At 42.5% G+C, this 469,634-nt stretch overlaps 18 protein-coding genes, 1 non-coding gene and 1 pseudogene across 29 annotated transcripts; 11 read left to right on the forward strand and 9 right to left on the reverse strand.

The window, feature by feature from the left end:
• The first annotated feature begins 1,175 nt into the window (after positions 1–1,175).
• LOC115134226 (zinc finger protein 710) lies at positions 1,176–8,114 on the forward strand. 2 transcript variants are annotated; one of them, XM_029667983.2, is made up of 5 exons: positions 1,176–1,278; positions 3,233–4,717; positions 5,594–5,785; positions 5,874–6,048; positions 6,473–8,114. In XM_029667983.2, exons 1-5 carry the CDS (start codon positions 1,234–1,236, stop codon positions 6,637–6,639), a joined length of 2,064 nt encoding a protein of 687 aa, XP_029523843.2. In that variant the 5' UTR covers positions 1,176–1,233; the 3' UTR covers positions 6,640–8,114. The 2 variants fall into 2 exon arrangements, with proteins under 2 accessions (XP_029523843.2, XP_029523844.2); XM_029667984.2 differs by having other exon boundaries at positions 6,476–8,114.
• A 52-nt stretch (positions 8,115–8,166) lies between these two features.
• LOC115134227 (isocitrate dehydrogenase (NADP(+)) 2) lies at positions 8,167–17,729 on the reverse strand. The gene is made up of 11 exons (XM_065022540.1): positions 17,545–17,729; positions 13,263–13,354; positions 11,942–12,107; positions 11,661–11,821; positions 11,436–11,579; positions 10,941–11,077; positions 9,713–9,864; positions 9,483–9,599; positions 9,080–9,176; positions 8,721–8,813; positions 8,167–8,528 (listed from the first exon to the last, which is right to left on the reverse strand). The coding sequence occupies exons 1-11, from the start codon at positions 17,657–17,659 to the stop codon at positions 8,444–8,446; spliced, it is 1,359 nt and encodes a 452-aa protein (XP_064878612.1). The 5' UTR covers positions 17,660–17,729; the 3' UTR covers positions 8,167–8,443.
• Positions 17,730–23,372: 5,643 nt separating this feature from the next.
• On the forward strand, positions 23,373–36,383 carry LOC115134228 (retinol dehydrogenase 12-like; annotated as a pseudogene).
• A 623-nt stretch (positions 36,384–37,006) lies between these two features.
• On the reverse strand, positions 37,007–38,662 carry ankrd34c (ankyrin repeat domain 34C). Its single transcript, XM_029667986.2, has one exon. It carries the CDS (start codon positions 38,602–38,604, stop codon positions 37,045–37,047), a length of 1,560 nt encoding a protein of 519 aa, XP_029523846.1. The 5' UTR covers positions 38,605–38,662; the 3' UTR covers positions 37,007–37,044.
• Positions 38,663–133,162: 94,500 nt separating this feature from the next.
• On the forward strand, positions 133,163–167,327 carry rasgrf1 (Ras protein specific guanine nucleotide releasing factor 1). Its single transcript, XM_029667987.2, has 27 exons — positions 133,163–133,749; positions 138,621–138,727; positions 139,530–139,677; positions 140,547–140,642; positions 140,738–140,991; positions 141,423–141,502; positions 141,632–141,825; positions 142,259–142,368; positions 142,514–142,632; positions 143,117–143,277; positions 143,563–143,626; positions 143,859–144,001; positions 144,337–144,419; positions 144,527–144,775; positions 146,058–146,428; positions 146,572–146,691; positions 160,256–160,432; positions 160,606–160,712; positions 160,838–160,950; positions 162,982–163,042; positions 163,217–163,320; positions 165,634–165,718; positions 165,848–166,045; positions 166,302–166,381; positions 166,507–166,624; positions 166,716–166,784; positions 166,956–167,327. The coding sequence occupies exons 1-27, from the start codon at positions 133,474–133,476 to the stop codon at positions 167,046–167,048; spliced, it is 3,780 nt and encodes a 1,259-aa protein (XP_029523847.1). The 5' UTR covers positions 133,163–133,473; the 3' UTR covers positions 167,049–167,327.
• Positions 167,328–169,400: 2,073 nt separating this feature from the next.
• ctsh (cathepsin H) lies at positions 169,401–172,694 on the forward strand. Its single transcript, XM_029667989.2, has 12 exons — positions 169,401–169,538; positions 169,730–169,761; positions 170,151–170,256; positions 170,474–170,544; positions 170,629–170,733; positions 170,864–170,950; positions 171,165–171,220; positions 171,333–171,414; positions 171,510–171,578; positions 171,662–171,768; positions 172,010–172,135; positions 172,240–172,694. Exons 1-12 carry the CDS (start codon positions 169,469–169,471, stop codon positions 172,313–172,315), a joined length of 987 nt encoding a protein of 328 aa, XP_029523849.1. The 5' UTR covers positions 169,401–169,468; the 3' UTR covers positions 172,316–172,694.
• A 947-nt stretch (positions 172,695–173,641) lies between these two features.
• blm (BLM RecQ like helicase) lies at positions 173,642–214,397 on the forward strand. Of its 3 annotated transcripts, XM_029667991.2 has the most exons (22): positions 173,642–173,963; positions 196,566–196,626; positions 196,717–197,380; positions 199,101–199,236; positions 204,538–204,647; positions 204,760–204,892; positions 205,010–205,728; positions 205,862–206,038; positions 206,213–206,331; positions 206,433–206,546; positions 206,643–206,741; positions 206,829–206,977; positions 207,099–207,205; positions 207,305–207,465; positions 207,571–207,766; positions 207,951–208,141; positions 208,312–208,456; positions 208,552–208,751; positions 208,909–209,104; positions 209,255–209,377; positions 209,500–209,716; positions 213,469–214,397. In XM_029667991.2, exons 1-22 carry the CDS (start codon positions 173,866–173,868, stop codon positions 213,677–213,679), a joined length of 4,326 nt encoding a protein of 1,441 aa, XP_029523851.2. In that variant the 5' UTR covers positions 173,642–173,865; the 3' UTR covers positions 213,680–214,397. The 3 variants fall into 3 exon arrangements, with proteins under 3 accessions (XP_029523851.2, XP_029523850.2, XP_029523852.2); XM_029667990.2 differs by having other exon boundaries at positions 196,566–197,380; XM_029667992.2 differs by lacking the exons at positions 173,642–173,963; positions 196,566–196,626; positions 196,717–197,380; positions 199,101–199,236 and adding exons at positions 201,685–202,878; positions 203,007–203,134.
• A 307-nt stretch (positions 214,398–214,704) lies between these two features.
• LOC115134233 (FERM domain-containing protein 5) lies at positions 214,705–334,121 on the reverse strand. The gene is made up of 14 exons (XM_029667993.2): positions 333,808–334,121; positions 242,444–242,548; positions 241,094–241,136; positions 237,587–237,665; positions 234,477–234,574; positions 233,356–233,479; positions 227,642–227,729; positions 227,304–227,392; positions 226,326–226,389; positions 226,003–226,094; positions 225,303–225,377; positions 223,981–224,049; positions 223,787–223,893; positions 214,705–219,728 (listed from the first exon to the last, which is right to left on the reverse strand). The coding sequence occupies exons 1-14, from the start codon at positions 333,907–333,909 to the stop codon at positions 219,145–219,147; spliced, it is 1,719 nt and encodes a 572-aa protein (XP_029523853.1). The 5' UTR covers positions 333,910–334,121; the 3' UTR covers positions 214,705–219,144.
• Positions 334,122–335,158: 1,037 nt separating this feature from the next.
• trnah-gug (transfer RNA histidin (anticodon GUG)) lies at positions 335,159–335,230 on the reverse strand. Its single transcript has one exon. It is a non-coding gene; the product is annotated as a tRNA-His (tRNA).
• Positions 335,231–335,821: 591 nt separating this feature from the next.
• malt3 (MALT paracaspase 3) lies at positions 335,822–349,151 on the reverse strand. Its single transcript, XM_029667998.2, has 15 exons — positions 349,037–349,151; positions 348,086–348,175; positions 347,837–347,961; positions 347,588–347,726; positions 347,279–347,454; positions 346,975–347,071; positions 346,211–346,252; positions 344,485–344,688; positions 342,667–342,844; positions 342,458–342,532; positions 342,241–342,368; positions 338,876–339,025; positions 337,883–338,037; positions 336,729–336,851; positions 335,822–336,576 (listed from the first exon to the last, which is right to left on the reverse strand). Exons 2-15 carry the CDS (start codon positions 348,102–348,104, stop codon positions 336,244–336,246), a joined length of 1,944 nt encoding a protein of 647 aa, XP_029523858.2. The 5' UTR covers positions 348,105–348,175; positions 349,037–349,151; the 3' UTR covers positions 335,822–336,243.
• A 937-nt stretch (positions 349,152–350,088) lies between these two features.
• alpk3a (alpha-kinase 3a) lies at positions 350,089–372,415 on the forward strand. Its single transcript, XM_029667999.2, has 14 exons — positions 350,089–350,163; positions 350,523–350,802; positions 351,711–351,832; positions 354,335–354,452; positions 354,607–356,011; positions 363,597–366,030; positions 366,278–366,425; positions 367,051–367,178; positions 367,270–367,305; positions 367,426–367,700; positions 368,154–368,242; positions 368,434–368,651; positions 368,743–368,791; positions 368,952–372,415. Exons 2-14 carry the CDS (start codon positions 350,663–350,665, stop codon positions 369,319–369,321), a joined length of 5,532 nt encoding a protein of 1,843 aa, XP_029523859.2. The 5' UTR covers positions 350,089–350,163; positions 350,523–350,662; the 3' UTR covers positions 369,322–372,415.
• Positions 371,985–381,239, reverse strand: slc28a1 (solute carrier family 28 member 1). Of its 2 annotated transcripts, none has more exons than XM_065022543.1 (18): positions 381,131–381,239; positions 380,793–380,863; positions 380,629–380,705; positions 379,966–380,057; positions 379,505–379,694; positions 379,258–379,399; positions 378,837–378,950; positions 378,367–378,441; positions 378,190–378,270; positions 377,970–378,050; positions 375,518–375,643; positions 375,270–375,400; positions 374,976–375,144; positions 374,446–374,643; positions 373,099–373,180; positions 372,893–372,991; positions 372,631–372,736; positions 371,985–372,528 (listed from the first exon to the last, which is right to left on the reverse strand). In XM_065022543.1, the coding sequence occupies exons 1-18, from the start codon at positions 381,132–381,134 to the stop codon at positions 372,417–372,419; spliced, it is 1,950 nt and encodes a 649-aa protein (XP_064878615.1). In that variant the 5' UTR covers positions 381,135–381,239; the 3' UTR covers positions 371,985–372,416. The 2 variants fall into 2 exon arrangements, with proteins under 2 accessions (XP_064878615.1, XP_029523860.2); XM_029668000.2 differs by having other exon boundaries at positions 380,793–380,866; positions 381,131–381,238.
• Positions 381,240–383,863: 2,624 nt separating this feature from the next.
• LOC135573385 (sodium/nucleoside cotransporter 2-like) lies at positions 383,864–391,070 on the reverse strand (the record flags this gene model as incomplete). Its single annotated transcript, XM_065022544.1, has 9 exons — positions 383,864–386,506; positions 386,635–386,765; positions 386,883–387,008; positions 389,315–389,395; positions 389,534–389,614; positions 389,711–389,785; positions 390,187–390,300; positions 390,609–390,750; positions 390,856–391,070. Coding segments are annotated over 9 exons (1,164 nt in total), but the record flags the coding sequence as incomplete, so codon positions are not given.
• Positions 391,071–407,051: 15,981 nt separating this feature from the next.
• On the forward strand, positions 407,052–414,441 carry znf592 (zinc finger protein 592). 4 transcript variants are annotated; one of them, XM_029668001.2, is made up of 10 exons: positions 407,052–407,329; positions 407,824–407,909; positions 408,002–410,309; positions 410,424–410,602; positions 410,697–410,870; positions 410,989–411,148; positions 411,253–411,525; positions 411,712–411,824; positions 412,116–412,272; positions 412,380–414,441. In XM_029668001.2, the coding sequence occupies exons 3-10, from the start codon at positions 408,021–408,023 to the stop codon at positions 412,857–412,859; spliced, it is 3,825 nt and encodes a 1,274-aa protein (XP_029523861.2). In that variant the 5' UTR covers positions 407,052–407,329; positions 407,824–407,909; positions 408,002–408,020; the 3' UTR covers positions 412,860–414,441. The 4 variants fall into 4 exon arrangements, with proteins under 4 accessions (XP_029523861.2, XP_029523863.2, XP_029523864.2 ...); XM_029668003.2 differs by having other exon boundaries at positions 412,116–412,254; XM_029668004.2 differs by having other exon boundaries at positions 411,253–411,357.
• Positions 414,442–416,963: 2,522 nt separating this feature from the next.
• On the forward strand, positions 416,964–427,638 carry kti12 (KTI12 chromatin associated homolog). 2 transcript variants are annotated; one of them, XM_029668005.2, is made up of 13 exons: positions 416,964–417,055; positions 418,122–418,235; positions 418,358–418,488; positions 420,792–420,841; positions 422,333–422,437; positions 424,629–424,680; positions 424,795–424,847; positions 424,998–425,053; positions 425,305–425,384; positions 426,163–426,322; positions 426,422–426,484; positions 426,709–426,777; positions 427,428–427,638. In XM_029668005.2, the coding sequence occupies exons 3-13, from the start codon at positions 418,424–418,426 to the stop codon at positions 427,569–427,571; spliced, it is 897 nt and encodes a 298-aa protein (XP_029523865.1). In that variant the 5' UTR covers positions 416,964–417,055; positions 418,122–418,235; positions 418,358–418,423; the 3' UTR covers positions 427,572–427,638. The 2 variants fall into 2 exon arrangements, with proteins under 2 accessions (XP_029523865.1, XP_029523867.1); XM_029668007.2 differs by lacking the exons at positions 416,964–417,055; positions 418,122–418,235; positions 418,358–418,488; positions 420,792–420,841; positions 422,333–422,437 and adding an exon at positions 422,455–422,867.
• A 2,135-nt stretch (positions 427,639–429,773) lies between these two features.
• Positions 429,774–430,914, reverse strand: LOC115134240 (cholesterol 25-hydroxylase-like protein 1, member 1). Its single transcript, XM_029668009.1, has one exon. It carries the CDS (start codon positions 430,795–430,797, stop codon positions 429,892–429,894), a length of 906 nt encoding a protein of 301 aa, XP_029523869.1. The 5' UTR covers positions 430,798–430,914; the 3' UTR covers positions 429,774–429,891.
• Positions 430,915–431,124: 210 nt separating this feature from the next.
• Positions 431,125–441,356, reverse strand: si:dkey-24l11.2 (uncharacterized protein LOC100034462 homolog). Its single transcript, XM_029668008.2, has 12 exons — positions 441,220–441,356; positions 438,786–439,475; positions 438,563–438,622; positions 438,403–438,455; positions 434,973–435,117; positions 434,401–434,771; positions 433,984–434,212; positions 433,743–433,857; positions 433,517–433,637; positions 433,316–433,427; positions 433,111–433,223; positions 431,125–432,980 (listed from the first exon to the last, which is right to left on the reverse strand). The coding sequence occupies exons 1-12, from the start codon at positions 441,247–441,249 to the stop codon at positions 432,911–432,913; spliced, it is 2,109 nt and encodes a 702-aa protein (XP_029523868.2). The 5' UTR covers positions 441,250–441,356; the 3' UTR covers positions 431,125–432,910.
• A 1,068-nt stretch (positions 441,357–442,424) lies between these two features.
• ch25hl1.2 (cholesterol 25-hydroxylase like 1, tandem duplicate 2) lies at positions 442,425–443,268 on the forward strand. The gene is given in 4 exon segments (XM_065022152.1): positions 442,425–442,635; positions 442,638–442,792; positions 442,794–442,894; positions 442,896–443,268. Coding segments are annotated over 4 exon segments (840 nt in total).
• A 1,775-nt stretch (positions 443,269–445,043) lies between these two features.
• Positions 445,044–448,414, forward strand: LOC135573386 (uncharacterized). 3 transcript variants are annotated; one of them, XM_065022548.1, is made up of 10 exons: positions 445,044–445,787; positions 445,875–446,051; positions 446,142–446,203; positions 446,286–446,372; positions 446,460–446,501; positions 446,570–446,743; positions 446,822–447,502; positions 447,572–447,687; positions 447,784–447,895; positions 447,990–448,414. In XM_065022548.1, exons 1-7 carry the CDS (start codon positions 445,724–445,726, stop codon positions 446,855–446,857), a joined length of 642 nt encoding a protein of 213 aa, XP_064878620.1. In that variant the 5' UTR covers positions 445,044–445,723; the 3' UTR covers positions 446,858–447,502; positions 447,572–447,687; positions 447,784–447,895; positions 447,990–448,414. The 3 variants fall into 3 exon arrangements, with proteins under 3 accessions (XP_064878620.1, XP_064878618.1, XP_064878619.1); XM_065022546.1 differs by having other exon boundaries at positions 446,822–446,857; positions 446,956–447,687; XM_065022547.1 differs by lacking the exon at positions 447,572–447,687.
• An 8,505-nt stretch (positions 448,415–456,919) lies between these two features.
• LOC115134748 (tetraspanin-3) lies at positions 456,920–461,555 on the forward strand. Its single transcript, XM_029668943.2, has 7 exons — positions 456,920–457,137; positions 457,924–458,115; positions 458,791–458,865; positions 459,148–459,249; positions 459,358–459,510; positions 459,604–459,687; positions 460,632–461,555. The coding sequence occupies exons 1-7, from the start codon at positions 457,075–457,077 to the stop codon at positions 460,722–460,724; spliced, it is 762 nt and encodes a 253-aa protein (XP_029524803.1). The 5' UTR covers positions 456,920–457,074; the 3' UTR covers positions 460,725–461,555.
• The last annotated feature ends 8,079 nt before the right edge of the window (positions 461,556–469,634 follow it).

Genomic DNA, 469,634 nt, shown 5'->3' on the forward strand with positions numbered 1-469,634 from the left:
TCCCTCCCCCTTCTCTTTCTTTCACTGCATTTTCTTTCAGCCCTCCCTCTCTCTATCTCTCTTCCCCATCCCCACCCCCTCTCGAACACTCCCCCTCCCTCCTCTATTTTCTTTTCTCTTTCATTCTTTCTTTCTCTTTCTTTTACCACATCCTTTCTTATGCTTTGCTCTCCCTCCCCCAGTCTCTCCTATCCCTTCTTCCTCCTTTTTTGCTGCATTCTGTTCTTCCCTCCCCCTCCCCCATCCCTCTTTCCTCTCTCTCTTTTTCTTTCTGTCTCTCTAACCCCCTTCCTCCCTCCTCTCTGTCTCACTCCCTCTCCCTCTTTCTTCCTTATTCTCTCTCCCCCATGTCTGTCTCACTCCCTCCCTCTCTTTCCTGACTGCTTTTCTCTCCTTTCTCCTCTTTCGTTTGTCACTCATTTTTCTACTGACTGTCAGACATGGTACACTTAAAACTGTCTCACTTTTAATATATTTAATTTAAGAAATAAAGCCAACAAACTACATGTTCTCTAGAAAGTAAATATTTTTGCATATCTCAGTCACTATTTTTGTGACAGTTAGCCACTGACAGACACACCTACACCCATACTGTGTCTGTGTGTGTGTCTGTGCGCGCACACACACAGAGGAGCAACTGATTAGATGTTATAATTGTTTGTGTGTTGGAGTATGCTTGCAAAAGGAAATGCAAAGTATGAGTGTGATAAGAGAAGCTAGGGTTTCTGTGTGCCTTAAAGACAAATGTGTGTTGAAGGGTCATGCTGAATTGTGTGTGGTGAGAAAGAGAGAGAAAATGTGTGTGCTGTATGTATGTGTGTTTGTCGGTGTGTGTGTGTGTATGTGTGTGTGTGTATGTGTGAGTGAGTGAGGGGGGAAAGAGAGAGAGAATGAAAAAGGAGAGGGGGAGAGAGAAAGAGAAGTGAGATGTAGGAAGGAAGGGGTAGGGAGGGAGAGAGAGAAAGAAAGAAAGAAATGGGGTGATTGTGTGTGTGTGTGTGTGTGTGTGTGTGTGTGTGTGTGTGTGTGTGTGTGTGTGTGTGTGTGTGTGTGTGTGTGTGTGTGTGGAGGGGGCAGGGGAGGGGGCAGGGGAGGCGGCAGGGGAGGAGGGGCCGGCACAGTCAGTTCTGATAACAGCAACAGTAGGAGGAGGATGAGTCGTGGGACCGCCCCACTCTCCCACAGATATAAATAGGAGCTGGATTTTTTTACTCCACTCAGTTCTCGTGAAGGATGAGATCCCTGAAACACCTCAAACATCACACCAGGAACAATGTGGTGAGTTGTTAGCCTATCCTCTGAGACCGTGATTACAATACTAGTTCAGATAGTGGGGTTGTTTTAAAGGTGGTTACACTGTGTATGTCTAAGTCAAAGGAGATTACTTTTCTACATAGAGTACTGCAGCAATAACATATTTTACAGATAAGACTAGACTACTAACTATTCTCTGTCTCTCACACATTTGCTAGGCTATTGTTAATAATTTGGTTCTCATTGTTTGACATTTTGTCTTAAACCTTACATACAACTTAAAATGAATAACTATGGATTCTTGCAATTACTATCTTGCCTTTCTGTTTCTCTGTTATTTGTCTTTCATTTCTCCTGCCTTTCATTTTGTCGTGTTTTTCTCCTTCCTTCCCCCTCTCTACCTCCCCTCCTTTCTCTCTTTCTCTCACTCACTCACTCTGTCTCTATCTGTCTCTTTCACTCCCCCCACACCCCTCCCTCTCCTTTTCCTTTCTCTCCCTCTTCCCTTCTCTCTCACATGCTCACTCAATCTCTCCCTTCACCTCCCTCCTCTTCCCTCCCTCCCTTCTCTTTCTTTATCTTTCAGCCCCTCCATCTCATTTCTCTCCCTCCCTCCCTCCCGCCACTCCTCCCCCGCCCACATCTCCCTCTCTCTTCCTCCCTCTCCTTCTTTCTCTCTCACACACAGAGACACACACACAAACACAGAGAGAGAGAGAGAGAGATAGATACACACCTCACTCACTCTGTTCCTCTCTCACAAACACACAGTTTGTCCTTGTCTGACTACTTTAAAAGCAGTAATTATAAATGACGTGGTTATCAGGGCATCCAGGTCTACTCAACTCTTTCCTTCTCTCTCTCTCCATCTCTCTCTCTCTCTCTCTCTCTCTCTTGTGCGCTCTCTCTCTCTCCTTTTTCCCATCTCTCCATCCTCTGTCTCTTTCTTCAGTATTGTATTATGAAAGGTAGCAGCTCATGATGTGTGGTATTGTATGACCTAGACTAAGGTGTAGGCCTATAAAGAGACAGGTTTTTCTCATTCATTTTCCCTTCACTTCACCAGGTTTGTAGGAAACAACTGAAAGTATCGGGGTGTCTAGTGACTTGTCATGTATCATAGAGCTGAGGCTTGGTCATGCCAGCATTCCGCTTTCTTCTAGTTTTACCTTTTCAAACATCTAGAGGGCAAACGCAATCATTTGTAGTGTGTCATGCTGCATTTCAGTTTAAACCACAACATTACTCTTATGTATAAGTCTTGAATATCGAAAGATTTGAGAGTTCTCCTCTCAATCATATTTCTGTCATGGTTATAACTGAGTCTGTCAGGTGTGCAAGGCAGACAGCTAGGCTTGCTCCTCATGAATGGGACTGGTAGATAGCCCCAACCTTCAACCCAGTGATGATGAATCCAGCATGTTCAGCCTGGCCAGGGCCACTCTGGACTCCACAGGAAGCTCTGTGGACAGGCCACGGAAGTCCACTTCCTGGTTGGACCTGCATCCCATTTCTGTTCCTTATTATTTTAAAGGATGTCAAGGAAGGAAGCGGGGCTCAGGCACAGACCGGCCTTATCTCCTCCATCTAATGTGCTCTACTGGATTCAGAGCCAAGAAGCCCGGTGTTGTCAGAATGCGGCTGACTGTCTCTAGCAGGCTAACACTGTCTGGAAAACATTCTTGTAACAGTGGAGTTGTAGGGAAGGAGGGTTGCATAACAAACAAATGTCAGACCACTTCAGGGATCTTAAGGGCTATCCTTAATCATTATTCCCACCACACACACCTACCATTGATTTCTTAGGAATCCATATCACTTAGAGAGATCTGTTGGTCAGTCCTTGTAGTTCAGCAATATGTGTAAGCAATGTGTCTTATGTTATAAAGCAATCTCACAATGCTGAATACATGTCCTTGTGTGATGTGGGCTGCTGCTGTGTGCTGACCTGATCAGTGCTGTGTGTGTGTTCTGTCAGGAGGAGGAGAGTGGCCGTCTGGTGCGGTGCTACCCCAAGGTGATGGAAGGCCAGGTGGATGCAGGAACACAGACAGATCCCGTGGTGGTGCTGTCTCTAGCCCAGGCTGCTGTCCTGGGCCTCATCTCCCAGAATGAGATCTTTGGAGCCACCATCGCCCCCAATGGATTCTACATGGGCGAGCCCAGGGAGTATGGCAGGACCCCTCCTCCTCCAGAGGGCATGGAGTATGAGTACGCTGACCAGCTGATTGGGGCCAACGGGGACTACCTGGCTGAGCCTGTAGGGGAGTCGGAGCCCCACAGGAATGAGAGGAGGCGCCCCGGGCCCAGAGGGAGAACCAGGGGGCCCAGGAATGAAGGAGGAGCACCAGGGGAGCATCACAAAGTCCCCAGCATACAGACTCAGGTCAAAGGGGAGAGGGGAGAGTCTGAAACCCCTCCGTCCTGCATCCATATGGCAAAGAGCCCTAGCAGCCCAGGCAAGATGGAGGAGCCAGCCACTCACAGAGGGCCTCTGAAGGTGGAGCAGAGCTGTGGTAACTGTGCTGTGTGTGTGAAAGAGACGTCCAGTCAGACCAAGACAGACACTCGGCCAGAGGAGAGGAGAGGGAGAGGAGGAGAGGGGCAAGAAGAGGAGTTAGCTGAGGAGGACGGAGTGTTGAACCTCAAGACTGGAGGAGATAGGGGAGACAGTCCCAATCCCATCATGAACCACTACTTTGAGTCCAGCGAGGTGGCCTATGAGTCTGCTGACGTGGCCGTGGGGGACTATGACGAGAGCAGCCAGGGCATGCTGTGGGCTGCAGACGCCGAGGGGATAGCCAGGCGCATGCAGATCGACCGGCTGGACATCAACGTCCAGATAGATGAGTCCTACTGCGTGGATGTGGGAGAAGGCCTGAAGAGATGGAAGTGCCGCATGTGTGAGAAGTCTTATACCTCCAAGTACAACCTGGTCACCCACATCCTGGGCCACAACGGCATCAAGCCCCACGAGTGCCTGCACTGTGGCAAGCTGTTCAAGCAGCCCAGCCACCTCCAGACCCACCTGCTCACCCACCAGGGCACCCGGCCACACAAGTGCACCGTGTGTAAGAAGGCCTTCACCCAGACCAGCCACCTGAAGAGGCACATGCTGCAGCACTCCGACATCAAGCCTTACAGTTGCCGCTTCTGTGGGCGAGGCTTCGCCTACCCCAGTGAGCTCCGGTCCCACGAGAACAAGCATGAGAACGGCCACTGCCACTTGTGTTCCCAGTGTGGTATGGAGTTCCCCACCCACGCCCACCTGAAGCGCCACCAGACCAGCCACCAGGGCCCCACCACTTACCAGTGTACCGAGTGCAACAAGTCCTTTGCCTACCGCAGCCAGCTGCAGAACCACCTCATGAAGCACCAGAACGTAAGGCCCTACGTCTGCCCCGAGTGTGGCATGGAGTTTGTCCAGATCCATCACCTCAAGCAGCATGCCCTCACTCATAAGGTACTAATACCGCAAGCCTTTGCTGACCAGGTACTGAAACTCCACTGACTTTTGATGGTCCATATATTCCACTATGCTCTAGGTCATCAAGTAGTCTGCTTCTAATTAATCACATACCCCTTGATTAATGTGATAAACACTAAGATAAGGGCAGTAGTGTGTTGCTCAATATTCCCATAAATTCAGACTTTAAGAGGCAGAAGCAAATGGGGTTAGGTGAACTCAGAGGTATATATCAAAATATCTAAAGGCTGTTATTCCTATTGCCCCAACCAGTTGCAGTGTAAACATAACCTTCAAAGTGCTTGGTTCATTGTATTTGGCCTGACCTCTTCCTGTATGTGCTTTGTGCTGTGAGGTGTGTCATACCAACTCATACCTTTTTTATGCTCTGATCTCTACCATGATTCATCCTAGACCTAGAGCCTCGCGCTTAGTAATTATGGTGTCACATTAACAAAGTATTTACTCAAATATTGCCTTACAAATACTGTTACGAATAATTACACTTATTTTTAGTGTTCATCAAAATCTAGGCGTATCCAAACATTCATGTTAATGTTTTAATGCACTTTCCAATACTAAACATGCACCTTTCCATATTGTGAGAGCATCACAGGCTCAGAGCCAACACTTGGTGGAGCTAATGTGTATACATCAAGTTGCGGCCATTAAGCAAGGATTTCACGTCTACCGTACAGCAATTACACATCCTGCTCTGACCTATGATTTCTCTGTGTTTGTGTGTGTATGCTTCTCTATAATAACAACCAATATTTATGTTAATTTCAATGTCTCTGTGAAACCATAGCTTGCTGTTCATCAACAAGAAAATGATCTAATTAATTAAATTGCCAAACCTCGTTATTTTCCCAGGGTATGAAAGAATTCAAATGTGAGGTGTGTGCCCGGGAGTTCACCCTCTCTGCTAACCTCAAGAGACACATGCTGATCCACGCCAGCATCAGGCCCTTCCAGTGTCACGTCTGCTTCAAGACCTTCATCCAGAAACAGACCCTCAAAACACACATGATCGTCCACCTGCCTGTCAAACCTTTCAAGTGCAAGGTAAGAGGAGTAGGTCTCAATAGACAGCATGGGTTGAGTTCCACAGTTCCAAGAGGGTTGAGAATATTGTTATTCTATTGTGTTCCAGGTGTGTGGCAAATCTTTCAACAGAATGTACAACCTCCTGGGCCACATGCACCTCCACGCTGGCAGCAAGCCCTTCAAGTGTCCTTACTGCTCCAGCAAGTTCAACCTGAAGGGCAATCTGAGCCGACACATGAAGGTCAAACACGGCGTCCTGGATGCTTCACCAGACGGACGAGGTGACTAACATCAGTACCATCCATCAGTTTGTACCTTATGACGGTTATGCACCTGATGGCAGTTATGATTTGGTCATGAATTAATGCAAAATACCATATAAAAAATAAAAAAAATGGTTTACATAATGTTAATTTCTCAGATACACTTGAAATTTCAATGGGCGTCATGTTGAGTTGTCAGTCAGTCTGTCCTTAATGCCTAATGCACTTTGACTCAGCATGTACTGTAATCTACTGGCCAAGTGTTATGGTGCTTTTCTGCCGCTCTTCTCCCTCTGTGTTTTGTAAATATAGAAGTTCTTGTATTAGACATTCCTGTCTATCAGTGGAGAGTGATAGGGAGGCTGTCCTCTGAGGCTGGGAGTTGCTGTGTGTGTGAGAGAGGACAAGATGGGCTCATGAGTGTGTCTGTGCATTTCCTCAGAAGCCCCCCCTGACATAGAGAACCAGGAGGACTACAATGAAGAGAACCTTGAATTCAGCGAACGAGAGAACCTGGCCAGTATCAACACACCAGACATCGCTAAACTGTCTGAATTGGATTATTATAGCAGCTACACCAAGGGTGCAGGGCGCTACAACACAGCATGAATGATGACAAAAGACCCCATATTGAGTAGAAGTGTAAACTAAAAGGGAGGTAGTGCCACTCGCAGTTTAAAGTGGTGGAATCTGCCCATTCATATGCACTGGAATCTCGGTTTTCTTGCTCTGATATTCATTGGGAGTGAGAGACAGGTCATTTGGGATTGTACATTTCTCATCGGCATCTTGTTTTGTATTGAAACGTGACTTCACCTCTAGGTGCCACAACATTGTGATTGATGTGTTCACGTGAAAAAGGTCATATCTGAAAATCAATCATCTAACCTCCTGGGAGAGTCCTACTCAACATACATCCCCAGGGGTGGCCTAACTCTGTAAGCACACTTTTTAGGGAAACAAATATGCGCTAGTGAAATGCACTTACTCAGACAATCCCCAGCAAGTGTGCGGATAAGTCAGAATACAGCTGAGTATTATTGCTTTTACTAACATGTCTAGAAATGCATACAGGCCTGTCAAGTGTCCTCTGTTCATGTCCCTTACCAAAGCTGATACCGTTCAACAGTTCATGTGAACCAACCATTTTTTTTTTTACTTCCCGGGTTAACATTTTATACTGTGAGTAGTTTCAACTACAGTTCTAGGATTTTAATTTCATTGTTATATTTGCAATGTGCAGAAATAAATCGTTCACCTAGTGTCAGACTCCGCTAATATTGCTCATGCCATCAATTTATAGCCCCATGTGACCAGCTTGATTTGAAGTTCTTGCATTGTCACTTTTGTCCCCAGTCAAATAATTGTATTGATGCAGACCACATCTCATCTTAGTGTGCTAAAAGCAAAATAAATTATATTGCCCCTCCAATGTAGTCACCATTTACCAAATAATCTGACCAATTCTGGGCCATATTGCTAAACACAATAGCAGTCTAGTGACACCCTTTCTCTGCGTTGTAGAGCTTGATTTCATGTTGCCCAATAGACTTTGGGCTTTATCCTCCAAAGTATATTTAAAAAGATGACCATGAAGACACTAGCGCAGTTTCATTTTTCATGATACGTCACAATTTATGCCCCATGCAAGCCTTTATGGGACAGATCTCAAAAGCAAATGCAGCTCCTGCATACGCATGGTGGTTTTGGTTCAGGGCGGAGTCTCAACAGGAACGGTCCTAAAACTTTGGACAGAAATGAAGTGCCCTGGAGTGTGCTATCCATCATGCTGCACACTGGTCTAAAGTGATGAATGACAACTCCCAACATGACAGGGCCACAGACCCAGCTGAAAATTTGGGAAATTCACTATTTTATTCCCTGCTTAATTTTACAGACATCACCTGCATCACCTTAATAAACAAAATGCAAATTTGAGAGAACTATTTAGAGGGGGAAAAAAAATATCTGGAACTTGAATGGCTTTCTGTGTTACACATTGGTGTGGAAATATCCTGTTGCTAGAACTATGTAAAATGTGTGCCAGACAATACTGTAAAATAATAAATTTATTTACCTTTAAACTCAGTGTGCTCCTTTTATCATAGAATATTAAAATGAGGCAGAACACAAGCATAGGATCAAACAAGATGTATTAGCAAATATTCTTGACGTGGCCTTCATGTTGCTTTGAAGGCATAATACAGTATCAGAATATAGTACTTCATTACAAAAATAGAACCCTGGAAATAGGGACAGGAGTGCTAGATGGAACAGATCAACAGTACAATCTGACACACTAAATATTACTTCTTTCTTCAGACAATATGCATGTGGCTATCTGACCGAAGTTAACAATTAGGTACAAAAACAGGACAATGTCACTTTCAGGCTAGCTGCACTCTTCAGTCCTTCACTTGCCCAGGGCTCTGTCCAGGTTATTCTTGATGGCGTCCAGGAAGTCCTCAGTGTTGACGTAGTGTTCATTCAGCTTGCATCTGCAACGAAAGAACACAAGTTACTCAGTCAAGGCCCTGTCCCTGAGAGAGTCATGCACACTTCAATAACAGGTCAAAATCAAATGATTTTCTCCCCCCTGATTAGAATACAAAAACATGACAATGATCCATGCATTAATTAACATGTTAGTCAGATCAATAATTTAGTAAATGCAATAGTAATGAGCTAACTTGGAAAGGCCGTGAATGCAGCCAGCGAGGTCCTTAGTCATAACGCCACTCTCAACGGTCTCCACACACACCCGCTCCAGAGTCAGAGCGAACCTGCAGGTCAAACAGACAAGATTTCAGTAATAGTCACAACAGCTGACCTGTGAATCTAAAACACTGCCATTTGGCCTGGCAAACACTAATGGAATAGGACAGTGGGACTTTTACAGCACAACTGCTTGTTGTATGATAATTAATTCCCTTCATGGTACAGTATATGAAGACTTAAGTTAAGGCCAAATGTGATCATTAAATGATCATATCTAGTGACAATCAGTTAAAAATAATAATTTAAAAGACTAGCTCAATTAATTTCTTACTTGATCAGGTCAGGGTTGCCATCAAGTTTACCCCGGTGCTCAAGCCCTCTGGTCCAAGCAAAGATGCTGGCAATGGGGTTGGTGCTTGTTGGGTTCCCTAAAGGTGGACAAAGGTCACAGTTTAACCATGGAAATCCCGATACTTTACTGATAATGTAAAAGCAGGTACAAAATAGGGCTACAACAATCCCATGGTGATGGATCATTTCTTTCAGCCTATGAAGTCATTTTGGCAGCATATTTCCCACCACAAGACGGCACTGTTCATACACAAATCAACCAGGCAGACATTAAAACAGAGAGACACTAATTTGACTCCTCCCATAACACTGTTGCATGCGCCATGATTTATGCTTCAATATGGACCTAGGGTTGTAACGGAGGCTGTTAGTACTAGACTGACTAACCTTTTGGTGCTCGCGGTAGTGCCTGGTCACTGTGCCATGGGCTGCCTCTGCCTCAATGGTCTTGCCATCGGGACACACCAGCACTGACGTCATCAGACCCAGAGAGCCGAAACCTGTGGAGAACCCATTCAGTATGTCAGTCACCCATAGTCAAACCTGTTACAAGGACTATTTTCATCCAAACTCATTTCATTTGAAGTGAGGTGTACATTTCCTAATCCCTCACCCTGAGCCAGGATGTCAGACTGTACGTCTCCATCGTAGTTCTTGCAGGCCCACACGAAGGCACCATCAGACTTCAGCACCTGGGCAACCATGTCATCAATGAGCCTGTGCTCGTACCAGATCTTCAGCTTGTCAAACTCTGGTTTGTAATTCCTATGGACACAAACAATATGGTAGTGAGTGCAGCAGGGGTGTGAAAGTTTATACGACATTGGGATCAATAACATTTAGAAAAATCCCTAACTGAAAAATAAAAAAAACATTTTTATTATAGTCACAGTGCAGTTATCACAAAACTACCACTAACAGACCCCAATATATATATATATATTTTTTTACAAATACCTTAGGCAACAATGCTGTAACGTTAGGAGATATGAATCTTACGAATTATTTGACACGGATATAAAGTGAAGTGACAGGAGCAAAGTCCTGTATGGCAATATTTTGAGACGTTAAGAGGTGATGAAATGCAAACTTTGTGATGCGGAACTGAGCTACAGTTGCAGTACAGGTGCAGTGCTGAAAGGGACAACCCAACCAGTTCCTGGTAGCAGTGCGACAAGAGACAGCGAGAAAATCACAGCGCGGATTACAGAAATTATTGCAGTTGATATGCAGCCATTGTCAATGGTAGAGGATGTCGACTTCAATACTCTTAACGGCATATCTAAAACAAGACTACAAATGCCATGTCTAAAAACCGTGATGGCCCTGATGGAGAAATTGTACAATGATTGCTCTGCAAATACAAGTAGGATTTTCACTCGTTACCACTGCCAAAGTTAAAACTCTCCATTGTAAAAAGTCTCCCTTTTTGGCCTTAATTTAAAGGCTAGGCATAAGGTTAGCAGTGTAGTTGAGGTTAGGATTAAAATCACGTTAAGAAGAGAAATAGATTGGCTTTATGACTTTGGTACCTAGTGACGACCAGTATGTAGGTAGTCAGGACTGCGGTAGAGTGAAGTGCATTGCCCCCCCAGTGGTCATACACAGAACCATATCTGAATTGTGAATTCGCTTCATTTTATGAAATAACAAGGTTAAAAACTATTTTTTTTAAAGTGCAGTATAAACGTTAAGAGAAATGGTACATTTCTCACAAACCTAGAGTGCAGTGCATTACACAATATAAACTATGCGAGGAACCCCATGAACCAGGAAGAAACAACCAATATTTTACTCCATAACCGGTTAAGGCTAAAGAAGTCATAAAAAGAAATACTAACGCCTGGTAGATTTCCTCAAAGATGTCCTTGAATCTACCATCGTAGGCTTTGAGAATGGTGTTCTTGGTACTCAGGTAGAGGGGCCACTTCTTGCCAATGGCGTACTGAAAGCAGCTGTGCGCAAAGCCTGAAATAGACTGTGGTAGAATAGAAAGAGAACATGGGTCACCCCAAGTGTAGGTCATAAGCAGCAGTACAGAGGTTAACATCCTTCTGGCTATTAACCCCCCGATTAGTCCGCACTTCACACTTCTATTTCCACTAGACAAGTTGAAAGTCTACCACATGACCTCTGATATTGTCAAATCAAACACTCCTCCTCTTGATGGTAAACAAACATGGTAAGGCAGGTTTGCAGCAGGTGAACTCACTCCATGCACTACCACTTGAATCTCATAGGAAAAAAAACCTAGGACAAAATAATGTCAGTATTTATTTATTTATTTTATAAAGAAATAAAGTAATCTTAAGAAGTGAATGACGTGCTGAACTCGCCTCATCTGTGTTGTACATGCCCATTCCACAGCCACCTCCAGGAAACTTGTAGACCTCCCACTCCTGGCCTTTGCTCCCATCAGTAGGGGAGAAGACCATCTTGAACGTGCCTGGCTGGCTGATAACAAAGTCTGTAGCTCTGTACTGTAAAAACAATGGATAGGTTACAATCACATATACTGAAGACAAAAATAATACAATTTCTTTCATTTAGAAGGAACTTACCTGGTCACCAAAGGCATGTCTGCCAATGGTGATGGGCTGTGTCCAACCTGGAACAAGCCTGGGAATGTTCTTGCAGATGATTGGCTCACGGAAGACTGTGCCACCTAGGATGTTCCTGATGGTTCCGTTGGGGCTCTTCCACATCTTCTTCAGTTTGAACTCTGATGGAAAACCAGTTCTCATATAACAGCAATATGGCAACATATAAACCATCAACCGTAGGTTTCCATGAGTGAAAAATAAATAAATTGGAGAAGGGATGCTAAATGCTATTCAAATACCTTCTACTCTTTGTTCATCGGGAGTGATTGTGGCACATTTAACAGCGACATGGTACTTCTGGGTGGCGATGGCAGAGTCGATGGTGACCTGGTCATCAGTCTGATCACGGTATGGCAGACCCAGGTCGTAGTACTTCAGCTCCACATCCACGTTGGAGAGGATAAGCTGGAGGAGTAGAACACATTGACAGAGGAATCAGAACTCAAACTATGTCCAGCTGCAGGCTGTCACAGACAAAGAAAGTTGACCTTCCGTATAAACAGAAAGGAAGAAGCAAAGCGAAAGGATATACAGCGCCCATAATCTGTCCAGGTGAGAGTCCGAGGTTTGTGAAAAAGTGCTGAATTATGTGAGGCATATCTGATAAAATATAAGTTTTGTAATGTTTAGGCTGTTACAAATGTACGGATCCAAGTGGATGCACGTTGCATTCCGGCAACTGAGAAAAACAACTTAGTTGTGCCAGTCACGCATATCTGGCCTCATTGCTAGAATGGTCCCATCGGACATGGAAGAAATTTATTTCCATTGTTGGAGCAGTCACTTGACCATCTTGTCAATATAATAGATCTTTGGTATAATCTATTCAGAGGACAAGAGGATTCCAGACATTGTCTCAACAGTGAGCTATGATTGATGGTATGGATGTGCTTTAATCAATGTCCACAACACAGTCCAAGCACATAAGGATCAAAATAACAGTAAGATTGTCAATTCAATACTGACATGAAATCTTTAAAAAACACAATGAATGCCATTTAGATACCACTCATTGTTTTTTATTTATTTAACTAGGCAAGTCAGTTAAGAACAAATTCTTACTTACAATGAGTGCCTACCAAAAGGCATCCTGCGGGGGCTTGGATAAAAATACAAAATATAGGACAAAAACACACATCACGACAAGAGACACCGCAACACTACATAAAGAGAGACCTAAGACAACATAGCATGGAAGCAACATAAAAACACAGCATGGTAGATATAAGAATTGTATCCTCGTTCATGTGGTGTGATCCCATATTGTTTTACGTGGAACAATACGCATTAAACATGTTTAGTCAGAAAACGGGTCATGTTTTTCTTCCATTAATATTTATGTTCAGACTAATCCAACACACCATCTGCTATCTCCAGGAGGCGAGCAGCCAATGCAAGAGAGAAACCTTACAACAACAACAAAAAACACAGCATACAGGCAATCTCCCAGCACTCAGACACATAAACACTCTAGACTAGTCAGAGAGCAATCCTCCCCCGAGTCTGACAGACACCACCGTGTCATCCCTCTACCCTCCTCCAATGGTCCCAGTTCAGCACCTTCTCTTTGATGAACTCCCAGATGATCCTGGTCATCTCATCTCCGTCCATTTCCACCACAGGCTGGGACACCTTGATACGTTTGTCCCCATCTGTCCAAAATAGAAGAGCGCATTAATGGAAACTGGCAGCCTTTGTCCCAATCTTGACCTACACCTAGTAGTGATGAGCACCAATGTTGGCCTAGTTTAAATACAAAAACTGCACAGCAACCAGTCGGTCATTCTAGCTCATTACCATACACACACAAAATGTATTATTATAATATATATTTTATATGATAACGTCATTTGACTGCAACATGCCCACCCAAAAACCAATGACAACCAATATTACAATATGCACTGGAATATTTTCTTTGAAAGTCTGAATATTCTAAAAGTCTCAGAAAAGATTTCATGAACAGACTCACGCTGCTTGGGAGGGTTCTAGAAACAGTTGGTTCTCAATTAGGAGAGTTGTGAGATCAAAGTTACCTCATCCTACAAGACACTGCACTGTCATTTGCACTTCATGGTTTCATATCTCCATGAACAGTTAGATATTCAGCTCTCTTAATGCCCATAACTAAAGAATGTTGACAGCAAGACATTTCTATTTTCCTTCATCTGTAGCTGCAATGCATCATGCCCTCTGATTCACCCAGACAAGTAGTCCAATTATCTATTAGAAAACAAGGCTCTGCTCCCACACGACTCTGCCTTTTAAAAAGGCCCTGGCAGAAGGCAGGCCCTCCTCGCCCACTCTTCCAGATAGACCATGTAGTGGAAAGGGGGAGGTGCAGGGAATCAAGTGACTTTCTGATGTTCCTGCCAAGTCTGTTTCTACTGCTCCCCAGGACATCCAAGAAGTGTAAAGAAACAAAATGGCGGTATTCAGTAGAATGATCAAATAAGACCGCCACATGGACCTATGCTGTACGACAACCTTTATATTAAGTATACACAACATGTGACCTTTAGTGCAACTATGCACCTCTCAAAACAGCCTACCGGTACTCCAGGAGCTTTGTTGGACATTCACAAACCCTCTCAACAAGGAGTAAAATAAGGCCCATAACTTCGCTTACTCATCTCTGCCGCAAGTCTTCATTTAGGTCTCCATTCCTTGGCCATGACCCAATAAAGATGTTCGACAGTAGTCGGATACAGTAAAAGGGAGATTGGGTTATCTAGTTTACTGCATGCAATCAAAGGAAGACTCATTCAGTCATACAGGACTTAATCCTTTGAGAGTCAATAGTTGACTTTGGTTGACGTGCCATCACAACTGGCAATAATTAGACCATCCTTCACTTTTGAATACTGTAGAGAACATTTAGCAGAAATCAGATGTATTTTGAGCAAAAATGTTGCCAGGTGTAAAAAGCTTACGGACACTGGGGTGAACTCTGAATGAAAGATTCATCACCCCCCCTCCAAACATTTGTAAAAAAAAAAAGAAGCTAAATCTGCAATACTCTTGTAATGTAAGATGTGCAAGGAAAAGTTGAGAACATGATCCGCAATGACAACTTGCCAGAGAAGAAGCAGGTGAGATGAAATTGTTTACCCAGAATGTGTACTCGTGCAGGAGCGATGACTACTATACTGAACAAAAATATAAAAAAGAAATTGTAAAGTGTTGGTCATGTTTCATGAGCTGAATAAAAGATCCAATATTTTCCATAGGCAAAAAAAGCTTCTCATTTTGCACACAAATTTCTTTACATCCCTGTTAGTGACCATTTCTCCTTCGCCAAGATAATCCATCCACATGACAGGTGTGGCATATCAAGAAGCGGATTAAACAGCTTAATCATTACACAGGTCCTGGGTCAATAAAAGGCCACTAAAATGTGTAGTTGTCACGTCTCAAGTTGAGGGAGTGTGCAATTGGAACGCTGACTGCAGGAATGGCCACCAGAGCTGTTGAAAGATGTTCATTTCTCTACCATAAGCCACCTCCGTTTTAGATAATTTGACAGTATGTCCACCAGCCTCACAACCGTAGACAACGTAGACCTCCACATCCAGTTTTTAAGCTTTCACAAAACATGTTTATACATTAGTCATTAACGTATGCAAAATATCAGTAGGAGGCCAACAGGGACACATGAGCAAACAGTCACTTGCAACTGGAGGGCTTATCTGAAAGATAGCTTGTCTTGTGTGATACAGGCCTTTCATATCCATATGACATACACCTATTCGAGTAGTCAAGGACAATGCAAACCAAAATATCTACATGCGCTTAACTCTTGAAGGTCAGATCATGCTATGCTATGCAGGCTATGCTTATTCTGCTAACTAAAATCTCAGTCAGTCAAGTGTGTTTAAGGTTATTTTTTTAAACATACATAAGGTCTAGGCTACATTTCAGGTCAGCCATTTAAAACAGAACTTGGCTACTCTTCAAGAAGCATGAGATGAGCAAATTAAAGTAGTAATTTGTTTCTGCATACGCATTGAACGAAGTGTGTTTGTGTATGGTACAAACAGACGACCAAAATATTTGTTGGTTATAATGTGGATTTATATATATATATAAAATACGTTCAATGCGTATGCAGAAACAAATTACTACTTTAATTTGCTCATCTCATGCTTCTTGAAGAGTAGCCAAGTTCTGTTTTAAGTATGTTATACCAAATAAAATGACAAAAGTAGACCACTAAATTTACCATACCCATTCATGCCTGTATTTAAAAATTATTCCACTCAGCAAAATTTAAAGCTCCAGCTACACACAATAAAATGCTCCTGGCAGACAAAGTCCATCTTGTGACTGTAATAATAAAAACTGAACAGATTGCCAATACCTTTATGAACATGTCAATTGAATCAAAGCAATACAAACTCAGACGAATTATGTTTTTGGTTAAGAAAAGGTCAAATGTCACACCAAAACCATCCACCATAGTTTGAAAGTTTCCATCCATGATCATTGTAATACTTTAACATAAGCGTTGCCTGTGATTGCTTTAAATCAGACAGATCTTTTTACATCTGTCCTTACAACCACAGCAAGGGTATGACTGGATGGATAGTGGGTTGTTTTAACAGGACCAAGGCCTTTAATCTATCCAGAGCCCCTTCGTTGGAGTCAATCCTCACAAAACCCCATTCTAGACAAACATCACTGGCAGCAAGCTAGGTCTCTTCTTCCAACACATAAATATCAGGATTAGGATTCAGAGACAACGGAGTGTAAAGCCTACATGTGTGCAGATTAGAAGGGGGAACAAGCTACCCTTCAACTGACCTGCTACTTTATACCGTGCTTCAAAGTCAAAGAATAGAAGTGGCAGGGCATTACAGCTAGCTACTAACAAAATAATACTATCTTAAATACCATCCATATTTTGGACTTTCTATATTTGAGAGTAAATCTGGAAGGTTATAGGGCATCTGTAAAGTTATTAGGGAGGTCAAGATAAAAAATGTTTTTATCAGTGCCCGTCAAACACATTTCTTGATAGACTCCAAAGTTGCGACATGGTTCAGTTATGCTGCTGGTTGGACGTAACACTTGGCAACCATTTCTCTGTTGCAGAGCCCTGTCCCACAATAGGTTAACCTTGGTAAAGGTTTCTTAGCCCCAAAAAAGTGGCTAGAGCCAAACAATGGAGGTGTAAACATTGACAGTTATTAAAAATAATTGTATTAATGTATATTATACCGTATTTCATACTGACACTATACATTTTTCCCACACCTAAACTAAATTAATTCACAAACGTTGCTCGCATGGTAAATGGTAATGGTCAGATTTGATATTTCAATATTAATATGCTAATATCGAGAACTTCATTTAGCCTAATTCGTTGTGATGCACTCTACTTTAGGCCAAAGGTGAAATGCATTTTTAATTTTATAGACAACAAAGCGACAGACAAATATCCCTCGACCCTCTTCCCCTCTTTACCGGTTTCTAGGTCAGGCAGATGACTCGCCTTGTAAACAAGTCAATTTTATGCACTGACAGCTAACGTTAGCCATTAACCGAGCAAATGTTGTACTATGTGCATTCGTGGAATAAATTGGCTAATTGAAGAATGTTTCATATTAGTAGTAACAGTTACTTACCCATCAACCAAAATAAACAAACATCTAAAACTGGCCAAATGGGGCGCAAGAGACAGCTACCATAGCGAGCTAAAGTAACGGCGAGAAAGCTACACTGGACAGGCTAATGTTACTTTGCCGGGCTTTGCGGTGTGCCTTATAAAAGTACTTTCTGTATGATTCTGTAAAATATCATGTAACTATGACAAATGGCCACTATTTGGCTCAAAACTCACAATTCCTCTGTTGCAAACTCTGGGAGGTTGCAGCTGGCGCGAGCACAGCGGGGTTTTTGGAGAGAGTGGTCGCCGACCTAGAGAGAGAGCGGAGGACCTTCAAGTATCCAGCCATGATTTGCCCAAATTACTTGCAGCTAATAACCGTGAAACTCCGAGCAAAGAAGGGCCGAAATGAACCCCCGCTCACTGCAATATAGTCAGCACCTCCCCACCCACGCTTGTGACGTTACGTCACACAGTCAAAGACAATAGAGGAGGGAGGGACTTCTAACTAACCGTCCCAATCCGCATTGGGTATTTATGATTTTCATTCTGCGCCAACCCAATCTGAGAGGAGAGGTATAGTCTGGGAGACTGGGTTGTCTGCACAGCCATCCGTTCTGCTGTCTAGACTCTAGACAAGAGACAGTTATTAGCTTTCAGTTTTATTCATGACCGCGGGAAGTAGGGGTGCACCCTCTGAAAAATCTGACGAGATTTTTATTTTATTTTAAATACAATAAAAATAAAAATAGTTTTTTTTTTAAATCACAAATTGTGCACTGGGCCTTTACCAGTGCTGTATTAGCCTTTGATATAAAAAGTACACTGAAAGCATTACAATCCCGATTAAAATGCTATAGCTCCATTTGTAAATTTTGGCTCTAGGACCATGCAAAGCATTGCTCGGAGAGACGATGCTAAGCCTTTTCTGTCTCTTTTAGAAAGCAGATGGCAGACTGCCAGTTGCTTTACCAGTCAGCTGTTAAGGCAGTGCCCTGATTGCTTTGAATTTGAATTTGTAAACAATGTGCCCTCACATTTTTGGGGTGCACTGAATACATTTTAGGTCTTGTGAAAGGAAACTTGTACACTGAGGCTGTACTCTTACAGTTTTTGACAGTTGCCAATAGGGTTGAGTGGCTATTTGAGCCTAATGCAGGCCTACCAATGAAACCAATAGAGCGTATCCCATGACATTTTCACATGTAGATAGCTTTTGATTTCTATGATATAGCCTACAGTAGCCTATATGTGTTCAATGCAGGCCTACATTGCATTAGAGTTTTAAAAATGTTTTTACATTATTAAAGGCTGACATTAGTTCATTATTTTTTACTTGGTCTGTAACACCATGGGCCAAATAGCTGACTGTAAAGTGCATTGTATTATGTTGTATGATGCAAGAAACCACTTTATAAATAAAATGTATTATTATTACTACCACACAGAGAATTAGACAATGTAGGCTACCCCTCTGGCTGTTGGCTAATTTGCATATTCAAGCCTGTCTCAAAATACAACACTGCCCCTTTAATGAAGACATTAGCTTTTTACTTCACTCCTTTCAAAGACAGCTTGAAAGCAGCCTACATGTTTTGCGCTCTTGTAGGAAGCAGTAACTCCCCATTGCTGACCTATACTTATCTATAACTGGGCTAATAATGTTCTAATTAGCAAAGGATATCAACAAATGTTCACACTTGTGGCTCTGATCTGAAAAGCGCATCATTCACTCTTGGGTGATTGAAAGACCCCCCCTGGGCTACCTACCAATAGAAATCTACACTGTTGCGCTCTGGCTCTGTCTACAACAAAATTACAGATTCAATAATGCAAAACTGGATTTGTTTTGGTTTGTTGCATTGAAAAGGGGCTGATACACTGTAATGTTGATTCGATCACAGAAAAACGTTGATCTATATAGTGAAAACTAATGGGGTGAACTCAGTGAAGTTCAGTCTCTTGCATCTCTATGTGGCCTGGTGTGGCAATGCTGGAGGAGCTGTGCAGCTTACATCTTGAACACACCAATAGGGTTATTATGCAAAATGATACACAACATCATCTGGATAAGTGTGCAACAAAAGTTCAACATTTACCTTCTGCTACCATTTCTGTCAAGCCGTCTACACATACCCTACAGTTTGATGCATTCATTCGCTCCCGTGTGGTGCAGCGGTCTAAGGCTCAGTGCTAGAGGTGTCACTACAGACCCTGGTTCAATCCTGGGCTGTATCACAACTGGTCGTGATCGGGAGTCCCATAGTGCGACGCACTTTTGGCTCAGCGTTGTCCGGGTTAGGGGAGAGTTTGGCCGGGGTAGGCCGTCATTGTAAATAAGAATTTGTTCTTAACTGACTTGCCTAATTAAATAAAGGTAAAAAAAAAGAAATTCCAATGTACACAGAAGGCACTGCAACTGCCTCAACAATGCAATGCTGCAAGGCAAACGCAGCGTTCCATTGGAAAAGAATGTACTTCTGGTGTATAAAAACACTGTTGGTGTGATCGAGGCGTTAGAGAGAACATTGCTTGTTAACGTTGTTGTAGTCTGATAGCCAAGGGTGCATTTAATTGGGAGGTGGGGATCCCTCCTTTTCGGTGACCGTTCAAAACCAAAAGCTATTTTTTCGCTATTAAAATATAGGTTGTGATAGCTGTAAGCCTAATTGTTACTTTCATTTATTCACCCAGTAGACTGGTGCAAGTTTGGTTTCATGTCGGCCTATTGGTATGAATATAAACAACTTAACAACTTGCTATTTAGAGCATTTCCCCAAAAGACATGTCTTGTTTTTGGCTTCAAAGATAAAAAGCAATTGTAGACTATAACAAATGTGCATTGTCATGCAATGACATAATGATAATTGAGATAATGCAAATAATTAATGATTACCTAGTTGGGCTAATTTTTGTAACTTCTTGCTTTAGGCCTACATCATTATCCTCTGCCTGCATCCCTACCTGTAGCCTACCTGCCTCTTTCATCTCTTACTCTTTCAGTCTTGCTTGTCCATCTTCCTGAATTAAAATGAGATATTCTAACAGATAAATATTGATGGAAAAACTTAATGAAATATTACTAAGTTATTTAGCTATAGTGTGGATGTAGGGCTGTTATTTTGTATATAATGAGCAAACAGATGCTGCATAGGCAACACAATGATTTCAGATAGAGACAAACTGTTTTTCGGGGCAGCCTCCTCATAGGCTACTATTTTGCAATATGAATATTCTCTGAGTAGTCTTGCTGACGATACAACATGTTTCACACAAGGATGGCTTCATATAGCCTATAGCAGGGGGTCTGCAACCTTTTTTATATGAGTGACAATTTACAATTGATCCTGCAGTTTAAAAAAATCTGCGTGCCAGTTATGACTTTCATATAAGCATTGTAGGCTACTCAACTGTCCCCAGAAAATGTCTAACTGCCCACAAACTGAACAGCTTAATTCTAGCTGGCTACTAGACAGAGACACGGTCCATTCAGCAACACCACACAGAGCTCAACTAGGCCTTAATGTGTAGATTGTTTTTCATTCCTTGGTCGGTTTGTTTGTCTTTATGCATCCTTGTTGATTGTGGCCTTAAGCGATTCCTTTGAAGTATTCCTTTTATTTCAATGCACGTGTAGGATTTATCTGGCATAGTTGGCATTCGCAGTCAGCTGTTTTATGTTCCGGATACTTTCACTTCGATGTGGGTATTTGAAGTTGGCCTTGATAGTGTGCATTATGCATCTATTTCATGTTGCACTGTATGCACTGTTCCACAAGTAGCCTAAATAAGTCAATGTAGCCTATGTATGAGGTTGAGTAGTACATTGTACACACCATTCTACAGACCTGTAAACCTAATAAACCTAATATTGGGGTGATAATGTCTGGGCGACATTTTTATCCTCCCTCCCCAGTCAGCGAAAAAAAAACTCAGCATGCCACACCCAAACTACTTCCCGCAGCTATGATGATATACACAGAATGAGACGCAGCCATGATTCATTTGAATATAACATTTTAGGTAGGCATAATTGACTCTCAGCAGCAGTTAGAGAAAAGACATTCTATGCTGGTTGTCCAAATTCACAGCGTAGTTAATATATTCTATGGTTTGATAGGCCCAGATGGGTTGTGTATGGACTGGGACATGGAGCCAACACAATCCTCTCACACTCCGTCTCCTCTGCGAAGGGCTCTAATATTAGCTGTGGAGGGTTACCATACTGGGAGAAAGAATGGGAAGTGCAGTCATGTGAGAGTCAAAGCTTGGAGGTGAGCCAGTCCCTCAGTTAAGACCAGGAAGGTCACCTCCCAAGTTCATAAAGTCAGAGGAGGGAAGGCATTAAAGGACAAAGACACTCAGAGGACATTTTAATCAAATGTGTTTGAACACGTTTTACACACATGCCACAAATTAACTACTTATGTTCCTCCCCATTTTTTAGGGTGATTCTTCCGTTTATATGACATTAGTAATTCTTTGGAACTCAGAACACAAATATATGCATTTGTTATCTTTTTTTCCTAGATAACCACAAGCCTGTCTATCCTCTAGATCCCTGGACAATATGTTATCAAATGTATTTTCACTCCTACAGTGATCTAGATGAAAGGTCTATCAGAGGAGAGACAGTGCTATGACATATGACTTGAGTGAGAATCTACTCTTTTGACCCTAGAATGGATTTTTTCTTCCAGGCAGTCTGGAATGCGGTTCAACCTATTAGTAACATATCAAATATTACCCAACAAACTGAAAAGGCCCTAAGATACAAATGTTATGTACATATCTTTAGGGCACCTTCCATTCTGGATGTCACACACAGTAGTCTATCGTCTTGTGACAGATTGCCAGTCCATGCAAGATTAGGTTCTGGTTTCAGAGAACACAATGTCCAGTTTACTCACATCTCTTTAGTACACCTTACCCTAGTGATGATCTAAATCTGGCATAACATACTGTATCTATCATGACACAAGGTAAGACCCAGAAGCAGACACAGGAGGCAGATGGTTGGAGTCTTACAATATTTATTCATCCAATAGGGTAAGGCAAGAGAATGGTCATGGACAGGCAAAAGGCTCAAAACCAGTTCAGAATCCAAAAGGTACCGAAGGGCAGGATAGTAGTCCAGAGTCAGACGGGTCAAATCCAGGAAGACTAGCAAAAACAAAAAAAAACAAAAGGCATATGGGGACACCACGCTGGTTGACTTGACTCACATACAAGACAAACTGGCACAGAGAGACAGGAAACACAGGGATAAATACACTGGGTAAAATAAGCAACACCTGGAGGGGGAGGAGACAATCACAGGAACAGGTGAAACAGATCAGGGTGTGACAGTATCACTTAGAAACCAGTGAGAGAGACCAAATCTGGACATTTTACACATATAGGATTCGTTTCGCCATATCAAAGAGGTATAAGTCACACAATAGGCATTATATAATTCATTGCATTTATTTTTAAATTTGATTTATTTTACCAGGTAAGTTGACTGAGAACACGTTCTCATTCACAGCAACGACCTGTGGAATAGTTACAGGGGAGGGGGGAGTGAATCAACAAATAGTAAACTGGGGATGATTAGGTGGCCATGATGGTACAGTATGAAGACCAGATTGGGAATTTAGCCAGGACACCGGGGTTAACACCCCGACTCAGAGAGTCAGGACACCCGTTTAACGTCCCATCTGAAAGACAGCACACTACACAGGGCAATGTCCCCAATCACTGACATTGGCATTGCCTAAATGTGGCCCAAGAAAGATGTTATCTTCTCAGTGGTGTTTTGATCAATCACGTTTATGGGTTTGATTGACTTCCTGCACTGATTGTCGGCCTATGAACAATAATTTGACACTGCTTGTTCTATCAGCTTCACCTGATGGAATAATATTAATGATTTTGTTTATTGTAAGTGGACGTGGAGCGACCTCTGTTGGAGGAATATTGTAGATGAAACAATGGGCAACCCAGCATATGATTGGTCCAATGGATGGACCAATAGGATTCCCCGTTGTGTAACACGTTGTTTCTTTGACCTTCCAGTACTTCCTGATTCCACATTACGTCACATTGATAAACAGTTTTATTTCGACCAAGTTGATATGTATGAGATTGATATATATGAGTTGAATTAACTAGAGGTTCTCCTGGTTCTTTTCGCTGAATAGCAATATTGAAGAGAGGTTACTTCTACAGTCAGTAGCAGTTAAAGAACTGATAACATGCAGAACTACGGTAAAGCAATTAAGACTTTTTTTGGACAATATCCGACGGGGATCGCTCTTATCACAGTCACAGGTAAAAAAAAAAAACATTATTGTTTTAATTATCACAGGTCCTTTATGAAATGTAACAACAACGTAAGTAGTGTAGCAAAGTCGTTCCACCTAATTTTAACATTCTGTCAAAAAGCACATGTTCAACATTATAAAAACCTATTTTACCTGTCTCAAGAGGTTTATATATATTATATATATATATATATATATATATATTGACGATTTCATATTTAAATAAGCCATAAATCAGCTTGTGACAGGGGGAAATGAAGCTTGTTGTGTGCAACAGGGAGAGGCAATTGAATGCAAGTTTCACAAAACATTTGTTATTGTTAAAACATTTGTAGCCTGTCTATCTATAGGTAACAACAGGGTTATGCTCGAACTGCTCAGTTTTCCACAACAAAACACCAGAAAATGGCCAAAAAGAGTTAAAACAGTTAACCTGCTTTTAGTTTCACCATTTTAAAACAATGAATATAACATACTTTGAAAATGCAATATTGGTCCAAAATGTATAAATGTAAAGGAATGCAAAGGCACTCTTTTCATGGAACTGTAAGGACTGACGCTGGAGAAGAGAAGCAGGTACGGGGAGTCAACATTTAATTGGAAAGGACATGAAAACAGGACAGAAACAGCGTCAGTGTAATACACAATTAACAATTACTGCAGAAGTGGGGAACGGAGCTGGAGAACAGACACATACAGGGGAGGTAATAAACAGGTGATCAAATGTATTTATATAGCCCTTCTTAGATCAGCTCAAAGTGTCTTAGATATCTCAAAGTGCTGTACAGAAACCCAGATTGAGTCTAGGTGAGTCCAATGAATCGCTGATGCGCATGACGAAGGAAGGCAGGTTTGCGTAATCATGGTGGCAGTAGTGCATAATGCAGGGCAGTCTGGCACCCTCTTTCCCTATTGCGATGTCATCATATCGTATTCTGTCTTGCCCTATTCTGATGTTATCACATCAGATTCCACAGAAATAAGAATGTCAGAATCTGTCTGGCACTATTGTAATGTAATCAAATCAGATTCTGACTGGCCCTATTCTGATGTCATCAAATCAGATTTCTGTCTCACCTTATTCTGATGTCATCCCATCAGAATCCATCTGGCCTTGTTGTGATGTCATCACATCAGAGGATTTAACTTAGAGGTCCTATGAAACTGGGTTTAAAATTCTACCCCTAGAAATGATGTCTAGCGTTATTGTGTTGTGATGTCATCACATCATATTCCCTCTGGCCCTGTGATGTCAACGTTTCGTCTGACTAGATGCTGGATGTATTTTGTTCACCTGGTGTGCTAAGAGGGCGGATGTTGCATCTTTAGAATGGGACTTCTGAAACCTAACATCAAGATCACCAATTATGTCAGATTGAGCTTTTAAAGCTTAATTTCATATGAAAAATGAATTTAAAATCTTGGATTAAAATTTGATATGCTACCTATTTCTTTGAATAATTGTTTGACCAAATTAATCGGATTTACTTGTAAAGTTACTAAATGATGATTAATCATAAAAATGTATTACTTTAACTATCGAAAAGCTACTTTAAAATACTTATAAATCATTTACAAATAAATTATAAAGTGTACCTCAATGTAAGGTGTTACCATAATATTGTGACAGGAGTGGGGCTCTTTGCTCTGCGTAAATGGCTGGCTGGAGGGGTGTGTACAAGCAAAGCCCGGCTGGACGGGAAGACCGTCCTTATCACCGGAGCCAACACTGGGATTGGGAAAGAGACTGCAGTTGACATGGCTAGCAGGGGTGAGCAACAAGTATTCAACTTTTTCTCTGTTCATTGTAGTTGGGCAGTTGATTTGATGAGCTCACAGTGTAATGTCTGTTCTGTGTTTGGCCACAGGGGCGAGGGTTATTCTGGCCTGCAGGGACATGACAAGAGCCAATCAAGCTGCAGAGGGCATCAGGAGGAGGAGTGGCAATGGGAATGTGATTGTCAAAAAGTTGGACTTGGCATCCCTACAGTCTGTACGACAACTAGCCAAAGAGATCCTGGAAAGTGAAGAGAGACTGGACATCCTTATTAATAATGCAGGTAGAGGGACACTTTTCAGCTAGCACATAACGTTATGAGCACCATATGTTTATTATATCTTGGTGAGAGCGTGGTTGTCCTATAGTTATTTTGCATACAACCTTCCCACAACTTTCTGGGAATGGTGCAGAATAGTTGCTTAAACCTCTACAGGATTGGTGGGTCCCCTGTGGGATGGTCGAGCTAACGATTATTTCTGTTGGAAGGATTTAATAATTTCCAATTATGTCTACTTATGATAAGGTAAAAGGTTCATGTTTCTCTCTCCATATGATATGGTAAATACAGTGGGGCAAAAAAATATTTAGTCAGCCACCAATTGTGCAAGTTCTCCCACTTAAAAAGATGAGAGGCCTGTAATTTTCATCATAGGTACACTTCAACTATGACAGACAAAATTAGAAAAGAAAATCCAGAAAATCACATTGTAGGATTTTTAATGAATTTATTTGCAAATTATGGTGGAAAATAAGTATTTGGTCAATAACAAAAGTTTATCTCAATACTTTGTTATATACCCTTTGTTGGCAATGACGGAGGTCAAACGTTTTCTGTAAGTCTTCACAAGGTTTTCACACACTGTTGCTGGTATTTTGGCCCATTCCTCCATGCAGATCTCCTCTAGAGCAGTGATGTTTTGGGGCTGTTGCTGGGCAACACAGACTTTCAACTCCCTCCAAAGATTTTCTATGGGGTTGAGATCTGGAGACTGGCTAGGCCACTCCAGGACCTTGAAATGCTTCTTACGAAGCCACTCCTTCGTTGCCCGGGCGGTGTGTTTGTGATCATTGTCATGCTGAAAGACCTAGCCACGGTTCATCTTCAATGCCCTTGCTGATGGAAGGAGGTTTTCACTCAAAATCTCACGATACATGGCCCCATTCATTCTTTCCTTTACACGGATCAGTCGTCCCGGTCCCTTTGCAGAAAAACAGCCCCAAAGCATGACGTTTCAACCCCCATGCTTCACAGTAGGTATGGTGTTCTTTGGATGCAACTCAGCATTCTTTGTCCTCCAAACATGACGAGTTGAGTTTTTACCAAAAAGTTCTGTTTTGGTTTCATCTGACATTCTCCCAATCTTCTTCTGCATCATCCAAATGCTCTCTAGCAAACTTCAGACGGGCCTGGACATGTACTGGCTTAAGCAGGGGGCCACGTCTGGCACTGTAGGATTTGAGTCCCTAGCGGCGTAGTGTGTTACTGATGGTAGGCTTTGTTACTTTGGTCCCAGCTCTCTGCAGGTCATTCACTAGGTCCCCCGTGTGGTTCTGGGATTTTTGCTCACCGTTCTTGTGATCATTTTGACCCCATGGGGTGAGATCTTGCGTGGAGCCCCAGATCGAGGGAGATTATCAGTGGTCTTGTATGTCTTCCATTTCCTAATAATTGCTCCCACAGTTGATTTCTTCAAACCAAGCTGCTTACCTATTGCAGATTCAGTCTTCCCAGCCTGGTGCAGGTCTACAATTTTGTTTCTGGTGTCCTTTGACAGCTCTTTGGCCTTGGCCATAGTGGAGTTTGGAGTGTGACTGTTTGAGGTTGTGGACAGGTGTCTTTTATACTGATAACAAGTTCAAACAGGTGCCATTCATACAGGTAACGAGTGGAGGACAGAGGAGCTTCTTAAAGACGAAGTTACAGGTCTGTGAGAGCCAGAAATCTTGCTTGTTTGTAGGTGACCAAATACTTATTTTCCACCATAATTTGCAAATAAATTCATTAAAAATCCTACAATGTGATTTTCTGGATTTTCTTTTCTCATTTTGTCTGTCATAGTTGAAGTGTACATATGATGACAATTACAGGCCTCTCTCATCTTTTTAAGTGGGAGAACTTGCACAATTGGTGGCTGACTAAATACACTACATTTAAATGGTATTAATATTAATTTGGATATATTTCCATTAATTCCCATATATTCCTGTTAATTCCCACTGAAAGTTTCCACCTCTGAATATTCCCCAGAATGTGCAACCCTAGTCCCCAGCAAAGCACCATCACACCTCCTCCTCCATGCTTCACGGTGGGACCCACACATGCGCATTCATCCGTTCACCTACTCTGCGTCTCACAAAGTCACGCCGGTTGGATCCAAAAATCTCAAATTTGGACTCATCAGACCAAAGGACAGATTTCCACCGGTCTAATGTTCATTGCCTGTGTTTCTTGGCCCAAGCAAGTCTCTTCTTCTTATTGGTGTCCATTAGTAGTGGTTTCTTTGCAGTAATTCGACCATGAAGGCCTGATTTACTAAGTCTCCTCTGAACAGTTGATGTTGAGATGTGTGCGATACTTGAACTCTGTGAAGCATTTATTTGGGCTGCAATTTGAGGTGCAGTTAACTCTAATGAACTTGTCCTCTGCAGCAGAAGTAACTCTGGGTCTTCCTTTCCTGTGGTGGTCCTCATGAGAGCCAGTTTCTTCATAGCGCTCGATGGATATGCGACTGCACTTGAAGAAACTTTCCCAAAGTTCTTTACATTTTCCAGATTGACGGACCTTCATGTCTTAAAGTAATCTTTGGTTATTTGAGTTGTTCTTTCCATAATATGGACTTGGTCTTTTAACAAATAGGGCTATCTTCTGTATACCTACCTTGTCACAACACAACTGATTGGCATAAACGCATTTAGAAGGAAAAATTATCCACAAATGAACTTTTTACAAGGCACACCTGTTAATTGAAATGCTTTCCAAGCAACTACCTAATGAAGCTGGTTGAGAGAATGCCAAGAGTGTGCAAAGCTGTCATCAAGGCAAAGGGTGGCTACTTTGAAGAATCTCAAATATAAAATATATTTTGATTTGTTTAAAACTTGTTATGGCTTTAATCCCGATATCGGGATAAGTGTCATCAACAACCGCTGAATAGCATAGTGCTACATTCAATAAATATTACTACAAATATTTATATTCATGAAATCACAAGTGCAATATTGGAAAACACAGTTTAGCCTTTTGTTAATCCACCTGTCCTGTCAGATTTTGAAATTATGCTTTTCAGCGAAAGCAATCCAAGCGTTTGTGTAAATTTAAGTACACTTAGCATCAGGAAGCTTGGTCACGAAAATCAGAAAAGCAATCAAATTAATCGTTTACCTTTGATGATGTTCGGATGTTTTCACTCACGAGACTCCCAGTTACACAACAAATGTTCTGTTTGTTCCATAAAGATGATTTTTATATCCAAAATACCTCCGTTTGTTTGTCGCGTTATGTTCAGAAATCCACAGGAAAGAGCGGTCACGACAGCGCAGACGAAAATTCCAAATAGTTTCCATAATGTCCACAGAAACATGTCAAATGTTTTTTATAATCAATCCTCAGGTTGTTTTTAAAATATATAATCGATAATATATCAACCGCAAATGTCTTTCACAGTAGGAGAGGGGAGGACAATGGCTGTCCAAATTCTGTTGCGCAAGCAAAACTCATGTGACCACTTGACGCGATGTTATCGTTCTGGCTCATTTTTCAAAATAAAAGCCTGAAACTATGCCTAAAGACTGTTGACACCTTGAGGAAGCGATAGGAAAAGGAATCTGGTTCATATCCCTTTAAATCCAGCAAAGGGAGGCTATGGAACATGGAGTTTTCAAAATAGAAGCCACTTCCTATTTTGATTTTCCGCAGTGTTTTGCCTGCAATATCAGTTCAGTTATACTCACAGACAATATTTTGACAGTTTTGGAAACTTTATAGTGTTTTCTATCCAATACTAATAATACTATGCATATATTAGCAACTGAGACTGAGGAGCTGGCCATTTACAATGGGCACCTTTTCATCCAAGCTACTCAATACTGCCCCTGCAGCCATAAAAAGTTAACACTCTTCTGGTTGCTACATGATTCCAAGTATTTGATTTAATAGTTTTGATGTCTTCACTATTATTCTACAATGTAGAAAATATTAAAAAAAACGCTTGAATGAGTACGTGTGTCCAAACTTTTCATGGTACTGTATATTCAACGAATTTTCAACCAACAGGTTTCTGTGCCAAATCACCACACAACAATAAACAAAACATACCGACATGTTTTGCATTTTCAACACCACAATAAATAGACTGTCAATCTCGACAGAAAACACATCCCTCCCTACCTTGTAGGCTTACCCAGTATAAAATGCACTTGTTGCAGATTAAATTCTGCATAAATACATAGCACACATAAAAATACCTTCTGAGGTTAAATTCCCATGTGCCGAATAAAACATTAAGTTCAATGGGTTTCCATTTTCAACTATGGACATACTGATGGTTTTGTCACAAAAAATGTTGCGTAGGTACAGGTATAGCGAATGTGCCCACTATGGTATTGGCATGTGAGCTCTAGCCAACAGTGCAGGTATAGCTTACTACATGATGAGATTATTTTGGACAATAGTATGCGATTATTATTATTATTTGTCAAATGGCAAGCATCGATCATCATGTCACCAGAATAAGACCCTCGATATTTATTGGAAGGAGCATCGACCTCATCACTGTGCATTTTTACACCGCCCTGTGAAATTCATCATAATTTATTTAATCTGTAGCCTAATAAACTGCATGCTTTCCCAGGATGTGGAGAAATGTTTTATCAAACACGTAGGCTACTTTACTCCCATATAAAGGTTGGATGGAAACCTGGTTAATGTCAAGGATGCTGGAATTATATTTTGGATGATGCCCATGCCTACAGGATAATTTTTTGAAGTAGCCAATCAGATTAAAACATTGTGCCACATATAAAAAGTAATATATTAAACGTGTTAGCTTCTAGGTGCGTGAGGAATAGCCACTCGGATTGGGGAGGAGGCAGAGCATGTGTTAAGCTTTCCTGAATAACTGGGCCTGCCGGTAGCGTATGTGTTCACATTATTATAGGATGACTTGGGAGCATGATGATTAAAAACAGACAGTGTGTTCAGTATCAAAAGTAGAAATACAGCCAGACTGGCCTACTACTGTGCCTTTCTGTGTCTTTCTATTGACTGTTGAGAGTACTGATCCAAATCAAATGAAACATTAAAATCCCTGGGCTTTTGCGCCGTTATTTTATTTACAAAGGACATTTTCACCTGCAGCCTAGAGTAGTCTAGAATGTTGTACTCACTTGATAATAATAATGCAATTATTCAGCTAGGCTAGTCTAGGTAGGATCATTGTATTGTCCATTAACAAGATCATGAGAGGAGATTTTGTTTTATCTGTGTGTGTCATGTCTTCACTGTTCATTCATGCGCAATGATGCACCTGGCCTCTACACTGCCTATCCGCTCTTCCTATTTGTTCTGGTTGATTCATATAAAATGTTGATGCAGCTTTGAATGTTTTTATATGCGGTAGGATTGCTAGTTAGCCTATTGCAGATCTGGACAAACAATCCCCTTACCACTGTTGTCACTATGAATGGTGGATCGAGGGCAGGATAGAAGGTTAGACTGGTAGACTATACTGACCTGTGGAATAGTAAAGTTAGCACCCAGAACAGCGTAGAGCATACAGGAAATACCAAAACACCTTGATATAAGGGAGGAGCATGTGAGCAGATAAGGAAATTTGGCTAGGATGGAAGAAATTATATAGTAAAACCTGCAACTAGTGGATGTAAACCACGGGAAAAATTGCACAGCCCTCCCATGTGCACAATAAAGAAAACACGCAACCCTCCCCAAAGCAACAAATACAAGTTTAACAACCCTCTCCTATTTTGGACCACCCCTCCCCCAGTAAATTACGATCTGTCCCTTAGCAAGCGTGGTAAAGTTGCACTATTCAGCTGTGCTCATTGGCAATAGGGTCATACGGGACTGACATTCTGCACTGGCTTATTTATAGTAAAGTAGGAGGAGTGTCATGATGCTGTGCTGTTGATGAGAAGATTGTAAACATTAGATATAAATTCCTTCTGTGCCCATAGAAGAGGAAGCAATGTGAATTATATTGTGCTTACTAAATTAAGTTAAGTGAGCAATCCATTCAGACCAGCCTTACTGATTGAACCTATGTTATCAACTACATTTCAGGGAGTAGACTAACTTTTCTTCTCTATGTCTGTTGATAGGTATCATGAGCTGTCCAAAATGGCAGACTGAAGATGGCTTTGAGATGCAGTTTGGTACCAACCACTTAGGCCACTTTTTATTGACAAATTGCCTTTTGAATCTCCTTAAGAAATCAGTCCCAAGCCGTATTGTCAACGTCTCCAGTTTAGCTCATGAAAAAGGTATAATTTTGTGTTGGTCATTTACCATATAAAATAATGATTCAGTGTTTATAGGATTTATGATTGATTGCCCAAACAAAATCCATGATTTAGCCTGTAATTATTTTCATGTACATGTACCTTCAGAAATATTCAAACCCCTTGACTTATTCCACATTTTGTTGTGTTACAGCCTGAATTCAAAATGGATTAAATAGATTTTTCTCACCCATTTACAAACACAATACCCCAAATTACAAATTGAAAACATGTTTTAAGTTTAGCAAATGTATTGAAAATGAAATAGAGAAAAATCTAATTTACAAAAGTATTCACACCCCTGAGTCAATACCTTGTAGAAGCGATTACAGCTGTGAGTCTTTCTGGGTAAGTCTCTAAGAGCTTTTCACTCCAGGATTGTGAAACATTTGCCCATTATTCTTTTCAAAATTCTTCAAGCTTTTTTATTATTTTTAATTTTACCCCCTTTTTCTCCCCAATTTCGTGGTATCCAATTGTTAGTAGCTACTATCTTGTCTCATCGCTACAACTCCCGTACGGGCTCGGGAGAGACGAAGGTTGAAAGTCATGCGTCCTCACAACCCAACCAAGCCGCACTGCTTCTTAACACAGCGCGCATTCAACCCGGAAGCCAGCCGCACGGAGGAGACACCATGCACCTGGCAACCTTGGTTAGCGTGCACTGCGCCCGGCCCGCCACAGGAGTCGGTGGTGTGCGATGAGACAAGGATATCCCTACCGGCCAAACCCTCCCTAACCCGGACGACGCTATGCCAATTGTGCGTCTTACCATAGATTTTTAAGCAGATTTAATAAAAACTGTAACTTGGCCACTCAGAAACATTCACTGTCTTCTCGGTAAGCAACTCCAGTGTAGATTTGGCCTTGTGTGTTAGGTTATTGTCCTGCTGCAAGGTGAATTCATCTCCCAGTGTCTAGTGGAAAACAGACTGAACCAGGTTTTCCTCCAGCATTTTGCCTGTGCTTAGCTCCATTCCGTTACATTTTTATCCTGAAAACCTCCCCAGTCCTTAATGATTACAATCATGTCCATAACATGATGCAGCCACCACTATGCTTGAAAATATAGAGAGTGGTACTCAGTACTCAGTAATGGGTTGTATTGGATTTACTCCTGAACTTATTTAGGCTTGCCATAACAAAGGGGTTGAATACTTATTGACTCATTTCAGCCTTTTCTTTTTAATTAATTTGTAATAATTTTGAAAAACATATTTCCACTTTGACATTATGGGGTATTTTGTGTAGACCAGTGACACCAAATCTAAATGTAAACCATTTTAAATTCAGGCTGTAACACAACAACATTTGTAAAAAGTCAAGTGGTATGAATACTTCCTGAAGGCACTGTACCTTTCATTGCTTAGTGTTAGACCATGTTTTGACATTATATCCATATGTGACTTGCTATGTTCCACTTTGAATAATTATACTTTTTTTCAACAGGCAAGATCTATTTTGACGACATAAACTTAGATGAAGATTACAGTCCATGGAAAAGCTACCGGCAAAGTAAGCTAGCTAATGTGCTCTTTACTAGGGAGCTGGCAACACGACTACAAGGTGATTCAACTCCGCTGCACATCATCTTTTCATTTTACAGCATGCATTTGGAAGTATGTTCGTAACACTGTTTGGCATAACAAAGGCACGAAGTGCATGGTGTGTTGCATCTCTCTTCAATAGAGCCTCTGCAGACTCACTGCATTGAATTAGGCTGATAGATGACATGACCTGTGTTTGTGTGTGTTTCTCTGTGACTGTAGGAACTGGAGTAACTACATACAGCCTCCATCCTGGAGTCATCCGGACTGAGCTTGGTCGGCACTTCTGGCCTACCATGCCCCTGTGGAAAAGAGCCATCTACAAGCCTCTTAGTTTTTGGCTCAAGTCCCCTAGAGAGGGAGCCCAGACCACCATCCACTGTGCGTAGAAGAAAGCCTGGCAGATGTCAGTGGACTCTACTACAGGTCAGATGCCATTAGAGCTTGTTTTTTTCACAGTGGGTGTTACATTGCATGCTTACAGAATATGGATCTAGATAAGATTAATACTAGGATATGTTCGATGTGTGTCATTAACTTTGTGTGTGTGTTTGGAATCTTTTTTTTCTGTCCTGGCTACAGTGACTGCGCCCCAAAAACTGTGGCCCCTCAGGGCCAGGATGATGCAGCTGCCAAGAAACTGTGGGACCTGAGTGCCTCCATGGTTGGTCTGGCATGATGGACCTGGTTACCACTAGGACTGGCCTAGCCTTTAGAATGTTGACATACAGTTGAAGTCAGAGGTTTACATACACTTAGGTTGGAGTCATTAAAACCTGTTTCTCAACCACTCCACAAATTTCTTATTAACAAACTATAGTTTTGGCAAGTCGGTTAGGACATCTACTTTGTGCATGACACAAGTAATTTTTCCAACAATTGTTTACAGACAGATTATTTCACTTATAATTCACTGTATCACAATTTCAGTGGGTCAGAAGTTTACATACACTAAGTTGACTGTGCCTTTAAACAGCTTGGAAAATTCCAGAAAATTATGTCATGGCTTTAGAAGCTTCTGACAGGCAAATTGACATAATTTGAGTCAATTGGAGGTGTACCTGTGGATGTATTTCAAGGCCTACCTTCAAACTCAGTGCCACTTTGCTTGACATCATGGGAAAATCAAAAGAAATCAGCCAAGACCTCAGAAAATAAATTGTAGACCTCCACAAGTCTGGTTCATCCTTGGGAGCAATTTCCAAACTCCTGAAGGTACCACGTTCATCTGTACAAACAATAGTATGCAAGTATAAACACCATGGCACCATGCAGCCGTCATACCGCTCAAGAAGGAGACTCGTTCTGTCTTCTAGAGATGAATTTACTTTGGTGAGAAAAGTGCAAATCAATCCCAGAACAGCAGCAAAGGACCTTGTGAAGATGCTGGAGGAAACAGGTACAAAAATATCTATATCCACAGTAAAACGAGTCCTATATCGACATAACCTGAAAGGCCTCTCAGCAAGTAAGGAGCCACTGCTCCAAAACCGACATAAAAAGACCAGACTACGGTTTGCAACTGCACATGGGGACAAAGATCATACTTTTTGTAGAAATGTCCTCTTTTCTGATGAAACAAAAATAGAACTGTTTGGCTATAATGACCATTGCTATGTTTGGAGTATAAAGGAGGAGGCTTGCAAGCCGACGAACACTATCCCAACCGCGAAGCATGGGTGTGGCATCATCATGTTGTGGGGGTGCTTTGCTGCAGGAGGGACTGGTGCACTTCACAAAATAGATGGCATCATGAGGGAGAAAAATTAGGTGGATTTATTGAAGCAACAACTCAAGACATCAGTCAGGAAGTTTAAGCTTGGTCGCAAATGGGTCTTCCAAATGGACAATGACCCCAGGAATACTTCCAAAGTTGTGGCAAAATGGCTTAAGGACAACAAGGTATTGGAGTGGCCACCACAAAGCCCTGACCTCAATCCTATAGAAAATGTGTGGGCAGAACTGAAAAAGTGTGTGCGAGCAAGGAGGCCTACAAACCTGACTCAGTTACTCCAGCACTGTCAGGAGGAATGGGCCAAAATTCACCCATCTTATTGTGGGAAGTTTGTGGAAGGCTACCCAAAACGTTTGACTCAAGTTAAACCATTTAAAGGCAATGCTACCAAATACTAATTGAGTGTATGTAAACTTCTGACCCACTGGGAATGTGATTAAAGCTGAAATTAAAGCTGAAATAAATCATTCTCTCTACTATTATTCTGACATGTCACATTCTTAAAATAAAGTGGTGATCCTAACTGACAGGGAATTTTTACTAGGATTAAATGTCAGGAATTGTGAAAAACTGAGTTTAAATGTATTTGGCTAAGGTGTATGTAAACCGACTTCAGCTGTATTACCATCTGATGATGATGAATTGTGAAATGAATCCAAACCTCATTGCATTCAGTAAGAAACTGTTGAATAACATTTGTTTTAGAGACATTTATTTAGAATACACAGCAAACTACATACAAAAATACTATGCATCGAAATATGTTAACGTGAGCCTTTTACACAGAATGAATGTCTCATAGTTAAGTTACATGGAAGCTGTATGAACTTTTTCTTTGCCATAAGTGTAAATTCTATTCTAGGGGAACAAGGTTCACTAAGTCTGTATTTACGTACGTTTGTAGTATACACATATTATGTTGTCTTGTCATGGAACTGATGTATGAAAATACATGTGCTATATCTACAAAACATTTAGAGAAACAACATACATTTTTCTCTTGGGTAATTTAAAACCTACCATAATAAAGTGCTGATTTACGTAATCTCTAAATTGTATTTAGCTAAGGCATATAAGTCATACATGGTTTGTTTATACTCTTGAGCCTTTCATATTGGGCATTAAACCAACGGCACTAAAACAAAACATCTTGTGGTTGCATTATGAACGATAAATTACTTTTTGATCCACCCTCTTTTCCGATAATTTGTCTGGAAGGCACTGTGTACAAGTTTGCTACAAAACAATCAACCTCAATTTAATACTAAAGCTACAACATACCCCCCCCATCTGCATGTTGCACTAATAACAACATTCTATACAACCAGATGACTTGTTGGCTACACATGTACCTCCTACTGTATGTGTTTTTAGGATTGCACATCTAAAGGATTTGAGGTGCCGACAAGGATTATTTTTCATATTCTTATGGTCAAATAATTTGTATGATTTTCAAATACTTTTTTTTTATATCTCTCAGCCAACCCTGTTCCTGGAGAGCTACCGTCCTTTTTGCTCTAACTCTAATTTAACGCACCTGATTCTAATAATTAGCTGGTTGATACACAGAATCAGTTTAGCGAAATCCTACAGGAGGGTAGCTCTTCAGGAACACGGTTAGAGGAGCCATGCTTTAGATGTTGCTAGTGTCTAACCTGTAACGTTTAATAGGTGGTGCTAATATTCTAAGAGCATCCATAACATTTACAACTTTATACTGGTAAGCAAGTTATATCCATGTTCCACTGGTTTTCTAAGAGGAAAAGTTGAAATTCCAATCTACAAAATTTCCTTTAGAAATGTTAGCCTTATTTTATGTTAACATTGCTACATCTACAAACAATGAGTCCACTACAGCTCCTCAAAAGCAGAGAGCTGCTTCATTTGCTCCACTTGCATAGAGTGCCTCCTTACAAGTTTTTTTTTTGACTTGAGCTGGCCTCTCTTTGGTGAGTTTGGTGCTACTGGAGCTATTGATATAAAACCTGAGGCAAGAGGGGATGAGGGCTTGCTGCTGGCTCCGATGTCTGGGATAGGAGGGTTGGGGTTGACGTTCAGTGGGGGTAGATGGCCAGGCCGGGTATGGGAAATGTAGTCCAGCAGCAGAGTCCCCGAGCCTCGCCTCTCCAAGAGGCCTGGTGCGCGGCGACGTGCTGTGCTAGGTGATGACGTGCTGGCATTGCTGTCTAGGGACTCCCTGGAGCTGGTCAGCATGGCTAATGGAGATGTGTTGAGTTTCCTCCTCTCTAGAGGAACCTTAGGAGAGTCCAGCATGCCAGAGTCTGAGTACAGCTGGGAGTCTGAGTCATAGTGGTCAGTGCCCAGCCGTCTCCTGTAGACCGGGTCTCTCAAGCTAGCTGGCACACTGTTGCTGCTACTGTCCTGGTCTGCAGGGACGGTGCTACGCCGGGCCAGGGGCTGGTGCTGACACAGAGACCTCTCATAGGCCGATTTGGAAGTTAGAGGGACAGACAATGAGGATGACATTTGTGGGAACAACACATCCTTGCCATCCACACTGTTTTGTCGAGACATAGTCGATCTCTTGGACAGAGCAAGTCCATTGACGCCTGTGACAACCTCCTCAGAGGTGGCTCTCTTACTCTCCTCGTGGGCTGCAGCCAGGACGGAGGGAGCGATCAGCCCCCACGGCTCTGACTGCAGACGCTTCAGCTGGGGTAAACGAGCACGCTTGGGGTTGGCTGGTCGCCGTGTGGGAGAGGTTGGCCCATTGGGAAGCTTTGCTGCTGTGCTGGATGATGATTTCAACTTTGTCTGGAAACTGAAGATAGTGTTGTGCTGCTCGGCTGAGTTAGGTGAGGGGGAGGTGTTGAGCTCAATGTCAGAGGGAGTGGTGCAGAATGCAGGGGAGCACCTATCCTCTAGCTCTGGGGAAGGGGGGACATTAAGGTACTGCTTGGTGGTTTTGGTGCCAGAGGGTGACTTGTCTGTGGTGATAATGATTACTTCTTTGCCCTTGGCCTTACATGCATCTAGGAGAACCTTTAGGGTCTCCTTATCATCAACATTGACTGCATAGACCAAAGCAGAAGCCCCGCTCCTGTCTTCCAGACTTGGGTCAGCCCCATTGGTCAACAGGTGGGACACCACCTCATGTCCCGCCCTCTGGCTACAGGCGTGCATCAGGGCTGTCCGGCCTGCTTTGTCCTGGATGTTAGGGTCAGCCTTATTATCCAGCAGGTACTTGACCAGCTTTGCCTTGCTGACACTCTGCGGGTCGCTGTGTTTGGACATGCAGGCCACCATGAGCGGTGTCTCTCCTCGCTCGTTGCTCTCATTAATATAGGCACCCCCCTCAAGCAGGAGCCTGGTGAGCCGCAGGCGTCTGAGCCATACCGCTTTCAGAAGCGAATTCCCGTCTGTCCGCAGCTCCAGTATGTCTGCCATCATCTCCAAGACAACCACAGATAGCGCCCTCCCTCAGTGGTGAAAGGCAGTCACAACCTGCAGCCCTTCAAACAAAGTATTGATTTATTTCATTATATTTTGTTAAATCTATAGGTCTGCTCAATGATTCATCTAGTATTATCACACATGGAGTCATCACAATGGATCATTTCCAAGCCTCTCAAGACTACCACCAGGAGGCAGTCTGTGTTCAGTAAAAATCACTTTTGAAGACATGGACAGGTATGTCAATTATGGACGAAACTTTATACCTATTTAGGTGGCGTTATTGTCAAAACATGAAACTGATTGTAGCAATGAAAAAAATATAACTTCGTGAATCGGAGCCTAACCTTTATATATACCCTGATGAAGACGGCTTGGCTGTCAGGAACGTTGGTTATACAATTATTGCATCTGAGCTCCTAAAGTGTGCGACTTTCCTTTTCTTTTTCTAGGGGCCTAATCTTGTCACGTGTATCTTCTGTATGCTTCGATCTCCCTGTGTAAAACAAGTTAGATGGAAGAATGTGCGTTATAGGCTTATAGGCTAAACGTTCTGTATTTAAATCAAGCCATTTATTTTGTATGTATTGCTTGCTAGATGGAGATGGACAACCTTAGCCTAGTATTTTAACTTTTTTTGTTGTTGCTCTGTAATTGACCAATTAATCCCAGATCCAAGACTATAAATGAATTAGTTCGAGCTTTCGATAATAAAATACCAAAAATATAGAACATGACATATGGAGATAATCATATGGTTGTAGAAGAAAACAGCCTCACCATGAGCGTTAACATCCTGTGCATAGCATAAGAGTGCCTACAGCAAAAACATCTACTTTGCTATTTTTTCTTACAAGACTCGATGACAAGTAAGATCTGTCTTGGTGTAGGCTACCTAATGTGCATCATCGAGTGAATAAGTATTACCATCATCCTCGCGCGATCGCGTAGAATAGTCTATAGCGCGTCGCTGTCCATGGTCCTCATTGTGGATAACTTGTTAGACGCGCGTCTGGTAGAAAACGTTTTAACTACACAATTCATAATATGTTGCACAATGTAAGCTACATTTGTTTATACACTTGTAATATACTATGATCCCTGTGTCATTAAAATAAAGTATTAGCAACAGAAGTCGCCTAAAAAGGACTTCAATTTAAGGTGTTGGCTATATGCTCCTAACGTTTCATATTCTCATTAGCTAAACTATCTTAAATGATCGAATCATAGTAGGCTTCTCAAAAAGTGTGAGGTCTATACAATGTTAGTATGAAATTACATGAGTGGTATATTAATGTTGATTATGTATGTTTTTAGCAAGAAAAAATCTGCATTCATCCACATGGTTTTATACAAAATATCAAGAAGGTTTTATACAAAATAGAAGGTTTAACTGTCATTCAACCATGTATCTTACCTGATCCAGGCTTGTCATATTCAAAGGTGCACCCAATGTTTTGTCATTACCTATCCTGAAACATAATGAAAATAAAAGTTTTCAAATGGTTCTTCGTTATAGTCCCTGAATTTAATCGGAGGTTCTCAAATACTGTCCTAGTTTAGGTTAAGAGCTTTTGCACCATAGCGCATCATGTTGGTCGCTTTTGTTATGGAAACGCAATAGATCAGTCCAATAGGCGGCATTCCTTTCACTGCGCAAGAATCACAACCTCAAGCTACTGGAGGTATAAATAACTTTGTTTTGCCTGGTGAATGAAACGTGCATTTTCTTGACGTCAGAGTCGACAAAAATAAAGATTGCTTCTGGTCACATTTTTCATGTCTACAGCACACAAACAAACCAGTTCTACCTTCCAATAAAATGGAATGTTCACAGTTTCATAACATATTTATAATTACATTTTTTAATGGCTTAGGCTATATTCCACTCCCACCAGATAGGAAGAATCAAGATTCAGTGTATATATATAAAGGTCATCAAAGTATAATTTAATATTTTTGTACACTGGACGTTTATAGCCTACAGTTTAAAATGATCATTCACATGAACATGACAGATGTTGCTCCAGAGAGGTGGCGGTCACCTGTCTCTGTCCTACTTTTCTTTATATTCTCAGGTGCCCCGAAAACGTCTTTGTACACTTACAACTACAGTGCATTTAAACACTGTTTCAAGAACATGTCTTAGCTATACCTTTCCAAATGGACAGAAGTAGAAATCGTGTGCTGATGTTGGGTACACACACAAATGAGGGTTCCACAAGGGTTCTTTGGGAAGGGTGTTGGTTCTATGTGGAACCATACTGATCCAAAGGTCCCTTTGATCACCTCAATGGTTCTTTGCAGTTCAATAAAGGGTTCTCTCCTCTTTTAGTGATAATTCAAATGTAGGGGCAGTGGCTCATTCAAACATTTGGGGGTGTGGTTTGTTCACAGCTCTTTTTTTGTGTAACCATGCAGTGATTGTTATTCCAGTTTTTCAAATGTTGTTATCTGTTATATGACTATGGTCAGTGATGGTGTCTTGTGTAAGTCTCACGAATGGCCTTGTGTCAATTGTGAACCATTGACTGATTCTGTAGTTCTCAATTCTCTCCTCAGGGACCCCCAGCCATTCCAGACGTAGAAAACCTGATTCAACTTGTTAATAAACACAATCATAAAACCTATGGAATTTTAACAAAATAATATGGCTATTAAAAACCCTGTATGGTTCTTCAAAGAAGCTTTTGAGATAAATGTTCTTTATAGTTCCATTCACCATAAAGGGTTCTATATAGCCCCAAAAAGTTTGTAACCATAGCGTAACCCTTTTTTGGTGCTATATACACTATATAACAAAAGTATGTGGACACTTGCTTGTCAAACATCTCCTTCAAAAATCATGGGCATTCATATGGAGTTGGTCCCCCCCTTTGCTGCCATAACAGCCTCCACTTTTCCACGAGATGTTGGAATTTTGCTGTGGGGACTCGCTTCCATTCAGCCACGAGCATTCGTGAGGTCGGGGACTGATGTTGGGAAATTAGGCCCACAGTCATCGTTCCAATTCATCCCAAAAGTATGCAATGGGGTTGAGGTAAGGGCTCTGTGCAGGCCAGTCAAGTTCTTCCACATCGATCTTGACAAACCAATTCTGTATGGACCTCGCTTTGTGCACGGGGGCATTGTCATGCTGAAACAAAAAATATAGCACCACCTAAAATAGTTCCTCTGGTTATAAGCCAAATAACCCTTATTTGGCACTATATCTCAGCCTCCAGTATTTATTCTGCAGTAGTTTGTGTCGGGGGGCTAGGGTCAGTTTGTTATATCTGGAGTACTTCTCCTGTCCTATTCGGTGTCCTGTGTGAATCAAAGTGTGCATTCTCTAATTCTCTCCTTCTCTCTTTCTTTCTCTCTCTCGGAGGACCTGAGCCCTAGGACCATGCCCCAGGACTACCTGACATGATGACTCCTTGCTGTCCCCAGTCCACCTGGCCATGCTGCTGCTCCAGTTTCAACTGTTCTGCCTTATTATTATTTGACCATGCTGGTCATTTATGAACATTTTAACATCTTGGCCATGTTCTGTTATAATCTCCACCCGGCACAGCCAGAAGAGGACTGGCCACCCCACATATGCTCTCTCTAATTCTCTCTTTCTTTCTCTCTCTCGGAGGACCTGAGCTCTAGGACCGTGCCCCAGGACTACCTGACATGATGACTCCTTGCTGTCCCCAGTCCACCTGACTGTGCTGCTGCTCCAGTTTCAACTGTTCTGCCTTATTATTCGACCATGCTGGTCATTTATGAACATTTGAACATTTTGGCCATGTTCTGTTATAATCTCCACCCGGCACAGCCAGAAGAGGACTGGCCATCCCACATAGCCTGGTTCCTCTCTAGGTTCCTTCCTAGGTTTTGGCCTTTCTAGGGAGTTTTTCCTAGCCACCGTGCTTCTACACCTGCATTGCTTGCTGTTTTTGGGTTTTAGGCTGGGTTTCTGTACAGCACTTTGAGATATCAGCTGATGTACGAAGGGCTATATAAATAAATGTGATTTGATATATAACCATTTGTTTTAGTGTGTAGCCTAATCATATGAGGGTGCCCGTATGCCCAAGACATCAAAATGGTCAATTGGTTGCCCTCCTGAACTCGAGAACAAATGCACTGGATATTTCTTGGATGTATTCTATTGCAAGATCTTGAAAACAGGACATGTTTACAGCACAATTAAAGAGGCCAAAACTTGTTCCAGCCATACCACCAAATAGGGACATTTCTATTTTTAGGTTGCTATGAGACAGCAGAGAGCGATGAAGATCTCAGCTTTGCAAGGAACAGGTAATCAGAACAATAACATTGCACCAAGAAACAGGAGGGCTCTTCAGTCATTTAACCAAATGTATTTGTTGATGATGTTTTCCATTTGCACAAAGAATCCCAAAGCCCATTGATCATTAGCCCGTATGACCCCAGCAGCTCTCCTCAAAGGAGATGGACTAATCACTTTAATACCCACCCAAACACTACTCTGCTGTTGCAGGGCTTCAATAGTCAAGGACGCCAGTGACACCCCCCCAACTAGTGATTGTTTGGCAGACTCCTGTGAAATGTTGTTATTTACCAGGAAGGCACAAGGGAGAGGTGGTTTATGGAACAGCAGGGAGTCCCCTACTTCCATGTTTTGTGTTCATCCCAGGAACTAACAGAGAGTCATTATGACTGTCTGGCTTTTCTGTAAAGGAACATTTCACATAGTTTTTGGTACATACACCACTTAAACAGAGAGAGGTAATTCAAGGGAAGGGCATTGTCTCGATGTAGGTCTCTGAGAAGTAAACATTTGGTAAAATATAATGGATTGCACCCCTGTGTTGTCAAGCAACAAGAAATGATAAGGTGTTATCTCAGTTTACTTGAGCAAGTGGCCTGGGATATGATATTGTGCAACATACTGTATTTCAATTATAAATTGTTGTTATATTTACAATTATTGAATGGATTGCAGTTACACGGAATGCTTCAGTTTGATTAAGAATAGGCATATGACATGCCATGATGGTAGATGCTGAAATCACAGGAGGCTGCTGAGGGGAGAACGGATGGAAACCATGTGTTTGATGTACGTATTTGATTCCATTCAACTGATTCCGCTCTAGTCATTACTGCAAGTCCACTCTACCGAATGAAGGTGCCACTAACCTCCTGTGGCTGAAATAAGACAGTCTGTATCATTGTGAGGCTAGTCCAGGGGTAGACAACCCTGGTCCGGGAGTGCCGAAGACCAGGTGCGTTGATTTTAAGCAATCACTGAACTGATCAATTAGCTAATTTGGTCAGGTGTGGTGCCTAGTTTGAACAAATCATGTAGTACCTGGTGCCACTCCAGGAACGGGGTCGCCAACCCCTGGGCTAGTCTATCCACACTGGTGCCACTCCAGGAACGGGGTTGCCAACCCCTGGGCTAGTCTATCCACACTGGTGCCACTCCAGGAACGGGGTTGCCAACCCCTGGGCTAGTCTATCCACACTGGTGCCACTCCAGGAACGGGGTTGCCAACCCCTGGGCTAGTCTATCCACACTGGTGCCAGTCCAGGAACGGGGTTGCCAACCCCTGGGCTAGTCTATCCACACTGGTGCCACTCCAGGAACGGGGTTGCCAACCCCTGGGCTAGTCTATCCACACTGATGCCACTCCAGGAACGGGGTTGCCAACCCCTGGGCTAGTCTATCCACACTGGTGCCACTCCAGGAAGGGAGATTATGAAGTGGGGATCAGAACACAGGGCAAAGCCATATTCCCCAAGCTTACCGGTCGATGCACGTTCATTAACATGGGAACTACAGGGACATAAGCAGTCTCCATATGATCTTTGCCCCAACGCTGCTGTCGTCAGCAGAATATTAAAGGGGAAATAAATAATAAAAGCAGAGAGAATAAGCGCTGTGCCCCATGGGAGCAGTTTCCATTTTCAGATATTTTACACCGCACCTGCTGCTCTACCTCCTTCTAAATATAACCTTTTTTTCTCTCGTCTCTGACACTGTGTGATGCTTCACGGTGGGCTAAAATAATAGGGGGTCTATTAATGGATGATATCTTTGAAAAGTTCAAGCTGGATATAAATGGAACAGCATTTTTCAAAATGAAGACATTTGAGAGTTTATTTTGTTTTAATTAGACAAGACAAAACATGCAGTATGAAATCCCAAGAGATATGGAGGGTCCCTCAAGATGCTGTCTTATGGAGTGGAATCTCATCTAATGCTAGGAGACAGTGAGGCTTATCCCAAAGTCAAAATGTACAGGTTAGATCTCTCTACTAGTTTAGCTTGGTCTTTTTCATAATAAACCAAGATCAACATGAGTGAAACTGAGTGAGACCGTTGAAATTGTAATTCTGCTCAGATGCCATCTATTGACATAGATACAGATCTTTCTATTTAAGTAAATGTGCTGATCTGCCTCTAAACAGAGGGGGGCTTGATACAGGAGATTGGTGGCTCCTTCATTGGGGAGAATGGGCTCATGGTAATGACTGGAGCGGAATCAGTGTAATTGTGTCAAATATATCAACCACATGGTTTCCAGGTGTTTGATGCCATTTAATTAGCTATTTTCTGGACATTATTATGTGCCGTTCTCCCCTCAGCAGCCTCCTATGGGCTTGAAAGGTTTACAGAACGTCTTTTGAAGAAGGAGCTGTTTATATGCAACTCATTATAAACTCAGCAAAAAAAGAAACGTCCTCTCACTGTCAACTGCGTTTATTTTCAGCAAACGTAACGTGTAAATATTTGTCTTAACTTAACAACATTCAACAACTGAGACTTAAACTGAAGAAGTTACACAGACATGTGACTAACAGTCTGTCCCTGAATAAAGGGGGGGGGGTCAGTAACAGTAACAAAAGTAACAGTCAGTGTCTGGTGTGGCCACCAGCTGCATTAACTATTGCAGTGCATCTCCTCCTCATAGACTGCACCAGATTTGTCAGTTCTTGCTGTGAGATGTTACCCCACTCTTCGACCAAGGCACCTGCAAGTTCCCGGACATTTCTGGGGGGGAATGGACCTAACCCTCACCCTCCAATCCAACAGGTCCCAGACGTGCTCAATGGGATTGACGAGCAGTATGGCTAGTGGCATTGTCATGCTGGAGGGTCATGTCAGGATGAGCCTGCAGGAAGGGTACCACATGAGGGAGGAGGATGTCTTTCCTGTAACACACAGCGTTGAGATTGCCTTCAATGACAACAAGCTCAGTTCGATGATGCTGTGACACACCGCCCAAGACCATGATGGACCCTCCACCTCCAAATCGATCCCGCTCCAGAGTACAGGCCTCGGTGTAACGCTCATTCCTTCGACGATAAACGCGAATCCGACCATCACCCCTGGTGAGACAAAACCATGACAGTGAAGAGCACTTTTTGTCAGTCCTGTCTGGTCCAGCGACGGTGGATTTGTGCCCATAGGCGACGTCGTTGCCGGTGATGTCTGGTGAGGAACTGCCTTACAACAGGCCTATAAGCCCTCAGTCCAGCCTCTCTCACCCTATTGCGGACAGTCTGAGCACTGACGGAGGGATTGTACATTCCTGATGTAACTCGGGAAGTTATTTTTGCTATCCTGTATCTGTCCCGCAGGTGTGATGTTCGGATGTACCGATCCTGTGCAGGTGTTGTTACACATGGTCTGCCACTGCGTAAACGATCAGCTGTCCGTCCTGTCTCCCTGTAGTGCTGTCTTAGGCGTCTCACAGTACGGATATTGCAATTTATTGCCCTGGCCACATCTGCAGTCCTCAGGCCTCCTTGCAGCATGCCTAAGGCACGTTCACGCAGATGGGCATCTTTCTTTTGGTGTTTTTCAGAGTCAGTAGAAAAGCCTCTTTAGTGTCCTAAGTGTTCATAACTGTGACCTTAATTGCCTACTGTCTGTAAGCTTTTAGTGTCTTAATGACCGTCCCACAGGTGCATCTTCATTAATTGTTTATGGTCATTGAACAAGCATGGGAAACAGTTTTTAAGCCCTTTACAATGAAGATCTGTGAAGTTATTTGGATTTTTACGAATTATCTTTGAAAGACAGGGTCCTGTAAAAGGGACGTTTTTCTTATTTTGCTGAGTTTAGTATATGGCAAGCTGCCAGGTTGTTTACAAACACTACAAGAACAAAATCATCCACATGCATTGATCACATTTTTACTAATACCGTAGACCTTTCTTCTAATAATGTATCCGTACCCATTGGATGCAGTGATCACAATATAGTGGCTATATCCAGGAAAGCCAAAGTTCCAAAAGCTGGGCCTTAAATAGTGTATAAGAGATCATACAAAATATTTTGCTGTGACTCTTATTTGGATGATGTTACAAATATTTGTTGATCTGGTTTGATTTAATAAGGATCATTCAGACACTGCACTTCATGAATTTATGAAATCGCTTATTCCAATGATTTATAAACATGCACCTGTTAAGAAACTCACTGTTAGAACTGTTATAAGGCTCCATGGATTGATGAGGAATTGAAAAACAGTATGGTTGAAAGAGATGGGCAAACGGATTGGCTAATATTTCTGGCTGCACATCTGACTGGCTGATTTACTGCAAATTAAGAAATGATGTGGCTAAACTCAACAAAAATAAGAAACTGTATTATGAAGCCAAGACCAATGATATCTTTGGAGTACTTTAAGTAAAATTATGGGCAGAAAGACATTCAACTCCATCTTTCATCGAATCAGTTGGGTTATTCATCACAAAACCATTTTATGTTGCCAATTATTTTAATCATTACTTCATTGGCAAAGTGGGCAAACGTAGGCAGGAAATGGCAACAATGAACAGTGAGCCATCGTATTCAAGCATTAAAAAAATATGAAAGAAAATAATTGTCTTTGTGAGACACAGAGTAGGTGAATGGAAGATCTCCGCATGTGTGGTTCCCAAGCATGGAGGAGGAGGTGTGATGGTGTGGGGGTGCTTTGCTGGTGACACTAGCTGTTATTTATTTAGATTTCAAGGCACACTTAACCAGCATGTCTACCACAGCATTCTGCAGCGAAATGCCATCTGGTTTGCGCTTAGTGGGACTATCATTTTGTTTTTCAACAGGACAATGACCCAATACACCTCCAGGCTGTGTAAGGGCTATTTGACCAAGATGGAGTGCTGCTTCAAATGACCTGGCCTCCACAATCACCTGACCTCAACCCAATTGAGATGGTTTGGGAGGAATTGGACAACAGAGTGAAGGAAAAGCAGCCAACAAGTGCTCAGCATATGTGGGAACACCTTCAAGACGGTTGGAAAAGCATTCCTGATGAAACTGGTTGAGAGAATGCCAAGAGTGTGCAAAGCTGTCATCAAGGCAAAGGGTGGCTATTTGAATCTCAAAATTAAAATATATTTAGATTTGTTTAACACTTTTTGGTTACTACATGATTCCATATGTGTTATTTCATAGTTTTGATGTCTTTACTATTATTCTACAATGTCGAAAATAGTAAAATACAGAAAAACCCTTGAATGAGTAGGTGTGTCCAAACTTTTGAGTGGTACTGTAGATTCAATGGTTGTAAAGATTCGGAGAGGTCTGTCTGTAATAAAGAGATATTCTGCTTTTTTTGACACCACACCACAAAGCAAGTCATTTACATTTACATTTACATTTAAGTCATTTAGCAGACGCTCTTATCCAGAGCAACTTACAAATTGGTGCATTCACCTTATGACATCCAGTGGAACAGTAGTGCATCTAAATCTTTTAAGGGGGGGTGAAAGGGATTACTTTATCCTATCCTAGGTATTCCTTAAAGAGGTGGGGTTTCAGGTGTCTCCGGAAGGTGGTGATTGACTCCGCTGTCCTGGCGTCGTGAGGGAGTTTGTTCCACCATTGGGGGGCCAGAGCAGCGAACAGTTTTGACTGGGCTGAGCGGGAACTGTACTTCCTCAGTGGTAGGGAGGCGAGCAGGCCAGAGGTGGATGAACGCAGTGCCCTTGTTTGGGTGTAGGGCCTGATCAGAGCCTGGAGGTACTGAGGTGCCGTTCCCCTCACAGCTCCGTAGGCAAGCACCATGGTCTTGTAGCGGATGCGAGCTTCAACTGGAAGCCAGTGGAGAGAGCGGAGGAGTGGGGTGACGTGCGAGAACTTGGGAAGGTTGAACACCAGACGGGCTGCAGCGTTCTGGATGAGTTGTAGGGGTTTAATGGCACAGGCAGGGAGCCCAGCCAACAGCGAGTTGCAGTAATCCAGACGGGAGATGACAAGTGCCTGGATTAGGACCTGCGCCGCTTCCTGTGTGAGGCAGGGTCGTACTCTGCGGATGTTGTAGAGCATGAACCTACAGGAACGGGCCACCGCCTTGATGTTAGTTGAGAACGACAGGGTGTTGTCCAGGATCACGCCAAGGTTCTTAGCGCTCTGGGAGGAGGACACAATGGAGTTGTCAACCGTGATGGCGAGATCATGGAACGGGCAGTCCTTCCCCGGGAGGAAGAGCAGCTCCGTCTTGCCGAGGTTCAGCTTGAGGTGGTGATCCGTCATCCACACTGATATGTCTGCCAGACATGCAGAGATGCGATTCGCCACCTGGTCATCAGAAGGGGGAAAGGAGAAGATTAATTGTGTGTCGTCTGCATAGCAATGATAGGAGAGACCATGTGAGGTTATGACAGAGCCAAGTGACTTGGTGTATAGCGAGAATAGGAGAGGGCCTAGAACAGAGTCCTGGGGGACACCAGTGGTGAGAGCTCGTGGTGTGGAGACGGATTCTCGCCACGCCACCTGGTAGGAGCGACCTGTCAGGTAGGACGCAATCCAAGCGTGGGCCGCGCCGGAGATGCCCAACTCGGAGAGGGTGGAGAGGAGGATCTGATGGTTCACAGTATCGAAGGCAGCCGATAGGTCTAGAAGGATGAGAGCAGAGGAGAGAGAGTTAGCTTTAGCAGTGCGGAGCGCCTCCGTGATACAGAGAAGAGCAGTCTCAGTTGAATGACTAGTCTTGAAACCTGACTGATTTGGATCAAGAAGGTCATTCTGAGAGAGATAGCGGGAGAGCTGGCCAAGGACGGCACGTTCAAGAGTTTTGGAGAGAAAAGAAAGAAGGGATACTGGTCTGTAGTTGTTGACATCGGAGGGATCGAGTGTAGGTTTTTTCAGAAGGGGTGCAACTCTCGCTCTCTTGAAGACGGAAGGGACGTAGCCAGCGGTCAGGGATGAGTTGATGAGCGAGGTGAGGTAAGGGAGAAGGTCTCCGGAAATGGTCTGGAGAAGAGAGGAGGGGATAGGGTCAAGCGGGCAGGTTGTTGGGCGGCCGGCCGTCACAAGACGCGAGATTTCATCTGGAGAGAGAGGGGAGAAAGAGGTCAGAGCACAGGGTAGGGCAGTGTGAGCAGAGCCAGCGGTGTCGTTTGACTTAGCAAACGAGGATCGGATGTCGTCGACCTTCTTTTCAAAATGGTTGACGAAGTCATCTGCAGAGAGGGAGGAGGGGGGAGGGGGAGGAGGATTCAGGAGGGAGGAGAAGGTGGCAAAGAGCTTCCTAGGGTTAGAGGCAGATGCTTGGAATTTAGAGTGGTAGAAAGTGGCTTTAGCAGCAGAGAGAGAAGAGGAAAATGTAGAGAGGAGGGAGTGAAAGGATGCCAGGTCCGCAGGGAGGCGAGTTTTCCTCCATTTTCGCTCGGCTGCCCGGAGCCCTGTTCTGTGAGCTCGCAATGAGTCGTCGAGCCGGAGGGGAGGACCGAGCCGGCCTGGAGGATAGGGGACATAGAGAGTCAAAGGATGCAGAAAGGGAGGAGAGGAGGGTTGAGGAGGCAGAATCAGGAGATAGGTTGGAGAAGGTTTGAGCAGAGGGAAGAGATGATAGGATGGAAGAGGAGAGAGTAGCGGGGGAGAGAGAGCGAAGGTTGGGACGGCGCGATACCATCCGAGTAGGGGCAGTGTGGGAAGTGTTGGATGAGAGCGAGAGGGAAAAGGATACAAGGTAGTGGTCGGAGACTTGGAGGGGAGTTGCAATGAGGTTAGTGGAAGAACAGCATCTAGTAAAGATGAGGTCGAGCGTATTTCCTGCCTTGTGAGTAGGGGGGGAAGGTGAGAGGGTGAGGTCAAAAGAGGAGAGGAGTGGAAAGAAGGAGGCAGAGAGGAATGAGTCAAAGGTAGACGTGGGGAGGAAGTCCTTCAGTCTCTAGTTTTATCTTACCTTGATTATTGTCCAGTCGTATGGTCAAGTGCTGCGAAGAAAGAAATAGTTCAGCTGCAGCTGGCTCAGAACAGAGCAGCACGTCTTCCTCTTTATTGTAATCAGAAGACTAATATTAATACTATGCACGCCAGTCTCTCTTGGTTGAGAGTCTTGTTTTTAAGAAACATTAATGTGTTGGAAATTCCAAATTGTTTGCATAGTCAACTTACACACAGCACTGACTCAAACACTTACCCCACAAGACATGCCACCAGGGGTCTTTTCACAGTCCCTAGTTCCAGAACAAATTCAAGGAAGAAATTCAAGCAAGTGAACAGCAAACCTGGTTTCAAAAAATAAATAAAGCAACACCTCACACCAAAACTCCTTTCCCCCATGTGACCTACTTGTTGTGTGTATGTACTGAAATGTATGTGAACTGATAGATGCACACACACACACACACACACACACACTACAGTCTTTTTTTTGTCTGTAATATATTTTTGGTTATGTGTTGGACCCCAGTAAGACTCGCTGTACCATTGGTGTCGGCTAATGGAGATCCTAATAAATCACATCAAACTTATCAATAGAGCCTACTATTTTGTTTCTCTTGATGCATTCTCTCTAATACTGGTCTTTCTCTAGACCTCGCCAGCATTTATGAATGTATTTTCCCGTAATAGGTAGAGATATCCCATATTTTATGTGCTGTTGCAGAGATGGATGTTCGTTGTGGCTCTGAGCCAGTTGTCTCTTTAAAAAGTGAGTCTGACATTCTCATGGCATTTGGTGTCTCAGCGATTGTATCAACTGAATGTGTGGGTTGTGACAGCAATAAACTGGCACGAACTCTGCTGCTTGGTCCTGGCTCTACATATCCCCGGTTTTGGGAAACATTTCCTGTATCATTTACAAATCTGTTATCCTCTGCTTATGTTATTGGGATATAAACAGAGGATAATATTGGGATTTCTGCTTCCATTTATTACATTTACATCATTTACATTTAAGTCATTTAGCAGACGCTCTTATCCAGAGCGACTTACAAATTGGTGCATTCACCTTATGACCTATTAGATGATGTATCTTGAAGTGTGAGCCATTTACAGTCATCTTCCCTATTGTATTTTGACATTGATATGTGCTGTGCTGTACTGTCACACCGGAAGCCTAGAAATGGTTACACTCTTCCCTCACTCTGCCGTTGTCCTCTCACAGCGCAGGCCAACACTTGCCCTGCTCCTGGCTAGCAGTAATTTTGTAAGAAGAGCATTATTCAAGAGCATTATACAAGCAATAATTTAGCTGGGTTGTTATTGTGTGTGTCGGCTGTATCCTAGGAGATTGGTGAATATCTAATAAGGAGTTTGTTACTCATTTTGCAGAGTGGGTGCTTTGATGTCCTCTGTGTTGAATTTTCAGTTTCTCTTCAATATCCCTCTTCAGCAGCAGGCCTGAAGGTTTAACATCGGCTGCTTGTTAACAGTAAATTCCACCTATCGGGAGGTGCTGTTGAGCCTTTAATTGAATATTGGAATGGATAACCTCTCACTGGCCTGCATTAATCAAACCGTCATATGCTAAAACTAGGACCAATACCATAGATTACAACGATACCAGGCAGCAATGGCCAACAATACTGTCCAGCAAAACCATCCTCCATAAGGCATAGAGTTTTTTGGTATTCTACCCTCAGATTGTTATGCTGTGTCTTTATGGTTGAACCACATTGTTTCTGTTTCTCTTGGCATCAGATTCTCAGATTCTCTGCTGTAGCACAATTAACTGCAGTTTCATTCCCCTGTTCACACTACCAAATCACTGCCTTTCAACCTGTCTGCACCCTGTTGAGTGGAATAGCCCTTGGACTCTGAGGATTTTCCTCTCATGCTTTTCAACCGCTGGTTCCTTTATTCACATCAAAACAGGATCTAGTTGCACTGCATGAAGAGAACCAGAGATCATGTTAAATTCTAAATACTGTGTATGGATACTCTTGAATAACTTCATTAGTATACTGTTACAGACAGTTCAATTATTAAACTTGATGAATAAGGTGAGATCTAGGTATTCATGGTAAAACATACAGTTTATTTAATTGATTGATAAATTTTCTGTAACATGATCTCACAATGAGTATAATATTTAGGCATGCTAGTGAGTGGTTAGGGTAAGGTCAGGGCTAGGGTTAACTTAAGTAAGGGCAACGTTAGGAAACAAAAACACACCCAAAACACGCCTGAATTCATACTGTTGCCAGCGTCACCAAACTACCACAAAATCACCACCAAACAATCATTATATTGTTAAGTATCTCGCAATAGAACAGGTAGATATTTGGAATGAAAGATAACACATGAAAGCATTATACAGCACTTATTTCCAATGTGGCCCTCAACGGTAACCACAGACAAGACTAATAAAAACAAATATGAAATAAACAAATAAATTATATTACATTATAATACATTTAATTGAAATAAATACACACTGGGAACTAGAATTAACATGAATCTTTTTGGGATGGAGAGACAAATGGTTGGTTAAAGGGGGCTCTATCACAACCCTTAGGAAATACCTGAATTATGTATTGCATCTTTCTTTGTATATAATTATTTTGCTATTTAGTTTTTTATTGTTTTGTATTGGGGGGAACCCATTCAAAGGCATTGATAATGGCATAGCATTGAAAGCTAAAACAAAGCACAAATTACTACGGGTAAAATGCAGATTGGAGCAGATGTCTTACGTTGGTGTTGATTTAGAAGCTTTCTGGTGGGAGGAGATCATTTCTTCCAAAATTACACAATTGATTCTGTTCCAACTTCTGCCCTCAGTACCCTTTATGCAGATGTTTTGGAAAGAATATATATTGAGTTTCTCATGGTATTGCCTATAATCTCAAGGTCTAAAATACAGATTTGAAACATTACTGACATTAAGCAAATCAATCATAGCACTGTAGTTTTATGTTGCTTGGCATGATCAAAGCGGTTGATCAGTGCAGTTGAGGAGCTGTGTCTGTCTGAAGCGTTAGAACGTGTGTGTGTCCGTGTGTTTTTCTGACAGCTAGTCAGAGAGCTAATCTCTGCCTGCTGTTCACACCCCTGGGACCGTGACGTCTTCAACACCATGAGGCACTCTGACCAAAATACACCTCCTCTGCAGATAAGTGGGAAATTACAGTATTTTTTCTAATTCAGTTGTTGCTGGTGATGTCGGGTCGATCAGTCACGTCTGTCCTTGTGAATGTCAGGGCTCGTCTGCAGAATAGGACAAGACAGAACCAGGCACAGGGGGGCTCTGCAGAGTGAACCCTCTGGAGGTATCGGCAACAGACAATAGATCCAAAGACCAACCCGGCAGTACCTGAATGTCATTGTAGTTTAGGACTGAGGAAACCTGTAGTGTAGTACATTACATCACAAACTAAACCTCATTTGATATCAACCCGGGTGCCATCTTCTACTGCTCATACATGTTTTAAGATTCTTCAGGTAGTATATAATCAGTCTTTATTCCTGTTCAGACAATTGTGGACCATTGAATGGGTCTTTTGTGGTGTGAGATGATTGTTCATTGGGTTCCAGAGATAAGAGGGTGTGGAAGTGGAGTGGAGGAAAGCAGCGTACTGCAGCTGTGTCTAATCAGCTGTGTTAGGGGGTGGGATGCGCTGGCAGGTACCAGAGGGGAATGAAAAGTCAGTAATTATTGCTCTGTGCTGTAAGAAAGAGGCCGTGGGGCCATACAATGAAAGCCACCAAACTGCATAGGCCTACAACTCCTGTAGGAGGATCCCCATCTCACACGCAGCTTGTAGTTTGCCCTCATTCAATAGAAGGGATTGTCATGCCAAAGGAGGGGACTATGACAACTGAAACATTTCTGAATGAATGGTATGAAATGACCAATCAATCAGCCCCCTCACTCCTCCCACTGAGAAACCATGAAATGATTTTACAGAGCCAAACCTGGGGTGATGCCCAGTACTGGGAAATGGGAATTCTGTCAAATTGTCTTTGTGGTTTAGGTTGTTATTGAAAACATAGCATGGCACCTCTTTTAATCTGAGGGATTGGAGCAAATTGATTGGTTGAGCTGTTTGTGTCCTGCTGTGCCCCCAGCAGACATAAACTTGCCTGTCAGAGATTGCTCTCTCTGTTTGAAAATGAAAACTCCCAGTTTTGATCCATCTAAGTTTAACTGTGGTAAATTAAAAAATGGGAGATTTATCCACCACCAAGGCCATTGATTACTGACTTGTTTGACAAGAGACCAGCATACTAATTGAATCATAGTTAATTTCATAAAATGGAAGGAATAATCAGACTTCCAGGTTTGCCACGAATTCACCTTGTGACAAGGGGAGTTAAATCTCTGTGAGCGTTGACTTGAGCTAGGAGCACGTCTACCTGGCTGAGTAGATAGAGATAATAACAGGTTCTCCTCCCAGTATTCTACACCCCAGAGGAAGAACAGTACCATTAAGGAGACACTATGTGGATGGCACTGCTAAAATCATAGAGTTGTCACTTTATTTGGTGTATTATTTTATTGGGAGAACCATAAATGCACAAAAGTATTCGGTAGTATTCCATTCATTTAAACTCTTCTAGCATTTATATTGCAATTTGTTCATGGCACATTCAAATCCTATTTTTACGTCATAAACTCTTTTATATGTATCACTAGAACAGGGCTCTCTCATATGGGCTCTCTTTCATCTGCACAAATGACCACATGCAAAGACAATCCCCTATTGGATCACAGGAACATCATCACACATATTGTGTTCGCTCATTTATAATGGAAAGCTTTCTAAAGAGGTGGGGACATGCCGGGTAAACACAGCCCAGGAATATTTTGTGTGGCACGATTGTTGTGTATGTATCACAAAGAGATGAGTCACCATCATTGCCATAATGTCCCTTGTGATGCCCCTTCTAAATATGGGCTTTGAAAAACATCTCTATAGCTAAATAAGCTTCACCATCTCACTTATACGATTGTGGGATTTCGATTCATAGACTTTTGTTTGAACTCAAGGGATTGTGTCATGCATGATGATGTGTGACGTGTGTTGGTGCAGATGTAGGATGGTGATTCCTTGGCTGAAGGAAATGGAACCACCAACAGTCATCTATAAAAAACAACAAAGCTTTATTTTGTCATTTTATTAGACCTGAGATCAACACATTCCTGAGATCAACACAGTCAAATATAAAATACGTATTTTGGGCATTATACTGTAAAAAGATTGTTATTATTTTATTATAAAGGGCTCTCTTTTGATCCAGGAAATGTTTCCTAGATTCGTTTATTTATGCTAGCTTGGTTGTTAGTGTCTTTGATGTGCTCAGCGTTACGATCCCTGATGAAGTGTGCTCTATTGAATAGGATTTATGCTCTGGAGAAGGATGCTGATTTCATTAGCACTAATCAAAGGTTTTACCATGCAAGAGCTGGTCCAAGTGCTCCTTGATTCAATGATGGCAAAACATGATCTGTGGTGGTTGTACAACTAGAAATTAGTACAGGAGGTTTGTGACTTCCTTCTATAATAGTACGATTATGAAGGAGGTATTGAATATGGCTAAGAAGGCACATTTATCGTTTACCAATGATTTTAGTTTAGTTAGCCACCTGTTACCTTAACTCCCCTCAATGTAATTTTATGTCTGCAGATTTGATTGAGCCTCAGGGTCTGATGCTACACACACATACACACTCACAAGCCCCTTCTCCATGCCCCCATCAGCTCTTCATGGTTATTTGGCTGAACTTGGTGCTTTGACACTGATGTAGGTGCATGGTTGAAACTTTTGACAGCTACTGTACTGACAATTCAATGATCATCAAATCCATCTGAAACAGTTTCACGTTACTGCAGTTTGTCTGTTTATCACCCACTCCAGACCAAGCACACCCCAGAATTCTCTGTGATAGACAGAGACCCAAGGGGGAGAGGGTTTGTTTTGTGAACAAACCTTTACTCACCTGGGTAGGATCACTGTCAAATCAATAGGTTGTACATGTATGGTAAAGTCCTCACATTAAGGCATTGCGTCATTACTTGTCAATCATCATGGATTATATTCATGATTATCTTCATGATGATGGCCTTGGTGTCATAGCTGATTTGTACTCAGCAGTAAGGATAACGCTTCTGTACCAGGCGGGCGGGATGATGCGTCTGTGCCTGTTTCAGTGTTTCAGTGCCCCCCTCGTGGCAGCCCAGATGGAGGGGATGTGTCCTGGTTGTGTCCTAAATAAATAAACTGTCCATGATGAGCTCCGGTTCTCCTGCTGCTCCTCCTGATGTTGGGGATTTTACTGCTCTTTTAAAGCCCAGTTGCTTCGTGGGAAAGTGTCCTGTTTTAGCTACATAGGAGAAGCAGCAGGTTACTGTTTCCAATAACTTCTGTCAACGGCTGATGCCTCACTCATTGGAATATTCAGATTCACAGTTCTAATGTTCAACCATTCTTCCAGTTGCTTACCATATTTGGCAATGTCTATCGACCAGTGATGCTTTGTCCTTGCCATTGTAAAGAAAGATTACTGTGTGATTCCCCAAATCAGGACAACACACTAGAGAGCAGCTCCAATGGTGGACTGTTGATTTTTCAAGTGTCATAGAATGAGGTCATATTTAAAAAAGGAATTTGGAATTGCTGAACCTGCAGAAAATGTGCAGATGGCTGGTTTAGCCTTTATGTTAGTTCTCACTACAGTATGTCACCTCCTTTGAACTTCTACATGATTTCTCTTTCCAATGTTTTTCATCTCAGTTGAATGGCGCCTTGTTGTTGGTTTAGTATATCGTACACTATGGCTGGCCCAATGATGTATTGAGATTTCCTTATTTGTAATTTAAACATAACAAAGAAAAATTATCATTGAATACTGATTTATTGGTTATGTTTTTTGGTGTTATTGTTAAGTTTGTATACTGGTGAACGTTTGTGGTCTAGTCAGGCTCAATTGTTGTTGTGCGTCCAACCTGCACATCTAGTGTGTAGGAAAGCTCATTGAGGCACAGGGACAGGATTTATAAATAGACCAAAGGAAGGAAGGTGCCACCACTGACCCTTGAGATGTAGCTTTAGAGGGACAGAGTTGAAAAGGCAGACGTTTATCCTGAAGAAACTAATGAAGCTCTGTCTGTCAGCCTTGAAAGTGAGTTAGCTAAGAGCAGCATCATTAGAGACAGCCCGCTCTCTGATCATCTGGGTGGCCAACCAGGAAACAACCATTACACAACCACACCTGTGATGTCACTACAATCACCGGACAAACAGTAGGCTCGAGGAAGAGCTGCAGACAAAATGGAAAAGCAAACCAGGACTTTGGTTCATTGTCATGGTGATTTATCTTTCTGTGTATGATTAACAGCTGAACATAATCACCCTTCTCACCAGTTAAACCATCTTTGGCTGGACAATTGTGTTTTGTTCTGAAGCTCTTAGTCTTTGTTGTTTACAGACAAAATCCTACAGATAACAATATCCATCAACGTTTCAGATGAGACAGTTGATAGACATGTAGGCTATGACGGTACATGTTACCTTACAAATATCTCTCAGACATGCAGACAGCACAAACCTCCCATGTAGTCTTTCATATCACCAGCAGTACTACTTACTGTATGTTCATTGATGACACCTTGTCTCAGCTCATTCTTGCTGCAATGTTCACTATTTTGTCTATATGTTCATGTTACTGTCTACATGTTCCCTTCTCTGCACAAAAAAATATACGATATGCCAAGTCTCAGTTCATTTTCCTTTCAAAATAAAATGTAGAAGTAGTCCTCTGAGCTGAAGAGTGTCTGCAACCCCAGGCATAACCAGAAGTGAATGATGACACATACTGCCTTGTTCATTGCACCTCTAACATCTTACAGAGGAGCTGTTTACTGAGATCATGATGCTAATTTCAATTACATGGACGTCATCTAAGCATTCTTGATGAAACCCATCAGACTTGTTTCATTGAAGAAGATGCGTCAGTTCCTTAATACAAGATGAAAATAATTGCGATCATCAGCACTGTCTATATTTATAGCCAGTTAATGTGAAGGGGCAAGAGAGAGGGAGGTGATCCAACCCTCCATCCATCCTCATGTTTACACTCCTCCCACAGAGCTACTCAACACCTCTGATCTGCAATTTACAAAATGACCTCAGACTTCATACATTTTCATCTCAAAACTTAGTAGTCAGGGAGAGTTTGTTTGCAACCTCATGTATCCTCTTCAACCCACACTGCAGTGCGTAACATGGAACAGCAACACAAGACATGGCATAAAATATTCCTATCCCCTGTTCAAAATGTCCCATAATTGTAGGATCCAGCAGCCTTAAGACGTAAGATAAGGATCATATATACGAATTGCTCTGACTTGTCTGACATTCTGATACAATCTATATGGGAACATGTGGTACTGTACTGACATTCTGATACAATCTATATGGGAACATGTGGTACTGTACTGACATTCTGATACAATCTATATGGGAACATGTGGTACTGTACTGACATTCTGATACAATCTATATGGGAACATGCGATACTGTAAAAAGCTTGACATTTTTAAGCTGACAGATGATTACCATTTCAATGGGGATAACAGCATGCTTAGAATACAGTAATTGTACTGCAGGGTTTATTGAATTTGACTCAAAGCAATTTCTCCTGTTTCGAATTACAGTGATGGTCAACCAAGATAATCAAATAACCTGTTATTATCCTATTTCCCTAAAAACTGTATAATATCTTCCCAGATCAGTATCATTAGCATGACAAGCCATTGGACTTAGAGGTGCCATGCATATAGGTTATTTTGTTATGATAATGTCAGATTCTTGTTGTTCTTGAAGCTCAGTTACGTATTACTTCAAATGGTCATGGAGTGTTGACATCTATCAGGCACACTGCTGTTAGAATCTACCGTAGGTTGGAGCTGATCTGTACATTTGACATCTATCAGGCACACTGCTGTTAGAATCTACCGTAGGTTGGAGCTGATCTGTACATTTGACATCTATCAGGCACACTGCTGTTAGAATCTACCGTAGGTTGGAGCTGATCTGTACATTTGACATCTATCAGGCACACTGCTGTTAGAATCTACCGTAGGTTGGAGTTTATCTGTACATTTGACATCTATCAGGCACACTGCTGTTTAGAATTTGACCGTCAGGTTGGAGTTGCTCTGTACATTTGACATCTATCAGGCACACTGCTGTTAGAATCTACCGTAGGTTGGAGCTGATCTGTACATTTGACATCTATCAGGCACACTGCTGTTAGAATCTACCGTAGGTTGGAGCTGATCTGTACATTTGACATCTATCAGGCACACTGCTGTTAGAATCTACCGTAGGTTGGAGCTGATCTGTACATTTGACATCTATCAGGCACACTGCTGTTAGAATCTACCGTAGGTTGGAGCTGATCTGTACATTTGACATCTATCAGGCACACTGCTGTTAGAATCTACCATTTGTCAGGCACACTGCTGTTAGTTGGAGCTGATCTGTACATTTGACATCTATCAGGCACACTGCTGTTAGAATCTACCGTAGGTTGGAGTTTATCTGTACATTTGACATCTATCAGGCACACTGCTGTTAGAATCTACCGTAGGTTGGAGCTGATCTGTACATTTGACATCTATCAGGCACACTGCTGTTAGAATCTACCGTAGGTTGGAGTTTATCTGTACATTTGACATCTATCAGGCACACTGCTGTTAGAATCTACCGTAGGTTGGAGCTGATCTGTACATTTGACATCTATCAGGCACACTGCTGTTAGAATCTACCGTAGGTTGGAGCTGACCTGTACATTTGACATCTATCAGGCACACTGCTGTTAGAATCTACCGTAGGTTGGAGTTTATCTGTACACCATTTCATTTAAAATCTGTTGTCCCCGCTCTACTTTACTACCTCTGCCTTTTATATAAATTCCACCTTTTTAAATATTCCCCTCCCTACTCTGATTCTTAAATAGTGGGAAAGGTTCATTGATTTGTGCTTTGGGGTAAAAGGTCTTGTCTATAAAATGCAGGGAGGATGCACTTTGGTTACTGAAGTACTGGGCCCGTTTATAAAATAAATATTTCAAATACTGAGCTAAATTGTATGCAACATTTTTTGGGGGGAAATTATTTCATTTTATACTATTACAATTGTGCAGAGAAAGTAAGAATATAATATGTAAATAAGAATATAATATGTTTCTAAACATTTCTACATTAAACCATCTGTCCTCAGTGGCGGCTCTGGCGCAGACCCCACTCCACCATAGTCTTGGCTCACTTAAGTGGCGCCTTTGGAGCGGTGACCCTCGCTGCCGCCCTCGGACTGGGGACCCTTGCAGTGGGCCCCGAATAGACGGGAGACTCCAGCAGCGTCTGACAGGCGGGAGACTCCGGCAGTGCCGGAGACCAAACACGCTGGGCCGGCACAATACGCCAGGCTGGATGCCCACTCTCGCATGGCACTTGTCGGGGGCTGGGATATAGCACACCGGGTTAAGAACGCGCACTGGAGACACCGTGCGCTTGACCACATAACACGGTGCCTGACCAGTACGACGCCCGCCACGGTAAGCACGGGGAGTTGGCTCAGGTCTCCAACCTGATTCTGCCACAGTCCCTGTGTGTCCCCCCTCTCGTGCCTGTTGCGCTGCCTTACCTCAAATCGCCGCCGCTCAGCTCTTCCTTGGGGCGGCGATATTCCCCAGCCTGTGCCTAGGATCCCTTGCCTTCCAGTATCTCCTCCCAAGTCCAGGAGTCCAGAACACTCTGCTCCAGGTTACCACGCTGCTTGGTCCTTTTTTGGTGGGTGGTTCTGTAACGATTCTCCTCCTTTTCCTGAATCCTGAATGAATCGGGAATAATGATGAGTAAGAAAGTTACACCGGGTCAAAAATCATACCCCCAAGACATGCTAACCTCCCATGCTATTGGTAATGACCCTCTGAAGGACCCCCTTTCTCACTCATCATTATTCACGATTCATTCAGGATTATCCGTCATCATTGTAGCATCCATGTAACGATTCGTAGGAAATATCGGACCAATGCGCAGCGTGGTAAATGTCCATGTTGTTTATTATAACCGGAACACTGAAACAAAAACAAAAGTAGAAAAAACGCAACAGTTCTGTCATGTACTCACACAAAACAGAAAACAATCACCCACAACTCAAAATGGGAAAACAGGCTACCGAAGTATGGTTCTCAATCAGAGGCAACAATTACCAGCTGCCTCTGATTGGCAACCATACCAGGCCAAACACATAGAGATAGAAAACATAGAACACAAAACATAGAATGCCAACCCCAACTCACGCCCTGACCAAACTAAAATAGAGACATGAAAAAGGAACTAAGATCAGGATGTTATAATCCACATTCATGTAGAAGTGTTTAGAAACATATTATTTATAATAAAATGACACTATAAATGACACTATACATTATTTACCATTCATTTTCTATTGGGCACAACATAATATGAAACACTAACAAGGTATTGTAAGGTATTGAAAACAGGGCTGCCGATAATTATGACCCCTATCTTTATGATTTTTATTATTACTTAAATCAGTGTTTGTTTTATTTATTTTATACAGTCTTTTTTGCTCATCTTTATCAAGGGTGCCAATCATTTTGGACTTGACTGTATATACTACAACTTCCTATGTATCTATGCATTTAATGATGGATGAATGGCAAGATAGTATACAGGCACTCTATGGGAAGAAGATATATGCCTGTCTTGCTTGAAAGAGAAAACATTTGATGTGAAAAGGTTTATACAGAGATGAACCTGTCCCTTTCCCTCGCCACCTGCCTTGTTTAGCTTATCTGGTTTGGGACAGATTAACATAAGGAGCTAGGAAGTTTAGCGAGGAAATCAGCGTGGCAGAACATCTCTCATTAGCATGTGTGCTTTGCCAGGCTTCCTGTCTGCGTGGAAAAATAGAAGCATGAAGATGTCACCAGCAGACTGCTCATGATCCGATTCTGAGTGCTTGTCAGCACCCTTTGCAGTACAGAGAGGGAACATACACACTGTCATAAAAACAGCTGGAGACGAGAGACCGACCGCACTCAAAGAAATTGTAATTAGAGGAGAGAAAACAAGCCCTGGAATGAAGATTTATGACAGTTACATGGTAATTGTGTAAGCACCATGTAGTGTAATTATTTTATTCATCAATTGAGGACCCTTTATTTTGTGTGTTCTCCTGAAATATAATGAAGTAAAGAAAGCATGCGTTCCTTCCGTTATTTTCCTCCTCTCTACACTGGGAGTGCTGGCCTCTTGTCATTTGTGTGATTGAGTCTGATGTCAGAGCTTGAGGTAATTAGAGCCACCAGTGACCCAATTATGTGACAAATCATAGTAACTGTTAGCTAGGCACCACAAAACCTTTGATAGAGCCAGCCCCAACAAATCACATCAAATCAAGCTTTATTTATACAGCACATTTCAGAAATGGTGCTTTACCGAAGAAATAAAAATAAAAAACAATGAAAATAAAAACTGGAATATTTACTACACAACAAACATAAGAGGATAAAAAACTAAATAATAACAAGAACTGAATGACTAAAAAGCACCCTAAAAAGGTATTTTAAGATCTCTTTTCAATATGTCCACAGTTTCGGCCCCCCTCAGTTTCTCTGGCAGGCTATTCCTGAGGCTGGGGGCATAATAACAAAAAGAAAGGCTGCCTCTCCATGCCTCTTGGTCCTAGGCTTTGGGATAGCTAAATGACCAGTGCCAGAGGACCTGAGGGACTTAATGGGTACATCACTTAAAATCATGTCTGACATGTATTGGGGTGCACAATTGTGGATTAGAAGAATCTTCAAATGTATTCTAAAACTTACATGCAGCCAGTGCAGAGACCTGAAAACCGGTGTAGTGTGTGCTCTCCTTCTGGTCATGCTCAGTACTCATGTTGCAACACTCTGTATGTTTTACAGTTGACCAATGGCTTTCTTGGGTAGATCAGACAGGAAAGCATTAGAGTAGTCAAGCTTATTTGTAATAAAAGCATGGCTGAGTCTCTCTGTATCAGCCTGAAAGTGAGATGGCCGCACCTTGGCAATGTTCCTCATGTGGTAAAAGATATTTTGGTCACATTTCTAATGTGTGATTCAGAATTGACTTCAGAATCTAAAATAACACCTAGGTTTTTACCTGGTGTTTTATCTGTATTGCCCGTGAATTAAAATGTGCGGCCAGATTCTCTTTCTGTGCTTTGGCTCCAACAATAAATATCTCGGTCTTGCTTTGATTTAGCTGGAGAAAGTTGGGAGCCATCCAAGTATTTAAGTAAATCACTAATACACCAATATTAATAATTTATCCATTGACCTAAAATCCTCCGGTGACATAAGTAAAGTTGTGTATCGTCTGCAAAGCAATGAAAATAAATGCTGTGCTTTCTGATAACGCTGCCAAGTGGTAACATATATCAACTGAACAGTACTGGACCCAAAATCAAACCTTGTGGAATGCCACATGTGATATGCATTTTCTCTGAGTTAAGCTCACCAAGAGTGACAAACTCTTGACTGGTTAATTACACTGCTCAAAAAAATAAAGGGAACACTTAAACAACACAATGTAACTCCAAGTCAATCACACTTCTGTGAAATCAAACTGTCCACTTAGGAAGCAACACTGATTGACAATAAATTTCACATGCTGTTGTGCAAATGGAATAGACAACAGGTGGAAATTATAGGCAATTAGCAAGACACTCCCAATAAAGGAGTGGTTCTGAAGGTGGTAACCACAGACCACTTCTCAGTTCCTATGCTTCCTGGCTGATGTTATGGTCACTTTTGAATGCTGGCGGTGCTTTCACTCTAGTGGTAGCATGAGACGGAGTCTACAACCCACACAAGTGGCTCAGGTAGTGCAGCTCATCCAGGATGGCACATCAATGCGAGCTGTGGCAAGAAGGTTTGCTGTGTCTGTCAGCGTAGTGTCCAGAGTATGGAGGTGCTACCAGGAGACAGGCCAGTACATCAGGAGACGTGGAGGAGGCCGTAGGAGGGCAACAACCCGGCAGCAGGAGGAGCACTACCAGAGCCCTGCAAAATGACCTCCAGCAGGCCACAAATGTGCATGTGTCTGCTCAAACGGTCAGAAACAGACTCCATGAGGGTGGTATGAGGGCCTGACGTCCACAGGTGGGGGTTGTGCTTACAGCCCAACACCGTGCAGGAGGTTTGGTATTTGCCAGAGAACAACAAGATTGGCAAATTCGCCACTGGCGCCCTGTGCTCTTCACAGATGAAAGCAGGTTCACACTGAGCACGTGACAGACGTCTGGAGACGCCGCGGAGAACGTTCTGCTGCCTGCAACATCCTCCAGCATGACCGGTTTGGCGGTGGGTCAGTCATGGTGTGGGGTGGCATTTCTTTGGGGGGCCGCACAGCCCTCCATTTGCTCGCCAGAGGTAGCCTGACTGCCATTAGGTACCGAGATGAGATCCTCAGACCCCTTGTGAGACCATATGCTGATGCGGTTGGCCCTGGGTTCCTCCTAATGCAAGACAATGCTAGACCTCATGTGGCTGTCAGCAGTTCCTGCAAGAAGAAGGCATTGATGCTATGGACTGGCCCGCCCGTTCCCCAGACCTGAATCCAGTTGAGCACGTCTGGGACATCATGTCTCGCTCCATCCACCAACGCCACGTTGCACCACAGACTGTCCAGGAGTTGGCGGATGCTTTAGTCCAGGTCTGGGAGGAGATCCCTCAGGAGACCATCCACCACCTCATCAGGAGCATGCCCATGTGTTGTAGGGAGGTCATACAGGCACGTGGAGGCCACACACACTACTGAGCCTCATTTTGACTTGTTTTAAGGACATTACATCAAAGTTGGATCAGCCTGTAGTGTGGTTTTCCACTTTAATTTTGAGTGTCACTCCAAATCCAGACCTCCATGGGTTGATAAATTTTGTGTGATTTTGTTGTCAGCACATTCAACTATGTAAAGAAAAAAGTATTTAATAAGAATATTTCATTCATTCAGATCTAGGATGTGTTATTTTAGTGTTCCCTTTATTTTAAACCAGTAAATACAGTTGGCACTTAAAAAATAATGTAGCTGTTTGATAACCAATTTATCCAGAGTTTTGCTTAAGAATGAAAGGTTGGAGATTGGCCAAAAATTGCTATGAGCTGAAGAATCTAGATTACTTACAGTTTCCTCACTCAACCAAGGGACTCACCATTTGAATGTAGCATTTTTCAACTTTACTGGAGCTATGGCATCAATGGTTGCCCTTCATTTGCTATTAAAGTTATCAACTAAATCATTACAAGAGGAAGCAGAATAGGTGATGGAGTATTGTTCTGTAAAATCTGTAGCAACTTCAGAGGTAAGATGGTGTGTCACGTTCTGACCTTTATTTCCTGTGTTTTTGTATTTAGTATGGTCAGGGTGTGAGTTGGGTGGGCAGTCTATGTTTGTTTTTCTATGATTTGAGTATTTCTATGTTTCGGCCTAGTATGGTTCTCAATCAGAGGCAGGTGTCATTAGTTGTCTCTGATTGAGAATCATACTTAGGTAGCCTGGGTTTCACTGTGTGTTTGTGGGTGACTGTCCTTGTTTACTGTCCTTGTTACTGTCCTTGTTACTTTGCACCAGTATTAGGCTGTTTCGGTTTTCGTGTTACGTTTATTGTTTTTGATTCGTGTGTACTTTGTTTCATTAAACATGGATCGCAATAGCCACGCCGCATTTTGGTCTGACTCTCTTTCACCTAAGGAAAACCGTGACATGGTGTTTCTTAATAATGTGTTCAGTATTACCCTGTGCTATGGGCAACCAGGTAGTAACAAATACGCAGTGGTGATCAGATAAAGCAATATCAACAATAGATGATATGTCAATAGAAAGCCCCTTGGTAATAACCAGGTCCAGAGTATGGCTGCAGTTATGGGTGGGCCCAATAACATGTTGGATAAAGTCCATAGAGCTCAAAAGATTCATACATTTGGGGTGAATTTCTTTGTCAACATGAATATTAAAATCACCCAACACAATGATTGTATCATAGTTCTCAAGGACAATAGACAATATTTCAGAGAAATCATAAAGAAAGTGGGGCAGTGCTTTGGTGGCCAGGGTTATGGCTATATGTATATGTAATGGGTAATATGTAATAGGCTATATGTTAAAGGGCAACTCCGCCACTTTTCAACCTCATATTCATTATCTCCAGCACCAAACCAGTGTCTACGTATGTGAAAACAGCATGTTTCTATGATCTGTGGTTACAAAATATAATAAAGGCCCTAAAAATGCTTCTCTGTGACATCACAAGTTAGGATAAAAGTACAAATAAACAGTGATTTTCTAAATCTGCAACAAGTTTCTAGCCAGAGGGGGGGTATTTTGTTGCTCCCCACATCATCACGAATCTCATAGTGTTTAAAAATCACATTTAACTTTTGATGATCTCATCAAGAGATGGTGGAGCGATCTTTTGACGGGGTGCGGGATTTTTTTTTTCATATATATTTTAATCTCACTTTCTATCTTCAAACTAATTATACCTTCCGGGCAACCCGCCGCACCCAATGTGGTGCGGCGGGTTGTAACTGGAACCTCCATCAAGAAGCTAGCCAGAAAACTAGCTACTAGTCACTGTTAGCCACTGCTAGCGATCTTCACCTTTAGCTCGGACACCAGCCAGCTTTAGCTCGGACAATTACCTGCCAGTCTGCACAGCGCGATATCAACCCAGAGCATATCGGACTGCTTTCTCTACCACATAACCGGATTCCTGCCGCAAGCTCTGGACCATTACACCGGATCATCGCAGCTAGCTAGCTGCAACAGAGTGGCTATTGTGTTCTAAAGCCTCATTTCCCGAAGCAAGCACCAGTTAGCCTTGAGCTAGCCTCGAGCTAGGCCGATGGAGTATACCAGCTAATTGTTGGGCTACAATACCTCTTTTGCCAATTGGCCTGGACCCTTTATTGTCGACACGGAGCCCCGCCGAACCATCACGACTGGTCTGCCGACGTAATCGTCCAATGTGGTTTCAACAGGCTTTTCAGTTGCGATGCTGCCGAAGACCCATCTGCTAGCCCCGACCCACTAGCTTTCTGAACGCCGTGTCTCCCGCTCGCCTAGCGTAGTAGCGACCACCGAACAGCTCCCTGACACACCTATTGTTGCTCATTGAACCCTATGATCACTCGGCTAACACAGCTGATGCCTGCTGGACTGTTCGTTAACACTTGTACCTCATTTTGTTTATCTGTTGCCCCCAGCCTCGAACTCAGGTCCTGTGTGTACCTAACTGACCCTCTCTGCCCATTCATCACCATTTACCTGTTGTTGTCTTAGCCCTCCTGACCAATCACCAGTGATTGCTTTATGCCTCTCTCTAATGTCAATATGGCTTGTCTACTGCTGTTTCGCTTAGTTCTTATTGTTTTGTTTCACTGTAGAGCCCCCAGTCTTGTTCAACATGACTTAGATAGCTCTTTTGTCCCACCCTCCACGCATGAAATGATCTCACCTGGCCTCCAGAGATGCAACCTCTCTCATTGTCACTCAATGCCTAGGTTTACCTCCAATGTACTCACATCCTACCATACCCTTGTCTGTACATTATGCCCTGAAACTATTCTACCACGCCCAGAAATCTGCTCCTTTTATTCTCTGTTCCCAAAGCACAAGACGACCAGTTCTTATAGCCTTTAGCCGTACCCTTATCCTACTCCTCCTCTGTTCCTCTGGTGATGTAGAAGTTAACCTAGGCCCTGTAGCCCCCAGTACTACACCTATTCCCCAGGCGCTCTCATTTGTTGACTTCTGTAACCGCAAAAACCTTGGTTTTGTGCATGTTAACATCAGAAGCCTCCTTCCTAAGTTTGTTTTATTCACTGCTTTAGCACACTCCGCCAACTCTTATGTCCTAGCCTTGTCTGAATCCTGGCTTAGGAAGGCCTCCAAAAAGTCTGAAATTACCATCCCCAACTACAACATTTTCAGTCAAGATAGAACTGCCAAAGGAGGCGGAGTTGCAATCTACTGCAGAGATAGCCTGCAGAGTTCTATCTTACTATCCAGGTCTGTGCCCAAACAGTTCGAGCTTCTACTTTTAAAAATCCAGCTTTCCAGAAATAAGTCTCTCACTGTTGCCGCTTGTTATACACCCCCCTCAGCCCCAGCTTTGCCCTGGACACCATATGTGAATTGATTGCCCCATCTATCTTCAGACATCGTACTGTTAGGTGACCTAAACTGGGATATGCTTAACACCCCGGCCGTCCTACAATAGAGTGCACACACTGTATATAGATTTTTCTATTGTGTTATTGACTGTACGTTTGTTTATCCCATTTGATTTTTTGAGGGGGGGATTTTGATTTGTGTTGTTGTTTTTGTAGCACTGCTTTGCTTTTTCTTGGCCAGGTTGCAGTTGTAAATGAGAACTTGTTCTCAACTGGCCTACCTGGTTAAATAAGGGTGAAATAAAAAATTAAAAAATCTGGTCTACATTTTTTACGTTATATTTTTTTCTGCAAGTCGTAGAGAAGTGCCCTTTTCTCATGTGTACACATTAGTTTGGTGCTGGAGATAATGAATATGAGGTTGAAAAGTAAAAAGTAAAAAGAAGAGCTGTCCTTTAATAGATATTTTGGTAAGTTGACAGAGTCCCTCCCAAACTACATCTTGTGGCTAGTGAAGCCAATAGCCCCTGAACCAGGTCTGGGTTCTAATAGTACTTTACACTGACTGGTTGACTAAGTCAGCCGCTTGAGTGCCAGATGAGCAGGGTTTTCACTTTTATGACTATTCCACTATTCCAGGCAAGTTCAATCAAGTGCAGCCTTTGTATCTGAAAGAAATCAAGTAGTATTTTAACCCAGGTCTGTTCCTTCACATGATGCACCTGTTCTGGGATCACTTCAGTGGAGTCAGTGAATCTGTGTCTCAGCCAGAGGCCCTGTAATGTGGTGGTTGGTATTAGGATGCATGTTAAGGGTCTGAGCAGCCTGCTGCTAGGTGTGGCGTGCTGTGTGAAGGAGTGGGCGCCCTGGCTGCTGAACGCTTAGCATGGGAGCAGATGGTGGTGGGGTGCTCCAAACACCAGTGGGTGGTCTGCTCTTAGCTAATATGGATAGAGAGGTGTTTCACCCATTCGATTTAAGGTGCTTGTTCTCTCTCTGTTCTCTTTCATACTTAAACGTGAGAAGTTTATTTCACATCCTTGAACTTCCTTGATTTGAATCATGTTATCATCAGTGTTTTGTATTATAATTGCTACATATGTAGGATCTTCATTTTGTTCATGTTGTTGAAGGGAATTTCCTGAACAGCAGGAAATGTAAATTTGTTGTAAAATTAAAGGTTTAAAAAAGCTTCTAAAGTTAGTAATTTCCACTTAAACATTTCAGATTTTATTTGCCCTAACTAAAAATGTATCAACCACTAAAAAAAATGTCCATTAAAATTATAATCCACACAATAATTCACATTTCCTATTGCTGCAGGATTATTTTCCTGCTGTGAGAAACTGGTCAAATTAAGATCATACACTTGTAATTATAGCTATTTTAGACTGGGTGCAGATTATTTCACTCCAAGATGCAAACTGCATCAACAGAGGAGGGGATTGTGGCTGATTATGTCAACACAAATCAATGGAAATGTCAACTGAAATACTTGGGGCTGCATTTTACAAATTTGTCTCATCCAAAAATGTGTGTGATATGATACCAAGCTGTGTGTCCTTATAGTTTCTTCAAGAGACATCCACTCACCCATCTTCCTTTTTCCTTTATCTTTTCACTGTGTCGTCATGGTGATGGGTTTTCATCCTTGCATCTCTAATTAAAGAGAGAATGGTGTGGCTGTCTGGCCTATCAGATTACATTCCAAAATCCACCACATGATATCACAGCCTCCTCAGAATTGAGCAACTTGGCCTCCTACGATTTGGTATGTAAATCTGTTTTCCTCCATTTAGTATGATACATTACGTTATGTTACGTTACATTATGAATCAAATAGTGGTCATACAATAAGATATGAATTAGAGGATGTATAGTATCATACGTCTTATCTGATGGTACAATAGCATACAAATTGGATTATACATTTAAGGTACATCTTGGATTAAGTATAGTATTACATGTCTTGTATTATACGTCTTTCTCTCATACCAGGTTGCTTGTTGCGTTGTAACGACAAGGTTAGAATGATTTACGTAAAAGGTTAAGAGAAGTAAAACGACAAAGGTTAGGTGAATTGGGTTAAGGTTAGAATAAGGATTAGGGGATGGGTTAGCTACAGTACAATGCTACAGTTGTCCCCGATGCAACTCGAACACGCAACTTTCAAATTGCTAGTCTGTCGCGGCAAACGCCACATCCTCCCCGACCAACCTCTCTCAATCGTTTCAGTATTAAGAAACCTTCTGTTGTTAGTAACCATATCAAACTAGAGGAGGCTGGTGGGAGGAGCTATAGGAACACAGGCTCATTGTAATGGTTGGAATGGAATAATGAAACGGAGTCAAACGTGGTTTCCTTATGTTCGATGTGTTCGATACCGTTCCATTTACTCCATTTCAGCCACTATAATGAGCCCGTCCTCCTATAGCTCCTCCCACCAGCCTCCTATGTATCAAACATAACATATCTTACTTATTGGAGGTGCAAAGATTTACGTAAAATACCAAACGTCTGTCCAGTGAGTCTAGTCTGAATGTAGACACCCCTCACTGTCTCACTAAATCTCTCATCATTTGGTCCATGGACAGATCCATATAGTGGAATCGGCATCCTATAGACTAAATAGACTGGAGGAGTTATAATTTCATCTATCCAACAACAACTCTTTACTCTAACAATACTTTACATATAGCAGTCCTAAAAAATATACTCTGTTGTAATTGGATGACTATATATCAGATGTTCTTAATCACCTCATCTGGTAAAGGATATTACCATATTCATTCAGGGAGACTTACATAAAGATCACCATGCTCTCCCCTGGATAAGTATCAACCCTGAAAGACTGTGATAGACATCTGTTAGGGCAATCATAACAGAGTGCACATGTTTGTTTTCATAAATACCCTTTCTCCACAGGTGCAACAATTCAATTGCAATATGTGCAGCAAAATCAAACTCTAAATTAGGAGACTGTCACCTCGTGATATGGTTCCCATGGTTACCAGGGGAGAAATAAGAAAGGAAGTACCGACAGTTCCAATTAAAGCATGTCTTTTTCACATCATGCTTTTTATTGCGTAGGCCTGTGTGAGCAGGTGCTTTGTAAAACAGTATAAGACTGTTGCGTAATGAGGTTTTCAATAATGTTGGAGTACAGGTGTGAATATTACAGAACTCCCTTTCATGACCATTTTCCATGGTATTTTGAGGGTCTGTGCATTTGTTTTTCTATGAAATATCTTGTCAGTAGCCTGTAATATAACCACAAGATAAAACCTTGCAGTTGAAAAGGAGTTCACCCTTCTTTAGTGAAGACAACCGTGTGTTTTTTTTAAATCAGTGGGCTATGTAACACCTTCTGCATGTGTCCTGATGTATGGCTTATGTCATTTAATTCTAATACCTGGCCCTACCTGGGCCCTCAAGGGAAGAAATCACACAAGGGCACAGGTAAATAGCCCTTCGCTTGACACTTGACAACGCTTGAAGTAATGTGTATTTCTAAAAAGCTGTCCACCTAGTGGCATTGACTGACCTTGTGTGTTTCAGATGCTTGATAATTATGTTACATATTGCTAATCTAAGATGAAAAAACCTGAACCAGCAGTTGCACTTGACCCCCCCCCCCCCCCCCTCCCACTTTCTAGCTCTGACTCCACCAAGCTACTTTATTAAGGATTGTTGGTTGTCCCACGTAGCTATCTTAAGATGAACCCACTAACTGTAAGTCGCTCTGCATAAGAGTGTTTGCTAAGTGACAAAGATTGTAATGTAATGACTGCATTCATTATCTTTAAGAGGATACTTGTTGTCGTAAGTGTATTATTATTATATGTACTGCCCGTGTATCACTTTGTACTGTACCTGTTTGACTCCCATTGAAAATAAAAGGGAAATCCATATAGGTTGTGGAACAATACCCTCTTGTGTTTACAGACGTAGCTGCAGTCTAGTACTGGACAAAACCGCTCTTTGTTCTTATCTGTCACACTAAATCTAAATAGAAAATTCATATGTTTTTGGAAAGTGTTGTACGAACATTTGTTTAATATCAAAAGTGTGTATGTTCAGCCATTGGCCAATTCAACTTGTTTGCATGATACTGACAAATTGATGCTGTAACTAGTATAGCTACACGCGATTTGGGGTGGCAGTTGCCTAGTAGTTAGAGCATTGGGCCAGTAAGCAAAAGATTACTAGATTGAATCCCTGATCTGACAAGGTACAAATATGTCACTCTGCCCCTGAACAAGGCAGTTAACCCACTGTTCCTAGGCTGTCATTTTAAGTAAGAATGCGTTTTTAACTGACTTGCCTAGTTAAATAAAGGTTAAATAAAAAAATTCAGAGATTAAAATATAAAATGTGTAATTGAATGTAGTATCAAATTACAGTACATTTTGATTCACACAGTTCATATATTTACACAGAGATTAAGGAGTAAACAAACACAGCAATTAGGTTTTTATTGTCATCATTTTCAGCAGGATATCTGTCATGTTTACCTGAAAACTACATAGCATCTTGTCATCTTTTATTAATTTGTTTCGACATCATGACGCTCATGCATCATTGAAATATTACATCAACCTTGACACCATGATTTGAAGGGTGCTTTGGGTTTTCGAGAAAACCCTTTCATGTGTGCCCGGGGGCCTTTATGTATGCCAAACCTGATTGTCTGCGCTGCTGCTCTGAAATAATGCCTGCCACCACAGTCTCAGGAATGCTCTCTCTCTCACAGGACCCATCTCCAGTTCAGTCTCCCCGGTGTGTGGCAGGTAATCTATTCATGCAGTGAACTTTGAATTAGAGGCCCATGTTGTCTCCAACTCTAGGTCCTGCCTGGATCCAACAGGCTGAATCCAGCCTTCTGGATTACATTACAATATACAACAGATGCACAATCTGGTTTCCGAATGAGCAAATTAGCCACCTTCACTCACGTTTATCATGTTTATGATTATGTATCAGCAATGATTATGTGATCATATAAGACAATATACAATAACAATCCACGTCCTCCAGACACATAAAAGGTTCAGATTAGTAAAGGTGGCTAATGTGCTCATTCAGATACCAGATTGTGCATATATTTAATTTTTATCCTAGCTAATCTTCAACTTTCATGAGTCTGGAGGACTTGGATTGTTATTGACTTTGTAAAGCATAGTGATAGAAGACTTACCTCTACATAGAATGAAGTTGCTGTAAATGCTAGTATGAGTCTCCACGTTTTTTCAAACAAGAGAAAAGAAGGGATACACAAAATACATCCATTCAGAGAATTGCTTCCAGGATTGTTTTTCTGAAAAAATTATTATGAGTTTTCTGAGAAAAATAAGCAAACAAGTGTTATGAATAGGTTAAAGCACGTTGAAACTGGAGTAGACATAACTTCAGTTGCCCAGATGACCCGGTTAGAGATACAGGTAGTGTAGTAAAGCTGCTGCTGGACAGGAGAGTTTTCCGTTGTCGTGCCATATTGTGTCCAGCTCTCTCTCTATCATTGGCGGAAAGTGTCAGACACATGCCCTTATCAGTTCTCCGTCCAACGGATACAGAATAGATAGCTGGGCTGGAAAAGTGATAAGGAGATGTGGTCGACAACATTACAGTCTAACAACAAAGGAGAAAGATACTGTACTGAGAACACATCCAATATGCAACCCAAAACACATCTTAACCTCTTTGGATATCTCACACACTCAGTTTTACCACTCTTTGTCTTCACATCACCTTCACAGTGGTGGCCATTCAGGTCAGGTCCAGGACATCCAGCCAGCTCTGACAAACAGCTGGAAAGTAGTTGTGGAGAGAGTGAAGCCGTCGTTCATGAGAGTTTCACCATTGACAATTCTCCAGAAGGCAATAATCTATATTAGTATTCAGTCTGTTTGAGGAAACTCTTTGTGGTCTTGACCAGTCATGGACGTATCCACTAAGTACTCATCCACATCCCAAAGGCAGAGCAACTTTAGGAAACACCACAGTGAAGAGTTTTATTTCACCATGACCCCACCTAACTCCTGGTGCTATGCTCTCTCCTATTGGCTCTCAGTCAGGCCTCAATATATCTCCACAGTCACTGATCTCTGTTTGTCTGTCACTGGGAGATTGGCCAATGGGGTAAAAGGGGCTTGGCCAGGTCCCAGGAATGGCTTGAGATGATTCCCACAGGTGTGGCTCAGCTGTGCATTCCAGTACACACTACCTGTCAACTCTCCCTCCCCTCCGCTTCACTAGACAGCAAACTGATTGTGTAAGGGCTTACCTGTTTGAACATGGATGTTGCAAAATGATTTAATATGTAGGAAAATGTGCATTGACAGTTGGCTAAATAGGATATCATGACCATTCTATCATTACCAGGGTTCAATGTGGAATACATCAGACAAGATATGACTTCCTCGGGTTGGTGGACACAAACAAACATAATTGTGAATGTACGTACAATGAGTGTACAAAACATTGGGAACACGTGCTCTTTCCATGACATAGACTGGCCAGGTGAATCCAGGTGAAAGCAATGATCCCTTATTGATGTCACTTGTTAAATCCACTTCAATCAGTGTAGGGTGTAGTTAAATAATAATTTTAAAGCCTTGAGACAGTTGAGACATGGATTGTGTATGTGTGCCATTCAGAGCGTGAATGGGCAAAAGAAAATATTTAAGTGCCTTTGAAATGGGAATGGTAGTAGGTGCCAGGTGCACCGGTTTGAGTATGTCAAGAACTGCAACGCTGCTGGGTTTTTAATGCTCAACAATTTCTTGTGTGTATCAAAAATGGCCCACCACCCAAAGAACATCCAGCCAACTTGACACAACATAGGAGTTTACATGGACCAGCATCCCTGTGGATGCTTTCAGCACCTTGTTTTTTATTTTACCTTTATTTAACTAGGCAAGTCAGTTAAGAACATATTCTTATTTTCAATGAAGGCATAGGAACAGTGGGTTAACTGCCTTGTTTAGGGGCAGAATGGCAGATTTTTTACCTTGTCAGCTCAGGGATTCTTACAACCTTTTGATTACTAGTCCAAAGCTCTAACCACTAGGCGACCTGCTGTCTGTTGCCAGTTAGTCTTGTTTTGTCAGGTCTTACTAGCATGTTTCCCGATCATCCTGTTCTCATGTTTTCTAGTCTTCCCGGTTCTGACCTTTCTGCCTGTCCTGAACCCGCGTCTCTGTTCGACACGTTCCTTCATGGATTATCGGACGTGGTTAAAGACGAGCTCGCAGCCCGGTAGCTTCCTATGGACCTCGACTCTCTCATAGCTTTGACCATATGGATCGATGGGCGGCAGCGAGAACATAGGAGGTCTGTTCCCGATCACACTCGCTTGTCTACGGCTCCTATCATGCCTCTGAGGAATCCCGGAATGCGATGTCACCTGAGTTCCCTCGGGAATCACAGAGGGCTGTCGACTCGCCTTCTCCGGAGCCCATGCAACTGGGCAGGGCTAGATTGCCTGAACGCTTACGCATATTGAGCACCAAGAGCTGTCTGTATTGTGGAACTACAGGACATGACATATCTACCTGTCCATTAAAAGACCAGACTCATCAGTAGGTACGAGTATGCTGGTGAGACGTATGGCGAGTTTCCAATCCTCCATTACTCATATCCCTCTCCATGCCATCCTGTTGTGGGGTGATCAGTCCAAATCTCTCCGGGTGCTCATTGACTCTGGGGGCGATGAGAGTATTATGGACGCTACCCTTGTGTCAGAGCTGGGAAACTCCACACAACCTCTTTCCATTCCCATGGACATCAGAGCTCCGGATGGGCGCTCTATTGGCAGAGTCACTCACAATACGGTTCCTATTAACCTGCGAGTGTCATGTAATCACAGTAAGTCGATGCAGTTCCTGCTCATTAAATCTCTGTGGTTTTGGGGTTTTCGTGGCTTCAGAGGCACCCCCTGATCGACTGGGCTACTGGTTCTATCCTGGGTTGAAGCCCGTTCTGCTTCATGCATTGTCTGAAGTTGTGGAGAAGAAGGACAAAACTCTGCACCTGTGTATTGACTATCGGGGCCTGAATGACATCACGGTTAAAAAACGTTACCCTCTAACACTTTCGAGCCTCTCCAGGGGGCGAAGATCTTCTCGAAGTTGGACCTTCGGAACGCCTACCATCTCATTCAGATACGGGAAGGAGATGAATGGAAGACAGCCTTTAACACGGCTCGCGGGCAATATGAGTACAATGTTATGCCATTCAGACTGACCAATGCACTCGCAATGTTCAACGATGTGCTCGGTGACATGTTGAACTGGTTCGTGTTTGTTTACCTTGACGACATCCTTGATTTTACCCGTTCAGCTCAAGAGCACGTCCTCTATGTCTGACAGGTCCTTTAGCTTCTCCTTCTCCACACCATCTCCTTCCTAGGATACGTCATCGCTGCAGGAAATATTCAGATGGATTCTGACAAGGTGGGAGCGGCGGTGGATTGGCCTCAACCCACATCCAGAGTGCAGCTGCAATGTTTCCTGGGGTCTGCTCATTTCTATCAGAGTGCACCTGGCTTCCCTCAGCACTCACCTCTCCCAAGGTTCCGTTCACGTGGTCTCCAGCAACTGAGCGGGCGTTCTCGAAACCTCAAGCATCGATTCACTCCAGCTCCCATCTTTTTACCCCTTTTTCATGGTATTCAATTGGTAGTTACAGTTGTCTCATCGCTACAACTCCTGTAATGACTAGGGAGAGGGGAAGGTCGAGAGCCATGCATCCTCCGAAACACGACCCAACCAAGCCACGCTGCTTCTTGACACAATGCCCTCTTAACCCAGAAGCCAGTCACACCAATGTTTCGGAGGAAACACTGTACACCTGAGGACCGTGTCAGCATGCATTGCGCCCGGGCCCGCTACAGAAGTCGCTAAATCACAATGGGACAAGGACATCCCTGCCGGTTAAACTCTCTTTCTAACCTGGACGACGCTGGGCCAATTGTGCTCCGCCCCATGGGTCTCCCGGTTGAGGCCGGCTGTGACAGAGCCTGGACTCAAACCAGGATTTCTAGTGACACAGCTAGCAACTGCGATGCAGTGCCTTAGACCACTGCGCCACTTAGGAGGCCTAGCTCCCGTCTTAATCCATCTGGTCCCGTCCCGTCAGATCGTGGTGTAGGTTGACACCTCGGACGTCGGAGTGGGGGCCGTCCTGTCCCAGTGTTCTGCCCAGAACCAAAAGCTGCATCCCTGAGCTTTCCTTTCCCATCATCTTAACCCTGCTAAGAGGAACTATGACGTGGGAAATTGAGAACTACTCACGGGCAAGATGGCGTCGGAGAAGTGGAGGCACTGGTTAGAGGGGGCGGAACATCCATTCTTAGTGTGGACTGACCATAAGAACCTGGAATATCTCCATACTGCTAAGCGCCTCAACTGAAGGCAGGCTCGATGGGCCCTGTTATTCACTCGGTTCAATTTTACTATCTCCTACCGCCCTCTGGGTTCAAGAATGCCTGATGCACACTCACGCCTGTATAGCCCCAATGCTACACATCTGACTCCGAGACCATCCTCCCTATCTCCTGTCTAGCGGCTACAGTCATCTGGGGTATAGAGAGCCTGGTGCATAGAATAAGACTCCACAAAAAGCTCCGACTGTCCTCCCTCAACCACTCCCTGTTCCTCACCGCCCTGGTCTCATATATCCCTGGACTCGGTCACTGGTCTCCCTCCGTCAGATGGCAACACTGCTAGAATAGGGTTTCCAAGGACGCCTATTTCATTCCCCTTCTCAAGTCACCCTCTGCCAAGGAGACGAATCAGCTCATGGTGCAGCACGTCATCTGGATCCATGGAATTCCGGTCTACATGGTCTCCAATCACAGTCCTCAGTTCTCGTTGCGGTTCTGGAAGGCGTTCTGCACTCTCATTGGGTTATCAGCCAGCCTGTCCTCTGGCTTTCATCCCCAGTCTAACGGCCAGTTGGAGCGAGCCAATCAGGACCTGGAGACGGCTCTTCATTGCCTCGTCTCCGCCAACCCCACCACCTGGAACCAGCAACTTGTGTGGGTGGAATATTCTCGCAACACGCTTCCCTGCTCGGCCACTGGTCTCTCGCTCTTCGAGTGTTCCTTGGGATATCAGCCCCCACTCTTCCCTGAACAAGAGGAAGAAGTCTGCATTCCCTCTGCCCAGTTGTTCATCCTCCACTTTCACCGTAGCCCGGTCTGCTCTTCTCAAGACCGCCACCGGACCCCTGCTGCCCGCTATCGTCTCAGACAGAGGGTATGGCTTTCCACTCAGGATCTGCCCGTCCGGGTGGAATCCCCAAAACTTTCCCCCCGCTTTGTTGGCACTTTCCCCATCTCTAAAAACCTTATCCCCACTGCTGTTCGTCTTCACCCTCTGTGTGCATCCGTATACATTCCACTTTTCACGTGTCTAGGATTAAACCTCTGTCTCACAGCCGTTTGTCTCTTGTTCCCATTATCCCCTGTGAATTTACACCTGCATTTTCTGTTTGTCTTTTGCCAGTTCAACTTTTTTTGTCAGGTCTTACCAGCATGATTCCCATTTCCACTGTTCTGAAGTTTTAGTTTTCTAGTCTTCCCGGTTCTGACCTTTCTGCCTGTCTTGACCCTGAGCCTGCCTGCCTGTCATCCTGTGCCTGCCTGTCATCCTGTGCCTGCCTGCCTGCCATCCTATGCCTGCCTGTCATCCTGTGCCTGCCTGCCTGTCATCCTATGCCTGCCTGCCTGCCACCCTGTACCTGCCTGACTGGTTGCCTGACTGCCTTTTGCCTGCCCCTTTGTTATATAAAATATTCTGGAAATCAAACTATCCTCCTGTGTCTGCATCTGGGTCATATCCTGAGTCGTGATAACCATTCATTTCTATTGGGCACGAAATAATCTGAAATACAACCAAAACAAACAGCAAATGCATCCAACAAATCTGTAGAGTTGCAAGCTTGATATAGTCATTTGTGCTAGGAATATGGGACAAAATACTTTTACTACTTTAATAAACATATGTGAATTTTCCTTATTCTTTTGGTCCCCTAAAATGGGGGGATATTCAAAAAGTGCTGTAATTTCTAAATGGTTCACCCGATATGGATGAAAATGCCTTCAAATGAAAGCCGACAGTCTGCACTTTAACCTCCGCAGTATCATTTAAAACTTAAAGTGCTGGAGTACAGAGGCAAAACAATAAATGTGTTACTGTCCCAATACTTTTGGAGATCACTGTAACTACATTGTTTTGGAATAGTTGTATAAAACATGATGGAAACTCTTTAATAACATATTGAAACTAGCTAAGGGTGTGCCAGAGCCACTCTGACCCCTTCTGCCTTGTCTGGCGATTTGTCCCCTGATATCTAGTGAAGCTTTAGCCTGCCATTGTCAGAGGAAGGACAGCAGCCGTCTCTGTATGCTTTGTTGCTGGTTATCTTAGCTGAGTTCCTCCCCTCTGTGTGAAAATCCTCAGCTAAATCAACATGGCTGGCTCACTCTTTATCCAGTACCGGATTTCTTCTCCACACCAGCCGCCAGCGGCACTCACACGGATGAGGGGAGATCTGCTAAAGCATCTCCTCTGCAGTACAGCGCTCTCCACTGGGATTAGCCAGGCTGCATTCCCACCGTCAGCACCACTGAATTCTCAGTCCACACACTGAACACAGGGGTTAGGGGGTCTACACACACACACGCACACACACACACACACAGACACACACAGAGATAGGGGTTCTGCTACCTTATCCACTCCTATCTATTGATTATAGTCTCCTTTTTCCTTTTATCTAGAAACAGAGCATTATTGTTTTAATTTGTATGTCTGATAAGGGTAGTGCAATGTAAGGGGTCACGGCGTTGTATGACTCCCTGATCGCTGTAACTCATTATCAAACGCATCTAGCTACAGTCATGAGCACATCAGATAGAGAACCCTTCATGTAGCCTTAAAGGGAAATTCTGTCACTTTTCAACCTCATATTCATTACCTCCGGCACCATACCAGTGTCTACATATGTGGAAATTGCGCGAGTCTGTGGTCTGTGGTTAAAAAGATAGGAAGAAATGTCCAAATAAAATGTTTCTCTGTTACATCACACGGTAGGATTAAATGTAAGAAAAACTGGGATTTTCAAAACCTGCAAGAAGGGTATTTTCTTGCTCCCCATGTCAGCTCGAATCTCATAGTGTTTGTAAATCACTGTTTTGAAAATGTCTTAACTTTTGATGATGTCATCGTGTAGAACTTTTGAACTTTTGATTTTTCTCTACAAAACAGTAAAAATGCGCGGTTTTCACACATCATGACACTGTTATTGTGCTGGAGATAATGAAAATGAGGTTGAAAAGTGGTGGAATTTCCCTTTAACTAGTGGCTGAGGAACAACTTTGCCTTCGATTAACATCCCTTCATTTCAGACAATTTAGAAAGGTAGTGGTAAATTTAAGCAATAAGGCCCAAGGGGATGTGGTTTATGGCCAATATACGGCCAACATATGGCCAAAATACAATGGCTACGGACTGTTCTTAGGCACGACGTAACACAGAATGCTAGGACACAGCCCTTAGCTGTGGTGTATTGGCCATATATCACAAACCCCTGAGGTGCCTTATTGCTATTATAAACTGGTTACCAACGTAATTAGTAAAAAAAAAAGTTTTGTCATACCCGTGGTATATGGTCTGATTTACCACGGTTTTCAGCCAATCAGCATTCAGACCTCGAACCAGCTAGTTTATAAAAAGTAATACAACACAGAGGAATACTTTGGATTGGATTCCTTTTAATGTTCATGTTTATGTGTTACATACAGCTACTTAAAGTCCACTTAGACATGGGAATGTGCAGTATGTCCTCATTTTAGTTATAAACTAGAATAATTATATGGTTTGATTAGATCATGAAAATATCACTGCCGTTTCACTCACCACTTACCCTTCCTCTTCACGCATGCCAAAGCACTAAGGGTTCAATTGTATGCGCAGGGGTCAGTGCACACCTTATCAGAGTAGGGTCAGTGCACACCTTTCCAGAGTATAGAAAAAGCCTGTGAGCAATGATTCTTTACATTCCACTGAGTGCAGCATTTCAGGGTAACAATTAGAATTTCTACCCCCAACACAAGACAACTGCTTTGGAGAGATGCAGTGATGCAGTATATGCTGCAGAGGTCTGATAAAAAGTCAAACCACTGTCATGTTGTGAATTACTGCCAATCAATGATTGTAAATATTTGTTGACATGCCTATTTAAAGGTGTATAGTTTTCAATGAATAATGCCTCACACATATTATATGTAATTCCTCTTCTACATGCCTTTTAAGTTACCTGTGGACATTACCTGTGGACATTTTAAGTTACCTGGGAGAGTCCCCAGAGGTAACTATCTGCTCCACTGCCTTATCCAGAGGACTATTATGACCTCTCCACAATCAATAGCCTTTTCCCCTGAGCTGTGCTCTGCTGTCTGGTAACACCCAGCCAGCCAGCCAGCCAGCCAGCCAGGCCTCCAGAGAAAAATCCCCAGGGAAAGGGCCTGAAACAACCAACACACAGACCCCACTACAGACCCCTCTGGCTCCCAGGCACTTTCTCTAATTGTTGAATAAATGAGATGATAAATGAGATGATTGTCTTTAGATAGGGTGGATTTTCAGTCCACTCTTTTGTCTGCAAACGAAGAGGCGCTCATTCAAGTGAAGGCTTGATTAGGCTTTCCTGGGGAGTCCAGGTAATTCTCTCTAATGATGCCCTGAGAGAGAGAGAGAACTATTTGAAGAAGAATGCAGCCGAGAGAGAGAGCTTTTTTTAGGTTAAAGTAGTCTAAATGATCTGCCAATGATCTAAGATAACTTGTCTTGGTAAGACGTCTTATTAACCCTCATACTACCAACATATTTTACATACAGTACATGGACTGCCAGCTGGAGTCATTTTGACCCTAAGAAGAAACTATTGGAAAAAGCAACAATCACACCAAAATATAAAATATATTCATTCTTATCAAAACATTGTTAGACATGTATAATAATGTTATTTGCATATTCTGTAAAGTGAAAATATAAATGTTTTCCTTAGATAATGTGCAACTTTTTTCCAAAGGACAATCCACATTAGCACTAAAACCCTGATTTTCCATCATTTGATTTAGTTTTTAGAATTTTGAACTAAATATACATTTAGGCATTTATGTTGGAAACCGGCATTTAAAGGGGTGGTACACCAAAATTTGAAATATACTTAATTGTATTGACAAACGGTTATTCATCCATTGATCCTGAGAGACAATGACCAAAAATATGGCCTAGTTTTCTTTATTTACTTAACCCACAGCCAGCATTAGCATCACTGCTACTGAAACAAGGGGAGTGGTAGGGCCTATGGTGGCATGCTTCAAAAAGCATGCCCAAATCCTCAACGTCACTTCAAACCAAATGTTATATCAACCTAAATACCATAACAAGTTATACCTATAGAATATTGGGGGATATTATAGGAATTTCATGTATTAATATAACATTTCCTGTAGAATAAGTATTTTAGGGAGAATATACACCAATAGAGAAGTACGTAGCAGAGGGTCGCTGGTTTCTGCATTACAGTTCTACCAAGTATTCATACAACTGACAGACTTGTATGAGCATTTTTGACTGCAACTAAGCGTATACAGTACGTAATGTAATTAAGATTTTGTACAGTTCTAACCATAGGTGGGTACATAAGGTGCTCCATATCTGCAGGTAATCTGTCTATCTGGTTAAAATCACTGATTCAGGTCCCCATCCACCCTCTGAGGATATGTATAAATTACTATTATGTCTCCAGATGAACCTGGATTCAAAGAAAGGATTTTTAATATTTGCTGTAGAATAACTACTTTTTGGAGAACACAAACCAATACAGCTATGTGTAGATTCAGAGCGAATCTGAGGTCAGATTTTGGCAGATTTTGAAATGGAAAAAAAAGAAGGCAATTTGGGTTTTGTACACAGACATACAATACGTTGTGAAGAAAAGTATAATCTTGTGCGAGTACATGCAGATAATCTGTGTATCGGATACAAGTCCCCCTCCACCTTCTGGAGGTATTGATAACTTGTTATTATTTCTCCAGAGAAACCAGGATTCAAGTAAAGGTTCTATCTATCGAATTACTATAGTCGGAATTAGGTGTTTTTGGCTGGGGTCAAAATGACCCCAAATGACTTTATTGATACAGAATCACTAAACAATTATTTAGATTTATTAAGAACAAGTTGATTGACAAAGTCATGGAAAATTGGAATAATTGAATAAACCACCTTTGGGCTAGGATTCTTTTTAATTACAAAATGAGCCCAGTTGGTAGTACGAGGGCTAAGATCAAATATCTTGAAATAAGATCATTTATCTTACCCCACTTGTATCAAGCATTTTTTTCTTAAAATAAGTAAGAATTTACCTTAGTAAGACGTCAAGTCAATGTATTCTAATGGCAAGAGATACACTATCTAGGTAGATCAAAACATTTTGCAGTGTGACTGACTGGCTGGGGTATGGTGCTGGAGGCTGTGGGGATTGTCCAACTGGTTAAACAATTGAAACATCTACATTACGTCTATAGCAGTAAATAATCAAAAGTCAAACAATACTGGCCTGAAGTTGCTGCTGGCACTTTGATGGTGTCTTGGAGACAGCAATATAAGTTCACATTTCACCTTTTACTGATTACCAAATTTACAGCATAATGAAGGAAACATATCAAAGATGCTGACCAAGCAAAAGTAAGGGTATAGCAGTGTCATGTCAACATTTTTTTAGGAAAGAACACAATTGCTTTAAAGGACTAGGTCAATTGTAACACTAGATAAAATCGAATAAATATTCTGTCTTTATGATTTTCCCAGTGTATCCCCCTCAATAGTTGAACCTACTCAGCTGTGCAGCAAGTATCTTCCAGTAGAGGGCATCATGGATGGTTTCTATTTATAGCAATTGACTATTATTTCAAAAGGGAATTAGAGGCTTCTTAAGGATGTCTTGGCCTGTTTTCTTGAGAAAGGGCCCATTTTCCCCTTCCCTGCAAGAGTCTGAGGCAATCATTCATCAATTTGGAATGTTTGCCAATCAACATACAAACAATCAACAACATGCAAATAAGTGTATTGTACTATATATACAGAATGTAGCTATAATATATCATGTAAGTGTTTGGTTTGCTAGTTAGCTTAAAGCCAGTGTGAAAATGTTACCGTGTAAAAGCTTGTATGAGTCTGTGAGGACCTTTGGTGTGGTATTGTTCAATCTAAACTATATTGCCATGACTCTGATATTGTGTCACAGGCTTTTTACTTATTTCTTTATGTGGCTCATAAGGCACTTCTGGCCGTTTGAATCATTTATGGGCCTTTGAATCAGGCATCTAACTTTCATTGATTGACAAAATAATGACACATATGCACATATGCATCTAACATATCACACTGCTCTTTAAGACTTTTTCCTAAACCATTTTTGGCAGCACTGATATGCACTCAGTTGCTATGGACACAGATCATGTGTTTTCTTTCTCTTTTTTTCATTTTTTTTTTAAAAACAGTGGCCATGACAACAAAGTGTCTTTTAAAGAAAACCTACAATGATATGCATTTTAAGAGGCTACGAGAAGATGAGAAAAAAAACCTTATCAATTATGACAGTTTGATTCAATGGTGCTTTTATCCATTTTCCATCATGTGGCCTATATACTGTTCGCTCCCATTCTAAGAAGTAGAATGCATGACATTGATGAAAACAATCTATATGTGTAGTTAATGATAAAATATGTGAATTTGATCCAATTTGATACAGCAAGGAAAATAATCCTGCATCAACAGGAAATGTTAATTATTATGTGTGTTATAATTAATGGACAGTTTTGCAGGGGTTACCTTTTTTAAGGGAAAATCTAGTCTGAGATTTCAAAGTGTAAATTACACTATAAGTTTTACATTTCCTGCATTGCAGGAAAGTTCTCCTGCAAAGAGGTGATCAAATTAAGATCCTACATCTGTATAATGGCCCAATCAAAGAAAAGTGACATGGTAATGGCACAGACCATACAAACGCTCCACACCGCGTGGCCGCGGCCACTCTAATCTGGTGGTCCCAGCGCGCACGACCCACGTGGAGTTCCAGGTCTCCGGTAGCCTCTGGAACTGCCGATCTGCGGCCAACAAGGCAGAGTTCATCTCAGCCTATGCCTCCCTCCAGTCCCTCGACTTCTTGGCACTGACGGAAACATGGATCACCACAGATAACACTGCTACTCCTACTGCTCTCTCTTCGTCCGCCCACGTGTTCTCGTACACCCCGAGAGCTTCTGGTCAGCGGGGTGGTGGCACCGGGATCCTCATCTCCCCCAAGTGGTCATTCTCTCTTTCTCCCCTTACCCATCTGTCTATCGCCTCCTTTGAATTCCATGCTGTCACAGTTACCAGCCCTTTCAAGCTTAACATCCTTATCATTTATCGCCCTCCAGGTTCCCTCGGAGAGTTCATCAATGAGCTTGATGCCTTGATAAGCTCCTTTCCTGAGGATGGCTCACCTCTCACAGTTCTGGGCGACTTTAACCTCCCCACGTCTACCTTTGACTCATTCCTCTCTGCCTCCTTCTTTCCACTCCTCTCCTCTTTTGACCTCACCCTCTCACCTTCCCCCTCTACTCACAAGGCAGGCAATACGCTCGACCTCATCTTTACTAGATGCTGTTCTTCCACTAACCTCACTGCAACTCCCCTCCAAGTCTCCGACCACTACCTTGTATCCTTTTCCCTCTTGCTCTCATCCAACACTTCCCACACTGCCCCTACTCGGATGGTATCGCGCCGTCCCAATCTTCGCTCTCTCTCCCCGCTACTCTCTCCTCTTCCATCCTATCATCTCTTCCTCTGCTCAAACCTTCTCCAACCTATCTCCTGATTCTGCCTCCTCAACCCTCCTCTCCTCCCTTTCTGCATCCCTTGATTCTCTATGTCCCCTATCCTCCAGGCCGGCTCGGTCCTCCCCTCCTGCTCCGTGGCTCGACGACTCATTGCGAGCTCACAGAACAGGGCTCCGGGCAGCCGAGCGGAAATGGAGGAAAACTCGCCTCCCTGCGGACCTGGCATCCTTTCACTCCCTCCTCTCTACATTTTCCTCTTCTGTCTCTGCTGCTAAAGCCACTTTCTACCACTCTAAAGTCCAAGCATCTGCCTCTAACCCTAGGAAGCTCTTTGCCACCTTCTCCTCCCTCCTGAATCCTCCTCCCCCTCCCCCCTCCTCCCTCTCTGCAGATGACTTCGTCAACCATTTTGAAAAGAAGGTCGACGACATCCGATCCTCGTTTGCTAAGTCAAACGACACCGCTGGTTCTGCTCACACTGCCCTACCCTGTGCTCTGACCTCTTTCTCCCTCTCTCTCCAGATGAAATCTCGCGTCTTGTGACGGCCGGCCGCCCAACAACCTGCCCGCTTGACCCTATTCCCTCCTCTCTTCTCCAGACCATTTCCGGAGACCTTCTCCCTTACCTCACCTCGCTCATCAACTCATCCCTGACCGCTGGCTACGTCCCTTCTGTCTTCAAGAGAGCGAGAGTTGCACCCCTTCTGAAAAAACCTACACTCGATCCCTCCGATGTCAACAACTACAGACCAGTATCCCTTCTTTCTTTTCTCTCCAAAACTCTTGAACGTGCCGTCCTTGGCCAGCTCTCCCGCTATCTCTCTCAGAATGACCTTCTTGATCCAAATCAGTCTGGTTTCAAGACTAGTCATTCAACTGAGACTGCTCTTCTCTGTATCACGGAGGCCCTCCGCACTGCTAAAGCTAACTCTCTCTCCTCTGCTCTCATCCTTCTAGACCTATCGGCTGCCTTCGATACTGTGAACCATCAGATCCTCCTCTCCACCCTCTCCGAGTTGGGCATCTCCGGCGCGGCCCACGCTTGGATTGCGTCCTACCTGACAGGTCGCTCCTACCAGGTGGCGTGGCGAGAATCTGTCTCCTCACCACGCGCTCTCACCACTGGCGTCCCCCAGGGCTCTGTTCTAGGCCCTCTCCTATTCTCGCTATACACCAAGCCACTTGGCTCTGTCATAACCTCACATGGTCTCTCCTATCATTGCTATGCAGACGACACACAATTCATCTTCTCCTTTCCCCCTTCTGATGACCAGGTGGCGAATCGCATCTCTGCATGTCTGGCAGACATATCAGTGTGGATGACGGATCACCACCTCAAGCTGAACCTCGGCAAGACGGAGCTGCTCTTCCTCCCGGGGAAGGACTGCCCGTTCCATGATCTCGCCATCACGGTTGACAACTCCATTGTGTCCTCCTCCCAGAGCGCTAAGAACCTTGGCGTGATCCTGGACAACACCCTGTCGTTCTCAACTAACATCATGGCGGTGGCCCGTTCTTGTAGGTTCATGCTCTACAACATCCGCAGAGTACGACCCTGCCTCACACAGGAAGCAGCGCAGGTCCTAATCCAGGCACTTGTCATCTCCCGTCTGGATTACTGCAACTCGCTGTTGGCTGGGCTCCCTGCCTGTGCCATTAAACCCCTACAACTCATCCAGAACTCCGCAGCCCGTCTGGTGTTCAACCTTCCCAAGTTCTCTCACGTCACCCCGCTCCTCCGCTCTCTCCACTGGCTTCCAGTTGAAGCTCGCATCCGCTACAAGACCATGGTGCTTGCCTACGGAGCTGTGAGGGGAACAGCACCTCAGTACCTCCAGGCTCTGATCAGGCCCTACACCCAAACAAGGGCACTGCGTTCATCCACCTCTGGCCTGCTCGCCTCCCTACCACTGAGGAAGTACAGTTCCCGCGCAGCCCAGTCAAAACTGTTCGCTGCTCTGGCCCCCCAATGGTGGAACAAACTCCCTCACGACGCCAGGACAGCGGAGTCAATCACCACCTTCCGGAGACACCTGAAACCCCACCTCTTTCAGGAATACCTAGGATAGGATAAAGTAATCCTTCTCACCCCCCTTAAAAGATTTAGATGCACTATTGTAAAGTGGCTGTTCCACTGGATGTCTTAAGGTGAACGCACCAATTTGTAAGTCGCTCTGGATAAGAGCGTCTGCTAAATGACTTAAATGTAAATGTAAATGTAATAATGGCGCTCATTACCACTATTTACTATAACTGTACTGTGTCTGTCAATCCCATGCAAATAATTTCCATTAGGATTACATTCATTTATTATCGATTCCATTTTGCCAGTGAATTATACTGTATTACCCACAATGCAACATTAGTCCCCCTTCATGTATGGTGTATAACACGTGCACTGTGTTTAATTGCTTAAGAGAGTGAGTAGAATGTGGTTTGGGTGTGAAGGTAAAATAAATAGGCTTTAAAGATTTATGGAGTACATTTCAGTGGCTATTATCCTCCATTCAGTGACAGAGTAAACACTATTTTACACATTGGATGCATACAGTGAAGAATGCTCTGTTTATTACTATCCATTAGTTCTTCTCTCATTGCATATGTGTCATTATTATGTCAATGAAAGGCCCATAAATGTATCACCAACACTGTATTCCAGACCCCAAATTACCCAAATATCAAGAAAAGGGGAGTATGTGCTCTATGGCCCCACATGTATTAGATGAAAAGGAGAATGTCACAGGTACACAGACAGAGTGGACAGAGAGTGCCAGCATACAGTAGTTCCTTATATTCTTGGTCACACACCATCAACTTCAAATGACTCATGATGACACAAGCCTCAGGGGGGTGTCCACTGATAACTGTGTTTGGATGGAGGGGAGAGGAGGGGGGCCACTGATACTTAGGGCTCTCCCAGGTTAATATCATAGTTACCACAAATACACCGTGTGTCTCTTTGACCCCTTCTGGACAAGGTAGTACAGTGGCGCTGATATACCAGAGGTTATAATGAGTCACAATTGCTGCCAGCAGTTATAAGTGGTGTCCATTGAATTCACAGTGAAGTAGTCTGTAGAGCATCACGGGGGGTCGTCTCTCCATAATGTGTAGGACATGTACCTCCTACACCATTCATGTTACTGAATGGACACATTAGCATGATGATGACGTGCACAGTTGAATAGTGACATTGACACCAGAGGAGGCTGGTGGGAGGAGCTATAGGAGGATGGGATCATTGTAATGGCTGGAATGGAAGAAATGGAATGTATCAAACACATGATACATATGGAAACCACGTTTCAGTCCTTTCCATTTACTCCATTCCAGCCATTACAATAAGCCCACCCCCCTATAGCTCCACCAACCAGCCTCCTCTGATTGACACGTGTAATTCTAAACATTACATGATTTCACAACTGGAAAAATGTGGATTTCTTTTCATTTAAGTGTTTTTCCTGTGACTGTGAATATGAATTTCAACCATCTTTTCTTTTGGAAAGCTTTGCTCCTCTTCTGTATCCACTAGATGGCAACCTGATGTAAACCATGGCTGAGACTTCTGGCTGTGTGGTCATAAGGCTCATTATTAACGCATATGATGAGGCTGCACTTCCTATAAAACGCAGCTGACTTGGCCAGCAACATGACAGACTGCCACAAATGGAGGTTTCCTGGAGGGGTTTGCAAACACTGTGTGATCTGAGACCCTTTGCTGGAGCTAAGACCACATCAGACTCTGATTAAATTGATTTTAAAACATCCTACTGTATGTGGACTTCATAAACATTATTTGCAGGACATGTTTGCATGTCTTACTATAGCTTTCATTTAGTATTCTTTTGTTGGCTGCTTTGCTGTTCTTTATACTCAGTTCAAGAAAAAAGGTTTTCACCTTGGATTGCAGGTGCTTGGAGAAGATTCACAGCAACCTATAGCCCAAGAAATCATTCTTCAAAGACTTACTCGTATTTTTTCAGTCATGAACAGCTTGCCTTCTCAAAGCCTTACATTATCTACTTTCCTAGTGGTATTGTTACTCTAACACAAGGACAGGAAAGCTGGAAAAAAGGCATTGCATTTCCAAGTAACTCTGCAGTAAAAAGGAGAGAAAGAGGGTGTTAAAGATCACAACCTCAAATATCAGCTCTGCACAATGTTGCCAAGTCTTGTTGCTATGGAGATTGCATCCTACTGCAGGTGTGAGTAATGACAGAGGAAGTCAACTGTGCTTCCCCACTCTGTGTGTCTCTCTTATCACTCTCTTAACTCTCTCTCTCTGTTATCCAAAAAACAAGTCTTAAATTAGGGCTTATCAAAAGCTGCAAAAGACAGGAAATTCAAATAAGCACCACAAGCCCTAACTTTACCTATGCACTAAAAAGATTTTCCAGCACACAGGTTTGTGTTTCTCTTACCCAAGCAACCCAAGAAAAAGACTGTCCTAGTGAAGAGCTATGCAGCAGAGCTAGGCTGACGGCACCGCTCTTGTGGGATGAAGATGACGGAGGTTTGAGCATTATCATAGTGTGACATGATGATGGTCAGGTCCATTTCTAACTATTCACTACACATGTTATTTTACATACAAGTATGGCAATTGTGTCTGAGATGAAGATAAAGATGAAGAGGAGGCTGCTTCCAGATGTCTACCATCCTCAACCTCTAAGCTCAACAAGCTGATTCCGCTCAACCAGTGAACAGAGCCAGCTTCTCCAAAGGCTACAATAACAGACTCCTGGACTGTGCAAATGTAACACAGACTGAAATAAATAGATGCAAGCTCCCAAATACCGCCCAGATAAGTCCAGTGAACCGGGGTGGCTTTTTTTTGTGTCAATGCTGTTTGAAGATACCCTAGCTGAAAAGCCAAGGATCTGACCCGGCAATGACTGCAGCCACGAACTGCATTCATCAAATTAACTAACACTGAGCCCTCTATTTACTGTAAGTGTTTTTGAAATGTGAAAACCAGGTTGAAACCTGCAGTAAGGGATGTAAATACTATGTTTATTTACATGATGAAAATAAATGTAGCCAGGGATCGTATTGGAAATGGGATTGATGGCCCTTTCTCTCTCTCTGAATTAGATGTATGCCAAACAATTGCATAGCTAACATCCCAACCACTGTCTGCAATCTGCTCTGGTACATGGCGGCATGTCTGTCTAATTTTGGCCTGCAGTGAGTCACTTTGCATTAAGGAATATTGGCTTCAGCCACTTGTGTCACTCATTCTGGAAACATGCAGAGTCCCAGAGGTTGCTATTCATTTTCCATCCTCTATTTTCTTCAGATGCTTTTGCAGTAAAAGCATCCCTTTTAGAAAGCGTTGGTTCTGACTGTACCCTAACACCAGTGGAGGCTGCTGAGGGGAGTACGACTCATAATAATGTTTGGAACGGCACAAATGGAATGGCATTAAACACATGGAAACCATGTGTTTGATGTATTTGATACTATTCCACTCCAGCCATGGCTCCTGGGTGGTGCAGTGGTCTAAGACACTGCATCTCAATGCAAGAGGCATCACTGCAGTACCTGATTCGAATCCAGGCTGCATCTCATCTGACAGTGATTGGGAGTCCCATAGGGTGGCGCACAATTGGCCCACCATTGCCTGTGTTTGGCTGGGGTAGGCCGTCATTGTAAATAAGAATTTGTTCTTAACTGACTTGCCTAGTTAAATAAAGGTAAAAAAAATTGTAACATTTTTCAGAGTTGTATGCTCATATTTACAAATGTACGTGATGTTATGAATGCAGCATTTATATAGGAAGTGTCAGGGTGTGTCAGGAAGGGGGAGCCATTTTTGAATGCATGCAGAGAAATGTTTGGGACTAGGAAACTGTTGATAGTTTTATGCTGTGTTAATAACCAAGTGGAAAGGTAGTAATTACCAGTTGTGAAGTCGTACATTACATTTTTTATTGAACCTTTATTTAACTAAGCAAGTGAGTTAAGAAAAATTCTTATTTACAATGGCAGTCTACACCAGCCCAACGCCGATGACGCTGGGCCAATTGTGCCTCGCCCTATGGGACTCCCAATCAAGGCCAGTTGTGATACAGTCTAGATTCGAACCAGGTTGTGTGTAGGGACGCCTCTAGCACTGAGATGCAATGTCTTAGACCACCACGCCACTTGGATGCCCCAAATACCAGTTGGATGCATTCACGTGCTTTGAACTTGTTGAGAAACACAGATTGGGTAATGCCAACATATAAGGGCACAAAGCGAGACACAAATGCAGTCACAGGAGGCAGATGGTTGAGCTCCGATATTTATCTTACCAAAAGGAGTAGGCAAAAGGCAGGTCGGGGACAGGTGAGAGTTCATAAACCAGGTCAGAGTCCAAACAGTACCAGGCGATAGGCAGGCGAGAGGTCAGGACAGGCAGGGGTTCAGTGAACAGGTCCGACTCCAAACAGTACAAGGGGATTGACAGGCTCGAGGTCAGAACAGGCGAGCGGATACGGCATGGTCAGTGGTCAGGCGGGCGGATACGGCGTCAGGACAGGCAAGGCAAGGGTAAAACCAGGAGGGCTAGGAAAAAACAGACTGGGAAAAATAAGAGCTAGGAGAAACGCTGGTTGACTTGGCAAAACAAGACGAACTGGCACAGAGAGACAGGAAACAGGGATAAATACACCGGGGACTAATTGGGAAAACAGGAGACACCTGGAGGTGGGTGGAGACAATCACAAAGACATGTGAAAAAGATCAGGGTGTGTCACAACAAGCTGTGCCAACCATAAACTAAAAGTACAGCTACCATGCTTGTAAACAAACCATAGTTTTGAAAACAATTGTTGTGAAAATTCATACACAGGGACACTCGAAGTCAATCTTAAATTAATCATCCTTTATTTGTCAGTGCGCTGGAGAGGTTTCAACCAACTCAATGCACCATAGTACACCTGTCAATCAGGAGCTCTCCCTGGGCAGACCCAGCAGTTGTCTTATATACAGCTATACACAGACAAGTTATATTTGCATGATTTAACATAATTCATTAATCATTACCATTTTGTTTCATTCATGTGACCGACCAATACTGGTTCATAACATGTGACAGACCAACACCTCACGAGGCTTCTTCTCTCTAAGCTGAGACCTTGAAACTGAAATATCTTTAGTTCGTTCTCAAAACAAGGACTGGGCGTACTGCCAAATTACAGCTACTGATAGTGAGGATTTGTAGTCAGCCATTTACATGAACACATAAATTGATTTATTGGTTTATAGAACAGCACATGAATAGAACACAGAAATTAGTTATAGCACAATCACCAGTTGGAGGGGCATTAAAATGGATTTTTCCCAGGTTGGAAGGCTATTTCTAAGACCTACTTATATATTTTAAATGTTTTACTCTGTGGACTAAATTTATTTGGAATATTATACTGATGTATAATATTACACATAATTGTTCTTCCTCATGATACCATCTATTTTGTGAAGTGCACCAGTCCCTCCTGCAGCAAAGCACCCCCACAACATGATGCTGCCACCCCCGTGCTTCAGGGTTGGGATGGTGTTTTTCGGGTTGCAAGCCTCCCCCTTGTTTTACTGTGGATATAGATACTTTTCAACCTGTTTCCTCCAGCATCTTCACAAGGTCCTTTGCTGTTGTTCTGGGATTGATTTGCACTATTCGCACCAAAGTACGTTAAACTCTAGAAGACAGAACATGTCTCCTTCCTGAGTGGTATGATGGTTGCGTGGTCCCATGGTGTTTATACTTGCATACTATTGTTTGTACAGATGAGCGTGGTACTTTCAGGTGTTTCAGACTTGTGGAGGTCTACATTTTTTTGACTTGATTTACCCATGATGTCAAGCAAAGAGGCACTGAGTTTGAAGGTAGGCCTTGAAATACATCCACAGGTACACCTCCAATTGACTCAAATTATGTCAATTAGCCTATCAGAAGCTTCTAAAGCCATGACATAATTTTCTGGAATTTTCCAAGCTGTTTAAAAGCACAGTCAACTTAGTGTATGTAAACTTCTGACCCACTAGAATTGTGATACAGTGAATTATAAGTGAAATAATCTGTCTGTAAACAATTGTTGGAAAAATGTCTTGTGTCATGCACAAAGTAGATAACCGAATTCCAAAAACTATAGTTTGTTAACAAGAAATTTCTAGAGTGGTTGAAAAACGAGTTTTAATGACTCCAACCTAAGTATGTGTAAACTTCCGACTTCAACTGTATTAGCAATCATTTCTAAAAACCTGTTTTTGCTTTGTCATTATAGGGTATTAAGTGTAGATTCATGAGGGAAAAAACTAGTTAACACATTTTAGAATAAAGTTCTAACATAGCTAGATGTGATAAAGTCATGGGGTCTGAATATTTTCCGAAGTCACTCTATGTTAGATTCACGTCTCCAACTCAACCAAAAATAAAAGTTGAGATTAAACTAATGGTTCAGATGTAACTATCCAAGCAGCAGATACATATCCTTTACATGTTCATATTTGGTTGTGTTGTCATCCAAACAATTCAGTATTACTTTGTAATACAGTGAATAGCACTATTATTGCACACAGAGTAAGTCCATGTAACTAATGCCTTGAATCTCACAAGGGGAAAGCATGGAAAAGTCAAGGACAATCTGGGAATCGAAAAGCAACAAAGCGGTTATCCTGGCACTTTTTGGTGAACAGGGGTGGGATGTGGCTAGAGCAATGTAACAACTCACAAATTCATAGACAGACAATCAATGGCTATATATCATTCATTTAAAAGTTTTTTAAAAATGAATAGATATACCAATCCCAGACTGCCCCTTTAAATGAAAAACAATTCATTTTTTCCGATGACCTGTCCAATTCCATCAGTTTTGGAGCAGTTGTTATGCACTGCAGGCGGCTGCTGTTTGGGTTTCCTGTGGCTTTGAGCCTAACCAAGGCAGACTGAGAAAGGCTTATTAAAAATGCCTGCACGGCACCGCAGATCCATTCTCAAGGCCACGACCAGGGAAAATGCATCGAGCCACAAATAGATCTAAATCAGGTATTCCCAAACTGGGGTGCAATGCCGTCGGCGGTACGCAAAATAAAAATGTGATTCACATTTTTAAAATAATAATAATAATAATTGTTTTTTTAGTTTTTTTTACAAATCTTCACATTTTCAAATTTGGGTGAGGTTTCTTTCTCACCTGAGTAGCCTCGTTTCACTGCGAAAAATAAAATGTAACCATCTAGCAGAGGTGTGGACTCGAGTCACATAACTTGGACCCGAGTCAGACTCGAGTCACAAATATGATGACTTGCAACTCGACTTTGACTTCAACGCCAATGACTCGTGACTTGACTTGGACTTGAGCCTTATGACTCAACCTGACTTGATACCCTCCCCAAGCCCAAATATTAAAAATGATGCTATTAAAAAATTTGTGCAGCGCATCAACTCTTCATTTAACAGATTACAGTTTGAAGCTGACAGCAGCCAATCAAATTGTGCCAGCTGAGAAAAAGTTGTGCGTGGCATTGCAGAGGAAGGTCGGTGGGTGAATTCAGATGGAGCCCTTGGAAAGACGAAACCCAAAATTATTATTTCCGGATATAAAGACGACACTGTATCAACAAAAAACAGATTGCAACTTGAAAAACATGCGGGAAGAAAATTACAGACGGAGGCGCAACAATTTCCAACTTTGTTCAACATTTGAAGCTGCACAAAGAATGGTAAGTCGTGGCTAATATAGCCGACAGCTATATATTTTATTACTTTACTAGTGTGTCATTTAGGCTAACGTAACGTTAAATCAATGAGCCTCCACACAGTCAGTCAGTGCGGGAACGTGATCATTGCACCCAAGATGGTAGCCTAAATCCTGCTTGATGTTACTGCTGTTCCTAAAAACATTGACATGGAATGGTCTGCCTACCCATGTGAGAGACGCAGACTCGGTCTCAACCTTTAAGTCTTTACTGAAGACTCATCTCTTCAGTGGGTCATATGATTGAGTGCAGTTTGGCCCAGGAGTGTGAAGGTGAATGGAAAGGCTCTGGAGCAACGAACCGCCCTTGCTGTCTCTGCCTGGCCGGTTCCCCTCTCTCCACTGGGATTCTCTGCCTCTAACCCTATTACAGGGGCTGAGTCACTGGCTTACTGGTGCTCTTTCATGCCGTCCCTAGGAGGGGTGCGTTACTTGAGTGGGTTGAGTCACTGATGTGATCTTCCTGTCTGGGTTGGCGCCCCCCCTTGGGTTGTGCCGTGGCGGAGATCTTTGTGGGCTATACTCTGCCTTGTCTCACGATGGTAAGTTGGTGGTTGAAGATATCCCTCTAGTGGTGTGGGGGCTGTGCTTTGGCAAAGTGGGTGGGGTTATATCCTTCCTGTCCAGGGGTATCATCGGATGGGGCCACAGTGTCTCCTGACCCCTCCTGTCTCAGCCTCCAGTATTTATGCTGCAGTAGTTTATGTGTCGGGGGGCTAGGGTCAGTTTATTATATCTGGAGTACTTCTCCTGTCTTATCCGGTGTCCTGTGTGAATTTAAATATGCTCTCTCTAATTCTCTCTTTCTCTCTTTGTCTCGGGGGACCTGAGCCCTCGGACCATGCCTCAGGACTACCTGGCATGATGACTCCTTGCTGTCCCCAGTCCACCTGGCCGTGCTGCTGCTCCAGTTTCAACTGTTCTGCCTGCGGCTATGGAATCCTGACCTGTTCACCGGACGTGCTACCTGTCCCAGACCTGCTGTTTTCAACTCTCTAGAGACAGCAGGAGTGGTAGAGATACTCTTAATGATCGGCTATGAAAAGCCAATTGACATTTACTTGCTGCAACGTCGACAACTACTGCTGTGATTATTATTATTTGACCATGCTGGTCATTTATGAACATTTGAACATCTTGGCCATGTTCTGTTATAATCTCCACCCGGCACAGCCAGAAGAGGACTGGCCACCCCTCGTAGCCTGGTTCCTCTCTAGGTTTCTTCCTAGGTTTTGGCCTTTCTAGGGAGTTTTTCCTAGCCACCGTGCTTCTACACCTACATTGCTTGCTGTTTGGGGTTTTAGGCTGGGTTTCTGTACAGCACTTTGAGATATCAGCTGATGTACGAAGGGCTATATAAATAAATATAGCCTACTGCAACCACACACACAGAGGGAGAGAGAGAGAGAGTGTGTGTGTTAAGGTTGGGCGATTGTGTACACGCCTACATCGCCCAATTGCGCTCCAGAGCGATCCTAAATAGTCAATCACTTTTGGGGGGGAGCAATAAATGTATAAATATTTTTAAAAGCATTCATTATTTGCGTAAATGTAATATACTATCTATTACTCTTGTTAAAAATATCAAATGGTATTAGATTTGGTGAAGAGCACATTATGACTTGTTTAGGACTCGAAAGGACTGGAGAATTGATTCTTGACGGTCTTGACTTGAGACTTGACTCTGACTTGTCTGTCTTGACTTTGGACTTGACTTGGGACTTGAGTGTTAAGACTTCAGACTTACTTGTGACTTGTAAAACAATGACTTAGTCCCACCTCTACCATCTAGTGTTCAGCGAAATAACAACACAATGTCAAATACAGGTAGCCTAGTCAAATAATTAACATCCAATCACTTTAACTGTTACTCTCTCGCAGGAATTCCACTAACGGTCCATATGTAGCCAAAGGTGTCCCCAGTACGCGTGCTTAGCCCGGTGCGCTACATCCCAGCTCCCCGCATCTGTCGGGCTAGGGTGAGGATCCAGCCAGGGCAGATGGTGCCAGCCCTGCTCTCAAGATCTCCAGTACGCCTTCACGGTCCGGTCTATCCGGTGCCACCTCCACGCACCAGCCCTCCGGTGGCAGCCCCCCGCACCAGGCTGTCTCTCCGTCTCATCCCTACAGGTGCTCCCGCCTGTCCAGCGCTGCCAGAGCCATCCTACTGCCCAGCGCTGTCATGGTCTCCCGTCTGTCCGGAGCTTCCAGAGCCGTCTGTCAGCCAGGACCTGCCAGAGCCGTCAGTCAGCCAGGACCTGCCAGAGCCATCAGTCAGCCAGGACCTGCCAGAGCCGTCAGTCAGCTAGGAGCTGCCAGAGCCGCCAGTCAGCCAGGAGCTGCCAGAGCTGTCAGCCAGCCAGGAGCTGCCAGAGCCGTCAGCCAGGACCTGCCAGAGCCATCAGCCAGCCAGGAGCCGCCAGAGCCACCAGTCAGCCAGGAGCCGCAAGAGCCGTCAGCCAGCCAGGAGCTGTCAGAGCCGTCAGCCAGCCAGGAGCTGCCAGAGCCGTCAGCCAGGACCTGCCAGAGCCATCAGCCAGCCAGGAGGCGCCAGAGCCACTAGTCAGCCAGGAGCCGCCAGAGCTGTCAGCCAGCCAGGAGCTGTCAGAGCCGTCAGACAGCCAGCTCTGGCAGGTCCTGGCTGACTGACGGCTCTGGCAGCTCCGGACAGACGGGAGACCATGACAGCGCTGGGCAGCCTCCCGCACCAGGCAGTCTCTCCGTCTCATCCCTACAGGTGCTCCCGCCTGTCCAGCGCTGCCAGAGCCATCCTACTGCCCAGCGCTGTCATGGTCTCCCGTCTGTCCAGATCTGCCAGAGCCGTCAGTCAGCCAGGACCTGCCAGAGCCGTCAGTCAGCCAGGAGCTGCCAGAGCCGCCAGTCAGCCAGGAGCTGCCAGAGCCGCCAGTCAGCCAGGAGCTGCCAGAGCTGTCAGCCAGCCAGGAGCCGCCAGAGCCGTCAGCCAGCCAGGAGCTGTCAGAGCCGTCAGCCAGCCAGGTGCTGCCAGAGCCGTCAGCCAGCCAGGTGCTGCCAGAGCCGTCAGCCAGCCAGGAGCTGCCAGAGCAGTCTGTCAACCAGGACCTGCCAGAGCCGTCAGCCAGCCAGGAGCTGCCAGAGCCGTCAGCCAGTCAGGAGCTGCCAGAGCCGTCAGCCAGCCAGGAGCTGCCAGAGCAGTCTGTCAACCAGGACCTGCCAGAGCCGTCAGCCAGCCAGGAGCTGCCAGAGCCGTCAGCCAGTCAGGAGCTGCCAGAGCCGTGAGCCAGGACCTGCCAGAGCCGTCAGCCAGCCAGGAGCTGCCAGAGCCGTCAGCCAGCCAGGAGCTGCCAGAGCCGTCAGCCAGCCAGGAGCTGCCAGAGCCGTCAGCCAGCCAGGAGCTGCCAGAGCAGTCAGCCAGCCAGGAGCTGCCAGAGCAGTCAGCCAGCCAGGAGCTGCCAGAACCGTCAGCCAGCTAGGAGCTGCCAGAGTCGTCAGCCAGCCAGGAGCTGCTAGAGCCGCCTGTCACGCCGGCGATGCCAGAGTCTCCCTCCTGTCCGGAGCTTCCAGAGTCGCTCCTCAGTCCAGAGGCGCCTTTCCGTCCAGTGGCGCTCTCTACGATGATCTTCAGTCCGGGGCCCGCTCCTGAGGCGCCACCTAAGTGGGCCAAGACTGAGGTAGAGCGGGATCCATGTCCCGCACCCGAGCCACCACCGTGAAAGAGGCCCACCCGGACCCTCCCCTTTAGATTAGGTTTTTGCGGCCGGACTCCGCACCTTTGTGGGGGGGTACTGTCACGCCCTGACCTGAGTATTCTTTGTTTTCTTTATATATTTTGGTTAGGTCAGGGTGTGACATGGGTGATGTATGTGTTTTTGTACTGTCTAGGGGTTTTGTAGGTTTATGGGGTTGTTTACCATCTAGGTGTTTATGTATGTCTATAGTTGCCTAGTTTGGTTCTCAATTAGAGGCAGCTGTTTATCGTTGTCTCTGATTGGGAACCATATTTAGGCAGCCATCTTCTTTGGGTATTTCGTGGGTTATTGTCTATGTTATGTGGCATGTTAGCACTCAGTTTCTATAGCGGTCACGTTCGTCTGGTCTGGTCTGGTTTGTTTGTTTATTTGTTTGTTTGTTTGTTTGTTTTAGTGTACTTCGTGTTTTTTTCATCAATCATTAAATCATGCATTCACACCACGCTTCGCTTTGGTCTCAATACGATCGTGACATTCGCATACAAGCCAGTGAATTCTATGCACACAGCTCCTGGTATACTGTATATCCGTTATGTTTATGGGGGGTCAATTAAGGAAGGCATCCTCTTCTGCAAACCATTGGAAACCAGAACAACAGGAGAGGATATTTTACTGGACAGCTTTGTGACATCAAATGGACTTTGGTGGTCAAGATGTGTTGGTATCTGTACTGATGGTACAAAAGCCATGACAGGGAGACATAGTGGAGTGATAAAAGCGTGTGCAAGCAGTTGCTCCCGATGCCACTTGGGTACACTGCAGCATCCACCAAAAGGCTCTTGCTGCCAAGTGAATGCCTGACAGCTTGAAAGACGTTTTGGACAACACAGTGAAAATGGTTAACTTTGTTTTCTGCACTATGCAATGATATGGGCAGCGATCATGTAACGCTTTTGGAAGTGTGCTGGTTATCAAGAGGCAAAGTATTGACACGTTTTTTAAAATTGAGAAACGAGCTTAAAGTTTTCTTTGCTGACCATAATTTTCACTTGTCTGACCGCTTGCATGATGACGGGTTTCTCACATGACTGGCTTATCTGAGTGATATTATGTCTTGCCTGAATGATTGGAATCTAGGATTACAAGGATTCTCTGCTACTATATTCAATGTGTGGGACAAAAATGAGGCTATGATTAAGAAGTTGGAGCTCTTCTCTGTCTGCATTAACAAGGACAACACACAGGTCGTTCCATCATTGTATGATTTTTTGTGTGCAAATGAACTCAAGTTTACGGACAATGTCAAATGTGATATAGCGAAGCACCTGAGTGAGTTGGGTGCGCAATGACGCAGGTACTTTCCCGAAACGGATGACACAAACAACTGGATTCGTTATCCTATTAATGCCCTGCCTCCAGTCTACATACCGATATCTGAACAAGAGAGCCTTATTGAAATTGTAACAAGTGATTCTGTGAAAATTGAATTGAATCAGAAGCCACTGCCAGATTTCTGGATTGGGCTGCGCTCAGAGTAACCTGCCTTGGCAAATCGCGCTGTTAAGACACTGATGCCCTTTGCAACCATGTACCTATGTGAGAGTGGATTCTCGGCCCTTAATAGCATGAAAACTAAATATAGGTACAGACTGTGTATGGAAAATGATTTAAGACTGAGATTCTCCAATACACCCCAACATTGCAGTTATGTGCATCCTTTCAAGCACACCCTTCTCATTAACCTGTGGTGAGTTATTCACAATTTTCAATGAACAAATAAAGTTTTATATTGTAAGATGGCTAAATAAAGAGCAAAATGATTGATTATTATTATATTATTATTTGAGCCCTGGTCCTATAAGAGCTCTTTGTCATGTCCTACGAGCCGGGTTGTGACAAAAACTCACACAAATGTTTATGTTTAATAAATGTATTGTATAGTGTGTGTGTAGCAGGCTTACAATGATGGCAAAAAAACAACATTTGAGAGTGCGCTGACCCTGGTGCTAGAGGGGGTATGCAGCTAGAGGTTGAATGTTTGAAGGGGTACGGGACTATAAAAAGTTTGGGAACCACTGATCTAAATGTTCAAAGTGCAGACATCCACTGCACTATATTGTTTCCTGAAGGGAGAAGAATTCAACATTACTGAGAGCTGACATTTTCGTAGTTCATTGCTCCATTTCAATATAAGCATGAAAGCAGGCCTGATGTGTTTTTCTTGTGTAATGGACCCAAATTGTGAAGTGTCATACTTTACACATCGTTGTGTACATCCTGATATAGGAATAATAAAACACAGGGGAAGGATAAGCGAATTGAAATGTTATACAATGGTATGACAATCAGCTTCCTAGATACCTCAGAAACAACCTGAATGTAAACTTGTTGAATTGAACATCCAATGATCTCGAGCCCATTCCCAGTAATCAGGCTAAAATTGCATGAACTTGATGAACATATATGAATCAGTAGGGGAAAGGGAATGACTGAGGGAGAAGCAATTTCAACTTAGTGAATTTTGGTGGCACAAGGTCCTCAGTGTTGCAACTGGCCGCTAAATCACTATGGCTGGCTGTAACCATGACTCGTCATTTAGGAACAATAGATCCGACATGGAAAATATCCCCAGGATTTATGGTGTGGCACACAAAAGCTGTAAAATGAACAGCATTTGCTCTACAGCCGATCTAAATGTCACACAGACAAGTAAGAAGAGCAATGACTTGGGGAGGCTCATGTTGGGGGGGATTGTTGATGTTCTGCATCAGCTGAGATAATAGCATTTTTATTGAGAGTGGTCGTCAACAGCGCCGTAACCTTGCCTGGGCCTGGCAGGCTCTGAGCTGTAGTGTAAGTGATGGGTCTCTGCCAGGATCTGACCATTAAGACTCATTAGTCCCCATTGATAGCCCTGATGCACTGATAGGTACTCTGAAAAGAAGCGGCTAAGGAAAAGGTCAGCGTATGGATCTTGATTTGACCTCACTAACCCATCCCTGATTGGCAGCATCTGTCATCCATAGATTTAATTTAGCGGTGATTGAGTGCTGGAGAGGACAGACGGGTAAAAACCCCTGGAGGCTGTCTCATTGCCCTGCTGGCTCTTCCAGATGGAATCTGTGTCTGCCCACCTTAATAGCACATTGTCCTCTGTTCTCACTTCATCTATGCTGCAAATACAGGGGGTGTGCAGTGTGGTGCCAAGACAACAACCTCTCCCTCAATGTGGGCAAGACAAAGGGGCTTATCATGCATTACAGAAAACGGAGGGCCGAACACACCCCTATTCATATTGACGGGGCTGTAGTGGACCGGGTCGAGAGCTTAAAGTTTCTCAGTGTCCACATTGCTAAGGACCTATCATGGTCCAAACACATCAACACAGGAGGCTGAAAAGATTTGTCATGGGCCCTCAAATCCTCAAAAAGTTCAACAGCTGCACCATTGAGAGCATTTTGAGCTGCATTATCGCTTGGTTTGGCAACTCCTCGGTACCCTGCCGCCCCATGGGCTTGATGGTTTTTGCGACTGCACATGAAACTTTCAAAGTTCTTTACATTTTCCAGTTTGACTGACTTCATGTCTTAACGTAATTATGGTCTATCGTTGCTTATTTGAGCTGGTCTTGCCATAATATGGACTTGGTCTTTTACCAAATAGGGCTATCTTCTGTATACCATCCCTACCTTGTCACAACACAATTGATTGGCTCAAATGCATTAAGAAGGAAAGAAATTTCACAAATTAACTTTTAACAAGACACACCTGTTAATTGAAATGCATTCCAGGTGACTACAGTACCTCATGAAGCTGGTTGAGAGAATGCCAAGAGTGTGCAAAGCTGTCATCGAGGCAAAGGGGGGCTACTTTGAAGAATCTCAAACATAAAATACTGCTTACTACATGATTCTATATGTGTTATTTCATAGTGTTGATATCCTTACTATTATTCTACAATGTCAAAAAAATGTAAAAATAAAGAAAAACCCTCGAATGAGTAGGTTTTGACTGGTACTGTACCTCAATTTCCTCGAATCCCTGCACATCGACTTGGTACTGGTACCCCATGTACAGTTGAAGTCGGAAGTTTACATACACTTAGGTTGGAGTCATTAAAACTCGTTTTTCAACCACCCATGGTAACTTTAACATAGTTACTTCAGAAAATATTCAGACCCCATTACTTTTTTCACATTTAGTTATGTTTGAGCGTTATTCTAAAATGCATTAACTCGTTTTTTCCCTCATGAATCTACACACAATACCCTAAAATGACAAAGCAAAAACAGGTTTTGGAAATTATTGCTAATACAGTTGAAGTCGGAAGTACATACACTTAGGTTGGAGTCATTAAAATTGGTTTTTAAACCACTCCACACATTTCTTGTTAACAAACTATAGTTTTTGGAATTCGGTTAGGACATCTACTTTGTGCATGACACAAGACATTTTTCCAACAATTGTTTACATACAGATTATTTCACTTATAATTCACTGTATCACAATTCCAGTGGGTCAGAGGTTTACATACACTAAATTGACTGTGCCTTTAAACAGCTTGGAAAATTCCAGAGAATGATGTCATGGCTTTAGATGCTTCTGATAGTCTAATTGACATAATTTGAGTCAATTGGAGGTGTACCTGTGGATGTATTTCAAGGCCTACCTTCAAACTCAGTGCCTCTTTGCTTGACATCATGGGATAATCTAAATAAATCAGCCAATACTTTTTTTTAGACATCCACAAGTCTGGTTCATCCTTGGGAGCAATTACCAAACACCTGAAAGTACCACGTTCATCTGTACAAACAATAGTCCGCAAGTATAAACACCATTGGACCATGCAGCCGTCATACTGCTCAGAAAGGATACGCGTTCTGTCTCCTAGAGATTAACGTACTTTGGTGAGAAAAGTGTGAATCAATCCCAGAACAACAGCAAAGGACCTTGTGACGATACTGGAGGAAACCGGTACAAAAGTATCTATATCCACAGTAAAACTATTCCTATATCGACATAACCTGAAAGGCCGCTCAGCAAGGAAGAAGCCACTGCTCCAAAACCTCCATAAAGAAGACAGACTACAGTTTGCAACTGCACATGGGGACAAAGATCATACTTTTTGGAGAAATGTCCTCTGGTCTGATGAATCAAAAATATAACTGTTTGGCCATAATGACCATCATTATGTTTGGAGGAAAAAGGGGGAGGCTTGCAAACCGAAGAACACCATCCCAACCGTGAAGTACGGGGGTGACAGCAACATGTTGCGGGGGTGCTTTGCTGCAGGAGGGACTGGTGCACTTCACAAAATAGATTGCATCATGAGGAAAGAATATTATGTGAATATATTGAACCAACAACTCAAGACATCAGTCAGGAAGTTAAATCTTGGTCGCAAATGGGTCTTCCAAATGGACAATGACCCTAAGCATACTTCCAAAGTTGTGGTAAAATGGCTTAAGGACAACAAAGTCAAGGTATTGGAGTGGCCATCACAAAGCCCTGACCTCAATCCTATAGAAAATATGTGGGCAGAAGTGAAAAAGAGTGTGCAAGCAAGGAGGCCTTACAAACCTGACTCAGTTACACCAGCTCTGTCAGGAGGAATGGGCCACAATTCACCCAACTTATTGTGGGAAGCTTGTGGATGGCTACCTGAAACATTTGACCCAAGTTAAGCAATTTAAAGGCAATGCTACCAAATACTAATTGGGTGTATGTAAACTTCTGACCCACTGGGAATGTGATGAAAGAAATAAAAGCTTAAATAAATCCTTCTCGTTACTATTATTCTGACATTTCACATTCTTAAAATAAAGTGGTGATCCTAGCTGACCTAAGACAGGGAATTTTTACTTGGATTAAATGTCAGGAATTGTGACATAAATGTATTTGGCTAAGGTGTATGTAAACTTCCGACTTCAACTGTATATAGCAATCTATCATTGCTCATTGTGTATGTATTCCTTGTGCTATTTGGCAAGGTGTGATAAATTCCTAGCTATCGCACTTAAAACCAGCCAGCTGTTGTAGTTCAAATGAAGGAAAATTAATACCTAGCACACTTCAAATGTTCAGTTACAGTATAAGCACAGTGACAACCAACACCTGCCTTTAAAGAGCCCAACTCTCAACTGTGGAACCCCATCAACACATCACAAAATTGTTTGTGTTCATGATACTCTTGAATAGATAAAGGAAGACCAGGGACCATTTGTTCTTGAGGGATTGCATGTTCTTAAGTCGCTGATCAATATCTCATTTTACATTTCTGAGATGTCTTGGCACTTCAGTGAACAAATTTGCACGGTGGTAGATGGCTATTTTAATGTCCCTGGCCATTGTATGTTACATTATTCAGCTATGGGATGCACTGAACAAATTTTTTGTTGATCTGCTGGTGAATCCAATGCCAATTTTCTAGGGAATATGGGAGGAGAAGACTTCCATGTACAATGGAACATGTCCAACTATCACACATTCCCAGGATGGAGGAGAGCAACATCAAGCATTCCATCTCCTCCCACTCCACTCCTCTCCAGCCATCCTCCAGAGCAGATAGAAGACATAAACAGGGATGTAGAGGATGCAGGGAGGAGGATGGACCTGGTTATATAATGGAGGGATGTGTTTGCATGTCCCCTCTGAGTTCACATTAGCTGATGGAGGAGGGAAGCTTGAAAACACCCTGCCTTTCCTTACTTGGGCTCTGCCACACTGCATTAATGTATCCATTCACAGTCACTGATAATTGGCTTACTTTGAGGTGTTTGTATCTATCTACTCTAGAATTGTGCATCATAAAACTACAGTGTGCAACATGTAGACTGCTTTGTCCAATCCTCAGCCTATTAAAGGTACAGAAGCAGAGAGAGTTAGAATGCAGTGTAATCAAATTGAAAATGAACAGAATACAGTACATAGCAAAACTGCTACTTGAGGATGGATTATTTCATGCATCAGAAATTGTTCTACATTTGGTCCCCGAATCATGTTGCATATTCTCATTGATAAACCATTGCAGACAATGTTAAATATCTAGAATAAGAATAAAGTATTTATACAGTAATCAGTTTAAAATTGTTTGCATGATTGCAATGTGTATTTTATCGCTGGATAAGATACATTTATGCTAAATTACTGTACAAAATAACTGGTGTTTCCTTGTGCACCATTGACAATTTAATGTGTTTGTTCTTAACTTTAGCAAACATGGAAGAGGATAAGTGTTCAGGATATCAGATCCTTAAAATTGAACTGTTTAGGCAAAATAAGACATCACATAAAAGAGGCGATGACAATCCTTCCAAATAGCAAACATATTTCCCTAGAAGCTTGCAGCACACAGTGTACTGCATGTCTGGGACGTTGGTTTGAAGGTTTTCTTTCCCACTGTGTGTCGTGCCATCCCAAATAACACACTGTTTCAGCTGCGGGATGAATGAGACAAATAGTAGAGAATCAAAGGACCTTGACAGCTTAGAAGGAAGGAGCTTTTAATGTTGCATTTCTAGTTAAACTACTTTTGTCTACTTGAGGCTATACATGTAAAATAGAGTTTGAAAGACTTTTGTAAGCACATTAATGGATATACAGATATATGTGCTTATGATTCTATGATACAAAATGCCAGCATGATTATAGAACAAACATACATATTACTATAATTTCATAACACATCAAAAAGTTACAGTACATTTTGCATTTACCCAATAACTCATATCACTGAGGATTTTTGCAGTAGAAACCTTGCAGACTGAACAGTTAAGTGGACTGTGTGGCATGTGTGAAATTCAATTACAGACCCGCTGTGGAGGCACTCTGTGCAACACTGGCTGATTGGAGGAATCACCAGCCAGGTGGCGACCCTGCAGGCAGTATCTAGCACACAACACAATGCCCTGTGCCACGGCCAAGAGCTGGGGCTCTGCCACCTCCCAGCCCACCAAGAAACTCACCACTCCACACTGAAACACTAGGACATGGACATGGTCACTAGTCACAGACATGCAGTCTCCACAGATGGCTCTAGCTGCCTTTCTGCACTCAGGTCACTGGGAAGGGAAAGTACATTGTTGGGCACTTTCCTCTATAATTCATGCCCTGCTCCTGAAATAGCACGTTCTGATAGCGCTCACGATTTCATCGCCACACACTTACAAAGTAGAACCACTGCACATGCAGAAAAACCAGTGTAGGATTGTGTTTGTGGTTAGAAAAACACACAAGTACCGAACATTATGGTGACATATAGAGTATCCTTAATATCCAGATGTAGGATCTTAATTTGATCACCCTGTTGCAAGATAACTGTTTTATTCCAAAGGGTAGGTTAAACAGAGCAAGTGAAATGTGGCCATACTTTATCACTCATATATCATCAATGATGCTATTTAGGCCTATACAGATGTAGGATCTTAATTTGATTATTCTTTTTTTGCTGAGAAATTTCCTGTACAGCAGGAAACACAAACTTGTAGTATATTTGAGGTTTTAAAAGGCCTCTGAAGTCCCTTACAAAAATTCATCAATCGCTACAAAAATGTCCATCAATTAGAATCCACATAATAATTCACATTTCCTGTGGCTGCAGGGTTATTTTCATGCTGCAGCAAACTGACTCAAATTAACATCCTACATCTGTAATGTAATCCTTTGGAGTTTGAGCTGGTAAAGTGTTTGTTTATGATATTGAATTCATGGTCACCTCCAAATTAATAAAAAATGTAGATGAGCAAAAAAGACTGTATAAAATAAATGATAGAAATACTGAGATATATTGTATGCTCAAATTTTGTAAAATATAATTTCATACCATTACAATTGCTCAGAGAAATGTATTTTGTTTAACAAGTAATCGTTTTTTTTTTAATTAGGCACCCCTAAAGCTTCTCATAAATAAAATCAAAATGTAATTCCCATTAACATTCCACTTTTTTAAATGAATCCTAATTTAAGGAACTGCATTGTGGCCTTCCTTGGCTTCCTGTTTCACTGTGGTATAACAATGAGGTAACATGCATGTAAAATCCCTTTGTCATCCGTCACAATGTGAAAAGGCAAAGAACACACAAATTAAATAGACAAATTGTTGTTTACCTTCATAAATCAGACAATGGGTACAAAACAATAGCTGTGGTGGGTTTGGCATTGAAAGAAGGATGCATATGCAGAAAATAACCTCCTACCTACTGTAAAATATGCTGGTGGGCCTTTGATGTTATGGGGCTGCTTTGTTTCCACTGGTCCTGCGGCCCTTGTTAAGGTCAACGGCATTATGAACATTTCCAAGTACCAGGAGATTTTAACCAAAAGCCTGGTTGCCTCCGCCAGGAGGTGGATCTTCCAGTGGATCATCCAGGAAGAAAAGAAACCCAAGCACACATCAAAATCTTTTTACAAATGAATAAAAAATGCAAATGTCTTGAGTCAATAAGTATTCAACCCCTTCATTATGGCAAGCCTAAATAAGTTGAGGAGTAAAAAAATTTTCTAAACAAGTCATATAATAAGTTGCATGGACCTACTCTGTGTGTAATAATAGTGTTTACCATGATTTTTTAATGACTACCTCATCTCTGTACCCCACACATATTGTACAATTATCTGGAAGGTCCATCAGTCGAGCAGTGAATTTCAAATCAAATCTAATTGTATTTATCACATGCGCCGAATACAACTGGTGTAGACTTTACAGTGAACTGCTTGCTTACAAACCTTTCCCAATGATGCAGTTTAAAAACTAATAATACAAAATGTAATGGTAACTAGCACAAGGAATAAAATAAAATATACAAGAATGGAGCTACAGTATATACAGGGAGTACCAGTACTAGATCAATGTGCAGAGGTACGAGGTACTTGAGGCAGATATGTACTGTACATGAAGGCAGGGTATTATCAGATTATCAGTGTAAAAGTGTGTGTGTGAGTGTGCGTGTGTGTGTATGTTTGTTTCTGTTGTGTCGGTATGCGTGTGTGTGTATGTATTGTTTGAATGTGTGAGGGATTTGTGTGGGAGTAACCGTGTAGTGTGTGTGAGTGAGCGTGTGGTATATAAAGTCTAGTGAGTGTGCATAGGGTCAGTACAAGATAGAGTCATTAATTGGCTATTTAGCAGTCTGGCTATGTTGGTCCGAGAACTGATGCTCTGGTACCATTTGCTGGATGGTAGCAGGGTGAACAGTCTATGGCTTAGGTGGCTGGAATCTTTTGCAATTGTTCGGGCCTTCCTCTGACACTGCCTGATATAGAGGTCCTAGATGGCAGGAAGCTTGGCCCCAGTGATGTACTGGGCTGTCCGCACCACCCTTTATAGCGCTTTACAGTCAAGGGCGGTGCAATTGCCATACCAAGCTGTGATACAGCCAGTCAAGATGCTCTCGATGGTACAGCTATAGAACTTTTTGAGGATCTGAGGGCCCATTCCAAATCTTTTCAGAACTTAAAGCTCTTGACCCGCTCCACAACAGCCCTGTCGATGTGGATGGGGGCGTGCTCTACCCTCTTTCTCCTATAGTCCACGATCAGCTCCTTGGTCTTACTGAAGTTGAAGGAGAGGTTGTTGTCGTAGCACCACACTGCTAAGTTTCTGACCTCCTCCCTATAGGCTGATTCATCGCCATCGGTGATCAGGCCTACCACTGTCGTGTCATCAGCAAACTTGATGATGGTGTTGGAGTCGTGCGCGGCCACGCAGTCGTGGGTGGAAAGGGAGTATGGGAGAGGATTAAGCACAGACCCCTGAGGGGCCCCCGTGTTGAGGGTCAGGGGAGGTGTTGTTGCCTACCCTCACCACCAGGGGCTGACCTGTCAGGAAGTCCAGGATCCAGTTGCAGAGGGATGGGTTCAGTCCCAGGGTACCTAGCTTGGTGATGAGCTTGGAGGGGACTATGGTGTTGATGGCTGAGATGTAGTCTATGAATAGCATTCTCACGTAGTTATTTCCCCTCTTGTCCAGGTGGGAGAGGGCAGTCTGAAGTTCGACTTAAATTGCTTCATCTGTGGATCTGTTGGGGCGGTATACAAATTGAATTGGGTCTAGGGTATCTGGGATGATGGTATTGATGTGTGTCATGCCCAGCCTTTCAAAGCACTTCATTATTACCGATGTGAGTGCTACAGGGCAATAGTCATTTGGGCAGGTTACTTTGGAGCACTTGGGAACAGGGACAATGGTGGTCAGCTTGAAACATGTTGGGATTACAGACTGGGTCAAGGAGAGATTGAAAATGTCTGTGAAGACATCTGCCAGCTGGTCTGCGTATACTTTTAGAACGCGCCGTGGTATTCCCTCTGGCCTTTTGATTGTAAACATGTTTAAACATTTTACTCAAATCAGTCATGGAGAACGAGATCACACAGTCATTCGGAAAAGCAGGGGCTTTTACGAAAGGCACAGTGTTATATTCCTTGAAGCGACCATAAAAAGCATTTAGCTCCTTTGGGAGTTCTGCGTCGCGGGCATCTCATGGCTACATTTCCCTTTGTAATCCGTTATCGTCTGCAAACCCTGCCACATATGACAAGTGTCATAGCTGGTGCAATATGATTCCACCTTCCTCCTATTGCATGTTTGATATCTTGTCAGAGGTAGTAGAGGAATTCAACCCAGCACGTATGCTGCCTGTAATGCATTGTTTTTGATTTGGATATGTTCTTATAGTCACTGTGGGGACAACATTGTCTTATGCACTTATTGATGAAGCCTGTGACTGTTGTGGTAAACTCCTCAATGTTATCTGATGAATCCCAGAAAATATCTCAGGCTGTACTAGCAAAACAGTCTTGTAGCCACGTGTCTGCGTCATCCACCCACTTTCGTATTGAGCGCATCACTGGTACCTCCTGTTTGAGCTTTTGTTTGTAAACAGGAAGCAGGAGAATGCAGTCATGGTCAGATTTGTCAAAGGGCGGAAGAAAGAGGGCGTTTTTGTGGATAGAATAAAAGTGGTCTAGAGTTTTAGCGCCCCTAGTGGCGCAGGAGATGTGTTGGTAGAAGTGAGGTAGGAAGGTTTTAAGTCACCCTGCGTTAAAGTTTCCGCCCACCAGAAACTCTGCTTCTGGGTGAGCGGTTTCTTGTTTGTGTATGGCCCCATACAGTTCGTTGAGTGCCAGAGTGATGAGGCCCATGGTAACTTTTATTAAAACAGTTACAGAGTTTAATGGCTGTGATAGGAGAAAACTGAGGATGGATCAACAACATTGTAATTACTCCACAATACTAACCACATTTTTTTCTACCTTTATTGAACTAGGCAATTGCCAGAGTAATTGACAGAGTGAAAAGAAGGAACCCTGTACAGAATACAAATATGACAAAATATGCATCCTGTTTGCAACAAAATATTCATCCTGTTTATAATACTGCAAAAAATGTGGCAAAGCAGTAACCTTTTTACCTGAACACAAAGTGTTGTGTTTGGGGAAAGTCCAATACAATACATTACTGAGTACCACTCCATATTTTCAAGCATAGTGTTGGCTGCATCATGTTATGGGTATGCTTGTAATCGTTAAGGACGGGGGGGGGGGGGGGGGTTCTTCAGGACAAAAACGGAAATGAACTAATCACAGGCAAAATCCTAGAGGAAAACCAGTTTCAGTCTGCTTTCCACCAGACACTGCGGTATGAATTCACCTATAAGCAGGACAATAACCTAAAACATAAGGACAAATCTACGCTGGAGTTTCTTACCAAGAAGACAGTGATTGTTCTTGAGTAGCCGAGTTACAGTCTTGGCTTAAATCTACTTGAAAATCTATGACAATACCTTAAAATAGTTGTCTAGCAATTATCAACAACTAATTTGACAGAGCTTGGAAATTGTTTAAACAATACTGGACAAATGTTGCACAATCCAGGTGTGGAAAGCTTTTCGAGACTTACCCAGAAAGATTCACAGCTGTAATCGCTGCCAAAGGTGCTTCTACAAAGGATTGACTCAATGGTGTGAATACTTAGATGTATATTTAATCCATTTTGAATTCAGGTTGTAGCCTAGTGGGGAGACAGGTAGCCTAGTGATTAGAGCATTGGGCCAGTAACTGAAAGGTTGCTAGAGCTGACAAGGTAAAAATATGTTGTTCTGCCTCTGAACAAGGCAGTTAACCCACTGTTCCTAGGCCATCATTGTAAATAAGAATTTGTTCTTAATAACTGACTTTTTAGTTAAATAAAGGTAAAAACAACTCAATGTGGAATAAGTCAAGGGGTATGAGTACTTTCTGGAGGCACTGTAGCTTAGTAGCTTCTTTGTTTAATAAAGTATTTTTTGCTTATCTTTATAAAGGGTGCCAATAATTTTGAAGGTGACTATATATATTATGTATTGGGTGAATTGAACAACCTCGTGACTCTGCCTGTCTCTCCCATTGTCAGAGATGGCTAAGGGACAGTACAGTAAGTCCCAGTGGCTGATGTAGGATTGAAGTGGAACTAAATCAGAGGTATTTTTGTTTGCAGAGGGCTCACCCAGGCAGACATGAATTCTGCATTTTGTTCCCAGAGCAAGACTCGGCCCCTTCAGGAAATACTGTACTACAGTGGATGTACAGTGACTAGTGGTAACAGTAAAATAACGTACAATTATTATGAAATCCAAACAGTTTTTTCTTACTGTGCCATGGTCATTGGTACTGTAACAGGCAAGAGTAACAACAAAATCAGGCCAGCATTCTCTGGGTCTCCACACTCCCTCACCCATCAACATCACTTCTGACTGGCAGGCCAACTAATATGTCCTGACAGAAGAGAATCAGCCTCAGTTGAGAGGGAGCAGCCGTGGGAGCAATGCCTGCCTACCACATTGTGTTTGGTCATCAGCAAGAATGAGCAGACTTCAATTATACAAGATTCAAAATACCATCTCTTACTTTACTATACCATCACCCAACCGTTCCGCTTTTCTTAAGCTGATGATACACTAGCAATGTTTTGAGGCAATAGTGACGAGCAATGTTGCCAGCAATGGTTGCTGCCAGGGCCATAGCCAGGGTCTGAGTTTTAGTGAGGTCTGGGGAGGTGTTAAGAAAATGGAAGCTAATTTACTGCATTTCTATTCAATTTAAAAACTCTCAAATGCTATTTGGAGAACAGCAACAAAAAAAGCAGCCATTATCACATTGGTTGCTGTAGCTTCCTATACCTCAGTCGATCTACAAAAACATAGACTATTAGCTACAGTGCCTTGCGAAAGTATTCGGCCCCCTTGAACTTTGCGACCTTTTGCCACATTTCAGGCTTCAAACATAAAGATATAAAACTGCATTTTTTGTGAAGAATCAACAACAAGTGGGACACAATCATGAAGTGGAACGACATTTATTGGATATTTCAAACTTTTTTAACTAATCAAATTTGCACACAATTTCTGGAAGCTGAAAATGTCCCAGTTGGCCTACATACTCACCAGACATGTCACCCATTGAGCATGTTTGGGATGCTCTGGATCAACATTTACGACAGTGTGTCCCAGTTCCAGCCTATATCCACTAACTTCGCACAGCTATTGAGGGGTGGGACAACATCCCACAGGCAACAATCAACTCTATCAACTGTACACAGTCAGTTAGGAAAGCTAAGGCTAGCTTTTTCAAACAGAAATTTGCATCCTGTAGCACTAATTCCAAAAGGTTTTGGGACACTGTAAAAGTCCATTGAGAATAAGAGCACCTCCTCCCAGCTGCCCACTGCACTGAGGCTAGGAAACACTGTCACCACCGATAAATCTACGATTATTGAGAATTTCAATAAGCATTTTTCTAAGGCTGGCCATGCTTTCCACCTGGCTACCCCTACCCCGGCCAACAGCTCTGCATCCCCTGCAGCAACCTGCCCAAGCCCCACACTTCTCCTTCACCCAAATCCAGACAGCTGATGTTTTGAAAGAGCTGCACAATATGAATCCCTACAAATCAGCTGGGCTAGACAATCTGGTCCCTCTCTTTCTAAAATGATCTGCCAAAATAGTTGCAACCCCTATTACTAGCCTGTTCAACCTCTCTTCCTATCGTCTGACATCCCCAAAGATTGGAATGCTGCCGCGGTCATCCCCCTCTTCAAAGGGGGAGACACTCTAGACCCAAACTGCTATAGACCTATGTCCATCCTGCCCTGCCTTTCTAAAATCTTCGAAAGCCAAGTTAACCTGTTAGTGATCCCTTCGCACGCCAATCCATTTAGCTGGATCGATTTGACAACTTTCAGTGAAATTGCAGAGCGCCAAATTCAAACTACAGAAATATCCATATTCAAGATAACCGAAAATATAAGTGAAAATCAAAATAAAGCTCAACTTCTTGTTAATCCAGCCGCAGTGTCAGATTTCAAAAAGGCTTTACGTCAAAAGCAGACCATGCGATTATCTGAGGACAGCACTCCACATACAAACACATGAAAATCATTTTCAACCAGGCAGGTGGCGACACAAAAGTCAGAAATAACGATATAATAAATGCCTTACCTTTGAAGATCATCTTCTGTTGGCACTCCACAATGTCCCAGAAACATCACAAATGGTCATTTTGTTTGATAATGTCCTTCTTTATATCCCACAAATGTCCATTTATTTGGTGCGTTTGATTCAGAAATACACTGGTTCCAACTCGCCCAACATGACTACAAAGTATCTAATAAGTTATCTGTAAACTTGGTCAAAACATTTCAAACAACGTTCCTAATCCAACCTAAGGTATCCTAAAACGTAAATAATCGATAAAATTTAAGACGGAATATACTGTTTTCAATACCGGATAAAAACAATGTGAAGCGCGCTCCAGTTCACGCGCAACAAACAGTAGAGTCCACTTGGAGTGACACTTCCAAAGAACAGCCCAACTTCTTCATTTCTCAAAAGAAAAACATCAACCAATTTCTAAAGACTGTTGACATCTAGTGGAAGCCATAGGAACTGCAACCAGGTTCCTATTAAATAGGGCTTTCAATAGAAAAATGGGAAATATTATGACCTCAATATTTTTTTCCCTGGATGGTTTGTCCTCGGGGTTTCGGCTACCAAATCAGTTATGTTATACTCACAGACATTATTTTAACAGTTTTAGAAACTTTAGAGTGTTTTCTATCAAAATCGACAAATTATATGCATATCCTAGCTTCTGGGCCTGAGTAACAGGCAGTTTACTTTGGGCACGCTTTCATCCGGACGAAAATAGTAGTAAAACTAAATGCCTGCTCTTCAACTGATTGCTGGCCGCACCCACCCGCCCAACTAGCATCACTACTCTGGACGGTTCTGACTTAGAATATGTGGACAACTACAAATACCTAGGTGTCTGGTTAGACTGTAAACTCTCCTTCCAGACTCACATTAAGCATCTCCAATCCAAAAGTAAATCTAGAATCGGCTTCCTACATCGCAACAAAGCCTCCTTCACTCATCCTTCCAAACATACCCTCGTAAAACTGACTATCCTACCGATCCTTGATTTCGGCAATGTAATTTACAAAATAGCCTCCAACACTCTACTCAGCAAACTGGATATAGTCTATCACTGTGCCATTCGTTTTGTCACCAGGGCCCCATATACTACCCACCACTGTGACATGGCCCTCCTTGGCTGGCCCTAGCTACATATTCGTCGCCAAACCCACTGGCTCCAGGTCAAATCAAATCATTTATTTATATAGCCCTTCGTACATCAGCTGATATCTCAAAGTGCTGTACAGAAACCCAGCCTAAAACCCCAAACAGCAAGCAATGCAGGTGTAGAAGCACGGTGGCTAGGAAAAACTCCCTAGAAAGGCCAAAACCTAGGAAGAAACCTAGAGAGGAACCAGGCTATGTGGGGTGGCCAGTCCTCTTCTGGCTGTGCCGGGTGGAGATTATAACAGAACATGGCCAAGATGTTCAAATGTTCATAAATGACCAGCATGGTCGAATAATAATAAGGCAGAACAGTTGAAACTGGAGCAGCAGCATGGCCAGGTGGACTGGGGACAGCAAGGAGTCATCATGTCAGGTAGTCCTGGGGCATGGTCCTAGGGCTCAGGTCCTCCGAGAGAGAGAAAGAAAGAAAGAAAGAGAGAAGGAGAGAATTAGAGAACGCACACTTAGATTCACACAGGACACCGAATAGGACAGGAGAAGTACTCCAGATATAACAAACTGACCCCAGCCCCCCGACACATAAACTACTGCAGCATAAATACTGGAGGCTGAGACAGGAGGGGTCAGGAGACACTGTGGCCCCATCCGAGGACACCCCCGGACAGGGCCAAACAGGAAGGATATAACCCCACCCACTTTGCCAAAGCACAGCCCCCACACCACTAGAGGGATATCTTCAACCACCAACTTACCATCCTGAGACAAGGCTGAGTATAGCCCACGAAGATCTCCGCCACGGCACAACCCAAGGGGGCGCCAACCCAGACAGGATGACCACAACAGTGAATCAACCCACTCAGGTGACGCACCCCCTCCAGGGACGGCATGAGAGAGCCCCAGTAAGCCAGTGACTCAGCCCCTGTAATAGGGTTAGAGGCAGAGAATCCCAGTGGAAAGAGGGGAACCGGCCAGGCAGAGACAGCAAGGGCGGTTCGTTGCTCCAGAGCCTTTCCGTTCACCTTCCCACTCCTGGGCCAGACTACACTCAATCATATGACCCACTGAAGAGATGAGTCTTCAGTAAAGACTTAAAGGTTGAGACCAAGTTTGCATCTCTGACATGGGTAGGCAGACCGTTCCATAAAAATGGAGCTCTATAGGAGAAAGCCCTGCCTCCAGCTGTTTGCTTAGAAATTCTAGGGACAATTAGGAGGCCTGCATCTTGTGACCGTAGCGTACGTGTAGGTATGTACGGCAGGACCAAATCAGAGAGATAGGTAGGAGCAAGCCCATGTAATGCTTTGTAGGTTAGCAGTAAAACCTTGAAATCAGCCCTTGCTTTGACAGGAAGCCAGTGTAGAGCCAGTGTAATTTTTTGGTTCTAGTCAGGATTCTAGCAGCCGTATTTAGCACTAACTGAAGTTTATTTAGTGCTTTATCCGGGTAGCCGGAAAATAGAGCATTGCAGTAGTCTAACCTAGAAGTGACAAAAGCATGGATTAATTTTAATTTTTGGACAGAAAGTTTCTGATTTTTGCAATGTTACATAGATGGAAAAAAGTTGTCCTCAAAATGGTCTTGATATGTTCTTCAAAAGAGAGCTCAGGGTCCAGAGTAACGCCGAGGTCCTTCACAGTTTTATTTGAGACGACTGTACAACCATTAAGATTAATTGTCAGATTCAACAGAAGATCTCTTTGTTTCTTGGGACCTAGAACAAGCATCTCTGTTTTGTCCGAGTTTAATAGTAGAAAGTTTGCAGCCATCCACTTCCTTATGTCTGAAACACATGCTTCTAGCGAGGGCAATTTTGGGGCTTCACCATGTTTCATTGAAATGTACAGCTGTGTGTCATCCGCATAGCAGTGAAAGTTTACATTATGTTTTCGAATAACATCCCCAAGAGGTAAAATATATAGTGAAAACAATAGTGGTCCTAAAACGGAACCTTGAGGAACACCGAAATTTACAGTTGATTTGTCAGAGGACAAACCATTCACAGAGACAAACTGATATCTTTCCGACAGATAAGATCTAAACCAGGCCAGAACATGTCCGTGTAGACCAATTTGGGTTTCCAATCTCTCCAAAAGAATGTGGTGATCGATGGTATCAAAAGCAGCACTAAGGTCTAGGAGCACGAGGACAGATGCAGAGCCTCGGTCCGATGCCATTAAAATGTCATTTACCACCTTCACAAGTGCCGTCTCAGTGCTATGATGGGGTCTAAAACCAGACTGAAGCATTTTGTATACATTGTTTGTCTTCAGGAAGGCAGTGAGTTGCTGCGCAACAGCCTTCTCTAAAATTTTTGAGAGGAATGGAAGATTCGATATAGGCCGATAGTTTTTTATATTTTCTGGGTCAAGGTTTGGCTTTTTCAAGAGAGGCTTTATTACTGCCACTTTTAGTGAGTTTGGTACACATCCAGTGGATAGAGAGCCGTTTATTATGTTCAACATAGGAGGGCCAAGCACAGGAAGCAGCTCTTTCAGCAGTTTAGTTGGAATAGGGTCCAGTATGCAGCTTGAAGGTTTAGAGGCCATGATTATTTTCATCATTGTGTCAAGAGATATAGTACTAAAACACTTGAGCGTCTCTCTTGATCCTAGGTCCTGGCAGAGTTGTGCAGACTCAAGACAACTGAGGTTTGGAGGAATACGCAGGTTTAAAGAAGAGTCCGTAATTTGCTTTCTAATAATCATAATCTTTTCCTCAAAGAAGTTCATGAATTTATCACTGCTAAAGTGAAAGTCATCCTCTCTTGGGGAATGCTGCTTTTTAGTTAGCTTTGCGACAGTATCAAAAAGGAATTTCGGATTGTTCTTATTTTCCTCAATTAAGTTAGAAAAATAGGATGATCGAGCAGCAGTAAGGGCTCTTCGGTACTGCACGGTACCGTCCTTCCAAGCTAGTCGGATGACTTCCAGTTTGGTGTGGCGCCATTTCCGTTCCAATTTTCTGGAAGCTTGCTTCAGAGCTCGGGTATTTTCTGTGTACCAGGGAGCTAGTTTCTTATGAGAATTTTGTTTTGTTTTTAGGGGTGCAACTGCATCTAGGGTATTGCGCAAGGTTAAATTGAGATCCTCAGTTAGGTGGTTAACTGATTTTTGTCCTCTGGCGTCCTTGGGTAGGCAGAGGGAGTCTGGAAGGGCATCAAGGAATCTTTGTGTTGTCTGTGAATTTATAGCACGACTTTTGATGTTCCTTGGTTGGGGTCTGAGCAGATTATTTGTTGCAATTGCAAACGTAATAAAATGGTGGTCCGATAATCCAGGATTATGAGGAAAAACATTAAGATCCACAACATTTATTCCATGGGACAAAACTAGGTCCAGCGTATGACTGCGACAGTGAGTGGGTCCAGAGACATGTTGGACAAAACCCACTGAGTCGATGATGGCTCGAAAGCCTTTTGGAGTGGGTCTGTGGACTTTTCCATGTGAATATTAAAGTCACCAAAGATTAGAATATTATCTGCTATGACTACAAGGTCCGATAGGAATTCAGGGAACTCAGTGAGAAACGCTGTATATGGCCCAGGAGGCCTGTAAACAGTAGCTATAAAAAGTGATTGAGTAGGCTGCATAGATTTCATGACTAGAAGCTCAAAAGACGAAAACGTCATTTTTTTTTTGTAAATTGAAATTTGCTATCGTAAATGTTAGCAACACCTCCGCCTTTGCGGGATGCACGGGGGATATGGTCACTAGTGTAGCCAGGAGGTGAGGCCTCATTTAAAACAGTAAATTCATCAGGCTTAAGCCATGTTTCAGTCAGGCCAATCACATCAAGATTATGATCAGTGATTAGTTCATTGACTATAATTGCCTTTGAAGTAAGGGATCTAACATTAAGTAGCCCTATTTTGAGATGTGAGGTATCATGATCTCTTTCAGTAATGACAGGAATGGAGGTGGTCTTTATCCTAGTGAGATTGCTAAGGCGAACACCGCCATGTTTAGTTTTGCCCAACCTAGGTCGAGGCACAGACACGGTCTCAATGGTGATAGCTGAGCTGACTACACTGACTGTGCTAGTGGCAGACTCCACTATGCTGGCAGGCTGGCTAACAGCCTGCTGCCTGGCCTGCACCCTATTTCATTGTGGAGCTAGAGGAGTTAGAGCCCTGTCTATGTTGGTAGATAAGATGAGAGCACCCCTCCAGCTAGGACCCCTCAGCAGGTCAGGCTTGATCCTGTTTGTGGGTGAGTCCCAGAAAGAGGGCCAATTATCTACAAATTCTATCTTTTGGGAGGGGCAGAAAACAGCGATTGAGTTGTGAGACTCTGCTGTAGAGCTCATCACTCCCCCTAACTGGGAGGGGGCCAGAGGCAATTACTCGATGCCGACACATCTTTCTAGCTGATATGCACGCAGAAGCTATGTTGCGCTTGGTGATCTCTGACTGTTTCATCCTAACATCGTTGGTGCCGACGTGGATAACAATATCTCTATACTCTCTACACTCGCCAGTTTTAGCTTTAGCCAGCACCATCTTCAGATTAGCCTTAACGTCGGTAGCCCTGCCCCCGGGTAAACAGTGTATGATCGCTGGATGATTCGCTTTAAGTCTAATACTGCGGGTAATGGAGTCGCCAATGACTAGAGTTTTCAATTTGTCAGAGCTAATGGTGGGAAGCTTCGGCGTCTCAGACCCCGTAACGGGAGGAGTAGAGACCAGAGAAGACTCGGCCTCTGACACCGACCCGCTGCTTAATGGGGAAAACCGGTTGAAAGTTTCTGTCGGCTGAATGAGCGACACCGGTTGAGCGTTCCTACAGCATTTCCTTCCAGAAACCGTGAGAAAGTTGTCCGGCTGCGGGGACTGTGCCAGGGGATTTATACTACTATCTGTACTTACTGGTGGCACAGACGCTGTTTCATCCTTTCCTACACTGAAATTACCCTTGCCTAACGATTGCGTCTGAAGCTGGGCTTGCAGCACAGCTATCCTCGCCGTAAGGCGAGTACAGCGGCTGCAATTAGAAGGCATCATGTTAATGTTACTACTTAGCTTCGGCTGTTGGAGGTCCTGACGAATCGTGTCCAGATAAAGCGTCCGGAGTGAAAAAGTTGAGGAAAAAATAAATAAATATATGAACGGTGATTAAAAAGTGAAAACCGTAAAGTTGTCAGGTAGCAAAATAGGTTGGCAACAAAATGCACAGCAACTCGAAAACAAGCCTGCAAGTTGTGACCGGAAATGACGATCAAATTCATCTATAGGTCTTTGCTAGGTAAAGCCCCGCCTTTTCTCAGCTCACTGGTCACCATAGCAACAACCACCCGTAGCATGCGCTCCAGCATGGTCATCCCCAAAGTCAACACTTCCTTTGGCCGCCTCTCCTTCCAGTTCTCTGCTGCCAATGACTGGAACGAATTGCAAAAATCACTGAAGCTGGAGACATATCTCCCTCTCTAACTTTAAGCATCAGCTGTCAGAGAAGCTCACAGATCACTGTACCTGTACACAGCCAATCTGTAAATAGCACACCCAACTACCTCATCCCCATATTGTTATTTATCTTCTTGCTCTTTTGCACCCCAGTATCTCTACTTGCACATTATCTTCTGCACATCTATCACTCCAGTGTTTAATGCTAAATTGTAATTATTTAGCCTTTATGGCCTATTTATGGCCTTACCTCCCTACTCTTCTACATTTGCACACACTGTACATAGATTTTTCTATTGTGTTTTTGACTGTACGTTTGTTTATTCCATGAGTAATTCCGTGTTGTTGTATGTCTCGCACTGCTTTGCTTTATCTTGGCCAGGTCGCAGTTGTAAATGAGAACTTGTTCTCAACTGGCCTACCTGGTTAAATAAAGGTAAAATAAAAAAAGGTGAAGGAGATGTGCATGACGCAATTTGTGGTCACAACAGATACTGACTGGTTTTCTGATCCACCCCCCTACCTTTTTTAAGGTATCTATGGCCAACAGATGCATATCTGTATCGCAAGTCATGTGAAATCCATAGATTAGGTTCTAATGGTATGATGTGGTAGTTGGTACGGTAGCTGTTATGCTGGACAGTATGATGTGGTAGCTGGTATGGTAGCTGGTAGGCTGGACGGTATGATGTGGTAGTTGGTATGGTAGCTGGTATGCCATATGGTATTGTATGGTAGCTGTTATGCTGGACAGTACGATGTGGTAGTTGGTATGGTAGCTGGTATGCTGGATGGTACATTGTGCTGGACGGTATGGTATGCTGGACGGTATAGTATGCTGGATGGTATGGTATGCTGGACGATATAGTATGCTGGACGGTATAGTATGCTGGACGGTATAGTATGCTGGATGGTATAGTATGCTGGACAGTATAGTATGCTGGATGGTATGGTATGCTGGACGATATAGTATGCTGGACGGTATAGTATGCTGGACGGTATAGTATGCTGGATGGTATAGTATGCTGGACAGTATAGTATGCTGGATGGTATGGTATGCTGGACGATATACTATGCTGGACGGTATAGTATGCTGGACGGTATAGTATGCTGGACGATATAGTATGCTGGACGGTATAGTATGCTGGACGGTATAGTATGCTGGACAGTATAGTATGCTGGATGGTATGGTATGCTGGACGATATAGTATGCTGGACAGTATAGTATGCTGGATGGTATAGAATGCTGGACAGTATAGTATGCTGGATGGTATGGTATGCTGGACGATATAGTATGCTGGATGGTATGGTATGCTGGACGGTATAGTATGCTGGACGGTATAGTATGCTGGATGGTATGGTATGCTGGATGGTATAGTATGCTGGACGGTATAGTATGCTGGACGGTAATGTATGCTGGATGGTATAGTATGCTGAATGGTATAGTATATGCTGGATGGTATGGTATGCTGGATGGTATAGTATGCTGGATGGTATAGTATGCTGGACGGTATAGTATGCTGGATGGTGGCAGAAACTTATTTAGAAATCTAAAGACCCAACCTAGATTCAAGCCAATGTCTTAAATAGCTGAACTTGTTAATACTCCAACCTCTTGAAAGTGACAAACTGACACGTTTTCGTTATAGCCCGAAATAACTTTATCGAAAGAGTGCCTTTTATTTGACAGCCTGCACTTGTGTGTATGAGGTAGTTGTGACATTTTTAGATATTACTGCACGGTCGGAACTAGAAGCACAAGCATTTTGCTACACTCGCATTAACATCTGCTATCCATGTGTATGTGACCAATAAAATTTGATTTGATTTAATGAATTGATTTAAATTGACAAATTTCCTTATATGAACTGTAAGTATAGAGTATTTAAAACTGTTATGTTAATATTTTTTGTTGAGTGTACATACGGTGTTCAGTTTGTCATGTTTAACTGACAAAAATATCCACGCTGGGGTGCATGCTAAACGATAAGCATGCTAATTAAAGCGCATATATAGTCAATGGGTCAAACTGGCTAAATTTGCTAGCTAGACACAGATCGCTTGCTACGGTGCCTTCAGAAAGTATTGACAAACCGAGCAGGCTGTTTCTCTAAAAAAGAAAGAGCAATTAGGGAATATCGTTTGAGCGGATTATGGTGAGTTAGAAGCCTGCTGGATTATGCACAATTAGGAGTAGCGCTGTCTCGTTACAGCCTGAATTTAAAATTGAGTCACTGATCTAAACACAATACCCCATAATGTCAAAGTGTAATTGTTTCTAGTATAATTAAAAATTAAAAGCTGAAGTTCCGAATGAACCGGTGATAGTAGTTGGAGAACCCAATGAAACGTTGGAATTCCTTAAGGGTGGTGGGTTTGGGCCATTTACTGGCAGCGGTGACTTTGTTCTCATCCATGCTGACCCCTCCAGGTGTCAGTACGAAACCGGGGAAGTTTACATGGAAGGAGCTCTTTTCAGTCTTCACATAAAGGTTATGGTCATGGAGCCGTTGAAGAACCTTTTGCACATGCTGTATGTGTTCCTTCAGGGAGTAAATCAGGATGTCATCAATGTAGACGGGGAGAAAGCGGTTGATCATGTAAGTCAATAGTACAGTCTCCTGGGCAATGTGGTGGCAGAGTGGAGGCCTTGGTTTTGCTGAAAACATTGCTGTCCTGGGCGTATACAGATGGTATGCTGGGTGGCACTGCTGAGGCAGAGTCCTCAATGGTGGTGGCTCTGCAGAGAAGGCTGAGACAACTGGAGAAGTAGGTAGAAGACCAGGACAGAATTTCACCTTGTCGTCACGAGATGGCAGGGTCGTGACGACAAAGCCAGGGGTGTCCAGGGATGAGTTGCTCTTTGGGGGATGAGAGTTCCATGAGTTGAATGGTTTCGGTGCGGAAGACTCTAATCTGGAGGGTGACGCTCTGTGTCAGGTGCGTGATGAAGCCCGTGCCCAATGGCTGCCCGTCCAGGGTGTTAATCCTTAATGGAGGGTTGACAGGTGTTAGATCAATGTCAAGCTCTTGTACTAGCTGGTGATCGATAAAATTACCTGCTGCTCCCGAATCTATCAAGCCCTCTATGTACTTAGTAACCCCCTTCACGGTTATCAATACTGGGATGGAGAATTTCATCTGGGGGATATTTAGAAATAAGGACATGCCTACCTGCATGGCAGCGAGGCGACCCTTCTCATCTCTCCGTGGGGGGCGAACAGGGCAATGGCTAAGTAGATGATCTTTCCCTCCACGGTATAGGCAACGTTTTTGACGTTGGATACACAGGAGAGGAGCATGGCCCAACTGCATGTGCTCTGAAAGACTCGGACGGGATCATGGAAGGAGATTGTTTGGTGTTCCTGGGTGGCACCAAACAATCGGCGATGAGGTGGTCGATGGAGATGGACAGACGAATGTATGGATTTAAATCCTGAAGGTCACCTCTACAGGCCAGCTCCGCCTAAAGTTCCCTGTTGAGCCCTCATCGGTCGACGGTAAGTAAAGCAGCCTCACTACATCCACTCCCTGCAGCCATGGTGTGGAACTCGAGGGCATACTCAGCAGCTGAATTGCGTCCTTGTTGAAGTTCTATGAGGAGGTCTTCTATAGGACAACCGGAGGGAGAGTGCCCGAATAACTCTGATGAGGATGTGGAAATGGGTCTCAGATCCGAGTTCTGTGCTGTTGGCAGTCCATATGGCGGTGGCCCAATCCAGGGCTTTTCCTGGGAGAAGAGACAGCTAAATCCACCCTGCTCGTCATTGGCAAAGATAGTTGGGCTGTGCTTAATGTATTTGCTGCATTGCATCAGAAATCCCTGACATTTCCCAGGCGAACTGTTATATTTTCCAGGCATGGGTTTGAACAAAGGTGGGCTATGGGTTACGATACCTGGCATTGGAGGAGTAGCAATAGGCTGGGGTATGTGGGACGCTAGCGTCCCATCTGGCCAAAATCCAGTAAAATTGCAGAGCGCCAAATTCAAAAATACAGGAATACACATAACAAGCATTCATAAAATATACAAGTGTTATACATCGGTTTAAAGATTAACTTCTTGTTAATCCAGCCGTTGTGTCAGATTTCAAAAAGGCTTTACGGCGAAAGCATACCATGTGATTATCTGAGGACAGCGCTCCGTGTAAAAAAGTATACAAACATTTACCAGCCGAGTAGAGGAGTCACTAAAGTCAGAAATAAGCGATATAATTAATCACTTACCTTTGATGATCTACATATGGTTGCACTCACAAGACTCCCAGTTACACAGTAAATGTTTGTTTTGTTCGATAATGTCCCTCTTTATGTCCCAAAAACTCTGTTTTGTTAGAGCGTTTTGTTCAGTAATCCAATGGCTCCAAGGCGGTCACAGCAGGCAGAATAGATACTAAAAGTACCGGTAAAGTTCATCGAAACATGTCAAACGATTATAATTAATCCTCAGGTTGTTTATTGTCTTTATAATCAATAATATTTCAACTGGACAATACCGTTATCAGTAGAAAGGAAAAATAATGAGGGCGCCGAATCAGGTCTGCAAAGGTCCTCTGTCCTCTGACCAAAAATGCTGTTTACTCGTCGTTTTTCAAAATAAAAGCACGAAACCATGTCTAAAGACTGTTAACATCTAGTGGAAGCCATAGGGACTGCAATCTGATTCCTAACCCGTTGGATTCTCTATAGGCATTGAGTTCCACTTCCTGGATGGATTTTTCTCAGGTTTTCACCTGCCAAGTCAGTTCTGTTATACTCACAGACATTATTTTAACAGGTTTGGAAACTTTAGTGTGTTTTCTATCCAAATCTACCAATTATATGAATATCCTAGCTTCTGGGCCTGAGTAACAGGCAGTTTACTTTGGGCACGCTTTTCATCTGGAGGTGAAAATACTGCCCCCTACCCAAAAGAGGATAAACTCCTCTTGCTGGGTTAGGTGCTGCTGTAGCTCCGCTGAATCCATTCCATTTTTTGGGGTTGAGGTATTCTGTAATGAATACTCAGGGAGAAAATGGTGTAGATTTACACACAGAGCGTGGCAGATGTTTATTAAGCCTTCACAGAAGGCAGGAATCGTGGTCGCAGGCAATGGTCAAACATAGGTAGGCAGTCAAAACCAAACAATAACTCCATACAACCATACAAACAGAAAGAACTGAACTAAATAGGGAGCTGATGAGACCAGGTGAGAAACAAACACAATTGAAAATCAATTAACAAAATGAAAGACAGGGCTACGTTCCAGAACATAAAGAAACAGGGCTACGTTCAAGAACACAAAGGAAAAGGACACAAGGTTTACTAAGAAAAGAAAAGCAGAACCTTACAGCTTTGCCTAACTCAGTTGTCGGAGAGGAAGGAAATTGCTCAAAGATTTTATCATCAGGTCAATGGGGATTTTAAAACACTTACAGAGTTGAATGGTTGCGATATGAGAAAACAGGATGGATCAACAACATTGTAGTTACTCCACAATAATAACATAAATGACAGAGTTTAAAGAAGGAAGCATATACAGAATAAAAATATTCTAAAACATGCATCCTGTTTGCAACAAGGCATTTAAGTAATACTGCAAAAAATGTGGTAAAGAAATGTGTTTTTTGTCCTGAATACAAAGCATTATGTTTATGGCAAATTCAACACAACACATCACTGAGTACCACTCTTCATATTTACAAGCATGCTCTGGCTATGCTTGTCATCGGAAAGGAAGGGAGTTTCTTAGGATAATAAGAAACGGAATGCAGCTATAAGCACAGGCAAAATTCTAGCGGAAAATATTGTTCAGTCTGCTTTCGAACAGACACTGGGAGACAAATTCACATTTAAGCAGGACAATAACCTGAAACACAACTGGAGTTGCTTACCGAGACAACATCGAATGATCCTGAGTGGCCTAGTTACAGTTTTGACATAAATCGACTTGAAAATCTATGGCAAGACATGAAAATGGATGTCTAGCAATGATCAGCAATCAACTTGACAGAACTTGAAGAATTTAAAAAAGAATAATGGACAAATATTGTCCAATCCAGGTGTGCAAACTCTTAGAGACTTTCCCAAAAAGACTCAGCTGTAATCGCCGCCAAAGGTTCTTCCACAAAGTGCTGACTCTTTGGTGTGAATACTTAATTAGATATTTCTATATTTCATTTTCAATAAATGTGGAAACAATAAAATAAAATAAATATTAACTTTATCATTATGGGGTATTGTGTGTAGATGGGCAAAAAAATAAATATTTAATACATTTTGAATTCTGGTTGTAACACAACATAATGTGGAATATGTCAAGGGGTATGAATACTTTCTGAAGACACTGTATCTACACTTACAGATCCTGTGTGGCTCAGTTGGTAGAGAACGATGCTTGCAACGCCAGAGTTATGGGTTTGATTCTTACAGGGGACTAGTATGCAATCACTATAGTAATTCGCTCTGGATATGAGCGTCTGCTAAATTAATTAAGAAAATGTGTTTTTGTTTTTGAAAGTTTGAGGTTTTTGTGTGTTTAACTAGCTGGTTAGCTAGCTTAAATGTATAGTTCACCCAAATTGATAAATTACACGTTGGTTTCCTTACCCTGTAAGCAGTCTATGGACAAGGTATGAGAGCAATTCATGTTTTGGTTTAGTTTCCCTGGTACTGTTTCCAGATACTAAAGTTCTAGCATTTGTGGCACATTCTGTTGCCAGCAACATTGATCGGCAATATTGCCTCAGAAAATGACCAGTGTATCATCAGTTTAGTCTGCAGAACAGCACACAATACTACAGCTACATGATCACACATGTAGCATGATCCAGGTTAGTTAAAAGCGTTATTTACCACTTTTGTGTATTCTGGCATCTGTCACTGTGAGGGTTGTTTGGTTACAGCTGATTGGTCAGTCAACACCAGTCAAAACCAATCCAAATGACAACTGTGTGGATCGTTACTTTACATTGGTCTTACTGTACTGTCTAGCCTCCAGAAATCATGGGCTAATGTGCTGGCATCGTTGGACTCCCAGTGTGAGCTCTGACAGAGACAGAAGACGAAATTCAGACAGATTATGATGCCACATTATCACTGCAATGCAGCTTGCTAAATACCATTTCGTCCTCTGCACCTTAACCAAGCTCTATACCTTCCATTCTCTCTCCAGATTCTTCATAGGAAAATCACGTTTCAGTGATTTGAATGTTAATTTGAATGTTTTGCTTACTCAGTTTCAATAAGAGCCTGGGAGTGCTGTCACCCCAGCCACCCTAAGTATGAATATGATGAAGCAGACAATGAGCATGAGGAGGGGCATGGTAAAACCAAGCAGGCTGTTTCTAAAAAAAGAATGAGTAATTAGTGAATATCGTTGTAGAGGAGTATGGTGAATTAGAAGCCTGCTGGATCATGTAATTAAGAGTAGCCCTGTCTCATCCACAGCACTGAGAGGGGGGTTCTGTAGAGATACTGCAAGAGCAGCATCCCTTGGATCTCAGTGTGAGAAATATAGGAACCACAATGGCCATGCCTTCATCTTGACTACTTTAACGCTTGTGGAAAACATGATAAATATATACTTCACAAAAATATTAAGATTGTGTATGATCATGACAATAATATGTTTGCCTTTAAATCAATGTGTGCATTTACAATTCTAAATGTTAATTGAGGGTTAAATCAGACTTTAAAGAGGCAGCTAGCAAGCTGATCATCCTTTTATTATATTGACAGACGAGCACATGTGCCATCTCCCCTCAGTAGGAAGTGTGTATGTGGGAGTAGGTTATAGACAGTGTGTTGGTGTATGGGGGAGGGGGGTCTCTTCTGCCTGAGAGCAGCAGTTTAGTAGGACCCGATTGGAGCTCCAGACATGGCTTTTCTCTGCTATGAATCTGTTGAAGGGGGCAGTAGAGAGGCATCTCTAAACGGACAAGTGGTGCACATGCTGAGGGCTCAAAGCTCAATGATTCACTGTGTTGTGTATGTTTCATGGAGCCAGAATACACCCACTGAGCTTGGTTTCACCTGGCCCTGAGCTTGGTTTCATCTGGCCCTGAGCTTGGTTTCACCTGGCCCTGAGCTTGGTTTCACCTGGCCCTGAGCTTGGTTTCACCTGGCCCTGAGCTTGGTTTCACCTGGCCCTGAGCTTGGTTTCACCTGGCCCTGAGCTTGGTTTCACCTGGCCCTGAGCTTGGCTCCAGGAGAGCATACTAACAATGCACCCAATGTTATCAGCTTCTCACATGTGCGTCTATGCAAATGTTTAAAAAAGGGTCCGTAAAGATTGGTTGATGATAGGCGCCTTAAGCTTACGTTGGCTCAATTTATGGCAAAGGGAGTCATCTGCTCTTATTTCTTCAAATCTACTTTATTTTGTATTTTTACATTGTACGGTTTATATAACCATTCGATGAATATGACTTTGGATTAATATCAGTCCCCATAAATAACTAATTGAAAGAATAGAGGAAAAGGTCTGCTTAAATAGCTGCCTTAGAGAAGAGAGGGATTTATAATAGAATGGATCTGCGAGAAAGCAAATAACAACAGATATGAAGTCATAAATAAAGTATTTAAATGACTGACAGCACCACATTAAAGGCTGGCCTTTGAAACAAATTGGGTGCTCAGAGAGGCATATTGCCAGTGTGCTACAACATGTTTTGTAGCTCAGCTATATAACCACTGTGACAAAGAACTAGCACAAGCCACAGGACATTATGCCAATGACTCCAACAAGCTCAGATAATGGGTTCCCTGATAATAATGAAAACGGTGAGCTATGGAATACCATTATGAATTGTTGTAAACAGAGTAGTGTACATAAATGAATGAGCAATGCTCAGATTTTATCGTCATGCCAATCTATCTGATACTGGACTGCAGTTTTTTTTGTGCCTCCCTTTTTATGGAGCAATGAAAACAGGCTAAATTTGATCCCTTGTGCAATAATGAACTTTAAAGTATCCATCCAACACCTACCATGTTCTGCAATGGGGAGCAGAGGGTACAAGTATTTCCTGTTCACTGGTTTGAAACATACCCAAATATTTCTCATTCTATTACAGTATATCACTGGTGTTGATTTCCAACACCTTAATGAACTTTAAAAGTCCTATACTTGAGTAATGCCAATGGAATAAAGGTTAGGTCCCACAGTAAAGGATTTAAATAGCTAAAGTAATCCAATAATTAAATAGAGTCATTGTGATGTTGCTCTTTTTATCATCTGGTGCTGACTTCGAATAATATCATTATTCAGCAACATATTACATTTTATTATGTTTATGAGGCAGTATCATATTTATTGTGTTTGAAAATGTTGTCATCAAGCCTCTTATGGAGTGGCTGTGAAGAATCTGCTGCCCTGGGACTAATCAAAGCAATGAATTATAATACAAGAGAAGACAGCTACCAAAGGGCAATGAAGGCTGTTTAAACTACTGTATAGGTTAAAGAGATGCAAGGACCTCCTCATGGGTGTGCCACGGTTGTGAACAGCCTATTATGTTTGCAATAAGTCAGTGATGGTTCGTGAGCGGCAGAGAGAGAGCGAGAGCGAGAGAGAGAGAGAGAGAGAGAGAGAGAGAGAGAGAGGGGTGAAGTAGAATGCAGCAGGAATGTGTATGACGCAGACAGAACAGGGCAAAGCAAACAGCCCTCAGTGATAGTCTCTGCCACCCTGGTACGTGTGGACCTGGCTGGCTGGCTGAGGAGAGCCGTGTTAGGGAAAGATGGACGAGAGTCTATTAGCATAATCTTAATACAGATTCTGAAGGAGGCCCCGGTTTTAGTGTATAAGACAGGAACTCTGCTCCATCCAGCTCTTTGCATTATGTGTGAAGTGAAGAGAACGGATTTCCTTTTATTCTGCTAGAATAATCACTTTGATCTGCAACAAATGAAGTGCCAGATTTGTGCCAATGCTAAAATTCTATACAGTAGGCTAAAGCCAGTTCCATTTACATGTAATATTCTAAATATAAAAGTTGTTGATTGCCACTGTTATTGTGCTATGGTAAATTTGTTGAAACAATCAGTTTAGTGTTATTTTAAAAATAGTGCTGATTACTGTGGTGTTATGATAGCGACTTTGAAAACATTCAACTCTAACCCCAGAGGGGTAAAATGGGACAGCACTCTCCAACCCTCTGCCTTCTGTCACTGGACCATCATTTACTGCAACCAAACCTTTGTTAGGTAGGCTGAGAGTGCAATAGCACTGACAGCAACAAAACAGCACCTTTTTTGCAAGGAAATAAAAGTCACTGAGAATTGCTCAGGTGGGTCCACTTGAATAGGTTGCCAAGCATGGGCTAAAGAAATTCAAGATTTATGTCCAATCGACATTGTCATTAACCAAATTGGTTACATTAATGTAATGGCAAGGCAAACCATGTATTTATGTATGTCAGTGAATAAGACTGACCTTTACAAGTGTGTATTCAAGACGGACAACTGCTCTATGAATTTTTAAACAATTAAAATGGTCTATAGTAGGCATTTTTGTGAATCACATGGACTTAAGACCTACCCTTATATAGCCAACAACCTGCCTACTAGTCTATCCCATGGGTAATGAACTTTCACTATCTGACTGCCCTGTGAAATGCATGCTTTTCGTTCTCTGAGTAACAAGGAGTTACAATTCCATCTCATTAGATTCAAAAAGTAGTGTTAATTCACGAATAATACAACATCCATGTTTGGTTAATGAGAGTATTAAGGAGGACTAAAGTATGTCTTGCATGAAAACAACTGCTCACGCGACGGCTTCACTTTCACTTGTTTTGAATTCGCTGTCCAAGGTTCTGAAATGTGTTTTCCCGAAGATACGTCACGTGACTTCGCTGTCTCGCTCAGCTCACTGTTTTCGGGAGATTTCACGTGAGAATACGACAAAACCACCTCGCGCACGCTATAATTATCTTCCTTTGCCTGTCTCCGTTTAAATTCATACTCGGTCTGTTTTTTCTTTATTTGTGTGTAGAAATGTGGGAATTGAAGCCCTAAAATATCCTAAACGAATTTAGGATGATACATCCGTGTTCTTTGTTTTGTTTCTCTCTTTTTGTACTTCATGCCAACATGATAAATGCAGGGGCAGAGCGGACTACTGCTTGTCCGCAATCAGAAAGTCCACGTCTGTCTGTGTACCGGGTTTAAGAGGATGTAAGGAACAAGTAGCTTTTTTAACCAAAGTATCCTTATAAAAATGCAGAAGGGAATACGACTGAATGATGGTCATGTCACCTACCTGGGTCTTTTGGCAAAGAAGGATGGTACGAGGCGAGGTTGCTTGAGCAAAAGGAGCTCAGACAACACAAAATGGCACACAAAGTGGTTCGCTTTATTACAAAATATGCTGTTTTATTTTGAGAGCGAGTCCAGCTCTCGACCTGCGGGATTATACCTGTTGGAGGGATGTGTGTGTGACAGAGCGCCGTCACCTAAACCATCACAATCATCCAAAGAGTGTTTAGAAAAGCAGGTAGGAATAACACACATACAAGTTCACAACGTTGTTTCATTTGTCTTTTTTTTACGACTGTAAAGTTATAGGTTGTCATTAAATAAACATGAATGATGCACGAGTTACCGGCGTGCAGATATCCTCATGAGGTTGAAAGCAGGTTATCATGTGAATCAGACGGTTCAGCGTTCAGAGTACATGTAGCATATATATCTTGGGGGGATAAGTACCCCCCCTCCCATTATTTATGCTATTTATCCTATCCCTCTTTATCCACAGCAAGTATTACATTACAGTCCAGTTAAATTATAACCTACAGTTGGTCTCTATCATATTCAATAAAGAACTGTTTGCTCACCGTGCGTGTGTTATGTAATCTATGCATCGGATTAATGATTCCATTATAAACACCTAATTGAATGCCGAGCTGCCTCGCGGTTTTCTGCATTGTTTTTATTGTATTTTATTAACAAGTAGTCATTCGGTTTTGCTGCATTGTGCCTATATAGGGTTGATTGTTTTAGACAAAAAAACAGGCAATTTATTGGCAACAATGTATTTCTACATGGTCTACAGGCCTACATGTTTAAACAAAACATGTGGTTGACATGGAACTATTATTGTCAAACCAATGTAATGTTATCTCACAGTGAAGTTTGGTGACACTGTTTTCTTTTTTCAACAAAATTGCGCTAAAGGTATTGCGTACCACAGTCGCCATCTTGCGGATATTTGACGTAATATCACAGTTTGACGTATTGATATAACACTTGCACTGTTTTTATTAATAGCATCCTACCTCGGCAACTGAGTCTGCAGCAAATATTGTTTAGTAACAAGACCGTACGCCAAAACAACGGGCATGGGGTCTTCGTCACTATTGTTTTTATGTTTTGGTACACTGTATTTTGCTCTCAGAGAAATGGGATGAGTTATTCCTTCACATTGGGATCAGAGGATGAGGCTGTTCAAATCTGGAAGAAAAAATAAAACATAATCGTTTGTCTTGATTGGCTTCTACTGTGGGCCTATGATGCTGCAACCTGGTCTCAGATCATTTCGTATTATTCTTTATGTAAATCCGAGACACTTTAATGTTAGGGAGTTAGGTTAAAGGGTTAAGGTTAGTGTTAAATTTCGGCGTTAGGATAAAGGGTTAGGGTTAGCTAACATGCTAAGTAGTTGCAAAGTAGCTAAAAAATATATTTCCTCTCCAGTACTTTTAACTAATGAAACATATGATTTACAATTCTGCAGAAGCCTAAACCTGTAGAAGTAGATGCCATAAGATCCTACTTCCTTACTTCAATAAGATGGTTAACTGATACTTATCTTATTATATGGCTCATCTTGTTTAACATTCCTTCCAAAAAACAGTCATGATAAACAGAATAATTAATGGTGCTGCAATCTTAGTGTTCTCTATTACTGAAAAGGAACGTTAATATTGTGCACATGAAGAATGATGTAATGATTGTGGAATGTTTTGTGTGTAGGATCATTGGATTGAGGCTCTATCTGCTAGTAGTTCTGTTTACTTCTGTTCCGTTCTGCTCTGTCTGCAGTCCCTATCCATGACTGTATAGGCTGCAGTCCAAAGTGAGTCCAGGCCTTTCCTGTGAACAGCTGTCCCTGTGCTGACAAAGCAATATGTGGCATATTGGCTAATATTTTGCTCTCCCAGTTCCCCTCATTAGAGAATGAAAACTCCTTATATCATGAACGTGCAAATTGTTTTAGAGGAATTTGTCAGGAATCTTTTGATCCATCCTTTTCAACATGATCATTGGATGGCTTACTACAACGAAACACAAGGTTATAATGTTGTTTTGATAGTCTGTGAGTCTGTATTTGTGAAGGAATGATCCCTTCTCATCTGTCTTACTCCATAGCTGCCAGAGTCAACAGGCTCTGTTCACAACTCAATACAATGTTACATAGCTCAGAATATATTTGTCACACCCCATTGCATCCTAATAACATCTCCAAGCCAACATACATTACTTCTCATTGTAATTGTTTATTCAAAAACATGAACACCACCGTTTTCTCACATTAGTGAGTATTCATTGGCCAGTCAATGTGAGCGATGAGCAATAAATAATAAATGATATGTAATTTCATTAATATAGAAGAATGAGCAGTGTATGTATGCCTTGTGAGTATGCATAACCATAGACCATGCACCTTGTTTGCAAGTTCATCCTGAATGATAAGAAATAGGATGGCACAGAGACAGTCAACCGCCTAAATCTGTGACAATGGATTTGAGATGTAGACTTTTAAAGTTCAATCGAGTTTAAGGCTTAACTGAATGAACAACGGAGACAAAATACAATATGAAAGTTGATTAAAATAGGTTAGGGGAGTGGACTCGTCTCAGAGGGAAGATCCTTTGATGCCAAGTAGTCCTAAACTAAATATTATCTTCAATAGTCATGTACTATTCATATAACCATATTTATCTCACCCTCATTTCTGCCCTCACACATTGGCAGCTTTAATCGAAATTTGACTGTGAAGTAAAATTCAATGATGCAGGTCGTTGTGAAGTTTGACAGCTTAAGGGGCCACCATATTGATGAAAGCTCAGAAAGACGGGTGCCTGTGCTTTCTAAAGAGAGTGTTAATGCCCCAGGTAGAATGACAGGTCAGTAGACATTTTTGCCTTTCTTCTATTTGCATCAAAATCAGGAGTTTGAATGACCTTTGATCTGTTAACTCATTACAATTCTGGATTTGAGGGTTTATTCCCACATTCAATTCATCCCCAAATGTCGTTATCTAACGATGATAAGGTATTTTAGCCCATGGTTCATATGGCAACCCTATTTGCAGGGAACTGCAGAGAGTATCTGTGTGTTGTCGCGCCTCCACTCCCTTCCACTATTAACACAATCAAGCGCTATCTGTTGTAAATGTGTTCCTTGCACTACCTCAGAGGGGTCAGGGCCCATTGGGGAACAGCTGCATTTTACAGCATTCGGCAACCAGTGATGGCTGATATATTTCTGTTCTGTTTTTTCTTAACTATCTAAAAAAATGTTAGCTGACATAGGCTATTTGAGTGATTGTCAGTGTCTAACATAAAAAGAGGAAAACTGCTGATGCATAACCACATTTTGAAATTACACCTTGAGTATTCTACTATTCTAACACTCAACAATAAGTTCAGACCCTGATTGACTTCCTAGAAAAACATTGAAGGTGCTTTTACACCTGCATTGTTTGCTGTTTGGGGTTTTAGGCTGGGTTTCTGTACAGCACTTTGAGATATCAGCTGATGTACGAAGGGCTATATAAATAAATGTGTTTTGATTTGATTTGATTTTGAAAGTGTGTGTGTTGTGATTCAGCTGTAAACATAAAGCATGAAGCAGGCTGTGTCTTAAACAGGCTGTGTGTTAAACAAGGATGTGTTAAACAAGGCTGTGTGTTAAACAAGGCTGTGTGTTAAACAAGCCTCTCTGCTTTTAGAGAGAGGATGAAGGAAATCTACAACAACAACAAGCATGCATCCCTGAAAAAAATAGATCCGATTATCTTTGAAGGAAGGATGAATACCATTCAGTTATGAATAGTGATGAGGTGCAGGTTGATGGGTTCCTGTTGGCCAAAGATTAGGCTGAGCATTCGCTCAACATGGCTGCTGCCAAAGTACACACTACGAGTCACATTTTTAACCTTGAGTGTGATTCCAATGTGTGAGATGTGATAATGCAGGCTGTTCTTTTGCCAAGCAGCGCTGATCTTTTCCTATCTTGCCGTGCCAATCATTGTGTGTTTTGGTGTATTTGGTGTATAATTTCAAAAGAAAAGTGCACTGAGATTCTTATTTGAGGATAGAAAAGTTAGGATATGTTGAATCACAACACACACACTTTCAATGTTTTTTTTTAGGAAGTCAATCAGGGTCTGAACTTATTGTTGAGTGTTAGAATAGTAGAATACTCAAGGTGTCATTTCAAAATGTGGTTATGCATCAGCAGTTTTCCTCTTTTTATGTTAGACACTGACAATCACTCAATTAGCCTATGTCAGCTAACATTTTAATGATTTAAATGTACAGCATTTAAGAAATGTACTATATGTACAAAACAGGGTCTGGCAAGGTCTGAAATGAACTTTTAATCCACCAGATAATGTGGATGGTCTATGATCGTTAAGTGACTGTGATGCTTCGTACACAGACCTATTGGTGCTGGGGAATTCAGCGTAGAGAAGGCCAGCTTAGTTAAAATGGAGTGAGACAAGTAGTGCTAAGAGCCTATCCATTCGCACAGAGTGGAGTTGCTAGGTAACAGGTAGTGCACAGTTATGTAATTGGCAATGCCTCCAGCTTACATGTCTTATGGCTTTTCCTCCTGGGATCCGGAGCCATCCAGGCAGCCAGGCGGTCAGACAGCCGGTCAGGCGGTAACGCGGTCAGGCGGTTAGGCGGCCAGGCAGCCAGACAGTCAGGAGAGGCTTTCTACTAAAATCCCCATTGATCGAGCTGGTTGGTGAGGATGTGGGTTTCCTTTCCCCACCCTCATCTGTGCAATGTGCTCCCCTAATGTCAGCAATGGGAAAGGGTACACACAAGCTTAGATTGTGAGAGGGTTCATGGTTTCAATGATGTGTGTCTGTAGCACACTGATGTTTTTGGCCAGAAATACTCTTCATAATCTTCTGTTAAAATATTATTTTTGTGTAACTATGTTTGTGTTGTAGCTGCTATACTGTGCATTGTCTGACCTTTTCGTTGCATTTTGTGGTTATAATATGATAGCTCATTTAGAGTTCTATGGATTGAGGAAATACTTTTTCTCATACATTAAAAAACAAAAGAATCCAAATGCCGCTCTACCCATGCAATGTAGTAATGTGTTTTTTTCTGTGTGTTTCAGTACTACTTCACTGTAAATTTCACCCATGAAAACCAGAAAGCCCTGGAGTTGCGTACAGAGGATGTCAAGGACGGTGATGAATGGGTGGCTGCAATAACACATGCCAGGTACCAGGCCTCTACTGCAACCTGTCTACCCAGTCAACACCTACATTAACACACACATGTGATATTATTGATGTCTACTGTGTGGATGGGTGTAATCTCTTAGATAAGGCATGATGTATGGTTTGAAATGTACAACTTGACTCTGTTGAGATGTGATAGAACTGTCATGCAGCATTAAGGCAATGTTTTTGATTAACATTTCTGGGGGGAAATGCTGTATGGGGAACTTGAGAAGGATTTTTAAACATTTGTGTCACCTGAGGTAATAGTTTGTATGCAGCTCATGTTGAACCGTATTCCTGATATACTCTGGTTTCAGGTGTTGTTATTGAACTGTTAGTAGTAAATTGGTATTGTGTCATTTCAGTTGAATGAAACAGGGTGACTGGTGATGTAGCTTACTGTATAATAATCATTGTGAAATAATAAGTGCCGTTGTGATGATTGGTGGTCTATTGTGACTGTGGATTTGGGCACTGCTCTGAGGATATTCTTATCAATATGGCCCTGCTGTATTTTGGTTGGTTATCTGCTGAGACATGTGCAGCAATGTACTGTAGCTACACTTCACTGAGCACAAAGTATATGAATATTTACGCCACTGCATTATGAGGCTGTTCATAGACCTGAGGTCTGTATGGGTACACATGTGTATGTAGGGCAGGGGTAGAGTGGTGGATGTATACAGTCTGCATGGGGGAGCATACAGTCTTGAGTGTGTCTATCTGTACCTCTGAAAGCATGGAAACATGCCTGTGGAGAGTTGCTGCAGTGTGTGTGAGTGTGTGTTTCCTGTCCACAGTTACAGGAACCTGGCCACGGAGCACGAGACGCTCATGCAGAAGTATCTCCATCTAATTCAGATCGTGGAGACAGAGAAAACGGTTGCTAAGCAACTTCGACAACAGATAGAGGACGGGGAAATAGAGATTGAACGGCTAAAATCAGAGGTAATATTCATTATGATTCCTTCTGCCTCAGTGGGGGATTGTTATGTTTATTTTTTACTTAACAGGAAAGCGGTTGGAGCGTGTGTGGGATCTAGCGCAACTACAGTACAGTGAAATATCTCTCAGGAGCACCGCTCAAGATTTCTAGGATTTTGTCATCTGAGTGAACTAAAATGGATAATGACTGTACTAGTTGTTTCTTTATGTCTATATTATTGAATAATACGAGAGAGAGAGAGAGAGAGAGAGAGAGAGAGAGAGATTGGGAAAGATTGAGAGGGCCGCTCTGTCACAAAGAGATGTGTGCAGACCCACCACTTTACATCTCCACTCATAAGCAATCCCTCCAATAGAGCTATGTTCCCTGCTGTATTCTTCAGATCAAATAGTCATGTTACTTTAATGTGCAAATGTGGGGCTTGAAATGAAATGGTGTGCTGAATATGCATGAACAAGGCTTTATTATACAGAGTGCCCCCTCCCCCCCACCAAAAAAACATAACAATAAACTCTTTCAGCCTATACAAAGTAAATGGGGACACTTACCTTCAGACAGTTCTGAGTAGCTCCCAGCTCTTTTGTGCAGCACATTTATGGCTTTTCTATGTACAGCAGCACAGTATCACACAGTGTGAGTCTGCATTTCTAACCAATGGAAATGAGTGCTGATGTAAAGATATCAGCCAAGTGAACAGAGTTAGTATTGCCACCACCACTACCACATGTCAGAGCTGGCAGCTTTGACAGCCTCTAATTGCATTTGACACAGTCACTTTGTTAATATGCTGTCAAATGAGGAGGAAACTTGGAGAGCAGGTTGTGAGTGATGATGACTGGTGGATCTTGTCTGTGGCTGTCCTCTCTGGCAGATTTCCGGCCTGCACAAAGACAATGGGAAGATCCAGTCGAGTCCAACAGCCGACCCCAGTGAAGATGATGACTCTGAACTCAAGAAAATAAAAAAAGTACATATTTACACAAAAGATGTTCTACTCTATTTTCAGTGTATTTTCCAATGATGCAGGAAAGAAACTCACCTTTGATTCCCGTGGTCCGCTAGGTGCAGAGTTTCCTACGAGGCTGGATGTGCAGGAGGAAGTGGAAGACCATCATCCAGGACTACATCCGGTCTCCCCACGCCGAGAGCATGAGGAAGAGGAACCAGGTGGTGTTCAGCATGCTGGACTCTGAGGCTGAGTACGTCCAGCAGCTCCACATCCTGGTCAACAATTTCCTCCGACCGCTCCGTATGGCCGCCAGCTCCAAGAAACCACCCATCACCCACGACGACGTCAGCAGCATCTTCCTCAACAGGTGTGCAGCTGTAGATGATCACGCCAAGCTAACCACTCACACTGCTGTCTCTCACCTCTCTCAGGGAGACAGTGATATGACTGTCTCAATGCTGTAGGATTTTATGTTCATGCATTAAAACTATGGTCGATAATGAAAACATAATAACCCTGAGATGTAATGGCATTATGCTGTGTCAAAGCCTCATTCTAAGATGTTTCTTTTGTATTTTATTTAACCTTTATTTATATAGGTAAGTCAATTAAGAACAGATTCTTATTTGCAATGACGACCTGTCAAGAGGCAAGTGCAGCGGTATAAAATCTTAACACACTTGCACATACAGGCATATTCACTGTTGCATGTTTGAATCCTTTTCACCTAACTATGGCTAGTGTATATTTTTCTCAGAATGGACACTTAACATCTTGTTAATTTCCCCTTTACTTTAGTGAGACCATCATGTTTCTGCATCAAATATTCTACCAAGGGTTGAAAGCAAGAATAGCAAGCTGGCCAACATTAGTTTTGGGTAAGCTGACTAAAGTGCTTTTTTCAGGGTCATTTAATGGATGGATGAATATGATAATGCTATGTCCCAATTGACCTCATACATCATCTATCGATCTCTCATTCACTTGTTGGTCCTCTCTATTCACAGCTGACCTGTTTGACATCCTGCTGCCAATGTTGAACATCTACCAGGAGTTTGTGAGGAACCACCAATACAGTCTGCAGATCCTGGCACACTGTAAACAGAACCGAGACTTTGACAAGCTGCTGAAGCAGTATGAGGCCAAGCCAGACTGTGAGGAGAGGACTCTGGAGACCTTCCTCACCTACCCCATGTTCCAGGTAGGCATACAGTACTGTACATTCCACTGTCTTCTCATTGACTGTCCAGTCCCCGTCTCTCAGCTCAAACAGCTCTCTCTCTCTTCAGACAAAGGCTCCTCCATTGATCACCAACAACAGAGCAGATATTTGTCTCACATGAATATCCCTGTTGTTTTTTTCATAAACACATAAACTGGTTGTTTGTGAAGCTCAGGGCATAATGGCTATTTTCTGGCAAGGCATGCAGTTTCCGTGCAGTCTGCTCCACTGGGGTCTACTTTGGACTCTGCTGTGTTGGTAATACATTTCTGCTGATGACTGTGAATGTACATAGAAGTCCCTACTGATCTGCTGCAATGAGTTTGATTGTGTTTGTGTCTGTGTCAGTGTGTGTGTCTTGTATGCAAGTGTGTGTGACTCACCTGCCCCTATTAATTTTCTGTCACTCCAGATTCCCCGCTACATTCTTACTCTCCATGAGCTCCTGGCCCACACACCACATGAGCATGTGGAGAGGACAAGTCTGGACTACGCCAAGTCAAAGCTGGAGGAGCTGTCCAGGTATACCTGCGCTACCACCTTATAGCGCCAAAGCAGCAAACAGGACACCTCAGTTTACCATGCTTACTGTACAGAATGCATACACACTGACAAAGTGAATACAATGACATTCCAAATGTGAAAAGACCAACCTCTCTGCCCCTAGAATCATGCATGATGAGGTGAGTGAGACAGAGAACATCAGGAAGAACCTGGCCATTGAGCGCATGATTGTAGAGGGCTGCGAGATCCTCCTTGACACCAGCCAGACGTTTGTCAGACAAGGTAAGCTCTGAGAGAAGATACACAAAGGAACCCAAGATCCCACATAAAGACAGAATCATAGAGGTGGATTTTCTACCTCGCAACTGTTTGACTGCCTTTGTGTTATCACAACTTCAAACCTCCATAGGCCTACCTGAGCCTCCATAAGGAAAGACTTAACCAGCGGCTTGGGCGATATAATCCTGTCTGCCTTTATAGCATGTACTGACTCTTTCATTTCCAAGGGTAATCAGGCTGTTGGGAGGCAATCCGACAGTGAGTCAGGGACTGTAAATGTCATACATCCCCAACGGACTTTGATGGACATATAAAGAAGAGGAAAATCATATAGAGATATGGTTTAACCTTACAGTATGTATATATCCCCCAAAGTCATTGAACAGGTGAAGGAGGCCTCTCCCAGTCTTGCAGTACAGTTCATCTGTGAGCCCTCATCACTAACTGGACAACCCTGCTGTATGTCTCTCCTCCTTCTGCCATACAGGCTCTCTCATCCAGGTGCCAATGAGTGAGAAGGGAAAGATCACCCGTGGGCGACTGGGCTCTCTGACTCTGAAGAAGGAAGGGGAGAGGCAGTGCTTCCTCTTCTCCAAGCATGTCATCATCTGCACCAGGGGCTCTGGAGGGAAGCTGCACCTCACCAAGGTGGGCCTGCCCTGGGCTGCTGAGCCTACTATACAATCTCTTAAGATGCATCCTGGACCAAAACCAATTACAATACATAGATGGTCCTATGATATTGAAGTCAACACATCCTCTTAAGGAGTCCCTTATTACTTGGGTGAAGATTTACTCTCTTTATTGACCTGTAGGTCTATATGTGTTGCTACATAATAATGTAAGTCATATTGTTATTGATTATTCAGTAATGGAGGGGATTCTTGAAATGTGGTTGTGAGTGTGCTAATGCATATTGTATGTTGTTCTCAGAATGGCGTGGTCTCTCTTATTGACTGCACTCTTCTGGAAGACCCCGAGGGGACAGATGATGAGTGTAAGCACCGCACTGTTTCATTCCTACCTCACTGAAATATGGAGCACATATGCTTACTGTATGTAGAGTGTAACATATGATAAGTTTAGTATTACCCTTTTATGAAGTATACTAGCTATAGCCTCCCTGCAAGTGTCATCTGTTCATCATCATTTACAAGCACAATAAACCTCTCATTATGCCATGGTAATGACCCATTTCTTCTATTCACCTCTGTTTGTTTTGCCCAAAGCCAAACCAGACAAGGGTGTACAGGACATGGAGCACCTGGACTTTAAAATCGTGGTGGAGCCTAAAGAAGGCCAGTCATTCACAGTGATCCTGGTGGCCTCCTCGCGGCAGGAGAAATCTGCCTGGACCAGTGACATCAGCCAGGCACGTCTGCTCTGCTCTGCTCTGCTTTACTCTGCATGCATCACGTCTGTCTGTCTCCAGCAGGGAGACATGGGGCCTGGATGTCTGTCTGTTTCCAGCAGGGAGACATGGGGCCTGGATGTCTGTCTGTCTCCAACAGGGAGACATGGGGCCTGGATGTCTGTCTGTCTCCAACAGGGAGACATGGGGCCTGGATGTCTGTCTGTTTCCAGCAGGGAGACATGGGGCCTGGATGTCTGTCTGTCTCCAACAGGGAGACATGGGGCCTGGATGTCTGTCTGCAGAGTGGCTGTACTCACACCTCTCCCTTAACCTTCCCTTCTTCTCCCTTACAGTGCATAGACAACATCCGCTGCAATGGGCTTATGATGAATGCATTTGAGGAGAACTCTAAAGTCACCGTGCCACAGATGATCAAGTAAGCCCCATTCACAACTATAGCCAAACAGTCAATGGGATTATCATTGTGCCTTTATTTGTGTGTTGTAGTGTTTTCATGTGTTTGTGGGTTTTTTCTGTGAGCAGGTCTGACGCCAGCCTGTACTGCGATGACGTGGACATCCGTTTCAGTAAGATGATGAACTCATGTAAGGTGCTGCAGATCCGCTATGCCAGTGTGGAAAGACTTCTAGAGAGATTGACCGACCTGCGCTTCCTCTCGATCGACTTCCTCAACACCTTCCTGCATTCCTACCGCGTGTTCACCAGCGCCGATGTGGTGCTGGACAAGCTCATCACTATCTACAAAAAGCCCATCAGTGCCATCCCAGCCCGGTAAGGCCATAAAATAGCTGCTACTGCTTTACCATTTAGCCTAGACTTTGACCAACACAGTCAGAGAAATCTCTAAATCTATCTCATGCCCAGTGCTGTTTAAAGATGATACATTGTCAGTGTTTTTGCATGGCCATGGCCCCTACACAGTAAAGAGGGCTGTAGTTAGGGCTAGTGAAGATAACATCCCCTGACAGGCCCAGCAGCCTCTGGCCTCCTCTGGCTGCCTCTCTCTCCTCTAGCCCACCACTGATCTCCTCACAGCTCTTTTTCCACAGCCCACAGTATTACTTCTTTACCGTGTGTGTTTGTGGGTGGGTGTGTTTGTGTGTCTGCGTGCCTGCATGTGTGTGTGATGGAAGGTGAGGTGAGGAGAGCTGGGTAGAGGTCATGTCTGTGTGTGTGATGGAAGGTGAGGTGAGGAGAGCTGGGTAGAGGTCATGCCTGTGTGTGTGATGGAAGGTGAGGTGAGGAGAGCTGGGTAGAGGTCATGTCTGTGTGTGTCAGTGTGGTTGGTGTGTGTTCTGTGTGAGAAGGCAGTAATTGGGCCCAGCCTCTTCTTCTGCCTGCCTAAGAGCGTCTCAGCAGGGCTTTGTCGCTGTCACCTTAGCAACTGGCCTCTCTGCTGCAGGACCCCACCCTCTCTGTTCTGCAGAGGATCTATAACATTAAATATTTATGGTGCATGTTGTCGACCAGAGCAGAGCAGACCCTCTCTCCGGCCCGGGAGAGTGAGCCTAGCTCCCAGGCTCAGATCAGGGGGAGCTCCCTCCCCATGCCCACACCATGCAGCATGTTTTCATGTGGAGCCTGTCATGTCTCTGTGAGCCACCGCCACTCTGATGCTTGTGTCAGCAGCATGGCTATTTGCTCTGTCACTCGCTGTGCTATTTATGGGAACCCGTGAGGTCGCAAGGAGGGTGGCAGTGAGTGGGAGAGGTTTTCAGCAACAAAAAGACAAGCACGACTGCAGAAGCACCATTCTGCTGTTGACAATGTATTGAATTATTTACATTTTAGTAGACACTTATCCAGAGCGACTTACAGTAGTGAGTGCAAACATTTTCATTCGTACTGGTCCCCCGTGGGAATCGAACACACAAGCCTGGCGCTGCAAGTGCCATGCTCTACCAACTGAGCCACACAGGACTATCAATACAAGACAAAAAGACATGGATAATTCTGATCTCCTTGTTATTTGCAACACACTGAAGTGCTAAAGTACATAGCTACAGTACATCCTTCTGACTATAATAAAATGTTTTGTTTTTTACTGCTGCAGATCCCTGGAGTTGTTCTTCGCCAGCAGTCAGAACAATAAACTCCTATATGGGGAGCCTCCCAAATCCCCCAGGGCCAGCCGTAAGTTTTCCTCCCCCCCTCCCCTGGCCATCACCAAGACATCGTCCCCCAGCCGCCGCCGTAAACTCTCCCTCAACATCCCCATCATCACTGGGGGCAAGGCTCTGGACCTGGCCGCCCTTAGCTGCTCCTCCAACGGCTATGCAAGCATGTACTCCTCCATGTCCCCCTTCAGCAAGACCACCATGGACATCAATAAGCTTTATGTCACCAGCCCCATCACCAGTAAGATCCCTGACGAGGGAGAGGGCAAGACAGACAAGGCAGAGGAGACCATTGTGTCTAAACAAGGTAATCCAGCTAAGGAGCAGTGGGGGGGATGGGGTGTTATGTCCTTATTGGTGCTTCTTAAAAGGAATATAGCTCAGGATTTGAATCATGACGTGTCTAGAAAGTGGTATGTACTGACCTGTTTTGCACTTGGTGTACTGTAGATATTTCAGTTCCGGAGGAAAGTGACATTGACCAAAACCAGAGCGATGACGCAGACCCAGAAACGTCTCCTATCAAGTCGCCAACCACCCCCAAAAACTTGAAATGCAAAAACTCTTCAGGTACATTGTGTCCTAGACTGCACAGTGGTGTCATTATCACTCAGTGCCATAATACCAGAGCACCTGGATCACATGCTGGCATGCCACCTGCGTCCTCCCCTCAGCCAAAATGCCATATTTATCAAGAACTCAAATATGCTCTCCTGTTTTACATGGGAAACAGAGTCAGAATTAAGAAATCAAAGCACCCATTTTCATTGTTACTTTTATATGCATTTTCCCTATTTATGTTATATCATCTATCTCTGTCTTTATTAGAAATAGTCAAACATGATAGAGATAAAGTATTTTCTACGCCTATTCAATTGTCAATGTGCATACACTCAAAGAATGCTAAACTTTGTGTTCAATGAACTCCGCCACACAAGATAAAATTCATGCAGACTGTAATTTCGTGGCGAGAATAAGAACATGCTGGGATAGCCAGCTCTAGGAATGAGTAGGTGTTGGGGATACTTGTGTCATAGCAACTACAGCATGAGTGTGTTTCCCAGCCTGCCGCCCCCGGTAACGAGATTGTTTTAGTACAAAACAGTCAGTGAAGAAGGCTTTTGTTGTCTGTCCCTGCTCCAGGCACGTACACAGATCAAATCAAATCAAATGTTTTACTTGTTACATGCGCCGAATACAACAAGTGTAGACCTTATGGTGAAATGTTTACTTACAAGCCCTTAACTAACAATGCAGAGTAGGAAAATATTTGCTAAATAAACTAAAGTTTAAAAAAGTAACACAATAAAATAACAACAACGAGGCCGGTACCGAGTCAATGTGCCGGGGTATGGGTTAGTCGAAGTAATTGAGGTCATATGTACGTGTAGGTAGGGCTAAAGGGACCATGCATAGATAATAAACAGAGAACAGCAGCAGCGTAAAAAAGGGGGTCAATGTAAATAGTCCGGTGGCCATTTGATGAACTGTTCAGCAGTCTTATGCCTTGGGAGTAGAAGCTTTAAAGGAGCCTTTTGGTCCTAGACTTAGCGCTCCGGTACCGTTTGCCATGCGGAAGCAGAGAGAACAGTCTATGACTTGGGTGGCTGGAGTCTTGGACAATTTTTAGTGCCTTTCTCTGACAACGCCTTACCAGGCGTTAGAGGTCTTGGATGGCAGGAAGCTTAGCCACAGTGATGTACTGGGCCGTATGCACTACCCTCTGTAACGCCTCGCAGGCGGATGCCGAGCAGTTGCCATACCAGGCAGTGATGTAACCAGTAAGGATGCTCTCAATTGTGCAGCTGTAGAACCTTTTGAGGATCTGAGGACCCATGGCAAATATTTTCATTCTCCTGAGGGGGATTTAGGTGTTGTCGTGCCCTCTTCACGACTGTCTTGATGTGTTTGGACCATGATAGTTTGTTGGTGATGTGGACACCAAGGAACTTAAAGCCCTCAACCTGCTCGAAGCCCTCAATTTGAGGGAGAGGTTGTTGTCCTGGCATCACACTGACAGGACTCTGACCTCCTCCCTATAGGCTGTCTCATCGTTGTTGGTGACCAGGCCTACCATTGTTGTGTCGTCGGCAAACTTAATGGCGGTGTTGGAGTCATGCTTGGCCACGCAGTCGGGGGTAGACAGGGAGTACAGGAGGGGACTAAGCATGCACCTCTGAGGGGCCCCCGTGTTGAGGATCAGCGTGGCAGATGTGTTGTTGCCTACCCTCACCACCTGGGGGCAGCCTGTCAGGAAGTCCAGGATCCAGTTGCAGAGGGAGGTGTTTAGTCCCAGGGTCCTTAGCTGAGTGATGAGCTTTGAGGGCACTATGTTGATGAACGTATTATAGTCAATGAACAGCAGTCTCATGTTCCTTTTGTTCAGGTGGGAAAGGGCAGTGTGGAGTGCAATACAGATTGCGTCATCTGTGGATCTGTTGGGGCTGTATGAGAATTGGAGTGGGTCTAGGGTTTCTGGGATGATGGTGTTGATGTGAGACATGACCAGCCTTTCAAAGCACTTCATGGCTACATATGTGAGTGCTATGGTTTGGTAGTCATTTATGCAGGTTACCTTGGCGTTCTTGGGCACAGGGACTATGGTGGTCTGCTTGGAACATATAGGTATTATAGACTCGGTCAGGGAGAGGTTGAAAATGTCAGTGAAGACACTTTCCAGTTGGTCAGCTCATGCTCTGAGCACACATCCTGGTAATCCGTCAGGCCCTGCGGCCTTGTGAATGTTGACCTGTTTAAAGTTCTTACTCACATTGGCGACAGAGAGCTTGATCACACAGTCGTCCGGAACAACTTGTGCTCTCATGCATGCTTCAGTGTTTCTTGCATAGAAGTGATTTAGCTTGACTGGTAGGCTTGTGTCACTGGGCAGCTCGGCTTCCCTTTGTAATCTGTAAGAGTTTGCAAGCCCTGCCATATCCGACAAGCGTCTGAGCCGGTGTAGTAAGATTCAATCTTCGTCCTGTATTAACGCTTTGCCTGTTACATGGTTCGTCAGAGGGCATAGTGAGATTTCTTATAAGCGTCTAGCCTTTAGCTCAGTGCAGATGTTGCCTGTAATCCATGGCTTCTGGTACGTATGAATACTGTGGGGACAATGTCATTGATATATTTATTAATGAAGCCGATTACTCATGTGGTATACTCCTCAATGCCATCGGATGAATCCCGGAATATATTCCAGTCTGTGCTAGCAAAGCGGTCATGTAGCTTAGTATCTGCGTCATCTGACCACTTCCATATTGAGCGAGTCACTGGTACTTCCTGCTCTAGTTTTTGCTTGTAAGCAGGAATCAGGAGGATAGAGTTATGGTCAGATTTGCTAAATGCAGGGCGAGGGAGAGCTTTGTACAGGTCTGTGTGTGTGGAGTAAAACTGGTCTAGAGTTTTTTTCCCCTCTGGTTGCACATGTGACATGCTGATAGATATTAGGTAAAACAGATTTAAGTTTCCTACATGAAAGTCCCCCGGCCACAGGGGAGCGGCACTTCTGCATTGGTTTGTAGTGGGAAATAGACAGCTGCAAAAATATAGATGAAAACTCTCTCGTTAAAAAGTGAGGTTTACAGCTTATCATGAGGTACTCTACCTCAGGCGAGCAAAACCTTGAGGCTTCCTTAATATTAGAGATCGCGCAGCAGCTGTTATTGACAAATAGACACAGACCACCACCCCTCGTCTTCCGGAGGTAGCTGTTCTGTCTTGCCCATGCACTGAAAACCCAGCCAACTGTATATTATCCATGTCGTCGTTCAGCAACGACTCTGTGAAACATAAGATATCAGTTTTTAATGTCCCTTTGGTAGGATAGTCTCGAATGGAGCTTATCTAGTTAATTTTCCAATGATTGCACGTTAGCCAATAGGACGGATGGTAGAGGCGGGTTACCCACTCGCTGACAAATTCTCAAGGCACCCAGATCTGCGGCTCCTGTATCAGGGTCTGCTCTTCATGTGAATGACTGGGATTTGGTTCTGGGAGCCGCAGTAAATCCTTTGCATCTGACTCAAAAAAGGTGAGTAATCACTGTTCTGATATCCAGAAGCTCTTTTTGGTCATAAGACAGTGCCAGAAACATTATGTAAAAAATAAGTTACAAACATGAAAAAACAATATTAGCACAATTGGTATGGAGCCCATAAAACTTCAGCCATCCCCTCCGGTCTAAGTCTACCTGTGCAGAGCACATGCCCCTTCCATTCGCCAAAGTGCTTTTTTGGGTTGTGGTATAATTCCCCCACAAAAGTTTTTGTATACCTTTGTTGTTCAGAACCCACTGCCCTCAAGTCGTCAAGTTCGCCACCACTCACACCGTCCGTTGGTTGAGTCTTGAACCAGAATCTGTCTTTACAGGACATGTTGAATATGACAATTCTCTTTCAAGCCCAGGAAGCCATTCACCAACTTTTCCAGTTTAATGTCAAAATACAGTCAGTACTTACCAACTGTAGTTTCACTGAGCAGCTATTGCTGCTATTCTGGCATGCACTTGAAAAAAAAAGTTGAAGTTACAGGCAATCGAAAAATGGCCTTGTCTGGAAATGTAGATTAAGTACTCTACCCTGCACCGTAGATACTGCTGCCCTAGGTCCATAGTCATTGAACACTGATGTTTACATACCGTTTCACCCACATCATATGTACACTGAATTTTTTTTATTTTTAACTTACAGTTAAGGAAATCAGTCGATTGGAATTAATTGGTCTCACGATCACACAGGTGAAGAAGCCGGATGTGGAGGTCCACACACATTGTATTTGTGTATTGTTGTTACGTATACACAGGGAGTCACGAAGCAGTTGCCAAACGTTTAAAAATCAACATTACAAAAATACAAAACAGGAGAAGCATACTGAACATTACCAAAACTGCCTAAAGACTCTATGAAGGGAGAGTAATCAGAGTGCTGATGAAGTCCATGTGTGCAATGTAGGTTGCCAGGACCGGTGGTTAGTAGACTGGCGACATCGACCGCCAGAGAGAGCAGGTGACAGTACCCCCGAGAGCACTCCTCAGGACCATACCCTTCCCAGTCCACCAAGTACTGGAGCCGACCCCCACGACGTCAGGAGTCCAGAAGGGACATAACAGTATAGGCGGGTGTCCCCTCGATGTACAGGGGAGGGAGGGGTGTCATTAGAGATGGCAGCAGCCAAGAACCACCAGCCTGAGGGAAACATGAAAGGAGGGTGAGATCTGGTAGTTGGTGGGGAGTTCTAAATGATAGGTTACCTCAATGACCCTCCGGAGGACCTTGATGGGCCCCACAAACTGGGGTCTCAGCTTCCACCAGGGCAGGTAGAGCGGGAAGTTTCCGGTTGAGAGCAAGATGCGATCACCAGGATGGAACACGGGAGCCTCACTGGTCCTGATGCCAGAACCATTCATCCACTGAAGGGGCCTCTGTCTGGCTTGGAGTCCACAGTGTCAGGGTCAACTGACATCCCAGGATGCACTGGAAGGGAGTCAGCCCGGTGGAGGAGTGACAAAGTGAGTTCTGGGCATATTCCGCCCAGGGATGTAACCGGACCCACTCCACCTGCCGGTCCTGGCAGTGTCTCCTTAGGAACCTCCCTAGCTCCTTGTTGGTCTTCTCCACCTGCCCGTTAGACTGAGGCCGATACCCAGGCTGACCGCGGCCCCCCAGCTTCTCCATAAAAACTTTCCAGACACGCGACATGAATTGGTTGGAAATTTTGTCCTCCGGAAAGTCATAGTGCCGGAAACTCTGTGGAAAGTTTTTATGCCGTGGGGAACTTTATCGACCAGGCCCTCGCCTCCTCCCTGAACCTAACTTCATACCCACTCGCCTTTCCTTTCCAGGTCCTGGATATGCATCCATTGGGATCCGGCATAATTACGCACGCCACAGCACCACAGCAGGTCCGGTTACTTCCCTGGGCGGAATATGCCCAGAACTCACGTTGTCACTCCTCCACCGGGCTGACTCCCTTCCAGTGCATCCTGGGATGTCAGGTGCCCCACGACACCGGAGTCCACTAGAGCTGTAGAAACAACCCTTGAGGGACAGCCAGCAAAATGGGAACCAGAAAGGGTTTGGCGGAGAATGATAATTGAATACTCACGCCTACCCTGGGAGACAGAAGGTCATGGGGCTGTTCTAGTGGACCCCAGCCTGGAAAGTGCCGGACACCACTGAAGCTGGTGCCCCCTCCTAGCCGCAATGGGAACAGAGCATCAGCTGTCTCCGGTGACGCCACTCTGCTGCGGAGATGTGTCGCCCGTACCTCCATGGGTTCATGTACAGGTGCAGTGATCTGTGAGCTGATCTGACAGCTGGTGCTTAAAGCTAGTGAGGGAGATGTGAGTCTCCAGCTTCAGAGATTTTTGCAATTTGTTCCAGTCATGCAGAGAACAGGCAGCAGAGAACTGGAAGGAAAGACGACCAAAGGAGGAATTGGCTTTGGGGGTGACCAGTGAGATATACCTGCTGGAGCGCGTGCTACGAGTGGGTGCTGCTATGGTGACCAGTGAGCTGAGATAATGCGGGGCTTTACCAAGCAGAGACTTGTAGATAACCTGTAGCCAGTGGGTTTGGCGACGAGTATGAAGCGAGGGCCAACCAACGAGAGCATACAGGTCGCAATGGTGGGTAGTGTATGGGGCTTTGGTGACAAAACGGATGGCACTGTGATAGATTGCATCCAGTTTGTTGAGTAGAGTGTTGGAGGCTAATTTATAGATGACATCACCAAAGTCGAGGATCGGTAGGATGGTCAGTTTTACGAGGGTATGTTTGGCAGCATGAGTGAAAAATGCTTTGTTGCAATATAGGAAGACGATTCTAGATTTAATTTTTGATTGGAGATGCTGAATGTGAGTTTGGAAGGAGAGTTTACAGTCTAACCAGACACCCAGGTATTTGTAGTTGTCCACGTATTCTATGTCAGAGCCGTCCAGAGTAGTGATGCTGGACAGGCTAGCAGGTGCGGGCAGTGATCGATTGAATAGCATGCATTTAGTTTTGCTTGCGTTTAGGAGCAGTTGGAGGCCACGGAAGGAGAGTTGTATGGCATTGAAGCTCATCTGGAGGTTAGTTAACACAGTGTCCAAAGGCCCAGAAGTATACAGAATGGTGTCGTCTACGTAGAGGTGGATCAGAGAATCACCAGCAGCAAGAGCAACATCATTGATGTATACAGAAAAGAGAGTCGGCCCAAGAATTGAACCCTGTGGCACACCCATAGAGACTGTCAGAGGTCTGGACAACAGGCCCTCCGATTTGACACACTGAACTCTATCAGAGAAGTAGTTGGTAAACCAGGCGAGGAAATCATTTGAGAAACCAAGGCTGTCGAGTCTGCCAATAAGAATGTTGTGATTGACAGAGTCGAAAGCCTTGGCCAGGTCGATGAATACTGCTGCACAGTAATGTCTCTTATTGATGGTGGTTATGATGTTGTTTAGAACCTTGAGCGTGGCTGAGGTGCACCCATGACCAGCTCTGAAACCAGATTGCATAGCGGAGAAGGTACGATGTGATTCAAAATGGTCAGTAATCTGTTTGTTAACTTGGCTTTCGAAGACCTTAGAGATGCAGGGCAGGATAGATATTGGTCTGTAGCAGTTTGGGTCTAGAGTGTCACCCCCTTTGGATGACCGCGGCAGCTTTCCAATCTTTGGGAATCTCAGACGATACGAAAGAGAGGTTGAACAGGCTAATGATAGGGGTTGCAACAATTTCGGCAGATAATTTTAGAAAGAGAGGGTCCAGATTGTCTAGCCCGGCTGATTTGTAGGGGTCCAGATTTTGCAGCTCTTTCAGAACATCAGCTATCTGGATTTGGGTAAAGGAGAAATGGTGGGGGCTTTGGCGGGTTGCTGTGGAGGGTGCCGGGCAGTTGACCGGGGTAGGGGTAGCCATGTGGAAAGCATGGCCAGCCGTTAGGAAATGCTTATTGAAATTCTCAATTATAGTGGATTTATCGGTGGTGACAGTGTTTCCTAGCTTCAGTGCAGTGAGCAGCTGGGAGGACGTGCTCTTATTCTCCATGGACTTTACAGTGTCTCAGAACTTTTTTGAGTTAGTTCTGCAGGATACAAATTTCTGTTTGAAAAAGCTTGCCTTAGCTTTTCTAACTGCCTGTGTATATTGGTTCCTAACTTCCCTGAAAAGTTGCATATGACGGGGGCTATTCAATGCTAATGCAGAACACCACATGATATTTTTGTGCTGGTCAAGGGCAGACAGGTCTGGAGTGAACCAAGGACTATATCTATTCCTAGTTCTACATTTTTTGAGAGGGGCATGCTTATTTAAGATGGTGAGGAAGGCAATTTTAAAGAATAGCCAGGCATCATCTACTGACGGGATGAGGTCAACGTCATTCCAGGATACCCCGGCCAGGTCGATTAGAAATGCCTGCTCGCAGAAGTGTTTCAGGGAGCCTTTGACAGTGATGAGGGGTGGTCGTTTCCTCACAGACCCATTACGGATGCAGGCAATGAGGCAGTGATCGCTGAGATCTTCATTGAAAACAGCAGAGGTGTATTTGGAGGGCGAGTTAGTTAGGATGACATCTATGAGGGTGCCCGTGTCTACTGATTTGGGGTTGTACCTGGTAGGTTCCTTGACCATTTGTGTGAGATTGAGGGCATCAAGCTTAGATTGTAGGATGGCCGGGGTGTTAAGCATGTCCCAGTTTAGGTCACCTAGTAGCACGAGCTCAGAAGAAAGATGGGGGGCATTCGATTCACATATGGTATCGAGGGCACAGCTGGGGGCAGAGGGAGGTCTATAGCAAGCGGCAACAGTGAGAGACTTGTTTCTGGAAAGGTGCATTTTTAGAAGTAGCAGCTCAAATTGTTTGGGTACAGACTTAGATAGCCTGCAGAGTTCTCTATTACTATCTTTGCAGTAGATTGCAACACCCCGCCCCCTTTGGCAGTTCTATCTTGGCAGAAAACGTTATAGTTAGTGATGGAGATTTCAAGGTTTTTGGATGTTTTCCTAAGCCAGGATTCAGACATGGCTAAGACATCTGGGTTGGCAGAGTGTGCTAAAGCAGTGAGTAAAACAAACTTAGGGAGTAGGCTTCTAATGTTAACATGCACGAAACCAAGGCTTTTACGGTTACAGAAGTCAGCAAATGAGAACACCTGGGGAGTGGAGCTAGGCACTGCAGGACCTGGATTCACCTCTACATCACCAGAGGAACAGAGGAGAAGTAGGATAAGGGTACGGCTAAAGGCTATACGAACTGGCCGTCTAGGACGTTCGGAACAGAGAGTAAAAGGAGCAAGTTTCTGGGCACGATAGCATAGATTCAAGGCATAGTGTACAGACAAAGGTAAGGCAGGATGTGAGTAAACCTAGGTATTGAGTAATGATGAGAGAGATATAGTCTCTAGAGATGTTTAAACCAGGTGATGTCATCGCATATGTAGGAGGTGGAACAACATGGTTGGTTAAGGCATATTGAGCAGGGCTAGAGGCTCTACAGTGAAATAAGACAGTAATCACTAACCAGGACAGTAATGGACGAGGCATATTGATATTAGAGAGAAGCATGCGTAGCCAAGTGAACATATGGGTCCAGTGAGTGGTTGGGCTGACTGGGGACACGGCGATTCAGACAGTTAGCAGGCCGATGCTAACAAGCTAATAGTTAGTAGGCCGGGGCTAAACAAGCTAGCAGTTAGCAGGCCGGGTTAGCAAGCAAGCAGTTAGCAGGGGCTAGCAGTTACAGACCGGGCAGGCAAGCTAGCAATTAGCAGGCCGGGGCCGGCAAGCTAGCAGTTAGTAGACAGGGGCAAGCTAGTAGTTAGCAGGCCGGGTTAGCAACCAAGCAGTTAGCAGGGGCTAGCAGTTAGCAGGGGCTAGCAGTTAGCATACCGGGTTAGCAAGCAAGCAGTTAGCAGGGGCTAGCAGTTAGCAGACCGGGTAGGCAAGCTAGCAGTTAGCAGACCGGGGCCGGCAAGCTAGCAGTTAGTAGACCGGGGCAAGCTAGCAGTTAGCAGGCCGGGGCCGGCAAGCTAGCAGTTAGTAGACCGGGGCAAGCTAGCAGTTAGCAGGCCGGGGCCGGCAAGCTAGCAGTTAGTAGACCGGGGCAAGCTAGTAGTTAGCAGGCCGGGTTAGCAACCAAGCAGTTAGCAGGGGCTAGCAGTTAGCATACCGGGTTAGGAAGCAAGCAGCAGGGGCTAGCAGTTAGCAGACTGGGTAGGCAAGCTAGCAGTTAGCAGACCGGGGCCGGCAAGCTAGCAATTAGCAGACCGGGCTAGCAAGTTATCCTTTGGGGGATGTCGCGATGGGGGTAAGTCTGTTTTTGCCTCTTCGTGCGGTGACGTCGATAGACCAGTCGTGGAATTAGTAGGGTATCCAAGTAGCTCTAGGTAGCTAGCAGGCCTATCTGGTTAGCAGAATGGGCCTTCAGTGGGCGTCGCGCCTGAGGGGCCTGTTGGAGTCCTCGGGCAGATTATGTCGGTATTCCAGTCGTAGGGGATCTGCGGGGTCCCCGTACCGACTGTAGAAGGGGTCCGGATATTGTAGCCCAGGAGTATGCTTCTGCGGTAGCACAGGAGCCCTGACCGGGCTAGCTTCAAGCTAATTGGTGCTTGCTCTGGGATGGAAACGCTAGCCAGGAGTAGTCATCCGGGATTGCGGTTAGATAGTTGGGAAGATCCCGATGAAAATGTTCAGTTTGCGGTAGGAATCCGGGGATAAAAATAATAGGTCCGTTATGCTCTGGTTCGTCACGATGTTCCAACTGGCGAGAGCTTTCCGAGCTGAAGGTTAGCTGATGACCGCTGGCAATGGTTTGCTGACTGATAGCTGGTAGTTGGCTGGCTTGCTTCAGTTGAGGGATTCCAGATCCGAAGTAAATATAAATACTTTAGGAAAAAAAGCAGATCCACGCCACATTGGGTGAGGCGGGTTGCAGAGGAGTATTTAGAAGTTGAGGTTTAGCAAAATATTTGAAAAGATATGCGAAGAAAAAGATGTAAAACGATATATACAAGGGACACGACAGGGCAAAGACGTCTGACTGCTACGCCATCTTGGATTGATGATTGATAGTTGAAGACCGCCATGAACTTATCATAGGAACCCAGCTCCTCCTCTTCCCTCTCCCAGACGACCGTAGCCCACACCCGTCCGGTCAGCAGGGAAATGACCATGGCAACCTTGGACGTCATGTGGTGGGGATTACGTCTGATAAGCAAAATACAGGGAGCACTGGAGTAGGACGCCACAGCATTTCAATGGAGTAATGTCATACTTCTCCAGAAGGGACAGTCAGGTGTCGCTGACCATTGTGACGACCTGTGGTAGGGGGCCCTCCGTCAGAGACGGAGAACCTCGCTAATGGTGTCGAGGCGATGGAGAACACTGAGGACCTCCATCATGGTCGTACCCAGTAGAGCCAGCTGGTCGTGATGTTGGTGGAGTAGATGACCCTGTTCCTCAGGAAGATGGTGTAATCTTCTACAATTTCCATAATTTCTGAGGCAGTATACTGTCACGTATACACAGGGAGTCAGGTGCAGAATGTGAGTTTAACAACAACAACAAATAAAAGTTATACAAAACAGGATGAGCGTGACCAAAACCAATACTGCCTGATGACTGTGGCTTACTGAGGGCTGTATGAAGGGAGAGTAATCAGGGTGGTGATAAAGACCAGGCGTGCTTAACGATGGGGAGCAGGTGTGTGCAATGATGGTTGCCAGGTGTGCACAATATGGGTTGGCAGGACCAGAGGTTTGTAAACCAGAAACGTTGAGCCCCAGGGGGAGGGAGCAGGAATGACAATTGTTTGGTATTACTGCACTGTTGGAGTGAGAAACATAAGCATATGCAAAACATGCGTACAAGTCCAATAAAATTTGATATAGGGTATGTTTTTATAGTTATTGTATATTTCAGTTATTGATATTTTCTTTATTTAGTGTATTTTAATTCCATTACTAATATTGCAGGAGGTGCAGAAGACGTGAATGCGCACTTGTTCAAAAACAATACTTATTTCCAGGCAAGGCATTTTTTTTGGTTGCATGTAACTTTTTATTTAGACTTTTTTGGGGAGTACGTACATACCATCCGGAACGGCAGTAATGGCTCAGTGAATCTCCATTCTTTGGTAAGTATCGAATGTGACATTATTACGCTTGAAAAGCTGGTAAATGGATAATTGACTGGCTACTTCCTGGGCTTAAATGAGAATGCCATACTCAAGCTCTCCTTTGTAAACCCCAGATTCTGGTTCAGTTGCATCTGATATGCCCCGTATGTAGCTCACGCACATCCGGTTGCACCTTTTTCCCCAATCTACCCTGTACTGAGATTGCTCCTTACGAAAAAGATTGCAGTCAAATTGAAGTTTAACTGTCGTACAATGCAGTATAACTGCACTTATTCTGCAATTACTGTGTCCAAAATATCACAGTTGACTGCAGTTACTGCACTTTTACTGCAGTTTCAAAACTGCAATATTTTTTAAAGGGGTGCTGGGTATCCAAATATGCATAGCTTGAGAGATTCGCTCACCGATTGAGTGTGTGTAGCTAGCTACCTAGTTTAAATATCAACAGTACTGCCACAGCAGCATTACATTTGATAACACTTGATTTAGCCTACATCATAAGCAATATTTGGTCTGGTTGGCTGATACGGGCAGCAGAGAGAGGCAAAAAGACAGAGGTAAATCACAATCAGTAAAGGTTATCGAGCTATTTACATTAATCATCAACATCAATGATCAGCTGATAGCCCACCCTCTTCCATATGTCAATTATGTCTGTAGGAGGCACTGTAACTCAATAGTGTGCAATTGCAGCCTGCAATTCGGGGGGGTTCCTGCCTGTGGGCTTTCAGAGCGTCCCTACATGCGCCCCCCTCGAAGCATCCCATTTGTTCCTTCATGAACCCCACCCCTCGTGCACCCTGTTGGTTCCTGCATAAATCAAGCTCCCACCTGCCCTTACCTTTGATAACAGAACTATGGAAAATAGTACCTGACAGGCAGGGGCAAAGGACACGGTCTACCGGTTTACCGTTAGCTAGCTACAATTGTCGCCCCCGGCCCTTCTGTGGGGTTTATCGCAGATGGCATTAATGCACGATAACGGATGCCATCTGCTGTACTGGAGTACCCCGCCTACCACCTGTCCTTACAAAAAAAATGGATCAATAGAACTATAAAGAGGGGTTCCTGCAGATGCAGGAATGCCCACATGCAGGAACGACCCAAGCTGCATGCCGCAATTGCACCCTTCTCCTGTAACTAGCTTGCTTACAATTTGTGATGAGTGAGTGTGTTGGTGCAGAAATAAATAGGCCTATACCCTATGTTCAATATTTTTTAAATGTTGCTACAGAGCACCTGCCCCTTGCAGGTGCACGGCGCTGCCAAACTCTTAGGACAAAATGTGTACCAAGTCAAAGGTTGAACAGAAACCTGACATCATTTACATTAACAGTACTCAGATCAGGTTTATATAACTTATCATAAAGCTCAACTGATTTGATTTGTTCATTAGTTCATTAATCACACAGTAATGTCTGTATATTGTCAGTCAGTGTGCAGACAGTGTGATGAGAAACCAGTCAATTTCTCCATTATGCTGATATTGGTGGCTATATATAGCTACACCCATCTTGAATATCATAGCCTCATGTAAGGTCTCTATGCTCTACGGTCTACGGGGATAGAATGTGGTGCTCTTGGGTTGCTGCCCTCTACTGGAGACAAAATAAATTAACAAATCTGTCCTGTTACACAATATGAATTACACAGCCAAAATAGATCATGCGTTTTGGGGTAAGATCCATGAAGTTGCTAAGCGTCGTCAACAACCTCTTAAATCTCAGTGAGCAGGTTATAGTTGCATCTATTTCCCTCCGGCTCCTATTGAAGTAGTAGTAAGAGACCAATTAAGACCATTCATTTGATGCAGCTGACACTTTAATGGATATTTTTTTGTGGCTGTCCTAGTGCAGTCATAATGTCAGCAGTTCTGTTTTATGGTCTCTCCATTTTATACCTACATTACTTTATTGTAAAGGTATCACACTGCATCAATCAAGTTCACAAAAATGAATCTCATGGCATTTTACAGCCAGTATAACTGTCTCCATATTGTATCTCCCTGTAGAATTCTCCCTGTTTTCCTACAATAATGGCACGGTGATGTCATCGTGCCGCCCTGAGATGGACAACAACAATCGCAGTGCCCTCTCTGCAGCCTCCGCCTTCGCCATTGCCACGGCAGGAGCCAATGAGGGCACGCCCACCAAGGAGAAGTACCGCCGCATGTCCCTGGCTAGCACAGGTACACAGCGTATTAAACATCAGTTTTGTCCACAATGGAACAATTTGTGTACAACACATTTTCAAAAGCATGAGCTCTTCAATGTCGTTTTTGTTCTCAAGAGAAAAAAATCTATATGTCATTAAAAATGTAGGTGTGATATTTACATGGCATATTTGATCCATTTTCCCCAGGGTTCCCAACAGACCAGAGGAATGGGGACAAAGAGTTTGTAATCCGAAGGGCTGCAACCAACAGAGTCCTGAATGTTCTGAGGCACTGGGTGTCAAAACACTCTCAGGTAAGTCTTCCAGATACATAGTCATTACTTCTAAGGTCAAATAGTGTCCAGGTTTCCAATCAGTTAACTCGTGCGTGCGTGCGTGCGTGCGTGCGTGCGTGTGTGCGTGTGTGGTGACCTCCAAGGACTTTGAGAGTAATACTGAGCTGAAGCTGAAGGTGATAGCCTTCCTGGAGGAAGTGATGCATGACCCGGAGCTGCTGACACAGGAGAGGAAAGCAGCCGCCAACATCATCAGGTACCTACCGGCACTACCGCCGCCTCAGCTTACGAGGCGAAATCTGGACCCTTACATATCAGCTGGGCTAGACAGTCTGGACCCTCTCTTTCTAAAATTATCTGCCGAAATTGTTGCAACCCCTATTACTAGCCTGTTCAACCTCTCTTTCGTATCATCTGAGATTCCCAAAGAATGGAAAGCTGCCGCGGTCATCCCCCTAATCAAAGGGGGAGGCACTCTAGACCCAAACTGCTACAGACATATCTATTCTACCCTGCCTTTCTAAGGTCTTTGAAAGCCAAGTTAACAAACAGATTACTGACCATTTCGAATCTCACCGTACCTTCTCCGCTATGCAATCTGGTTTCAGAGCTGGTCATGGGTGCACGTCAGCCACGCTCAAGGTCCTAAACGATATCATAACCGCCATCGATAAGAGACATAACTGTGCAGCCGTATTCATCGACCTGGCTAAGGCTTTCGACTCTGTCAATCACCAAATTCTTATTGGCTAATTCAACAGCCTGGGTTTCTTAAATGATTGCCTCGCTTGGTTCACCAACTACTTCTCCAGTAGAGTTCAGTATGTCAAATCGGAGGGCCTGTTGTCCGGACCTCTGGCAGTCTCTATGGGTGTGCCACAGGGTTCAATTCTCGGGCCGACTCTTCTCTGTATACATCAATCATGTCGCTCTCGCTCCTGGTGATTCTTTGATCCACCTCTACGCAGACGACACCATTCTGTATACCTCTGGCCCTTCGTTGGACACTGCTAACTAACCTCCAGATGAGCTTCAATGCCATACAACTCTCTTTCCGTGGCCTCCAACTGCTCTTAAATGCAACTAAAATTAAATGCATGATCTTCAACCAATCGCTGCCCGCACCTGTCCGCCCGTCCAGCATCACTACTCTGGACGGTTCTGACAACTACAAATACCTAGGTGTCTGGCTAGACTGTAAACTCTCCTTCCAGGCTCACATTAAGCATCTCCAATCCAAAATCAAATGTAGAATCGGCTTCCTATTTCGCAACAAAGCATCCTTCACTCATGCTGCCAAACATACCCTCGTAAAATTGACCATCCTACCGATTATCGACTTCGGCGACATCATTTACAAAATAGCTTCCAACACTCTACTCAACAAATTGGATGCAGTCTATCACAGTGCCATCCGTTTTGTCACCAAAGCCCAATATACTACCCACCACTGCGACCTGTATGCTCTCGTTGGCTGGTCCTCGCTTCATACTCGTTGCCAAGCCCACTGGCTCCAGGTCATCTACAAGTCTCTGCTAGGTAAAGCCCCGCCTTATCTCAGCTCACTGGTCACCATAGCAGCACCCACCCGTAGCACGCGCTCCAACAGGTATATCTCACTGGTCACCCCCAAAGCCAATTCTTCCTTTGGCCGCCTCTCCTTCCAGTTCTCTGCTGCCAATGACTGGAACGAACTGCAAAAATCTCTGAAGCTAGAGACTCTTACCTCCCTCACTAGATTTAAGCACCAGCTGTCAGAGAAGCTCACAGATCACTGCATCTGTCCATAGCTCATCTGTAAATAGCTCATCCAATCTACCTCATCCCCATACTGTATTTATTTATCTTGCTCCTTTGCACCCCAGTATCTCAACTTGCACATTCATCTTCTGCACATCCTACCATTCCAGTGTTTAATTGCTATATTGTAATTACTTTGCCACCATGGCCTATTTATTGCCTTACCTCCCTTATCTTACCTCATTTGCACATGCTGTATATAGATTTTTGTACTGTATTATTGATTGTATGTTTGTTTATTCCATGTGTAACTCTGTTGTATGTGTCAAACTGCTTTGCTTTATCTTGGCCAGGTCGCAGTTGCAAATGAGAACTTGTTCTCAACTAGCCTACCTGGTTAAAGGTGAAATAAAAAATAAAATTAGTATGGACACACTCTGTTATTATTGAATACATGGCTCTCGCTTCTATAGGGCTTCTATGTACAGAGTAAAGCGAAACACGTACATTATAAATACATACTTGACTCTGTTGTATGGTCTATTAGGACCCTGACACAGGAGGACCCAGGTGACAATCAGATCAGCCTGGAGGAGGTGACACAGCTGGTAAGTGGGATGACTGCACGTGTAAATGGCAGTTGAGTCAAAGGAGGACAATCTTTCCTTGACATACATTATGTATGTTAAGTATGTGTCTCAGGATTTTTTTAATATAGTGAAGTAGTTTTCTTACCTCATGTCTTGGGAATGGTTACCGGTGATGCTCTGTGTGTGTGCTAGGCGTCAGTAGGAAAGGCAGAAGCGTTTGAGAGCCATTCTGCCCTGGAGATAGCAGAGCAGCTCACCCTACTGGACCACCTGGTCTTTAAGGTCATCCCATATGAGTGAGTGACACTGAGTGACACAGTTGTGAATACACACACACACACACACACACATAACAGTGCATTCGGAAAGTATTCAGTGTTACAGCCTTATTCTAAAATAGATTAAATTGTTTTTTGTCTTCAGTCTACAGATAATACCCCATAATGACAAAGCAAATCAAATCAAATCAAATGTATTTTTATAGCCCTTCGTACATCAGCTGATATCTCAAAGTGCTGTACAGAAACCCAGCTTAAAACCCCAAACAGCAAACAATGCAGGTGTAAAAGCACGGTGGCTAGGAAAAACTCCCTAGAAAGGCCAAAACCTAGGAAGAAACCTAGAGAGGAACCAGGCTATGTGGGGTGGCCAGTCCTCTTCTGGCTGTGCCGGGTAGAGATTATAACAGAACATGACCAAATACAGGTTTTTAGAAAATTTAGCAAATTATTGAAATATTACATTTACATAAATATTCAGACCCTTTACTCAGTACTTTGTTGAAGCACCTTTGGTAGTGATTACAGCCTCTGGGTCTTCTTGGGTATGACGCTACAAGCTTGGCACACCTGTATTTGGGGAGTTTCTTCTCTGCAGAGTTTCTTCTCTGCAGATCCTCTAAAGCTATGTCAGGTTGGATGGGGAGCATCACTGCACAGTTATTTTCAGGTCTCTCCAGAGATGTTCGATCAGGTTCAAGACCGGGCTATGGCTGTGCCAATTAAGGACATTCAGAGACTTGTCCCGAAGCCACTCCAGCATTGTCTTGGCTGTGTGTGCTTGGGGTTGTTGTCCTGTTCGAAGGTGACCCTTGCCCCAGTCCTGAGCGCTCTGGAGCAGGTTTTCATCAAGGATCTCTCTGTACTTTGCTCTGTTCATCTTTCCCTCGATCCTGACCGGTCTCCCATTCCCTGCTGCTGAAAAACATCCCCACAGCATGATGCCGCCACCACCATGCTTTACCATGCCAGGTTTCCTCTAGATGTGACGCTTGACATTCAGGCCAAAGAGTTCAATCTTGGTGGCTTCCTGAGTGGCGCAGTGGTCTAAGGCACTGCATCACAGTGCTAGCTGTGCCGCTAGAGATTCCCGGGTTCGAGTCCAGGCTCTGTCGCAGCCGGGAGACCCATGGGGCAGTGCACAATTGGCCCAGCGTCGTCCGGGTTAGGGGAGGGTTTGGCCGGCTGTCCTTGTCCAATCGTGCAGGCCGGGCGCAGTGCACGCTGACAGGGTTGCCAGGTGTACGGTGTTTCCTCTGACACATTGGTGCAGCTGGCTTCCGGGTTAAGTGGGTGTTGTGTCAAGAAGCAGTGCGGTTGTGTTTTGGAGGACGAACGGCTCTCGACCTTCGCCTCTCCCGAGTCCGTACGGGAGTTGCAGCCATGAGACAAGACTGTAACTACCAATTGGATACCAAAGAATTGGGGAGGAAAAAGAGCTAAAAAATAAATAAAAAATCTTATTTCTCATGGTCTGAGAGTCTTTAGGTGCTTTTTGGCAACACTCGTGTGCCTTTTACTGGCTTCCATCTGGCCATTCTACCATAAAGGCCTGATTTGTGGAGTGCTGCAGAGATTGGATGTCCTTCTGGAAGGTCCTCCCATCTCCATAGAGGGACTCTGGAGCTATGTCAGAGTGACCATCGGGTTCTTGATCACCTCCCTGACAAAGGCCCTTCTCCCCTGATTGCTCCGTTTTGACCTGGGAGACAGCTCTCAGTCTTGGTGGTACCAAACTTCTTACATTTAAGAATGATGGAGACCACTGTGTTCTTGGGGACCTTCAATGCTGCAGAATTGTTTTGGAACCATTCCCCAGATCTTTGCCTCTGCACAATCCTGTATCGGAGCTCTACGGGCAATTCCTTTGAACTCATGGCTTAGTTTTTGCTCTGACATGCACTGTCAGCTGTGGGACCTTTTTATATAGACAGATGTGTGCCTTTCCAAATAATGTCCAATCAATTGAATTTACAAGAGGTGGACTCCAATCAAGTTGTAGAAACATCTCAAACAATGGAAACAGGATGCACTGGATCTCAATTTCGAGTCTCATAGCAAAGGGTCTGAATACTTTAGTAAATAAGTTATGTTTTTTTATTTGTAATAAGTGGTTTGCTTTGTCATTATGAGGTATTGTGTGTCTTGATGAGGAACATATTTTATTTAATTACATTTAGAATAAGGTTGTAACGTAACAAAAAGTCAAGGGCTCTGCATACTTTCCGAATGCACTGTACAATATGGGCCACATAGTGATTTTTAAACAACTATGCTGTATTAATGAGAATAAATTGTTTTTCTACTTGATCTTCCAATATTGTTTTACAGAGAGTTCTTTGGTCAAGGCTGGATGAAGAATGACAAGAATGAAAGGACACCATATATCATGAAAACAACAAAGCATTTCAATGATGTATGCAGCCAACAACTCCCATCTCCCAACATAGTACCACTGTACATTTTCACTTTTCATTACAGTGTGTGGCTTTGGTTGTTATGCATTAGGAACATGGCTATTCCTTGTCGGTCTTGCCTCTGTTAGATCAGTAACCTGATTGCCACTGAGATCCTGCGTTGTGACGATGTGACCACACGGGTGGCGGTGATGGAGAAGTGGGTGGCGGTGGCGGACATCTGCCGCTGTCTCCATAACTACAACGCTGTACTGGAGATCACCTCCTCCCTCAACCGCAGCTCTGTGTTCCGTCTCAAGAAGACCTGGCTCAAAGTGTCCAAGCAGGTGGCCACATTTCCCACTACACACACCCAGCTCACTGAGGGCTCATAGCCTGGTCCTAGTAATATTATCACACATTTTATCATTGCACTAGGACCTCAATACACTATTATAAACAGCTTGTTATGACACCTCAGACCTCCATGAATCGTTATTGCTTATTACAGATTACACATCACTTCAACTATGTTGATTATACTGTACCTGGGTGTTTTCCAAAATAATATTCTTTTAAACAGTATTTTATTTTATCCCTCAGACTAAAACCGTAATTGACAAGCTGCAGAAGTTGGTTTCGTCAGAGGGGAGGTTCAAAAACCTAAGAGAGGCTTTAAAGAAGTGAGTGTTTCTGCTGGTTGTTCTAATAACTACAAAAGCCAATGTGTAGACGATGATGCTGGCCATTCAGGCAGTGGATCGATCAAAGTATTGTCAAATTGGTGACATCCTACTCTTCCTTCTAGCTGTGACCCTCCCTGTGTACCATACCTGGGGATGTACCTCACTGATCTGGCTTTCATTGAGGAGGGGACGCCCAATTACACTGAGGACAAATTAGTCAACTTCTCAAAGATGAGGATGGTCAGCGGTCTCTGCTATGTGTAATGTTACAGAGATATTAATGTATTCTATGGCTTTGTATACATGGCTTCTGTTCTCTCTCTCTCTACAGATTTCCCATATCATCAGAGAAATTAGACAATTCCAGCAAACAGCATACAAGATTGATCATCAGCCAATGGTAAACTTTTAAAGCTCTTTCATGCTAATTTGTTTTATATTGTACATATAGAGAAACAAAAGAAAATGGCAATGGCCATGAGGGAACTCCTGAGTGTTCTTATTTGTCACATCGTATAGATTATCATAGTTGTAGCCAACCTGCTGAAACTGTATATTTGTCCTGGTCTAGGCAGCACAGTATTTGCTGGACAACAGCTCTGTTCTGGATGAAGAAAGCCTGTATGAAGCCTCTCTCAGAATTGAGCCTAAAGTCAACAACTGAAGAGGATGACAGTTTCCCAAAGTCTCTGTTGAAGAACTATGTCGTAGACATAAACAATAACTGGTGTTAAGTCATGTTTAACATGTTTGCTCTGATACGTGTATTGTTTTTAGAAGTCTTATGTACAAATGTTAATTTAATCGTCACGTTGTTGAAATATTTCATTTTCCTCTGCAACAAGGACCATTTCACTGGGCTTACTAGGGTGATAACTAAAGTCACAATGATCTTGTATAATGGTATGTCCTTTGTAACTAATTAAACTGATTGACATCTTTTCATACTGTGGACTTTGCACTTCCTGTAAGCACACATGCTGCCAGGATCATATTGTACATAGGAAAGATTGTTCTCTCTACTCAAATAGATATGTGTTTATCTGCAACTGATGTAGCATTGTAAAAATCAAACCAGGTAAAACATTCACATTTTCTTACCCCAAATTGATGTGGCCGCTAAACCAATGAGTGTTCCTTGAATTGTTCTATCAATTCCGCCTCAACTCTGCTTTGTTTATTTGTTTCCGCTTCTTTTATCTATCAACATTTGAGTCATCCTGTCACAGTTGTGACCGAGATGTGAAAGCCACTAGCACCACAGAGCTTTGTCTTGTCATCATGAATGATTCTTACAAGAAACACCTGCTCTTAGAAGTGACTGATTTGCAGCACAGTACTGACTCTGCTCTGAAATAACTCATAAGGGCATGTTCACACCACAAGCTTTAAACTAGGAACCAGCAAAGTCTGGTTTGTTTTGAAAACAATTTTAAGTCCTGTGTGAATACAACCTACTGTAACCTAGAAGATGATGAATAATATTTGTAGCTTTATTTCATTACTGTTGCATGTTTCACTGTAACAGGCAGTTAAATCAAATTTCATGCTATATATTTTCAAAAGTAATTCAAGTCAAGTAGCCATGATTTCATTTTTGTTTTGCAGAATAAGCTCTATTAATCCATGTAATTTGAAGGGACAGTAATAAGCCAGTGTACGTTATATCTCCAATACAAGTGTACTTCCAGTTTGACAATGATTAGTTTGTGGTGACATCTTGTTTCACTATGACTCACTGGGCACAGTCGTCAATTCAATGTATATTCCACATTGGTTCAACAGAATTTCATTGAAACTAAATGGAAACAATGTGGATTCAACCAGTATGTACCCAGTGGGGAGTTTGGGGAGGATTATGTTAACCATTTTGCTGCTATTCTTGGAGCATGCCATTGTATATGTAGCTGTTTCCCTTTTTTTAAACCACATGTTCGTTTGCTTTCAATTTAATCTAAACGGTGCACACATTTTAAAGAAAAATAAAACAAAACCCTTAAATTGTAGTATTTTTAGGCTTTGATATTTGTGTACAGTGCAAGGTTGTTCCGCTATTATACTGTATAATTCAAAGACAATCTATGTCCTTTTGCTGTTCCAGTGATTGTGGAACGTGACCGTATATCACTCTGTTATTGCATTGTTAAGAGTATGATACAAGTAAGTGAATGAGTTACTCTGCCTGCAGCATTCAAAGGGTATTTTTGTAGTATAAGGGAAGGGGACACATTGACACAGGGAAGTATTTTGTACTTTGTTGTTAATTCACCTGCTGAAATGTATTCTGTACAGTTTGTATATGCAGCCCTGCATATTTCTTAATGTGGAACAGTGTCAAGTACAAGCATTGTATCCCAAGCTTTAACACAAAATGCTACAACAATTGTGATTTTGAAACCATGACTTAGAGGTAGAAGACAACTTCAAAGTGTTTTGCATATACTGTAATCCTGTCTATAATCATTCTCTTAGCAGGAATATGGTAATGTAGTGCTTATTCTGTGAATATTTGTATGTATTTTTACCATGTACAGTCTAGAAACATTAAAAGCTCATGTGGCAGGCATGCAACACTGTATCAGACAACATTAAAACAATATATATACTTATATATACTGTATACACTTATACGTGCACATACTCTTATAAATGAAATATTAACAAACGTTTTGCTGTTAGCAATACCCAGTGGTATGAGAATTATCTTTCAACCCTTATGTTTATTTCCACGGCTTGAGAAATATTTCCAGTTTTATAAAAATACAAAAAATATGTATGTTTCCTGATTACCTCTTGCTAATAAATCTATTCTATCTCAGGGGCATTGTTGTCTCAAGTGTGTTTGTGGAGAAAACAATTATATTTTTCTCTCTGCCACCTCTATCACACACAAACACACACACACTGCAGCAACTTTACTTGAATTTTTATTTATGTATAATAAAAGTTCAGCGTATATTTCGTCACCTTTTGCACTGTCACGGGGAAGTCGGGAAGTGATCAAACCTCGTGACTTTCGGTTAGTTCATTCACTGCTCTCACTGTTTGTTGCAGGAAGACAACAGCTTTACCAAACTTTGAAGTATGAAGATCTTGGTTTTGTTGATATTTGCCGTATCTTCTGTTACTTCTTTATATCCGTTTTCCGAGGAGGGTAAGTTGCAATTGAATCTGTTTTAGGCTATGTTGAATCGAAATTATACCTAATTTGCGCTTTCAAATGAATAATGTCAATTGATTTATCAACATCACATTTGTGACCAGAACGACTGATAGAATAATGGCTTTTAGCCTATTGATCTTTACAATCTCAAATCAAATGTCCCTTGTCTGTTTTCTTTACAGGCGAATATCACTTTAAGTTATGGATGTCACAGGTAAGTTCGATTTGGCACGAAACCAGGTACTTTCCTACAATACAAGGAAGTTGTTTTCTGTTTTTTCTTCTTCATATCTGTCTGCAAAAAGTATAATTTGAAAATAATAAATATTGGATAATATTTTCATCATACTAAGCCCTATAGATAGAATACATTTTATTTTAAACTGCAATAGTGTGTATGGAATTACTGATAAGCTAGGCAACTAGACAGATAGAAGAGTGTCTTATCATTGTAAATAAGAATTTGTTCTTAACTGACTTGCCTAGTTAAATAAAGGTTAAATACAAAATATCTAATGCATTTTGAAATGCACTGTATCTACATAAAAAAAATGGTAAAATCACAGTGACCTGAATTGAGATGTTACTGTGTCATCCATGTAGTACAACAAGGTGTATGAGATGGAGGAGTACTACCACAGACTTCAGATCTTCATTGAGAACAAGAGGAGGATTGACTATCACAATGAAGGAAATCACAAGTTCACAAGTATGAATAACTGCATGACGCTTGTTTTTTTTCAGATGTTAGAAGTGTCCACATCCTTTGAGTATGATCAGTGGAGGCTGCATAATAATAGCTAGAACGGAATGGTATAAAACACATAGAAGCCGTTACCACGAGCCCATTCTCCCCAATTAAGGTGCCACCAACCTCCTGTGTGGCATATTCATTCTGTCTTCTGACATGTGACCTTTTTACCTAGTGGGACTGAATCAGTTCTCTGACCTGACGTTTGCTGAATTCAGAAAATCTTTCCTCTTGACTGAGCCCCAGGTATTTATATTCCTGTTATGTATACTTCTCTTGATTTTTTTTACTTGAAAAACACATTTAAATCTTTCCTTCTGTCATTCTTAGAACTGTTCTGCCACTAAAGGGAGTCATGTGAGCAGCAATGGACCATATCCAGAGTCGGTCGACTGGAGAAAGAAGGGGCACTATGTCACAGCGGTGAAGAACCAGGTATCCTAACACATACAGTATAGGATGCACTTTCTAATGATATAAATCATGCATTATCTGGCAAGGTAAAGATGCCTATGTGGAAGACCACTGTATGTGCTGAAGGTAGATTTTGATTTGTGGTGTTCAGGGGCCCTGTGGTAGCTGCTGGACCTTTTCCACTACAGGCTGTTTGGAGTCAGTCACAGCAATCGCAACAGGGAAACTCCTACAACTGGTGAGATACTTATCTACTTCTCTATTCTAAAAAATTAAGTGGGAAGGAAAGTTGGCCTCCTTTTGCTGAGGCAATTCAATACCATTTTTACAATTGTGTTTAAGGCTAGTAGTCGCAATACATTTAGGAATTGATTTCAATTCTTGTCCTATTTCTGATCTTGAATGATGAAAAGTATATTTTATCCAACTGCTGCTGCCTTTATATTGTTCAGTCAGAGCAGCAACTAGTGGACTGTGCTCAGGCCTTCAACAACCACGGCTGTAATGGGTGAGTGTCACCACTCGAAAACACGTTTCTTTGTAATATATATTCCCCCCTATTTTTGGTCTTACTGGACACTTAGATTCTTACTGAGGCTCTGAAAAAATGTATCTTTTAGCGGGCTCCCCAGTCAAGCATTTGAGTACATCAAGTATAACAAGGGAATCATGACAGAGGAGGACTATCCATACACTGCACATGTATGTAAACAGCCATTCCATCTTTATAACTACAGTACTAGCACTTCAAACGGTGACGATATATTAACATCATTCATGTTGGAATCATTTTGAAGGATGACACTTGCAAGTTCAAGACTGAGTTGGCTGCTGCTTTTGTTAAGGATGTAGTCAACATAACAAAGGTAAGTAAATGCAAATTACTCTGGATTATCTGGTGCATTGACTACCCAGGCAGTCAGCTAATTGTGTATTTATTACATTGCAGTATGATGAAATGGGTATGCTGGATGCAGTGGCCAGATTCAACCCTGTCAGCCTTGCCTATGAGGTGACCTCTGATTTCATGCATTATGATGGTGGTGTGTACACCAGGTGAGAATGACTCTGCTATTTTGTTAAACCTAGAATATGGACAATATCTGTGCTTTAAGAGCTATGTTGCATATTTTCCAATAAGCACAGTTAAAAACAGGACTCACAGCTGTAGCCTGCCTACCATACAACCAGCATCAGAAAGCAATACAAATAAATATGTAGATTGTGCATGACTTCTTCTTTCTATAAAATAGGAATCATGGCCTTGCATTCTGCATCTTCACTTCTCTTATTGTAGCATGGAGTGTCACAACACCACAGACACAGTGAATCATGCAGTGCTGGCTGTGGGGTATGGTGAGGAGAAGGGCACACCCTACTGGATAGTGAAGAACTCCTGGGGAAGCAGCTGGGGAATGAAAGGGTAAGACTTCAATGACACAAGTAGAATAACATTGTGAACAGTATGGGCCCAATGTTATGTAACAGAACAGTGTTATGATACAGTATGTTGTGCTGTTTTCACAGCTATTTCTTCATTGAGCGTGGGAAAAACATGTGTGGACTGGCTGGCTGCTCATCTTATCCCCTTCCTGTGCTGTGAATGTTGAATTCTGCACGCCATGGGGGCAAGATTAGAAAAAAGGGACATGGAGCCAAAGATTCCATTATCAGTTAAACTTTTAAATCAATGATATGGTTTGATTTTTATGTTTGCTCACCACCTCAGGGAGTCTGATTATATACTGGGAGAAACACTCCCCACTGCACATCTACTGTTTTGAATCAGGATTAGATTATTGTGCTGACATGAAGATTGTTATGATTTTAATCATGTGATTTTTTTTTTTTTTTTTTAACTGATTTCATGTTTGTGAATAAAGTTTCTTGATTTCTCTGTCACAATTTGATGAGCGACACATTTCGAATTCAGATAAGACTGTGTGATGATGCCGTTTATATAGTCCAGAGTAAAAAAATAACCGGGTAGTTTGGCTTCTGGATGCTGATTTCCTAAAAGCCGTGGTATCTCAGACCATATACCACGGGTATGCAAAAACATTTATTTGTACATTGGTACCCAGTTTATAATGGCAATAAGGCACCTCTGGGGTTTGTGGTATATGGTTAATATACCACAGCTAAGGGCTGTGTCCAGGCACTCTACATTGCGTTGTGCATATGAACAGCCCTTAGCTGTGGTATATTGGCAATATACCACACTCCCCCAGGCCTTATTGACAGTGCTTGAACTGAAATAAGTGCTGATACTGATTTTGGGTAATGGTACTGTTTACATTTAGGTGCAGGAGCCCCACAATACATGAGCTAACATTCTATAAGAGGAACAGGAGTTAGAAAATGCAAGGTGCCGGTACTCAGCTTCAGTGACCTGCCCAAGTCAAGCACTGCTTAAATATATGGGTATGATGCAAAACTACTTGTTTACTGTTCTAATTACATTGTTAATTAGGTTATAATAGCAGTAAGGCACTTTGGGGGTTTGTGGTATATGGTTAAAATACTATGGCTAAGGGGCTATAACCAGGGACTCCGCATTGCGTCATGCGTAAGAACAATAAATCAAATGTATTTATAAAGCCCTTTTTACATCAGCCAATGTCACAAAGTGCTATACAGAGACCCAGCCTAAAACCACAAACTACAAGCAATGCAGATTAGAAGCACGATGGCTAGTAAAAACTCCCTAGAAAGGCCAGAACATAGGAAGAAACCTAGAGAGGAACCAGGGTCTGAGGTGTGGCCAGTCCTCTTCTGTCTGTATTGGCCATATACCACACACACTCGGGCCTTATTGCTTAAATACTGTATATTCCTTTCTGCATGTAGCCAGATAGCTTTTCTATCTTTGACTACATTTCCCAGGATAACCAGACACGTGACAGGAAATCCGTTTCTGAACCAATGGAAAGCATTTAGTCAAAACGGCGCTAAAGCACGTTAACAGACTGACTCTTTGCCTTTGGTTGCTGAATTTATTTATTTGTGTCAATTAGCTATAGCTAGGTAGACAACGTTTTATTTTATAGACCACGACAATAATACATCCACAGACTGCACAAGTGGTGTTTCGCGAAATAACAAGACTAGCCAGTAATTATGAATGCTAATGTTGAGACGCTAGCCTAGCTGATGATGTCCAGTCTTCCTCAAAATAATTTGAAGGAACAACTCGAGAGACATAGCAATGCTGCTCAGAGAAAACTGTCGTTGTCTAAACCCAAACCAGGGTAAGTATCTTGTTTGTCCAGCTGGAGTTGTATGACGTTAGCTAGCTAGCTACCTGTTAACTCTGGTCCTGGGAGATCCGGGCGGCCTTCTTCAACGCTCTGTTGGACCGATTTGGTTCTATGACCGGCTTCATTCGTTGCTCACAAAAAAAAAAATGTATGTACGTTATAATGCTGATGGACTATCCTATTTATGCTCAAGCTGTCGTTTTTTATTTTAGTTTTATTTCACCTTTATTTTAGTTTTATTTCACCTTTATTTAACCAGGTAAGCTAGTTGAGAACAAGTTCTCATTTGCAACTGCGACCTGGCCAAGATAAAGCATAGCAGTTCGACACACAACAACACAGAGTTACACATGGAATGAACAAAACATACAGTCAATAATATAGTAGAAAAAAAGAAAACAAAGTCTATATACAGTTAGTGCAAATTAGGTCAAATAAGGGAGTTAAGGCAATACATAGGCCATGGTGGTGAAGTAATTACTATATGACAAATAAACACTGGAATGGTGGATGTGCAAGTAGAGATACTGTGGTGCAAAAGGAGCAAAATAAATACCGTATGGGGATGAGGTGGATAGATGGGCTATGAACAGGTGCAGTGATCTGTGAGCTGCTCTGACAGCTGGTTCTTAAAGCTAGTGAGGGAGATGGGAATCTCCAGCTTCAGTGATTTTTGCAGTTCGTTCCAGTGAGTGGCAGCAGAGAACTGGAAGGAAAGGAGACCAAAGGAGGAATTGGCTTTGGGGGTGACCAGTGAGATATACCTGCTGGAGCGTGTGCTACGAGTAGGTGCTGCTATGGTGACCAGCTGAGATAGGGTGGGGCTTTATCTAGCAGAGACTTGTAGATAACCTGTAGCCAGTGGGTTTGGCGACGAGTATGAAGCGAGTGCCAGCCAACGAGAGAGTACAGGTCGCAGTGGTGAGTAGTGTATGGGGCTTTGGTGGCAAAATGGATGGCACTGTGATAGACTACATCCAGTTTGCTGAGTAGAGTGTTGGAGGCTATTTTATAGATGACATTACCCAAGTCAAGGATTGGTAGGATGGTCAGTTTTACGAGGGTATGTTTGGCAGCATGAGTGAAGAAGGCTTTGTTGCGAAATAGGAAGCCGATTCTAGATTTAATTTTTTATTGGAGATGCTTAATGTGAGTCTGGAAGGAGAGTTTACAGTCTAGCCAGACACCTAGGTATTTGTAGTTATCCACGTATTCTAAGTCAGAGCCGTCCAGAGTAGTGATGCTGGATGGGCGGGCAGGTGCGGGCAATGATCGGTTGAATAGCATGCATTTAGTTTTATTTGCGTTTAAGAGCATTTGGAGGCCACGGAAGGAGAGTTGTATGGAATTGAAGCTCGTCTGGAGGTTAGTTAACACAGTGTCCAAAGAAGGGCCAGAAGTAAATCAAATCAAATCAAAATTTGTCACATACACATGGTTAGCAGATGTTAATGAGAGTGTAGCGAAATGCTTGTGCTTCTAGTTCCAACAATGCAGTAATAACCAACAAGTAATCTAACTAACAATTCCAAAACTACTGTCTTATACACAGTGTAAGGGGATAAAGAATATGTACATAAAGATATATGAATGAGTGATGGTACAGAGCAGCATAGGCAAGATACAGTAGATGGTATCGAGTACAGTATATACATATGAGATGAGTATGTAAACAAAGTGGCATAGTTAAAGTGGCTAGTGATACATGTATTACATAAGGATGCAGTAGATGATATAGAGTACAGTATATACGTATGCATATGAGATGAATAATGTAGGGTAACATTATATTAGGTAGCATTGTTTAAAGTGGCTAGTGATATATTTACATCATTTCCCATCAATTCCCATTATTAAAGTGGCTGGAGTTGAGTCAGTGTCAGTGTGTTGGCAGCAGCCACTCAATGTTAGTGGTGGCTGTTTAACAGTCTGATGGCCTTGAGATAGAAGCTGTTTTTCAGTCTCTCGGTCCCAGCTTTGATGCACCTGTACTGACCTCGCCTTCTGGATGATAGCGGGGTGAACAGGCAGTGGCTCGGTGGTTGTTGTCCTTGATGATCTTTATGGCCTTCCTGTAACATAGGGTGGTGTAGGTGTCCTGGAGGGCAGGTAGTTTGCCCCCGGTGATGCGTTGAGCAGACCTCACTACCCTCTGGAGAGCCTTACGGTTGTGGGCGGAGCAGTTGCCGTACCAGGCGGTGATACAGCCCGCCAGGATGCTCTCGATTGTGCATCTGTAGAAGTTTGTGAGTGCTTTTGGTGACAAGCCGAATTTCTTCAGCCTCCTGAGGTTGAAGAGGCGCTGCTGCGCCTTCTTCACGATGCTGTCTGTGTGAGTGGACCAATTCAGTTTGTCTGTGATGTGTATGCCGAGGAACTTAACTTGCTACCCTCTCCACTACTGTTCCATCGATGTGGATAGGGGGGTGTTCCCTCTGCTGTTTCCTGAAGTCCACAATCATCTCCTTAGTTTTGTTGACGTTGAGTGTGAGGTTATTTTCCTGACACCACACTCCGAGGGCCCTCACCTCCTCCCTGTAGGCCGTCTCGTCGTTGTTGGTAATCAAGCCTACCACTGTTGTGTCGTCCGCAAACTTGTTGATTGAGTTGGAGGCGTGCGTGGCCACGCAGTCGTGGGTGAACAGGGAGTACAGGAGAGGGCTCAGAACGCACCCTTGTGGGGTCCCGGTGTTGAGGATCAGCGGGGTGGAGATGTTGCCTACCCTCACTACCTGCGGGCGGCCCGTCAGGAAGTCCAGTACCCAGTTGCACAGGGCGGGGTCGAGACCCAGGGTCTCGAGCTTGATGACGAGCTTGGAGGGTACTATGGTGTTGAATGCCGAGCTGTAGTCGATGAACAGCATTCTCACATAGGTATTCCTCTTGTCCAGATGGGTTAGGGCAGTGTGCAGTGTGGTTGAGATTGCATCGTCTGTGGACCTATTTGGGCGGTAAGCAAATTGGAGTGGGTCTAGGGTGTCAGGTAGGGTGGAGGTGATATGGTCCTTGACTAGTCTCTCAAAGCACTTCATGATGACGGAAGTGAGTGCTGCGGGGCGCTAGTCGTTTAGCTCAGTTACCTTAGCTTTCTTGGGAACAGGAACAATGGTGGCCCTCTTGAAGCATGTGGGAACAGCAGACTGGTATAGGGATTGATTGAATATGTCCGTAAACACACCGGCCAGCTGGTCTGCGCATGCTCTGAGGGCGCGGCTGGGGATGCCGTCTGGGCCTGCAGCCTTGCGAGGGTTAACACGTTTAAATGTCTTACTCACCTCGGCTGCAGTGAAGGAGAGTCCGCATGTTTTCGTTGCAGGCCGTGTCAGTGGCACTGTATTGTCCTCAAAGCGGGCAAAAAAGTTATTTAGTCTGCCTGGGAGCAAGACATCCTGGTCCGTGACTGGGCTGGTTTTCTTCTTGTAGTCCGTGATTGACTGTAGACCCTGCCACATACCTCTTGTGTCTGAGCCGTTGAATTGAGATTCTACTTTGTGTCTGTACTGACGCTTATCTTGTTTGATAGCCTTGCGGAGGGAATAGCTGCACTGTTTGTATTCGGTCATGTTACCAGTCACCTTGCCCTGATTAAAAGCAGTGGTTCGCGCTTTCAGTTTCACGCGAATGCTGCCATCAATCCACGGTTTCTGGTTAGGGAATGTTTTAATCGTTGCTATGGGAACGACATCTTCAACGCACGTTCTAATGAACTCGCACACCGAATCAGCGTATTCGTCAATGTTGTTATCTGACGCAATACGAAACATATCCCAGTCCACGTGATGGAAGCAGTCTTGGAGTGTGGAGTCAGATTGGTCGGACCAGCTTTGAACAGACCTCAGCGCGGGAGCTTCTTGTTTTAGTTTCTGTCTGTAGGCAGGGATCAACAAAATGGAGTCGTGGTCAGCTTTTCCGAATGGAGGGCAGGGCAGGGCCTTATATGCGTCGCGGAAGTTAGAGTAACAATGATCCAAGGTTTTTCCACCCGTAGTTGCGCAATCGATATGCTGATAAAATTTAGGGAGTCTTGTTTTCAGATTAGCCTTGTTAAAATCCCCAGCTACAATGAATGCAGCCTCCGGATAAATGGATTCCAGTTTGCAAAGAGTCAAATAAAGTTCGTTCAGAGCCATCGATGTGTCTGCTTGGGGGGGGTATATACGGCTGTGATTATAATCGAAGAGAATTGTCTTGGTAGATAATGTGGTCGACATTTGATTGTGAGGAAATCAGGTGAACAGAAGGATTTGAGTTCCTGTAAGTTTCTTTCATCACACCATGTCTCGTTAGCCATAAGGCATACGCCCCCGCCCCTCTTCTTACCAGAAAGATGTTTGTTTCTGTCGGCGCGATGCGTGGAGAAACCCGCTGGCTGCACCGCCTCCGATAGCGTCTCTCCAGTGAGCCATGTTTCCGTGAAGAAAAAAACGTTACAGTCTCTGATGTCCCTCTGGAATTCTAACCTTGCTCGGATTTCATCAACCTTGTTGTCAAGAGACTGTACATTGGCGAGAAGAATGCTAGGGAGTGGTGCACGATGTGCCCGTCTCCGGAGTCTGACCAGAAGACTGCCTCGTTTCCCTCTTTTACGGAGTCGTTTTTTTGGGTCGCCGCATGGGATCCATTCCGTTGTCCTGGTTGAAAGGCAGAACACCGGGACCGCGTCGCGAAAATCATATTCTTGGTCGTACTGATGGTGAGTTGACGCTGATCTTATATTCAGTAGTTCTTCTCGACTGTATGTAATGAAACCTAAGATGACCTGGGGTACTAATGTAAGAAATAACACGTAAAAAAACAAAAAACTGCATTGTTTCCTAGGAACGCGAAGCGAGGCGGCCATCTCTGTCGGCGCCGGAAGTTACTGATGAATTGAGTATAGTATACAGAATGGTGTCGTCTGCGTAGAGGTGGATCAGAGACTCACCAGCAGCAAGAGCGACATCATTTTTGTATACAGAAAAGAGAGTCGGCCCGAGAATTGAACCCTGCGGCACACCCATAGAGACTGCCAGAGGTCCGGACAACAGGCCCTCGATTTGACACACTGAACTCTATCAGAGAAGTAGTTGGTGAACCAGGCGAGGCAATCATTTGAGAAACCAAGGCTGTTGAGTCTGCCAATAAGAATGTGGTGATTGACAGAGTCGAAGGCCTTGGCCAGGTCAATGAATACAGCTGCACAGTAATGTCTCTTATCGATTGCGGTTCTGATATCGTTAAGGACCTTGAGCGTGGCTGAGGTGCATCCATGACCAGCTCGGAAACCAGATTGCATAGCGGAGAAGGTACGATGTGATTCAAAATGGTCCGTAATCTGTTTGTTAACTTGGCTTTCGAAGACCTTAGAGATGCAGGGTAGGATAGATATAGGTCTGTAGCAGTTTGGGTCTAGAGTGTCTCCCCCTTTGAAGAGGGGGATGACTGCGGCAGCTTTCCATTCTTTGGGAATCTCAGATGATACGAAAGAGAGGTTGAACAGGCTAGTAATAGGGGTTGTAACAATTTTGACAGATAATTTTAGATCGAGGGTCCAGATTGTCTAGCCTGGCTGATTTGTAGGGGTCCAGATTTTGCAGCACTTTCAGAACTTCAGCTATCTGGATATGGGTGTAGGAGAAATGGTCTCCACCATTGCTGTGGAGGGTGCCGGGCAGTTGACCGGGGTAGGGGGAGCTAGGTGGAAAGCATGGCCAACCGTAGAAAAATGCTTATTGAAATTCTCAATTATAGTGGATTTGTCGGTTGCAACAGTGTTTCCTAGCCTCAGAGCAGTGGGTAGCTGGGAGGAGGTGCTCTTATTCTCCATGGACTTTACAGTGTCCCAGAACTTTTTTGAGTTTGTACTGCAGGATGCAAATTTCTGTTTAAAAAAGCTAGCCTTCGCTTTCCTAACTGCCTGTGTATATTGGTTCCTAACTTCCCTGAGAAGTTTCATATCACGGTGGCTATTCGATGCTAATGCAGAACGCCACAGGATGTTTTTGTGCTGGTGAAGGGCAGACCGGTGTGGAGTGAACCAAGGGCTATATCTATTCCTGGTTCTACATTTTTTGAATGGGGCATTCCTATTTAAGATGGTGAGGAAGGCACTTTTAAAGAATAACCAGGCATCCTCTACTGTCGGGATGAGGTCAACGTCATTCCAGGATGCCCCGGCCAGGTCGATTAGAAAGGCCTGCTCGCAGAAGTGTTTTAGGGAGCCTTTGACAGTGATGAGGGGTGGTCGTTTGCTCGCAGACCCATTACGAATGCAGGCAATGAGGCAGTGATCGTTGAGATCTTGGTTGAAAACAGCAGAGGTGTATTTGGAGGGTGAGTTAGTTAGGATGATATCTATGAGGGGGCCCGTGTTTACAGATTTGGGGTTATATCTGGTAGGTTCATTGATAAATTGTGTGAGATTGAGGGCATCAAGCTTAGATTGTAGGATGGCCGGGGTGTTAAGCATGTCCCAGTTTAGGTCACCTAGCATCACGAGCTCAGGAGATAGATGGGGGGCAATCAAATCACATATGGTGTCGAGGGCACAGTTGGGGGCAGAGGGTGGTCTGTAGCAAGTGGCAACGGTGAGAGACTTGTTTCTGGAAAGGTTAATTTTTAGAAGTAGAAACTCATATATATATATTATATGACAATTGAAACAATACTGAATGAACAATGAACACTTTTTTTATTTTAACTTAATATAATACATATGGGCTTTGGGATGGGTGTTCTTAAGGTGATTCCACAGTGTGGTATTTTTTTAATTTAGCCGTTTCTGACCCCATGCTTTCATCTATATCACAAATAAGACACCTTGCTTTCCCTGGTGCCAATTCCATGTAATAGTCCCACACTGGTGCTCTGCTTTTCTCTGCCATCTGTAAAACACACACACAGCTCTGAAGTGACAATGATACTGAAGGGTCTGCTTAGGAGACAAATACTCTCAACTGTTTGAATAAAAATAGAGTTTAAGTTACCTGTGATGAATGTTGAAAACAAAAACTGTAATTTCTATATGCAGGAAATCCTATTTTAATAATGGGCGTGGTAAGAAGACTACCAAAGTGCGAGTCATAATTCCCATGACACCAAGCAAATTCTGAGAGGCGGTTCCTTCATTAATTTATTCCATAGGATATTTTTTAGATTCACTTAAAATAAGGTCTGTGTTTCGTGTAGGCTTACACCACCTTGCCAATTTTATAACTGTGTAGATATCCATAGGACAAGGTAACTCTGATCAATATTGGCTAAATATAAGCGAAGATCTTTTTTTTTGTAGAGTGGATTTATGAAAATATTTTGACAAAAGTGACCTTATCCTAGTGAGATTTACACGGGTCTCAAAACGCAGAGGTGGTTTAAGCCTGCACGAAACACAGACCTTACTTGAAGTAGATTCACATTCTCTATGGAAGACATGAACGGTAAAATAATGAAGGAACCCCTTTCAAGTTCAGCCGCAAGTTATTACAGGAATTATAACGCGTTGACTATTTCTCTCTAAACCATATACCTTTGACTATTACGAGCCTGCTGCTGCTGCCACCCCTCAGTCAGACTGCTCTATCAAATATCAAATCATAGACTTAACTATAATAAACACACAGAAATACGAGCCTTAGGTCAAATCCGGAAACTATCACTTCGAAAACAAAACGTTTATTCCGTTCTGTATTTTATCTAATGGGTGGCATCCATGAGTCTAAATATTCCTGTTACATTGCACAACCTTCAAGGCAGGGTAGCCTAGTGGTTAGTGTTGGACTAGTAACCGGAAGGTTGCAAGTTCAAACCCCCGAGCTGACAAGGTACAAATCTGTCGTTCTGCCCCTGAACAGGCAGTTAACCCACTGTTCCTAGGCCGTCATTGAAAATAAGAATTTGTTCTTAACTGACTTGCCTGGTTAAATAAAGGTTTAAAAAAAATGTTATGTCATAATTACGTAAAATTCTGGCAAATTAGTTCGCAAAGAGCCAGGTGGCCCAAACTGTTGCATATACCCCGACTCTGCGTGCAATGAACGCAAGATAAGTGACAATTTCACTTGGTTAATATTGCCTGCTAACCTGGATTTCTTTTAGCTAAATATGCAGGTTTAAAAATATATACTTGTGTATTGATTTTAAGAAAGGCATTGATGTTTATGGTTAAGTACACATTGGATCAACGACAGTCGTTGGTTGATTGTTTTTTATAAGATTAATTTAATGCTAGCTAGCAACTTACCTTGGCTTATTGCATTCGTGCAACAGTCAGTCTCCTCGTGAGGCAGGTGGTTAGAGCGTTGGACTAGTTAACTGTAAGGTTGCAGGATTGGATCCCCCGAGCTGACAAGGTAAAAATCTGTCGTTCTGCCTCGTTCCTATGCCATCATTAAAAATAAGAATGTTTTCTTAACTGACTTGCCTAGTTAAATAAAGATTTAATAAAGGTGTAAAAAAAAAAAAAAAAATCTGCAAAATCGGCGCCCAAAAATACAGATTTCCGATTGTTATGAAAACTTGAAATCGGCCCTAATTAATTGGCCATCCCGATTAATCGGTCGACCTCTACTGCTAGCTAGTGGCTTCGGAATGGATTCGATGGGCCTCGTAAGCCAACAGTCCGTTGTGCTCTAGACAGCTATTATTCAGGGAACGTTAGCTGCGAAGGTCGAAGGTGAGAGGGTTCAGAGCTTGCGATAGGAATCCAGGGATATGGAGAGAAAAATAGGTCCGGTATGCTCTGGTTGAATCGCGTTGTACAAACTGGCGAGAGCTTTTCCGAGCTAGGGGTTTGCTGATGACCGTTAGCTGGCTAGTTTATGTTGGAGAGATTCCAGTAATAGAGAAAAATACTTTAGAGAAAAAGCAGGTCCACACCACATTGGGTGAGGCGGGTTGCAGGAGAGTATTTTGAAGTAAGGGTTTAGAAAAATGTAAAAAGATATGCGAAGAAAAATATATATACATGGGACATGACAAGACGAAGGACAAATACGTCTGACTGCTACGCCATCTTGCGTTAACTAGTTGTATATGTGGACATTAACGAGTTTCCTATTCCGACCAGTACGTGAACACGGAAATATTTCCAAAAAACTATTTTGTACGGTCAAATGAACTCTGGTCCATGGGCATGCGTCGGTTCTAACGTTAGACTGCCTAAATATTTCTAACTAAGAGCAGTTTATTTGGGACAAGTCATTTACCTAAACCTCAACTAAATCTTGTAACGAATAATGTGGAAATGGAGCAAGTTGAGGAGACTAAATTGCTTGGTGTAACCCTGGATGGTAAGCTGTCGTGGTCAAACCTTATTGATACAACGGTAGCTAAGACATGGAGAGGTCTATCAATAGTAAGGCGCTGCTTTCTTGAAATCGCTATCAACAAAACAAGTACTACAGGCCCTAGTTTTGTCTCACCTGGACTACTGTCCAGTCATGTGTCAAGTGCCACAAAGAGGGACAAATTACATTTGGCCAATAACAGAGCAGCTCGACTGGCCCATAAATGTACAAGGAGAGCCAACATTTAATTAAATGCATGTAGAGGGAAGATTGACTGCATCACTTTGTGCGAGGTATTGATTGACATGTTGAAATCACAGAGCTGTCTTAGTTTTAAGGGACTAGCGCACAGCTCAGACACACATACATACCCCAAAAGACACACCACCAGAAGTCACTTCACACCCCTTAAATACAGAACAGACTAAGGGAAACGCACAGTATGTTATATTTTTTGTGTGCATCTAAATGATTTTATATCGATTCCCTTGGTCATTTCATGTTCATGTGTATCTGAGTTATTGCCTTTAACCTCTTCCTCCTACCCTCTACTTTTTTGAACATTCTGTTAAAAATCGCGCAACATTTCAGCGCCCTGCTACTCATGCCAGGAATATAGTATATGCATTTGCTTAGTCTGTGTGGATAGAAAACACTCAGACGTTTATAAAACTGGTTAAATCACTGCTGTGGCTTTACCAGAACGGCATTTACATCGAAAAGCACAGGAAAAACTGATCACTGAAAATGGGAAAATATATCCATGCGCTACTTGAACCCATTGATAAAGGTGAACCACAATTAATTGACTGAGGTTGCAGTACCTACAGCTTCCACACGGTGTCTAGAGTCTTGTCATTTCCCTTTGAGTTTTTTCTTGGTCAAACACATGCAAGGCACCGTATTCCTTCAGGTCTAGGACCGGATATTTTTGTTGAGTTTCTAGCCGGACATTTTTCCAGACGGACAGCTAATGATCTTTACATCGCCTCCTGATGAATTTTATCGCTTATTAACGTTTACTAATACCTAAAGTTGCATTACAAACGTATTTCGAAGTGTTTTGTGAAAGTTTATCGTCGACTTTTTGAATTTTAAAAAATGACGTTACGTTTTGAAAACGCTGTTTTTTTCGTTTATCACACAGTCTACATATAACGATATCTTGGCTTTATATGGACCGATTTAATCGAAATAAAGACCCAATAGTGTTTATGGGACATCTAGGAGTGCCAACAAAGAAGATGGTGAAAGGTAAGGACTGTTTTCTATTTTATGGTGCGGTTTGTGTAACGCCGAAATGCTAATTATTTTGTTTACGTCCGCTGCGTGGCTTTTGTGTTGTAGTGTATTGGTGCATGCTATCAGATAATAGCTTCTCATGCTTTCGCCGAAAAGCATTTTAAAAATCTGACTTGTTGCCTGGATTCACAACGAGTGTAGCTTTAATTCGATACCCTGCATGTGTATTTTAATGAACGTTTGAGTTTTAACTAATACTATTAGCATTTAGCGTAGCGCATTTGCATTTCCAGAGCTCTAGTTGGGACGCAAGCGTCTCAGGTAGAAGCAAGAGGTTAAAGCAGGCAGAAATCCAGCCAGTGTGACATAGTGCTGTGATAGTCGCTCTCACGACACTGGAAGTTAATAGGAATACGACTTTTAGATTGCGAAAACATCTATCATACATGTCAGATTTCAGTACTGGCCGATGTCATAACTCAGAAGGATGTCTTCTCTCGAATGAGCCATTGATCATATTTTTGCTATATTTCTACCTCAATAAATGTAATTTAACAGAGGGTCTAGCTCGTTTTTCCTATTTGTCTGCCTCTTTAGTCTAGGGTGCATTGCATGGTGCCGTTGCCAGATATATTATAGAAAGGAGAATCCAATGAATGAAGGAACGACTCTCCACCCAGCAGACTGTCAACCAATCGCATTCACGTTGTCATGCTGCGTCACGCGGTTGCTTAGCTAATCGTCAGGCAATGCAAATAGTCTGGGTAGACATTTAATTAGCTGTTCAGGAGTCTTATGGCTTGGGGGTAGAAGTTGTTAAGAAGCATTTTGGACCTTGACTTGGCGCTCCAATGTCGCTTGCCGTGCAGTAGCAGAGAGAACAGTCTAGGACTAGGGTGGCTGGAATCTTTGACCATTTTTAGGGCCTTCATCTGACACCCCCAGGTATAGAGGTCCTGGGTGGCAGGAAGCTTGGCCCCAGTGATGTACTGGGCCCTATGCACTACCCTCTGTAGTGCCTTGCGATCGGAGGCCGAGCAGTTGCCATACCAGGCAGTGATGCAATCAGTCAGAATGCTCTCGATGGTGCAGCTGTAGAACTTTTTGAGGATCTGAGGACCCATGCCCAAAAATATTTTCATTATCCTGATAGGGAATAGGCTTTGTCATAGCCCCTTCACGATTGTCGGGTGTGTTTGGACAATGATAATTTGTTAATGATTTGGATGCCAAGGAACTTGAAGCCCTCAACCTGCTCCACTACATCCCCGTCGCTGAGAATGAGTGCGTGCTCGGTTCTCCTTTTCCTCTAGTCCACAATCATCTCCTTTGTCTTGATCACGTTGAGGGAGAGGTTGTTGTCCTGGCACCACCTGGCCAGGTCTCTGACCTCCTCCCTATAGGCTGTCTCATCGCTGTCAGTGATCAGGCCTACTACTGTTGTGTCATTTGAAAACTTAATGATGGTGTTTGAGTCGTGCTTGGCCATGCAGTCATGAGTGAACAGGGAGTACAGGAGGGGACTGAGACTGCACCCCTGGGGGCCCCTGTTTTGAGGATCAGCGTGACGGATGTGTTGTTACCTACCCTCTCCACCTGGGGGTGGCTTGTCAGGAAGTCCAGGATCTAGTTGCAGAGGGAGGTATTTAGTCCCAGGGTCCTTAGCTTAGTGATGAGCTTTGAGGGCACTATGGTGTTCGAATACAACAGATGTAGGTAGACCTTACAGTGAAATGCTTACTTATATTTGCAAATAAATTCATTAAAAATCCTACAAAGTGATTTTCTGGATGTTTTTTTAAAATCTTGTCTGTCATAGTTGAAGTGTACCTATGATGACAATTACAGGCCTCTCTCATCTTTTTAAGTGGGAGAACTTGCACAATTGGTGGCTGACTAAATACTTTTTTGCCCCACTGTATATGATAAACAGAGAGTAGCAGTAGTGTAAAAAGAGGGGTTGGTGGGTGGTGGGACACAATGCAAGATAGCCCGGTTAGCCAATGTGCAGGAGCACTGGTTGGTCGGGCCAATTGAGGTAGTATATATATCAAATCAAATGTATTTATATAGCCCTTCTTACATCGGCTGATATCTCAAAAGTGCTTGTACAGAAACCCAGCCCAAAACCCCAAACAGCAAGCAATACAGGTGTAGAAGCACGGTGGCTAGGAGAAACTCCATAGAAAGGCCAAAACCAAGGAAGAAACCTAGAAAGGAACCAGGCTATGATGGGTGGCCAGTCCTCTTCTGGCTGTGCCGGGTGGAGATTATAACAGAACATGGCCAAGATGTTCAAATGTTCATAAATGACCAGCATGGTCAAATGATAATAATCACAGTAGTTATCGAGGGTGCAACAACTCAGCACCTCAAGAGTAAATGTCAGTTGGCTTTTCATAGCCGATCATTGAGAGTATCTCTACCGCTCCTGCTGTATCTAGAGAGTTGAAAACAGCAGGTCTGGGACAGGTAGCACGTCCGGTGAACAGGTCAGGGTTCCATAGCCGCAGGTAGAACAGTTGAAACTGGAGCAGCCCGCATATCCAGGTTGACTGGGGACAGCAAGGAGTCATCATGCCACGTAGTCCTGAGGCATGGTCCTAGGGCTCAGGTCCTCCAAGAGAGAGAAAGAGAGAATTAGAGAGAGCATACTTAAATTCACACAGGACACCGGATAAGACAGGAGAAGTCCTCCAGATATAACAGACTGACCCTAGCCCCCCGACACATAAACTACTGCAGCATAAATACTGGAGGCTGAGGCAGGAGGGGTCAGGAGACACTGTGGCCCCATCTGATGAGACCCCCGGACAGGGCCAAACAGGCAGGATATAACCCCACCCACTTTGCCAAAGCACAGCCCCCACACCACAAGAGTGATATCTTCAACCATCCTGAGACAACGCCGAGTATAGCCCACAAAGATCTCCTCCACGGCACAACCCAAGGGGGGCGCCAACCCAGACAGGAAGATCACGTCAGTGACTCAACCCACTCAAGTGACGCACCCCTCCTAGGAATGGTATGAAAGAGCCCTAGTAAGCCAGTGACTCAGCCCCTGTAATAGGGTTAGAGGCAGAGAATCCCAGTGGAGAGAGGAACCGGCCAGGCAGAGACGGCAAGGGCGGTTCGTTGCTCCAGAGCCTTTCCGACTACACTCAATCATATGACCCACTGAAGAGATGAGTCTTCAGTAAAGCCTTAAAGGTTGAGACCGAGTCTGCGTCTCTCACATGGGTAGGCAGACCATTCCATAAAAATGGAGCTCTATAGGAGAAACCCTGCCTCCAGCTGATTGCTTAGACATTTTAGGGACAATTAGGAGGCCTGCGTCTTGTGACAGTAGCGTATGTGTAGGTATGTACGGCAGGACCAAATCGGATAGATCGGTATGAGCAAGCCCATGTAATGCTTTGTAGGTTAGCAGTAAAACCTTGAAATCAGCCCTTGCCTTAACAGGAAGCCAGTGTAGGGAGGCTAGCACTGGAGAAATATGATCATTTTTTGCTTCTAGTCAGGATTGTAGCAGCCGTATTTAGCACTAATTGAAGTTTATTTAGTGCTTTATCCAGGTAGCCGGAAAGTAGAGCATTGCAGTAGCCTAGAAGTAACAAAAGCATGTACATGAATGTATAGTTAAAGTGACTATGCATATAAGAGTAGCAGCAGTGTAAAAGAGTGGTTTGGGGCACACAATTGCTGTTCAGGAGTTTTCTTTTTTATTTATTTAGCTAGCTAGGCAAGTCCGTTAACTTCTTGCGGCGAGCCATCCCGGATCCGGGATCGTGAATACAGCCTCAAGCTCATTACCATAACGCAACGTTAACTATTCATGAAAATCGCAAATGAAATGAAATCAATATGCTAGCTCTCAAGCTTAGCCTTTTGTTAACAACACTGTCATCTCAGATTTTCAAAAATATGCTTCTCAACCATAGCAAAACTAGCATTTGTGTAACAGTATTGATAGCTAGCATTAGCATTTTGCGTTAGCATTCAGCAGGCAACATTTTCACAAAAACCAGAAAACCATTCAAATAAAATCATTTACCTTTGAAGAACTTCGGATGTTTTCAATGAGGAGTCTCAGTTAGATAGCAAATGTTCAGTTTTCCTGAAAGATTATTTGTTTAGGAGAAATCGCTCCATTTTGTTCGTCACGTTTAGCTACTAAAAAAACCTGTATCCAGGATTGTGTAAATCTATCCGCAAGCTCTTTAGCATAACACACCGTTAACTATTCATGAAAATCGCAAATGAAATGAAATCAATATGCTAGCTCTCAAGCTTAGCCTTTTGTTAACAACACTGTCATCTCAGATTTGCAAAAATATGCTTCTCAACCATAGCAAAACTAGCATTTAGCGTTAGCATTTAGCGTTAGCATTAGCAGGAAACATTTTCACAAAAACCAGAAAAACATTCAAATAAATCATTTACCTTTGAAGAACTTCGGATGTTTTCCATGAGGAGACTCTGTTAGATAGCAAATGTTCCGTTTTCCTGAAAGATTATTTGTGCAGGAGAAATCGGTCCGTTTTCTGCGTCATGTTTGGCTATCAAAGAAAAACAAAAATTCAGTTATAAAAACGCCAAACTTTTTCCAAAATAACTCCATAATATCGACTGAAACATGGCAAACGTTGTTTAGAATCAATCCTCAAGGTGTTTTTCTACATATCTCTTCAAAGATATATCGTTCGTGGAAGTGTGCTTCTCCCTCTGAATCGCATGTGAAAATGATTGCAGCTGAGAATTACGCACAAATTTAGACAAAGGACACTGGGCGGACCCCTGGCAAATGTAGTCTCTTATGGCCAATCTTCCAATGATATGCCTACAAATACATCACAATGCTGCAGACATCTTGGACGAACGGCAGAGAGCATAAGCTCGTTCACGGCACATTCACAGCCATATAAGGAGACGATAGAAAAACAGAGCTTCAAAAATTCTGCTCATTTCCTGTTTGAGGTTTCATCTTGGTTTCGTCTGTAGCATGAGTTCCGTGGCACTCACAGATAATATCTTTGCAGTTTTGAAAACGTCAGTGTTTTCTTTCCAAAGCTGCCAATTATATGCATAGTCGAGCATCTTTTCGTGACAAAATATTGTGCTTAAAACGGGAACGTTTTTTTATCCAATAATGAAATAGCGCCCCCATAGCTTCAACTGGTTAAGAACAAATTCTTATTTTCAATGACTGCCTAGGAACAGTGGGTTATCTGCCTGTTCAGGGGCAGAACGACAGATTTATACCATGTCAGCTCGGGGATTTGAACCTGCAACCTTTCGGTTACTAGTCCAACACTCTAAACACTAGGCTACCCTGCCGCCTTATGGCTTGGGGGTAAAAATTGTTGAAGCCTTTTTGTCCTAGACTTGGCACTACGGTACTGCTTGCCATGCGGTAGTAGAGAGAACAGTCTATGACTGGGGTCTTTCACAATTTTTAGGGCCATCCTCTGACACCGCCTGGTGTAGAGGTCCTGGATGGCAGGCAGCTTTGCCCCAGTGATGTACTGGGCCGTACGCACTACCGTCTGAAGTGCCTTGCTGTCAGAGGCCGAGCAATTGCCATACCAGGCAGTATTACAACCTGTCAGGATGTTGCAGCTGTAGAACATTTTGAGGATCTCAGGACCCATTCCAAATCCTTTTAGTTTCCTGAGGGGGAATAGGCTTTGTCGTGCCCTCTTCACAACTGTCTTGGTATGTTTGGACCATTCTAGTTTGTTGGTGTTGTGGACACCAAGGAACTTGAAGCTCTCAACCTGCTCCACTACAGCCCCGTCGATGAGAATGGGGGCGTGCTCGGTGCTCCTTTTCCTGTAGTCCACAATCATCTCCTTAGTATTGGTTACATTGAGGGATAGGTTGTTATTCTGGCACCACCCGGCCAGGTCTCTGACCTCCTATAGGCTGTCTCGTCGTTGTCGGTGATCAGGCCTACCACTGTTGTGTCATCTGCAAACTTAATGATGGTGTTGGAGTGAACAGGGAGTACAGGAGGGGACTGAGCACGCACCCCTAGGGAGCTCCAGTGTTGAGGATCAGCGTGGCAGATGTGTTGCTACCTACCCTCACCACCTAAGGGCGGCCTGTCAGGAAGTCCAGGATCCAGTTGCAGAGGGAGGTGTTAAGTCCCAGGTTCCTTAGCTTAGTGATGAGCTTTGAGGGTACTATGGTGTTGAATGCTGAGCTGAAGTCAATGAACAGCATTCTCACATAGGTGTTCCTTTTGTCCAGGTGGGAAAGGGCAATAGAGATTGCATCATCTGTGGATCTGTTTGAGCGGTATGCAAATTGGAGTGGGTCTAGGGTTTCTGGGATAATGGTATTGATGTGAGCCATGACCAGCCTTTCAAAGTACTTCATGGCTACGGACATGAGTGCTACTGGTCTGTAGTCATTTAGGCAGGTTGCATTTGTGTTCTTTGGCACAGGGACTATGGTGGTCTGCTTGAAACATGTTGGTATTACAGACTCAATCAGAGACATGTTGAAAATGTCAGTGAAGACACCTGCCAGTTGGTCAGGACATGCCCGGAGCACACGACCTGGTAATCCGTCTGGCCCTGCAGCCTTGTGTATGTTGACCTGTTTAAAGGTCTTACTCACGTCGGCTACGGAGAGCGTGACCACACAGTCGACCGGAACAGCTGATGCTCTCATGCATGTCTCAGTGTTGCTTGCCTCGAAGCGAGCATAGAAGTGATTTAGCTCATCTGATAGGCTCGTGTTGCTGGGCGGCTTGCGGCTGTGCTTCCCTTTGTAGTCTGTAATAGTTTGCAAGCCCTGCCACATCCGACGAGCGTCGGCGCCGGTGTGGTATGATTCAATCTTAGCCCTGTATTGACGCTTCTGGTTGGGTTATATACGTACAGTCACTGAGGGGACGACGTTCCTCAATGCACTTATTGATAAAGCCAATGACTGATGTGGTGTATTCCTCAATGTCATCGGAAGAATCCCGGAACATGTTCCAGTCTGTGATAGCAAAACAGTCCTGTAGTTTAGCATCTGCTTCATCTGACCACTTTTTTATAGACCTAGTCACTCACTGGTGCTTCCTGCTTTAATTTTTGCTTGTAAGCAGGAATCAGGAGGATGGAGTTGTGGTCGGATTTACCAAATGGGGGGCGAGGGAGAGCTTTGTACATGTCTTTGTGTGGAGTACAGGTGATTTTAGAATGTTGATAGAGATTTGATTTAAGTTTAGAACTGATTAAAGTCTCCGGCCACTAGGAGCGCCGCCTCTGGGTGAATGGTTTGCTTATTTCCTTATACAGCTGACTGAGTGCGGTCTTATTGCCAGCATCTGTTTGTGGTGGTAAATAAACAACCACAAAGTATATCTGAGAACTCTCTAGGCAAGTAGTGTGGCCTGCAATTTATCACAATATACTCTACTTCAGGTGAGCGAAATCTAGAGACTTCGTGCACCAGCTGTTGTTTACAAATATGCACAGACCCCCCCATCTTACTGGAGTGTGCTGTTCTATCCTGCCGGTGTAGCGTATATCCCGCTAGCTGAATATCCATGTTGTCATTCAGCCACGATTCCGTGAAACATAGGATATTACAGTTTTTGATGTCCCTTTGGTAGGATATTCGGGATTGTACCTCGTCTAATTTATTGTCCAATGATTGCACGTTGGCAAGTAATATTGACGGTAGCGGCAGCTTTCCTACTCGCCTTCTGCGGGTCCGGACTAGGCATCCAGCTCTTCGTCCTCTACCTGCGTCGCTTCCTCTTGCGAATAACTGGGATGTCGGCACTGCCGGGTGTTTGGAGATTATCCTGTGAGTCCTGCTTGTTGTTGAAAAAATCTTAATCTAATCCGAGGTGAGTGATCGCTGTCCTGATATCCAGATGCTCTTTTCTGGCATAAAATATGGTTGCAGAAATATTATGTACAAAATCATTTACAAATAAGGGCCTCCCCGGGTGGCGCAGGTTGGATGGCGCGGTGTTAAGAAGCAGTGCGGCTTGGTTGGGTTGTGTATCGGAGGACGCATGACTTTCAACCTTTGTCTCTCCCTAGCCCATACGGGAGTTGTAGCGATGAGACAAGATAGAAGCTACTAAAAACAATTGGATACCACGAAATTGGGGAGAAAAATGGCCATTTTTTAATAAAAAAAATCAATAAATAAAAAACATTTAATTTTTTTTTTTTTTTACAAATATCGCGAAAAATCCCCACATAATATCACAATTGGTTGGGCGCCCGTAAAACTGCTGCCATTCCTTCCGGCACAATTTTATATCAACATCTGTGGATCTTTTGGTCAGCGCATGTAGGAGTACACGTCCTGGTAATCCGTCTGGCCCTGCGACCTGTTTAAAGGTCTTACTCACATCGGCTACGGAGAGCGTGATCACACAGTCGTCTGGAACAGCTGATGCTTTCATACACGTTTCAGTGTTACTTGCCTGAAAGAAAATTATGTTTATATGTCGAAAAGTGGCTATTTTTCTCGAAAGTACATAATCTCACGATTCCAAAGCTATACGATATTACAGATAGCACGTTATCTCACATCTCTGAAAAGATTTTTACAGCTAACTTTACATGCTGATATTGTCAGTGGTATTATTTTGTGTAGCTTCTTTTGCTTGCTAGCTTGCCTGCCAGCGCATAGAGAGCATTGCATTGTGGATTTTGTAGTCGACTTGAGCTGCAACAGATTTCCACAAAGATTTTCAATGTCGCTACTGTACTGTCTGGCTTATGCCGGATTAAGTGATATGACATGCTATTCTATAAAATCATTTCTCCGTAATTAATATTACCTGAGAGTCGGGCACCACAAAATAATATTTATAGAGCTGTTATCTTCCGAATAAACTCTTAAAGACCTAGTAATATTTTACATCAATAGCAGTCAATATTAATCTTCATCTTAATTCAGTCTAATCTGAAAGTTGTAAATTCTTAGTTATCTGCACGAACCCTGGCTAACACGTTGAATCAGCAGTACAAAATTGGGTTCAATTATTTATTTACTAAATACCTAACTAATCACACAGAATTACACAATTAAATCATAACTTGATTACAAATTACGTCATAAAGGAAAACGTCCCTAGCGGGCGGAACAGATATGAACGCTTGTTACACAAAAGAAAAGGGGCTGGGTTTTGGTGAAAGAGCAGGAAGACTGAGGAACAAAGGGCGAAGCTGTGCTATCGTAAATACAGTATCTTATGCATTCTAAATTACCGCCCATTTGGAAAAGGGAAATGCAATAAATATTTACACTGAGCTGCGCTTCGGTAGGTTGGTGGTAGATGAATATGTTGTAGTAACGTTGTTGTGTGGTAGACTGGATACTCTGTCTGTTCCTTCCTAACCCTCGTTTGCAGCTGCTGTTGCTAACTCAACGGCTAGGAGGTATCACTTCTGTAGTGAATAAGAGTTCAACGTTCATACCATTCGCAACCTAAGCTCACGCTGATGTTGGCTTAGTTCTGTAGTTATTATCTGAACCATTCTGACATCGGACCGTCGTCCTCACGTCCTCGGAACAGGAGGTTATATTGTCGTCAAGGCTTTATATAGGAAGGGGAAGGAGGGCGTGTTTGAAAAGTTGTATAGCCCATGTCCCTTCACAGGGGCGGGCCACTGATTGAGCATAGCCCTAATTTATGAAACCCCAAATATCACATTTTCGAAGCTAAAATGACATTTCATCCCATCACGAATAATTTCATATTCAAACATTTAAATTGAACAACAATTCCATGTGAATCTGATAACTCTGATGTGTAGACTTTCCACTGTAGAGGTTGTACTGTAGAGAATGTCTCAGATGACAACCGATCTGACATCATATTCATCAATTGGTCGGATTACCAGAATATACACTGCTCAAAAAAATAAAGGGAACACTAAAATAACACATCCTAGATCTGAATGAATGAAATATTCTTATTAAATACTTATTTCTTTACATAGTTGAATGTGCTGACAACAAAATCACACTAATTATCTCAATGGAAATCAAATGTATCAACCCATGGAGGTCTTGATTTGGAGTCACACTCAAAATTAAAGTGGAAAACCACACTACAGGCTGATCCAACTTTGATGTAATATCCTTAAAACCAGTGAAAATGAGATTCAGTAGTGTGTGTGGCCTCCACGTGCCTGTATGACCTCCCTACAACGCCTGGGCATGCTCCTGATGAGGTGGTGGATGGTCTCCTGAGGGATCTCCTCCCAGACCTGGACTAAAGCATCCGCCAACTCCTGGACAGTCTGTGGTGCAACTGATGAGGTGGATGGAGCGAGACATGATGTCCCAGATGTGCTCAATTGGATTCAGGTCTGGGGAACGGGCAGGCCAGTCCATAGCATCAATGCCTTCCTCTTGCAGGAACTGCTGACACACTCCAGCCACATGAGGGTCTAGCATTGTCTTGCATTAGGAGGAACCCAGGAGGAACCCAGGGCCAACCGCACCAGCATATGGTCTCACAAGGGGTCTGAGGATCTCATCTCAGTACCTAATGGCAGTCAGGCTACCTCTGGCGAGCACGTGGTGGGCTGTGCGGCCCCCCCAAAGAAATGCCACCCCACACCATGACTGACCCACCGCCAAACCGGTCATGCTGGAGGATGTTGCAGGCAGCAGAACGTTATCCACGGCGTCTCCAGACTGTCACGTCTGTCACATGTGCTCAGTGTGAACCTGCTTTCATCTGTGAAGAGCACAGGGCGTCAGTGGCCAATTTGCCAATCTTGGTGTTCTCTGGCAAATGCCAAACATCCTGCACGGTGTTGGGCTGTAAGCACAACCCCCATCTGTGGATGTCAGGCCCTCATACCACCCTCATGGAGTGTGTTTCTGACTGTTTGAGCAGACACATGCACATTTGTGGCCTGCTGGAGGTCATTTTGCAGGGCTCTGGAAGTGCTCCTCCTGCTCCTCCTTGCACAAAGGCGGAGGTAGCAGTCCTTCTGCTGTGTTGTTTTCCTCCTACGGCCTCCTCCACGTCTCCTGATGTACTGGCCTGTCTCCTGGTAGCGCCTCCTCTATGCTCTGGACACTACGCTGACAGACACCGCAAACCTTCTTGCCACAGCTCGCATTGATGTGCCATCCTGGATGAGCTGCACTACCCGAGCCACTTGTGTGGGTTGTAGACTCCGTCTCATGCTACCACTAGAGTGAAAGCACCGCCAGCATTCAAAAGTGACCAAAACATCAGCCAGGAAACATAGGAACTGAGAAGTGGTTTGTGGTCACCACCTGCAGAACAACTCCTTTATTGGGGGTGTCTTGCTAATTGCCTATAATTTCCACCTGCTGTCTATTCCATTTGCACAACAGCATGTGCAATTTATTGTCAATCAGTGTTGCTTCCTAAGTGGACAGTTTGATTTCACAGTTGTGTGATTGACTTGGAGTTACATTGTGTTGTTTAAGTGTTCCCTTCATTTTTCTGAGCAGTGTAGTTAATTTCCCCCCACCTTCTGATGTTCCCAGAATCTCTATGTTAACCAAGGGTTTTGCAAATGTAACATCAGTAGGGTAGAGAGAGGAAAAAAGAGGTAAAGAGGTATTTATGACTGTCATAAACCTACCCCCAGGCCAACATCATGACACTACCAACCTTATTATAGTGCCAAAATTAAACATTTGTTCACAAAAAATATTGTTCTCGCATATTAGTGTTATTTAACACTGTAAATTAAAGGAATGAGATGTTTGGTGTGGAGTTTCTTTAATATTGTTGTATTATTGATATTGTATTGTTGATATGTTATGGTAGATTAGTGTGTTATGTACTGTTTTATTTTATGTATCTGCGTAATTGTGATTGGACCCCAGGAAGAGTAGCTGCTGCCTTGGCATAAAATACAAAAGAAAAATTGGACCAGAGCTAGCTAGAAGTCGGTAGCCAGCAGAGATCTATGCACAATATACTGACTAAAGTAGGTAGCTTTCCAGATAAGGATTTTCTGGATTAGATCGTCTGCTAAATTACTAAAATGTAAGAATTTTGTGGACATTGGAGCTACAAGTTTTCCTTGTAAAAAGTTAGCTATAATGACTTCACTTTTCTTTGCAGGACATTTTGTTTCAAAAAGAAGTCCACATCGGGTATCACCAAGGTGGAAGTTCACACTAAGGTAAACAGCTCAAATGGTTTAACAAACAGGAGTGTCAATGTTCCTCATGATAATGCAGTAATTAAACCTCCTTTGACGTTTTCAACCAAGCCCGAAAGACCTCTCGCCAAAATCAACTTCTCCTCAGTCAATCCCAAAAGCAAGTATGAAGCCATCAGTCCTGTATTAACCCCCTTTTCGGGAAGGAAACCCATCCCAGCTGTGTCTGCTGCAAAGATCTCCCCTGCTTTGACCAAATCTGATAGCTTGATCACAGGTAGCAATGGCAGCAAACCCACAGGACTTGATAGCTCTTTTGGTATTCCCCTGGACGGATGGGATGATTTTGATGACTTTGAAACCCCTGTCAAGGGCAAAAGTACTCTACCAAGCCCAGGGATCTCAGGTAGGTGTGCCAAGGTGACACCTGTTTCCAGTGTTGAACAATTGGATACTAACCCACACAGATCAGACAAATATGTCCCTCTACGAGCGCTGAATACAAAGACCAACAGCCGTCATAGAAATAAGTGTAGTCTTGATGGGACAGAACAATGTACTCTCACAATGGAGGACTCACAAGATGCTTCGGAGTCTGCCAGTACTGCTCCAAGAGACAATCCCATCCAGGATCCAGCAGAATGGGACCACTGGGAGGTGGAGGATTCTCCCATTAAAATGGTTAGAAGACGACCTTCTGCTTATCAAGCCAAGTCTGTGCTGAGTGACAGTGAAGATGAGAACATCACTGCACCCGGTCCAGTTGAAAAGATAGGTGAGTAGTACTCTTAAAATATAGCCTTGCTCAGGTCCAATTATCAGTGTCTCAGGTCCAAGTATTTTCCCTTTACACATTTATTGTAAGCTGGAGGTCACCTACTTAAAGGAAAACTACATCCCAAAACTGTTTCATGAGTGTATTGTTGATTTAGTCCCACAATGTTTTGCATATCAGCAATCACTTTTTCAAGATGTATATCTTTCAACATACAGAAATTAGAGGTCGACCGATTAATCGGATTGGCCGAATAATTAAGGCCAATTTCAAGTTTTCATATAATTCGGAAATTGGTATTTTTGGACGCCGATTTTAAATTATTATTATTTTTATTTTTTTACACCTTTATTTAATCTTTATTTAACTAGGCAAGTCAGTTAAGAACCCATTCTTATTTTCAATGACTGCCTAGGAACGGTGGGTTAACTGCCTTGTTCAGGGGCAGAACGACAGATTTTCACCTTGTCAGCTCGGGGGATTCAATCTTACAGTCAACTAGCCCAACGCAATAACGACCTGCCTCTCATTGCACTCCACAAGGAGACTGCCTGTTACGCAAATGCAGTAAGCCAAGGTAAGTTCCTAGCTAGCATTAAACTTATGAAAAACAATCAATCATAATCACTAGTTAACTACACATGGTTCATGATATTACTAGATATTATCTAGCGTGTCCTGCGTTGCATATAATCTGACTGAGTATACAAGTATCTAAGTATCTGACTGGGCGGTGGTAGGCAGAAGCAGGCGCGTAAACATATATTCAAACAGCACTTTCGGGTGTTTTGCCATCAGCTCTTCCTTGTGCATCAAGCATTGCGCTGTTTATGATTTCAAGCCTATCAACTCCCGAGATAAGGCTGGTGTAACCGAAGTGAAATGGCTAGCTAGTTAGTGCGCGCTAATAGCATTTCAAACGTCACTCACTCACTTGCTCTGCATGGGTAACGCTGCTTCGAGGGTTGCTGTTGTCGTTGTGTTCCTGGTTCGAGCCCAGGGAGGAGTGAGGAGAGGGACGGAAGCTATACTGTTACACTGGCAATACTAAAGTGCCTATAAGAAATCCAATAGTCAAAGGTTAATGAAATACAAATGGTATAGAGGGAAATAGTCCTATAATTCCAATAATAACTACAACCTGAAACTTCTTACCTGGGAATATTGAAGACTCATGTTAAAAGGAACCACCAGCTTTCATATGTTTTCATGTTCTGAGCAAGTAACTTAAATGTTAGCTTTCTTACAAATCATGCACTTTTACTTTCTTCTCCAACACTTTGTTTTTGCATTATTTAAACCAAATTGAACATATTTCATTATTTATTTGAGGCTAAATTCAATTTGATGTATTATATTAAGTTAAAATAAGTGTTCATTTAGTATTGTTGTAATTGTCATTATTACAAATAAAAATACATTTTAATCAGTATCTGTATCGGCGTTGAAAAAAATCATAATCGGTCGACCTCTAAAAGAAATACAGCTGGTATGGTGCATTTAGCATCATATGGTTCTGCATTTTGCGTCATATCAGCTGTATCTTGAAAACATGCAAAACATTTTGGGACTATATTAACAATGGTCGAATAAAACATATACCAAAAGATAGTTTTGGGGTGGAGTTTTATTTTCAGGATGAACATCTTGGCAGGGTGTTGATAAATAATTATGTCCGCATTGAAACGACATCAACTCATCTCCCAAAATGTTTCCGCAGATCATCAAAGTAAATGGAATGAGACAGATGTCATAGACATTGATGACAAGTCCGAGCTAGATGGAGACCTAGATTTCATTCCCCCTTCCCCAAGTCCAGAGGATTTCAGTCATTCTACTTCTACAAAGGAAACAAGGTAATTTTCTGCTGTTCATGTGTACATTCATCTGTTGCATTTTAGTCTGATTATGTTTTACATTTCTTTCTAATGGATGTATGACTTGAGAACTGATGGTGTGAATGTAATTGTCTTTATATGTTGTACAGCAAGCTATATAGTGCCTTCAGAAAGTATTCATACCCCTTGACTTATTCCACATTTTATTGTTACAGCCTGAATTCAAAATGGATGAAATTGATTTTTCTTCTCATCGATCTACACACAATTCCCCATAATGGTAATCAGGGAGGCAAACTAGTCACCTTTCAGGGGAAATTCGCAGTTTTGAATCCAAAATAGGTGACCTACGTGATTTGTGTAGATCGGATTAGAAAAGTTTTCGGGGGGGGCTTTGAATGACTACTGGTTGCATGCAAATGAGTGATGCGCATTTGGCGCAATACTGGCTGTGTCCAAGGCTCTGCCAATCGTTCACATAACAACAGAATGCAGCACGTGGCTGAAAGAGAGAAGAGACATCTGATGTGCTACTTACAGCATCAGCGCCCGTGTGTACTGGAAAGACAGCGGAAGAGTGGAAAGGCAGTTTGTATCCATAGGTTTGCCAGTGAACTTACAGCAGCGCGTCCCCTAAACGATAGTGAAGAGGTAGATGAGAAGCCTGACCATGGAGACGGGGGTGAGAAGGTGATGAAGCGTACTTCATAAAAACAACTGGCATTTGGAAAGTTTGAGGTGAGGGAGGAAGTGTGGTTGAACAAGTACTGTTAGCATTGTTAATTTGATCCAGCTAGCAAGATACTTATTTGTTAGCTAGCTAGAGAAATGTTGACCAACATTAGCCAACTTATCTGAACAAATAATTGAGGCTATGGTGTGAAAATTAGCTGGCTAATAAAGTCAGACAGCTAACGTTAGCAAGCTAACGTTACAACATCAGATGAGATAACGTTAGTAACCTAACCAATTTGCTATAGTATTAACTGGTAACGTTATACAACTCCTTGCCGTTCCTCAAGATATATTATGTGTTAGTTGCTTACTGGACCCTGGCGATCTGTGAAATGTTAACTAGCTAACAAACTAACTGCTATCTGTGAACTCGTGTTTTCCCTCTACAGTATGTGATTAATCAGAATGAGAGAATTAGGTGAAAATGAGTCGCTGCTTGTTAAACAAGTGTACAGTTGTGGCCAAAAGTTTTGAGAATGACACATTAATTTCCACAACGTTTGCTGCTTCAGTGTCTTTAGATATTTTTGTCAGATGTTACTATGGAATACTGAAGTATAATTACAAGCATTTCATAAGTGTCAAAGGCTTTTATTGACAATTACATGAAGTTGATGCAAAGAGTCAATATTTGCAGTGTTGACCCTTCTTTTTCAAGACCTCTGAAATCCGCCCTGGCATGCTGTCAATTAACTTCTGGGCCACATCCTGACTGATGGCAGCCCATTCTTGTTTGTTTGTCTACCTGCCTCTTGAGGATTGACCACAAGTTCCCAATGGGATTAAGGTCTGGGGAGTTTCCTGGCCATGTCCTGGCCATGTTCCCCGAGCCAATTAGTTATCACTATTGCCTTACCAAACTATTCCTGAATGGTTGGGAGAAGTTGCTCTCGGAGGATGTGTTGGTACCATTCTTTATTCATGGCTGTGTTCTTAGGTAAAATTGTGAGTGAGCCCACTCCCTTGGCTGAGAAGCAACCCCACACATAAATGGTCTCTGGATGCTTTACTGTTGGCATGACACAGGACTGATGGTAGCACTCACCTTGTCTTCTCCGGACAAGCTTTTTCCGGATGCCCCAAACAATCAGAAAGGGGATTCATCAGAGAAAATGACTTTACCCCAGTCCTCAGCAGTCCAATCCCTGTAACTTTTGCAGAATATCAGTCTGTCCCTGATGTTTTTCCCAGAGAGAAGTGGCTTCTTTGCTGCCCTTCTTGACACCAGGCCATCCTCCAAAAGTCTTCGCCCCGCTGTGCATGCAGATGAACTTACACCTGCCTGCTGCCATTCCTGAGCAAGCTCTGTACTGGTGGTGCCACGATCCCGCAGTTCAATCAACTTTACAAGACGGTCCTGGTGCTTACTGGACTTTCTTGGTCGCCCTGAAGCCGCCTTCACAACAATTGAACCACTCTCCTTGAAGTTATGATCCGATAAATGGTTGATTTAGGTGCAATCTTACTGGCAGCAATATCCTTGCCTGTGAAGCCCTTTTTGTGCAAAGCAATGATGGCTGCACGTCTTTCCTTGCAGGAAACTATGGTTGACAGGGGAAGAACAATTATTCCAAAAGCACCACCCTCCTTTTGAAGCTTCCAGTCTGTTATTCGAACTCAATCAGCATGACAGAGATCTCCAGCCATGTCCTCGTCAACACTCACCTGTGTTAAAGAGAGAATCACTGACATGTCAGCTGGTCCTTTTGTGGCAGGGCTGAAATACAGTGGACATGTTTTTTGTGATTCAGTTCATTTGCATGGCAAAGAGGGACTTTGCAATTCATCTGATCACTTCATAACATTCTGGAGTATATGCAAATTGCCATCATACAAACTGAGGCAGCAGACTTTGGGGGTCACAAGCATTCTATTATAAAGGCTGTCATGGCTAACTGCAATATTCAGGTATTGTTTTTTTCTCAAGACTTGTGTGTCATTTGCAGTAAAGTCTATGCAACAAATAACATTGGCTTGCTTTCTTTACATTTTTTAGCTGTGAGTTAGGTTCACATTAGACACTTTTTTTTTTTACACAGACTGATCATATTCTTTGTTGTTTAAATAGTTTTAACATTCTGTATACTCCCTTTGTCCTAAGGGTCAAAAATGACCCACCTTCTCTAAACCCCTAAAATAAAGCAGCTTAATTTAATTTTAAACCCCAAATCTATTTTGCATGAAGAAGCAACCTATCATTCATCACAAACTTTGTGAATATCAGGGTTTTCCCTCTTCACAATGCAGAAAGACTACATTTAATCAGTGGACACCACTCATTTCTATTACAACACACCTGTCATAATTGTTTTCTTTACTAAAGTAGAGGATTATTATTGTTTGAGGTTCTGCATAGGTCTAAACATACATCTTTTAGAAAGAGATAGCACTTGTGTAGCAGAAATGTGCAGAAATAAGTTTTGAATGCATTTTATTGATGGGAAACAATAACTCTTGAACGTTTTTGACAACATAGTGATATTTTCTTATACAGTACAATGAGGAATTCAACTACAAAATACTAGTCTTCTCCCATTTTTTAAAACCATTGCCCCCACCCACAAGGTGTATAAACAACAACAATAAAATAAGATAATAGATACAAAACAAAAACATGAAGAACATAAATAAAATCAATCAACTCTAATTAGCACATGTAGGAGAGTATGCAAGTGTGTGTGCATGGACTTTACATATGTATTTCTCACGTGCAGGAAATAGTATTTATTTTACAGTCCTTCTTTGGGGGGCAGAATTTGGCTGCAGCCTGGATCAGGACAGGATTCAGCCCCATGAACATCTTTCACAAGCACTGCAGAGGCTGCTGTGCGGGGGAGGTGCTCCCTTCTTTGAATGTGTGGGGTTACAAGTGCCTTTCCCAGCTGCTCCAGGAACACCCTCTTGTTTCGCTTATCAGACATCCAGGTAAGGTTGAACTTGTTCCATATCACGAAGGCATTGTATGAGGACACATCAATGGTGTTATGGAAGATGACCAGGGGCCAGCGGTCAGTCATCCTCCTGCAGCTGTCAATTCCAATCATCTTGTCCAGGTTGTCCACGCCTCCTTTGTTGTGGTTGTAGTCCAGGATGATGGCTGGCTTCCTGTCCTCACGATCACTGATCTAAGCTGTTTGTGCAGTGTACTCAGGAGAACCACATACTTGTTCCTCTTTGGGAGGTAAGAAACTGCAGTGGTGGTGAAGGCAAACTTTGGTGAGAAGCCCTCTTTCCTCCTTGTTGCGAGGCGTGCAGGGGTAGCTCAGGTTTGTTCTTTCTAACTGCCAACCATGGGGATCTTCTTCTTCATTACCTGCTGGCTGAGTTAAATCAGTAGCATAATCTCAATTTCTTATCATGTGTGTTTTTATGGTGAGTAAATTATTTTAGAACTACCGGGTCAAAAATGACCCTAAGACAATCTTTGTACCCTGGTGGTGTACAGCTTTCATGGAAATATGAACAAAGACGATGTTTTACTTTTTCTAATGTTGGGGTCACTCTAAGAAACGTCATCTCATTTCAAGTTGGAAAAAAAGATCACTTGGGGGTTTTCTCTGCTGTTAAACATAGTGGCGGGTCATTTTTGACACTTAAAACAACACCAGGGTTAACCTGCATTTCCCCCTAGCAGGGATTTTTTTGCATGTTTTAGTGCTCAAGAAAAGTGTCACCTTTTTGGGCCCCTCACCAATTTGCATCCCTGGGCAATGTGAAAAAATGTTTTATACATTTTTGTAAATGTATTGAACATGAAATACAGTTCTCATTTACATAAGTATTCACACCCCTGAGTCAATACTTTGTAGAAGCACCTTTGGTGGCGATTTAAGCTTTGAGTCGTCTTGGAAATGTCTATCAGCTTTGCACATCTGGATTTGGAGATCTTCTCCCATTCTTCCTTGCATATTTTCTTAAGCGCTGTTAAGTTTGATGGGGAGTGGCGGTGAACAGCAATCTTCAAATCTTTCCACAGATGTTCAGTGTGATTCAAGTCTTGTCTTTGGCTGTCCCAGCTCTTGGCAGAGTCTGGGTACTTCCATATTTAATTTCCCAGTGATGGAGACCACTGTCTTCTTGGAAACTTTCACCACTTTAAAAATAGTTTTATACCCTTCCTCAGATATATGCCTCATCACAATTCTGTCTTGGAGATCTACGGACAGTTCTTTGGACTTCATGGTATAGTTTCTGCTCTGTGATACTGTGGGACATATAGACAGGTGTTTCTTTCTAAATAATGTCCAAACAATTGAATTAGCCACAGGTGTCACTACAACTTGATTGGAGTCCAAGGATGGTCAATGGTAATTGGATGCAACTGAGCTCAATTTGGAGTCATAGTAAAGGGGTGTGAATACTTATGTAAATAGATTTCTGTATTTAATTATATAAATTAGCAAACATTTCTGAAAATATGTTTTCACTTTGTCATAGGGTATTGTGTGTAGATGATGGGTGAGAAAATAAAATCCATGTTGAATTCAGGCTGTAACACAGCAAAATGTGGAATAAGTCAAGGGGTATGAATACTTTCTGAAGGCACTGTATCTACTTGGTAAGCGTTGTTTATGATCACAACAGATTGAAGTCAGCTGGCTCTGCAGTCCGTAAAGACATCAGTCCTGAATCAACAAGAGGGTCAGTGTCGAGCCTGCAAAGAGTGTCTGATGGTCCTCTGAAAGAAAGAAAAGGTGAATAACATGGCTTATGTTTAAGCCAGATGTTTTGGTATGTTTTTATAATTCCAGTGAACATTGCATATAATTCTCTTGTATTGAGTCCTCGTTTTATATGTCCCTTTAGTCACCAATCCAAAGTCTGAAGATCAGCTCTTGAGTATCATGGAGTCCATCTGTGCTCTGGTGGATTCCATCCCTGATCATGAACTATTAGGCCTGTCCTGTGGGACAGAGCTCTTACTGCAGCGCGCTCATAGGTAATTAATTTAATCTGAGCTATTTTATATGGGACAACTACTGTAGATTAATTTTCAGCTGTAGTTCTACTGTGACATCTATTAATCTGTTAGTCATATCAACCTTTTTACCATCAGGAAAAGGATAATTGCTACTGGCAGCAGTGACACATCTTCAAGGACACAACAGCCAGACAGCAATGTCTTGGAATCCAGATTCAGTGAAAAGACTACTTTTTCCTTTGCAACTCCAAGTGTCATGTCTTCCACCACTTGCCTGCCCAAGGGTAAAGGAGATTCTTCCATGAAAGCCCTTCCCTTCAGGAGGTCCTCAGTCATATCTGTGGACTACGACAGTAGTGTTTTTGAGGACTCTGACTGTATGATCAATGTTCAGACTCCAGGCATCTCTTGGAGACCCAGCACTCAGGAAAATCCTATTTTCACTAGAGACAAGAAGAAAGCATCCACAACAGGCCAAAGTAATTGTGACTCTCCATCGAATTGCGGTATCTTCAAAAAACAAATTGGTGATGTGGCTCAGTCAAATTTCTTCTCACCGAAGAGCCCGGCAGCTGCTGTACAAATGACTGGGGAGAGCGGTACCCAAGCCTCTGTGGCACAAGCCCCAGCAGTTACGGAGCCAGACGATTTCTTCATTGATGACTTTGACATAGATGACTTCAATGATTCAGATATCCCTGATTACTTTGAACCCCCAAGCTCCTCAGCGTCAAGGCAGGACTCCAGTTCTATCTCTAAAGCGGTGCGTGAGGGAGGACCAAGTACATCAACATGGCAGAAGAAACCAGCTACACCAGCTCCTGTGGCCAAGCCTCCTAAAATCACCTCTCCTGGCAAGTACACTCATTATAGGGCAGCCTTGAGATTGGATTATTCCTTCTACTAAACAAATGTTTTTTAGTTTTTCTTACATGGATTACTTTGTCTGTAGCTCAGACAGACTCATGTTTATCTAATAATTTGCAGAGCCCACATACAGAAACCCTGCTCACGATCGCTTCAGAGGCTTCAACTTCCCCCACTGTCCAGAGATGATGAAGATTTTCCACAAGCGCTTTGGTCTCCATCAGTTCCGATTCAATCAGTTGGAAGCCATTAATGCTACGTTGTTAGGTCAAGACACATTTGTCCTGATGCCAACAGGTGAGTGGGGAATCAATGCCAATTGTAATATTGTAGTATATAACAAGTGCCTTTTAATGGATTGATTCAAATAACTCAAACTGACTTTGCAGATATGTAATATTTAGTAGGTATGAACAGAAAATGTTGATTAGATAATGTGCTGGATGTGTTTTGTTATTTCCTGTTTTTCAGGGGGGGGTAAAAGTCTTTGCTACCAGCTGCCGGCCTGTGTGTGTGCAGGAGTCACTGTGGTCATCTCACCACTGAAATCACTCATTGTAGACCAGGTCCAGAAACTCACTACACTGGATGTAAGTTTTCTACATACTGCTCACAGTGTGAAGTATGAAATGTACACATTCTTGCCACCCTATGCTTGGAATGTGTTTTAAATATCCTTGCATGTTTTTAGATTCCCGCCACAAGTTTGTCTGGTGAGAAGACTGACAGTGAAGCAGCCAGGATCTACTTGCAGCTGTCCAAGAAGGACCCCATAATTAAATTGCTCTATGCAACTCCTGAAAAGGTGAGAACTAAATCATTTAACCAGTAATGCTGTTATCAACCTCTTCTAATGGGAAATGCTATATTCAGACCTGTTTTTAAATCTGTTTTCCTCCAGGTGTGTGCGAGTGGCAGGATGATCAGTGCCCTTCAGAACCTGTATGAGAGAGGTCTTCTAGCACGCTTTGTCATTGATGAGGCTCACTGTGTCAGTCAGGTAGGTTCCTATATGTGATGCCTTATCTGGTCTAATGTTAGGTGTTAGAGGGAGACGATGAACCTGATGCCCTGTTGTTTCTCTCAGTGGGGCCATGACTTCCGGCCAGACTATAAGCGGATGTACGAGCTGCGGCAGAAGTTCCCCAAAGTGCCGATCATGGCCCTGACCGCCACTGCCACCCCCCGCGTCCAGAAGGACATCCTCAATCAGTTGCAGATGACCCAGCCTCAGGTGTATGTGCTCTAAGATGTGCCTTACCTGGGAAAAAACACCAGTGCAGTTGTAGTATTGTCGTATGCAAACATACAGCAGCTGTTTGTATGAATGTTCCTCATGGTGTCATTTCTCTTTCAGGTTTACCATGAGCTTCAACAGAAACAACCTCAAATATGCTGTGTTACCCAAGAAACCCAAGAAGGTAGATGAGGACTGCATTGACTGGATCAAGAAGAATTATCCACGTTCGTGTTCTCCTTCACTTGGTCAGAGGTTTTTAATGCTAGTGGAATGAAGTGTTTTGAGGACTGGGATCATGACTGGTTTTTACTCCTTGTGTATAGGTGATTCTGGCATTGTGTACTGCCTGTCCCGTAATGACTGTGACAACATGGCTGACAGTCTTCAGAGAGCTGGTATACTAGCGCTAGCCTACCATGCAGGCATCAATGACAAAGACAGAGAATATGTGCAGACCAAATGGATCAATCAGGATGGCTGCCAGGTGAGGTGATTTTTAACAGATGTTTACACGTTAATGTCACTAACCACCTTCATACTACTTGAGCTATCATTAACCCAGAGTTAATGTTGTATCCCTGTCCTCCAGGTCATGTGTGCCACCATAGCCTTCGGCATGGGCATCGACAAGCCTGATGTGCGCTATGTGATCCACGCCAGTCTCCCCAAGTCAGTAGAGGGCTACTACCAGGAGTCAGGCAGAGCAGGCAGGGACGGAGAGATCTCTCACTGCATCCTCTTCTACTCCTACTCTGACGTCATCCGCATCAAGAGAATCCTCACCAGTACAGATCTGAATTTTGACTATATAGACTTACAAATAATAGTCTGCGATTTTGTATAGGTTATATATCACGTATTGGAACATTTCCATGGAGTTATGGAAAGCTCTATGGACGATGTCTAAAATCCTGTATGTCAAAGTGTGAAAGTGATATTGAGAAAATGTCCACTCTGTTTTGATCACAGTGGACAAAGATGGAAACCACCATACCAAAGCCACTCACTTGAACAATCTGCACAGTATGGTACATTTCTGTGAGAACGTGATGGACTGCCGAAGGATACAGTTGCTGGCTTACTTTGGAGAGCACAAGTTCAACCCAGGCTTCTGCAAGGAACACCCTGATGTCATCTGTGACAACTGTGCCAGACCCAATGTAAGAGTTAACCCTTGATAATAAACCCATTATTACTATTAACCTTTTCCTTGACTCAGCACTTGTTCTATTTCACTGCAGTATTTTTACAGCTATGTGGTTATAATGTTTCATGTTTGAATTTGAAATGTTTCTATTTAGTCAAACTGGTTGTTATTTTTCACTTTTAGCAATACAAAGCAAGAAACGTGACTGAAGATGTGAAGAAGATTGTGAGATTTGTCCAGGAGAATTGTGAAAAAGTTGGATCCAGATACAGCAAATCTGCGAACCAAAACCGACTGACTCTGAACATGTTGGTGGACATTTTCTTGGGTAACCAGTAAATTAGAGCACCACTTAATTGAATTAATTAAAAATTACTGTATGTTTAGTGTTTCTGAGATAAACTCAACAATGCTTTCTGACAGGTTCTAAAACCGCCCGTGTCCAGTCAGGGATGTTTGCGATGGGAAAGGCTTACTCCAAACACAACGCTGACCGGCTGTTCAAGAAGCTGGTTCTGGATCACCTTCTGGTGGAGGACCTGTACATCACAGCCAACAGCCAGGCAGTGGCCTACATCTCTGCTGGACCCAAAGCCATCAATGTCCTCGGGGGACACATGCAGGTGAGCTTATTATATTGGTCCATAAACTTAGTTCTCATTCGATACGTCAACAACTGTTGTGAACGTGTTCTGTCATTCGTTATTAGCTTCACATATTTAGTTATGTTTGTGAGATCCCTGCAGTAGAAATGGGGACAGTTATTTTTCCTTGTCCTAGGTGGAGTTCTATGAGACCGAGAGTGCCTCCAGCATCAGGAAGCACAAAACTGCTGTGGCCAAGGATGTCTCCAAGAGTGAGGAGATGGTTCAGAAGTGTCTGCAGGAGCTCACTGATCTGTGCAAGAGGTTGGGCAAAGTCTTTGGCATTCACTATTACAACATCTTCTCCACTGCCACCCTGAAGAAGATAGCCGGTGAGTGTTGAGAGCATACACCACTTTTTAGACTTGTTGTATTTCATTCATGTTCATATTCCTTTCTAGACCAAGCAAGTGTTTACCTAACATTATATTGGTAGACTTCCAATAACCAGTCGTTGTTGTAAAACTGTTTCCTTCTCCCAGAGACTCTGTCGGCCGACCCGGATGTGCTGCTGACGATTGATGGTGTGACGGAGGACAAACTGGAGAAGTATGGAGCAGATGTCATCGCGCTTCTGCAGAAATACTCTGAGTGGAAGCTACCTGGTGAGTGACCATACTGGGGAAAGCATGTCCTATACAACTCGATAATACTGGATTTCATATGTTCATGTTCCTACTAGTTGGTTTGTGTTAACATGTGTCTGTCTGACTGAACCCCTCTGCAGTTGAGGAGCAGCCTGACACCACTGAAGGAAGCTCCACTATGGCATGGATAGACACAAGCAGAGGCCGCGGAGACTACGAGGAGGACTGTTATGAGGACGACGCTGGATCTTCCAGTTATTTCAACAGTAACAACGGCAGAGGAGCGAAAAGGAAAAAGGCCCCCGCCTTCAAGAAATCCAAAAAGAGAAAAGGATATACAAACTCCAACTCTAAAGGGTTAGTGTTATGTGTCAAATGTCAAATCTTATATTCAGTCATATACAGTGACGAGTGAAAGTTTACACACCTGCTTATGAGTACAGTCTTCACATTTTGCTGCCTTAAAATTACATCTAAAAAGGATTACATTTTATATATACAGTACCAGTCAAAAGTTTGGACAACTACTCATTCAAGGCTTTTTCTTTATTTTACTATTTTATGTAGAATAATATAGATGACATAAACTTAAAATGACACAACTAGGTTCCAGTTAAACAACGTTTACTAAACCCTATTTCCACAATACATGGTTGCCATTGCACTCAGGTAATGGCAACCCCCGCGCTTAATAATAAGAGTGATGGCGTCGTGATAGGGATACTTAATGCATGTACTTAACAGTTGGAACCACTAATCTCACATTTGGACTCATCAGACCAAAGGACAGATTTCCACCGGTCTGATGTCCATTGCCCGCGTTTCTTGACCCAAGCAAGTATTTTATTTTATTGGTGCCCTTTTGTAGTGGTTACTTTGCAGCAAAGACCATGAAGGCCTGATTTCACGCAGTCTCCTCCGAACAGTTGATGTTGAGATGTGTCTTTTACTTGAACTCTGAAGCATTTATTTGGCCTGCAATTTCTGAGGCTGGTAACTCCAATGAACTTATCCTCTGCAGCAGAAGTAACTCTGGGTCTTCCTTTCCAGTGGCGGTCCCCATGTAAATGCCAAGAGTGTGCAAAGCTGTCATCAAGGCAAAGGGTGGCTACTAAAATGTGTAGATTTATTTTTATTTTTTTTACACTTTTTTTGGTTACTACATGATTCCATGTGTTATTTCAGTTTTAATGTCTTCACTATTCTACAATGTAGAAAATAGTTTTAAAAAATAAAGAAAACCCTTGAATGAGTAGGTGTGTCCAAACTTTGACTGGTACTGTGTGTGTAATAAATTAATATATATATACACACAGATGAAGTCGTAAGTTTACATACACTTAGGTTGGAGTCATTAAAACTCGTTTTTCAACTACGCCAAAACTATAGTTTGTTAACAAGAAATTTGTCGAAAGTCTGTTAGGACATCTACTTTGTATGACACAAGTCATTTTCCAACAATTGTTTACAGACAGATTATTCAGAAGTTTACATACACTACGTTGATTGTGCCTTTTAGCTTGGAAAATTCCAGAAAATGTCATGGCTTTAGAAGATTCTGATAAGCTAATTCACATCATTTTGAGTCAATTGGAGGTGTACCTGTGGATGTATTTTAAGGCCTACCTTCAAACTCAGTGCCTCTTTGCTTGACATCATGAGAAAATCAAAAAAAATCAGCCAAGACTTCAGAAAAAACAATGTAGACCTCCACAAGACTGGTTCATCCTTGGGAGCAATTTCCAAACGCCTGAAGGTACCACGTTCATCTGGACAAACGGTAGTACGCAAGTATAAACACCATGGGACCATGCAGCCGTCATACCGCTCAGGAAGGAGACTCTTTCTGTCCTAGAGATGAATGTACTTTGGTGCGAAAAGTGCAAGTCATTCCCAGAATAACAGCAAAGGACCTAGTGACGATGCTGGAGGAAACCGGTACAAAAGTATCTATATCCACAGTAAAACTATTCCTATATCAACATAACCTGAAAGGCCGCTCAGTAAGGAAGAAGCCACTGCACAAAAACCGCCATAAAAAAGCCAGACTGCGGTTTGCAACTGCACATGGGGACAGATTGTACTTTTTGGAGAAATGTCCTCTGGTCTGATGAAACAAAAATAGAACTGTTTGGCCATAATGACCAGCGTTATGTTTGGAGGAAAGGGGGGCTTGCAAGCCAAAGAACACCATCCCAACCGTGAAGCACGGCTGTGGCAGCATCATGTTGTGGGGGGTGCTTTGCTGCAGGAGGGACTGGTGCACTTCAGAAAATAGATGGCATCATGAAGGAAAATGATGTGGATATATTGAAGCAACATCTCAAGACATCAGTAAGGAAGTTTAAACTTGGTCGCAAATGGGTCTTCCAAATGGACAATGACCCCAAGCATAGTCAAGGTATTTGAGTGGCCATCACAAAGCCTTGACCTCAATCCTACAGAAAATTTGTAGGCAAAACTGAAAAAGCATGTGCCAGCAAGGAGGCCTTACAAACCTGACTTAGTTACACCAGTTCTGTCATGAGGAATGGGCCAAAATTCACCCAACTTACTGTGGGAAGCTTGTGGAAGGCTACCTGACACGTTTGACCCAAGATAAACAATTTTAAGGCAATGCTACCAAATACTATTTGAGTGTATGTAAACCTCTGACCCACTGGAAATGTGATGAAAGAAATAAAAGCTGAAATGAATCACTCTCTACTATTATTCTGACATTTCACATTCTTAAAATAAAGTGGTGATCCTAACTGACCTAAAACAGGGAATTGTAACTAGGATTAAATGTCAGGAATTGTGAAACTGAATTTAAAGGTGTTTGGCTAAGTTGTATGTAAACTTCCGACTTCAACTGTACATGTTTTTTTGTTGTGTGTTTTTTCAAATGAATTCTAGCGATATTCTATATACACTGCTCAAAAAAATTAAGGGAACACTAAAATAACACATCCTAGATCTGAATGAATGAAATATTTGTATTAAATACTTTTTTCTTTACATACAGTGGGGCAAAAAAGTATTTAGTCAGCCACCAATTGTGCATGTTCTCCCACTTAAAAAGATGAGAGAGGCCTGTAAATTTCATCATAGGTACACTTCAACTGTGACAGACAAAATGAGGGGAAAAAATCTAGAAAATCACATTGTAGGATTTTTTTATGAATTTATTTGCAAATTATGGTGGAAAAAAGTATTTGGTCACCTACAAACAAGCAAGATTTCTTGATCTCACAGACCTGTAACTTCTTCTTTAAGAGGCTCCTCTGTCCTCCACTCGTTAACTGTATTAATGGCACCTGTTTGAACTTGTTATCAGTATAAAAGACCTGTCCACAATCTTGGTGTTCTCTGGCACAACCCCCACCTGTGGACGTCAGGCCCTCATACCACCCTCATGGAGTCTGTTTCTGACCGTTTGAGCAGACCCATGCACATTTGTGGCCTGCTGGAGGTAATTTTGCAGTGCTCTTGCAGTGCTCCTCCTCCTTGCACAAAGGCGGAGGTAGCGGTCCTGCTGCTGGGTTGTTGCCCTCCTACCGCCTCCTCCACGTCTCCTGATGTACTGGCCTGTCTCCTGGTAGCGCCTCCATGCTCTGGACACTACGCTGACAGACACCGCAAACCTTCTTGCCACAGCTCGTATTGATGCTCCATCCTGGATGAGCTGCACTACCTGAGCCACTTGTGTGGGTTGTAGTCTCCGTCTCATGCTACCACTAGAGTGAAAGCACCGCCAGCATTCAAAAGTGACCAAAACATCAGCCAGGAAGCGTAGGAAGTGGTCTGTGGTCACCACCTGTAGAACCACTCCTTTATTGGGGGTGTCTTGCTAATTGCCTATAATTTCCACCTGTTGTCTATTCCATTTGCACAACAGCATGTGAAATGTATTGTCAATCAGTGTTGCTTCCTAAGTGGACAGTTTGATTTCACAGAAGTGTGATTGACTTGGAGTTACATTGTGTTGTTTAAGTGTTCCCTTTATTTTTTTTAGCAGTGTACTTGCAACTGTATATTTGAGTTATTTCATGCCAGACTTTGATTCAGAATACTATCTGGCATCTACATTTACCCGTTTCATTCTCTACTCCTGTCTCTTGGTGTAGAAAGTACAGCAACAATGGGTCGTGGACAGGATCCAACTCCAGAGGTGGATCTAAAGGCCGGGGGTCAGCAGCAGGACGTGCGTCTGCAGCAGGGCGGGGCTCAAGGCCTTCAGCAGCAGGCCCAGTGGGGAGGAGGCCCGGCTTTATGGCCCTCCCCACACCACAAACGAACAGCCGGCCATTCCTCAAACCAGCCTTCTCTGTACTGTAGGAGTATAACTCCTGGCCATACCTGGAGTCTAACAGAGGGATTTTGGAGTAGCAAGGAAACTCCTAGTTAGTAGAGGATTTGAGACTGGGGTTCAATTTGATTCCAATTTACTTGTAAATTATTTACTTGTTTCATTTTAACTGACGAATGTGTGTTTCTGTACAGCGTCTTCAATAGTCTTCATTTTTTCCCCACTGGATTATCACTGTTTGTTTGCTTCTTTAGCAGTATTTCTTATCCATTCTGACATGAAGTTTTCCACTTTTAATAAAGGCTCATAAATTATTCCTAAATGTGATACTGCTTTAAACTGTTTTCTGGAAAAGGTAAACATGTGAAATTGTGTTGATTTGTTTTGAACCACGCCCTTAATACTGTACTTCCATTTACCCAAAAGCATGGAATGTGTAATGTTCCCTGTAGATGGCACTATATAATCTGAGCTTTAAAAAAAGAAGAAAAAGTGTCATTTGCATTGAAGAGCCATAAACCACAAGAAGCCCATTTTTAAATGTTTATTCAATGTTTTTATTTCAAATTTGAATAGTTTAATGGCACCAGTTACAAGGGACTATCAGAGAGAAACAATATTGTATACTGTTTTGTACAGAAGGTTTTCTACAGTATAAACATGGGATTCAGAATGGATCTGAACAAGAACTGGATTTGGCACATTTGTATATTCATATTACATAAATAAACAGCAACCTTCATTGAAGAGAGAAAGATACATAAGACACGTCTACAGACACTTATGCATATACACTTATTTACATGTATATGCACAGCTGTGTGAGTGTTTGCTTGGGAGCTGGCGAGGGGGGCAAGCATGTTACAACAAGGTGACATAATGACTGGTTCTATTAACTCCCTCAGCTCTATAGCTGTAGCTCTGTCTGCCCTATACTTGTTAAGTAGCATTACTGTGGGAGTAAAGGGGACCTTCAGGAAAAGACAGCTCAATGCCATTTACCTTCTGCAGTTAAACTAGCTCATCTGCTGGCATGTTATTTTTCAAGCTGTACTTTTCACTTTACTATTTCATCTTCATGCCATTGGCAAACTGTCATATGTAGAATATCTTGTACCTCCTTTAATCAGAGTAATGGCCAATCAATGCTATTTATTAGTCTGGTTTCCATAATGATTTCCAACATACTATATGTAAACCAGGGCAGTTGTCCAAAGATAACAGAAATCCCCTATTGTTTTACACACTACCAGCAAGAGTCTGAAACATCTACCAGACAAACAAGTACTACAGCCAGTTCCCAGGAGAGATCAAAGAAACTAATGTAAACATGACATCACTAGATCAAATGTACTGTACAGATTCAAGGTTTTTCAGAGGCAACGTGCCTGTACAGATTCAGACGGATATAGAACTACATAACTTTCCCTCAGATACACAAATGACTCACTCTGCCGTAAGTGCTGACCATACATCACATGGGATCAGTAACCACCACCCTACATTAACAACAGCTACATAGTAAACAGTGTTTTCCATTTAAGCCTGTGAGATTAAAGGGTAGTCCATACATTATGAGGAGGGTACTCTGCATCTGTCTCTGTCCATTCACTCATTTGCCCCTTTGTTAAAAATGCAGAGCTGTTAGGGACTAAAGATTCCAGGCACGGGAAAGACCCTTCGGTCACAATGAAGTACTGTTGAACAAAATGCTGAATTCCAACATCCCAATAAGAGCTTTAACAATGGAAGGAAAAAAACATCTATAAAATATGGTACATACTAAGATTAATAACTGTCTTCATTTTACATTATTACTGTGTTTTATGAAAAAGGAAAAGGCGCGTACCATGAGCTCTAATTTGTTGGTAATGTAATTACACTACATGACAAAAGTATGTGAACATCTCATTCTGGAGTTGGTCCACTAGATGTTGTAACATTGCTACAGGGACTTGCTTCCTTTCAGCCACAACAGCATTAGTGAAGTCGGGCACTGATGTTGGGCGATTAGGCCTGGCTCGCAGTCGCCGTTCCAATTCATCCCAAAGGTGTTCCATGGGGTTGAGGTTGGGGATCTGTACAGGCCAGTCAAGTTGTTCCACACAGATCTCGACTAACCGTTTCTGTATGGACCTCGCTTTGTGCACGGGGGAATTGTCATGCTGAAACAGGAAAGGACCTTCCTCAATCTGTTGCCACAAAGTTGGAAGCACAGGATCATCTAGAACATCATTGTCTGCCGTAGTGTTAAGATTTCCCTTCAATGGAAATAAGGGGCCTACCCCGAACCATTATTTATCCTCCACCAAACTTTACAGTTGGCATTATGCATCGGGGCAGGTAGCGTTCTCCTGGCATCTGCTAAACCCAGATTAGTCCGTCGGACTGCCAGATGGTGAAGTGTGATTCATCACTCCAGAGAATGCATTTCCACTGCTCCAGAGTCCAATGGTGCCGAACTCAGTAGTGAGTGTTGCAACCGAGGACAAACGATTTTTAGGCGCTACGCGCTTCAGCACTCGGCTGTCCTGTTCTGTGAGCTTGCCTTCCACTTCGCAGCTGAGCCGTTGTTGCTCCTAGACGTTTCCACTTCACAATAAATTGCATGGCTATGTGCTCAATGTTACACACCTGTCAGCAACAGGTGTGGCTGAAATAGCCATATCCACTAATTTGAAGGGATGTCCACATACTTTTGACCATGTAGTATACAATGACAGTCAACTGATTTTTGACACTGCAAAAAAACAGCACAATGTCCAGTGTAAGACTTCTGTTTACATTTCTATGTCCATTTGCTCTTACAATTTGACTGATTATTGCTTATTGAATGATGCTGCCTTAATTGTTGCATGCTTGGAAAGAACATTAAAGCTGCATAATGCTGATAATGTGTACGAACATAGACCATCAATTGACCTTTTTTCTCTTCCAGTTCCCTGACCTTTAAGAAGTAACACTAACAGACTGTGTGGAACTGTCTTGTTGACCTTTACAGTATTTAGCACTAGGCAAGTTATAAATAGGAAATATGAATGTATAAAATAACGAAAAAGTACCGTTATCTTGCATACTGGATCAACACTCCCCATCCAGGTACAGACAAATTCAACCTTTCAAGTCATCCTCTATCTTTGTGTGCTGTTCATTGGAAGTGCATGCATAATACACTAGCATAAGGAGCATGCATATTTGACTCAGGAATTTCTGCCTTTCTATGGTACATAACTGTTACTGCACCAGATTTGCTACTAAGGGCTGCTTTTAGCACACCTCTGCCATGAACATGGGTATTTCACACAGCAGATGTCTGGGCCCCACACTGTTGATGGAGGGTTAAGAACTGAAATGTCTAGGACCACAGTAGACACCCAGCCGTAGCACTGACTAGTATATGCTGCAGTGTCTTCCTTGCTGGGTCTACTTCAACTAGCAGGGTCCTGTTGGGGGACAGACTACACTCAGGGCCAGGGGATGCAGTGCTCTGGATACATGGGCCCAGGCTGGGCTCCCCAGGGCAGAGCAGGCAACAGCACCACTGGGGGATCAGAGCATGGAGCAGCTGTGTGGAGGTCATGGTGTTAAATAACAGGCCAAAACAAGAATGGCTGCAGCCAATAGTCACAAGCACCAAATGGTCACATATGCATTCCCCTTTGATTATACTCGTACCGGCCTCGTGGCATGTGAGGCTGGTCGACTCATCAGTGCTCATTTATTTTGACATCCCTTGAACCTCTACCTTTTTCTCATTCAATCTCTTTCTTTCAATATCTTTCTTTATCGTTTTCTCTCACTTTAAAAAAATAAGACCATATTTTTTATCTGTCAACACTTCTCATTATCAGCTTGAAGTGTGTTACATTCCTACATACAAACACACACTCACACCTGGACCAGGTACAGTAGAGGAGGTAGAGACGAAACCCCACAAAAACAGATTTGACCCAATATCAGCCATGACAGCAGAATTACTGCTCCCTTGAGCTATGAGACAGAATAGTCTGCACAGACACCTCTCAAACCGTGGAAAACGACTGACCAATCTGCATTGTCTTTGGAGTACTATGTTTTCTGTTGGTATTGTAGTCCAGTCTACTTTTGACAATATGTATTGTTCCATTTGAAATAGTTCTCTTGACAACTAAAAAGTATGCATGCTGGTGGAGTGAGAGAGTGGATTTGGATAAAAGCCCAGTTTTTGAGTCAACCCCTTCTCATATATGTCATATATGTCCATAAATGCCAGACCTCACTTGAAACACAGAGCTAAAAAAATTATAATTTCATCTTCAATAACAAAATATCATTTCAGTTCTGTTAAAAATATACATGGAAAAACTGTCAATATAATAGGAAACAAACTACTTTGTACAAAAAGTACATCATTGTTATTCTTATACTAACAATTAATTACAGTATAATATACGCAAAATGAAGAGCAAGGTTGATATGGAACTGAAAGAAATCATACATTTCAACAGATCTTAACATCAAGAAATGTACATAAAACAAAATTAAGAAATATGACAAAACAAATGCACACATTCAAAAGTACTGAAGTATTTAACCTAAAGAGTATTGCACATCTACCTAGACTGGTCCTATTGGTGCTAGTGAGTGTTTCCAAGAAGTTGATCATCAACAGTTACTGACACTATGGGGTCACATAACACCATGGTCACTGGTTTATTTAACTGTATCCTTTATAAAAACTTTAAACGGATTTCAACTTCACAGCTTCTACTTTATACACCTATTGTATTTCCACTAAAGTATAACTTTAAAACAATCCGACAAATTCAAAACGTTCTTCATATCATATACTTTTTTCTTCATAAAAGGCATTTGGTAATCATCCCCGACTTACTCAATTTCAATCACTTGCGCTTTGTTCTGATCAATGAAAAGCATTATAGATGTATGGCTTGGGATGGATGTTTCTTCATCTTAAAAGGCATGACTGTCTACTTCACTGAACACTTTTCAAAGCTGTATTCATTTCACTTCATTCTGAACCATTTCGATGACTTGGTGGCTTCCCTGATATCCTTGCATCACATTCTTCCCCTATGCAAATGCAATTTATTTTCCAAACAATACATAGTAAATGTAGGCAACATTCATTCATTCGTTGCAACAAAATGTCTTGTTCCTGTTAAAAAATACTTCAGTTCTTTAATTTCAGTTTCTTATTTTTTCGTTTATATTTTTTGAAAAAATAAAATACCTGAAATGACCTGAAATTAAAAAAAAAAAACACATGTCTTCTGGGTTTGTAAAAAACAAACGAACGGTAAAGGGGGAAAAGGGGGGAGTAACTCAAAATGGAGGGAGAGAGAGAAACTCCTGGCACAGTGATTCCAGGAGTATCATGAGAGAAGCTGGGTTCATGGTTGGAAAGGGGCTGCCCTCCATCTCTCCGGAGCTTTAAATCGTCTTCTCTAACCCGGAATGGGCTTACGCGCTCTACGGCCTCATGCTCTCTCTCTCATTTGTTAATGAGCAAACTGCCCGCCCAGCGGAGCTTGCAGGCAAACCACCGCCTGAGGGGACAAAAGTATTCGTAATGGAACTGCTCAAATTCGGGGGTCTGGCGGATATCACGTAAAAATGCAACGTCAAGGTCGGATTCAGTGAGGACGATGAGGAGGAAGAGCAAGACAAAGAGGAGTCCAATGGTCACAAGAAGCAAACGGAGGACACTTAAAACAAACGTATTCACCTGTTCCACTTCGCTGAGCGGCGAGGCTCCCTCTGCACCCTCAACCGTCGCTCTACTGTCTGACAAGTCGCCAGCATCCCCCACCGAGGGGGTGCCTGCCTCCGACTCCTTCTCCTCCTTGATGCTGCAGGGGGCTCCGTTGACCTGGCGTGCCACGGTCAACTCCAGGCTGTGCTCTGCCACAGGGGTAGGCAGCACGCTGTCAGAGGGGCTGTAGGCCTCGTCAGAGATCACCGCCGAGCCCTCGCTGGCGTCCGTGGCTAGGCTGCGGGAGCGCGGCATGAAGGAGTCCCCATGGGACACCGAGCGCACAGGTGTAGAGTGGGCACTGTCACGCAACGACTCCAGACCTGTCCAGGGCAGGGAGTGGAGAGAGAGGGAAACAGACTCAGAGGGGGTTTCCAGTACACAACACTACAGTGCTAACACCTAATAAGATATTGAGTTTCAACCATGTGAGTGGATATCAATGTGTTTATACAGTAACATAATGCAATCCAGTTGCTTAATGATGGATCATATGAACATCACTCTGGACTGAACCATTGATCTATTATAGATGAAGGTCTGATGAGTGGGGAATGTCCAGTGACAGAGAGCTCAAGAAGCACATGCTCCATACTGATTAGCAGCTTGTTCATTAGTCCCACAGCACGCTGAGTCCTCCCTTGTATAAACCTTGAAAATCACAGTGGGTAGGTTTATTTTTCAGACAATAATAACACTCAATAAGTATTGCTAATTTCAACCTACATGCAGGGAGTTATAATTCCCACAAAATGTGAGGTTCATACAATAGCAGGGGGAGAACATCATAATAAATATAAATAAGATATGTGCAATTATAAATAAACACCCCACATAAAGCATTTGGTCATTCTCAAATAAGAGTTAATAAAAAAAAATGTTTTTTAAAATATTTACACAGTATTGGTCTCTGGCGTAGCCTACAGTTAGCCTTAGGATGCATTAAAGGTTGCTAGCTTACATTTACATTTAAGTCATTTAGCAGACGCTCTTATCCAGAGCGACTTACAAATTGGTGCATTCACCTTATGACATCCAGTGGAGCAGCCACTTTACAATAGTGCATCTAAATCTTTTAAGGGGGGGGGGTGAGAAGGATTACTTTATCCTATCCTAGGTATTCCTTAAAGAGGTGGGGTTTCAGGTGTCTCCGGAAGCTGTCACATGTGCTCCCTCTCCGGCCTCTAGGTCACCAGGCTGCTCGTTATGGCACACACCTGTCAATATCGTTACACGCACCTGAACTCAATCACTTCCCTGATTATCTTCCCTATATATGTCACTCCTTTTGGTTCCTTCCCCAGGTGTTATTATTTATGTTTCAGTTTAATTTCTGTGTGCTGTTTGAGTTTCTTGTTTTGTATTATGTTCTGTTTATTTATTAAAACACTCCTTAAACGTGCTTCCCGACTCTCAGCGCACATCGTTACACTAGCTCATCAGTGATCGCATGCTTACTCTACAAAAAGCAAATGCAGCATTTTTCTTTATACCAAAAGGATATGCAAATGTATCTATACTGAACAAATAATATAAGCGCAACATGCAATAAATTGAAAGATTCTACTGAGTTACAGTTCATATAAGGGAATCAGTCAATTGAAATAAATTAATTTGGATTTCACATGACTGGGCAGGGGTGCAGCCATGGATTGGTCTTGGATGGCATAGGCCCACCCACTTGGCAGCCAGACCCACCCACTGGGAATGCAGGCCTAGCCAATCAGAATGAGTTTTCCCCCACAAACTGGCTTTATTACAGACAAAAATACTCCTCATTTGAGAGAAATAAGGTTTTTGTGCATATGGAACATTTCTGGGATTTTTTGTTTCAGCTCATGAAACATGGGACCAACACTTCACATGTTGAGTTTATATTTTTGTTGAGTGTATACTTGTTCAGTGTATATTCTCTTTTTACGAGCTACAGGACAGATGTCACTGCGGATGAGAAAGAGTTGAGCTTGCGCTGACTGTTCCATTCCTCAGACAGCCACCGCAGAAATATTACACCTTCATAGAGGCAGAGGGATATCATCTCCTGATGATGAGGCATATTTTAAATGAAATCATCTCCCATTCTGAGTGATGTTCTATCGATTCCCGGGGTAATTTCATGTTTTCATGTGTATCTGAGCTATTGCTGTTAAGCAGGCATACGAGCTCTAAACATTCCAGCTGTATTTCTGCCTTCTTGAATGGCAAATAGCTCAGATAGACATGAAAACATGAAATGACCACGGGAATCGATAGAACATCACTCAGAAATGCTCAAAAACCATATAACATTCAAAATGGGTGAATCTTTCCTTTAATGCTCATATGTGTTCTTTTCATCCATAGGCAGAAAAATCCTCCTCGAGGAATTACAAAATAGAGATTAGGCCAGCTCTGTTAAGCCATGCTGACTGCTGAGATCCTGTCAAAAGCAAAAGCAGGATGCCTCTGTAATGGGTGGCAGTGAGAGGCCATCTTTACTCATTGGTAATCTCCTTCAGTACATCATAGGATATGCTTGGTTGCAGGGCAGATTGCAAAATGCAACCTATAGACATTTCATTACACAATATATCTTCCGGAGGACATTGTGTAAAGCTAGTCAAAATCCTCCAAAGGCCAAAATATCGTAAAAAATATCAACCTGAATTCAAAATCAAATCATACCTTCACAAATCAACAGCAAAGCAGTATCACCTCACTAGTCTGTACCTCAACCATTACAACCAGAATAAGAAGACCCATAAACTCAGACTTCCTCTAAACCAGCAGAAGGATAAATGAACCGATGAAACTCAGAGGTCAAGAAATAGATCCAAAGACTGTTCACAAAGGGCCTCCAAGGACCATATGATTTAGAGGATCAGACATCAAAGGCATCAGAGGCATGGCATCATTTCCATTCTGTTAACATTGATGAGGTGGGAGTGAATTAACACACAGGGAGCTGGTCACTGTAACACTCCAGGAGGGTGATGATGATGAGGTTACCTGTCGGGGTGCTGGACTGGGGCCAGCCATCGGGCAGAGGGTGCCAGGCAAGATGGGGGGAGGCAGGGGGGAGAGGCTGCCAGGCTCCTGCCCAGTCAGGGCAGGGTAGAGGGGCAGGACGCCCAGGGCCTTGCCAAGCATCCGGGGTCCCAGGCTCAGCACGCGTACCTTTACATCCCGGTAGCAGTGGTTGATCATCCGCAGGTGGACGTTCACCCGTGTGGTGATGCGGATCAGACACTTCACCATGGTGGTGTCTTCAAAAGCTCAAAGCATGCACGTCTGTGTACTATCCTGGTGGACCCTGTCCCAGAGCCCCAGCGGTGCGCTGGTCTCGCTTTATGTGTTAGGCCAATGGCTGCAGTCTTGGCTGGCAGTATGAGGGCTAGCGAGAGCGACTGTCCTGCTGTAGCAGTGTTCAGACGACCAGCACTGGCCATGTCCAGGCCCCACCCAGGGCAGTGACATACATGGAGAGGAAGGCCTTGGCTATTTTCAGCAAGGGTATTAATACTACTGTAAGACACCCAGTCAGCACAGGCAGGGGTAACGGTTGACAGGTGAGAGCTTGTCATAACTCTCTGATACATACAGCACCAGACCCTTTCACTCACACTCTCCACTCTGCTGCAGCAGCATACATACTGTACTGTGTATTTGGGAGACAGGCAGGGACTCAGCTGTGACAAGGACAGGTCTTCAGTCCTGCTGCTCCTGTTCACCTGAGCCCATGCTGCAGTGTCAGCCTGCAAGGTTAGCCTCAGGGATAGAGGACAGAGGCAGGTCAGAACATGTGTGAGAGAGGAGGAGCAGGGCAGGCCCACCTGCAGACCCCAGGCCCCTGGGTTCAGAGTAGGTGGACTGACTGACGGCTGCACCAGCTGCCTTTGTACTGGCACTGTACCCCTCGCTCACACACACCCCTAGTGTTGATAGCTCGCACTGAAATAGACCAGCCTGAGTGACACACACACCTGTGACTTAGCCCTCCACTCCCACAAGCAGGGGCATGGCTAAGCTCAGGTTACAGTGTGTGTATATGTGTGTGTGTTCTGGGGGGGGGCATAAAATACTTCCAAATAGGAGCAAGGACTTGATACGTTTAAAAACGTTTGGATTTAACACCCTCCATTGAAATATCCACAGATTACCTTTAAAACCTTAGACCCAAACTAAAGCATGGCGACCCATTTCCACAACTATCCAGATTACTGTACATGTGTTCATTTGGACACAGACAACAATATAGAGCTGTGTCACTCCTGTCCACATTCCTAAAGGCTCTTATGGGACAATGATTCACCTTTGCCCATAACATGACCGTGGGGATTGTTATGGAGTGCCAGTGTTGACTGAGGGGAGTAGTGGGTCAGGGGTCAGGTCAAACACTTACCCTCCATGATGGAAATGTGGACGGCTCTCCGGCGGGTGCGTGGAACACTGGTGAGGCGCGGCCCGTGAGTGATGGACGGACAGCTTCTACTGGGAACCAGGCCAGCCCTGTGGAGACACACACACACACACTTGTCATCTGAGATGGATGATACAGTGCCCAGATTGAGATCTAGTGAATAGCATTGATTTTACCTGTGTATTTCTGGAGGCTCTCGTTTGATTTTGGCACTCTGCTCCATCACTTCTTTCGCCACTCGTCCACTACAATAAAGCACAATAATAGAGCTCCCTGGTGCCACACACTACACAGAGCAGTTCAGTGAGAAGCATCAGTACAGTACACAAGAACTGAGATTAGATTAACCTGGTGAACCCAACTCTCTCTAACCCAATCACCGTCTCCAGACTACACTGCAATATTATTTATTTTCCAAAAGATTGAAACACAATCTCAACCTTTCATCATAACATAATGGACTCAACATACTGTAGCTATTTTAAACCATTAGAAAGTTCAGATTTCCAGTAACAAGAACCAGTAATTTTAAAGGTTTCACAGACCAAGTTATTTCCCTGCTCCTAGCACTTCAGCATTCACAGATGTGAAAGGAATGAAATTAAATGAATGCTGAAACATTGTTCTGAATGTAACACTGTCCCCCTCCCTGTCCCCTCTGTGTCCTGGCTCAGGTAAAGTAGACTGACGTTACATTTACATTTAAGTCATTTAGCAGACGCTCTTATCCAGAGCGACTTACAAATTGGTGCGTTCACCTTAAGACATCCAGTGGAACAGCCACTTTACAATAGTGCATCTAAATCTTTTAAGGGGGGGTGAGAAGGATTACTTTATCCTATCCTAGGTATTCCTGAAAGAGGTGGGGTTTCAGGTGTCTCCGGAAGGTGGTGATTGACTCCGCTGTCCTGGCGTCGTGAGGGAGTTTGTTCCACCATTGGGGGGCCAGAGCAGCGAACAGTTTTGACTGGGCTGCGCGGGAACTGTACTTCCTCAGTGGTAGGGAGGCGAGCAGGCCAGAGGTGGATGAACGCAGTGCCCTTGTTTGGGTGTAGGGCCTGATCAGAGCCTGGAGGTACTGAGGTGCCGTTCCCCTCACAGCTCCGTAGGCAAGCACCATGGTCTTGTAGCGGATGCGAGCTTCAACTGGAAGCCAGTGGAGAGAGCGGAGGAGCGGGGTGACGTGAGAGAACTTGGGAAGGTTGAACACCAGACGGGCTGCGGCGTTCTGGATGAGTTGTAGGGGTTTAATGGCACAGGCAGGGAGCCCAGCCAACAGCGAGTTGCAGTAATCCAGACGGGAGATGACAAGTGCCTGGATTAGGACCTGCGCCGCTTCCTGTGTGAGGCAGGGTCGTACTCTGCGGATGTTGTAGAGCATGAACCTACAAGAACGGGCTTACAGCAGGGCCCTGAGGTCCCCTATGCTGGAGAAGCTCTCCAGCATAGCTGTGGGCTATCTGCAGTGCCCTCTACTTACTGTCATAATTTACTGTACCTGTAGCGGAAACGACTCCCCTTGAAGAACAAGTTGCTGCTGGACACTGTCCTCACCTGACTCGACTTCTCCAGCCTGATGGAGGGGAAGAGAGGTGGAGAAGAAGAAAGGAAAGAGAAGAGGGGTGACATCATACTTTTTACTTTTTACATTATAGGGTGGAATGTTATTCATATTTTTCATAATTTCATAATTAATCATCTTTGGTGTTTCTATGTCAAACAGTTATATTTTTTTATATTTCTGTTATATTTCAGTCTTCTGTGATGTATATAAAGTGTAATATTGGGATGCAAACACATACTAATTCCATCTCTGTGTGTGCTGCCCTATGTTTGCCCTTTCCCTGTCACCCTCATCCATTACTAGACTCTCTCTGGTCATTGTGTTGATGTGTTGCAGGGGGAGGGGACCTCCCAGAGGTAGGGGGAGAGGACACACAATCAGTCATGGCTGAGACGGAAGGAGCACTCATTTCTCTGGAGGAGCCGTGCAGGGTTCACTGGCATGTCCCAGTGCACACTAACTCACAAAAGTTCACCGTTGCCTCACGTCTCGTTCCCTATCTCATAAACAGCCTGACAACGCTGCTCTCAGGACACTTCATGGTCAGAGGAGAGGAGAGCCCTCTTTAGATAGCTCTCACAGATGCCCTGGAGTAAAGTGTATAGCTATAACTTAGAGGAAGAATAACACTTACTTGTAGAAGGCTTGGTTCTCCACTCCACATTTCCACAGGTGCTTGCAGGCCTCAGGTGTTGGTGCAAAGTACGTCAAGATGATCTTTTTGTCCTGCACATTAGAAATAAATGTGCAGGAAAATAAAACAACCTAACAGTTTCTCAGTTTCAAGAGTCATTACTATTACTACTGCTGTTTATTGAACACACCGGTCTGTGGTATGACTCGAACATGCTATCTCCAGGACCTGTTTTCAGAGAGTATTGGCCATAGAACAGTCACAGTCACTGCGCTGCTCTCTATACTTGACTCCCCCAACACATCAATAATTCATGCTCTCACCTCCTTCTGATTTGCATATATATGAAATATCTTTCCCTCGAACTTCAGTTTGGTCACCTCGTTCCTGCCCACAAGGAAGGGGATAGTTACTCACACAACCAACTGCATTGAGAGCCACAAGCTCTTAAAAAATTAATCACAACCACTAGCAGACCACACAAACAGCAATGGAGCTCCATGTTTGGCTAACAGAACACATATCTGATAATACCCCAGGTAAACTGGAGACATGGGATGGGAGAATGTGCCGAAGATAAAAAATCTAACAAAGCAGCTGTAAATGCTGTAACATATTGTAACATTCACATTGTCTATGTGGCCAGAATTTGTAAGTATTACAGACATACGGTACTGAATTAGGTGGTGGGATTTCTATATCAGGAGTGAATATCTAACTCATATTTAACTATTACAGACCTAATATAGTGGGCTACTGGCTTAATGAGAGGGGCTGTATGGAATAGTATGTTAGAGCAGCACTCATCCATGTATGTCATTAAGGATTCTTACAGTCACTGCTGCATGCATGATCAATTCTTTGTTGTGTTTGAGAACATGTATTTTCCTTGTGCATTTAAAAACAAGTTGATTTCTAACAGACAGGCCTGTGAAATCATATACCCAGAATAGTAGCGACTAACTAAGACAATGGGACACCTGTATGCATGCTGGCCCTCTGGTCAGGAGGAGAGAATCAGCTGGACACACTCCACTGATTGTGAATGTAGAACCAGCAGTGGTATGTGGTTTAGGATTATTTATTTAACTAGGCAAGTCAGTTAAGAACAAATTCTTATTTACAATGACGGCCTAGGAACAGTGGATTAACTGCCTTGTTCAGGGGCAGAACGACAGATTTGTACCTTGTCAGCTCAGGGATTCAATCTAGCAACCTTCCGGTTACTGGCCCAACGCTCAAACCACTAAGCTACCTGCCACCCCAGAAATCAGCATTAGAGCAGAAATCATTCTACTCACCACTTGAGAAAATGAACCCTCTTGTTTCCCTGAAGCACGACAAATCCGAATGGGGTGAAGGCAAGAAAGGCTGGATTTCCAGACACATCCTGTCATACACAAAACAACAGTGTCTCACATTGTTATGGCACAACACAATAGACCTACAATAGATACCTGTATCAAATACACACATACATACTGTATGACTGTGTAGATGCTTGTGTGCTGCCATTTGCTTTAGCAATGCATTATCCATTCTACTAAGAGAGACCTCAAAGCTCAAGTAGAGGAAACAGGGTGTTTTAATGCAAATGTCTTAAACTGAAGCAGCAGTGTGTGAGAATTGGCCACCCAACCTTGCATGGATGAGGATCCACACCATATGTCTCCAGCATCTGGGCTTTCTGGAGAAAATTCAGCTCTGATGTGTCAGGTGTCTGGCCACTGAGAGAGAGCATCAATGTCTGATTAAGAAACTTAACATCAATACAGGTCTATGAAAAGAAAGAAGCAAAGGTAAAATGCATAAATAATATTAACTATGACAGAACTACAGTGCCTTCAAAAGTATTCATCCCCCTTGGCATTTGTCCTATTTTGTTGCATTGCAACCTGCAATTTAAATGTATTTTTATTTGGATTTCATGTAATGGACATACACAAAACAGTCCAAATTTGTAAAGTGAAATGAAAAAAAGTACTTGTTTCAACCCTGAAGGAGCTGCAAAGCTTCACAGCGGAGATGGGAATATCTGTCCATATGACCACTTTGAGCCGTACACTCCACAGAGCTGGGCTTTACAGAAGAGTGGCCAGAAAAAAGCCTTTGCTTAAAGAAAAAAGCAAGCAAACATGTTTGGTGTTCGCCAAAAGGCAGGTGGGAGACTTTCCAAACATATGGAAGAAGGTACTCTGGTCAGATGAGACTAAAATGTAGCTTTTTGGCCATCAAGGAAAATGCTCAAACTCAACACCTCTCATCACCCCAAGAACACCATCCCACAGTGAAGCATAGTGGTGGCAGCATCATGCTGTGGGGATGTTTTTCCATTGGCAGGGACTGGGAAACTGGTCAGAAATGAAGGAATGATGGATGGCGCTAAATACAGGGAAATTCTTGAGGGAAACCTGTTTCAGTCTTCCAGAGATTTGAGACTGGGACGGAGGTTCAACTTCCAGCAGGACAATGGCCCTAAGCATACTGCTAAAGCAACACTCGAGTGGTTTAAGGGGAAACATTTACATTTCTTGGAATGGCCTAGTCAAAGCCCAGACCTCAATCCAATTGAGAATCTGTGGTGTGACTTAAAGATTGCTGTACACCAGCGGAATGCATCCAACTTGAAGGAGCTGGAGGAGTTTTGCCTTGAAGAATGGGAAAAAAATCCCAGTGGCTCGATGTGCCAAGCTTATAGAGACATACCCCAAGAGACTTGTAGCTGTAATTGCTGCAAAAGGTGGCTCTATAAAGTATTGACTTTGGGGGGGGTGAATAGTTATGCATGCTCAAGTTTTCTGTTTTTTTGTCTTATATCTTGTTAGTCACAAAAAAATATGTTTTGCATCTTCAAGGTGGTATGCATGTTGTGTAAATCAAATGATACAAACCCCCCCAAAAAATCCATTTTAATTCCAGGTTGTAAGGCAACAAAATAGGAAAAATGCCAAGGAAGGTGAATACTTTCGCAAGCCACTGTATTCCCCTTACACAGAGGAGTGATCAACAGAGTGAGCTGGCATGATGCTGAATAGACCAGAGAGCTCTGAATAGATGGCCAGACAGTGTATCAACCATCCTAGATACAGTACCTCTACCAATTAACATGTAATCAAGCACCAACCATGCAACAGCAATGGAGTAACGTGAGCATCAGCCTGACCTCCATCACAATCAATGGAAAAAACATGAATAGATGCCATTGACCCTATAGGCTTGAATTACTGGTGCATTCAAAAGATCCAAATAGGCACCTGTCCCAGCATTCCAATGATATTTTCTGTGATCACAGAGTCAGGCATGTTGACAGGTGTTTTGTTGGTGGTGAGACATGAACTACCCACTAGAGACCAGCAGAGGATCTTATCTATAATTATAATTTTAAAGATCCTTTATCTGTGAACCTCTGACTACACTCCTTTGGTCAGTCACATCCTCCATGCTGTCCACAGTATACAGTATGTCACATGGCCATGACCAGTTCACTGAGCTGAGTCACTAGACAAAGCACTCAGTAATGGGAACCAACAATAAAGAACCTTCAAATCGACTCTGAGCTAGTGTGAAAATGGCTGATCCATGTTTCAATGTCTTTAATTTATGTAGAGCACATTATCTCACACTAATTATGATTTAAACAAAGGAGAAGTGCCTTGTGGGAGGATAAATAGCTCAGACATTATGGCTAAACCATTATCCATGTGGCCTCAACCACATGAACTTTGGAGGCCTGAGGGTGAGTGTAAAGGATCAATGTTGGGAAGTGTCTGTCGCAGCCTGTCCCACTGGGAACACCATGTCATTACAATGTGGAGAATTGGGTAATATTTGGTACCCACTAAAAAATAGCCAAAAGTCTGTTGAATTCTGTTATCACTGCACTTTCAACCATTTAAAAGCACACCAATGTTCAAATGGGAATACAATGTCAGATATTTTATTTATACAACAACTTAATGGGTTATCACTGTGCTTGATCTAATAGCACAACCAAATAACCTGAATTGCAGTTAGTTGAGATTACATCTAAGTACATGGTGCAAGTGATCAACGCCATTTGAGATTCTGTTCAGATTGTGAAGATTTCAACATACCTGTGTCCGTGAATATGCACGCTTTCTATGATTACATAAGAAGACATTTATTGTTATTGTAACCTCAAAATGTGGCCGTCGATGTGTTACTCATTTTAATGTTGAATAATGTTTAATTAATGTTTAATAATAATTTTAGGCTATTTACTGTATTACAAAAGTAATATTGAATTGTGTTTGGTTGACAACACAAACAAATACCAACATTTAAAGGAGATGTATCTACTGCTTGGATAGTTTAATCTGAACCACTGACTTAATCCTATTCTTTAAAATTTATTTTTGGTTGAGATGAAGATGTGAATCCAGCAGATAATTTGTTAACTTGTCGACAAGTGACTATGCTATTTACCATATTGCAAAAGTGATATTGATTGTCTTTGGTAGTCAACCCAACCTAATATCAACATTAGAGGAGATAGAGCTATCCAAGCAGAAGATACACCTGTACCACTGAGTCTGGATTTAAATAGCAATTTGTCAACAAATTAATAATTGATATGATGGATTCACATCTCTATTTCAACCAAAAATCCAAAGTTAAAGAATAGGGCTAAATCAAATCAAACTTTCAATGCACTTTAAATACAGTTTGATTTGATCCTATTCTTTAACTTTTATTTTTGGTTGAGATGGAGTCATGAATCCAACATATTTATTATTGACTTGAAGATTCCATTTGAAATAAATCTTAAAAACCTAGGCCTTTACAGTGTTTTCGGAAAGTATTCAGACCTCTTCCTTTATTCCACATTCTGTTACGTTACAGCCTTATTCTAAAATGGATTAAATAAAAACATTTAATCAGCAATCTACACACAATACCCCATAATGACAAAGTGAAAAACAGTTTAAAACATTTTTACAAATGTATTAAATATAAAAACAGAAATACCTTACTTACATAATTATTCAGACCCTTTGCTATGAGACTCGAAATTGAGCTCAGATGCATCCTGTTTCCATTGATCATCCTTGAGATGTTTCTAAAACCTGGAGTCCACCTATGGTAAATTCAATTGACTGAACATAATTTGGAAAGGCACACATCTGTCTATATAAAGGTCCCACAGTTGACAGTGCATGTCAGAGCAAAAACCAAGCCATGAGGTCGAAGGAACTATCCGTAAAGCTCCGAGACAGGATTGTGTCGAGGCACAGATCTGGCGAAGGGTATTGAAAACTTTCTGCAGCATTGAAGGTCTCCAAGAACACAGTGGACTCCAGCATTCTTAAATTGAAGAAGTTTGGTACCACCAAGACTCTTCCTAGAGCTGGCTGCCTAGCCAAAATGAGCAAACGGGGGAGAAGGGCCTTGGTCAGGGAGGTGACCAAGAACCAGATGGTCACTGTCAGAGCTCTAGAGTTCCTTTGTGGAGATGGGAGAATCTTCCAGAAGGACAACCATCTCTGCAGCACTCCACCAATCAGGACATTATGGTAGAGTGACCAGATGGAAGCCACTCCTCAGTAAAAGCACATGACAGCCCTCTTGGAGTTTGCCAAAAGGCACCTAAAAACTCTCAGACCATGAGAAACAAGATTCTCTGGTCTGATGAAACCAAGATTGAACTCTTTGGCCTGAATGCCAAGCGTCACGTCTGGAGGAAACCTGGCACCATCCCTACGGTGAAGCATGGTCATGACAGCATCACGGTGTGGGGATATTTTTCAGCGGCAGGGACTGGGAGACTAGTCAGGATCAAGGCAAAGATGAAAGCAGCAAAGTACAGAGAGATCCTTGGTGAAAACCTGCTCCAGAGCGCTCAGGACCTCAGACTGGGATGAAGGTTCACCTCAACGAACCTAAGCCCACAGCCAAGACAATGCAGGACTGGCTTCAGGACAAGTCTCTGAATGTCTTTGAGTGGCCCAGCCAGAGACCAGACTTGAACTCGATCAAACATCTCTGGAGAGACCTGAAAATAGCTGCGCAGCATCACTCCCCATCCAACCTGACAGAGCTTGACAGGATCTGCAGAGAAGAATGGGAGAAACTCCCCAAATACAGGTGTGCCAAGCTTGTAGCGTCATACCCAAAAAGACTCAAGGCTGTAATCGCAGCCAAAGGTGCTTCAACAAAGTACTGAGTAAAGGGTCTGAATACTTATGTAAAATGTGATATTTCAGTTTACTAAATTAGCAGAAATGTCTAAAAACCTGTTTTTGCTTTGTTGTGTAGATTGATCAAGTAACATTTGTTTAATCAATTTTATAATAAGGCTGTAACCTAACAAAATGTGGGAAAAATCCAGGGGTCTGAATACTTTCTGAAGGCACCCTTTGTATTATCTATTTTTAGTTGAATCCTGGGCTGAACTTAAACAATAGCTTTTGATGACTTCCCAAATGCTATACACTGTAGGCTTAAATAGCATCATTGATGATTTACTGTATGATTGATAAAGTATGGTTACATTTAATTTGCTCTATTGAACATACCCTTAATAATGACTTTGATAGCAATATTTCAACTATTAAGTCGAGATTTCTCAACAATCATTCTCATGATAACACATTGGCAATAGTCAGTGACAAATATCAATGCTAAGCAAGGGCTGGGCTAAAACCCTGAATGAGCCCAAAGGGATAGCTGTAGATAGATCAACTCTCCAGTAGGAGGTGCTGCCCAGCCTTTTATTTTTTTCTTCTGTTAATGGATCTTATATTGATCTGACATTTCAAAGGTAAAAATTGAAATTCAATATATTTTCCACATAGATTCCATGTTACAATATGTTGACAAATGATGTTGAAACTACATTGATTGCCCAGTAGAGTGTATCATCATTAAGAAACCCTCAGTGATGCTTCATCAGCTAACCTGCTGGCAGAGAAAGTAGTGTGTGTGTGTGCGTGTATGCCTTTGTATGTGCACACACTTCATTAGGTGTATTGCACTGCACTCCATGACAGGTCTTGGGCCACGACCCTCATAATAATGACTGTATTAATGAAAGGTAGTTTTTGTGCTCAAGAAAATCCCACCATCTTGTCTCTGCAACACCCTGAAATGACAGTGGGCCATTAGCCAGCCTACCTGGTTGTTTCTGCTAGTTGCAGGTATTGGAAGGTTTTCCAATTGATTAAACAAATGTTTGAGAAGAGTGTGAAGGAACTAGTTTCCAAGACAATAAGCATTTGCACAATGGAAGTTAGCGCTTTCTCAGACAAATTGATTCATCTTATAGGTGCAGTGTGTGTATGAACGTTCATGCACGTGTGAGAGGTTAAAGAGAAACAGTAGATTGGTCCTTACATCAGTTCTGTCTTGTGTATGTCTGAGATTCGTCGCTCCAGCTTCTCTGAATGTTTTGGGAAGAACTGGAATTTAGAACTGTATCCTTCAGGATGCTTCCCAGGGTCATAGTCCCCAATCTCAGCTGGAACACAGTTCATACAAATGATCTACCATTTCACAGCACCACAGTCTAACCATACATGGTTACATACAGTACATACAGTAATATATCTAACATTCACAACATCATTCCATTCAATAAATCATTTAAAAAGTGGATACAGAATATGTTTGCAGTAATAACTGCAAGTGTGAACTCTTAAACAAGAATTATTAGGGCTAAGGTGAGTATTTACACAGTTCTACACACACATTACTGGCACCCTTGCCGAGGTGTTGTTAGTTCACAGGCAGCTTGTGCTGTATGTCAGCAGAGCTCTTAATGACGACAAGATAAACTGGCCCAGGGTTGCTGTGGTTTATTTGTGACTTCATACCACACTGAGCTCCCTCAGGTGGCTCTGACAATCCTTTCCCCCAGCGAGCGAGGACGAGGAGGTGATCAGGCAGCACCTCCTCATGAACAGAGCCAGTGCACCTGCCAAAGGACCTGCCTTCTCTTTCTCCTAACACTGCACTTTCTGCGGCCTTCGGCTCGCTCGCCGTACCCCTCAAACATACAGCCTGCCTGCATCTCGAGGGTCTTCTGCGTGTGAGCTACATGCTTATACAGCTAAAGATACTGCTGAGAGCAAGATGCCTGATAATCAGGCTTACAATCTAGCATGAAATTCACGTTTAGCATTCAAAGCATTGATCTTACTTATCAGCTGTCCCATCTTTCTTTGTCCGCTATGGTTTTACAGTGTAAATTAGTATGGAGGTGCACGTGTTGTCTGCATTAACATTTTAATTTAATGCTTTTTAGTATACAGTAGAGATCAGTCAATACGGAGGTAAGAATCCCTCAGGGCATATAATTTACAAAGTGATAACTACATCCTTATGAGAAATCCAGGTGTTTTTTTCCCCGGCTGGTATTCATCTCTATGGTGGAGTGACTGGCAGAGAAGTTATGTGAAGGTGCAGTGCAGAGAGTGGGGCAGGCAAATCCAGCCTGTCAGGTCCTGTCACTGTACCTTGCAGGATGAAGGCAGCCAGCATGGCAGCATCCGTCGTCTTACACAGGAGGCGGCCATGATACAGATCTCTCTTGATCTGCAGGAAGACTAAATATCTGGGACCAGAACAGAGTGGGCGAAAAAGGTCAGAGGTCATGGATCTCAGTCACCTGTCTACTTTAATGATATTCATCAACATTACAGACCACACTTATTTTTTAGATCTATTGCAACAACAAGACATCGCCACAGATACATGTCAAAAGATGTTGGGGACAGGGTTTGGTAGGGGATGCCCTGAGGCAAACTGCTGCTATTGTCGACTGACTGTGTTTCTGTTCAAGCCTCCAGATTAGAATCCAGACAAGACCAGAGCTTCCCAGAACACAGCAGCACTGTCCTGACAGATACAGCAGCTACACTGGCTGCAGACTGAGACTAACACCTGGAACAAAGCAGGTGTTACCAATGGTTACAGTACAGGATTGCCCATTTATTGATTCTGAAGTGAATGTAATACGTGATAGAAACAGTGGGAGAAACGATCCAACGGACCCCAGATTCCCCTGATACCAACTTCCAACAACCAACACCAAAATGAGCCCAGGAGAACCCATGCATGTGAATGAGAAGAATATACACTACCGTTCAAAAGTTTGGGGTCAAATGTCCTTGTTTTTTTTAAAGAAAAGCTAACTTTCTTGTCCTTTAAAATTACATCAAATTGATCAGAAATACAGTGTAGACATTGTTAATGTTGTAAATGACTATTGTAGCTGGAAATGGCAGATTCTTTATGGAATATAGAACGAGGAGTGGGAGGACCCAGTGCACGACTGAGCAAGAGGACAGGTACATTAGAGTGTCTAGTTTGAGAAACAGATGCCTCACAAGTCCTCAACTGGCAGCTTCAAGCTGCCTCCCAGTCCTCTTTCTATTCTGGTTAGGGCCAGTTTGCGCTGTTCTGTGAAGGGAGTAGTACACAGCATTGTACGTGATCTTCAGTTTCTTGGCAATTTCTCGCATGGAATAGCCTTCATTTCTCAGAACAAGAATAGACTGACAAGTTTAAGAATAAAGTTCTTTGTTTCTGGACATTTTCAGCCTGTAATCGAATCCACAAATGCTGATGCTCCAGATACTCAACTAGTCTAAAGAAGGCCAGTTTTATTGCTTTTTTAATCAGAACAACAGTTTTCAGCTGTGCTAACATAATTGCAAAATAGTTTTCTAATGATCAATTAGCCTTTTAAAATGATCAACTTGGATTAGCTAACACAACGTGCCATTGGAACACTTTGGAGTGCTGATTGCTGATAATGGGCCTCTGTACGCCTATGCAGATATTCCATTCAAAATCAGCCATTTCCATCTACGTTTCCAATACAATAACAATGTCTACACTGATCAATTTGATGTTATTTTAATGGACAAAAAATGGCAATTTCTTCAAAAACAAGGACATTTCTTAGTGACCCCAAACTTTTGAACAGTAGTGTACATATCCTCGGCTGTAATTTTGTCATCTAGGCCAGCTTTACAACAGCTAATAGTATGTCACTTAAGGATCCATAGGTGCTAAAAAAAGCTATTTCCTTTTCTCTCTTTGGGTGACTCCAGTTAAATGGCTGATGCTGTCAATTGTCTGCCCTACATTTATTTAGTCTTTTCTGCTTGCCTTTCACATCTCTGCTGTCAGTAGATTTGGTGAAGAAAAGCTGTGAATTTAAATGAATATTTGACCCATCTCTATCCACTTCCCTCATTGTGTGGTCTAACCTGTGTACCATATATTGTCCAGTATCGCTTCAGTATGCGATTAATGAGGAAACTATATTGAAGAAAACTTCAGTGTCATTGATTATTTCCTCTCCTTTCACTCTTCCTCTCTCTAGTATGAGGTGGTCTATCCTGCCCTTACCACTCTCATCATATCTCTTCCTCTCTCTAGTATGAGGTGGTCTATCCTGCCCTACCACTCTCATCATATCTCTCATCATATCTCTTCCTCTCTCTAGTATGAGGTGGTCTATCCTGCCCTACCACTCTCATCATATCTCTCATCATATCTCTTCCTCTCTCTAGTATGAGGTGGTCTATCCTGCCCTACCACTCTCATCATATCTCTTGCTAACTATATTTCTCTTTTCCTCAGCCTTCACTCTCCTTCTCGCCTCCTCCCCTCTCTCCATCCATTCATAATTCACATAATTCATTATCTGCACTCTGCATTCTGTGTTCATTTCATCACACCTAAGTGTAGACTCCCTGGACGGTAATGAATATGAGATGGCAACCACCTGATTCAAACAGGCTAGGTTGGTGTGCCTCCTTTCAACACATACACAAATTGTAATAGACATTAGCAAACACACATGTACTAATGCACAGACACAATAAACACACTCATAATCAATTGCACATGTACTTGCTTCTTTAATGTCATCATCAAGTGGTTGAAATCAGAGAGTATCAGAGGGCGTTTAAAGGCCCTATTGAGGGCACAGAGAGGCTTTTCTGGGTGACCTCATTGCAGACTGCACAGGGAATGAGGGAGTCAGGCGAAGAAATGCATAAGTGATTCTAATCTGAGCTAGCTGGGAGCTAATCATGTATCATTTAGAGGAGTCTGCTAGCCGTAATTGACCCTCAGTCTTCCTCTTTCCCTCAGCAGTCAGCAAGCCAGAGAGACCAACGCAGAGCACAGCTACACAACCTCGCAATTTAGCAGCCATTCTACTTCAGGGAGCAGGCTCGCTCACAAGCTTACTTAGGAAGGCTTTTTACATACATCTCAACTTCAAACAGCACTGTCTTTTTATTTTATTTATCGCACTGTTTTTAGACGAAGTGCTCTTTTATTATAGAGGCCCTTCAATAATGTCTGGGAAAAAATACTGTCAGTGCATTCAGAACACAAACATTTCTGGGGAAAATGAAAAGTGTGAGAAAAGGTGATAAACACCAGCTGCTGCTTTGAAACTGCTTTAGAAAAGGCAAAAGTTATTGAAGATTTTTAAACACAAAGCTTTCATGTCTGCTTTCCCTGACTTCCTCTTCATACTAGAGGCTGGGGGAGTGGTTGTTGGCATTTTCTCTACTTTGCTGAGTTTCACACAAAGTCCTACCTGGTGATTTCCTCTTTGAGAGCAGCGGGGTCAGGGGGGTAAAACTTGACTCTGAGACACATGGTGAATGGAGGCTGGGCTGGGGAACAAAGGAAATGGAGAACCAAATAGTCAGGAACATTTCATGATCACAGTTTAAATGATTAACTGAAAAAATGCTCTAAATGCACCGCCTTGCAAAAGTGTCTAGCATATACAGTGCCTTGCGAAAGTATTCGGCCCCCTTGAACTTTGCGACCTTTTGCCACATTTCAGGCTTCAAATATAAAGATATAAAACTGTATATTTTTGTGAAGAATCAACAACAAGTGGGACACAATCATGCAGTGGAACGACATTTATTGGATATTTCAAACTTTTTTAACCTCTTAAGTCGACCCTCTACTTTTTCGAACATTCTGTTAAAAATCGCGCAACATTTCAGCGCCCTGCTACTCAGGCCAGGAATATAGTATATGCATATGATTAGTATGTGTGGATAGAAAACACTCAGACGTTTATAAAACTGGTTAAATCACGGCTGTGACTATAACAGAACGTGCGTTTCATCGAAAAGTGCAGGAAAATCTGATCACTGAAAATGGAAAAATATATCCATCCGCCTCTTCAACCCATTGTTATAGGCGATCCACATTAAATGGGGCTGAGGTTGCAGTACTTACAGCTTCCACACGATGTCTAGAGACTTGTCATTTGCTTCGGCTTTGATTCTTGGTCAAACCGACACAAGGGAACCGATTCCCTCCGGTCTCCGACCGGATGTTTTGGTCGAGATCTCTCCGGACATTTTTTTCCAGACGGACACCTATAGAATTTACATCACCTCCTGATGAATTTTATCGCTTATTAACGTGTACTAATACCTAAAGTTGCATTACAAAAGTATTTCGAAGTGTTTTGTGAAAGTTTATCGTCGACTTTTTGAATTTAAAAAAATTACGTTACGTTATGAAACGCTATTTTCTTTCGTTTATCACACAGTCTTCATAGATCGATATCTAGGCTATATATGGACCGATTTAATTGAAAAAAAGACCCAATAGTGATTAAGGGACATCTAGGAGTGCCAACAAAGAAGATGGTCAAAGGTAATGAATGTTTTATATTTTATTGTGCGGTTTGTGTAGCGCCGAATATGCTAATTATTTTGTTTACGTCCCCTGCGGGTCTTTTGGGGTGTTACATGCTATCAGATAATAGCTTCTCATGCTTTCGCCGAAAAGCATTTTAAAAATCTGACTTGTTGCCTGGATTCACAACGAGTGTAGCTTTAATTCAATACCCTGCAAGTGTATTTTAATGAACGTTTGAGTTTTAACTAATACTATTAGCATTTAGCGTAGTGCATTTGCATTTCCAGAGCTCTAGATGGGACGCCTGCGTGCCAGGTAGGAGCAAGAGCAAAATCAAAAACTGAAAAATTGGGCGTGCAAAATTATTCAGCCCCTTTACTTTCAGTGCAGCAAACTCTCTCCAGAAGTTCAGTGAGGATCTCTGAATGATCCAATGTTGACCTAAATGACTAATGATGATAAATACAATCCACCTGTGTGTAATCAAGTCTCCGTATAAATGCACCTGCACTGTGATAGTCTCAAAGGTCCGTTAAAAGCGCAGAGAGCATCATGAAAAACAAGGAACACACCAGGGCAAGTCCGAGATACTGTTGTGAAGAAGTTTAAAGCCGGATTTGGATACAAAAATATTTCCCAAGCTTTAAACATCCCAAGGAGCACTGTGCAAGCGATAATATTGAAATGGAAGGAGTATCAGACCACTGCAAATCTACCAAAACCTGGCCGTCCCTCTAAACTTTCAGCTCATACAAGGAGAAGACTGATCAGAGATGCAGCCAAGAGGCCCATGATCACTCTGGATGAACTGCAGAGATCTACAGCTGAGGTGGGAGACTCTGTCCATAGGACAACAATCAGTCGTATATTGCACAAATCTGGCCTTTATGGAAGAGTGGCAAGAAGAAAGCCATTTCTTAAAGATATCCATAAAAAGTGTCGTTTAAAGTTTGCCACAAGCCACCTGGGAGACACACCAAACATGTGGAAGAAGGTGCTCTGGTCAGATGAAACCAAAATTGAACTTTTTGGCAACAATGCAAAACGTTATGTTTGGCGTAAAAGCAACACAGCTCATCACCCTGAACACACCATCCCCACTGTCAAACATGGTGGTGGCAGCATCATGGTTTGGGCCTGCTTTTCTTCAGCAGGGACAGGGAAGATGGTTAAAATTGATGGGAAGATGGATGGAGCCAAATACAGGACCATTCTGGAAGAAAACCTGATGGAGTCTGCAAAAGACCTGAGACTGGGACGGAGATTTGTCTTCCAACAAGACAATGATCCAAAACATAAAGCAAAATCTACAATGGAATGGTTAAAAAATAAACATATCCAGGTGTTAGAATGGCCAAGTCAAAGTCCAGACCTGAATCCAATCGAGAATCTGTGGAAAGAACTGAAAACTGCTGTTCACAAATGCTCTCCATCCAACCTCACTGAGCTCGAGCTGTTTTGCAAGGAGGAATGGGAAAAAATTTCAGTCTCTCGATGTGCAAAACTGATAGAGACATACCCCAAGCGACTTACAGCTGTAATCGCAGCAAAAGGTGGCGCTACAAAGTATTAACTTAAGGGGGCTGAATCATTTTGCACGCCCAATTTTTCAGTTTTTGATTTGTTAAAAAAGTTTGAAATATCCAATAAATGTCGTTCCGATTCATGATTGTGTCCCACTTGTTGTTGATTCTTCACAAAAAAAATACAGTTTTATATCTTTATGTTTGTAGCCTGAAATGTGGCAAAAGGTCGCAAAGTTCAAGGGGGCCGAATACTTTCGCAAGGCACCGTAGTTCTAACCTGACATGTGTTTGATTCAGACACTATGAAGTTAGAATTTAAAATGACTAGTCAATTTAAACACTCATGAATTAAGCAATCTGTGAAGGGGGCACTGACAAATGATTACTGTAAATCTTTACTTCATATCATCACAAGGTAAACAGTAGAATAGGCAAACGGAATCTTGCTTAAAGGAAAAATAATTTTGCATCATCATAGTGATGTGGAAGGTGACACTTTGCTTTTTGAAAGTCCAATATCTTGAAAACTTGACTGCTGGCATGAAAAACATTTTTGGACTGTATCAACAGTGGACTAATGAAAACAAATACCAAAAGATAGATGTTGACTGGATTTTCCCTTTAAGCTCTGTATCCGCAATTAGGGAGACACAGTTCATGATGATTTGCAAGAGAGTGGGTGAGAGACCTTTTGGGTGGATTATCTTTTGCTAGGAAGGGACAATTCATACAGTTCTGTCCTTCCAGTCAAATGGAGAATCTATATCTATTGAAATCCTAATACAGTAACTTCCTACCATTTGAATTCAAATGCACATTCATTAGTCAAATTAGATGATGCGTCATTAAAGATGCCATGGTGATGATAACTATAACTGCTCAATTAGAGGAAGACACTGAAGACTTACATTTCATCTGCTTGGCAATACACTTTGTGACCTCCAACCAATGCTGCACCAACAACAAAAAGACATATGATCAAAGTGTGAAAAAAGCTAAACATGTCTAAAAATCCTGCAATGACACTGACACCATGCTCATATCACTCTATGAAGCAGGTTAAATGCAATAAACAGGAATGACAGTTCATCGAAAGACGTGCGAAAACCTGTGTTATGTCATGTCAGCTTCACGCCTAAAACACACTGACGCATGTCTCCGTTCATATCCAACATCCATCTCTAATCTGACAAGAATCATATAATTAATGCTATCAGTTCCTGATTTGTATAATTAAATCATCATCATACTGAAGCAAATTGAACAGTAAGGGCATACAGAGATAACAGCTCTCTCTATAAATGACAGTAATGGATGGTCTTTCAAATGATAATACTATACCACCAGCATGCCTGGGCCTGCCGAGACAGACAGACAAGCAGACACTGTACAGTGGCAGTGCTCTCTAGGGTCAGTTCAGAAGGTAACTCTGGTTTTGCCTGTATATCAGGCACTGATTCATCCCCCATCCTTCTGGCAACATTCACTCCATCAATTCCCTCTCTCCGCCAACCCCTCACCCCAACAACAACCACTGAAATAGCCCTGAGTGGCAGCATAAGAAATGCAGGATGGGGAGGACCGGTCTTGTCTCTGATGCTAAAACACAATGTGAGCACATGTTAATTCTTCATGAATCAAGCAGTGCAGCTACAAGCCATCTCTGAGTAATAACCCTCTGTGCTCTGCTGCTGCTGCTGATGATGATTGTATGAGTGTCTCTCTAAAAGCGTATGTTATGAAAGTGTCACGCCCTGATCTGTTTCACCTGTTCCTGTTATTGTCTCCTCCCCCTCCAGGTATCGCTTATTTTTCCCAGTGTATTTATCCCTGTGTTTCCTGTCTCTCTGTGCCAGTTCGTCTTGTATGTTTAGTCAAGTCAACCAACGTGTTTTTCCCGTACTCCTTTTCTATTATATCGTCCTCCCAGTTCTGAGCCCTGCCTGACTCTGGACTACTTTCCTGCCTGCCCGAACATCCTGCCTGCCCTGACTTTGATTCTGCCTGCCCTTCAGTACCCATTGGACTCTGATCTGGTTTTGACCTTTTTGCCTGTCCACGACCATTCTCTTGACTACCCCTTTGGATTTATAAACACTGTAAGACTCCAACCATCTGCATCTGGGTCTCGCCTTGTGCCTTGATATAAATAAATAAAATAACATTTCTTCAATCTGGCCCTGTATCTCTTTAAACGGTCACCTCCACTGCAGTATGCTTCATCCAACACAGACAGACACACACACACACTCACTCACCCGCTGCTTGTCTGGGTCCACATATCTGATGCCGAAGTAGTCCTTCTCCAGCAGATTCAGATGGTGGCAGATGAGGTCGAACAGATACTGTCCTTTAGCATCCCGCTGCAAGATAAGGGAAAAACAATAGCATGAGAAACTCACAGCGAACACAAGAAAAGACCACAACTAACAACTTAAAAGGACATTTTTAGGAAATATCCCCACTGATAGGGAACAAGTGGTCCGGCCCAGCCCAGGAACTCAACAACTTCACGAGGACATGAGGGAGAATGTGAGATTGAGGGAAAGAGGGAGGTAATTACTGATAGCAGAATGTGCTTCATATTTTCCAGACCCTGTGGAGATATCCAGGATTCATCCAATATTAATGACAGCCACTACAGCCACCTGCAGAGTCTAGGCCAGAAATCTCCATAGCTAAAGCACAATGAGAGAATGGATTAAGTGTGCTGACAACTGGCTGGGTTAGACTGACATTTGTTCAGGGAGATGACTCAGGGACGGGGAGGGTGATATGATACTGGGTCTTGATAACCAAACAACGCACATCAAGTATCACACAGTATAAGTATGAATGGATTTAAAGGCATTAATGATGTATGAATGGATTTAAAGGCATTAATGATGTATGAATGGATTTAAAGGCATTAATGATGTATGAATGGATTTAAAGGCATTAATGATGTATGAATGGATTTAAAGGCATTAATGATGTATGAATGGATTTAAAGGCATTAATGATGTATGAATGGATTTAAAGGCATTAATGATGTATGAATGGATTTAAAGGCATTAATGATGTATGAATGGATTTAAAGGCATTAATGATGTATGAATGGATTTAAAGGCATTAATGATGTATGAATGGATTTAAAGGCATTAATGATGTATGAATGGATTTAAAGGCATTAATGATGTATGAATGGATTTAAAGGCATTAATGATGTATGAATGGATTTAAAGGCATTAATGATGTATGAATGGATTTAAAGGCATTAATGATGTATGAATGGATTTAAAGGCATTAATGATGTATGAATGGATTTAAAGGCATTAATAGGAGATCAAAGAGAAGTCAACTCACTTGGCACAAATTGGTGAATCAATGTTGTTTCCACATCATTGCAATCCCCCAAAATCTATGTGATGATGTTGAATCAATGTGAAAAACTGACTTGATTTGAAAAAAGTCCATGACATAGTGACATTTTTGGCTGATTTCACTTTGATTCACATTAGTTGACAACTCAACCATATGTAAATCAAAACTAGACATTGAACTGATGTCTGTGCCCAGTGGGAAGACATTGAAGGAGAGGATACAATAGGACAGGAGACTGCCCACCTTCACAAGCCTTTCCCCTCCCTCTCTGACACATCGCTGAAAGACTTATCCAGCTCCCAGCACTGATTACCATTTAAAATATCACTCAGACCAACATGTTTTCCATAATAATAGCTAAACTCTCTGAATTATTCCAGAAAGATAAGTTATTTGAGCTTCCAACAAACATTGCACACCACCATTACACGTTGTTTTCCCTCAGGCATTTGTGAGGACTGCTGGTATTAGCAAAGGCACACACCAGGGATGATTACAGCTCATTGGAACAGGGTGGTGATCCATTCAGCAGGCAGGCAACTAATACATCTCTCTACCTAGTCTACAACCTAAGAGTTTTATACTGCAGGCTCAGCCAGGCTGTCAGCTTAACACTGTGTCAGTCATCTAACTATAGTCTAGAGGAATGGCACTTGTCCTGTGATGAGCATGTGTACTGGGACTGGGTGGACTAGAATTCTGACACACTGGCACCGTGTTTCAATCCCCTGTTCTAATACAGTAACAAATCAAATAGTATTTGTCACATGTGCTGAATACAACAGAATACAACCTTACAGTGAAATGCTTACTTACAACCCATTTACCAACAATGCAGTTTTAAGAAAATACATTAAAAAGTAGAGATAATAATAACAAATCATTAAAGAGCAGCAGTAAATAACAAAAGCGGGGCTGTATACAGGGGGTACCGGTGCAGAGTCAATGTGCAGGGGCACCACTGTCGATGTAATTGAGGTAATACGTACATGTAGGTAGAGTTATTAAAATGACTATAAATAGATAATAACAGAGAGTAGCAGCAGTGTAGAAGTGGGGGGGGGGGGGGGTGCAAATAGTCTGAGTAGCCATTTGATTAGATGTTCAGGAGTCTTATGGCTTGAGAGTAGAAGCTGTTAAGAAGCAGAGAGAACAGTCTTTGACTAGGGTGGTTGGAGTCTTTGACAATTTTTAGGGCCTTCCTCTGACAACGCCTGGTATAGAGGTCCTGGATGGCAGGAAGCTTGGCCCCGGTGATGTACTGGGCCATATGCACTACCCTCTGTAGTGCCTTGCAATCGGAGGCCGAGCAGTTGCCATACCAGGCAGTAATGCAACCCGTCAGGATGCTCTCGATGGTACAGCAGTAAAACCTTTTGAGGATCTGAGGACCCATACCAAATCTTTTCAGTCTCCTGTGGGGGGAAGGTTTTGTCGTGCCCTATTCACGACTGTCTTGGTGAGGTTGGACCATGTTAGTTTGTTGGTGATGTGGACGCCAAGGAACTTGAAGCTCTCAACCTGTTCCACTACAGCACCGTTGATGAGAAAGGGGGCGTGCTCGGTCCTCCTTTTCCTGTAGTCCACAATAATCTCCTTTGTCTTGATCACGTTGAGGGAGAGGTTGTTGTCCTGGCACCACCAGCGCCGCCTCTGGACGAGTGTTTTCCTGTTTGCTTATGGCGGTATACACCTCATTTGGTGCGGTCTTAGTGCCAGCGTCGGTCTGTGGTGACATGTAGACAGCTATGAAAAATATAGATGAAAACTACATGATTCCATATGTGTTATTTCATAGTTTTTTCATAGTAACTCCCAGTCTAACTAATAACTGTGATTTGGATGAGGAGGTGATAAATCAGTGCCAGGAATTGAACAGAGATTCATGTTGGCGCTGATCACTCCACCAGAGATGGTAAAGAAAGCAAGACATCTCCCTTGCAATATTTTTCTGGTGGGGGCGGGATGGGACAATAAGTAGACTGGAGCCAGCTGTTATTGGGCATAGAATAAAATTCCCATATAATAAAATCCTGTCTGTGTAAGTGGGCGTTCCCTCTCTTGCGTAAGCATGCCAGAGATAACGGAGGAACCGTGAGCTCAAGTAGGAAAGCATGCGCACGCGAGAGAGAAAGCCCACTTTTGCCCACTTTTGACATTGACATTGTTTCCCAATGATAAACTGTCTGAGTAAGACATCTTAATATATCTACCATCTTTGGCTCCACTCCTCTCCCTCTCCACCTTCCTCCCCATGCCAGGGAAAAACAGGTCTCACGTGCCACCTCACTCCCTCCCCACTGGCTCACTGGGGGCCATTTAATGGAGCTCAGTAATAGGGTCAGTAAACACACATGCTCCTCACAATCAAACTCATAAGCTCATAACATAACTCTCAAAGGAACATGCTTCAAGGTCAAGTATATCAGGTGTCAGATAAACCAGTCACACTGCTATTGATAACATGTCAGCCTCCTAATGCTGTGTGGGGGCTACGTTTAACAGAACATCATCACAGTGAAGGATGTGAAAATCTCTGCTTGAGTTCATGTAGAATCTGTATCCCGCTATAGCAGTATGGGAATGGAATGAAGTCTATTTAGTGGCCTTGGTCAGGAAAATAATGTGGTTAATCCAAATGTTTATCCACAGCATCCATATACTTTATCTACCATCTCTCACTGTCCCTATTTGCATAATAACCAGAGAATTTCATGATGCCCTCAGTGTGGTCAGAGCTCTAAATGTCTATTTTTGGTAGTCTGACAGATGGGGTGCAGTAGACCTTAAATGCACCCGATTAAAGCATGCCAAGCACAATGTGATGTGTGGGTGAACAGCAGAGGATTCCCTAAATGAGCTCCTGACACAGAGGGGACTGAGGCCTGCTGGGAATGTCTGGCTGTCTGGCCATGCGTGCGTAACATGCTGCTGTGGGTAACATGCTGCTGTGGGCCTGGACACAACCTGATGGCTGCTGCTGCTATTGGATCTCGATGGATCTCTCCAGTCCAGAGAACAAGACGACATCATGTCCCTCTCCATCACAATTAAGAACAGTATGACCCTAGAGCTTCAGGCCAGGCCAGGCAGTTTGGACTGCTAGAGTCAGCCTCAGTTACTCGCGCTCTCCTCATTGGGCCTGTGATGGCAGAGGAAGTGTCCCTGGGAGCAGTAGTCTCCTCCATGTCATTACTCAGGCTCCAGATAACACACTTCATTAAGAGAGAGCTCTGTCAGAGAAAGCTTACTGGGTGCCAGCCGTGACTCTCCGGACAAATATCGGCGCAAGGGAGCGGTGCTCGAGGTGTCACAGTCTGACCTTTCCACAGTAAGACTAAGGGCTCCCGGGCCGCCATGGGCGATCGCCACTGTCACTTCTAGACCGCTCTTTCACAGCGAGCTCACAAATCAACCCGACAAGCCTGCTTACTGGGCTCGGGCAGCAAAAATAGAAGCGCAGGGCTGTTGCATTGTGCAAGGACACACACTCGCTTTCAATTATGCAAATTAGATAATACAGTAAATGACATAGATCCCTCAATAAGATAAATCAGTTTCTCACTCGTGTATTGACACAAATATCCTGTCATGCATCCTTATGAACTACAGTGCATTTGGAAAGTATTCAGACTATTTCCACATTTTGTTACATTACAGCCTTATTCTAAAATTTATCAAATTGTTTTTTCCCTCATCAATCTACACACAATGCCCCATAATGACAATGCAAAATCAGGTTTTTAGAAATGTTTGCAAATGTATTAAAAATAAAAAACTGAAATATCACATTCACATAAGTACTGTATTCAGACCCTTCACTCAGTACTTTGTTGAAGCACCTTTGGTAGAGATTACAGCCTTGAGTCTTCTTGGGTATGAAGCAACAAACTTGGCACACCTGTATTTGGGGAGTTTCTCCCATTCTTCACTGCAGAACCTCTCAAGCTCTGTCAGGTCGGATGGGGAGCATCACTGCACAGCTATTTTCAGGTCTCTCCAGAGATGTTCTTTCGAGTTCATGTCCAGGCTCTGGCTGGGCCATTCAAGAACATTCAGAGACTTGTCCCGAAGCCAATCCTGCATTGTCTTGGCTGTGTGCTTAGGGTCATTGTTCTGTTGGAAGGTGAACCTTCACCCCAGTCTGGGGTCCTGAGCACTCTGGAGCAGGTTTTCATCAAGGATCTCTCTGTACTTTGCTGCTTTCATCTTTCCCTCGATCCTGACTAGTCTCCCAGTCCCTGCCACTGAAAAACACCCCCACAGCATGAGGCTGTCATGACCATGCTTCACTGTAGGGATGGTGCCAGGTTTCCTCCAGACGTGACGCTTGGCATTCAGGCCAAAGAGTTCAATCTTGGTTTCATTAGACCAGTGATTCTTGTTTCTCATGGTCTGAGATTCCTTTAGGTGCCTTTTGGCAAACTTCAAGGGGGCTGTCATGTGCCTTTTACTGAGGAGTGGCTTCTGTCTGGCCACTTTACCATAAAGGTCTGATTGGTGGAGTGCTGCAGAGATGGTTGTCCTTCTGGAAGGTTCTCCCATCTCCACAGAGGAACTCTGGAGCTTTTTCAAAGTGACCATTGGGTTCTTGATCACCTCCTTGACCAAGGCCCTTCTTCCCCGATAACTCAGTTTGGTCGGGTTGCCAGCTCTAGGAAGAGTCTTGGTAGTTCTAAACTTCTTCAATTTCAGAATGATGGAGGCCACTGTGTTCTTGGGGACCTTCAATGCTGCAGAAATATTTTGGTACCCTACCCCAGATCTGTATCTCAACACAATCCTGTCTCGGAGCTCTACGGACAATTCCTTCGACCTCATGGCTTGGTTTTTGCTCTGACATGCACTGCCAACTGTGGGACCTTATATAGACAGGTGTGTGCCTTTCCAAATCATGTCCAATCAATCGAATTTACCACAGGTGGACTCCAATCAAGTTGTAGAAACATCTCAAGGATGATCAATGGAAACAGGATGCACCTGAGCTCAATTTCAAGTCTCATAGCAAAAGGTCTGACTACTTATGTAAATAAGGTATTTCTGTTTATTTTTATACATTTGCAAACATTTCACATTGTCATTATGGGGTATTGTTTGTAGATTGATGAGGAAAACAATTCATTTAAGAATAAGGCTGTAACGTCACAAAATGTGGAAAAAGGGAAGAGGTCTGCATACTTTCCGAATGCAACCCATGCCAAGGAGAGCCAATGACAAAGCAAAAAAAGGCTGAGAGACAGTGATGTATATGGACGAACGATGATGCATTAGGTCAGACAGGAAGCCTTTCTTTGGTTACAGACAGCAAGTGTGTTAGTATTCCATAGCACTCCTCTTTCCCTCTCCTTCTCTTCTCTCTCTCCCTTCCTGAGTTGTCTCTTTCCCCCACACAGAGCCCAGCTGCATTACTCCCCTCCAACAGGCTCTGTAATTACAGGATGTGTGTGATTGTGTGGCGGGATAAAGGATCTAATGAATGATGCTGGTGAATTCCTAATTAAAACTAATGCTGCGTCTCTTCAGTTGGGTTGGCCATGGATTGTTTAAGGGTGTCTAACCAAACTGCCAATAGAATCTACTGGTCTGACCATTGACTAACCAAATAGCATCTCTGATAAAGACACTGATTTGTTTGTGTGAACAGGGATATGCAGTGGTTGTTGTGGCAGTAGCCCTGTGGTGTGAAAACCTATGCATTATGTTACCCCTTTTACAGTTGGGTAGTAAGGGAGCCCTCCTTCCACACATCATGTAAACAGACTGCATGCTCATCCAATAACTGATAATTACAGAGACATCAAGTAGATGATTCATTTATTATACAAATATTTGGCTAAACCTGTGGCAAAATGCCTGTCCTTTACTAATATGACAGTACACAGCAGTGGTAGCACAGCAGGGAAAAGTTGGGACAATCCTATTCAATCTCAAACTGCTTTATAAGCGTTTTCTTGTCATGGGTTTTCTCTGTCTTAAGGGAATGGAGGGAATGCTGCAGAAACAATCAAATATCTTCCATACGATACCCTTAGCGTGTTTCCCTGTAAATGGTTGGTCTGTTTAACTGACATAAGATGAAGAACCCCATTCTGTGTCATGCTTGTGTGTCCAAAAAGAAACCCAGAGGTCCTGCGGGACATAAGGCTCCATACCAACACAACAGACACAAAGTTGATGGAAATGCAGCCAGATATCTGAATGGAGCAGATAGTCATAGGCCTACAGCTTGTAGGTACATTATGCTGAATGATAGAATGACAAAAAGTCTGATCAGCAAAATAATCCCCAGGCGTAAAACAGCATCATTGCTCCCCTACTGCTCCCCTATTTCCTCAGGGTCCCACTTTCCTGTCAGATGAATCACTTAAATGGACTTGTTTTATTGTGAGGGGAAGGGAAACACAATGCTGTTGGCTCGTGTGTGTGTGTGGGGGGGGGGGGGGTAAAGCACTGAGAGGAACAGGAGCGGTAGAGCCCTGGGATAATTCCTCTGGTTTCATTAGCAGATTACTCTCCTTATCTCCGGGGCCTGGGGTGTGTGAGTGATTGTAGCAGGCCCACTCCACCACTAGCCAGCCCTGTGTGAATGTTCAATCTCAGGCCCTGCTACCTCAACCAGTCCGCAGCAACAGCAGCATCACAGCCTGGGGTCTGAGGCCCAGAGCGCACGCACGGCAACTCATCCAGAACCCATTACATACAGTACACAAACGGTTCTGCTTGGAACAGAAAATCAACCATCAAGTTCTCAAGCCAAGTAACAGCCGTAGAGAACATTTAACAATCACCCAGAAAATCTATAGGTTCTTTTAAACAGAGAACATAACATCAGACAGTCGTAAAGAGCAGATCCTTATGAGTTAGATTTATGAAACTAATTATTTAGCACTCATCACATTTATCAAGCAGTTTAGCTTTATTGATCCCAGAGAATGCCCTCCAGAGATCTGCTGCGTTCTGCTGTTATGGGAATGTAATGTATCAGGGATACAGAGCAAATTCTCCACTCAGCAACTTCACACTATCCTCATAGCCTCGCCTGTCAGGTTTATACTGTAATGTATGGAAGACACACATCTGGGAACAAGGCCATAGACTCCCTCTAAAACTTCCACCTGCACTGGGCCAGTGCTGCTCCTCTCCCCCAATGAAAAGGTATTGTGTACTATACTGAAATCTACTCTACTTTTCTTTACTGAACTTTTAGACCCCATCATAGCACTGAGACTGCACTTGTGAAGGTGGTAAATTACCTTTTAATGGTGTCAGACCGAGGCTCTGCATCTGTCCTCTGCTCCTAGACCTCAGTGCTGCTTTTGATACCAATGATCACCACATTCTTTTGGAGAGATTGGAAACCCAAATTGGTCTACACGGACAAGTTCTGGCCTGGTTTAGATCTTATCTGTTGAAAAGATATCAGTTTGTCTCTGTGAATGGTTTGTCCTCTGACAAATCAACTGTAAATTTCGGTGTTCCTCAAGGTTCCGTTTTAGGACCACTATTGTTTTCACTATATATTTTACCTCTTGGGGATGTCCTTCGAAAACATAATGTTAACTTTCACTGCTATGTGGATGACACACAGCTGTACATTTCAATTAAACATGGTGAAGCCCCAAAATTTCCCTCGCTAGAAGCCTGTGTTTCAGACATAAGGAAGTGGATGGCTGCAAACGTTCTACTTTTAAACTCGGACAAAACAGAGATGCTTGTTTTAGGTCCCAGGAAACAAAGATATCTTCTGTTGAATCTGACAATTAATCTTGATGGTTGTACAATCGTCTCAAATAAAACTGTGAAGGACCTCGGCGTTACTCTGGACCATAATCTCTCTTTTGACGAACATATCAAGACTGTTTCAAGGACAGCTTTTTGCGATCTACGTAACATTGCAAAAATCAGAAACTTTCTGTCCAAAAATGATGCATAAAAATTAATCCATGCTTTTGTTACTTCTAGGTTAGACTACTGCAATTCTTTACTTTCCGGGTACCCAGATAAAGCACTAAATACATTTCAGTTAGTGCTGCTAGAATCCTGACTAGAACCCAAAAATGTGTTCATATTACTCCAGTGCTAGCCTCCCTACACTGGCATCCTGTTAAGGCAAGGGCTGATTTCAAGGTTTTACTGCTAACCTACAAAGCATTAAATGGGCTTTCTCCTACCTATCTTTCTGATTTGGTCCTGCCGTACATACCTACACGTACTCTACGGTCACAAGACGCAGGCCTCCTAATTGTCCCTAGAATTTCTAAGCAAACAGCTGGAGGCAGGGCTTTCTCCTATATAGCTCCCTTTTTATGGAATGATCTGCCTACCCATGTGAGAGACGCAGACTCGGTCTCAACCTTTAAGTCTTTACTGAAGACTCATCTCTTCAGTGGGTCATATGATTGAGTGTAGTCTGCCCAGGAGTGTGAAGGTGAACAAAAAGCCTCTGGAGCAACGAACCGCCCTTGCTGTCTCTGCCTGGCCGGTTCTCCTCTCTCCACTGGGATTCTCTGCCTCTAACCCTATTACAGGGGCTGAGTCACTGGCTTACTGGTGCTCTTTCATGCCGTCCCTAGGAGGGGTGCGTCACTTGAGTGGGTTGAGTCACTGACGTGATCTTCCTGTCTGGGTTGGCGCCCCCCCTTGCGTTGTGCCGTGGCGGAGATCTTTGTGGGCTATACTCGGCCTTGTCACAGGATGGTAAGTTGGTGGTTGAAGATATCACTCTAGTGGTGTGGGGGCTGTGCTTTGGCAAAGTGGGTGGGGTTATATCCTTCCTGTTTGGCCCTGTCCGGGGGTATCATCAGATGGGGCCACAGTGTCCCCTGACCCCTCCTGTCTCAGCCTCCAGTATTTATGCTGCAGTAGTTTATGTGTCAGGTGGCTTGGGTCAGTTTGTTATTTCTGGAGTACTTCTCCTGTCTTATCCGGTGTCCTGTGTGAATTGAAGTATGCTCTCTCTAATTCTCTCTTTATCTCAGAGGACCTGAGCCCTAGGACCATGTCTCAGGACTACCTGGCATGATGACTCCTTGCTGTCCCCAGTCCACCTGGCCGTGCTGCTGCTCCAGTTTCAACTGTTCTGCCTGCGGCTATGGAACCCTGACCTGTTCAACGGACGAGCTACCTGTCCCAGACCTGCTGTTTTCAACTCTCTAGAGACAGCAGGAGTGGTAGAGATACTCTTAATGATCAGCTATGAAAAGCCAACTGACATTTACTCCTGAGGTGCTGACTTGCTGCACCCTCGACAACTACTGTGATTATTATTTTAGGCTGGGCTTCTGTAACGCACTTTGAGATATCAGCTGATGTAAGGGCTATATAGAAGGGCTATATAAATACATTTGATTTGATTTGATCTATACTCTACTGTGCTGTACTGTGCTGTACTATGCTGTCCAAACTTGTGAACCCAACTGTGGTTTGTGACTACTGTTGGGGTTCGTTCTTTGTTCCTTGTCAATCATTGGCTCATTGATGAAATTAGCATTCAGACAATATATTTAATGAAATCATTCAAAAACCTTTATTAATGCAATTGCAGACAGAAGTTGACAACAGCAACATAGCACGCATGTTTCCGAGTAAGTTCTGCAAAATAGAAAAGGGTCTGAGTTGTTTTATTATTCCTACAGTCATATATCTTAGTGATGTCACTGCCTACGTCATTACCTTCTACTCATGAGACCAAAACCATGCCTACACAGCTATATGAACAAGAGTTTTAGTGTTATCTAAATCTCAGTTGTAAATGTCCACTCCCCAATTTGATTTATAGTGGAATGTCTGACTAGTCTCTTATCTCTTGCAGAGTTCCTTTATTAGAGGCAGAGATTAGAAAAGACTGTGGAACATTATTAAACCTTTATAATGAATATACAGTGGGGCAAAAAATTATTTAGTCAGCCACCAATTGTGCAAGTTCTCCCACTTAAAAAGATGAGAGAGGCCTGTAAATTTTCATCATAGGTACACTTCAACTATGATTAAAATTAAGGAATATATAAATATTTGGATGAGCAATGTCGGACTGGCATAGACTAAATACAGTATAATAGAATACAGTATATACACATGAGATGAGTAAAGCAAAAATATATAAACATTATTAAAGTGACTAGTGTTCCATTATTAAAGTGGCCAGTGATTTCAAGCCTTACTTTGACATTGGGTGCTGTAGGTGTCCTGGAGGGCAGGTAGTTTGCCCCCGGTGATGCGTTGGGCAGACTGCACCACCCTCTGTAGAGCCCTGCATATGCGGGCAGGGCAGTTGCCATACCAGCCGGTGATGCAGCCCAACAGGATGCTCTCAATTTTGCATCTGTAAAAGGTTGTGAGGGCTTTAGGTGCCAAGCCAAATTTATTCAACCTCCTGAGTTTGAAGAGGCACTGTTGCGCCTTCTTCACCACACGGTCTGTGTGGGTGGACCATTTCAGATCGTCAGTGATGTGTACGCCGGGGAACTTGAAACTTTTCACCTGCTCCACTGCGATCCCACGATGTGGATAGGGGCCTGCTCCCTCTGCTGTTTCCTAAAGTCAACGATCAGCTCCTTTGTTTTGTCGACATTGAGTGAGAGGTTATTTTCCTGGCACCACACTCCCAGGGCCCTCACTTCCTCTCTGTAGGCTGTCTCATCATTGTTGGTTATCAGGCTTACTAATGTTGTTTCGTCTGCAAACTTGATGAGTTCAGGAGGGAGTTGATCATGCACCCTTGTGGGGCACCTGTGTTGAGGATCAGCGAAGTGGAGGTGTTGTTTCCTACCTTCTCCACCTGGGAACGGCCAGTCGGGAAGTCCAGGACCCAGTTGCACAGTGAGGGGTTCAGACCCAGGGCCCAAGCTTAATGATGAGCTTGGAAGGTACTATGGTGTTGAATGCTGAGCTATAGTCAATGAACAGCATTCTTTTTAGTTATTCCTCGTCCAGATGGTGTAGGGCAGTGTGCAGTGTTGCAAGTTCCAAACTGCCTCTGGAAGCAACGTCAGCACAATAACTGTTTTGTCGGGAGGCCGAGCAGCCGCACACAAGCCTAAGATCACCATGTGCAATGCTAAGCATCGGTTGGAGTGGTGTAAAGCTTGCTGCCATTGGACTCTGGAGCAGTGGAAACGCCCTCTCTGGAGTGATGAATCACGCTTCACCATCTGGCAGTCTGACGGGTAAATCTGGGTTTGGCAGATGCCAGGAGAACGCTACCTGCTCCAATGCATAGTGGCAACTGTAAGGTTTGGTGGAGGAGGAATAAGGTTCTGGGGCTGTTTTTCATGGTTTGGGCTAGGCCCCATAGTTCCAGTGAAGGGAAATCGTAAAGCTACAGCATACCAGCATACAATGACATTCTAGACGATTCTCTGCTTCCAACTTTGTGGCAACAGTTTGGGGAAGGCCCTTTCCTGTTTCAGCATGACAGTGCCCCTGTGCACAAAGCGAGGTCCATACAGAAATGGTTTGTCGAGATCGGTGTGGAACAACTTGACTGGCCTGCACAGAGCCCTGACCTCAAACCCATCAAACACCTTTGGGATGAATTGGAATGGCGACTGCAAGCCGGGCCTAATAGCCCAACATCAGTGCCCAACCTCACTAATACTCTTGTGGCTGAATGGAAGCAAGTCCCCACAGCAACATCTAGTGGAAAGACTTCCCAGAAGAGTGGAGGCTGTTATAGCAGCAAAGAGGGGACCAACTCCATATTAATAACCATGATTTCAGAATGAGATGTTCGACGAGCAGATGTCCACATACTTTTGGCTATATAGTGTATCGTGTTGCAGTTGCATGGGAACAATGCATTAACTTACTGTTAAAGAAAAGACAAACCCGCACACTGCTCTTGCTTTTTTATTGAAGCTTACATGTCGACTTCTTGACCTTCATCAGAGCGTACTGGTGTCTACATGTACTGGAACCTCCAGAAAGTTGTTGCATGTTGAGAGAATCAGGTTGTATTGTCCAGGAATGAATTCCTGCAGCCTTCTATCAGCACCCAGTGTTCCCACCAGCAGCATGATGCTCTGCCTGGAGAAACAGCAAGCCATTCACCCTCACCAGGCAGAAAGTGGGCCATCAAAACACAATAGGAGTGAGGCAGAGTATGGATTTGACCCAGAAACAGGAAGAACCAGAAAAACAAGCAAAGCAACAGAAGCTGGGGAGTGGGGACGGACTGAAAGCAACAAAGAGACTACATGTACATGTAATATAAACCACACATAATACCTAGCATGAGTGTCCATATAAGCTTTTGCATGCTCAATTGAGCAGAATATTAAATATATATGAAATGTGAGTTGGCATGTGCAGAACACAGACGATAAATCAACTCTTCAGGGAGAGAGAATCCACACTACCTAAATGACATAGGTAAACTTCCAGTGCTCAAGTGCTTCAAGTTCACAAATGATGCATAATTAACAAGTGTGTCAAAGCTCTATGATAACCGCTTTTATAAACAAATCATGAATTACATACACAACTTAATGTATGGACAGGGGCCTAACCTAGTGTGGGCCAGATTTGCCCTGGTAGACTGGATTCTGTGAGAGAGAGCCTGGTCTGTCTGAATCATTTATTGAGATTGCGGCTCCTCGGGCCTCCATCAAAGCATTGACACGCGAAGCTGCGGTGCGCCTCTCACGCCTGCATGCACAGAGAGCCAGTCTCCAGGGCCAAACCGCTTTCTGCATTTTCATGGCTGGATTAATCAGTGGTAAGTGATCTCTCCTGGGGCTTGGGAAACAATGGTGGGGCTAAAGTGGCACCAAGGAACCCCCTGCCTCTCAACGTGGAAGGGCTGGGGTAGCCAAAGGAACTGCAGTCCTGAGGTAGGAGCTGTACCGTACTTTAATGCATACCACTCCAAACTCTAAGAAAAAGGGTTCCAAAAGGGTTCTTCGGCTGTCCCCATAGGAGACCTTTTTTGGTTCCATGTAGAACCAACAGTGGAAAGAGTTCTGCATGGAACCCAAAGGGTTCTACCTGGAACCAAATAGGGTTCTTCAAAGGGTTCTCCTATGGGGACATCTGAAGAAATCTTTTTAGGCTCTAGATAGCACATTTTTCTCTAAGAGTGCACCACTCCCCTTCTCCAGTGAGCCTGTTTGTAACAGTATAACAGTCCTCAAAACCACAATGACATAAAAACAAATAAGCATCTCATTGAAAGAGAGGTAAGTATATAACTTTAACAGCTATTTTGTCCATTAGGGCCAATGCACAGAATTTCAAAGGGAGAACAGTGGATCTGTCGAGCTGACCTCATGTAAGGCAGAGGTGACTTAATCAGCATAGAGAAATCAAGCATTCCGCCCCTTCACTACCAGGACTGCACTTTTCTCTCCGTTGATTGTTTTTTCCCTTCTATTGGTTACAGTAATGATAGTATTTAATTCCTGAGAAACATCACTGACAGCAACGACCAGTGTACTTGTATTATGTTGAGCTGGATGCTCTATAGAAGAAATCTAAAAGTCCATTGGATCACAGTGTGAGATTGGGCCAGTTGATGCAGCTGCACTCAGTAGATGAGGGTTTGAGGGTTGTTGTTGACTAGAGGGGTCTCTGTGTTGTGTGTGCTGTGTGTGTACAGTTGCTGTGTGCTGTGAAGAGAAAGTTAGGGAAATGACTGCAGCAGCTGCAAGGTACGAGAGACATGTACATGTGCATTTGGCAAACCACACCTTATATGGATGTGGAGGAAGATTTACATTCTACTCTGTGATGCATGCATTGGTATGGCACCCACAGAGGTATTAAAATAGTCAGAGCTGCTCAAAATACCTTCATTAAGCAAAAAGGAAGAGAGCCTCCTGCTTTGACCACAGTGAGCAGCACAGACTGGTGACATCCTAGAGGATACAGACACCACATCAGGGAGGCAACACCAGGCCTGGATCTGATGAATACAACAAGCTCTAGGATTTGCTCAGTGGGTATTCCTGTGGCATCCCCTACAGGGAACTGTCAAAAGGAGTAGTGTACACACTATGCTTTATATACTGATTTATATACTGTAACAGACTGCGCATGGACAGGAGGTGTCTTTAGTATTGGGACTGTCGCATTCCCATTAAAAAAACGATTTATCAAACAGCACAGAGTAGAGGATGCCTCTGTCATCACTCCTCTGTTCACCACCCTGGCCAGGCTCTGGGCAGCTCTATTTTGGACAAGTTGGCCACATGTTGAGGCTCTGTTGGTTAACTTTATGTGACAGGGGAGAGGCCAGTCCCCTGGAGAAAACTCTCTAGGAGGGAGGAACCAAGAGAACCATGTCTATCGGAGGGAGCCAAACTGCCTCTGAAGTCTTCCTCATACAGCCCCAATAGGCTACTGTACACAGTCACAGAACATAAACAAACCTGCTTCTGTCAGTCCTCTGCTCTTCACATGTTCTGTCTGCACTTCACACTGTATGAAGCCCAGGGTATATATACCATCTGAAACACCATGGGAAAACCACAAAGACACACAGCTCTGCTTGTGAAGTAACTTGGCGAAATGAAGCCATGGAAACCTCACAATTTTTAAAAGAAAAACCAGAGGTAGAGGTGGATGAAAAAAAGTTTATATCGGATTTGGTTTGGTTTGTCTTTTTTAATATAAACCAGAGCTATAGTATATATGGCTCCATATTCACACATCAGTTGGCCCTGAACCTTCCACCCACCACTGTATGTAAGAAGAAAGTAACTGTTGAAATGCACATCCACACTATTCTATTCTCCTGTGGCCTCTGAGTCAATCAATTAAATATACAATAATGGGACTCACTTGACAAAAAATACCTTACATTCAAGAGGGAAATGATCTTTTTACAGTCAAAAGACCACAATTTCCCAGTGAATGCCCTCATTCTTCAGGAAGCCCCTCTTGCTGCACTGCTTCCTGTGTGCTCTTTTTTCTTTGTGTGATGCACTGATATGACATTTTTGGCTGATACCGATATCCAATATTTTCCTTGACAAAAAACCTGATACCTTTACCGATTACCGATATTTAACATTTTTGCGGCCTTTTAAGCATTCTAGTATAGTTAAATAGTTGACACACACACATGGACGTAGCGATCTAAGGGACTGCATCTCAGTGCAAGAGGCATCACTACAGTCCCTGGTTCGAATCCAGGCTGTATCACATCCGGCTGTGATAGGGAGTCCCACAGAGCGGCGCACAATTGGCCCAGCGTCGTCCGGGTTTGGCCGCCAGTGTAAATAAGAATTTGTTCTTAACTGACTTGCCTAGTTAAATAGGTTACACACACACACACACCACACTGACCAAAAAGTTATTTTGTTGGCGTTTACGTTTGTCCCTATTACCAGAAAAACATCATCAAAACCAATTTCTTTCACGTACTTGCTGTGCTGTTTCATTGTTCATTTGTTCAGTCGTTTCAAACTCAACCAGGATTTCTATGGAACACAGTTTGGGTCTTTGTGTGTCAAAAAAGATACACGTCAAACTATTTGACAATTCAAATAACACTATTTGACATGTCAAATAACATGTCAAATCAGGACCTGAATATGACTGCACGTCACATAATAATTTAACGAGCTCATAAATGTTACTACACGTAGATTACACTATCACTCGTATTTCATATGTCACAACAATTCATCGATAAGTATGCTATGATGCTGGTAAAGTTGTATCGCGCACCTACAGTGCTGGTCATAAATAAAAGCTAGCTAGCTCATGGATGCAAAAATGTTTCTTCTTTTTCCAAATACATAGCAAAACGACATAATCTGTTTCAGTTGCTATAGTTAGCTAGCTAATTATATAGCTAGGTGTCATCATCTAAAATAACCCTAATTTATAAGACAGTTCTTATTTGATTAATGGTGGTCGGAAATGTGAAGCTAGCCACAATAGGACTTAGCCACAGTAGTGGACTTTGCGATTAGCTTTCCAAATAAAAGTATGTCATTGACAGTGATGCAAATGAATACAAATAGTAGAATTATGCCATAATTGAATAGATCATGCTAAACGAGGTTGGAATGTTGTTGTATAAAATCAACAAAAGACAATAATTTAATAACTGCAGTTCTACTGATCATTGTTTTCAGGCTGGTTGTATTGGTGCTAGCTAGGTACCAAGCTAAAGCAAGCTAAAGCTAGCTAGCTACCCCAGAAGTTGCGGTTGAACAAATAATGATTTATTACCAACGCGGTATTGTAAACTCATTGTTTGTGGCCGTTGTTTGCTTGTTTGCAGACTTTTTTGTGCAACTTTGACAGTGCTACTGATAGTAGTGGTGGTGCTTGACTTGCACGTGCAAATTCAGAACACACAACATTCTATAATAGAACTGTGTTACTTAACATGTCTAATTAAAAGTTGATTTAATGCATCAAAGTGTTATTTGATGTGTATCTCTTTTGACACACAAAGACCCCAACGGCGTTCCATAGTATGTAATGAAACTAATAGTAGTGACACTATTACTGTGTAAATCTAGTAGGACGACACCTGAAAAATAGTGCACTTGGTAGTGTGTACTGGTGCTCGACCAGTCGCGAAAGCCAACATCATCCACGACAGAGAACGGTTGATTGTCAAGGGCAATGAATGCCATTATCTTGGTGTTAATGGATTTCGCCTTTGAGCTGTCTCGCTGAAATGTTCTTACTCTTTCAAATGACTGTTCGACTTGTTGACTGCTCGATCCACACAGCAGACATTGTGGGCTAGGTTAGGAATTCTGTGTAGTGCAAAATTTTACGTGGCGTCATAACGTCATGCACCTACGTTATATAGGTATGCACGTCAGCTCATTAAACTAGACATCGGGCCGATACTGATGTTGGCATTTTTAGCTAATATCATCCGATTCCGATATGATCACAGATATATTGTGCATCCCTACACACAATACCTTCACCAGCTGTTTTATTTGTGTCAGCAAATTGAAGTGGCAGCCAAAAATACCGTTTTACAAGCAAGCCGGTGTTCAAAATAATAAATAGAAAATGTTTCAAGAAAAGCACCAATGAGAAATTCAAATAACCGGTTCCTGAACAGGGCTCATGAACAAAGCTGGGCTGAGAGAAGGTGGAGAGAAGAAGCAGCTGGAGGTGTTGAAATGCAGGCACCTCTCACAGGGGATTATCATGTTATCTGCTCAGTTAGAGTGGAAATTATGCAAAACAGAGTGTGCAATAGAACTGGAACAATTAGCCACCGCGGGTGTCGACGCATATTTTACAAACAACAGGCCAAATTCTATGGGCCAGTGAAGGGCAAAGCTGCTCTGGGATGGAGGAAGGATAGGAGCCGAGAGACAGAGAGGCAGGGCTCAGCTAATAACCAACCCCAGCACAGCCCGGTCCATTGTTTCCAGAGAGCCACGTATCCAGACAGACTGTGAGCTTAATCTGGACCCTCTATTAATCTGGATCCTCTATTACCACTAATACAGTACAGGGAGCCTTCCACATGAAACCTGTCTGACATGACCTTCTGTTAAGGTGTACCTACTCTTAAAAGACCATATAAAATGGAGCAAGTTGAAAGAAAACTCTTAACCGGCTCAGGGGCACTTAACAGCCTCTCCAGGAAGAAATCCAATGATACAATAGTGCCTGCAGTAAGCAGGCTTATGGTTATGGCACTAATAATGCCAAGGAAGCATTGTTCAGTGTGTGAAAGAGATATTGCCAGCAATGCTAATGTGCTCAACTGGTGATGTGAGGTCTTAAGGCCAAACATAGACATGCTATGATAATATGGGCTGTGGGAGTCTCCAACAGAGTGATCTGTGGCAAGATAAAAGGCAGCAGTAAAACAAAATAAATGTTAGCTCTTGAGGGCTGATGATGCAGTCTAAAGACATTGAGTCATTGCCCCACAGACAGCCTGACTCCACGTTGTGCTGTGTGAGCTGAGACTGACTAGTGCGTCACTATCAGGGCTGTGCAGATCCCAAAGAATGAGTTATTGTTTCTATGCTAATCCTCCATATGACACCAATTGTATGGCATTTATTCTGTTGTGAGGGTATGTGCTACATTTTCTTACTGAGCAAAATGACCTATTGTACAGTAGAAGCGTAACTCCAACCCCAACTAATGCATTTAGTCTGAGTGAGTTTAGCAGCGAGAGAAATGGGCCACCAAAATATGCATTCAGTGACAGGTGACACAGACACTAGGCATTGGTACATATCCAAAAACAAAAAGCTGGGTTGGCAACATTCGTCATCATAAAGCAGGGCCTGATCTAATGGGTTCCCAGACTACAAGTTGCAAATAACTTTTCATCCTATAACTACATCCAAGTGCTGTATGTCTCATTACGCCCACGCCAGACCTTCACTGAGCCTTCAGGGCAATCCAGGAGATAACACTAAACAGAGTCACGTAAAGATGTTTGTTGGGGGCCTATATCTTTTTTAAATTCATAGTAAACCAGTGTTGAGCCCTCAAGCAAACCAAAGAAACACACCTCACCCTAACACTAGGAGTGTGCAATCACAATCAGATGCCTTTGTAACATGATTTGTTTGCAATCATCATTGTCATTTGTTACATCCAGAAAGAATACAGTATTTCTCCTCTCATTCAGAAAGGTGCACTTTTGATTTCAAGAGCAATCAACAGCATGAGAGAACCAGGTATTTGATGCACCACCCTTCAGGTGAAAGGTACAGAAACCAGCTCCATACGACCCTCCTCACATCGGGGCCTTATCTACCGTAGGTAGAAGTGAACATACCCAGAATGCTTTACTGAACCCATCTGAGAGAGATAAGGTAGAAAAGCTATTATGGCGGTGCTGGCAGAGATCCATCATGGATGTCTTCTATAGTGCTGAGTGATTAATCGGAATTTCAGTTATATTTTGTTTTTTAAACAACTAATTGACCAACATCAGTTCAATTATTTGAATTCCATTTAGTTCATTTTTTTCCTATCAAATCAATGCGTACATAGCACATTTTTCTCTTTTGTTTTAGTTTTTAAGCAGATGCTAGTGACTATTGTAGTGGAAATTGTAGTTTCCAACAGGACAATATTATACATCGCTTAGCGCATAAAACATGGTAATTAACTACAATGACTATAATCCATTGCATACCTACTTATCCGGTCTATGTTTCTTTTATGCCTGCTATGGAAGAGACAGAAGAATGGGCGATCGTGAGGTGATATAGAGAGCAGCTGTTGCTTCATGAGGTATCTCTAGCTGAAAATATATGATCTAAGTGATTGATAGTTGGTATTCAACAGTCATAAAATATGCCCTATTTACTTTGAAGAGCTACAAAATAGTGATTTTCTCAGACAGCATAGGCAGCAGCTCTATAGAGATGAGATGATGACTTGGAATGTCATCAAATAAAACTAATGTAATATACACAACAACTGAAATATGTTATTAAAGTCATGTGAATAAATTATGGTGAATAAGTGATAAGCAGTAATGGGCTGTCACTACCATCAAGGGACTTTTATTCATTGTTTTATTCTGTGTTACAGCATTCAACCCACATAATGCATTGCATTTATTTTTTTGATTTTATTATTTATTTATTATAACTTCACCTATAAAACAACATAGGCTTAGGACTATACATTCTTTAAGCAGGGTTCATAGAGCCTGACTGTATCAACCCTGCAAGTCAAATTCAAGGAATTTGAGGGACTCAAGCAAAGAAAAGTGTGATAAATAAAAACATACCAATTTCATTTAAGGACCAAAAAACCGACAGCTGTGTCATATAAATTGCAAAATAGTTGGGAAGAGATTTTCGATGTACTCATTCCATGGCACATGGTTTATGAATTGATACGCAAAACAACGCCGGATGCTTCCATTGGCATCCATGGATACACGCCACTGAATTTCCAAGGACCTCAATATTATGCAATTTTACAATTTATATAATTGTACATATAGGGCCTTTTCCGTACTGTAGCCTATGTGGCCGACACAGGCACACATACTGTAATAAAGCCTTGAATAGTGATAGCATTAATCTCACCATTTGAACCTCACCATCTCTGTTTTCATAATGAGAAAGTGACCAAAAACCAGGTTCCTTTTGTTATGGAGGGATTTGTATGGAAAGGCAAGTTAAAGTTGTCGTCCTCATAATAACTGCAACACCCTTCAATTAAAGCGTGGGAAACAAACAAAGGTGGCCACATCTCTCACAAAAACAGATAAAAAATGAAATCGCAGATAATTATAAGGGATCAAGAGAACTTATAAATTGTCTAAAATAATTACAATGACTCTTCAAGCATTTTAAGAAGCATTTGATTTTGCAATTTTTTGGGGGGGGGTTGTGTGCCCATGAAAACAGCTTTCACCCTGTAACATAAGGAGACCGGAAATTCTACTAGTTACACTGCATTTCGGAGATCTCTATAGAAAAAACTGTCAGACTACTGGATCCAGGATTCTTACAGGGTTCAAGTTCAATGTAACGGATTAATGCTTAATATATGATATAATGACAACCTGCACTGCCACAAATGCATGGACAGAAAATACAAGTTGTATGTCCCACGATTTTGGACAAATCCTTCAAGACACCAACCATGGGAAAGGGTTTTAATCAACTCATGAATTTCATTGCATATAGCTATGATCTCCTCTTAAATCTTAATGTAATGACATGAAAAAAATCTGCAGATTTTTATCAATGACTTCTCAAAAGCTGTAAGAAGATATCCAGCTGTAGTAAATCCTCACTCATACCCTAGTTTATAGAAAGACCCATATGTGCAGCAGTGGAGGCTGTTGAGGGGAGGACGGCTCATAATAATGGCTGGAACGGAGCACATGGAAACCAATTAAGGTGCCACCAACCTCCTGTGATGTGCAGAGCCTTTGCATAAAGAGCAAACACGAGGGACATGACAGAGCAAGGATTTTTAGTGGGTGCATATCCAACCATGCTGCTGTATTAGCGAGTCGCCTAATGTTCTATCATTACCACAGAGAATGACTGCTAAATGAGACAGAACAGCAAGCAGCAGGATGGACTAGAGTCTGTACATCCCCCAGTGTGATGAGGTGACAGTCCTGCTTCTGACCTTCAGCATGAAGGGTATACTACTGACTGGAGGGAACATACACGCACACACTGAAATGCTTTTGCTCAAGGAAACAACATCAACACAAGTCACTAGGTGGATGCTACATTTAATGAGGTGTCAACATTTTACAGAAGAAATGTCACAATAGAAGCCATGTTACTGGTAAACAAAACAAAGAGACGAATAGAACTTCCAGACATTCATATTCTCAGGATTGTGCAGTAAACTCAAATGCTATTTACTATATGAAATACTGCATGGCGGGTTGAAACAGGTTGACATTCCTCTCATGTTTTCACGGATGTTCTGTTGCAACAACAAAGGTTAATTCTCTCTGTGTTGTTTGGGTCTTGACTTGAAATACAGTGACCTTTAGCAATCAGCTACTCTACCTAGAGACAAGCTTTACATTCAGTTGGCTGCCTGCTTCCTCTACGCTGGGAAATTAAGAAATTATCCTATTGGTCACACACCAAGGGATTCACTGCTGTGAAACAAAGGGCCACTTCAATGCCTTCCTGGTTTTCCAGTGCCCTGTACAACTATGCCCCCTTTGATAACCACCAAAGGACATGTGTGTCAAGTCATTAAATTATAAGTGACAGGGTGGCCCAGTGCAAACGCAACACGATTTGTCATCTGCTTCATAACATTAGGCCTCTCCCAAATCACAAGGTCACTGCAGTTTAGCATGCAGTGTCTCTGTTGCAGAAAATACAAAAGCAAAAATGATTTTATTCAACCATGCCCTCAAAAATTAATAAAAAAATAAATATTACCAAACAATTATAGAAGTGAAATGTATATTCGCCAAATTATGTTACATTACATCTGTGTCCATGTAAAAACAAAGAGCTACATGAAAACGAAGATTCCCAATCCAGAAACTAGGTCCATAAACCAGGGTAAAGCCTTTCAAAAGTAATCCATTCACATAATCCATTTACATAATAACATCAAATATGTAAACCCTCGTAGTTAAATTTAATCTGAAATTACATAATCCTTTGTTAATCTCTACATGAGCAACTACATGCAACTTTGACAGCTCGGGACAGTTAGGGACTTTGGGCGCAAAATTGCTTTCTGTCATTCTTCCAGCACTTCATTCTCTGCAAGCTTTGAGGACAACATTGTGAGTAAAATTATTTCTTTTTAGACCATCCTATTCATGTTGTTGATGCGGTGTGACAGCCATGAATGGTGTGAGCAAACAGGCGAGGGGACTAACTGCTCTCTTGCCTCCCATTCCTCTCTACGTCATAATCAAATGCCCAGGCAGGACAAGCCTAACAGTGCTTTTGAGTTGGTTTGTGGGCACTGGAATGACAGCCCATTTGAGAGATTTACTTAGGTGTCACTGATGATGCTTTAGGAAGCGTCTCTGTGTATTGCTTGATCTCTGGCTGACACAAAGATAAACCTATACTTGGGGGACAGATTAAAATAAAATAAAAACAGTTTGCTGCGAAAAGCTTAGTTTAAATAAAATAACTATATAACTAAACTCAGGATGTTCCTACTTGATTGACCCCAAACAAAACTAAGTACATCTTTTAAATAACATTTTATTTCACCTTTATTTAACCAGGTAATCAGGTAAGTTGTCATTTACAACTGTGACCTGGCCAAGATAAAGCAAAGCAGTGTGACACAAACAACAACACAGAGTTACACATGGAATAAACAAAACATAGAGTCAATAACACAATAGGAAAAAAAGTCTATATACAGTGTGTGCAAATGAGGTAAGATAAGGGAGGTAAAGGCAATAAATAGGCCATAGTGGCGAAATAATTACAATTTAGCAATTAAACACTGGAGTGATAGATGTGCAGAAGATGAATATGCAAGTAGAGATGCTGGGGTGCAAAGGAGCAAAAACAAATAACAGTATGGGGATGAGGTAGTTGGATGGGCTATTTACAGATGGACTATGTACACGTGCAGTGATCTGTGAGCTGATCTGACAGCTGGTGCTTAAAGTTAGTGAGGGAGATATGCGTCTCCAGCTTCAGTGATTTGTTCAATTCGTTCCAGTCATTGGCAACAGAGAACTGGAAGGAAGGGTGGCCAAAGGAGGAATTGGCTTTGGGGGTGACCAGTGAAATATACCTACTGGAGCGCGTGCTACGGGTGGGTGCTGCTATGTTGACCAGTGAGCTGAGATAATGCGGGGCTTTACCTAGAAAAGACTTATAGATGATCTGGAGCCTGGATTTAGCGACGAATATGAAGCGAGGGCCAGCCAATGAGAGCATACAGGTCGCAGTGGTGGATAGTAAATGGGTCTTCGGTGACAAAACGGGTGGCACTGTGATAGACTACATGCAATTTGCTGAGTAGAGTGTTGGAGGCTATTTTGTAAATGACATCGCCGAAGTCAAGGATCGGTAGGATAGTCAGTTTTCCGAGGGTATGTTTGGCAGCATGAGTGAAGGAGGCTTTGTTGCGAAATAGATTCTATATTTATTTTGGATTGGAGATGCTTAATGTGAGTCTGAAAGGAGAGTTTACAGTCTAACCAGACACCTAGGTATTTGTAGATGTCCACATATAAGTCAGAATCGTCAAGAGTAGTGATGCTGGATGGACGGGCAGGTGCTGGTAGCGATCGGTTGAAGAGCATGCATTTAGTTTTACTTGCATTTAAGAGCAGTTGGAGGCCACGGAAGGAGAGTTGTATGGCATTGAAGCTCGTCTGGAGGTTAGTTAAACACAGTGTCCAAAGAAGGGCCAGAAGTATACAGAATGGTGTCGTCTGCATAGAGGTGGATCAGAGAATCACCAGCAGCAAGAGCGACATCATTGATGTATACAGAGAAAAGAGTCGGTTCGAGAATTGAACCCTGTGGCACCCCCATAGAGACTGTCAGAGTTTCGAACAACAGGCCCTCCGATTTGACACACTGAACTCTGTCTGAGAAGTAGTTGGTGAACCAGGCAGTCATTTGAGAAACCAAGGCTATTGAGTCTGCCGATAAGAATTTGGTGAGTGACAGCTGCACAGTACTGTCTCTTATCGATGGAGGTTATGATATCGTTTAGGACCTTGAGCGTGGCTGAGGTGCACCCATGACCAGCTCGGAAACCAGATTGCATAGCGGAGAAGGTACGGTGGGATTCCAAATGGTCGGTGATCTGTTTGTTAACTTGGCTTTCGAAGACCTTAGAGAGGCAGGGTAGGATAGATATAGGTCTGTAGCAGTTTGGGTCTAGAGTGTGTCCCCCTTTGAAGAGGGGGATGACCGCGGCAGCATTCCAATCTTTGGGGATCTCAGACGATACGAAAGAGAGATTGAACAGGCTAGTAATAGGGGTTGCAACAATTTCAGCAGATCATTTTAGAAAGAGAGTGTCCAGATTGTCTAGTCCTGCTGATTTGTAAGGGTCCAGCTTTTGCAGCTCTTTCAGAACAACAGCTATCTGGATTTTGGTAAAGGAGAAATGGGGGAGGCTTGGGAAAGTTGTTGTGGGGGGTGCAAGGCTGTTGAACAGGGTAGGGGTGGCCAGGTGGAAAGCATGGCCAGCTGTAGAAAAATGCTTATTGAAATTCTCAATTATTATTATTTATCAGTGGTGATAGTGTTTCCTAGCCCCAGTGCAGTGGGCAGGTGGGAGGAGGTGCTCTTATTCTCCATGGACTTTACAGTATCCCAGAACTTTTGGGAGTTTGTGCTGCAAGATGCAAATTTCTGTTTGAAAAAGCTAGCCTTTGCTTTCCTAACTGCCTGCGTATATTCTGCAAACAAGAAGTATTACAAAAAACACAGAAAACTTGACTACTGTGCATAACTATTCACCCCCCTCCCCCCAAAGTCAATACTTTGTAGAGCCACCTTTTGCAGCAATTACAGCTGTAAGTCTCTTGGGGTATGTCTCTATAAGCTTGGCACATCTAGCCACTGGGATATTTGCACATTCTACAAGGCAAAACCTCTCCTCTCCTTGCCTGGTCTGTGAGATTTGGTGTGCAGTCCTCTTGGCAGGTTTGTTGGGGTGCCACATGCTTTCAATTTTTTTATAATGGATTTAATGGTGCTTAAAGTTTCTGATATTTTTTTACCCAACCTTGATCTGTACTTCTCTACAACTTTGTCCCTGACCAGTTTAGAGAGCTCCTTGGTCTTCATGGTGCCGTTTGCTTGGTGGTGCCTCTTGCTTAGTGGTGTTTCAGAACAGGTGTATATACAGTTGAAGTCAGAAGTTTACATACACCTTAGCCAAATATATTTAAACTCAGTTTTTCACAATTCCTGACATTTAATCAGAGTAAACATTTCCTGTCTTAGGTCATTTAGGATCACCACTTTATTTTAAGAATGTGAAATGTCAGAATAATAGTAGAGAGAATGATTTATTTCAGCTTTTATTTCTTTCATCACAATCCCAGTGGATCAGAAGTTTACATACATTCAATTAGTATATGGTAGCATTGCCTTTAAATTGCTTAACTTGGGTCAAGCGTTTCGGGTAACCTACCACAAGCTTCCCAAAATAAGTTGGGTGAATTTTGGCCCATTCTTCTTGACCAAGCTGGTGTAAGTAACTGAGTCAGGTTTGTATGATGCTTGCTCGCACACACTTTTTCAGTTCTGCCCACATATTTTCTATGGGATTGAGGTCAGGGCTTTGTGATGGCCACTGCAATACCTTGACTTTGTTGTCCTTAAGCCATTTTTTCCACAACTTTGGAAGTATGCTTGGGGTCATTGTCCATTTGGAAGACCCATTTGCGACCAAGCTTTAACGTCCTGACTGATGTCTTGAGATGTTGCTTCAATATATCCACATAATTTTCCTACCTCATGATACCATCTATTTTGTGAAGTGCACAAGACCCTCCTGCAGCCAAGCATCCCCACAACATGATGCTGCCACCCCCGTGCTTCACGGTTGGGATGGTGTTCTTCGGCCTGCAAGCTTCCCCCTTTTCCCTCTAAACATAACGATGATCATTATGGCCAAACAGTTCGATTTTTGTTTCATCAGACCAGAGGACATTTTTCCAAAAAGTACGATCGTTGTCCTCATGTGCAGTTGCAAACCGTAGTCTGGCTTTTTGATGGCAGTTTTGGAGCAGTGACTTCTTCCTTGCTAAGCGGCCTTTCAGGTTATGTCGATATAGGACTCATTTTACTGTGGATATAGATACTTTTGTACCTGTTTCCTCCAGCATCTTCACAAGGTCCTTTTCTGTTGTTCGGGATTGATTTACACTTTTCGCAAGTATGTTAATCTATAGGAGACAGAACGCGTCTCCTTCCTGAGTGGTATGACGGCTGCATGGTCCCATACTTACTATTGTTTGTACAGATGAACGTGGTACCTTCAGGAATTTGGAAATTGCTCCCAAGGATGAACCAGACTTGTGGAGGTCTATATTTTTTTCTGATTTCTTTAGATTTTCCTATGATGTCAAGCAAAGAGCCACTGAGTTTGAAGGTAGGCCTTGAAATACATCCACAGGTGTACCTCCAATTGACTCAAATGATGTCAATTAGCCGAACAGAAGCTTCTAAAGCAATGACATCATTTTCTGGAATTTTCCAAGCTGTTTAAAGGCACAGTCAAATTAGTGTATGTATATTTCTGACCCACTGGAATTGTGATACAGTGAATTATAAGTGAAATAATCTGTCTGTAAACAATTGTTGGAAAAATGACTTGTTTCATGCACAAAGCAGATGTCCTACCCGACTTGCCAAAACTATAGCTTGTTAACAAGAAATTTGTGGAGTGGTTTAAAAACAAGTTTTAATGACTCCAACCTAAGTGTATGTAAACTTCCGACTTCAACTGTATACTGAGATCATGTGACCGATCATGTGACACTTAGATTGCACACAGATGGACTTTTTTAAAACTAATTATGTTACTTCTGATGGTAATTGGTTGCACCAGATCTTATTTAGGGGATTCATAGCAAAGGGGGTGAATACATATTGTCACGTCCTGACCTTAGTTATTTTTTATGTCTCTATTTTGGTTTGGTCAGGGCGTGAGTTGGGGTGGGCATTCTATGTTTTTCATTCTATGTTTTGTTCTGTGTGTTGTATTTCTATGTGTTTGGCCTGGTATGGTTCCCAATCAGAGGCAGCTGTCAATCGTTGTCTCTGATTGAGAACCATACTTAGGTAGCCTGTTCCCACCTGTGTTTGTGGGTTGTTGTTTCCTGTTTTGTGTTTTTTCACCATACTGTTTTGTGTCGTTCACTCTCTTTGTTGTTTTTTGTCATTCAGTGTTCAGTTTATTTAATTAAATTTACTATGACCACTTACCACGCTGCGTGTTGGTCCGATGATTGCTATTCCTCATCATCAGACGAAGAGGAGAGCCGTTACACATATGCACGCACCACCGTTTTAATTTTTTTTAAATAATTGTTTGAAACAAGTTACTTTTTTCATTTCACTTCATAAATTTGGACTATTTTGTCTATGTCCATTACATGAAATCCAAATAAAAATCCATTTAAATTACAGGTTGTAATGCAACAAAATAGGAAAAACCAAGGGGATGAATACTTTTGCAAGGCACTGTATGTCCTCAGATGGCTGCTTTGCTTTCCATTATCTGTTTCTGCGGTGCAAACTCGGTTGTGCAAACATTTTCACAAAATATATGGTATTATTAATCTAGGCTATTTATTAAATGAAATTACACTTTTTCAATCTCAGCTAACCTGGAGTTTTTGTCCACAATGTGAATCACATCAAACTAACATTCAGCACGTAATGAGTGTTGTTCACACAAAGATCTTTCAAACATACCCTGGTGGACAGAATTTTATCCATGAAATCGACACAGACATAAGGGCAAATCTTATAAAACATGTAGGGAAAAGGGGAAACAACCTTAAAGGGAGGCAAGCTAGCCTAAACTCTACTTCTGGACCACGGTATCTGTCCCTTCACATGACACTATAATCCTGCATCCCACTATGGTTAGTACACAACTCAGAGAGGCAGCCAGTGACACTGTGAGATAGTGGCACGACAGACATGCTTGACAAGAGTTTCCAGTGACATGGAATCCAGTCACACAGGCAGATTAGAACAGAAAGCTGTGCTGTACCAATCTGCTGTACATCCACCTGAGTAGTAGGAGAGGGCCCCCTGGGAGCATGATGCCTCTGCGGTAAGGTTAACCCTTCTCTAAGGTTAACCGCTGAGAACTACGATTGCCTCCTCAACAGAGTCGTACTTAATTGGTTGGTGAACTTAATTAAAAGTGGGTTATTTTGAGACCAATCTTATTATAGAGCTAATATAATTTATGCCTCTTAAAATAGAAGGCAAAAAAGGGTAGTAAAAATGTATCTTTCTAAAGGCAATTCCAATAATTATTTTAGGAGATTTTCAATTCATTGGCATAGGGCAGAAGTTACAGTGCCTACCTTAAAATATACAGATCTAAAATGTATAGGCTACCCTGTGCACTCCCATAAAAGCGTGTTTGACATTTGCCTGTCAAGAGACCCAGTGGGACACAGAGACTCAGAGAGAGGATGACCCAGGGGTGTTGAGCAGGTGGGAAGAGACTCATCATCACCTTCACGAGACTGAGTGTCCTCCTGTCTCAAACAGAACCAGTCCAACAAGCACACTCTCTCATGTGACTCCAGAGCTATGCTCTTCCCACCAGAGGAGCTAAGACATTTCCAAAACAATCAGTGGAACCCTGACCACTCCTGTGGGGCACAGTGCACGCTGACCAGGTCGCTAGGTGTACGGTGTTTCCTCCGACACATGCGGCTGGCTTCCGGGTTGGATGCGCGCTGTGTTAACTTCTTGGATATAAGGGGCGCTATTTTAATTTTTGGATGAAAAACGTTCCCGTTTTAAACAAGATATTTTGACACGAAAAGATGCTTGACTATGCATATAATTGACAGCTTTGGAAAGAAAACACTCCGACGTTTCCAAAACTGCAAAGATATTGTCTGTGAGTGCCACAGAACTGATGTTACAGGCGAAACCCAGATAAAAATCCAATCAGGAAGTGCCGCATTTTTTGAAACCGCCTCATGCCAATGACTCCTTATATGGCTGTGAATGGGCCATGAATGAGCTTAGGCTTTCTGTCGCTTCCCCAAGGTGTCCACAGCATTGTGACGTATTTGTAGGCATATCATTGGAAGATTGACCATAAGAGACTACATCTACCAGGTGGTCGCTTGGTGTCCTCCGTTGCAATTATTGCGTAATCTCCAGCTGCAGTATTTTTCCGTTCGCTTCTGATGAGAAACCAACTGTCACGACTGATATATTATCGAATAGATATGTGAAAAACACCTTGAGGATTGATTCTAAACAACGTTTGCCATGTTTCTGTCGATATTATGGAGCTAATTTGGAAAAAAGTTTGGCGTTGTAGTGACTGCATTTTCCGGTCTTTTTCTTAGCCAAACGTGATGAACAAAACGGAGCTATTTCGCCAACACAAATAATCTTTTTGGAAAAAATGAACATTTGCTATCTAACTGAGAGTCTCGTCATTGAAATCATCCGAAGTTCTTCAAAGGTAAATTATTTTATTTGAATGCTTTTCTTGTTTTTGTGAAAATGTTGCCTGCTGAATGCTAGGCTTAATGCTATGCTAGGCTATCAATACTCTTACACAAATGCTTGTGTAGCTTTGGTTGAAAAGCATATTTTGAAAATCTGAGATGACAGTGTTGATAACAAAAGGCTAAGCTTGTGTTTCAATATATTTATTTCATTTCATTTGCGATTTTCATGAATAGAAAAAGTTGTGTTATGCTAATGCATTATAGTTTAAGTATTTTTCTGTCGATTTCTCAGCCAAGCAGGATGAACAAACGTGACGTTTTTCGCCTACAAAAATATTATTTTTGGAAAAAAGCCAAAGAACACCGTCCTAACCATGAAGCACAGGGGTGGCAGCATCATGTTTTGGAGGTGCTTTGCTGCAGGAGGGTCTGGTGCACTTCACAAAATAGATGGTATCATGAGGTAGGAAAATTATGTGGATATATTGAAGCAACATCTCAAGACATCAGTCAGGAAGTTAAAGCTTGGTCGCAAAAGGGTCTTTCAAATGGACAATGACCCCAAGCAAACTTCCAAAATTGTGGCAAAATGGCTTAAGGACAACAAAGTCAAGGTATTGGAGTGGCCATCACAAAGCCCTGAATTTGTGGGCAGAACTAAAAAAAGCATATGCGAGGATGCCTACAAACCTGACTCAGTTGCACCAGCTCTGGGCCAAAATTCACCCAACTCATTGTGGGATGTTTGTGGAAGGCTTTCGGAAACGTTTGACCCAAGTTAAACAATTTTAAGGCAATGCTACCAAATACGAATTGCGTGTATGTAAACTTCTGACCCACTGGGAATGTGATGAAAGAAATAAAAGCTGAAATAAATCATTCTCTCTACTATTATTCCGACATTTCACATTCTTAAAATAAAGTGGTGATCCTAACTGACCTAAGACAGGACATTTTTACTCTGATTAAATGTCAGGAATTGTGAAAAATTGAGTTTAAATGTAGTTGGCTAAGGTGTATGTAAACTTCCGACTTCAACTGTACATGGGAAGATGCAGATTAACTGTGACATTCAAGGCACAGGCATATGAACAAAAATGTGTCATGATGATCATAATCATCATATCAGAGGGACAACTGCTAAAACCTGTGTTTATTTCCAAGCAACACAACCACTGACAGCTGCATTTGCACATATAAAGTAACTCATTATTCCTTTCCAAATGAGTTTTGAATCTCTAAATATTTATTGGAGTGGGTCTAATCTTACATTCTTAATTACGTCTGTGCATCGGCAGCTGTGTCAGCCCCTCCATCTGCCTCAGGAGGGATGGAGAGCCGCAACATCCACTCCAATGGATGTAATGAGATTCTGTGGCTGCAGCTCCACAGTCCAAACACACTGGAGTGGAGGCGAGGGATTAGAGATGTGACACTCAACTAATAAACCTAAGCTCTTCCAGATAGAGAGCTGCTCTGTGTCATCTGTCCCTGTCTGGTTCATCATCATCAATACTCAGCAAAAGGCTCTGGCTAAAATTTGCATTGGGCCAAGTCAGGGCTTACTCTATGTTTGCAGTTGAAAGCTATGATTCCTTGCTGATGAAGATATACAGAGAAAGTGAGACATGGGAAGTCAATACCCTGTCAGATACATCATACACAGCTATTGGCTTACTCTTACTAAAGAGGAGGATTCACAGTCTTACTGGAACAAGAGAGACATCTCTTTACATTACAATACCTACCCAAACAGAACAATTATATGTACTTCAAAAGCTAGAGGATAAATTCAACTGAGCGACTCTTCAAAAGCAATGCTTATCCCTCTTGTTTTTTTTATCTGCCTGTGAACCAGTTGGTTAAACCTGTGAAATAGCCTAACGAGAATTACTGCAGTATGTCTCTTTTAATAAAGCTTTCAACAAATCCCATCTGCTTCAGTTTACTGACTTTGTACGAGTCAACTGTAAAAAGTCTATAACTAATATAACCATTCACATAGAATTAGGCACACACATGTTTACTAGCAAAGATAAAGGAACTCCTCATTAGAGGCCCAGGGTCCCCATGTCTGTTTATGCCCCCATAATGTATGGCAGTCTCTATGGGGGTGCCTCAGGGTTCAATTCTTGGACCGACTCTCTTCTCTGTATACATCAATGATGTCGCTCTTGCTGCTGGTGAGTCTCTGATCCACCTCTACGCAGACGACACCATTCTGTATACTTCTGGCCCTTCTTTGGACACTGTGTTAACAACCATCCAGATGAACGTCAATGCCATACAACTCTCCTTCCGTGGCCTCCAATTGCTCTTAAATACAAGTAAAACTAAATGCATGCTCTTCCACCGATCGCTGCCTGCACCTGCCCGCCCGTCCAACATCACTACTCTGGACGATTCTGAATATGTGGACAACTACAAATACCTAGGTGTCTGGTTAGACTGTAAACCAGTGGTCACCAAATTACGGCCCGTGGGCCGGATACGGCCCGTCAGCACATTTGGCCCGGCCCTCTGAACAATACCAGAGACGCTATCGAATTTTTTTCCTATTTGGCCTCCAGAAAAAAAATCCTAGGCCCGGCCCTGTCAAAGAGAGAACGGAATAATGGCGAAAAGGTTAGGTAAGAGAAAAATTGATTCAGAATGCAGGGTATTTAACCTGCAGTGGACAAACAATTTTTTTTTTGTTCAATGCAAAGAAAAGGCTGTTTGTCTCATCTGTCAAGAGACGGTGGCGGTATTCAAAGAATACAATCTTCGCCGACACTATGAATCCCGTCACAAAGACAAGTACGATAGCTTGCAAGGCCAAATACGAGCAGACAAACTCTCAAAGCTAAAAAGTGGATTACTATCTCAGCAGAATACATTTGTACGCCAAGCTCAGCTGAACCAGGCATCCGTTCGGGCCAGCTTTCGGGTTGCTAAACTGATAGCAAGAAGCGGTAAGCCTTTCACTGACGGAGAGTTTGTTAAGAAATGTATGGATGCTGTCGCGGAGGAGGTGTGTCCCGAGAAGAAAGATGCATTTAATGCCGTAAGTCTGTCGGCGAGTAAAATCACCAGACGCGTTGAAGAAATCGGGAGTAATGTATATGCCCAGCTGCAGCAGAAGACGAAAGAATTGGACTTTTTTTCATTAGCACTGGATGAGAGCACGGACGTGCAAGACACAGCGCAACTGCTCATTTTTATTCCCAGCCTTCATATCAGTTTGAGTTGGCTGAGTTACAGAACTGTGATGTTCTGAAAGACGCATTCAAGCCCAACAGTCTCATTGACTTCTATGCCGCCCTCCCAAACGACACATATCCAAACATCAAAAAACACGCAATGAAAATGTCCACAGTTTTTGGCAGCACGTATATCTGCGAGAAAACCTTTTCTCGCATGAAACTGCTGAAAACCCTGATGAGATCAAGATTGACAGATGAACATTTGCATCAGTGCTTGAGACTGGCTGTAACTAGAATGGAACCTGATATTCAACTTCTCACCAGCCAGATGCAGGCCCACAGTTCACACTGATGAACATACATAGGTAAGCTCACTTTTCTGACTTGAATGAGTCATTCTGAGCATAAACAAATATAATCATAATAAAATCTACTGGGATAAAATCCATCTTTACAACCATACTGGTAGTGAAATGTATTGTGCTGTGTAGGTGCTGTATCACTTAGTTCAGTTTCTCAACCTGCTTCTTTTGTGGTTTTCACAGGGAAGTTGATGAGAGAGAGCTGCAAACAGCGGTGTCTACAAGCCTACTGGAACCTACAAAAGGATTATAAGGAAGGAACACAAGAACTTTAAGAGACTGCTCATATGTGTCAGAGAGATTCTGCTCTGACAACTGAGCTGAACTTTTATCTGTTAAGATTGTGCATGGCACGACAGAAAGTTAATGTTCCATGGCTTTTTTTTCTATGAAGAACCCAGAGAGAGTTATTTAGTTATTATTTATTTCCTGTTTTTTCTGTGAAGAACTCAGAGAGGGTTATTTAGTTATTATTTATTTCATTAATAGTGTTATTATTTGTTTCCTGACTTTTTTTCTGTAAAGAACCTGGAAAGGGTTATTTGGTTATGTGTGGCTTTCTGGAAAACAATACATTTTTTAAGCTCCCCTACGATCGTCACACTTTTTCTGTTACAAACTGACACCGGCCCCCCATCAGAGAAGGGAAAAGTTATGTGGCCCTCACAGGAAAAAGTTTGGGGACCCCTGCTGTAAACTCTCCTTCCAGACTCACATCAAACATCTCCAATCCAAAGTTAAATCTAGAATTGGCTTCCTATTTCGCAACAAAGCATCCTTCACTCATCCTGCCAAACATACCCTTGTAAAACTGGCCATCCTACCGATCCTCAACTTCGGCGATGTCATTTACAATATAGCCTCCAATACCTTACTCGATAAATTGGATGCAGTCTATCACATTGCCATCCGTTTTGTCACCAAAGCCCCATATAGTACCCACCACTGCGACCTGTATGCTCTCGTTGGCTGGTCCTCGCTTCATACTCGTCGCCAAACCCACTGGCTCCAGGTCATCTACAAGACCCTGCTAGGTAAAGTCCCCCCTTATCTCAGCTCGCTGGTCACCATAGCAGCACCCACTTGTAGCACGCGCTCCAGCAGGTATATCTCTCTGGTCACCCCCAAAACCAATTCTTCCTTTGGCCGCCTCTCCTTCCAGTTCTCTGCTGCCAATGACTGAAACGAACTGCAAAAATCTCTGAAACTGGAAACACTTATCTCCCTCACTAGCTTTAAGCACCAACTGTCAGAGCAGCTCACAGATTACTGCACCTGTACCTAGCCCATCTATAATTTAGCTCAAACAACTACCTCTCCCCCTACTGTATTTATTTATTTATTTTGCTCCTTTGCACCCCATTATTTATATCTCTACTTTGCATATTCTTCCACTGCAAATCAACCATTCCAGTGTTTTACTTGCTATATTGTATTTACTTCTCCACCATGGCCTTTACCTCCCTTATCTCACCTCATTTGCTCACATTGTATATAGACTTATTTTTCTACTGTATTATTGACTGTATGTTTGTTTTATTCCATGTGTAACCCTGTGTTGTTGTATGTGTCGAACTGCTTTGCTTTATCTTGGCCAGGTCGCAATTGTAAATGAGAACTTGTTCTCAACTTGCCTACCTGGTTAAAATAAAGGTGAAATTAAAATAAAATAAAATGTTCTTAGTTCTGTTCAGAATGTAAAGTTTTATGCCCCCATAATGTTCTCAGTTCAGTTCAGAATGTAAAGTTTTATGTAAAGTTTTGTTAATTCCAAAACAAGACTCCATTTGTGGACAAAGAGTTAACCGTATTGAGGTATTCAGAGGCTGTGAATGTGTTTTCATGTAAAGGTGACACAAGGACATCTGATAACCTGAGATTGTGACAATGCAAGAGTGACTGAATCAGGCCAATGGAGTTGAGCGACAGGAGGGCAGGGAAGCAGTTATCTGACAGGTAGTGGATGTGACATCAGTTGAGAGGACTGAGGTGAATACAGGTGAATCCAGGTCCAGGTAGCCCTAGTTGGCCTTCGTTAGTCACCAACACAGCAGCCTGCCAGCACGGGCCCCTGGAGCTTCTCAGGAAATCAGAGTAGGGTTAGAATGTACACCACACCAGGTCCTCGATTCCACTGGAGCTCCAAGGGGCCTTTCTCTGGTAAGGTCCATAACTAGACTTCTGAAGTAATTTTGTTATCTGATGGGGTAGTTAACTCACAGTATACCTCCCTTTGTGATCTTTGCTTCCCTCTTGTTCTCAAGACTACAGAGAGGAATGTGCCTCTCTCAAATCAATGATCACACTGAGCATGCTTGATGCATTGCTGCAGTCACTTGGGTGGATTGTTCAGCTATGCCTCCATGCCCTTTCCTGAGATGGGCCAAGCAGGGAGGGAAATCAAACAGTGAAATCAGCCTGGCTGGTCGAGGGTTATACAAAGCAGCAACAAGGCAACGTGGAAATGCCGGCTCACTTCACAGGAAGCAGCCAAGAGGAACAGATTGCTTCATGGTTATAGAGGAAAGGGCCTGAAAGGGGGCTTTGTTTCCCCCGGGACAAGCGGGAGTCGCCTGGTTTGGGTGCACTGGCCTGGGCTGCATATGGTCAGTCAGACTGGGACTCTCTCTGACTGGGTGGTGTGGGTGGGAGGATCTGCTTTCCAATTCAGGCCCTTGACCCCATCTTTCCAACCTCCTCTCAGCCAACGGCCTGGAGGCTGTGGAAGCTATGATGTCATGTAGTTCTGCAGAGTGGAGAGCCTCACTGGTCTGTCTCTGCACAGTGAGCTGCACAGCGAGTCCTGGAATTCTGGAAAAGTAAAACTGATCATTTCACCTCTTTAAAAAAATCTTATTAAAGGCCTAGTGCAGTCAAAAACGTGATTCTCCCTGTGTTGAATATATATTTCCACAATATGGGTTGTAATAATACTGTGAAATTGTGAAAATGTGGATAATGCCGTTTTAGTGTAAGAGCTGTTTGAAAAGACCGCTTGACATTTCATGCTGTTCTGGTGGAATGGAGTTTTGGCCTTCCATGGTGACATCCACATGCGGTAAATTAGTTAACAGACCAATAAGAAAGATTTCCAAACCACTCTGCCAATAACAGCTAAATTGACCTTTGCTTGAGAAATTTACCTTTAATTAGAAGCTATTTTTGTTAATTTTTTACCACTTTAATTGAAAACAATCACAGTAAGGTACTTAATTGCTACCCAGAAATGATTTGATATTGAGATAAAAGTGGCTGCATTAGACTTTTAAAAGTATTTTTGGAAACATGTTGCTATTTTAAGATATAAATGTTATCCTATTTCTTTTCTACTTATTATAAATGTATTTATTTCTATAGGATTTTATTAAACTTTTCAAACAATATAAACATACACAAACAAAAAACAGACAGACTCCCACAATCATTAACAACATCACACCTTAAACAGATGCTCCCGCCTCCTCCATCTCCAGCAACCTGCAAGACTCTATTCGACATGACCTCAAACTGCACCACGAAGCCCTTCTCTGTCGCCCACACCCTTTCAATATTCAAATAATAATGCATTTGATTCTTCCACCGTCCCAACGATGGAGGATCACTTGAGTTCCAGTTTTTAAGCAAATGTTTTTTCTAAATTATTGATGTGAAAAGTACAGTCCTACCCAGTGGAAATCACGCCGTACACTCATATGCCATGTATTGAAATATGCAGATAGATGGATTAAAAGTAAATGTATATTGTTATTATTATCAGTTAATAATTAGATATTTTTTTGCTTCATTTCATTCTGTGGGTCTGCTAATACTGTACCCGTGGTGCCCCAGAAAGCATGGACTTGTCCCATCGCCAACCACTCTGGAGAATCCTCGGGAATCCATTAGCCTTGCAGTTCTATAAACAGAAAGTCATTACCTGGAAGTCTAAGGGGGGGATTCTTAATTCTATCAATCCAGTCAAAAATGTCCAACATTCAGACGGTTTCATATCTGAGGTTGTGGTACAAGACCACTTTAAAAAACATTGTTTTCCAACATATAATATATACTGAACAAAAATAAACACATGTCAAGTGTCCACCTGACAGGTGTGGAATATCAAGAAGCTTATTAAACAGCCTGATCATTACACAGGTGCATCATGTGCTGGGGACAATAAAAGGTCACTCTAAAATGTGCGGTTTTGTCACAACACAGTGTCACAGATGTCTCAAGTTTTGAGGGAACTAGCAATTGGCATGCTGACTGCAGATACAGGGAGAGTTCAATATGGGGAGAGTTAGAGATGGAAGAGTTAGAGACAAGGAGAGTGAGCTGAGGTGCATGAGTTCGAGCTGAGGTGCATGAGTTCCCTTCACCACCTTAACTCAGTAAATTTAAAAATTTTGCATTTTCATACCTTTCACCGCTGCATGCTGACATGATAGACAGATTTATTTATTTAGGGTAGGGTCAGGACAGGATGCAGCCTCCAGGATCTGTCGGAACTCTCACTATCTCTCATAGCAAGGTTAGGGTTCACATTTACATCTGTGCTCAGCTCAGAGCTGCTCGGAAATAGCTTCAAATAGTCTCTATCATCCTTCAATCTGTCCACTCAGCACTAAGTGCTCTTCTATACAGTCCCATAAATTCTCTCCCAGGTTGTCATGGATGGCCACTTAAATGACATATGGATAGTGAGGGGTTCAGTCAAGCAGTAAGGTCGTCCTGTCCTCAAGGTTAAACCTAGGCTGCCTTTACACAGGCAGCTCAATTCGGATCTTTTTTAAAACTAATTGGTATTTTGACCAATGATATTTTTCAGAGCTGATCTGATTGGTCAGAAGACCAATTAGTGGAAAAAATATCAGAATTGGGCTGCCTGTGTAAATGCAGCCTGAGCTGCTCATTGCTGCACATATAATACCTGAATGTCTTCAGAGGAAAGTCTGTTTAGCTTCACCATAAGGAATACCAAATTGAATGAAGGGGAGCCTTTGAGCGCAGTCTTTCCCAACCCACAGAAACAAGCCTGCTAGTAAATCTGGTTTAATCCTGCCAAATGAGGCTCTTGCTTCCATTGAACTTTCCTGTTACATTCCTTCTTGACAAATACTTCTAATCAAATCTTAATCCCTGCTCTGGGCTGGAAGGAGAAGCTCAAATATGATATGAGTCATTGGAGGCCTGTTTCTGTTTCTGAATGATCTACAGTAGAGTATATCACCACTCATTCATGTTTAATGATTTTAATTCTATTGTCGGAAACCAAGGAACAACAATTCCCCCCCCCCCCCCCCACCACCACACACACCCCCACACACAGTCTGTCTGCAGGGAGGAGGACCACTGCTGGCCCAGTGACATGAACAGATCATTTAAGACCTAACCTTCCCCCAGACAAGAGCCAAACTAGGCTACAGACTAAGGAGGCCTCTCTCAAGTACTTCCATGATGCCTATAACACCAGTTATAATTTGCAGGGGACAATTAACCAACAGGCAATATCACACACAATTAGGAGAACAACACTATGTTTACTGTTAACATCCCCAGAGAACACACACCCATGTCAAGATTGAGGTCTTTAAGATTGAAGAATCCAATAACCAATCTGCCAGCATATCAGGAACAGGAACACCATATAACAGAAAAAGATCCACAGCAACCAAACCAGAGAGTAGTAGGGACACTGGTCTTTCACCGTTTTCCAGAATTCTATACCATTTTACAGAGGCCAGTTCATGAAAGAATTGCTCATTAAAGTTTTTTAGCAAGCGTCTATGACAAATCTGGACAGGTCTTTTAACTGAGCAGCCATTACGAACACAGGCTGTAAAACAGTAATCACTAAGATCATTACAGAAAACACTAGACTGATACCTATCAGGATTATTTGTGAAGATAACATCAAGGGGAGTAGGGTACAGGCCTGGTGATGATAGTTGACCATAACACCCAGCAACAGTCAACAAAGAGCTCATTGAAAGCTTAATGCTTAAAACCAGCAAATCAAATTGTTTGGGGACAGACTTGGTAGAGACAACAGAGCACTGAAGGTGTTCCTTGGTAAAGATTGCCACTCCACCACCTTTGGAAGAGCTGTCTTGCCAAAAAAGGTTCAAACCAGAAAGGTTAACATCAGTGTTCAAAACTCTCTTTCTTAACCACTTCTCAGTAATGACCAACACATCTGGATTGGAGCTGTGAACCCAAACTTTAAATTGATGAAAATATTATGGATTATTTGAGATAATAAGATTCAAGTGCAAATAATCCATAATATTATGGATTATTTGAGATTATAAACTTGTAGTGCAAAAAAAACTGGATTTTACGAGAGCAGAAATCAGTAAAGCAGAAATTGGAGCACAAGTCAGAATTGGGGCTAGCAACAGTAGATGGTCCAGGGTGTACGTGCACATTTCCAGATATCATCAGCAGTAATACAATCAGGGCACGGCATAGGACAGGGAGAGCTCTGCCGTGTTGATTTTTATGACATTTGAATGTGCAACAGAAAGGGTAACAAGATCATATTGTACAGCGATTTCATCAGGTAACATCATTACAAAGACGCTGAGAGGTGGTTAAAATAAGATGGGAAGCCAAGAGTCCATGTACCTAATAGAGAGTCAGAGTCGCGAGTGTGGGAGCAAACAATGTCTGTCCCACGGTCAGGTAAACGAGTAAGTTCAAAGTCAACAAAGCACGCAGGAGTCATGGGACAAATAGCATAAAGCACAAGAAAAAAATAAAACGACTTGGGGCTAGCCAAAAAGATAACTTGAGATAGTAGTTCTCTATGAGTCCAGTAGGCTATTAAAGTCTGAGGTCAAATAAAATAAATAGTAGACCTATACTAGTTAAAGTGTTTCTGAGTAAGCTCGCATGATAAGCTTCACAAGTTAATTAGCCTACATAAAATTCAGATCAGTCCAAAGTCTGCGGTGTGTGTGTATGTTTGTGTGTGCTGGAGGCGAGGGACAGCTCGGGAGAGAGGGGGGTTGTGGCGGGGGTACCTGTACCAGACAGGGATACAGGCCAGGTCAGACGGGTAACAGATCACCAGGTGAGATCAGCAGTGCAGCAGGCAAGGAGAATAGGTGTCACACCCGCTTGGGAGAAGCTTTTTTTTGGGAGGCTGAGTAGGAGCGGAGGTGTTCAACCTTACCCGACATGTGCGTGGTATAGCAGATAAAAACGTCCGAAGCGAAAAGCTTGTTGAAAAACCATGGTAAAATTGGCTTGAGTTTCAATTATTGCCAAACATTCAGGCCATCAAACATCAATAGCTCATGAACGATTTCCTGAGATGTGGATATTCTAGACACGACCAGAATGTGCATCAAACCCAGTAGAGGGTCTCAGTAGAGGGTCTCAGGGCATCTCAGGGCACTGAGTCAATAAGTATTCAACCCCTTTCTTATGGCAAGCCTAAATAAGTTCAGGAGTAAAAGAATAAGTTGCATGAACTCACTCTGTGCACAATAATAGTATTTAACATGATTTTTGAATGACTACCTCATCTCTGTACCCCACACATACTGTACGGTCCCTCAGTCGAGCAATGAATTTCAAACACAGATTCAACCATGGTAGATGGTTAAAAATAAAAAAGCATACATTGAATATCCCTTTGACCATGGTGAAGTTATTAATTACACTTTGGATGGTGTATACTATCAATACACCCAGTCACTAGAAAGATACAGGTGTCCTTCCTAACACAGTTGCCGGAGAGTAAGGAAATCTCTCAGGGATTTTGCAATGAAAATCTACTGCAAGACTTGAAAATAGCTGTCTAGCAATGATCAACAACCAACTTAACAGTGCTTGAAGAATTTTTTAAATAATAATGTGCAAACATTGTACAATCCAGATGTGCAATGCGTTTAGAGACTTACCCAGAAAGACTTACAGCTGTAATTGCTAACAAAGGTGATTCTAACATGTATTGACTCAGAGGTGTCTTATGCAAATGAGATATTTCTGTTTTTCATTCTCAATAAATGTGCAAAAACTTCTAAAAAAATGTTTTCACTTTGTCATTATGGGGTATTGTGTGTAGTTGTGTGAGAGAAAAAAACATCTATTTCATCCATTTGGAATTCAGGCTGTAACACAACAAAATGTGGAATAAGTCAAGGTTATGAATACTTTCTGAATGCACTGAATAGTGACATGAATAGTGCATGTGTCAGAATGAAAAACAACACCACCAGTACAGTAGCAGTCACAACCATACATATGAAGGGAAGTAGAGCAGAGCAATCTGCCATTTGCTGTCCTGGGGGAAGAATACAATGTTCAGCACGGATATCATAATAAAAATAAAGAAACATAATCTACCCACTATGAATGGGACAGAAGAAACATGCTGATGTCAAACAAGTCAGGAGGGAGAGCACATTTTTTGAGGTTGTACTGCATGTGATGCTGACAGTCAGTGCTTTGGGAGAAATGGGTCCCTGCTCTGTAAGTACCGTACTATAATATTAAAAGCAGCACAGATTGGAAGTAAAGCAAATATTATCCTGGCATGCCTCTGTTGATGCACTGAGACATACTGACATAAGAGAGATTTGTCTATTATTGGGTTATTAGATGAGGCCAAAAACACCAAGACAGACAACACAGAGGGATTTGAACTTATGGAAAGAGGGTGACAATCATTTTTGTTTGACCAGAGCTGTATTAGTAATAGAAAGACAGTGACCCACACCAGTCTGAGCAGTTCGACTTCTGAACATTGAACAATAATCAATGAGTTATTAAGTCAATGCTGCCCAATTCCCTCTGACAGCTCTGGAGGCCATGTCTTATTTGTCCCCAACCCTGACACAAGATCGATTTCAGCCAAACGGTCAGGTTCTAATGGAACTTCTATGAAAGATCATCAGCTGCGCCTTTTATCTGACGATTACCTTATCTGCAGGCTAGACCCATGGCTAGACCATTCTCTTTAATAGTGGCTTTTAAAATGCAGTACATCTGAGTGTAAGCTACCTCACTACAGAAAGCAAATGGACTAAATTGATTAAATGTGTGACGTTATAGAGAAAGGACACCATATAAACAAACCTGTCTGTACCAGATACCACCAAGAAACTACCCAGGATGAAGCAATGAGTGGAACAGCTGGCAGTTGTCATAACAAAGACTCTACCATTCAATGATTGCAAGCACAAAATGACTTTCCACAGACCTCCTCCTCTGACATGCGTAGCTTGATCTCTGGACCCGTGGCTGTGTCATGGCCTGGGAGCCATGTGATTGTGGATGGTCTGAATGAACTGGCCACTGAAGTATAATCGGCCTAGTGGCATCTGGAGTCAGGAGGATCCAGAGAGGTCCTGACAGTTGAGACATAATTGCTGCACTGCAGACTGACTATGAAGGGCCACAACTCAAACACTCATATTCTGCCTACACTCCATTTCAAACAGTGTTTGATACAAGTAAAGGATTAGAAGTTAATTCGATCAAAGGTCCCAGACACATAGGCAATATGTTGATTTTGACAACCTATGCTATCCCCAACCCTAACTTGTAAGGGTTGGACAAAGATGTTATGCAAGTCTAGCATTAAAAGTCAGATTGTCAACTTCATATTTAGCATATTCAAATTGTGCACCCTAAAGTCATTGTTGCCTTGTCGAAGCACATAAATAATTCATAATATTTTCATTGATCTATTATTCAAGGAACTAGTCTGCAACTTTGAGAAATAGAGGAAAATTGCAATCATGTAATAATTAGTCTGGTACAGTATATTAGTTTGGCACCCCATAATATTGATATACTGTTCCTTGATCACTTCCACCCTTGGGGCTCTATGGCAACTTTCCATATGGGAGTGTTTTTGTTTTCTTTGATGTTTTTATTTATCTAGGCAGTAAGTTAAGAACAAGTTCTTATTTACAATGACGGCCTACCCCGGCCAAACCCGGATGATTCTGGGCCAATTGTGCACCGCCCTATGGGACTCCCAATCACAGCCAGATGTGATTCAGCCTGGATTAGAACCTGGCACTGTAGTGACGCCTCTTGCACTGAGATGCAGTGACTTAGACCGCTGTGTAGCCTGCTGGACTAAGTTTCAATACACAAACCCTCAATTTGCAGTTTTAGATTAATAAGTATTCCACTCCCTACAAAAATGGAAATATCATACCAGAAGCATTAGATGACTCCAGCTAATTGAGAGGTCAAACACCACATGACTTACAGTATGTTGTCATCTATAAGGCTATAACTTAAGGAGTCAATAACTAATTGCTTATGATTATCAATGTATTTAGTCTTGCATTTCCTCTTCTCTTCTGTCCAGCTCATAGACTTAAAAAACACCACTGCTGCTCTGTAACTGACATTATAGATCACAGATTACTGGCGCACAGCCAGAGGCTGGTCCCACCTGAGATGGAGGGGGGGGTAGGTAATAGGACAGATACTGAAGGACACTCCTGGGAGCTTTCATAAAATCTGTGCCGCCATACCTCTGTTAGCCACTCTCATTAATAATGGAGCTTGCAGTATGAGAGACCTCTCAGGAGATCCACTGGAAGAAGGGAGGCAGGGAGGAGGACAGTGGTCAAAGAGAAGTGCAGCGCTACAGCACAATATGACACAGTTCACTTGGAACCATTGAGGTTGTCACTGAAATACAACCTGCATTGAATGAAAGCCACTTCAGTTGACTAGAAAGGTTTAGAATGTGAGGTACTTTCTCAAGGTAGGACTGTGTATTCTGATGGAATAAGCACAACGAGTTGTTCATGTAAACCAGTGTAAGCAAATAAGAACCAAGTCATGCCTGAAACACCCCTGCACTGTAATGACAACAGGAGAGGAATCATATTTCACAATGTTAGGTACAATACTTCAGATTGATATCCATCAACCTACCGATGAGGTAAACAACCAGTATAACAAATATAGCTCAGTCTCAGCATGTCAATAAAGTCCAAATTACAACGTAGAGAGTGCAAAAACCTGAAAACGAGTGGAATGCCAGATTCCTGGAGACCATGAGTCACAGAGCAGGCCTGGTGTCTGAGTCTTCATACCCCTGCCCTTCCACCACAATAACACTCCAGGCTGAGCTCCCTCCCTGAGGCTAGTGGTTTGAACGGGGCAGCTCTCCTTTCATCCCTCCATCGCCTCAGCACAACTGACAGAAGACGTCGGCGCAGGGAGCCCTGCCTCAATAAAATGACTAATGTTGTTTAGAATAACACAGCAGGTCAGCCTTCAGAAATATACTGAACAAAAATATACATGCAACATGCAACCATTTCTAAGATTTGACTAAGTTGCAGTTCAAATAAGGACATCAGACAATTGAAATAAATGAGTAATCTATGGATTTCACATGACTGGGAATACAGATATGCATCTGTTGGTCACAGATACATTAAAGAGGTAAGGGCGTGGATCAGAAAACCAGTCAGTATCTAATATGACAACCATTTTCCTCATGCAGCGTGACACATCTCCTTCGCATAGAGTTGATCAGGCTGTGGATAGTGGACTGTGGAATGTTGTCCCATTCTTCTTCAATGGCTGTGCGAAGTTGCTGGATATTGTCGGGAACTGGAACACACTGTCGTACATGTCGATCCAAAGCAGCCCAAACATGCTCAATGGATGACATGTCTGGTGAGTATGAAGGCCATGGAAGAACTGGGACATTTTCAGCTTCCAGGAATTGTGTACAGATCCTTGTGACATGGGGCCTTGCATTATCATGCTGAAACATGAGGTGATGGTAGCAGATGGATGGCATGACAATGGGCCTCAGGATCTCGTTACGGTATCTCTGATTATCTTGGCAAAGGAGAAATGCTCACTAACATTTTAGAGAAATAAGCTTTTTGTGCATATGGAACATTTCTGGGATATTTTATTTCAGCTCATGGGACCAGCACTTTACATGTTGTGTTTATATTTTTGATCAGTGTAGAATTGTTTCTCTGCAAACCTCTCTTGTGGTGGATGGAAACAGCAGATACGAAAGAGACTAAAACAGAGGAAAGAGGGGACAAGCAGTGGATAAAGCGGTATGTGAGAGTAGGAGAATACAGGCAGGGGGACAGCTTCAGTGGAAAGTGAAAGCATACGAGGGATGGAGAGATACAGCCCGGTGTCATAGACATAACATAATAAATGTAAATTCAGGACACTCAAATTAATATGATATGTTACGTATGGTATAGTTACATAAGACAGATAGTTACTTAAGGCAAAAACAAAAGTAGGGTGGTTGGTCAAGGTGGATGGGTGGGAGTATAACGTGAATATCTAGCAACCCAAAGGTTATGGGTTTGAATCTTATCATGGACAACTTTAACATTTTTGCTAATAAGCAACTATTTTACTACTTACTACTTTTGAGCTACTTTGCAACTGCTTAGCATGTTAGCTAACCCTTCTCCTAACCCTGACCTTAAAACACTTTAACTAACCCTTCCCCTAATCCTAACCCTAACCTTAACCCAAACCTAAACTCTAATTGCTAACCCTAACTCTTAGCCTAGCTAATGTAAGCCAGCTAGCTAACATTAGCCAACTTACAAATGTGTAACATACACTAGGTTTTACAAAATCGTAACATATTGTACATTTAGCAAATTTGTAACACATAATATGAATTGTAACTCATAACATATCATACGAAATGGGTGATGGTGTCCCGGATTTATGTACAGACTAATACGAAATGCTCTGAGACCAGGTTAAGAGATATGATACTTCAAAAAAGTGTGGGAAAGGAACATAGAGCTACATAGATCGGACCATAATATGAGTATAAATGTATAAACTTTGATTCACAAGGGCTCCTGAGTGGCGCAGCGGTCTAAAGGCACTGCATCTCAGTGCTAGAGGCTTCACTACAGACCTTGATTTGATTCCAGGCCGAATCACACCTGGCTGTGATTGGGAGACCCATAGGACGGTGCACAATTGGCTGAGCGCCGTCCAGGTTAGGGTTTGCTCGGGGTAGGCCGTCATTGTAAATAAGAATTTGTTTTTAACTGACGTAAATAAAGGTGAAATAAAAATAAATAAATAATCTTGGTGTTGAGCTTGAGACAGCATGCCGATGATGGATGAGGCGTGGCTGGGTCATCCAGTGAGAATGTAATCTCTATACCTGCACTTTGGGGATCTACTCAGGCTAAATATAGCTCCCCACCACCACAAGCTAGACCGCAGCATCAACACTGCCTGCCCAAGGACTATTGATCTCTGTATTGATAGGACTGATCTACTTGAATTGAATTCTAATTAGGAAAGGATTAGCAGCTCTCTGGATCATTGTCTAAAATGGTATCGGAAAACAAGCTACATTCTGATGTATGTTAGTGTATGCAGTGTAACTACATGGAAAAAATATATAATCATATTTTAGATCAAATAAAAAGCATGGCAAAGACAGTGTATTCCTACTATCCTCCCTATAATTCCTTAACTTCTTCTCTCCAGAAGTTCAGTGAGGATCTCTGAATGATCCAATGTTGACCTAAATGACTAATGATGATAAATACAATCCACCTGTGTGTAATCAAGTCTCTTTATAAATGCACCTGCACTGTGATAGTCTCAGAGGTCCGTTAAAAGCGCAGAGAGCATCATGAAGAACAAGGAACACACCAGGCAGGTCCAAGATACTGTTGTGAAGAAGTTTAAAGCCGGATTTGGATACAAAAATATTTCCCAAGCTTTAAACATCCCAAGGAGCACTGTGCAAGCGATAATATTGAAATGGAAGGAGTATCAGACCACTGCAAATCTACCAAGACCTGGCCATCCCTCTAAACTTTCAGCTCATACAAGGAGAAGACTGATCAGAGATGCAGCCAAGAGGCCCATGATCACTCTGGATGAACTGCAGAGATCTACAGCTGAGGTGGGAGACTCTGTCCATACGACAACAATCAGTCATATATTGCACAAATCTGGCCTTTATGGAAGGGTGGCAAGAAGAAAGCCATTTCTTAAAGATATCCATAAAAAGTGTCATTTAAAGTTTGCCACAAGCCACCTGGGAGACACACCAAACATGTGGAAGAAGGTGCTCTGGTCAGATGAAACCAAAATTGAACTTTTTGGCAACAATGCAAAACGTTATGTTTGGCGTAAAAGCAACACAGCTCATCACCCTGAACACACCATCCCCACTGTCAAACATGGTGGTGGCAGCATCATGGTTTGGGCCTGCTTTTCTTCAGCAGGGACAGGGAAGATGGTTAAAATTGATGGGAAGATGGATGGAGCCAAATTACAGGACCATTCTGGAAGAAAACCTGATGGAGTCTGCAAAAGACCTGAGACTGGGACGGAGATTTGTCTTCCAACAAGACAATGATCCAAAACATAAAGCAAAATCTACAATGGAATGGTTCAAAAATAAACATATCCAGGTGTTAGAATGGCTAAGTCAAAGTCCAGACCTGAATCCAATCGAGAATCTGTGGAAAGAACTGAAAACTGCTGTTCACAAATGCTCTCCATCCAACCTCACTGAGCTCGAGCTGTTTTGCAAGGAGGAATGGGAAAAAATGTCAGTCTTTCGATGTGCAAAACTGATAGAGACATACCCCAAGCGACTTACAGCTGTAATCGCAGCAAAAGGTGGCGCTACAAAGTATTAACTTAAGGGGGCTGAATAATTTTGGACGCCCAATTTTTCAGTTTTTGATTTGTTAAAATAGTTTGAAATATCCAATAAATGTCGTTCCATTGTGTCCCACTTGTTGTTGATTCTTCACAAAAAAATACAGTTTTATATCTTTTTGTTTGAAGCCTGAAATGTGGCAAAAGGTCGCAAAGTTCAAGGCACTGTATCTCATATGGCAGGCAAAAACCTGAGAAAACATCCAACCAGGAAGTGGGAAATCTGAGGTTTGTAGGTTTTCAAGTCTTTGCCTATCCAATATATAGTGTCTATGGGGTCATATCCACTCGATGTCAACAGTATTTATAACCTTGTTTCAGGCTTCTACTGTGAAGGGGGAGCGAATGAGAGCTGTTTAAGTCAGGTGTCTGGCAGAAATCATGCATGTGGCCGTGAGAGGTAGCTGTGTTCCTTTAAATTTCTAAAGACAAAGGAATTGTCCGGTTGAAACATTATTGAAGATTTATGATAAAAACATCATAAAGATTGATTCTATAGATCGTTTCTCATGTTTCTACGAACTGTAATATAACTTTTTAAACTTTTTGTCGGAACAAAGCAATCGCGCATTAAGCATTTGGATTACTGGGCTAAACGTGCAAACAAAAAGGAGGTATTTGGACATACAGTGGGGCAAAAAAGTATTTGGTCAGTCACCAATTGTGCAAGTTCTCCCACTTAAAAAGATGAGAGAGGCCTGTAATTTTCATCATAGGTACACTTCAACTATGACAGACAAAATGAGGGGAAAAAATACAGAAAATCACACTGTATGATTTTTAATGAATTTATTTGCAAATTATGGTGGAAAATAAGTATTTGGTCAATAACAAAAGTGTATCTCAATACTTTGTTATATACCCTTTGTTGGCAATGACAGAGGTCAAACAAGGTTTTCACACACACTTGCTGGTATTTTGGCCCATTCCTCCATGCAGATCTCCTCTAGAGCAGTGATGTTTTGGGCTGTTGCTGGGCAACACAGACTTTCAACTCCCTCCAAAGATTTTCTATGGGGTTGAGATCTGGAGACTGGCTAGGCCACTCCAGGACCTTGAAATGCTTCTTAAGAAGCCACTCCTTCGTTGCCCGGGCGGTGTGTTTGGGATCATTGTCATGCTGAAAGACCCAGCCACGTTTCATCTTCAATGCCCTTGCTGATGGAAGGAGGTTTTCATTCAAAATCTCACGATACATGGCCCCATTCATTCTTTCCTTTACACGGATCAGTCGTCCTGGTCCCTTTGCAGAAAAACACCCCCAAAGCATGATGTTTCCACCCCCATGCTTCACAGTAGGTATGGTGTTCTTTGGATGCAACTCAGCATTCTTTGTCCTCCAAACACGACGAGTTGAGTTTTTACCAAAAAGTTCTATTTTGGTTTCATCTGACCATATGATATTCTCCCAATCTTCCTCTGGATCATCCAAATTTCTCTAGCAAACTTCAGACGGGCCTGGACATGTACTGGCTTAAGCAGGGGGTCACGTCTGGCACTGCAGGGAGTCCCTGGCAGCGTAGTGTGTTACTGATGGTAGGCTTTGTTACTTTGGTCCCAGCTCTCTGCAGGTCATTCACTAGGTCCCCCCGTGTGGTTCTGGGATTTTTGCTCACCGTTGAATCCTAGGCGGGCTCTGGCACTCTCCCTGGGTCGACTGACCACCTCTCGACCTCCTCCCAGGTTGTCTTATACCTCTGACCATGCTGCTCCTCCTTACCACGCTGCTTGGTCCTTTGGTGGTGGGAAGTTCTGTCACGGCTGTTGAAGAATGAGGACCAAGGTGCAGCGTGGTGAGCGTACATTTGACTTTATTTAAGAAATGACACCGACTAAACAATAAACAATACAATAAAAACCGTGAAGCTTAAGGCTATGTGCCATCAAACAAAGTTAACTTCCCACAAACACAAGTGGGAAAAAGGGTACCTAAGTATGGTTCCAAATCAGAGACAACGATAGACAGCTGTCCCTGATTGAGAACCCGGCCAAAACATAGAAATAGAAAATCATAGAAACACAAAACATAGAATGCCCAACCCAACTCATGCCCTGACCAAACCAAAATAGAGACATAAAAAGGATCTCCAAGGTCAGGGCGTGACACCCGCTTTGAGGATAACACAGTGCCACCGACGTGGCCCGCTACCAAGGACTGTGGACTCTCCTTCTCCGTAGCCGATGTAAGTAAGACATTTAAGCGTGTTAACCCTCGCAAGGCTGCCGGCCCAGATGGCATCGCTAGCCGCGTCCTCAGAGCATGCACAGACCAGCTGGCTGGTGTGTTTATCCCGCATCTACCGGCCTGGGATTCTATGTGGTGTGGGGGCTGTGCTTTGGCAAAGTGGGTGGGGTTATATCCTTCCTGTTTGGCCCTGTCCGGGGGTGTCCTCGGATGGGGCCACAGTGTCTCCTGACCCCTCCTGTCTCAGCCTCCAGTATTTATGCTGCAGTAGTTTATGTGTCGGGGGGCTAGGGTCAGTTTGTTATATCTGGAGTACTTCTCCTGTCCTATTCGATGTCCTGTGTGAATCTAAGTGTGCGTTCTCTAATTCTCTCCTTCTCTCTTCCTTTCTCTCTCTCAGAGGACCTGAGCCCTAGGACCATGCCCCAGGACTACCTGACATGATGACTCCTTGCTGTCCCCAGTCCACCTGGCCGTGCTGCTGCTCCAGTTTCAACTGTTCTGCCTTATTATTATTCGACCATGCTGGTCATTTATGAACATTTGAACATCTTGGCCATGTTCTGTTAAAATCTCCACCCGGCACAGCCAGAAGAGGACTGGCCACCCCACATAGCCTGGTTCCTCTCTAGGTTTCTTCCTAGGTTTTGGCCTTTCTAGGGACCTTTTCCTAGCCACCGTGCTTCTACACCTGCATTGCTTGCTGTTTGGGATTTTAGGCTGGGTTTCTGTACAGCACTTTGAGATATCAGCTGATGTACGAAGGGCTATATAAATACATTTGATTTGATTTGATTTATGGACATATTCAATCTCTCCCTATCCCAGTCTGCAGTCCCCACATGCTTCAAGATGGCCACCATTGTTCCTGTACGCAAGAAAGCAAAGGTAACTGAACGAAATAACTATCGCACCGTAGCACACACTTCTGTCATCATGAAGTGCTTTGAGAGACTAGTCAAGGATCTACCTTACCTGACATCCTAGACCCACTTCAATTTGCTTACCGCCCCAATAGATCCACCGACGATCCAATCGCCATCGCATTGCACACTGTCCTATCCCATCTGGACAAGGGGAATACACTATGCAAGAATGCTATTCATTGACTATAGCGCAGCATTCAACACCATAGTACCTTCCAAGCTCATCATTAAGCTTGAGGCCCTGGGTCTGAACCCTGTTCTGTACAACTGGGTCCTGGACTTCCTGACGGTCCGCCCCCAGGTGGTGAAGGTAGGAAACAACACCTCCACTTCCCTGATCCTCAACACTGGGGCCCCACAAGGGTGTATGCTCAGCCCCCTCCTGTACTCCCTGTTCACCCATGACCTCGTTGCCACGCATGCCTCCAACTCAATCATCAAGTTTGTAAACGACACGATAGTAGTAGGCTTGATTACCAACAATGATGAGACAGCCTACTGGGAGGAGGTGCGGGCTCTGGGAGGGTGGTGCCAGGAAAATAACCTCTCACTAAACATCAACAAAACAAAGGAGATCATCGTGGACTTCAGGAAACAGTAGAGGGAGCACCCCCCTATCCACATCGACGGGACCGTAGTGGAGCAGATGGAAAGCTTCAAGTTCCTCGGCATACACCACTGACAAACTGAAATGGTCCACACACACAGACAGTGTTGTGAAGAAGGCGCAACAGCGCCTCTTCAACCTCAGGAGGCTGAATAAAAACCCTCACAAACTTTTACAGATGCACAATTCGCCCGCAACCGCAGGGCTCTCCAGAGGTTGGTGCGGTCTGCCCAATGCATCACCGGGGGCAAACTACATGCCCTCCAGGATACCTACAGCACCCGATGTCACAGGAAGGCCAAAAATATCATTAAAGACAACAACCACCCGAGCCACTGCCTGTTCACCCCACTATCATCCAGAAAGCGAGGTCAGTACAGGTGCATCAAAGCTGGGACAGAGAGACTGAAAAATAGCTTCTATCTCATGGCCATCAGACTGTTAAATACCCATCACTAGCACATTAGCGGCTGCTGCCTATATACATAGACTTGAAATCACTTTAATAATATTTACATATTTTGCATTACTCATCTCATATTTATATACTGTATTCTATTTTACTGTATCTTAGTCTATGCCGCTCTGACATTGCTCGTCCATATATTTATATATTCTTAATTCCATTCATTTACTTAGATTTGTGTATATTGTGTTTATGTTGTGAAAATGTTAGAAATTACTTCTTAGATATTACTGCACTGATAGAAACACATGCATTTCTCTACACCCACAATAACATCTGATAAACACGTGTATGTGACCAATAAAATGTGATTTGATTGCCTTCTGCAGCCCAATGGGTTGTATGTGTGTAACTGTGTACATGAAGCAGAGGTAAGCTTGTTGTAGCTAGCATAGCCATGTGCTGTAACCACAGCACTACAATTCATTATATTTCTATGGTTGTGACATCACCTTTCATAAGACCTGAAACAACAAGTGTCTTCTTGAGACGTTGGGAGCTGAGCTTTTCTGATCCAGTGGTATGATGTATGCTGGAGAGATGGATGTCAAATCCAGGAAGGGTTGATACTTGCTGCTACATAATAATATGAGCATATCTGAGTGGAGGGTGTGAAAACAGACACATCTTATGGCCAAGGCCTTGCAGCCCCTCCTACGCAGAGCTTGGACTAGAAATCTGCTCTGAGAGAACAAGTCCCCATCCAGGGGCTCCTTCTTACTCACTCATACACACACACTCTCAGAGAGAAGGTCAGGCCCCGGTCCTTGGAGCCTACTCTCTTTCATCAGGTGGCACAGTTCAGATCACTGGATCAGAGCCAGCCATGTAGCCCTGCTTTCATCTGGCCACTCCACTCTGACATCTGTACATCTGGTTCCTGCTAGCTACTTCTCCTCATCTGTTAATGAAGTGGTACTCAGAGAATGAAATTCTCGGTCTCACAGACCCATGTACTGATCACACATCACATACGCATTTGACTTCAATTTCCCAAAAGTCCAAATGATTTATCCAATAACAATGCATTTAATTTCAGCGCTAAGCAAAGTATTAGTATGATAATTAATCAATGTATTGCTCTGAAATTAAACAGCCTGTTTTGTTTTGGCAGAGGATTGAGGGGCAGCACAGCTGGCTTCTTTTGTATTTGTCAGATGCTCTGTGCCGTCACAGAACAGTCACCCCCAAGAGACCCCTGACACACACACAAATACACACACACATCCCTGTTACCCATATAACCCTTTTAACTACACATCTGCTCACGTCTGGGTTCAGGTCTGGGACATGCTGACCCAAAATACAGACTTCTATTTAAAGATATCGACCAAATAAGCAATTGAGTGCCCATCAGTGAACCATCACTAAATGAGCCATTCTTCACCATTTAGACCATTTCACTAGTTCAGGTCTAAGCCTGCATTCACTTTTACTGGGATAGTCTGGTGTGTGCATTCGTTAAATACATAATGCTGAATCATCATTAGAGAAACTAGTGTTGCCGATTGAATTAACTGAAAAAGATGCAAGAGTGCATTTTGCTTTGTGATTGAGTCCTCTCTGCTCCCTATCTGCTATTATAGCCAGTGAGGTGTGCAGTGTGCAGTGCAGGCAGAAGGAACTCTCTCTCTCCCAGTCCCCCTCCCCTACTGCTGCTGCTAACTCTGAGGACAAAGACTGACTGCAGGCGGAGACAGAGGTTGGAGGGGGAGGCAGGTGGAAAGGGGACAGGAGGGGAGGGGTGTGTATCAGATATTCTTACATGGCAGACAACAGGCCTCCATTGGCTGGTCTGGTCGTGTCTCAGACGTGGCCAGACAAACATCATCAACTGCAACAGGGAGAGAGAGAGGAACATCATGTATCACCTGTGCTGTTCTGTGGCAGCTGGTAGTGGCGACCAGACGGGCTGGTAGGGGTGTGTGTGAGTGTGTGTGTGTGGGGGGGGACTACCTGTGCTGGCACAACATGTTATGTCAGTAAAGTAGACAGAAGCAGAATACTCCTCTCTCTATGCTAGCTAATTACTATTACTTAAATATTTGAGCACTGGGTGATGAAGAGAGAAGGTCTGATGTTCAATATGTGAAATAAATCATATTATTAACTGGGTGGTTTGAGCCCTGAATGATGATTGGCTGAAAGCCATGGTATATCAGAATGTATACCACGGGTATGACAAAACATTTATTTTTACTGCTCTAATTACGTTGGTAACCAGTTTATAATAGCAATAAGGCACCTCAGGGGTTTGTGGTTTATGGCCAATATACCACAGCTAAGGGCTGTATCCAGGCACTCCACATTGCATCTTGCATAAGAACAGCCCTTAGCTGTGATATATTGCCCATATACCACACCCCCCCGGGCCTTATTGCTTAAATAATCAGCAGTTCACACATGCATTTTTGTCATTGTGCATTTAGAACTTGTATCACTACTGTACTAAGGTAGTTGCTATTTTGGTTGTCATATAACATACAGTATACTTAATTGGTCCTATAGCCTGTCTCTTTGTTTTCTCTATTTCCTGATCCTCAGCAGACACTCATCTCCTCTGACCACTGCACTGACACACACACAAAGGGTGGAGACTGAAAGACTGATTGAGTGAATTAATTGCTGTCGTTGTAATCTGCAGGCTCAGCCACACGTGTGACAAGAGAAGGTATCCAATCACCACTCACCACGGGAGGCTTCATTTGTGACTAAAATTGAATAAATAAATATTATGAGCCAATCCACAAAAACATACACACAAGAATGCGTGCACACACACAAAAACACAGACACAGACAAATTCTGGATTCCATTCATCAATCCACCCAGCGAAAAACAAAAATTACTCTGATGGAAAACTGCCAGATGGGAGCAGCAAATTAGACTTATGAATTAGTCATTAAATGGGAGACTGTTAACTCTGAAAACAAACCCCGCCTTTGTGCCGTGCAAAAACAAGACACTCATCTCTTCGATCTCTCACTCTGCTTCTCTCAGTTTTCATAAGAGAATTTGTTCAACTGTGATCCAAGGCACACCTGAGAGAAATACTTTGTCACTCCTTTCAACTCCAAGATGAAAGACAGTGAGAGTGAAGGAAAGATCCACAGAGAGCGAACAGACAATACTCTCACCGCAGTTCAAGTAGCCCTCTTTACACACTGGCTCTATCTGCACAATTATGACAGAGTGTAATTTCTCTCTGAGAGCTAGACCCTCATTTGGAGAAGTGCAGATGGCTTTCCTCAGTGCCAACTGTCAGTAAACAGCTAGCGATCCACCACATTAGCAGTAAACACAAGCCTGAAAAGCACATTCTGCTACAGTAGCTCTGAGTGTTCCAGTGGAGAAAACCTTCACCTCTTCACCATCTCAAATAGACAAAGTACAGAACCCCAACAACCATGATTTTCAAGAGACGCATATGAAATGTAGGCTATTTCAAACTTCAGAATTGGCTAACCTTTGTATTTTTTCAGTTATGAAAATGAAGTAATTTCTCCATTGTGTGTGACAGAGGATAAATTCCATTCATGTCACATCTATATGTGAACATGCTGAATCCTATAAAGTTCCATTTGTCTACTCTTACCTGCTCCTCACAGAGATCTATTCATTGGTCAAAGCATAGACTATAATCAAATCAAATTAAATTGTATTTGTCACAAGCACTAAATATCAACTAAATATTTACAAAATAATCTAAAGTAAAAGATAAAATAAAAAGTAACACAATAAAATAACTATAACGAGGGTATATACAGGGGATACCTTTACTGAGTCAATGTGCTGGGGTACAGGTTAGTTGAGGTAATTTGTACATGTAGATAGGGCTAAAGTGACTATACATAGATAATAAACAGTGAGTAACAGCAGTGTAAAACAAAGGATGGGTCAATGTAAATACAGTGGGGCAAAAAAGTATTTAGTCAGCCACCAATTGTGCAAGTTCTCCCACTTAAAAAGATGAGAGAGGCCTGTAATTTTCATCATAGGTACACTTCAACTATGACAGACAAAATGAGAAAGAAAATCCAGAAAATCACATTGTAGGATTTTTAATGAATATATTTGCAAATTATGGTGGAAAATAAGTATTTGGTCAATAACAAAAGTTTATCTCAATACTTTGTTATATACCCTTTGTTGGCAATGACAGAGGTCAAACATTTTCTGTAAGTCTTCACAAGGTTTTCACACACTGTTGCTGGTATTTTGGCCCATTCCTCCATGCAGATCTCCTCTAGAGCAGTGATGTTTTGGGGCTGTTGCTGGGCAACGTGGACTTTCAACTCCCTCCAAAGATTTTCTATGGGGTTGAGATCTGGAGACTGGCTAGGCCACTCTAGGACCTTGCAATGCTTCTTACAAAGCCACTCCTTCGTTGCCCGGGCGGTGTGTTTGGGATCATTGTCATGCTGAAATACCCAGCCACGTTTCATCTTCAATGCCCTTGCTGATGGAAGGAGGTTTTCACTACAATCTTGCAACCTTACAGTTAACTTGTCCAACGCTCTAACCACCTGATTACATTGCACTCCACGAGGAGCCTGCCTGTTACGCGAATGCAGTAAGCCAAGGTAAGTTGCTAGCTAGCATTAAACTTATCTTATAAAAAACAATCAATCAACAACTGTTGTTGCTCCAATGTGTACTTAACCATAAACATCAATGCCTTTCTTAAAATCAATACACAAGTATATATTTTTAAACCTGGATATTTAGCTAAAATAAATCCAGGTTAGCAGGCAATATTAACCAGGTGAAATTGTGTCACCTCTTGCGTTCATTGCATGCAGAGTCAGGGTATATGCAACAGTTTGGGCCGTCTGGCTCTTTGCGAACTAATTTGCCAGAATTTTACGCAATTATGACATAACATTGAAGGTTGTGCAATGTAAAAGGAATATTTAGACTCATGGATGCCACCCGTTAGATGAAATATGGAACGGAATAAACGTTTTGTTTTCGAGGTGATAGTTTCCGGATTTGACCTAAGGCTCGTATTTCTATGTGTTTATTATAGTTAAGTCTAAGATTTGATATTTGATAGAGCAGTCTGACTGAGGGGTGGCAGCAGCAGCAGGCTCGTAATAGTCAAAGGTATATGGTTTAGAGAGAAATAGTCAACGAGTTATAATTCCTGTAATAACTTGCGGCTGAACTTGAAAGGGGTTCCTTCGTTCTTTTACAGTTCATCTTCCATAGAGAATGTCTTGATCTACTTCAAATAAGGTCTGTGTTTCGTGCAGGTTTAAACCACCTCGGCGTTTTGAGACCCGTGTAAATCTCACTAGGATAAGGTAACTTTTGTCAAAATATTTTCATAAATCCACTCTCCATTTTTTTTTATCTTCACTTATATTTAGCCAATATTGATCAGAGTTACCTTGTCCTATGGACATCTACACAGTTATAAAATTGGCAAGGTGGTGTAAGCCTACACAAAACACAGACCTTATTTTAAGTGAATCTAAAAATATCCTATGGAATAAATGAATGAAGGAACCGCTTTTCAGATTTTGCTTGGTGTCATGGGAATTATGACTCGCACTTTGGTAGTCAATTCTTACCATGCCCATTAAAATAGGATTTCCTGCATATAGAAATTACAGTTTTTGTTTTCAACATTCATCACAGGTAACTTAAACTCTATTTTTATTCAAACAGTTGAGAGTATTTGTCTCCTAAGCAGACACTTCAGTATCATTGTCACTTCAGAGCTGTGTGTGTGTTTTACAGATGGCAGAGAAAAGCAGAGCACCAGTGTGGGACTATTACATGGAATTGGCACCAGGGAAAGCAAGGTGTCTTATTTCTGATAAAGATGTAAGCATGGGGTCAGCAACGGCTAAATCAAAAAATACCACCAACCTGTGGAATTACCTCAAGAACACCCATCCAAAAGCCCATAATATGTAATATATTAAGTTAAAATAAAAGTGTTCATTGTTCATTCAGTATTGTTGCAATTGTCATTACTACAAAAATGTGGGTGTGTGTGTGTGTGTATATATATATATATATATATATATATATATATATATATATATATATATCGATATATATATATATATATATACATATATATATATATATTTTTAAATCTGACGATTAATCGGTATCGGCTTTTTTTGTCCTCCAATAATTGGTATCGGTGTTGAAAAATCATAATCGGGCGACCTCTACTGGGGACCCATGCCAAATTTACATTTACATTTAAGTCATTTAGCAGACGCTCTTATCCAGAGCGACTTACAAATTGGGAAGTTCTCAAATCAGTATCCTGAGGGGGAAAAGGCGTTGTCATGCCCTCTTCATGACTGTCTTGGTGTGTTTGGATCACGATAGTTTGTTGGTGATGTAGACACCAAGGAACTTGAAATATTATTGTAATGACCTTGATGGATCATAAATGAGAGAATGTCCACAACAGTTCTCGAATTGAACCAAGAACTCAGAAGGGCTACTGTCTGGCCATAGCCTATGCCAAATAAATTTGATACAACAATAACAGGTATTCATTCAACTCACTGTCAATATAGTGTCAATGGCAATATAACAGACATATAGTGACCAGCCCACCACTGTTTCACCAACCACAAGGACGGCTGGCACTGACACATTCCAGGAATTCCCTTGATTGGCAGACAGAAGGGGAACTGGCATGCTGGACCCCGCCTAACCCAGAGCTAACTGATAAATGTGAACTAATAACCCCATAACTATGGCCTCTGCTCCTGGGGAGTGGGGGGAGGGTAGGATGGAGTTGCAAATAGATAGAGAAAAGTAGCATAGGGAGGAGGCCATGTCTGCTAAAGAGCACATCAATTATTTCATTCCAATAAATGTGTTCATGTGTGTGTGCAGGCGGGTGTGTGCTTGCAGGGGGAGAGGGAGGTGACAGCATGGAGGGGATTAAGTGTGAGAGGCTCTGTGACAGACAGAAAGGGACTGTCTTCTGTCATGTTCTGTCATTAACCATCAGCAGCAGCGAGACGCGTGGAGGGAAACACTGAAATGAGCAGAACAGCATGTTAAGTGTCAGAGCTTTCTCCTCCAGAACACTAGTGACCCTATGAAAGCCCAGAGAGGAGGGAGGCACATCAAATCTGCAGCAGAGAAGCAACTAAGGACCTAGGGAAATGAAAGATCAGAGAGATAGCAAAAGTGTAGAGTGAGAGGGGCTCATTATCTGAAGACCTGCAGAGGAGTGGGACCATGGCGGAAGGAGAGACATACTGTAGAGATGTAACCTGCAGAGCAAAGGAGAAGAGAGATAAAGAGTGAGAGGAGCAGAGGACATGAGAGGGAGAACAGGGAACTGGTTAGTGAGGCTTCAGCCATGGCCGTGTCTGGACTCGCAGACAGCTGGGCTCACGTGGCAACGTGATGCATGTTAGCAGTCATTCAACGCAAGGCAAAAAATAGAATCAAAGTTTATAAATTAAACTTACTATACATTATGCGTGTTGAATGCTGCATCACAGAATAAAACAATTAATAAAAGTCCCATGATGGAAGTGACAGACCATTACACTTATTAAATCATAATTTATTCACATTACTTTACTTTAATAAAATATTTCAGTTGTTGTGTATATTAAATTTGTTTATTTGATTACTTTATTATTTCATTCCAAGTCATCATTTCTGTAGAGCTGCTGCCTACGCTGTCTGACAAAATCACAAATTTAGTAGTTCTTCAAAGTTAATATGGTATATTTTTATAACTGCTGAATACCAACTATCAATCAACTATCAACTATCATCAATCATTTATTTTCAGGTAGATATAACTTGTGAAGCAACTGCTCTCTATCCCTCTTGATCGCACATTCTTCTGTCTCTTTTATGTAGCAGGCGTAAAACAAACACAGACCGGACAAGTAGGCGGGCAATAGATTATGGTCATTGTAGTTCATTACCATGCTTTCTGTGCTAAACTATGTAGAACATTGCCTGTTAGAGACTACAACTCCCTACTACATTGCACAGTTCGGGATTGATCTGATTTATCTCTAGAGAAACTGTAGTGCAATGTGCTACTGAGCTCACAGAAAAAAATTCAAATAATTGAACCAACACTGGTCAATTCGTTTTTTAAATATCTAAAAATAACCAAAATATCTGTTATTCGTTCAGCACTAAGCAACAGAGAAATAAGAAGTCTAATGATAGAACTGATTCTGTTACAAAAAAGGTTTTCTGGTGAGTGTTTTGCATTGATCCATGTCAGGTATTGTGGAAACTCTGTTAGGTGAGCGCCTGTAATTGCCATTTGAAGTAGAGAAAATAGCATACCAATGTCAGGGCAACTTGGAGGGTTAAATGAGCAGCAGTAGCACAACGCACCACTATAAAAACTACATTCAAAACGTTGTTGTTTTATAAAATTAAGAATGTCAAATGTCATGGTATATCATTGTAGGTAAAAATGTCACTAGGATCATTTAATTTAATTTAGACAAAACTTTTTCCTTGTTAAAATAGACCTACATGCATCTCAGAATACCACCACTCATCTTCATCCCAGAAACATGCTATAGTTAAATAATTCAAATAAAATAATCAAGTCCAGCTAGCTGTTTGTCTCTCTGAGTGTAGTGGTATCAGCACATCCTTTGGTTCCCGCATTAGTCTTCAGAGGCACAGGGCTCAAGACGAGAGAGCCAGACAAAGGATGGATTCTCTCATGCAGTGGAGAGCCCTGAGGCTCAAAGACCAGCAGGAGCAGAGAGGAGAGGAGGAAGAGAGGAGAGGAGAGGATGAGAGGTAGGGCTGGGAGTGGTATGGCACTTGCACTATGATATCCCTCTCTGGTACAGTAGTGTTGTGACTTCGCTACCAATACCAGGTTTAGTATCACAATACTCAATACCATCACGATACTTGACAACAAAACGTTACCAAAACGATGCCACGGTGAAAAAAGAAGGCATATTAACCAAAGTCACAGAATGACACTTGATCCAGACAGACAAACTCAGCTACTGCTCTGTTTAATCGTTGCGCATCTTTTGAGTTCAATATCATTACATGTAAGCATTAATGAATTAATTACACAATCATCAAATCAATTTGACTTAGTTCTTATCAATCTAACTACATAATAATAATAATTTATTTGATTGGTAAATCTCTATTGGGTAAATCATGATGTAGCCTAGCCCTATCCACAATGCAGGCAAATGCATATTCAATAGGTGTGTGCATGTATTGAGTCTCAGAGCATTTACTATTATTCTGTACGTAAATCCGAGACACTCCATTTAGTATGTCATGTTTCGTATTGGTATCTATTAATTTGTGGATGTTGCAAATTGCAATTCGTGCAATATGTTAGGAATTTGCAAAACATATGATATGTTAAGTATTCCAATTTGTTGTGGCTAACATTAGCTAGGTGGCTAATACTAACATTCGCTAGCTCTATGGGTTAGGATTAGGGGTTAAGGGTTAGGGGTTAAGGTTGGGGTAAGGTTAGTAGTTAGGTTAATGGGTTAAGGTTAGGGTTAGGGGAAGCTACAAAGGGTTAGGATTAGGGGAAGGGTTAGCTAACAGGCTAAGTAGTTGCAAAGTAGCTAAAAAGTAGTAAGTATACTGAACAAAAATATGAATTCAACATGCAACAATTTCAAAGATTTAACTGAGTTACAGTTCAAAAGAAAATCAGTCAATTGAAATAAATTTAATAGGCCCTAATCTATGAATTCACATCACTGAGAATACAGATATGCATCTGTTGGTCAAAGATAATTTTTAAAAAAAGTAGGGGTATGGATCAGAAAACCAGTAGGCATCTGGTGTGACCACCATTTGCCTCATGCAGTGCGACACATCTCCTTAGCAAAGAGTTGATCAGGCTGTTGATCGTGGCCTGTGTAAGGTTGTCCCAATCTTCTTCAATGGCTGTGCGAAGTTGCTGGATAGTGGTGGGAACTGGAACATACTGTCGAACACGTAGGTCCAGAGAATCCCAAACATGCTTAATGGGTAACATGGCTGGTGAGTATGTAGGCCATAGAAGAAATGGGACTTTTTCAGCTTCCAGGAATTGTGTACAGATCCTTGCAACATGGTGCAGTGCATTATCATGCTAAAACATGAGGTGATAGCGGTGGATGAATGGCAAGACAATGGGCCTCAGGATCTCATCATGGTATCTCTGTGCATTCAAATTGACATTGATAAAATGCAATTGTGTTCATTGTCCGTAGCTTATGCCTGCCCATAACATAACCCCATTGCCACCATGGGGCACTCTGTTCACAGGGTTAACATTAGCAAACCGCTCGCCCACACAACACCATACACGTGGTCTGCAGTTGAGAGAAAGGTTGGATGTACTGTCAAAATCTCTAAAACGACATTGGAAGCGACCTATGTTAGAGACATAACATTAAATTATCTGGCAACAGCTCTGATGGACATTCCTGCAGTCAATATGCCAATTGCAGGCTCCCTCAAAACGTCAGTGTGGCATTGTGTTGTGTGACAAAACTGCACATTTTGTATCCAGCACAAGGTGCACCTGTGTAATGATCATGCTTTCTGATCAGCTTCTTGATATGCCACCCCTGTCAGGTGGCTCGATTATCTTGGCACAGGAGAAATGCTCTCCAACAGGGAGGCAAACAAATTTGTGCAAAACATTTGAGCAAAATAAGCTTTTTGTGCATATGGAACATTTCTGGGATCTTTTATTTCAGCTCAACAACTTACATGTTGCGTTTATATTTTTGTTCAGAGTAGTTGAAAAGTTGCTAATTAGCTAATGTTATCTGTGATGAGAGTCAAACACGCAACCTTTGGGTGTTTGCCTTAAGTATTTACATCTACTATGTTACGTCTAGTCTATGAGACCAGTCTGGATTTCATGGAGTTACAGATGACAAACAATCTGTTTCCCTTCCATTTGGGAATTATTTTACTGTACTGATCAACAACATTTGCATAGAATATACTGTCTGAGTCCATACAGCTAGCTGGGTTCTCAGTTTATCGCACAGACAGGAATTAAGAACTCTCCGGGAAGAAGAAAGGCGGGGGTATATGCTTCATGATTAACTACTCCCGGTGTGATTGTGATAACGTACAGAAACTCAAGTCCTTTTATTCACCTGACCTAGTGAATTCACCTGACCTAATACCTCATAACCAAATGGGGCGGCAGGGTAGCCTAGTGGTTAGAGCGTTGGACTAGTAAGGAAGGTTGCAACTTCAAATCCACGAGCTGACAAGGTACAGATCTGTCGTTCTGCCCCTGAACAGGCAGTTAACCCACTGTTCCTAGGCCGTCATTGAAAATAAGGTTTTGTTCTTAACTGACTTGCCTAGTTAAATAAAGAAAATAAAATACCGACAGTTTTACCTCCCAAGAGAATTCTCTTTGGTTTTTGTCACAGCCGTGTTCCACCTCAAACCGATACCACATTCGGCCCTCAAGGAATTACACTGGAAACCACATATTCTGAAGCCGCATTTATTGTAGCTGGGGATTTTAACAAAGTAAATTTGAGCAAAACACTACCGATGTTCTATCAACACATTGACTGTAGTACTTGCTTAGGGAAAACACGAGATCACTGCTACACACCTTTTTGAAATGCCTACAAGGCCCTCCCCCGCCCTCACTTTGGCAAATCAGATCACGACTCCATTTTGCTCCTCTCTTCCTATAAGCTGAAACTCAAACAGGAAGTACCAACGCTAAGGTCTTTTCAACACTTGTCTGACCAATCGGTATCCATGCTTCGAGATTGTTTTGATCACGTGGACTGGGATATGTTCCGAGTATCCTCAGAGAATAACATTGATGCTTACACGGACACAGTGGCTGAGTTCATCAGAAAGTGTATAGGGGATGTTGTTCCCACAGTGACTATTAAAACCTACCCAAATCAGAAACTGAGGATAGATTGCTGCAGCATTCGCGCAAAACTGAAAGCGTGAACCACTGCATTTAACCATGGCAAGGTGACTGTGATTATGGAAGAATACAAAGAGTGTAGTTATTCCCTCCGTAAGGCAATCAAACAGGCAAAACGTCAGTACAGAGACAAAGTGGAGTCGCAATTCAATGGCTCAGACACAAGACGTATCTGGCAGGGTCTACAGACAATCACAGATTACAAAGGGAAAACCAGCTACATCGTGGACACCGACATCTTGCTCCTAGACAAGCTATAAACCTTCTTCGCCTGCTTTGAGGATAACACAGTGCCACCGACGCAGCCCGCTCCCAAGGACTTTGGGCTCTCGTTCTCCGTGGCCAAGGTAAACCATTTAAGCATGTTAATCTCTCGCAAGGCTGCCACAGCATTGCTTGCCGCATCCTCAGAGTATGTGCAGACGGACATATTCAATCTCACCCTATCCCAGTCTCCTGTACCCATTTGTTTCAAGATGCCCACAACTGTTCCTGTACCCTAGAAAGCAAAGGTAACTGAACTAAATGACTATTGCCCCGTAGAACTCACTTCTGTCATGAAGTGCTTTGAGAGGCTAGTTAAGTATCATATCACCTCTACCTTACCTGACACCCTAGACCCACTTCAATTTGCTTACTGCCCCAATATATCCACAGACAATGCAATCGCCATCGCACTGCACACTGTCTTATCCCATCTGGACAAGAGGAATACCTACGTCCGAATGCTGTTCATTGACTACAGCTCGGCCTTCAATACCATAGTGTCCTCTAAGCTCACCAAAAAGATCACGGCCCTGGGACTGAACTCCTCCCTATGCAACTGGGTCTTGGATTCCTGACGGGCCGTCTCTAGGTAATGAAGGTAGGCAACATTACCTCCTCCACGCTGATTCTCAACATGGGGGCCCCACAAGGGTGCACCCTCAGTCCCTTCCTGTACTCCCTGTATACCCGCGACTACGTTGACTCACACAGTTCCAACTCCATCATCAAGTTCGTTGACCACACGACTGTAGTAGCCCTGATTACCAACAACAACGAGACGGCCTACAGAGAGGAGGTAGGCACTCTGAAGGCATGGTGCCAGGTACCTCTCCCTCAAAGGTGCTGATTGTGGACTTCTGGAGGAAGCAGGCTAGGCATTCCCCCATCCTCATCAGCGAGGCCGCCGTGGAGATGGTCAAAAACGTCAAGTATCATATCACCTCTACCTTACCTGACACCCTAGACCCACTTCAATTTGCTTACTGCCCCAATATATCCACAGACAATGCAATCGCCATCGCACTGCACACTGTCTTATCCCATCTAGACAAGAGGAATACCTACGTCAGAATGCTGTTCATTGACTACAGCTCAGCCTTCAATACCATAGTGTCCTCTAAGCTCACCAAAAAGATCACGGCCCTGGGACTGAACTCCTCCCTATGCAACTGGGTCTTGGACTTCCTGACGGGCCGTCTCTAGGTAGTGAAGGTAGGCAACATTACCTCCTCCACGCTGATCCTCAACACGGGGGCCCCACAAGGGTGCACCCTCAGTCCCTTCCTGTACTCCCTGTATACCCGCGACTACGTTGACTCACACAGTTCCAACTCCACCACCGCTGACCGCAAGGCTCTACAGAGGGTGGTACGCTCAGCCGAACACACCATTGGATGCACACTGCCTGCCCTCCAGGACACCTACAACACCAAGTGTCGCAGGAAGGCCAAGAAGATCATCAAGGACCTCAGCCACCTGACAAAAACTGTCAGACTGACCAATAGCTTCAACTCCCAGACCATCAGGCTGCTGAATAGCCCCCCCCGAAATGGACATTCTATACCCAGACATTTACCCTGCTCCCACCCTCCAATGGACATTTATCATTGTTACAGATGTAAATATGTATGTATTATTATTCTTTGTATTCTTTGTATTATTGTTTCATTCAGTTTCTCTTTTTGACCTGCACTGTTGGAGCTCGACCCTGTACATATGACTAATAAACTAATCAAATCCTCTAATCTACCACCCTCACCTACCGTCAACCAATCATGTCAATGCGGAGCTATACAGAGCCCTCCGCATTGTTACAACATTTGGAAGGCGCACGACGATGTGGTATGGATCTTGATTTGGCCTCCGCAAGCCTCCGGAGGCTCCGCAATTGCACACCATCCGTAACGAGCTTTCAGACGCATAAATAGGCTTTAAGTGAATGAATAACGTTTTGTTGGTTATCAGCTTTGAAATTAGAATATTTTTGGTTAGCATATTAACACAAACAAAGTACTAGGGCAGTGAACTGAGGTTCGCTTTAGCTGCCAGCTAGCAAGAAAAGTTAGCCTAGAAAGCTGGAAGCTACCAGTATCTTCTTCCATAGTAAAGTGTTTTAGCCTGTGTGGACATTGCTTTTGCACAGTAATTAACAGTTTCAACATTTCTATATGCTGTGTTGCATTATTTAAGACTGTTCACTTCTGTGCAGCATGAATGGGGAGCTAACATGATGTAGCCCAGACTCCCAGTGCAGGCTAGCAATGAAGAAGTACCGAAAGTATTTTAGTATCAAACAAGGTCCGAAGTTTCAGTATACTGTGCAACACTATGGTACATTCTGCACCCTTTCACCAGCATTAATTCACCACAACACACATTCACCAGCACTAATTCCTCTGCCAGGACATACTCAGGGACACTAACAGGCATACAGTATAGCACTGATGTTCACACATGTAGGATAATACAGTGTGTGAATAGACTAAAAAACCATGAAAAAAAATACTATTTTACTATGTTTGAACCATGTGTCAAATCATAACAAGAAACCTAATTCCATTGTAGCAGTCTAATATATAATATATAAAGATCATCTAGGTATGTTTATTTTCATTGCAGATAATCATTAGCCCCAATTTTTACACACTGTTTCTCCCCAGGAGTGGAGGCTGATCTGGCTCTCCCATTTTGGGCTTCTGAGTGGCCACTGCATCTCAGTGCTAGAGGCATTACTACAAACCCTGGTTCAATTCCAGGCTGTATCACAACCGGATGTGATTGTGTCCCATAGGGCGGCAGGCACAATTGGCCCAGTGTCATCCAGGTTTGGCTCGGGTTGGCGGGGCATTGTAAATAAGAATTTGTTTTTAACTGACTTGCCTAGTTACAGTATATAAAGATTAAAGTGAAAAAATCCCTTCAGAGGCATCCAGTGCAGCGTGTTAAGTCATTTATGATGCCACTGGAGCATATAAACATCTCCAACAAGCTGTGCAATCTGTTAGCCCTGCTGCAGGCTCTCTCCTTTTACTCTATATGCCCTGCTATGGTCCTATTCCATTCTCTCTCTATCTCCATAGGTCATCAAAGTGGTCATAGTGGTATGTTCATTTGGCCTGTGTAGAGCCAGGGAGGTTGAGGTTCAGTATTCATATCCCAAGCTGGAGCATCACCCTTGGCACCTCTCAGATTTCTCTCTCACTCGATACAGCCCAGACAGTACAATAGGAGGACATGGCAGACAGTTATCGATACACTGACAGACTTCTCGTCTGTGGTCTGTCCAGCCCACACAAAGAGACACTGGGGACTAGGGAGAAGACGCTCAGCCACCCGCCCAAAAGCACATAAACATTCACCCACACAGTGGTACCAAACTTGGCTGTGAAAATAGAGGCAGTTGTCATTTTTGTGAGTGTGTGAATTTGGGACAGACTAGTTGAGCAGCTTGTCCGCCACACTAAGCCCTTGTTATTGAATTCCGAAAACCCAATATCAGTCAGTGGAATATCAGGTCTATAGAACTGTGATAAATCCTAAGGAAGTTAGGAATCCTATCCAAAGACAGCCATAAAAAAGGATGCCTCCAAACCCTGGAAGGCTGCATCAAAGAGGATTTCATTATGAACCAGACAGTGATGCTGATAAGTTGCTTCTATCCTAGGTAAAACACATGAAAGGGATCCAGAGAGCTGGGATGATTTGCCTTCAGTGTGCTGCTCTACTGGAACCCCATGTGATGTATTCATTGAATGCAGTAGCCACGCAGCCTTCCAGGGTTTGGAGGCTAGCCAATCAGAGCACAGCTGAGCCGTGATGCTGGTAAACAGTGGCGATGTACTCCGGTGTTAATTCCTCATAAAACATTCAGGCCTAGAAAACATTTGAATCTTTAATAGGCAGCATATCCTAATAGGCAGCATAGGTGGCTGCTCCTTCATCACTAGCTGACACATGACCGGTGGCGACTCATCAACTTTTTGCATGTTATTTTGGCATTAATACGTGTCACATATCATTTTTCAAACAATGTAAAAATATATATACTGAGTTCATAAAGCTGCATACAAAATGTGATTTTTTTTTTTGCTTTCCTGAGTAAGGCAGCTCCAAAATGCAGGTGTTTCAGTCCAGCTCAGTGCTTTCTGTGGTGGTGAGGCAGCTAGCTGAAAATACGGAGCGTAAGGGTTGGTAATGTACTCTAGTTGCGCTGTGATTGGCTCGGTGTTCTGTCACTCATGGGGATACCGCATCACGTCACCGCAAAATATACAGGGAGAGCTCAAAAGTTCAAGCCCCCTGGGTGCTGCCATAGAGTTACATTAGAAGAGGCCATCCAAGAAGGCTCAAGGTCATTGGCCACAGAAAGGAATTACATAATGTCAACATCTTACATTCAAAATCTTAGCTAGCAAGCTAGCAGTCATCATCATGACTCAAGTCGACAATCTACTGGCAAATCCTTTTCAATCCTTGTCGTAAGAAGAGAAATGATGAAGAGAAATTATACAGTTGAAGTCGGAAGTTTACATACACCTTAGCCAAATACATTTAAACTCAGTTTTTCACAATTCCTGACATTTAATCCTAGTAACAATTCACTGTCTTAAATCAGATAGGATCACCACTTTATTTTAAGAATATGAAATGGCAGAATAACAGCAGAGAGAATTATTTATTTCAGCTTTTATTTCTTTCATCACATTCCCAGTGGGTCAGAAGTTTTCATACAATCAATTAGTATTTGGTAGCATTGCCTTTAAAATGTTTAACTTGGGTCAAATGTTTCAGGTAGCCTTCCACACGTTTCCCAAAACAAGTTGGGTGAATTTTGGCCCATTCCTCCTGACAGAGCTGGTGTAACTGAGTCAGGTTTGTAGGCCTCCTTGCTCGCACATGCTTTTTCAGTTCTGCCCACTAATTTTCTATAGGATTGAGGTCAGGACTTTGTGATGGCCACTCCAATACCTTGACTTTTTTGTCCTTAAGCCATTTTGCCACAACTTTGGAAGTATGCTTGGGGTCATTGTCCATTTGGAGGACCCATTTGCAACCAAGCTTCAACTTCCTGACTTGAGATGTTGCTTCAATATATCCACATAATTTTCCTACCTCATGATGCCATCTATTTTGTGAAGTGCACCAGGCCCTCCTGCAGCAAAGCACCCCCACAACATGATGCTGCTACCCCCATGCTTCACGGTTGGGATGGTGTTCTTCGGCTTGCAAGCCTCCTCCTTTTTCCTCCAAACATAATGATGGTCATTATGGCCAAACAGTTCTATTTGTGTTTCATCAGACCAGAGGACATTTCTCCAAAAAGTACAATCTTTGTCCTCATGTGCAGTTGCAAACCATAGTCTGGCTTTTTGATGGTGGTTTTGGAGCAGTGGCTTCTTCCTTGCTGATCGGCCTTTCAGGTTATGTCGAAATAGGACTCGTTGTACTGTGGATACAGATACTTTTGTACCCGTTTCCTCTAGCATCTTCACAAGGTCCTTTGCTGTTGTTCTGGGATTGATTTGCACTTTTCACACCAAAGTACGTTCATCCCCATGAGACAGAACGTGTCTCCTTCCTGAGCGGTATGACGGCTGCGTGGTCCCATGGTGTTTATACTTGCATACTATTGTTTGTACAGATTAACGTGGTACCTTCATTTACATTACATTTAAGTCATTTAGCAGACGCTCTTATCCAGAGCGACTTACAAACCTTCAGGCATTTGGAAATTGCTCCCAAGGATGAACCAGACTTGTGGAGGTCTACAATTATTTTCTGAGGTCTTTGCTGATTTCTTTTGAATTTCCCATGATGTCAAGCAAAGAGGCACTGAGTTTAAAGGTAGGCCTTGAAATACATCTACAAATTATGTCAATTGGCCTATCAGAGGCTTCTAAAGCCATGACATCATTTTCTGGAATTTTCCAAGCTGTTAAAAGGCACAGTCAACTTAGTGTATGTAAACTTCTAACCCACTGGAATTGTGATACAGTGAATTATAAGTGAAATAACCTGTCTGTAAACAATTGTTGAAAAATGACGTGTCATGCACAAAGTAGATGTCCTAACCTGTCACGCCCTGACCTTAGATATCTCTGTTTTCTTATATTTTGGTTAGGTCAGAGTGTGACTAGGGTGGGTACTCAAGGTTTTTGTTTGTCTAGGGTTTTTGTATGTCTAGGGTTTTGTATGTCTATGTTGGCTTGATATGGTTCCCAATCAGAGAAAGCTGTTTATTGATTGGGGATCATATTTAGGCAGCCTTTTTCCCACTTTCTGGTGTGGGATCTTGTCTACAGTTATGTGCCTGTGTGCACACCAGTAGCGTCACGTTTAGTTTGGTTGTTTATTGTTTTGTTCAGTGAGTTTCAGTTCATAAACAATATGTGGAACTCTATTCACGCTGTGCCTTGGTCTCATCATTACGACGATCGTGACAGAAGATCCCACCACAAAAGGACCAAGCAGCGTGTACAGGAGGAATGGACTTGGGAGGAGATTCTGGATGGGAAAGGACCCTGAACACAGGCTGGGGAGTATCGCCGTCTGAGGGAGGAAATTGAGGCAGCGAAAGCGGAACGACGACATTATGAGGAGTATTACCAACGAGACAAGCATGAGAGGCAGCCCCAAAATATTTTTTGGGAGGAGGCATACGGCGAGATTGGCGGAGGTAGGGTTTAGACCTGAGTAAACTCCTTGTGCTTACCGTGGGGAGTGTGTGACTGGCCAGGCACCGTGTTATGCAGTGATGCACACGGTGTCTCCAGTGCGCATTCATAGCCCAGTGCGTCCTGTGCCAGCGCCCCGCACTTGCCGGGCTAAAGTGAGCATCCAGCAAGGACGCATTGTGACAGCTCTACGCTCCAGACCTCCAGTGTGTCTCCATGACCCAGTATATCCTGCGCCGGTCATACATACTCTGTCTCCAGTGCGCCTCCACAGTTCAGTACGTCCTGTGCCTACTCCCCGCACTCGCCCTGAGGTGCATGTCATCAGCCCGGTACCACCAGTGCCGGCACCATGCATCAGACTCCCAGTGTCCGCCTACTCCAAAGTCATCAGCCCGGCACCACCAGTGCCGGCACCACGCATCAGACCTCCAGTGCGCCTCCACAGTCCAGTACGTCCTGTGCCTGCTCCCCGCACTCTCCCTGAAGTGCATGTCATCAGCCGGCATCACGCATCAAGCCTCCACCACACCAGTGCCAGTTCCCAGTCCAGATCACAGTTCCCAGTCCAGAAGCCAGTTCCCAGTGCGCCTCCACAGTCCAGAGCTTCCAGCGACAGTTCCCAGTCCAGAGCTTCCGGCGACAGTTCCCAGTCCAGAGCATCCGGCAACAATTCACAGTCCTAAGAAACTTCTTATGGCTGCAGGGGCACTATTGAGTAGCTTGGATGAAAGGTGCCCAGAGGTGCCCAAAGTAAACGGCCTGCTCCTCAGTCTCAGTTGCTAATATATGCATATTATTATTAGTATTGGATAGAAAACACTCTGAAGTTTCTAAAACTGTTTGAATGATGTCTGTGAGTATAACAGAACTCATATGGCAGGCAAAAACCAGAGAAGAAATCCAAACAGGAAGTGAGAAATCTGAGGTTGGTATATTTTCAAACCATTCCTTATTGAAATCCCCTTGGGATATGGATGAAGATTCACTTCCTAGGGCTTCCACTAAGATGTCAACCGTCTATAGAAATTTGAATGAGGCTTCTACTGTGTTGTGGGACTGAATAAGAGGGGAATGAATCAGACTACTGGCAGAGAGCCAGTTCCAGGTCACGCGCATAGCACATAATATCTTCCTGCGTTCCGTTCCTCAAGACACAAAGGAATTCTCCGGTTGGAACTTTATTGAATATTTATGATAAAAACATCCTAATGATTGATTCTGTACTTAGTTTGAAATGTTTCTTCGACCTATAATATAACTTTTTGAAGTTTTTGTCCAAAGAAAAGGTCGACCAGCACCAGCGTTTGGAAAGGTGTACCAAACGCGCTAACAAAGGTAGCTAATTGGACATAAATAACGGACATTATCGAACAAATCAAGCATTTATTGTGGACCTGGGATTCCTGGGAGTGCATTCTGATGAAGATCATCAAAAGGTAAGGGAATATTTATCATGTAATTTCTGGTTTATGTTGACTCCAACATGGCGGCTAAATTTTATTTATTTATTTTTTGTTGTTGTTGAAATTTTACCCTGTTTTTCTCCCAAATTTCGTGGTATCCAATTGTTTAAGTAGCTACTATCTTGTCTCGTCGCTACAACTCCCGTACGGGCTCGAAAGAGACGAAGGTTGAAAGTCATGCGTCCTCCGATACACAACCCAACCAAGCCACACTGCTTCTTAACACAGCGCGCATCCAACCCGGAAGCCAGCCGCACCAATGTGTCGGAAGAAACACCGTGCACCTGGCAACCTTGGTTAGCGCGCACTGCGCCCGGCCCGCCACAGGAGTCGCTGGTGCGCGATGAGACAAGGATACCCCTACCGGCCAACCCCTCCCTATCCCGGACGACGCTAGGCCAATTGTGCGTCGGTTACGACAGAGCCTGGGCGCGAACCCAGAGTCTCTGGTGGCACAGCTGACGCTGCAGTACATCATGGCGGCTAATTTGACTATTGTTCTGAGCACCGTCTCAGATTATTGCATGGTTTGCTTTTTCCGTCAAGTTTTTTTTTAAATCTGACACAGCGGTTGCATTAAGGAGAGATATATCTATAATTCCATGTGTATAACTTATGTATGTATTATCATCTACATTTATAATGAGTATTTCTGTTGAATCGATGTGGCTATGCAAAATCACTGGATGTTTTTGGAACTAGTGAATGTAAAGCGCCAATGTAAACTCAGATTTGTTGATATAAATATGAACTTTATCAAACAAAACATACATGTATTGTGTAACATGAAGTCCTATGAGTGTTATCTGATGAAGATCATCAAAGGTCCAGAACCGGAGCCGCCACCGAGGGTAGATGCCCACCCGGATACTCCCCTATAGGTTCAGGATTGCGGCCGGGAGGGGGGGGTACTGTCACGCCCTGACCTTAGATATCTCTGTTTTCTTATATTTTGGTTAGGTCAGGGTGTGACTAGGGTGGGTACTCCAGGTTTTTGAATGTCTAGGGGTTTTGTATGTCTATGTTGGCCTGATATAGTTCCCAATCAGAGACAGCTGTTTATCGTTGTCTCTGATTGGGGATCATATTTAGGCAGCCCTTTTTCCCACTTTCTGGTGTGGGATCTTGTCTACAATTAGGTGCCTGTGTGCACACCCGTAGCTTCATGTTTCATTTGGTTGTTGTTTTGTTCAGTGAGTTTCAGTTCATAAAAAATATGTGGAACTCTATTCACGCTGCGCCTTGGTCTCATCATTGCGATGATCGTGAGATAACCGACTTGCCAAAACTATAGTTCGTTAACAAGAAATTTGTGGAGTGGTTGAAAACGAGTTTTAATGACTCCAACCTAAGTGTATGTAAACTTCTGACTTCAACTGTAGATAAAACGTATCATGTTCATAGGCCATTGGGCATAAACATTACACAACAAGTTGGAAATCACAAATTCAACAATGAGTGGTTTGGAAGGAATCAGTGGCTGACTGCAAGCATTGCAAAGCAATCACTAGCCTGCTATTCAGTGGTGTGGGTGTGTGGTCCAAGTCTGGGTTTAAGGGTCTGTTTTCTAAGCTTAACCCTTGTGTTGTCTTAAGGGTACAAAATGACCCACCACTATGTTTCGCGGTTATAAAATAATTTACACACCACAAAGACACACACACACACACAATGAGATATTGAGATTGTGTGCTACTGATTGAACTCAGACAAAACTTTCTTTCTTGTGTATGTGCAGCATCTCCCTCCACAACCCCACACATGGCTCAAGTTCACAGGCAAAATAAAAACAATTTCAGACAAAATGAAAACAATTTCAGACAAAATAAACATTTCTTGAAAGCATTGTTTACTAATGGGGAATGCAGTCAGAGGCTATAAAGGTGCAGCAGATGACAGTGCAGCAGATGATAGTTCTCTCTTTGCCGAAGCCATGAGTGCACGTTTCAGTGCCCAACAGGTCGTAGATCAAATTTTTTTCAGATGTCCAGGAGGAACCAGAACACAATGATTTAGAAGAAGGGGTATCTGAAGAAGAAGATGGGGAAGAATACAACCCAAAGCATGATGCATCAGAAGAAATCCCCCAAGCTGAAAGCGAGACATTTTTGTCAAAGAACAGCTAAATAACATGGTCCTTGTCACCATATGACAACCAGGGCAGGATGGCAGCACAAAATGTCATAAAGATGACCCCAGGGCCCACAAGACATGCAGTTGTCCATGCCCAGGACATCACCTCAACATTTTTAACTTTACCTTTATTTAACTTGGCAAGCCAGTTAAGAACACATTCTTATTTTCAATGACAGCCCAGGAACAGTGGGTTAACTGCCTTGATCAGGGGCAGAATGACAGATATTTACCTTGTCAGCACGGGGATTTGATATTGCAACCTTTCGGTTACTAGTCCAAAACTCTAACCACTAGGCTACCCACATTACACATGTTCATCACACCAGCCATCTAAAAAAAATCCTCCTGGAGATGACAAATGTTGAGGGTTTCCGTAAAGATGGAGACAACTGGAAAAGGATGGATGAGATTGACCTGCGTGCCTACATAGGGCTGCCACGATGCCACTGAAAGTCTTTCACACTTTCTCAAGAATGCCACGATTTGATAACCGTGAGTCAACACCTGCAAGACGTGTGAGAGACAAACTGGAGGACATAACGGAGGTCTGGGAGAAGTGGGTGGAGCATCTGCCATACTTCTACAACCCTGGGCCTGAAGTAACAGTTGATGAGCAACTGGTTCCATTCAGAGGTAAATTTGTATTTTCATATCTGTAATGTAAGTGATTTTCAATGTTAATTTTATTATGTATTGCTGCAATATAATTGATTTACGTGATTGTTTTCTGTGACACTGATACTAATTACTGATCTCTTTTGTCAAAAGGTCACTGTACTCTCCGGCAGTATATGCCCAGCAAGCCAGCAAAGTATGGCATCAAGATATGGGTGACCTGTGATGCACAATCCAGCTACACTTGGAAGATGCAAGTCCACACAGGGAAGCCGACCAGTGGAGGCCCAGAGAAGAACCAGGGGATGTGGCTTGTGCTTGATGTGACAGACTGACTGAGGGGGCACAATGTCACGTGTGACAATTTCTTCACCTCTTATGAACTCAGCCAGCAGCTCCTGAAGAGGAAGATCACTATGGTTGGCAGGTGTTACAAAGAACAAGTCTGAGCTCCCCCCTGCATTCCTCACAACAAGTGGGAGAGAGGCCTTCTCATCAAAGTTTGCTTTCACTCCCCACCACCACTCTAGTTTCTTACCTCCCAAAGAGGAACAAGTATGTGGTCCTCCGGAGCACACTGCACAAAACAGCTGAGATCAGTGATTGTGAGGAGAGGAAGCCAGCCATCATCCTGGACTACAACCACAACAAAGGAGGCGTGAACAACCTGGACAAGATGATTGGAACTTACAGCTGCAGAAGGATGACTGACCACTGGCCCCTGGTCATCTTCCATAACATAATTGATGTGTCCTCGTACAATGCCTTCATGATATGGAACAAGATCAACCTTACCTGGATGCCTGATAAGTGGAACAAGAGGAGGGTGTTCCTGGAGCAGCTGGGAAAGGCACTTGTAAACCCACACATTCATAGAAGGAGCGCCTTCCCCGCACAGCAGCCTCTGCAGCGCTTGTGTAAGCTGTTCAGGGGGCTGAATGTTGTCCGGATCCACCTGAGGCCGCAGCTGGGGCAGGCAAGAGGAGGAGATGCCAATTCTGCCCCCCAAAGAAGGACTGGAAAACAAATACTATGTGCTGCACATGTGAGAAATACATCTGCAAAGTCCATCCACACACACTTGCATTCTGTCCTACATGTGCTAATTAGAGTTGATTGATTTATGTTCTTCGCATTTTTGTTTTGTATCTATTATCTTACTTTATTCTTATTTATTGTTATTGTTTATACACCTTGTGGGTGGGGGCAATGGTTAAACAAATGGGAGAAGACTATTATTTTGTAGTTGAATTCCTCATTGTACAGTATATAAGAATATATCACTATGTTGCCAAAAAAGTTAGACTTCTTGTTTCCCTTCAATAAAATGCATTCAAAACTACTTTAAGTTACTTTCTTAGGCTATACAAGTGCTATCTCTTGCTAAAAAATGTATGTTTACACCTATTCAGTACCTTTAGCAAAAATAATAATAAACCTCTACTTTAGTATGACAGGTGTGTTGTAATAATAAAAAGGAGTGGTGTCCACTGATTAAATGTAGTCTGTCTGTGTTGTGAAGAGGGAAAACCCAGATATTCACCAGGTTTGTGATGAATGACAGGTTGTTTCTTCGTGCAAAATAGATTTGGGGTTTAAAATTCAATTAAGCTTCTTTGTTTTAGGGGTTTAGTGACGGCCTGTCATTTTTGACCCTGAGGACAAGGGGAGTAAACAGAATGTTAAGGCTACACAAGGGTTAAAAGGATAAACATTCAACATTGGCCAAGCTGTCAATCCACCATGACTTCTGTCGCATTTGAAACAACTGGAAACTCGGAACTGTGAAATCTCAGACTTCAGTGAGTTCAAGACAACTGGGAACTCAGAAAAAAATATCTCAGACTGGGAAATATGTTTTGAACGGTCATTCAACTCAGAATTCCAAGTCGGGAACTCGGGCCTCTTTCTAGAGCTACGACCTAAAGATTCCTGACATCATGATTCTACCTTGATTCTACCAGAGTTCTCGGTTGTCTTAAAAGTACCATAAATACAGAGAATGTCAGACTTTGATGACAAAGTTTGATGACAAAATCTGCCACGAAGGACCACCACGCCACCTTCCTGTTCAAGTGGACAAAGCACAACAAGGTGAGTCCAAAAATGTCTTGTATGCTGCTGTATAAACGATGCAATATTGCCAGGGAGATATGTATACTGTAGCTAAGAAAGTAATACTAATTGTATGTTGTGCAGTAAGCTGTTAGTAGCCCATGTGTCTCACCCTAATAATTTTTTCACATTTCCCCTCATAAATTAGCCTACTGTTCTGACTTGGTGGTGCACATTTAGCCTATAGCCTGTTTTAGAGAAATGTCATCATTGAATATTGTAAGAGCTTTCATTGTCTGCTTATATGCCCCCTTTATTTATCCTATGATTCTGACTTGGTGTACAGGGAAAATACTGTAAAAACAGCACATGTTCTGAATTCTGATACTGTAGATTGCAAAGGTGCTGAGCAAATAGTTATATTGTCTACGTCCGCCTCATTAATGTCTTAATCAAAATTACGGATTGCCTCTTATCCACTCGTCGTCTCCTTATGCCATAGTTTGTACATCTCAATTGTCAGTAGAAACCACATTTGTTTAAGCAAGTCAGCCAAATCAGCTATGTTTTTATTTAAGCCAGTAATTCTCTGCCAGACAAGACCCCGCTGATAGCCAGGTGTAGCAGTGGTAAGGTGTTGGGACAGCTTTATGCAGGCCCTAACAGTTTGTGGGCACCGTTTGTCAACATTATAGTGCAATTAATGTAATGTTTATTGTTGTGTAGTGGCTTTGCTGGCATGCATCACATTATTTATTTTTTTGACCCACCAAAATGTACATGCTTAAATCGCCACTCCACGTGACTATCTGGCAGAGAACTGTATCAGGCTCCTGAGGACCTGACAGGAGCATGTGGGCAGACGGTGAGAGAGAGATAAAGGCATGGGAGGAGGGGCATGGGAGAGGCATGGGAGAAGAGGCATGTGAGAGGCCTGGGAGAGACCTTTAGAGAAGCTTGGGAGAAGAGAGAGGCCTGGGAGGAGAAGTCTGGGAGAGGCCTGGGAGAGGCCTGAGAGAGGATTGGGAGGAGAGAAATGTTATGAAAGGCATCCTGGATTATGATTAGCAAATTAGCAAATGGCAGGTCAGGTAGCAGTCCATTATTCAATATCTAAAAGCTCATATGTAACTCTGTGTTGTCTGTTCACACTGCTATGCTTTATCTTGGCCAGGTCGCAGTTGCAAATGAGAACTTGTTCTCAACTAGCCTACCTGGTTAAATAAAGGTGAAATAAAATAAAAATAAAAAAAATATATATGGAAATATGAAACATAACACTCACAACAATAAACAAAAAGGTGCACATTAACCAGACACATAATACATTGTATGGGCTGTTTTATAGACTAGACAATCAAGAAATTTTGTCTTGGCCATAAAATACCTTTGGCCAATCGAAACAGCGACAGTGACAGCTTGAGTTTTTGAAGAGCCAGGAATTCCATTCAATGGCCTCCAACCCCATTCACACATGCAGACTGCATGGTCAATGTAGCATCAAAGCACAAACAATGCACACAGAAAGAAATGATGAAACCGTTACATTTTCAATCATAATTAGATATTCTTCATCTAAGCCCATAAAAACTGTGTCACAGTAAGATACATAAAAGCTTCTAAGGAGTGGAGTACAGAGGAGTCTTTGGCGTTGAGAACAGCATTGTGGGGGAGAGGGGAACTGGAAAACTGGGTCAGGGGAACAGTTGGACAGGACTGTGGTGTAGTAGTAAGTGGGCTTAGTGACCTCATCAGGGTAGCCTAGTGGTTAGAGTGTTGGACTAGCAACCTAAAGGTTGCAAGTTCAAATCCCCAAGCTGACAAGGTACAAATCTGTCGTTCTGCCCCTGAACAGGCAGTTAACCCACTGTTCCTAGGCCGTCATTGAAAATAAGAATTTGTTCTTAACTGACTTGCCTAGTAAAATAAATGTAAAATTAAATCACCAGTATGCTCCAATAACATTCAGGGACTAAATAACCTTATCTTATCTGTTACACTTTGAGTGGCTACAGTTTGTCCATCGTTGGGGCTTCTACATTGCCTTGGGATATCCTGACTAAAGTGATCTCACATTTTGGCAGTGTTAGAAGTCACCGTAGCAACAACTGAATGTTTAAATGTAACCCCTCCTGTCCCCCTGCCTGCCGTATTACCAAGGAGACAGACCCTAGGACAGTCTGTGCAGCACCCTCTTGTGAAAATTTCCCCAAACATTTCAGTCCTGCTTTTCTTTAGGGAGAGGAGGGTGTGCTCTAATGCTTCTCTTTACAGGGCAGTTTTTGCATGGAATCATCCAATCATCCAATATTGTCTCACCACATGCTTATTGGATTGTTCAGTGCTAGCTACAGTAAAGATCCCACATCAGTAAGGTCAAAAATGATCTGTCACTAATGTTGAAAAGATCTCAGCATGACATTGCTTGGGACACTTAACACAAAGAGCTGAAGAGAGAAAAGATATCAGAATAAAATACTAAGGAGTAACCTAAATTAGTGTCCCTGAATCTAATTATCTGTATGGCAGTTCTGAAAGGATCCAATTTAAACATCCACTGACCTGAAAATGAGAGTATCTATCTCAATTATCCTCCATGGAATTCTATTCAATATTTCCAGCAGTTCACATTCTTTAAAAACTATTCCCAACACATCAGATTCAGACTCCAAAGCAAACTACATTGGTTTAAATTAGATAGTATAGTTGCTCTTAAATACATTCTGGTCTGAAAGCTCACGTAAGTGCGATACAAAAATACAAAACATATACTAACGCACACTGTATAATTAGCTATTGATGTGGGAAGGTGTGCTGCACCATTGACAACCATCTGGGTCTTCATCAAATCACCATTTAAATGTATGAATAAAACACAGATTAACAATAAACAACACATTGGGTTCCCTGGAAATTACACGTTTCTTCCTCCAATTAGAGAAAGACTGTACAAAAGACTCAAGCACTGAATATATCACACGTGCTCTCTTTAAATGAAGAGCAAAGTTTCTGTAAAAACTTCTCTGTGGGCTAAAAAATGTAGTATTCTGATATGACTTTAAAGTGCTATTTTATGCCGTTTACCAGAAAATGGCATCTTCTTTCTTAAATGCAGCTCATGAGTAGTGATGAGGCTGATAATCACGGGAAACTGTGGAAAGCCCATCCTATTTTTATTCTATGAAAAGCCTGAGCTTGGAGAAATAAAGTTTCTGAGAAAGCCAAATAATGCTAGATGGTTCAAACCCCCACACGCATGCACACACACATTTAACACAGAGTAGCTTTAAGCGTGCACATTCTCCCTGGATTTGGTTGAAAGTACACAGTATGCTGCATATTCAACACAATCTACTGCACATCTTGGCATTTACACCATCGTCAGCCAAGAAGCTGCAACTTACTAAGGAAAAAGCACACCAGCACTGTGTTTTATAAAAAATAATTGCTGCTTCCAGCCTTCATTTCTTGGTTCTTTACGTGCTCAGCTGGTACAGCAGTCCCATCCAGTGTCAAGCAGGGACAGAGTCTGTAGATGCAGCGATGCAACATGCACTCAAGGCTTTCGTGTTGCCATGCAGATTTACCTAGGGGCTTGACAAAACTTTTAAAAGGACAGCAAACAGAATACACAACCTGAGCAAAGAAATCCCATTTATGATCTTAAATAATATATTGGACAGGACTAAATTAGAATAATGTTCAAGTCTTGCTTTAGACCTGAAGACACTGCTTTGATTTTATCGCAGCTCAGTAAAGTGCCTTCGTTCTGTGCTGTTGTGAGTCCTACCTCAACGCTGAGACTAGCTCCATCTGGACAACTATTCTTCTGGGATGTGTTGATTTTTACCAGCAAACAGCACACTATGACACAACACCTCGCCAATAAAGCAATACAAGGTGTTATGGATAAAAACAACCACATATAGACAGAGATAGCTATTGGTTTGCAATTAGAAATCCACCTTCAACACACCTCGTTACACTCAAATGTAACAAAATGGATAGTGTAGCTGAATACAATGAGAAGACTGAGCCACTGATGTAGCAGCAAAAAAATGGGGCTTTACAAACATGCAATGAGAGGTCAGAGAACTTGTGATGATGGTAGAGGGAACACATGATCTAGACATGGCCTACTTTCACTCTCACCTCTATCATACAGGACAAAAAAAGGACTCCCATTTAGACAGCTCCAGGATGTAAAATGAAACAACACCCGTTCAACTGTGTGTTCATCAAGAGAGGTTGCTTGAACAGAGAACAATTCTGGAAGAACACTCTTGAAGAGTGTGTGTATTTATGTAATTATTACTGTGCCTGTGTGTCATACATACACAGTACACATACAGCTGTCTACCTTCCATTTCTAATTCTCTCTTATGCAAAATCACTACAGCCTGGCTGCCTTCGCTTGTCTGCTATTCAACTGTGACCTAGAGATGTGAGGAGCCTTTAAATTCCCAGCCATCACCAATGCTGCGATACTGCATCAGAGGAAGAGGCCTGGGGCAAGTCATTTCGAAAACCCGACCCTAGGCAACAGTGACTACCCACTGGGCACACACTGTTGAATCAACATTGTCTCGACGTAATTTGTCAACATTTTGTGACGTGGAATCAAAAAGGAAAATACACTGGATTTGAAAAAGTCACCAAACAGCTGTTTTCATCTAATTTCATCCAGCGTTGTAAACATTGAAATTAGGGTCAAAGTTCAACATAAATATATTGATATAACAACCTTAGTCAGGTTAAGTCAATCTAATTTCAACATAATCATCAGAACTATGTATATGTTGAAATTGCAATGAAAATTCCATGTATAAAAGTACAAATTCTTGTTCATTCTATATTCAATGTACACTGAGTGTACAAAACATTAGGAACACTTCCTAATATTGAGTTGCACTCCCTTTTGCCCTCAAAACAGCCTCAATTAGATGAGACATGGACTCCACAAGGTGTCGAAAGCATTCCACAGGGATGCTGGCCCATGTTGACTCCAATGCTTCCCACAGTTGTATCAAGTTGGCTTGATGTTGTTTTGGTGGTGGACCATTTTTGATACACATGGGAAACTGTTGATCGTGAAAAACCCAGCAGCATTACAGTTCTTGACACACTCAAACCGGTGCGCCTGGCACCTACTACCATACCCCGTTCAAAGGCACTTAAATATTTTGTCTTGCCCATTCACCCTCTGAATGGCACACATTCACAATCCATGTCTAAATGATCTCAAGGCTTAAAAATTATTCTTTAACCTGTCTCCTCCCCTTCAACTACACTGATTGAAGTGGATTTAACAAGTGACATCAATAAGGGATCACAGATTTCCCCTGGATTCTATGTTCCTAATGTTTTGTACACTCAGTGTATATTGGGGTCGTTGAAATGATGTTGAATTTCATATTGATTAGACATATTTCATTTGACCTTGTTTCAATGTTGATAGTAAAATGGTATACTATATATACAAAAGTATGTGGACACCCCTTCAAATTAGTGGATTCGGCTATTTCAGCCCCACCCATTGCTGACAGGTGTATAAAATCGACATAGACAAACATTGGTAGTAGAGTGGCCTGTACTGAAGAGCTCGGTGACTTTAAACATGGCACCATCATAGGATGCCACCTTTCCAACAAGTCAGGTCATCAAATTTGTGCCCTGCTAGAGCTACCCCGGTCAACTGTAAGTGCTGTTATTATAAAGTGGAAATGTCTAGGAGCAACAACAGCTCATCTGTGAAGTGGTAGGCCACACAAGCTCACAGAATGGGATCGCTGAGTGCTGAAGTGTGTGGCGCGTAAAAACCGTCTGTCCTCGTATGCAACACTCACTACCGAGTTCCAAACTGCCTCTGGAAGCAACGTCAGCACAATAACTGTTCGTTGGGAGCTTCATGAAATGGGTCTCCATGGCCTGACAGCCATAATTGGACTCTGGAGCAGTGGAAACGTTGTCTGGAATGATGATTCACGCTTCACCATCTGGCAGTCCGACGGACAAATCTTGATTTGGCGGATGCCAGGAGAATGCTACCTGTGCGAATGCATAGTTCTAACTGTAAAGTTTGGTGGAGGAATAATGGTCTGGGGTTGTTTTTCATGGTTCGGGCTAGGCCCCTTAGTTCCAGGGAAGGGAAATCTTAATGCTACAGCATACAATGACATTGTAGACAATTATGTGCTTCCAACTTTGTGGCAACAGTTTAGGGAAGGCACTTTCCTGTTTCAGCATGGTAATGCCCCCGTATTACCATGGATACATACAGAAATGGTTTGTTGAGACTTCCAAAGATCCAATCAACCATGGATGAATGATAGTATACCTAGCTACACGCTGAAATGATGGTGCCCTTTGTTGAGCAAATCAGATGTCAATGTAGCCTACATAAACCCAACCTCACTCTGAATTTACTTTCACATACAGCTTGGATATTTTTTATTCACCCAGTCAGATAAACACTCCAAACAGCCTACCCGACGTTCGGAGGTGTCTGCATGGTCCTAAAGCACTCCGTTGCCTCATTTGTATAACATTCCAATGATAACACTGGGGGGGACAAAAATGCAATTTCAGAATCGGGGGGGGGGGTTTGTCCCCCCTGTCCCCAGTGAAAGTTCCGCCCCTGGGCAGTGTAGTTCCTTTATGCCTAAAGAGTCTGTCATTGAAACCAGACCCTAGGGTCGGGATTTTGAGACTATAGGGGGATGGCAGCGGCTTCAATCAAACTACAGGAATGTATAATGTTGAGCACTCACTTTCTCATCCCACAAATATAGAGGAAATATCCATAATTCATTGGAGTAAAACTTAAGGCCATGCATTAAGACAGATACAGTACTTTTCCCATCTATGTTTTAAGGACTTCCTCTTCCCTGGTTTTGGCACAGTATTTTCTGAAGATGATGATAGTGAAGGCTGTAATGGCCCACCTGTGCATTGTAGATGTCAAAGGAAGGAGGCCATCCTGCTCCAGAGGCAACTCTGAATTTGTTAAACAGTTTAGGGAAGAGATCAGAGTGTAATGAAAACAGGTCCCCAGGGGAATCTCAACACACAGTGGGAATAGGAAATGCGCAAAAGTGAGCGGGTGAAAGAAGTGAGCGGGTGAGAGAGAGAGAGAGAGAGAGAGAGAGAGAGAGAGAGAGAGAGAGAGAGAGAGAGAGAGAGAGAAAGAGAGGGTGACCTAGTTACGCCTTTCACTGCTTCCTGATTCCAGTCTAGGTGTCCTGGAATCCTGGGTGTCTTTGGCAGGCTAGCAGCCTGGGAGAAAGGGCAGAGGAAGAATTAAATGAGGAACATGCTCTCTGGACCTCCACTGGCATGGCAAGTCAGGTGTATTATTCCCTAGCCCAGTGGTTCCCAAACTGGGGGTCGCAACCCCATGTGGATATGAAAATGTGGTCTCAGGAGAATTTCCAAAATCCTGAAAAAATACAAATATATATACAAAAATATACATATTATAATATCGTCATTGTATCTCAAAATCCTTGGAATGTGGTTAACCTTAAAAGGCTAAATGTAAAATTTTCACATCTAAAATTCAAACAGAGAGCGTCCTTAGATCATGTGAAAAGGTCACACTTGACCGTTGCATTTGAATCCTTTATGAATGTGTCTACCTCTGCCATATGGACACATTGTATGATACACGGAGAGCAACTGACGGCAAAAGAGTTGAACACAGAACTATATACTGCAGCAGGTAACTTAGGTTGTAAACAACATCCGCTGCGTGTCCACACTTGTTCAGAAAAACATGTGGAGATATGGGATCAGAGCATTTTTTAAATTGAACCTTTATTTAACTAGGCAAGACACATTCTTACTTACAATGACAGCCTACCCCGGACGACACTGGCCAATTGTGCGCCGCCCTATGGGACTCCCAATCACAGCAGGATGTGATGCAGCCTGGATATGAACCAGATACTGCAGTGATGCCTCTTGCACTGGGATGCATTGTCTTAGACCACTGCGCCACTCAGGAGCCCATGACAGCATGACAATGTTCTATTTCACACTTGGTGGTTATCGATGGGGAGTGTTGGAAAGATTTTTCGCATTGAGAGAGGAACTGTTGTCATTCACAATGGATGTAAAAAGAAAAGAAGACTTGGTTGACTTTCTGTGTAAGAAAATGTGCCTCCTTGCCTATATAACAGACATATGGTAAACTGAATGAACTGAACCCAAGCAGGCAGGGCTACAAAAACATTCTACAGATGGTAACCGAATCAGTGGATTCAGATCAGAGGAAAGAATTCTTATTGGAGTCTTCCAAAAGCAAACCATGCCCCCCTTCCATCGGCTGTGCATGTTTCTAACAGAAACAGCATCAGTAAGGGTCCCACACAAGTGATGACTGCTCACCTCCAATGCTTGGAATAGCACTTTGGGACCTACTTTTCAATCCATTTGACTGTGATTCTGGCTCAGAAGACATGCCGGTAAGTGAAATTGAACAGCTGACCGAGCTGTCATGTGACCGAATGCTGCAGACAACGCATTCACGGGTCACACCGGAGGTGTTTTGGTTTCTGACCCAAAGTGAATAATACCCTGCCGTCTCCATCTGAGCATTAATGCGGCGTTCAAAATAACTGGGAACTCGGAAATCTCGGAATTCCGACTTCAGTGCGTTCAAGACAATAGGGGAACTCTGAATAAAACTAGCTCCGACTGGGAAAAATAGTTTTGAATGGTCATCCAACTCGGAATTCCAACTCGTGAACTCGGGCCTCTTTCTAGAGCTCCGACTTTCTGACCTGAAGATCACTGCCTGACCTTATGATTTGACCTCGCATTTTTCAGAGTTCCCAGTTGTCTTGAAAGCACCATAAAACTCATGCTACCCTTTGCCAGCTCATAGCTGTGTGAAGCTGGATTCAGTGCTCCAGTCTGCATTAAAACCAAATATGGATCCAGGTGAGATGTGACAGCAGAGATTAATTGGCACGTGGTCGACCACACCCCCTGACTTTCAGAAGTTCCGACGCGACATGCATCAAGCACACCCATCTCATTAATGGTGGTGAGATATATTATGTCAAGTCATTTGCGACTGACTGTCATAGCCCCACATTAAAAGTATGTGATGGTGGACGGTGAGTTAAGAAGACAATCAGAAATACTGTTAGAATGTTTTTCAATTGATTGCAATAGCCCCAAATAAACAAGTAAACATTGGCTGTTAATTACATCATTTTTTTTCACATGGTTGGGATCATTTTCAGATATCAAAATAGGGTCGTGGGCCAAAAAGGTTTGGGAACCCCTGCCCTAGCCACATCATCACCAGTTCTTTTTGAACTGCTATTTTTGGTGAATGTCAGGAAACAAATCGCATCTGTGAAAGAGCTGTTCATTTGTCTCCCTGACTGTCACACAATTACTACTGCTTTAGACAAGAACTATCTGCAGATAAATTAGAAAAACATTCTCTGAAGATTGTAATTCCTCACTGCATGACTTTTTGGTCAACACATTCTGCAGTGCATTAAAAAAAATCTTACATTTTTGTCAGGCCATCCAATAATTTGGGCAGTTAACATGTAACAGTTAATTTGTAAGTCGCTCTGGATAAGAGCGTCTGCTAAATGACTTAAATGTAAATGTTAAATGTACACTGAACAAAAATATAAACACAACATGCTACAAAGATTTTCCTGAGTTACAGTTCATTTAAGGAAACCAGTCAATTGAAATATATTTATTAGGCCCTAATGTAAGATTTCACATGATATGCATCTATCTGTGGTCACAGATACCTTTAAAAAACGGTAGGGGCTTGGATCAGAAAACGCGTCAGTATTTGGTGTGATCAACATTTTTCTCATGCAGCGCAACACATCTCCTTCGCATAGAGTTGATCAGGCTGTTGATTGTGGCCCGTGGAATGTTGTCCCACTCCTCTTCAATGTTTGTTTGAAGTTGCTGGATATTGGCCGGAACTGGAACACGCTGTCAATCCAGAGCATCCCAAACCTGATCAATGGGTGACATGTTTGATGAGTATGCAGGCCATGGAAGAACTGGGATATTTTCAGCTTCCAGGAATTGAGGTGATGGCTGCAGATGAATGGCACGACAATGGGCCATGATCTCGACATGATCTCGACAATGACCACGACAATGATAACGTCACGGTATCTCCGTGCATTTTAATTGGCATTAATAAAATGCAATTGTGTTCGTTACCCATAGCTTATGCCTACCCATACCATAACACCACCTCCACCATGGGCCACTCTGTTCACAACATTGACATCAGCAAACCTCTCACCCACACGACACCATACACACTGTCTGCCATCTGTCCGGTACGGTTGAAACCAAGATTAATCCGTGAAGAACACACTTCTCCAGCGTGAGTGGCCATCAAAGATGAGCATTTGCCCACCGAAGTCGGTAACGACACCGAACTGCAGTCAGGTCGAGAGAGAACAAAAGAAGTAGCCAGCCACTACTCCAGTCCAGACTGCCAGAGCAGAGAATAGGCAGATACTTTCTGCTTCATCACTCCTCACCCCCATGACTTCAGCTCAGTCTCAAGGCACTAGCAAGAATACAAGGGCTGTTAATATGGCCTGTTTACAAGATGGGCCTTCTGATATCACTCTCACTCTCCTGGAGCTCTGAGATTCTATCTCCTATCATCAACTCTAGAGGGAAAAGGTTCTACAGCTGCACCATCGAGAGCATCACTGCCTGGTATGGCAACTGCTAGGCCTCCGACTGCAAGGCACTACAGGGGGTAGTAAGTGTGGCCCAGTACATCACTGGCTTCCTGCCATCCAGGAACTCTATACCAGGTGGTGTCAGAGGAAGGCCCTAAAAATGGTCAATGACTCCAGCCATCCTAGTCATAGACTGTTCTCTCTGCTACCGCACGCCAAGCGGTACCGGAGCACCAAGTCTTGGTCCAAGAGGCTTTAAAACAGCTTCTACCCTAAAAGCCATAAGACTACTGAACATCTAATCAAATGGCTACCCAGACTACTTGCATTGACCCAACCCCCCTATTTTACGCTGCTGATACTCTGTTATTATCTATGCATAAGTCACTTTAATAACTCTACCCACATTGATATATTACCTCAATTACCTCGACTAACCAGTGCCCCCACACATTGACTCTGTACCGGTACCCCCTGTATATAGCCTCGCTATTGTTATTTTATAGCTGCTCTTTAATTTGTCTTTTGTTTGTATATTTGTTACTTTTATTTCTTTGTTTTTTAGGTATTTTTCTTAAAACTGCATTGTTGTTAAGGGCTTGTAAGTAAGCATTTCACTGTAAGGTCTACACCTGTTGTACTCGGCGCATGTGACAAATACAATTTTATTTTATTTTAAATATATCTCCAACAGAGATGCATGCAACCATAAGGGAAATGTTTCAACAAAATAACAGAAACAAAGACTGCAGCTTTAACATTTAATTGCATCATACAGGTGTCCCTAAACCTGATTAATTTTTCCTTCTTCAAGATTTGTTGAATGTCTCAATGTGTTAAAAATAGTAGGAGCCCTCTAGGGATTTCCTCAGTCCAGGAGATAGTTCTCTCCACTAACTTCTGAGGAACGATGATCCACAGATGAATACACACACAAACATACTGTAATTGGTTCTGATCGACCCTCTCCCCTACCTTTATTTCAGGCTGAATATAAAATGAAGGATACATCAAAGCAAGACTAGCAGCAAACAAAATAAAAATAAACAAACACCTTACTCCTTCCTATCTTCCCTTACAGGAAATCAATCTCACTTTGATTTATACAGGAAATGTATCTCACTTTACTTTCTACAAAACATAACTTGTTTTATTATAATTATATGTCTACATATAGTAGTGAACTATATACAGGCTCATAACAGTTTCAGTAAACAAATTGCTCTTGAGCAACAATAAAATCCTATCTGAGTAATAATAACATGGAACTCTTAAAACTGTTGACAGATTCAAATATAAAACCTGAGAACTTTTGATCACTTTTCAAACCCCTACTTCCAGCGCTGTCATGATAGTGAAAAATAACAATTCCACTAGTAGGCTAGATTATGTGTCTGTTATAAACCATTTCCTATTTGCCATGTTTAGCCATGTCAGCAACAAAAACGCCAATTAGGTAATGTGTCTGGTGGATTATCATACAGATAATCCACGTCAGATGTACAGTTACCTATAGGACATCCTCTATGTCAGGATTTCCCAAACTCCATCCTGAGGCCCCCTGGGTGCACATTTTCCCCCTAGCACTACACAGCTGATTCAAATAATGAACTCATAATCAAGCTTTGATTCTTTGAATCAGCTGTGTAGTGCTAGGGGGAAAAACTAAAGTACACCCATGGAGGCCCCAGGACTGAGTTTGGGAAACCCTGCTCTCGGTGCACCAAGTCAGATGGCATAGACCAGAGTTCCCAACTGCCTGCAAGTGGTCCGCGGGTGGTTTCATTTGGCCCCCAAATTTTTCTGAGCAAAAAATAAATACAAATATTATTTGCATTATTGTTGGCCATAATAGACTAGAAAAACACAAGGAGCTCAGCTCCGAGTAATTTTTATTTAAGAAATCTGTTCCCAAGTACTCTCACGCATAATAGAGAGACACGTGATCGTATACAAACGTAAGCAAGGTTTGAAATTATTATGTTTTAGTCTAACATTATTTATGTTTGGGCTTCTTGCGGTCAATTTGCGGTCTACACAATTATTTGTAATTATGTTCCTGCGGCCCGACCATACGCGCAAGAGAACATCGGCCCACGTTGATGATCCCTGTATAGGCTACGGCAAAAATGTGTTAGAAAACAAGTTATTCACACAGCGGTAGATTCAGATCATGCCTATCGTGTGTCCTGCGGGATGCGGGCACTTTCTGAAGGGTCAGTGCTATCCAGAATTCTTGGGACATCCATACTCTAAAGCCTAACCTTATCCCTTACCTTAACCATTTTAAATGTCAACTTCAATGGAGGTATGGACCCTTGCGGTAGTAACATCCTGAAACACTGTGCGTGCTTTTCTATACGGAGACAATTGCAGCACTTGCCTTGCAATATGCTCTGCGGAGGGAAAACAGTTATTGGAAAAATATAGAGCACGTGACTGACCTGAATTGTGCATGTGTATTCCGTATCATCCAGGAGTCTGACGGTGCAGTCATATTCTCTATCCAGATTCCTGATGCTGCCACTCATTATTCGGCTCAACATCTTCTCACAGAATTGCTGGTCTGCGTCTAGGACCAGAACAATAAACTAAACACAGCACAGAATGACTACATTTTTCGATCAACCAGACTAGCAGCAGCTGAAGATTCTACTGCCAAGACGCAGCATAGTCTATCCCATGAAGTTAACACAACACAGACACTGGCCACAGTGCGGAATCATTGAAATAACGCTCGCATCCAGATCCAGGAGCAAAACCGTGGCCGAACGATGGGTGACCATTCACCACTTGCAACCTGAGCTAGAGGGCGGTCCCTTAGAATAGACAGACGTCAATGAGAACCAACGAGAGCGATGTCCACAAAATGGGCAGAAGCCCTAAATAAGCAATACCAAAAATGAATATTTCATCCTTTAATTTTCTTAAGCCACCAATTGGCACTAGGAGGTCCAAAGGTGGTGTTTTCAGTCTCCCATGCATTCCATGTTTATGAATGTTTAGCGCCTAAAGTCAAACGAATGAGGGGTAGCCCAACCAGACGCAAGATGGCGGTATTATTCATTTTAGGCTGCGTCGTTTATGACAAATTACTTAAAAGGAATAATACCACCATCTTGCGTCCGGGATAGCTATCACTCATCCGAATTTATTTCCCAGTTGTATGACTCAGTGGCCAGAGCAATGATGAAAATACATGTATCAACTAATCTAATTGGGGGTCATGTAGGTAGGGGTAAAATGACTAGATAATAAACAGTGAGTAGCAGTAGCGTAAAAAAAGGGGGGGGGGGGAGTGGGGGCCAATGCAAATAGTCTGAGTAGCTATTTAATTAACTGTTCAGCAGTCATAAGACTTGGGGGTAGAAGCTGTTTAAGGAGTCTTTTGGACCTAGACTTGGCGCTGCGGTACCGCTTGCCGTGCGGTAGCAGAGAACAGTCTATGAGGCTGGTGTCTTTGACAAATCTTTCTGTGTAAGAACTTTGTGACGAATGCTGATGTAAAAAGGGCTTTATAAATACATCTGATTGATTTATTTGATTGATGGCTTTTCGCACAATAGTCTCAGCACAACAATTATCGAATAGCGACTCTTCCACCCCCTAGCGGACATATAACACATTTCATATGAATGACTACAGCTGACTTCATAGGTTCGCTGTGTTCGGAAAATTGCTTCGACAAGCAATGACTGGACGAGGATAACTTATAAAACATTTTGAAGCTTAAAAAAAAAGAACAAGACAATCCAGAAAAAGATCTACCCTTTTGCCGTGACATTGTGTTCGCAATGCCGTGACCCGGATTCGAACCGGGGTTGCTGCGGCCACAACGCAGAGTACTAACCACTATACGATCACGGCGAGCTACCAGGGCTTGTATAACTATTGGAGATATTAGGTTTATAACCCAGTATGCAGCGGTATAAATTGACGAAATTGTAGCTAGTGAGCTAGCTAGATTACTTTTCCTTTGAGGTAATGATAGTATTTTCTGCATTTTATAGACCTTTCAAATGTCGAATGCTATGTGTAGTAAACTATCCAGAGACAATTTAATCTGAAAATGTGACACCATGTTTAAAAACTATTTGAATCTGTTTATTTAGCTATGTATTTTAGTTTGGTACATTTCAGTCATAAATGTTTAGAATTCTTCTTATTTTTATGCAAATTTGCAAATGGAATTAGTTAGCTAATATCCTATTGTTCCTCATCTGCTCATCATGTCTGCTTATATGACGTTTATTGTAGCTAACCTTTCTTGACTTTTGTCTTTTGCCTGAATTATTGTATTTTTTTTCTATCAGTTCATGGAAATTGTATTGAATTGTAGGATTGTTGTTAATACGGTTAACATAGGCTATATATTAATAAATATATTAAAGTAGTTCAAATATAAAACCACAAATTGTGTTAATCATAAATTAATCTTGAATAATACAGTCCTAAAAATGGTATTTCATTCATTTTAATAGTTACATACAGGTACATAAGAGCTGAAATGTGTATTATTATTGTTATTATTCACAAGCATGTAGAAAAGTCAGCTTTTTCCATACTGTGATCATTTAAGAATAAATATTGCTTGGGTAATCATGCTGAGAACTAAAAACCGAATAGTGCTTTAAGAGAGGAACATAATCCAGGAGATAATCTCCTCAAACTCACATGCCACATGTATACTCACACTGACACACACACACCTCATAACCATCATTAAACTGATGAAATGTAGCCTAACCAGAGAAATAGAATGTATCATGCTGATTTAATTATGTACATTGCTTTAAGCCTAAACAGCAAATATCCTATTGACTACACTAGTCACTACTACTACTAAACTATCCTTTTTCCAAAGACGTGGAGAGCGGAAATCAGAAGGTAAAGTCTTGAGGCTCAGTCTCATCATTCTCCTCTGGTTCGTTGCTCCTTGCTGTAGGGACTTTGGCAGCACACTCTGCCTTCCTGGTTAAGGGGCGACCTGGCTGTCCCAGTTTTTGACGTGGGGGCTGCTTGCTGTGTGAAACGTGGCCCATACTCTGGGAAGGGGCACCTTCTTGTCTCTGGGTCACCAATGCTTGCTGTCCCCTGTACTGATCACAAGATGCTACCAAAGGCTTTCCTATGTCTAGCTGTTTGCTCTCTTGCAGCCGCAGCTTGCTGCCCGTGTGGGTATAGTGTAGGTCCACCTTTATCACTAAGGATCCCTTTGGAACAGAGAGAAAAAAACAGAATATAGATTTTTATTCATACTTTTAGTTAACCATTGAATAAATGATAGATTGCAAAATGTAAACCTTTCTACCATATTATTGAATACTTTCAATTTTAAATATGAGGACGCAGAAAGTAAGCATACCTGGAGCTTTTGAAGGCCACAAAGTCTGAGGCTACAGTCAGGGTTTTCAGCAACCAAGTTGTTTAGCAAGAGAGAGTCCATTTCACCTGACCTGCCAGGACTAGAGAAGATATCCTCCATTGCCTAGACAGAGGTTGGGAATAAAATACATCAGGCAACTACAACAAAACCTGTCACACCCACTTATTATTATTATACACATTATACATGGAGTGGCAGGTAGCCTAGTGGTTAGAGCATTGGGCCAGTAACTGAAAGGTTGCTGGAATGAATCCCCGAGCTGACAAGGTAAAAATCTGTTGTTCTGCCCTTGAACAAGGCAGTTAACCCACTGTTCCCTGGTACGCTGTCATTGTAAGTAAGACTTGCCTAGTTAAATAAAGGTTACACATACATGGTATAATGGTTTTGTGTACGGGGAAAATAATGTATTGAACCACTAGGTGTCAGTATGCTCCAAAGAGTCACACCACAGAAGCAAACACTTGATAAGCGGTTGTGCACCAATTTCCTGCTCTTGTTTCTCACTTCGGCCATTTATTACAGCTAGGAATTCTATATATGGGCCAACATTCTTGTAAATGGGAAACATCATTCAATGACTGTGTTACGCTGTCGTGAAAGCCAAGAGGGCATAAGACAGAACTGTGCCAATATGTGTGCTGTGCATAAGATATACCCTAGAATGGGGAGGGGATGATGCTGCGCTCTTGACAACCTTTGTACATGCATGTTCTCTACATATAAAACTTAGTTTTATGAGCAATAAACATTCAAAATTGCAAAGAGTTATGCCGTGTCAGGTTCAGATAAATATCTATACGACAATTTTAGCCTTGAGAGCTGTGACCACAAACTTAAGTAGTTCAGACACCATTTGCAGAACCAACTCTTAGAACCTTCTCTCAAACATTTTTCTTAACATTCTGTTTTCAGTTTTGTTGTGAGTGTAGCCTACAGATGGATACAATTATGCATACATTTCTAGGGTCTCACAAGGAGTAATAAAGTCCTTTCAATCAAATTTTTATCTGCAGTGTCATTTAAGTTATGCAACTAAATCAAAATTCTGATTAGTGGGTGTTTGTTCACCACACCCTGCCCTTTACATGATGTGGCAGGTATCAACAAGTAAGCGTGAAGAGGTGACTCACAGGTGTGCTCCTCAGAGTAACAGTGCAGTCCTGGGTCCTTGGGCCAGTAGTTTTCACTGTGCCGAAGGCAACCATGACGTTAGAGAACAAGGCTGAGAAGCTGACCTCCACCTCAACTCCACAGGGGAAAATAAGCAGCTTCTGACGTGGTAGCTCTGTGTGGGATGATATCACATGGAAAGGCAGTTTTAAGATACAAATCCTATGCTATGCTATCCTATGCTATCTCTTATTCGTATCCGTATTTTTTGAAACTGCACTGTCGGTTAGGGGCTCGAAAGTAAGCATTTCACTGTAAGGTTGTTGTTGTATTCTGAGCATGTGACTAATACATTTTTATTTGATTTAATTTTATCTCTAGGAGACAGACTAGATAAGAGAATTAACCAGGCATGTTATCAGAAAAGTCCTTGAAAAAGGTTACAGTAGGAGTTTGTTCTTCAAAATCTGAGGCCAAAATATACAGGGATTTTCAAGAACTTCAGTGATGACAACATTCTATTTGAATAAATAATACACAATAAGCAAGTTCCTAGGTGACAGGGGGACAACAAAAGTATATTCCCTTCTGTTATGTATACAACTGATATACTGTGAGTGAAATAAGCTTATAGTTGACTTTAAATATACAAATAAGTTCGCTGTCTGTTATCACCACAAATAAACTGTCAATTATTGAATGGTGGTGTGATGGTCATGACTCATGCTAAACCACACTGTTTTGAACAGCCACATCCATATCACATGCAGAACTGGAGGGGGTGTAGGGAGGAGGGAACATATTGCTATTCCTCTTTCTTGATAAGACTAGTTTAGGGCAAGAAAATTACATTACAGTATTTCAGAGAAAATCACACACCATACCATTGCTAATGCATCTAAAATAAGAACAGCACTTGACATACACACAATAATTTATCAATAGTGTCTTTAGATTACCCTTTATTGTGGAAAAAGGGTCTGGATTGCGGATATTGTGGTGTAAAAACTTACCGTTGGCTTGTCTCCAGCAGGCATCTCTCAGACGTAGCTCCCCAGTGTGGCCGGTGGTCCTGACCGGATCTGTAAGGGAGCGAGGCTCCTTCAGCGTGTGTTTGATCTCCACCGCCTGCTTCCCTGTGACCAGAGGGTCTCTGCCTAGATCTGAGGAACAGGGTAAATGTTAAAGGTTAGCCTATGCTGCCAAGGCAACAGCTGTTCTTAAGGAAGGTTCAATAGTAGGACTGAAATGAAAATAATAATACTATTTGACTGATGTAAAGGCTCTGAAATTATAAACATGTGGATAATAAGAGTGAAATGTTTAGATGACAAACATGTATAAGGCATTGTGGGCCAGATGTGACATTTTTTACATTTTAAATGTAACCTTAATTTACTCGGCAAGTCAGCTAAGAAAAAAATATTATTTACAATGAGGGCCTACGGGGACACCTGAAAAGGGACAACTGATACACTGAAACCCTATTCAGGGCCCTGGATACAGGCTTACTCTTAGCCTTGCAGAGGATATGGCTTTAGTACATATTTTAAGCAAGCTGTCTTCGCTATGTTTCCATTAGAGTTGAGTGAACAGCAGTTCATCATCAACTATTTTTCCATTAATAAATAACTCAAAGACAGAAATAGATCATAATTCTTCAAATGAGGTTCTGGGAACATGGTCTCATGATCTGTCACTTCAGTGAATATTATTTCCTAGACATGAATTAGCAAAGGTTGTTTAAGGTCTAAAATACGATTCTGATAAATGCAACAGTTAGACAAAGTATTCCCACGCATAATAGAGAGACGAGATCATGCACAAATGTAAGCAATGTTTGAAATTATTATGTTTTAGTCAAATTGTATATCTGTTTGGGCTTCTTGAGGTCAATTTGCAGTCTACAAATGATTTGTAATTATGTTCCGTCCCCCCGACCATGAGCTCAAGAGACAAATCGGCCACACGGCTGAATCTAGTTGATGATCCCTGCAGTACAAAACGTCACCTTTTATTCAAGGGTATTTTCATACATATCTGTTTTATTGTGTAGAAATTAATGCACTTTATGTATCTAGTCCCCCCGTAAGTATTTGAACAAATTCACTTAGAAAATTAAATTAAGTCAAACGTTTAGTATTTGGTTACATATTCCTAGCATGTATTGACTACCTCAAGCTTGTGACTCTACAAACTTGTTGGCTGCATTTAGTTTTGGTTGTGTTTTGGATTATGTTTTGCCCAATAGAAATTAATGGTAAATAATGTATTGGAGCCACTTTTATTGTGGAGTCACTTTTATTGTAAATATGAATAGAATATGCTTCTCAACACTTCTATATGAATGTGGATGCTACCATGATTACTGATATCCATGAATGAATTAAAGTTACAGATGCACAAAGATCACGCCCCCAAAACATGCTAACTCACCATTACCAATAACAGGGGAGGTTAGCAATTTTTGGGGGTATGATATTTATTTCTCTGTAACATTCTAACTCATCATTATTCACGATTCATTCATGATTACACTTCCAGAAATGTAGCTGTAAACCTGAAATAAAATGTATTGTGTCACGTTTGTTTTCACAATGTCCCAGTGAGTAACAGTGCAGTAAATATATGTCTTATGTAAGCCGTGAGCTTCTGTGCCAAGGTCCGACCGTTACAGCCACTGGCAATTCATCAGTCAACCAAAGCAGTACTTTACCACCACCTCCTTGGATGGGTTGTGTTAAGTTATGCAGGATCACTGGAGCTGATTGACCACAGGAGAGCAGTGTAGGGGGGTACACACACACGCCAGAGCAGCTGTCTTTAACTCTACTGCTCTCAGGTTTCCTGCTGTGCTCCGACCAACAGTGTGAATTTCCAGAGAATGAGGTCACATGCTAATGCAGCTCTGTCCCACAAAGTCATGTTACCAGAGACCCATCAAACATGTTACAGGTTTTCAAGCATTTCGCTACACACGCAATAACATCTGCTAAACATGTGTACATGACCAATAAAATGTTATTTTATTTAAGATTTTGGTTTTTCCAATTATGTTTTGAGGTCGGACTATAGCACGTATAGATCGTAGGGGGCGCTGAGTGGTGTCACCTCGTTACTCAGTATGTGTTACACCTGTTCTGGTTTCCGTCTCGTTAGTGGGAAGGTGTTTCACCTGTGCTGGCCCAGGTGCTATTCAAGAGTGGCTGGCCCAGTGCTCCAATTGCCTTGAGAAATGTGGAGGGTCAACACCTTTAGTTGGTGTGTTTATAGAAAAGCGTTCCTTTGTCTGATTTTGTTTTGCGCCAACTTTTTGGTTTGATTCCTGTCTTTAATTTTGGTGTGGGTCTTTCTTTTGTTTGCCTCTTGGGCAAATGTATTGTGCGCTCATGGTGGGTGTCTTTTAGGTTCCAGTTGTTGTTGCTATTCAACTTTCAGTGGACAACCCCATGAGTGTCTTTCAGAACCCTTCATAAAACCCATCTGTTTTGGTTGTTGGTCAGTAACTCTTTGTTAGTTCCCCCTTTGAGTGACACTTTGATTTCGTGCTGGGGAATGAAACAAACAAAACAAGCAGCCCTCCAAGTGCCGCCCACTGCTACCTGCTGAACCAGTGGGAGTAGTTAGTGATAGAGAAACATTAAAGGCCCAGTGCAGTCAAAAATGTGTTTTACCTGTGTTTTATATATATTTCCACACTGAGGTTGGAATAATACTGTGAAAATTATGATAATGTCCTTTTAGTGTAAGAGCTGTTTGAAAAGACCGCCTGAAATTTCATCCTGTGTTGATGGGATGGAGTTTTGGCCTGCCTGGTTACATCACCAGGTGGTAAATTAGTTAATAGACCAATAAAGAGTTCCAAACCTCTCTCAGACCACTCCCAGATAGTCCAAGCTAAATTCTTGCTTAAGAAATTAAACTTTGCTAAGAATCTTTTGTTCTTTTTTTAAACAATTTAATTAAAAACAATCACAGTAAGGAAATTAATTGTTAACTAGAAATGATTTGAGATTGAGATAAAAACAGCTGCATTGAACCTTTAGGATGTGAAAATGTCTGTGCTTCATCCAACAACAACTTCCACACTGACCCTGTTTACAGACACTATTATGCATCTCATATAGAGGAGCTATAGAACCCAGAGTCACTTAAGAAGACAAAGTCATTAGCAGGGAATTTAGTCTTTCTTGGGTAATATCTAGTATTTTTTGGTCAAAAGAAATACAGGGGTTTCCCATATGAGTCATGGATTGGTGTTAACAGTATGTCAAAACATCCATCCTGAAATTCCAAAGTCACACAGACTGAGGGAAGTACTATAAGCAAAGCCACCGTCATACTATAAGAGCAAAGCCTATCATCCAATAACACTGACCCTCAGAGACCTGCTCCAGGACGTGAGTGACCTTCTCCGGCTGCAGAATGTGCTTGTTCAGGTACTTGGTGAAGATCCCAGTGCTCTTCCCTCCGTCCTGCACCTCATACGCTTCTGCATCTTCACATCTTTTAAGGCAGCAGGAGGTCATTTAGATGTCAGGTCATGAATGAACACTCATAAAATAAGTTGTTACATACACACAAAAAATACCTACGTGGCATATCCATACACTGTGTTTCCCATGGGTACCAAGGGCCTGATTTCAGAAGCTATGCAATCTTGGTTGTACCTTAAAATACAAATATACAACTTAACACGAATATACAACTTAACACCTGTTTTAGTCCTTCCACAATCATAATACTGTTTGTACAAAAGTTGGACAAGATGTAGCGCCACAAACAGTAACATGAGGAGGCCTACCATGTTCTGCAGGTGTCTAGTAAGACCACACTCAATGCAGTCCGTCTCTCCTGCATCAAGCGCATGACCCTCTGTACACAGACACAGTTCTCTGGACGGTAGGGCTGTGGAGCGTCTATGGCCACCAGGTAGTTCCTCCCTGAACGTTCGTACCCATGACCAGCATAGTAGAACAGAGCTGTAGGGGATAGCATAACGTTACAGGTATTTTTTTAATGTATTTCAGTGATACACCAAAATTATTATTTAGAGTTAGTTACCATTGATCACATTTACTTCATCAGATGAACACAGGAAAGACAAGTCTCTCATAGGTGTAAAATAGTACATTCAGAGCACAAGAAGAGTACACTGAGTGTACAAAATATTATGAACACCTGCTCCATGACATAGGCTGACCAGGTGAATGCTATGATCCCTTATCGATGTCACTTGTTAATCAGTGTAGATGAAGCCTTGAGTCACTTGAGACATGGATTGTGAATGGGCAAGAAAAAAATATTTAAGTGCCTTTGAGCAGGGTATGGTAGTAGGTGCAAGGTGCATGGTATACAGTCTGTCAAGAACTGCAACGTTGCTGGGTTTTTCATGCTCAACAGTTTCCCGTGTGTATCAAGAAAGGTCCACCACCCAAAGGACATCCAGCCAACCAACTTGTCACAACTGTGGGAAGCATTGGAGTCAACACGGGCCAGCATCCCTGTGGAACGCTTTCGACACCTTGTAGAATCCATACCCCGACAAATTGAGGCTGTTCTGAGCGCAAAAGGACGTGCAACCCAATATTAGGAAGGTGTTCCTAATGTTTTGTACACTCAGTGTATACACCCGTTCAGAGCGAGGTAGAGATAAGGAAGAAGAAAGGGTGAAACTACACATGAAAAAGGTCAGGGGTTTTCAGAGCAATGAAAGTAGGACGTAGTAGAGCCGCAGTAGCTACATGTTTCATACTCTTTATGCATCTGTCAAACAAGGCTCCATGTTTTAGCCGGTTTCATTTGATCAACGATATACTGTGTAGAATATCACACAACACTGACCCTATCCTTTATCAACAAGCCATTATGTTGCTTCCTTTCTAGGTATTATGTCCAGCGGAAACAGGTCAACTGTGCAGGTCCTAAAAGCTCATAGAAAGCCAAGTTGATACTTTTTAGATTGTTTTTTTAGTTTCACATTAAGCTGACCCCGTTTTCTATAACAGCCAACAACACACACACACAGACTATTAGATGAGGCAGAAAGTTATACATTCTTAAAAATGCTTACATACCAAATAAAATGTCATGTGTATGGCTCAGTGCCTGTTATAACAGTGTGAACGTTTATTTATTTGACTAAAATATAAAAGGGAGATAAGCTGACAGTTTGCTGGGTTGCTAAAAGCCCTTTACAGGCGCAAAATAATTCTGTAAAGTAGAAGTATCACAGGACTTTAGAAACGGCTATACATAGCAAGGCTTTTCACACCAAACACAGACCCATGCTTCTCCTTTCCACCTCTTATCTGCCTTCTAAACCACACTCACACCAAGCTACTAATAAGATCTCAAAACAGCAGCATAGAATTATGAACTGTGACCTCAACAAATTCAACGGAAAAGAGTAGAATAAGTTCAAAGGGAACTTAACCAGACTACGAAGTCTAATTTCCACTTAACATATACTTTAAAAAAATACATTTACACCTATTTATCTGAGATGGGGAATAGTATTACTCTCATCGTTAGCTTTTTAGAGTCTCTGAAAAAAACTCAATTCAAAATACATTTTCCATTGTAATGTTACCACCAGAATACTGTACAATGTTAAACTCACCATACACGCCCCTATCAAGCAGAAGAATGAACTTGTCAATGGCTGCCAGCATCTCCTCCCTGGTGAGGTCCAGAAGAGACACCACTCTGAAGCCCAGCTGCTGCAGAAGGTTGGCCAGCTCATGGACATCCATAGTGGGGGCCATCAGGTCCGGGTGGTGGGAGTAGTTGAGGTTACCAATAAGCAGGGCCACTTTGTCAGTCGCTGAATGGAAAGACCATAGTGGAATTAGTAATTGGAGTTAATTTACTGTACAACAAGAACAGCTAATTAAACTGTAGAAACATGAAACTGCATGCAGTACCAGTCAAAAGTTTAGACACACCTACTCATTCCAGGGTTTTCTTTATTTTGACTATTTTCTACATTGTAGAATAATAGTGAATAGATCAAAACTATGAAATAACACATATGGAATCATGGAGGCTGCTTTTCTTTCAATCTACAGTTCAACTCATCCCAAACCATCTCAAATGGGTTGAGGTCGGGTGATTGTGGAGGCCAGGTCATCTGATGCAGCACTCCATCACTCCCCTTCTTGGTCAAATAGCCCTTACACAGCCTGGAGGTGTGTTGAGTCATTGTCCTGTTGAAAAATAAATGATAGTCCCACTAAGCGCAAAGCAGATAGGATGGCGTATTGCTGCAGAATGCTGTGGTTGCCATGCTGGTTAAGTGTGCCTTGAATTCTAAATAAGCCACTGACAGCGTCACCAGCAAAGCACAATCACACTTCCTCCTCCATGCTTCACAGTGGGAACCACACATGCAGAGATTATCCGTTCACCTACTCTGCGTCTCACAAAGACATGGCGGTTGGGAACCAAAAATCTCAAATTGGGACTCATCATACCAAACAACAGATTTCCACCGGTCTAATGTCCATTGCTCATGTTTCTTGGCCCAAGCAAGTCTCTTCTTATTATTGGTGTCCTTTAGTAGTGGTTTCTTTGCAGCAATTCGACCATGAAGGTCTGATTCACGCAGTCTCCTCTGATCAGTTTATGTTGAGATGACCCTGTGACTTAAAGTCTGTGAAGTATTTATTTGGGCAGCAATTTCTGAGGCTGGTAACGCTAATGAACTTGTCCTCTGCAGCAGAGGTAACTCTGGGTCTTCCTTTCCTGTGGCGGTCCTCATGAGAGCCAGTTTCATCATAGTGCTAGATGGAAGAAACTTTCAAAGTTCTTGACATTATCCAGATTGACTGACCTTCATGTCTTAAAGTAATGATGCACTGTCATTTCTCTTTGCTTATTTGAGCTGTTCTTGCCATAATATGGTCTTGGTCTTTTACCAAACAGGGCTATCTTTTGTATACCAGCCCTACATTGTCACAACACAACTGATTGGTTCAAACGCATTAAGGAGGAAGAAATTCACCTGTTAAATTAAATGCATTCCAGGTGACTACCTCATGAAGCTGGTTGAGCGAATGCCAAGAGTGTGCAAAGCTGTCATCAAGGCAAAGGGTAGCAACTTTAACACTTTTTTGTTACTGCATGATTCCATATATGTTATTTCATAGTTTTGATGTCTTCACTATTATTCTACAATGTAGAAAATAGTAAAATAAAGAAAAACCCTGGAATGAGTAGTATGCGTGTCAACTTTTGACTGGTGCTGTATATCCGAAAATACTGCTACAACAGTTCCCCTCTTCAATGAGGAAATGCTCAAACTGCATTCTAAAAATTACAAATACTTTATTTACACCGAGCCATACCTGTGAGTTTTGGAGCTGTGACTTTGAGTTGATTAGATGGCTCTGAACAAAATGGAAAAAAGAAAGAAAAACAAAGGTTGAAATCAGTGCATAACTTCACACATCACACTTCAATCTGTCAATCAAACACAACAAACAAGATCAAAAGCAATATGAGTGTGTTAAAGGCCTCCGTTTTACTTCAGACTGGTTGAGTCGAAATGTAGAAAACACATTCAAATGCAAAAGGGGAACCTACATCCAAAGGCTAGTTTCATTTCAAGTAATTTAGATGTTGTCTATACAACCCTGCCCACTGTTGAGAGCCTGACAACTTCCTACCATTTCTGTCTTTAACAAAGGGAAAGTACCTTAAATCCTCAGCAGAATGGAAAGACCCACTTGATAGTTTTGTACAAAGGTACTGGGAGACATGTGCAGAAATCGAAATATTCACAGCTATTCCACTAGCTCATTGAAAAGTGCGGAATTACTTTACAGTGAATTATGTGGTAGACTTCATCAGGGAAAATAGAAAATGATAATAGTAAAGCTCATGCCACTGAACAAATAACTGTTGTTATTTTTTTGTCATGTGCTTCTATGAAGGACTTTTGGGTTTCATATTCACTATATCTATATATAATTAAAGAGACACATTCACAAAAGATAGACTCCATAATTTTACAACATCATTCACAGTGGGGTGACTTCCTACAAAGAACAACATTCCTTCCTAATTATTTGCAAAGATGCCCTTCGAGCTCTATCATATTTCCATTTACCTATATCAACATCAGCTGGCTCTGTCCATCTTTCTTCTTCAACATTGGACACAGAGCAGAGATATGTTCCTCTATCGTCTGCCTCTACATTATGTATCTACAAGGGACACAAACACATTCCCATTAATGTTTGGCTCTACTCATGCACATAAGACTATTCTAGAAAACAAACCGTATGTTAAATATTAACCAAGTTCTTCTAAATTACAATGTTTACATAGGACTGCTGAAGCAGCCAGATCAAATGTCAAGACAGAGTAAATACGATGACCTCAGTGCAGGAGTAATTAAACACTGGAGTTACCTGCAATGTGTTAGTGGTTTTGCCCAGCAGAGGATGTCCATTTCTGTACCACTGGTAGTGTGGGATAGGAATGCCAAAGGCAGAGCAGCTGAGGGTGAGTCTCTGCCCCTGTCTGACAGTCTGGGGTGCAGGGTGTACAGCGATATGGAGCTCCCCTCGCCAGGCTACTGGGAGAGCTAAAGAAATCAAAAATGCAATATTAATACATTCTATGCAAAATAGTTCTCTGCATTGATCAAATAAGTTTAAACATCTGCATTGCAAACATATGATCTTATAACTAGTAACTAATATAGACTATTCATATACCTGGTTTAGCAATGTCCGGGACCTTTACTTTGACCCATTCACTGAACACACAGTTGCAGAACTGGTCATTCACTCGGCAAATGTAGAGCTGAGACCGCTGGGCTGTGACAGTCAGATCTGCTCTGGTTGCACCAAATACCTTTAAAAAAACATTAGCCATTTCATTGGTTATACACTGTGTTACTCTATAAATTGACAACATAATACAGTGTCAGACAAGAATGACAAAAATCCTCCACAACCACATACCTCCTCTTCATCAGATTTGAACCACTGGTAGTTCAGGATACCTGTCCCCTCTGCTCTCACACTCAGATTCACCTGATAGTTCAGTGGTACACTCACAGAAACAGGATGCTGCACAATGACAAGGTCTGAAAATGGAAAGTGATAACATTATATTACAGAATTGTTATTAAAAAATAATGTTATGTCAGCGTACTGATCAAAGATCACAGAACATAGTTGATTTGCAAAATAAATTGGGAAAATTCACACCTCTGATCATGTTTTTCATTACTTCAGTGTGGAATAGGAGCTTCTAAACCTCAAGTATAGTCGGTTCTGGTCATTCCTGCACTGTGCTGCCTGTAAGATGTGAAAAAAATACAAAATATGGGCATCAGACTGGGTATCAACCAACACAAATCAAGATGCAGCCAAAAATCACAGGAACACATGGAGATGATGTCTGATAAGGGCCATGACTATGTTTGTGGACACAATGGAACAAATGTGCATTGGCAAGTATGACTAGCAGATTTCTGCCCACTTCCCACTTTACAACTGTACATGTGACAATCACCATAAGACAATTAATCTATTTCCAGAGAAATAGACTGTAGGCTAGCATCTTTACAACACAATCTGTGCTGGCTGGCCAAATCTGGACAGTTGTCCATCATCATCTTCCTGAAAATTGCTTATTACAGAGTAGTAACAAGTATATGCTACTATCAATATGCTCTACAGTTCTACAGTTTAATGGCTGTAAATTTAGACCTGAACAATGTCCTCTACTAGTCTACTAGTCTACAGCTAGTCTACAGCTCAAAATTGTGACTGTTAGTTATATGGTATACTACTTTACCAATAACACATTAGTAGCCTATAAACTTAGGTGAATCACCACCACACATTCCTGTCTGCACACTCATCCCATAATGTGCTGTGTTGTTTCAGCAAGAAGGCACATTAATATGTTTTACAATTATTAGTGTTTGATAATATATTATTGTCATAGAAAAAAATCACTAGGCCTATGTTAATTGTTGTAATTGTGAGAGGTATTCTTACATTAAATTAAATATAGAAGTATTTGGTAAACACGAAGGGGAACAATCAGAACAAACACGCAAATAGTATGATTGTATAAAAAGTGATCCAACACATTTCTATGGCTAGAGAGGGTTATTGTGTAGGCTACCTGTATCAATGTTTTGTACATACCTGAACTGCGACCAAACACCATGTAAATGCCACACTGTAAGAGCATTCATTCGACTGCCTCAAATAAACTACAGTCGAGAATTGAACTAATCGAGAATCCTCAAAACTTTATCTCAATAAAAAAAGAAAAAAAAAAAGGACATCCTTTTTTCCCGGAACAATGATACCCGCCCTTTACCGTAGTATATGTAGTATATGAGCCCTATCATATAAAATATCTTATGAAATGCAATACTAACGCAATTAAATTAGGGAAATAGTTATCCACAACGAGATCAACAGTCACACGTGGACAACAATAACATAGCACAGACATCTAAAAGGTTGATTCATTTTGATTTCACTTTTGAAGTCTCTCAAAATGCTCAACAATGCTCCCGCCTTCTCACTTTTGAAATAAATAGGCTTATTACGTTATATGAAACGTATTTCGTTTTTATGAAATTACTCTTGTGCTTATTAGTTTAAATTGGGATTGAATTAAATAGCAATACAGTTCATGTATTTTATGTAATGCCCCACTTTGCTGGTAGTCCTCTGTGCTTAGTGTGTAAAGGTAACCTAAGCAGGCAATGGAAAATTAAGCAATGTGATCAGATGGATGAATTTACAATCCACATTCTCAAGGGTGTTTTGGAAGAACTCTTTAGTGGTAGGCAGTATCAAATGGGGGCCGCCCCTGGGTAAGCACACTGACAAAAAGTATCTCTGGATGCACAACATATTAGTGTTTTGCAACAAGTCTGCCACCAACACAGTGTCCCACCGAAATATGAGTCTATACTCACTGTTGTCAACATGTTAAGAGGTTGTATGTTTAACATGACCTTGCTTGGTCAACTATGATAGTGTATAATGGTCTGATATCTCTTGTGATATTTATTTGACATACATTCTTCCAATTTGAAATGTATAGATTTTTCCTCAGACATTACCTTTAGCCTTCTCTTGTTGAATATATGTCTGAAGGCTAGCTTGGGAAAATGTGATGTGCACTTGCGGCTATTTGTAGGCCTGCTATAAATAGTGTCCTGATGGCACCACAAGCACGCCTATGATTGACAATTGCATTCAGAGTTTTGCTGCTGGGAATCAGGCTCCAAAGGACACTGAAAAGCCTATAAATGGTAAGTTGACAATATTATACACTTTTCTTTCAACCAAGAAGTCTTTGAGTTCAATGTTCACCTCTGAATTGTAAAATAATGTCTAAGGATTATGTTTGACTCCTAAAAACCTTTGTAGAGCCTGATAGCAGTTCCTATTTATAACATTCTCCATTGCAACTGCTTAACTTGGTCAAAGGAAAGCAGTTACCCACTGTCTGAATTATATTTTAGTTCAATAATTGTTACATTGCTTGAGAAAGGTGCATACATGTTATTTTTTATTCAAGGATCTATTTGAGTTGTTGAAAGGTTTCCCAAAGACTAATCTAGATCACATTTTTACAGTATTCACAGCTGTTTTCTCCTTTCTTTTCCAGCAACTCTTACATCGGTAAGACACTGCAACTTGAAACTGGGGCTTTGATCCATGCCAAGCTGAGCATTTTTTACTCAAGGACCAGTCTTCTGTAGTAGACACTTTTCCTTTATATTTGTGGGAATATCTGTTGAGTGGACAATGACTTCCAGAAGACCAATGACCCGTTCTTACTCTGGCAATGGGAGGTCCGGCGGCAGCCACAATGAGGAGGAGGTCAGCTCTTCGAATGGCCGCTTGGAGAGCTGCAACTACCTCTCCAATGTCAGGCCCGGAAACAGGTAGATGACCTCTTCTTCCTTGTTTCATTACGACTCTAGGCATTTCAGTGTGACTCTGTCCACCACACACATTCATTAGATACTTTGGCCATCTCAACATATCTGTGGAGCCTTTTCTAGTCCAAAATGCAAATGTTACATGGCAAGTAATAACCATGCAACAGTATTTCAGTATTCGAAAGAAAAGCACAGCTCTTAGAATACCGGTAAGTATTCTTCATTTGTAGCCTACTTTATAAATACAAATGAGTCCCATGTAAAATAATCTAAGACACAAAACCACCAATATGACTGATGAGATGCCTTTATTCGCCTCCTCTATGAATTCCTCTATGTATTCTCAAATCAGGTCATCGAGGTAATGCATTCTTTCTAACATTTTAACCACCCTTCCCGGTTACACCCAAGATTGAAAGAGCAAATCTACACCTGTTTTTAACAATGCTGTAAGTGAATATGTTAAATTGACTTCTTTGATGTTATTGGACATCAACGTTGATATACAATTTAATTCATACAAAGTTATATGTATATTTTCAACAACGTTATAGGCACTGTTTCCATGTCACTTTCTCAACTGCTAAGAAATGTAAAATATTTGAGAGAGCAATCTCAATCTTCCTTCACAATCAGTAATGATAATGAACTGCCTTCTTCCCCTCCCTGGAATAAACAACACACTGTGCAATGATGTCTATTCGACATCTATTCCACATTGTTTCAGCGTAATTTTGTAAAAATGACGTGAAAACAACATTGATTCAACCACTATGTGCCCAGTGGGAAGTGAAGAATGAATAATGGTTGGCTAAAAGATCCTTGAAATATTGGCTTTCTCATTGGAAAGTACTTCAGCACATGCCCTGAAGAACAGACACTCAACCTAAAGCACCATTTTTTGTCTCCAGGAGTACATTGTTCGGTGTGATGGCTCAGCTGACTGAGGACACCCAGCCTGTATTTGAGACCACCTTAAAATCCAAGGCCGTGTCAGAGAACTGTAATGTGAAGTTGACATGTGTGGTTACAGGTAGGCCTACACTAAACAACCTCCCTCAGAGTTGACCTAATTACTTGCATTTGCATATGTGTGTTTGAATGCTTTAGATAGTTATGAGTAGGCGATGGTATTAGTCATTCTGTGGTTAGTTTGAAATCAAAGCAGAGAAACAAACCTACTTCTGAACAGCGATGCAAACATGAATTGAGAAGGGTAATGCATATATAAACGTCAATTGAAGACAATGAAAAGAGAAAAGTTACTTTAAAATGCTTATGACTGCTTATTCTTATGTTTTCTTCTATATCTTATTCATTAATGTGAAAATAAAATAAAACTGTTAAAAAGTAAAGGCAGCTGAGACTAAATTAGCAATGGCATAATGTTGGCGCAGAGAGGCAAGACTAAAATAGGATTAAAAATCTAAGCAGGTTTTGCTATTTCCTTCCCCCCGGCATCTGAGATGGCCCCTTCTCAACCACAGCAGCAGAACTTGTGGCCTTGAACACTGCCATGACGCAGCAGTCTGAAACAGGCCTTTGTTCTTGATACAATTTCCTTTCAAAGCTTTCTGTTCCTTTTGTTCTATTGCTGATTAATTCATTCATAAGATGCTTGAAAAAAAACAGCTAATGGCTACTGTGTTCATACTTCAATGGTAACCTGGAAATTAAAATAATGATCATATGGGCATAATCTTAATGAGAGATAAACATGAAACTATATCTAATAAAAAATAGTTTTTTGAGTTTTTAACCAGGTTATTATTTTACACTGTATGTCTGTGATGTACAGTCGAAGTCGGAAGTTTACATACACTTAGTTTGTTTTTCAACCGCTCCACAAATGTCTTGATAACAAACTATAGTTTTGGCAAGTCGGTTAGGACATCTACTTTGTGCATGTGTGGCCGATGTGAAATGGCTAGCTAGTTAGCGGGGTGTGCGCTAATAGTGTTTCGCTCTGAGACCGAGAAGTAGTTGTTCCCCTTGCTCTGCAACAGCCAGTGGCTTTTGAGACGCGATGGGTAACGATGCTTTGTGAGTGACTGTGGTTGATGTGTGCAGAGGGTCCCTGGTTCGAGGCGAGGAGAGGGACGGAAGCTATACTGTTACACATGACACAAGTAATTTTTCCAACAATTGTTTACAGACAGATTATTTCACTTATAACTCACTGTATCATAATTCCAGTGGGTCAGAAGTTTACATACACTAAGTTGACTGTGCCTTTAAACAGCTTCTGAAAATGATGTCATGGCTTTAGAAGCTTCTGAGACTAATTTATTTAATTTCAGTCAATTGGAGGTGTATCTGTGGTTGTATTTCATGGCCTACCTTCAAACTCAGTGTCTCTTTGCTTGACATCAAGGGAAAATAAAAATAAGTCAGCCAAGACCTCAGAAAATAAATTGTAGACCTCCACAAGTCTGGTTCATCCTTGGGAGAAATTTCCAAGCGCCTGAAGGTACCACGTTCATCTGTACAAACAATAGTACGCATGTATGGAACCACGCAGCCGTCATACCTCTCAGGAAGGAGATTCGTTCTGTCTCCTAGAGGTTAACGTACTTTGGTGTGAAAAGTGCAAATCAATCCCAGAACAACAGCAAAGGACCTTGTGAAGATGCTGGAGGAAAGAGGTACAAAGGTATCTCTATCCACAGTAAAACGAGTCCTAAATCGACATAACCTGAAAGGCCGCTCAGCAAGGAAGAAGCCACTGCTCCAAAACCGCCATCAAAAAGCCAGACTACGGTTTGCAACTGCACATTGGGACAAAGATCATACTTTTTGGAGAAGTATCCTCTGGTCTGATGAAACAAAAATAGAACTGTTTGGCCATAATGACCATTGTTATGTTTCGGGGTGCTTTGCTGCAGGAGGGACTGGTGCACTTCACAAATAGATGGCATCACGAGGGAGGAAAATGATGTGGATATATTGAAGCAACATCTCAAGACATCAGTCAGGAAGTTGAAGCTTGGTCTCAAATGGGTCTTTCAAATGGACAATGACCCCAAGAAAACTTCCAAAATGGTGGTAAAATGGCTTAAAGGACAACAAAGTCAAGGTATTGGAGTGGCCATCACAAAGCCCTGACCTCAATCCTATAGAAAATTAGTGGGCAAGCAAGAAGGCCTACAAACCTGACTCAGTTGCACCGGCTCTGTCAGGAGGAATGGGCCAAAATTCACCCAACTTATTGTGGGAAGCTTGTGTAAGGCTACCCGAAACGTTTAAAGTTAAACACTTTAAAGGCAATGCTACCAAATACTAATTGAGAGTATGTAAACTTCTGACCCACTGGGAATGTGATGAAAGAAATAAAAGCTGAAATATATAATTCTCTCTACTATTATTCTGATATTTCACATTCTTAAAATAAAGTGGTGATCCTAACTGACCTAAGACAGGGAATTTTTACTAGGATTAAATGTCAGGAATTGTGAAAAACTGAGTTTAAATGTATTTGGCTTAGGTGTATGTAAACTTCCGACTTCAACTTACCATCTCCATGTGATGTCCACAGGAAACCCAGCCCCAGAACTGACGTGGTACAGAGACGACATGGAGTTGGACCGATACTGCGGTCTTCCAAAATATGAAATTGGCCGCAATGGAAAAACACACACACTCCAAATTTACAAGTATGTAAGGCAATGAGAATACAATACACAATTTACACCAGATAATAAATGTCACGAAATTCAACAATTACAATTTGGGTTTAGAAGATGTGTATTCCTGTGCTCAATGGTGCCTGCACTGTTCCCAAAATGATTTGAGTCTCTCTCTTTCCAGCTGCACAGTGGATGATGCAGCCATCTATCAGGCTTCAGCCAGGAACAGCAAAGGCATTGTCTCCTGCTCTGGGGTTCTGGAGGTGGGCACCATGAGCGAGTTCAAGATCCACCAGAGGTTCTTTGGCAAGCTGAAAGAGAAGGCAGAGAACAAGAAGAGGGAGTTGGAAGAGAGCAGGAGAAGGGGAAATGAGAATGTCCAGAAGGATCCTCAGGAACAGAAGCCTCTCCAGAACAGCCCGATTGCCCCTCAGAGGAAGCGCCGGACCCCAAGTGCCCTCTCTTCACCACCGAATGGGGAGGAGAACACAGTCAGCCAGGGGGCAGTGGCTGTAGAACCTAATGGGGCCAGTGCTGAAGTCAGTGAACTGGCCCCAGTGACGACTACAGAGAATGGGAGCAAGACTCCCAACAATGACTTTGACAATGTGGAGATTGTCACCACCAAGCCCCCAACCACAGAAATCTTTGCCAAAAAAAAGATGAAGATCTCAAATGGTATAGATTCTGGGGTTGTTAGCAGTAACAGTAGTCATACAGGACCGGGCACCAGTGAAAATGCATATGATGGAGGAATAAGTTTGGCTCAATTTCTGTCAGAGACCCTTCATTCACAGACTGCTGAAGAAAAGAAGATCCCTGCACGAGTGGAGGAAACTGTGGCAATGGAGGCAATGGATACTACTACTACAGATCCTAAAACAAATGCAGAAAAACAGAAAGAAAGAGAGGAGAAGGGGAGAGAGAGGGCAGAAAGAGGAAGGGCGGAGAGAGAGAGGATGCTTGGAGAAGAACAGGAAAGAGAGAAAATGTCAATTGAGAGAGCAAGAGAGGCAGAGCAGTTGCAAAGGACAACAGGACATAACAACACTACCTCAGAGGTCAGAATGGAGGCTAAGACGCATGTCCATAAGGAGGGAGATCCTCAAGATTACCACCACATTCAGGAAACACTTTCCAATGTGCTCCACTCAGTCAAATACTTTTTCTTTGGTAAGAGTAAGAAGGATCATGCTTCTTCTGATCATCATGTGAAAGGTCAGGAGAAGGACAGAGGTCATCCAGTTGCCCCAACACAGCCGTACCCTAGCCCTCCCCATCCACAGGAGCCAGATGATGATGTGTATAAAACCCCCACAGAGGAGACAGTGCCCATGGCGGTAGTAGCACCAAAAACTAACGTACCACACAAGCAGCTAGCGTCATTTGAGAGGTTGAACCCAGCTGAACACAAGCATGGATTTACTGTTTCACACTCAGAAGAACCCCTGCCAGCTCCCAGAAGAGCACCAGAGAGTGTGCCTGATTCACTGGAGCATGTTGAGCAGAAGGAGGTATGTCCGGAGGTGATGATCAGCAGCAGTACAGAGACAGTGCCCACATCTGGCCCTCCCGCCCTCAGTGAGGTAAGTACCTTGTTGCTTCTGAGATCATCTTGACCGCTCAGTCTCAGTCTCACACTGCAGTAGGCCGGGTTATTTATAGAGTGTACATTTGTGCAACAAGACTTGAATCTAACCACACCAGGCCAACAGCCAAAACTGTACAAATGATTAAGCCACAGCAAATAGACAGATAATGTCCAGAGTCCAGACTACGGAGAACATGGTGGATGCAGATGAATGGTATCAGAGACTATGGGTTTGTTAGTTGTACTGTGTTTGTAGGCACCACCTACGCTCTGGAGCAGACAGAACACACTAGCCCATTTAGGAAACCATCCGCAACAGTCATCCAGGCTCTGTTACACCATCTAGACTGTTGAGAGTGTAAGTTTCAGTGCATTAGTATCACTCGAGAGCTACACCTCGCACAATGTAGGGAGGGAAACAAGGAACTTGCCTACATGAACATGTCAACTTGTATAAAAGAATGAGACTGTTGGGGCAGTCTGCTCTTGACCAATACAAATAATTCTCATAGAGATTGGATGAGGTTATGAAAAAATGTGTCTTTACAAAAACTTTAAATTGCACTGATGAAACAAATGTTGTAATTCTCTGTGCACTCTTTCCCACTGGGCTTTAACGGTAATCCACTTGTCAAAATTGGACCGACATGCCAAAGATGGCTGAGCGTGTAGACACAGAGTACCAGGGTCTTGTGGTCTCTGAGGCAGGCCCTGGCATGAGAGTAGGACCTCTTCACATTGGACACATTGGGCACATAAAACTCTGTCTCTTCTGTAATGGAGGAAGCCTCTCCAAACGTAGTGACTGGGCACTGGTGCTTCTATCTCCCTGTCAAACTCTCAGGGTTGTATTAGCTTTCGTTTGCATGTACTGAAGACAATAAGATAAGCCTACCATTATGTTGTGATCATGAAATAGGATTACATTTCAACAATGAGCTCTGCTGGATGATGTAATGGTTGTTTGATTGTAATCCTGCCCACATGATTTACTGGCACTGTTCAGTTCCATGTTATACTGTAGACTATGTAACAGTATGGCTCATCATGGATTAACTTCACTGGCAAACAGATATGCTTTTATTTCATGGATTTACTTCCCTTCTAGTTGAAATGCTGAAAGATTGTGTCAGTAATGCAACTAGAATCCACATCTCGCTCAATGCCAGTGACACATGATGACACAGATTCTATTAGTCCCCTATGGTGCTAATTTCATTAACCTCCAAGTCTTCTGTCCAGTGTGTTTGTATTGGATTAGAAGAGCATGTGCAGTAAGGGGAGCTGCTCTCCACTCTTAACACACACTTACACCTGGCAAGCAGTGGTTTTGTTAACAGGTTTCTCCATAATGTGGAACTGCAACTCCCCTTTTCTGTTGTGGCGAGTTAATGTTAGATGTTGGAGCAAATCAGTTGGAGGAACTCATAACATTCGTCAGAACTTGTGCTTGCGCACAAGAGTGAAACTTCAGTGAAATAAAGAGGCCTAGTTCTTGCCAGAGCTCCATCTTTAGATTGAACGTGACACCAGTTCCTCTCCATTAACCACAACTTCTATTTTATGGGCTCTCCTGTTCAAACATGTTGTCATAGAACTTCACGTGGCTTGTTTCTGTCAGGAGCACATGAAAGTGATTTATCATTAATGACCTAAGAAAAAAGTCAGGGGAAGTTGTAGATAGGACTGACATAGGTTCCTCAAAATGATAAATGTTATTATTCAGTGTAAACTACATAGTGCTCTTCAAACAAACCTGTAATCCAGGAAAAAGAAGATTGCATTAAAATATAATTTTTTAATTGTCTGAAACATTTGTTTGAATTAAGATGGAAATTGCTTTTGCCTCAGGCATTGTTACTTTTATTAGGTTCAGTTTTTCAAAACAGGAAATATGTTGACACAAATATAATTTATGACTTTTAAGTTAAAGTCACGTAGGTGTTGTCCCTATTTCCCCAAATTTCCTGAGCATGTGCTGGGCAACAGTAAATTACTTTGAGCATGAGTCACTTGAGCTGGGATCAGTTTATGGTCCCTTGCCATCAGACAGGCACTCATTCATTCAGCTCACTAGCTCATTGTGTAAATAACACACCTGTTAAAGGACTGGGGAAATCCCCAATTTCAACACAACCGGTCCCTTCTCAGGATACTTTAACCTGCCTGACAGGTAAACACCTCAATTATCATAACACAATGGTCTCCCTTCACATACATTACTACAAAATGGAACCGCATGAAACAGAACAAAGTATAAGAATGCTTGAATTTATTGCATCTTTGTATCATCAAATCATATGATTATTTTGTTGATTATACTGCCATGTTTAATATAGTAGCAGTAGTTTGACTACAGGTTGTTTCCTTGTATGGAAAAAAGAGGAGCTGTTTAGCTTATCATATGTAGACAAAGCTCTCAGTTTTGAAAAACTCTTTGTATTTGCCAAATCTTGGCTTCAACTAACCTCTAGCCTACTCAATATGGTAAGGGCGAGTTCATTGAAACTGAAAGGTTGTTAAAATAATTATATATTGTCCGTGGTCAAACAACACTACGTAAACGTCTGCTGATACAACATGTTCACAAAGGTTTAACAGTTCACGTATGATGAAAACTCTGATACTGTATAGGGATCTTTAGATGTTCTAGCTTTATATTATATCAGTGGTCATCTTTAAAAGCTAATCTATGATAATGGCACCGGAGGGGATGGCTTCCGTTCCACGGGCTCCTAACCAACTGTGCTATTTTGTTAGTTTTTTTGCATTGTTTGTAACTTATTATGTACATAAAGTTGCTGCTACCGTCTCTTATGACCGAAAAGAGCTTCTGGATATCAGAACAGTGATTACTCACCTTGAACTGGACATAGATTTTTTCTTTAATGAGTCCAATGCAAAGGATATACTGCTTTCCGGAGAACAGGTCCACATCCCGTCATTCGCGTGAAGAAAAGGCGGAGATACCGAGGGAGAAGGTCTGGATGCCTTGTTAGGATTCGTAGGCGAGTGAGTAAATCGGCATACCATTGGTTCTATTGGCCAACGTGCAATCAATGGAAAACAAACTCGATGATCTACGGTCGAGAATATCCTACCAACGGGACATCAAAATCTGTAATATCTTATGATTCACCGAGTTGTGGCTGAACGACGAGCACGGATAACATAGAGCTGGCTGGTTTAACATGTCTAATGTTAAAGAAGTCTCAAAATATTGCTCACTTGAGGTAGAGTACCTCATGATAGACCACACTATCTACCAAGAGAGTTCTCATCTATGTTATTCGTAGCTGTCTATATACAATATATATATATACAAACCGATGCTGGCACTAAGACCGCACTCATTGAGCTGTGTAAGGCGATAAGCAAACAAGAAAATGATTATCCAGAAGTGGCGCTCCTAGTGGCTGGGGACTTTAATGCAGGCAAACTTAAATCCGTTTTACTTTATTTCTACCAGCATGTCACATGTGCAACCAGAGAAAAAAACAATTCTAGACCACCTTTACTGCACACACAAAGACACATACAAAGCTCTCCCTCGCCCTCCATTTGGCAAATCTGATCATAACTCTATCCTCCTGATTCCTGCTTACAAGCAAAAACTAAAGCAGGAAGTACCAGTGACTCGCTCAATGCGGAAGTGGCCCGATGATACGGATGCTATGCTACAGTACTGTTTTGTGAGCACAGAGTGGAATATGTTCCATAATTCATCATTGGCATTGAGGAGTATACCACCTCAGTCACCGGCTTCATCAATAAGTGCATTGAGGACATCGTCCTTACAGTACATATCCCAAACCAGATATGTTCATAGATTACAGGCAACATCCGCACCGAGCTAAAGGCTAGAGCTGCTGCTTTAAAGGAGCAGGACACTAATCCAGACGCTTATAAGAAATCCCGCTATGCCCTCAGAAGAACCATAAAGCAGACAAAGCGTCAATACAGGACTAAGATTGAATCCTACTACACTGGCTCTGACGTTCGTCGGATGTGGCAAGGCTTGCAAACTATAACGGATTACAAAGGGAAACCCAGCCAAATCAAATCAAATCAAATGGTATTGGTCACATACACATGGTTAGCAGATGTTATTGCGAGTGTAGCGAAATGCTTGTGCTTCTAGTTCCGACAGTGCAGCAATATCTAACAAGTAATCTAACAATTCCACAACAACTTTCTAATACACACAAATCTAAGTAAAGGAATGGAATAAGAATATATACATATAAATAAATATATGGATGAGCAATGACCAAGCGGCATAGGAAAGATGCAATAGATGGTATAAAACAATAGCCGCAAGCTGCCCAGTGACGCAAGCCCACCAGACGAGCTAAATGCCTTTTATGCTCGCTTCGAGGCAAGCAACGCTGAAGCATGCATGGAAGCTCCAGCTGTTCCCGGACAACTGTGTGATCACGCTCTCCGTAGCCGATGTGAGCAAGACTTTTAAACTGGTCACTGTTCACAAGACCGCTGGGCCAGACGTATTACCAGGGTGTGTACTCAGAGCATGTGCGGACCAACTGGCAAGTGTCTTCACTAACATTTTAAACCTCTCCCTGACCGAGTCTGTAATACCTACATGTTTCAAGCCGACCACCATAGTCCCTGTGCCCAAGAATGCGAAGGTAACGTAGCACTTACATCGTAGCCATGAAGTGCTTTCAAAGGCTGGTCATGGCTCACATCAACACCATCATCCCGGAAACCCTAGACCCGTTCTTATTCGCATACCACCCCAACAGATCCACAGATGACACAATCTCAATCACGCTCCATACTGCACTTTCTCACCTGGACAAAAGGAACACCTATGTGAGAATGCTGTTTGTTGACTACAGCTCAGCGTTCAACACCGTAGACTAAACACTTCCCTCTGCAACTGGATCCTCAAAACTTTCTGATGGCCGCCCCCAGGTGGTAAGGGTAGGCAACATCACATCTGCCATGCTGATCATCAACACCGGTTCCCTTTAGGGGTGGGTGCTTAGTCCCTTCCTGTAGTCCCTGTTCACTCACAACTGTGTGGCCAAGCACGACTTCAACACCATCATTAAGTTTGCTGATGACAGTAGGCCTGATCACCGACAACGATGAGACAGCCTATAAGGAGGAGGTCAGAGAGGAGGTCAGATATGAGCAGGACAAAGGAGATGATCGTGGACTACAGGAAAAGGAGGGCTGTAGTGGAGCGGCTCTAGAGTTTCAAATTCATTGGTGTCCACATCTCCAGCAAACTGTCATGTTCCAAACACATCAAGACAGTCGTGAAGAGGACACGACAACACCTTTTCCCCCTCAGGAGACTGAAAATATTTGTCATGGGTCCGCAGATGCTCAGAAAGTTCTACAGCTGCACCATCGAGAGCATCCTGATCGGTTGCATCACCACCTGGTATGTCAACTGTTCGGCATCCGACTGTAAGACGCTACAGAGGGTAGTGCGTATGGCCCAATACGTCACTGGGGCCAAGCTTCCTGTCATCCAGGACCTATATACTAGGCGCTGTCAGAGGAAAGCCCAAAAAACTGTCAAAGACTCCAGTCACCCAAGTCATAGACTGTTCTCTCTGCTACCGCATGGCAAGCGGTACCGGAGCACCAAGTCTAGGTACAAAAGGCTCCTTAACAGCTTCTACCCCAAAGCCATAAGACTGCTGAACAATTAATCAAATGGCCAGCTGGACTATTTACATTGACCCGCTGGTACCGGTACCCCCTGTATATAGCCTCATTGTTGTTATGTAATCTTATTGTGTTATACATAGCAAATATTTTCTTAACTCTATTTCTTGAACTGCTTTGTTGGTTAAGGGCTGGTAAGTAAGCATTTCACGGTAAAGTCTTCGGCATATGTGACAAATACAATTTGATTTTATTTGAAATAAAGGGGACCCATAAGCAGACAATGAAAGCTCTTATAATATTTGATGATGACATTGCTCTAAAACAGGCTATAGGCTAAATGTGCACCACCAAGTCAGAACAGAAGGCTAAATTATGAGGGGAAAAGGGACCAAATTATTAGGTTGAGGCACATGGGCTACTAACAGCTTACTACACAACATACACTTAGTATTACTTTCTTAGCTACAGTATACACATCTCCCTGACATATTACATCATTTATGCAGCATCATACAAGACATTTTTGGACTTACCTTGTTGTGCTGTGCTCACTTGAACAGGAAGGTGGCGTGACGGTCCTTCGTAGACAAATCTTGTCATCAAACTTTGTCATCAAGTCTGGTATTCTCTATATTTATGGTGCTTTCAAGACAACTGTGAACTCAGAAAAAAACAAGGTTGAATCATGATGTCAGTGATCTTCCGGTCGGAGGTCTAGAAAGAGGCCTGAGTTCTCGACTTGCAATTTAGAGTTGGATGACTGTTCAAAAAATATTTTCCCAGTCGGAGCAAATTTTTTTTATGAGTTCCCAGTTGTCTTGAACTAACTGAAGTCTGGGATTTCTCAGTTACGATTTTCCAGTTGTTTTGAACTAACTGAAGTCTGGGATATCTCAGTTACGATTTTCCAGTTGTTTTGAACACGGCAGAAGTCATGCTGGATTGACAGCATGGCCAATGTTGAATGTTTATTCTTTTACTCTCGGAAAAGACACCCTTAACCCCAGACTTGGACCACACACCGACTCCACTGAATACCAGGCTAGTGATTGCTTTTCAACACTTGCAGTTAACCACTGATTCCTTCCAAACCACTCATTGTTAAATTTGCAATTTCCAACTTGTTGTATAATGTTCATGTCCACGAGCACGGATACGTTTTATCTATTATTGCTCTTCATTATTTCTCGTCATATGATAAGGATTGAAAAAGATTTGCCAGTAGATTGTCGACTTGATTCATGATGATGACTGCTAGTTTGCTAGCTAAGATTTTGAAAGTATGATGTTGACATGATCCGTCCAATAAAAGCAACGGTAGATATAACGTGATTTGACTTAATTTTATCTGTGGCCAATGACCTTGAGCATTCTTGGATGGGCTCTTCTAATGTAACTCAATGGCAGCACCCAAGGGGCTTGAATTTTCAAGCTCTCCCCGTAAATTTTGCGGTGATGGAGTGTCCCTATGAGTGACAGAACACTGAGCCAATCACGCTATAACTAGAGGACATTACCAACCCCTATGCTCCGTATCTTCTGCTGGCTGCCCCACCACCACAGAAAGAACTGAGCTACTGTAGGCTGAAACACCAGCATTTTGGAGCGGCCTTTCTCAAGAAAGCAAAAAAGAGACCATGTTTGTATGTGGCTTTATTAACTCAATTATACATTTTTTACATTGTTGCAAACTGATATGTGACACGTATTATTGCCAAAATAACATGTAAAACAGGCAACAAACAAAATCCAACAACAAAATGTTTTTTTCCTTTTTTTTAGCTAAACAGGTTGGGCTCAAAACAGATGGGGCCCTGCCCCACCTGCCCTGAACGACGGGTCGCCACTGTGTTGTTCAGGGATTTCCAAATACCATTTGAGTGTGTTGATGTTTTGTGGTACTAAACAGCTGTGTTTGTTTTTGCCTCAAGGCAACTGTGGACCAGACCCAGGCAGACCCTGTCCCCCATGTGATTGTCTCAGCCCCACATGAGCCAAACATCCAAGTGTTTTCTTCCGGGACTGATCAGGTGACAAGACATGATGCCAAAACTGAAGATTTACACAAACAGGGTCCATCTGACACTCCATGGAGCCCAGACCCCAGCAGTGGAGCAAGTTCCCATATGTCAAACCGCACTAGTGTGGGTGAAAGCGGGAGTGCTCCTAACAATAATGTCTCACCCACAGTCAACCTCGGCCTGATGACAGTAACCACAGAAAGTGAGAAAGAGAAGGTAATGCATGTGGATGAGAAGGGCATTGGAAGTGTCTATGAGACACAAAATAAATGTTCTTGTGCTTTTGAGGAGAAAGGAGAGAAAGGTGATGTCAAAGCAGAGAATCAACCATGTCCCACTTTAAATGTGAGTGTTTTAGAGGAGAGGAGAGAGAAGATACATAACAAGGAGATTCATTTCAAAAGTTTGCTCCCAGAGAGTTCAGAGAATGATGGTCAAAATACACCAAAGGAATGCCCTCCTGTGGCAGGGGGGGACCAATATCTCAACATAAAAGAGAATTCTACCTTAGCTTTGGAGGAAAGTCTTGAAAGTGCCTTAAAAGTGGAATATTCTCCTGCTTTGGAGAAAAGTTTTGTGGACAGTTCATTTGGCAACCTGAAGATACAAGAACAGGTGGCACCTATTGTGCAGAAAATGTCTGAGCAAAAGGATGTGAACTTAGAGAGAAACGAAGTGCCGACCCGCACTATTGAGAGACATGTTGAAACAGAAGAAAAGGTGACTGAAATAAAGGTGGAAGTGCTGGGTGAATCTAAGATCCACTCAGAGACCCAGCCTGTGAAAGGCTCTGTCATTGTGTCCCCTGTGCCACCAGTGTCAGCATCAGTTACCAGCCCAGAGGCTAATTCCACTCATCTGGGTGGATACTTTGGAAATGTACCACAGATTAGAATGGTAGATTCTGCTCTTAGAATCCCAGAAATCAAAATAATTGTGCCAGAACAACAGATAAAAGAAGAGCAAATGATTATACCAAATATAGAGATTATGGAAGCAGAAGTCAAAGAGCCTACACAGCCATTGATACCTATTACACCCAATGAACCTTCATCAGAGACAGACGTTTTCCAAAAGGATGTTGCAAATGATGTGTCAGGCATAATGATAGCAGAAAACAGCTCAGCTTTTACCCCAGTGGTTATAGATGTGACACCCACTCAAGAAAGTATGTGGAATGATGAAATCATCCGACCAACAGAGAAATTGCAGGAAGTTCCACAACCAGTTGAAGAGGCAAAAACACCTACGGCAGAGCAGTCAACTAACATAAAGAATGAGTGGCTCACAAAGACGTTAATTCCTGCAATAAATGTTTCCTATACTGATGACAGTAAACTCAGGAAAATAGATCATGAATATCCACATGTCAAGCCCCACGTCTTAGATAGAGGAAAGCCAAAGGAAGCACCCAGTGTGCCTCTGCGTGTGGTCCCTCCTATTTCTGAAAGCAAGGAGCTTCCTAAAAATGAGAATAAAGAATCAGAATCATTGGCGGATATGCTCAGGGGGGTCAAGAGTGATTTTGAAAATGTTACTTCCTATGAGTCTGACAAAACCCATAGTGAGCCACAGAAACAGACTATAGAAACAAAGGAACAGAGTATGATAGACAACATCCCCTCTGTGTCATATAAAGCCTTAATGCCAACAGAAGTAACAACAATGCAAAAAGCTGGGGACATCAGTTTTACTGAAACTGAAAAAGTAAAACCACTCAAAGAGTCAAGGATAGAGTCTTACATCATTGGCGATGAACCAAGAGAAAGAAACCCTATTGAAAGGCTTGCTGTCAAACCCCCAACACCCCCCAGGAGTCCCAGCAGTCTCCGCAGGCTCACGTCAAGGACTCCCCCTGCCATTACTGTGGATGACCCTCTTAACAGTGAGAAGGCAGTATCGGAGCAGAGTGTTGGAGACACCCCAACGTCCTCCCTGTCCTGTGAGAGCAGCCCCAGGCTGAAAAGAAGGGACAGTCTGACCCTCATCCGCTCTGCCACGCCCGAAGAGCTGGCCTCTGGAGCTCGCCGCAAGATCTTCATCCCCAGGGAGGGAGAAGGGGTTGGGGTAGTGGTGGCACTGGGTGTGGGTGGTAGTCCGCTGGACACCCAGGTCAAGAAGGAGGCTCCATATATGTCACCCAGTCAGGCTCGCAGGGCAGCATTCCTGCAGGCCCCAGCAGGCTCACAGACCCCACCGCTGGAGAGACGGTCCCCTCTTTTGAGCCGTAGGAAGGCCACCCTGGAGGTGCCCAAAGTTGTGGAAGAGATCAGCACTGAGGAGCCAGAGAGCCCCAAGACTGAGGTCAAACCTCCTGAGAAGGAGAAGCAGAACCCCTTCAAAGGTAAAACAATAAAATAGGACAAGTAGGAGATTGTGTTTGATTTTAAATTAGTTAGTTGTTTTATATTAACACAATATTGTTGTTTTGCTCATCTCTTGGTGTTGGTAACTCAGGGACTGTACAGTAGACACGTGTCTCCTATCAGGGTGGGCTGATCAGGAAGCTTCCACAGGAGGAAGTGAAAACATTAGAGAGTATCATGTACAGTATATCTTTACCTTGTTGTCCCCCCTCCCTCTCCCACCAGCTCCTCAGGTTATCCGTAAGATCAGGGGAGAGCCTTTCCCAGATGCCTCAGGACACTTGAAGCTCTGGTGCCAGTTCTTCAACGTGCTCAGTGACTCTACCATCAAGTGGTACAGGGACGAGGAAGAGATAGTAGAGGTGAAAAGAAGGTAAATCTCTAGGCAATCTCCCATCCCAGAGTTTACAGTATCTGCTTGCAATACAATCTAGTGGTGAAATATCATTTATACTCAACCTGATCAAAGCCATTATGTAGTTACAGTGTTAGACACCAGCCCTCTGAAAACAGTTGCTTTGTAAAGTGATTCTGTAAACATTAATTAATAGCCCAATAGACTGGTTAATCTGAGCCATATGCTATATATGAAGGACTAATGTTGTGAAGATGAACAGCCTTTAATTATACCAGCGTGGCCATCACACAGTCATGGCATTCTTTCATTCTCACTCTGAGAGGTATCCAGCACATGTGACCAGGGAGTCCACCCAGCTCTGAGCCTTACTGTGACGCAAGGCCAGACACAGCCACTGTAAACTGAGACACTCTATTTCGCAATCACCAGGGGACATTAAAGTCTGGATCTGTGCTATTGGCTGCTGGGTCAGCAAAATCTCCCCTCGCCAAGCACGGCACGCAGCACTACTGTCTCTCTCAGTCTCACAGTGACCTCTTGTGGAGGTGAATACGATATTGAATATGCCGTGAGTGTTTGAATATGCTGTGAGCGTATGCCTTGTGTCACGTCAACCTGTTTATTTTCCTTTATTTCCCAGTGGAGGAGATGAAAGCCAAGTGGCGCTGGCTATCGTCCAGACATCCAGTCGAGATTGTGGAGTGTATGGCTGCTCAATCAAGAACGAATTTGGGACAGATTCCACTGACTTCCTTCTCAGCGTAGACCGTAAGTGATGTCAACTGAACATAATTTTGAAATCACACAATATTATTTCAACAATTTTTTCCATTTGTGATTGTTTTCTCTTCTTCTGCAGTACTTTCAGAGTACTTCCTGCGGGAGGATTTAGAAGGTAAGCCTCACAGGCACTGAGAGGTTTTTAGTAGGTTTGTTGGATACCTTATAGCAATTATTCTAACAGTGTTACTACTCCTGTGGAGAGCTTCTGACATTCATATTGTGTTCTTTACAGTTGGAGAAGAGATGGAAATGACTCCAATGCTATTCACCAAAGGCCTAGCAGACCCGGGCTACTGGGGGGAGAAGTTATTTGGGCGCATCATGACACAGGAGGCCCATCTGGGAGAGGGCTGTGCACATAAGGCCTGCAGGGTGAAGGTTATCTATGGCCTAGACCCTGTGTTTGAGTCCGGAACCACCTGTATCATTAAATTACAAAGCCCCATCGCCTATGGGACCAAACAGGAGAGCAACCTTGCAGAGAAAAACATGGAAATTACTAAGCAAGTGAGTCTTATTGTACATGTATGTACAGTACATTTCATCACAAGAACAGCTCTACTATAGAGTTATGTATTGCTCCGACTCTGCATTTCTGTGTTAAGCTTGAAAAAATGTACAGAAATGGTCAGCTGTTGTTTGGTATTGCAACATAGGAAGTCATCTCTACTGGGTCGTATTTATTAGGCACCAAACAGAAGAAAATGGACTGAAACAGGGAGGGAAGGGACTACCTGAACTTTAGATTTCTGTTGCAAAACATTTTGCTACGGTGTGCCTTAATGCATATGACCCTGGTCTTGTGGTGTTATCGAATAATAGCTTTCGGGTACTAAGTCAGAGACTGAGTCCAGGGTTCATACCAATGCATAACCAGCGTTGATTGGTGTAACAATTGAATTGAAGAGCCTCAGTGTAGAGAAAACGCATATGGCATATCTTCACATTTTGTCTCACCAGGAGTGCAAAATCCAAAACACAGTTCGAGAGTATTGCAAAATCTTTGCAGCTGAGGCGAGGGTGATTGAAAACTTTGGCTTTTCACTGGAGTAAGTAATATAATGACTGCAATGTATATTTTGATAATTAAAACATGTTTTTTTTTATCAATACACTTATCAATGATCACTATCAATACACAATAGTATGAGTAAATTGAGGACAAAAAACAGCTGAGTATGATTATGTAATTCTTTCCCTGCACGTGCTAACACCTTTGTTTTTCTGCATCTTTACACAGAGTGAGCCCTCTCTATCTGGTGTACCGCCCTGCCAACTCTGTCCCTTACGCCACTGTGGAGGCTGACCTGAAGGGCATCTTCCTTAAGTACTGTATGATGGATGCCAAAGGCAGGCTGATCACCAGAGCCACCTCAGAGGTGGAAATGAAATGCTGCTCCTTCCAGCATTGGATCCACCAATGGACAAACGGCAACTTACTGGTTACTGGGCTGGAGGGTAAGAAAGACTAGCAGACAGGGTCATTCCCAAAAAGATGAACAAAGTCAGTTCAAATAACAATATGATCCATGTACTTTGTTTCTTTCAGGTGTTGGACCGAAGATCACTAAAGTTAGAATCGTCACAAAATCAAAGGGGTTTGTATATTGAAATATCAGAATAATATATTTAGGTTGTCATATGGAAATACTTATTGATGCTAGTATTTGAAGTAGGTCTATACTGTGTTAATGTTTTACCAGTTGGTCCACATCATCTTATCCAACTCTTAGTTATGAAATTACTTCTGCATTGCAGGTATCAAGACCTTACAGATGATGGTTATCCTAAGGTGTTTGAGCAGTTCCTGACCCAGCATCAGTGTAACTACTACTGTGGGCTCCTCAGCCTGAGAACTCTGAAGCCCATGGACACCCTGCAGCAGCCCCCCAAGATCAAAGGCTCCCGGAGCCCCTTGCTCGGCAGGAAGTTAGGCTCGTCCAGCCCTCAGCACAACAGAAAGTTGGGCTCATCCAGCCCCCTGCTGCAGAGAAAAGGACTGAACAGCCCCTTGACAACCAGAAAGGCCACCTCCAGCCCAAAGGTGCCTAGAAAGACTAGGGAGACAGAAGACAACCAGTCCACAGCCAAACCCAAGGCGGAGGAGAGTATCAAAGTTGTGGTATGAGGTAGCAACGTCCAAAGGGAATACATATCAAAGCAGCTTCCCTTTTCTTTCACGCCAACGTTCAGCTTTTTTATGTTTTCCTGTCACCCATTGCTGTATTTAGTTGGGTTGAAGCAAGGACGACCAGCATGGCCTTGAACAAAATGTTACAGAGCTTGTGCCTGAAAAGTCTTCATCCAAGAAGGAGAGACAAACAGGGAGATGAGTTCAAATCTAGGGAATAGGTCACCCTAGGGGATATTTATATAACATTACTGTGAATTTCTCAATAACCATCAGTAGTAGTAAGATACTCCCCATTCTCCAGCTTTATGCTGAAATGGTTTAAGTGAGTGGAGGAGGTACAGTACCTTTAAGAAAACTTCCAGCACTAAGGAAATGGGACACAGTTTTCTCTCACATCCAGTACAGTCTTTTTCAAAAGAAGAGACTTATGAAGTGGTTGAAACAATGGTGCTGGATACAAAGCCGTGGCCGTAAGCAGAGCTCTAATAGCTTGATGCAGATGCAAGGGTAGTGAAGTGCACCATTGTACATCTGGGATGTATAAGTCTTGGTCATTGAAATTGTTTTTGTTGAACAGTAATTGGATCTTGTTACTGTTGGTCGTATAGCATGCTCTACTTGTTTCTATTATGGCAGTATTATGTCCTTAAACTACGCATTACAGTCTTCCGAACACTGAGCAAAGACAACACTACTCTTGCCTCTTCACTGGGAATATGTTTTTGTGCACTTTTTTTGCCAAATGTTTTCTTGCCTTTTGAAAACTGCCAGGTTTTAGTAGTTCAGTTCATTTTTGTTGAACTTTGTTCAAACCCTGTAATCTGTTCATTGGAAATGAACATGTTCACATGCTTAACTCTGAACAGTACAGTAGACCGATCCCCTTAACCTGGTTCTTTAAAGGAATAGTACAGTACACCGATCCCCTTAACCTGGTTCTTTAAAGGAATAGTACAGTAGACCGATCCCCTTAACCTGGTTCTTTAAAGGAATAGTACAGTACACCGATCCCCTTAACCTGGTTCTTTAAAGGAATAGTACAGTAGACCGATCCCCTTAACCTGGTTCTTTAAAGGAATAGTACAGTAGACCGATCCCCTTAACCTGGTTCTTTAAAGGATTAGTACAGTACACCGATCCCCTTAACCTGGTTCTTTAAAGGAATAGTACAGTAGACCGATCCCCTTAACCTGGTTCTTTAAAGGATTAGTACAGTACACCGATCCCCTTAACCTGGTTCTTTAAAGGAATAGTACAGTAGACCGATCCCCTTAACCTGGTTCTTTAAAGGATTAGTACAGTAGACCGATCTCCTTAACCTGGTTCTTTAAAGGATTAGTACAGTAGACCGATCCCCTTAACCTGGTTCTTTAAAGGATTAGTACAGTACACCGATCCCCTTAACCTGGTTCTTTAAAGGAATAGTACAGTACACCGATCCCCTTAACCTGGTTCTTTAAAGGATTAGTACAGTACACCGATCCCCTTAACCTGGTTCTTTAAAGAAATAGTACAGTACACCGATCCCCTTAACCTGGTTCTTTAAAGGAATAGTACAGTAGACCGATCCCCTTAACCTGGTTCTTTAAAGGAATAGTACAGTAGACCGATCCCCTTAACCTGGTTCTTTAAAGGAATAGTACAGTACACCGATCCCCTTAACCTGGTTCTTTAAAGGATTAGTACAGTAGACCGATCCCCTTAACCTGGTTCTTTAAAGGAATAGTACAGTAGACCGATCCCCTTAACCTGGTTCTTTAAAGGAATAGTACAGTAGACCGATCCCCTTAACCTGGTTCTTTAAAGGATTAGTACAGTACACCGATCCCCTTAACCTGGTTCTTTAAAGGAATAGTACAGTACACCGATCCCCTTAACCTGGTTCTTTAAAGGAATAGTACAGTACACCGATCCCCTTAACCTGGTTCTTCAAAGGAACAGTACAGTACACCGATCCCCTTAACCTGGTTCTTTAAAGGATTAGTACAGTACACCGATCCCCTTAACCTGGTTCTTTAAAGAAATAGTACAGTACACCGATCCCCTTAACCTGGTTCTTTAAAGGATTAGTACAGTACACCGATCCCCTTAACCTGGTTCTTTAAAGGAATAGTACAGTACACCGATCCCCTTAACCTGGTTCTTCAAAGGAACAGTACAATACACCGATCCCCTTAACCTGGTTCTTTAAAGGATTGACTCTTTAACTGACCTTGAGTGTTGAAGAGCAATAAAGGGATTACTGAAATAAACGCTTTAACTTTGGAATGTACAAGTTTGGTGCCATTTAAATGGGTCAACTCACAAAGTGAAAGAATAAGAGCTATAATATCAGAACCATGTAGAAACTGCTTTGGACCTGGCCCATGATCTCAGTAAAGCAGTAGCTTACCTCCAGCTGACTTTTGTGATTGAAAATTATATGCATTCTCAACATTCACACTTCTGGGGGAGGGGTGGGATGGGGATATTGTCACTAGTTTGAAGCGTACAGTATGTGAATGTGTGTGAGTGTGTGAGTGAGTGAAAGCGTGCAAGAGGGATTAAGAGTGTTTGATATGTTGGCAGAATGCTAATGAAATTAATGTCCCTGACACTGTAATATCTGGTATGTTATGTTGTGATTTTGTACATACAATTCATGTCAAACGTTCATATTCATATTTTCACATACTGTTTATTTAGATACAATGCATAATTTGACTTACTGATTTACTCAATGCAAATAATCCACTCTTACAATTTCCAATCCTTATTTAGCACATTTCAGCATTTCTTTGCATTGATTTCCAATATATCTGTTCTCTGACTCTTTGAATGAAAGAGTGAATCTTTAGAACTAAATAACTATATTTATCATAAATAAAATTGTAAAAACCCGTTAAAGGATTTGTTTTATCTGTACAAGCTTTATCTTCATTTTGTAATCTCTGGATGGAGTTTAATCTACATTACTTATAGTATAAATATATACAATCAAATGTGAAAAAAAGTTATGAAACATAATATATACTGAAAATATATACTGAAAATACAAAGAGCTGATCTACTCACTGGTAATTAACACATAAAATGACTTACAGGAAGACCTAGTTACAAACTGCATAATCAAAGAGATCACAGCAGTTGGTAAAGTACAAAGTGGCGTTGGTCACCGTGCTCCAGGAGCCCTCAAATGAGATGGTCCCATTGTTCACAGTGCTGCAACAAAGTATTAGGTTAGATTTGGAGAATGATCTGTAGAGAAACATGTTATATCCAGCTCCTAACCCCTCTTTCACTGTTGTACTTGTTCAAACCTACCTTCCAAAGAGATCAGTACAGCAGTTTTTTAGGTCTATATTTGTGGTGTTGAAAAAGGACGTCCTGAAAACATCCAAACAGTCAAGAGGAGGAACAAAGAGAATACCTGGAGAGGTCACAAAGAAACAAAGTAAACATGATGCTCCTGCACTCCTACACATACTAATCTAAAAATAAACGTGTGAGATAACACATCCAGGAGAGGGCAGATGATGAGGAAACTGATATTAAGAACAGTTTTGAAGTGAAAATAAGCACAGACCTGCAATACAGGCATTAATCAGAGACACACAGGTCCCAGTGAACAGGGCTCTCAATACCAAAGAGGAGACGTCGGCTCTTCTGGATGGGCATATGGAGGCTATAAAGTAACATCAAAAAATACGGAAATTGTTAAAAATATATTCTGATGGATGGCAACACATGGAGAAAGATAAGGTGGTACAAAGTGTGGAATCTTATACTCACAAAGGCCTCCAATTACGATCCCCAGTGAGCTGAAATTGGCAAATCCACACAGAGCAAAAGTGGAAATGATCTCTGATCTGACCTGTAAATGTAGAAACTCAGTACATTAGAAGATTGTGCTACAACTGTAATGTGATTATCTCACCTAGCTATCTTTATTTTATTTGAATGAACCTTTATTTAACTAGGCAAGTCAATTAAGAAAAAATATATATATTTACAATGAAGGCCTACCCCAGCCAAACCCTAACACAGACGATGACGGGCCAATTGTGCGCCGCCCTATGGGACTCCGAATCACGGCCGGTTGTTATACAGCCTGGAATCAAACCAGGGTCTGTAGTGACACCTCTAGCACTGACATGCAGTGCCTAAGACCGCTGCACCACTCGGGAGCCCTTAAGATGAATGCTCTAACTGTAAGTTGCTCTGGATAAAAGTGTCTGTTAAATGACTAAAATGTAAGATACACTTACAGAGCATCAAAGAAACTTCCATAGTACACAGGTCAATACAAAGGTCTTACACATATGGAGGAATGTACATGTGTTGTCAGGGGTTCACCTAGGGGTCATGATGGGGGCTGTACCAAATGTTTTATGTATTATAATAATAGATTATGCTTATGTTGTATTAAGAGGTATAGGAGTTATAAGACCCCTCCCTCATTACATTTACAGGGTCCTAGACTACAGATTAACAATATTGTTCCACAGTTGTTTTCTAGTCTATCTGCCTCTTATAAAGAAAGAAACGTTCTGAGAAATGTGTGACTGAGACAGAACTCTGCAGGGGAGTGTAAGAGATAAGAGACAAGTCAGACATTCCACAATTAATCAACTTGTGGAGTGGACATTTACTGCCTAGGCCTTAGAAAACACTGGAACTATTGTATCTCTCTTGAAAGTTTATATAGCTGTGTATGCATGAGCTTGGTCTGATGAGTAGAAGGTAACGACGTATGCAGTGATATCACTAGGGATGGACTTCGGGTTTAATAAAATAACTTGGGACCTTTTCTATTTTGCAGAACTTACTCGGAAACATGCGTGCTATGTACCTGTTGTCAACTTCTGTCTACAATTGCATTAATAAAGTATTTTGAATGATTTAATTAAAGCTATTGTCATAATGATAATTTCACCAATGAGCCAATGATTGACAAGGAACAAGGAACGAACCCCAACAGTGACCAAATCCACGTTTTGGGAATAATCAGTAATACTACAGTATGCATGTACAGTAGTATTTATGATTTTATGCACATAATAATTTCCAATAAGCACATACAGTATTTGTACACTAATTATAAGAGTCTAATTATAAGAGTGGGGAAAGCATACGCACAGAGATCCATTGCCTCTCATCGCCAATAATTTCATCCAGACCGTTGACTCTGTTACTCTTCAACTCTGACAGCTTCCGATATGCCAGAAACTCATTGAGGAAGAGCTTGGTGCCGATGAGTTCCGCTACTATGAAACTCTCTTTAAATGGTATCCCCATCATGAAGGCCACAGGCATGAACACATAGGAACAGATTATCTATGGGTGCAAAGTGCAGCAAGAGCAAGGGTCAATCAATAATGGGGTTAATAGTTTCCTGTACATAAAGTATCAACTTTAGATATTGTAATCTGAATTATTTTACACATTTCGATGATGTGGACATTTTACCAAGGCACAATGAATAATTATCTTATCTTATTTTGTGATGTGCACAATTATTCAGCCATGCATCACACGCTGTTAAATAAAAAAATGCCAAAGCATGTCCATCACTCATCACGAAGTACTGGGTTAGTCATGGGTGTCAAGTCAAGACAGAAGGATCTTTGAATGTGGGATTAAGGTATGTGGAGCTGCCTGGAGCATACCTCAAATGTGATAGAGGGAAATCCCACCAGGCCTCCCAGCCAGCCAAGAGATGCATTGATGAATGCCAGTATCGCAAGGAATGCAATCAAGTTGGCAGCTATATTAGCAACAAGGCCTATTGATGTAGATGCTCCACTGCTAGCTGCTTCCAAAATGTTCTGTTCATCACTGGGGAGTTAAGACAGCCCAATATGAATCACAGAAAGTCTATTATATGTACAACAAAATGCAGAGGAATGTAAAAAAAATCGGTAAATGGCAAACACATACACACAAAACACAAAAACACATACCCACAAGCCACTTTGATATTTTCCTCTGATGTAAATTTGCTCTCTTCTGTCTCCGGATAGGACAGCTTGGAGAGTGCCAAGGCACATGGGGCAGCCATGACAGAGGCAGATATAATAGAGGATGCATCAATCTGTGGGGCATTGAGCAATCTCAATCTCACATAACGATGAAGATCAGTTACATTAGAATTAACTGAGACAAAATATGAAAAACTGGGTGCATTGGAGGGATGACTCTTTGGTCTTACCCCAAATGAGATGAATGCACCCATCACACTTCCTGCAATGGTGGCAAAGCCTCCAACCATGACAGCATGCACTTCAGATTTGGTCATGTCCATCAAATAGGGGCGAATCAGCAATGGCGCTTCAGTCTGATGAAGAAAACATTATGAAGAGGAATGCTTTAATAAAGAATTCTACACAGCAAGTGGATAGAATCAGCTAAGCCTAACCAAGTTGATTTAATGTTTAACTTCACTTTTTTTTTAAAATAATGATTGGAACGATTCATTTGAATCGATGAATTTACAAAAGAATTTGACGAAATGAACGATTACCATACAAATACTTTTAAACGGCTGAAGCAAGCACACACATTTTCTACAGGAAATGTACCTTTTTTAGTTTAGCCATATTTATCTTACCTTAAAAGTGTTTAATTGAATTGCAATGTCCCATAAATTGAATGCCCAAATCAACTTGAAGTATCTACAAAACAAGTTTTGAAGCCACATAATCCAAAACAAAGGCTAGCTAAAAAATGTATTCCTAAAATGACTGTTCGCAATAAACAAATGAATACTTTGATTCACATGATTTGAGCAGTCATGGTGGACTGAATTATGTGAATCAAATGAATCATTTGTTAATTTGTTAAGATTTTATTGTGTTAGAGTTCAAATAAGGAAATCAGTCAATTGAAATACATTTGTTAGGCCCTAATCTATGGATTTCACATCACTGGGAATACAGATATGCATCTCTTGGTCACAGATATATATTTTATTAAAGGTAGGGGCGTGGATCAGAAAACCAGTCCGTATCTGGTGTGAACACCATTTGCCTCATGTAGCACGTCACATCTCCTCCACATAGAGTTGATCAGGCTGTTGGATGTGGCCTGTGGAATGTTGTCCCACTCCTCTTCAATGACTGTCGCTGGATATTTTTTTATTTAACCTTAATTTAACAAGGCAAGTCAGTTAAGAACAAATTCTTATTTACAATGATGGCCTGGGAACAGTGGGTTAACTGCCTTATTCAGGAGAGAATGACAGATTTTTACCTTGTCAGCTCGGGGATTCGATCTAGCAACCTTTCAGTTACTGGCCCAATACTCCAATCACTAGGCTACCTGCTGCCCCGATATTGGTGGGAACTGGAACACACTGTTGTACATGTCGATCCAGAGCATCCCTAACATGCTAAATGGGTGATGTCTGGTGAGAATGCAGGCTATGGAATAACTGGGACATTTTCAGCTTCCAGGAATTGTGTTCAGATCCTTGCGACATGGGAATGTGCATTATCATGCTGAAACATGAGGTGAAGGAGGCGGATGAATTGTACGACATTGGGCTTCAGGATCTCGTCACAGTATCTCTGTGCATTCAAATTGCCATTGATAAAATCAAATTGTGTTCGTTGTCCGTAGCTTATACCAGACCATAATCATAACCCCACCGCCACCATGGGGCACTCTGTTCACAACGTTGACATCAGCAAACCGCTTGCCCACACGACGCCGTCTGCCATTTGCCCGGTACAGTTGAAACCGGGATTCATCTGTGAAGAGCACACTTCTCCAGCGTGCCAGTGTCTATCGAAAATGAGGATTTGCCCAAGAAAGTGAGTTGCGATGCCAAACTGCAGTCAGGTCAAGACCCTGGTGAGGATGACAAGCCCGCAGATGAGCTTCCCTGAGATGGTTTCTGACAGTTGGTGAAGAAATCTTCGGTTGTGCAAACCCACAGTTTCATCAACTGTCTGGGTGGCTGGTGTCAGACAATCTCGCAGGGGAAGAAGCCGGGTGTGGAGGTCCTGGGCTGGCGTGGTTACACGTGTTCTGCGGTTGTGAGGCCGGTTGGAAATACTTTCAAATTCTCTAAAACGACCTTGTTCGAGAAAATAACATTACATTCTCTGGCAACAACTCTGGTAGACATTCCTGCAGTCAGTATGCCAATTGCACGCTCCCTCAAAACTATCTGTGGCATTGTGTTGTGAGAAAACAAAAATACATTTTAGAGTGGCCTTTTATAGTCCACGGCACAATGTGCTAAATCCCCTTGAGTTCTCGAGGGATAATTAGGGGGTTACCCTGACCAGGACTCAAACTGTGGTCCCTGTGACTGTCATTCCAAAACCCTTATTTAAAAGGCTAAAATATCTTGGTTAGGTCACTAGGTGTTTTACTAAGGTTGTTTAGTATTTTTACAATTTGTATTGTATTTTGTCATATTTCATTTTTATTCGCTCGCCTCACTTTAAAAAAAATGTAATCTGTTAAACAGTAAATCAACTTTGTATGTCCTAAACCTCATCAATATTACTTTGTAAGACATTGTGAAGTGTAAACATCACTTAGTGTAATTACTACAATGGTGTTATCTTCAGTATATGTATCCTCCAATAATTCTAATAATTCTACTTAAAGTAGGAACTGAAATACCCTCGACTACAAACAGGCAAATGTACCTGTCCAACAAATATGTTGCCTGCAACACTCAAGGTCTCAGTGGGTGAGGTTCCCATCGTTATCTGCATTACCCATGCGATCTGAAAGGGGAAAAACACATGGCTTCTTGTTAACATAAATCATACAGTACACACACAAACCTAGAGCCATATGTATATGACTGTGCCCAAACCTAACACAGAAAATTATTTTTGGGCTTAATGTTTGAAGGTATCTTACCTTAATGATGAGCCATTGCATTATTCCAAGGAAATAAAGAACTGACATCACACTGCTGAAGAATATCACAATGGGCAAAGCCTGGAGAAGGAACAGGGACATATATTGATCAATCCTGGATTCATTATCAAATAAATAAATGTTTCTAGTACATCTACTGAACTATTGCTCACTGACCTGAAATGCGAAGATGTCGGATACTAGTGGTCCAAAAACAAATGATGACCCGTGTTTTGTGTAGTTCAAGAATATCTGAAATTTTAAAAACGAGGGAAAAGATGATTGTCTTCTCATTTGTATTCATGTCAACAATGAGGCTCATAGTTTGTCATTCCATGCAACTAGCTACAATTGTTACTTACATAATACTGTCTCAAATCAATGGTTAAGACAAAATAGCAGTTTTAGATTAGAGAGTCTGCCAGGTCGCAGTTGTAAATGAGAACTTGTTCTCAACTGGCCTACCTGGTTAAATAAAGGTGAAATAGTTTTTTAAAAAGTTGTTGTAAATAGCTTCATGGGCCATCTATGAGATTTCACTGTGCCTCATAAAAGAGGGACCTCCCAGATACAAGGACAATTTCCAAGTAGTTAAGGTTTACTACTTTAAGATAAGGAGATAAGGAGCAGTTCAGCAACAAGGATACCTGCACTTGCTCTCCAAGCCATTGGAAGGCTGTGAGTCCCGTCTCTGTCCTTATGACAAACAGTCCGATACAGAATTGTAAACCAAGACCCCAAAAAACTGACCTCCATGCCACCTGAAACAGAGACAAACAAACACACTTGACATACTCTTCAAACAATGTTTGGATATGTATTATTGTTTAACAAGTGATTCTCCATAAATTGGTGAGTCAATGGAAGGAATTACTAGGCGTAACTGGTAAAAGACATACAAGGCCAAAAAAGGAAGTCCACAGCAAATTCAAAGTCTAAAGAAAACAGTCATAGATAAGCGGTAATAACTAATCATGTGTTATTACAGGTAGACATGCATTATGGGAAAGCCTGGCCACTCTCATCCTGTGATGGGATCGGAGCGATCTGCTGTGATGTTAAGCTTACCTCTGTCCTGTGGGCTGAGAAGATGAAAATGACTAGAATGAACATGCAGACGCCTCCAAATGAGATGAGCTGCTCTGGTCGCTTGCTTGTGTCCACAACGAGCCAAGTCACTAGCAGGACCAGCACCGCAACAACGAAAACTCTAAAGAACCCACAACAGACTCTCAGTCAACAGAGGAAAATACACTCACCAAATGAATTCATTTTCTCAGACCATTTAAAGTGTCAATATGAAATAGCTTCTTACCCTATTATCCATCCTCGGAAATTGTTGTAGCATCTTTGAGCTGGTATGAAACATTTGGTTATGCTATCTCCATGGTATGTCTTCACAAGGTCATAGGCTTTGGAGAGAACTGCCAAACTGGTGAGGACCACAAGGGCAATGGACCTCTCAAAGTCTAATATGCATGCTGTGATGAAGTATGCCACATAGCCTGTGATATAGAAACAAAGGTCATATCAAAACAGCATCACATTGTTGTGATGAGAAATTGTCAGGGGACTGATTCTTAGAACATTTCACTTTCATGGGATAATTCATGGGATAATTCATAGGATAATTCATAGGATAGTGTACAATTTTCTCATTCAGTCTAGTTTTATTTTCTGGTGTTTGCACAAAAGGCGACACCTATATCTAGCAATGAGTTTGTAAATTAGAAGCCCAATAAGTACATTTGTTAGGGTTAAATTCAAATAAAATACCTGCTCCGAGCAAGCCCAGTACAATGTATTTGATGGTTTTGGCGTGAGCTTTAAAGTAATCCTCTGTGGCATTAATAGGCTTGGAAACTTTACTAAAGAACCAATCAAAGAACAGGTTAGTTACCATGGCATATTACAAACAACAATTCTTATATTTATCTAATAATCAACAAAGACATTACAACTTGTCTTTTTTTTCTGCACAATAGCTTGACGTGGCGTCAGGTAATGGACTACGCTGCCTTGTATTTATATTGGGAGATTTCTCTTATGAGTTCATAAACATGAAGAGGACTTCATGAAATAGGATAGCTCAAGATAAAAGCAGGGACAAGAAGATTATCTGAGGTTGGAATTCAATCAAATAAACTCATTGCAGAAAAATGGTTTTGTCTCTCGCTCTGCACAATGTACAGAACATTTACTGATTCTAATAACAACATGTTATTGAGTGGGTGAGACGAAACTAAACTCATTTTGATTTGAGTCAAACTTTTGCAGTGAAGTACTGTAGTGTAATTGTGTTCTACATCCCTGCAACGAGGTGTTGATTAAATCTGTTTCTCAGAATCAACATTCAAAACGTTATGCTGATGTGTATGCTGATGTGTGTGCACCACAATAAACACTACAAACTTTAGCCCTTTAGTTTGATTGGCATACCTTAAATATGATCCCAATCCTTTTCTTGAGTGCTCCTCTTTGAAACTGCTTCTGTTACTAACTGAAATGCTATCCCCCTGAGAGGAATGAAGTGTCTGTTTATTCATCAATTCACATACTGTACATGTTGAAAAATGTAAGGATGCAATTTTTTCTTTACATACCTGTGTTTCAAATCCCTCATTGACCACCCCAATAACATGAGACAGAACTTTAAGCGGTGTACCAGTGTCTTCTGCTGAAAAAGAGAGGCAAAGTTTAGTCGTTTGTATCAGCTGTTAGAAAAACAATGTTCACCACACTCAATGGAGCCAAAAACGTCACATCTTAAATCTGTATTTCCTCTGTGAAACACTTTGAGATTCTAGCACCCAGGGAGGGCGAAAGCATTCAAACACTATCCTCATGGTCATCTTGTGGAAAAAAGTCATCAAAAACACACGATCTGTTCAAAACTTCCTTAAACGTTCAATTCAGGAAAACAGGAATGCCAATAACTTACTCATTGTGATTGCTGTTAGTCTGTGTGACGAATGCTATGTTGCAAAATACTGTGTCGGGAAATATACACTGCCCTCCTTGAGAAATCTTATCATAAATGAACAGACAAGTTCAAGAGGAGCTTTAATCAGTTTCTCAGGCAGTCCTTGACGTAGGCATGCACGTGGCAAGTGTTGGGATTGATTTATTGATAGACCATTTAAAATAAATATTAGATTAGAGGCATTCTGTTTACTTTGGAAACCAAATAATTCACTTTGCCCATTCAGCAAAAATATATAACAGATACGATTTTAGACTTAGGCCTAACCATGTAATAACATCCGATATGCAATGGTTGATTAGACATAACTGACTTTGTTAGGGTTAAATTCCTACTAAAGAGTCCATACAGTATAGTGGATTATCCTAGAAGGTCTATCTGGTAAACACTCCACCCTATCAAATCAAATTGATTTATATAGCCCTTCGTACATCAGCTGATATCTCAAAGTGCTTTACAGAAACCCAGCCTAAAACCCCAAACAGCAAGCAATGCAGGTGTAGAGGCACGGTGGCTAGGAAGAACTCCCTAGAAAGGCCAAAACCTAGGAAGAAACCTAGAGAGGAACCAGGCTATGTGGGGTGGCCAGTCCTCTTCTGGCTGTGCCGGGTGGAGATTATAACAGAACATGGCCAAGATGTTAAAATGTTCATAAATGACCAGCATGGTCGAATAATAATAAGGCAGAACAGTTGAAACTGGAGCAGCAGCACGGTCAGGTGGACTGGGGACAGCAAGGAGTCATCATGTCAAGTAGTCCTGGGGCATGGTCCTAGGGCTCAGGTCCTCCGAGAGAGAGAGAGAAAGAAAGAGAGAATTAGAGAGAGCATATGTGGGGTGGCCAGTCCTCTTCTGGCTGTGCCGGGTGGAGATTATAACAGAACATGGCCAAGATGTTCAAATGTTCATAAATGACCAGCATGGTAGAATAATAATAAGGCAGAACAGTTGAAACTGGAGCAGCAGCACGGCCAGGTGGACTGGGGACAGCAAGGAGTCATCATGTCAGGTAGTCCTGGGGCATGGTCCTAGGGCTCAGGTCCTCCGAGAGAGAGAAAGAAAGAGAGAAGGAGAGAATTAGAGAACGCACACTTAGATTCACACAGGACACCGAATAGGACAGGAGAAGTACTCCAGATAAACAAACTGCCCTAGCCCCCCGACACATAAACTACTGCAGCATAAATACTGGAGGCTGAGACATCCTATCCTCTATATTATTATGTCGTAAGTAGAAAAACAGAAGACCTAGCCCTTTTTTCTCCAGTGCAACCATAACATACATTTTACATGTCTCATAAAAGTGCTCTTTGAAAAAATATGACACATTTAAAAAGCTTTAGACAAATATGTACTTACAAAATGTAATCTAAAAGATTGCCTATTTTTTTCAAGTCACAAACGCAGTGCTGTTTGCTTCTGTAAACAAGATGCCAGTGTGGCACAATACAAATTCTGTTATGTTGGTTTGTATGGACAGTGTAGACAAAGATTTTTATAACTTAACCCAAGATAGACCATAGCCTGTCCTTTCTTAGTCCACTCTGTACGTAACAGATTCTAGTTTTGGGAACAGAAAACTGTATTGAGATCAAATGTTTCATTAATCAGAAAATGTGCATAATGTTGGTCAAAATCCGTCTCTCTCCATCTCCTCCCACTGCTGGCCACTAGGCTTCCTCTCATCACCATATTTTGTAGTGAGTGGATACGCCAACCGGATGCTTAACACTTATACATCCGGTGAAATATCTGTCTCATTGTTCTGTGCTATAACTGCAGTCCAGATCGTATATGCTATTGGCTTCAATAGGTGAGTGAGTGAGTGAGTGAGTGAGTGAGTGAGTGAGTGAGTGAGTGAGTGAGTGAGTGAGTGAGTGAGTGAGTGAGTGAGTGAGTGAGTGAGTGAGTGAGTGAGTGAGTGAGTGCATTTAAAAAATAAAAAATAAATTTATTCCACCTTTATTTAACCAGGTAGGCTAGTTGAGAACAAGTTCTCATTTACAACTGCGACCTGGCCAAGATAAAGCATAGCAGTGTGAACAGACAACAACACAAAGTTACACATGGAGTAAACAATAAACAAGTCAATAACACAGTAGAAAAAAGAAAAAAAAGAGTATATATACATTTTGTGCAAAAGGCATGAGGAGGTAGGCGAATAATTACAATTTAGCAGATTAACACTGGAGTGATATAAATGATCAAATGGTCATGTGCAGGTACAGATACTGGTATGCAAAAGAGAGATCACAAAGCGATCAGGCTATAAAGTAACATCACAAAATATGTGGTTATCTCACCTAGCTATCTTTATTTTATTTGAATTAACCTTTATTTAACTAGGCAAGTCAGTTAAGAAAAAAAAACGTATTTACAATGATGACCTACCCCGGCCAAACCCTGCGCCACTCGGGAGCCCTTAAGATGAATGCTCTAACTGTAAGTTGCTCTGGATAAAAGTGTCTGTTAAATGACTAAAATGTAAGATACACTTACAGAGCATCAAAGAAACTTCCATAGTACACAGGTCAATACAATTGTCTTACACATAAGGAGGAATGTACATGTGTTGTCAGGGGTTCACCTAGGGGTCATGATGGGGGCTGTACCAAATGTTTTATGTATTATAATAATAGATTATGCTTATGTTGTATTAAGAGAAGGAGAGAGGTTATAAGACCCCTCGCTCCTTACATTTACAGGGTCCTAGACTACAGATTAACAATATACAGTATATATACAGTGGGGCAAAAAAGTATTTAGTCAGCCACCAATTGTGCAAGTTCTCCCACTTAAAAAGATGAGAGAGGCCTGTAATACACTTCAACTATGACAGACAAAATGAGAAAAGAAATCCAGAAAATCACATTGTAGGATTTTTTATGAATTTATTTGCAAATTATGGTGGAAAATAAGTATTTGGTCACCTACAAACAAGCAAGATTTCTGGCTCTCACAGACCTGTAACTTCTTCTTTAAGAGGCTCCTCTGTCCTCCACTCGTTACCTGTATTAATGGCGCCTGTTTGAACTTGTTATCAGTATAAAAGTCACCTGTCCACAACCTCAAACAGTCACACTCCAAACTCCACTATGGCCAAGACCAAAGAAAGAGGTAGTTGTTTGGGCTAAATTATAGGTGGGCTATGTACAGGTGCAGTAATCTGTGAGCTGCTCTGACAGCTGGTGCTTAAAGCTAGTGAAGGAGATAAGTGTTTCCAGTTCCAGAGATTTTTGTAGTTTGTTCCAGTCATTGGCAGCAAAGAACTGAAAGGAGAGGCAGCCAAAGAAAGAATTGGCTTTGGGGGTGACCAGAGAGATATACCTGCTGGAGCGCATGCTACAGGTGGGTGATGCTATGGTGACCAGCGAGCTGAGATAAGGGGGGACTTTACCTAGCAGGGTCTTGTAGATGACATGGAGCCAGTGGGTTTGGCGACGAGTATGAAGCGAGGGCCAGCCAACGAGAGCGTACAGGTCGCAATGGTGGGTAGTATATGGGGCTGTGGTGACAAAATGGATTGCACTGTGATAGACTGCATCCAATTTATTGAGTATGGTATTGGAGGCTATTTTGTAAATGACATCGCCGAAGTCGAGGATTGGTAGGATGATCAGTATAACAAGGGTATGTTTGGCAGCATGAGTGAAGGATGCTTTTTTTGCGAAATAGGAAGCCAATTCTAGATTTAACTTTGGATTGGAGATGTTTGATGTGGGTCTGGAAGGAGAGTTTACAGTCTAACCAGACACCTAGGTATTTGTATTGTCCACATATTCTAAGTCAGAGCCGTCCAAAGTAGTGATGTTGGACAGGCGGGCAGGTGCAGGCAGCGATCGGTTGAAGAGCATGCATTTAGTTTTACTTGTATTTAAGAGCAATTGGAGGCCACGGAAGGAGAGTTGTATGGCATTGAAGCTTGCCTGGAGGGTTGTTAATACAGTGTCCAAAGAAGGGCCAGAAGTATACAGAATGGTGTCGTCTGCGTAGAGGTGGATCAGAGACTCACCAGCAGCAAGAGCGACATCATTGATGTATACAGAGAAGAGAGTCGGTGCAAGAATTGAACCCTGTGGCACCCCCATAGAGACTGCCAGAGGTCCAGACAACAGACCCTCCGATTTGACACACTGAACTCTATCAGAGAAGTAGTTGGTGAACCAGGCGAGGCAATCATTTGAGAAACCAAGGCTGTCGAGTCTGCCGATGAGGATGTGGTGATTGACAGAGTCGAAAGCCTTGGCCAGATCAATGAATATGGCTGCACAGTAATGTTTCTTATCGATGGCGGTTAAGATATCGTTTAGGACCTTGAGCGTGGCTGGGGTGCACCCATGACCAGCTCTGAAACCAGATTGCATAGCAGAGAGGGTATGGGGAGATTCGAAATGGTCGGTAATCTGTTTGTTGACTTGGCTTTCGAAGACCTTAGAGAGGCAGGGTAGGATAGATATAAATATAGATATCTTATAAAGAAACATTTTGAGACATGTGTGACTGAGACAAAACTCTGCAGGGGAGTGTAAGAGATAAGAGACAAGTCAGACATTCCACAATTAATCAACTTGTGGAGTGGACATTTACTGCCTAGGCCTTAGAAAACACTGGAACTATTGTATCTCTCTTGCAAGTTTATATAGCTGTGTATGCATGAGCTTGGTCTGATGAGTAGAATGTAACAACGTATGCAGTGACATCACTAGGGATGGACTTCGGGTTTAATAAAATAACTTGGGACCTTTTCTATTTTTCAGAATTTACTCAGGAACGTGCGTAATATGCACCTGTTGTCAACTTCTGTCTGCAATTGCATTAATAAAGCATTTTGAATGATTTAATTAAAGCTATTGTCATAATGCTAATTTCACCAATGAGCCAATGATTGACAATGAACAAGGAACGAACCCCAGATATTCTAATCTGAATTATTTTACACATTTCGATGATTTGGACATTTTACCAAGGCACAATGAAATAATTATCTTATCTTATTTTGTGATGTGCACAATTATTCAGCCATGCATCACACGCTGTTAAATAAAAAAAATGCCAAAGCATGTCCATCACTCATCACAAAGTACTGGGTTAGTCATGGGTGTCAAGTCAAGACAGAAGGATCTTTGAATGTGGGATTAAGGTATGTGGAGCTGCCTGGAGCATACCTCAAATGTGATAGAGGGAAATCCCACCAGGCCTCCCAGCCAGCCAAGAGATGCATTGATGAATGCCAGTATCGCAACGAATGCAATCAAGTTGGCAGCTATATTAGCAACAAGGCCTATTGATGTAGATGCTCCACTGCTAGCTGCTTCCAAAATGTTCTGTTCATCACTGGGGAGTTAAGACAGCCCAATATGAATCACAGAAAGTCTATTATATATACAACAAAATGCAGAGGAATGTAAAAAAAAAAATCGGTAAATGGCAAACACATACACACAAAACACAAAAACACATACCCACAAGCCACTTTGATATTTTCCTCTGATGTAAATTTGCTCTCTTCTGTCTCCGGATAGGACAGCTTGGAGATTGCCAAGGCACATGGGGCAGCCATGACAGAGGCAGATAACATAGAGGATGCATCAATCTGTGGGGCATTGAGCAATCTCAATCTCACATAACGATGAAGATCAGTTACATTAGAATTAACTGAGACAAAATATGAAAAACTGGGTGCATTGGAGGGATGACTCTTTGGTCTTACACCAAATGAGATGAATGCACCCATCACACTTCCTGCAATGGTGGCAAAGCCTCCAACCATGACAGCATGCACTTCAGATTTGGTCATGTCCATCAAATAGGGGCGAACCAGCAATGGCGCTTCAGTCTGATGAAGAAAACATTATGAAGAGGAATGCTTTAATAAAGAATTCTACACAGCAAGTGGATAGAATCAGCTAAGCCTAACCAAGTTGATTTAATGTTTAACTTCACATTTTTTTTAAATAATGATTGGAACGATTCATTTGAATCGATGAATTTACAAAAGAATTTGACGAAATGAACGATTACCATACAAATATTTTTAAACGGCTGAAGCAAGCACACACATTTTCTACAGGAAATGTACCTTTTTTAGTTTAGCCATATGTATCTTACCTTAGAAGTGTTTAATTGAATTGCAATGTCCCATAAATTGAATGCCCAAATCAACTTGAAGTATCTACAAAACAAGTTTTGCAGCCACATAATCCAAAACAAAGGCTAGCTAAAAAATGTATTCCTAAAATGACTTTTCGCAATAAACAAATGAATACTTTGATTCACATGATTTGAGCAGTCATGGTGGACTGAATTATGTGAATCAAATGAATCATTTGTTAATTTGTTAAGATTTTACTGTGTTAGAGTTCATATAAGGAAATCAGTCAATTGAAATACATTTGTTAGGCCCTAATCTATGGATTTCACATCACTGGGAATACAGATATGCATCTCTTGGTCACAGATATATATTTTGTAAAAGGTAGGGGCGTGGATCAGAAAACCAGTCCGTATCTGGTGTGAACACCATTTGCCTCATGTAGCACGTCACATCTCCTCCACATAGAGTTGATCAGGTTGTTGATTGTGGCCTGTGGAATGTTGTCCCACTCCTCTTCAATGACTGTCGCTGGATATGTTTTTGTTTAACCTTAATTTAACAAGGCAAGTCAGTTAAGAACAAATTCTTATTTACAATGATGGCCTGGGAACAGTGGGTTAACTGCCTTATTCAGGAGAGAATGACAGATTTTTACCTTGTCAGCTCGGGGATTCGATCAAAGCAACCTTTCAGTTACTGGCCCAATACTCCAATCACTAGGCTACCTGCTGCCCCGATATTGGTGGGAACTGGAACACACTGTTGTACATGTCGATCCAGAGCATCCCTAACATGCTAAATGGGTGATGTCTGGTGAGTATGCAGGCTATGGAATAACTGGGACATTTTCAGCTTCCAGGAATTGTGTTCAGATCCTTGCGACATGGGAATGTGCATTATCATGCTGAAACATGAGGTGAAGGAGGCGGATGAATTGTACGACATTGGGCTTCAGGATCTCGTCACAGTATCTCTGTGCATTCAAATTGCCATTGATAAAATCAAATTGTGTTCGTTGTCCGTAGCTTATGCCAGACCATAATCATAACCCCACCGCCACCATGGGGCACTCTGTTCACAACGTTGACATCAGCAAACCGCTTGCCCACACGACGCCGTCTGCCATTTGCCCGGTACAGTTGAAACCGGGATTCATCTGTGAAGAGCACACTTCTCCAGCGTGCCAATGTCTATCGAAAATGAGGATTTGCCCAAGAAAGTGAGTTGCGATGCCGAACTGCAGTCAGGTCAAGACCCTGGTGAGGATGACAAGCCCGCAGATGAGCTTCCCTGAGATGGTTTCTGACAGTTGGTGCAGAAATTCTTCGGTTGTGCAAACCCACAGTTTCATCAACTGTCTGGGTGGCTGGTGTCAGACAATCTCGCAGGGGAAGAAGCCGGGTGTGGAGGTCCTGGGCTGGCGTGGTTACACGTGTTCTGCGGTTGTGAGGCCGGTTGGAAATACTTTCAAATTCTCTAAAACGACCTTGTTCGAGAAAATAACATTACATTCTCTGGCAACAACTCTGGTAGACATTCCTGCAGTCAGTATGCCAATTGCACACTCCCTCAAAACTTGAGACATCCGTGGCATTGTGTTGTGAGAAAAACAAGCCTTTTATTGTCCACGGCACAATGTGCTAAATCCCCTTGAGTTCTCGAGGGATAATTAGGGGGTACCCTGACCAGGACTCAAACTGTGGTCCCTGTGACTGTTCCAAAACCCTTATTTAAAAGGCTAAAATCTCTTGGTTAGGTCACTAGGTGTTTTACTAAGGTTGTTTAGTATTTTTACAATTTGTATTGTATTTTGTCATGTTTCATTTTTATTTGCTCGCCTCACTTTTCAAAAAATGTAATCTGTTAAACAGTAAATCAACTTTGTATGTCCTAATCCTCATCAATATTACTTTGTAAGACATTGTGAAGTGTAAACATCACTTAGTGTAATTACTACAATGGTGTTATCTTCAGTATATGTATCCTCCAATAATTATTATATTAAAGTAGGAACTGAAATACCCTCGACTACAAACAGGCAAATGTACCTGTCCAACAAATATGTTGCCTGCAACACTCAAGGTCTCAGTGGGTGAGGTTCCCATCGTTATCTGCATTACCCATGCGATCTGAAAGGGGAAAAACACATGGCTTCTTGTTAACATAAATCATACAGTACACACACAAACCTAAACCATATGTATATGACTGTGCCCAAACCTAACACAGAAAATTATTTTTGGGCTTAATGTTTGAAGGTATCTTACCTTAATGATGAGCCATTGCATTATTCCAAGGAAATAAAGAACTGACATCACACTGCTGAAGAATATCACAATGGGCAAAGCCTGGAGAAGGAACAGGGACATATATTGATCAATCCTGGATTCATTATCAAATAAATAAATGTTTCTAGTACATCTACTGAACTATTGCTCACTGACCTGAAATGCGAAGATGTCGGATACTAGTGGTCCAAAAACAAATGATGACCCGTGTTTTGTGTAGTTCAAGAATATCTGAAATTTTAAAAACGAGGGAAAATATGATTGTCTTCTCATTTGTATTCATGTCAACAAGGAGGCTCATAGTTTGTCATTCCATGCAACTAGCTACAATTGTTACTTACATAATACTGTCTCAAATCAATGGTCAAGACAAAATAGCAGTTTTAGATTAGAGAGTCTGCCAGGTCGCAGTTGTAAATGAGAACGTGTTCTCAACTGGCCTACCTGGTTAAATAAAGGTCAAATAAAAATAAATAAATACAAAGTGGTTGTAAATAGCTCCATGGGCAATCTATGAGATTTCACTGTGCCTCATAAAAGAGGGACCTCCCAGATACAAGGACAATTTCCAGGTAGTTAAGGTTTACTACTTTAAGATAAGGAGATAAGGAGCAGTTCAGCAACAAGGATACCTGCACTTGCTCTCCAAGCCATTGGAAGGCTGTGAGTCCCGTCTCTGTCCTTATGACAAACAGTCCGATACAGAATTGTAAACCAAGACCCCAAAAAACTGACCTCCATGCCACCTGAAACAGAGACAAACAAACACACTTGACATACTCTTCAAACAATGTTTGGATATGTATTATTGTTTAACAAGTGATTCTCCATAAATTGGTGAGTCAATGGAAGGAATTACTAGGCGTAACTGGTAAAAGACATACAAGGCCAAACAAAGGAAGTCCACAGCAAATTCAAAGTCTAAAGAAAACAGTCATAGATAAGCGGTAATAACTAATCATGTGTTATTACAGGTAGACATGCATTATGGGAAAGCCTGGCCACTCTCATCCTGTGATGGGATCGGAGCGATCTGCTGTGATGTTAAGCTTACCTCTGTCCTGTGGGCTGAGAAGATGAAAATGACTAGAATGAACATGCAGACGCCTCCAAATGAGATGAGCTGCTCTGGTCGCTTGCTTGTGTCCACAACGAGCCAAGTCACTAGCAGGACCAGCACCGCAACAACGAAAACTCTAAAGAACCCACAACAGACTCTCAGTCAACAGAGGAAAATACACTCACCAAATGAATTCATTTTCTCAGACCATTTAAAGTGTCCATATGAAATAGCTTCTTACCCTATTATCCATCCCCAGAAATTGTTGTAGCATCTTTGAGCTGGTATGAAACATTTGGTTATGCTATTTCCATGGTATGTCTTCACAAGGTCATAGGCTTTGGAGACAACTGCCAAACTGGTGAGGACCACAAGGGCAATGGACCTCTCAAAGTCTAATATGCATGCTGTGATGAAGTATGCCACATAGCCTGTGATATAGAAACAAAGGTCATATCAAAGCAGCATCACATTGTTGTGATGAGAAATTGTCAGGGGACTGATTCTTAGAACATTTCACTTTCATAGGATAATTCATAGGATAATTCATAGGATAATTCATAGGATAATTCATAGGATAATAGTCTGTGTGACGAATGCTATGTTGCAAAATACTGTGTCGGGAAATATACACTGCCCTCCTTGAGAAATCTTATCATAAATGAACAGACAAGTTCAAGAGGAGCTTTAATCAGTTTCTCAGGCAGTCCTTGACGTAGGCATGCACGTGGCAAGTGTTGGAATTGATTTATTGATAGACCATTTAAAATAAATATTAGATTAGAGGCATTCTGTTTACTTTGGAAACCAAATAATTCACTTTGCCCATTCAGCAAAAATATATAACAGATACGATTTTAGACTTAGGCCTAACCATGTAATAACATCCGATATGCAATGGTTGATTAGACATAACTGACTTTGTTAGGGTTAAATTCCTACTAAAGAGTCCATACAGTATAGTGGATTATCCTAGAAGGTCTATCTGGTAAACACTCCACCCTATCCTCTATATTATTATGTCGTAAGTAGAAAAACAGAAGACCTAGCCATTTTATCTCCAGTACAACCATAACATACATTTTACATGTGTCATAAAAGTGCTTTTTAAAATAATATCACACATTTAAAAAGCTTTAGACAAATATGTACTTACAAAATGTAATCTAAAAGATTGCCTATTTTTTTCAAGTCACAAACGCAGTGCTGTTTGCTTCTGTAAACAAGATGCCAGTGTGGCACAATACAAATTCTGTTATGTTGGTTTGTATGGACAGTGTAGACAAAGATTTTTATAACTTAACCCAAGATAGACCATAGCCTGTCCTTTCTTAGTCCACTCTGTACGTAACAGATTCTAGTTTTGGGAACAGAAAACTGTATTGAGATCACATGTTTCATTAATCAGAAAATGTGCATAATGTTGGTCAAAATCCATCTCTCTCCATCTCCTCCCACTGCTGGCCACTAGGCCATCACCATATTTTGTAGTGAGTGGATACGCCAACCGGATGCTTAACACTTATACATCCGGTGAAATATCTGGCTCATTGTTCTGTTCTATAACTGCAGTCCAGATTACAGTGCCTTGCGAAAGTATTCGGCCCCCTTGAACTTTGCGACCTTTTGCCACATTTCAGGCTTCAAACATAAAGATATAAAACTGTGACATCTGGTTAAATAAAAACATTCAAATAAATAATATCTATATAAAACTGCTCTCCATCCAACCTCACTGAGCTCGAGCTGTTTTGCAAGGAGGAATGGGAAAAAATGTCAGTCACTCGATGTGCAAAACTGATAGAGACATACCCCAAGCGACTTACAGCTGTAATCGCAGCAAAAGGTGGCGCTACAAAGTATTAACTTAAGGGGGCTGAAAAATTTTGCACGCCCAATTTTTCAGTTTTTGATTTGTTAAAAAAGTTTGAAATATCCAATAAATGTCGTTCCACTTCATGATTGTGTCCCACTTGTTGTTGATTCTTCACAAAAAAATACAGTTTTATATCTTTATGTTTGAAGCCTGAAATGTGGCAAAAGGTTGCAAAGTTCAAGGGGGCCGAATACTTTCGCAAGGCACTGTATATACGCTATTGGCTTCAATAGGCAGTTTAGTTGTTTTTCAACTATACAAACTCATTTCACTTAAAGGGTTTTGTCAATTGACTCGTGGATACCATTTGTATGTCTCTGTATGCAGTTTGAAGGAAGTTGCTAACTAGTGCTAGTACAATTGCTATTTAGCGTGCTAGTAGATACCCATAGACTTCCAGTCATTGCGCTAACACTAGTTACGGCACATGGAACTACCTTAAACTTCCTTCATGCTGGACAGAGACAAAAATGGTATCCATGACTTCATCTGACTCTTGGGAAGTAGATACAAATCCCATTACCAAAATCCCAAAGTATCCCTTTAATATTCATAATTTGTTTGGAAAGCTGGATATGTACATCTCACATTTGAAAGAAGCAGAGGAGAAAGCCAGTTCCATGAGTGCATCTAAGGACAGCTATTTGTTCTACTCATTACTGCTCACAACTAAAACAGTCTCAGACATCCGACAAAGTGACAAAGTGCTAAGGAAATGGAGACAATCTAGCTGAACCGCATAAAAATCAACTGGCCCTCAAGCCATTCCAGAGTAGGATGAGAAATTGAGAATACATTACTGGTCATTTAAAAGTAAGCTCTGGCGATGTTCACTGGCTATTAAGCCATATTTGAAGACAATGAAATGTATTAACAGGTGTTAATGACCACATTTATGGATTTCGCTGCGATTAAATTGAGACGGTCATGAGTCACTGATTTGGTCTCACCTAAGTGTCCTTTAGCAAATGATTCCAAGTAAATAGCGTATGATTCATACCATTTCCTTGTATTGTTTATAGATACATTTATAAGCAATACATTAACTAACGGCATGATTTGACACATTTTTCTATAGTCTCCAACGGTCCTGTTTTTAATGTATTAGAAGCAACATAGTAGCCATTGTAGAAAAAGCACCATGTGTAATAAAATATTCCAATAACCAGAATTGGTCTGGCAAATTCAGTTGCCCATTGCCAATCTATTTTGAGGCCCAGGGTGTGCTCAATGTGTTAAGTGTTCACAGAAGCAGTTATGGAGCTTAGCATCTAATGTCTAATGCAGTTCTGCTATCAAAAATTGAAATTTGCCCTCAAAAATTTGTCATTTTAATAAGACTGATTAGTGTTCATCCACTGAAAGTCAAATCCTAGCATGAACTGGTCATAAGACACCAACATAATGTTATTCATAAAGAATCAGTGAAATACATTCATGTGCAAAGACTACACTGTTTACATCATCTGGCCTTTAGCAGCCTGGATAAGATATCCAGAGACCTATTCAAAACAGCTGAGATTTCACCAATTGAAACATCTAATCAAACCAAAGATTCAATGCCCATTTAACCTAGAGGAAACAATCAGAGGCTATAGATATTATTTATTTGAATGTTTTTATTTAACCAGATGTCACGTAGAGATTTACATATTTTCACAAGCTAAGCGTCAGTATAGAATGCTGTTCATCGACTACAGCTCAGCATTTAACAAACTTGTCATTAAGCTCGAGACCCTGGGTCTCGACCCCGCCCTGTGCAACTGGGTCCTGGACTTCCTGACGGGCCGCCCTCAGTTGGTGAAGGTAGGAAACAACAGCTCCACCTGTTAGAGGAATTTAACTCCTACAGTGGGGAGAACAAGTATTTGATACACTGCCGATTTTGCAGGTTTTCCTACTTACAAAGCATGTACATTTACATTACATTTAAGTCATTTAGCAGACGCTCTTATCCAGAGCGACTTACAAATTGGTGCGTTCACCTTAAGACATCCAGTGGAACAGCCACTTTACAATAGTGCATCTAAATCTTTTAAGGGGGGCTGAGAAGGATTACTTTATCCTATCCTAGGTATTCCTGAAAGAGGTGGGGTTTCAGGTGTCTCCGGAAGGTGGTGATTGACTCCGCTGTCCTGGCGTCGTGAGAGAGTTTGTTCCACCATTGGGGGGCCAGAGCAGCGAACAGTTTTGACTGGGCTGCGCGGGAACTGTACTTCCTCAGTGGTAGGGAGGCGAGCAGGCCAGAGGTGGATGAACGCAGTGCCCTTGTTTGGGTGTAGGGCCTGATCAGAGCCTGGAGGGACTGAGGTGCCGTTCCCCTCACAGCTCCGTAGGCAAGCACCATGGTCTTGTAGCGGATGCGAGCTTCAACTGGAAGCCAGTGGAGAGAGCGGAGGAGCGGGGTGACGTGAGAGAACTTGGGAAGGTTGAACACCAGACGGGCTGCGGCGTTCTGGATGAGTTGTAGGGGTTTAATGGCACAGGCAGGAGCCCAGCCAACAGCGAGTTGCAGTAATCCAGACGGGAGATGACAAGTGCCTGGATTAGGACCTGCGCTGCTTCCTGTGTGAGGCAGGGTCGTACTCTGCGGATGTTGTAGAGCATGAACCTACAAGAACGGGCCACCGCCTTGATGTTAGTTGAGAACGACAGGGTGTTGTCCAGGATCACGCCAAGGTTCTTAGCGCTCTGGGAGGAGGACACAATGGAGTTGTCAACCGTGATGGCGAGATCATGGAACGGGCAGTCCTTCCCGGGAGGAAGAGCAGCTCCGTCTTGCCGAGGTTCAGCTTGAGGTGGTGATCCGTCATCCACACTGATATGTCTGCCAGACATGCAGAGATGCGATTCGCCACCTGGTCATCAGAAGGGGGAAAGGAGAAGATTAATTGTGTGTCGTCTGCATAGCAATGATAGGAGAGACCATGTGAGGTTATGACAGAGCCAAGTGACTTGGTGTATAGCGAGAATAGGAGAGGGCCTAGAACAGAGCCCTGGGGGACGCCAGTGGTGAGAGCGCGTGGTGAGGAGACAGATTCTCGCCACGCCACCTGGTAGGAGCGACCTGTCAGGTAGGACGCAATCCAAGCGTGGGCCGCGCCGGAGATGCCCAACTCTGAGAGGGTGGAGAGGAGGATCTGATGGTTCACAGTATCGAAGGCAGCCGATAGGTCTAGAAGGATGAGAGCAGAGGAGAGAGAGTTAGCTTTAGCAGTGCGGAGGGCCTCCGTGATACAGAGAAGAGCAGTCTCAGTTGAATGACTAGTCTTGAAACCTGACTGATTTGGATCAAGAAGGTCATTCTGAGAGAGATAGCGGGAGAGCTGGCCAAGGACGGCACGTTCAAGAGTTTTGGAGAGAAAAGAAAGAAGGGATACTGGTCTGTAGTTGTTGACATCGGAGGGATCGAGTGTAGGTTTTTTCAGAAGGGGTGCAACTCTCGCTCTCTTGAAGACAGAAGGGACGTAGCCAGCAGTCAGGGATGAGTTGATGAGCGAGGTGAGGTAAGGGAGAAGGTCTCCGGAAATGGTCTGGAGAAGAGAGGAGGGAATAGGGTCAAGCGGGCAGGTTGTTGGGCGGCCGGCCGTCACAAGACGCGAGATTTCATCTGGAGAGAGAGGGAGAAAGAGGTCAGAGCACAGGGTAGGGCAGTGTGAGCAGAACCAGCGGTGTCGTTTGACTTAGCAAACGAGGATTGGATGTCGTCGACCTTCTTTTCAAAATGGTTGACGAAGTCATCTGCAGAGAGGGAGGAGGGGGGGGAGGGGGAGGAGGATTCAGGAGGGAGGAGAAGGTGGCAAAGAGCTTCCTAGGGTTAGAGGCAGATGCTTGGACTTTAGAGTGGTAGAAAGTGGCTTTAGCAGCAGAGACAGAAGAGGAAAATGTAGAGAGGAGGGAGTGAAAGGATGCCAGGTCCGCAATGTAGAGGTCTGTAATTTTTTATCATAGGTACACTTCAACTGAATCTAAATAAAAATCCAGAAAATCACATTGTATGATTTTAAGTAATTAATTTGCATTTTATTGCATGACATAAGTTTTTGATACATCAGAAAAGCAAAACTTCATATTTGGTACAGAAACCTTTGTTTGCAATTACAGAGATCATACATTTCCTGTTGTTCTTGACCAGGTTTGCACACACTGCAGCAGGGATTTTGGCCCACTCCTCCACACAGACCTTCTCCAGATCCTTCAGGTTTCGGGGCTGTCGCTGGGCAATACGGACATTCAGCTCCCTCCAAAGATTTTCTATTGGGTTCAGGTCTGGAGACTGGCTAGGCCACTCCAGGACATTGAGATGCTTCTTACGGAGCCGCTACTTAGTTGCCCTGGCTGTGTGTTTTGGGTCGTTGTCATGCTGGAAGACTCAGCCAGAACCCATCTTCAATGCTCTTACTGAGGGAAGGAGGTTGTTGGCCAAGATCTCGCGATACATGGCCCCATCTTCCCCTCAATACGGTGCAGTCCTCCTGTCCCCTTTGCAGAAAAGCATCCCCAAAGAATGATGTTTCCACCTCCATGCTTCACGGTTGGGATGGTGTTCTTGGGGTTGTATCCTTCTTCTTCCTCCAAACATGGCGAGTGGAGTTTAGACCAAAAAGCTTTATTTTTGTCTCATCAGACCACATGACCTTCTCCCATTCCTCCTCTGGATCATCCAGATGGTCATTGGCAAACTTCAGACGGGCCTGGACATGCGCTGGCTTGAGCAGGGTGACCTTGTGTGCGCTGCAGGATTTTAATCCATGACTGCGTAGTGTGTTACTAATGGTTTTCTTTGAGACTGTGGTCCCAGCTCTCTTCAGGTCATTGACCAGGTCCTGCCATGTAGTGCTGGGCTCATCTCATCTCAAATGTATATACTGTACTCTATACCATCTACTGCATCTTGCCTATGCCGTTCGGCCATCGCTCACCCATATATATTTTTTATGTAGATATTCTTATTCATTCCTTTACACATGTGTGTATAAGGTAGTTGTTGTGAAATTGTTAGATTTCTTGTTAGATATTACTGCATGGTTGGAACTAGAAGCACAAGCATTTCGCTACACTCGCATCAACATCTGCTAACCATGTGACAAATTAAATTTGATTTGATTTGATATTTTTTGGGTGAGTCCTGGCCAAGAAAGCAGCATGCATATGTATATGCATGAGACATAACATAATGAATTGAAGTTAAACCAGTGCAAAAAGCATTAGAAAACGTATGAGGTTTCATAGCAGTGAATAGCTACAGTAAAGCTGCATTTTACTCAAAAACATTTTCAATTGGCACCCTCACCACCCAACCTGGTCTCAAAGCATTTTGTATTTTTCTGTATGTAAATCAAAGATACTGGTATGATATGGTACATAAGACAGATGGTTACTTATGGCGAAAATGAAAGGAGGGTGAATGATCGGAGCTGGGTGTATAACACAAACATCTAGCATCCCAAAGGTTGTGAGTTCAAATCTCATCTCGGATAACTTTAGCATTTTAGCTAATTAGCACATTGTCAACTACTTACTACTTTTTAGCTACTTCGCAACTACTGAACATGCTAGCTAATCCTTCCCCTAACCCTTTACGTACAAATAATAGGAAATGCTCTGAGACAAAGTTGCTCCACCTACCACCGCCAGTACCTGCCCTAGAACACAACACACACCAGCAACCTAGACTCAAGACAAACACCCCAGCTAAAATCCAAAATCCCCCCAAAAATCCCCCCAAGAAAAGGCAAAGATATGAAAGGCTTCAGGTTTACATTTGCATGTTTGAGAGAGATTGATAGTAAAACACATTAACACGAGTATACAAATTGACGATGTGGATCTCAGTTAATCAATCTACTTTCACTGGATGGCTCACACGTTCTAAAGAAGCCTATAGGACTACCACTTTGCTTTCACAGAGACTAGGCTACTACTACGCTAAATAGCTGACGATTACAAAAACAGACCAAAAACAGTGACAAACAAAACTTCTGATGAAAGAAAGAGAACGGTTAGCCACTGCATTTACAAATACACAGTGAATATGAGTAGAAATGCAAATACATCAACTTAAACACAGGAAGCACCAACGACTCGGTCAATAGAAAAGTGGAAGATGACGCAGATGCTAAGCTACAGGACTGTTTTGCCTGCACAGACAGGAATATGTTCCCGGGATTCCTCCGATGGCATTGAGGAGTACACCACATCCGTCACTGGCTTCATCAATAAGTGCATCGATGATGTCATCCCCACAGTGACTGTACATACATACCCCAACCAGAAGCCATGGATTACAGGCAACATCCTCACTGAGCTAAAGGGTAGAGCTGCAGCTTTCATGGAGCGGGACTCTAACTCAGAAGCTTATAAGAAATTCCGCTATGCCCTCCGACGAACCATCAAACAGGCAAAGCGTCAATACAGAGCTAAGATTGAATCGTACTACACCTGCTCCGACGCTCGTTGGATGTGGCAGGACATGCAAACTATTACAGACTACAAAGGGAAGCACAGATGCGAGCTGCCCAGTGACACGAGCCTACCAGACAAGCTAAATTACTTCTATGCTCACTTCGAGGCAAGCAACACTGAAGCATGCATGAGAGCATCAGCTGGACAGCTGTGTGATCATGCTCTCTGTAGCAGATGTGAGTAAGACCTTTAAACAGGTCAACATTCACAAGGCTGCAGAGCCAGACGGATTACTAGGACATGTACTCAGAGTATGCTATGACCAACTGGCAAGTGTCTTCACTGACATTTTCAACCTGTCCCTGTGACTGTAATATCAACATGTTTCAAGCAGACCACCAAAGTCCCTGTGCCCAAGAACACTAAGGTAACTTGCCTAAATGACTACAGACCTGTAGCACTCACAGCTGTAGCCATGAAGTGCTTTGAAAGGCTGGTCATGGCTCACATCAACACCATTATCCCAAAAACCCTAGACCCACTCCAATTTGCATACCGCCCCAACAGATCCAAAGATGACGCAATCTCTATTGCACTCCGCACGGACCTTTCCTACCTGGACAAAAGGAACACCTGTGTGAGAATGCTATTCATTGACTACAGCTCAGCGTTCAACACCATTGTGCCCTCAAAGTTCATCACTAAGCTAAGGAACCTGGGACAAAACAAACCCCTCTGCAACTGGATCCTGGAATTCCTGACGGGCCGCCCCCAGCTGATCCTCAACACGGAGACCACTCAGGGGTGTGTGCTCAGTCCCCTCCTGCACTCCCTGTTCACTCATGAATGCACGGCCAGGCACGACTCCAACACCATCATTAAGTTTGCCGACGACACAACAGTGGTAGGCCTGATCACCAACAACGATGAGACAGCCTATAGGGAGGAGGTCAGAGACCTGGCCGTGTAGTGCCAGTATAACAACCTTTTCCTCAATGTGATCAAGACAAAGAAGGTGATCGTGGACTACAGGAAAAGGAGGACAGAGCACGCCCCCACTCTCATCGACAGGGCTGTAGTGGAGCAGGTTGAGAGCTGCAAGTTCCTTGGTGTCCACATCACCACATCATGGTCCAAACACACCAAGACAGTCGTGAAGAGGGCACGACAAAGCCTATTCCCCCTCAGGAGGCTGAAAAGATTTGGCATGGGTCCTCAGATCCTCAAAAAGTTCTACAGCTGTACTATCGAGAGCATGCATCACTGCCTGGTATGGCAACTGCTCGGCTTCCGGCTGCAAGGCACTACAGAGGGTAGTGCGTACGGCCCTGGGGCCAAGCTTCCTGCAATCCAGGACCTCTATACCAGGCGGTGTCAGAGGAAGGCCCTAAAAATTGTCAAAGACTCCAGCCACACTCGTAATAGACTGTTCTCTCTGCTACCGTGAGGCAAGCGGTACCAGAGCGCAAAGTCCAGGTCCCTGAGGCTTCTTAAGAGATTCTACCCCGAAGCCATAAGACTCCTGCACAGCTAATCAAATGGCTACCCAGACTATTTGCATTGCCCCCCCCCCCCCTTTACGCTGCTGCTACTCTCTGTTTATTATCTATGCATAGTCACTTTAACTCTACCTTCATGTACATATTACCTCAATTACCTCAACTAACCTGTGCCCCCGCACATTGACTCTGTACCGGTACCCCTGTATATATCCTCGCTACTGTTATTTTACTGCAGCTCTTTAATAATTTAATAATTTGTTATTTTTATTATTATTTTTTACTTAACACTTATTAACACTTATTTTTCTTAAAACTGCGTTGTTGGTTAAGGGCTTATAAGTAAGCATTTCACTTTAAGGTCTACTACGCCTGTTGAATTCGGCGCATGTGACAAATACAAATACAATTTGATTTGATTTGAACCAATCACATTAATGAAGCGGTTTCCTCTATCTGCTTGGACCCCCAAAGTCTCTCCACACAGCGTAGGCCTAATTGGGCAAAAAAAGTCAAAACAAAGGACAATGTAACAGTGATACCTTCCAAAGCAATACACATTTGGATTCTGTCAAAAGGGAACAAACACACATTGATACAGTTGAAGTAACAAACATAGGCCTACCTTCTGAGCACAGTCGACCACAACCAAACAATTGCCTTCAAGCCAATCAAACACAGCGACACCGCAGGAGCACAAACCTTCAAATAAATCTTGCAGAAAAGCTAATATACATGCTTTTGTCACTTCTAGATTAGACTACTGCAATCCTCTACTCTCCAGCTACCCGGATAAAGCACTAAATAAACTTTCATTATTGCTAAATACGGCTGATAAAATCTTGACTAGAATCCCCCAAAATGTATCATATTACTCCAGTGCTAGCCTCTCTACACTGGCACCCTGTTAAGGCTAGGGCTGATTTCAAGGTTTTACTATTAATCTACAAAGCATTACATGCTTTTGCTCCTACCGATCTTTCCGATTTGGTCCTGCCATGCGTACTGTACAAGATGCAGGCCTCCTTATTGTGCCTAGAATTTCTAAGCAAACAGTTGGAGGCAGGGCTTTCTCCTATAGTGCTCAATATGTATGGAATGGTCTGCCTATCCATGTGAGAGATGCAGACTCGCCCAGGGGTGCAGTCTGGCCCAGGGGTACAAAGGTGAACGGCAACGCACTGGAGTGACAAACCACCCTTGCTGTCTCTGCCTGGGTGGCTCCCCTTCCTCCACTGGGAATCTCTGCCTCTCACCCTATTATGAGGGCTGAGTCACTGACTTACCAGCGCTCTTCCATGCAGTCCCTAGGAATGGTGCGTCATGTTGTGCCAGGCTTTTATTGCTATATGGGTTGAGTCACTGACGTGATCTTCCTGGATGGTTTTCAAGGCCTCTCGGGCTCGTGCGGTGGAGGAGATCTTCGTGGGTTATACTCAGCCTTGTCTCAGGGTAGTAAGTTGGTGGTGTGTTGATATACCTCTAGCGGTGTGGGGGCTGTGCTTTGGCTGTGGGTGGGGATATGTCCTGCCTGGTTGGACCTGTCCGGGATATCGTTGGACAGGGCCACAGTGTACCCACCTAACGATATCCCCTGACAGGGCCACAGTGTCCCCCGACCTCCCCCTGTCTCAGCCTCCATTGTCTATGCTGCAAAAGTCTATGTGCCGAGGGGTGTGGCTCAGTCTGTCCTATCTGGTGTCCTATGTGAACTTAAGTATGCTCCCTCTAATTCTCCCATCTCTATCTCTCTCTCCCCCCTCCCGGAGGACCTGAGCCCTAGAACCAAGCCTCAGAACTATCTGGCCTGATAACTCCTGGCTGTCCCCGTCCCCAGTCCAACTGTTCGTGCTGCTGATCCAGCTTCTGCTGTTTTGCCCGTGGCTATGGAACACTGACCTGACCTGTTCACAAGACGTGCTACCTTGACGTGCTGCTGCTCCAGTTTCAACTGTTCTGCCTGTGGCAGTGGAATACTCACCTGTTCACTGGACGTGATACCTTATCCCGGACTTGCTGTTTTCAACTCTCTCTCTCTCTCTCTCTCTCTCTCTCTCTCTCTCTCTCTCTCTCTCTCTCTCTCTCTCTCTGTCCCTCTCTCTGTCTCTCTGTCCCTCTCTCTGTCCCTCTCTCTCTGTCCCTCTCCCTCTCTAACGCACCTGCTGTCTCAACTGCTGAATGCTTGACTATGAAAAGCCATCTGGCATATACTCCTGAGGTCCTGTTGCACCCTTGCCAACCACTGTGTTTATTATTTGACCCTGCTGGTCATCTATGAACATTTGAACATCTTGAAGAATGATCTGGCCTTAAATGGCCATGTACACTTATAATCTCCACCCGGCACAGCCAGAAGAGGACTGGCCACCCATCAGAGCCTAGTTCCTCTCTAGGTTTCTTCCTAGGTTCCTGCCATTCTAGGGAGTTTTTCCTACCCGCCGTGCTTCTACATCTGCATTGTTTGCTGTTTGGAGCTTTAGGCCGGGCTTCTGTATAAGCACTTTGTGACATCTGCTGATATAAAAAGGGCTTTATAAATACATTTGATTTGTTTTGATTTGATTTAAAAGCTCTAATCTAACCTGGGGTGCTTTCATGCTGTTTGAACTGTCTGTTATTTAGGGTCCCATTGGAGACACTGACCAAAATTGGGATTCCTATCCTTATCGTACCCTGTCACACAATGCAGTGTAAAAAAATGTACCCATAGAGATAGATAGAGGACTGATCTTTGTATCTGTGCCATTATAGCATCTGTGAAAGCTTGGGCAGCACATCTCCATTTTGAAGTAGTCAATTTTATTCTTCACGATTGGCTGGTGAGGAGGGATCAGCCAATGAAGTTTTCTGTGGCTAATAAAACAATTTTCCACCACCATTTTCAGATTTTAAGACACCTTATGATGTTGCACACCCTTGGCTGTTGTCGGAAAATCTGAAAATGGTTGTGTAAAAATTGTGTTTTAAGACAATACACATATTTGTCCTGTTTGTTTTTCAGATGGCACACCATTAACTGCCCTGTGCTTCGCTGTCCATGCATAGGCTATAGCCTACTCTACTCTACAGAAAGCCAGCATGTGCAGGCGGGAGCGGAATTAAGAAATCGGTCCCGCACATACTTCTATTGTGTACCATGACAGTGAAGCCTGTAATGTTAGAGCTGTTTATTGCTGTGTCCGTGTGATAGGTAGGGAATTAGCTGGAGAAACTGACAGATCAATAATGTACATTACCATACTGACTCAATCTTCAATCGTTTGGCTGATGGTTTCATCCTTTGATTCAGGTCTAGTCTGATAGAGACAAAAGAATAGCTAATGTTAGCCTACTTTTGGCCAGCTCTCTCTCTAGCTGGTACATCAACTAGCCAAGTTTACTTCTGAAACAGGACAAAACAAAGGCTACAAACCATTTCTATACAAACAACAGCTGTTAGATAGTAATAATAGCCACCTCAAATCTCTATCTAACAGATAGCTGGAAGCTAAAACTGACCTGGCTGTGGTAGCTACTAGCTAGCATAGCTAATTAATGCATATCAATTGAGAGGGGATGAAACATTACATGTTAGTTACAATTCTAGCTCAGCACTGGGAATAAATACTAGTTTCGTTTAAAAGATCAGTTAACTAAAGAGTAGCCAGTTTCCGCTCTGTTTGATTTTACAACTCGGTGAAAGAGCGCAACTCAGACACACTGAACTATGCTCAACTCCCATGTGCTGGTCCAGCCAGCCATCTAGAAACTGTGCCTTCATACAGCCTGTCAGCCTGTTCTGCAGTGTCCGGCAGGCCCTGAATATTCCAAACATTCTGAGGCGTCCGTATGGTCCTAAAGCACACCTTTGATGGTTTTTGTATCACATTGCAATGATTAAAGTACAGTCATTTACAGTGTGTGCAAATGGAGTAAGGAGGTAAGGCAATACTTTAGTAAAAGTAAAGACAGTTTAATAGAAAATGACTGAAGTAAAAGTGAAAGTCACCCAGTAAAATACTATTTGAGTATAAGTCTAAAAGTTTTGGGTTTTAAATATACACTACCGGTCAAAACATTTAGAACACCTACTCAGTCAAGGGTTTTTCTTTATTTTTACTATTTTATACATTATAGAATAAGTGAAGACATCAAAACTATGAAATAACACATATGGAATCATGTATTAACCAGAAAGGTGTTAAACAAATCAAAATATAATTTATATATCTTTAAATAGCCACCCTTTGCCTTGATGACAGCTTTGCACATGCTTGGTATTCTCTCAACCAGCTTCATGAGGTAGTCACCTGGAATGCATTTAAATTAACAGGTGTGCCTTCTTAAAGGTTAATTTGTGGAATTTGAGCCAATTAGTTGTTTTGTGACAAGGTAGAGGGGTATACAGAAGATCGCCCTATTTGGTAAAAGACCAAGTCAATATTATGGCAAGAATAACTCAAATAAGCAAAGAGACAGTCCATCATTACTTTAATATCTCTACAGGATCAGTGTCCCCCCCATGGGATGGTTAAGCTAACATAGGCTAATGTGATTAGCATGAGGTTGTAAGTAACATAAACATTTTCCAGGACATAGACATATCTGATATGGGCAGAAAGCTTAAACTATTGTTAATCTAACTGCAGTGTCCAATTTACAGTGAAATAATACCTTAATATTGTTTGAGGAGAGTGCACAATTATGAACATGAAAATGCATGAATAAACCAATTAGGCACATTTGGGCAGTGTTGATACAAAAATTTTAACAGATATTCAATAGTTCATTGGATCAGTCTAAAACTTTTCACATACACTGATGCCATCTAGTGGTCAAAAATATTTATTTGTATTATGTTTTACCGTATCTAATGTGTTGATGTTGAGATGTGTCTGTTTTTCCTACATTAACTTCACATTTCAAATGGTATCAAGAATATGCATATCTTTGCTTCAGGTCCTGAGCTACAGGCAGTTCGATTTGGGTATGTAATTTTAGGCGAAAGTTCATTAGAGTTCCAAGCCTCAGAAATTGCAGCCCAAAATAAATACTTCACAGAGTAAAAGTAACAGACACATCTCAACATCAATTGTTCGGAGGAGACTGTGAATCAGGCCTTCATGGTTGAATTGCTGCAAAGAAACCACTACTTATGGACACCAATAAGAAGAAGAAACTTGCTTGGGACAAGAAACACGAGCAATGGACATGGGACCGGTGGAAATGTGTCCTTTGGTCTGGAGTCCAAATTGGAGATTTTTGGATCCAACCGCTGTGTCTTTGTGAGACGCGGTGTGGGTGAACGGATGATCTCTGCATGTGTATTTCCCACCGTAAAGCATGGAGGAGGAGGTGTGATGGTGCTTTGCTGGTGCTACTGTATGTGATTTATTTAGAATTCAAGGCACACTTAACCAGCATGGCTACCACAGCCCTCTGCAGCGATACGCCATCCCATCTGCTTTGCGCTTAATGGGACTATAATTTATTTTTCAACAGGACCTCCAGGCTGTGTAAGGGTTATTTTACCAAGAAGGAGACTGATGGACTGCTGCATTAGATGACCTGGCCTGCACAATATCTCGACCTCAACCAAATTGAGATGGTTTTGGATGAGTCAGACTGCAGTGTGAAGGAAAAGCAGCCAACAAGTGCTCAGCATATGTTGGAATTCCTTCAAGACTGTTAGAAAAGCATTCCAGGTTAAGCTGTTTGAGAGAATGCCAATCATGTGCAAAGCTGTCATCAAGGTAAAGGGTGGCTATTTGAAGAATATCAAATATCAAATATATATTGATTTGTTTAACACTTTTGGTTACTACATGATTCCATATGTGTTATTTCATGGTTTTGATGTCTTCACTATTATTCTACAATGTAGAAAATAGTACAAATAAAGAAAAACCCTTGACTTGAGTAGGTGTTCTAAAACCTTTGACCGGTAATGTACTTAAGTATCAAAAGTAAATGTAATCACTAAAATATACTTATGTATCAAAAGTAAAAGTACAAGTACAAATCATTTCAAATTCCTTATATTAAGCAAAGCAGATGGACACATTTTCTAGTTTTGATATTTACAGATAGCCAGGAGCATGCTACAACTCTCAGAAATAATTTACAAACGCAGCATGTGTTTTGTGAGTCCGCCAGATCAGAGGCAGTAGGGATGACCAGGGATGTTATCTGGATAAACTATGTGAATTAGACCATATTTCCTTTCCTGCTAACAATTCAAATCATCGAGTACTTTTGGGTGTCAGGGAAAATGTATGGAGTAAAAGGTACATTATTTTCTTTAGGAATATAGTGAAGTAAAAATTAAAAGTAGTCAAAAACATAAATATTAAAGTAAAGTACAGATACCCCCCAAAACGACTTTACATTATTTTTACGTTACACCACTATGTGCCCCAAATGCAATTCTGAAGTCTAATACATCAACAGCGCGATTTCAACTGATTCTTACATTTTTTGTGTCAAATTAACTAATTATTGTATTTTGTTGAATTTATATAACAACATTCCAACCTTGTTTAGCATGATATATTCGAGTCCAATTGTGGCATGATTCCACTGTTTTCTGTCGGTTTGCATCACTTTCATTGAGGGGCTTTTATTTTGAAGGCGATCCCTCGAATCCGCTATTGTTGCTCACGCTAATGTTGTTCACAACACACTGGTCTGGTGACGAAGGGGTGGAATGCCTTTTCACATAACAATTACTGAAGCCTATCACATTGATAGCTTCCAATAGTTCATCAATTTGTGAATGTTCAATACATTTTTACTACAGGCTCGCTAGATAACAGGACATGTTAGCGCCCGCGGGTTATCTAGCAAGAAATCAATAAGCTAGCTAGCTGTTTTGTTGCAAAGGAAGAAGTCCACCCGAAAAGAACGAGGCCTGGGGAGAATTATGGCAGCAACACCGGTAGCTAATCGATAGATAGGTGAACTCTTATTTTGTACTCGTTATATATTCGAATATATATTTAATCTCATAGCTAGATGATTTAGCTTGTCATTGAGTTAACGTTAGCTATGTTAGAACTGAAAGTGTCAAATATCCGAGATAACTACACTTCTAACGTTACTTTAGCTAGCTTGCTAACTAACAGCTATCTCTAGCCTCTATACACATATACGCTTTATTTAGCTACAGTTTCAACAGCTCTCTTGTAGTATAATACGTTTGATGAGATATATTATAGCCAGCAATCTATTTTGACGTTAAACTTCAATAATCTACACTTTGTTGTGGCTAGCTTGCCAGCTGGAGATTTGTTAACGTTTTCTAGCTAGCTAAGTAGCCACTTGGGTCAAGTGCTAGGCGAAGTTATTTGACAGCTAGTTAGCTAACGTTGGTGAGCCAAAATGTTTAGCATTACAAGGTAGCTAGTTAGTGCACTTTAAAGTAAACATAATTCATATTAATTGATCTCAGGTATCTGCACAGAGGGAGCGTCCCATAGTGACACCAACTGACAACCTTGCAGAATTTTAGCAACAAACATAAACAAGAGCCAAATGGTAAAGAACCCTCCAACGTCACTGTCCTCAGGGAATATGCCATATATCTTGTAAGTTTATGTGCTTATGTTTTAACTCTGTGTTTTACTCAGGTTTTGCAAGCATTTGAACATGGGGGACATGAAGACCCCTGATTTTGATGATCTTTTGGCTGCCTTTGACATCCCCGATGCCACCAGTTTGGATGCCAAAGAGAACATCCAGGAGAGTCACGATGAGGCAGAAGGTCAGCTGAAACACACAGGGATGTGTATGGATGACAGCTTATCTGTTCACCAAGCTGTGGGTGCATCTGATGTACCTGCTGTCAGTGTTATAGTGAAGAACACAAGTCGCCAGGAGTCGTCTGATAGTGGTGGAGAGAGAGAGGGCCCACACTTTGGACACCCATTGCAAAATGGTTTCAGGGGGTCAGGGGCCACCATGGAGTCTCACCAGATAGACCACAGTGGTTCTAAGTCTTTTGTGTCTGCTTTGAATGGGGGTGGCTCAAGAGGACTCTTAGGGAAGACCCCCGTCCAGCACAAACTTGAAGGAACGCCATCCTTCTCACAGTCCTTTTCCCAGTTCAGCCCCATCTCTAGTCCAGAATCTGAAGACAGCCGAAGCAATGGAGTTGATATCCGTCCAAAACAAGAGAGACCCTACTTCCCTGCTGCCTCTATATTTATGTCTGCAGAACCCCCAATGTCAGACAATCAGAAAAAACAGCTGTCTTACAGCATGTTTGACAAGTGCCATGAAGTAGACTGTGACGTACCTGAGAACCTTCCAAGGAGCAAAGGAGAATCTATCAAAGCAGAGGATACCAGGACAGAGAAGCCTGCCAGTAATGTCAGTGACCAGAAGGTAAAGGGAGATTGTCATAGTAGTGCAATGCTCCCTACAAATGATCATAACAATATTGAGTCAAGCAGTAACGTTAATATAGTGGCAGCGTCTAATATGCCCACATCTCATCCATGTGTCAAAACTCCAACATCAAAAGTATCGTCATGCCTTGAGGCATTAGTGGCTCTAAATGCCAGAAAGGATCCCAGTGAACAACCAAACTATCAAGACTTATCATTGGCTCATGATGACAACATAAAGGTTAGTCCAAAAGTGCCCATGTCACCACAAAGTCCCAGGAGTCCTCTTGAAGCTGTGAAGCGGTTAATGAAACCACCTGACAGTCCTGTAAGCATTTGCAGTAACAGCAGTGGCAAGGGATCCCCAGCACTGGCATCTGGCTCACCCCCAGCCATACCGAGGGTCAGGATAAAGACCATTAAAACCACGACTGGGCAAATCCAGCGCACGGTTACCAGTGTAGTACCTGATTCAGAAAACGAGGACGTTCACTCTGTTGAGTCCTCTCCATCCCAGAGTATGATTGTTGAGGATGCCTACCCTAGTTTGTCTCCCTATCCCTCTCATAATGTGATAAGTGATATTATTGTTGATATGCCCATCAAAAGTACACCAGTTGGTGCTCTGCCCTCAAAGGTTACTGATACTAAATTAGAGGGGAACTCCAAGAGGCCAGGACAAATGCAGTCCGCAACTATTTTTCATAATACAAGTAGTCCTGTTATGAGGTCTATGCCAGTTGCCCAGCATGGGCCTTCTACACAAAAGAGGATTTCATCAGTTCAAACAGGCAACTCCCCCAATACAAGCTTGCTTCCCAAGGCAATGCACTTAGCTAACCTGAACCTAGTCCCTCACAGTGTTGCTGCCTCAGTCGCAGCACGCTCCACCTCCCATCAACAGAGCCAACAACACACACTTTCCTCTTCTATGGTGTGCAGCACTGTCCCATTGGTACACCAAGTGAAAAAAGCTGCCCCTAATCCACGTGCTGCCATTCCTAGCACAGCAGCAGGAACTTTAAACAGACTGTTAAATAATGCCAACCCTGTACCCACATATGTACCCAACCTAAACCCACCACCTGAGAGCAACATCAACTTGCCACCACGTGGATATTGCTGCCTGGAGTGTGGGGACTCCTTTGGGGTAGAGAGGAGTCTTGTTTATCATTATGGCAGGAGGAGTGTGCACATTGAAGTAGCCTGCACCCACTGTGCTAAGACCATGGTATTCTTCAACAAGTGTGCCCTGCTGGCACATGCACGGGAACATAAGAACAAAGGTGTGGTGATGCAGTGCACACAGCTCTCCATGAAGCCCATAGCAGAGGGACAGATGTTTGCACCCTTGATCACTGAATCCTCTGTGCATGTGGGCTCCCATGTGCCCCCATTATCCTCAACTAAAAGCCAACCAGTCATGCCCCTCTATCCAGACAAAGTCATCCGCCACAGACTCCGCTGCCTCGAGTGTAACAAGCAGCTATTGGACTACAAAGGTCTCGCAGGCCATTACCAGAGGTTGTCGGAAGAAATGGAGGGACTGGTGAGAAATAATTCAATTGGAAATAATTATAATTGCTGAAATGTTCAGTATCATAGGCCAGGTAAAAATGAGAGTATTTCTATATGTTTTGCTCTGTGTTATTTTGTCATATAGATGTGTAAGGTGTGCTCAATGCTGCTACCCAACAAGTGCAGCTACCGGGCTCACCAGCGTATTCATGCCCACAAGTCCCCTTATTGCTGCCCTGAGTGTGGTGCGCTGAGTCGCTCTGTGGATATACAGAAGCATGTGAAGGAGAACTGTCTTCACTATGCACGCAAGGCTGGCTATAAGTAAGTCATTACTAAAGTATATGCTCAGTGGATACATAACACAAAACTATTCTTATAATGTTGTCCACTTTTTTGTAAATCCTTTTTCTTCTAGGTGTCTTCATTGTGATATGGTTTTCATGTCATTTAATGTGCAGAAGAGTCACATTGAGGAGAAACACTGTGAGGTCTTCTATAAGTGCACCATCTGTCCTGTTGCTTTCAAGTCTTCTGGTGGATGTCAAATGCATTTGACAACTAAGCACAATGCCAGCAAAGTGTCCCCTCAGTGAGTTTGTGTAACTAAATGCATGTTCTGAAATGGGCATATTTGCAAACACATTTTAAAGTTTGATGTGATTGATTTCAATGCTATTTGTTCTAATTGGGATGTTTTTCTGTTCCAGGTTAATCTTCAAGTGTTCTTGTGAGACGGTGTTCAAGAAAAAGCAGTTATTGCTTCAGCACTTCTATCAGAACGCCAAAAAGCGTGCTACCTGTGTGTTCAAGTGCCCTGAGTGCACTTCAATCTTCACCCAAAAGCTGCCGTTAATGCAGCACTTCAAGGTATGGCATCATCATCATCTTCAATCTCGTCACATTGACATAAAAGGGCACATAATGCTCAGTTTTTAGCTCTGTCTTTTTAAAGCTGTCTGTCTATATTACAGGGGGTACATGGAGGAATCTTCAAAGAGGAGGTGGAGAAAAGCACAAAACCACCAGAGATGACTGCACAGCACCAAGATGTTACCTCGGGATTCCACCAGCCAAAGGTAAACACTCCCATAAAACACTCAGATGGAACCAGAAAAAGGGCCAACTTGGCTGCTAGAGACAGCAAGCCCAATCTGAAGAATGCTGGCTGGAACTGTGGAGAGTGCCTACACTGGCTGCCTGACCGAGAAGCCTATGTCTCTCACATGAAGAAAAGCCATGGGAGGGTGAGGATCAATTTGGTCATTTTATTGCGCATTCAAACAAATTGCTGTAGCATTTATACTATAGGACAGATGATAATTTAGGGACCACCTCAGATGTGGGATTTACAACCTTCAGGCCCCTTAATGAAATGAAATAATTCAGCTCAACCCTTAATTAAGTAAATCTGCTCTCTGTGCATTCTGTAGTCATTGAAGAGTTATCCATGCCGGCAGTGTGAGAGGTCTTTCAATTCCTCTACAAGTTTGAGAAGACACATTCGCAATGACCACGATGGAAAGAAAAATACATTTACCTGCTGGTGAGGGTTTCATCCTGAAATCTACATTACAGGGCCGGTTTCCCAAAAGCATCTTAAGGCTAAGTTAATCTTTGGAACCATAGGATCTTATTGTTCTAAGATTAACATAGCCTTAAGATGCTTTTGGGAAACTGGGCCCAGTACATTGCCTCCTGAAAGATTGGGGCATAACTGGCACTTATTGGCTGCTGGGTGGCTCCACAGTAAATGGACAAACATGTAAAAACAAAACGGTGGTTACCACATTTTATGACTATTTTTAGTATGATATAATTTATTCTTATTGTGCAGGTATTGCACAGATGAGAGGACAACATTCACTACAAACATCATGTTGAAGAACCACATCAGTTTGATGCATGGGATCAAAAATCCAGACTTCAGTCTGTTAAAATCAGCCCCTCTGGATAGCAGTAAAGCCTTGGGAGAGGTGATTTTTCTTTTAAAAGTAATACCAATATGTATGATCTGTCATATTTCATTTCTTCAGCATTTTACACATTGTCAAAAAATATACACTTTTTAAATATAATCATCTATAACTTTGATATGCAGGGACCTGTTTCAAAGAGACCTGCTGTTGAGTCTGAGGGAGAGGGGCAGGAAGGCGCTGCCCTAGAAGGCTCCCCCGCCAAGCGTCTGAAACATCAGTTTCGCTGCTCAAAGTGTGGCTTCACCACAGAGGATGGCACACAGTTCCAGAAGCACATACCTCAGCATAAAACTGATGAAAACACTCCCCAATGCCTGCACTGTGGATTATGTTTTGCGTCCCAGCTATCTCTCAACAGACACCTGTTTATTGTGCACAAAGTCAAAGAGCCCGAAGAAGAGAGGAAAGAAAGGATGGACATGGAGTACGAATGCAGAAAGAAGCAGGAAGAGGACGTGGGGAAAGCAGTGGGTGTGAATGAGCGAGAGGACTTGCCACCACCATTAGTTAAATCTGACCCCCAACGGGCAGAGGATCCAACCAGGTTGCACTGTGAGCCTGCAGTAAGACTGACTGTAAATCCACATACAGCTTTCACCTAGAGTTTCATGGATAGTGTCATCAGCAGGCAAAATAAAATCAATGAGAGCAATTTTGAACTTCATAAAAGCTGCAATCTCCATTTCCTTGGGTAATAGTAGTTTAACTTCAGATGCTTGACATGCTGCACTAAAGTGGTACCTTTTTTAATTTAATTTTTTGCCTTTAAACTAAATGCTTTTTGTGTTTCTCAAAGCCTTGAGACTGGCAGTTGTTCCAAATCAATTGGGTAATTTTAGAAAAAGATTATAATGAATTATTTACTTTGTTTTACCTTTGAAGCTTGCATGTTTTGTATTGTAATACATGTATTAAAATGCCTCTGGTACATAACCACACCCACCTGTAAAGGCACAGGGTTTGGTTCATCAATATTCTGTAGTTCTATCAGTTACGTCCCTCAGGCTTACCTCACATTTAGTTTCATATCATAATGACTTTGCTTTAGTTTATGGCAGCCATATCATATGCTTGGTTTCATATTTTTGGCCTTATAAAATACATAATAATAGATGGCGCTTCAAGCAGGTCGTGGCTGTACTGGTGTTATGTAACAGTATTACAGCTTCTATCATACTGTATGTTGAAATATTTACTCTTACCTAGGTACCATTTAGCACAGATTATATATTTTATATCCATTCCATACCAAAAATAGTTTCACATTCATTTATTATGAAAGCTGGCTAAACTACCCAAATAGCACTTTTCTACAAGATCAAATACAGGTGTTGGAGTTAAATGCCTTGCTAAAAGATATTACCTTTTTTTACTACTGATTTTGTAGCTTGGTAAAAGTGAGCATTCATTCATTTAAAATGCTCTTATATCTATATTCATAGTAGTGGTGACTTGTCTTAGTGATGTCATTGATGTTTTTCTTGGTTAGTTATCTTTGGTGAGTGTGAGAAAGCATCTGTTTTGCAAGATAATGCAGGGTGTTGGAAGTGGCTCATTGCCAGCAGTGTACTAAGGCAATTAAAAGAGCAGTGATTTAAATGTAAAGGGTTAGAGCATGTCTGAGTGCATGGGAACATGTTGAAATAAGCTGATGATGGACACCTGTGCAGCTGTATCTACCTCCATGGTGTATGGCAGTGATTGTTAAACTTGGGATGTTTTGGGAGATTTCACTTTTGTTGCAAGCAATGTCAAATTAATTATTATTCTCAATGTATATCTCCCACAATATTAAATTTTATAAATTACTTTGGAGATTATTTATAGTCACATTGACTTATCTTGTAAACTTTCTATTAAAGTGCTGTATGAACTGTTCATTTTCTAGTGGTTATCTGATAGTCAGTGTTCATCCCAAACAGAGCCACTGTTAAAACGCAGTGTCTATGAAACTTCACATCTCAGTGTTTTTATATAGCCTGTCAAGAGAAACTTTGTACTTTTGATAATATGTACAATATTATGGACATGTAAACTAATCCATGTACACAGTAGCTAATGAACCCTTTATATTTGCAGCATTTCTTAATCCATCACATATATATTCAACCTGCATCGGCCATTGTGCCTTGCTGTAATGTTTACTTCAAATAACTGCAAATAAACATGAACGTGTCAGCATAAGCATCCTTTGTCCTGAAATGATCCCTTCTGGTATAGCTGATCTCCCTTCTGTGATGAAAATGTGCTGGAGAAAAAAAACATGTTTGCCCTTCAAAAGGTTTTTTTCTCAGTCCAGTCAAACCAATATGGCTAGTGTCTCCCCGTCTCCCCAAACGACTGGACAATATGATGCGCCAAATCCAATCCCAGTCAAGTAATAAGCAGTAGCCAGCGGGGTTGATAATGAATGACTTAATCTCATTTCAATAAACGGCGCGTGAACATATAAATGCTCGTGCTGTGACACGAGAGCACGAAATTCCCAAGAGCAGAGAAAGGGGTGGTTTTAACCTTGACAAGTAGCCTACCATATTCTGTACACAAATACTCTAGTTTTTTAAAAAGGATGACGAGAGGCACATTGACCTGCAAATCGGGACTTCTTTCTTGCTTTGTTCTACTCTCATACATAGGTATGACATCTTCGATGAGTCTCAATTTAAATGAACTTAGAAATAAAGTTTCAAACATCAAGGTAAATCAGAGGGGAAGTTTATGGGCAACTGGTAAGTTATTGTCATTTATAAAGTGTCACTAGAAATTATTTCAAAATTGAGGCTAGAGCACTTTTTTTTACTTTACAATTGAATTTTGATGTCATGTTATATCACCATAATATGTTGGTTTAGTTTAGTGAGATAACTCCGTTTACTATTTGTGATTAGTCATATATTGATAACATTTTAAAATGTATATTTTGTCCTTAGGCCATTTCATGGGCAAGAAAAGTGTGGATAGCTCGTTTTTGGAGTCTTCCTTCCGGGGTGGAAAGATCCCTTTTGGAGTTCAGTCTGCCAACCCCAAGCGCAAGGCAGAGAGTTTGACAGAGCTGTTAATTGAAGAGGTGCTGAAAAGTGCTCTACAGATTCCGCAGAAACGGGGCATTAGATCGGGTGAGTTAAAAGGGGTTTAAGGTATCTACTGTAAGTGAATGGTGTATGTTGATGTTGGGTTCTTATTGTACATGTATCACATTCCATATGATACATTCATGTGCAAGCAGTAGCCTATACTGTATGTGTGTGTACCGTACCAACAGAGAGTACATTAATTACCGTCTCTGCCTATATCAGCCTAATGCCAGATTGGTCGCAGGCACATGCTGCGTTGTAATTTCCCTTGTGTATTTCGTGTTGACCTAACAGCACAATGTATTTTTATTTCATTTGTTAAATTGTTAGGCGGTTTTCCTGATGAAATTACTGGACATCATTTGAACCAACAGAAATAAACTGAGAAGGCAGAGGGCACGCAACACCTGTACAGTATCAACCCAGAAAGAAGATGAATGGAGGATTTCAATAAAGTCATCATATCGACATTCGCAAGATGTTAATCTAAACCAGCGTTTCTCAAACTCGGTCCTCAGGACCCCAAGAGGTGCACGTTTTGGTTTTTGTCCTAGCACTACACAACTGATTAAAATAATCAACTAATCATCAAGCTTTGATTATTTGAATCAGCCGTGTAGTACTAGGGCAGAAACCAGAACGTGCACCCCTTTGAGTCTCCAGGACCAAGTTTGGGAAAGCTGAGCTAAACTAGCCTAATGTATTATAAAAAAAGGTTATATATATATATATATACATATATTTCTTCCCATAATTATATACTCTTGTAGTGCTTCTCATATCTGAATAAAAATTGAATAACAAAAATGTTTCATGTCTTGAGGCAATTTAGGTCACTGTCACCCACATTTATCATATAAAATGAAGCCTGTCCACTACACTTATTGTTTTAGCAATTAATCGATGTTCTATCAACACTTCTTTACACTATAAACGGATAATGTGTTCAGCCTTAGAGCATATACCCTTCACATCACTTAATGCTTTGATTATCAATGATGTGTGATGTGAAGATATACCAAAGATTATATTTTACATAAACCTTGTCCATCTGTGGTTATACACTGAACAAAAAATATGAACGCAACATGTCAAGTGTTGGTTTCATGAGCTGATATATGAAAGATCCCAGAAAATGTTTCCTTATGCACAAAAAGCTTATTCCTCTCAAATGTTGTGCACAAATTTGTTTACATCTCTGTTAGAGAGCATTTCTCCTTTGCCAAGATAATCCATCCACTTGGCATATCAAGAAACTGATTAATCGGCATGATCATTACACAGGTGCACCTTGTGCTGGGGACAATAAAAGGCCCCTCTAAAATGTGTAGTTTTGTCATACAACACAATGCCACAGATGTCTCAAGTTTTGAGGGATTGCGCAATTGGCATGCTGACCAGGGGCGGAGCCAGAGGGATGTCCAGGTTGGCACTGGACACCCCTGACATCTGATTGGCCACCCCGGGTGCCACCCTAAAATTGTATTCGCTACTGGCAGTTTGATGCTGATTGACATCTCATTTCACCTCTTGTTGAAAGAAGCATTTATTTTGACGTTAGGTGGCGCATTTTTCAAATCGAGGACGAGGAAGAGAGAATATTAACGTTGGTTGCGAGATACAGAAGAAGAAGAAGAAGAAGAAGAAGAACATATAGAAGAAGAGATAATATTTCCACAGCTTCACGATCTATTTTCGAGATTGGCGAAAGCATCATATTTGAAGTAAGTTTTAAGGTTTAGCATCGGGTTTAGGTTTACTGAACAACTATTACGAAAGTTGAGTCGCTGTGTAAATTAACTTGAATCCTTTGGCTCCATTAACAGACAGTTAATCAGATAAGAGAGATCGGTTCCCAATTTAGCCTAACATTATGTTTACATCTGTGCTAGTAATAAACGCATATACAGTGCAGTGTCGTAAATGACAGTATACGAATGTTTAGCTAATGTGGGGTAACTAGTCGGCTACAGCTGTCAGTGTTCAGCAAGTTAACATTCAGCAATTTGGAATCCTTTATTTCAGTTAGATTTTTGTACTTGAACTCAAAACCAACTATTGTTATTATCAATCTGTTAATGTTACTCAAAATATTACCACAATTAAACATGAAAAGAAAGGGAGAGATATCACACTTCTTTTTAAAGAAGCACAAACAGGCAGATCAGGTGCAAACAGACCCCAGCCCTTGCATCACCACTGGACCCCAGAGCAACTCCCTACCTGAGGCTTGTCAGAGTCAGTGTGGTCAGACTTCACAAAGACTCAGTCTACCACCACTAGGTCAGAGCAACTCCCTACCTGAGGCTTGTCAGAGTCAGTGTGGTCAGACTTCACAAAGACTCAGTCTACCACCACTAGGTCAGAGCAACTCCCTACCTGAGGCTTGTCAGAGTCAGTGTGGTCAGACTTCACAAGGACTCAGTCTACCACCACTAGGTCAGAGCAACTCCCTACCTGAGGCTTGTCAGAGTCAGTGTGGTCAGACTTCACAAGGACTCAGTCTACCACCACTAGGTCAGAGCAACTCCCTACCTGAGGCTTGTCAGAGTCAGTGTGGTCAGACTTCACAAGGACTCAGTCTACCACCACTAGGTCAGAGCATCTAGCAGGCAGTCAGTCACATGCCCAGTTCAGAATTTAAGTTTAGCTTCAGTTTGTAATAGATTATTTTGTCAGGTTAAACCTCACTTTAAAATGTTGGTTGTTGATTCATGTGTGTTTTTGATGGCTGTGGCATTTTCATTGTGATTATACACTAAAGGTTCTTGTCTTATTTTAATGTAATAGATGTATCTAGGGATGACACAGAGCAAGACAGTGAGCCAGAGCTACCAGGAGATGTCATCCAGCCCCTCCCAACTGCATCAAGCACCAGATCTGCTGTTCCAAAAGGACCCAATGGTAGGCCAGGCCTATACTTTAATCTACACATTTTAGTTAGCAGCTGTTAGTATCTAATCTTGTGGATCACTTAATTATACATTTCTATAGAGATATGACACATTATTTAACATGTATTTCAGACATTTCAAGATCCAGAGAAAAGGGTCCTGTACAGCTGTGTTTGAAAACATTTCCCAGAACTCAGCATGGTACTAGGAAAAGGGCTTTCTCCAGCTCCTGGTGTAAGGACAATTCATGGCTTGAATATTCTGTAAGTCAAGATTTGACTTATTGTTTCGCATGTAGGCATTTTTTCTCTGCCCAATGCACCTGAATCTGCCTTCACATCACAGTCAGGTTTTTGTAACTGGAAAAAGGCTCTGTTTAAAGACTCTGGGTTTAAGCTCCATTCGAAGGCAGAGCATCATATCAATGCTATGTATGCTTGGAATCAGCATAAAAGGGCTATTGACAGCAACTCATCAATGTTAGATGTCATAAATGAGGACCGAAAAAACAAAGTGGAGGAAAACTGTACTGACATTAAAACAATTGCAGATGTGCTCCTATTAACTGCCACTCAATATATAGCGCAGAGGTCATCGAGAGTCTGATGACTCTCACAACAAGGGTCATTTTTTGACAATCTTAGAAGAAATAGCAAAGCATGACCCTCTCATAGAGAAAATTATGAATATGGCAATGCTAAAGTACACAAGACACCAAATCCAGAACAAAGTTCTTGAGGGCTTAGCTGAGATGGTACAAAGGGAAATATTAAGAGAAGTAAAAGAAAGTGAAGTTTTTAGTGTAATTGCAGATGAAACCAAAGATTTAAGGAAAAAAGAACAAATGTCTTTAGTGTTGAGGTACTATTACATCCTCAAACTTTTTACAGTTTCTGTCAGCTGAAAGATAAGATGCAGCAGGTCTCACAAAAATGATAATTGATTGCCTTGAAAATCATGATCTGGAATACAGAAATAATCTTGTGGGGCAAGGCAATGACGGTGCATCCGTCATGAGCAGAAAGCATTCTGGTGTCTGCACGGATTAAAAACAGTGCAAGATTAGTATTTTTTTGTGCACTGTAATGCACATTGTTTGAATTTAGTTCTTGACGATGCTGTAAAATTAGTGCATGAGGCAGTTAACTTTTTTGCTCTCCTGCAGAAGCTTTATTACTTTGTATCTGGCTCATACGTTCATCTCAAGTGACTTGTAGTTCAGAAAGAGCTGTATCCACAGCAGCAGCCCAGGGAACTACAGAGATTTACGGATGTAAGGTGGGCATGCAGTACATGAAATGGCCGTAATCTGAGGGACAGTCTTCCAGCAGTTCTGAGAGTGCTACAGGATATCACACTTGAAAATAGTGGTGATAGATCAGTGGAGGCAAGGGGCCTTCTTTCTCAGATAGAGTTACATTTCATAGGGCTTTTGGTTACCTTTTGTGAAGTGATTGGTGATGCCAAATATCTTTCTGGCATGCTCCAATCAAGCTCTCTTAACCTAGCAAGGTCTGTGGATCTAGTAGGTGCCCTTACAGACACATTACAGGACTACAGAAGTGAGGGTTACTTTGGAGAACTATGGAAAGAGGTTGAAGAGATTGCAGAGCATTGCAAAAAAAGTGTACAAACAGTGTCTAAAAGACAGCCTAAAACAAGCTTAAGATTTCACGACTCATTGATGATGAGCACTGTAGGACAGAAAAATTGTGACACAAGTGATGTTGAGAGCTTCCAAAGAGCTGTCTTTTATCAGGTGCTTGACAGTCTCACAACTGAGTGGCAGAGGTGTTTTTCAAAGAAGAATTGTGAGATAATGCAAGGGGTCCAGTCTTTCAACTCAAAGAGTACAACATTCTTGAATGAGGAGCCTTTGAGTCAGATTTAGAGGACCTAAAACATGAGGTTCATCAAACCAAGCAGCTTCTTGATAGGAGATAGAAAAGTGGAAGGGACAGACCTTCTACTCTCCTTGACTTTGATGTGTTTCTAGAATATTCTCAGCTTTAAAACTGATTAAATCCCAATTTAGGACAACAATGGTTGACGACAGGTAAAGTCACCTCAGAATTCTCAGTGTTGAGTCGAGGAGGGCATGCTCCCTCAACATGGATGAGTTTGTGAAACATTTTGCCAGTTCTCACCAGAACTGCAGAATTATGCTGTTTTAAATCTACCTAGGATAATTTGTCACTTAGGCGGTCCCTCTGGTCATGATTAAAACCTGCATTGTGTACTAGCTAGGACACTGACATTCTAAAATGATATATCCAAAGGGTATCATGTCACACAGATTGAATTTGGTCTTGATTAGGCCAATTCCAAAATGTTTCTTTGCTATTAGTTAAAATAATGTATATGAGCATAAATATGATACTGTAAGTTTGTAATATTGATGGGCACCAAAATTATTAATATTTTTTATTATACCTGGTATGTCAAATTGCAGTGTGTTTTTTTTGTAAATAAACAATGCAATTTATGTAACACACAAATGCTATATTATCTCCTTGGTGCTTGAGCTTTATTTTCTGAAAATACTTTGTATGTTCAACACTTATAGGCCCAGATTATATATTCATGAAAACAGAGTGACCCAAGTATCTCCAGTATGTGAGTGTGTGTGTGTGTGTGTGTGTGTGTGTGTGAGAGAGAGAGAGAGAAAGAAAGAAATTGAGCTGCAGTTCTGAGGTAGAGACTGTGACTATTCATAGTATTTTGAAGAATTACAGTGAAGTAACCCTTTTGGACCATACTATCACACTATCACCACATTTAAGAACTCCGGGTTAAGTGAATTATCACTTCTACCTCTAATCAGCAATCATAGGATTCATTCATGCTCCTTAGATGCTAGGTTAGGGTTACACACAAATTTTCTGTCATGGCCTATGGACTCCCTGAAGTAGCCTTGGCCAACCCACGTATAAAACTCTAGTTCCGCCACTGATACTGACTGCAGGAATGTCCACCAGAACTTTTGCCAGAGAATGTAATGTTAATTTCTCTACCATAAGACGCCTCCAACGTGGTTTTAGATAATTTGGCAGTAGGTCCAAACAGCTTCACAACTGGCAGACCACGCGTATGGTGTCATGTGGGCGAGCGATTTGCTGATGTCAACGTTGTGAACAGAGTGCTGCATGAAACTACTGACAACGAACACAATTGCATTTTATAAATGGAAATTTGAATGCACAAAAATACAGTGATGAGATCCTGAGGCCCATTTTTTTTCAAGGTATCTGTGAGCAACAGATGCATATCTATATTCCCAGTCGTGAAATCCATAGATTAGGATCTAATGGATTTAATTCAATTGACTGATTTCCTCATATTAACTGTAACTCAGTAAAACCAATGAAAATGTTGCATTTATATTTTTGTTCAGTATAGTCGTGACAGTGATAGACGAGTCGGGCGCGCCAGAAACCTGGATCGCGAGCCTACCACTCCATTTCACACCATGGATGAAAGCACATTTAATTTCATATGTGTGCACGCGCCCCCAAAAATGTAGCCTAATCATAGAATTACATACAATCCCGTTTAATTCAATAGGATCTCTGTAAGTGTAGTAGTAAAGATTTGTCATTTAACTTTTAAAATGTATTACCTTATATTCGGGCATAAACACAACCAGTCATGACGTTTTCATCTGATTGTCAAACAGTCTCTTCAAACGGCTCCTTTACTAGGCTACCCGCACGTGCACGTTCATCCACTCGCAACATATTTCCAGCCTCCAAACAGTGGTGAATGGAAAGATACATATTTTATACAAAACACCAAAAAGTGTAATAACATTTTGAGATTGTCATTAGGCCAGAATGTTTTCGTCCACTGCTGTCCGCGCGCATCTCGGTGTCTGCCAATCATCTCTGCCTTGACAAAATGTAAATGTTCTCTTAGAACCACATCGGATTTTGGAGTTTAGGCTATATCACCAGTTTAAGTCCATTTGCTCATTTCTTTGACATAAGGTAGCCTAATGATAGGCATAAATAATGGTGTTATAGCTCAGTTTTCTTGACATTTTGTTTGAATGATTGTGACAGGCCCATGTTTTACCGGTTTGGCGTACCACCGCTATTTATTTTGCAGGCGTGCGCGGTTCGCGCGAAGGAGGAGCATTTCGGCACAACACCGGGACGCCATACCTGACCGAGGATACATTCACCCCCGGCTTCACACCCAAGATTGTGGAAGGCGAGAAAAAACAACTAAGCAATGGTTTCCACTAGATAGAACAGCCACAAAGTCAAAATTGCTGTCGTAAAAATGATCGAAAACAAAAATACGCTTTTTTTGTCTTAATTTAAGGCTAGGTTTAGGCATACGGTTAGCAGTGGGATTGCGGTTAGGTTTTATATCAGGTTTTAAGAAGATACTTTGTAGAAATAGTTTTTTTTTTCATAATGGGGTTGGCTAACTTCCGGATACTACTTCCGGGTTTATGCCTAGCTAGCTGCATGTGTTTTTAGCATTATGCCGCTCATAGTAATGTGTGGTTTTCCATGTAGTGGCAAAACACGAAGAGCGGTGGAATTACAGGAATATTTTGAACGGAATACAGAGAGAAAGGTTCACAATGTAGGAGATGGAACGTTGGGAATTGAGAAGAACGCTGTATACGCAGGTATGCTGAAAGTTAGCTGATTAGCTTGCTACAGTTGTTAGCTAGCTGAACGTCTTAGCTAACAGTAGCTAGCTCACATATGCCTTTCAACCAAAAGAGGTTGGTGGCACCTTAAATTAAGGAGAACGGGCTCGTGGTAATGTTTGGAGCGGAATGGTATCAAATACACGGCTTCCATGTTTTTGATGCCATTCCATTGGCTCCGTTTCAGACATGAGCTGTCCTCCCCTCAGCAGTCTCCACTGCCCAACCACTTTGTTCTGGGCAATGTTGCTGTTGCCATGCATGTAGCCTACACTCCCTTTCTGTACCGACTTCCCGAGATTATAGAAATATAATTAATTATAGTTCTGTGGTTCTAACTTGCTGTTCTAGCATAGCTAGCTAACGTATCTGAAAACGAGTCTATCTGGTGTGACCACCATATGCCTCATGCAACACGACACATCTCCTTCCAAAATACAGTTGATCAGGCTGTTGATTGCGGCCTGTGGAATTTTGTCCCATTCTTCAATGGCTGTGCGAAGTTGCTGGATATTGGCTGTAACTGGAACACTGTCGTACACATCAATCCAGAGCATCCCAAACAGGCTCAATGAGTGACATGTCTGAGTATGCAGGCCATGGAAGAACGGACATTTTCAGCTTCCAGGAATTGTGTACCAATCCTGGCGACATGGGGCCGTACATTGTCATGCTGAAACATGAGGTGATGGCGGCGAATGAATGGCATGACAATGTGCATTCAAATTGCCATTGGTAATATTGTGTTCATTGTCCGTAGCATATGCCTGCCCATAACCACCATAGGGCAAACCGCTTGCCTACACGATGCTATCTGCCTGGTTGATGCCGGGATTAATCTGTGAAGAACGCACTTCCAGCATGCCAGTGGCCATCAAAGGTTAACATTTGTCCATTGAAGTAGGTTACGACGCCTAACTGCAGTCAGGTCAAGACTCTGGTGAGGATGACGAACACGCAGAGGATCTTCCTATGACAGTTTATGCAGAAATTCATTGGTTGTGCAAACCCACAGTTTCATCAGCTATCCGGGTGGCTCGTCTATGACTATCCTGCAGGTGAAGAAGCAGGAGGTGGAGGTCCTGGTCTGCAGTTGTGATGCAGTTGGACGTACTGCCAAATTTTCTAAAACAATGTTGGAGGCAGCTTATGGTAGAGAAATTAACATTTAATTCTCTGGCTTCAACTCTGGTGGACATTCCTGCAATCAGCATGCCAATTGCACACTCCCTCAATTTGAGACATCTGTGGCATTGGGTTGTGTGTGACAACTCCACATTTTAGTGTCTGTTTATTGTCCCCATCACAAGGTGCACGTGTGTAAGGATCATGCTGTTTAATCAGCTTCTTGATATGCCACACCTGTCAGGTGGATGGATTCTCTTGGCAAAGGAAAAATGCTCACTAACAGGGATGTAAACAAATTTGTGCACACAATTTGAGATAAATAAGCTTTTTGTGTGTATTGAACATTTCTGTGATTTTTACTTCAGCTCATGAAACATGGGACCAAAACTTGACATTTACGTTTATATTTATGTTCAGTCTACAACCAGTTAGCACTTCGGACATTTCTGAGTTTCCTAGTTCCAACTAGCACGTGAACGCAGCATGTGCCAATATTGCCCCATAAATTCCTCCCCTTATGTATTAACAACAGTGAAGCGATAGCCAATAAATAGGATATTGATTGTAGTTTCAGCTCACATATTAACATTGTTGATATATGTTTCACAGATTCTCAAAATGAGAAAAATGTAAGAGGATCTCTAAGAGCTGAAGCAGAGAGGTGAGTGTACTGCTCATAGATTGTGTAACGTTGCTGCCTCTATTTCCAGAATCATTTGATTTGTTTTGAAGTTACAGATAAGAATTCATAAAAAATGTTGGTTTATTGCATTAGGAGAATCAACAAAGAGGATATTGTAATTCTGGATTCATTGAACTATATCAAAGGTAAATGTTCTCCATTTGTTTTTTATAATTGATTTTGATCGATATTGCAAATAAAAGTGTGTGGGTGGCTATGGCAATAAGGTGCTTTCTACATATATCACCTAACCTAAACATCTTTAAATTTGTGTTTCTTCTATTGTAATCTATTAGGCTACAGATATGAACTTTTTTGTCTGATCAAACACACACAGACGCCTCACTGTCTGGTATGTAATATGTTGTTGATGGAAAACATGATTTTAACAGTGGCTGTGCATGATACCCCTTGGGGTAGACTAGCCATTATTGGTGGGTGGAGTTTGCACTCTGTTTCAGATTTAGGAGCACCATGGCGTACAGTGCTTATGTAGTTTAGGTGTACGCTACCATTCAAAATATGTTTTCTTTAATTCATGAGATTTGTTTTCTCGGTGACACTGAGATTTACCTCTTAAATGTACCATATTTATTCATGAAGGTTTATTGTTTGACGTCAGCCGAAGTGAGCTCAACATGGAACACAGAAAGGGATGTTGAAGAGCAGTACACTCAGGAGATGTAAGTAGACCAAGTTACTTTCCCTTGGACAATTTTTATTTTGCTCACAGGATTTATAAGAGCTAACGACAGTACTGCTCAATGACCCGCCTTGTTCTCAATGAGTCATTGTATGTCTAAACAACATGGCCATCTCCACATTTTAACAAATGCAGACTACTTTTTGTAAATGTTTTAAGATACCATTGATGCCTAATTCTTGCTCATGTTGTGTTATTGCCTAAATTGGCAACAGTTAATGTATTTCTATTTGGTAGAGAAACACATTGACAAATTGAATAAACAATTGTCTGATGCATTGCACTATAGTGTTTTGTAGTTTATGCTAATTTTCAACACCTGCCCCTAAATAGGTTTTTATGGAAATAAAGAAATATATAATCAATAAAAGAAATCACAATCTCATATCAATATATTGCATTTGTAACCTTTATTTAACTAGGCAAGTCAGTTAAGAACAAATTCTTAATTACAATGATGGCCTACACCGACCAATCCCGGACAACGCTGGGCCAATTGTGCGCTGCCCTGTGGGACTTCCAATCACAGCCGGTTGTGATACAGCCTGGAATTGAACTAGGGTTGCCAGAGATGCAGTGCCTTAGACCGCTGCACCACTCGGGAGCCCTGATTTACAATGACATTTTAGTCATTTACATTATCACAATTATATGCACAATGAAAATGTCATAGGCTTCAATTAGATGCATGAGTGAAATTCCATTTGCTAATGTGACTTGCAGACTCATGGTCTTTGGTTCTGCTTTTGCTTTCACAGCCTAGATGCGCTGGTGCTGAGATTTGAAACTCCAGACTCCAGGAACAGATGGGACAGTCCACTTTTCACCATTCAGAAAGAAGACACACTTCCATTTGAAGCCATCTCTGATGCCATCTTCAAAAGGAAAGCACCCCCTCCTAACCAGTCGACACAGAGTGTAAGAAACTTGTTTACATGCATAAATCACAAAGTAATGTTTCTGCATGCAGTTGGTAGTTTCAGGTTTTAAGTGAAGTTTTTCATCCATCTGTTGCAGCAACCACTGTCATCTACAAACTTCTTGTATGAGCTGGACAAAGTCACACAAGATGTGTTGATGGTGAGAGCCTTCATATTTATCAGTAACTTCCTTTTATTGTTTTTTCAATCCCTGCATTGGTCACCCCCCTGCTGTTTTCTTCTGTTTCTGTTTTTCTTTCAGGATCATTTGTTGAATGTATTATTTTTTAATGCATAACATTATTGCTTCAGTTGTGTTATTAAATACTGTCTGCAATGCTGTCTGTCGGAAGAATGTATATTGACTCTTTCTGTTTGTACCAGGCAATTCTCAACTCCCAGAAGACAAGTGTTCCAGGGGATCTCATTGCTGTTCCAGGAGCTACAGAAAAGATATCCTTTGCCACATTTTGCATGTTGCTCACATATACCCCCCTCCTCCTTCTAAAATGTATTATTTATTTGACAGTCTCTCATGGACGTATTCTTTTTATTTTAATCACCACCTCACAACAGTCTAGCACCAACAGGGGTTAATGTCATCTTGTATCAAATAACTGGATCTCTTAGCATGGGGCTGTGGATAAATGGACATCCATCAAAGAGTATCTTTCATTTGATGCAGTTGGTGGTGCAGCAACTGAGCCACCAGAAAGGTATCGCCATCAAACACATAGGATGTTTGAGACAGGGACCAAATCATTGGAAGCATGGCGACTGGCTTTTATCAGGATTCCGAAGCAGACTCAGAAACCAGTACTTTGTTGTTCCCCCTGCAGCTCACTTTGAACAACATAGCACAGGCAAAGTAGTGCTAGTGGAGTCTTGAACTACAAAATGTGAGTTGAATATTGATTGTCTTCAGAGAGATGATGTTTCTGCACAGACTTCTGAAAGCATATATTCATCTCTTCAAATTGTGTTTTCGGGACATAAAGGGGCCGAAGCCAAATGTATTCGATACTGTAACCTTGCTTTCAGCTCTGACACATCAGAGAATTCATGAGTGTTTATCACTGTGTTTCCTTAACCTGATGTCAAACATAGAACTGACCAGAAGTCTAAACATGGCAGAGCTCCGGAAACTACGACGCCAGTTCATCAGCTACACCAAGATGCACCCGACAGAGAATATTGGACACATTGCTAACATGTTTGTACAGTATCTAAACAAGAGTATACATTGATGACTTTTTATTTTAACGCCTTTGGTTCAGGTCAATAAAATTAAGGATGCCTTGTATGATATGTTTACATTGTCTGAGACAAGTACATTCATTTTAAGTGTCTTTGTGTGTCTCTTAATGTGTTTCAGAGGCTGCATCGAGGTTGCCCTTTTGGTATGACTCAAAATGGATCATATTTAGCTGTTAATGTTTCACAAAATTATACAAGACTGCAAACTTATTAGAGAGGAGTCTGGCAGGTTTTTGGGGTAAATCTGTAACAATCGGTCTATTAATTAGTACAATATAAATATTCTTTATCCAGTTTATTTTTGTCCTTAGGAGGCCAATGCAAGATGTTTCTATTGGGGTTTTCCCCATTGGTTTAGTATACTAAGCAGTCTTTACACAAAGCATAGATTAAAGTGACACTGCATGACTGCTCAATTTCTTAGTTTGTAATATTTTATATTTGTCAATACGCATTGATTATTGCTTTTAATTCTATACTAGTCTAACATTGTGGGTGCAATGTATAATTCATAATACAAAACTACAAAACCATACACTGACATTTAAGAATCATGGATTAATGTTTATTGAAACATGCACTACCCTGTGCAATAGGATGGTCAGGGATTTTGTTAGCTGTTTTCAGTGATAATACGGCACAATACAAAATGTCAGTTCACTTGTGGCTTCAGTCCTCCAAGCAGTGGGTCTGTGGGGATGTGCAATGAATTGGCCTGCGGCTGAATCTAGTTAATGGTCCCTGACGTAAGCAGGATAATTCCATCCGACTGCTGAGACTATTTCAGAGGTGTTTGATGTTTCATCGTTTTAGCCTGACGTGTGACCACTTCCCAAGTTAGGCTTTGCTGCCTGCTAATTGTAACACTTTGTCTTATCAATTACATAAATGTCACCGTATGCCTGCTGATGCTACTGTAATTGCCAAACCAGGAGATTAAGAGAAATATGGGCTCATTTCAAAGAGTAAAATGTCGATTTTGATGAGAGCAACACTGACATTTATTTTCTTGAATATTCCTAAAGCATTTAGAAAGAGAACATGTTTTCCTTGTGGAGTTCTATTCCATCTCAGTGGTTTCTCATTAATGACCAGCAAGCCCATAGGCTTTGTATTATCACCCTGTGCTTTTCAGATTGCCTTGACTTTGTTCCTAGGGAGACATTGGAGCAAAATCCACTCTGTCATTCATTCAGACTAAACGCAGATGGCAGTGGACAAGTCCTTGTGCTAACCCAGTCTAAAAATAGAGTCCCCATTCCCTTACCAGTACCTCCCTGACCTTAAGGATTCTGCTCCAGGTCCTACGTGATCTGAAAATGGTGTAGGCTACAGAGTAACAGGATGCCATAATACATTTATTTTATTCTCCTTCCCTTATCAATTCATGTAGAGTGGTCCATTTATTTTATTCTTCTTACCTTATCAATTCATTATAAGGTGGCAGGTAGCCTAGTGGTTTGAATGTAGGACTAGTAACAGAAAGGTTGCAAGATCAAACCCTCGAGCTGACAAGGTAAAAATCTGTCGTTCTGCCACTGAACAAGGCAGTTAACCCACTGTTCCTCGTTGAAAATAAGAATTTGTTTTTAACTGACTTGCCTAGTAAAATAAATAAAATCTAGAGTAGTCTATTTATTTGGATGCTTTGGAACTGTCTTTTTAGATCACCCAAAGAGCTATGCCAGTTTATATGGCTCTATAAATTATATCATACTAGATTTTTGGTTTAACCAAGTTCTGTCACATAGCTATGGGTTAATAGCACCTTTCTCTAAATGGCTCAAATGTTCTTGTCCTGTACTTCAACCTTGACCCTTGGCTCAACTTGACCCTGGCAAACAAACAGTGGATTTGTTGATTAGAAATCTCCTAAACCCTTCTAAACAGAGGAAAACGGGAACATCCTGACTAAGCTGTACCTCTTCAAAGACTGAAATAATCTTTTATGTAAGAATTAGCTAATTTATGCTGCATGGTGTAGAATGTCATTTGCTGAATCAGACTGAACATGCATGACAAAATGTGATTTAAAAAATTGTTTGCTTCCATCCTCTGGGGCAAAAGTTACACTTGGAGTTTGCTGTATAGTTGTACCCTCTGACTATGTATTACAAAGGACCATTACTTTTGCTCTTATTCTACCCATTATTGTCATAAGATTAATCCATTTAGAAAAACTACACGTGTAATAACGTTTAGTACATTTTAATACAATTGATGTCGGTAAATTTCTAATAAAAACAAATACATTTATTTTAATTAACATGTAAGCATGAGGGTAATCAAAATTATAGTGAATGGTCCTATTTACAGTGAATACATAACTTTCTTCTCAGTTATTTTCCCTGGCAGGATGGCAGTGCCAAATAGCCTGTCCCAGTGGCTGAAGAAAGGTGCATAGTTACTGTTGGGCTTCTGGTGGTGCATGTCATGAGCTGGTGCTCCTCCTAACAGACCAAATGGTACCAGGTGGTTGAGACCCCATGGCAGGTCATAGCCTATGTGGTCCTCCACTGACATCCAGATACTGATGATGGTGACACACCAGGTAGTAAAAGGGTGGCATTTCAGCAGGATGGGGTCCAGGTTGCTCCAGAATCCCACAGTTATCAGTTCTGGAATGCTGAGTTGCTGGGTGTTCCAGGAAAAGGGTGCCATGTATTCGTGGTGGATGGCATGGACCCACCGATACAGTTGTGGATGCTTGTGGTGCACAAAGTGCCACATATAGTACTGGGTGTCAAAAAGAAGAAGGGCAGCAAGTCCATCAATGAGAACCTCTACCACAGTTGGAGCACTGGAAGGCAGCGCCACTGAAGGCATAAAGCAGGTCTGAGTCAGCACAGCAGGCAGAACAAAGATAAAGTGGTTATAAACAGCCCTTCCGAAGCTCTTTGCCATCATCCCCATGGTTGGACGTCTCTCTTGCTGGATCTTGTAGTGGTGAATGGAGGGGACCATGTCTCCCAGGAGGTCTAGTACAGCAAAGGGGAGACTGGAGAAGAAGTAACTGGAGAAGCAGAGTATGACAGGGAAGAAGGGAGAGGAGATGAGAAAGTAGTGGTTGAAAAGGAAATAGTCCCATAGAGGCTGAAGAAGCCTATCGGAGGATCTGGAGAAGGTAGGAAGCTGCAAAGGCAGCTGAACCTTGCTAATGTTCAACATCCTGGTTACTCTGGATGCCTGTGGCTGTAATGTGCAGAGAGAAGACATTCCTCCTTTATATAGTGCTGAGCTAAGGACTTGGCTCTCACATCAATGAGACAGCTGTTTTTTTGTTACATACAATTTCAACAATAAGTCCTTTTCTGGTGGATTTTGTTAATCTTCCGGAACACACACAAACCTTTCGGCACTGACCAGTTCCAAGTTCGTGCCTGCAACACTGTCCTCCCACGGGCAGTTTATCCCAACAGGCCAGTGAGTTAATCAGCTTATTCAAAATGGTAAGTCATATTGTACCAGATACAGATCTTTTGGTCCCTGCTTGAGTTAATTAAACATGTTACCTATCAAGTTAAAACTCAACTGCAAGGCATCTTAATTAGTAGAATTTATTAAATTGATAATATCCACAACATTCACTTTTTACATATTTGTATTTCAACCATGGTGACCTATTCATATAAAAATGGTCATTTTGATTCTCAATAGCATTAGTTGAGTCCATGAAATCTGTTATTTTCCATCTGTTCATTGGCCATGTGCTCTTATTATTTTAGAAGATTAGTGAGTTTATTTAGTCATAGATTCCAATCGTATGTAATCTTACTTAATCATGATTTAGCATAACCTGATGTAATCTTACCTAATAATCTGTTTGTGGAGCTACTTAATTACGGTCAAGGGAGCAAACCTGTCACAGCTATTCTATCCAGATGCCATGGTCAAACTACCAAGATTTTGTCTAGCCTGCCCACCTAAAAGACACAAAACACAGTTCTGAGAAACAACACTGTTGCATCCCACTGGGTAAAAACTGGTTGAATCATAATAGTTTCCACGTCATTTCAACAAAAATAATGATGTGATGACATTTAAAAGGTTCGGACCCTTTTTTTCAATTTTCGCCAAAAATGACTTGCCCAAATCTAACTGCCTGTATGTAGCAAGAATATGCAAATTATTGATACCATTTGAAAGTAAACCCTTTGACGTTTGTGGAAATGTGAAATGAATGTAGGAGAATATAACACATTAGATCTGGTAAAAGATAATACAAATAAAAAAAACATGTGTTTTCAAAAATGTTTTTTGTTCCATCATCTTTGAAAAGCAAGAGAAAGGCCATACACTCATAGGATTTTAGGTGTAATTTAGATGTTGTCCACAAGATGGAAGCAGTGTGGGGTGGAGCCAGTTCCTACATTTGAATACATTTTTTCAAACCAAACTACACTATCTCTGGAACCCTCAGGATGACAAATCAGAGCAAGATTACTGAATGTAAGTACATTATTTACCTTCAGAGGTGAATGTGTCAAACCAGTTGCCATGATGTTTTGTTGTTGTGCACTATCCTCAAACAATAGCATGGTATTTTTGTTGTCGTAGTAGCTACTGTAAATTTGACACTGCCGTTAGATTAACAAGAATTTAAGCTTTCTGGCCAGAAGACATGTCTATGTCCCTGTTGTTTACAACGTCACTCTAGTCACACTATCGAATATTGAGCAACAACTGTCCCGGTTTAGGGACACCGATCTCGTAGATCAACGTGGAAAACTGATCGGATTTGCAAAAAGTCAACGTAAGGGAATTTTGTATTTTTTTCAAACCTAAATCCAATTACACAGTGACATTTTTTGTTGATTTTACATTGAATCGGCATTAGTTGACAACTCAACCAAAGGTAAATCAAAACTAAATGTTGAACTGACGATTGTGCCCAGTGGGATAGCACTCGTCCTTAAATGATGTGGGTTAAGTTGTGAGAGAATTGGAAAAGTGGCAACACTAAAGAGTCTACTGTAAATGTAGGGCATTGCATTGATTTTACAAGGCACTTGGGGAGGCTGTTACAGAGATAAGAAACATAATGGGAGTGTCTGTGATTACAATGAACACAAGCACCAGGGTTACTTGTACTGTGCCGGAGAGTGTTCTGCTGCATGTTCCCACCAGGGCAACAAGGATGAGTGCTACTCCAGGACCGGGGCTCAATCCTCACAACAATGTTAACACTTCTCACCAATCACATCAGCTGGATAACATTACAATAGTTGATTTATTAGAAATCAATAAGGCATTGATAGAAGGGTTGCTCTTGAATCACACAGAGCAGGCCTGATCAACCACTGCCATAACGTTAACATGTTGTCTCTGATTATTTCTTTTCGCTGGCTGCTTTCCGTGAAATTGTTTTGTTTGTGTTGGCATACTTGTGTTTATCATTTCTGTAAAAGAGAGAAAATAGATTTATGAATGCACAATTTCATCAGGTTTGAACAAAAATATAATGCATTTTATTTTTAAAGTAAGATGATGTGTTTAGACATCAGTGTGCATGCGTGTACAGTATAGTACCTGCTCATTTTGACTTTGCTCCTGCAGCCCAGTCCTCCCTCCCAGTGACTGGTGTAGGCTCCTCTTGTCATCATGCCTCCACAGCTGACACAGGGCTTCCCATTGCTGTACGGCTACAAGTAAGGACAACAGCAGTTTAGGGTTGGAATCTAGCATATGGAGATGCCACTGAAGATGCACTACTCTAGCCATCCAGGCACCTTACCTGCTCTTTACAGCAGTGACCACAGATCATCCTGGTGGCCAGCTCCATGGGGTGGTCCTGGTCTTCGTCATGACACACATCACAGGGGTAGGCACGGCCACAGCATGAGAACCTGAGAGCACACCCATGGGATGTCACTCATCAGCAAAGCTTACTTTGGCAACACAAAATTATGTTAAAGAGAAAGAGGTGGCTAAAAACCTGAGCCAGCGATGACTCTGTTTGTAGTGTTTGCAGGATCCCTTCTCAGGTAGTGGTTTCCCCATCTGTATGGCAGGGTCCCTTATGTTACGCCGATAGGTCAGTGAAGAGTCACTGTGCCCTGTACAGTACAGTCAACTATGTATTACAGACAGAATAGCCAAAACAGCTGTTTAACCTTCCATATTTCATCATTAAAATCCTACTATAGGCCTTTGTTTCTGACCGGTTTTCTCTTTGCGTGGCGGAATGTACTGGAATCGTGTGCTGTCAACCAGGATGCTGAGTTTGCTGTGACAGTGCTGACAGTTGAACTCCTTGCTCTGGCCATACAAAAGGTTCTGCAGACAAAATAATACACAAAATCAGACTAATCAAATAACAGAACAGACCGTCTTAGATCAAAACTTCACCCAGATATAAATAGTTTCATCATCATAAGACAAGAATGGAGCAATGTTGGTGACCTTCACAGGTCCCTCTTTTGAGCAGTTGAGGCAGACAATGACCAAATCACAGTCCTGCAGGACCAGGTCCACAGGAGCAGCAGTGCCCAGGTCCAGATAGCCCAGGACGTCACTGTAGTGGTGCAGCATGCTGGGTCTGAAAGCAGCACTGATCCCTGCGTTACACTTCTCACACTGGGCCGTGCAGGGGTTCCTGCCATTTAGAGTCAGGTCTGCTGTCACCTTACACCTGCAAACAACACACACAGGCCAGACAGACACACAGTTATGTCACATCTCCAAGTCCGATCAACACAAAAATAAATACTGCAGATAAGTTTAATCTTTCCTCCTATAAGCAATATTCCAAGGGGAAAATGTGAGATACAGAGTAGGCTACAGTAGATGGCATCAGTGAAGGACAGTCTGTCTGCTCACCTGCTGCACTGCAGACACACAGTGACCTGTGTGGCGACCACGGTCGCCGTGCCCTCTCCCAGCCTCAGGCCCAGCAGCTTCACCTCTGTTCCTCTGCGGGGCTCACTGAGCTTAATATTCTCCACCTTCCCCTGGTCCTCTTCATCACTAACACCACCACCACCATCATCATCATCATCATCATCACAGCCAGGGTACAATAGTTTTTTCCACTCCTCATCTTCTCCTTCTCTGCTCTCCTCATCAGTTGCAGTGTGGAGGACAGGGTCAGGCATGTCATCAGCGGCAGGCTCTTTGCACACGGTTGCCTGGAGCTGCTGGTATGGCACAAACTGAATTCCGGCCTTTGCTATCTCCATGTCTTTTTTCAGCTGAGGAGAGATTTAAAAGAGAGAAAGGATTAGAACACTGCTGTCAAGTTAATAAGTAGTTTTAAGGAAATAAACTAATACAACACAGAGAATTCATAACATTACCACAGTCTCTCATGGAAAACAGAGGTTACCAGAAGGATATCATACTAAGTAGAGTAACATAAATGGAACTCTGTTTTTATACCAGTCTAGTCTCACCTGCCTGGCTCCCTCAGTGAACAGTCTTTCCATGCTGCGATCCAACCAACGAAGGAAGGGCCGGAAGAGCAGCTCTACCTTACCCATCAGCTGATTGGTGGCATGTTTAGCCTGTAGCCATTCCAGTGAGGCTTGTTCAACATACCTATGTGAATAAAAAAACATGAGCTGGCGCACACCCAGAGACAATTATTGTATGTAGAGGTGCTGATTAACAGCCAATAAACTATAACCTATTTTAAAGTCGTGCACACTATATATAAACTCCCAGTAATTTATGGGGTTAATCACCAACGTTTCGGCATCTCTGTGCCACAATTACTGGGATATATAAACTCAGCAAAAAAATAAAACGTCCTCTCACTGTCAACTGCGTTTATTTTCAGCAAACTTAACATGTGTAAATATTTGTATGAACATAACAAGATTCAACAACTTTGACAAACTGAACAAGTTCCACAGACATGTGACTAACAGAAATGGAATAATGTGTCACTGAACAAAAAGGGGGGGGTGGCAAAATCAAGAGTAACAGTCAGTATCTGGTGCGGCCATCAGCTGCATTAAGTACGGCAGTGCATCTCCTCCTCATGGACTGCACCAGATTTGCCAGTTCTAGCTGTGAGATGTTACCCCACTCTTCCACTAAGGCACCAATACCCTCCAATCCAACAGGTCCCAGACGTGATCAATGGGATTCAGATCCAGGATCTTCGCTGGCCACGACAGAACACTGACAATCCTGTCTTGCAGGAAATCACGCACAGAATGAGCAGTATGGCTTGGTGGCATTGTCATGCTGGAGGGTCATGTCAGGATGAGACTGCAGGAAGGGTACAACATGAGGGAGGAGGATGTCTTCCCTGTAATAATAAGCTCAATCCGATGATGCTATGAGACACCGCTCCAGACCATGAAGGACCCTCCATCTCCAAGTCGATCCCGCTCCAGAGTACAGGCCTCGGTGTAACGCTAATTTCTTCGACGATAAACGCAAACTCGACCATCACCCCTGGTGAGACAAAACCGTGACTCGTCAGTGAAGAGCACTTTTTGCCAGTCCTGCCTGGACCAGCGATGGTGGGTTTGTGCCCATAGGCGACGTTGTTGCCGGTGAGGTCTGGTGAGGACCTGCCTTACAACAGGCCTACAAGCCCTCAGTCCAGCCTCTCTCAGCCTATTGTGGACAGTCTGAGCACTGATGGAGGGATTGTGCGTTCCTGGTGTAACTAGGGCAGTTGTTGTGCCATCCTGTACCTGTCCTGCAGGTGTGACGTTCAGATGTACCGATCCTGTGCAGGTGTTGTTACACATGGTCTGCCACTGCGAGGACGATCAGCTGTCCATCCGGTCTCCCTGTAGCGCTGTTTTAGGCGTCTCACAGTACGGACTGCCACATCTGCAGTCCTCATGCCTCCTTGCAGCTTGCCTAAGGCACGTTCACACAGATGAGCAGGGACCCTGGGCATCTTTCTTTTGGTGTTATTCAGAGTCAGTAGAAAGGCCTCTTTAGTGTCCTAAGTTTTCATTACTGTGACCTTAATTGCCTACCGTCTGTAAGCTGTTCGTGCCTTTACGACCGTTCCACAGGTGCATGTTGATTAATTGTTTATGGTTCATTGAACAAGCATGGGAAACAGTGTTTACACCCTTTACAATAAAGATCTGTGAAGTTATTTGGATTTTTATGAATTATCTTTGAAAGACAGGGTCCTGAAAAATGGACATATACATACACATACACACACACACCACAGTTGAAGTCGGAAGTTTACATACACCTTAGCCAAATACTTTTAAACTCAGTTTTCACAATTCCTAACATTTAATCCTAGAAAAGATGTCCTGTCTAAGGTCAGTTAGGATCACCACTTTACTTTAAGAATGTGAAATGTCAGAATAGTAGTAAAGAGAATGATTTATTTCAGCTTTTGTTTTTATTATATTAATTTCATCACATTCCCAGTTGGTCAGAAGTTTACATTCACTCGAATAGTATTTGGTAGCATTGCCTTTAAATTGTTTAACTAGGGTCAAACGTTTCGGGTAGCCTTCCACAAGCTTCCCACGATAAGTTGGGTGAATTTTGTCTCATTCCTCCTGACAGAGCTGGTGTAACTGAGTCAGCTTGTAGGCCTCCTTGCTCGCACATGCTTTTTCAGTTCTGCCTACAAATTTTCTATAGGATTGAGATTGTGGCTTTGTGCTGGCCACTCCAACACCTTGACTTTGTTGTCCTTAAGCCATTTTGCCACAACTTTGGAAGTATGCTTGGGGTCAAAGCGACCAAGCTTTAACTTCCTGACTGATGTCTTGAGATGTTGCTTCAATATATCCTCATGATGCCATCCATTTTGTGAATTGCACTCGTCCCTCCTGCAGCAAAGCACCCCCACACCATAATGTTTCCTCCCCCATGCTTCACGGTTGGGATGGTGTTCTTCGGCATGCAAGCCTCCCCCTTTTCCTCCAAACATAACGATGGTAATTATGGCCAAACAGTTCTATTTTTGTTTCATCAGACCAGAGGACTTTTTCTCCAAAATGTATGATCTTTGTCCCCATGTGCAGTTGCAAACTGTAGGCTGGCATTTTTATGGCGGTTTTGGAGCAGTGGCTTCTTCCTTGCTGAGTGGCCTTTCAGGTTATGTCGATATTGGACTCGTTTTACTTTGGATATAGATACTTTTGTATCTGTTTCCTCCAGCATCTTCACAAGGTCCTTTGCTGTTGTTCTGGGATTCATTTGCACTTTTCGCACCAAAGTACATTCATCTCTAGGAGACAGAACACATCTCCTTTCTGAGCGGTATGACGGCTGAGTCGTCCCATGGTGTTTATACTTGCATACTATTGTTTGTATAGATGAACGTGGTACCTTCAGGTGTTTGGACATTTCTCCCAAGGAAGAACCAGACTTGTGGAGGTCTACAATTTTTTTTCTGAAGTCTTGGCTGATTTCTTTAATTTTCCCATGAGGTCAAGCAAAGAGGCACTGAGTTTCAAGTTAGGCCTTGAAATACATCCACAGGTACACCTCCAATTGACTCAAATGATGTCAATTAGCCTATCAGAAGCTTCTAAAGCCATGACATCATTTTTGGGAATTTTCCAAGCTGTTTAAAGGCACAGTCAACTTAGTGTATGTAAACTTCAGACCCACTGGAATTGTGATACAGTGAATTGTAAGTGAAATAATCTGTCTGTAAACAATTGTTGGAAAAATGACTTGTGTCATGCACAAAGTAGATGTCCTAACCGACTTGCCAAAACTATAGTTTGTTAACAAGAAATTTGTGGAGTGGTTGAAAAACGAGTTTTAATGACTCCAACCTAAGTGTATGTAAACTTCCGATTGAGAAAAAACTTATCAAAGTGTTATTATATTCCAACTGTAAAGTCATTGAAAATAAAATAAAGTTTCTCTCACCTTCCCATAACTGATGGCAAGTCCTGGTCCAGTGGTATATCTAATGTAAATACCTGGAGAAAAAAATAACAAAAAAAATGTACACCTTGAGTCTTAGCTCTAGACACAATAGGATTATAATCAAACAGATGAGATTTGTAGGTCAAAGATTTTAGTTTACCTCTTGTGGGTACTTTTCCGGAAAGCTCACCATTATGTCAACGTCTTTCAAGTCAAAAGGCTGTAAAACAGTATAAGGAGTGAGTCAGCATGTTTTTATGCACAATTTTCCATGTTGTAACATTCCTATGATGTTCATAAAACTATATCATAGTAGAAACGATAAAAGACAATGGCCTTTGAGGCCTTGTATTGTGGATTGGAATAATGCAGACAATGTTTACCCAGTCTGGATCAGTGGGCTGTACTGTGGCTCGGTAGAAGGTGACTTGGCCGTCGCTCCGTTCCTGCACAATAAGCTGTTCTTTAGGAAAACGCTTTATCAGCTGCTTGATCTCAGTGTCCCGTAGCTGTTTGGTGATATTGTCAGTCAGGTCACTCAGTTTGACCACCTGAAGGGCACTGGGAGGGGGGGCATGGGGCACCCTGGGCCTGCCTCCGTCTCCTACAGGCTGGTCGTCAACTAGGGGAAACTGTGGTGGGTGCCAGTAGTGACATCTATCTTCCATGGTGCAGCACCCAGACAGAAAATAGCGACAGGGCCGGCGATTGTTGGCCCTCTCAACTCTGGTTGGAGCAGCCCTTGGTTTGGAGGGCAGCCTGTGGCCTACATCTCCATGGCTGTCAACCACTGGATTCTGCGGTGTGATTCCAGGGTGGCTGTGAGGGCCTGTCCCTCTTTGGATCTCCTGTTCTGACCTTTGCTTTGTCCAGTTATCTACCTTCCCCTGGGTGAGGGTGGTGGAATCTCCTCTTTGATGGAGGAAGCGGCACTTCCTCCCAAAGTTACAGTGCCGTCCCTGTGAGTAGAAACGACACAGCTGGACTTGAGGGCCACCATGTGCTGGTTGATTCCTGTTCTCTTCCTCATTGTGACACAGAGAGACAGAATCCCCATTGCTCTCTGGTGATACCTATAGAAAATAACTATTGTTATGACATTCATGAAAACGTGCAGGGAGTACAAAGTAGGAAACACTGAAAAGACCATCACTGAAACAAGAAAATACAAAATGTAGTTTGTCACATCAGATATACAGTGCATTCAGAAAGTATACAGACACCTTGTCTTTTTCCACATTTTGTTATTAGAGAATACCGTGATTGACACAATAAGATAAATCTGTCTCTCACTCGTGTATTGACACAAATATCCTGTCATTCATCCTTATGAACTACATACAGTGCATTCAGAAAGTATTCACACCCCTTGACTATTTCCACATTTTGTTATATTACAGCCTTATTCTAAAATAGATTCAATTGGTTGGATGGGGAGCATCACAGCACAGCTATTTTCACATATCTCCAGAGATGTTCTATCAAGTTCAAGTCCTAAAGCCACTCCTGCTTTGTCTTGGCTGTGTGTTTGGGTTGTTGCCCTGTTGGAAGGTGAACCGTCGCCGTAGTCTGCGGTCCTGTGCAGGTTACCACCACTTCACTGTAGGTATGGTATTGGACAGGTGATGAGCGGTTCCTGGTTTCCTCCAGATGTGACACTTAGCATTCAGGCCAAAGAGTTCAATCTTGGTTTCATCAGACCAGATAATCTTGTTTCTCATTGTGTGAGAGTCTTTAGGTGCCTTTTGGCAAACTCCAAGTGGGCTGCCATGTGACTTTTACTGAAGAGTGGCTTCTGTCTGGCCAGTCTACCATAAAGGCCTGATTGGTGGAGTGCTGCTGAGATGCTTGTCCTCCTGGAAGGTTCTCCCATCTCCACAGAGGAACTCTGTCAGAGTGACCATCAAATTCTTGGTCACCTCCCTGACCAACAACCTTCCCCCCTGATTGCTCAGTTTGGCCGGGCGGCCAGCTCTAGGAAGAGTATTGGTGGTTCCAAACGTCTTACATTTAAGAATTATGAAGGCCACTGTGTTCGTGGGGACCTTCAATGTTGCAGAAATGTTTTGGTATCTTGACACAATCCTGTCTCTGAGCTATACGGACAATTCCTTTGACCTCACGGCTTGGTTTTTGCTCCACATGCACTGCCAACTGTGGGACTTTATAAAGACAGGTGTGTGCCTTTCCAAATCATGTCCAATCAATTGAATTTACCACAAGTGGACTCCAATCAAGTTGTAGAAACATCAAGGATGATCAATGGAAACAGGACTCACCTGAGTCTCATAGCAAATGGTCTGAATACTTATGTAAATAAGGTATTTATTTATGTTTTCGCTTTGTCATTATGGGGTAGTGTGTAGATTGATGACAAACATTTTTATTTTATCAATTTTAGAATAAGGCTGTAACGTAACAAGATGTGGAAATGTGAAGGGGTCTGAATACTTCCTGAATGCACTGTATAGCAAACTAACCTCTTTCACTAGAAATAGCCTCCAGTGTCCATCTTCTGTACTGTAGGCCTACTACTACTAGCTAGCGAAATCATAACACACATGAAATGGTTGACTAAATGGGATGCAGCTAATGTCAGCAGTGACTCCTTAGCAGATTAGGAGAACTGGGGTAAGGTTAAGAAAGGGGTTAGTGTTATCTAAAATGTAAACAGAATCCTCGACGCGACTTTTGACGTCACTTTGACAAGTGACTGCATCCCTTCTAGCCATGATCAGCTAAAATATCAAAATATGGCACTTATTTTGAATGAGTTAGCCCAACAACACTATTACAACTTTTTTTTAAGTACAGTACCTCAATGCTGTTTACAGGTGAACGTTCCATGTAGCTATTTGCTATACGTTTGTATCCGTAAAGCTGATGTTACTTTGTTGCATTCAGTAGATACAGTAGCTGCAGCCAAAGTCCAATGGCTGACGTTGTTTTTCCTTCCTCTGTGCTCCATGGGCAGTGAAGACAATTCTTATACTTTATTGCCTCCTCCTGGTATGGAGTGAGATGGACACAGCTCGCACCATAAATTGCTGCATAGAATGTATACAGTCCATCCAATTGTTGACACATTTTCATGTGAATATTCTAGAATCGGCATCTGATGATATGTGCATTTTCCCACCAGTGGCGTGTTTCCACAAAATTGACCAGTTGCGGATAATATCAGTGCATAATGACGTAGTGCACACAAAATTTACTTTTTCATGTACAGAATAAAAATTTAAAGTTCAATGTGTTTCCATCGCATTTTCAACTCTACCAAGCATGGATCATCATGTTACAATAATAAGACCCTCGATATTTATTGGAAAGGAGCACCAAGAGAACCTTGCACTTTCACAACCCTGTGAAGTTCATAATAACGTATTTTATCTTTAGCCTAATAAACTGTATGGTTCTCCGACTACGACTCCTGAAACATCAAAACAAATTTACTTTGATATAATGGTTATTATATCAATATTTGTGCATAATTAATTTCACCAACACAAAAATATCCCACCATGTTGAACAAACAAATTATCTGTCGGGAAATTGTACAGACATTTCCTGTTTCCATCACAGCTGTTATGATTTTTTTTATAAGGTAGGACTTTACCCATAAAAACTCATACAATACTTTAACAATAATTTAATGAGCAGAACCTGAGGATAATCTCTACCCTGTGATTAATTGAATAACCCAATGTATAATAATAACGCATTTTGTGTGCTAGTGAAAATAATCAAAGGAAAAATGTAATGGAATACTACTGTAGGCCTGCACACATACTAACAATCAAGACATTGGTTGGTCATATACATTACATCCCTGACTGTTGTATAACCTGAGAATGAAAATAGTTACAATATAAATAATTTAGAACCATGTTAGTGGATACTGGACATTCAGGGAGAGGAGCAGTCTTTATTGGTCAATGCACCTGGCTTCCACATTCACATTTATTACACATTAAGTACAAGGGAATGAACACCATTTACATTCTTTATTTTACAAAAGCAGGATGGATCTAGTAGTAGATACATTTTCAGGCCTGGGAATCGACCTGGGAAATGACTCCTCTCTTCAGCCTCTCTGGAACAGTGTCAGGCCCAATCACAGGAACTCTTTGAGGTCTCCTCTTTTCCCCATTGTTTTGAATGTGTCTTCATACTTTCTGTTCTGCCTCCCCATCCTGGCGTGTGACATCATAGGGGACAGATGGCCATGGGTCCAGAGTTCAAGATCCAGCCGAGCCAGCGGCCAACACCTTCCATGCTATTGCATTGTGCTGGCATCAGTCTGCATAACCATATGCTCCTTGTGCTTCCTGCAAGTGTGGCTCAGTGGACATGGAGACCACCGGTGACACTGCCAGACCTAAGTCCTAACTCTAGTGGAGCTCATCACTGGAGTGACGGGAAACCTTCTGCTCTTTGACTTCCAGAACTTCATCTGGCACCTGCTGCACCACTGGTTGTACATCACTTTCCATCCACCACAACTACTCAGCTCCCTTTGTTCTGGCTACACAATGCCTGGGAGGGTGGGAGCTGGTCACAGTGTGCTTTTGGACCACCCTGAATTCTGTCATCCTGAGATGCCACCTTCTCACCACATGTGTCTTTATGGTGCTCCATGTCTATGTGTCCGTGGAGGATCACTGCGGTTATGATTTTCCTTGGTCCACATCTCATCTGATACCTTTCAGTATTTATCGAGGGCCCAGCATGGATGATGTGCACCATCAGAAACTCAACAAGAACATTGCACCATACTTCAGCCACTGGGATAAAATATTTGGAACACATGCTGATTTTAGTTTCTCTTACTCTTACTCAGAGCCAGTGACGAATATATTCTTATGATGAAATTCTATGAAATTTAATTCAAACTAAATGATTATGAGAAATAGACCTCTTTAAAATGAAATTATATATTTGAGACCTGTAAATTAATTGGAGTGAATTCTGTTGGATGTTATGGTTAAAACTGTTTTATTATACAATGGAAAAACGTATATAAACTTTTCCATGTTCTTCATAATTAATACATGTATATAACATATATATTTATCCATGTCCCTTTATTCAACCTGCCAGTACACCCAAAGTATAATAAGTTTCTCGCACCCCAGATCGGGTCGAGACATAAAAATAAAAAGTACCATCCATTGCAATTCTCGCAACGTGATCTATGTGATTCGCTGCCAGTGCAGCTCATTTTACATAGGAGAGACATCAAGGGAGTTACACACTAGAATGGGTGAGCACCAAAGTGCCATTTGATGTGCTGACCCCAACAGCACAGTGACCCTCCATTTCAAATAGCGGGGACACTCACTTTGTGAGTTATTTTAGTTTGGAATTGAACAAGTCAGCAAAAACAAATGCGGTGGTGATGTTGACAAACACTGAAAGTCCAGAGAGACGTTCTGGATCCATTCCTTAGAGACTTTAGTCCCCAGAGATCTTAATCTAGGAAAGGACTATAGTATGCTTTTGTGAAGGGCCCCATCCCTTTTTGGACTTATTTGCACTTAATGTTTACACATGGAGGGAGCTTAGACTTCTGTATCTCATCACTGGGTGGAGACATTGACCATAGTACCCCACACCCTGAGTACCACCCTGTACCACTCCATCTCTCAATTAGCACCACCAGCTGAATAGAGTTTATCCCTAATGGTCTTCCTCATGCCCTATATCAGGAGTGGGCAACTCCAGTCCTCGAGGGCCTGATTGGTGACACACTTTTTCTCCATCCCTAACAAACACAGCTGATTAATCAAATTGCATTCTAAACTGAAGATCATGATTAACTGATTACTGGAGTCAGGTGTGTTAGCTGGAGCTGAGGCAAAACTGTGACACCAATCAGGCCCTTGAGGACTGGAATTGCCCACCCCTGCCCTATATTAACTTGTCCATTCCCTTTGTGTTTATTCTGAAGGCCGAAATGTCAATCTTTTCAACTTGCTTACTAAAACCTATAATTGTTTGTGGTGAACCATCTCCTAGACTCACTTTGGTTGAGCACCCACTCCTTTCCATTCTAGATCAGTCAGTCAATCACAATTTATTAATGTAAATCTGTAGGAGCAGTCAAAACCGTGCCTCTAGACCTGAATCCTGGCCCCTTGATTTCAATAATTGTCGCTGAGGCCGATTTTTTTTATCACTCAGCCAAAGATATTAACATATGTTCATCCAACGTCTGCCATGTTTTTGGATATAGTTATGACGTTATCGCTGCACCCTGTGCTTCCAGCGCTAGCAAAGATTACGGATATACTGACAAGATACTCGTCTCTCCTCCCAAACAATAGGAGTCGTTGTCCACAAAGAAGCACAGTGGGATGTCAAGCGTTCGCCTATTCCTCTCTTTGGATTGGTGGATACATATAATTACTTTAATACATTTCTGAATATTCGATGAGGATTTTTGACATTTGGGTACAGGACTTCTGGTTCTCTCTGAAACATGGATAAATTGTTCTGTCTCTGACAAAGACATTGAAGTAAATTATTATAATTTATTTGTGACTGATTACAAAAAACGGGAGCAGTGGCCATAATGTAAAATCTAATTTCATGGTGTCCCAATCTTTAAATATTTTTGTTCCCAATAAATGCGATAACCTGGGGCCTGTTGCACAAAAGTAGAATTAAGACATCCGGGATAAATGACTCAGCTGAGCTCAATGAAGCCAAAACATGTGCGTCCAGGCTTAATTGGTTGCACAAAGACCAAGCCAGGATGAGCAGACACGGATTCATTAAGCCAGGTGAAACCAATCCTGATAGGTGCGCGCTCACGGCTCACTCAAATAGACCCCGCCACAGATCACAGATTAACTGATTTACCATGGCAACTAGAGCCGCGTACTTTTCCCCGTCGGAAGCACAAATCCTCATGGAGGCATACCAGGAGGTAAAAGATATAATTAAGAAGGAAGGCAACACCGCCACAGTGATAAAGCAAAGAGAAAAAGCGTGGCAAAGTATTGCAGACCGCCTGAATGCGTAAGTAGTGCACAATTACACACTCACCGCTCCGCTGAAACATCACAATTACAATTCAAATATTTAATTCACATCTCCAAAAATGCAGTTGTACTGTAATTATGAAACGGTTAAATTTTTAATTGAAATGCACTGCAGATATGAGTGAAATTGTGTAAAGTAACTCCATCACACTGTATAAAGCTATGATACATTTTTTGATATTTTTACTGAAAACAAGACAAAAATACCAAGTAATTTTTTGCAGTGTGACTCCATTAAATGTGTGTGTGTGTGTGTGTGTGTGTGTAGATTAAACATGAACGGGCCAAAACGGACATGGCAGCAGGTCAAAATCAAATACAAGAACATTCTGCAGAATGGTATGGTCCCTGACTAATATTTAACAAAGCACAAGCATATATTGTACCCAGAAGGTGCCTGCTCACACATTGTCTGTACTGTTTTAGCAGTGAAAAAGAATACCCACAGACAAGGCACGGGTGGTGGGTCACCAAAGGCTGACCTTACCCCAGCAGAGGACATGGCCTTGGAGCTAAATAAAGGCAGGCCCGTCTTAGAGGGGATCCCTGGGGGGAAAGAGACGAGCATAGGTTCCTCCCAAGATGCCACCCGCTTCATTCAAGGTATGTCCTTCCATCTCTACATGGGATACAACCACATTCATATTGAATCAATTTGGACTGTCTGACTTTGGTTTACCTATTGCCTTGCAGTGCCTGGCAGCACTGTGTTCCTGTTAGAGCCACCAGCACAAGCACCAGACGATGCTGATCCAGTGAGTACTCCATCAAAGGCATACTGTAGGCCTGGCATGTCTTGTCTACTAGCTTCAATATGAATCCGATTAAATGTGATAGGGTGAAGGCCCCAGTGCAGCAGCAACAGCACATGATGGAGACGATGATGAGGAGGAGACCATCTCTCTGGATTCCAGAAGGCATGAGGTATCATGTTAAGACTGTGAAAGTACTATTTACTCTACAATGGTGAGGAGTCCTCATCAAAATCAAAAAATCTAATTTCTTTTACAGGACCCAGATGCTATACAGTGGGAAAACCAGCCTGGCAACATAGTGCGTATTAATAAAAGGACACCACATCCTGCCAAATTCCAGCTGCGCTAATTGTATTGTGTTCACAGAGCTCACAAGCTATCAGAAAGTTGTATGGCAACCACCTCCGGCGCCAAATAGAACTGGCAGACATAGACATTCAGTACAAGAAGAAAAAGATGGAAAATCTTGCACTGGAGTCCGAAATAAAAAAGAGGACAATTAGGAAACTGGACCTTGAAATAAAAAAACTTGAGAGGGAGGTGAGATATGCCTTCAATGTACACTGTATGCTAACTGTAACACAAATGTATTAATCATTATTTTTCTTTCCTCCCCAGCTCCAAGAAGATGACACAGCTCAAAATAAAAATTAGGTATATTCTCGTAAAGTCAAGTGAGCCATGACATATGAGCTCTTATTGTGAGCACACAGGACGGTGGCATCTTTCTAAGGTTTTTTTTATTTTCCCAGCAATCAGTACAACCAAGTCATCGTTATAAGGCATCGCCCTCTTTTGCCCACCCCCCCAGCACCAGGTGTGGCCACTAGCCTATATGAAGGCCCAAAATTGTGTGTTCCTTTCTGCTCTGACAATGGCATGCCCATTCGTGCGAGATGTGGTGGATGAAGAAGCACTTGTGCTGAGGAGAGCCTTCAGGCGAGAAAGGGTCTTCAGGGACCGGTTGGACCCACTGGCCTTCCCTGATGACCATCTATATGAAAGATACAGGTTTTCTGCAGATGGCATCAGGTATCTATGCAGACTACTGGGTCCCAGGATTAAGCACCGCACTGCACGGAGCCATGCACTGAGTGTGGAGCAAATGGTTTGTGTGGCCTTGCGCTTTTTTGCTAGTGGAGCCTTCCTGTACTCAGTGGGGGATGCTGAACAAGGCCACAATTTGCCGCACAATAAGGAGTGTGTGTCTGGCTATCAAAGCATTAGCAGATGTCTTCATCTCCTTCCCTGGCCACAGAAGACTCTGTGACATCAAAGAGGAGTTCTATAGGATTGCAGGTAAGAGGATCTACAAATTACAGGACAACTGTTAACACATAGTAGGATACTCATTACTTTGTGTGACAGGTTTCCCCAATGTCATTGGTGCAGTGGACTGCACACACATAAGGATAAAAGCCCCCTCAGGTGCCCATGAGGCCGATTTTGTGAATAGGAAATCCTTTCACAGCATTAATGTTCAGGTGAACATAACTTTTTGATATTGTCCATTGACGAACACTCTGCATTGCCAGTGATGTGCATTGATTGGTGTAATATTCCTCATCTTATGATTTCAGATGGTCTGCAATGCTGACTGTGTGATCAGCAATGTTGTGGCAAAATGGCCTGGCTCAGTCCATGACTCCAGAATCTTTCGGGCCTCTGAAATCTATCAGTGCCTATCACAAGGTAAGCCACACAACCCCTATTTATAACCATCATGGCTGTGTCAAGAATATCACTGTGTTTATGAGGTAGTAATGATGAGATTTTGTGTTGACAGGTGAATTCTCTGGTGTGTTGCTGGGAGACAGGGGTATGGCTGCCAGCCTTTTCTCCTGACACCTTTCACAGACCCCCAGGAAGCACAGCAGGCCTACAACCATGCCCATGCCAGGACCAGGGCCAGAGTTGAAATGACCTTTGGCCTCCTGAAGGCACGCTTTCACTGCCTTCACAAATTAAGGGTCAGCCCTGTTAGGGCATGTGATATTACTGTGGCTTGTGCTGTCCTCCACAATGTGGCCTGCCTGAGGAAGGAGAGGGCCCCCAGAGTGCCACCAGCCATGGACTGGGACAATCCGGCAATCTTCCCTGATGACGACAGTGGTCGGCTGCTGAGGGACCAATATGTGTTGAATTATTTTAGTTAGTATGTGTGCTTTCAATTTTGGTTAAATATGTCCTGCGGTGGCAGAGGAATTTTGTTTTTTTGGGTTCGTTTTTGACGAATTTGGCCTCTTATGATGTTTGTGCGGTATACTGTGTGTAATACAAGGCTGCAGGGAGGCTACTGCATCCATTCATTTCTGTTCAGTTGATGTGTATGGATTTGTCCTGCATTTATTTTAGTGTGCAGACATGCAGGGTGTGTTATATACAGACCTTTGAATGTGTATGTATCATTTTGTATAATATGCTTGGATTCTGTGCTTTCCATCTTGTAGAGTCACTGTGACTTCAGTTTCGAAAGGAGCTGATGGTTTACCTGCTTTGTTTTGTCCTTATTCAATAAAGGAACATAATGTTACACATTGTGTTTTTATATTCATATGGAATGTGTATTTGTTTATATGACAGAGTACTAGGGCCACACTGAAGAAAAAGGATAAAGTCATAAATTTATGAGGCTGGTTCTTTCTGCAGAAAAGCTACATTGTTTTTACAGTTTTGATACTTATGACAATGTGATACTTAATATTCTGGCACATCAGCATGTCTTTGTTTATGAAACCATACTGAAGTACAATTTCACGAAATGCCCCACATCTGTCATTTTAACAACTGTCCTCCTTTAAAACAACTGGTTACAATATTATGACTTGTGTTTTTTCCCCTCTGTGGCCCTAATATTCTATCATTTTATATATAGCCTTATAGTCTATGGGAAACTGTAAATTATCTAATGATAGCAACATCTAAAAATCATTTTTTATCCAAAATCATTGAAATTAATGATCACAAACGTTTAAATAATAACAGTGGGTCTAGTTATATGTGATAACAATGTATAGTGAGCAGTGAAATAACTATTGGTTTCCATTTGTGGTGACTGCTGACTGACATTAGGGATGAGATTAAATAGATCCTGGAATTTAGCCTGGTCTGGAGCAGGCTAGCTCCACAGAATAAATCTCCATGGTAATTTATACCATAACATATCCTCCTGCCCCCTATCCATCTTTAGTGCAACCGGATTACGGATCAATTGAGCCAGGATCACCAAGATATCCTGGCTTAATCCCTTATCCTAGTTTTGTGCAACAGGCCCCTGGTTGTCGATGTGTCAATAAACCAGAATACACATTGTTGTTACTGGGATTTACCGTCCCCCCTGTTACCATGGTGGATGCTATTAATGCTATATCGGAGTGTTTAACACATTTGCTGTACTCGGAGTTGGTCATTTTATGGGATTTGAATCTGGACTGGCTATCCCGGCCTCAGATTAATTTAAAAGTATATGCATTGATTTTAATCAGACTCAATTGATCTCAAAACCACACGGCTAAATGTGAAAAACCCTGTTGACTCCTGATTTAATTCTTACTAATAACCCCTGTAAATATTTGTATAATGGATCATTTGCATATGATCTCAGTGATCATTGTCCCATAGTATGTATTAGAGATACGAAACAGCAAGTTTTCTCCTCAAGGGTTTTTACATGGCATGTTCTTACTCTGATTTAGCCACTGTCTCCAGTATTCCTGACCCTGAGTTAGCTCTAGAATATGCATCCTCCATATTTATTCCTCTGGCAGATAAACATGCCCCTTTTAAACTATTCAGAGGAAAAGTCTAAGTTAAAATGCGTAGTTAAATAAAGGTTAAATAATAAAATAAAATATATATATATATATTCAGTGTCAAAGATAGCTCAGAAAACTAAGTGTTAGATCTATCTGAGCTCATTCAGATGAGAAATCAGATCAGGGCCAAAGGAAGGAAAACAGACTCTGTAGTGGACTGGCAGTCTTTCAGGCAATAGAGAAACAGATGTACTATCTAGATTAAGAAAGCAAAATCCAGTTACTTTTAAAGCTCCATCTCTGTTGGAAAACAAGGGCCTCCCAAGTGGCACAGCGGTCTAAGGCACTGCATCACAGTGCTAGAGGCATCACTACTATGAAATAACACAGATGGAATCATGTAGTAACCAAAAAAAGTGTTAAATCAAAATATATTTGAGATTTCTATTTCTTCAAAGTAGCCACCCCCTTTGCCTTGATGACAGCTTTGCACACTCTTGGCATTCTCTCAGCCAGCTTCACCTGGAATGCTGTTCCAACAGTCTTGAAGGAGTTCCAACATATGCTGAGCACTTGTTGGCTGCTTTTCCTTCGCTCTGCGGTCCAACTCATCCAAAACCATCTCAATTGGGTTGAGGTCGAGTGATTGTGGAGGCCAGGTCATCTGATGCAGCAGTCCATCACTCTCTTTATTGGTAAAATAGCCCTTACACAGCCTGGAGGTGTGTTGGGTCATTGTCCCGTTGAAATATAAATGATAGTCCCACGAAGCGCAAACCAGATGGGATGGCATACCGCTGCAGAATGCTGTGGTAGCCATGCTGGTTAAGTGTGCCTTGAATTCTAAATAAATCACAGACAGTGTCACCAGCAAAGCACCCCCACACCTCCTCCATGCTTAATGGTGGGAACCACACATGTGGAGATCATCCGTTCACTGTCACAATCATTGGAAGCATACTAGGACCAACGTGCAGTGTTGGGTTCCACATCTTTTTATTTAAAGTAAGTGAACCATAAAACAATAACGACTAACCGAAACAACAATGGAGTGCTAACATGCAACTACACATACAGTGCACACACACACACACACACACACACACACACACACACACACACACACACACACACACACACACACACACACACACACACACACACACACACACACACACATGTATATACAGTGGGGAGAACAAGTATTTGATACAATGCCGATATTGCCGGTTTCCTACTTACAAAGCATGTAGAGGTCTGTAATTTTTTATCATAGGTACACTTCAACTGTGAGAGACGGAATCTAAAACAAAAATCCAGAAAATCACATTGTATGATTTTTAAGTAATTAATTAGCATTTTATTGCATGACATAAGTATTTGATACATTAGAAAAGCAGAACTTAATATTTGGTACCAAAACCTTTGTTTGCAATTACAGAGATCATACGTTTCCTGTAGTTCTTGACCAGGTTTGCACACACTGCAGCAGGGATTTTGGCCCACTCCTCCATACAGACATTCTCCAGACCCTTCAGGTTTCGGGGCTGTTGCTGGGCAATACGGACTTTCAGCTCCCTCCAAAGATTTTCTATTGGGTTCAGGTCTGGAGACTGGCTAGGCCACTCCAGAACCTTGAGATGCTTCTTACGGAGCAACTCTTTAGTTGCCCTGGCTGTGTGTTTCGGGTCGTTTTCATGCTGGAAGACCCAGCCACGATTATATTTCACGCACCGTTGTATTGTTTCTATACTGGTGTTTTTTTGTGATTTAAATACCTTGTCCACGCATCTCAACTCTCCTGCGCCTGACTCATTTTCATCAGTTACCCAAAGCCTTGACAGAAACACACCCCTCAAATGAAGTCAGCAGGAGCAGGTGCCCCTGCAGTAGGTGTCGAGGAGCGAGTCCAGCAGTATGCTACTATGCTCCAGCATCTCGGCAGCACCATGGATCGCGTGCTACAAACCATGGAGTGCTGGAAGAGAAGAGGAGTTCCTCCAGCATCTCCACCAGCACCACCAGTTTCACCTACACTCACCCCTCCTTCACCTGGTCCCAGTGGGATTCGGCTCGCCCTCCCGAGGGAGTATGATGGAACGGCGGCGGGATGTCAGGGGTTCTTGCTCCAGCTGGAGCTCTACCTGGCAACCGTCCACCCGGCTCCCTCGGGCCGTGAGAGCGTGGCTGCCCTCGTCTCCTGCCTCTCAGGGAAGGCCCTGGAGTGGGCCAACGCCATATGGGGGGAAGAAGAAGCGGTGTTGGACAACTTCAGGGATTTCACCCGCTGCTTCCAGGCAGTCTTTGACCATCCGCCTGAGGGTAGAGCGGCAGGTGAACGTCTCGTACACCTGAGGCAGGGGACGAGGAGCGCACAGGAGTTCACGTTGGACTTCCGGACTCTGGCCGCCGGCGCAGGAGGGAACGATAGAGCCCTGATCAATCACTACCGGTCCAGTTTGCGCGAGGACATCTGTCGGGAGTTGGCCTGCAGGAACACCACTCTCACATTCAACCAGCTGGTGGACCTGTCCATCCGGCTGGATGACCTGCTTGCTACCCGCGGACGTCCAGATCAGGGTCTGTTGATTCTGTCCCCCAGCACCACCGCTCCAACGCCCATGGAGTTGGAAGGTGCTGCACTTAGGGCGACTGGAGGAGGGGCCGTTCCTTGCACCATCTGTGGCCGCAGAGGGCACACTGCCGGTCGGTGCTGGGGAGGTTCCTCTGGGAGTCGAGGCAGCAGGCAGGGCACTCATGTGTCACCCCAGGTGAGTCTGCACCAGGCTCACCCAGAGCCCCCTGTTGCTCACATGAGTTTTTCCCGCATTCCCAGCATAAGGTGCTCGTAGATTCAGGCGCAGCTGGGAATTTTATTGACAGATCATTTGCCCATAGTTTAGGGATCCCCATTATTCCTGTGGATATGTCCTTCCCTGTGCACGCCCTAGATAGTCGACCATTAGGGTCAGGGCTAATTAGGGAGGCCATCGCTCGACTGGGCATGGTTACGCAGGAGGGTCGCAAGGAGAGAATCAGTCTATTCCTTATTGATTCTCCTGCGTTTCCAAAGGTGCTGGGCCTACCCTGGTTGGCCTGTCATGACCCCACTATTTCGTGGCAACGGGGGGTTCTCACGGGCTGGTCACGAAAGTGCTCGGGGAGGTGTTTAGGGGTTTCAGTCAGTGCTACTACGGTGGAAAGTCCAGACCAGGTCTCCACCGTGCACATCCCCTCTGAATATGCCGATTTGGCTCTCGCCTTATGTCAATAGAAGGCGACTCAATTACCACCCCATCGACGGGGGGAGTGTGCGATAAATCTCCTGGTAGACGCAGCACTTCCCAGGAGTCACGTGTATCCCCTGTCGCAAGAGGAGATGGCGGCTATGGAAACATATGTCTCCGAATCTCTGGGGCAGGGGTACATTCGGCCTTCCACTTCACCTGCCTCCTCAAGTTTCTTTTTTGTGAAGAAGAAGGATGAAGGTCTGTGCCCGTGTATTGACTATTGAGACATCAACCAAATCACTGTGAGGTACAGTTACCCGCTGCCTCTCATAGCCAGTGATATCGAGTCAATGCACGGGACGCGCTTCTTCACAAATTTGGATCTCAGGAGTGCTTACAACCTGGTGCTTATCCGGGAGGGGACGAGTGGAAGATGGCATTTAGTACTACCTCAGGGCACTATGAGTACCCCGTCATGCCGTACGGGTTGATCAATGCTCTTCCAGGCCTTTGTAGATGAGATTGTCCAGGACCTGCACGGGCAGGGTGTATTGGTGTATATCGAAGACATTCTGATATACTCCGCTACACGTGCCGAGCATGTGTCCCTGGTATGCAGGGTGCTTGGTCAACTGTTGGAGCATGACCTGTACGTCAAGGCTGAGAAATGCCTGTTTTTGCAACAGTCTCCTTCCTAGGGTACCGCATTTCCACTTCAGGGGTGGAGATGGAGAGTGACCACATTACAGCCGTGCGTAATTGGCCGACTCCCACCACGGTAAAGGAAGTGCAGGGTTTTCCAACTACTACCGGAGGTTTATCCAGGTAACGGTTCCCATTACCTCACTGCTGAAGGGGGGACCAGTTCGTTTGCAGTGGTCAGCTGAGGCAGACAGGGCTTTTGGTCAGCTGAGGGCTCTGTTTACCTCGGCTCTCGTGCTGGCTCATCCGGATCCCTCTTTAGCGTTCATAGTGGAGGTGGACGTGTCCGAAGCTGGGATAGGAGCCGTGCTCTCTCAGTGCTCGGGTACACCACCAAAGCTACGCCCCTGTGCCTTCTTTTCGAAGAAGCTCAGCCAGTCTGAGCAAAACTATGACGTGGGGGACTGGGAGTTGTTGGCTGTTGTCAAGGCTTTGAAGGCGTGGAGACATTGGCTTGAGGGGGCTAAACACCCTTTTCTCATCTGGACGGACCAGTACATCCGGGCGGCAAGGAGACTGAACCCTCGCCAGGCAAGGTGGGCCATGTTCTTTACCCGTTTTGTTTTCACCATGTCCTACAGACCGGGTTCCCAGAACGCGAAGGCAGACGCACTGTCCCGGATGTATGACACAGAGGAGTGGTCCATGGATCCCACTCCCATACTCCCAGCCTCTTGCCTGGTGGCACCGGTAGTGTGGGAGCTGGACACGGACATCGAGCGGGCGTTACGTACAGAGCCCACTCCCCCCCAGTGTCCAGCTGGGCATCTGTACGTTCCATTTGATGTCCACGACCGTTTGATCTATTGGGCCCACATGTCACCCTCTTCTGGTCATCCGCGCATCGGTCGGACATTGTGCTGCCTTAGTGGGAAGTACTGGTGGTCCAGCTTGGCTAAGGACGTGAGGGTTTATGTTTCCTCCTGCTTGGTGTGCGCCCAGTGCAAGGCCCCTAGGCACCTGCCCGGAGGGAAGTTACAACCCTTACCCATTCCGCAACGGCCGTGGTCGCTCCTGTCGGTGGACTTCCTGATGAATCTACCTCCCTCACAGGGTAACACCACGATCCTGGTTGTTGTGGATCGGTTTTCTAAATCCTGCTGTCTCCTCCCTTTGCCTGGTCTCCCTACGGCCCTACAGACTGCGGAGGTCTTGTTTACTCACGTTTTCCGGCACTACGGGGTGCCTGAGGATATAGTGTCTGATTGGAGTCCCCAGTTCCCGTTGAGGGCATTCATGGAACGTCTGGGGGTCTCGGTCAGCCTTACCTCAGGTTTTCACCCCGAGAGTAACGGGCAGGTGGAGAGAGTAAACCAGGATGTGGGTAGGTTTCTGCGGTCTTACTGCCAGGATGGGCCGGGGGAGTGGGCGGCGTTCATATCCTGGCCAAAGATGGCCCAGAACTCGCTCCGCCACTCCTCTACCAACATCTCCCCTTTCCAGTGCGTACTGAGGTACCAGCCGGTTCTGGCGCCGTGGCATCAGAGCCAGATCGAGGCTCATGCGGTAGACGACTGGTTTAGGCGCTCGGAGGAGACGTGGGACGCCGCTCATGTGTACCTTCAGCAAGCCGTGAGGTGTCAGAAGGCCAGTGCAAACCGCCACCGCAGTGAGGCCCCGGTGTTCACCGGATCTGGTTCTTGACCCGAAACCTGCCCCTCCGCCTGCCCTGCCGGATGCTGGGTCCGCGGTTTGTGAGGCCATTCAATGTCCTGAGGTAAGTGAACAAGGTTTGTTACACTTTACAGCTTCCCCCAGATTACCGTATTAACTCCTCGTTCCATGTGTCTCTCCTCAGGCCGGTGGTAGCTGGTCCACTCCAGGAGTCTGAGCTGCGGGAGGTTCTTTTTTTTTATCCACTAGGGCTGATGTGCTTGATCCATTTTTGCTGCAGTTCTCTGCTCCCCTGATTGCTGAATCATTAACCCATATTTTTTATCCTGACGATTATATCTGGAACTATCCCCAAGGTTTGGAAGGTGGCCCATGTATTCCCCCTTCACAAAGGTGGTGACCCTTGTGACCTAAATAATTATAGCCCTGTTTCTAAACTTTTTCTCCAAGGTAAAATATTAGAATCCTTGATTAAATCTCAGCTAAAATGTTTCTTATCTTTGAAATGTATTCTAAATGTACATCAGTCGAATTTTAGACCAGGTCATAGCACTCTCTGCTGCATCCCTAGTTATAAATGATGTGCTTAACTGTATGGTTAAAAGGCAACATTGTGCTGCCCTCTTTATTGACCTGTCAAAAGCTTTTGATGCTGTTGATCACTCACTGCAAATTCTGAGGCTTTCCTATTGGCCTAGACCAGGCTGCATGTAACTGGTTAACCGCTACGGGATCATTGTGTCCCCCGTGGGGCGGTTGAGCTAACATAGGCTATTGTTATTAGCATGAGGTTGTAAGTAACAAGAACATTTCCCATAGACATATCTGATAGACATATCTGATATGGGCAGAAAGCTTAAATTCTTGTTAATCTAACTGCACTGTCCAATTTACAGTAGCTATTTCAGTGAAAGAATACCATGCTATTGTTTGAGGAAAGTGCATAGTTATGATCTTCAAAATGTATCAATAAACCAAATTGGCACATTTGGGCAGACTTAAATACAACATTTTGAACAGAACTACAATGGTTCATTGGATCAGTCTAAAACTTTGCACATATACTGCTGCCATCTAGTGGACGACAAAATCTAAATTGTACAAACCTGGAATAATACATTATGGCCTTTCGCTTGCATTTCAAAGATGATGGAACAACAACAAAAAAAACGTTTTTTTTTTGTATTATCTTTTACCAGATCTAATGTGTTATATCTCCTACATTAATTTAACATTTCCACAAACTTCAAAGTGTTTTCTTTCAAATGGTATCAAGAATATGCATATCCTTGCTTCAGGTCCTGAGCTACAGGTAGTTTGATTTGGGTATGTCATTTTAGGCGACATAAAAAAAGGGGGTTAGATCCTTTTAATCGGTGTTATTATACACACGGCAAGGATGACCAGCTCATCGGGTCACATGACATACAGCTGGTTTATGTGAAGCTAGGACTCCGGTGTGTGGGAGAGAGAATCCACTCCAGTCAGGCATGGATTGTAAACGCAGGAGGACATAGCCAGTTAGTTCACAAATACGTTTTTACTGTAATAGAGAATCCCTATTTTAAACATGGGTCAGTGTGGTATTACCTCATCAAAGACAGTGCTGGTCTTTCTGAACCTCATTTTTTGGGTAAGTTAAAACGACATCTTGTGTCGTTCGCGAATGCGCAAATTCTCATCCACAACATTATACGCAGCAACCTGCTACTTACTACCATTCAATGCAACCTAGGCCATGTGGCTGTTTGTCTATTTTTATCTTCAATATACTGTTTGGGCCTTTGGGTTACTACATAGTGCAATGTTCTTGCAGTCATGTTGCTATCCCTTTTACATGTAACTAACGTTAGCTAGCTGAACATTTCCTTTTGTTCTCTGTCTTTCTTTGTCTGGTTGCTTTGGCTACTGCGGCTAGAATCAGGGAGTTTCATGCTGGGCTTCTGTGCCCCCTTTGTCCCAGCCAATGTATTTATCTTTTTAAATGCCCATTCCCATCAAATGAAACGGTAGCCTAATAGCCATACTGTAAGTGGGTCCTCAACATAAAGTGTTTTGTTGGCAGCTCTTTTTCTAAACTTCCATATGTTAGGATATAAAGGGAAAGAGGGACACCTAGTCAATTGTACAACTGAATGCCTTCAACTAAAGGCTTGAGAGATCAATTAACACAATGGTCTTTGCCAGTCAGTAAGAAATCAAATAATTCCAATTTGAAGGATTGAGGTATTATAATGCCAATGGGATGGTTGTAAAGTTGTATGCTTTTGTGTCAGACAAACATGTCTTTTGGCTCATCCTTAGCCCATAGCATGCTCAAGATTGGCCTCTGAGGCCACACTGATTTGAACCTTTTTTTTGTTTTATAATATGTTTTTTTTTTGTGTGATTTTTAATACTCTCTCCCCCCATAATACAGGCAGCAGCAGGGATTTTGTGCTATGTTGGAGCCTACGTGTTCATCACCTATGATGACTACGACCACTTCTTTGAGGATGTGTACACCCTTATCCCTGCTGTGACCATAATTGCAGTTGGAGGCCTCCTTTTCATCATTGGTCTTATTGGATGCTGTGCCACAATACGAGAAAGCCGCTGTGGCCTTATAACGGTAAGTGCAGGGCTCTACGCTGATGTTTTTTACAGGGAGCACGTGTGCGCATAAGTTGAAAAATGTAGGCTCACACAAAGAAATTTAGGAGCACAATGAAACATATTTGAGGTAACGGCGTTTTCTTTGTAGTAATGGTACAAGCGTGACTGTCATGAATCTGCGCTCAATGTATTCCCCATGGCACTCGGGCTTCGGTGCAGTGAAGTAATCATTGCAAAAAATATTTGGGTGCATATGCAAGTAAAATGGTTGCGCTTTAGAGCCCTGCAGTGAATGTTGCCTTATCCCCTACTACTACAACATTCAAACTGGTCTCAGAACTTCCTCAGTAATCCTGTTGGCCAGAAGACTGGCCAGCAGAGAGCTTTTGTATCATGTTTTTAAAAATAATTGTATTTCACCTTTTATGTTGGATAATCCTTCATTACAGTGTTGATTTAAATGTGTGACTTATTTCCCATCTTATAGTGGGTTAACTGCCTTGTTCAGGGAGAGAATGACAGATTTTTACCTTGTCAGCTCGAGGATTTGATCCAGCAACCTTTTGGTTAACCACTAGGCTACCTGCTGCCCCAAATAAATGCTGGAGATCTTAAAATGTTCCTGTCTGCCTTAGGGACTCTTTTATTTTCAGGAGTTTCTTACGTTTAATTCTTTCTCTTTTCACCACAGTTTGTCATCATTCTCCTGCTGGTGTTTGTGACGGAAGTGGCTGTGGTGGTTCTTGGTTATATTTACAGATCGAAGGTGTGTAAGTCAAGTACATATTGATCAAGGTTACATTTGTGAAAATCAGATTTTGTTCAGGATACCAATTATCTGGAAATGTTCCAATGTGAAACTTTTTTTGTTTAACAATATTAAAAATGTTCTAGTAGGAAATATATCTTTTATATTTAGTCTTCCCATGAATGGAGAAAGTGTTATCTTAAGTGGTGATTCACTATAGTAGCCTAGTATTCATCAGAAATGCATTAATGAGGTTATGTAAGATTGTCCCGTTAAGCCCAGTAACCTGTTTGTTTACAGGTTGAAGATGAGGTCAATCACTCCATCCAGAAGGTGTACAATGAGTACAATGGCACCAATGCAGATGCCTCAAGCCGTGCCATTGACTACGTGCAAAGACAGGTGATAGAATGTAAACTTGGGCAATTCATGTTTTGTGTAACAGTTAAGTTATTTAAAGCTGTATTGAAATGATCTAGTATTGACCATCACCATTTGTCATGCCTGCAGCTCCATTGTTGTGGAATTCACACTTACTCAGACTGGATGAACACACGCTGGTTTAATGAGTTTCAAAACAACAGTGTACCAGTGAGCTGCTGCAAACCTAATGTCAGCAACTGTACAGGCTCTCTAGCCCGTCCTGGAGACCTCTATCCAGAGGTAAGAGATTGTCCAAAACATACCTATGCTTTGCTCTCATGCATAACATTCACATTGATTCTCTTACACAATGTATTGTTTGTGTGTTTCCAGGGATGTGAAGCCCTTGTTGTGAAGAAACTAAAGGAGATAATGATGTACGTCATCTGGGCTGCACTGACGTTCGCTGCAATTCAGGTACAGAACCAATTCCATCAGCCCTCTTTCGTTCAACTAATGGATGTGTTGTTCCATCATGTGACCCCCCCTGCACATCCCTATGGTATGACTCATGAAGTGATTCATTATAGAGGCTGAGTGGGCCTGGGTATGCCATTATTATGTCAACCCCCAGCCACACTCCACCAGAGCCTCAAGGAACAGGGCCTAGAGGGGACTGTTTCGTGGGGACAGGGAAAATGCATCTAGGAATTTCTGGAAAAGGGGAAATGGCATGGCCACAAGGACATCTCAAACTAGGCTAAATGGAGCCTAAAGGAAACATTGTCCCCTGCCAATTTGCATTGACTTAATATATTAGTTTACTTTGATTTGTTATAATGTTCATAATCAGATTCTGGAGGCAGTGGGAAATTGAGTGGATTAAGACGGCATGTCATTTGTTGGATTTACCCCTTTTCATTCCGTTCATTTGACTACAATGAGGGGGCTGCTTTTAAATGGCTGTCATTCATTATTTCAGTAAAAATCTATCAAATGTATTTTCTGAAGCCCTTTTTACATCAGTAGTTGTCCCAAAGTGCAATACAGATACCCAGCTTAACCCCAGGACAGCAAATGGTTCTAGTCTACATTTAAATAGCAGTTTATCAATGTACTGTAGTTGCATCCTTTTATAATATCACCTCTGCATTTCATCAACATTAGATTTTATATTATTTTATGGGCTAATGAGTGTGTGGATGTGAATTTTCTGGTTTGCAGTAATCCTAGAAGCTTTTCACCCAGAGGCTTCCCTGTTTGCTGCTGATGTAGTAGCTTTGTGTCCTTGCTCAGCCTTTCCTGGGAGAGTAGTTGTCCTAGTGCCCAGGTCAGAGGCTGACAGGTGACATCCTCAGGAACAGATGGATGGAAGACATGGATGACACTACACTTCAACCCCTGGTGTTTTCCTTTCCTAGGTATTTGGGATGCTGAGTGCCTGTGTGGTGCTGTGCCGTAGGAGCCGTGACCCTGCCTACGAGCTTCTCATGACAGGGGGAACCTACGCATAAGGAACACACACCTAGGTTGGTGGCTTTGTCAGTGGGGGATGGTTCACTGGCTTGCCCAAGCTCTGGTCTCTGCTGTAAGTTGAAAAGCTCCTCACATGGTGGCTCATACTCTACAATGGTGATGGGTTAAGTGGTGAAAAAACTGTTTATTTACATGCTATGTAAGTTGGTATTTTGTTATTTTTTTCAAAAAGCCACAAGCCAAATTCTTAAATGGAGATTAAACAAAGTTTTTTTGTTATTTGTTGCTCTGTGATATGTGACAAATGATATTTGTTGCGCTTAAGTTTTACCTGTGTACCTCAAACAACAAGGATGAGGCCCCTGTGAATGATAAACCTACTGTATGGAATATGTGGACTGAATACTTTACTCATATCAGTTTGCAATATGTGTTTGGTTTTGGAATATTTTATAAATATTTGCATTTATCAAGTAGCTGAGTTGAACATTTCCTGTGTGTGAGGTTGCCTTGTGCTACTGCTTTGTTTGGCCCAGATCTCACCCTTCACCAGCACCATTCTGTTTCTGATGAGAAGCAGTTGAACTATAGACGGTATACAAGTCAATGGCACTGCGTCGGCCCACCTGGAATGGGCAGTAACCAAAGTGCAGTCAATTAACTGTTTTGCTTCGCAAGAATGTGGTCATTTGATTAATCCACATGCACTGTTACTAAAATGTTCTGTTGTACTTTCTGTGTGGCGTTGAGCACACTCGTGGTATGTAGGCCTAGTTATAAAATTAAATTAAGAAATGTAGTCATGTAGAGTAAAATAAACCAGAGATGGGGGTACTTTAACAAGGAAATAAACTGTATTCCAGCCAGAAGATTTTGTAGTTTCATTTATTTCTATATTTCACAAAAATATGCTCACTTTTCTCAGCACACAACCAAGACTGTAGCCATCAAATCAAATTTATTTATATAGCCCTTCGTACATCAGCTGATATCTCAAAGTGCTGTACAGAAACCCAGCCTAAAACCCCAAACAGCAAACAATGCAGGTGTAAAAGCACCTGGCTCTCTTGTGTGGACATTAGAGCTGTATGGTTTTCTCCAGACAAAGCACCCTGATGTTCATACACTAATTGTCTGAGAGCTGTTGTCATTGGCAGAACCAGTGAGTCACATCCTAAACCACTTTTGTGGAAATATCTTTCCCAGGGGGAGGGAGAGCTGGCTTTAAGTGATTCATGTAGCCATGCTTTTGGTTAAGCACAGAGTCCGATGATTGGGCATGTCTTAATCTTGTTATTGGGACAAGCCTTGTCATTAGATCGTTAAATTGGGTATCAGGGTGCCATAGGCCGGTTCTACCTTGTCTGTATTAAAGCTACAAATGTGTAGCTACTTGCAAAGTTTCTTTCTTATGCGTCAGCTAACAGTTACACAGTAATTGTATTTGTACATTGGGACTTTGAGTCAGGCTCTTAGTGACCAGATGCCTTTGAACTGCTCCCAAGTGGCGCAGTGGTCTAAGGCACTGCATCTCAGTGCAAGAGACTCCACTACAGTCCCTGGTTCAAATCCAGGCTGTATCACATCCAGCCGTGATTGGGAGTTCCTTAGGGTGGTGCACAATTGGCCCCGCGTCGTCCGGGGTAGGCCGCCATTGTAAATAAGTATTTGTTTAAAAAAATGTTTTAAATAGTTTGATCAGTCTGTACTGTAATGTGATTTGTCTTGAGTCACAAATGGACAGCTGCTTGTGGGGTTTCCAAATAAGTATTGGATTTACTTGCAATGAAGCCTGTAAAGTTTTAAATCAAAGGAATTTTGTATTTGTATTACTGAAAACAGAGTCAAACAGCCTGGCTGACCTATGCGAAGAAAACTGACAACCTGATTTGCTAGTCCACTTTATGCAACATAGGTGGTAAAATATTTCTTATGTAAACACTTTCAAAGCTAGAGTCCTTCATAAATACATTTACAACTGTCAGTCGAATAGTATTCTCAAGGAAAGAGGGATTTGAAGTATCACCCTAAATTCATCTAAGCCATTGTATTTTCCTTCCAATTCTAGCATGTGGACAGTATATCCCACTTAATTGCTCAAACACACAAGTAATATTCAATACTAAAGAATATAAATAGCTCTGTGACTACAGTGTGCGAGTGCACTTTGCAGCTGTCCTCGCTACAGTATGATTCCTAAACAACACAAGGGTTGTTCCTCGAATAGAGTACATTTTGTGTAGTCTAATGTGGTCAACTATTCATTTCACATTCTGCCATAAAAGCACATGTTCCACTTCACAAATAATAACATATTGTAAGTGCCCATGAAGTGTCATTAAGTAACTGGGTTGACCGTAATAGGGTTGAGGTTTTCATCTTAAAGCTGCAATATGTAACTTTTTTTAGGGACCTGACCAGATTCTCAAAGAAATGTGAGCTATAGATCTGTCATTCTTTATTGAAAGCAAGTCTAAGAAACAGTAGATATGTTCTATGTGTGCTGTTCTATGCTTCCCAATCTTACATTTTGTTTTTGCATTTATTTACTTTCGTTTTTGTATACCAGCTTCAAACAGCTGAAAATACAAATGTTTGATTATGGAAAATATATTTCATATCAGTTTAGATGGTACAACGATTCTTTACACTATACTTGCTTGTTTTGTCACAAATACTGAAATTGGGCTAACTGAATTAGAATTTGAGCAACCAGGAATTGGCAGAGCCATTTCTGCATAGTGCATCTTTAAATCAGCCATAAATCCCATTGTGACATGTGGAATTGAAGCTTGTTGTGTGCAGCAATGAGGGGCAATTGAAGCTTCCAAAACATTTTTAATTATTAAAACATTCCTAATTATTAAAACATTCCTAGCCTATCTAGGGGTAACGGGGTTGATGTATTATGCTTGACATGCTCAGTTTTTACCAGAAAATGGCAAAAAATAGAAACTGCTCACCTGCTTTTACACTATGTTTTGACTATTGTAAACTCAGCAAAAAAAGAAACTCCTTTTTCAGGACCCTGTCTTTCAAAGATAATTCGTAAAAATCCAAATAACTTCACAGATCTTCATTCTAAAGGGTTTAAACACTATTTCCAATGCGTGTTCAATGAACCATAAACAATTAATGAACATGCACCTGAGGAACAGTCATTAAGACACTAACAGATTACTAACGGTAGGCAATTAATTAAAGTCACAGTTATGAAAACTGCAGACGTGGCCAGGGTAATAAATTCCATTGTCCGTACTGTGAGACGCCTAAAATAGCGCTACAGGGAGACCGGATGGACAGCTGATCGTCCTCGCAGTGGCAGACCATGTGTAACAACACCTGCACAGGATCGGTACGTCTGAACGTCACACCTGCGGGACAGGTACAGGATGGCGGCAACAACTGCCCGAGTTACACCAGGAATGCACATTCCCTCCATCAGTACTCAGACTGTCTGCAATAGGCTGAGAGAGGCTGGACTGAGGTCTTGTAGGTCTGTTGTAAGGCATGTCCTCAACAGACATCACAGGCAACAATGTCACCTATGGGCACAAACCCATCGTTGCTGGACCAGACAGGACTGGCAAAAAGTGCTCTTCACTGACGAGTCGCAGTTTTGTCTCACCAGGGGTGATGGTCGGATTTGCGTTTATCGTCGAAGGAATGAGCGTTACACCGAGGCCTGTACTCTGGAGCGGGATCGATTTGGAGGTGGAGGGTCCGTCATGGTCTGGGGTGGTGTGTCACAGCATCATCGGACTGAGCTTGTCATTGCAGGCAATCTCAACATTGTGTGTTACAGGGAAGACATCCTCCCTCGTGGTACCCTTCCTGCAGGCTCATCCCAGCATGACAATGCCACCAGCCATATTGCTTGTTCTGTGTGATTTCCTGCAAGACAGGAATGTCAGTGTTCTGCCATGGCCAGCGAAGAGCCCGGATCTCAATCCCATTGAGCACGTCTGGGACCTGTTGGATCGGAAATATCTGGGAACTTGCAGGTGCCTTGGTGGAAGAATGTGGCAAGAACTGGCAAATCCGGTGCAGTGCATGAGGAGGATATGCACTGCAGTACTTAATGCAGCTGGTGGCCACACCAGATACAGACTGTTACTTTTGATTTTGACCCCCCCTTTGTTCAGGGACACATTATTCAATTGAAATATCTGTGGAACTTGTTCAATTTATGTGTCAGTTGTTTAATTTTGTTATGTTCATACAAATATTTACATGTTAAGTTTGCTGAAAATAAACGCAGTTGACAGTGAGAGGATGTTTCTTTTTTTGCTGAGTTTATGTTCAATGTTTCTTTTGAAAAAATATTTTAAAAGGCAATAGTTTCATGGTCCATTTTAAATGAGAGCTCAGTTCATGTAACAGGGTTGACCTTAAAATCAGGGACAAATCACATTAAATAAATAATCATCTTCAGAAATGACTGTCAAAGCAACAAAATAACTAGGTCTTTAACAATGATGGTGAAATTGTGGGGTTAAGTGGGTTAAAACCTCAGATGTAAAGTCCACTGTTTAGGGGACCTGCATGGTTCTGGTACCAGTTTCAAATGTCATTTTAGCTTATAAATGCATGTGGCCACTGTAGATCGAAATGGCTTGCATTGAGCGGTAGCCCTGATTCTCACGGACACAGGAGTATATCTTTTAATGTCTGTGTCGAGTAAACTCCAACTGTGGAGTAGGATGTGAAATCTGACACCACTTGAAGCTGGGAGGACCCTCCTACCATTTCATTTGATCTTCCGACTGTCCAACTCCTGGCTGAACCCTATGTAACAGACACTGACTAATGGGGCTTTAAAGACAACTGGGAACTCAAAGAAGAAGAAAAAAGGTCAAATCATGACGTCTGTGATCTTCAGGTCGGAAAGTCTGAGCTCTAGAAAGATGCTTGAGTTTCCGACTTGGAATTCCGAGTGTTCAAAACTATTTTTCCCAGTTGGAGCTTGTTTTTTTTCCAGAGTTCCCAGTTGTATTGAACTTACTAAAGTCAGATATTTCTGAGCAAAAGCACATGCCGGCAATCCTTACATCTGTAGCAAAGGCAGTACAGTAGACGGGCTAAGGCTGCTTCTCCAATAGAAATCCCTGATCACACTTGTAGGTGATGTCATGTTGACGTTGGCTAGCTAAGCTCATGCGTAGAAACATATCATCGGGTCTAACTGGCGTCTCATGCCGAACTGCGCATGTGTAGGCCATCAACTCAAATGCACTCCTTCAATATAAAGTATTTTTTGACGAAAATGAAAACGTATCAGTTGGTCACTTTCACGAGGTTCAACTACTTAAGACATTGGCTCGAATCTAGGTTGTGCCTTTAGATTTCGAGAAAATTAACAACTAAGGAAGAATATTCAATCAAACCCCTAAACCCGGCCTGGTCTGTTTCACAAGCGTTCCTGGAAGACTCACAATGTTGCTCCTCTGGGTTTAGAAACTGTGTCGGTAGAGCATCAGGAGAGAGTGGTTTTGTCACTCTAGCACAGGGTTGGGCAACTTTGATGGGGGTGGGGGCCACAAAAAATCTGAACTCATGAGGGGCCGCAAAACATTTTAGTGACCCCCCTCTTGACAGCGGAGAGACCATTTTTTTGTTGTTGTTGCAATTCTGCACATTTTACCATGGGCCGTAGAGAAAATGTTGCCATTTTAAGGCACGTTTGCTGCAAGAGGCAGAGAAGAAAAAGTGCAGTTTTTAATATGATATCTGTTTGAGAGTGACTGACAAAAACAATGTGGGAGCCCCGGTCGGTAATTTGACCATGATTAGGGCTACTACAGGTTTAGATAGCTAGCTGCTAAACTAATTTACCAATCTAAAAATGTTTAGCTGACATGGGCTAATTGAGTGACTACATTGCAGAATAATAGTGAATACATCAAAACTATGAAATAACACACATGGAATCATGTAGTAACCAAAAAACTGTTAACAAATCAAGATATATTTTAGATTCTTCAAAGCAGCCACCCTTTGCCTTGATGACAGCTTTGAACACTCTTGGCATTCTCTAAACAGTTTCACCTGGAATGCTTTTCCAATAGTCTTGAAGGAGTTCCAACATATGCTGAGCACTTGTTTGCTGCTTTTCCTTCACTCTGCGGGCCAACTCATCCCAAACCATCTCAAATGGGTTGAGGTCGGGTGATTGTGGAGGCCATGTCATCTGATGCAGCACTCCATCACTCTCCTTCTTGGTCAAATAGTCCTTGAACAGCCTGGAGGTGTGTTGGGTCATTGTCCTGTTGAAAAATAAATTATAGTCCCACTAAGCGCAAATCAGATGGGATGGCGTATCGCTGCAGAATACTATGGTAGCCATGCTGGTTAAGTGTGCCTTGAATTCTTAATAAATCACACACAGTGTCACCAGCAAAGATCCCCCACACCATCACACCACCTCCTCCATGCTTCATGGTGGGAACCACACATGCGGAGATCATCCGTTCACTCACTCTGTGTCTCACAAAGACATGGCGGTTGGAACCAAAAATCTCAAATTTGGACTCATCAGACAGTAGGACAGATTTCCACCGGTCTAATGTCCATTGCTCGTGTTCCTTGGCCCAAGCAAGTCTCTTCTTCTTATTGGTGTCCTTTAGTAGTGGTTTCTTTGCAGCAATTCAACCATGATGGCCTGATTCACGCAGTCTCCACTGAACAGTTGATGTTGAGATGTGTCTGTTACTTGAAATATGTGAAGCATTTATTCGGGCTGCAATTTCTGAGGCTGGTAATTGTAATGAATTTATCCTCTGCAGCAGAGGTAACTCTGGGTCTTCCTTTCCTGTGGCGGTCCTCATGAAAGCCAGTTTCATCATAGTGCTTGATGGTTTTTGTGACAGCACTTGAAGAAACTTTCAAAGTTCTTGAATTTTCCATATTGACTGACATGTCTTAAAGTAATGATGGACTGTAATTTCTCTTAGATTATTTGAGCTGTTCTTGCCATAATATGGATTTGGGCTTTTACCAAAGAGGGATATGTTCTGTATACCACCCCTACCTTGTCACTACACAACTGATTGGCTCAAATGCATTAAGAAAAAAAAAAATCCACAAATCAACTTTTAACAAGGTACACCTGTTAATTGAAAAGCATTCCAGGTGAATACCTCATGAAGCTAGTTAAGAGAATGCCAAGAGTGCGCAAAGCTGTCATCAAGGCAACAGGTGGCTACTTGAAGAATTTCAAATTTTAAATATATTTTGATTTAACACTTTCTTGGTTACTGCATGATTCAATATGTGTTATTTAATAGTTTTGATGGTTTCACTATTATTCTACAATGTAGAAAATAGTAAAAATAAAGAAAAACCCTTGAATGAGTACTGTACAGTGGGGCAAAAAAAGTATTTAGTCAGCCACCAATTGTGCAAGTTCTCCCACTTAAAAGGATGAGAGAGGCCTGTAATTTTCATCATATGTACACTTCAACTATGACAGACAAAATGAGAAAAGAAAATCCAGAAAATCACATTGTAGGATTTTTTAATGAATTTATTTGAAAATTATGGTGGAAAATAAGTATTTGGTCACCTACAAACAAGCAAGATTTCTGGCTCTCACAGACCTGTAACTTCTTCTCTAAGAGGCTCCTCTGTCCTCCACTCGTTACCTGTATTAATGGCACCTGTTTGAACTTGTTATCAGTATAAAAGACACCTGTCCACAACCTCAAACAGTCACACTCCAAACTCCACTATGGCCAAGACCAAAGACCTGTCAAAGGACACCAGAAACAAAATTGTAGACCTGCACCAGGCTGGGAAGACTGAATCTGCAATAGGTAAGCAGCTTGGTTTGAAGAAATCAACTGTGGGAGCAATTATTAGGAAATGTGAGACATACAAGACCACTGATATTCTCCCTCGATCTGGGGCTCCACGCAAGATCTCACCCCGTGGGGTCAAAATGATCACAAGAACGGTGAGCAAAATTCCCAGAACCACACGGGGAGACCTAGTGAATGACCTGCAGAGAGCTGGGACCAAAGTAACAAAGCCTACCATCAGTAACACACTACGCCGCCAGGGACTCAAATCCTGCAGTGCTAGACGTGTCCCCCTGCTTAAGCCAGTACATGTCCAGGCCCGTCTGAAGTTTGCTAGCGAGCATTTGGATGATCCAGAAGAAGATTGGGAGAATGTCATATGGTCAGATGAAACCAAAATATAACTTTTTGGTAAAAACTCAACTCGTCGTGTTTGGAGGACAAAGAATGCTGAGTTGCATCCAAAGGACACCATACCTACTGTGAAGCATGGGGGTGGAAACATCATGCTTTGGGGCTGTTTTTCTGCAAAGGGACCAGGACGACTGATCCGTGTAAAGGAAAGAATGAATGGGGCCATGTATCGTGAGATTTTGAGTGAAAACCTCCTTCCATCAGCAAGGGCATTGAAGATGAAACGTGGCTGGGTCTTTCAGCATGACAATGATCCCAAACACACCGCCCGGGCAACGAAGGAGTGGCTTCGTAAGAAGCATTTCAAGATCCTGGAGTGGCCTAGCCAGTCTCCAGATCTTAACCCCATAGAAAATCTTTGGAGGGAGTTTAAAGTCCGTGTTGCCCAGCAACAGCCCCAAAACATCACTGCTCTAGAGGAGATCTGCATGGAGGAATGGGCCAAAATACCAGCAACAGTGTGTGAAAACCTTGTTAAGACTTACAGAAAACGTTTGACCTCTGTCATTGCCAACAAAGGGTATATAACAAAGTATTGAGATAAACTTTTGTTATTGACCAAATACTTATTTTCCACCACAATTTGCAAATAAATTCATAAAAGATCCTACAATGTGATTTTCTGGATTTTTTTTCCTCATTTTGTCTGTCATAGTTGAAGTGTACCTATGATGAAAATTACAGGCCTCTCATCTTTTTTAGTGGGAGAACTTGCACAATTGGTGGCTGACTAAA

This window comes from Oncorhynchus nerka, linkage group LG9a (genome assembly GCF_034236695.1).
Source record: "Oncorhynchus nerka isolate Pitt River linkage group LG9a, Oner_Uvic_2.0, whole genome shotgun sequence".
Taxonomy (NCBI): domain Eukaryota; kingdom Metazoa; phylum Chordata; class Actinopteri; order Salmoniformes; family Salmonidae; genus Oncorhynchus; species Oncorhynchus nerka.

Coding starts and splice junctions, on each gene's coding strand:
- LOC115134226 (XM_029667983.2), top strand. CDS start 1,234: ATGAGATCCCTGAAACACCTCAAACATCACACCAGGAACAATGTG. Junction 1,279..3,232: donor ATCACACCAGGAACAATGTG/GTGAGTTGTTAG, acceptor GTGTTCTGTCAG/GAGGAGGAGAGTGGCCGTCT. Junction 5,786..5,873: donor TCAAACCTTTCAAGTGCAAG/GTAAGAGGAGTA, acceptor ATTGTGTTCCAG/GTGTGTGGCAAATCTTTCAA.
- LOC115134227 (XM_065022540.1), bottom strand. CDS start 17,659: ATGGCTGGATACTTGAAGGTCCTCCGCTCTCTCTCTAGGTCGGCGACC. Junction 12,108..13,262: donor GGGAGTTCATCAAAGAGAAG/GTGCTGAACTGG, acceptor CTACTCCTCCAG/CTTATCCTCTCCAACGTGGA. Junction 9,177..9,482: donor CCGCGAGCACCAAAAGGTTA/GTCAGTCTAGTA, acceptor GTCCACCTTTAG/GGAACCCAACAAGCACCAAC.
- ankrd34c (XM_029667986.2), bottom strand. CDS start 38,604: ATGATGGCAGACATACTGGAGCTGCGGACAGACGGGAATTCGCTTCTG.
- rasgrf1 (XM_029667987.2), top strand. CDS start 133,474: ATGCAGAAGGGAATACGACTGAATGATGGTCATGTCACCTACCTGGGT. Junction 142,369..142,513: donor AAGCTGGAGGAGCTGTCCAG/GTATACCTGCGC, acceptor CTCTGCCCCTAG/AATCATGCATGATGAGGTGA. Junction 144,002..144,336: donor GGACCAGTGACATCAGCCAG/GCACGTCTGCTC, acceptor TCTCCCTTACAG/TGCATAGACAACATCCGCTG.
- ctsh (XM_029667989.2), top strand. CDS start 169,469: ATGAAGATCTTGGTTTTGTTGATATTTGCCGTATCTTCTGTTACTTCT. Junction 169,539..169,729: donor ATATCCGTTTTCCGAGGAGG/GTAAGTTGCAAT, acceptor TTTTCTTTACAG/GCGAATATCACTTTAAGTTA. Junction 169,762..170,150: donor TTAAGTTATGGATGTCACAG/GTAAGTTCGATT, acceptor TCATCCATGTAG/TACAACAAGGTGTATGAGAT.
- blm (XM_029667990.2), top strand. CDS start 173,866: ATGATGTCCAGTCTTCCTCAAAATAATTTGAAGGAACAACTCGAGAGA. Junction 206,332..206,432: donor AGAAACTCACTACACTGGAT/GTAAGTTTTCTA, acceptor GCATGTTTTTAG/ATTCCCGCCACAAGTTTGTC. Junction 207,206..207,304: donor GATCAAGAAGAATTATCCAC/GTTCGTGTTCTC, acceptor CCTTGTGTATAG/GTGATTCTGGCATTGTGTAC.
- LOC115134233 (XM_029667993.2), bottom strand. CDS start 333,909: ATGTTGAGCCGAATAATGAGTGGCAGCATCAGGAATCTGGATAGAGAA. Junction 227,393..227,641: donor TGGATCCTCATCCATGCAAG/GTTGGGTGGCCA, acceptor TGTGTATGACAG/GATGTGTCTGGAAATCCAGC. Junction 224,050..225,302: donor GGGAGTCGTTTCCGCTACAG/GTACAGTAAATT, acceptor GCTTTATTGTAG/TGGACGAGTGGCGAAAGAAG.
- malt3 (XM_029667998.2), bottom strand. Junction 347,727..347,836: donor TCAAATCTGATGAAGAGGAG/GTATGTGGTTGT, acceptor GTTTTTTTAAAG/GTATTTGGTGCAACCAGAGC. Junction 336,577..336,728: donor GTGGCCTTCAAAAGCTCCAG/GTATGCTTACTT, acceptor TCTGTTCCAAAG/GGATCCTTAGTGATAAAGGT.
- alpk3a (XM_029667999.2), top strand. CDS start 350,663: ATGACTTCCAGAAGACCAATGACCCGTTCTTACTCTGGCAATGGGAGG. Junction 367,179..367,269: donor CTTCCTTCTCAGCGTAGACC/GTAAGTGATGTC, acceptor CTTCTTCTGCAG/TACTTTCAGAGTACTTCCTG. Junction 368,652..368,742: donor ACTGGTTACTGGGCTGGAGG/GTAAGAAAGACT, acceptor TGTTTCTTTCAG/GTGTTGGACCGAAGATCACT.
- slc28a1 (XM_029668000.2), bottom strand. Junction 379,695..379,965: donor ACTGGGCTTGCTCGGAGCAG/GTATTTTATTTG, acceptor TCTATATCACAG/GCTATGTGGCATACTTCATC. Junction 375,145..375,269: donor AATATCAAAGTGGCTTGTGG/GTATGTGTTTTT, acceptor TTAACTCCCCAG/TGATGAACAGAACATTTTGG.
- znf592 (XM_029668001.2), top strand. CDS start 408,021: ATGGGGGACATGAAGACCCCTGATTTTGATGATCTTTTGGCTGCCTTT. Junction 411,526..411,711: donor TGAAGAAAAGCCATGGGAGG/GTGAGGATCAAT, acceptor TGCATTCTGTAG/TCATTGAAGAGTTATCCATG. Junction 412,273..412,379: donor AGGTGATTTTTCTTTTAAAA/GTAATACCAATA, acceptor TTTGATATGCAG/GGACCTGTTTCAAAGAGACC.
- kti12 (XM_029668005.2), top strand. CDS start 418,424: ATGGTACTAGGAAAAGGGCTTTCTCCAGCTCCTGGTGTAAGGACAATT. Junction 424,681..424,794: donor CTAAGAGCTGAAGCAGAGAG/GTGAGTGTACTG, acceptor TTATTGCATTAG/GAGAATCAACAAAGAGGATA. Junction 426,778..427,427: donor TTCCAGGAGCTACAGAAAAG/ATATCCTTTGCC, acceptor CTGATGTCAAAC/ATAGAACTGACCAGAAGTCT.
- LOC115134240 (XM_029668009.1), bottom strand. CDS start 430,797: ATGTCTTCTCTCTGCACATTACAGCCACAGGCATCCAGAGTAACCAGG.
- si:dkey-24l11.2 (XM_029668008.2), bottom strand. CDS start 441,249: ATGGAACGTTCACCTGTAAACAGCATTGAG. Junction 438,456..438,562: donor CGGAAAAGTACCCACAAGAG/GTAAACTAAAAT, acceptor TTTTTTCTCCAG/GTATTTACATTAGATATACC. Junction 434,772..434,972: donor TCACTGAGGGAGCCAGGCAG/GTGAGACTAGAC, acceptor ATCTCTCCTCAG/CTGAAAAAAGACATGGAGAT.
- LOC135573386 (XM_065022548.1), top strand. CDS start 445,724: ATGAACGGGCCAAAACGGACATGGCAGCAGGTCAAAATCAAATACAAG. Junction 446,204..446,285: donor CACCAGACGATGCTGATCCA/GTGAGTACTCCA, acceptor TAAATGTGATAG/GGTGAAGGCCCCAGTGCAGC. Junction 446,744..446,821: donor TAAAAAAACTTGAGAGGGAG/GTGAGATATGCC, acceptor TTTCCTCCCCAG/CTCCAAGAAGATGACACAGC.
- LOC115134748 (XM_029668943.2), top strand. CDS start 457,075: ATGGGTCAGTGTGGTATTACCTCATCAAAGACAGTGCTGGTCTTTCTG. Junction 457,138..457,923: donor TTCTGAACCTCATTTTTTGG/GTAAGTTAAAAC, acceptor CCCATAATACAG/GCAGCAGCAGGGATTTTGTG. Junction 459,688..460,631: donor TGACGTTCGCTGCAATTCAG/GTACAGAACCAA, acceptor TTCCTTTCCTAG/GTATTTGGGATGCTGAGTGC.